The 476,467-nt window shown below is 43.4% G+C and overlaps 1 protein-coding gene, 1 long non-coding RNA gene and 1 other non-coding gene across 9 annotated transcripts; 2 read left to right on the top strand and 1 right to left on the bottom strand.

Annotated features, from left to right (window-relative positions):
- Window positions 1–42,604: 42,604 nt before the first annotated feature.
- Window positions 42,605–378,913, top strand: NDRG4 (NDRG family member 4). Of its 7 annotated transcripts, none has more exons than XM_033942604.1 (17): window positions 42,605–42,666; window positions 138,183–138,274; window positions 157,795–157,839; window positions 193,005–193,110; window positions 240,577–240,697; window positions 241,427–241,489; window positions 253,670–253,730; window positions 258,910–258,996; window positions 272,836–272,892; window positions 276,694–276,797; window positions 304,461–304,517; window positions 305,103–305,154; window positions 313,249–313,296; window positions 319,056–319,091; window positions 335,367–335,418; window positions 354,956–354,994; window positions 375,365–378,913. In XM_033942604.1, exons 2-17 carry the CDS (start codon window positions 138,203–138,205, stop codon window positions 375,517–375,519), a joined length of 1,155 nt encoding a protein of 384 aa, XP_033798495.1. In that variant the 5' UTR covers window positions 42,605–42,666; window positions 138,183–138,202; the 3' UTR covers window positions 375,520–378,913. The 7 variants fall into 7 exon arrangements, with proteins under 7 accessions (XP_033798495.1, XP_033798497.1, XP_033798496.1 ...); XM_033942606.1 differs by lacking the exon at window positions 42,605–42,666 and adding an exon at window positions 42,783–42,860; XM_033942605.1 differs by lacking the exon at window positions 42,605–42,666 and adding an exon at window positions 42,842–42,957.
- Window positions 212,401–246,155, bottom strand: LOC117359581. Its single transcript, XR_004539274.1, has 3 exons — window positions 246,103–246,155; window positions 218,125–218,358; window positions 212,401–212,490 (listed from the first exon to the last, which is right to left on the bottom strand). It is a non-coding gene; the product is annotated as an uncharacterized LOC117359581 (long non-coding RNA).
- On the top strand, window positions 327,920–328,001 carry TRNAS-UGA. The gene has a single exon. It is a non-coding gene; the product is annotated as a tRNA-Ser (tRNA).
- Window positions 378,914–476,467: the final 97,554 nt, after the last annotated feature.

The following is a 476,467-nucleotide window of genomic DNA, read 5'->3' as shown; positions in this document are numbered from 1 at the left end:
ATAATTATTTTGTGTACTAGTGAATATACTACAATGGAACACTGGCAGATCTCTAACCGGAAGTTTTCAGATGAACCAATACCCAAATATAGCAGTGTTACCTTTTGTGTTTTTTTTAACTGCTTTCTAAAGAAGGCCACTTCTTGGGGCTAGCTTAAGGAGTTGTGGCACCTAGAACTAGCTTTCCTGTGCCCCATCTTGAGGTCATTCTTGCAGTAGAAACAGATAATCAGGGCTCATATCAAAATGGCCCCAGACCAGAAGGAAGCAGGTGCTGTAGTTTAAATGCTCAAAAAAGAAGGGTCAGTGAAGTGAAATATCTCAGTCCACACTATGTAACTTAACAAACTATTTTTCACTTAAATATCATGGTGCATATTAACTGAGAAAGGAAAAAGCCTCTTAGAGTAGACAGAGCTCTTATTGCTTAAGCTCCATGCTTTTTCAATGATAGCAGCAAAAAAACCTTCCTAAAATCAACTTTAACATTATTTCCAAAAAGATTATATGGTAAAGCACTTATGTTTTGCAAAATGAAGAGCACTTGGAATAAAAAGATTAGGAAGCATTGCATTTTTTGATTCCCCGAACAGTGGTTTTGATATTGTGAAACGCATTGGAAATAGCTTTAGAAGCTAATAACTTTTGCAATTGTGAAACTCTAAGTGGTTTAACAATTTGGTTTCTAAAAAGATAACATATATACTCGAATATGTTGAGACCCCAATTTTTCCCCCCAAAAGGAGGAGAAATGGTTGACTCGAATGTGTCGGGTGGCTTAAAATTAAAGTGCCCTGTCCTGCCAGGATATGCACCCAGCCCCCTTCCCTCCATCCCCTGCCAGGCACTGCACCCAGCCCCCTCCCTGCCAGGCACTGCACCCAGCCCCATTTCCTCCCTCCCAACCAAGCACTGCACACAGCCCCATTCCTCCCACCCCCCTCCCTGCACTGTTACTGGAATCCATGGTGGTCCAGAGGTGTAGCGGGCAGGAGCGAGCTTTCCTGCCCCGCTGCTAACCCTGTCGGTCGGTCGCTGCGAGTTCTGGCGCTTTGGTGCTGATCGGCTTTCTGAATGGCTCCCTCGAATTCTCAAAAGAATTAGCAGGAGCTAGTCAGGAAGCCGCTCACAAGAATTCGCCATTCAGGAAGTGGTTCAGCGCTGAGCAGCTCCAAAATGCACTCTGGCTCAGTACCGCTCAGCGGCTGAAGCCGGAACTCATGGCAGCGACCGACCGACCAGGTTAGCAGCAGGGCATGAGTACGGAAAGCTCGCTCCTGCCCGCTACATCTTTGAACCACTAGGGATTGTAGTGGCAGAGGAGGGTATGATGGGCAGGGAGGGAGAGGGACAGGGTGCAGAACCTGGCAGCCCAGCGGAGGCCTGCAATAAGTCTTGGAAGGGATTGGATGGCGCTGGCCTGAATATAAACCGGGACCCCCATTTTTGGGCTAGTTTTTTGGCCCCAAAATTCCAGTTTATATTAGAGTATATATGGTATATAGATATAGAAGGGTTTTTGCTTAAGAAATAAGAAATCTGTCTACTCTGAAGCTTTTTCTTTCATCAGTTAATATGTGCCTTAAGTAGTTTGTCACATATATCAGTGAAGTTGCATAGTGTGGACTGTAGTTTAAATGCAATTGTTTACCCAGATTTTGAAATTTTAAAGTATATCATACATTTTAATCCCATAGCTTCTCCCCCTTCATAAATGAACACTTTCTCAGCTTTTGGTGCTGCTGCTAGGTTCTGCTACTTTGTCAATCTGTACACATGTAAACTCTGCACCCTTCCTCCTGCTGCTGCTAGAGATGCAAACCCAGGTCTAACTGGTCACATGATTATATTCTAGCCCTAAGCCTAGACAGTATGTCACCCACTAAACTATTTTAACTTAATATCATTCTTAACATACACTTTGAATGTAAATCATATAGAGAATAATTCATTCACAAAGAACATTCTGTTGCATCCCTTCTGGATTCAGTACGCTAGGTGTTCAATCCCTTCCCACAATCCGGTAGTTGCAGAAATCCAAACACTTTTCTGAGCACATATTCCTCCCACCTTAGAGAGAGAGTTAGAGCCCCCTGCAGTTTCTGCAAGCAATCCATGCAGAAGTCTCTTGGATTTGCTCTGCATCCTGTTCTTATTTTTTTGTTTAAAGTTCATCTTTTGTCCCAGGACAAGCAGGTAGCATATTCTCACAGGTGGGTGATGTCATCCAAGGAGCCCCAGTACGGACAGCTTTAAAAGTGTATCACCACTTTAAGAACTTGAGAAAGTTCACTAACTGCCCGCACAGCGCAATTTGCAAGTGCCTTTCCACCAGACGCCACACACGGCTCCTCAGTTATTAGTTTTCCGCAGAACTAAAAAGTCGTGTTTTTTGAACATACGTTCAACTTTTGCCTTTGCCTTCCTGCTCACCCGTATATTGTAGTCATATTTTTTCTTTGTCTTTTTAGATACGTGTTTTATTTGAGTTAAAAAAAAATCAAACCGTCGACATTTTTTTCATCACTGTTCTCAACTTGCGGGCTTCGCCCATTGAGGCCTCATCATTTCCTCAGCCATTAAATTCAATTTGGCTGAGGCGGTTTTTCTGTTGATGTCCCAGCCGCTGACCGGTTTTAAAAAGTATTGCAAGTACCAATGGTAAATTTCTATCACTGAACCACATAGTTGGTGCTTACAGTGCCTTGGCCCGGAACACCGTGTTAAATCCTGCGCACGGTGTTCTATCCTGTAAAAACAAACCATTAAGAGTCGAAAGCGCCAACAAGAAAATTTGTTTGGCACCGGTATGGATACTGAGAAGACATCGCAGCCTTCAACATGGAAAGCATCGGCAACGAGGGACATCGCTCCCCCTTGATGCCGACCAAGCGACAACCGCTCTTACATCTGGCCTTTCTTACATCAAGGTGCGCATCCCCTTCACGGTCACCCTCACCAAGGCCAGACAATGGTACCAGCAGAACACCAAATGGTACCATTGCTCTCGTACCGTGAGAAGCTCGAAGCAATTTCCAAGACAGTGACATGTTCAAACTTCGTGCTCCGACACTGTCTCCATCAGTACCAGTTCAGCCTGAACATAAGGTCACCAGGTCCTGCGGTACTGAAATTGGATCTCCTGTACCACACCGATGTTCCACGCATAAAAACAGCATGTCTCATCGCAGATCCCGTTCTCCATCACAGTGTCGATTCAGTTCTTCAAGACATCAGCGTTCTTCATCCTCTTGACGATCTAAGTCCGCTCAGTATTGTTCATCCTCAGCTACTTCGAAGTGTAAACACCGCTCTCCTTCCTGCTCAGGAAGTCACATTATATATCGGCACCGCTCAATGTCATCAATCTCAATGCACTCCTTTGCCAAAAGCCTTTTTTGACTCGAACTTATAGCCTGACGCAGGGGATGATGTCCCTGAGTCTACTATAGAGGCTTATGATACTACTGAAAAGTCTCCACAAAAAGCTAAGTCTCCTACCACAAGGCTTTCTTTCACAAAATTTATTTGGCAATTGGGCAAAGAACTGCCAGTCAAATTAGAAGCTGATTCTGCTCATGGTGCTGAATATATAGAGGCTTTGTACTATGATGGGCCTCCTAAGGAACGTCTGCGACTACCATTACATGGTATTCTCAAGGAGACTCTTCGTTAGAACTGGGAGACCCCCCTTACTATTACTGTAGCTCCCAGAAAATTGGACTCTTTATGCAAAATTTCTTCTGGTTTTGACAAACCACAACTTTAGCATCAGTCCCTTGTGGTAGAGTTGACTTTTGAAAAAATCTACTCCAGGGATTATGCCTCTGTGCCACCGGGATGTGAAAGGCGCACTATGGACAAGTTTGGCCATCGCTTATACCAAAACTTCATGTTGGCTAGCAGAGTCCTAAACTACAATTTCTATATTTCCTGCTATGTCAAGACTCTGGTTAAGAAATTGTCTCCTTTTGATAGGTACATCCCTTCACAGCACTTACAGGCTTTCTATCACCTCTCTCTCACACCCTTGCCCTGACTAGAAGGTATATGGTGAGATCGGCTTATGATGCCTTTGAATTGTCTTCTAGAGCATCAGCTATGTCAGTGGCAATGAGACGTCTTGCATGGCTCAGAGTTTCCACTATGGATATCAATCTCCAGGATAGATTGGCTAACATTCCATGCTTGGGTGATGAACTATTTGATGATTCTATTGAAAATGCTACCCAAAAGCTCACTAACCATGAAAAACATTAGGATGCTTTGGTTAAATCCAAACCTAAGCCTTCAACTTCCAAGCCTTCCTCTTCCTATCGGAGACATTTTTCTTCCAAACCTACTGCTCCTACTAGACCACAGCAGAAGAAGCAGCAACAGCAGCGTCCTCAAAAAACCCAGACATCAGCTCCCCAAAAGCCTGCTCAGTCTTTTTGACGTGCTTCTCAAGAGCATGGTCCCTGTTCCTTTGACTCAGCCTTGCCCTTAACCCATTAGAGGACATCTTCAATTCTATTATCCTCGCTGGGAACTGATTACCACAGACCTCTGGGTGCTAACAGTCATTCAAGAAGGATACTCTCGTCACATCATCGACATTCCTACAGATCATCCTTCAAGATGGTCTTCTTTTCTCCCTGTGTAGTCCTCCTTTCTTCTTTATGAGAGAGCATTGGGTTCCTCCTGCACAGAGGAACCGGCAGTTTTACTATAGTATGCTTAACACAATTCTTTTACTACTAACCAACATTCTTAGTGCCTGGCAATTTTTAGCCCTGTGCCACAATTAAATTTTAAAACAATAAACAGTAAATTATGTGTGGTGTAAAGTTCTTTCATAGTTCAACTTGAATATTTGAAGAACCCTTCAATGGCAAATACAATTAATACTTTTAAATAGTTATGCTGCTGAGACTATCTGAATTAGATTGCAAATGTCTTCCCTATATAAAAAAACCACCCTCCTGAAATTTTGATATCTGGTAGAGAAAAAGTTTCTTTATCCAATGCTTTTTGAACCAAAGTGATTACTGGTGTCAAAACTGAAATAAAAGACTTCAAAAATGGGTAAAATTTGTTGTTAATATTTTTGCTGCTCTAACTTGCAATATCTTTGCAAATAAGCGAAAGCAGGCTTTGAAATTTTCACAGATGGATAACAATCAGTTGTTGAGCAGGTGTACCAAGTGAGAAGAAACCATTTAAATTTGTTACAAATCTATGGCACCCCAAAGATGAAGCCAAAAATTAGCAAATTGAGTTTTTGGCCAGCTTTGGCATTAAGCCATTATTAGAGCATTTAGCCTAGACTTTTGAAACTCTAAAAGCTTATTAAGTACAAAAAGTTGTACATGTAGATTAAATTTCAGGCTGATGTTAGCAATACTCTGTGCACAGGAGGTCCTTGAAGATGCCCATTTGTTTCTTATGACAAGCACAAAAATTTAGGGCCTCAGGAGTCATTCATTAGGTACTCTGTCAAATGCCTTCTGAAAATCCAGATGCATAATTTCTGCTGTTTTGTCCTTTATCCATATATTTATTCACACTTTCAAAATGAATGTAGTGAACTGGTGAAGCATGAATTTTCTTGGCTAAATCCATGTTGGTTTTGTGCCATCAATCCATGCCTATATATACTGTATATATATATGTTCAATAATAGACTCTATCATTTTGCCCAGCACTGACATCAGGTTCACCAGTCTTATAATTTCCAGGTCATCTCTGGAAGCCTTTTAAAAAAAAATTGGTGTTCAGTTACATCCACTCCAGATTCTGTAAGATAGGTATTCAATCCAAACCTGCGATCTAGGTCTTGCAGAAGTGATAATCGCAGATTTCAGCACCTCCCACATTGCCAGGAGTATAGTGTCCTCTTCAATTTTTCCTTCTGCAAGCGAACCGTAAAGAGGTGTTTCTGATCTCTTCCACTTTATTTTTCTTATTTCCTCATTTTTTTGACAAAAGTTTGATTTTTTTGGTGGCTTTGGTGCCCTGAAACCCCCTTATTTAGGGGAGATCTGCCTGGGAAAAGAAGCAGGTCCCATGTAAACAGACTGCAGCATCACATGGCAAATCTTCAGTTAGACCTGTGGGGCCAGCCTTCATATACCACTTCTGAGCTTGGGGTCCATTCCCCTGGGAGCAGACTTGCCATCTGACGCCATTGGAGGCTTAAGTGCAGGCTGAGAGCGCCTTGAGTAAGAACCCTTGGAGTATCAGGGTGCTGGCTGTATATTTCCTGCCCTGTCATGCGTCAATGTTCCTTGGGGGTGGATGTCTCATTTAGGGTTCAGCTGACTGGCAGCCCAGAAATTTGGAAGATTGGACGTGTTGGAGAAGTTTCTGAGGCAGAAAATCCTCCCTTCACTTTAGCTGCAGAGAGTGAGAGAAAAGCTGACAGGCAGGCACTGCAAAGAACTTGAGTGTACAGCCTCATTGTTTCCTATGGGAAGATCAGGGGTAGAGAATGACACGGGGAAAAAAATTGTCCCCATCTCTGCCCCCGTCCCCGCAAGCTCAGTCACCGCCCCATCCCCGCGAGCTCGATCTCCATCACCGCCCTGTCCCCGCAAACCATCTGATTCCCATCCTCACAGACTCGAATAGTTTTATACTGAACTTATTTTATTAAAAGTATAAAAAGAAACAATATTCAGTACAATTGTCATTTTATAAATCAAAGTTCTGGCTGCTGAACTAGAGAGAGAGATTTTCAGCTGGCAAGGCTTTGTTTATAAATGTTTATCAACACAACTAATATACTACTTTATCCTAAAGCAAAAAAAAAAATAAAATAAATAGAATTTTTTTTCTACCTTTTGTCATCTGGTTTCTGCTTTCCTCATCTCTTCCATATGTTCTGTTACTGTGCCTCTCCCTTCCATCTCTCCATCCCCACCCCTCCATTGGTCTGGCATCTTCTTTCCTCCACTCTCCCGTAGTCTGGCATCTCTCTCCACCCCATTTCCCTTCAGTGTCTTCTCCCCACTCTCTCCACCCCATTTCCCTTCAGCGTCTGTTCCTCTCACCCCCCTCTCCACTTCCCTTCATCATGCCCAGTCCAGTAGCCTCCCTCCCGATCACCCTGAATCTTAACATCCATGAAAAATAAAAACATCTTGGCATTAGTACCTGATACGCTCTGAAACGAAAGCTCTTTCCCATAGACAGAGTGTAGCAGCTCACTGCTGAACACTCCCTTCCCCTCACCTTACCATGGCGACCCTACGGCTCCCCCTCGTCTCCCAGCTGCCTTGCCGGCCTCCATCAAGTCACGCATGGCCGCTGAAACCTCTCCCCCCAACAACTGGATACACTGAACACTCCCTCCCTTCCCCTCACCTTACAGCGGTGACCCTCTGCGCCTCCTTGTCTCCCAGCTGCCCGAGCCGGCTCCCATCAAGTCATGCGTGGCCGCAGAAACTGCTCTCCAGAAGCAAACCGGGAACAGGAAGTTGCGTCAGAGGAGAAGTTTCAGCAGCCACATGCGACTAGACGAAAGCTGGATCTGGTAGCTGGGAGACAGAAAACCCCCAGAAAATAGCCACTGCAAGGTGAGAGGAAGGAAGGAAGGAAGATGCCCGATCGGTGACTGCACAAGTTCCCTCCCATAACTGCGGAGACAAGGCCATTCACCACTCCTTGGGGCGGTGAATGGCCTTGTCCCCATACCCATGGTGACCATGACTTTTTCTCACACCATTTCGGCGAGTTAACCGCGACTGTTAATCTCTAATCAGGAGGTGTCTGAAAAAGTCATTTTTTTGAAGATTTGGGTCTCCCACTTCTAAAATCCTTATTTTTGAGGGATTTCCCCCCCCCCTGCCTTCACAGGCCGTTTTCGCATGATTTTTTTTGACAGCAGCCATCTTGGATTTTAAATTAACTTCTTTTTTCTGCCTCAAACCCCCTCAATTTTGGCAAAAATCACTAGAGATGGACCCCTCACAATGTATTCTCATGAATTCTTGTGACATTTGTGCCAGATTGTAGGCGAGTGTCCATGAACTGCATGCTACAGCATGCACATGGAGGGGCAGAAGCTTCAAGCTTTGCTCTCTCCATGTCTTCTAGAGCTGGGGAACCGATATGGGTCTAGGAATTGGGAAGAAAATCCTGCCCAGTACCTGAGTATGGTGATGATGCTAAGTGCAATCGCGTGAAGTCCATGGATACCATGAAGGCCTCATCGGGGATCCGTCATGGGTCAGGTATTGCCCCTGCGTATGGATTCTCACCAGAATTTTCCTGCTGATCTGCAGAGCCTATTTTACGGACTGGGAGGCACATCACAGGGGTCACAAGAATGTGTTTTCTCAGCTCACTGATCTGGTCTCCAGAACTAGTGTCCACTCTTGACACAGATTGCCTGAGTTGGTACTCAGATATTATGCCTTTTTTGTCTCAAGGCATTGCTTCCATCCTGGATGACTCGATTCCATTTTTGGCTCCACCAAACAGGATACCTCAGTAGGACCTCATTGGTATCAGTCCACTATTCTATTACTGATACGATTAAAGAACTGAAATTGGAAGTTCAGCCTTCCATTTCTTGGTGTACAGTCATGAGCTACTCCAATACGCAGACCTCCTTTTTTTCAGTGCCTCCAGACATCACTGCTCTGGTCACAGAGCAGTGAAAGACACCTGAAAGCTGTTTAGGGAGTGTGTGGTGCAGGGGTTTGAGCTACAGCCTCAGCACCCTGAGGATGTAGGTTCAAATCCCTCGCTGCTCCTTGTGACCTTGGGCAAGTCACTTAATTCCCTCATTGCCCCAGGTACACTAGAAAGAGTTTGAGCCCAATGGGACAGATAGGGAACTATGATAAAGTATCTGAATGTAAACCACTTAGATATAAGTGGTATATAAATAATAAAATATAAATATTAAAAGGTGTACCCCATGGCCCCAGAATTTCAGCAGCTGCTTGACCAGCTAAAGGTGGACTCTGCTGTGGCTTAGGTCATCAAGCTCAATGCCCTCCCAAGCAAAGGAGGAGTGATGCTAAAAGATTCACAGGGTGAAAATGATTTTAAAGAAGCAATTTGAGGTGGTGTCTTTGGGTATTAAAGCAGCGGTGGCAGCATCGTTTGCTGCACATGCCTGTCATACAAGACTGCGAAGGGGACCATTGGTGAAAGAGAATGCCTGCCCCCAACTGATGATGAAGGGGTGGATTATGTGATGGATGTCATATATGACCTAATTAGGGTCCTGGCCAAAATCTCAGCATATGCGGTTTCTGCTCGCAGGATGCTCTGGATCCAGCAATAAGCCGGCAATTCTGCTTCTAAAGCAACCTTAAGAAGGCTGCCCTTCAAAGTACAGATGATCTTTAGCAAGGGTCTTGAGGACTTCATGGCCATTGTGGCGGATCACGACCCTAAATCACTGCTGGACAGCAGACCTTTCCCATCCCACTGTGGGGTGGTCAAAATAATTTTTGTCCCTCCCGCAGTTCAAACCAAAGTAACATGAGGTCCTCCACCCAGACATCAGCAGACGTCTGAGTCTCGTGTCAGCTCTTCCTCCAAGAAGCCCCAATGACACCAGGATTCAAACTGCTCCTGCATTTTCAGCATTCTGGAAGGAATGGGAACTGAACTTAATGGACCAATGGATGCTGTACATCATACGAGAGGGACACGAGAGAATTCTTTTGTCTCCCTCCAGATTTATTTCTAGATTCTCCAGCTGTAAAGCAGGAAAAAGAAGCCAAGCTCTGAACCACGCTTCAGCAGCTCTTAGATATTCAAGCTATAGAGCTGATTCCCAACGACAAATTGAGCTTCTTATACATCGTGCCCAAGAAAGGGACAGAGGACTGGAGGCCCATCCTGGATTTTGAGGAAGTCAATGCATTTCTGAAGATTCCATGTTTCCACATGGAAATAGTCTGATCGGTTATTGCAGTGGTAACTCCAAGAAAATTCCTGGTATTTTTGGATTTAACAGAAACCTATCTTCATATTTCCATCTTCCTGGGAAACAGGAAGTATTTACGTTTTCATGTTCTCCACAGCATTTCAAATTTTCAGCCCTTTCCTTTGGCCTGGCGACGGCTCTCTGCAGTTTCACCTGCTCCCTGCAGTTTCACCGAGGTTATGGTGGTAGTTGCTGCTCATCTCCGCAGAATGGGGATTCGAGTGCACCCATATCTGGATGATTGACTGATCAGGGCTCCATCCAAACCGGAGTGTGAGCAGGTGGTGCAGACAGTAGTGATTCTTCTACAGCAACTGGGATGAATTGTCAACTTCAAGAAGAGCCATCTAACACCAATTCAGAACCTGGAACATCTGGGTATTCAATTTGACATGTTACATTTTACGTTTTTCTTCCCAAGCCATGCAAACAAACTCCAGAAACGAATCTTGGATCTATTAGCACCTCTCATCCCCACTGCATGGCATTACCTGCAGGTTTTAGGCTCCATGGCAGGCTCTCTGGAGGTTGTCTCCACATATTAAAGCCACTACAAAAGTCTCTCCTATCTGGGTAGTCCCTGCAACGTCATTGCTTTCAGATGCCGCTCCCCTGGATTGAGACAGCGAAGAAAAGCTTACGCTGGTGGCTTCAGGGAGTGTCCTTGTCAAAGGGCATGCCTCTAAAGATCCTGGAATGGGTGACTTTTACAACTAATGCCAGTCTTTTTGGCTGGGGAGCCTATTGCGGAGACAGCTACATCCAGGACCAGTGAATAACCCCCCCTGTCAAAAGAGGTGGTCGATTAATCATCTAGACTAGAGCTTTGGTCCATAAGGCTAGCATTAAGGGCTATGAAAAGACCCTGGAAGGAAAAGCGGTAAGGGTGTTTTCTGATAATGCCACTGTAGTGGCATATATGAATTGGTAGGGAGGCACCAGAAGTGCTTCATTGGGTCTGGAAGCATGGAGGCTATTCTGGAGGGCAGAAGTGCAGCTTCAGGCTCTCTCTGCGGTGCACATGGCCGGAGTAGACAATGTGCGAGCACACTTTCTCAGTCATCAAGTTCTGGACCCAGGAGAATGGTCCCTCTTGTAAAAGGCATTCCGGCTCATTGTGTGTCATTGGGGCAGACTAGTGATGGACTTGTTGGCTTCAACCAAGACCTCAGAAATCAAGTGCTTCTCCAGTTGAAGAGCAAAGCCAGGAAGCTTACAGCTAGATGCATTAGTTCAGCCCTGGCTGACCCAGGATCCTCTTTGTCTTCCCACCTTGACCCATGGTGAGCCGAGTCATCTGCAGGATCACAACTCATTCAGGCCTCATGATTTTAGTGGCCTCGGATTGGCCTTGCTGTTTGTGGTATGTGGATCTTGTTCAACTTCAGTGGTACAGGGGTCTTAGGCTTCCTCTTCATCGTGGTCTTCTCGGGGACTTGTTCTATGGAGAACCCCCCCCCCCCCCCAGTGCTTTGGTCTTATGGCATGGCTCGAGCATAAGGCCCTGATTCAAAAAGGTTACTCAAGATGTTGTCACTGCCACTTTTATGGGCGAAGAAGCCCTCTACTATGGCTGCCTGTGTCAAGGTTTGGAAGGCTTTCCAATAGTGGTGTGCTAGGGACCAGATGGAGCCATTGCATGCTCCCAGTCCGGTGGTCCTAGCCTTCCTGCAAGCTAGTTTAGAGAAAGACCTGGCAGTGGCTTCCCTCAAGCTACAAATGGCAGGTCTCTCATGCTTTTGGGTGCACAGTAGTTCAGTTTTGCTTACAGCTCATCTGGACTAGATTTCTCAGAGGTGCACGTCACTTGAGGCCACCCCTGTGACAGCCCTTTCCCACCTGGAACCTCAACAGCCTTACTAAAGCCACTTTTGAACAGCTCAAGGATGCACCTCTTTTGAACCTTAAGGTCAAGGCAGCGTTCCTAGTGGTGATCATCTCGGCAAGACACATTTCAGAACTGCACACTCTCTTGTAGAGAGCCTTTTCTCCAGATCACGGAGGCAGGAGTAACCCTCTGTACTCTTCCTTCTTTCCTGCCAAAGGTTTTTTCAGATTTCCATGTCAACCAGGAAGTTTGTCTTCCTGCCTGTCGACCCACTGGGTCAGATAAGAAATTACAAAAACTAGATGTGCGAAGTCTTATTTCACTACTTAGCAAAGAGCAATGATTTTTCTCTTTCTAATTATCTGTTTGTACTAATTAGTCAGTTCATCAGTGGTTCCCAAAACTGTCCTGGGGGACCCCCAACCAGTCAGGTTTTCAAGATATCCCTAATGAATATGCATGAGAGAGATTTGCATACCTGTCACTTCCATTATATGCAAATCTCTCATGCATATTCATTAGGGATATCTTGAAAACCTGACTGGCTGGGGGTCCCCCAGGACAGGTTTTGGAACCACTGGGTTACAGGAACAAGTGTTTGTCAGCCACCGGTAAAGTTGTAATTTATAGGCAGCACAAGTTTCCTTGAAGTGATTGAATTCAGATCTGTTTAGAGTCCGATTCACTCTCTCAGGCAGAGAGTCACACGAAGTAACTGTTCAGGTCTTAATTATTAAGAAATAGATGCGTGGAGAATACCTGTGGTAAGATGTGAGTTCACTCGCATCCCGACACAGACTAATTATAATTAGCACCTTTTCACTTGGATCACGTCAGATGACTTCTTCGGACCAATCCAGAAACAGATCTTAAAATAGCCTTTCTGTGTAGAGTCTCATACAGGCTGGGAGACACAGGTGCCGTTCGAAAGATAAGGACAGCATAGGAGTATAACTCCCCCAAGAATCACAGTCTAAGCTTGAAGGCATAGATGGATGTCCTTGACTAGAATACCATTCTGGTACATACCCAGAATGCTTCAGGCAGAAACAGCAAAGATGTGTTCTTTCTCTCTCTTCTTGCAAAGTTCATGCTGGAAAGATTTCTTGCAGACAATGGTTCAGGCTTGATGATGTCAGAGAGGCCTAACCTTCAGGTGCAAATAAGGAAACACCCCTACAGACCCCCAGGTAGCGCATCTGTTTCCGGACAAGGGGAATGGGTAAGTCATCATGCCAGCGCTCAAGCCTATCGGAGGCCAATGGAAGCAATTCAGATTTAGCACAGTTAACTCGAAGGCCTGATATATTCCCAAAGTCCTGCACAATAGTAAGAGCCACCGGTAAGTCAGGTGTATAATTAGTACCATAGTAGTTCAGCCATGTGTCCCTCAAATACTTATGGAAAGCAAGATCCTTGTATAAATAACAAGAGAATCGCCAGGTGCGTTCAAGGGGTCTGCTGTTATCTGTAAAGAGAGCATCACAGGAGAGTAATCCGACAGAGGGGCCCCCAAGATATCTACATTATCTACTGCGGGCAGTAAAGAAGGGGACAAGATATAATCATGTCGCGTGTAAAGATGTGGATTAGAGAAAAAAGTATAAGTATATTTTGTGGGGTGTAACAACTGCCAGATATCCAACAGTCTGAGTTGTTTAGTCAAGAAGTTTACCAACCTGGTCTCAGGGAAAGCGCTTTGGTGGAGTGCAATCCAAAGTAGGGTTGGCCATTATATTGGAGTCTCCACCTAGGACTAGTTGGTATCCTGGATGCTGTGCCAGTCTTACCAACATTCTTGAAAAAAACAATGGATATAGATATTAGGGGCATACACATTACAAAGCAACAGTTTATGTCCCCAGAGCTCCCCAAGTACCATCACAAATCTACCCTCTTTATCCTGAATAACTTTATGCAGCTGAAATGGAAGTTGCTTATGCACCAAAATAGCTAGCCCTCGTTGGCGGCTACTATAAGAGGAGAAATACACTTCCCCAACCCAATCCCTTCTCAGTTTCTCATGTTCTACTGTCTTGAGGTGCGTTTCTTGTAAGAAGGCAATATCAACATGCTCTTTGCGAAACCATGTCAACACCTTTCTTTTAATGCGGGGGTGTATCCCATCCATATTAAGTGTGGAAATTTGTAATTTAACCATACTCTACTTGCCCAGCAGTGTTAATGAAAGACACAGCAGCCACAAATGTATGGGGAAAAGGACCCCCCAGCCAGGTCCCTCCCCCTTCGCACTCTCCAGGCCTCCCAAAACCTAAGTGGTCCACTGCAAAACCATCCCACTAAGAACAGATCCCGGTACTCTCACACATACTCCCCCATGCACACCCCACCTGACACACTCCCCCCTCCTCTCCCAAACTTTGCATCCCCCCTGAAAACGACCATCTACTCAGCCCTTACTCCTCCCCGAAAGCTTGAAATCCCTAAGAACCCTGAGCCCCCACCACCCCTATATTATACCAATAATTAAGCAAAGTATCAATACTTGTCAGCACCAAAAAAGACCTTCCCAGTTGACCCAGGTCCTATGCTGGAGGCGGGCAATAAGGCATCAAGCCAGGTCCAGGCCCGCTTCATGCTGAGAGGAAGGTCTCCAGTCAGAAGACCAGCGGCCAGAAGACCCCTGAGCTCCACCACAGAGAAAGGTACCAAGGTCAGATGCCAGCCAACAACGTCCCAAAGCCAGGCAGGGAATCCAGCTACCAAAGCTCTCACCAGATGTGCTCACTGAGCCCCAAGAAACACAGGCTCAGGAGGCTCCCAGAAGGCCCAGGAAAAAAATAGCAGTCCAGCTCAGAAGCCTCGGCCCAGTGATGAGGGCCCCTTTCAAGGGGCAGGCAGCTTGTCCAGGAATGCTCGGAGATCCATAGGGGTGTCCAATGTGACAGTCCCATTGTTATGATGAATGCGGACTTTGGCAGGATATTGAAGGGCGAATGATCCCACAAGAATGCAGCTGCGTACAATAGTGCCCACTGGTGCTCGGGCAACTTGACTGAAAAGTCCTTGAAAGAGCGAGATTTTATTGCCTTGGTATTCCAATGTCCATGTTTGCCGGTAAGCCTCCAGTATTTTTGCTTTGGCCGCATAATTGAGGAAGCGGGCTATCACTGGTCTCAAACGCGCTCCCTCCGCCCACGTGGTCCCAATCCGGTGGGCCCGCTCCACATGCACAGAGCCCAAGGAAGGGGTCAGTCCCAGAGTATTCGGCAGCTAGGATGCCACCAAATCTCCCAACTCTGTGTCCCGGACTGATTCAGGTATGACGATCAACTGTATATTATTCTGGCGACCGCGGTTTTCAGCGTCCTCTGCCCACTCCTCCAGCACCTGCACCTGAGCCTCCAATGAGTTGAGGTGTTGGTCCACCATCTTTGCCTGGTCCTCATGTGCTGAGACCCTTTCTTCCACATGTTGAATGCGTGCTGCATGCCCAGCGATGCTGTCTTTTACTTCCTCTAAGTATGGAGTTTAGACAACTTCTTGTCTAGCGGCTGGGAAAGATGGCAGATGGAGACTTGCATGCTATCCTCATGTGAGGGCATGCTGCTTGGAGCCGGGCTGGGAGCTGCCATGTTGGTGGGCTTTGCAGGCTTATCCTTTCCAGGCCTCGAGGACTTTATCGGCATAACTGCCGAGAGGCACCAAGTCAGGTTGCAAGAGCCCCGCAAACTAGCATGAAAGCAATCCAGTTGATGTAAGTACCGTTTGAGAGGTAATGGTAGCTGACAAGTGTGATTTTTAGGGGGTTTTGGTAGGAAGAAGAGCGGAACTCGAGCAGGAGATGTCTGGTTAGAGCGCTGCCATCACATGACCGCCGGTTCACAGGTTTGGATTGAACACCTTTTGTACGGAATCCGTCGTGGATTAACAGAAAGGAGATTAACAAAAGTAAGAACCTAATTTTCTATTACAATGACTACCCTTCAATTTTCTGGTACCACTCTTGATTTAACTGAGAATCATCTTTATTGATGCTTATGTTAATACTCCTCAACACACATGGAATCTTCACATACAATAACCACCAATTTTGGCTTGTATGAGTAAAATACATTTTTGAGCATAGGAGTAGCCTAATGGTTGGGACAGCGGGTTGGGAACCAGAAGAGCCCAAGTTCAAATCCCACAGCAGTTCCTTATGGCTCTGTTCAACGGAATAGCTCAAAAAGAACTCAAACGTCTACAGATCATTCAAAATACATCCATTAAGCTCATTTTCAAAGCAAAGAAGTTCGACCACGTTACACCTCTTCTTAAGAAAGCCCACTGGCTTCCAGTTGCCCATCGGGTAACATATAAACTATGTCTGCTCACATTTAAATCTCTTCTTTCTAAAACTCCGGCTTTCATCTACAAGTTATTAATTCCTTACACCTCCAATAGAACATTAAGATCCGCTGAACAGCATTTGCTAACGATTCCTTCCCTTAAAATTATTAATACTAGACGACAGTTGATCTTTTCAGTTATGGCTCCCCAAACTTGGAATTCACTCCCTAGCCATTTAAGGGAAGAACACAATATAGAAAAATTTAAAGGTAAACTGAAGAGTTTTCTCTTTAAAGATGCCTTTATAAACTAATCATTTAGTTTTTGAACTAATTTTATCTTTCTTTCTACAATTTTATTGAAGTAATTTTTTTATCCTCCCTTTCCTTATGTATCCTCCTTACTTGTCTCTTTAACTTTTATACAAATTGTAATTCCTACCCATCTCCTCCCTTATGTTCCTAGTTTTGTCAAATTTGTCAATAGTTGTGTTAGTCTTAGTTTTTTATTTATTGTATTATCCCCCTTACTTTGTAATTTTATTAACATGTACATCGCTTAGAATTTAGATTAAGCGATTAATCAAATTATTATTAAACTTGAAACTTGAATTAACCCTCTATTCATTGGGAAAAATCAATGGCAAACTACTGTATCTTGCCTAGAAAACCACAAAAGCAGGCGTCAAATCATACTCGAGGGCACATCTGGATCTGGATATACAGTTTTAAAAAAAAAAATAATTCCCCCTCCTAACTAGCCCTCTCCACAACTGCCAACTAAACTGTCACCTTCTTCAGTCTCCCCCCTTCCCACTAAAATCTTAAACTGTAAAAAACAGGTATAACTTCTCTACTGTGCATATCATGCACATATATATATATATTTTACAGTAGAACCAAGTTCATTTGACAGGCATTAAATTCTTACCTTTCCCTTCTATGTTGGACTTATGTTTTAAGATCTTTCAAGAGCACTCTGCAAGCTCTGAACATAAGAGAGCTCAAGAAGGGGACCCCAAATTTTAACAAATCTATTAATCGTTTTTCTCCTTCCCTGAAGCACTGATGAGAACTCCATTCTAAGCAACCTTTGCATTTGTGTCTTCCCTAATGATAAAGTGAAAGGGTCTGGGTGTATCCACTGAAGCAGCAAATAAGCAAACTGTCAGAATTACTTTACAGTGTTAAATTTACAGCACTTTGGAAGCATCTTACTGTAATGTACATGTTCGAAGTGAGACACTTTTTGATAGCACAGCAGAAATTAGTAAAACTTCAGTCACTGCATTAAATAATAGTCCAGAACCAGGTTGTATAGCTTAAGTAGGTATGATAGTAGTGACATTCCAGTTTCAATGTCAAAGGGGAAGGATAGTGTAGCAACACATAACTACTGATAAAAGAATCTTACCCAGCTGGAACACCAGCTTATTTCAATAATGGCCTGGGCTGAAAAAGCTACAGAGAAAAGTCTAATTTGTCCTAACTTTCCTATACCCAGAGAGCTGAAGAAGAATTGCAGGAGCTCAGTGAGTCCCGGGCCAAGGCTTCTGGCAGCCAAGGGCCAGGCTTGTCCACACCGAACAAGTGCCCAGGCATACTAGTGCTACACTGCCTAAGGATGTTGGCAGATGAGTATTGGCTTCATTTGTCCTCTGTGATGAGTGGCCCTGGGTTCAGGTAGTCCTTCCTATGTGGCATCCAAGGCTGCCTCTGCTCATCATTGAGACCCATGGTCTTGATGACTTTTAGCAGAAAATGTACCTATGTTGCCTCTAATTGCAGTTTGTTTATATTCAGAGCAGTCTCAGCCCCAAAAGGGCTGGGGGGGGGGGGGGGGGGGGGGCTTGAGACCATAGGGCACATCTCTACCTGCCTGGGGCATACTCAAGGCTCCTAGTCCAAATTAGGTCCAGCCTGTGGGGCCCTGAGGGGACTCCTCTAGTAAGGCTAAAAGGTGAAAGAGCAACTCACCCTAATGAGAAGTACTTTTGACCTCTGGGGAAGCACAAATGAAAACATTCAGGCCACCAGTTCAGACATGGAGCTCCCTCCAATGTTCTCTCTACATTTTCCAGGCCAATGTGTACATGAAAAACACTCTTGAGTGCAAGTTATTAGCCTTGACTGTGTGTGTGCAGTATAGCCTATGTTTACAATAAAGAAAGCCAACAAATATTTTGTGTGCATTTCCTTTTTGACCTGTGTCCATACGCACACATGAATTGTTGAGAGAACCTTTGCTCTCCTCTTCTGGAGGAGTGTTCCCTGATGATCTGCCTGTTCCAACAGAACTAGATTTTCCATCTTATTGACTAGGTCACTGTAGCCTTCCTAGAGCCTATGGAAGGGGATCCTGTTCTGAAGGACCTTTCAGGTCTCCAAGGCTCTGTCCTGTATCATAGTGGAGAAGGATGCTCTGGATGGGGTCATTCAGAATTTAGAAATAAACTACACTCTCCTTCAAGAGGAGGTAGAGCGATATTAGAGGTTCTCCAACTTTAATGCTCTGTTCACAGCTTTGACCAAGAAGATCACCATTCCTGTGGAGGGAGGCTCGGTCCTCAAGAAGATGAACAAAGAAAAGGTGTAGCAACAACTCAAGCAGTCCTTCACCACCACTCTGGGCTTTTAAGCTGCTTTTTATGGAGGTTACGTGGTGAGAACCATGTTGTGCTGGTGATAACAACTGATGAAGTCCCTGTGGGTGGCCTTTCTGGCAGATGTTCTTTATGACTTGGTACAGATAGTTTCTTGCTCTGTGGCCTCAGTGGTGGTGATGGCCAGGATGTGGCTCTGGCTCTGCGACTGGATAGCAGATGCTGCTTCCAAGAAAGAATTGAGTCAGCAACCCTTCAAGGGCTATTTGATTATTGGGGAAGATCTTTAGAACCTAGTCAGGGATCTGGGGAGAATCGCCCTGACTCACAGTTACATCGGAAAGGAGTTCAGCAGTCTTTGGTGATCAAGTTTTGCTCCAGGAAGGGAGACCATTTTTGCACAGCCTGATCTCCCTCTGGACACAAACAGGCTTTTTATCAGGGTCCTTTTGTGGACCCGAGGGCAGATAAGGCAGGAGCACCTGGATCCACTGTGGATCCCAGAGTTTCCCAATGAAGGTATGTTAATTGCCCTTGCTAATTCAGATAGCGGAGCAGGTTGGCCTCTTCAACTACGAGTGAACCTGTATCACCGCAGACCTGTGGGTCCTCAAAGTGATAAGCCATAGCTGTGCCTTGAAGTTTGCTCCATGGGTCAGTGATAAAGCGACAGGCTGTCTCTCGCACTTTAATACTTGCCTGACCTGGGTTCAAATCCGAAGTATGGGCAGCTCCCCCAGCACATATCCCTATTTTAATTGTGGCATACTACCTTCCAGGTGCACCTTGATGATCTCACCATTGTGCAGCCGGAGACCTCCATTTGCAATGAACTAGAAGCCATGCTGAGGTCTGTATCTCTTTTTTTCTGTTTTTAACCTTTTGGAAAAGAAGTTATTTATGCAATATTCAGTCAAACCTTGGTTTGCGAGTAACGCAGTTTGCGAGTGTTTTGCAAGATGAGTAAAACATTCTCACAAATCGTGACTCACAAACTGAGCATTGACTCAATTTGCGCACATCGCTCCCCCCTCCCCGTGAACCGGCATCCCCCACCCAAACAGAAGCCTTACCCCATCTGGCACCAGCACACAGCCCACAGGACGTGCCTGTGAATGAAGATCCTTCCTCTTGCCTGGGCCTTGAGCATCTGCGCAAGATCAAGGCCTTCTGGTTCTTGCTCTCTCCAAGATTCTCTGAGATCTCCGAGAATCTCGGAGAGAGCGAGAGTCAGAAGGCCTTGAGCATGCGCAGATGCTCAAGGCCCAGGCAAGAGGAAGGATCTTCGTTCACCGGCATGTCCTGTGGGCTGCATGCTGGTGCCAGATGGGGTAAGGCTTCTGTTTGGGCGGGCGGGGGATGCCATTTCACGGGGGCGAGCAATGCCGGTTCTCAGGGTGTGGAGCAGCACTGGTGGCCTTGGGGGGGAACCAATCAAGCGAGTTTCCATTCCTATGGGGAAACTCGCATTGATATACGAGCAATTTGGTTTACGAGCATGCTTCTGGAATGCATTATGCTTGTAAACCAAGGTTCCACTGTATATATTTTTCTCATGAGCCATGCTTAATGTAGCTCTTTCAAGAATTAGCTCATTGCAGCACTCTTTACTCAGAAAAAAAGGGTAGCTTTTTAGCAAGAAATATAAAGCTATCTTTTTCATGTGCTCTGCTTCAGTTAATGGACCTTTTCCTATAATTAGCAAATAATATTGCTGTTTTCCCATAAAAATAGAAGGTTTTGCATGCAATATCTTTATTCATGTGTTTGTGGTGTATTATTAAATGTATTTTGAGCTTAATAAAGCAAAAATAAAAACCCTATTAACCGATTTAGTGAAATGCATTGGAGACGTCCAAAGCCCGCCTAAATCCCCTCCACCTAACTTGCGTCTATCTGCCGCCCAAGTCCCACTCAAAAGTATACCTGCTTTTCATTCACCTACAATGTAGGCGCTAGGTGGATGCGCTCAGCAGTATGTAAATCATTCAACAGACGTCCACATCGAAGCATCTCCTATGCCACACCCATGCCTAGTTCCTTAGGCGCAATTTTTTCTGATGGGCGTCTACAAAATTGTGGATGTGTATCTGAACTGACATCCAAGTTCCAATCAACGCTTGTTAAGACCCTTAAAGTGCTTGTTAGCCACTTTATTTGAACGCCCAAGTCCCGCCTACAGGTTTCGTCCTTTACAGAATTTACCCCTCAGACTCTAGGCTCTAAAATAGAGTATTTCCTGATGGCACAAGATACACAGATAAGGCAAAAAGCTTTCTTGACCCTTTGGGCTAGGGTTCAGGCTTTATCTGCTAACTTTGTGTTAAGATTTCCTTGTAATTGTTGTATTGTGCATGAAGATAAATAATTTCAATTCTTTGACCTTAAGCAGCTTGAGGAATTATTAAGTGCTAGAGAAGAAATTAATGTCATAGTGTAAATTCCATACGGTCGCTGTTGACTGGCTAGGGGCAGGATCTCAGAGCGGCCTCTTAGTGGATTTATGTTCCTTTTTACTTATAGATAGTTACTTTTTCTTAATTTTGGATCACAATTACCTAAGGGGATCTTTTACTAAGGCGCGCTAGCCAATTTAGTGTGCACTAAATGCTAATGCATCCATTATATTCTATGGATGTTTTAGCATTTAGCGCGTGCTATATCGGCTAGTGCGCCTTAGTAAAAGGCCCTTTAAATGTGGGTGAAAGATGTTTATTATTTCCTTAGTTTTACTTTAAAATAAATTCTTCAAATAAAGTAATCTTCAAAGTATTGATGACGTAAAAGTGAAATTAATAAAGAATAAATTAAAAAAATTATATTAAAAAATACTATATCAACAAACATATATATAGAAAGTTGCAAGAAACTACCGCACTTCCATATCTTCACGTTCAGCAATGGAGAAACAAGCAAGTGCTTACAAAAAGAAACCTTATAGAAACTATAAGTCACAAAACAACATATAATTTTCTATACCCTTATGATCAACCATAATAATAATTTTAAAAAAATTACTCAAGCTTGCTGAGAAGGAAACTTTCCAGATTAAAGGAATCTGAAAAAATATAAGAATTATTTCCATATGTTACCAGACATTTACATGGACATTATAAGAAAAAAGTTCCTCCCATCTTCAAAAGTTTCTTGAGCTGTCTCATTTGAGAAGGTCTGGAAACATCAGGAAATACAGATATTATCTGCCCTCAAAAAAGTATTGTTTTTTTTAGCAAAAAGAGATTTCAAAGTTATCATCTTTTTTTTCCAGAAGGACTTAGACTAGGAATGTAGCTCTTTTCGAAATGCTATCCTGTAAAGCCGGAAAATTAGTTAAATCCAAACTAGCCAGAGAATTTAGTACAGGGCTGCCCAATTCTGGTCCTCGAAATCTACTGGCAGGGCAGGTTTTCAGGATATCCACAATGAATATGCATGAGAGAGATTTGCCGGCACTGCCTTCTTGGTATGCAAATCTCTCTCATGCATGTTCATTGTAGGTATCCTGAAAACCTGGCCTGCCTGTAGATCTCAAGGACTGGAATTGGGCAGCCCTGATTTAGTACATCAAATTCACCTTCACTGTTTTGAGATCTCACTTTACTAGATAAGTAATAAGCACTCTGTAACCCCATACAATAGTAATTTTAAATAACATCTCTGCCTGACTTAAAGTCCTAACCTTTGCTGCCAATCCTTTTTATCTTCTTTTTGACCAATTCCTCATTAAGTCATAGTTGTCCTTTTGAAAATTAAATGCTGCTACAGTAGATTTCTTTAGCGATGTCACGCCAGATATCAGCTCAAATTTGAGCATGTTATGATCATTGTTTCCCATTAGCCCCAAAGTGCACTAATTGAATTAGCGCATACTAAATTCTAACGTGTCCATAGACTAACATGCACGCATTAGTGTTTAGCATGCTAAATCGATTAGCGCACCTTAGTAAGAGGGCCTAAATCTAAAATAGCTCCCCATCTTTCGATTCCTGGACCATTTGCTTCAAGAAGCAGTCATTTATTACATCTAGGAATTTTACCTCTAGTACTCTCTGATGTTACATTTGTGTTGTATGTAGGGCTCCTTTTACTAAGGTGCACCTTAGTAAAAGGAGCCCTACATACAACACAAATGTAACATCAGAGAGTACTAGAGGTAAAATTCCTACTGTAGCAGCATGCAGAATAACATGCAGAATAGAATGCAGCATGCAGAATAGCGCGCGCTAAATTACCATGCATGCTAGACCTTAATGCCAGCATTGAGCTGGCATTATTCTAGAAGCATACCGCGTGGTTTAGCATGCGGTAATTTTGTGTGTGCGCTAAAAATGCTAGCGCACCTTAGTAAAAGGGAGCCCTTAGTGGTGGTAAAACTGATGACTTTTTTAGATGAAGAGACCAGCTCTAGTCATATAAGAATCATAGTACTTGATTATTGTTGGTTTGGTGAGATGTTAACCCTTTAATTGACAGATGGTAAAATGGCACAGTGCTCGAGGCACAAGACCTGTGCGTCCCAAGGTTTAGGAAAGGGTGCAAAAAAAATCGAACTAGAAACCCAGCATGGATAACATCTGCAGTTAAAAAGGCGATAAGTGACAAGAAATCATCCTTCAAGAAATGGAAAAAGGATCCAACAAAGGAAAACCAGGAAGAGCACAAAAGACACCAGAAAGAATGTCATCGAGAGGTCAGGAAGGCAAAGAGAGAATATGAGGAAAGACTGGCAGGAGAAGCAAGAAACTTCAAACCCTTCTTCAGGTATGTGAAAGGGAAACAACCAGCCAGAGAGGAAGTGGGACCACTGGACGACGGAGACAGGAAAGGAGCGATAAAGGAGGAAAAAGAGATAGCTGAAAGGTTAAACAAATTCTTCTCGTCAGTCTTCACCAGAGAGGACACATCCAATATCCCAGAACCCAAGGTGATTATAAACGGAGAGCACGACGAAAGGCTGGTACAACTAGAGGTAAGCAAAGAGGATGTCCTCAGACAGATAGACAGACTAAAGAGCGACAAATCACCAGGCCCGGACGGCATCCACCCAAGGGTACTAAAAGAACTGAGAAACGAAATAGCAGAGACACTTCGCCAAATATGTAACCTCTCCCTAAAAACTGGGGAGATCCCAGAGGACTGGAAAATAGCAAATGTCACGCCCATCTTTAAGAAGGGATCAAGGGGTGACCCGGGAAACTACAGGCCTGTGAGCTTGACCTCGGTTCCTGGAAAGATGCTGGAAGCAATGGTAAAGGACACAATCTGCGAACACATAGAAAACAATGGACAACTGAAGGCGAGCCAGCATGGCTTCTGCAAGGGAAGGTCATGCCTCACGAACTTGCTGTACTTCTTTGAGGGAATAAACAGTCAGATGGATAAGGGTGAATCCATAGACATCATTTACCTTGACTTCCAAAAAGCCTTCGACAAGGTACCACATGAACGGCTACTTAAAAAACTGTGGAACCACAGGGTGCAAGGGGATATCTACCGATGGATCAAACACTGGCTAGCGGGCAGGAAACAGAGGGTTGGAGTACTCAGATTGGCAATGGGTCACGAGCGGAGTTCCGCAGGGGTCGGTGCTGGGACCTCTACTATTCAATATATTTATTAACGATCTGGAAACGGGGACAAAATGTGAGGTTATCAAATTTGCTGATGACACCAAACTCTGCAGCAGGGTTAGAAACACGGAATACTGTGAAGACCTACAAAAGGACCTAACGAGACTGGAAGACTGGGCAAAAAAGTGGCAAATGAGTTTTAACGTGGAGAAATGCAAGGTCATGCATGTAGGGAAAAAGAACCCGATGTTCAACTACAAAATGGGGGGAACACTGCTAGGGGTGAGTAACCTGGAAAGGGACTTGGGGGTGATGGTCGACTCATCACTGAAACCATCGGCGCAATGTGCGACAGCCTCAAAGAAAGCAAACAGAATGCTGGGCATCATCAAAAAGGGTATCACAACCCGGACGAAGGAAGTCATCATGCCGCTGTATCGCGCAATGGTGCGCCCGCACCTGGAGTACTGTGTTCAATACTGGTCGCCGTACCTCAAGAAGGACATGGCGGTACTCGAGGGAGTGCAGAGGAGGGCGACTAAGCTGATAAAAGGTATGGAAAATTTTCCATACGCTGACAGGTTAAAAATGCTGGGGCTGTTCTCCCTGGAGAAGAGGAGACTTAGAGGGGACATGATAGAAACCTTCAAAATCCTTAAGGGCATAGAGAGAGTAAATAAGGACAGATTCTTCAAACTGAGGGGAGCCACAAGCACTAGGGGTCACTCAGAGAAATTGAAAGGGGACAGGTTTAGAACAAATGCTAGAAAATTCTTTTTTACGCAGAGGGTGGTGGACACATGGAACGCGCTTCCGGAGGAAGTGATAGGCCAGAACTCTGTACAGGGGTTCAAGAAGGGTTTGGATAGGTTCCTGGAGGATAAAGGGATAGAGGGGTACAGATAGAACTTGAGGTAGGTTATAAAAGTGGTCAGAAACCACTTCACAGGTCGCAGACCTGATGGGCCGCCGCGGGAGCGGACCGCTGGGCGAGATGAACCTCGGTCTGACCCAGTGGAGGCAACTTCTTATGTTCTTATGTTCTTATGTTGGCTGTTTTATGTAACTTGATGTTCAACAAGAGCAACAGTGCCAAGTAACAGGTATTTGGAGATGCAGGTCTCCCATAAGAGCCATAGAAAACACATGTTTCTTCTGAGCAACAATGCCAAATAAAGGGTTAACACGCTGCTCCTGGTATGGAGTAGCCTAATGCTTAGGGCAGCAGACTGAGATCCTGGGTTCAATTCCTACTGCAGCTCCCTGTGCTGGGTAACTCACTTAACCCTTATTCCTCCAGATACACAAACTTAGATTGTGAACCCACTAAAGCCAGAGAAAGGTACCTGTCTACATCACTACATACCTCTAGTAATGTGTTAGAAATGATTAGTAGTAGCAGTCCTCCAACTTTAGTTCCTTGGGACCTCTATTATAGAACTCTCTACCACATGACATTCACCCTTCTTCCAGATCTTAAAAAAACTACTCAGTTCCTAGCTATTTCAGTAAGCCTTTGGTTAACTTCTTGATTATCTGGTGGGAGTCTGCTTTTTATGTGTTCCCCCACCCCCCTTATGTTACTTTTATTGTAAATTGTCTACTACCACTATGTGCATTCCAGGGTACATCCAATGTTCATAAATAAATAGTTATGTCCAAAATGGTATGTATATGTAAAAAAAAAAAAAAAAAAAATTATGTTTGTAAGGTACAAAATAAACTTGCTGCAAAAATTGATAATGGAGCCTTGAGAAAGTGAACTTCTTTTTCCATGAATCTTGTGTGTAAATCCTGAAAGAGACCTTTTAGTCAGGGTACAAGCGCCTTGATTTTGCAATTAGATTTAAGTAGCGCTTTTGATTTGGTCAATCACGCTATTTTAATTGACTGTCTGGAATCTATTGGCATCTCGGGAAATGTCTTGAACTGATTTCGGAGTTTTCTGGGTAATAGATCGTACCGAGTGTTTATTGATGACAGATTTTCTTATCATTGGGTAAATCTTTGCGGAGTTCCTCAAGGTTCACCTTTATTGCCCACCTTGTTTAACATTTACTTTGCATCATTGGGAAACTTATTGCAAAGTTTAAAGCTAAGATTTTTTTTTAACTATGCTGATATCACCATATCCACCATATCCACTAAATGTCTGACAGATGAGATAACAAATTATATAGCCACCATTTTGAATCAGATTGAACTTTGGATGATTGACTTCAAACTAAAATTGAACCCTGAAAAAACTAAATTTTTTCTTGTGGTCCCCAACGATAAGATTAAAGAAACATTGATACATTTGAATGGCTTTGATTATTCTATTGATCACTCTATAAAAATACTGGGAGTGACATTAGATAGTCACAGTATTCTGGAACAACATACAGATCTGTTACTTAGGAAATGTTTCTCAGTTCTATGGAAACTCCGAACCATTAAGAAATATTTTGATGAAGTTCAGTCATCTATATTAAGTATTCTTGACTACTTTAATATAATTTACTTGGGCGCCTATAAGAAAATCTTTAAAAAATTAAGAGTGGTACAAAACACTGCAGTTCGGTTGATCTTCGGACTGAAAAAAGTGGGAGCATATAAGCCCCTATTATCAAAACTACATTGGCTGCCAATGGAGGCCAGAGTTTTATTCAAATTTGCATGTATCTGTTTTAAATCATTCTTTGGCATGTCTCTAGGTTACCTTGTTTCCCATTTCTCCTTGAACTACTCCAATAAGCCTACACGCGGAGTTCACCTATTTACATATCCTACTATAAAATCTTGTCATTTTAGAGATTTCTTGAGAGAACTCTCTTTTTCAGGCAGCCAAAATGAATAAAATTATGCCAGGTGTCTCATTTTATTATTCTTTTAGGAAATTAGTAAAGATACAGCTAATTGACAAATTTGTAACTTAAGTTTTCTACTGTCTTATCAATTATAATTAGGTATATCTTATGACTTGTAAAAAATTAATACAGTCAAACCTAGGTTTGCGAGTAACCCGGTTTGCGAGTGTTTTGCAAGACGAGCAAAACACAGCAAATTTTTGACTCGCAAACCGAGTGTTGACTCAATTTGCGAGCACCCCCGCCCAATAACCGGCATCGATCCCCCCCGCTCGCATAGGCCCCCTCGCTCCAACCGGCACCCCCCCGCCCGAACAACTTAAACTTACCCCCCCCCCCCATCTAGCGCAGGCACAGATCGTGTACCTAGAAGATCTTCCGGCTTCCGCTTCTTCCTGCCTGCCTGCCTTGAGCATGCATCTGCGCATGCTCAAGGACTTTTAATTCTCCCTCTCGCTGAGATCAAAAACCTCTTCAAAATAGTCAACGATCTTTATGACACTCAGATCCTAACCTGTACTACCTCAGACTCCCCACCATCACCCAATGCCCTGGCCAACTTCTTTTACAGCAAAATCTCCAATCTGAATTCCTCCCTAGCAGTCACCACAACCAACCATTTAAACTACCCAGTCGCCCAACACCTCGACGAACCCAGGGCTGATCTGTCCTGGAACACCTTTGCTACCCCTAACTGGCAACAATTCTGTAAGCTCTACTCAAAATACGCTAATTCCTACTGCACACTGGACTGTTGCCCACCCAACGTAATGAAAGTTGCCCCGGCCACCTTCAAAGCCAAACTACACACCTGGATCTCTTCCCTTTTACTCTCTGGCACGTTTCCTGAGGACTAAGGCCAGATCCTAATCTCTCCGATTGTAAAAAATCCCAAAGAACCCATCAACCTGACATCAAATTACAGACCCATCGCTAACATCCCCTTCTTTGCAAAGTTAATGGAAGAGCTGGTCAACCAAGACTTAGTGACCTATCTGGACAAATTCAACATTCTAAACGATAACCAGTCTGGGGTTCGCCCTGGACACAGCACCAAAACCATTATAGCCTCTCTACTAGATTCCCTCCATCACCTGTTTAGCCAGGACACAAGTGCACTAGTCCTTCAGCTTAATTTAAGTAGTGCCTTTGACTTAGTTGATCATACCATCCTTTTAGACTGCTTGGAGTCAATCGGCATCTCGGGCAATGTCTTAAAATGGTTCTGGGGTTTTCTAAGTAAACGATCATACCAAGTTTACAATGCCAATACACTTTCCTTCAGCTGGGTAAACGCATGTGGAGTCCCACAAGGCTCTCCCCTGTCCCCCGCACTTTTCAACATCTACATGGCCACACTTGGGAACCTATTACAAAGCTTGAAATCAAGTTCTACATCTACGCTGACGATATCACCTTAGTTTTTCCCCTATCCACCATATCTCTGGAGACAACAAACCACCTGGCATCCATCCTAAAACAAATTGATCTGTGGATGACCGATTTCAAATTAAAACTCAAATCTGAAAAAACCAAATTCTTCCTGGCAAGTCCAAACGACAAAATCAAAGATTCTACAATCTCCTTAAATGGTCATGTCTTTCCTATCACAGATTCCATAAAAATTCTGGGATGACACTAGACCGCAACCTCACCCTTGAATCTCACACCGACTTACTGGTCAGAAAAGGCTTCTCCGCCTTATGGAAACTGAGAACCATCAGAAAGTACTTTGATGCAATCTCTTTCCGACTACTGGTACAGTCATACATCCTAAGCCTACTCGACTACTGCAACATTATCTACCTGGGGTCCTTAAAAAAAAAACATTCAAAGGCTCTGCATCACCCAAAACTCGGTAATCCGACTGATCTTTGGGCTGAAAAAATGGGAACACATATCTCCCTACTACCAAAAACTCCACTGGCTACCCATGGAAGCAAGAATCCAATTCAAGTTTGCCTGTATATGTTTCAAATCCATTCTTGGTATGGCCCCCTTATACCTGGTTCCCCATTTCTCCTTAAACTGCCCTTCCAGACCCACCCGCAGAGCCCACCTCTTCAACCACTCAACTCTAAAGGCCTGCCAATACAAAAGTCACCTAAACAGAACACTTGCCTTCCAAGCAGGTCATCTAAATGACTGGCTGAGCAGAATTATCTTGCACTCCTCATCCTACCTAAACTTCAGGAAATTATTAAAAACTAGCCTATTCAACCGAACTATAACCTAGCCCTCTCTCCCTCCCCTGCTTCCCAAGTTCTCTTTCCCTACCTTTCGCCCTGCCCTCCTTACTTTTGTCCCTCATATTTTGCCCGTTCCCCGCACACGCATATTTATTGTATCTGTATTCGCTGACTGTAACATCTCGCTGATTGACCTGCCCTTCTCTGTTGTAAACCGTATTCGCTGATTCTTTGTTGTATCTGAATTCACTGATTGTAACTATTCTATTCGCGTATCTGTATTCACTGATTGTAACTATTCGCTGATTGTCCAGCCCTTCTTTATTGTAAACCGCCTCGAACTACTACAGCTTTGGCGGTCTATAAGAAATAAAAATAATAATAATAATAATAAGGGCTATTGGGTGGTAGATAGGTGGGTCTAGTAGATTCCTTGGGGGGTGTTTTAGGGGGCTCACCATGACCTATAAGGGAGCTATAGTGAGATGTTTATGTGGGACCCTTTTTGAGAAGTTCACAGCAGTGCCCCACTACTCTGGTGCCATGTCTGGATGTCCAGTCCATCACTTTTCTGGCCCCTCCAGCATTTTGTGACATGGATGAATTTTTGGACGAAAATGTAGTATAAAGGTGGCCGATTTAGCGGCCTGGATTATCAGAAGGCTGGACGTACAGTTAGATGATTTAAAAAAAAAAAAAAAAAGCTAGACGTATTTTTCAAAAATGGACCTTTTCCCATGTCCAACTTTGGGCGACTTGTGACTTAGGCCCAAAACGGACTTAGATGTTTCTTTTGATTATGCCCCTCCATGTGTTTTAATTATCTTACGGAACCCAAGCACAGTACCGGGTAAAGCTTTGGATTCTCGCCCAGAAATAGCTAAGAAGAAAAAAAAAAAAAAAAAAAAAAAAAAAATTTTTAAATTGAATCAGGTTGGGCAGACTGGATGGACCATTCGGGTCTTTATCTGCCGTCATCTACTATGTTACTATGTTACTATGCTGTAAACTGCTTTGTTAAAAGCAATATGTAAATTTGTTACATAAATTTCTCTGACATTTAGAATGGGGTATAAATCTTCAGTGCTTGCTGAGAATGAAGAAGCCTGGATGAGGAAGCCCTCATTTCTCTTTGGGCTCGATGCTCAAAACTCAGAATTTTATACTCTCTATTGTAACTCCCTATTGTTCTCACCTTCCTATGTGATAACTGTATTGCTTGTTTCTTCTTCTGCTGCATTATTGGATTTGTAGTTCTTTCCTGCTATGCCTCTCTTAAGGTTATTTAATTATTGTACACTGCTGAGATGATGCGTCCCTTCAGCAGTATATTAAATAATATGAATGTGAAAACTCTGGCACTAGGGGCAAGAACAGTGCTGAAAACTAGCTCTCCAACACCCAAAGCAAATGGATGCAAATTTTATGCACACTATTAAAGCAAAAGCAAGGGGGAAATATGACTGACACTGCAGATGAATCCAGAGACCAATGGGATAGCACACATCTACCAGCAGGTGGAGATAGAGAAACTGATTAACAGATGGTCCTATTGGCTGGTACACTTCCTGCATCTTCAGTATGCTTTATCTCCCAGCAGGTGATGGTCACTATTCAACTAGCTCCTGAATTCTGGCTGTGACTGGAAAATTATTTTCTCCTGTTGAGGTTTCTCTTCAGTGAGACTGCCATTCTATTTCTCCTGTTGAGGTTTCTCTTCAGTGAGACAGGGGTGTCCGGCTGAACGGTGCCGGCTTTAGGGGTTACACCTGGGCCCCCCCAGGTCCCTGCCTCACCCTCCCTCCAATGATAGAGGGTCTGACTGGGTCTCAATTTTTCTTCTTTCCCTTCACTGTAAAAAAAAAGAGACCACAGTGACTATTAAACAATTCTGCCCTCATAGTGCTGAGCAACCGGCATCTCCCGGCACTATCAACAAAGTTGTGAGTATATGTTTTATTTGCACTTCATTTCTGGTTTCTGGTTGTGGTGGAGCTGCAGATTCGCTGGGAGTCTACAGAAGGAATATGTTTTTTTTATCAAACGCTATATTTGTAGAGTTGTGGAAATGGTTTAGTGACTGACAAGTAAATTTACATTTGTATGAAGTTTATTCAGTAAAGGGCTTCGGTGTATGGATAGAGCTCCAATGACAGAACTAGTGCCTTCCCGCGTGTTGTAGGCGTGCGCTTGTTTTCATATTCTGGCAGCAGCACCACAGCAGTAGTGGGATTTCTCCCCGAGGTGGACTCTGCTTGGCAGTTCCCGTGGCCGGGTGGAGGTAAATATTTGGACGGCTCCGGGTGTGTTCTTCACATAGCTGGTTCCTGACTGAGCGCAAGAGGCGTGCGCTTATTTTCCTAAGTTGAGAACGAAGCAGCATTCATTTATTTCTCTCCAATGTTCATTTTAAACATTTTATACCATGACAGTGTGAAAAATATTTTAATGGTTGCATTTTTGATAGAGCCAGCTCATTTCGCCATTAAACAGGAACGCGCTTGAGTCTCCAGCGCTAGCGGGAGCACCACAGCATTCACGGAGTTTATTTTGCAACTGACTTAGGTCACTATCCCAAGGCTTCCCTGTTTTTGGGGTTCTACGCGTCAGGAGTGTTTCAACAGCTTTTGCCACTGTTGCAGTGATATACCTTGTGTGTGTGTTTCCCCACTCTGCTTGAAAAGACTTAACTACTTTAATTGCGACTGTAGTTATGCCTCACGGTGCTTAAGAAAGAGATTCTGCCCTGTGCTCAGCTGCCCAATCTCAGTTTTTTGCTGTTATGGGTCGGCAGAAGGCAAATTGCTGCACAGTGATGTCAGCGGCATGAGAGTACCCTGTGTTTCATACGGGTATCTTCTTGTCTCTCTCGGTGTCCCTGAAGAGTGAGTCTATGGAAGTTTAGAGGTTTTCTTCTTCTTTGTGCCTCTGTGCAGTGCTGTGTGTGTCTGGTAGCACTATAGAATTGATTCCTGAACTGTCTTTTCTATTTCTAGGGTGCCAGAGACTGAAAGTTTTAAAGCTTCTCGCACAGATTTCTCAGATCGCCATCTTCTCATGGCACCTGCTAGACAGTCCCTCAAACTGGCAAGAAGCGCTGTGTGGCTCCTTCTAACCAGGGACAAGTTTCCTATTCTCCCAAACCCACAGAGTAGCAAATGCTATGTAGCGGTTGGAACCATCCCTGAAGCTCTCTTTAGGGATGTGAGCTTTGTCTGATAACAATTAGGGTGCAGATTATGTCCCATGGGGCAGTCAATGCAGCTTCTAGATTCCATCTAGTATGTCTTCACTTTAAAGGCAGTAAGTTTTTGGCTAACATTGCATGGAGTTAGTATTGTTTTCACAATTCTGACATATTCCATCTTACATTGCAAAGCTGGATTTTTTGTGGGAAATTTCCTTTCTTGTTCCAGAATTTACAGCTCTAGTCCAGCAGTTCCCTGACTGTCTACCCTTCATTCTGAAGGGGTCTTCACTTCCTCTGGTAACTCTTTATGCTTTCTCGTGAGGGGGGGAGACACTATGATGTCAGGTCAGGGGTCTTTGGGAATTTTTCAGGATGCTTGCAACTTTGAATCCTCCTCCCATTTCAGATTCTTTCTTGGAGTCACCATGTATTGAACTTTCAAAGATAACGTTTGTGCGAGACCCCTTTTAAGTGTTACTGGTACTTGGGGCAGTAATTTTAGTTCTTCCGGAACTAAAGGCAGTTATTCCATTTACTTCATAGTGCCTAAGATGGGGGAATTGGTCAGATTGGGGCTGGATCTCATTCTGGTAAATTAGTTTCTCAGTTAGATATTTCCCGAGAAAAACTGTGAGAATATTTACAATTTCCCTATGGACACTGAATTTGCACTATCTTCGCTTGGCTCTCATCGAGCAGCGCTATCAGTTTTGGCAGATGCCATTTGGCCTAGCCACGGCTCCATGAACATTTTAGAAAATGAGGGCAGTAGTGGCGTTTTGGCGCAAACAGGAGATTCAGGTACTTTCTTTCTTAAAAGACTGCTTGATTCGGATGTCTTCCAGCCAGGTCAATTTGTCAGACACAAACAGGTGATTTCTTTTATTTGAACTTCTTTTCTTCAATTCTTTGGATGCGAATCTTCAAATTTCCAAAGAGCTCTTTTCTCCTATACTAATTATTGGAATATCAGGGGATGTTGTTCACGTAGTAGAGGAATGTGTTTCTTCCCAGAGACTAGGGCAACAGGTTACAGTCTCAGGTTTGCCTTCTTTAGTCACCAAGAACAAAAGTATGGGATTCTGTACAGGTTCTAGGATCTATGGTGGTGACTCCACTAGGAACTTCGGCTCGCTTTCACATGAGAACGCTACAGCAGTCACTTTTGTTCCAGTGGTTCCCAGTATCTCAAGGCTCCAATTGTAGTATCTAGTAGGCTCCTCAAGCATCGCTCAATATAATTTGGTGGCTCAGCGAGATTAATCTTTTCAAAGGCATGCCTCAGTCTTTGCTGGAGTGGCTCAAAGTTGCCAAACATCCCAGGCTGTTGGGTTGAGGGGCTCAGTGCCTTCAATCCTCAACGCAAGGAGTTGGTACTCGTTCATTCTTCTGGACTGAAGCACGGTCAGGCTACCGTTTCAGGAGTTTCAGACCATTCTTCCGGAATGACGATAAAGGTCTTTTAGGACAGTGTTATGACGGTGGTATTACTCTACAGCTAGGAAAGTACGTGATGTACTCAGTTGGCGAGTAAAGTAATGGTTCTACTTCAATGGGTGGAATCTCATCTTCCTCTTCTGTCAGTGCATCATTTTACAGGACAGGAAAAGGGTTTAGATAGGCTTTCTTACCACAAAATCTGAGCATGGACCGTCTTTTTTTTTGCCTTCATCAAATCAGACCCTTGGTCCATCTAGTCCGGTGACCCGCACACACGGAGGCTTAACTAGGTGCTTCCTGATGAAGACCTAGGTGTTCCCAGATGAGACCTTGTTTACCTGTATCCATCAATGTGATTTGCAATGAGGTGTGCATCCAACTTGCCCTTGAATCCTATAATGGAGGTCTCCGTCACAACCTCCTCCGGGAGAGCGTTCCAAGTGTCCACCACTCGCTGTGTGAAACAGAACTTCCTTACATTTGTCTTGGGCCTGTCGCCTCTCAATTTCAGTCCATGACCTCTCGTCTGAGTCACATTTGACAACGTGAATAACGATGCATCTTGCTGGATTTTATCAAATTCTTTTAGTATTTTAAAAGTCTCTATCATATCCCCACGCATTCTTCTCTTCTCAAGGGTGATCAAGATCATTTTTCTGAGGCATTCTTTGTAGCTCAAATTTCCCATACCTTTTACTAGCTTTGTGGCTTGCCTCTGCACCCTCTCCAGCAGGGTTATATCCTTCTTTAGGTAGGGAGACCAGTGTTGGACACAATACTCTATTGTATGTTAAAATGTACAGCGCTGTGTACGCCTTTCAGCGCTTTAGAAATAATAAATAGTAGTAATGGTAAAATCTTCTACATCCTGGAAATTGGGAACTATTTGCTCAGGCATTCTAGCTCTTTGTATAAAGGTGATATCTCTTAGAACTAGAACTAATGGCCTTGTCTCGAAATTGAAAGCTTCCTAGCTTCTTCAGCAGACACAGGGAGTGGCAGTCAGAGGGGGTAGCAGCGTTGCTTCTTTCTCGCCTCTGGTTTCTCTTTTTAAGTGTTTTCCCCTGGCTGATGATTGAATGGATTTGCCATCTCAAACTCGCTTTCAGGGCACAGTAATTAGACAATCTCTGGATTGGCTGCGCCATCCTTGCTATGCGGATCTGATGAGTTTTTCGACAACCGAACTGTTGAGATTCCTGGTATCTCTGGATTTACTCACCTTGGGTCCAATCAACATGGATATTCATCCTACTTTGATATTACGACCTAGCTTTTGCAAAGTCATGGCTGACGTGTAAGAGTTATGCAAAGCAGGTTATTTCTTCTCTTCTCTAGGCGATACAGACGTTTTCACCGGTGGTTTATGCTTCCTTTTGGAGGCTTTTCCTTTCTTGGGTATTTCTCAACATTGGCACCCTTCCAGAGTTCTATGTTTTATATTCTTTCTTTTTTGGCACAAGCGTATTGCCAAGGGCTTAGCGTTCAATTCCCTTCAGCTTCAAGTGGCAATCTTAGCTTATTACAAGGGCTAGGTATCTCGCTCTTTGCTTACTTTTCAGCTTCATGTAGTTCAGTTCCTAAAAGGAGTACAGTATATTCGTACACCTCTTAAGAAGCCCTGTCCAGAGTACAGTCTTAAGGTACTTCTTTGCAGTTTACAGAAGGCTTCATTTCAACCTTATCTTTTGAGACTCTAAAAGGCTGTGACGTTGAACAATGTGTTTCTTGCGCCATGGCTTCAGCTCGGCAGTTTTCTGAGTTGCAGGCCTTGTACGGCAGGGATTCTTATTTACAAATTTTGGGGTGTCAGTTCGGACAGTACCACAATTTCTTTCTAAGGTGGTGTCATCCTTTCTTTTATGCCGCTCTCATTTTTCCTTCCTTCTTCTTGGGAGGAGGAATGGGGAGGCGAGCTTTTCTTCACTGCGTTTTTTCAAAGTGTGTAGCATTCTCCGCAATCTAATGACTTTTAGTTGTTTAGATCACCTCTTTGTATTCTTCAAGGGACGTGACAAACGTATGGCAGCGTCCAAAGCCTCCATCACTCGAAGGGTCTAGGAGGACATTCTTTACGCTTACTTGATGGCAGGGAAGCGGTTGGCGGAAGAACTTCATGACCATTCAGCCAGAGCAATGGCAGCTACTTGAACTCAGTCCAGAGATTTTTCCTTGGAGTTGTTTTGTCATGCGACTACTTGGTCTTCCAAGAATACTTTATCTCAGCATTACCGGTTGGATGTGGGGGCGCATGCAGAGGCTGTGTTTAGTGCTTCGGTTGTTGCGGAGGTGGCATTTGCTTCCCACCCAGATTGAGGATTGCTTTGCTACATACCATTGGTCTCTGGATTCATCTGCTGCTGTTGCTAAGGAAGGAAAAATTATGTTCTTACCTGTTAATTTTCTTTCCTTTAGACGCAGCAGATGAATCCAGAACCCCACCCTTTCTGGATATTGATTGTCGGATTTTTCTTTTGCAACTTTCGAAGTCTGTTATTATTGATAGTTGTATTCTGTATTATTACATTTTGAAATTTGTTATGGGAAAGAAGTTTTTTACATGCTAAGCATATTGATGGTTACAGATGCTTAGGCAAGGAGCAATACTGAAGATGCAGGAAGCGTGCCAGCCAATAGGACCACCCGTTAATCAGTTTCTCTATCTCCACCTGCTGGTAGATGTGTGCTATCCCATTGGTCTCAATGGATTCATCTGCTGCGTCTAAAGGAAAGAAAATTAACAGGTAAGAACATAATTTTTCCTTAACACTTCCCCTGTACCATGAAATATAACCTCCCTTTCCCCCCAAAAATAAAAAATTGAAGTTTAAATCCCTGAGCGGTTCACACCAAAGCATAAGAAAACAGGCTCCACATGGGAAGGACAGATGCCACATGGGCTGGGGGTTAGAAAGGGAGGGAAAGAGAGATGCTGCCAGTGGGGGAGGAAAGAGAAAAAGAGAATTGTTGGACATGTTATACATGGGGAAAGGAAGAAAGAGAGAGAATTGTTGTACATGATGGTGGAGAGAGCAGAGGGAGAAATGTTACACTGGTAGGGAGGAGAGATGACTCAAAGAAGGGAGAGATGTCAGATTCCGGAGAAGAGTGATGGAAGGAGGGAGAGAGAGATGTCAGACTACTGGAAGGGGAAGGAGAGAGTGATGCCAGGGAAGGGAAGGAGGGGAGAGAGATATAACAGACTGCAGGAAGGAGCGGAGAGAGATACCAGACTTCAGGAAGGGGGGAAGAGAAGGAGAGAGATGTTAGACCATGGGAAGAGGGAGGGAAGGAGAGAGAGATGCTAGACCAGGGGTAGGGAACTCCAGTCCTCGAGAGTCGTATTCCAGTCGGGTTTTCAGGATTTCCCCAATGAATATGCATTGAAAGCAGTGCATGCAAATAGATCTCATGCATATTCGTTGGGGAAATACTGAAAACCCGACTGGAATACAGCTCTCGAGGACCAGAGTTCCCTACCCCTGTGCTAGACCAGTGTTTCCCAACCCTGTCCTGGAGGACCACCAGCCAGTCGGGTTTTTGGGATAACCCTAATGAATATGCATGAGAGCGATTTGCATATAATGGAGGTGAAAGGCATGCAAATTTGCTCCATGCATATTCATTAGGCTATCCTGAAAACCTGACTGGCTGGTGATCCTCCAGGACAGGGTTGGGAACCACTGTGCTAGACCATGGGAGAGGAAAGAGATGCCAGGCTGTGGGAAAGAGAGGAGAAAGTTGGTAAACTATAGGAGGGGGTAAGGGGGAACAAAGAGATGTTCAATCATGGGGAAGGGAGGAGATGGTGCACAAGGATGGAAAGGAAGGGAAGAGAGAGGGAGGAGATGGTGCACAGCAATGAGTGTTGTAGGGAAGAAATGCTTCTTATGGATAGATGGGAATAGGGGAGAAGAAAGAGAGAGGAGATGGTACACATGGATAGAAGGGAAGGGATGACATGGAAAAGTAGATAGATTTTCAGAAGAAAGCAGAAAAATGGAAGAAATTTGAATGTTAAAAGTTAACACCAAAAATAGATGTAGGGCAGAAAGTGAAGGAGAGAAAAACAGCAAATGGATAAGAAGACCCTGGATACACAGTTACGAGCAGAGAAAGAAGCAAGTGCAACCAGAAACTGGGAAAAGATGATTAGAAAAATAAAATCACCAGAAAACAAAGGTAGGGAATATAATTTTATTTTCAATTTAGTGACTGAAATGTGTCAGTTTTGATAATTTATATCCACTGCCTAAATTTTTCAATGTTCAGGAAGAAATCAATCTCTTTCTATTTCTCTGGTGTTGTACTGCATGTAGAATCTTGCATCTTAGGATTTGGTTTGTGTATATTAGTATTTTTAATTTGTGGTCCTGTATTTGCATAGGGGGTATCTGTGTTCTGCATGTGTGACCAAGGCCAAATTTTCTGGTAGGAATGAATGTTGAGAAGTATACAGTGTGCTTTATGTAGGTTAATTTTGTGGTTAACCATGATGTGTTGTTAATAACATATTGTGTGTATATAAGAAAAATGAATGAAAAAAAAATGGTATTACATTTAGTACTATTATTATTATGGGGTGAGGTCAGGGGGTAGAGCTTGTGTGGCATCTGGGGTGTTGATTTTTTTTGCCCCTCCAAATTTAAAAGCGTTCCACTGCCTATGGTTCTAACAGCATAGATGTTGAATGTACATTAATAACCTGGCCTTCATCACAACTGTTTCATGTGTAAAATACAGTGATTGTTAAAACTCTCATTCTTCTCATGTTCTTTTTCTGTGACTCGATTATGTGGGCAACATTCAACCTGTTTCTCCTTTACTAATGTCCTCCTCCCATCCCCTCTACATTCAACAGCCTCCTCTAGACTCCACTAATTTGTCTCCTTTTACCTCTGCCCCTCCTGATATTTATTATCTCCCTCCCCTGGAATTCAATTGGCTTCTTTTTCACCCTTGTTCCCCATCCACCTTTTCTCACCTGCTCCTGGTATTGAACTGCTTTGTCCTCTCCATTCCTTCCCCCTACTCTTCCACTTCTTTTTTTCTCTTTAACATTCATCTCTTCATTTTTATCTCTTCATCTCCCCTGGATAATGAACCTCTCCCCTATGTCTTGACTCTCCATTCCCTGTATTGACATAGTTGGGATTCCCCATTACCTGACATGGTAAGGTGAAAAAAGCTTTTCCCGATCTAAGCTCAGGGTAAATTATGTATAGTAGATATTTCCCACATCAAGCAGGTTACAATCTAAGGCAATAGAGCGCAGGTGTCAAACACAAGGCCTGCGGGCTGAATGCGGCCTGCCTGGCTGTTTTATGCGGACCGCGGTTCGATGTGGCATTTTCATTGCCGCACCTGGGTGTTTTATCTTCTGGCCGGCTCCCTTCTCCTCATTTCCGCAGTGTGCTCAAAGCTGCAGGCAGTGGCTCCTTGTGCATCCCGCGACTCAACCAGAAGCATTCCCTCTGACGTTGCGACATCAGAGAGAAGGCTTCCGGTTCAGGCGCAGGATGCGCTTAGGAGCCGCCGCCTGCGGCTTTAAGCACACTGTGGAAATGAGGAGGGAGCCGGCCAGAAGATATATTGCTTGAAAGCTATGTAAGTACTTTCCAGCACACGACAACAATCTGTCAAAGCCTGAATGGGAATGAGAACTTTCTGGCTGGCCTGATCACCTTTGGACATACTCTCAGAACTTACTTCATCTCCCAAAGCTGCATTGACACAGAAGACATAAGAGCACAGGTACCTGGGGAAGACCCTCATTCTAATGAAGCCTTCTCCCCTTCCCCTTTCCCCCAGGTTTGAACACGTGGAACATCAATGGCTACTATGATTTCATGACTCATAGCCTAATCCTGATAAAAGAGCTGAGAAAGCATGTGTGTAGTCATGATGAAAGACAGATTCTAATGAAGTACAGAAAAGATTATGGCAAGCCTGCGCCTGTGTAGTTTAATTTTGTGGTTAACCATTTTGTGTTGTTAATAAGATTATATTGTGTGTATATATGAAAAATGAATGGAAAAAATGGTGTTACAATTAGTACTATTATGGGGTGGGGTCTGGCCCATGACTTAGCCTGTGTTTTAGATTTCAGCCCTTTAATGTGATTGAGTTTGACACCCCTGCAATAGAGGGTGAAGCAACTTGCCCAAGATCACAAGGAGTGTTAGTGGGAGAAGTATGAGGCTGGGGCAGATACTTCCTTGCCAGCCTTAACTGGGCTTAATACCTGGAGATAGTCAGTCCTTTGTCTCACTTTGCTCCTCCTGTGGGGGGAAGGATGTGTTGCTAGTGCTAGTCTGGCAATAGGGTTTATTTTGGAATTCCCATGAGATCAGTAATTGGCTGGATGTAAAGGGAAAGACAGCATTGCATGCTTGTCCCTTCCCAAGTTCTGTCCCCAAGTCCTCTAAAGATAATCCATTGTTATTTGTTTCATGTTATATTACAGTGGCATAGAAACCCAAGCCTAATAGGCCAACCCTTCTGAGCTCTTAGGGGGAAAATGGGATAAAAAAATGAATTAGATAAATAAATATTCAGGCTTCATTATGTACAGATGGTACAGTGATGCGCAGGGATACAAGTACATTGGGGATTGAGGTGGTGGCCTCACTAGAATGGGCCTGCTCAGGCTTCATGGAAGGTAGGGGATGACAGCAATGTTGTAGGAGGGCCAGGAGTGGGCGTGGAAGAAAGACAGGCTAGCAAGAATCCTGTGCTTTCTGTGGCTGCAATAATGGTGTAATTACAGAAAGTTTAATAAGCACTGTTGTAACCTGAAGTACCTTTGTTTTAGGAAATTTTTTAAAGACTTTTCGATTTGGTAGGCAGATTATTTTTGCTGAACTGTATAATTTCTGATATGTTGTAAATGCTTTGTGAGCTCCCAGGAATTGTCTAGTTTTCTTGCTGTATGCAATCCACACTGAATTAGTAAGATATGTTGTGGAATATAAGAAACCTTTGTAATGTAAAGTAACAGTTTAATTGACAGTGTTAGTAGTATTTGAACCCTAGATTACTTGGTTGTTAAAATGGAAATTGGTCAGTGATAAACATTAACTTGAACCAGTTATATTTTTAACTGGGCTCTACTTCAATCCAAATGCTGTGAAATGTAACCTAACACGAAAAGCATCCTATATAATAAAACCCTAGTGCACGCATGCGCTCTTGAAATTTCGTGATCCCTGCCGCTGTGATTTCTGATTCGTGGCCATGTTCCATTTTAGAATACGGAGGCAGGGATCACTCTAGCCATTCTCCTCCTCCCGCCCTCACTCACCAACCGCTAGAGGAAGCGCAGGCAAGCTCTCTCCCTGCCCGCGTCCTTGCCGCCCCAATTGGTGCTGGCGGCGGCCAGGAGGGCTTCGTGGAGTGCTGCTGCACGCTAACACATTCACAGTCTCCTGAGCCGCGTCCTCGCTACCCCGATTGCCGGCGTTCAGTCTTCATGCTTCCGCGACGCAGGTGGGGATCGGAAAGGGTAAGGGAGCCGAGTCAGCGGGGGTTGGGCTGGGAGGGAAGAGAAGCGGTCTGCCTCAGGTTTTTCAAGGCCTGGCTTCTTTGGGCAGCAGCAGCATTTACAATTCGCTGCTGTTTCCGGCTTCAGGCCTTCCTATCTGGCGGGTCCTGCCTACTTTCTGTTTCAGGAAGACGACCCGACAGAGAGGAAGACCTGAAGCGGCAATAGCAATGAATTGTGAATGCTGCTGCTGCTGCCCTATGAAGTTCAAGGAGGAAAGGGAGCAGAGGGGGAGAGAATGGCTTGGAGGGAAGAAAAGATGGCAGGGCATGGAGGGAAGGAGGAATGTATGCCAGACCAAAGGAAAAGGAAGGGGGAAAGGAAGGAGGAGATGCCATATGGAACAGAGAGAGAGAGGGCGGACACTGGATGGAAAGAGAAGAGAGGACAGTGAATGGAAGGGGCAATACACAGGTTGAACAATAGATAGAAGTGGTAGAGAGAGGGAGACAGACACTGAATGGAAGTCTGAGGGACAGGGAGAGTAGACGTTGGAAGGAAGTGGGGAGGAGAAAGAAAAAAGGGCACATGCAGGATTGAGGGAAGAGGATAGAGTTAGAAATAAAGATAGACAGACAGGGGGCCAGGGAGAGACAGACAGAAAGAATGACAGACAGACAGCCAGCATCCAAGGAGAGAGAGACAGAAACAAAACAAAACCAAAAACCCAGACAGACATGTACTCTAGCACCCGTTAATGTAACGGGCTTAAACACTAGTGACAGAATAAGAGTTTTAGAATGTCATGCTACGGAAGCAATGGACAGCTCTGTTTCTTGCATCACAAATCAATACCTTCTATAATCTCACTCCCAGGAACCCTTGACTTTTGCGATCAGCACACGGCGTACACAGCGAAATTATCCTGGGTGCTGGAAAACCAATAAAAGTCCTATTTTAAGAACGCCAGTCCCCTGAGGGAGAATTAGACACTCGGCTTTCTTTCAGCCTGAGTCTTTACCGAATAGGATTAACCTTTCTCTTCTTTGCCACAGCCCCGCAGCAGCGCAGCACGAGCCAGGCTCGGCAAATTTCCCGCCCACCCAAGGGGCACAAGCTCTCAAAGCAAGGGAGAGAAGGAAGCTGGCCGGTCGAGGGAGGGAGGAGGGCGTAGGAGCGGCCGCTGGGGAGCTCTGGCGTTTGGGGGGGGGGAGGGGCGGAGGCTGCAGCGACCTCGGGCCATTTCCAGCCGGAGCCCGAGCCCTCCTCGGTGGAGAGACCCAGAGCTCCGGTGAGTGACCGCCCCAGGCGCTTCCTCTCCCCTGCCCGCGCGCGTGCTTCTCCCGCCGAGTCTCCGCCTCAGCATTTCCCTAGTTCCTGCCCCCCCCCCCCCCTCTGGAGCTCTGCGCTCGTGGCTGCCGCTGTCGGCCGAGGAGAGCAGCCATTCTGACCCCCCAAGTGACGGAGCTCCTTCCTGTCCTAGAGGTAGGATGCCTCCGGATTCGCTCGATTTCTGATCCATCTCCTTCGCGCTGCGACTGAACGTGGCTTGTTCCGCTGTCAGTACAGTGGCTTCACCTAGGTGTGTGGGGGGTGTGTATCTGTGTTGGCTTTAGTGAGGGGGGTGGGGGTGGGGGGTCTCGGAGGCAGCTCCTCTTCTTTCTGCTTCGTGTTGTGTGGTGTTTTTTTTTTGTTTGCCGTTGCTGGCTCTGCAGTGGCGCCCGGGTCCCTTTGCTTCCGCAGAGCAAAGGGAGCCCTGCAGTGGCAGCCTGCCCACAGCCCCCTCTCTGGCGTTTCTTTCTGCAATAGGTGGTGTGTGCTCTTTTGTCTCTCTGCATTGTCTAGGCAGTGGCTCTGGCTCTCTCGTCTTGGGAAGCGTTGGTTGGTTTTTTTCCCCCCCCCTGCCTCTGCTGAATCTCTTTAGCAATCTATTTCTTGGGGAGGGGGCTATTTGCTCCTGTCTTGGGCAGAGAAACCCATTCCAAATGAAGGTCCTTGGATATAGGATAGAATTAACAGGTAATTTTCTTTGAATGCGTTTCCTGTTTCTATTCTGTCAGTTTGGGGTTAGGTTGGGCGCTGCAGATATCCTCGCGTTGCAAGGCTGAGGGTCTGCAGTGACATCTTTGCTGAAAATCAGTCCCATACAATAGGCGTGATGTCATGAACCGTGATGTAGTCGTTTAAGGGGCTAGAAAAGCCTGGTCAGTGTTTTAGGGGGGGAGGGGGCGATTGTAAAAGATGAATATAAACTGGATCTTGTTAATGATATGAGCAGACTCCTTCAGCCCTGTGGGAGTTCTCATGGTAGCAGAAAAAAACCAATTTGTGATGTTGCAAATTACTGTCTTATTGTATACAACGGCTTAAGTACCATCTCTTATATATTTACTTTGTGGCTATGTATACATTTATAATGCATAAATACGTATAAGTTTGAAATTCTCTGCGCACCTGGGTGCCTTGCTTTACTTTTTTTTATTGCTAGTTTGTATTTTTTATTATTAGGTCATCTCTGTAAAGATGGAAACTGTTTTTCCTACATGTTTTTTTTAATTCTTTGCCAGGTTTTTCGTTATTTTTCTTTTCTGGGTCTTTGCATAGACTCTGATGCTGACAGATAGGGAATCCTTTGCAGGGGAAGAGAGGTGGGGCTCGTTCTATGATATCAAGTCTTCCGATTCCGACCACTCTTACCTTTGAAGGTTTGCTAATTCCTTTGATTCATTTAGACCAGAATATGGGTCTCTGCAGTTACAGGCTTCCCCTTCCTGAATTTTCACCAGAATTACTGAACAAGCTTGATTTGATGAATAAAATGCTGCAGCAGAGTTAGTTTCATCTAAATCTACAATTTATCAGTCTTTAATACACCCCAAAATGTAGAAATATGTATGGACCACTTTCCCGAATATTATAAGAACTACCTGCTTATGGGTTCAGGAGAAAGGGGTTCAGCTGCATTTCCAGACTCCTTTATGTAAAGTAAAATTCACTCTATATATTGCTTAACTTAGTACATCTTTCCAAGTAGTGTGTCTATTTCATAACAAATCTGCATATACATTTTTTTTTGTATGTAAAGAAAAAATGTTATTCCATGGTTATTTAAAAGTGTGTTATTGCTTTCATTTGTGAAGGGTATTTTTATTATCTTTTTATGACAGGACACACCCAGTCAGTCTAAGTTTTAGCTTGCATGAAACAGATTTTGCATTCAATACAGGCAGTGCATGCAAAATTCTCTAATGCATATTTGTTGTGGGTATCTCAAAAGCACAGCTGGCTGAGAATATCCCAAACACTGGATTGGGAAATTTCTGTCATAGGTTCATCTTCACTGAAACGTTATCAAGAATTCTCTGAGGCCCCCAATGCTCTAAATTTACTGTGCCTTTAACGTTCGTCACTAAACCAGTTCTTACCAGTTTAGTGTTACAAGCATTTTAGCTTCTGATGCACAATGTGTCTTTGCGGTCTTTTCCGTGCTCTGTAGCCGCCTCTGAGAATGCAATAGTATGCAAATAGTATGCAAATTTAGTAAGATGAGCTCAATATTAAAATGAGCACGCTGGTAATGACCAGACATTTGTCTGGTGATTCACAAAATGAAGCACCGACCTTTAATGCTCCAAAATTACTGGCAGGTCTGGAGGTGCCGTAGCATTGAGCCACGTGTGTTAAAATGTATACTGGCAGGTCTGGGGCTGCTGATTGCATGAGAGGTAGAGGGAAAAAAAAAAAAAAAAAAGGGATAGATGCATCATACTTTTATAGGGTTGGAAAGGCACCCAAAAAAGCATATATATCTTGCTATATGCAAGTGTTAAGGCGCATCTCAGGCGCATTAGTTAAAACCGTACACTGGCAGGACTGGGGCTGCCGATTTAAAAAAGAAATACATTTGCATGGTTTGCTGGTAGCTCTCTGTCCACACAATGACGCTTATGATGTGTGCTTATGATGCACTACAGCAAGGCATGCCTATGATTTGCATGCCCATGATGTAACTTTTCCTGGTGCATGCGCACATTTATGTCTCTTCCGTGAACTAATCTGTGCACATGTCAGACGTTTTCTCCAACAACTGATTGGATGGTATTTCCGTGGACCTCATTTGCATGCATAATTTTTGCAGCATCACTCATTATTTAAAAATTGGAAAATTTACCAGCACTACAATGGCACACAGGATTTTAACGGCATTGCTAGAGCATTGGGGCCTGAGTTATGAACTCAATATTTTGGACTCTCCAATGTCTCTGCAGACTCTGCGGTTAGGAAGCTGGTTTATAGCTGATAGCATTATGTGAGGACATGTGGAGGGGCATATTCAAAAGAAACGTCTAAGTCCGATTTGGACTTAGGATGCTAGTCGCCCAAAGTCAGCAGCGGAAAATTGTCCATTCACGAAAAGTACGTCCATAATATTTTTTTTCCGAAAATCATCTCTCTGTATGTCCAGGCTTTTGATCGTCCAGACTGCCAGTATGTCTATCTTTATACCACATTCTCAATCAAAAATTTGTCCAAGTCCCAAACGCCTAGAAAAAGACCTTTTGGACATGGGAGGGGCCAGCATTGTGATGGACTGGCCACCCAGACATGGCAACAGAGCAGTGGGGCACTTTACAGGACACTGCTGTGAATTTCACAAAAAGAGTGCCACATAAACATCTCACCAGAACTCCCTTCTAGGTTATGGTGAGACCCCAAAACCCATGATACCCACCTGTCTACAACCCCAATAGCCCTTAGGCTGCAGGTGGCACCTATATGGCAGTAGAGTAAGGTTTTAGGGTTTTTTTGTGGGCTCACATTTTCCACCATTAATGTAGTGGTTAGAGTGGCTTATGGGCCTGGGTCCTCCTCTCTGTGGTTCACTAGCCCCCCCCCCCCCCCCCGACTACTTTAGCCACCTCTGTGCAGCTCTACTAGGCTTTCCTATAGCAGGTGCTGATGATCCAGAGGCAGGTATGTATGTTTTTATTCTGAACTTTGTGGGGGTGCAATGGGTTCAGTGAACATGGGGGGGGGGAGTGTGTGTGTGTCTTTATTTTTTCCCTGCAGTGGTTATCTGGTCACTTTGGATACGTTTTGGGCATTTATACTTGTCTTTACATCGTCTAACTCACAACATATAAGATCTGCCTAGCAAGTCTCATCAAACCTTCGATTATCCTTGCAGGACAACTAAGTCTAGGTCGGCCCATATCCCGCCCTAACCTCTCCTTCAGAAATGTCCTTTCAGCTCGGGGTGCACAGTGGGATTCAGAGGTCTAAAAAGTCCCTGCATACATCCAAAAAGCTGTTTCGATTATCAGCACTTGGACAACCTGTCTTATAGGACGACCAAGTGCCGACTTGGAAGGAGTTTTAGACATGTTTAAGTTTTGATTATGAGCCCCTTACTGTATAGTAGAGGAGAGTTTTTTCCACTTTCATTTGAAAAGTTCAAGGGAAAATATTCACTGTCTTCCAGATTCAAGGACAAAAAGATAGTTCAGATTTTTTTTTTTAGTTCCCAAAAGTTTTTATTGAAATTTTTAAGCTTACATTAACAATTCCAAACAGGAGAGAATATATGACCAGAAAATGTCTTCATAAGTACAAACGTATCATATGCATAAGTTACATGAAACTTGTAATAACCTATAAGTAAATGCCCTCCTAACCCCACCCAAATATCCCTGTTGCAGAGAGTGAATCATATAACATACATACTTAACTTATTCTACCAACAATACCCGCTCACAGTCTTCCCAACATATTCTTGTATAGGTAACCATATCCTATGAAATTTGGCCTTCATGCTTCTCTTTTCCATAATTGCTGCTTCATACTTCTCAATTAAGTATACAGAGTTCCACCAAAACTGAAATGATAATAAGGACACATTTTCCATGTTCTTAATATGATTTGATTTGCTATAGCAGTATAAATTGCTATCAAGGTGGGTTTTTTTAATCGTTAGTTACATCATAAGAAGTACTAAAAATGTTGAAAATAGCTCCAGCATACGTTAGAGAAATATCTGTATGCAATAACATCTTAATATGACTCCAAACCTGTTGCCAAAAACTATAGACCATGGGGCAATAAAACAACATATGATCCAACATGCCTTTGTCACAGCTACAAGACCAGCATAGTGGAGAGCATTCTGGGTTAATCTTATTCAGTTTAAGCAAGGTCCATATCACCTGTCAAAATAAAAAGTACAGTGATTGTTTCATAGAGGCAGACTGACAACGCAAACGCTTGGTAGGGAAAGGGGGAAAAAAAATCTAGTTTTCATGGTAACTGTTATACATCATCTTAAAAAAAGGCAACCAGAGTATGCTCTAGATTCTCATGCAGCTGCTGCTTTTAGGAGGCACAAGTATATCAGGGCATGACGTGGCCAGGACAGAGACAAAGGGTGCTACTGACACTCATCACAAGGTGTTAATGAAAATTAACAGGTCTTTGTTTTCATCTCATAGAAACATAGAAACATAGAATATGACGGCAGAAAAGGGCTATAGCCCATCAAGTCTGCCCAGCTAGTGACCCACCCTCAAACAGAGGCTCCTATGTTCCCCTAATACCTAGAAGATGATGACTTCCTTCTATTGTAGAATAACACAAGAGACGGGTTTAACTTTTTATTTTGTTAAGATTTAGGGCTAGATTCACTAAGCAAACCGATCATGTACTGATCGGTTTGCAACCCCTTAGCTAGCAGATTTTTCTCCAGCCCGATTCACAAACCTGTCCTGCGATCCGCTTCAAATCCGTGCATGCAAATGAGGGGAAACGCATGCAAAGTAGGCAGGGATGCAATTCACCAAACAAATTTGGGACACCGATTGGGCTGGCCGATCAAGAATAGAAGCAACTGCTGGGGACCAGTCGCACACATCTCTGCCGACTCTCCTGCTCCATTGCCGCACTGCACTCTGTCCCGATCTTCCACTGTCGCACTGCACTCTGCCCTGGGACAAAAAATTCTTGGTCTGCCTTCAAGGTGGAACTGAAAAGCCTTGTAGAATATGTAAGGTCCGTGTAACCCACACAGCGAGCCAGCCCACTGCAGAAAGCAGAGTTAGCCTCCCCTCTTTTTCTCCCGGAGCAGGTAAAAAGGAATAACATCCCCCCTCCCAACCGCTTATGTGCACACGTCCTCTAAAAATGATTTGTGAAGGACCCAAGCTCCTGGAAAAAATTGGGGGAGCTGCATGGAATTAAAGTTTGGGCCATTGGTGAATGGGTGTGTGAGTCGTGGAGATCCGCCGTCCCTGCAGTGTGAGCCCATGGGTTTAAAGCGGGGCTGCATGCCGCAGTGCAGCCCAACTTTAAACCCGTGGGCTCGCACTGTAGGGAAGGTGGCAGAGAGCAGGAGATTCTGGGTAGCAAGAGCAGGGGCTTGGCTGGAAGGGGAGAGCAGGAGAGTCGGTGCGCATATAAAAAAAAAAAACCAAACAAGCAATAAAAAAAACCCAGACACAAAATGTGTGCGCAGACCATCTGCACAGAAAACAGATGGTCTGCGCATGCATCTGGATCGCACACTCGCGATCCATGTGGTTGGAGGGGGATATTCCTCCAATCACCCTAATTTGAATTTCTTCGCGTTGTGATTTCTTCGGGCCTGCTATAATTGGCCACGGATCGCCCCCAGAAAAAAGGTTTGTGAATCTAGCCCTTAATCCATCAGCCATGAGTTTATTAGATAAAACTAAAGGGCAAATTTTGTTTGTAAATATTATTTGTTTACAATTGGATTGAAAAAGAAATTGATTTTATATGGCATAATTCAACCCATCTGGATTTGAATGTGCTTTACAATTCAATATTTCAGAAAGATAAGAGACAGCTGCCTCTGGAATAATAGATAATTTCAAAAAATCTCGCATGCAATGAGGTTGGCGAACAGCAGTGAAGATTCGCTAAATTTGCATGCGCCCATTGCTGGTGGTAGCCATGGGCATATGTGCAGAAAAAAAAGTGTTAACCCCTCCCCTAAAAAAAAATACAACAGCGGGAGAAATGTTCAATCTCTCCCATTGCCAACCAACAACACCCCCCAGCAGCAGGAGAGATGCTGATTCTCTCCCGCTATCAAGAAACACCTCCCGCTACCCAGCCACATGCCCCCCCCTGCAGCGGGAGAGATGCCCACTCTCTCCCACTGCCAAGAGACCCCCGCCATACAACACCTGCCCCGCATCTGACACCCCTCTCCCCCACCTCCAATGTCCCTTCCCCCTTACCTCTAAGTAAATGACTTGAGGGATGCGGATTCCCTTCTCCCAGCTGGCCTGCGTCATCCAAAAATCAGACTTCCCTTCCCTGGTGCATCCCAAGAGGCACCAGGGAGGGGCCTGAGGCTCTGATTGGCCCAAGTTGTTTAAGACCCCTCCCATGGGCTCAAGTTGTTTAAGGCCCTTCCCCTGGGCCAATCAGAACCTCAGGCCCCTCCCCTGGTGCAACGAGAAGAGGCCTAAGGCTCTGATTGGCCCAGATGCTGCATAGGCGGGGCCTTAGGCATCTGGGCCAATCAGAGTCACAGGCCTCTTTTCGGTGCATCCCAGGATGCACCGAGGGAGGGGATGGGGAAGGCTCATTTTGAACGATGCAAGCCAGCTTGGAGAAGGGAATCCGCATCCCTCATGTCATTTACTTAGAGGTAAGGGGGAGGGGGCATCGGAGGCGGGGGGAGGTGTCGTATGGCAGGGGACAGCAGGAGAGAATCGGCATCTCACCCGCTGCAGGGTGGAGTGTTGGCTGCTACTTTGAGGGGGGGGGGGGTGTTCACTGTCCCTGCAGGGGAGGGATGTTGTGATGTAAGGGGAGAAAATGAGCATCTCTCTCCCTGCATAACAACACGGTTCTCTAGCAGTCTCTGACAATGGCATGCCTTTATCGGCACCCCTGGATCATTCGCTTATTTTTGTTGCCAAAAGCTGACGCTGCTTTTCAAAATTTGCCCGGCATTTTTTTAAGAATCCACCGGAGGGCTCATTTTAGTGTTGAAGAGACCATTTGCATGCCATTGTCAGAGGGCTAGAAAGCTCACTATTGACAGAGATAATCCACTTTGATAATCCGCTGCTAAAATGTGTACAGGCCTTAATCCTCCACTGCCCCAGGTACATTAGATAGATTGTTAGGCCCACTGGGACAGATAAGAAAAGTGCTTTGAGTGTAGTTGCAAAACTACAAAAAGGCTACATTAAAAATGTGGTAATAATCTGGAGCTCACAGCAAAAAGTCTCCCCCTTCCTGTTAGTGCCTGAGCAGCAGTTAGGTCATGCGCTGACAGAAAGAGGGATATGTATTAAACAAATAAATATAAAAAGTTGCTGGTAGCCTGCATCGGCCTTGATTTACGTGCCCCACCAGATAGTAACATAAATTCCCTGGTATCTAGCAGCATCCTCCTACCCCTTCACATGAGCCCCCACCCCCATCCCACCAATTCAAAAATAATAATCTCTTCTGTTAGCAGCACCCCCAGCCCGACTAGACCCCCACACACTTACAAAACAGTTAGACAGATAGGGAAAATACTTAAGAGTACCTGATTACTTTTCAATGTATTGTAAACTGCTTTGGATAAATCTTTTTATGAAAAGGTGGTAAATAAATTCCAATTAAAAAATTTTAAAAAAAACTTTGTGTGTAGTGGCATCCTTGCCCTCCCCAAATGGCCTCCATTCCCCAACTTAAATAATTCCTTGGTGTCTAGTGGCACCCCTCACACCCCTGAGCCCTCCCTTAGGCTCCATAGACCTCAGTACTTTTGATAGATAGGAGGGATGTCCACTCACTCCTACCTCTCTGCTGCCATCTTTGAAAATGGTGGCATCTGACCCCACTGGATGTATCCTGGGAAGCACCAAGTAGGGGCAGTCTACCATATAATAGAATTTTCCCTTATTTGGTAGACTTATCCCATACTCAGGAACTTTAATCGCTGTAACCACATCCTTCGGCAATGAGTTCCAGAACTATTCTTTGAGTAAAAAACAATGACCTAAGAGGATAGAGGAAAGAAGAACCAGAGACTGATTGATCTTGTAACCCACTGGATTCCATAATCTGGCTTGTTCAGTTTTTCCTATATCTATTTATTTATTTAAAATATTTATTAACCGCCTGAAACCTAGGCGGTTTATATCAATACATCCATAATTAAATAAAATGAAACAGTAAGCAAAACAAATATTTAAAATAATCATCCCCTGAGCATGCGATGCGATGAGGCTGACCAGACGCATTTGATCAGTATTCCTGCTCTCTAGGTCCCATTCATCCCTAATTTAAAAAATTTACCTTTTTTTTCCCCCCAAAACACCCTCGTAGCTGATGAAGAGGATACTAATCTGAGAAAGAGTGAACTGGCCGAAGCGAAACCGACGCTGAGGGTTTGAAGAGGCAGGCAAAATCAGCTGTTATGCCGGTAGGCAGGCAGGGTCAGCTGTTTATGCTGTTTTTTCTAATCACGGCTGACTGAACTTCCTAACATATATAGTTTGCCTTCTAATATGCTTCAATTGTCATTAAAGCTAAGAAGCTTTGATTAAACTTTGTTCTGAAACAGGGCAAACTGGCTGACACAAAACTGTTGATAATTTGAAAAAGCAGGCAGTTGGAGTCAGCTGTTATAATGGTTTCTCTGGTTGGTGCTGAGCATTGTGAGTGAATGAACTGATATGGAGTTGGATTGAACTACTGCTGATAATTTAAAAAATTATAAAAATTTGAAAAGGTGGTAGCTGTTGGTGGTGGGGAGGAAGAAAAGGTAGAATAGCTGCTATAACTACTAACACAGAACTAATTGGTTGACACAAAATGAAACATTTATCCTAATTGTGCTCAAATTTGTTTTGTTGGACTTTTAGTTTTAGTCGATATTTTTGAATGGATAAATATGCGCTCAGATCTGACTCCCAGATGAACACCAAACGCCAGATTAAAGACAAAGATTGGGACAAACCATATCTTTAAACTGATAATATGGCTACTGCTGATGCAACAGCCTCGTTAACTTCACCTAATTATGTTCAAGATCTTACAGTGGTAGTTGTGAAAGCACTGGATCCCCGCTTTACACAACTTTCAGGACAGCTTACCGGGATGGAAACAATGCTATCGAGTACTGCATTGGCTGCCAATGGAGGCGCGGGTGAAGTTTAAGTTTGGTCGCTTCTGTTTTAAGGCTTTGTTTGGTTTAGCTCCCAAATATATAATTGAGCTTTTTTCTTTTGCAACCAACAGATATAAGAGAAACTCACATCTGAATTTTGTTTTCCCGCCTGTTAGAGGATGTAAATTTGAAAAACATCATCAAAATCTTTTTTCATATCAAGCAGTGTTATGTGGTAAGGATTTAGAACAATTGCTTTTGCTTATTGACACTTATGGGGAATTTAGGAGACATCTAAAAACATATCTATTTTCGAAGTATTTAGGCAGCTAATTCGTAAAAATTTTATTATGCACTATTTTGATCATTTTAGTGTCTCTAATTATTGGCTTTTAACGACCAAGTCTTAAACTGGTTTATTTCATTTCTTTCTAACCGCTCTTCAATTGTCAGATTTAATGATGAAAACTCTAAAGCCTACTCCCTAACTTAAGGTATTCCCCAAGGTTCTATTTTGTCACCTCTATTGTTCAACATTTTCCTTTCCCCACTTCTAAGCATATGTCAATCAATAGGCTTTACACCTTTTGCTTACTCAGACGATATCCAGCTCTTCATCCTCTAGACCCTGAAAATAAAGTTGAAATTAGGGCAAATAACAAGAAACTGAAATTATAAAAAATTGGCTCAACTCCAATAAACTTGCTCTAAACATTAAAAAAACTAAATCGATGCTTTTTACCTGGAAAAAGGACACAATTCTGAGTACCTCTTTTGCCCTTAATGCCACTTCCTTGGAGCTGGTGCCTTCCTTAAAAATCTTAGGTGTCATTGTCGATGACAAACTTTCGTACCATGAGCATATCAGCAATATAGTCAAATCATGTTTTTTTAAATTACGTCTGATACGCTCGATATCTAAATTCCTCGAGCCTAAGTCCATTAACATATTAATTCATTCTCTGGTAATAGCCAAAATTGATTATTGCAATTCCCTTTTACTCAACATTTCACCAAAAGAAAAAAGAAGGCTCCAATTAATACAAAATATGGCTGTTAAATTGATTCATAATGCTAAAAAATATGATCACGTCACGCCCTTTATGATCAACTCCCATTGGCTCCCAATCAGCCATCGCATTACTTTTAAAATACTACTTCTAGTTTTTAAATCTTTTAATTTTTAATGAACCTCAATTTGTCACCAGGATGCTTATCCCTCATAACACCTCCTGGTCTCTCCATTCGTCTTCTCAGAACTCCTAACCATTCCATCCCTGAAAATTATAGGCACCAGAAGACACGATATGTTTTTGGTTATGGCCCCTCAACTGTGGAACTCACTACCACAGTATATCCACAGTATATCAGAGAAGAAAAAGACCTTTCATCTTTTAAAAAATTTTTAAAAACTTACCTTTTTAAAGACACTTTCAACCTTTCATCTTCTGACTAATGTCCAGCAGTTTTAGGTCCTGAAATTTTTTACCTTCCCTCTCGTTCACCCCCTTTTTTGGTTTTTCTCTCTAACTAAGAATTGTAACTTTTCCCCCCTACCCGTCACGACTCATGTAAGTTTTATTTGGAAAGTCTGAAGTTATGTTGTCTGTTATCACAACCTTGTTTTTATGAAGTTGTACATCGCTTAGTAAACTGAATAAGTGATCCATCAAATATTAATAAAAACTTGAAACTTGAAACCGTATAGAACTTACGGCCTTGCGGTATATAAACTGATTTGTTATTATTATTATCTTACCTGTCGAACAGGGGAACTAGAGGTGCATGTAGCAGAGTGTCACCACCTATGCTTTAGTCGAGCAGTTTAGGCAGCCAAGCAGTGACATATGCCTAATTACTGGCGTGAGCTCTCTTTGAAGTAGGGGAAAACTTTTCAACTGGGATACCAGAGGTTGCTTCTCAGCACAGCATATAACATCTCTTCTCCTGTTTACATCCTCTCTTTTCAAATGCTCTTGTAAACCTTTTTCCTCTCTCCTCCCATATTTTTAAGCTTTGTAAACCGTGTCGAGCTCCACTTCCGTGGAGATGATGCGGTATATAAACTTAAGGCTTAGTTTAGTTTAGTTTAGCACAGACCCTAATCTGGCTCTTAGAGAAATCCACCAGACAGGATGGTTCTAATGTGTAATAACTTCCTCAAAACAAAACATAAATCACTTTGCTTTGGACTTTCTCAAACATGAAACACAGTTTCTATAGTCCTCTTCACCCGAGTTGTATATTAGAACAAGCAATCTGCTATGAGAGCAACAGTTCTTTTATCTTATTCCTGTCCAGTGAAACTGGCTAACTAAACATACTCAATAAGGCTGACCTGTGTTTATCCAGTAAAATGAGCAGTCCTCAGTTCAGCCGTTTTCTCAAGGCTACAAAGACAGGCAGACTTAATTCCATTTCACAGATTGCAGCTGAGGTTTGGTAACATGACACCCTAGTTCTTCAACTGTCTTCCTGCTCAGCATTTCTTAGCTAAGCTAAGCTTCATACAGGAATTGATACAGGCACTTGTGCTTTAATCTGCTAGTCATTTAAGATTAAACTTTGCCCACATACCCTAGTGAAACCACAGAGAAACAACCAGGTAAGAAAAATCCTTTGAACTCACAGGGTTTTATGCTGTCTCCATTGGTTCAGGCTGGTATTCAACTGGGGTATTACTTCCTTCCACCATCATAGGCTCAGTCCCACTGGACTCCAGAGAAGAGGTCACTATTGGCTCCTCTGTCATCTCCCAGTCAGACTCCAACCACTGGTCTGACTGTTCCCCAGGAAGGATAGCCTCAGGCTGGGCTCTCTGCTTCTGTACTGCTTGTCTCTCCAGGACTCACCAGCCTAACTCCTCCCCCCTCAGCTCTCTACAGAGCCTCAGTTTAAACTGAGGGAAGAAACCACTCCCCTGTAGCTGCAGGGGGGAGAGTTTCCTTCTCTCTGCTTGTATCGTTTCTCTCAGGGCATCCTGCTGATCTGCCTTTGCATAATAGGCACTGGATAATAGCAAGGCAGAACCTTCTTGCCTGGCTTTGGGACTGCATCAGGAAAGTCACAACTTTCCTGTTCTACTTCCATTTCTTCCTTGCTGTCTACAGGATAGTCAGCTGATCTACTCCCCTGGATCCTGACTTGGTCAGCCCTTCTGCACCGGGGTTTGTATATCTTTCTAAATTTCTCTGTGACCAACCTCAGGGATGCAGTAGGTTTGTCACAAGAGATAACATTCGATTTGTTGGGCTTCCTGAATCCATCTCAGGCACACATCTTCTTACAGAGTTGGAGGATTGGCTACATATAGAACTGCCTCTTCCCTCAGGCGTTGGCCCCCTCCATTTTGAGCGTGCACATCGGTTGGGCTGCAAACAAGATAGTCAACAGTGGCCCCGAGTTGTCATTGCCAAGGTGCATAACTACGCTCACAAAATGGCTTTACTCCAACAATATCAACAGAACCGGGACTCTCTTAACTACAAAGGTACCCCTTTGTTCCAAGATTACTCTAGTTCATTATTGGAAAAAAGGAGATAATTTTCCCCTGTGTGCACTGAATTAGCGCAATGAAAAATGCAATTTATGCTATCTTATCCCGCAATACTTCACATTTTCACTAATTCAAGATGGCGATCTTTTACATCTGCTAAGGAGGCTGGAGACTATATACACTCGTTGTTCCTGAATACAGGTTCATTAGTAGTTTGAAAAAACTTCAGAATGGTTTGTTCTTTGAATAGAAGGGAATACATGTTGCTAATCTGGATAATTTGTGGTTCATTAATTTTGTTATTGTGATGGAACTAAAGATGTAACTACTAAAAGGGATTCAAATATTTTTTAACTTCAGAATTTTGACACCAAGATGTAGTGAAAAACAGCATAAACCAGAAGAGGGACTCTGCATAAAAATCCCAGATCTTTATTTTTATGAAAGGATTTGTTTGCCCACTAGATGTACCTGTATATTAAAGCATAACTTTATTTCAAATTCTGCCCCCTATAAATCAAAGGAAAAAGTACTATCTCTGTGGAAGGCTTGTGGAGTTTTGGAAGGCTATGTGTTAAGGCTATGAGTCAAACAAAAAGTTAAGGTGCACATTGTGGACTTTTCAGGCGTTTCCAGAACAATAATTTTAAATATATGATATCATTCTCTAGTGCGTATCGCACTCATTATGTGACCAGTATGCAGGAGTTGACAGAGGCATATATTCACATATAAACAGGAGGTCTGAAATTTTAGTTGATTTTCCTTCCCCATTTATAGGTGAACAAAAGATTGATAATAATAGTATGCTCACACATAGTGCAATGTTCACAAACAGGGTTCAAAAATTTATGAAATGGTTACCCAATCTTTAGTTTTTAATGAATCACCTCTGAGAAAATATGTACTATGGGGTTTTCTGTCTTATCTTCAGATCAGATGTAGTAAAAGTACATGGGCATACAAGGCATGATTAGCAAACTCTTCTAATCACCCCCCACTGGGTGCCCTCTTTCTAAAATCTGGCACGTGTGCCAGATAGCATAGATATCTCTTTATAATAATTTTATTTCTGTTCTTTTAATTGGTTGTGAATATCTTAAATAGTGAAATAAAAAGTTATATTAGGATGGATGGGGCCTGGAGTCAGGTCACATTATTACGTAGCTCTGACTTTCTGATTCCTACAATTAGGGAATCAGAGATGTTATTTTGGTTATTGGGGTTAGGGATTGGGAAGGGTTAAGGGTTTGAGAGGGCTCTCAGGACTGATTTTTGAGTTTGTTAATTATTGTATTAGTCATTCTATTCTTTGATTTAATCTTTTGTTCTTTACCAAAATATATTATTGATGGTACATTAAATTATTCCTTATTTTTATCTATACATATCACAACAGTAATATCTCCTGACACCTGTGGTGAAGGCTGGGCACCCTGGTGTAAATCTCGTTTTTTTGTCGATTGTTTTCTTTGCTACTTGGGATGATTGGGGCTAAATCTCTTTCCTCGTTGCGAATAGCCATGTGGAATATGTCTGGGATAAACTCGCCTATCAAATGGACCAAATTGCTTTCTTATTTACGTCGCAAAGAAACTAAACTATCTGATGCAGAACATTTGAAATCTGGTTGGGTTGGTGAGATCTTTTACTCTTCCACAAATTGTAAAAAAGGTGGGGTAGCGATATTGATTAATAAAAGATTGCTGTGTCAAACTAAACTGCTTGTTACAGATATTTATGGTCGCTTTGTACTTCTGAAAGTGATCCTAAGTACATTTAGTTTTAACCTTTTAGTAGTATATGCTCCCACTGCTTATGAACATGCTTTTTTCCATTCTTTAGTTAAAACGATCTTGGAGCATGATGCTTCTCACTTAATTTTGGCTGGAGACTTGAATCAAGTGCTTGATCCTTCTCTTGATAGGTCTTCTCCAGACCAGCAGCCTTATTTTCCACATAATTTATTTATTCAATTTTCTATACCATTCTCCCAGGGGAGCTCAGAACGGTTTACATGCATTTATTCAGGTACTCAAGCAGTTTTTCCTCTCTGTCCTGGCGGGCTCACAATCTATCTAACGTACCTGGGGTTCCTTATTTGTGTCCCACATTGGACTTGGTAGATCCATGGAGATTGTTACATCCTGTTGAGAGGGATTATACACATCTTTCCAGATCTCACTTGACACGGTCACGTATAGATTATATAGATCTCTCATTTCCGCTCTGCTCTCGACCTACTGGAATTGATGTCTGTCCAGTGCCCCACTCTTGCTTATTGTTTGCATCAGGCTCCTGCTCTCTTATTCCTGCATCTGCTTCATGTACTTTAATACCTTCTTTGTACCTATCTTCGCTGATTGTCCAGCTCCCCTTATTGTGAACCGCCTCGAACTACTAAGGCTTTGGCAAAAGAATAAAATTATTATTATTATTATTTTTCTTGTCACTCAATCTTTGTTTTCTTGAATTCTTTCTTCTACAATAGAATCTATGGCTATTTCTGATCATGCTATGGTGCTAGTTGATTTAGATATTGGTACACGAAGAAGTGATGGTTGGCGATTTCCTGCTTAACTATTTGATGATTCTCATTTTCAACAATATTTAGTAGAGAGATGGGTGGATTATACACAATTTAACTCTAATTGCGCAGATAACCCAGTCCTTTTTTGGGAAGCTTCTAAGGCAATTTTAAGAGGTGATATTATTGCTTATGTAGCAACACGAAATCTCCGTATTGCTACTAAAATCATCTCTCTTGAATGCCAATTTCAATGTGCTAAAAAGACCTACATTTGTCGTCCCACAATAACTCATAAAGAAAATATATTGGCTGCACAAGTGGCTTTGAATACATTATTACATGAAAAAAGCAAGCATAACACCCTTTTTCGAAAACATTCCGCTTTGGTAATCGTTCTGGGCGTTTACTTGCATGTCTCACTAAAATCTGAAGTGGTCCTAGGTTAATTCATTCCATTTATTTGCCAGATGGATCTTTGAATAATGCTTCTGATAAAATTTCCCAAGCATTTTGTGATTATTTTTCCCGCCTTTATACGGCTGATACATCGTCACAGCCTTCTTTAATTTAATTCTTTAATGCGTCTTTGCCTTGTTTAACATCACAGATGCTTGATTCATTGAATGCGCCTTTATGTGCAATGGAGATCCAACAAATAATTAAGTCTTTGTCTACATGTAAAGCTCCTGGACCTGATGGGTTTACTACGGAGTATTATAAACTGCTCCTCTATCATCTTCCGGGAGTGATGGTATGTTATTTTAATACTTGTGTGGAAGACTCTTCTTTCCCTCTTGGTGCCACTGATGCTTTAATCACTTTGATTCCCAAACCTGGAAAGGACCTTTAATACATAGATTCTTATCATCCCATATCTTTACTTAATGTAGATTTTAAGATCTTTGCACGGATGTTAGCAGATCATTTAGCATCTCATCTATCTCTATTAATAGGGGAAGAACAGGTTGGTTTTTTACGAGGTCGTCAGTCTGTTCTACATGTTCAAAAAGTTTTGACTGTATTGGCGAATGGTCAAGCAACAACAGTATCAGGATTGTTAGCAAGTTTAGATGCAGAGACGGCTTTACTTATCTGTACCTAGATTTCCAAAAAGCCTTTGATAAGGTGCCTCATGAACGTCTACTCCAGAAACTGAAGAATCATGGGGTGGACGGAGACATACACAGATGGATCAGAAACTGGTTGGCGGGTAGGAAACAGAGGTTAGGGGTGAAAGGCCACTACTCGGACTGGAGGAGGGTCACGAGTGGTGTTCCGCAGGGCTCGGTGCTCGGGCCACTGCTATTTAATATATTCATAAATGATCTAGAAACAGGGACGAAGTGCGAGATAATAAAATTTTCAGACAACACCAAACTATTTAATGGAGCTCGGACTAAGGAGGACTGCGAAGAATTGCAAAGAGACCTGAACAAACTAGGGGAATGGGCGACGAGATGGCAGATGAAGTTCAACGTTGAGAAATGTAAAGTATTGCATGTGGGAAGCAGAAACCTGAGGTACAACTATACGATGGGAGGGATGTTATTTAATGAGAGTACCCAAGAAAGGGACTTGGGGGTAATGGTTGACATGACAATGAAGCCAACGGCACAGTGCACAGCGGCCGCTAAGAGAGCGAATAGAATGCTAGGTATAATCAAGAAGGGTATTACTACCAGAATGAAAGAAGTTATCCTGCGATTGTATCAGGCAATGGTGCGTCCGCATTTGGAGTACTGCGTCCAATATTGGTCGCCGTACCTTAAGAAGGATATGGCGTTACTCGAGAGGGTTCAGAGGAGAGCAACACGTCTGATAAAAGGGATGGAAAACCTTTCATACGCTGAGAGATTGGAGAAACTGGGTCTCTTTTCCCTGGAGAAGAGGAGACTCAGAGGGGATATGATAGAGACCTACAAGATCATGAAGGGCATAGAGAGAGTAAAGAGGGACAGATTCTTCAAACTTTCAAAAAATATAAGAACAAGAGGGCATTCGGAAAAGTTGAAAGGGGACAGATTCAAAACAAATGCCAGGAAGTTTTTCTTTACCCAACGTGTGGTGGACACCTGGAATGCGCTTCCAGAGGACGTAATAGGGCAGAGTACAGTACTGGGGTTTAAGAAAGGATTGGACAATTTCCTGCTGGAGAAGGGGATAGAAGGGTATAGATAGAGGATTACTGCATAAGTCCTGGACCTGTTGGGCTGCCGCGTGAGCGGGCTGCTGGGCACGATGGACCACAGGTCTGACCCAGCGGAGGCATTGCTTATGTTCTTATGCTTATGCCACCACTGACTACCTATTATATATGTCCAATTTAAGATTCTTGTCCTTACTTTTAAAGTCCTATATCATGGCATCTCCCTCTCCCTTCCCCATACCACCCTGCCTCTTCCATTCTCTCATACATACCTCCAGACTTCTCTCCTTGCAAATTCTTTCACTTTGATTAGCAAGTTTAGATGTAACCAGAAATAGTGCTTTTACTGCATTGCTCTATCCCTTTGGAATTCCCTCCCCCCTCAGGTTTGTTTAGAATTATCATACTCAAAATTGAGGAAAATTTTAAAAGCTTTCCTATTTCAGAAGGCCTTTGGCAATTACCCAACTTCTGTTGGTGTGATGTCCTAAACTGACCAAGCTACTGCATATGTACTTCACTCTGTTATTTTTGTGTTTTGCTGCATGGTCTAACCAGCATATGCTTTGTTTCATGGTGTTGTAGTTGTATTTTGTGAAAGTCATGATAACGATTTAATTTTATGTGATTGATTATGGACAACACATTTTTCCAAAAGATCGGCTTCCTTAAAACAAACTGGTGATTATGATAGGCCCCTTCAAAATAAACAGAAATATAATTTCCTACTCACTGTATCATATAGGAATTTTGAGAAACATGATGGTATGTTAAATTGACTATAACATGTTTTAATGCACAAAGTTTCTGATATGCTCTGATAGTTCGCCATGGCTAAAAGTGTTTTCTTCTTATTTTCATTTGTGCTTAATGTCTGTTGCATCTCATTGCAGTGTCCAACAATAGTCAGCCAGCATTGATGGATTCTAGTTGCCCTGATATCTTTTTTCCATAGTGTCAATATCCTGGTGAAACCTTTCGCCATGTTCATCGCTGACTGCACCAAGATTTGCGGGGAAGTCCAAATGTGAATGTAGAATGTGCATCTTCAGTGACACGTTGCACTTCATGGTTTTGTATGTTCTAAGAAGTTTGTCAACCAGTTGAATATAGTTTGGTGCTCTGTAACTGCCAAGAAAATTCTCAATGACATCCTTGAATGTTTTCCAGGTGATTTTCTCTGGACCGACTTCTAGGCGGTGTATTGAGTATAAAACAAACTAACATATTTAAGATGACAGAACATCATTAAAAACAATAATAATTATTAAAATCTCTCATCATTGATGATGTTTCTGATCTGTGGACTGACAAAAATGCCTTCTTTAATCTTAGCGTCATTTATTCTTGGAAACATCTGTCTTAGATAAAGAAAACCTTTGCCTTCCTTGTTCATTGCTTTTAAGAAATTTTTAATCAGTCCAAGTTTAATGTGAAGAGGCGGCAAAAATCTCTTTGTTGGGTCAACAAGTGGTTCATGTACCACATTTTTCTGTCCTGGAACCAAATTCTTATGGAGTGGCCAGTTCTTTTGAATGTAATGCAACTCCTTTACAAAAAAAACAAAAAAAACCAAACATTTGCAAATAAAACAACAGTACTTGGTATATCCAAGCTGAATTCCAAGTAGCAGAGTTACTACTTTAACTGCAAATGTTCCAGTTGTACTTTGTGTACTGGATATGCTTTAACAGTAGTTCCATGTTTTCATGTTTCCTTCATGTGTGCTATGAGGGAGATAGAGTTGCTCACATACAGCTTCGTGAACAATTTTGGATTTTTCATTTTAACACCGTGCAGCCCCATGGTCTCGATGACAGTGTGGAGTGGAATACTATACTATGATCTGGTCTTTATTTTATTTTTGCTTGGTTGGTTTTTTCATGATGTCATTCTGCTCCGCCGTAAAGCCTGGCATGCGTGCCTTTCAGATAGCTCCTCCTCTTCCTCTCAGCCGGCTTGGCTTGTCCATTCACTGCTAATCCTTACTCGTGGATTTTTCTCCCTGCCTCAGCGTGGTTCCAGGTTCCAGAAGAAGATTTTCTGTCTCCGAAACCTGGCCTGGTTGAACCTACTGAAAGTATCTACCGTTGGCAACTCAGGATGTCTTCTGACTCTTGTTTCCTGTGGGATTATGGATGATTGAATTTACCATCAAGCTAAGTTCTGTTCTCATTTTTGAGCGGGCTGGGGAGTTCTTGCAGTGGGTTCTCCCGCCTGCTATAGCACCTGTGTGTGGTAGAAAGTTTCACATTATTTTGTGTTATTGCACTTTAATTTGAGTTCAGCACACGTGAGGTGTCCAGTGATGGTGTGTGGGCAGGGGTTACATTACCCTTGCCTTTCTGGTAAGCACTGGAGGTTTCCTCCTATCGCTGTCTTTACACACTGAGGACACCCCGTTATTTACAAAAATTTTAATTAAACTTAATTAAATTAAATGAGTTTTATCACGGTTAACCATAGTACCACAGGTGCGGTAGCAAGCGGTGTTTTCACCCCTTTGAGAACTCATTGTGACTATTACTGCTTATTGGATTTTCTTTCAAGTATTGCAGCAGTTCTTTGGGGATTTTTGCATTGTTTCCTTCATGTGTGCAGCATAGCCGATAGTTATTGATGAATAGACATTGCCAATGTGTAACAAAACAGCCTTGAGACTTAACACTGACAAATCAATAAAAAGATGCCTCTCCTGTGGGTCATGCATACAACTCAAATCTGTGAACAACTCTTCAATGTCAGTGCAGATACAGAGGTTTTCAACCTGTGCAAAGAAATTTGTTAAATCATCTTAGTGACTTCAAAAGACAGAAATGTTCATACCTGGCAAGAGCAAACACCATCCCTGCAGTCTTGAACCCAATAATTCTGCTTTTGCTTTTGACAAACCTAAGTCCCTGATCAGGTCGTTTAATTCTGACTGTGTTAAAGATGAGGCTCATGGTTCAAAATCAGGATCAATGTCACTGTCAGTGCTTGCCTGGTGAATTGTAGATTCTTCGTTGGTTTAATTTAAGCTCCATTTCTCTGGTGGCTTTTAGTACCGGAGGACTGTCATCTGACCTTTTCAATCTATCCCCAGATCCTAAAGTCTCATCTAATAATCTATCTTGTAATTTTACTAGGTATGTCCAGATCACCTCTTTTGTAATCCGCCTAGAACCGCAAGGTTTTGGCAGAATAAAAGACATTAATGCAATATAATCAAGAGGCACTGGTCGCATGGATGAAGGAAGATTGGAGTATTCAATTGATTTCTTATTCTTACCAAAGAAACCAGATACATTTGTCAGACTGAAGTAACAGTCTGTCAAGTGATCCTTCTGTTCTCACCATTTCATTGGGATAGCAAATGATATTGACTTCTGAGTACCTTGAAGCCAAGCTCTAAGATCGGTGTCACATCTTGCACAACAAATGTGAGGAGCCCATGTTTTGTCTTGATCACTAATCTTGCAACTGAAGTCCAGCTCATATGCTTTCTTAACAAGTTGAGTCATGGTGCATCTATGAGGCTTAAGCGTGTACTCGCCACAGATGTAACAGAAAGTATCACAGCGGTTGTGACATTGGCGAGACATTTCTGCTGTCACAAATCATCCTATAGCAATTAATAATTAACTGGCTTACTAATTAAATTACTTACAAAGACAATATTATGCCTTGAAGTATCAAAATACACCCGAACTGACAGATATGTAATGAAGATTATCCCTGTATGTGAACTTTTATATAGCCTTTTCAGGCAGCATCCATCAAGCCCATGTACAAGCATGCCCAGACTGCATCATTTCCAAGGATGTTATGCAACCTGCCCTGAATGTATGCCTGGACATGCCCATACTATATCCAGCAAGGTAATGTGAGCAATAGGCCTATATTAAGAATATGGTTAAGAATTAATTGCATTTTAATTAAATCGTAAACTAGAGTACTTTTTTGGTATAGTGAATTATATGGGAAAATGCCCTAGTTCTGTTCTGCATTCATTTTCATATGAAAGATTTCTGTGGATGCAAAATATGTTTGCAGTTAAAGCTGTGGCAGTGCAGGTTTGGGGTTGATATGTTTTATAATAGAGCTCCAGGCTTCATACCATATATGCTCAAATATAAACCAAGATTTTTGGGCCAAACAAATAGCGCAGAAATGGGGGTCTCAGCTTATATTCGTATCAGCACTGACCCATCCCCCTCTGAAACCTGTTGTAGGTAAGAACTCATGACAGCCAATAAGCTAGTGGCTCTGCATGGGCAGGAATGAAGGAAGGGTGCTCCTGTTGCGATTCACTGCTGGGCCACCAGGGATACTAAAAGTACGCAGGGGAGGCAGGAGGGAGGTAAAAATTCTTAGAATCAACTAGGACTGGAGGCGGGTGGGATCCCTCTTGTACCGGCTACTGCTGAACTACAGGTCCCATGGCAGGCCTGAAGGAAGCCTGCAAGTCTTCAGGAGGGAGAGGGGACTGGGTGCAGAGACTGGCAGGGGAGTGAGTGAGGGGCCTTAAGTGCCTGAGCCAAGCCTTAGAACTCTCTCTGGCGCATCCCAAGATGCACCGGGAAGGGGAAGGTCTGTCATTTTGAAGATGCGGGCCTGCAAATCAGAGGGAGTTGGCATCCCTCTAGCTAAAGGTATGGGGGGGGGGTGAGGGATTGTCAGGGGCACAGGGGGTTGTCGGGATGGTTGTACAAAGGCAGCGGGAGGGAGTGAGCATCCCTCTTACTGCCGGGGGTATCAGATGTTTGGTTATCAAGGTGGTGGGTGGCGGTGGGAGGGAGTGGGCATCTCTCTTGCTGCCTTAGGGTATTGGGTGCTTGGTTGTCATGGGGTGGGTAGCAGCAGGAGGGAGTGGGCATCATTCCTGCTGCCAGCGGTGTCGGGTGTTTGGTCGTCAGTGTTGTCGGGGGACACCAACAGCGGCGGTGGGAGGGAGTGGGCATCCCACCTGTTGATCTTCGATTCAGGGGTCTCTTTTATATTTTAATTTGAGGGGGGGGGAAGGTCTGAGCTGTCAAACTTTATTTTCATGTCAGTGCTTGAGCCAATCAGTGCTATGACAGCTCAGACCCTGCCAGAAAATTTTGCCTGCAAATGTGCTACAACAAAGTTGTTCTAGGTGTTTTCAGAACTCCATTTTGGTTCTTAATCTCAGATATTTGTAGCCATAGATGCACACAAACCCTTGTAGCATGACCAGCCTCAAGCCAAGCGAGAGTATCTGCATATGTTTCATTGACTAAAGCAGGGGTAGGGAACTCCGGTCCTCGAGAGCCATATTCCAGTCGGGTTTTCAGGATTTCCCCAATGAATATGCATTGAAAGTAGTGCATGCAAATAGATCTCATGCATATTCATTGGGGACATCTTGAAAACCCAACTGGAATTCGGCTGTCGAGGACCGGAGTTCCCTACCCCTGAACTACAGAAAGGCCTTTGACTGCATAAATCATGAAAAACTCTCAGTCACTTTAAGAAGCATGGGTATATGACCCCTGATAATTTTCATGAACAACCTTTACATTGAGCATGAAGTTACAGTTCAGGGGAGGAGTCATGAATGTGACATGACTTTGGACTGCTGCTTGATGAGTTGCTGAACATCTTTTCAATTTTCTTTTACTTTTGTTTCTTAATACCTTATGGCTCTGAAATAGAAAATTAGGATCAGAGCTGGTAATTCCTGGTCTTCCCGCTCTTACATTACATTACATTACATTAGGGATTTCTATTCCGCCTGTGCCTTGCGGTTCTAGGCGGATTACATTATAGAAGATATATGTACAGTTATGTCCAGAAGCCCTCTGGATGTTATATGGGTGAAACTCTGGCTGCAGCTGCCAAAGGTAGAAAGGAATGGGGGGAAAAGAAAAGGGACTTGTATACTGCTTTTTTGTGATTACACATTCAAAGAAGTTTACATATGTAAAAGGTACTTATTTTGTACTCGGGGAAATGGAGGATTAAGTGGCTTGCCCAGGGTCACAAGGAGCAGTGCTGGGATTTGATCCCACAAGCTCAGGGTGCTGAGGCAGCAGCTCTACCACTAAAGGAGTTGCATGAGCTGCATGAGAATAAGGTTTCCCTCAGCACTCATGATCACTTGACACCGCAAATGGATTGGCATTCTAAGGTGGAGAAGAGACGGTATGGCAAGGGTGTCCAACCTTTTGGCTTCCCTGGGCTGCATTGGACGTAAAAAATGTTTCTGGGGCCACACAAACATGCAAACGCTGCAGCAAGACAGAGGAGGGAGCCGGCAAGACGGTAAACACCTGGGGGCAGCAGAGGAAAACACTGCATCGCTCTCAACCGGGGCCACACAAAATAGTTCACGGGGCCACATGCGGACCTTGGACCGCAGGTTGGACACCCCTGTGGTATGGCGTTAGCTAATATACACGATTATTAAGAAGTTTCAAGTTTATTTAAGATTTCTTATACCACCCAATCAGCCTTCTAGGCAGTGTATAATGTCATAAAAACATGTATTAACTAAAAAACAAACAAACATATTTAAGATGACAGAACATCATTAAAAATAATAAAAAATTATTAAAAACATTTTAAAAGTAAAGACAAACAGGAACAAAAGGGAAAAGGGCAAGAACTACAATAATCAAGCAGAGAGAAAAACATATAGGGAAAAAAACAAAAGGAAGGGTGGCTAAAAGTAAAATAAAGCTATGTAGCCCTGAAAAGGTCTCGAATGCGTCAAGAAAAAGAAATGTTTTTAATTTCGTCTTAAAATTATTAAGAATTGATTCTTCCCATAAATGGGACAGAATATTATTCCAAAGAGATGGAGCGCTAACAGAGAAAATGGTAGACCTTATTGTATTGATATACTTCAGAGACGGGATAGAAAGAAGATTTTTGGCAGACGATCTTAGAGTCTTAGAAGGACTATAGGGGATAAGAAGATTATTAATAAATTCGGGTTGGTTATTTTGTCTAGTTTTAAAAGTTAGTAAAATAATTTTATAAGTGATTCTGTGTTCTACTGGCAACCAATGAGCTTTATGTAGGAGGGGGATGACATGGTCAAACTTCTTTGCATTAAATATAATCTTTACTGCAGTATTATGTATAATTTGAAGCCTTCTTATTTCTTGCTTAGTTATGCCTTTGTAGAGAGCATTACAATAATCAATGCAGGAAATCACGAGAGAGTGGATCAAAATATTCAGAAAAATGGGCTCTAACAATTTGGATATGGACCTAATCATACATAGCCGGTAAAAGCAGCGCTGGACCACTGTACTGATATGGAGATGATAATTGAGTTTACTATCGAAAGTGATTCTGAGTAGTTTTAAAGAAGACACAACTTTAAGAGATTGAGAGCTTTTATGAAGGTGCGTTAGGGCCTTAACGTGCGGAATAGCCCACGCTAAATTGCCCCACACGGTAGCCGCTACTGCCTCCTTTTGAGCAGGCGGTTCGGCTAGCGTTCGCTATAGCACACGCTAATCCGGTGCTTGCGCTAAAACACTTAGTACACCTTCGTAAAAGGAGCCCTAAGTTTTAAATGTAAGAGGAGTTTGCAGAGAAAGTCCATCCTTATTGGGAAAGATCATTAATTTGGACTTTTCGATGTTCAAAGAGAGCATATGTAAATCTAGCCAGGAATTGATTTTTTTCCAATTTTTGGTTTATGAGATTTGTTTCAGTTAAGTTGTTTAAGTCTATAGGATGAACTAATTCCACGTCATCTGCATAAGCGCACATTGTGAAACCAATAGATTGGCCTAAAGTTAGAAGGGGTGCAAGGAAAATATTAAAAAGTAGGGGGGATAAAATTGAACCCTGTGGGATACCATAGACAGTTGTAAATGGATCTGATGATGTTGTATTGAAAACTACCTTGGAGGACCGATCGGTGAAAAATGATGAGAACCAATCCAAGACCTGATCTGTAATTCCAATTTCATGCACAAGCGCCAGAAGAAGCTTGTGATCAATCATATCAAATGCAGATGATAGGTCTAAGGAAATGAGCAAAACGTACGGATAGTGATCAAGATGATAAAGAATTTTAGTAATCAACCCAATAAGTGAAAGTTCTGTGGAGTGATGTTGGTAGAATCCTGTTTGGTTTGGATGTAATACATTTGTTTGTTCAACGAAATCTGAGATTTGGCAGAAGACAATTTTCTCTGTAACCTTAGCCAAAAAAAGGGGGTATTTGAAATGGGTCGATAATTTGAAACTTCATGTGCACTAATTTTGTAGTCTTTAATTATTGGGTGGATGATTGCTTCTTTCCATGCTTTTGGAAATATTCCTGTGGTTAAACTAGTGCATATCAGATTTGAAATGTCTGGACCAAAAAATGAAAAAAAGCGTTTCAGAAAGAGTGGTGGAATAGTCTCTGGTTTGGAACCATTTATGTTTAGTGTATTCAAAGTTCTCTGTAGATCCTGAAGAGTAGGTAGGTTAAATTTTGAACATTTAGAAAGAGGATGATATATGAGTTCAGACTGATTAAGTAGAGGGTTTATGAGTTCAGACTTATTAACTGAGTCCACTGAACAGGGGGGGCTGGCAGCACTTGCTTTGGAAATGGAGCCTCTAATATTTTGAACTTTCATAATAAAATAAGAGGCAATAGTTTGAGCAGTGGGTAATTGCACTGTCAATTTTGACTCTGTCTGCTGTGTAGATAATGTTTTTGCTATGGTATATAATGCCAAAGAGTTTGTAGCTTTTTTTTATTTGTTTGGAGTTGTATTCCTTCTTAGATTGGTTTATTTGGGCTTTATAATAGATAGCCTGTTCCTTAAATTTGTTTAGGTTTTATAGAGTCTTGTTTTGCTGCAGCTGTGGGGTCTCTCAATAGAAAAACACCAGATCCTGTGGCTGTAAGTGCTCTATCTGTGGAAGGCTTGGAGGATAACAACAGCATGATGAGTTCTGTCTCTGTGCCAGTTGTGTCTTTGGAGGCCAGTACAAGCCCAACCTCTGTTAGGGGGGCTCTGTCCTAGATCTCTCTGTCCAACCCCTGAAGTTTCTCTCCAGCCAATATGAACTATACTTGTGAAACTGAATATTTCTATTTTGAAATGTTGTCCAGATATGAATGCTTTAGTGAACACTAGGAATACTGGCACAGAAATATTAGAGCCCTGACAAAGAATATCGAGATTAGTTTAATGTTTTGGAACAAGACGTTAAAGACTCTTAAGATGGTTAAAATGAGCATACATAGGAAACTTGAAGAGATCAAACATTATGCTAGACATTTTTCAGCTTGTGTGTTCTGAATTTTCCAAAAATTGTAGAAATGTTGCTTTTTTTTGCCTGCAAGAAGTATTGAATGTGTCAGATTATATATTGCCCAGGTTCAATAAGGTATATTTTCTTCCCAGTAAGAAAAAAAAAATCAGTCTTGCTGATAGTGATATTCAGGTTGTGTCAGCAAAGCTTGAATCTTCAGTTTTGGAGAACCTGAAGAGGATAACCTTTCTTGTAATTTTGGAATTTGATCAATGCTTGAATACACTTCTGCAATTATATTTCAAGAAAGTAGATGTTTCCTTCACAGGACAGACAATTTGGATTTATCTAGATGTGGTTCAGGCCACACAGGAAAGATGCAAGCTGTATCTAACTGTGTGGCAGGAGACCTTGGCAACAGAGGCTCTTTTTTCATAGGTATCCATGTAAATGTGTTGTTTCTTATATGGGTGTTAGATATCGGCTCTTTGTCCTGGATCAGTTGTGATATGACTTTTTTGGACTTGAAGAAGTTGGGGGTTTCACAGTTTTCAACCACCTCAAAATATGCCCTAAATGGAACAAATGGGGGTCTTTGGGACACTGCAAGGCCACTCCACTACACACACACACTACTCACTCAACCACAATCTGTAAGAAAAGAGACATAGAAAAAAAAGTGGTTGTTGATTGTTTATGTCCTTATCCTTAGGTGGTTTTGGGTTTCACAGTTTTCCCAAGATTCAGGCAGGGCGAGTGATCAATAGGATAGTAATCAGGAGTAACAATGCTAAGCCATTTTGTTAATTTTGTTTAATTGATGTTTTTACCTTTCTTCCTCCCCCCCTCCCTTTTGTGTCTAATGTAAGAGAAGAGGCTTAGGATTTTTTTCTATGTAATTGTTTCTTGTGGATTTTTTGCTTTAAATTTTACTTTTTTCTAGCACAAATGGATACTTTTTAAAAATAGTTTTGCAAATTTATATAAATAAAAAGTTAAAAAAGGAACAGTTCCAACAGAACAATGAGAAACAGGATGGCTTAAAATTGGGGAAGATGTATGACAGGGCTGCATATTTTCCCACTACTTGTTTAATTTATATGCAGAGCAAATCCTTAGAGAAGCAGGACTGTATGAAGAAACCCATGTTGCGAAAACCATTGGAAGATCTTCAGGAACCTTTGCTAGACTAATGATAACATATTGCTGGCTGAAAGTGAAGACAGTCTGAAACATCTGCTTATCAAGCTCAAAGAATATAGCCTCAAATGGGCTGGTACCTTGACATGAAGGAGACAAAGATGCTAACAACTGGGAAAATCACTTGATGGAGAAGCATTAGAAATAGTAGACAATTCAAACTGCTTGACCAATAAAACAATAATGAAACACACAATGATGAAATCCAACGTATTATTGCTCTTGAACTATGAAGGACCTAGGAAAGGTCTTCAAGTGCAGAGATATATCTCCTCATACAAAGATTTGACTTGTGCTAGTTATGGCTTTTTCAAATAACATCATATGGACGTGAAAGTTGGACAGTGCAGAAGCAAGATAGGAAGAAAATTATGATACTTGTGAAGAATACTGTGCATACTAGTAGAATACTGTGTTCTTTGGGTAGTCCAAAGAACAAATCAGTCCGTATTGGAGGAAATCAATGTTTTTCTTGGATAACAAGATTTTAACTTTTATGTTTGGTAAGGTTGACAGGCATCACAAAAGAAGAAGAATGGCAATGCGGCAGCGAAAAGGGTGAACAGAATGCTAGGAAAGATAAAGAAGGGGATCACGAACAGATCGGAGAAGGTTTTCATGCCGCTGTACCTGGCCATGGTGCGCCCTCACCTGGAGTACTGCGTCCAGCACTGGTCACCGTACATGAAGAAGGACACGATACTACTCGAAAGGGTCCAGAGAAGAGCGACTAAAATGGTTAAGGGGCTGGAGGAATTACCGTACTGTGAGAGATTGGAGAAATTGGGCCTCTTCTCCCTTGAAAAGAGGAGTCTGAGGGGGGACATGATCAAAACATTCAAAATACAGAAGGGAATAGACTTAGTAGATAAAGACAGGTTGTTCACCCTCTCCAAGGTAGGGAGAACGAGAGGGCACTCTCTAAAGTTGAAAGGGGATAGATTCTGTATAAACGTAAGGAAGTTCTTCACCCAGAGAGTGGTAGAAAACTGGAATGCTCTTCCGGAGTCTGTTATAGGGGAAAACACCCTCCAGAGATTCAAGACAAAGTTGGACAAGTTCCTGCTAAACTGGAATGTACGCAGGTGAGGCTGGACTCATTTAGAGCACTGGTCTTTGACCTAAGGGCCGTAGCGTGAGCATACAGCTGGGCATGATGGACCACTGGTCTAACCCAGCAGTGGCAATTCATATGTTCTTATGTAATGCAATGGCATGATAAAATAACAGGTATAGATTCCCTTGTATCACTAATTAGCCATGTCTAAAGACTGAAAACAGCTGAGGACCACTATCCATAGAGTTGCCATTAGTCGACAGCATATAACAACAACCATTCAATGTAAAAAATGGCTTTGGCAACAAAAAAGAATATAGGAGCTAATAAACCTTTTAACTGAGCCTGTGGGGTAATTTTAAGCAGGTTAGTTTTACAGAGAGAGGGGATAATTATTCATTTCCAGGTATTCTGATAACGACACCAGACTACAAAACCTTCAGAAAAGAAATTAAAACCCTACTATTCAAGAAATCCATCAAGACAAACTAACTCCACAGGAAGTATCTTAATCCCCCAAAATAAACTGCTCAGCTATGTAATCTCTTCTGGAATTGTCCAGATAACCTCTAATGTAATCCGCCTTGAACCGCAAGGTAATGGCAGAATAAAAGTCACTAATGTAATGTATTCTCTAGGTACCTATATACAGATACACTGCTATAGAATTACCCACTGTGGAGGAGGAGCTTACCAAAGATGGCGGCTTGAACGCTGCCACAGAGACACCGTTGGAGTTCTAGTCGGGAAACTATTTGTTTGATCATGTTTATGGTGAAAAGAAAGTTTAAAACCCGGGTGTTCCCGGAGGAATCTGCTGCCGCGACTGGGCCAATAAATGCCTACGTGGAGCGAGGATCCCGAACGCTGTAACCGGAGGGATCCTCGGCTTGGAGAGACACGCAGGCTGAGGCGTCTGGTCTCTCCCTCGAGGGTGCCACCTTGTCTCTGGAGGAGTGCAGTCCTCCGACTCACCTCAAGGTAAGGGCAGAGCAGAGGAAGGTGGAACCAGCCCGGGACGCTCCACTGCCGACCCAGCAGAGCGGATAGCAGCTCTGGATGGAGGGCAGAGGAGGCTTCTTTACTAACATCACTTCAATCGGAGAGTAGAATGCAACAAGCTACCGCAGTTTCCTCAGTGATTAAGGAGAACACTGCTGAGTCCACAGGTACTTTACTTCCTACAGAGGGCTTGGGAAATATATCTTCACCTATGCAAAGGCCAAAGGTTTTCAACATGGAGACTTTATGGGAGGCAATAACAAGTTTGCAACTCTCTTTGGGATCTCAAATTCAACAACTTTCATCACGATATATGACAATATTATCAGAAAACTTGGACATAAAGAATAAAGTATCATCTCTTGAAACTAAGGTGGAAGAACATGACTCCAGATTAAAAGTTGTTGAAACTCAAGCCTTAACTTGGGTTAAGAATAGTGGGAATCTCCACTTTAAGATAGAAATGCTGGAGAATGCCACTAAGAAATGTAATCTGCGGATTATAAATTTCCCAAAAGTTTTTCCTGTATCAGCACAAGATATGTTTAAAAAATATTTAACTGAAGTTTTGAAGGTACCAGAAACTTCATATCCACCTCTCTCAAAAATTTATTACCTTCCCAGGAGAGTCAAATCCCCAAATCCTAACCAGCAGAATTTATCTGCTGATAGTTTGGATTTAACTAATTTCTTAGAGAGGTCGGAAGCTGAAGTACAGGTCATGGCTAAGTTGCTGGTACAGTTTGCTATAGATTCAGACAGGGAATGGATATTAAAACTTTTTTTCAAATATAAAGATGTTCCTTTTATGTCAAATGTAAGAATATACCCTGATGTATCTCGTTCCACACAGAAGAGAAGGAAACAATTTCTCATATTGAGACCCCAGGCATTGCAATTAGGTGCTACATTTGTCTTGAGGTTCCCCTGTAAATATGTTATGGTCTATAAAGATAGTCGATAGGTTTTCTATGAACCACAGCAGCTGTCTAGATTTATTTCTGCCCAAGGGCAGTCTGTAACTACTGCGTGAACCTGCTGCATTCAAGTATATAGCTTAGTGAGGATAAGTTCGGACACCTGTTAGCTCCATCTGATTTTTCTGTTTCCTGTTAATTTTTCAGCCTAACTGCAGCTTCTCCTCCAATTATTGAGGACTGACTATACTTTGTGATTATTATCTTATTGTTTAATCTTTGTGCAAGAAGTTAATGCTTGCTTGCTTGAAGTATTTTTGTTCACATTGTATTTTTTCTTTATTTGACTGATAAGTATGTCAAAAGTTTAAAATATAAATAAAGAATTAAAATAAAGAATTACCCATTGTCTATATAAGTGTCTGCATTGAAAATCCACCTATAAACTTAAAACAGTTACCTGGTTAGTTATACCTTCTATTTACCTGTTGGCACTTAAATGTATAACAATGTTTTGTGGCTGAATTTTGCCATTGCACATACAAAAGTTATGTGCCCTGCCCCAAAACATCTCCCTTTTGCATTACTGGCCATTTTACAATTCAAAGTGGTATGTGGAACTGCTGGAGAATTGAAAAACAAAGTACTTATGTAGCTGCTGCTGCTGACAGCATAAATGCTGTTGAATACTCAAGTTTCAAGTTTAAAAAAATGTGTATTTCACCTATCAGTCTTCTAAGCGGTTTGTAGATAATAAAAATACCTTTTTTTTACAACATTTTAGTTTATTTAAAAATATTTATATGGGAGTATTATAACTAGGGAAACATTCGATCATTGTGGTATGGCTGTACATGGGCTTATTTCTCCCTCTGTGACTCTCTTATTTGGATCAGTTAGTTTGTATCCAGCAGAAGTAGATGGGTACATCTCCTGTCCAGGGTTTTACCAAGACATAGGTGCAATAAGGATAATAACCCAGAGTGCAAAAATATTATGAGGGGTAGAAAAATATACTCAAAATGCAAAGGTGGGCCTCTAGTGGAGAAAAAGGTCAAGAAAGGTGTCATTGTTCTCCTGCCAACCAGATTAGTATTCTACTACTAATCATTTCTGTAGTGCTACTAGATCAGTGCATCTCAAACTGTGTGCCGAGGCACACAAATGTGCCTCGTGAGATTCCAAGTGTGCCGCGGCACACTGAGGAGAAAGAGGGGCACCTGCCAGCTGACTTCCCTACGTGGTACAGCACCAGCGCTGCCCAATTTGCCGAAGAACTGCATGTTTCCCCCTTCTCTCTAGTGTCCTCCGGCTTCCCCCCTGGCCTCCCGGTCTCACCTTTAAAGCTAATTACAGCAGCCTGCAGAAGATTGCCGGTAGGTAAAATGATTTTATTTTTAATATAGTGTTTGAAATATGCCAGTTTTGAGAATTTATATCTGCTGTGTATATTGTGTGTATATGAAAAATGAATGGAAAAAACTGCATTACAATTAATAAAGGGGATGGGATCTGGGGCAGAGCTTGAGTGGGCCTAGTTGGGTTGGGGTTGGGGTACTCAGTTGATATTTGTTAGACTTAGGGGGTACTTAGTTTGAAGTAGTTGAGAAACACTGCTGTAGACAATCAGCTGGATCCAGTGCCTTTCCTCTCCAGCCCTCTTCCCTGCTGGCACCCCTACTGGCATCTCAGGGCCCATCTGGAGGGCCTCTGCATATGCGTGGGCGTCAATGTGATGATGTCATGTATATGCGTGATGTCATCACGGCAACATCCGCGCACATCTGGGTGCCTCAAGCCGTGGCCACTATACATTTGAGACTGCCCTTGCTTAACAGAGCTTACAATGTATTCAAGACAGACAAACAGGACAAATAAGTGATTAAGGAATTACATTTATTATGGGAGTGATTAAAATATGGGGATTGAACAGATGAATCTGAAGTTGTGTCAAAAATTGGCGGAAGAAGGGAGAATGAGAGAGAAAAGACTAGGGATCAATGGCATAGGCATGAGGGTCCTTGGGGGGCTTGCCCCTCCCCAATTTTAGGTTTGGACCCTCCAAAGGTTGAGATACTGTCTTCTGCTTTGGCTGGCAATGATTACTAAAACCCACCACCAGAAGCCCCATCTCCATATTTCCTATGCCCTCATCATGCCAGTCTCTGGCATATGCTTGTTTTTTGGTGCAACTGAGCATGTGTGAGGGACGCCTGCCCCCATGCATATGTGAAAACTGAGCATATGCAGGAGGTGGGCCTAGGGTTGCCAGATTTTACATTCATAAAATCCGGACCCCTAGACCCGTCCCAGGCCCACCCATCCCTGCCCCATTTCTGCACGGATGCCCTCTTGCGTGACACAATTTCAGAGGAAGCTTTTCAAAGCCCAGACAAAGTGCTGGGTTTTGAAATGATGTCCGGACTCCGGACATGTCCTCAAAAGGAGGACATGTCCAGTGAAATCCGGACGTTAATGTTAACCAAACCAAGAATGAGAGCTTCTGTTGTGATGGCAGCCCATGAAAAGCATCAGGGTTTCCGCTGGTGAGGCTTGGGGCCCCTTCCAGCTTAGGTATGTAGGGTTGTGTGGCAAAATTTTGTACCCCCTCCCCCCTTCCTAGGGTTACCAGATTTTCCTTAACAAAAATCTGGACCCATGGCCCCACCCCCAGGCCTGCCCAGTTATCTGTCTGAACTGTTTTCTTCCCAAATTCCCTCACTTTTTTCATGAGACTGAGAAAGCAGTGAAGGAATAGTTGCACCATGCAGTCAAACTTATCATCTGATGCTGGAAGAAAATAGAATAATTATTGCAGAAGCCAGTAGGCCTGTGCAGAAAATATTATGGAGTGAGAATTGAAATAAAACTAGAATGAGGACCTGTTTGAAGGGAGTTGAGGGTTGAGACAGGATGGTGAAGGCTGACAGTGTGATTAGAATTGAGATGCTTTGGAGAGAATATGGGGGGTGATGGGCTGAGGGACATTGATAGAAATTATGTGGGGTAGAATAAAAGGAGTTTTAGACTAGGGCTTCTTTTATCAAGCTGAATAGCATGGGCTGGCATGGTAAATGCAATGAAGCCTATAGAGATTGAATGTGCATGGCACTTGCTCCTACAGCTTGATAAAAAAAAAAAAAGGCCTTAGTGTTTTAGTTACATGAATTAATTCCTTCAAAATGGAGGTAAATAAATTCTACTAAATAATAAATAAGTCACTCTAAATGTGCATAAGCAGCCAGACTGACCACATTATCAAAGAAGGACATCCCCAGACCAGCTGTGTCATTGAATGGGGAATCTCTTTGTGTCCAGTGTGCTGTTAAGTTTTCCTGAGAGCAATCTTAGCTTTCATATTGATGTTTTTTGAGGGAGACAAATTGACCCCATCAGGAGAAATAAAAAGTGACAAATACTGCCATAGGTTAGATTGGATTTATTAATTTTATATACCACTTATACTGTATACCACAGTATCAAAGTGGTTTAGTGAATGGGAATAGCTCTGCTCAGCCCCCCAACTATCAAATATGCTGGGTACACTGCCCGCAAAAGTATGACATGTTCTTTTTATGCTTGAGTCTCCGGAAACCAAGCAGTTCTGACCCAAAACCCTTGATATTGCCTCTGGAGATAAACTAATGGCTCAGCAGGAGCTTTTTGGACGTGACCTTAGGATTTAGCTGCCTAACACTTTGCAGGAAAAAAAAGAATTAAAGGAAAAGAAAAGGAAAAAATACTGCGCTGGTTGTTAAAATTACCCTGTTCTAAATACAGTTCTCATGATTCATCCTGTCACATAGCAAAGTTTTGTTTTTATAGCAACTAGGTTCTGGGGCTGTAAAAGAATTTATTATAAACTTAGAGATCATTTATTTATTTATTTAGATTTTTATCCCGTCCTCCCAGTAGCTCAGAACGGTCTACAAATAACCATACACAATGGAGAGTAATTAGACAAATAAGATGTACAATAGGTTAAATGTTTGGACATACAGGACTGTGCAGTAGTTAAATACAGGGAGTATACAGCAAATTAAGAGTAGAGTTTAAGTATAAGTAGTTTAGTTTAGTACAAGTTATTTGAGTTTAGATACAATTTATCGGAGTACAGACTAAGAGAGGACTATACTGAAATTTAGGGAGAAGTTAGACAGGGGAGGGAAGAGAGAGGTGGGGGTTTAAGGGGGGGTGTAGACTGAGGGTGACCTTTAGTTGAAGAGGAGGGTCTTTACCATTTTACGGAATGTCAATAATGAGTTCTGTTGTCTGAGTTGAGGGGGGAGTTGGTTCCAGAGATGTGGAATGAAGTGGCTGTAGGATCGTTTGCGGGCAGTTTCTGAGAGGAGGGACCTTCCAGGGGGAATGCATAGGCGTATTTCCAATTTTGAGCGGAGGGTGCGAGTGGGGGTGTAGATGGGAATCTTGGAATTTATGTAGGAGGGGGTGGTGGTATAAATTCTCTTGTGGGCTATTGCTAGGGCCTTGAAAGCACAGCGCTGGCTAATTGGGAGCCAGTGTTCAGCGCGGAGTGCTAGGGAGATGGGATCATGGTAGTTGAGGTTGTGTAGGAGGCAGATAGCTGCATTTTGGACCCGTTGGAGGCGTTTGAGATTATTTTTCATTAGTCCATTAAATAGGGGGTTACAGTAATCAATTCTGGAGAGGACATATGCGTAGAGGAGTTGGGCGAGGTCAGGTGTGGAGATGTAGGGTTTGATCCTTTTCAGTTGGCGGAGGTAGTAGAAGGAGGTGGAGATTACTTGGGATATGTGGGCAGATAGGGATAGGTGTCCGTCTAAGGTTACTCCTAGGCTGCGTACCTGATCTGTTGCCGTTAGTAGAGTGGAGTCCCATGCTAGTGTAGGACGTGTTTATTTGGTGCTTTTTTTCCTGATCCATAAGAGTTCGGTTTTAGAGGCGTTAAGTTGAAGTTTGTTGTTTGACATCCAGGTTTTCATGTCAGATAGGCAGTGTTGTAGGTTAGCAACTTGGGACGACCGGTTCTCGCCTAGTGGGAGGAGCAGCTGGATGTCATCTGCATAAGAGTGGATTTTAATGCTATATTTCTGTGCTATATCAATGACAGGCCTGATGTAGAGGTTGAATAGGAGGGGGGATAGAAGGGCGCCTTGAGGAACAACATATTTGATAGACTTGGGGTGAGATTTGTGTGTCCCTAGTAGGACAGTTTGGGTCCTTTGATGGAGGAAGGAGGTGATCCATTGGAGGGCCGTAAAACACTTTGCTGTCTCTCTCTATGCTGCTAAGAATTTTTATTAAACCATGAAAAGAAAGCAAGGATCCAAATGACTTGCTGTCCAAAATGCAATAAGGTGGAAGAATAACCTAATGGTTAGATCAGTGGGCTGAGAACCAGCAAACCCAGGATTTAAATCCCATTGATTTTCTTGGGATAAATCACTTAATCTTCCAGTGCCTCTGGTGTAAGCTTAGATTATGAGCCCTCCAGGGACAGGAATATACCTACTATACCTAAATATGCCTTACCTTGATATAAAGAGGGGTATTTTCAAATTGCGTCTACCGTAAGTACAAAAAAAGTCAATGCAAAACATCCCCAAAAATCTGCCCAATAATAGATAGAAAGCCATAGACAGTTTCATGTGTTAAAAAAACTGGCACAAAAATGTCCAAAATATGGATGCATTGCAGGCTGACATGCATATTTTGTAAAATAGCCTAGAGAAAATGATCAAATGCAGAAGTGGCCATCTGCTGAATGGACTGTGTGGGGGCATCCAGTTCCACACTCCTTGTGACCCTGGGCAAGTCACTTAATCCTCCACTGCCCAAGGTACATTAGATAGATTGTAAGCCAACCAGGACAGTCAGGGAAAATGCTTGAAGTATCTGTATGTAAACCGCTTTGAGTGTGGTTGTAAAACTACAAAAAGGCAGTATAAAAGTCCCAGTCCCTTCCATGTACAAAATATCTTAGTTTGGTTAGGTGGAAGAGTATCCACTAGAGAGATAACATGTCGATTAGGAGAGAGCCTAACATCTTTGAGGAGGAGAGCTTCCTCTTGGTGCTGTTGTGCCTGAACATGGGAGTAAGCTCTTCAAAAGGCATTGCAGATTGCCACTCTACAGTGGGCAGTGGGAGATGCAGTTGGGGAACAGTTGGTAGTAGTTGTTGGAGCTACGTAGGGACCTGAAAGGCTACACAAAAACATAGAAACTTGATAGAAGATAAAAGGCAAATGGACCATCCGTAGTATTCACTATCTCCGCCTCTCCCTAAGAGATCCCATGCTTTCTTGAATTCAGACACAATCTTTATCTCCACCGTCTCTACCAGGAGACTATTTCATGCATCTACCACCCTTTCTGTAAAAAGGTATTTTCTTAGATTACTCCTCTTAACTTCATCCCATGCCCACTCACTCTGGAGCTTCCTTTAACTGAAAGAGACTGGCCTCATGCCTATTTATGATAAAGATCAGTGATCATTTTAGTAACAAATCACATTTGTATACTGCAAAACCTTACAGTTCTTTGCAGTTTCACAAACAAAGAGGACTGAACAATCGCAGTGAAGAACAAATCAGTTTTCCAAAACGCTCACAAATAAATTAGCTTTCAGTAATTTCCTAATGCAAATAATTGGCAAAATTCAGTATCTCAGCTTGCAGCTTGAAATGATAATAAACACTGAAAAAATCTTTTATATACACAACCTCTCACAGTTGGAAAAGCAAATAGTACAGTAGTACGCCGTGAATGATTAAGATTAACAAATATAAACTGATCTACTAAATAACTTGGTACAAGACTATGTGAGACCTTATAACATATATATATTCAACCAGAATCAACCTCAACCAGAAGCCAGTATAACTCTCTGTATTAAGGTGTCACATGATCTGATTTTTTTCAAATTAAAAGAACAGCAGCATTTTATATAATGCATAGCCTGTGTAGATTCTTTTCATAACCTTCCAAATAAATTATATTACAATAATCTAGACTGCTCAAATCCAAGGATTGTACTACTAGCCTAAATGGGGTTGTATTAAAGTAGGATCTAATTGCTCACAATTTCCAAAGTGTGAAGAAACCTTTCTGTACCAAAGCATCAACATGAGCACTCATAGATAAATTATTAACCAAATATACTCCTAAGATTTTAATAATTGGAATAATAAGATATGTAGTCCCATTCAATGTTTAGCTATTTTCATTATATTTACTAGGGCAAACAAAAAATAATTTTGTTTTATCTGAATTGAGTTTCAATTTAAAGTCCTTCATCCACTGATCAACAATGTGGATTACCATGGATATGAGTTGTGAAGCTGAAGAAAGTTTAATAGGAATAGGGATCACAATGATAATATCATCAGCATAACTATAAAGTTTTATGCTAAAACTAGTTAGTCTTGACCCTAAGAAGCTAGACAGACATTGAAAAGTAATGGAGAAAGGGGAGACCCCTGTGGCACTCCACAGGATTTACTCCAAGTACCAGAAAACACATCTTTATAACAGACTTGATAAGTATAAGTTTGTAAGAAGCCCTGAAACCATTGAAACACCTTACCAGAAATACCCATGACATCCAAACAATTAAGCAATATTTTATGATCTACAAGATCAAAAGCACTGCTTAAATCAAATTGTAATATCAAAGCTCCTGTGCCTTTACTAAACAGAGCATGCAAATAATCAAAAAATGAAGTGATCACTGTTTCAGTGCTGTGTAATGGACAAAATCCTGACTGGGATGCATGCAAAAAATAAAATTGGTCTAAATTGTCCAAAAGTTGTAAATATGCAAGCCCCTCCATCAATTTGACAGAGTGGAATAGATGCAATAGATGCCCTGATCTCTACCTGGCCAATCCAGCCTACAGCTTCCTCATCACTAGGGATGGCATCAGCCAAGCTGCATCACCTTCTGCTTCTTCATTATATGGCACCAGAGATAGCACCAGTCAGGGTAGCATGACAGCCACCACCTCAAGTATCAGATTAGTGGGATTCGCCAAGAGATCTCACCTGGGTCAAACTGGCAGGGGCCCATAAGGCCATAACATATTATTGTGCTGGGTGGTGTGAACAGTTGCCAAAGACCTCCAGCGCCTATGAAATTCTTCAACATTGCAGCAGCTACACAGGCAGCTTGGTGTCTGGAGGAGCCACACAAGAGTGAGAGCTCTACAGGGGAGTGTGAGGACATTCTATCATCTCCTGAGATGTGTGGGCCATCAGCTGGGGCCATAGGGAAGGGTGGAAAAGGTGCACTCAGGAAGGGTTGTGGGAGGGGAAAGGATAGATAAATATGTGACATGAAAAGACTGTACTGTGAGGCACTTGTTTGTAGCAGTGCTCCCCAATTCAGGGAAAATTTTTTCGATTCAGTTTGGCCCATTGAATTGATTTTTCAAATCGATTCACTTTTCCTGCCCAATCAAACTTTTTTTTTTTTCCAAACATCCTGGTGGGTTTATTTTGTAGCCTCTTAACCCACCCCACCTCCTTCGCCCTCTCCAATCCCACAACGGCACTGTGGTGTAAACAAACAAGACTTATTTATTTAAAACTTTTATATACTGTTTACAAAAAACTAAACCGTTTACATGAATTAAAACATACAGTAAAACCTTGGATTGCAAGTAACTTGGTATGCGAGTGTTTTGCAAGACAAGCAAAACATTAAAAACATTTTATTAAATTTTAACTTGATATACAAGCAAGGTCTTGCAACACAAGTACATACAGTATACACACATCACATCATCACAACTGAGCTGATGGTTCTCTCTCTCTCTCTCTCTCTCTGACACTGCAGGAGTGTAGTGACTGTTCTAAACAATCAAGGTCTTGCAATATGAGTACATACTGTATTTTGTATTAAAGTTTTTGGGTTGTGGAGTTTCCATTATTTCTTATAGGGAAATTCCCTTTGATATATGAGTGTTTTGGATTACAAGCATGTTTTTGGAACGAATTATGCTCGCAAACCAAGGTTTTACTGTACATTCGATAAAAACAAACCATATCATAAAATCTACATAATAAAACAATTTCTTCTCTTTACTTTTCCTCTCTCTGTTAGGTCCCAGCTCACACTCGTTGTCTAACACCAGCTCTGGCAGGATACACATTTCAAATCTGACATATTGTAATCACAAAATAGAAAATAAAAATATTTTTTCTACCTTTCTACTATCTGGTCACTTTATTATTCATATTATGTTGTTCCCAGGCTCTGGTTTCTATTTGTCTTCTGTTAACTTGCTTGCTAGGGTCTCCTGCCCATTTGACATTTTCTTCTTTCTCCGTGCTCACCATCCATCTTCCATCTCTGTACCTTCCCTTCCATATCCAATATTTCTGTATCTTTTCCAGTCTACCATCTTTCTCTCCCTACCTTGTATCCTGGGTCAAACTTTTCTATTCCCCTCCATGCAGCATCTCTCTCATTCTCCCCTCTATTATCATGTGCAATATTTCTTTCTCTCCCCATGCACCATCTTTCCCTGCTCTCCACCCTATGGCCAACATTTCTCCATGCATGTCTCTCTCCCTCTACCATATGCAGGATTGCTCCATCTCACCCCTTTCTACCTCTTTGTTGCATCGCTCCCTTCCTCTCCTCCACCCCATGTCCGACAATTCTTCCTCTCTCCTCCCTTGTGCAGCAGCTTTCCATCCCTCCCTCCCAACCCCCTGTGCAGCAGCTTTCCCTCCCTCCTATCCCCCTCCACCGTGAGATCTGACATACGGGCCTCCAAAAGCAATGGTGGTGGTTGCCTGCAGGAAGAGGCAGTGTGAACAATGTTCTGACTATCGAATATTGCACAAATTGCAGTGCACATAAGGCTGAGGCAGGTAAACCCAGAAGTACCAGATTACAATAATCAAGATTACAATAAACAACTGTTTGCAGAACAATCTTAAAAGTACTACCAGAAAGGTATGACCTGAGATTACCTATCATTCACAATTTAAAAAACACCTTCCGAACCATTGCCTGAACATGACCCCTAAAAGTCAAACCTGAGTCCACAAGAACTCCCAGGTACTTTATCTCTGTTACAACTGTTACATTTGTACCCAGTTGATCATTCCCTTCTTCTCTTTTGTCTTAGTTCTTTAGGCATCCATGATACCATCTTCTCTTAGTTGGATGACTTCCTTTCAGGTCGTACTTTCCAACTTTTTCATGGAGAGTCCCTCTCCCTGACCTATTCAGTCCCTTCTGGCATTCCTCAAGATTCTACTCTTTCTCCTACCCTGTTCAATTTATTCTTCTCTCTTATGCTTACCTTCATTCAGAACAGGGATGCACACCTTTTAACTATACAGATGATATTCAAATCCTCTTTCATGTCTCAGACTTGACCTCATCCTCACTGGCCCTCAATAAATGCCTGTCCCAAGTTTCTTTACAGCTTAAGATGGACCGTCTCTCCCTCAATGCTATCAAATACTAAGCAATCATCTTCCCTTAGCCTTGCTTCTCCCTGCCAACCTGTCCCATCCTTGATGACCACCCTCTTGTCTTTCATGATACAGTTAAGATCCTGGGTGTGATCTTTGACTCCAAATTATCATTCAAGCCTCTAATATTTTGGTACTTTGTTCTGCCTTCTTCACTCTCTACTATATCCGCCTGTTGCGTTTTTGCTCAACTCCTCTCCCTTGTTGTCTCCCACATTGATTACTGTAACTCTTTGTACTCGGGTCTACCCCTATATTCCCTCAAACATATAAGAAAGTTCTTCACAGGGCTCACTGCTTTGATCATGCCACTTCCCTATTGCATTCCAAATACTGGCTTCCTGTTTTCTCCCATATCAAATACAATCTTGTCTTACCTTTGAGTCTGAACTCCCATCTGCCCCTGCCTATCTCTGTTTCCTTATTACTCCCTATATACCTTCATGTTCTCCCCATTCCTCCACCTCCAGCTTTCTCAGAGTCTCCACACTCCCCTCCTACCAGTTATCCATCTCATGAGAATCCTCCTTAGTTACATAGGTCATTCTCTTTGGAATTCATTGCCACCCAACATTTGCTCAGAAACCTCCTACTTGAGATTCAAAATATTACTCAAAACTAATCTGTTCTCCAAACCCTTTGGTTCATCCAGCTCCTAACTTCATCCTCCCCACCTTTTGTCTCTTTCCCAACCGCATTTTTAATTTTGTAAACCACACTGTCACCTTTGTGGATCTTTTTGGTAATTAAGCATTGGAAATAAATAACATAATTCACTCCAGGTCATTAAGGTCCATGAACTTGGTCCTTGACCTGAATATTCTTTGATAGAGATACTTCCTTCTAGAAATTGTACTTTTAAAAAATTTTGAACAGGGCACAATCAATCACATTTATTACAAAAACATGCCCCTCTGACTATCAAGTGAAATACCTTCCATCAATTCTGTCACCCACAAAAATACAGAAGCGAACAAAGCAAAAGCCCAAATGTTCCACAGTCAAAGAACAGAAATAAAAAAAACAAAAGAACCAGAAATTGAAGTGGAGAAAACCTCAGTTGATCTTCATAGGTAAAAAAAACTCAACTTCAAATATTGTCCATAAATAATTGATTTATATTTTCCATCTCACAAAATTCCACAGTTATATCAGTTCTTGTGGGTAACACACTTATAAGTCATAGAGGGTATTGTTTCCACAAATAGTATTACAAACACACACTATGCAATCTTGATCCGGTGGAAAAAATCAAAAAGGTCACTTAGATGTGTTCTATATGAATCTCTAACTGCCTGTCAATCCAGACACATCCACCACAATACCACGAACACAGGAGTCCACTTTTACCCGACAGGGAATCCCCGTTTTGCCCAAAGCTGTATCAGGAGTTCACTTCCATGTACAATCCAACTCCATATTTCACATAAATGGCGCTGGCATCAACAGATGCTTTCAAGCTCTCACTCCATAATGAGGCCAGGTTCCACCCACTTCTTTAACAATCCAATCAGGCCCTTATGATCTCAAAAGAATGTCACCCATTCAACGCGAGCATTCAGGCCCATAGATTGAACAGTATTCGGCTTGTATATCCAATGCTGTTCTTTCTGCCTTAGGAGCCACCTCCAGAGTCCAGTCTATCTCTAAGGCAGAAAGAACAGCATTGGGTATACAAGCCGAATACTGTTCAATCTATGGGCCTGAATGCTCGCGTTGAATGGGTGACATTATTTTGAGATCATAAGGGCCTGATTGGATTGCTAAAGAAGTGGGTGGAGCCTGGCTTCATTATGGAATGAGAGCTTGAAAGCATCTGTTGATTCCCACTATAGTTCCTTTTGATTCTGGGCAAAATCATGTAACCCACTATTGCCCCACGTACAAAATAAATAACTATATAATATGTAAACTACTTGATTGTAACCACAGAAAGGTGGTATATCAAATCTCATTCCCTTTTTTAACAGGCCTGGAGATGAATATTGTTCCATTCCAGCCCCAAATGTCATCCCACTGTCCATTATTATGTTAAGACTTCCATAGCATAACACCCATTCAGGAAACGGCCATTTTAGGATACACAACAGGATGTTATCTGTTTTTGCATTTCAAATTTGTGATGTGGACATTTTGGGTAGATGGACATCTTTTTGGCCATTTGCAATGTCCATCTGCTTTGAAAATGAGTGCCAGAGAGTCCATTTAAGCTGGATCTCTTTATTTAAATCAAACAAACCAGAAGGGCTTCTTTATCATACACAGTTTAAATAACTGGTTCTCTACCAAGCCCTTGTATCAGTATACATCAGTATCCACAAAACCATTTTAAGAGTTCATTTTAAAAGAAATAAAATACTGTCTCAAGTGTGCATGTTCAATGGCAGGCTGATTTAGTCAATGTCTTAATTATTTGGCTAAAACAATAGCCACAAGTGGTTTAATTATAATGTTTTATTATAGGTCTGGTGTATCCTGCCTTCTGCATTACTAATTTGAAAATGGATGTTTTATAAATAGAAGAACTTAATCCTTGTCTAGATGTGCTGTTGAAATATGATTTTGCTGCAAATGTAGCACTACTTCTGCACATGTATATGGGCTATGAGGTATCCACAGTGCTGAATGGTTACTTATTAGAGACTCTACTCGGTAATTGTAATCTCTGGGGAGCTTTACAGTCTGGCAGATGAAGATTGAAGTACTAATGACAGACCCACTTCAGTAAGTCAGAGATTCTTTTTCTCTCTGAAATCTAAAGGAGAGAGCAGCCAGGAATGGGTATGTGTTGATTTATTCCTGCTAGTTAAATTGACTTGAATGCACACACAGTTCCTCTAAATAGCGTAGTCAAAATATTTGGTCAGAATAATTTTTTTTCTTTTTCATATTATCTTTGCATGGAATCTGGAATTAAATTTGTAATAAAATATGTAATGGGAATGTTTGTCAGGGATTATTACTAACCGCAGGATTTTTATTTTTTTTTTGTTCTGTTATCTATTTCTGTTACCATTGCTAATGGTTTATGCTGAGAACAGGTTCAGTTCCTACTCTGACTCTTTCTGACCCTGGGCAAGTCACCCAAACCTCTAAAAAACTTATATTGTGAACCCACTAGAGATAGAGAAAGAACCTGAATGTAATATCTAAATGCTTTGCATCACAGAAAGGTAGCATATCATGAGGATGGCATAACTTTAAATGAGCAAAGTCTTTACCTCCAAACGCATATAAAGGACAACTGCTTATAAGGTAGATGAGTGAAGGGTAGACTGGAAAGGAGTTTTGTACATAATAATTACAGCAGTTTACCAATTCTTCCTTCCCTAAAATCAAAGCAAGTAACCATCAATGTTAAGAAATTAGAAATATCAATATTAAAATTCATTTTGTGAAGATGTCCTAGTAGAAGATTTTCAAAAGAATATTTAACCTGGGGCAGGGCAGGATTAATTTGTCGAGGGCACCTAGGCACACAAGTACACTGGGTCCCCCTGCCCCGCCCCACCCTACCATGCGCCCAGGCGGAAACAGGAAGCTGCGTCAGAGGGAAGCTTTGGGCAAGCAGCACCGCTTGCACAATTACAGTTCCCGTTGCCTTTCTTACCCAAGTTGCTTGCTTGTCTTACTTTCTGTCGATGGGGGGGGGGGCGCATTGCCAATTGGGGGGGGCATGTTGCTGATCGATGCTGGAGGGGCCCATCACCGTTTGGAAAAAACAGTGTTGATGCCCTTCTTCATTGGGCCCCCCTGACCATTTTGGGCCCTAGCACATGTCTACTTGGCCTATTGGTTAATCCTGCCCTGATCTGGGGTACACCCATCAAACACAAATTTGGTTTTCAAATTAGAATTCTATAAAACTCTTAGAAGGGAGAAAAGAAGCAAGTGTAACCCTTGTGGTAGAGTCTTAGGGCTGTATTCACTAACCTGCCCGATTGTGACCGATCAGTGTCCGATCCAGGCAGGTCCGATGAATTCTGCAACCAATAATATTCTAATGGGGTTGATCAGAGGAACGCCCCATCCGCTGACACGGATTGCTAGTGTGCAATCCTGACGCATGCGCAGACCATCTGCTTTCCCTGTAGATGGTCTGCGTATGCGTTCATGTTCATTTTTGTTGGGGGGGGGAGTTGGGAGGGCCCCCAACTCTCCTGCTAATTCAGGTCACTAGTACCTGGCCAAAACCCAAGGTGTAGCAATATTCCATGTTACCAATACAGGGCAAGCCATGGCTTCCCCCATGTTTTCTCAATAACAGACTATGAACTTTTCCTCCGTGAACTTGTCCAAACCTTTCTTAAAACCAGCTATGCAACCCGCTCTTACCACATCCTCTGGCAATGCGTTCCAGTGCTTAACTAATCTCTGAGTGAAAAATAAATTCCTCCCATTGGTTTTAAAAGTATTTCCCTGTAACTTCATCGAGTATCCCCTAGTCTTTGTAATTTTTGACAGAGTGAAAAATCAATCCACTTGTACTTATTCTACTCCACTCAGGATTTTTAAGACTTCAATCATATCTCCCCTCAGCCATCTCTTTTCCAAGCTGAATAGCTCTAACCATTTTAGTCTTTCCTCATACGAGAGGAGTTCCAACCCCTTTACCATCTTGGTCGCTCTTCTTTGAACCTTTTCTAGCACCACTATATCTTTCTTGAAATAAGGAGACCAGAAATGAACATAATACTCCAGATGAGGTCGCACCATGGAGCGATACAGGGGCATTATGACATTGTCATGATCTAGGACATAAATTTGATGATTTATGATGCACTATTCTTCAACAACTATAGTTGTCAAAAAGGGGTGGAGACATCAAAAAATGGTTACGAAGAAGAAAACAAAAAAGTAGAAATTATTGCCAGGGTAAAGTATTTTGCTAATATTTACAGGCTCTCCATCAAAACTTACCTCTTGTACATCTAGCTAGGAGGGTAGCATCACATAACCTCCAAAAGGGTTTATTCTATTGGTGGATAAAGTAAGAGCACTGAGGATTCAGGTAACACTCATTAGTGCTGAATTTCTCAGGTTGCTACACAAAGTTTTGTAATCCTACGTATGAGGACTCTTGTATTAGGAAAATAGACTATTAAAGCTATTTTTATGTGGATTTCAGTGCAGTTTTTATCAGTGGATAGCTACCTGTGTCTGAGTCACCAAAGAATCATAAATCTGGGTATCCCAGTTTGACCAGCCTGAATGAGATCATGGAACAAATCACCAAGGAAACAATTGACATGGAAATTAAGGAACTCCCACTAGCACAGACACTGAATTTGACTCTCAGCAACATAACAATCTGTCATAGGTGGGGGTAAGATTCAGCTGATGACACTAGTGTTACAGATATTGTGGGGGATTCTACAGGTATGGGACTTTATAGTGAATGCTGAACTGGTGGACTTAGGAGGGAAAAAGTAGAAGGGTATGTCCGGCTATTAAATAAACAAAAGCATATTGTCACAAAAGAATAATGTGTTAAAGCAGTGGTACCCACACTATGGGTCAGAACTCTTAATGGTGTCACACCAGCAGTAGATAGGATCACTGAAATAGGAATACTCCCTTCTCTCTTTGGCATATCACTACGATTTATGCCTAGAAGTCAGTGGTGTGTAGTCAGGGCCTTCAGGGGATTCAGTCAGTGAAGGCTTTGACCATAGCTGCCAGTTCTCTGTGCTGCTTGTTTCCAGTTCCTTCTTACTTCCATGCAGGCTGCTCGCTCTTGCCTCCTTCTCCTTGCCCATGCAGTCCTCATGCTGTCAGGGGATTCTCTCCAGACATAAAATCCCCTCAGAGCTGATAGCTGACCAATCGGAGGCTAGCAGAGCATTCAGGTTCAGGAGCACTGGGAATTCAGAGCCCAGAGAGAATCCCAAAAGGTGTCCCATCCTTGCTTTATTTTCATTTTATTGGTTGGCCTGGCAGAACTTCTGAGTCTGTCCAATCAATCAGATTAAAACAAAATGCCCTTGGGTATTCTCTCTGGGCTCTGAATTCTCTGATGGCACGAGGTTCTCCTGTGCTGACTATGCTGGTTTGGGTTTGCGCCATTACTCTGCATCTGGCTGCCCTGTCTGAATGCACCCAGAGCTGACAGTCACTGGCATGTGGGAGCAGTACAGCCCAGATACCACCTGATGAGTGAACACAGCAGCAGTCTGTGGTATGAAAGAGTGGGGCTTTCTTCTGCAATACCATGCCTTTCTCAAAGCACACAGTGGAGCTGCGGGACTGCAGCTGCTGGCATCAGAGGCAGGCAGCTCACTGTGCAGCCAGAGTGTGCAAGCACTGTTGCTGCTGCTCAGGCAGCTCTTGGAGCTCTCCTGCCATGCTGCAGTTGATTAACTGTTCAAAATGCTCCTTTATGCCAGAAACAATTGCTGAATCTGTTGCAGTAACAGTCAGATGTTTGAACAACTGAGCAGTGTTGGAAGGACAAGAAACAAATTGTGTCATTTAATAGTTCTTCATTCAAATCCAGAAGTAACCTCTGCCGTTTTTTATCACCTTACTCAGTTGCTAGTTTTTTAAGATGTGTTACTTTTTGATATAACTATTCCAGGATTTTATAGATGCTGTTCCATCTCATTGGAACAGCCTGCTTAAGGCTAGTCTCAAGCTTGTAATGCATTCTTGAATACTTGACATGTGTGGCAATGTCTTTTGTGAGCTTTATAGCCCACTTACATCAGCAGCTAGAGAATCATTAGAGCCATCATCATGCTTCAGCCTGTGAACCAATGAACATCACAAGATTCAAATTGTGACCTGCGCATGATATCCACTGTTGATCCTTGAATACAGCCTTAACATTAGTTCCATTGTCAATAATATAGATATTGTTCTAATGGTAAACCCCAAACTCTTCCAAGATTTCTTTCACAGTAATCTAATATTAGCTGCAGTGTGCTTACCCCCACTTATCTGGTGGCAAGGATTTGTGAGTGAAGATGAAAATTGTCATGTATATAGAGTGTAGTCACTGTTAAGTATGGCTTTCCAGTTTCATCTTCAGTCCACACATCAGTTATAGTACCAAATTTAATTTGCTTATGCAACACATCAGACAGTACTAATTTTTCTGAAATATGTCTAGACACTATTCTGACAGAGGGGAGTTTCTAATCTGTACTTTTTAAAAAAATTTTTTTTACTAGGTATAAAATCCCCTAGTAATGATTTGATGTAATTATATTACAATTTAATTATTACAATTAAATGTATGAGATGTTATAATCACAATCAGATTTTTCAATAGGTTTCCCCTTCAATTCACATTAACACAGAAGCTAAACATTTAAATATTTGTATTTATTTGTTGCAACTAAAAAAAAAATATAATAACTAAGGGTGAAAGAAAAATAAATAGGTACGTCCAACAATTATCAAATGTTGCATAGACAAGGTAAATTAAATTTAAATATAAATGAATAGCAAAGCTAATTTACCATTCATGTATGATCAAATTTACATTGATTACATCATTTTAGTTAGTGATAATAAACCTCAAACAAATATGTCATGCCTTTCAACTTAATATAAATTTTATTCCAGGATATCCAGAACCACAGGAAAGTATTTGACTAGGTGACTCTTTTAAAACCAGAGTACTTGTCAGTTCCAAAGTTTGAAAAAAAAAAAAAAAAAAACCAACCCAAAAAAGTATATCTGTGTGTAAACAAAAATAATGTATTTTTAAAAATCTGTTTTTACTGGTATTACCACTTTCTTGTATTGGGTACCACTGAGTTGTTATCCTGCCACCTGAGTTGTTGTTGGGTACCATCTGAGTTGTCCTGCCACCAGCAGGAACTCTGAAGATCTGGATGGTTTCTATTAGCCTATCTTTAAACAAATGAAAGGAAACAAAACCCTAACCTCCCTGGATAAATGCAGGCTAAAGTCAGTGTCTTCTTCAGCTAAAACCATGTATTTCTAACTACATGTATAAAAGAACAGATAATTCTTTTATCCCTAAGCTGACCCTCCCAGGAAACCCCCCAAAGTGCTTCTGATATTACATTACATTACATTAGGGATTTCTATTCCGCCATTACCTTACAGTTCAAGGTGGATTACAAAAGAATTATCAAGGAAGTATTATAGTAACTTACATAGTAACTTACATGAGTTAAAAAATCCCTGCTCTGATGAATTCAGCCTTGCTTGTGGGCCAAGCACCCTCTTCACTTGGTTCAAGTTTGCACATTCCAATGGGCTGCAACTTATTTTTGGTGGTATCAGGATAGTGACTATTTCTCTCAAAGGTGATATGAAATCAGCTCACCGAATTTCAACACATGCTAATCTTTAGCATGCGCTAAATCATTTAGCGCATGCTAAATCTGTTAGTGTGCGCTAAATCAGTTAGCACGTGCTAAATCAAACCTTTACAGGAAACTTTCACTCAGCAGCCTCACCATTTCTTCATTAATTCCTGATGCTGCCTTAAGCTCTCTGCTTTCCTCTAGCTCAGTGTTTCTCAACTTCTTCAAGCCAAGTATCCCCTATGTCTAACAAATATCAACCGAGTACCCCATCCAAGCTCTGCCCCAGACCTGCCCAAGCTCTGACCCTGACCCCACCCCCATAATAATAGTATTAATTGTAATGTAATTTCTTCCATTAATTTTTCATATACACACAATATAATCTTATTAATATATTATGGTAACCACAAAATTTTTAAAAGCCCACAAAGTCCACTGTAGGCAGAGAAAATGTTAATCATCATTTATATTTGTTTTGTTTTAAAGAGGTCAAGGCAGATGACTTTAAAATATGCAATGTCACCTCAGTACAACTATAGAAAAATAGATATGCAGACCGGACAAACATAGAGAATGGACGGCTATGTATGTTAATGCACGTAGTTTGGGCAATAAAATTCTGGAACTGGAAACAGAAATGAGAAATGCTGACCTAGATGTGGTGGTGATAACAGAAACCTGGTTCTCGGAGTCCCATGGATGGGATATCGCTATACCAGGATATAACTTGCTCCGTCGAGACAGAGAAGGCAAAACCGGAGGAGGGGTAGCACTATACATTAAAGAGGACATCAAAGTTACCAGTATCATAGACATTAAGTATACGGGGGAATCCCTCTGGGTGAACCTTGCCAGGGGTAATGACAAATGCCTGTATCTTGGTGTTGTGTACACACCTCTAAGACAACAGGACAACATAGACAAAGAATTAATTGAGACCATCACTCAGCGTGGAGACACTGTGCTGTTGGGGGACTTCAATATGCCTGATGTAGACTGGAACAAACTTTCCACTACGGCCAGCGGCAACAGGAGGCTACTAGCCTCTATACGGGGAGCAAGCCTCAAACAGATGGTATTGAAGCCCACCAGGGATCGGGCAATCCTGGACCTGTTACTCACCAATGGAGACAGTGTCACAGAGGTTTCGGTAGGAGATACTTTGGCCTCCAGTGACCACAACATGGTGTGGTTTCACCTCAGGAAGGGATTCAGTAGGCCAAATACATCGACAAAGGTCCTTAACTTTAAGGGAGCTAACTTCCAGAGCATGGGAGATTTTGTCTATGAGGCGCTGCAAAACCAGGACACAACGGACAGTGTGGAGGTACTGTTGTCGACTCTAAAATCTACCCTGCAGGAAGCAACCAACCTCTACAGAAAAACCGTGAGTAAACGACGGAGAAATAATAGACCCCAGTGGTTCTCCGTGAAGATCTCGGAACTAGTATAGCAAAAGAAAAGAGCATTTGTATCCTACAAACAATCACAACGACCGGAAGCTAAAGAAACCTATCTGGTGAAATCTAGAACTGTTAAAACAGCAGTCAGGGATGCCAAACTCCGGATGGAAGAAAATATAGCTAGGCATGTTAAAAAAGGGGATAAATCCTTTTTCAGGTATATTAGCAACAGAAAAAAGAACACAGATGGGATTGTTCGCCTAAGGAAACCTGACAGTAACTTTGTAGACTCGGACTCAAATAAAGACGAACTACTCAATAGCTACTTCTGCTCAGTCTTTACCTGTGAGGTGCCGGGATCCGGACCGCAGCTACAGACAAGGGGGTGTTCAGAGGACCCGTTCCTGGATTTTGAATTTACCGCGAGCAACATCTACCACGAGCTATTGAGGCTAAAAGTGAACAAAGCCATGGGACCGGATAATCTACACCCCAGAGTACTTCGGGAATTGAGAGATGTCCTGGCAGAGCCGTTAGCTGTGCTTTTCAATCTTTCCCTAAGCAAGGATAAAGTCCCCTTGGACTGGAAAACTGCTAACGTCATTCCACTCCACAAAAAGGGATGCAGGTCAGAGGCTGAAAATTACAGACCAGTGAGTCTCACATCAATAGTGTGTAAACTTATGGAAACGTTGATTAAAAACAGATTGGATACGATTCTGGATGATGAGAGACTGAAGGATACCTACCAGCATGGATTTACAAAGGGAAGGTCTTGTCAGTCCAATCTGATAAGTTTCTTTGACTGGGTAACGAAACATCTGGATAGGGGAGAGTCCCTGGATATCGTGTATTTGGACTTCAGTAAGGCTTTTGATAGTGTCCCACACCATAGGTTATTAAACAAGATGAATTCGATGGGACTAGGAGAAACATTGACTGCATGGGTAAAAGACTGGCTCAGTGGTAGACTTCAGAGGGTAGTGGTAAATGGTACTCCCTCAGAAACGTCAGAAGTGACCAGTGGAGTGCCGCAAGGCTCGGTCTTGGGTCCGATACTATTTAATATCTTTGTACGAGACCTGCCTCAGGGACTTCGAGGTAAAATTACATTATTTGCCAATGACGCTAAGCTATGCAACGTTGTGGACAGCGTAACCGTGCCTGACACTATGAAGCAGGACCTACTTTTACTGGAACAATGGTCTAATATTTGGCAACTGAGTTTTAATGCCAAAAAGTGTAAGGTTATGCACCTTGGTAGCGGTAATCCCTGTAGAACATACACCCTGAATGGTGAAAACTTAACAAGAACTGTCACAGAACGGGACCTGGGTGTAATCATTAGTGAAGATATGAAAACTGCCAATCAAGTGGAGAGAGCTTCAGCCAAGGCTAGACAAATGCTGAGTTGCATCCGAAGAAGTTTTGTCAGCCGAAAGCCTGAAGTTATAATGCCGTTGTACAGGTCCATGGTGAGACCTCATCTGGAGTACTGTGTTCAGTTTTGGAGGCCACATTATCAAAAGGATGTGAAGAGAATGGAATCGGTTCAGTGAATGGCCACTAAGATGGTCTCAGGACTCAAGGATCTCCCATATAAAGAACGTCTAAGCAGGCTGCAGTTATATTCTCTCAAAGAACGCAGAGAGAGGGGAGACATGATAGAGACATTCAAATATCTTACAGGCCGTACTGAGGTGGAAGAAGTTATCTTTTTCCCTACGGGTCCCACGGCAACAAGAGGGCATCCGCTCAAACTCAAAGATGGGAGACTTCATGGTGACATCAGAAAATACTTCTTCACCGAAAGGGTGGTTGATCGCTGGAATGGTCTTCCACGTCAGGTAGTTAAGGTCAGTAACGTGCTCGACTTCAAGGGACGATGGGATAAATATGTGGGTTTGCTCTGGGGAAATGCTTAGGGGGAGGGTTCTTTTAGAGGGAGGTTTCTTTGAGTGGGCAGACTTGTTGGGCCGACGGCCCTTTTCTGCTGTCATACTCTATGTTTCTCTAAATATAGTGCAAAATATAGATAGCAGATATAAATTCTCAAAACTGACACATTTTGATCACTAAATTGAAAATATAATCATTTTTCCTACCTTTGTTGTCTGATGATTTCATGAGTCTCTGGTTGCACTTCCTTCTGACTGTGCATCCAATATTTTTTTCTCTCTGCCTTCTACATGCTTCCTCTCCTCCGGACCTCATTCCCTTCCCCAACCAACATCTCTTTCTGTCCCTCCATGAGTCCAACTTTTCTTCCTCTCTCCTCCACCCCCATTGGCAACATGTCTCCCTCTCACTTTTCATCTGTCTTTCTCTCATACCCTCCCTTGCTGCAAAAGGAATGGGGAAAGAGAGAGAGATCAATTCAGGGTGCATCTTTTCCATCCCCTCTACTGCCACATCCAATATTTCTTCCTCTCTCATCCCCTAGATCATGTGCAGCATTTTTCACCACTGCCTACCAGCCCCATGCCCATTTCTCTTTCTATCACCCCTCTCCAGCACCATGCCACATCTCTCCCTCCATCACTATGTCCAGTATTCCTCCCTTTGCATCCCCTTTAATCTGTCCCTTTATTTCCTCTCCATCACCATATCCAACATTTCTCCCTCTCATCCTTCTCTCTCCCATGCATTTCTACCTCAATCCTCTCTCTCTCTCTCTCTATGTCCAACAATTTTCCTCTTTCTTCCTTTCCCCATGTGCACCATCTCTTTCCCTCTCTCTCACATTCTCATGCCCAAAAATTCTCCCAATTTAGTGCTTCTTTCCTCCCTCCCTTCTGTGTCCCATGTTCATTCACCCTCCTTTCCTTCTGTGTCCCAAGTTTGTACTCCCTTCCCTTTCCTTCTGTGTCCCGAGTTTGTACCCCCTCCCTGTCTTCCAGCCTTTGTTCCAAATTCTCCTTTATCCTTTCTCCCATGATCATGTTCCCTCTATCCCTAATTTGCTACAATACGCTCGCTCCCTTCAGGGCCCTTCAGCTTGGCTGCTCCTATCTTCCTTTAGTCGTATAAGGATGAGGTGCGGGCAGCAGCTCTTACACGCTGCATGTGGATGACTCACAAGCCTTCCCTCTGATGTCAGCTTTGACATCAGAGAGAAGGCTTCTGGGTCAGCCATGTGTAGCGTGCATAAGCCACTGCCCGCCTAGCATCCCTGTGTGGTTGAAGACTAGAAGGAGCAGCCCAGAAGGAGGTAACTGGGATCTCCTGCTGACCCGGAAGGCTTCCCTCTGATGTCAGCTCTGACATTGGAGGGAAGCCTTTTAGGGTCGGCTTCGGCAGAGGGGAGGAATACAGGAAGGAGGGCATGGGATCCCCACCAGCGGCGATTAAGGAGGAAGGGGGGCAGGAGACCCGCAGTGCCGTGTACCCCTAACAAGTGACTCAAGTACCCTAAGGGTAAGCGTATCACGTGTTGAGAAACACTGCTCTAGCTCACAATAAGTTTTGGCTGTTAATGAGAGAGCTGCTATTATATGCAGCTCCTGCTGGAAACTCTGTCTCTCATCTCTATGATCTCCCTGCAGCTTTCAGGCATGGGTTCATCCCCTGAGCATCCCTCATTATTTCCCTACTGCCTCATATCTGTAAGTGCTTTCAATTTATTATTTTTTTTCTTCCTGTTACATAGATGATGATCTATGTTTTCCTTGTATAACCATAGTGAGGGATTCTTTTAACATGTAGATTCTGTGTGGGAATCTACAGCAGTTCAACTTTTTCTCTCTTTCCAAATAAAGGAGTACTGGTGGTCTAGAATATTTACAGTGTTGACTTTTCATAGTTGGGGATTGATTAAGTTTGAGTTCTTGGACTTTGTGCTAATATGATGTCTGGCAAATGAGAGAGGCTCTGCTGTTATGATATGATAACCAGAACTTGAATAAAATGTTTCTGTATATTGATTTATTAAATGAAACATTCTACTTTTGCTCTTTACTCATTCTTGGGGAATTTTACTAGCTGACCTGGGAATGTCCATTGTAAATTATTAATTATACCACAGTGGTCAGTAGTTATTAAGCTACTTAGAAACATAGAAACATAGAAGATGACAGCAGATAAGGGCCATAGCCCATCAGGTCTGCCCACTCTACTGACCCACCCCCAAGTCTACTATCCTAGGGATCCCACTCCTGGTGACAGGTTCCCTTGGCTTAACCCTCTAAGGGATCCCACATGGGCATCCCATTTGCTCTTAAATTCTTGCACGCTGTTTGCCTCGATCACCTACACCGGGAACTCGTTCCAAGGATCAACCACTCTCTCAGTGAAGAAATATTTCCTGGTGTCACCATGAAATTTCCCGCCCCTGAGTTTGAGCGGATGCCCTCTTGTGGCTGAGGGTCCTTTGAGAAAGAGAATCTCTTCTTCCATCTCGATACGGCCGGTAATATACTTAAACGTCTCGATCATGTCTCCTCTCTCCCTATGTTCCTCGAGTGAGTACAGCCGCAAATTTTTCAGCCTTTCCTCATACGATAGATCCTTGAGCCCCGAGACCATCCTGGTGGCCATCCATTGCACTGACTCTACTCTCAGCACATCTTTACAGCTATGAGATGAAATAACCCCAGATATTCAATCTTGGGCCATGTCCGGACTCCAGGATTGAATATCTGTGTATGTGTAGTTACTCGGAAGCTAATAGTATACCAGCCAACATTCAGACTGGTGCCCAGTTCAGCAAATAAAGTTAGGACAGCCTTTTTGCTGCAAAGCATGCCAGGTTCCACATTAGGAGTCACCAGTGAGGAATAGGATTTATGTGTCATCATGGACAATATGTTAAAATCTTCTGTTCAGTGTGCAACTGTGGCCAAAAAAGCAAACAGAATGTTAGGAATTATTAGGAAAGGAATAGTGAATAAATCAAACAATATCATAATGCCTCTGTTTTGCTCCATGGTGAGACACCACCTTGAGTGTGTGCAATTCTCGTTGCTGCATCTCAAAAAAGATATAGCGGAACTGAAAATGGTACCGAAAAGAGCAACCAAATGATTAAGGTGATGGAAGGACTCTCATATGAGGAAAAACTAATAAGATTAGGGCTCTTCAGCTTGGAGAATAGACGGCTGGGGAAAGGCTTGATAGAGGTCTATAAAATTCTGAATGGAGTGAAAGAGGTAAATGTGGATTGATTGTTTATCAAAAAGTTCAAAGTCTAGAGGACATGCCATGAAGTTATTAAAAACAAATAGTAGCACTTTACAAATAAATAGAATAAAGTATTTTTTTCACTCAGTATGTAGTTAAGCTCTGTTACTTTTTGCCGGAGCAAGTGATAAAAGCAGTTAATATAGCTAGCATTAAAAAAAGATTTGGACAAATTCCTGCGGAAAAGTCTGTAAACCATTAGTAGACCTACTTCTTGGGATTAAGTAGTATGAAATCATGCCCCTTTTTTTGGAACTATGCCAGGTACCTGTAACCTAGACAGACTAATGTTAGAAACAGAATATTGGGCTAGATAAGTGGTCTCAAACTCAAACCCTTTGCAGGGCCACATTTTGGATTTATAGGTACTTGGAGGATCTCAGAAAAAATAGTTAGTCTTATTAAAGAAATGACAATTTTGCATGAGGTAAAATTCTTTATAGTTTATAAATCTTTCCTTTTGGCTAAGTCTTAATAATAATATTGTAATTTATAGCTAAAGAGACATATGATCAAGAAACTGTTTTATTTTACTTTTGTGATTATGATAAACATACAGAGGGCCTCAAAATAGTACCTGGAGGGCCGCATATGGCCCCTGGGCCGCGAGTTTGAGAACACTGAGCTAGATGGACCCTTGGTCTGACACAGTAGGAAACTCTTATGTTCCCCAATGATGGAACCTTCAAAAATGATCCATTTTTCTGTGGAGCCTGAAACACGAACATGAAAACCTTGAACTACACTGGAGTCTGTACAGGCAACCAGTGATGTTGTCTCAATAAGAACATAGCTAATGTCTCTCTGTGTTTACCTAAAACCATTCTTTCTACCACATTTTGAACAGCCTGCATGCAACAGAGCTGTATGTTAAGCCAAATCCACATGTAACATGACAATAATCTATGTGGGGTAATAACATATGCCTATATCATTGTTCTGAAAGAAGCAAAATCCACAAAATGCTCTTTGCTTTCTATCTTTAACTTTAAAAATGTAATCTTCAAATAATTTTATTTATTTAAAACATTTTAATCTGCCTTTATCCAAGGCGGCTCACAGTATTACATACATATTTCAGGATTTATACAACATAAAAATCCCATACATCAGCAAAAAAATCACAAGATTATACCATCTCAACCTATAAATTATATCTCAACCTCTCATTTACTATATTACTTCAATCAAGCAGCACAAATCTAATAACCTGCAGAAAAGATGATATTCGGAAAGTAAAATTTTAACTCAATCTGCATATCTGCATATCCCGAGTCATCACAAAATATGAATATATTCCTAATTATTCCAGGAAAAGCAGGCAGCATACTCTCACATGTGGGTGACGCCATCCACGGAGCCCGATATGCAGGGCCGCCATCAGAAATTTCTGGGCCCCTTACTGAGCAATCCTATTGGGCCCCCCACACCCCCCTTCCCCCCCGATCCCCCCTTCTTCCATGGGCCGAATACACACATACTTTTCTCTGTCACCATACTCTTTGATCAAAAGATTTGTAAGCCTGCAACCACGTCAAGGTAGACTCTTTCAGCAGGGCTCTAACCTAACCTAAACTAAACTAATCTATACCTATCTATTCTAAACTAATATATGTCTAGCACGCACAAACCCCTGCTCTACGTGGGAAAAATAACACCAGCTCAATGCTGGTTTAGCATCTAGCGCGCGTGGCGTACGCTAAAACCACTATCGTAACTTAGTAAAAGGAGCCCTATTTTTATTAGTTAATTATTATTATTATTTTCCAATGCTCAATATAACTTCCTTTTTTAAGGTTTGACACTTGTGCCAGAATATTTTTACTAAATTTAAGAAGTATTTGCCCTCTTTCAAATGGTATAGAAGTTAAAAAAAGGGACAGGCGTTAATGAAGTCATTAGGTTCAATCTAGCCATTTATTTCTGCATGAATTTAAACAACTAAAAAAAAAGATAAATATAGCTCATCCAGTCATACAAGAAATGGCTCTACAGCAGGGGTGCCCACACTTTTTGGGCTTGAGAGCTACTTTTAAAATGACCAAGTCAAAATGATCTACCAACAATAAAATTTTTTAAAAACCCACAAAGCACACTGTATGCAGAGAAAATGTTAATTATCATTTATATTCCGCGGGTTTTCAAAGAGGTCAAGTCAGACGATTCTATGCAATGTCACCTCAGGAACAACTATACAAAAATAGACAAATATACCCCCTCCCTTTTTACTAAATCGCAATAGCGGTTTTTAGAGCAGGGAGATGCACTGAATGCCCTGTGCTGCTCTCGATGCTCATAGGCTCCCTGCGCTAAAAACCGCTATTGCAGATATAAATTCTCTAAACAGACACATTTTGATCACTAAACTGAAAATAAAATCATTTTTCCTACCTTTTTGTCTGGTTATTTCATGAGTCTCTGTTTGCACTTCCTTCTTCTGACTATAAATCCAATATTTTTTTCTTTCTGCCCCTCCCCTTTTCTTTCTGTCTCTCTTTCTTTCTCTCTCCCCCTGCCCCTCAAGCCATCACGCCAATTTCTCCACTTTCCCAATTCTTTCCCTAGCCCCTAAGCCACCATGCCGATTTCTCCCTGCTTCCACGAGCCAGGCCAGGAATGTACAAGCGCCGGACTCACAAGACTTCACCTCTGATGTCAATTCTAACATAGAAACATAGAAACATAGAAAGATGACGGCAGAAAAGGGCTACAGCCCATCAAGTCTGCCCACTCTACTGACCCACCCAATTTAGTCTGTGTGCTAATGACCCAATTCTTTAACTTGATCTTCGTAGTGATCCTACGTAGGTGTCCCATTTATTCTTAAAGTCAGGTACGCTGGTGGCCTCAACCACTTGCACCGGAAGCTTGTTCCAGCGATCTATCACTCTTTCCGTGAAGAAGTACTTCCTGGTGTCGCCATTAAATTTCCCTCCTCTGAGTTTGAGCGGATGTCCTCTTGTGGCCGAGGGTCCTTTGGGAAAGAAAATGTCATCTTCCACCTCGACACGTCCTGTGATGTACTTAAATGTCTCAATCATGTCCCCCCTCTCCCTATGTTCCTCAAGAGTGTAGAGCTGCAGTTTGTGCAGTCTCTCTTCGTACGAGAGACCCTTGAGCACCGAGATCGTCCTAGTGGCCATCCGCTGAACCGACTCGACTCTGAGCACGTCTTTATGGTAATGTGGCCTCCAGAATTGCACACAGTATTCCAGATGAGGTCTCACCATGGCTCTGTATAGTGGCATTATGACTTCAGGTTTCCGGCTGACGAAACTTCTTTTGATACAACCCATCATCTGCCTTGCCTTGGATGAGGCCTTCTCCACTTGTTTGGCAGCCTTCATATCTGCACTGATGATTACTCCTAAATCTCGTTCTACTGAAGTCCTAGCCAATGTTTCTCCATTCAAGGTGTAAGTTCTGCATGGATTACCGCTACCAAGGTGCATGACCTTACATTTCTTAGCGTTGAAGCCCAGCTGCCAGGTCGAGGACCAGCATTCCAATGTAAGCAGGTCCTGCGCCATACTGTCTTGCAAGTTGCTTTCACTTACTATATTGCATAGTTTGGCGTCGTCGGCGAATAATGTTACTTTACCTTGAAGCCCTCGAGTCAAGTCCCCTATGAATATGTTAAAAAGGAGTGGACCCAGGACCGAGCCCTGCGGCACTCCGCTGGTCACCTCCGAAGTCTCAGAGAGGGTGCCGTTGACCACCACCCTCTGACGTCTGCAACTCAGCCAATCGTTGACCCATGTAGTCAGTGTCTCGCCTAACCCCATCGATTTCATTTTGCTTATCAGCCTGCGATGTGGGACGCTATAACGACGGAGAGGAAGTTCCAGGCCAGCCAGGCAGCGATTGGCTGGCCCAGAACTTCCTCTCTGACGTCAGAATTGACGTCGGAAGTGAAGTCTTGTGAGTCCGGCGCTTCTACGCGCCTGGCCTGGCTCAGGGAGGCAGGAAGAAAAAGATTGCCAAGGCAACGAGATCGACTCACATTGCCTTTGCGATCTACTGGTCGATCGCGCTCGACCATTTGGGCACCCCTGCTGTTATGGTATCCTTCCTGACCTGAGGAAAGGGGTTTAGTCCCCCCAAAACTGCCCTATTTCCATTTCCTATTTATAAACGTTAATCAATAGATACAATATTACTTGATTCTACGTAAAGCAACAAAACAATTTTTTCTACCTTTTGTCATTTTTGCTTTAATCATCTTGTCTTCACTCTTCTTTCTAACCAGCATCTGTCCGCTCTGTCTTCCATACAGCATCAGCCCCTTCCATTCACTGTCCGCCCTCTCCCCGTTCCATATGGCATCTTCCCTCTTTTTATGCTCCTTCAATAAACTGTCTATCCTGTGCCCTTTCTCTTCTCCTTTATACATGATTGATTTCAGCTCTGCCACCTCTCCATTTTTCTCTCTCTGTCACCACCCCATCCCCTATGCTCTGGCATCTCTCTCTTCTCCTTTCTTTCCTTCGCACCCCACAGTCTGGTATCTTCCCTTCCCTGATTCTCTAGCATCTCACTCCTTTCCTTTTCTTCCATCTCTCCCTCCCCCTCCATGCTCTGACATCTCCTCCTTCCTTTCCCCCTTCCTTTTTCCTTGGTCTGGCATACTTTCCTCCTTCCCTCCATGCCCTGGCATCGCTTCCTCCCTCCCTTCCCTCCAATCCCTGGCATCTCATTTCATTCCCTCCCTCATCTTCTTTCTCCCTCCAGTTGGGTGCAGCAAGTCTCTCCCCCTCTGCTCCCTTTCCTCCTTCTGTCACCCATGACCTGGCGTCATGAACTTCTTCAGGCAGCAGCATTCACAATTCGCTGCTGTTGCCAGCTTCGGGTCTTCTTCTCTGTCGGGTCCTGCCTTCATGGAAACAAGTAGGCAGGACCCAGCAGAGAGGAAGGCCTGAAGCTGGCAACAGCAGTGAATTGTAAATGCAGATGCTAGCCGAAGAAGTTCATGACGCCAGGTCGAACACCCGGGGCAGACTGCTACTCTCCCCCCCCCACGACCCTCCTATCTCTCCCTCCCTCCCATCACGAGACTCTAAACAGCACTGCTCTACTCTAAGCAGGCTGCTTCAGGGCTTTCTCCTGCCGTGATTCCCTCTGGCAAGTCACTGATGAGGGAAGGAGGGAGAGATAGGAGGGTCGGATCAGGTTGGGGGTTGCCCGGGATGATGATGAGGCTGCTGCTGCTGCCAGCGAATCCAGAAAGGGTGAGGCCCCAAAGCACAGCACTGGCAGGCCCCCCCTGACTATTTTGGACCCTAGGCCTGTGCCTACTGGGCCTATCCTTTAATCTGGCCCTGCTTCCCTCCCCATATGCCCTGACATCTCTCTCTTCCACTCCATGGTATGGTATCTCTTTTTCCTCCCTCCCATGGTCTTTGCATCTCTTTCCTCCTTTTCCTGATCTTCCTTCTCCCTCCTTCCCTCTCTCTCCCCAATTGGGTGCAGCAGTATTTCTCTTCCCCCTCCCCCCACTGGGTACAGCAGTATCATCAGCATTTCTCTTCCCCCCCCAATTGGGTACAGCAGAAGCAGCATTTCTCTTCCCCCCTCCCCCCTAATTGGGTGCAGCAGCATTACTCCTCCCATTCCCCCCCCCCCGTCTCACACACCCGGCAGATTCGCTACAGACAAAGGCAAGTTGCAAGTTTCCCTTGGTTGCTGACTTATCTCCCAAAAGGCAGCGACAGAGGGAAGTTTACAACTTGCTGCTCTTGCTTACTTCGGGCCTGTCTCGTTGCCAGGTCCTGCCTTCACCGAAACAGAAAGTAGGCAGGAACCGGCAGCGAGAAAGGCCCGAAGTAAGCAAGAGCAAGTAAGCCTCCCTCCATGGCTGGCCTATCTCCCACATGCTCCGGGGCTCTAATGGTCCGTGCCGGCTTCTCTTCTCTACCCCCCCTCCCGACGTAACTTCCGGTTTCGGAGGGAAGCCTGGTTCGAGTCGCTTGCTGGGGGTTTTTTTTGTTTAAAGTCTGGCGGGTTTTTCGGCGGCTCTTCAGGCTGCGCATTAAGCAGTGGCGGCAGCAGGATTCGGCCGATGACAGCCGGGCGGGCATCTAAATTTGCTGGGCGTTGCGCCCGGCTGAAAAGCGCTGGGGAGAACACTGGGGAGCCCGGGCCCCCTGTCAGCTCCAGGCCCCTGAATGCAGGACTGGTAGTACTGCCCTGATGGCGGCCCTGCCGATATGGACAGTGCAAAAGTGTACTGTCACTTTAAGCTTTTCAAAGTCTCGAGACTGCCCATACCATGCATGCAACAGTGCTTTCCCACCTAAGTTGGCTCACGGTACCATCAGTTCTCAGTTTTCTGTGGAGCTGAGAAACTGTATTTTTTTTTTTTAGTTCTTCCAAAAGCACGTCAAACTACTATTTTATGCCTTCCAGCTTATATTTTTCTTCATTTTTCTTTCCCTTAATATTTTCTTTTTGGTTCCTGATTGAAATTTTTCATTTTTTCTAAGCTCTGTTTTTTGGGCCTTCAGACTCTCTTGTGACTGTTTCAGGCCGGGAGCATCAAACCATTTTCAGGTTAACATTTACTTGACCTCCCTGGACCATTGAATCCTTCAATCTTGCATCGGCGGTTTTTCCCTTAATGTCAAAGCCTTTCTGTGGTTTTAAGCAGTGCACTCGGAGCACTAGGACCATCTCTGCCACTGATCCACATAATTGGTGTGTTCAGTGCCTTACCACCATTAAGACTCTTGTCAGCGCTGCTCTCAACTTTAAAAAAGATCACTGAAGGCTAGACAGCTCCATTATGAGAACATTTTCAGGTCCACACCGGGAGCATTGAGGATGTCCACTGATTCTGATGCTGAGCAAAGACCTTCTTCAGTGTTGAAGCCTATACCGATACTGATGCCTTGCTCAACCTCAGCATCTGGGGAACCTAGTAAAAAGGCTAAGAAGCACAAGCATGATTTCCCCTCTAAGCATGCATCAGCATCATCTCAGGTGTCTACACCAGTGACACATGCCAAGTGTTGATTCACCGAGACAAGGTCTCCATCACTTCAACTGGTGTCTTATAGTCATGTCTCATCATTGAGGTCACCAACGTCTCGACACCCAGTATGTACTGTTCCATGTGGACTGATGACTACCACAGTATTGGTACCATCATTACAGGATCAGATTAAAGAACTGGTGCAAAGGAAGTTGGCTGGCATATTACAATTCCAGACAGCACAGACCTTGACTCAACCGGTACCAGCACAGTCTAAGCAGAGCTATAAGTTGATACTGAGAGCCAGATCTCATACTCCCCATTGATGTTGCTCGAGGTCTAGGAAAGCTACATTATCTCAACATCAAAGTTCTTCATCCTGCTGTAGCACTTCCTAATGCACTCCTCTACGTCTTAGTTGATGCTGTCCTCCAACTCAGTGTACACCTCGATGCTCTTCTCAACATCCATCTCAACGCTCTCCATCCCTGAGGCAAGACATTGAGGAATATGACTCTGATTTGTCTCACCATTCCTCCTCAGATTATCTGGAGCTCTTTGCTGGGAGTCTTATGGTCTATCGTTGGACCCATCTCTGCTTCCTCGCAGGAGATTACTGCCAGAGAGCCTCTCTTTCACTAATTTTATCAGACAAATGGGGCAAGCTCTACCAGTTAAGATGGAGTCAGAGTCTGAACCTAGAGCAGAACTCTTTGAATTAGGTTATGAGCAAGTACCTAAGGACTTTTTAAAGCTTCCTTTTCATAATCTAATGAAGGATACCATGTTTAAAAATTGGGAGGCTCCTCTTTTGGTTCCTGTGGCTCCTTGAAAACTGGACACATTTTTACATGGTCCAATTGTGCCTGGTTTTTGACAAACCCCAACTACAGCACCAGTCATTATTTTTGGAGTCTGCCTTAAAAAGAACTAGCAGTTCAAGAACCTATGCTAGCACTCCTCCAGGCAGAGAAAGAAGAACCTCAGACAAATTTGGCAGGAGACTGTTCCAGAATACCATGTTAACAGCAGGATTCTTAGTTACAACTTCTACATGACTTTTTTATATGAAATCCTTAGCTAAGAAGTTATCTCATTATGAGTAATACTTTCCTGATGACCAAACGCCTTCCAACACATTAGGAATGACCTACTAGAAACTAGAAAGTATATGGTCTCAGCCCTCTTCCAGCTCAACACCATTGAGCAGATTCCTCTACATAACATAGCATAACATAATAGCAAATTTCTAGACTGCAAAAGATTATGCTATGAGGAAATACAGGAATTAATTTATATACAGGAATTTAATTAACCAAAAATTTGGAAAAGAGAAAAGTCTTCAAAAGTTTTCTGTAATGTTCATAGGATGTGGATCTAATCAATAATGGACGGAAATCTTTGTCGTAATAAGCTGCTTGATAAGAAAGACAATGCCCATGATATTTCTTACTTTTACAATCCTTAGCTGAAGGGAACGTAAATAGGACATGAGATTTGTGCCATGATAACAAATCTATCAACAAGATATAATGGGGCAACACCAAAAGGGGGCTGAGAATTCTACTCCAAGTATTTCCTTATATGAAAAAGGAGGCTTCCATCCAATCTTGGACCTCCGGGCTCTCAACAAATAGTTGGTGAAGGAGAAGTTTTGCATGGTCTCACTGGGAACCCTGTTACTACTATTGGAGAAGAATGACAGGCTGTGTTCTCTAGATATCAAAGCAGCACACACACCCATTCCCATTCTCCTGCTCCACAGGAAATACCTTTGGCTTCAAGTGGGAACTTGCCACTTCCAGTACAAAGTGCTTCCATTTAGTCTAGCCTCAGCACCCAGAGTATTCACAAAATGCTTCGTGGTAGTTGCTGCAACCCTCCGCTCATGCGGTTTTCATGTATTCCCTTATCTAGATGACTGGTTGATCAAGGCCCCAAAACAGTTACTTATATATTTATTTAAAACATTTATAACCCGCTTTAGATCGAAGCAGCTCACAATTTATATACACAGTTTTATCATATAAAGACAAAAAGAATATAAAACAGACAAAGGTGGGGCAAAGGTTAAAGACACTTTACCATATTCATCATAAAGAGTGGCATATAATTCAAACTAATAGCATTCTCCTAGATGAAAAACGCCTGTGCAAAGAGGTAGATTTTAAGTAGGTTTCTAAATTGCAGCAAGTTTTTGCAAAATCTCAAGTTACCAATCATAGCATTCCATAGGGCCGACCCAGCCATTGAAAAACAGAATATTTTAGTTCTTATATATCGAACATTATTCATTCTCCCTGCACATGTATTACAGCAAGGCAATTAATATTTAAACAAGCACTTCAAGCAATTCTCTATTATTGATGGGTGATTCCCTGACCTACATTTGCGAGCAAAATTTTCCGGTAGGTCTGAGCTATTGTAGCCTTACTTTCTGGTCAGTACCTGAGCGCTGATTGGCTCAGGGATTGACAGCTCAGACCTGCCAGAAAATTTTGTCACCGCCAAGCATCCCCCTCCCCCCAATACTGGGAGGGATGCCCACTCCCTTCTGCCGCCAAGCAACACTCCCCAACACCCCTTTTGGCAGCAGGAGGGATGCTCACTTACTCCCGCCACCAAACAGCTCCCCAACATACCCCATATTGCCCCCTTACCTTGTTTACGAAGGCCAGCCAGAGGGATGCCTACTTCCTCTGGCCAGCAGGCCCGCCTCTTCAAAATAGCAGGCTTCTCCTCTCCGGTGCATCCTGGGATGAGCCAGGGAGTGGCCTAAGTCTCTGATTGGCCCAGGTTGCTTAAGGCATCTCCTATGGGGAGGGGAAGGCCCATCATTTTGAAGATGCGGGCCTACTGGCCAGAGGGAGTAGGCGGGGGGGGGGTGTCAGGGGGGGTGTTGCATAGTGGTGGGTGGGAGAGGGCATCCCTCCTGCTGCTGGGAGGGAGCATCTCTCCTGCTAATGTTCGATATGGGGGTCTTTTTAAAAAAAATTTGTGGGTTTATTCTGCACATGTGCCGATTGCTATTACGATTGGCATGTGCAAATTTAGCGACCCTCTGTGAACCTCATTTGCATGCACAGTTTTTAAAGAATGGTTCACCTTTTTGAAATTGTTACAGTAGCAGCCTGGCAGATTTTACCACCAACATTTGAGAATCTTAGTTCATTAGGTCAATGTAAACAGCAGCTAACAGGATTTGTTTATCCAGCAAGAGACCCTTTCCTTTCTTCATTGAAGATACAATGTCATCAGCAATTAATCCTCCTCTTTTGTTCAAGATATACATCAAGCTTTTCCACTCCAACAAGAATTTACTAGGTGTTAAATCCTCAGCTTGCAGCTTCTTGGTGACAGTAAAAAGGTGAGAAAGTAGACTGTCTAATTCTGCCACTTCTGCCCACAGGCTTTGAGACAGTGAAACATTTATGTTGTCCAAATCTTCAAGACAGTCTTTTAATTTAAGCAAATGCTTTATCATATGTGCTTCCCCAGCATGGTGTTTGATCCAAAATGGCTCCTTTTCCAACATATCTCTGCGGAATAGCATCTGTTTTAGGGGTTCTGGCTGCAACAGCCACTTGCCTCAACTTGCCAATAAGCATAGCTGCATGACGATCTTTCAATCCATCTATTATTGCTAGTTGCAGTGTATTGCTATTCAAGAAATCCATGAAGACTAACACCGTATGAAACATTTCAATCCTCTGAAGCAACCTGCTCTACTCTGTAACACCTCTGGACATGTCCAGAAATCCTCTTCTGTAATCTGCCTTGAACTGCAAGGTAATGGCAGAATAAAAAAAAAATCACTAATGTAATGTAATGTAACTTTTATGCTTCTTCAATAATACCATCTATGAGATTCACTGCTTTCATCTATTTGTGCCATTTGTAGATCATTTCCAGGAATGGTATCTTCATCTTTTAATACTTGTGTGGTTTCTTCATCAATTTTCTTCATTTTCTCAATTGAGCTTAACATATTTGAAGCATTACCTGAAGAACCTATTCCTTTTTAATTTCAAAATCTTCTAAAACACCTTCCACTAATTTCTGAAGATATTCACTGGTGTGATGTGTCCTTTACTCCTAATGTCTGAGTTATCACATTATTATTTTCATCAACAAGTCTAACACTGTTAGCAAAATATTTGACTCTGTGATGTGTACATGCATCCATTTTAATAAAAACAAAGTATTCCTTCAAACTTTTTCGAAGCTCGTTCTTCTTAAATTGGCCTCTTCAGTTATCATTCTCCTTATACTTCCTCTTTCTAGAGAAACATCAAGTTTTCTAGCCTATTCTCCAACTAAGCCTAAAAAGGGTGATTGTGAAAAAAAAAGGATGGGGTACACTATTCTTCATTGCCATTTCAATGATTTGGTTTATGAATGGAATGTTAGTACTGTTATCTTTCTGATTCACAGCTTTTAACACTTTAGGATGAAAATGCTGCAACTGTCTTAAAATTTGATGCTCTTGTACATAGATGCATTTTTGCAAGAACTGCTGCTGCATAGGGGGCAGGGAGAGAGACAGAAAGAAAGCAAGACAGACAGTGGGAGGGAGGGAGAAAGAAAGACAGCGGGAGGGAGAGAGACAGAAAGAAAGAGGCAGGGGTAGGGAGAGAGACAGAAAGAAAGACAGAAAGACATATATTCTAGCACCCGTTAATGTAACGGGCTTAAAGACTAGTCAAAATATATTCTAAAAGTAAAACATATCCTGAAAAAGTGGGTTAATCAAATTATTATCTGTGAAATAAGAAATGTAAGCATTATAATATATGCATAATTGCTACTGTACTTAATTTTCGGTGGTGGTGGTAAGGGACAAGTATACCGACATGTTTCACCCTTAGGGGGTTTCCTCAGGGCTACAGTCCCTACAATAAAAGGAAAACCATCTTAGCACTGATACAATGTATTCCCATTATAAACCACAAGGTTTAAAATCTCTAAATACTCAAAAAGTTTCTCATGTTACCTTAGTTTTGTTCATACATTGTATCAGTGCTAAGATGGTTTTCCTTTTATTGTAGGGACTGTAGCCCTGAGGAAACCCCCTAAGGGTGAAACATGTCGTTATAATATTTGCATGACATACAATTTAACTCTGTTAGCAGTTGGAATCAGAGTCAGCACATTTTTACCAACTCCGACTCCAGTAACCCAAAAATTGCTTCTGACTCCACAGCCCTGGTTGAAAGTGGAGAGAGACAGTACTGTAGGGGCATCAAATCTGGTTGAAAAGGTGAGCAAGCATAAGCCAGCAAGATGTTATCTGCATAAATGTAAAATTTGATATTAGAAGACTGAATAAGCATAGCCAATGGACTAATAAAGATATTAAAGAGTTTTGAAGAAAATAAAGAGCCTTGTACCCCACAAACAAGACTGACGTTTTGAGGCTTTGGAAAGATTGGTAATAGTATAAGAGCATCCACATAAAGACACAAACCAGGTCCAAACTGTTCCTGAGATCCCAATATCAGCCAAGTGGGTTACAAGAAGATGGTGGTCTACCAGATCAAAGGCAACAGATAGATCTAAACTAAACTAAACCTTAAGTTTATATACCGCATCCTCTCCATAATTATAGAGCTCGGCATGGTTTACAAGAGTTTGATAAAGGAAGGAGTAGTATACAGGGGTTGGATGTTGAGTCCAGGGGGAGGGGGGGGGCGGAGAACATTACAATTTTGTGAAGAGCCTAGTTTTCAGGTGCTAGTGACACCAATTAAGTAATTTCATTAGCATCAATAGTAGCATGATGGTCACTTAGCAATGAAGTAAAAATGGTTTCCGTACTGTGTTGTGAATGAAAGCCAGCTTGGTTCCGATGAAGGATTAGTGTCTGTTCAATGTAAGTGGTAAGTTGTTGAATGAAATTTTCAAGTATTTTAGAAAGAAAGTTTCAAGTTTCAAGTTTATTTAACTCTTGATATATCGCCTATTTAAATATTCTAAGCGATGTACATAATATAATAAAACATAGAAACATTAATATACATTTAAAAACAGCAAATTTCAATAATGACTAACAGGAAAGCGAGGGAAAGGGGGCAAAGTTACAATAAGGGCATAGGAAAAAAGGGAAAAAACGAAAGGTTGGGTAAATAGTTACAAGGCACTCTTTAAGAAAGTTAATTTAAGCAAAGTATATACATTAGAGCTTTAAAGATCATAGGCGTCCCTAAACAAATAAGATTTTAAAAGTTTTTTAAAAGCTGAGATATCGTGTTCCATTCTGATATACTGAGGAAGGGAGTTCCACGATTGTGGACCTGCTACAGTAAAGATGTCTGCTCTTCGCGTACCGATGATTTTTAGAGATGGGATAGTTAGTAAATTTGATTCGGATGAACGTAAAGATCGTTGTGGTTTGTAAGGGATCAAAGATTTTGATATGAATTGTGGCTCGCTAGATGTTAAAGTCTTAAAGATTAGAAATATAATTTTGTACAATATCCTATGATTAATTGGTAACCAATGCGCGTCAATCATCAGTGGGGATACATGGTCAAATTTTTTAGCGTTGTAGATAAGTTTGATAGCCGTATTCTGGATAATTTGGAGTCGCCTTCTTTCCTTCTGAGTGATGTTTAAGAATAGAGCATTACAATAGTCGATTTTTGCAATGATAAATGAGTGTATTAAGATTTTTATGGAGGAAGGGTTTAGAAATTTGGAAATGGCTCTTATCTGACGTAGTTTGAAGAAACAGTTTTTGACAATAGAAGAGATATGATCATGGTAAGATAAACTGTCATCAAGTATAACCCCGAGAATTTTAATTGATGCTTCAGTACTAATAGAAAATTGAGATCTGAAACCAGACATAGTTCAGAGGGTTCAGAGATGCATTTTTCTAAAGGGGAGTAACAATTGCCTTTTTCCAGTCATGGGGAACCACACCTAAAGATAAGTTGTCTTGAATGATGGATAAAATAAATGTTAATAGCCCCTGCGAGCTGGATTTCAGCAAAGAGACTGGCAACAATTCAAGTGAACAGAATGTAATAATCATGTGGTGAAGAATCAAAGAAAGAGAGGATAAAGATGGTGGATCAAATGTGGACCAGTTAGAACAGCCCACAGAACTTGCTGATATTATTGAAAGGTTAGTCCCTGTATCCGAACATTGATAAATTTGGACTGGAAAAGCAGCAGTTAATGCATCACATAATTTGAGGACCTTCAAGGAAAAAGCTTCAGCTAGGCTATCAGCAGAAGGCAATGAACTTGGGTCTAGAGGTTTGGATGGTTGTTTAGTTGAAGATGAGACAAAGTGAAATAGGCAGTGAGCAGGATTCCTGGACGTACTCATTACAATAGAGAAATAGGAAGCTTTGACCTGTTTAAACAAAAATTTGTAGTGACGGTCTTCTAGCTTGCAGCATTCAAGAAGATCTGAGGAGTAGTGTTTACACCAGAGGTGCTCCAGGTGATGAAGTTTGTGTTTAGAGTGACATAGTTTGTCATTAAACCAGGGTGACCTAATCGGATGTTTATTACAAACAGGTAACAATGGAGCAATAACAACCAGTCCTGTTTGAATAGTAGCTGCACAGTGATGAACCTTATGCTCCAGAGAAAAGGTCTGAAATTCAGTGCTAAAGAAACTTGCAAGGACAGGAGAAGTTCCTAATAGAACTGAATTTGGAAGGTGCCTTGAAAATATTAATGCTGGAGTTCTTAGAGCAGAGGTTTGACTCATGGATTGATCACTATAGATACTAACAGAAAAGGAGACCAACAGATGTTCAGCCATGAGAAATTAGTTGTGAAAACCAGGCTCAATGAAAGTATAGTGGAAAATATGATGAAAATAAAATCAAGAGTATGACCAGTTGACCAACTGCTGAAACTGTAGTGCAGACATCAGTGAAAGCAGTGACGCTGTTCTGAGGTTTGAAGGGGTGTCTGTATGGATGTTAACGTCTCTCATAACCATCAGATTAGAATAGCAGCCCACCACATTTGTCAAAGGTTGAATAAGAGAGTTCTAAAGCTGAATTTGCCAAAGGAGGAAAGTAAACTCGTATGAAGTTTGACTGGGGAGGAAATATGTATAGCTAATAATTCTGAGTATCTAAATGTAGAATCTGGCACTTCTTGGGCCAAAAAAGAATCAGAGAAGGATGACTAAAAGTCACCTCCTTTCCCCGTAGGGCAAAAGGCATAAAAAAATGAAACCCAGATGGTAAGCATTGAAATAAATTCAATTCCTCTCCAGGGAGGGGCCTAGGGCAACTTGGCCAATTCCGGTTAGCCCAGGCGCCTAAGGCCCCCCCTATTTGAAGGATGGTGGGCCTGCCGGGCGGACGGGCTTTGGACCTGTCCAACTTAATGTAAGTTCAAGGGGGGGTTGGAGGTATTGAGGGGTCGTGGGGTTAGGGGGGCCATTCATGGGTTTGGGGGGCTGTCGTGGGGGGGGGGCACCGTGAGCAGGAGGGCCTGGGATCCCTCCTGCCCGTATTTGAGAGGGGGTTTACCTTCCAGCAGGAGGAGTTGGGCTTCCTCCTGTGGTATGGTCGGGGATGGTCGCGGGGAGGGGTGTGCCTCGGTAGGAGGGATTGGGTTCCCTTCTGCCGGTATTTGAGGGAGTCGGGGAGGGGTTCAGGGGCTCACGCCTTGGCAGGAGGGGTTGGACTCCCTCCTGTTGGTATTATCGGGGTTCGGGGAGATCGCGATCATGGCAGGAGAGATTAGGCATCTTTCCTGCCGCAAATGTTGCAAGGGGGGAGAATTCTGTAACCGATGTTGTTTTTAACAGATGCCAGTTACAGAATCCAGTTCTTAGGTGAAGGACTGGCCCCTCCTTCACCTAAAAGGTCTTGTGGGCATTTGGGACTTGGGCAATTTTTTGGTTGTTAATGTGTTCTAAGGTTAGACGTTGTGGTGGTCTATGCGATTAAACTGCTAGACTATTCTAAAAAAAAAAAAAACAACTCATTTTGGACGTTTTTTTTGAGAATGGATATTTTCCCTGATGCTACTTTCAGCGTTTAGGGCCTTAGACCTTTTTTTATTATTATGCCCCTCCATACGTACTTATATTGCACGACCTCACTCATTTAGAACAGTCACTGCACTCCTGCAGCATCAGAGAGAGAAGAATCATCAGTCAGTTGTGATGAGTGTATACTGTATGCACTCGTATTGCTTGTTTAGAACAGTCATTGCACTTTTGCAGTGCAGAGAGAAGAACCATCGGCTCAGTTGCGATGTGTGTATACTGTATGTACTTGTATTGCAAGACATTGCTTATATATCAAGTTAACATTTATTAAAATGTTTTGCTTGCCTTGCAGAACACTTGCAAACCAAGTTACCTGCAATCCAAGGTTTTACTGTATTTATATACTTATATCCTATGTGGTATTTAAATTTTGCTCTTTTATCATATTTCTCTTCTGTTCTGGTTGTCCAGGGTCACAAGAAGCAGTGGGGGATATGAACCAACAACATCAGATTGCTAAGGCTGTAGCTCTAACCACTGCACCACTCACATTCAGAAAGTAAACCACATGTAAATTCCAAAGCCAAGCTTATATCCTCTTGATTTACAAGCAGTCGTTTCTCTAGGATACATATCAAACATGTACCTTCAATACTTGTCCAATTCCTCTTTTGGCCTCTTTTTTCCTCAGTGAAAGCACATGGTGTAAAGAGGACTCCTTGGAAAAGCAGATCTACTTTTGAGTGTAAGTTGGGCACTAGATAGGCTTGAGTTAGGTGGACGTGACTTAGGCACCACCTAGGTGTGCTAGAGGCATCCGCATATAGCAGAATAGGGCTTCTAATTTTTGGGGTATAGAGGACTCCAGTTTGATATTAAGGTCAAAAGATGTTTAATAATGCATTACTTAAGCAATGCACATGAATATGAATATATATATATATATATATATATATATATATATATATATATACATACATACAGTAAAACCTTGGATTGCAAGTAACTTAGTTTGCAAGTGTTTTGCAAGACAAGCAAAACATTTTATATAGAGGACTCCAGTTTGATATTAAGGTCAAAAGATGTTTAATAATGCATTACTTAAGCAAAGCACATGAATATATATATATATATATATATATATATACACATATACATATACATACAGTAAAACCTTTGATTGCAAGTAACTTAGTTTGCAAGTGTTTTGCAAGATAAGCAAAACATTTTAACTTGATATACAAGCAATATCTTGCAATACAAGTACATACAGTATACACACGCATCACAACTGAGCTGATGGTTCTTCTCTCTCTGACACTGCAATAGTGTAGTGACTGTTTTAAACAAGCAGAGTCTTGCAATAAGTGTACATTGTAGTGTAGCCGTCCCTTAGGGCATAGCAGGGACCGGCACACAACCACAAAATAGCCCTGGCGTGCTTCCTCAAACAGGAGGAAGTCCCTGTGGTGGAAAGCTTACCTTGTGGCTAATGGACAGAATGGCACCACACAGGTAAATATCAAAAGAATGAACTTCAATTTATTTGTCATCCAGTCAGGGCCAAAAGAATACAAGAAAAGCAAAAGTGCAAAAAATAATAGCAACAATAACTGGCAGCTCAATAATGCTGCACTCATCAGCCTGGTCTGATTAATACTCAAAAGTGTTCACCTTATGTCCCAGGTAAGTCTTACTTCATTGTGACAGCAATAGAACAGAACTCAATTCAAGCTTCAGTAGTCTTCAATGCAAACAGAAAAAAAAAACCTCATCACATTGCAATGTTATAGATCTTCCATTATCCTCAGAGTTCAAGAGCAGAAGGTTGGCGGATTTGCCAAAACGGCTCCTTGTCAGGACAAAGAGCAAAATTAACCCTCAAATCCTACCACATAGATGTTGGGCAGATCCTGACCCAACCTTCAGGGTTTTTTCAACTCTAAGAAGGACCCTGCTAGTGTTGCTTCACTGCAGCCAAGCCTCAGCTTGCAGCGGCCATCTTAGCTCAAAAAAAACCAAACTTCCAAACAAGCAGAATAAATTACTAGCACACTTCCTTCTTCTAGCGTACACAGTGAGACCGTTAACACCTTGAAGGACACCTCAGTCCCCACCTTCTCCAAGGAACATTTGAATTTCTGCCATACGATTAATATGGCTGCCGACGCCCGAGGCGCAGCATACAAAGCTTTCCCGACTCTAATCCAATCTTCTAATCTAAGAGACCCCTCTTCTGGATACCAGGGGCAGTGCTCTCCTATTTCCTGTACTAAACATTTTAACTGAGAATCAGATACCTTTCAATCTGTATGTCTTAGAATATATTTCAATTCATTCACATGAGCACGCTGTAAATCTGACAGGGAGTTTCCCATACTTACTCGAGAGGATCCCGGAGGATGAGGTGCACCTAGTCTTATCATCGGATGGAGCAAGGAAAGCGAAGGGTCCCTGTTCCAGGCGCCACTTGTAGGGATGCGAACACAGCAAACACACACACAGGATACGAGTCGGGAAAGAGGCGTTGCCAGTGGCTAGCTCCTAGACCCTTTTATTATGCTTCATGGTTAATGACATCAAATTTTATGAACGTCGGACCATTTACTTCGCTGGCCTGCTGTAGGAACCCTTACCACAGCTTTATAAAAACCAGCAATAATGAGGTATGCGAGGTCTATTTATTCGACTGTTTAATAAAATTGGAGAGGTTCAGTTATGACCAGGATTGAAAGATAATGATAAGAAGTAGAAGACATATAAGTAATAATTGATTATATTTCATACACACACACATATAGATATAGATTTATACACACATTATACATATATGTACACATACTATTGTAGTGTTCCATGTTTGTCGCATATGCTATGAGTTAATTATGAATGTGAATATGTAATCCACTTAGAATTATATAGTTATTGCAGAAAATAAATAAATAACAAATAATTTTGGCCCCCTTTTACTATGCCATGGTAATAATAATAATAATTTTATTCTTATATACAAGTTTCAAGTTCAAGTTTATTAATATTTGATTAATCGCTTAATCAATTTGCTAAGCGATGTACAAAATCATAAATTAAAAATAGAAATACAAATAAGGACAGATCGAATGACACATATTTAACAAAAAAACAAATGATAAATAATTAACAACAAGACAAACTTGAGTTGGGAGGAGCGGGGGAAAGTTACAAGTTTTTCATATTGAAGAAAAAACAAAAAAGGAAAAAACAAAAGGGGACGGGGGAATTGTAAAAATCTAAGTATAAAAAAAATTCTAAAATTTAAATGTTAAAGGCGTCTTTAAAAAGATGGGTTTTTAGATATTTTTTAAAAGAGGTGGGGTCTTTTTCATTTTTAATATATTGTGGTAGGGAGTTCCACCATAGTAGTTTGAGGCTGTTTACAATAAGAAAAGCTGGACAATCAGCAAAATAGTCACAATGAAAAGTTGTCGAATACATGTAAGCAGGATAAAGAGCTAATCAGAGAATAAAGAGATAGTCAGAGAAATAGTCACAATGTAGAGTCATCGAGTACATGTAAGCAGAATACAGAGATAAGGGTTTAAGAGTCCTTAGGTTACAAATCAGTTAAACAAGTTTGTTTTTACTAGTTTTCTAAAACTCAGATAGGATGAGCAGTGCTTAATGATATTACCCAGCCAATCATTCTGTTGACCTGCTTGAAAAGCAAAAGTTCTGTACAGGTATCTTTTGTATCGGCAGGCCTTTATTATTGGGAGGCTAAACAAATGAACTCTGCGTGTAGGCCTAATGGAACAATCCAAATTAAAATGAGAAACCAGGTACTTGGGGGCCGAACCAAGAATAGATTTGAAACAAAGACAAGCAAATATGAACAACACTCTTGCTTCCAGGGGCAGCCAATGAAGATTTTGATAATAGGGGGTTATATGTTCCCATTTTTTTATACCAAAAATCAGTTGAACTGCCGAATTTTGAATAATTCAGAGTCTTTGAATGGGTTTCTTGAAATACCCCCAAGTAAATGATGTTACAATAGTTGAGCATGCTTAAAATGGAAGATTGCACCTGTAAGCGGAAAGATGCTGCATCAAAATGCTTTCTGATGGTTCTTAGTTTCCATAATATCGAGAAGCCTTTTCTAATCAGTAACTCCATGTGAACATCTAGAGTGAGGTAACGGTCCAGTGAGGTTTCTACCGCGGCCCAGGGCACTAAATGCTCCAATGCTTATAGAATTCTATGAGAGTTGGAGCATTTAGCACTCTGGGCTGCGGTAGAAACCTCTACCATGATTTAGTAAAAAAAAAAAAAAAGGGGGGGGGGGTTGTAGACAGCTTTAATGCTTTGGAAGAAAATGGTCTATCAAATAAACATATTACTTTTGAAAATACAAAAAGTATGTGCATTTTTAAAATCCTCACCCTAACTGCTCTCAGAGCATAATTTCATTCGGTTCATAGACAGTGGAGCACAAGACGTCAGCGCGCTGACAATCCAGTGCCGACAATTCGGAGCAAGACAGAAGCGCGCGGGGGAAAAAGTAACTTTTATAGAGCTCCGACAGGGGGTGTGGGGTGGCAACCCCCACCACCACTTTATTGGTTAGTGTTTGCGCTGCTGTTGGAGGGGGGTTCGGGGGGTTGGAAACCTCCATTATAGCAAAAACAGCAACAGCAGCACGAACACTAACCAATAAAGTGGAGGGGTTGCCACCCCAAACCCCCAGTCAGAGATCTTTAAAAATTATTTTTTCCCCCGCGCGCTGGATTGAATCATGTAAAAAGGGGAGAGGGGCATAGAAAGAAGACAGATACCATATGGAAGGGGGAGAGGGCAAATAGTGGATGGAAGGGGCAGATGCTGGATTGAAGAGACAGAGAGGACAGACGCTGGAGGGAAGAGAGTGAAAAGAAGATGAAAGCAGAAACCAGAGACAACAAAAGTTAGAAAAAAATAATTTTATTTCTATTTTGTGATTAGAATATCAGATTTGAAATATATATCCTGCTAGAACTTGTGTTAGACATAACTGAGGACTGCAAAGCCCAGGCAGTGCTTCTTTAGCTTCCAGATGGCTTAGGGCTCTCTCTGACCAGGGGGCAGTTGCCCTAGTTGCATTCCCCTAACACTATTCCTGTCATGTGTGACTGCAGTATTCTGTTAGCATGATATTTCTGTGTAGCATTCTGTAATAATTTGGCTTGTTCAGTTTTCTTGATAGTAGAGGGGGATATATGTGAAGGGGAGGGGAGACGGGTTTTGTTGATCCTTGCTCTGTATTATTTTTATTTATAAAATGACAATTGTACAGAATATTGTTTCTTTTTGTACTTTAATAAAATACATTCAATATAAAATCTTAACTGAGGCTTGTGTGGATGGGATCAGATGATTTGCGGGGACCGAGCAGAAACGGGGGTTTTAAATTTTAGTCCTAGTAGTTTGCCGGTCCACAAAATAATTCTTTTATTTCTGTTGGTCTACGGGTGTGAAAAGGTTGAAAAACACTGATCTAAAGTATGTATGCCCGCCTTCATCCAGTGTTTCCAGATGACTATAAACTCGCCAATCTGAATCTTGGGGTTCAACCAAAGGGACTGAGAAGTGGATTTATAAATTGGAATATCTGTTAAATTGATAATATATTTTAAAGTCTTCCAAGTATCCATTAAAATTCTATTGTTCTTATAAAACCTAGGCATCTTGATACTCAAAATGTGACACAATCTCAATGGAGACAGGAGTTGCCATTCCAACCTTAACCAGTCTGGAAGATTTTCCATGAGCTCAGGAGGATCCAATACATACCCTGATGCATAGGCTTGATGGTACCTATAAAAATTTGGAAAATTTACCCACCCTCCACAATTGGCTTTTGTAAGGATACTAAAGCAATTCTTGATGCTTTCCCCAGCCAAATATATTTTGTAATACTATTTAATTTTTTGTAAAAGGACCCCTGAAAAAACACTGGTAACATATCCATTTGGTAACAAACCACAGGCAAAATCATCATTTTCACCGTCTAAACTCTCCCCCATCAAGACAGATGTAATGGGTTCCATTGCTCACACATTTCTGTAACCTGTAGCAATAAGGATTTTTCATTTACTTTCATTGTTTCTTCCAACGTTTTTTAAATCCAAATTCCTAAATACTTTATACCCTCTTCCTTTCAAAGAAAGGGGAATGAATCAAACAATCCTTTTTGACAATATACATTAAGCGGAAGAATTTCTGATTTACTCCAATTTATTTTATATCCTGAAAATTTTCCAAGTCTTTCAATCAAATCTAGTAAATGTGGAAGGTGTCAGGTCAAAAGCGTGCCGGGACAAAGGTGCGCCCAGACAATTGAGCGCAGCGCGGGGGTGCGTGCCGCAGAAAATTACTGTTTTTAGGGCTCCGATGGGGGGGCGTGGGGGGGAACCCCCCCAGTTTACTTAATATAGATCGCGCCGGCGTTATGGGGGTTTGGGGGGTTGTAACCCCCCACATTTTACTGAAAACTTCACTTTTTCCCTGTTTTTAGGGAAAAAGTTAAGTTTACTGTAAAATGTGGATGGTTACAACCCCCCAAACCCCCCATAACGCCAGCGCGATCTCTATTAAGTAAACTGGGGGGGCTCCCCAACAAAACCCCCCGTCGGATCCCCTAAAAACTGTAATTTTCTTTGGCGCACACCTCCATCTTGCGCTCAGTTGTCGGCGCGTGCCTTTGTCTTTCGCGGGGTTGTCTATGAACCAATGTGGAATGGTTGTTTCGGGATTCCTCAAATGAAGCAATATGTCATCTGCATAAGCAGAGACCTTGTATTCCTGACCCACGTAAGGAATACCCTGGATCTCCTTAGCGTGTTGTATAGCCAGTAACAAGGCTTCCAAAACAATATTAAACAGCAAAGGAGATAACGGACATCCTTGTCTAACTCCCCTCTCCAGACAGAAATGTTCCGAAAAAGTATTATCCTATATAATAAAACCCTAGCCGCGCATGCGCACTCTTACCTGCGTGCTTCCGTGATCTCTGATCTGTGATCAGTAGACCTGTGGCCGCAGGAGTGCGCATGCGCGAGTCCCCAGTCTTACAGCACCTAACTACACTCGCTGGCAGGGCTGGCCGCCAGCGCTGGACTCCCTGCTCTCTACAAGATCACAGTGTCGGCTCCTCTCACGAGCCGCACCAGCGTCAGAGAATGCTTCCGACGCTGGCAGGGATCAAGAGGAGCCACGGCGACACCTTTAAACTTAAAAAAAGTAAGTTCTTCGCTGTTCTCCCATCCCTTCCCGACGTCTGACCAGCTCATGTAGTCCCTTGCCGCCCCCCCCCCCTTTCCCTTCCCGTGGTTTTTCCTTTTTTTTTTTTAGCTTTAAGGTAATTAGCTAATACTCTTCCCGCTTTATTCGAGTATTATGTACTTTTACCCACAGACAAAATATGCAGTTTTCAAAATAACCTGTTTCCATTGATAAAATGCTGATTTTTATCCATAAAAATGGCTTTAGAAATTACCCTATCTAAGCACTCTCTCTGTTTATTTGAGTAGTGCTTGACACTGTCTAAGTCAAAGCAGAATGAGCAACAATAAAATTCACACTTTGCATAATTTTGTTCATCGCATTGGGGTCCTTTCACTAAGGCGCACTAGCCGTTTTAGCGCTTGCTAAATGCTAACGCATGCATCATATTCTATGGACACATTAGCATTTAGTGCATGCTAATATTAAGGGCTCCTTTTATCAAACTGCGGTAGGCGGTTAACACGCGGAATACCACGCGTTCAACCGCCTGCCGCGCTAGTCGCTAACGCCTCCATTGACGAAGCGTTGTTTTTTTTGGTGTGCCGCGGGGGTTAGCGTGTGATGAAATGTCCGATGCGATAACCCCTGTAGCACACCTTGACAAATGGAGCCCTAAGTGTGCGCTAAAACAGCTAGCACGCTTTAGTAGAAGGACCCCCATTATTAAGCTCTGAATTTGAAAATATAATACACATTTTCCTAATGGAAAGTACAGTGAGATTTCATTCTTAAATGGCCAATTTGATTTTCAAGTAACTTTACAAATCTCTTTAATTTTCCATAGATGGTGTGCATATTGTTGCATAAAATATCTTTCTGATTTTGACTCCATATTATTCAAAATGTTGTACAAAACATTGGTTCAATACATCCACCCTCTGTGGCCCTGCAGAAGCTTTAGGCATTAAAAAAAATCCCTCTCATTTCATCAGAAGTACAATATCTGCTAGAGCCAGCCATATCATGAAGCAAACTAGGCAGTGGCCTAGAACACCAGAATTCAAGGAAGCAGCTAAACTGCAATTAGTCAGCCTGGTAGAGCACCGTGGTTGGCAAGGATCGCACAGTTTTTAGTGCCAGCCGCGGTGGTAACAGCTCCAATGCTCATGGAAATTCTATGCGCTAAAAACTGCACTACGGTTTTGTAAAAGGTGGTGGTAAGTTTGTCAGATGGAATGGTGAGAACTTGCACCATAGCTGTCCGCTGCTCTAACTCCTCCAAATTGCCAGCACCATGAGCAAGGGTCAAGTGGTCAAGAAACTAATTTGCTTAAGAAAACCAACAGCCTTGCACTGATTTTATACCTTGTAACAGTTGCCAAACATGAAGTATCATTTATATCTATGCTCTAATCAGACACAATGTTATAATCTACTTTGTCTCGCTGAATGCAGTCATCTGCTTTTTGTTAATGTTATTTTCCATTTCACTCACATCTTTCAACTGTTGTAGCAAAGACGAGCAGTCCTTTTATTCTAGATACAATTAGGTCTGTTTGGCTGACCTGCTGAGAGAAGCTTATGTGCCTCAGCTGTAAATGGTTTTCTCTGCAATACCCTGTGCAATTTTGAAAATTCCTTCTGTGAGTTGATTTATATGTACAATAAAGTTCTGAAAACTCAATGTTGTTCCTCGTATCCTTCTTACACTCTTTTCATGGATTAATTCTTGTCCACTTCATCAAGAAGTTTTATCATGCTTTGTTTAAAAAAAACAAGTGTCCTTTTTTTTTTTTTTTTTGTATGACACCAACACTTCAACAATACAAAGCATAAACAACATGGTGCTTTTGGGAGGAAAAAATCCAAATTTATCTGTCCACTTGTTAAAAAAAATATCAAGCACAGTGCATTGCTGGTGAAAGCAGGAAATCAGGATTTAAAATTTCCTTCTGGTATTCAGTACTGGGTAGTGTGGGGTGGTAAACAGTGCAACGGTATTGGTTGTCCTAGGTAAATTAGCTTTTTGTTCACCCTGATCTTAACTTACTCATGGTACTGGCATTATAAAGTAGGTAGAGAAGTGGGGAGCCATAGACCAAGCACTCGCCATACCACATAAGAACATAAGGTCAGACCAATGGTCCATCAAGCCCAGTAGACCATTCTCACGGTGGCCAATCCGGATCCCTAGTACCTGGACAAAACCCAAGGAGTAGCAATATTCCATGCTACTGATCCAGGGCAACAATGGCTTCTCCCATGTCTTCCTTAATAACAGACTATGAACTTTTCCTCCAGGAAATTGTCCAAACCTTTCTTAAAACCAGCTACACTATTTATCACAATCTTTAGCAATGCGTTCCAGAGTTAACTATTCTCTGAGTGAAAAAATATTTCCTTCTATTGGTTTTAAAAGTATTTCCCTGTAACTTCATCGAGTGTCCCTTAGTCTTTGTAATTTATGACAGAGTGAAAAATTGATCCACTTGTACCCATTCAACTCCACTCAGGATTTTGTAGACTTCAATCATATCTCCCCTCAGCTGTCGCCGTCTCTTATCCAAGCTGAAGAGCCCTAACCTGTTTAGTCTTTCCTCATATGAGAGGAGTTCCATCCCCTTTATCGTCTTGGTCGCTCTTTGAACCTTTTCTAGTGCCGCTATATCTTTCTTGAGATAAGGAGACTAGAATTAAACACAATACTCCAGGTGAGGTCGCATCATGGAGTGATACAAGGGCATTATAACATTCCTAGTCTTTTTAACCATCCCTTTTTAATAATTCCCAGTATCCTGTTTGCCTTTTTGGCCACTACCACACATTGGGCGGAAGTTATTGTATTGTCTACAATGATGCCCAGATCCTTTTCTTCAGCGCTAACCCCCAAGGTGGACCCTAGCATCCGGTAACTGTGATTCGGGTTATTCTTCCCAATGTGCATCACTTTGCATTTGCCCACATTAAATTTCATCTGCCACTTGAACGCCCAGTCTTCAAATTTCCTAAGGTCTGCCTGCAATTTGTCACAATCCACATGTGTTTTAACAACTTTGAACTGTTTAATCACCTCACTCGTCATTCCAATTTCCAGATCATTTATAAATAAGTTAAATAGCACCAGCACAGATCCTTGCAGCACTCCATGATCCTGTATTGAGAAAAATGACCGTTTAACCCTAACTTCTGTTTTCTCTCTGATAACCAATTCCTAATCCACAAATGAACTTTGCCACCTATCCCATGAGTGGTCAACTTTATTCTATCTTCAATTGGCAGTACTTGGAGATCTTTGCTGACTATGCTGCTTCATCAGGCTGATTCTATTTGCAGTTCTTCTGTCTCCTTAAATTATGTCTCCCCAGGCCACTTAAATTATGTCTCCCCAGATGTAAGGCTGGTTCTGGCAAGATACTGTACTTCCATTGAAGTCAGAGAATGATTCTGATACTAAAAATCCTACAGAGCACACAGAAGGTGATAGTATTGCACAAACATTTGGAAACCATTTTGAATAACATGGAATCAAAAAAAGAGATATTTTATACAACTGCCACTCCTTACTTGTGCAAAAAGGAATGGGGTGGGGGTGGGGTGGGGTAGCTGTACCTGGAAGAAATTACTGACATAAAAGAGTGGTGATGGAAAGGGAAAGTGTTGATATAGCCCCAAGGGATACAGACAGGGCCGGATTTTCCTATAGGCTAACTAGGCTTCAGCCTAGGGCCTCAAGATCAAGAGGGGCCTACATTCAAATTGTTAGCAAAATTAAAATTACACTATTCTAAAAACAGTGAGCACTAAAACACTGAGTCCTGGTGGCGTGAGGTGTGCTTCTGTGTCACTCCTCACGGCGCCTGCGCCAGCAACTCATCAAAATTCAGCCGGGGGTGGGGAATCCGAATTGCACACGTGCTCCAGCTCCAGACCGGATCCCACTGCTCCTCTCTCCCCCCCCCCCACCTCTTTCCCGGCTCTGGAGGGGAATCGGTCTCAGTCCCAGGTGGGGGCGCACGCCAATCCCTGGTCTGATCCTGCCTCTGGTTCAGGTTCTTAACTTTTTTTAATTTATTATCCGTGTCACATTTTTTTTATAAAGGTTCAATTATAGGGAAGATGGTGGAAGCTATGATCAAGGACGGCATTTGCGAGCACATCGAGAGGAATGGCCTACTGAGAACAAGCCAGCATGGATTCTATAAGGGAAGGTCGTGCCTAATGAACCTTCTGTACTTCTTTGAGGGAATAAGCAGTCGGGTGGACAATGAGGAACCCATAGACATCATTTACCTCGATTTTCAAAAGGCTTTCGACAAGGTGCCACATGAAAGGCTGCTTAGGAAGCTGTGGAACCACGGGGTGGGAGGGGATGTGCACAGATGGATCAAGTACTGGTTGTCGGGTAGATTGCAGAGGGTCGGAATAAAGGGCCAATATTCTGACTGGCGGGGAGTCACGAGCAGTGTGCCACAGGGATCGGTGCTGGGGCCGTTACTCTTCAACATATTTATCAATGACCTGGAAAAGGAGGCAAAGTGTGAGGTTATAAAATTTGCAGACAATACCAAACTGTGCGGCAGAGTTGGGTCCAGGAAGGAGTGTGAGGACCTGCAAAGGGACCTGGACAAGCTGGAAGACTGGGCAAACAAATGGCAAATGCGCTTTAACGTGGAAAAATGCAAGGTCATGCATATAGGGAAAAAGAACCCGTTGTTCAACTACAAATTGGGGGGGGGGGCATTGTTGGGAGACAGCAGACTTGAAAGAGACTTGGGTGTGCTGGTGGATGCATCACTTAAGCACAGTGCGCAGCAGCCTCGAAAAAAGCCAACAGGATGCTGGGCATCATAAAGAGGGGCATAACAACCAGGATGCGGGAAGTCATCATGCCATTGTATCGAGCGATGGTGCGTCCACATCTGGAATACTGCGTTCAGTATTGGTCACCGCACCTCAAGAAGGACATGGCGGTACTTGAGAGAGTCCAAAGGAAAGCAACGAAACTGGTAAGAGGGCTGGAACACTGCCCATACGCCGAGAGGTTGGATAGGCTGGGGCTCTTCTCTCTGGAAAAAAAGAGGCTCAGGGGAGATATGATAGAGACCTTCAAGATCATGAGGGGCATAGAGAGGGTGGATAGGGACAGATTCTTCAGACTGAAGGGGACAACAGGTACAAGGGGGCATTTGGAGAAACTGAAGGGGGATAGGTTCAAAACAAATGCAAGAAAGTTTTTTTTCACCCAAAGGGTCGTGGACACTTGGAATGCGCTACCGGAGGAAGTGATCAGGCAGAGTACGGTACAGGGATTCAAACAGGGATTGGACGGATTCCTGAGGGATAAAGGGATCGTGGGATACTGAGAGAGGTGCTGGGATGTAACACAAGTATAGAAAGCTAACCAGGTAATAAGTATAGAAACCCAACCAGGACGTGCATGTGCAAGACCAGAGGGTTAGGACTTCGATGGGAAGATAGGACTTCAATGAGAAACCAAAGTGGCAAGGGGGCCCCTTCTGGTGATTCAGACAGGTCGTGACCTGTTTGGGCCGCCGCGGGAGCGGACTGCTGGGCAGGATGGACCTGTGGTCTGAGCCGGCGGAGGCACTGCTTATGTTCTTATGTTCTTATGTTAGTACCGATAACAACATGTTTCATTTAACATATTGATATATATCACAGTAGTGATGTATTTTATTATCTCTCATGTAATTTACAAACTTAAAAATGGGAGGTGAAAGGGCCTCATAAATGGAATAGCCTAGGGCCTCTTTTCATCTAAATCCGGCCCTGGATACAGAATATTACAGAGGTACAGGGTGAAGGGAGATGGATCCTGTGGAGCTGCTTGTACTGGCTTCATAGGTGGTTTGGCATAGGTTCAAGCTGTGGCCATGCTGTGATGGACTGAAGGCAGTATAGTGCAAAATTTGACTTGCTGCTGACTTAAACTAGTGTGGTTGCCAACCAAAAAGTCCTCATGTGTGATCTCTGACACACATGTCATAGGTTGCATAGCTCTGATATAGAAGGTACCAAGAAAATGACAGACAGGTGTTGGATTTTCCAGTTGCTTTGGAGATGTTATCGTTTTTCAGTTTTAAAATTTCCTTTTTGGTTTTCTTGTAAAATTTTCCTGTAGTATCCTAGAAAAGTTGCCTTCATTCTTCATTGTATTTTTCTATGTCCATTATTGCTACAGCTTGATGACAATAAGCTGGTTATTTTTTAGTTTTTTCTAATTGCAGTTCTTTAGTAGCTGAAGGATGTATATGATTTTCTTCTTTTACTGGACATCTGTGATTTTATCTTGTACCTTCGTAGTTGTCTAGGTTACTGTTGTGCCCATCTGGTGAAGTAAATTAAGTATTCAATCTTTTGCATTTCTAGTCCACCGTGGTACAAAAATTCTCCGTCTTGTGGAAATGTACATAAAAGCAGATCTTCCTAAAAACAAAATCCTTCAGCTCAGATTTGAGTTAAATTTTGTATGGTTTGGGAGACAGAAGAGGAACATTAGCCTATTTTGAAACTATTGAGACAATCTACTGAAACTACAGTGACATTCAGAGGAAGATTCTCAAATTATTGAGGTAAAATCTGACACAGCTGTGGCGGATGCTACTGTAATGATTTCAAAAAGGCGAGTCATTCTTTAAAAAACTGTGCATGCAAATGAGTTTCACAGAGAATTGTGGAGGGTCACTAAACTTGCATGTGCCGATCGCTGGTGAAAGTGATTGACACATGCAGAATTATCATTCAAAAATCCCCCAAACAAACTAAATCGAAGATCAGCAGGAGGAATGCCTGCCCACTCCCTCCCACTGCCAACATCAAGCAACCCCCCCAGCAAAGGGTGAGATGCCCACACCCTCCTGCTGCCATGCAACAACCTCTGACACCCCCTGGCAGCGGGAGAAATGCCCACTCATTTCCGCCATCATGGTTGTGCCCTCGATGATCCCAACATGCTTCCAATGCACCCCCCCCGCCCCCTTACCTTGTTTACGAAGACTGGCCAGAGTGATGTCTATTCCCTCTGGCCAGCAGGCCTGCCTCTTCAAAATGGTGGGCCTTCCCCTTCTAGATGCATCTTGGGATGCACTGGGCAGGAGCTTAAGGCTCTGATTGGCTCATGTTGCACAAGGCCCCTCCCACAGGGGGTCATTGGGGGCACAACGGTGGTGGTGGGAGGAAGTTGTCATCCTTCCTGCTGTTAGGGGGTGTTGGGGGTTGTTGCATGGCAGCGGGAGGGAGTGGGCCTCACTCCTGCTGCTGGGGTGGGGGTGTCTCTGTTTGTGGGGGTGCGGGTTGCTTGGTGGTGGCAAAATTTTCTGACAGGTCTGAGCTGTCAAGCCTTACTTTCCTGTCAATGCCTGAGCCAATCAGTGCTCAGGCACTGACCAGAAAGTAAGGCTATGACAGCTCAGACCTGCTAGCAAATTTTGCTCATAAATGTAGGACAGTGAGGTTAGGGAATCACCTGGCGATAGTAGAGAATCGCCCAAAGTGCTTGTTTAAATATTAATGACCTTGTAATACATTTCCATGGCAGAGTCAGAGATTGATAGGAAGCACGGAAAAGACCACGATAAGCCGTTTTGATAATCCGCCGCTAAAATATATGAATGTTAAACCAGCTGGAACTGGTTTAGCAACCACATTAAAGTTTTAAGAATCTTCCCCTCAGTGGTCTGAGGTTGGCTCATTCCCTTTTGAGTCATATTTGCATCAGTGAAGTAGAGAGTATTATTGATTGTCCTGTTCTGTATGTTTTGAGGTTCATATTCATTCTGTGAATCCAGAGTAGTGAGGATTTGTTTCTGTCATTAGTCCCTATCTTCTGTCCAAAATGTTCGGACCTAAAAATTCCTCCAAGATCCACTTGTTTACAGACGTGTCCCTTCCCTCTTTTGTACCCCAGTCCACTTCTTCTTTGCTCTCCATTGCATCCAGGGCTGGATTAACACTATCCCCTCTTTTTACTAAACCATGATAGCATTTCTCCTCAATAACTGATCCCTTGAGCTGTTAATCACTAGCTTCCACCCTGTTAAGTTCAATCTATTTGTACCATCTTTTAATCTTTGTAAACTGCATAGAACTTCACGGTCCTGCGGTATATAAACTGTTATTATTATTATTATCATTTATGAACGTCGGAAGCAGCGCAGAGCATTCTGCGCGGTTCCCTGTGCTAATAACTGCTATCGTGATTTAGTAAAAAGGGGAGTATATTAGGCCTTCGGCAAACATCCCCTCCCCTACCATCATTTCGCCTCTACAAAAGTAGCAGAGAAAAGTCCTAACCTAGCTGTGGTATGATACTGTAGCATAATTAGTTTGTGAGTGAGCATGGGGGACCATGAGAGCAAATGCTTTGAATAAAGAGGCTTAATGGTTAGAACTGGAGAGCTTCCAAATTACCCAGCTCCAGGAGGGAAATTCTGACCCAGTCCTGGGTTTACATTATGGTGCTGAGGTGCTGATTTCAGGATGTAAGTTCAAACACAAGACTGGCCAAAGAGTTTCCCTCTTCAAGGTTTCAAGATTTTATTAAAATTTGATTTAATTGCGCTTGGAGATGGGTGACTTGTCAGCTCTGTCTCAGTGGGATGAGAACCAGGCTGTGCACTTGCACAGCCTGGTTCTCATCCCACTGAGACTTGAGTCATTTTCACTCTCCATTGCCTTTGGTACAAACCAGAGATTCCAAAGGTGGACTGCCCTAAAGACTGATGTTTAAGGTTAATGAAGTGCATTTTCAATAGGACGTATAAGTCTGAGGTTGGATGTTTTGGGCAGGACGTCCACAAACCCAGGAGAAAAAATGTCCACTATCAAAGCTGCCAGATGTCTATCTTTTATTTTTGAAAATGACTTAGATATAAGTTTTGGTCCTTAGGATGTCTATCTTTTTTGGCCATTTTCAAAAATAAAAATGTCCCCAAGAAAAACGCACAAAAGCAAGTTTTGTAGATGTACCCAATTACTGTACCTTGTTTGATCGTGGCAGAGGAATCCCAATCATCTGAGCCGGTTTTGGAGATTCCTGGTGGCTCAGCTGATGGGGATTCCTCTTGCCAGGATCAGATGAGCTGCGAAGCCCTACACCCCTTCCTTGACATCCCCCAACATTACCCCCCCCCAAATCACCTGACACCACTCGACATCACAGAACATCCACCCACATCACCCAACACCACCCAACATCATAGAACACCCCCACATCACCCGACTCCCCCGACATCATGGAACACCCCCTGACAAACACACACACACATCACCCAACATCCTGTACCTTCCGATTCTGACACATAACATACCTCCAACATGTCCTTTGAGCTTTGGATACACAGCAGCTTAGAAGTGCTGATACACGTCCAGAAAGTTGGTTTTGATTATCGGCACTTGGACGTCCCTGCTATTAGGGCATCCAAGTGCTGACTTAGGCAGGTTTTTGGATGTTTTAATGTTGAATATGCCACTCAATGGGTCCAAGAGATAAATTTACAAAGTTTTATTTATGAAAAAAAGTTGTACCAATAGAAGAAACAAAATAAAAAAATTTAGGTTTTTGGTGCTTCTGAAAAGATATCAGCAGATACCATTGTTTCCTTTGCCTCTTTGGTTAATTTTGTGAACCGGATTGAGTCCCTTTTTGGGAATGACCAAGTATATAAGACCAAGGATTGGATTGGATTGGATTAGTTAGGGGGAAATTCCGTGGGCTGAAAACTCCTCCTTCACTTAGTATGTGGACAGGGACATTTGTACCTGTGAACCTTTCCCCAGACACTTCACTTTTCCCCAATTCTTCACTCCTTCTCCTTTTCAGCAATCTTCTTCCTCTTCCTTAAGAACACTCACTACTGATCATTTGGATCCAAGATGGCCGCACGAGAGGTTGTTTGAGTTTCACTCTCCCTGAAGCTCCTTAAAATCTCCGTGTACTTCTAAATCTTTTACCTGTTTTTAACAATGCCGAAGAGGAGGGGACGCAGCGCTGCTGGAGCCTCGCAGCGCTCCAGAACGGCCGTCTTCGGGAATATAGAGGAGCTGATGCGGAGAATGCAGGGCACGCCGGCGGCTTTGGGGAGTTCCCCGCGGGAGACGCACAGTGGAGGCGCGTCTGTGTCGCTCTCCATGGGGCCGGAGACATCGTTGAGCCCCGAAGCAAGAGCACCTCCCCCATGCCCTCAGTCAACCAGTTCCCCGCGAGAGGAGGTACTTCCTGAGGTCGGAGTTCACCTCCTCCTGGAGGCTAAGGAGAACAACGGGGGAACTGTGTTGCAGGACTCCCTGCCGGTGCAGAGGAGTCTGAGCGAGGAGACTGAGGAGGAAGCGCTGGGGGATGAGAGAATTCGACAGACTGCCGTTGAAGACAAGTTGCCAGAGGGTGAGCTAATTAAATTAAAATCACAAACTTTTCAACTTGAGAAGCCCCGAGAGGTTACATTAGATTCTCTGTGGGATCTTGTGGCCAATTTGGCAAGATCTATTAACCCACAACTACAACAACTAGAAAAGAATCTTAATAACCATGAGACTGAGATTAAAAACTTAAAGACTGGATTAGAGGACTCAAAAACTTCAGTACAGAATGTCTGTCAAGAATTAAAAGTCTCCCAACAAATTACTGAGACATTAATTAAAGACAATATTAACCTAAGAAGGAAGATGGAGGCAATGGAAAATTTTTCTCGTAATAATAACCTCAGACTGATAAATTTCCCTAGGGTTTCTATGATAGCCCCAAGGGAAATGCTTTAACATTATATGACGGAAGTATTGGAACTTCCTGAAGAGTCGTTACCACCATTTACACAGGTCTATTACCTTCCAAATAAGACTCAAGACCAACAACAACAACAACAGAAAATGGGACCTGATTTAATGAACATATCTAATATTTTGGAAATGTCTGATAGAGAATTAGTGACCCCAGCCACTTTACTTTTGACAGTAGCTCTCGCACCAGATAAAAACTGGTTGCTGAGACTTTTCTTTAAAAATAAACAAAAATAATTTTTAGGTTGTAAAATTCAGATGTTCCCAGATTTGGCTAGGGACACACAGAGAAGGAGACGAGAATTCTTGTTAAGGAAACCTGGTGTTATATCTCTGGGGGCGACTTTTTACTTGCGACATCCATGCAAATGTGTTATTAATTATCATTCTCATAAATATGTTTTCTTTGAGCCATCTCAACTGACAACCTTTCTTTCAACTGCATCTCTGGAGAAAGAAAGTGCTTAGTTTAAGAAGGGTACTTTAATCTCATTCAACTAGTTATTACTTGGTTTATATATAATTACTTTGATTCGCCTATTTCCCCTCTTGGATCTTATTGAGGACTTGAGTAGAAATTTATGCTTATATTTGATATTTCTTTATATATGTTTTCAATTGTATTAATTTCATGCTGAATTTCCTTTCTGTACAAGTTTTATGCTTGATTATATTGAAAAATTCAATAAATATTAAATAATAAAAAAAAAAAAAGAACACTCACTACTTCCACTGACTCTCTCCAAAGACCCTGTTCAGAGATGCGTTTCCACCACAGCCCTTGCAGCTCAGCCCCTCCTTCCTGTGACTAGAAGCCAGCCCAAAAAGAGCACAGTGTACGAGGGGGTGCGGAAAAGTTCTCAGCCCAACTAACTTCATTTGGGACAGCAAGTTTCCACTTTTTTCATTTAGTATTTTTCTGACAGAATGAAAAAAGTGGAAACTCACTGGACTACGTGTATAGCCCTTGATAGAGACTGCCCCAACTTTGTTGGATAGGCTGAAAACTGTCTCTTTGTTATGTTTCTCTTTTGCACAATCTGCATATGCTGCATGTCTCTTTCCTTCATTGTGCAACTCCTGGCCTGCCTGTCCCTGCTCTATCTCAATGTGCAATTTCTGGGCTTTCTCTCTCAACGTACAAATCTCAAGCTGCCTATCCCTGTCTTTCTCTTAAAGTGCACTTCCTAGGCTTCCTTTCTCTTTCTCAATAGTGCAACTCATATGCTGCCTGGCTGTTGAGTGTTGACAGTATTAGAGATAGGGACTAGAGAATGACACGGTGAAAAAATTGGTCCCCGTCACCGCCCCGTCCCCGTCTCACCATCCCCGTCACCGCCCCGTCCCCGTCTCACCAACCCCGTCACCGCCCCGTCCCCGTCTCACCATCCTCTTCACCGCCCCGTCACCGCCACTGCCACCCCATTCACCGCCCCGTCACCGCCACTGCAATCCCATTCACTTTTCTTTATTTACGTATAAAGGAAACATTCTTTAAAACTTTAAAACTTAGTTAAATATTAGTTAATAACTATACAAAAACAAAACACGCAGAGAAAAAATTAATTAATAAAAATTCTCAAAACTGACACATTTTGATCACTAAATTTAAAATAGTTATTTTTCATACAGTTTTTCAATCACTAATCTTCCACCACCCCTGGGGCTAGCAATGCAAAAACAAACACGACATGTACTTTAAATGCTGCCGTGATTAGCATAGTGACCGCGGCTACGGCTGCAAGTCTCCCCTCCCCCCAGCGATCACGGCAGGAGGGCACCCAACCCCTCCTGTAGACCCCCCCAACGGCACTCCCGACAATCGCAGCAGAAGGGTACCCAACCCCTCCTGCCGGTCCTCCCAATGGCCTCCCCTAAGATCGCCGGCAGGAGGGTACCCAACCCCTCCTGCTGGACCCCCCCCCAACGAACCCTCCCACCCCGGAACCCCCTTAGTCTTACTTTTCAAGTTGGACCGGACAGCTCCTCGCTCGTCTGGCCAGCAGGCCTGCCTCCGTCCAAATGAGGCGGGCCCGCCCCTCCCCTCCCCTCCCCTGCCTCCCAATGGCCTCCCCTAAGATCGCCGGCAGGAGGGTACCCAACCCCTCCTGCTGGACCCCCCCCCCCAACGAACCCTCCCACCCCGGAACCCCCTTAGTCTTACTTTTCAAGTTGGACCGGAAAGCTCCTCGCTCGTCTGGCCAGCAGGCCTGCCTCCGTCCAAATGAGGCGGGCCCGCCCCTACCCTGCCCAACCCACAGGATCCTAGGGCCTGATTGGTCTAGGCACCTAAAGCCACTCCCGCTATAGGAGGGGCCTTAGGTGCTTGGGCCAATCAGGCCCTAGGATCCTGTGGGTTAGGCAGGGGAGGGGAGGGGCGGGCCCGCCTCATTTGGACGGAGGCAGGCCTGCTGGCCAGACGAGCGAGGAGCTGTCCGGTCCAACTTGAAAAGTAAGACTAAGGGGGTTCCGGGGTGGGAGGGTTCGTTGGGGGGGGGGGGGGCCAGCAGGGGGGGGTGGGTACCCTCCTGCCGGCGATCCTAGGGGAGGCCATTGGGAGGCAGGGGAGGGGAGGGGAGGGGGGGGGCGGGCCCGCCTCATTTGGACGGAGGCAGGCCTGCTGGCCAGACGAGCGAGGAGCTGTCCGGTCCAACTTGAAAAGTAAGACTAAGGGGGTTCCGGGGTGGGAGGGTTCGTTGGGGGGGGGGGGTCCAGCAGGAGGGGTTGGGTACCCTCCTGCCGGCGATCTTAGGGGAGGCCATTGGGAGGACCGGCAGGAGGGGTTGGGTACCCTTCTGCTGCGATTGGCAGGAAGGGTTGAAATGACAAATGAGGAGCACGGTGAAATAGCGGTTCCTAGAAGGGGGTACATTGGCCCGCGGGGACAAACCTGTTCACCGTTTCCGCGGTCGGTGAATGGCCTTGTCCCCGTCACCGCAGCGACTGCTATTTTTCTTCCCCGTTTTCGGCGGTGACCCGCGGCTTAAATGCGGTGGCTGCGGGTAAACCGTCACCGTGTCATTCTCTAATAGGGACTGCTCAGGAGAAGGTTATGCTCAGATTATGATTGGCTGTGGGAAGAGGGTGGACAAGGGCTGTCATTGGTGGGATACTGAGCTCCTGGTCTTCACTAAATACTGATTTGCTGAATGCTGAGCTAACTTGAGAATACTGTGCCATGATGCAGCCCAAATAACAAGCCCAAAAAACTGCAACCCGCAGCTACTCAAAATTTCCCACAACAGCTTTACAAAGCAGCCCAATTGGGTGAGAAAACCGCGGACCTGGCAACTATGCTAGAAGCCTTCCCATTGAATAGATTCTACCACAGCTTCTTAATTGGAAGGGGGGAGCATTAGAGATTTAGGGCTAGATTCACAAAGCAAACAGATTGGTTTGTGACCCCTTAATGAGCAAATTTACGTCCAGCCTGATTCACTTACCTCTCCTGCGATCCGCTTCAAATAATTGCATTCAAATGAGGAGAAACGCATGCAAATTGGACAGCGACGCGATTCATCAACCAAAAATTTAAAACCGACTGGGATGGCCGATCAACCCAAAAAGCAACTGCTGGAATCCAGTCGAAAACGTCTTTCCGACTCTCCAGCTCCTTAAGCCCTGCTCTGCCCAGTCTCTCCTGCCTGCTTGCCACGAATCGCCGCCCTGCTTGTTCCTGGGTTTCTCCTGCCCTTCCCTGAATCTCTCCCACACTTGCCCGCACTGGGAACCCGTGGGTTTAACCCGTAGGTTTAAGCAGGTTAAAACCACGGGCTCGCTGGGCTAAAAAGTAAAAAAAAATTTTTTAAACTTTCTTAAATGAATTTCCTCTCCTGTGTACTGCACAGTCCCATTCCTCAGTTCCGTGTGTACCTAGCCATCCGCAAAGAAAAGGACAGTCTGGGTCTTGAATCTGGGACCCGGCTTTTGGCAGAGGCAGATCAGCCTGCGTGGGTTTTGGAGATGTGTCTTTCCAAAATCAAGTCAGCAAATCATGGTTTCAGCACACAGCCCTGTTATTATTATTAACTGTTCAAAACAAGTAAAATAAAATAAAACAGGGGGGAGGATAATTTGCAAAAAGTCTCCCATTCATTGGGAAATGGTGTACATGTTATTTTCAACTTCTTTTCCAAACTCAAACTTATCCCGCTTTTCAAAATTGCACAAACTTAAATTTTCCTCTTGATCGCCTATTCAAAAAAGAAAAAAAAAAAAAAAAAATCTGCTGGGCCCGGAGGTTCAGCGCATGTGCAGTCCATCTACAGATGGTCTGCGCATGCGCTGGGATTGCTATCGAGTGATACGGGCAGGCAGATGGGGGCGTTCCTTCGATCACCCCGATTGGCATATTGGGGCTTTGAGAATTCATTGGACCTGCCTGAATCGGGCCCAGATCGGGCAGGTTCGTGAATCTAGCCCCTAGTGGGCTAAACTCTGAAAATTTTGCACACACTTAGCCCTGTTTCTGGCTTTCAGACAGGGAGCATACACATTTTTAGAATGCTGGAAAAAAATCCAAACAGTTGTCAATCCTAATCTCCTCAAACCTGAGCATATCTGACAGCCCCCCCTCCCTTAAAACTTTTGACCAGAGTCACATGCCTAGTTTGGTTATGCCTTAATCCAACCCTAACTGCATCCTTACTGGCTCAGTCTCCAGGCAGTTTAGATGTTTACCGTGTTTACTTGAATATAAACCGAGTATTTGGGGCCATAAAAATGGCCTGGGATGTAAAGAGGTCTGTCTGCATAGCTAAATCCTGATTGTTCCTTTTTTGTTTGCACAGGACTATTGCTGCAGGAAGTGATGATGGCAGGGATGCATGAACTGCGATTCACAGAAGAGAAGCCCCTGCTTCGAGGACAAGACACTGAACTGGTGAGGCACAGAGTCCGGGAACTTTTTCCTGGTGTTATGATTAAGTTCTGTCATTGGTACCTTCTGGGTAGGAAGATAAATGCCATGCTAATGTAAGCCAAAACTGTGTAGGGGAAAACTGAGTATGCACAAGAGATTCTTAAAGGAAGGCAGTGCTTGCTAGCCACTTTCTGGATCTTAGATGTAATGTCTTGCCTTTTCTGTACCTCTCACCTCTCTCTGCATATATTGGTGCTAGATAGGCTAAAATTACCAGGGTCTCTGTTCTACTGAAAATATTTCTGAGAATGCCCATCATCTCATTTCTGTTTTGCTGGGAAGATACATGACCTATATGTCACACTAAACATTTAAAGGCAACTGAAGACATTTGTAGAAGTAGTCATGTGACTCAGTTTTCCTGTCTAGTCTTATAACATATGCTTCCTGACAGGGGTGGCCCTATAATGAGGCCAACTGAGGCCTCAGGCAACACTCTTGAAGGAGCGGCATCTTGCTGCTGGCCAGCCTACCTACCTGCTGGTCAGCTCTCTGCAGCTTCCTTCCTGGCATCTAATCCTTTCACCCTTCTCCCCCCCCCCCCCCCCACACACATTGGCATTTTACCCATTACCCTCCCCTGCAATCCACCTTTAATTTACTGTAAAAGTAGCCAAGCAGTGGTAGCGATTCACAGAGCTACCCTGATGCCAGTCCCGGCGTCTTCTCTCCACTGTAGCCTGCCCTCTCTGACAACTTCCTATTTCTGCTGGGGCAGGCCACAGTAGAGAGAAGACACTGGGACTGGCGGTAGGGTAGCTCTGAACTGCTACCGCTGCCTGACAACTATTACAGCAAATTAAAGGTAGATGCAGGAGGGGGGGTGGTAAAAATGCTGATTGGGGGGAAGGGTGAAAGGATTAGATGCCCAGAAGGGGTGCAGCAGAGAGAGCCGACTAGCAGGTAGGCTGGCAGGCAGCAAGATACCACTCCTTCAACAGTGCCACCTGAAGATAGATATTGGACTCTGGGAAGTGAGTTGGAGAAGGAAGAGATGTTGGACTCAAGTGAGGAAAGGAGGGAAAGATAGATTCAGTGATGGGGTAAGAGAGGGAGAGAGCCTTACTATCACCACTGCTTTTTGACCTGTACAGTAGGCCAGTACTTGACATCAAGATTCACTCTTTTGCCGGTGATATCCAACTTTAACTTCTACTGGGTAAGAACAGAGTCATTCAAATCACAAAACTACAACATTGCTTATCGGAAATCAAAGATTGAATGACCACAAACAAATTACAATTGAACGCATCCAAACTTCAGAAAAGTCATATAGTCTGTCCCAACCTGTAATCCTGTAAACCAAAGCAGACCAGACCCTTCATTCATCCTATCCCGTGACCAAAATCCTTTAAACTGTGGGAACTTGTCAAAATTCATTTTGCACACACTTAGCCCTCTTTCTGGCTTTTAGACAGGGAGTATACACATTTTTAGAATCCTAAAAAAATCCAAACAGTTGGCAATCCTAATCTCCTCAGTCTTGAGCAACTATTAAACCATGACATGGTATCCACAAGAAATTGCTAATAATAGCAGAAGTCACACATCCTTTCCTGTTTATAATCACTCACAGTTACCATGTTGACTCTCAACTAATTGCAAGACTGTCAAATCTTATTGTGTATGTAAACTTGCAACTGCTAATTGTTACATGTCTGCAAAATTTGTGAATTGTTAACTCTCATCTAATATAATAAAGAGCTAGCCGCGCATGCGCACTCCTATTTGCGTGTTCCGTGCGTGTAGGTCTGTGGCTGAAGGAGTGCGCATGCGCGAGTCCCCAGCCTTGACCGCGGCTTGAGGCGTATGCGCCAGTTAGCTGCATCGGGCGACAGGAGCGGCTCTGGCAGCAGATGGGAGGAGGGCTCATGGTCCTACCGCCGCTGCCGCTCCTGTTCACAGCGGCCTGCACGTCGCCAACTCCCCCTCTCCCGCAACAACCGCTACCGCTCCTGTTCTTCCCCTCCCTCCAGTCACCGCTGCCATTCCTATTTAAAACGGCCTGCTTAGGTTCGCGGCCAGCTGTAGCGAACCTCGCAGGCCGCTTTCCACATGGTAGCACGTTCCCTCTGACGCGATCGCATCAGAGGGAACATGCTACTGAGGTGAACAGCGGCCTGTGAGGTTCGCTACAGCCGGCCGCGAACCTCAGCAGGCCGTTTTAAATAGGAATGGCAGCGGTGACTGGAGGGAGGGGAAGAACTGGAGGGGAAGAGGAAAAAGAAGGGCCACGGAGCAGGCAGGAAAGGGGGCTGTTTTGGTGGGAGGGTTGTGCTGAGTGCAGATAGCAATCATGGGGGGGGGGAAACAGAAAGGGGCCATGGAGCAGGTAGGCATTGCAGAACAGGGGGAGAGGGAAAGGAGGCTGCTTTGGGGGGAGGGGTGTGCTGAGGGCAGACAGCAATCAGGTGGGGGAGGAACAGAAGGGGGCCACGGAGCAGGTAGGCATTGCAGAACAGGGGGAGAGGGAAAGGGGGCTGCTTTGGCAAGCAGGGGGGCCAGGGAGACAGACAGAAAGAAAGACGGACAGACAGGGGACCAGGGAGAGACAGACACAAAGAATGACACAGACAGTGTCCAAGGAGAGAGAGACAAATAAAAAAAACCCAGACATACAGACATCTATTCTGGGCGGCGGGAGGAAGGCAGTACGGAGTGCTGCTGGGAGGAGGGCTTCGAGCCACAGAAGACTGTCCCCAAAGCCCCTGCCGAGAGTTGGGCCAACCTCTCCTTCCTCACCGATGCCGAAGAAGCTGCAGGCCCCGCTCCCTGTCGCGCTCTGAGCACTCACGATTGGCTGAAGGGTGTCATGCCAGTGCTGCAGGTACAGGGGGATGCTTTTGTTGCAGAGGTGTGCTGGGGGGTAGACAGCTTTGCTCAGGGGGGAGGGGGAAAGACACAAGGGGGTCAGGGAGAGGGAAAGGGGTATGCTGGGGGCAGACAGCTTTGCTCTGGGGGGGGGGCGGGGGAATGACACAAGGATATAGACACAAAGAATGACACACAGAGGGCCAGTGAGACAGACAGAAAGGAAGACATTCAGGCAGTGTCCAAGGAGAGACAGCCAGCGTCTAAGGAGAGACAGCCAGTGTCCAAGGAGAGAAAAATAAATAAACATAGACAGACAGACAGCGGCCAAGGGGAGAGAGAGAAAGAAAGAAAGACAGACACATACATCTATTCTAGCACCCGTTAATGTAACGGGCTTAAAGACTAGTTGTGTATATAATCCTGTAACCTATTCTGGGCTCTTCTGGGGGCCCGTTGCTTTGGGGGGGCTGGCGTTGTTGTCGTTGTCGGGTGGGGGCCCTTGCCATGCAGGGAGGGAAGAGGGGGAGGCCTGTTGCTGTCTGAAAAAATGGCATGGTAAGTCCTTCAACGGGCCCCCCTGACTATTTCGGGCCCTAGGCACATGCCTAGTTGGCCTATTGGGTAATTCGGCCCTGCCCATAGCCTTCCTCTCCTCTAGTGTATACATATTCAGGTCTTCCAGACTCTTCTTATACATCTTTTGGCTCAAACACCCTACCATTTTCATTGTCTTCCTCTGGACCGCTTAAAGTCTTTTTATATCCTTAGCCAGATAAGGCCTCCAAAACTGAACACAATATTCCAAGTGGGACCTCAACAATTACTTGTACAGGGGTATCAACCCTTATTTTCTTCTGCTGGTTATGCCTTTTTCTATACTGCCTAACATCCTTCTGGCTACAACCACCGTCTTGTCACACTATTTCATCACCTTCAGTCCTTAGGCACTATTGCCCCAAGATCCCTCTCCCTGTCTGTGCATTTCAGCCTTTCACCTCCCAGCACATACAGTTCCCTCAGATTTCTACTCCCCAAATGCTCACTCTGCATTTCTTTACATTGAATTTTAGTTGCCAATCATTAAGTGGCGTACCAAGGAGGGGTGTGTGCAGGAGGGGGGATGGACTGCCCCAGGTGCATGCCCTAAGGGGGTGCACAGCCAGCCCTCTAGATCCTGACACACCCCGTGTTCCTGCAGACGCTGCAAGTCTCAGGGAAGTGACTAAGACTTCCATCCAGCATGTCCCCTACTACAAAGGGATCCTCCAGCTCTTACTTTTAGGCATGCAAATAAGGTATCAAGATTCCAGACAGAATGTCCAAAACAAAAATAGCTTTATTCCAGCCGTGGTAACATAACTCAAAACAACTCAGGTTTCAACCTTGTAGTTCAGTATGCAGTCATAGTACATGGTTTCAAAACAAAAAAAGGTCCATCATAAGACATTCCAGAAGGCAAAACTTGAATAACATTGCATTACATACAGTCTCTGCTTTTGGGCTTCTAATCATATGAGTCTCGGTTCTCTTCACCAGAGCAGCAGTGTTTAAACAAATATTCTTTTATCCAAGCAGTTCATTTTATGTTCAAAAATCCTTGATACTGCACTAGCCCTCAGCAGCATGCTTACATTTCTCTTCTCTGCAACGCTGCACTTAGAATTAGCCACAGCTGAGAAACAAGGCAACGTCCTGGTTCAGCTTGGCAACCAGCCAAGAAATACAAACACCCATACACTTTTATATTCTTCAGGGCTTTAAAGAAAAACCTCTATATTAGGCTTTCATGGAGATTTGCTAAATCTGATTCACATAAACTTCAGAATCATTGGCAGCACAGAGGAATAAGCAGCCAGAAAAATCCAAGTTTAAAACTTACTGGATTTCCATGGGCACTGGCTGGGCTTCAGGGTCAATCTGACTTGCCTGTGTCTCCATCGCTTCTTCCTCTGGCTGTTCCCAAGGCTTCCTGGTATGAGACAAATCATTTGCCTCTATCATAGGCCAGTCTGAGACATTCTGGCTTTCTCCAGCTTCCCACTCTCCTGAGTGCTTCTCTCCAAGATGGCCCGTGTGTCTAGATTCCCTTGGCTGCTTCTCCCTCTCTGTTCTCAGCAGGCTCATTATATCCGGTGGAAAACCACTCCCCTTCTGAGAAGGTGGGGGAAGGGTTTTCCACATGCTGGCTTGTTTCCTGCTTTCCAAGGCAGGCTTCTCTCTAGCCCTGGTTCTAACTGGCTGTTCAAATTGCCTGAGATTTTTGACAGTGGCAGGATAGGGTCTGCATAGAGTGTAACTTTTTTTCCCCAACCTATCCTGCCCTGTTTCTTCTAACTCCATCTCACTAATGGAGCAGGAGTTAGCTTGATCAATTAATTGGTCGGTCACCTGATCAGCTCTCCTGCATCTAGGTGCCTTGGGTATTCTCCTGCTCACTGGGGCAAAACCTGGAACGGATTCGGGTTTATTATGGGAAAGACCCAAAATGGACCTGGGTTTGTCACAATCCGGAACCACCTTCTCTATTTTGCCACTGCTGCTTTCCTTAACCAGCAGCAGCAAGAGTAAACTTTAAATTGAGTCATCGTGGGAAGAGAAATGCTGCTGTTGCACCCAATTGGGGAGAGAGAGGGGCGAAGGAAGACCAAGGAAGGGAGAGCGGAGGAACGAGAGATGCCAAATCCATGGGAGGGAGGAAAAGGAAAGAAGGGAAGGAGATACCAGACCATGGAGGGGGAGGGATAGATGTCAGGGCAAGGGGGGGGAGGGAAGGAGACAGATGCCAGACCAGGAAAAAGGAAGAAAGGAGGGAGAGAAAGGAAGAAGAGGAGATGCCAGATAATGGAGGGGGAGATGGAAGGAGAGGAGAGAGATGCCAGGGCATGGGGGAAGGGAAGGGAAACTAAGGAGACAAATGCCAGACCAGAAGGAGAGGCGGTGCCAGAGCATGGAGGGAGATGCCAGGGCATGGGGGAGGGAAGGAAAGGAGATAGAGATGCTAGACCATGGGATGGAATGGGAAGGAGGAAGGAAAGGAGAAGAGAAAGATACCAGAACATAGGGGAGGGGGTGTATACAGAAAAATGGAGAGGGGCTGAAGCTTAAATGAATCATGTACAAAGGAGAGAAGGGGCACAGGATATAGTTTATTGAAGGGACATAGAAAGAGGGAAGATCCATATGGAAGAGAGAGTGGACAGTAGATGGAAAGGGCAAAGAGGGTGGACAGTGGATGGAAGGGGCAAAGAGAGAGTGGACAGTAGATGGAAGGGGTAGAGAGAGAGGGCAAAAGCTGGGTGGAAGGGGCAAAGAGAGGGCAGATGTTGCATAGAAGGGAGAGAGGACAAACGCTGTACAGAAAGAAGAGAGCAAAGAGAAGATGATTAAAGCAGAAATGACAAAAGGTAGAAAGATTTTTTTGTTGCTTTACTTAGAGTCAAGTAGTATTGTAACTGTATTGATAAAAGTTTATAAATAGGAAATGGAAATAAGGCAATCTTTTTTTTGGACTAAACCCCTTTCCTCAGGTTAGGACAGGATACCATAACAGCTATATACTGTAACTAGTATTTTAGCCTGTTACATTAATGGGTGCTAGTTGTCTGTCTTTCTTCCCCCCCCCCCCCACTTCCCTATGCAGCAGCCACAGCAGCATTCCCTCCCGATGTGCAGCAGCATTTCCCCCACCCTACTTCCCTGTACAGCAGCATTTTGATCCCCCCTCTTCCCTGTGGAGCAGCCACAGAAGCAGCTTTTGCTCCCCCCATACCACTTCCCTGTGAAGCAGTAGCATTTCCCTTACCCCCCCTTCCCGCGGTCCTGCCCCCCCACACAGAGCAGCATTTCCCTGCCTTCACTGTGCAGCAGAATTTCCCACCCCACACACACACACTTCCCTGTGCAGCAGCAGCATTTCCCACCCTTCCCTGTGCAGCAGCAGCATTTCCCTGCCTTCCCTGTGCAGAAGCAGCATTTCCCCCCCCCTTCCCAGCTGCTGAGTTGAAATTGATAGAAAAGCGCTGCACTGCGCTACCTCTGGCTTTGGCATCTTCTATCCACTGCGGCCAACCCTAGCGGAAACAGGAAGTAGTCAGAGAGGGCGGACCACAGTGGACAGAAGACGGAGAGGCCAGCGTTAGCGCGGTGCAGCACTTTTCTCTTAATTTAAACGCAGGTGAGCTGGGTAGAAGGAGGAGGCTTTGGCGGTGGTGGTTTTGGCAGTGAGTGAGGGCGGGAGGGGGGGGGAATCGCCGGCTGTGCTGTGTGTCTCCGAGTTGCCTGGCCGCCGCATCCACACTCCTGCTGGCCACGGACCTACTGATCACAAATCAGAGATCACGGAAGCACGCAGGTAAGTGTGCATGCGCGGCTAGGGTTTTATTATATAGGATTGAAAGGGTTCAGAGTTAATGTCCTGGGTAAGTAGGTGGGAAGGGAAGGAAGGGGGATTTGTTCAGAGATGTTTGGGGGTTGCATAGAAGAAAAACTGTGCACTGGTATGCTAATCTTTGTTTATTTTGAATTTTAAAAAAATAAATATAAGTGAAAATAAAAAAGTAAATAAGAAAACAAATAAGGGAGCGGGGTGTGGGTGGGGCGGGGCATGGGCATGGGCGGTGCAAGCCCCAGGGGGGGGGCCCAGTTTACTTGCGTGCCTAGGGGCCCTCGAAGAATTAATCCTGCCCTGGATATGGGTGATATGATACAGATGTTTTTTTTTAATTCAACTTTTTTATTGTTTTAAAATATAAAACAATGGCAGTCGAGAAGTGATGTACATGAAAACAGGAAAGTGGAACAGGTATCATACACATGTGCATACAAGAGAGTAAAGAAAAAAGACATCCTTCATATATCCTAGTTTAAGTAATATATAAAACATGCTGAATATATAATACAGAATGCATTACATTTCACAAAAGGTCAAGCAGAACAATAGTCAAGTAAAGGTTCCCATACATCATAATATCTAGGTAATGAGCAAGACTGTTCAGCAAGTATTTTTTCATATTTGCCCATGAGGCATAAGGCATTCCACCACATGTGGTAGTCCACTTTGGTAAGATCTTTCCAACAGTATAGAACTGTCTGGAAGGCTAGTGCAACCATTATGGTGTAGAGACGTTCCGAGGTTCTAGAAAGGGGAGACCTTAAGGCTTGGCCCATGCCAATGAGAGTGGGGAGTGACAAAACATCATTAATATGCATGATGTCACATACAGTGTTCCAAACTCTATGCCAAAAGGGCTGAACTTGTGAGCAGAAAAAGAGTAAATGTTCCAAAGTTCCTTCGTATGTGTTACAGGACCAGCAAGAGGATTTCGTGTCGATTTTGTGAGATAGTGTTGGAGTCCATACAGCTCTGTGTAGCACAAAGAAAATAGATTGTAGAAGTGAGGCAGAGCGAATAGACTTGAAGAAAGTCTTCCAGACCGCCTCCCAATCAATGGCATCCGAAGGCAGGTTTAGCTTATATGACCATTTTAGTTCCAGCTCCAAAGGGCCCGAAAAGGCCGCTCTTTGCATAAGTTTATACCACATAGACGCAGAAGAAGATACTCCAGCTGACACATGTAGGAAACTCCTCAATCCAGACTCAGTAGTACGGGCATGAATTGTAGGTATGGAGCTTCTAATGAAGTGCACTAGTTGCAGCCATTTGTAATGCTGGGACTTAGATAAGCCTGTGTTATCTGAGAGAGTTTGAAAAGGTGTCCAATTATTTGATGTCATGAGATCTTGTATAGACCAAATATCACAATTTTGCCATTCTGTCCAAGACATAGTAGAGTGTAATATCTTGAGACGTTCATTTCTCCAAATGGGGATCAAAGACGAATCCTCCCATCTATCAGGAAATGTCGAGTCTACATTAGTTAAGGCGGCCTTATACGCTAACAAGATTCTGTCAGCTGCATCTTTTTTAGACAAGAGCACACCAGCTAGAAGTTGTATCCGGTGATACAGATGTTTAATATTTGAAAGAACCAAATCTTTTTCAGAGAAAGGAAAATGGTAAAACTAGAGGGCATAAATAGAGGTTGCGAGGTAGTACACTTAGGAGTAATGTATAAGACTCTGGTGAGACCTCATTTAGAATATTATGTACAATTCTGGAGACTGTACCTTCAAAAAAGATATGACACATATTGTACTCATTGAGTTGCTTTTGATTGATAGTTTTCCGTCTTGGATTTAGTTATTGAGTTGATTTTGATTATGGAATTTTACATCCCCTACCTTGTGTTTTTTCCCTGACTATTCTATTTTTAATATTTTGTAGTTCAATTCCCTTTTTCCCCTTTTTCTTGTCTGTAAAGTTTGTTAATAGTCCTGTTTAATTTTAAATTTATGTTAAGTATTGTATTACTCCTTAATACTGTAATTTTAATGTTTATTATTTATGTTCATCGCTTTGAAGTATGATTAAGCGATTAATCAAAACACTAATAAACTTGAAACATGGTTAACTTTTGAGGTTGTTATGTATTCATTTGCAATTTATATTATTAATGCAGCTATTGCTATATTGTATTTGTTGAAAATTTATGAATAAATACATTTTAAAAAAAGATATGAACAGGATGGTGTCAATCCAGAGGAAGACTACTAAAATTATCCATGGTCTTCATCATAAGGAGCATAGGGACATACTTAAAGGTCACAATATATATAGGATAGGTGAGAGAGAAGAGATATGATAGAAACATTTAAATACCTAGGTGGCATAAATGCACATGAGGCAAATCTCTTTCAAATGAAAGAAAGTTCCAGATTGAAAGGAAGCTCTGGAATGAGAGGGCATAGGATGAAGTTAAGAGATGATAGGCTCAGGAGTAATCTAAGGAAATACTTTATATACAGAAAGGGTGGTAGATGTGTGAAATAGTCTCCCAGCAGAAGTGGTGGAGACAGACTGTGTCTGAATTCAAGAAAGTGTGGGACAGGCACGTGGGATCTCTTAGGGAGAGAAGGAGATAGTATATACTGTGTATGGGCAGACTGTATGGGCCATTTGGCCTTTATCTGCCATCATATTTCTATGCTTCTGTTCTCAGAGAACACCTGCAACAGGTAAGTATCTTTGCTGTCTGTGACATTGAGTGGTTTTTAAGTTTCAGACTGCCATGGGCAAGACTGAATCCAGACATTCAATTTCAGGTATGTGCAGTTACCTGGAAGTTAACTGGGCAGCATCTGTTATTTAGAGTAGTGCCCATTTAGCTTAGCAGATAAAATAATCAGCAGATAAAATCAGGGTAGCGTTTTTGATGGCTGGAGGTGCCACTCATCTGCACAATTCTATATTTTGCAGGGATTACCTCATTAGTAATTGTTTTCTTCTCTTAGTGCTTGACCTCTTTTACATTTACAGTCTCATCTAGCTCTGTTGAAGAGAGTATTGGTGCTATGGTGGAGAGATTATATTTTGTTAGTGAAATCTTGGGTTCTGTTTAATGATTTGAAGAAATCTGGTTGGTTCATGTAACACTTTGGAATTTTGACAACTTTCTATAAAAGCCTATTTTAGTCTCTGTATAGTGTTAATGTGTATTAATAGTTCTTATCACCAGAGGGTGCTAATGTACTTTGTAATTCAGTGTCTTGTTTCCATGGTCCAAGCCTGATTAGAAGTCTTTGCATGATGATGAATTCCAAACTAAACTTGTGTTTAATCTGTTTGTCTCACTTGCTCTGGCTATGATAAAACACTATTGCTTCTTCAAGGCATATTATTATTATTTTTTTAAATGGAAGCATATGAATAGTAAATGCAAGTTCAGTTCTGAACAAAATAACCATCTTCTCTGCTTCCTTTAGCTCCCTACAGTCACTATTTACCCTCTGTCCTTTAGGCCTACATAAAAAATTGTCTATGGGGTGAATAGCAGGTTTAGAAATTAACTATTATGATTACTCCCCAAATCATTCATGCTAAAAACAATCCTGTAAAAATGCACATCATACTTTTAAGAATTAAATTATAGTATAAAAGCAATTTCCAAAAGCCATTTCTAGTGCGACAGACACATTATTCCTAAACTGGTGGGTAGTCAACCCCTTCTCGCAAGAATTCTTGTAGAAAGCTTCATTAGCATTCTTTTGCTCCCATCCATCTGGGCTGTCCTCCAATTCCTCAGTTGTCTCTCTTCAAGAGAGATAGTCGGAGCCTGTCTTTTCTGCTCATGTTTATATTTCAATTAAATTAGTTTTTTTGCTTACTGTTTGCGAGGCTTTTTTGGTGCTGCAGAAGCTCCCAATCTTGGGACATTTCTGACTGCGGGAGAGCACAGAGTCTAAGATCAAGGGTCTGCTTCTAAGGGGCAGACTGCTTTGCAGTGCACCCACTTGGACAGCCTGCACTAACAGTTTGGGGACCCAGGGACTGGTCCCTTAGGAGCAAGGCTCCCCCCAAGGCTCTACAGTGGGCCTGAGCTCAGGTTGAGTGGCTCCGTGATGGTTTTTCCAGGATTGGGGCTGATTGCTTTCCTCCCCCATCTGCGGGTGCAAGGTTCTGGTGGGAGTTGAGGTCTCCGGCCAGTTTGTTGAGGCCCAAGAGGCAGTTTGAAGAGACAAGCAGTCCAAATTCTAGGCTTGTTAAGGTAGAAATTTTCCTTGTAAGTTGTCTACAGCTTCAGCACAAGCAGCTCTCAGCACATAGCATGGCACAGTGAGTTGCAGGCTGACAGCTTGAAAAACAAAATAAGTGGAGTGGGGGTGTTAAAAGCAGGTTTTTTGTATTTTGAGGTTAGAACCAGGGTCCCCCACATCTAAAATCCCATAATCGCTAGTTTCTGGTCCCCAGTATAGCTCCCCCAGGCACGGTGCTAAAATTGCTGCTGTGGCAGCCATCTTGGATTTGCCGATTTGAAATTAAAAGCCTCTATCTGCCTCAAAACACCTTGATTTTGATCAAAAACAGTGTGATGGACTCCTCAGGCCAAGATACTTTAGATTCATGCTAGATTTGCACTGGATAGCTGTCTAAGGATCGTCCATGTCCCACGTGCTGCATGGCATGTGTGTGTGTGTGGTGGGGGGAGAGCCACTGGCTTAGCCTCCTATAGTCCCTCGAGGATTGTTAGTACCCAGATAGTGTGAGAGCCATGTAAAAAGTCCAGGATTGAGCAGGGGAGCAGCACAAGTGCATCCCCAACAAAGCGCAACAGGGCTGCTGCCACAAAACCACAGAAAAGAGCTCATGAGCATCTGCAGGGACCATTTGGACATCTTGGACAGGGGTTTCCCCCCAAATTCATCAATATGATGTTTGAAGTAGAGAGTGACACTGTGACTGTTACCCATTGCTAGGCGCGGGTAAGAACATAAGAATTGCCGCTGCTGGGTCAGACCAGTGGTCCATCATGCCCAGCAGTCCGCTCATGTGGGGCCCCCAGGTCAAAGACCAGTGCTCTAAAATGAGTCCAGCCTCACCTGTGAACGTCCCAGTTTAGCAGGAAGTTGTCCAGCTTAGTCTTGAAAGCCTAGAAGGTGTTTTCCCCTACAACAGACTCCGGAAGAGCATTCCAGCTCTCCACCACTCTCTGGGTGAAGAAGAACTTCCTTACGTTTGTATGGAATCTATCCCCTTTCAACTTTAGAGAGTGCCCTCTCATTCTCCCTACCTTGGAGAGTGTGAACAGTCTGTTTTTATCTACTAAGTCTATTCCCTTCAGTATTTTGAATGTTTCGATCATGTTTCCTCTCAGTCTCCTCTTTTCAAGGGAGAAGAGGCCCAGTTTCTCCAATCTCTCACTGTACGTCAGGAACAGGTAGGAAAAAAGACTTGTTGCTATGGGTACGGGAACAAGGCCATGGAGCGGTGAATGGCCATGTCCCCACAGTAAAGAGTCTGCCATGTTGCTTCCCTTCCCATCTCTCCTGGTCAGCAGCCCTCTTCACGATCACACATCCAGAGCCCCCTTTTGTGATCGTGACACTCACTCCCTTCCGATTGCCGGCAGCAAAAAAACCCCAACAAACCTGTGACTCTCCTGTGCTGTGTCAGTCCCTTTACGGCTCCTGGGGCGGGCCTACCAGCCTCTTCGAAGCTTCCTGTAGGCAGGGCTGCTCCAACCGGAACCTTCTTACCACTAAATCCCTCCTTCTGATGTAACTTCCTGCTGGTCTCTCAGTACAAGTCTTACATCTGATATTCTCTCGAAGAGGAACAACGGACATAGATCATTTTACTTCCTCTCAGAACAACAAACCTCCACAATTCTGTTCCAGACTCTTTGCCCCCAATAGCATGGCATCAGATGCCTTTTTTACTTCACTGGGGAGACAAGTTCCTCTACATATTTCCTCCAATCCCTCTCATAGGGAAAACTCTACTCAAACTTAGGCAGGATCGGAGTACCTTGATCCTCATTTCAGCCCTTTTGGTTTCCACTTTTCCTAGAGCTCTCAACCAGAAAACCATGGAAAATGCAACCAATTCCAACATTGCTCACTTAGAATGAAAGGTCCCTACTTCATCCCAACCTTCACTCATTAGCACAAGCAGCAGGGTTTCTTTCACTGAATAGATAAATGCTTTCTCTCTCTCAACTGTAGTATCTGCTCTCATTGAAGAATCTAGGAAACCTTCCACTCTGCTCTGTTATTGCTTCAAGTGGTCACAATTTTCTTCCTGGTTTCCATTGCATTCTGTGGTCTCCACTTCATGTCCATTTCTGTCTATCCTTCACTACCTTCTCTACCTCTCTAATTCTGGTCTAAAAAAACAATTTGGTTTCTCTCAGTGCTCAGTCCATTTCACTCCCACCTGATCAAGAAGCTTTATTCCACACAAAACCACCTATCAAACTTTCTCCTGTGGCTTATGATCTTAATGTGGTTCTCTCTGCTCTCATGCAATCTTTTGAGCCACTTACATCTTGTTTTCTCAAACTACTCATTTGGAAAGTCATTTTCTCATAACCCTCATGTCTGCATGCCAGGCGAGTGAACTTCAAGCCATTGTATCGGATCCTCCATACACAAGGTTCTATCACAATAGGGTAGTCCTTTGAACACATCCAAAATGCCTCCCTAAAGTAGTTTCAAAATTCCACCTCAACCAATACATCATTTTGCTTGTTTTCTTTCCAAAGCCACATTCTCACCCTAGAGAAGCAGCCCTTCACACCTTAGACTGCAAGTGTGCTCTGGCATATTACCTGGACTGCATTAAGCCACATAGGAAGTACGCCCAGATCTTTCTCACCTTTGATCCTAATAGGCTTAGAAGTTGCTGTATCCAAAGGAACTATATTCACTTGGCTACTGGACTGTATCTCCTTTTCATTTACTCAAGCTGGGTTGATGCTACAAAACTGTGTAACAGCCCACAATGTATGGGCTATGGCTACCTTGGTGGATCATTTTCACTCTGCATCTATTGAAGAAATCTGCAAAGCAGCTATTTGGCCCTTAATCCATATGTTTACTTCTCACTTTTGTTTAGATCAGAACTCCAGAAGTGACAGACTTGGCAAGAAGTTCTGCAAAATCTATTTTCTACGTAAAGCCAATTTTCCCTCCAACCCTATAGGATTTTGTCAGGCTTCTTTATATTCAATACGTTTAACCTCTTCCAGCAAAGAAAACGCCAACCTTGGAATCAAGTTTATTAATGTAAACTCAATTAAAAACTGAACACATGTATAAATACATAGATGTATAAATATAATGTCCTCTGTCTTTAGTGACCCAACACGGTCTGTATTTTGGCCTCCAGTTGGATACTGCATAAATACAAAAGTATAAAAATGCAAAAGAGAAAACAAAAATACATACTTAAAAATTACATAAGATAAATAATGAAATAGCATGAATATAATCAACATTAATATGATCAACAACATAATGGACATTAATAAAAACCAATACAAATTGTGCATCAATGCAAAAATATCTCAGCATAGACTGATATAAAAAGGCTTAATGAACAACATAATGTATACAAATTAAGTAACGGGAACAACATAAACACTTAAAAAATTGTAAAAGTCTGAAAAGTAATAAATGCATCTCAATCAAAGAAGATGGCGCTGTAGCAATTAAAATTCAGCACCATCTAGTGGGTATGTTTGGCTTTTTTGAATACATATACGTTGTTCATGTGGAGGGGCATAATCGAAAGGGACGTCTAAGTCCATTTGTGTCTAAGTCGCAAGTCGTCCAAACTAAAAAACAGCCTAGGACACATTTTTGAAAAATACATCCAAATTTTTTTTTGTTTTGAAAATCGTCTAATTATACATCCTGCTGATCTGAATGTCCAAGCCGCTAAACCGTCCATCTTTATACCACATTTCTGTCCAAATTTTCGTCCAAGTCAAAAACATCTAGAACAAGCCTCATTAGATGTGGGAGTGGTCTGCAAAGTGATGGACTGAACACCAAGACATGCTACCTAAATAGTGGGGTACCTTACAGGGCACTGCTGTGAACTTCACAAAAAGGGTGCCATGTCTTCTCTTCACTACAGCTCCCTTATAGGTCATGGTGAGCCCCCCAAACCACCTCTAGAATCCCCTAGACCCACTTATCTACCACCCCAATAGCCCTTATGGCTGCAGGAGCCACTTATATGCCAGTAAAAAGGGTTTTGGGGGTGTATAGGGGTGTGCACATGTTTTATTATCAATGCAGTGATTACAGGGGCTTATGGCCATGGGTCCTCCTCTCCATGGGTCCCTAACCCACCCCAAGACGGCTTAAGCCACTTCTGTGCTGGACGACTAGGCTTTCCTATGCCAGGCGGCCAGGTGATGATGGTCTGGAGGCTGAATTTTAAAGGTGTGATTAATATTTTTATGGGGGTGGGGGGGTCGGTGATCACTGGGGTAGTGTGTGGGGGTCTGTTTTATGTGTTTGCAGTGCTTATCTGGTGACTTTAGGTAGGTTTTACATAAGTCATAAGTCATAACGTCCAAGTTCCGTCGATCCTAGGCTGTATAACTTTCGGTTATACATGCTGTACGACTAAGTCTAAGCCGGCCCATGTCCTGCCCCACTCCCGCCCTCGACACTCCTCCCAAAACACCCCCTTTAGCGGTATTATGAAGGCCTAGGTTGTTTAAAAATATGTCCAAAACCCGTTTTTAGTATCGGCACTTGGACGTTTTGGGGAAATGTTCATCCAAGTGCTGACTTAGGCCGGTTTTTGGACGTTTTTCCTTTCAATTATGAGCCCCATAGTCTCCACATGTTCATCAATCCCACATCGTATAGTATAGGAGACCCCCCCCCCCCCCATTACCTGGAATTGTTGCCAGACATAACACAGGGTGGGATTGGCCCTTTGTTCCCTCCCCAGGTTAGGGCATGTCCTATACACCTCCTCCAGGATCCGTAGGTGCCAGGTAAGGTCCCCTCCAGTTCATAGTTCCTGAGAATAGGAAACCTTGTCTACCCTCTTCTCAGCTTGAGTCTTTTTGATCTTTTGTGAGGGAGCCTCTATCAGGTCATCTTCCAAAGGAAACAACCTGGCTAAATCACTTCCTAGGTTCTCCCCTTCTCTCCAACTTTTCAAGTCGGAACTATTTTCAGGGTCCACTATACCTTCTGATTCACTAAGACAGTTTTGAAAGAAGGGCCATTCCCATCTTAGAATGACCTCATAAGGTGGTCTGGGCATTACTGCAACATCCCTTATAATCTAGCCAAACCTTCTTCACATCATAGGAAATGGTGGTTCCATGCAGGCACTGGATTTTTCATGTATACACAATATCTTATCAATTCATAATGGTAACCATAAAATTTTAAAAAAACACAAAGCACACTGTATGCAGAGAAAATATTAATTATCATTTATATTCAGGTTTTTTCAAAGAGGTCAAGGCAGATGACTTTAAAATATGCAATATCAGCTCAGTAACAACTATAGAAAAATAGACAAATATTATATTACATTACATTAGGGATTTCTATTCCGCCATTACCTTGCGGTTCAAGGCAGATTACAAAAGAGTTAAAGAGGGTGTTTCAGAAAAAGATTTCTGGTCCTTTTTGGGGAAAAAAGAGTAGAGCAGGTTGATTTGGGGGGTTCGGGGGGTTAGAGGGATGAAAGAAGGAAGCTTGAGAGGTTAGGACTTTTTCAGGGATTTTTTGAAAAATATATGTCTTTATTTCTTTTCTGAAAGTTTTGTAATCTGGGGTCGTTATCAGAAAGTTGACGATTTGGTTATCTATTTTTGCTGCTTGAGTGGCTAGGAGACCATCATATAGTTTTTTCCGTTTAACTTCTTTGATTGGCGGGTGTGTGAATGGGGTGTGAGTTTTCCTATGTCTGGTTGTGCAAAATATAGATAGCAGATATAAATTCTCAGAACTGACACATTTTGATCACTAAATTGAAAATAAAATCATTTTTCCTACCTTTGTTATCTGGTGAGTCTCTGGTTGCACTTCCATCTGACTGTGCATCCTTTCTTTCTTTCATTTCTTTCTCTTTCTTTCTTTTGGTCTTTCTCTCTCCCTGCCCCTCTTTCTTTATTTCTGTTTTTCTTTCTCTCTCTCTGGCCCCCTTTCTTTCTGTATTTCTTTCTTCCTGCCCCCTTTCTTTTTTATTTCTCTCTCCCTGCCCCCTTTCTTTCTTTCTCTATCCCTGCCCCACCCTTTCTTTCTTTCTGTCTTTCTTTCTCTTCTCTCCCTGCCCCACCCCCAAGTCACCACTGATTTCTCCAAACAACAGGCAGGTGCGTACAACAACTGCACAAGCCTTTCCCCCCCCCAACACACGTCAATTCTGATGTCAGAGAGGAAGTTCCAGGCTGGCCAGGAAGCAATTGGCTGGCCCGGTACTTCCTCTCTGATATAAGAATTGACGTTGGGAGGGGGGGAGGCTTGTGCAGTCGCTGCACACAACTGATTTGTTCCTGGCCGATCAACTCATGTTGCCTTCGTACTTTTGCCCTGATCTCGCAAAGGTTGTTGCAGACACGAGGACGAAACTATGAGTGCCTGTGGGGCTCAAACTTGCCAGGTACTAGCACTGTAGGGCTCTCACGGGAATGTGAAAGAGAAAAAGCTTTGCTGGCATTGGTCGAGGTGTGCTTTGAGAGAGGGGAAGCTGAGAAAGGCTGCCTCTAGTTGTCAAAGGGAAACAAGCGGGTTGATTCATTTTGGCACCTCTGCTCTAGGGAGAACACTTCAGTGGGTTGCTAAAAAAACGGACATTTCGGTGTCCCGAAGCTGTGCTTCGGGACAACAGGACAAGCTAATTAAAAATGTGACAGTCCCATTCAAAACTGGATGTATGGTCACATTAGTCATGGGGACTCAGGCAGGAAAAGATTCATATGCCCAATCTAGAATCATTCAGGGAGGTCCTGCAGCAAGAGACTTCTCCTGTGAGAGAGGAGGTCCTGAGGAAGAGGCTTCCACAAGTTATAGGTTGATAAGGAGCCCTGGGGAATTGGGAGAGAGAGACTATTCAGAAGAGAAGGTTCTTGGTAGCTTGGCTAAGGTAAGCCAAAAACTTTTGCTGAATAATTTGTGAACTATAGCAAGGACTGACCATAAAAGAAGTGGAGAACATTTATGTTGAAATCCCTGGGCTCAGGTTATGTAAAAGAATATAGCCAATGAAAATACTCCACAAGTTGAATAAAAAAGAATAAATAAAGTGCAAAGACGACACTAATGCGAAACTCGAGTTGAAGGGAGGCTATTTGAGTTTCGAACATGGGGGTTTTTAAGGGAGGATATTATTCTACTGCCTTCCTTATTTATATGAAAAGATAAGTGATTTTTTCTTCTTTATTTCACTGATTATAAACATCTGTGTATGGAAGGTTAAGGGACTTGGTGCCAGTGCTATGATGGTCCCTATTTACAACCAGCGCTTGTACTTTTATTAGTACTTTTTGCACATATCGGTTGGTGACTGAGCATCTTATTAATATTTATTGGCACTTTAACAGCACTCTTTGCACTTTATTTATTCTTTTTTATTCAACTTGGGGAGTATTTTCATTGACTATAGTCTAACACAAGTAATATATTTAATATCTCTTTAATTTTGAAAATTTATGTAAAAGAATAAAACCTTTTATATTGCTCATGGTTGTGTGCTGTTTGGGTGAGTGTGCCCGGACTGGACCCTGCCACATATCTTATTGCCATTGGTCCTAAAATGCATAACCCCTCCTTAACTCAGGCCTGGGGAGGACCGTGTCTCTTAATCTGGTCATTTGGCAGGCTTATAGGGACTCCTTTTAAGGCTGGGACAATTGTCCTATTTGGCTTCCTACCTAATACCACCCCTGATCTGGGGATGAAGGATCTTTGAGGATTTATATTAACACATTCAACACATTCATGAGCACTGCCTTCCTTCCCAAAGCATTTAATAATAATAATAACTTTATTTTTCTATACCGCCATAATCTTGCGACTTCTAGGCAGTTCACAGTGAAGATAAGCTGTACAGTCAGAGAATTACAGTGTACAAATAAAGAAGAGATTGCAGCGAATTACAGTGTATAGATAAAGAAGAGATCACTGGGCGGTCAGTGATTACATGGTGCAAATTGGCAAGAGGAAAGATATACATAGGTTACTATATAATTTTTGACAAGTTACATTGAAATGGTATTTCTACTACAGTAGAGTTCTTACCTATATTGTATTTAATCTCTGTGCTTTTTTCCTTTTTATGTCCTTTGCAGGAGAGCACAGACACCTTTCTTTCTGCTGTGGACACAGACTGGAAGGTAAGTTCATGCCATTACTATCCCACAGAACTCAATTATCATTTTCTCTAAAAATGAATGCTGAAATATTCTACCCCCCAAATCCATAATGTCTAAAACAGGGCTTCTCAGCCTGTTTAGGGACCCCACAGTTGCATATCAGAGTGTGTCCTCCTCCTCTACCATCTTGGTCCTGGCTGTTCTTTTAACTTGCACAGGTGTACAGAGGCCACAATAAATATGTATGAGATTAATTTGCATGTGCTAGAGCCCCGGTTAATGTAAATCTATCTATGGATGTTCACTGTGGATATCTTGAAAACCTAACCATTGTGGGATCCCCAGGAAAGGATTGGGAAGGACTGGTTTAAGAACTGTCTGTGTACCATCTCTGAAAAATAGTCAAATTGAATGCTCCTAATATTACTAGTTTACAACATGCATTCAGATATCACAGTACAATAGGGAATCTACCACAGACACTTTTATGGTAGTGGAGAAAAGACCTCAGCGCCTCAGCAGGATATAAAACTGTTGTAATCCTCTGGACTTAGCAGCTTCAAAAAAACTTTTGGAGGTGCAGACACTTCCTCGGTCTCAAAAACTCCATATTAAATTATCATACATTGCTTGAGTCATAATAAATAAATAATCTTTAAATAGTCTTTAAATAGTATCAAAACTTTTCAAAAAAACTCAAAGCAAAGTAAAGAACAAAAAACTAATATGTAGCAGAAATTTTCTTCCACTTGTTCTGGGGGCAGAATATCACAAATAATAATAATAACTTTATTTTGTATACCGCCATACCCAGGGAGTTCTAGGCGGTTCACATCAATTAATCAAAATTACAAACAATGAAGTCGTTGAAATTATCAGGAAAGGAATGTACAGGTCATTTAAGTTAACAGGTTAGGAATGTACAATAAGAAGGAGAGGATGGAGATCAGATCAATGGTGGATGGGGTGAGGGAGGCAGGAGAGGGGTATTAAGGGTTCTGTTCGGAGAATAGGTGGGTTTTGAGTTGTTTTCTGAAGTGGAGGTAGGTGGAGACATCGAGTGTGATTTGGGCTAGCTATGGGTTCAGTTTGGCTGCCTGGAAGGCGAAGGTTTTGTCGAAGAACCTTTTGAGGTGACATAGTTTTAGGGAGGGGAAGGCGAACAGGTGAATTCTGCGGGAATTCTGCGGGAATTCTTATTGATGCAAAGAGGTATTCACTCTAGGTCCGAGTATCTTCAAGCAAAAACATTAACGGACCACTTCAGCAAAACTCCAGACAGGGCCCCTGTTTCACTATTCCAAGCTTCGTCAGGGGAATCAGCTGTAATAATACAAAAAAATTGCATCAGAAATCACAAAAATGCAAAGAACAAAATCACTTACTACCTTCAGTCTGAGCTAAGCGCTTCCAAGTTCCTGCCACCAAAATGACTACTCAGTGTTCCAGAAATAGGGTACCAGCACCATCAAAAACGTAATGACGTTAAAAATACTACAACATAACAACAGTGGCGTACCTAGCATATGTGACACCCGGGGCCCATCATTTTTTGACACCCCCCCATCTATATGAAAAATATGATTTTTAGCAACAATCTACATATCGCACAACAAGAGTGTACCTAGGAAAAGGCAGCATCTTAAACACTTCAGTGAGCACTAGAACACCAACACATACATTGTAAAACTAAACAAACCAGATCCTGCACAGTCAATTGATCCTGCACAGTCGATGCTATCAGAAAGCCATGTCCCTTTCATACACACAGACAGATACACCCTCGCCCAATATGGAATAATCACAAACTAAAAATAGAAATATGTAGACAAAAGTTAAACTGAACTGCCAAGAAACCAGACTCTGCATACAATGCAACACCACAAAAACAGTAATACATGTACTCTAATACTGTGCAAAATATAAAGACAGTAGATGTAAATTTGAAAAAACTGATACATAAAAATCACCACTTTACAAATTAACAAATAAAAATAAAACAAATAATGAGAAATAAGAAAATACCATTTTATTGGACTAATCCCCGTAAACTCGGTCCCCATCCCCGCAAACCACCTAATTCCATCCACACAAGCCTTGAATTGTTTTATATTGAACTTATTATATTAAAGTATAAAAAGAAACAATATTCTGTACAATTGTCAATTTATAAATCAGCGTCTTTTCTCACTCTCTGTTCCTCATTTCCCTTCAGCGTCCTCAGCCCACTCTCTCTCCACTTTCCTTCAGCGCACGCACATAAAAACAAACAAGTAATTTTATATCATTTTCATTCTATTCATTCATAGAAATTAAAGTCTAAATAATGCTAGTCACATAACAAAACATGATTTTACAAAAATAATTCCCTGCACAGTCAAGCCTGCAAGGATTACTAGATGTCTTTCAGCAGCTCTCCTCCCTCCCCCCTCTTACCTTTGTGGCCAAGTCAAAATTTTAAAACACCAACAATAAAATTTTAAAAACACAAAGCACACTGTACGCAGAGAAAATGTTAATTATCATTTATATTCTGCAGGTTTTCAAAGAGGTCAAGACAGATGACTTTATGCAATGTCACCTCAGTAACAACTATACAAAAATAGACAAATATACTCCCTCCCTTTTTACTAAACCGCAATAGCGTTTTTTAGCTGCGCTGAATGCCCCACGCTGCTCTCGATGCTCATAGGCTCCCTGCTCTAAAAACTGCTATTGCAGTTTAGTAAAAGGGGCCCATAGTGCAAAATATAGACAGTATATATAAATTCTCAAAACGGACACATTTTGATCACTAAATTGAAAATAAAATCATTTTTCCTACCTTTGTTTGGTAAGTTCATCAGTCTCTGGTTTCACTTTATTCTTCTGACTGTGCATCCAATATTTCTTCCCTTCTTTCAGCCTTCTGTATGCTTCCTCGCCTCCAGACCTCATTCCTTCCCCTATCTTTTTCTTTCTTTCATCCTGCCCCCTTCTTTCTTTCTCTTTCCATGCCCCCTTTCTTTCTGTATGTCTGTCTTTCTCTCTCTCTCTCTTTGTGCCCCATTTCTTTCTTTTTTCACCCTGCCCCCTTCTTTCTCTCTCCATGCCCCCTTTCTTTCTCTATGTCTGTCTTTCTCTCTCTCTCTCTCCCTATGCCCCATTTTTTCCTTTCTTTCACCCTGCCCCCTTTCTTTCTTTCTGGATCCTTGTCCTCCCCCCCTTTCTTTCTTTCTGGCTCCCTGTCTCCCCCCCTTTCTTTCTTTCTCCCTGCCCTCCCCCATGCCACCACCGCCACCACCACCATGCTGCCACCACCGCCGGGGAAAGGCTGCCACTGGCCATTGGAAACAGGCCGGTGCCGAAATCGCCCTGCTTCGTTTCCCGTGGGCCGACCAACTCTAGCTGTCTGACGTCAATTCTAACGTCAGAGAGGATGTTCCGGGCCAGCCAGGCAGCGATTGACTGGCCAAGAACGTCCTCTCCGACGTCTGAATTGATGTCGGACGGCTATAGTTGGTCGGCCCGTGGGAAAAGAAGCAGGGCGAATTCGGAGGGAGGGAGAACTGGCGCCAGCTTCTTTCAGATGATTGCAATGGCAGCCTTTCCCCGATGGCAGGCCAGCTGTGCACCCCCTTGGGCCCGTGCACCTGGGGCGGACTGCCTCCCCCCGCCCCCTCTAGGTAGGCCACTGCATAACAAAGGTTAGAAAAAAGCATTCCATTCTATATAAGAATTTAGACCTACAGGTATCTAAATCAAAGATCCAAAGTTGTTCTCGCTGCCTCAGGATCGTTTTAAAATCTCCACCCCGAGTTGGTAAACATAGTTGTTCTATGACTCAGCATTTCAAATCTAGGAAAGAATGACTCAGTGCTAAACAGTGCTCCACCAAAGGTGCCTCTAAGCGTTTGCAGTATAAGCATGACTTGTGTTCTAACATTCTTATTCGAAATGTCCTAGAAGTTTGTCCAATATATAATTTCATGCAAGGACATTGTATCACGTAGATGATACCCATGGAGTTACAAATTGTCATGCCTTTTAGAGCATCGCTTACATTATCCTTAGGATTAATGAATGAATTACCTTCTTGATTAATCGTACCATCTCACCATACTGTTTATCAGGGTTAGAGGATGGGGAATAAATAGTAGGAAAAATGAGGGAGGTCCCAGTTGCTCCAAGCAGAAGGTGCTATAGGAAGTATCATAGAAAAATTGACTGCAGGAAAGCTCACAAGTCCTGTAACCCCATATTCTATCTCCTGGAAATAGCATGTACTTGTGGAATGAACTGCTGTCTTCACAAAACTAGGGTTACCAGATATCCAGGAAAACCCGGACATGTCCTCTTTTTAGAGGACTGTACAGGTGCCCCAGACTTTTTTTTTTTTTTTTTTTTTAGGGAAACTCTGTCTGGGTTGTGCCAGCTCTCCCGACTCCCCCACCCACCTCCTCCCCAGCTGCTGCATTGAATCTTTGGGCAGGCTGGCAGCGGCAATGAGGGAAGCCTGCTGTCGCTGGTCTGCCCCAGAAGCCACCTATCTGCAGCGACTTCCTGTTCCTGCATAGGCGAGACTTGCAGGGCAGCTTCTCAGGCAGGCTGGTGGCAGCAATCTTCCCTCATTGCCACTGCCAGCCTGCCCAAAGATTCTCTGCAGCAGCTGAGGAGGAGGTAGGTAGGGAAGTTGTGAACTAGAGAGAAAGATCTGTGGATCCCTTTGGGGGGAGGGGGGCTTGAATTGGTGCAGGCTATGGTGTTGGGGTGTGGTTGGGTGAAGAGAGAGAGAGAGCATCAGATGCTGGAATGGGGAGGGGGAGAGTTGCAGTACCATGGGGAGGGGCAGGGGAGAGAAGAGAGAGAGATTGGTCTTGGGTAAAGGGTAAAGGAGGAAGAGAAGCTGGGTGGGGGGTGGAATACAGGAACAGGGATAGAACAATGGCCTTGGAGGCAAGGGAAGGAAAGATAGATAGGGATAGAGCTCGGACTGAAAGGGTGATGAGATTCAGTGGAGGTTAGATGAGGGCCAAAAGGATACAGAAGATGGGGAGGAAGACTAAGGAAATGGTGAAAGGTTGGGAATGGGGCAGAGGTGGTACTGGGACTAGTGGAAAGAAGGGGCAGGACATGGTGGAGATGGTGGTCTGGGACAGGGTGGTGTGTCCTCTGTTTTGTCTTCACAAATATGATAACCCTACACATAACATGAGATGGAATGAACTGTTATTTGTATAGTGTCACAAGATGTATGTAGCGCAGCACTTCACAGTCACAGTTAAAGAAGATAGAACTATCACAAAAATCAAGTAGAATGTTATAGAAATTATTAGAAATAGAAGAGAAAATAAGACAAGTAATATTATGCCACTGTATCTCTCCATACTGCAACTTCACCTTGACTGTTGTGTGCAATTCTGGTTGCCCGTTGCCAGGGCCGGATTAAAGGATAGGCCCAAGAGGCACGTGCCTAGGGTCCGAAATAGTCAGGGGGACTCCAGGGCCGGCGTTAGGAGGTGGCAAACAAATCGGCTGCCCTAGGCCACACAGCTCAAGGGGGCCCCGCGATCCAGGCAGCCCAGCTGCCATCAGCCCTGCCTTCGGCTACAGTACTGCTAAAACGAAGACAGAAGAACATCAATACACCCATTGTAAAACTAAACAAGCCAGATTATTTATTTATTTATTTTAAAATTTTCTTCCCCGCTTAACACCTAAGCAAGTAAAAGTAGAAAACATACATATTCAGGACATACTTAAACATGTTATAAATATATACATCCTATCCTATTCCACATATAATAGCTAAAACTAGCATAATGCTTCCACATATAAAAAAGGTTTTCAATTGCTTCTTAAATAACATTTTCTCTTTGCATAATCTTAAGCACCCTGGCAAAGTGTTCCATAAATATGGACCAATGACTGAAATAGCTGTTACTTGTGTTCTTCTATAATGTGTTTCACCTAATGCATCAGTCGATAACTTCATTGTGAATTGAGACCTCAAACTTCTAAAATGTACATACTGTCTCAGGTACAAAGGAGAATTGAATTGGTAACCAATGTAAACTCTTCAATACTGGTGTAATATGATAGTTCCAGGCTCATCCTGTGATCATATGAGCAGCAGCATTTTGCACTACCTGTAACGCTTTTATTCTGCATTTTGCAATGCCTACTAACAAGGAATTTCAGAAATCTAGCCTGGAAATCACCATACACTGAATTACAGTCCAAAAATCAGATACTGACATCATCGATCTTACTGATTGATCCTTCATAGTCAATTCCAATATGTCTTTTTTTTTTGTTCACACAGAACACAGATACCTATTGTATACTGGGTGAGAGTGTAACTGCAAACTAAAAATAGAATATGTAGACAACAATGAAACTTTACCCTAAGAAACCAGATTCTGCATAGAATGCAGGACCACAGCTGCTCCATGTGACCCTGGGCAAGTCACTTAATCCCCCCCACCTCCCATTGCCCCAGGTACATTAGATAGATTGTGAGCCCACTGGGAAAGACAGGGAAAAAATGCTTGTGTACCTGAATAAATTCATGTAAACCATTCTGAACTCTCTTGGGAGAACGATATAGAAAACTGAATAAATAGATAAACAGTAATGCATGTCCCCTAGTACTATGCAAAATATAAAGACATCAGATGTAAATTTGAAAGACTGAAATACCAATCACCACATAGAAATAAAACAAAAATGGAAAATAAAGATACCATGTTATAGGCCAAATCCATTTTTCAATTAGCTTTCAGAGGCCATTATCTCCTTTCTCAGGTCAGTACCATATACTGCTGTTATGGTATCCTTTCCTGACCTGAGGAAGGAGTTTTTGGTGGTCTCTTATAAGCTAGTCAAAAAAGTCCTAAAATTAGTCTAATAAAAAGACCACCTTATTTCCATTTTCAAATTATAAACATTTATTAACACAGCTTTACTACTACTTTATACTCAAGCAAAAAACAAAACACAACACAATCCTTTTATCTAACCCTGATTGTCTCTGGGTTTCTGCCTTCCTCATCATCTCTTCACTCTCTCATTCTTTTCAGTGTCTGTCCTCTTTCCATGCCCCTTCCGTATGGTTTGGCCCTCTTTCTCCCCATTTCATCCAGCCAGAGCCCCCATCTCTCTTTGATCCAGCATTTCCCTTCTGTGTTCGTCAATGTCACCATCCCATCTTGTTTTCAGCATCATCCTTCTGTGTGTCCATCTCACCTATATGCCTAACTCACATCTTTTCCTTATCCTCCTCCCCCTACCACGTTCCCCATCTGCCCTCTCAATATCCTTATCTTCCCCCCTTTATTCAGTTTTGCTTCTCTGTGTCTCTAATTCACCTCCCCCTTTTCAGCATTATCCCCCTTCAGCATTGCTCCCTCTCTGTGTGCCTATCTCCTCTCCCACTTTTCTGCATTGCTCTATCTGTATCCCCATTAACCCTCCATTTCGGTATTATCCCCCTGTTTGCTCATCTAGCCTCTTTCAGCTTTGCCTCCCTCTGTAAACCCATCTACTCCCCTTTCAGCATTGCTCCCTCTGTATTCCTATCTACCCTTCCCCCATTCAGCATTTTTCCTCTGTATCCCAATCATTATAATTCACGCTTGCTCCTTCTCTGTGTCACTATTTCTCTCAATTTTCAGTGTCCCCTCTCTTTCCTTGTTCCCACACCCTGTAGCCAGCATCTTTCCACCCTCCCTCCAGCCTGTATGATGTTTTTCCTACCCCCCTCTCTTTCTCTCCCCTCACCCATGAGTCCTGCATCTAGCCCTTTCCCTTCCACCTGCACCTGTACCCACATCCCCTTCCCCATGGCCCTTTTCGGTGACTCTGCAGCGGTGGCAATCAAGACAGGATGCCGACATCGGGACCTTCCCTCTGTGAGTCCTGCCTGTGCAGGAACAGGATGTTGAAATAAATAGGTGGGACTTGGAGAGGGAAGGCCCTGACGTGTGCAGCCTGTCTTGGTCGCCGCCACTGCTGAGTCGCTGAAGAGGGCCATGGGGAAGGGGGTGCGGGTGAAGGGAAAGGGAAAGGCTGCCGGAAAAATCTGGACTATAGCAGCGAATTAGAAAAGCCACCCGGACATCTGAAGGAGCCACCAAAAAGAGGACATGTCTGGGGAAATCTGAACATCTAGTAACCCTAGGATACATGGACTTTTGGACTGACTCAGTATGACATAAGAATTGTCGCTGCTGGGTCAGACCAATGGTCCATTGTGCCCAGCAGTCTGCTCACGCAGCGGCCCCCGGGTCAAAGACCAGTGCTCTAAAATGAGTTCAGCCTCATCTGTGTACGTCCCAGTTTAGCAGGAACTTGTCCAGCTTAGTCTTGAAACCCTGGAGAGATTTTTCCCCTACAACAGACTCCGGAAGAGCGTTCCAGCTCTCCACCACTCTCTGGGTGAAGAAGAACTTTCTTACGTTTGTACAGAATCTATCCCCTTTCAACTTAGAGAGTACCCTCTCATTCTCCCTACCTTGGAGAGTGTGAACAGTCTGTTTTTATCTGCTATGTCAGTATTTTGAATGTTTCGATCATGTCTCCTCTCTGTCTATTCTTCAAGGGAGAAGAGGCCCACTTTCTCTAATCTCTCACTGTATGACAACTCCTCCAGCCCTTTAACTATTTTAGTCGGTCTTCTCTGGACCCTTTCGAGTAGTACTGTGTCTTTCTTCATGTACGGCGACCAGTGCTGGATGCAGTACTCCAGGTGAGGGCGCACCATGGCCCGGTACAGCGGCATGATAACCTTCTCGATCTGTTCGTGATCCCCTTCTTTATCATTCCTAGTATTCTGTTTGCCCTTTTTGTCGCCACAGCACATTGTGCAGACGGCTTCATCGACTTGTTGATCAGAACTCCCATGTCTCTTTCCTGGGAGGTCTCTCCAAGTACTGCCCCGGACATCCTGTATTCGTGCATGAGATTTTTGTTACCTACATGCATCACTTTACACTTATCCACGTTGAACTTCATTTGCCATGTTGCTGCCCATTTCTCGAGCTTGATTATGTCACTTTGAAGATCTTCGCAATCCCCCTGTGTCTTCACTACTCTGAATAACTTTGTATCATCCACAAACTTAATCACCTCACTCATTGTACCAATGTCCAGATTGTTTATAAAGATGTTGAAGAGCATGGGTCCAAGCACCGAGCCCTGCGGCACCCCGCTGGTGATACTCTTCCAGTCCGAGTATTGTCCATTTAACCCCACTCTCTGTTTCCTATGCTCCAGCCAGTTTTTAATCCACGTGAGTATTTCACTCTCGACTCCATGGCTCGCAATTTTCTGAAGTTCATGCGGAACCTTGTCGAACACCTTCTGAAAATCCAGATATACAATGTCAACCGGGTCGCCCTTGTCTATCTGCCTGTTTACTCCCTCAAAGAAGTGCAGCAAGTTCGTCAGGCAAGATCTGCCTTTGCTGAAACCGTGCTGGCTGGTCCTCATTAAACTGTGTTCGTCAAGGTGATCAATGATGCGGTCCTTTATCAGCGCCTCTACCATCTTTCCCGGTACCGAGGTCAGACTCACCAGTCTGTAGTTTCCTGGATCTCCCCTCGAACCTTTTTTGAAGATCGGCGTAACATCGCCACCTTCCAGTCTTCTGGGATCTTTCCCGATTTGATCGACAGATTGGCTATTAGTTGAAGCAGTTTAGCTATAGTCCCTTTCAGTTCCTTGATGACCCTCGGATGGATGCCATCCGGTCCTGGGGATTTATCGCTCTTAAGCCTATCAATCTGCCCTCATACCTCTTGTAGACTGACCATCAACCCTGTCAGTTTCCCTTCTTTGTTTCCTCCAGATAGCCTGATGGGTTGTGGTATGCTGTGTAGATCCTCTTCGGTTGCTGTGTAGATCCAATAAAGCTTGTTTTATTGTCATTTTCAGATCCTCACTATTCTTTTTCAATTCTTGCTCAAGTTTAGTAATCTGTTCAATAATCAGTAACATCAAGTCCATGCTACATTTATTCAAAATTGCACACCATTTATCTTTAAAATGAGGATCCTGTGCAAACAAGGTTGGACCTTTTTGTAAGCGCAGACCCCGAGGTATCATAGAATTAGACACATATTGAGCTAGCGTGTTAGCATGTAATTCAGCTCTTATTAATTTCTTGGATTGGTTTTCCACCTCAAACCATGATGGGGAACCCAGTGTAGACTGATTTCCCTCATACAATGTGGGTCTGTTCAGTAACTCCAATCTCTTCTCAGCCGAAAAATAAACATATCTCTAGTAGTTTGCATCTGAGCCATTTTCCAAAATACTTTACTCTTTATCAATTCACCTAATATATTGCAAGCACAGTGAAAACAAATTGAGATGGGGCTGGCTACAAGGAGTAAGGCCACTTGAAAGTCTCAGAGCTAGAATAGTGGCCATAGTCCAATGGAAGACAAGGACCACCCCACCCAATTAGCTGAATCAGCAGGAAAATCTGTGCCCTAGAAAGAATCTAGGAGTTGACTAAGGCCCTAAAAATAAATATGACTAGCCTTTTCAGAAATACAAATTCAGAATTGAAGCAAATTATATACATAGCGTGAGAATCAAGATTAAACTACTTTGTTGTGTTTAATAAAATAATGACCAACCTTTAGGGAAGGAGTAAACTGTGTAGCTGTTGCCTGGGTAACAACCTCTGATCTTTTCTGAATGCCAGATTTACATATTCTGCTCCAGGTGTTCATTGAAACTATAGGAGATGTAGAATTATCTTCCAGGAAGACATAGTGCTCCCACTTTGGTTTTTCAAAAGAGAAATTTGCAGTCTTGTGTGTCAGTCTGTGGCCACATGCAGTGAGAGAGCTTTTTTTGTGCACATCTCTTAAGGACTGCTCTTTTCCAAGAAGGAAAAGCCATATTAATATACTTCTCCCCTGCAGTATCATGGTGGGGAATCTAACCCTGAAGGTGAAGCTAATAGCTTCAGAAAGGTCAACAGCATTTTTTGATCTGGAGGTTTGTTTTTCTCTAATGTTTCTCTTTCAGTATTTGTATTGAGTACTAAATATATTTATGGTGTTTCAGTTTCTTTTTGGCTAAGATACAAGTGTAGAATCTAGCAAAGACCTTTTTGGATATACAGTAGGTAACTGCTATTTTGGGTTAAATTTCACACACAGGGTTTGTAAGCTTCTTAAACAAAGTCATGGTTGAACAAATGGTATGGTGAACCTGCAGAATAAAACAATATGTTGGAAGGTTGACCAGACCCTTTCTGAGGCTGGGGAACTCTCTTTTGGGTGGTTTACTGCTACATTTGGGACACCACGTCCAATATTGTTCTCTTATTGCATTCACCAATGCACTACTAAACATTGAGCTAAACCAGTTCAACATCCAAAGGAGAGACTCAGGTCCATATGCTCACCATGCCTTTAATGATAGATGCTAAACCGGTTTTAACCTGTTTAGCGTCCAAGTATTTCAGCTTTCGATGCTCAAAATGGTTAAGCGTGGTATTTTCCATTGTTTGTTGCAGTCTCTGATAATAGTATGTAAATGGATTACAATGTGCTTATCAATATTAAAATGAGCACTCAGATCAATGCCCAGATTATGCACAAAATGAAGCGCTGGTTTTTAACAGCCTCAAATGCTCTAAAATCTCCAACATGTCAGATTCTGGAGGTGCTGGTAGTGTTAAAAAAAAGTGCTGAATAGCAGCATTTTTAAAAATGGGCATAATATCTGATCCCATTAAAAGCAATTTTTTTGCACTCCCTCCTGCCTTAGCCACCTGAAACCCTTCTACACCCTCAGTGGATCTGCAGGAGGGATGCCCACTTCCTCCTGCCTCAGCCACCCCGCAACCCACCCTATACCTCATTTAGATGACCAGCAGGAGGGATGTCCACTCCCTCCTGCCAATAGGCCCAACTCTTAAAAATAGTGGGCCTTCCCCTTCCCAGTGCATCTTGGAATGCACTGGGAAGGGGCCTAAGACTCTGATTGGTTCAGATACCTAAGGCCTCAGATGCATGATGACAGAAAACATGCCAAAGACATTCTTAAAGGTTGTTCTGCACGTTTTTCATGGGAGTCACAGCACAAGGTAGCCTAAGAGATAAGCTGAGCAAGTGAAATCTTCGTGCTACAGGAGGAACTTCTTAAAGAGAATGTTAAGTTTTGGGGCCCCTCTGGCAGATTCCTGAAGGATCTTAGGAAATTATACTCTTGATTACCACCACCTCAGAGGTTTAAAGTCATAGAGCATATTTTTTTTTTTTTTTGTTACTAAGCAAAACCCCAGATCATTTTAAAGACACGCAAAGATATTGCACCAGCAAAGCTGTTAAAGTTGCCCAGTTCCAGAAGGGAGACTTTTCGGCCAGTCCTAGTTTTGAATGTCTGTTCCAAAGCAGTGTGGCATTTGTAGTTTCTGATTCTACTCACTGAAATCAGTGTTGCTAGACCCATAATACACATCAGGATAGGTTATCAGAAATGTAGGACTGGACTAAAATCTTCCTTCTGAAAAGGGGTAACTTGGCAGCCCAGCAACATTTCTACACATAAAAGTTTCTATCTTGCTGCCTACAGGCTCATTCTAAAGAAGAGATCTGTGTCTTTATACTGCATCTGCTTTGTTCTTTTTAAATAAAAAAAGCTTTTGATTTTTATGTATATCATTTTGATAGAGCTAGCAAGTATGAGCAGATTTGCAGGCAAGTAACCCAATTTCTTGGCTACCAGATTTAAATTACAAATTGGAAATCTTTTCCCAAATCCTGGGAGTGGAAGTGGATTGTCATCTCATCCTGGGAAATCAAGTTGACAAGATCATCTTTAACTTTATCCAGAATTTGATGAATTGCAGAACTGTAGCAAAGCCAAAACTCAATGATTTATTAAAAAAAATAAAAAAATAAAATAGCAATCTATATATATAAAATCGGAGGTATGTATGTGTGTATGTATGTATATATGTATGTGTGTGTGTGTGTATGTGCCTCGATCACGCAAAAACGGCTTGACCGATTTGAACGAAACTTGGTATGCAGATCCCTCACTACCTGGGATGATATGTTCTGGGGGTCTCGCTGCCCACCTGCACACGTGGGCGGAGCTACAAACAGAAAATCAGATTTCACCCATTCATGTCAATGGAGAAAATGTAAAAAGCTGCCATTCTCACAGTAATTCAAAAACGGCTTGACCGATTTAAACGAAACTTGGTATGCAGATCCCTCACTACCTGGGGTGATATGTTCTGGGGGTCTCGCGGCCCACCTGCACACATGGGCAGAGCTACAAACAGAAAATCACATTTCACCCATTCATGTCAATGGAAAAAATGTAAAAAGCTGCCATTCTCACAGTAATTCAAAAACGGCTTGACCGATTTGAACGAAACTTGGTATGCAGATCCCTCACTACCTGGGGTGATATGTTCTGGGGGTCTCGCGGCCCACCTGCACATGTGGGCGGAGCTACAAACAGAAAATCGGATTTCACCCATTCATGTCAATGGAAAAAATGTAAAAAGCTGCCATTCTCACAGTAATTCAAAAACGACTTGACCGATTTGAACGTAACTTGGTATGCAGATCCCTCACTACCTGGGGTGATATGTTCTGGGGGTCTCACGGCCCACCTGCACACGTGGGCGGAGCTACAAACAGAAAATCAGATTTCACCCATTCATGTCAATGGAAAGGATGTAAAAAGCTGCCATTCTCACAGTAATTCCAACTATAAAACACTTTCTATGACACTATAACCACTAGAGACATCGTTTCTATTCTACCACGGACACCATACATATAGAGTTTGTATGTTCTAACTGTGTTTGTAACTGTTTCCTTCATGCACCCCAGTTCATAATGTTATTACATTACATGAGTACTCACATATGCTGAACTAGGAACACAGGTTCCATTCTGAACCGGGAAAAAACTGCATGGAGTTTCTTTTCAACCTGAGTTTCCACATATTGAGTTGTTTAAATCAATACTGAAACTTTTGGATGCCACTTATTCCAACAGATCTTCCTTTTCAGTTTAAGAGATTGCAAATTCCAGTGAGACTTGCATTCTCTATCACAATCGACAAATCACAGGGACAGACTATTACATACTGTGGAGTGGATTTAAGATCCCCCTGTTTTTCCCATGGACAACTCTATGTTGCTTGCTCAAGGGTGGGTTCACCCAAGAATTTATATGTTCTTGCTCCTGGAGGTGAAACTAAAAATGTTGTTTATAATCAAGTTTTGTGTTAGTTGTATTGTATTCATTTTGTCAAATATTTCACATTATAATTTGAATATTGTACTTTTTATAAAGCTGTTAAAATATAATTTCATTCACCACTATAAAGTATCTTTATTTGAATCCATTTACAGTGTTATTGCTATAATTAAATACCTGTGCAACGCCGGGGCATCAGCTAGTACAACAATAAAATAGGCAAGAAAGGAATGCCAAATCAAAAGATAGGATAGGACAGGACACAAATATATCAAGACACACCACAATCATAATCATAATCCATTAACCAAGAATAGAAGTCTGGATCCTAGTAAATAAAAAAACAAAGGACCCCTACTAACCAAAAACACTTATAATACTAGCATAGTAGAATTACTCGTTGTATATTAGTGCTGCTCTTGCAAAACTAGATAGCCCTAATTCAGATTAACAGTGAGACAGAAGAGATAGGTCTTCAAATTTACCTTGAAATGTTTTAGAGAAGATTCAGCTCATAAGTGAATGGGAAGATTATTCCAGTAGTACAGGGCTAAAAAATAAAAAGCTGATGACCTGTGAAGTGTGATCTGCTGGGAGTTATATTAAGGCCTGCACTAAAATATGATTGTTTGATATCAGGTCGCTTCAGAGACTTTTCTATCTCTTAAATTTGTTTTATTTTATTTTATTATCTTCTTTCATTACACTTCCCCCTCCCCATTCGTGGTTTCTCCATTTGCGGTTTCATATAATCGCAATTTTTTCTGGGGAAGGGGAAAATAAAAAAAGCAGTCTTAATTTTAAAATAACCCATATTTTTTTTCTTCCCTGCCTTACCTGGTGGTCTAGAGCAGTGATTCCCAACCCTGTCCTGGAGGAACACCAGGCCAATCGGGTTTTCAGGCTAGCCCTAATGAATATGCATGAGAGAGATTTGCATATGATGGAAGTGATAGGCATGCAAATTTGCTTCATGCATATTCATTAGGGCTAGCCTGAAAACCCAATTGGCCTGGTGTTCCTCCAGGACAGGGTTGGGAACCACTGGTCTAGAGGGCTTTCGGGGCAGGAGCGATCTTCCTACGCTCCTGCCCCGTGCAGATCGCCATGAGGAAATGGCTGCTGTGAGTTCCCGTAGTCTCTCAAGACTACGTCGGGAACTCCCTATAGCCATTTCCTCATGGCGATCTGCACGGGGCAGGAGCGTAGGAATATCGTTCCTGCCCCGAAAGCCCTCTAGACCACCAGGTAAGGTTGGGAAGGCGGCAGGGAGGTGGGGGTGGGTCAGAGCCGAATAATTGCGTTTTTTCGCCATTCGCGGTCCAGCTCTGCCCGTATCCCCCGTGAATGATGAGGGAGAAGTGTATTTCTATTTCTTTGATTTTTGATCTTGGAAATGTATTATATGTTATAACAAAACAAAAAAATAGAGGAACTGGAAACAAAACAAAACAAAGTTTCCAGTATATGTTGTTATTACGTATTTTTAGTTTATCAGGTACTTTAGCTAGATTGTGAGCCTTCAGGAAAGATAGGGTAGTTTTTCTCAAGTATCTACCATATTTTTTACTCCATAAGACACACCTGACCATAAGACGCACCTTAGATTTAGAGGAGAGAAATGAGAAAAATAACATTCTGAACCAAATTCTCCCTGCCAGGCTCTGTACCCAACCTCACACTCTTTGCCAAACTCTGCACCCTGTCCCCCCTCCCTGCCAGGCTCTGTACCCTGTCCCCCTCTGGTGGTCTTCTGGTAGGCCGGGACAGGGCAGACAGGGACAGGGCAGGCCGGCCTAGTGGCTGGCAGACAGGTAGGGACAGGGCAGGCAGGCAGGCCTCCCCCCTCCTAGGCAGTCCCCCCAGGCAGGCAGGCCTCTCCCCAAGGCAAGCAGGCAGGCAGCCCCCCCTCCAAGGCAGCCCACCCCAGACAGGCAGGCAGGCCCCACTCCCAGGCCTCCCTGCAGGCAGGCCAGTACTCTCCTTGCTCCCTCTCTATTTTTAATTTGGCAGGGTAGGCCCCGGCCTCCCTTTCCTCACCCCCCCCCCCTCCATTACCTTTTTTATCATCCTGGCACCCTCCGTCCCTCAGTTCTCATGGGAAATAGTGCAGGACTGGGCAGGCATCCTTGTGTGCAGCTCTTCCGCAAGGGAAAAGAACAGGACTCAGAGGCAGCCTCGTCAGCCATCACTACTCGTAGGGACGAGGCAGGCTGCGAGGGAGGGCGCCAAAATGAAGAAAAAGGTAACTGGGGGGGGGGGGGAAGGTTGGATATTCGCTCCATAAGATGCACCCTTATTTCCACCCCCTTTTTGGGGATGGAAAAAGTGCATCTTATCGAGCAAAAATACGGTAATTTCATTTTAGTTTGATACTTTGTAAACCGATTAGGTCAGTAAAATGCAGGAGTGGTATATCAAATCATAAATAAACATAAACCTTGTGGTTTCCCAACATACCTGTGAAAGCAAAGGAAAAACTAATCTATGGTCATTAAAAGATTGAAGGCATTAAGTAGGAACATATGGAGTAATACAATGAGAGAGATAGTCTGGGGTTCCATCATGAAGGGCCCTAGCCTGCTGGGACAGATAGGGAAAATACTTGAGTACTTGATTGCTGTTCAATGTATCGTAGACTGCTTTCAGTGAATCTCTTATGAAAAGGGTAGTTAATAAATCCAAATAAATCTCTATATATAAAATCGGAGGTATGTATGTGTGTATGTATGTGTGTGTGTATGTGTCGCGATCACGCAAAAACGGCTTGACCAATTTGAACGAAACTTGCTATGCAGATCCCTCACTACCTGGGATGATATGTTCTGGGGGTCTCGTGGCCCACCTGCACACGTGGGCGGAGCTACAAACAGAAAATCAGATTTCACCCATTCATGTCAATGGAAAAAATGTAAAAAGCTGCCATTCTCACAGTAATTCAAAACCGGCTTGACCGATTTGAACGAAACTTGGTATGCAGATCCCTCACTACCTGAGGTGATATGTTCTGGGGGTCTCGCGGCCCACCTGCACACGTGGGTGGAGCTACAAACAGAAAATCACATTTCACCCATTCATGTCAATGGAAAAAATTTAAAAGCTGCCATTCTCACAGTAATTCAAAACCGGCTTGACCGATTTGAACGAAACTTGGTATGCAGATCCCTCACTACCTGAGGTGATATGTTCTGGGGGTCTCGCGGCCCACCTGCACACGTGGGCGGAGCTACAAACAGAAAATCTGATTTCACCCATTCATGTCAATGGAAAAAATGTAAAAAACTGCCATTCTCACAGTAATTCAAAAACGACTTGACCGATTTGAACGTTACTTGGTATGCAGATCCCTCACTACCTGGGGTGATATGTTCTGGGGGTATCGCGACCCACCTGCACACGTGGGCGGACCTACAAACAGAATATAAGATTTCACCCATTCATGTCAATGGAAAAAAATGTCAAAACCTGCCATTCTCACAGTAATTCAAAAACGGCATCACCGATTTGAACGTAACTTGGCATGCAGATCCCTCACTACCTGGGGTGATATGTTCTGGGGGTCTCGCGGCCCACCTGCACACGTGGGCGGAGCTACAAACAGAAAATCACATTTCACCCATTCATGTAAATGGAAAAAATGTAAAAAGCTGCCATTCTCACAGTAATTCAAAACCGGCTTGACCGATTTGAACGAAACTTGCTATGCAGATCCCTCACTACCTGGGATGATATGTTCTGGGGGTCTCGCGGCCCACCTACACACGTGGGCGGAGCTACAAACAGAAAATCACATTTCACCCATTCATGTCAATGGAAAAAATGTAAAACGCTGCCATTCTCACAGTAATTCAAAACCGGCTATACCGATTTGTACGAAACTTGGTATGCTGATCCCTCACTACCTGGGGTGATATGTTCTGGGGGTCTCGCGGCCCACCTGCACACGTGGGCGGAGCTACAAACAGAAAATCATATTTCACCCATTCCTGTCAATGGAAAAATGTAAAAAGCTCCCATTCTCACAGGAATTCCAACTATAAAACACTTTCTATGACACTATAACCACTAGGGACATCGTTTCTATTCTACCACCGACACCATACATATAGAGTTTGTATGTTCTAACTGTGTTTGTAACTGTTTCATTCATGCACCCCAGTTCATAATGTTATTACATTACATTAGTACTCACATATGCTGAACTAGGAACACAGCTTCCATTCTGAACCGGGAAAAAACTGCAAGGAGTTTCTTTAATTGAAGCAACTATCTTAACCGGAAAGGGACAAGGTGAAACCATATTTATCCAGCGGATACCACTTATTCCAACAGATCTTCCTTTTCAGTTTAAGAGATTGCAAATTCCAGTGAGACTTGCATTCTCTATCACAATCAACAAATCACAGGGACAGACTATTACATACTGTGGAGTGGATTTAAGATCCCCCCTGTTTTTCCCATGGACAACTCTATGTTGCTTGCTCAAGGGTGGGTTCACCCAAGAATTTATATGTTCTTGCTCCTGGAGGTGAAACTAAAAATGTTGTTTATAATCAAGTTTTGTGTTAGTTGTATTGTATTCATTTTGTCAAATATTTCACATTATAATTTGAATATTGTACTTTTTATAAAGCTGTTAAAATATAATTTCATTCACCACTATAAAGTATCTTTATTTGAATCCATTTACTGTGTTATTGCTATAATTAAATACCCGTGCAACGCCGGGCCATCAGCTAGTAATAAATAAAATTTTAAATAAGAATTTTAAATTGGATATTGTGATAGGCTTACCATGTAATGCAGTGACCACAGGAGGGAGCTCAGTGTCCATGGGTAGGGGGGGGCAGTGTATGGGTTTTATATGCCATTGACGCCACCAGGAAAACTGGGGAAGGCAGGGTTTAGGGGCTTGGAGCTTGGAGCTTGTTCTTTACAGTTCTGGGAAATGGGGGTAGGGTTACCAAATGTCCAGGAAAACTCTGACATGTCCTCTTTTTGAGGACTGTTCGGGTGCCCAGACGGTTTTTTAAAAATGGGAGAGTCTGTCCAGGTTTATCTGGCTTTCCCGACTCTCCCACCTGTTTCTCCAGTCCCCTACCCTCCTTCCTCCAACCTCCAATGCTGCTTCCCCTCATGATCTCTATCTCCTGATTAACTCTCCTCCCTTCTTCTTGGACGGCCGCTGTATTTTAATCTTTGGGCAGCCGGTGGCAGCAGCAACAAGGTGAGCCTGCTACCACTGGCCTGTCCCGGAAGCAGCCTCTCTGCAGTAACTTCCTGTTTCCTCATGAGAGATCATGAGGGAAAGCTGCATTGGAGGTTGGAGGAGAGAGGGTAGGGGACTGGATAAACAGCAGGTAGGGAATGGGAGCTGGAGTAACAGCATGGAGGGAGGGAGGCTGGAGAAACAGTATAGAGGGAGTGAGGAAGAGAGGCTGGAGAAACAGCATAGACAGAGAGAAGGATGCTAGCTGTAGAAGTATTATAGAAAGGGGAGAGTGCAGGAGAAAAGAGCATGGAGTAGGGTAAGAACATAAGAATATAAGCAATGCCTCTGCTGGGTCAGACTAGAGGTCCATCTTGCCCAGCAGTCCGCTCACGCGGCGGCCCATCAGGTCCAGTACCTTTATAGTGATCCTCTATCTATACCCTTCTATCCTTTTTTTCTTCAGGAATTCATCCAATCCCTTCTTGAACCCCGATACCGTACCCTGTCCTATCACACCCTCTGGAAGCGCATTCCAGGTGTCCACCACCCTTTGAGTGAAGAAGAACTTCCTAGCATTGGTTCTGAATCTGTCTCCTCTTAATTTTTCCATATGCCCTCTCGTTCTTGTAGTTTCTGAAAGTTTGAAGAATCTGTCTCTCTCCACTTTCTCTATGCCTTTCATGATCTTGTAAGTCTCTATCATGTTCCCTCTAAGTCTCTGCTTTTCCATGGAAAAGAGCCCCAATTTCTCCAATCTCTCAGCATATGAAAGGTTTTCCATACCTTTTATCAATCGCGTCACTCCTTTCTGAACCCTCTCGAGTATCGTCATATCCTTCTTAAGGTACGGCGACCAATATTAGACGCAGTACTCCAGATGCGGGCGCACCATTGTCCGATACAATGGCAGGATGACCTCTTTCGATCTGGTTATAATGCCTTTCTTGATAATACCTAGCATTCTATTCACATTCTTAGAGGCCGCTGCGCACTGTGCCGACAGCTTTATTGTGTTGTCTACTATTACCCCCAAGTCCTTTTCTTGGGTACTTTCACCCATTACCAGCCCTCCCATCGTACTTTGGGTTTCTGTTCCCTACATGCAAGACTTTACATTTCTCTACATTAAACTTCATGTGCCATCTCATCGCCCACTCTTCTAGTTTGTTCAGGTCCCTTTGTAATTCCTCGCAGTCCTCCTTAGCTCCAACTCCACTAAATAGTTTGGTGTTGTCTGCTAATTTTATTACTTCACACTTCGTCCCTGTTTCTAGATCGTTTATAAATACATTGAACAGCAGCGGCCCGAGTACCGACCCCTCCAATCCTCTGGGATCACACCTGTTTTCAGGGATAGGTTACAAACCTGCTGTAGTAGTTCCGCTATTTCCTCCTTTAGTTCCTTCAAAACCTTAGGGTGGATTCCGTCCGGGCCCGGAGATTTGTCACTTTTTAAACTATCTATCTGCTTATGTACGTCCTTGAGGCTTACCTCCATTGATGTTAATTTTTCTGCTTGATCTCCTGTGAAGATTTTTTTCAGGTCCCGACACGTTGAATGTATCCTCTTTTGTAAATACTGATGAAAAGAACATGTTTAGTCTATCTGCCACTTCTTTCTCCTCCTTCACCATTCCTTTCCTATCTCCATCATCCAGCGGTCCCACTTCCTCCCTTGCCGGCTGCTTCCCTTTAACATATCTGAAGAACGGTTTGAAATTTCGTGGTTCCCTGGCTAGCTTCTCTTCATATTCTCTTTTTGCTCTTCTGATTATGAGGTGACATTGCTTTTGATGCTTCCTGTGCTCTTTCCAGTTCTCCCCAGTTTTGTCCTTTTTCCATTTCCGGAATGAATATTTCTTGTCTCCTATCGCTTTCTTCACTTCTTTAGTTATCCATATCCACGCAGGTCTTTAGTTCGATTCTTTTTGCATCCTTTTCTAAATCTGGTGATATACAGATTTTGCGCTTCACTCACCATGTCCTTGAATAATGACCAGGCTTGCACTACAGTCTGTGATTTCCTTGAGCTGTTCCTAAGTTTCTTTCTTACCATTACTCTCATCGCTTCGTAATTTCCTTTCTTGAAATTCAAAGTCGTTGCTGTGGTTCTCTTCCCCTTCGATATTCCTATTGCAACCTTGAACTTGATCATATTGTGATTGCTGTTTCCCAACGGTCCCACTACTTCCACTTCCTTTGCAGGTCCTCTTAGCCCATTGAGGATTAGGTCCAGAGTGGCATTCCCTCTCGTCGGTTCTCTGACAAGCTGTTCCATGAAGCAGTCATGAATAGCTTCCAGGAATTTGGTCTCCCTAGCACATTTTGAGCTTCCAAGACTCCAGTCTATCCCGGGATAGTTGAAGTCTCCCATAACAATCGTGTTACCGCTTTTGCATTCTCACCTCATCTCTGCTTTCATATCTTCATTGTTTGCTTCGGATTGTGCTGGATGGGCGGGGAAAGAGAAACAGCAGGAGAGGAGGTTGGAAGGAGAGAGAGGGGCACCTGTGTTGGGGGGGGTTGGAAGGAGAGAGAGAAAGAAAGAAAGCACACACAGGAGAGGGGGGTTGGAAGGAGAGAGAGAGAGAGAGAAAAACACCCTTTGGGGGAAGAGGTTTGGAGAAAGAGAGCGAGAGGAGCACTAAAAGAGTACAGAGGATGGGAAGGGGGACCACGGAAATGGGTGGGATGTAGGCGGGATTGTGGGTGGAGTATGGGCAGGGTCATGTGTCCTCTTTTTTGTTTTCACAAATATGGTAACCCTAAGTGGAGGAAAACCTGGACTGGAATCTTCTGGGGAAAGGGGGAGACAGAGCCTTCCATTAGCCTTAGGGAGGGGAAGTTCCCACAAGAGGAAGTCTGAGCTAGCCAGTGGTAGGTCCCTGGGTGGAGTTGCTCTAGAATCCTCTAAACTCTTGCATAAAAGCAAGTTGGCTAGAAGAAAAGGGGGAGCATGTATGGAATGGCCTGAGCTCAAAGCCAGATGAAGAAGGGAAGCCTGCCTAGAATGGATGAAGAGGACCTTGCTGATCCACAGTTATGCAAGAAGCAAATAAGTCTTGGCAGGACTGGGACTATGGACTGAAGCAGTTAAAAAAAAAAACCAAAACAATGATTTGCATGAACAGAACTGTTACAATAATGCAGGAGTAATGCAGTCGTGCTGGGAGGAGTTTAGAAGCCAGCACAGTTCTTTTTTTGTTTTATGTTAAGTGTTTCCTTTTGGTTATCATCCAGGGGTTTAGGATGAAATGGAAAGTAAAGATATAAAGAACTAATGTCATCCAGGGTGTGGAGGCAGATCAAAACAGAAACACCCCTAGGCTTCTTAGAAGGTAGACTGCAGGAGCCTGAGAGGAACTTCAAGTGGGCTCATTTGCATACATGAATAAGGCTGAGTGAACTATATTTTTTTTCAAGACCTGTTCTCCATTTGGGAAGGAAGAGCAAAGGGAGCTAGAGGCCTAATAAAGGGCATAGAGAAGTCTCTAAGGAGTCAAAGTGAGCGGTGCCTTAGAGGCAAGGATTCTCTTGATTGATAGCAGGTCAGTGGTATTGTAAGGTATCATGGGGGGTTGCTGAGCTGGTCAATGTCCGAAAAAATCCTGAAATCCTTCATCCAATTAAGACTGGTGCTTGATCCAGGTGAGGTTCTGTGTTATTACCTTAATTATTACATAATTGTGGTAGTGATGACATGACCTGCATGCCTGGAGGCAGGACCCAGATCCAGTGGATGTTTCGCTAATCCATTCGTTGGAAGGAGCAGGTGCCCTGAGACATCAGTAACAGAGATGATGGAGTTCTGGACTAGCCAAGCCAGCACAGAGTGAGGTGAGGATTTGAGCCTGTGGACCAGAGAAGCCAGTAGCCCAGTTGAGATCAATGTGAGAAAAGGTATAGACTCACCTTTGCTGCAGGTAAAAGGTACTTTGGCAGGGTGGGGAGCGAGCATTGGAAGTAATTCCTGGGAATGGGGCATCTGCTTTTCCAAACGATTGCACTTGGGTTTCTTGTTTGTTTCAGTCCATGGGTCGATGGAGAAAGCAGCAGTATTGTATTGTATTTATTGAATTTGATATACCGCTTGCACATAAGTATTAAGCGGTTTACAAAGCTAATAATATAGTGGGCATATTAAAAACTACCTTCTCTGTCCCAGGTGGGCTCACAATCTAAACTAAGTGCCTGAGAGAAAAGCAATGCTTGTATAAAAGTGTGGAGTGGTCCAGGTGGAGAGATGCCCAATCAGTCCATCCAGCAGAGGGTAAAACAGCAGTGCAGTTTCCTTGTCCTGGAGTAGTAGCATTGCTGCAAATATTTACAAAAAGCTTACTATAATCCAGTGTCTGGTAAGAGTAGCTGGAAGCAGAAAGTAGAAGGTAGCATTTTGTGTATCTCCTGCTAATGTCTCATATACCCCTTAGGGTACATATACTGCATGTTAGGAAGTGGAACCACTGATCTAGATTACCTATGCAAAGTTAACCTCAGAGTGCTAGCTATAACTAGAGGACAGGCAAACGCTGAGGTCAGCTGACCTCTGTATATGAGCATTTATACCAAACTGACAGGGTGTGCTATAGTGCAAGACTGGTAGCCTCCAGAAAAATGGCTATTGTAGTGTACTAATTTACCGGGATCTTACTCTGGACACTACTCGAGTCGGATGACACGCGCGACCTCGGGAGACCCTTGACACAGCGCCTGTTGGTGCGAAACATGTTGGGTTAAACTCCCTGGCGTTGGCTGATAACAGCTAAGCACACAAGCTAAGTACACCCACTATATTAAAGCTTTAAATGATTTTAAAGTAAAAAAAAAAATATATATATATATATATATATAAAAAAATATTTAACAGCACATTAAAAATGGTTATGAGCGGCCAATGATGAAGTGCCACATAATTCTCTCCGCAGTCAAGAGATAGCACAGCGGTGGAGTGGTGGGGCTGAGGCATACTCATACTCTATTGAAATAATTGAATCATAATATATACCGGTTTCTGGTTATTACTATACAAATAGTGCAAGACTGGGGCACCTCTCTTTTCAGTATGTTAAAAAGTGTTTATTGTACTTGAGCATCACGCTGAGCTGTGATAAGTGAGAAAAGCGGGAGCACAGAACTCTATAAGTTTGCATAATCTCTGCCAGGTTTCCCTTTGACTAATGGTAGTATAGTAGCTCATGCTTTGTCTGAGCTGAACACAGCATGGCTACCTATGTCTGAAATTTACCTTTTATGAGGGATATACTGATGAATGACTGGGAAATAAGCCATTTACTGTGTAGCATAGCAGCACCAAAGGGAGCAGGAAAAAGATTTACTATGTATTTAGCTCCAGAGTGTTTATTTTAGGGAGAGTTTAGATGTAAGGCAGAGAGACAATAAAGTGGAAAAAAGCAATCGGTAATTCACCACCAATCATCTTTTTAGTTATAAGGATATTTGAAGCCAATTGAAATGGAAGCGATTTGTGCAGCAGCCAATGAGTGAGGTGCTAAAATCCATTTGTGCTGCAGCTAGAAGCTGCAGTGGTGCTGGTGGTACGTAGGGAGGGGAGGGTTGAATGGGAAGGACCAGATGCAGTTTATAAAGCACAGTAGAAGGATCCTGAGCCACTGCGGAGTAAGGCTGCTGACTAGTGCTTGGATAGCTGTCTGCCTAAAGTCTCTCTCTACATCCGTCTGTCCGGGGCCTGTCTTAGCTGCTTGGAACTAACACCTAACGCTTCCCAGGAAAATCAACGTCACCCTATCTCTGCAAGATGCCGGAGTGCTGGGATGGGGTAGGTTCTTTAAGTGCCCATCTGCAGAAATATACATGTACATGATAGAATCTAGGTTTTAACTATTTACCTTTTCCAAATCTGAGATTGACAAGTTTCTTTCTTGCCCTGGGACAATGGAAGGTGAAGTAGCTTGCCCAAGGTCAAAAGGAGCAATGCTGAAAGAGGTAGGATTTTGAACACTGATCTCCCTGGGTTTCAATCTAAGCACAAGGCTATTAATTTACTGGGGAGGAGCCAGATATCTTTAAAAATATTGTCACGTTTAGAGGGCAGACAGATGACTTTAATATTGTCCTCAGGGCAGACTCTTTTTATTTATTTATTTTTTTTTTGGGGGGGAGACAGGCTGGTGACCTTGACAATATGGGCAGACAGTATCTTTTATTATGGGGGAACAGCCTTGCCCGTGTAAACACTGTACTGAGACCAGGGATACTGCTGCTTGATTCTTGCCTGACTCAGCTTTTTGCCACCCTGCTGCTTCTTTATTTATGGGAAACGGGCATATCTGAAGATGACACTGTATTCTGCTCATCTGCATTTATAAGGGTCTGTGAGCCTCTGTGTTTGCCGCACCACTGGTTTTTAATGCAGCTGTTAACAAGAGCAGGAATACTCTTTGCCTTTCACAATTTCAAACATGTGAACATAGCAGGGATTGAGGGGGAAGGGGAGCTTTAAATATAGATTGTCTGATCTAGGAAAGCTTGAACAGGGCTTAAGTGCTTGGCAATTAAGATTCATTGCAAAAAAAAAAATAAAAATTGGAGAGTGCTGTATTTAGGAAGTCTATATCCAAGAGAGTAGAACCTGGTAAGGTGTTAAATAATAATCTGCACCAACTAAGAGAGGCACTTCAGTATGATTGTATCTAATGCTCTCAACATAGCAGAAAAAATGTGCTAAAGAAGTAGCAGAACTAGAGGGAGTGCTAGGATGCATAGGGAGAAGATGAACCAGCAGAAAGAAAGGAGGCAATATTGCCCTTGGACAGATCATTGATGAGACCTTAGAGTATTATGTCCAATTCTAGAGGCTGTACCTCTGAAAACTAAAGATTTATTAGATGGGCTTGAGGTGATTTAGAGAAAAACATCCAAAATGATGTAGGGATGTTCACTAAAAGCCATATAAAATGAGATTGAGGGACCTAAACAGAGCAGTAGTTTTCAACTCACTCCTCAGAGACCATCTGATCAATCTGGTTTTCATGGTACAGCTAATGAATCCCTCTGATATATATTGGCATGTACTGCCTTCAATATATGCACATATATCCAGGACTGGCTTAATCACTAGGACAAAAAGGCAGTCACCTACAAGACAGCTTCTTAGAGTGGCAGCAAAGAATAGCTGTAACCAAAGCAGAACAAGATAACATGACACAAACACAAACTCAGTTATCAACATGTACATTTATCCACAGGAAGGGGAGGCATTTTTCAAATAACCTATTTACCCAGGTAAATGGCGAAGTTAGGATAATCATGAGCACTATCAAACTCTCATAGAAGAGCCTAGGGACATGATAATTGAGAAGGGCATAACACTGAAGGTTCATCTATAGCAGTAGACTTCAACCCTGTCCTGCATGACCACCAGCCAGTCCAGTTTTCAGGATATCACTAATGGAATATGCTTGAGAGAGATTTGCGTATAATGGAGGTGACAGGCTTGCAAATCTGTCTTATGCATATTCATTAGGTATATCCTGAAAACTGGACTGGCTGATGGTCCTCCAATGGCCCTGAATGTGTCTCATTTATATTCATGAGGGACATCCTAAAAAAGAAATTGAGAACCACTCCCATAGAGGAAGGAAGTGAGGGGGGAATATGAGAAATCAAAATAACAGAAAAGTATTAAACAGGCTCAAGAAACAAAGAAAAGAAAGTCGAGTTAAAATGCTACAGAACAAGAGACTCCTGAAAATATATCTTTGCTGGAAAGATGATGGATGCACAGGAAGGGCTCCCTCCCACTGATGGTGGTGGAGACCAAAATGGTAACAACAACTGGTTTATAACTCCTACAACAGCCGATATAGTGGCAGAGATGAGAAAGAAACATAGTAACATAATGGCAGATAAATGGCCACATAACCCATCCAGGCTGCCCATCTGCTTCATCCACTATCTCCTTCTTTCCCTAACAAATCCCATGTGCCTGTCCCACATTTTTTTGAATTCAGACAGTCTTTGTCTCTACATCCTCTACTGGAAAATTATTCCACACATCTACCACCTTTTCTGTAAAGTATTTCCTTAGATTACTCCTGAGTAAAGGTAGGTTATAGAAATGCTCAGAAACCACTTCACAGGTCATAGACCTGATGGGCCGCCGCGGGAGCGGACCGCTGGGCGCAATGGACCTCTGGTCTGACCCAGTGGAGGCAACTTCTTATGTTCTTACCTCTTAACTTCATCCTATGCCTACTCATTCTGGAGCGTCTTTTCAAATGAAAGAGACTTGCCTCATGCGTATTTATGCCACTTAGATATTTAAACGTCTCTTATCATATCTTCCTTCTTTCGCCTTTCCTCCAAAGTATACATATTGATATCTTTAAGTCTGTCCCCATACGCCTTATGATGAAGGCCACCAACCATTTTAGTAGCCTTCCGTTGAACAAACTCCATACTGTTTATATCTTTTTGAAGGCACAGTCTCCAGAATTGTACACAATATTCTAAATGAGGTCTCACCAGAGTCTTATACAGGGGTATCAATACCTCCTTTTTCCTACTGGCTATACCTCTTCTTATGCACCCTATTATCCTTCTAGCTTTCGCCATCGCCTTTTCAACCTGTTTGACCACCTTTAGATCATCACATACTATCACACCAAGTCCTGTTCTTCTTTTGTGTACAAAAGTTCTTTACCCCCCTAAACAATACTATTCACATGGGGTTTTGCAGTCCAAATGCAAAACCTTGCATTTCTTAGCATTTAATTTTTGCTGCCAAATTTCAGACCATTCTTCAAGCTTCACTAGGTCCTTCCTCATGTTGTTCACATCATCAGGGGTGTTGACTCTATAGCAGATTTTGGTATCATCTACAAAGAGTACCTCTAAGCTGTAATATCTAATATAATAAAATGATAAGCCACGCATGCGCACTTCCTAAGTGTGCGCCGCTTTTCTGTGAGCTGTAGCGACACATAAGAAGTGCGCATGCGCGGCTTACGGTTATTTGAAAGACGCGGTGGTGGCTACTTTCATGATCCCCACCTGCGTCGGACTTTCAACTAAAAAAAAAAAAGTCAAAACGGATGTCGGCGGCTGCAGGCCGCGGCACCTGTAGCCCGCCGCGGCCGAGCACGGAAACGGGCCGAAGTTTTTTTCAACTTCACAGACGCTGCAGCGGCTCCTCTCACGAGCCGCTCCTGCGTCGGAGAAGGCGGCGATCGTCAGAGGAGCCGCCGGGAAGTTAGACTGATGGAGCCTCGGCCTGTTAGGTCCGTGTGCAGGCTCCTCTCGCGGTTAATGGAGGGAGAGGGAATGCTGCGGCTGCTGCACAGGGAAGTAGGGAAGGAGATAGGGAGAAAGGGACCAGTCTGATGTCGCCCTCGCCTTCTGTTTTGCTGAAAAATCCACCACCCTCGGCTGTGATTCAGAAACATTCCGCCGGGGGGAGAGGGGGAGAACCGCGGCAGATTGAAAGCAGGAAGGGGAGCCACGGACAACGTTCCTGAATCACAGCTGAGGCCAGCGGATTTTCCAGCGAGACAAAAGGTGAAGGCAATATCGGAATGGAATGGAGAGAAGAGGGAGAACATGTTGGGCCTAGGAAATTCCCTGGATTAACTTTTTTTTAATTTTTATAAAGTGCAAAGGGGAGAGTATTAAAAGAAGTGCCAGACTGGGCATGGGGGACAGCTTATGGGGCCAGGAACAGAGGAGAGAGAGAGATGGTAGGTAATGGTCTGAAGGGAGAGAAGCTGGATTTGGGGAAAGAGATACTTGAAGGGAGGACCTGGGGGAGGGAAGTTGGACCTAGGGATGGAAGGGAGGGAGAAATGTTAGGTCTGGGGGTGGAAAGGGGAGAGAGATGCAGCATCTCTTTTTTTCCCTCCATCTTATTGTTCAGCATCAAGGGGGGAAGGAAGAAGAACAACAGAAAATGGAGGAAAAAAGAATCCATGGGAGGGCAGGGAGATATAGACTGACCAGTGGAGAGCGGGAGGGGTATTCTGAAAGTGGTGAGCCATTTGTATGAGGTCAAAAGGGAGATGACAAGATTAATGAGAGTATGGAGAGAAACAGAAAGAAACACAGACATATATTCTACTGCCAGCGGGAGGAAGGGAGACAGAAATAAAAGAAGAAAGACACAGGGACAGCGAGAGACACAGAAAGACAGACAGACAAAGGGGGCCAGGGACAGAGACAGACAGAAAGAAAGACAGCAGGACAGAGAGAGAGACACGGAAATAAAGACAGACAGACAGACATATATTCTAGCACCCGTTAATGTAACGGGCTAAAATACTAGTTTTATTAATAAAGCTTTTGATTTTTAAGTCAACCTTTCCAAATGATACTCAAAGCAACTTTACAAAAAACTATAATAATTCAGACATAAGTCAATGTCCCACAAAGCTTATATTTTAAGGGCTTGATTTTATAACACAATTAGGGGCATTTTCAAAACACAAAAATGTCCAAAAATCTGTCTAAATCTGCACTTGGACACTTTTCTCAGCAAAACGCCCAAATGCTGATTTTTGAAGCAAATATTTTAGATGTCTTCTGGGATGTTTGCCCTATAGGTCATCTAACTCATAAAGGGGTGTGTTAGAGGTGTGTTTTGGATGGGATTTGGGCCAGCTTAGACTTAGACATCTTGCGGAGATAATTGAACCTTTCGCAAGGCATCCTGGATGGAATTTTAGATGTTCTGACACCTGTTTTAGAAGTGTCTAAGTGCTGAAAAGGTACCCAGTCTGACCAGATGACCACCGGAAGCAGGAAGGTATGATCCCACCCCAAATATTTGAATGAAACAGTACATACCTGTGTCTACAACTGCAACACTTTGTATGGGAAAGCCTAGTAGAACTCCATACAGGTGCCTTAAGTATCCAGGTGAATGGACTAGTGAACCATAGAGAGAAGGAGCCAGGCCCATAAGCCACTCTAACCACAACATTTATGGTGGAAACCTTACTATACTGCCATATAGGTGCCATCTGCAGCCATAAGGGCTATTGTTGTGGTAGATAGGTGGGTATAGTAGGTTTTGGGTAGACTCACCATAAATTATAAGGGGTATATGATGAGATGTACATCTGGCACCCTTTATGTGAAGTTCACAGCAGTGCCCTCTAAGGTGCTCCAGTGCGTTGTTAGCATGTCTATGTGGCCAGTCCATTACAATGCTGGTCCCTCCTCCACCTAAATTGTGCTGATTTGAATGTTTCTAACTTTGAATGGTCAGGTCTTTCCAATTGACTATTCCATAAAAGTTTTGGGAGTGACATTGGATCGATCCCTGACTCTAGATGAACATACGGATGCATTGGTTAGAAAATGCTTCTCGGTATTATGGAAACTTAGATCCATCAGAAAATATTTTGATGCTGTATCATTCCATTTATTGGTTCAATTTTCCATTCTAAGACTAAGTATGCTTAACTATTGTAATATCATTTACTTGGGAACTTTTAATAAAACCTTTCAACGACTTCGAGTTATTCAAAACTCGACTATTAGATTGATCTTTGGTTTAAAAAAATGGGAACATATAAGATCCTATGTATCTGCAGGGCCGGATTAATGAATAGGCCCAAGAGGCACATGCCTAGGGCCCGAAGTTGTCAGGGGGGCCCGCTGAAGAAACAAACAGGACTCAGATTTTTTTTTTTTCCTTTCGGCAGTGCTGGGTCCGCCCCCCAGAAAGATCAGCAGCACCGGCCCCCCCCCCCCTGGAAAGATCGGCATTGCCGGGCCCCCTCAGAAAGATTGGCAGCATCGGGCCCCCCTTCTGGGAAAAATCAGCAGCGCCCCCCCCCCAGCAGTGGCGGCAAGTTCCGGCAACTGTTCCTGCAAGCGGAGCTCATCCAATAGCTTCCCCTCTGACGCAGCTTCCTGTTTCTGCCTGGGCGGTTCACGTCAGAGGGCAGCCTTGGAGCTGCATCAGCACCGTTTGCAAGGGAAGGGTTGCCATTGCCGGGCCCGGATCCGTCTTCAGGCATAGGCAGAAAACTATGAAATCCGGCACCCATCTCGAGGCTACTTCAACCACCTCAGAAGAAAGGCTTGCAGAGAGGGAACAGGAGCTACAGCTCACAGTCGGCATATCCCGCCATTCCACATTAGCTATCTCCTCAATAGCTGAGTCTGGTGGAGTTCTGGGGACCCTCATCTGGTGATTCTTCTGGCCCCAAGTTGTAAAGTCTTACGAGCAGCTTTTCTTTCGCCATCTCTGGTGATTTTGAGTTGCCAGGTTTGTTGATAGGTGAAGTCTTGTTTGCTGAGTCATGGGGCCCTTATTTGGGTAGTCCTTTGGTCACCAAGTCATAGTTCTCTCAGGTAGCCCTTCGGTTGTTGAGTCATAGGGTTGCTCAGGTAGGCCTTCAGTCACTGAATCCTCTGGTTCAACATCTCTGTGTTTATTGATTCTTGAGAATCTGACATTTCATTAACGTTTCCATGTCTGCCATCTTCATTTTGAACGACGGGCCCCTTCAGGGCCCATCTGAGAGAATGAGGAAAAGGGAGGGAGATGGTACGATAAGAGGAAGAGGTTAAGTGGCACTTTAGGTTTAGAAATGGAAATGGGGGATGATAGAGGGGGACAGATGCTGAATGGAAGTGGGGGGGGTGAGAAAGGGGGACAGATGCTGAATGGAAGTGGGGGGTGAGAGAGGGGGACAGATGCTGAATTGAAGTGGGGTAAGAGGGGAGCAGATGCGCTGAAAGGAAGTGTGGAGGAGAAAGAAAAAAGGGCACATGCTGGATTGGGGGAAGAGGATAGAGTTAGATACTGGAAGGGGTGAGGGAAAGAGGTGGCAAGCTATAGGTAGACACAATGAAAGATGGACGTTGAGGACTGAATAGTAAGAAATAATTTAGACAGAGACAGAGAAAGAAGACCAAGGAAGAAAAGAAGGAAGGGAGAGGAGAGATGCCAGAACATAGGGGAATGAGAAGAGACAGATACCAGACCTGGGAGGAGGAAAGGAGGAAGGAGACAGATACCAGATCTGATGGGAGGAAAGGAGGAGAGAGATGCTAAAATCTGGTGGGAGGGAGGGAGAGATGGAAGGGAAAAAGACAGATGCCACACCATGGGGGGAGCGGAGAGAAGTAGATGGATGCCAGACCAATTGGGGAGGGAGAAATGGAAGGGAATGGCAAACAGTTTTTGGAAGAGGCATAGAAAGAGAGCAGATGCCATATGGAAGAGGCAGAGAGAGGGCAGACAGTGGATGGAAGGAAGAGAATGATGAGAAGATGAGGAAAGCAGAAACCAGACAACAAAGGTAGAAAAGAAATTCTAATTGTTTTATTTATTTGTTTTTGCTTTAGGATAAAATATTATTGTAGCTGTGTTGATAATAGTTTATTAACAGAAAATGGAAATAAGGTGATCATTTTTATTAGACTAATTTTAATGTTTTTTTACTAATTCAGAGACCAAAACTCCTTTCCTCAGGTCAGGACAGGGACACTGTAACAGCATATAGTTTACTGATCTGAAGAAAAAGGCTTTAACCTCTGAAAGCTAATTGAGAAATGTATTACTCCAATAAAATGGCAAGCACTAAATTTTCTTCTTGCCATGCCCCATGCCTCCTACCCAAATGCAAAATATAAATTAGTGGGCTTCCCAAAGCCCTGCCAGCTGAAGATCTCTTCCTCTAGGAAGGAAGGGGGGGGGGGGGGGATTTGGTCAGAGATGTTTGGAGGTTGCATAGAAGAAAAACTGTACACTGGCACTGGTATGGTAATCTTTGTTGTTTTGAATGTTAAAATAAAAGAAATAAAGTGGAAATAAAGAAGTAAAGAAGAAAATGGGTAAATAAATGAGGGCGTGGGGAAGGGAGCCCAGTGGACTTGGGTGCCTAGAGTCCCTCGATGAATTAATCCTGCCCTGCGTATCTGGTCTCTCATTTTAATCTAAATTGTTCTAACAGGCCTACTTGTGGAATTCATATGTTCACTTATCCTATAATAAAGGCCTGTCGATATAAAAGATTCTTGGACAGAGCTCTTGCTTTAATCGATTTGTAAGTTAAGGATTTGCTGTTTTTACTTTTATATTGTATGTACGTACTGATGATTTTATATTGTGTTTTATTCCCTGATTGTCCAGCACTTCTTGTTGTAAAACGCCTTGAACTATTATGGCTTTGGAGGTATATAAAAATAAATGTAATTGTAATGACAATTGCAAAAATTGTAATGAAAATTGCAAAAATATCCTTTTGGAAGTGAAGTTCACTTCACCCAAATTCTGTTTACCAAACACATTCACAAATCGCTTACCCAACCCCTGGAACATCCTGTAGTGTCTAGTCGGAGCTCGTTATTTCAATCTTTATCACAGATGTTGGACCTTGGGGAGAGAAGATGAGAGATGGACCCATGGGAGGGCAGGAGGGAAGAGAGGTGAGATAAGATGATAGTAAGACAGTGGTCTTCAATGCAAGGCTTGCGAGTTGATGGCAGCCCTCCAAGACATCTGGAGCCTATCCAGAATTTTGGCCCCACCCCCACCCCGCCAAGCAAGATCAGTATTTTTTTTATGATTTTTTTCTAGCGCTACACTCTTCAGTGATCCCAGAAGCTTTTCCTTTGCTACAGCTTCCTGTCCCCACGGCAACCTCGCAAATTCCTGCGTTCTTATGAGGTTGCACGAGAACTCGCGGCAGCCATTAAGATAGCAGCTTTGCATGGGGTAGAAGTGTAGGAAGGTCACTCCTGCCATGGACCACCAAGGATTTTAATGGTACACTTTTTACTAATCATGGAGGTGGGAAGGAGGTGAGAGTTGTTAGAGTTGGCCGGGACAGGAGGCAGAAGGATCCCTCCTTTCCACCACACCACTGGACCACCAGGGATTTTAAAGGTATGCTTTTTACTAATTGGGGAGGTGGTAGGGAGTTGAAAGTTGTTAGAGTAGGTTGGGACAGGAGGGGGAGGAATCCCTACTGTCCTAGCCCACCAGGGCTTACAAGGCATCGGGAGAGAGGGGGGGGACAGGGTGCAGAGTCTGGCAGGGAGGGAGGGAGGGGACTGGATGCATAGTAGGGCAGGGCAGGGCATTTGAATATAACCCCCCTGCCCCGCCCTCGGTTTATATTTGAGTTAACCTTTTGGGGGGGGAGGGAAGATTGCCTCTGTTTATATTCGAGCATATACGGTATTCATACTTTTAAAAGTAATATATTACTAATGATATGTTGTCAATAATATATTGCCAGTAATATGTCATTGGAACTATTAGTTTTTATTTCCCTTTCCTTCAGTTTAGTTCCTTTCATTTGACAATTGACATTCTTTCTTCTCAGATTTATTGTTTATTATTCACTGCTTTAACTCCTTAGGAAAGGTGTATATTAAATTATAATAAACAATAAATCATAAGATGTTACTTAGAAATATATTACTGGCCCAGCTCTGACAATGCACTGTCACTTAGCATGATTCTATAAAAGATGCCAAGTGTCATTCTAGTCAGCACAGATGTTTTTAGGTGCCATATATAGAATCATCCCAATTGCTTGCAACCTCTTCAGTGGCACTTCTATATGGTCTAAAAAAGCATTTGAAGAGAAATAATGTTGGCTGAAATGATTAGTCTGTTTAAATTGAGAGGCATTAAAAAGGTAATGAAATACTGTAGGTAGTGCGTGAGGGTGAGGCAGGTAGACTAGTATAACTCTCAAACTTTGATAATGGAGTATTCCAGGGGCTGATCTTCTGTGTTTCTTTTATAGGAACATGACATTGAGACCTCTTATGGCTTGCTGCATGTTGTGATTCGGGGTTCTCCAAAGGGAAATCGCCCTGCTATATTGACTTATCATGATGTGGGTCTTAACCGTAAGTACTCTGCTGTTCTCACTGTGAGACTAACCATATTGTTCTTTAGGAATGCCCCACAAAGGAAACACACACACATGCAATCTTAGAATCGGGAGGAGGCGCTAGTAAGGGCTAGCTCCGAGTCCCTATTTATTATGCTTCTAAGCTAATGACATCATAGTAACTCCCTCGTTTACACATCTCATGATTGGTGGGTACAAAGGTACATGGTTTTACATTGGTGGATACAAAAATAGATACATGCTTTTTACCTCGTGATTACCTCGTGCTTTTACCTCGTGATCATTCTCCAACTCAGCACTTAGACAAGGGCCTGATTAACACGTGGACAGGGCCTGAGTCTTTGCACATATGCAATGCCTGTCAGCTGATATCCTTACCAAATAAGGACAGCTCAAATAAGATAAGCATGTGACAGTCCAAAGGTTAAAAATGCATGCTCCTTAGGCTTAAGCTGTAGGAAAAGTCTGATTGTTGCCCATATAAGGGATGCTTAAACAAGATAAGAGATAAGATAAGGGTAAATCTGTGTCAGGCTAATATGTGGCAAAAGTCTTGTGACAAGATGCTAGTATTTTTCCTTTGCTTAGAATGGCTGCATGGCAAGAAGGGAAAGGGAATGGGGATAATTCATAATTCTTTCCCAGGGGCGGTGAAATCAGTGTGCCGATTTCACCCTGTTTCAGAATGGTAGAATGGCGTCCCTACATTATTCACTTATGTAAGCAAATTCATTTTGTATTTTATTGAATTTACATTAGGGAACCTAAGTGCTAAGCATTTTCCCATAGATATAAACTGTTAATTTACAAGTGGGGAATACAAGCAAAGCATGGCTCATGGAATTCTTTCCAGCTCCTCTGCATGTGCATGCGCATGTGTGTGGACCTGTTTTATCTGTATTTGTGTGTATATATCTCTCTGTTTTGCATGTTTCATCCATTTTTTTTTGTGTGTATGTATGTGTGTGCACGCTTGCATGCATGTATTACCAGTATCTATTGACTTTCTGGGCATCAGCTGTTCAGTAGTACATCATCACCGCCCAAGTACACAACATACAGATCAGGCATTTGTTGTGTGTCTTTCATAACCACTACGTTTTGGGACCCCCTGAGGAAGAGTGTTTGTTCGAAACACGGACCGTGCTTCATTTGTACGCAACAATCTGTTTGTTTAAAATAAACTTTGCCTGCGTCTTGTGCATCTGTCTGCAGTATTATTTTTTTTTTGTCTTTGTGTTTGTAAGTTTCTTCGCTATAGAAGCTAGAACTCTTTCTTCCATAGAAATGCACTGGTCTGGTTTTTTTTTTGGTTTTTTTTTGGGGGGGAGGTTTTTTTCTCTGGAACCTTCATTTTCAAACCAAGTCCTTTTAATGGTTCCCCCCCCCTCCCATGTATTAGGTTTTTCCCACGTCACTTATGATTTCATTGTTATATGTTTGGAAAGTTATTTTGCCCCAGGCAGACATTCTTGACCCCTATTGTAATTTTTGTTGAGTTAGAAAGAATAAAAATATAACTTTCATACATGTCATGGAATGCAACCAGAACCATATTTTTTCATATATTTAAAATAGCAAATTATGCAAAATAGCCATTGTTCTGCTTTCCAACCCAACAGAAGTTGGAAAGAATTATACAGAAGGAATCAAAAAATGTCTGTGTTGGTCTGTCTGGGAGCAAAATATCTCTCTGAAAATTTAAATGGAATGGGATGAAACTTGATATGAGGGGGGAAACTGGTAAAAAGAAACATTGACTTTGAAAATGGGCCAGATTAGGCCGTGGATTCTAGAGAAATAAGTTTCCCACCATCACCAAAAAATGACCCGTTGCATTTCTATGAAAGGAGCAGGTTCAGCTTCTGCAATATAGAATCTTACAATGACACATAACAGTTAAGGGAGTCCTCCTTCATAATCTGTTCCTTTACAACTGCCCCATTACCCCACAAATCTACCCTCTGTAACTTCCCTATTCCCCTAACTGCAGCACCCCAAAATTATCCTTAAACTGTTTCTACTGCTGCAACCCCAAAACTACCACCTGTAAAACTACCCTAACCCTTCAAACCATTACCTGCAACTGTCCCCAATCTAACTTTATTCAGATAGCTATCTGGTTAGTGGTCTGAATCTCGCTGCTAGCTATAACTTTGAGGACCATCCATGCACTGCTCCAGCAATGTCTAGATAGACCCGCAGGGACAGATAGGGAAAATGCTTGAATACCTGAATTTGAACCGCTGAGAGGGGTATAGGGCATCTAAGTCCGATTTTGGACATATCCTGCAAGACATTCAAATATCGGGGTGGGGAAACATCCATTTTCAAAACTGCTAGACATCCAAATGTTTTTACAAAATGGCCTATTTGAACATCTAAATTTTTTGGCCATTTTCAAATACAAAACCATCCATGTTAATCCAGACCATTTGGACATGGGGGAAGCCAGCATAGTAATGGATTGGCCACATAGATATCCCAACAGAGCAGTGAGGCACCTTAGAAGGTACTGCTGTGACCGTCACATAAAAGGTGTCAGATGTATATCTCACCATAAACCCCTTATAATTTATGGTGAGCCACCCAAAACCTACTATACATACCTGTCTACCATCCTAATAGCCCTTATGGCTGCAGGTGGCACCTATATGGCAGTATAGTAGAGTTTGGGTGTGTTTTGATGGGCTCATACTTAATACCATAGATGTTGTGGTTACAGTGCCTTATGGGCCTGGGGTCCTCCTCTCTATGGTTCACCTGTGTGATGCTATACTAGGCTGCTGTTCTAGAGCCAGGTATCTACCTTTTAGTTCTCATTTTTGTGTGGTGGAAGGGGATTAGTGAGTACTGGAAGAGTTGCGGGGGTGTCTTATCTTGACGTATGCAGTGATCATCTGGTCAGTTTGTGCACACTTGTGGCACTTAGACACTTCTAAAACTGGTCTAGCTCTGTCCAGGACATCTTGCAAAACATTCAATTATTGCTGCAAGATGTCAAAGTCTAACTGCCCTTATGCATGCCTAAAGCCCACCCATAATACACCTCTACCATGCTCATCTCGAGCTCTGGATGCACAGAGGCTGGGACACCTCGCTAAACATCCAGAAAAGCAGTTTTGATTATCAGCACATGGACATCCTGGTGATTAGGACATCCAAGTGCTGATTTAGGACGCTTTATGGCCGTTTAGATTTTTTGATTAAGAGCCCCTTAAGCTAAAATAAATAAATAAAATAACACCAGGTGATCTATAAGAATATTAAGCAGTGATATTGTTTATTGTTTATTGGAAGCTTCTATACCGCTACTAGTGGTTTGCATGAGCTTCAGTAAAGGTGTTACAATACATCAGTTAAATATATGTAAATCTTACCTAGTTATACATCTATATACATATACTATATTATTGTTTCTGTATTATCATATATCCATTTTTCTTTGTTTCTCCATGTTGCTACTCTCCCTAAAATATCAAGATAGCTATGGTTAAGGGAGATATCCGGACAACTGCTTCAGTTATCCAAATGTTTCTCTTTAAATATCAGGTCATTAGATCTAAAGGGAAAGGCAAAACATGCTCTTACTCTATATCAATCCATCACAGAATACCTTCTATCCTTTGCTTTTGATAGTGTCCCACACAGCAACAACTACACGCCCGAAACAAATTTGCTGTTCTCCTACAGTTCGATCTCTCTGCGGCTTTCAACATCGTGCACCATGACATACTAATCTACCAACTTTCTTAGATAGGAATAGATTCCTCTGTCCTAAAGTGGTTCTCAAACTACCTTCGCGCTCGTTCCTACATTGTCAATTCAAACGGCTCCAAATCCGCTTCATGGACACCATCCTGTGGTGTCCCACAGGGCTCTCCCCTATCCCCTATTCTCTTCAACATGTATATGACCTCCCTGAAGCTCCTCAAACATCCCCCCTTGAAACAATTTACACATATGCAGACGATATCCTTATCCTCCTCGAAACAGATCAAAACCTTACAAACCTCCAAGAGAACATCACTTCATGCATAATGAGACTTCACGCCTGGTCCCTCTCTGTACAGATGAAATTAAATGAATCTAAAACAAAATTACTCTGGCTCAGCCCAAAATTAGTACACCTGCCCACCCTCTTCACTCTACCCACAGGCCCTGCTCTGCACCTTGAGTTCTCAAGCAAGGTCCTTGGCATCACTATCGATTCCTCCCTTTTCCTCAACGATCACCTGAATTCCTTGGCAAAATCATGTTTTTTCAGCCTCCACATGCTGAGGAAAGTCAGATCCTATTTTCACCAAAAACATTTCACCGTCCTTGTACAATCCATCATCCTATCCAAACTCGATTATTGTAATGCCATCTATTTATACCTAACAAAAAAAAGTCTTTGCAGACTCCAACTTATCCAGAATACTGTGGCCAAGCTGATTTTTGCTAAACGCAAATCCGACCACGTCTCCCCACTACTCACCAATCTTCACTGGCTCCCAGTACTTTCCAGAATTCATTTCAAATGCTCCTGCCTAGCTTTCAAGATCATTCACGGCATCCTTCTGCCTCTAATCCCTCTATCCTTCCTCGCCCTGACTCCTGCTACCACCAGATCAGCCCACAGACATAAACTATCTTTCCCCTCTCTTCACGGCATCCTCCACGCAGGTCAACTGGGAAGATCCCTCCTCTCTAAAATCACGGGCCTTTGGAACGATCTCACTGTCCCGCTGCGGAACCTGGGCTCCCTCCAACTATTCTGAAAACAACTGAAAACCTGGCTTTTCTCTAGCATATAACATCTCTTCTCCTGTTTTCATCCCCTTTTTATATGCTGTGTAAATCCTTCTCCTGTCTCTTCCTATATTTTTAAGCTTTGTAAACCGTGTCGAGCTCCACTTCCGTGGAGATGATGCGGTATATAAACTTAAGGCTTAGTTTAGTTTAGTTTAGAAGGCTCATAAATAAATTGAGCAACCTGGAAGTGGATTAGAAATTGGTACTAAGTGGAATTTACTCTAAAGAAAGAATGCTAATTAGTGAAGTGCTTCAGGAATGTGTTTGAGGCTAGTGCTGACTTATTGGGAGACCCAATAAGTCATCACAATGGGAGCATGCAAAGCTACGTGGCATTTTTTTGAATTTTGCAGCAAAAGTGACTGTTTTCAGTTGATAAAACACACATATACAATAATATAAAAAAGATTACACTACATTAGGGATTTCTATTCTGCCATTACCTTGCAGTTCAAGGCGGATTACAAAAGAATTATCCAAGATGTATTACAACAAGAACTTACAAAAAAAAAAAAGAAAAGAAAAAAATTGGTCATTTTCAAAAAGAGTAAGAAATGGTTAAGGTTATATGTTTCGGATAGTTGGCTTTAGTGAGAGGTGGAGTTTGAGACTTGCGGTATTATTTCTTTTTTCAAGGATTTCTTGAATAGTATGGTCTTTATTTCTTTTCTAAAAGTCTTGTAGTCGAGAGATGCCGTCAGTAGATTGGCGATTTGGTTGTCTAGTTTGGCTGCTTGAGTGGCCAGGAGGCCATCATATAGTTTTTTCCGTTTGACCTCCTTAATTGGGGGGTATGAGAATGGGGTGTGAGTTTTCCTATGTCTGGTTGCGGTGTTGTGGATGAGGCAGTTATTCAGGTAGTTTGGACTGTCTCCGTATAAAGTCTTAAATAGTAGGCAGTAGAATTTAAATTGCATTCTTGCTGGGATCGGAAGCCAGTGCGATTGGAGATATGCTTCTGTAATGTGATCATGTTTCTTTAATGAGTAGAAGAGTCTTAGTGCTGTGTTTTGGATAGTTTGTAGTTGTTTTGTTATGGTTGTAGGGCATGGGAGGTAGAGGATATTACAGTAGTCAAATAGGCCTAGTATTAAGGACTGAACTATGAGCTGGAATTGAGTTTTCTCGAAGAATTTCCGAACTTGTCTTAAGTTTCTCATGACTAAGAATGACTTTTGTATTGTTTTATTGATTTGCGGTTGCATGGTGCAGCATCTGTCGATAGTTATTCCTAGCAGTTTTAGGGTGGTTTGTATGGGGTAGTTGATTGCGTTGATTTCAATGTTGGTTATGGTTGGTATTTTGTTGTTTTCTAGGAGGATGAATTTCGTTTTATCTGGGTTCAATTTCAGTTTGTGATCTTTCATCCAGGTTGCTATTGATTTTAGTGTTTGGTATATTGTGTTCGTCATGGAGAGTTCAGGTTGATTGAAGGGTATGAGAATGGTAATGTCATCGGCATAGCTGTAGGAGGTTTTGCCTTGTTTGTCCAGGTGAGAGCTGAGGGAGGCTGTATAGAGATTGAAGAGAGTCGGGGAACTCCGCAGGGGTTTGACCAAGGTTCAGATTTTTGTTTGTCTGATTTTACTCTATAGGTTCTTGATTTAAGGAATCCTTCAAACCATGTGTATACTTTATCTGTGATACCTATTGTATCCAGGATTTGTAGTAGAATGTTATGGTCCACCAGGTCGAATGCAGCGGTAAGGTCTAGTTGTATGAGCATCATTTTTTTTTTTCCTGTGCTGAGATGTTGTCTGGCTGTGTCCAAGAGAGATATGAAAATGAAAAAACATGAAAGAATAACATATTCATCTAAAGTTAAAATCATTTAATATATGATTCGGTTAAATGGATAGTTTTGAGGATCAATGAAAGACAACGGAATCCAGATTATTACAGATATTATTATCCAATTGGATTGTCTGTAGGGTTGCTGTGATCTTTTTTTCTCTTTCAGCATCAACCTTTGTCTTATTTGGGAGACTGACATCTTAGGTTACCGAATAATATATGCTACCACAGGGACTGGTAGGGGAGGAGTGCTCTGAGGCAGTACTAGAGCTGTCGCTTGCACATAGAGGAGCCATGTACAGGAAGGCATCATGCTATCACATCAGCAGTGTTCTCCCCAGAAACTTTTTCCAGCCAGGTGGCATGAAAAAGTAGCCAGGTGGGGCAGGATGGGGAAATTTGGTGGTGCAGAAAATTAAATGTGTACTATTTTTATTAGTTAATTGTTATTAATTATTTTCCAATGCTCAATATGACTTTCTTTTTTAAGGTTTGACACTTAGGCAATGTTCCAGTAGCATTTAAGCCACCCTTGAAAAAAAGTAATACAGATCCTCTTATTCCAAATAACTACTGGCCAGTATCAAACCTTCCATTTCTTTCAAAACTACTGTACTTGAGAGAGTGGTATTCATAGAAACATAGAAACATAGAAATAGACGGCAGATAAGGGCCAAGGCCCATCTAGTCTGCCCACCCTAATGTCCCTCCCCTACCTTCGCCCTGTGAATAGATCCCTCCCCTACCTTTGCCCTTTGAATAGATCCCATGTGACGATCCCATTTGGCCTTAAAATCAGGCACGCTGCTGGCCTCGATCACATGCAGTGGAAGACTATTCCAGCGATCAACCACCCTTTCTGTGAAAAAGAATTTCCTGGTGTCAGCTCATAGTTTCCCTCCCCTAATTTTCCACGGATGTCCTCTTGTTGTCGTGGGACCCTTGAAAAGGAAGATATCTTCCTCCGTCTGTATGCGGCCCGAGAGATATTTGAACGTCTCGATCATGTCCCCCTTCTCTCTGCGCTCCTCGAGTGAGTATAGCTGCAATTTGTTTAGCCGTTCCTCGTATGGGAGATCCTTGAGTCCTGAGACCATCCGGGTGGCCATTCTCTGAACCGACTCCAGTCTCAGCACATCCTTGCGATAATGCGGCCTCCAGAATTGCACACAGTATTCCAGATGGGGCCTCACCATGGATCTATACAATGGTATAATGACTTCCGGCTTTCGGCTGACGAAACCCCTGCGTATGCAACCTATGACTTGTCTTGCTTTGGATGAAGCTTGCTCCACTTGATTGGCAGCCTTCATGTCCTCACTGACGATCACCCCTAGGTCACGTTCTGCTTCGGTTCTTGTTAGGATCTCGCCATTTAGGGTGTAAGTCTTGCATGGATTTTGGCTGCCCAGGTGCATAACTTTGCATTTTTTGGCATTGAAGCTGAGTTGCCAGGACCTAGACCAGCGCTCCAGTAGGAGTAGGTCGTGCATCATGTTGTCGGGCATTGAAACAACATGATGCACGACCTACTCCTACTGGAGCACTGGTCTAGGTCCTGGCAACTCAGCTTCAATGCCAAAAAATCAACTTCAAACTCATGTTGAATCAGTTAATGCTTTGTATCCCCGGCAATCTGGTTTTTGTTTGACATAGCACAGAGACAGTAGTTCCTGCCTTAGGACTCCTTATACAAAGTTGCGATAGCAATTCTGCCACAGCAAATGCATTGAAGCCCATAAGAATTGAATGGACTTTGGTGCATTTGCCATGGGAGAATCACTACTGTGGCTTTGTAAAAGGGGCCCTTACTGAGTGAACTACATAGTCACCTAGACCAGTGTTTCTCATCTTCTTCAAGCCAAGTACTCCCTAAGTCTAACAAATACCAACCAAGTACCCCAGCCCAAGCTCCACTTCTGACCCCACCCCCATTATAATAGTACTATTTGTAGTGCAATTTCTTCCATTAATTTTTCATGTACACACAATATAATCTTACTAATTCATAATGGTAACCACAAAATTTTTTTTTTAAACCCCCCAAAAGCACACTGTATGCATAGATATTAATTATCATTTATATTTATTTTATTTTTCAATGTCACCTCAGTAACAACTATACAAAAATTGACAAATATAGAGTAAAATATAGACAGCAGATTATAAATTCTCAAAACTGACACATTTCGATCACTAAATTGAAAATAAAATCATTTTTCTTACTTTTGTTGTCTGGTGATTTAATTAGTTTCTGGTTGGACTTCCTTCTGACTGTGCATCCAACATTTTTTTCTTTCTGCCTCCTGCATGCTTCCTTTCCTTCAGACCTCATTCCCTTCCCCAACTAGCATCTCTCTCTGTCCCTCCATGAGTCCAACTTTTCTTCCTCTCTTCTCCACCACTATTGGCAACATGTCTCCCTCTCTCTTATGATCTTGCATCTCTCTGTTCTTCCTCAGGGTCTCTCCCCCTCTGTCTCTTCTGTCTGCACCTCCCAAAGTCCAGCATCTGTCTCCTGTCTTTCCCTTTGGTCCAGGCCTCTCTCTCTTTCGTCTGCTTTTGAAAAAAATGTCTGGATATGAAGGGAGAACATCACGGAAGTTGAACCAAAAGAACATAAGAATTGCCGCTGCTAGGTCAGACCAGTGGTCCATCCAGCCCGGCAGTCCGCTCACGTGGCGGCCCTCAGGTCAAAGACCAGTGCTCTAAATAAGTCCAGCCTCACCTGCATACGTTCCAGTTTAGCAGGAACTTGTCCAACTTTGTCTTGAATTCCTGAAGGATGTTTTCCCTATAACAGACTCCGGAAGAATGTTTCAGTTGTCTACCACTCTCTGGGTGAAGAAGAACTTCCTCACGTTTGTACGGAATCTATCTCCTTTCAGCTTTAGAGTGCCCTCTCGTTCTTCCTACCTTGGAGAGGGTGAACAACCTGTCTTTATCTACTAAGTCTATTCTCTTCAGTATCTTGAACGTTTTGATCATGTCCCCTCTCAGTCTCCTCTTTTCAAGGAAGAAGAGGCCCAGTTTCTCCAGTCTCTCACTGTACGGCAACTCCTCCAGCCCCTTGACCATTTTAGTCGCTCTTCTCTGGACCCTTTTGAGTAGTACCGTGTCCTTCTTCAAGTACGGCGACCAGTGCTGGACGCAGTACTCCAGGTGAGGGCGCACCATGGCTCGGTACAGCGGCATGATAACTTTCTCCGATCTGTTCGTGATCCCCTTCTTTATCATTCCTAGCATTCTGTTCGTCCTTTTCACCGCCACCGCGTATTGCGCAGAGGGCTTCATTGACTTATCGATCAGAACTCCCAAGTCTCTTTCCTGGAAGGTGTCTCCAAGTACCGCCCCGAACATCCTATATTCGTGCATGAGAGTTTTGTTACCGACATGCATCACTTTACACTGCATCAGCATAATCCAGACCAAGATTTGGAATGCATGAGTTTACTGGCTGTAGTCCCAGCATGATAACCTGCTCATGCCATGGTTTAGATCAGGGGTAAGCAATTCCAGACCTCGAGAGTTAAAGGTAGGTTAGGTTTTCAGGATATCCACAATGAATATGTATGAGATGGATTTGCATGCATTGTCTCCTTGAGATACAAATGTATCTCGTGTATATTTATTGTGGATATCTTGAAAACCTGACCTGCCTGTGACTCTCGAGGACTGGAATTGCCTATCCCTGGTCTAGATAATGCTGATGAAGTGATATTACACTTTCCTCCTGTGTGTGGTTCCTTCCATGTGTGAGAGATCAGCCCTGTGCTGCTCTGGAGTAATGCCTCATAAGAACATAAGAACATAAGAAATGCCATCACCGGATCAGACCTTCGGTCCATCAAGTCCGGCGATCCGCACACGCGGAGGCCCTGCCAGGTGTACACCTGTTGTAATTTATAGTCCACCATATCCTTACATGCCTCTCTTAAGGAGATATGCATCTAGTTTGCTCTTGAAGCCTAGGACGGTCGATTCCGCAATAATCTCATCTGGGAGGGCATTCCAGGTGTCAACCACTCTCTGAGTGAAGCAGAACTTCCTGACATTAGTCCTGAACCTGTCCCCCCTTAGCTTCATTACATGTCCTCTAGTCCGTGTCAAATTGGACAATGTAAATAATCTTCTCTGCTCTATTTTGTCGATTCCTTTCAGTATTTTGAAGGTCTCGATCATATCCCCACGCAATCTCCTTTTCTCAAGGGAGAATAATCCTAGTGTTATAAGTCTGTCCTCGTATTCCAGTTTTTCCATACCCTTCACCAGTTTTGTTGCTCGTCTCTGCACCCTCTCCAGCAGTTTTATATCCTTCTTTAGGTAGGGAGACCAATGTTGGACGCAGTATTCCAAGTGGGGTCTGACCATTGCCCTATAAAGCGGCATTATAACTTTCTCCGATCTACTCGAGATTCCTTTCTTTATCATGCCCAACATTCTATTTGCCTTCTTTGCCGCTGCCGCGCATTGTGCCGACGGCTTCAGGGTCCTATCTATCAGTACACCCAGGTCCTTTTCTTGTTCACTCTTCCCCAGAGTTGCACCTGACATTGTGTACTCGTATTCCTTATTCTTATTGCCTAAATGCATTACCTTGCATTTCTCCACATTGAACTTCATCTGCCATTTCTCCGCCCATGTTTCTAACCGACACAAGTCGCTCTGGAGTTTCTCTCTATCCTCATGCGATCTGATCGCCCGGCATAGTTTTGTATCGTCTGCAAACTTGATGATCTCACTGGATGTTCCTTCCTCCAGATCATTGATATAAATATTAAAAAGGATCGGCCCAAGTACCGAGCCCTGGGGTACTCCACTAGTCACTTTCTCCCAGTCGGAGAACTTCCCATTTATGCCCACTCTCTGCTTTCGGTTTTCCAGCCATTTGCCTATCCATCTTTGTATATCCCCCTCTATGCCATGGCTTTGTAGTTTCCTGAGAAGTCTTTCGTGTGGAACTTTGTCGAACGCTTTCTGGAAGTCCAAGTATATTATGTCCACCGGCTTCCCACTATCAATTTGCTCGTTCACGGTCTCAAAAAATTGGAGTAAATTCGTCAAACATGATTTCCCTTTCCTGAATCCGTGTTGACTGGGTTTCATCAAGTCGTGTGCGTCCAAGTGCCGGACCATGCTATCCTTGATCAGTGCTTCAACCATCTTGCCGGGGACAGACGTAAGACTCACAGGTCTATAGTTGCCCGGTTCCCCTCTCGATCCTTTTTTGAAAATTGGGGTGACGTTCGCTATCCTCCAGTCGTCCGGTATCTGTCCAGTTCTGATTGTCAGGTTTGCAAGTTTTTGCAATAACTCTCCGATTTCAACCTTCAATTCCTTTAAGACTCTCGGGTGAATTCCATCCGGTCCAGGGGATTTGTCACTTTTAAGTTTGTCGATCTGATAGTATATCTGGTCTAAGTCCACTTCAACTGTGGTGAGGCTGTCTTCTATTTCTCCTGCAAACACTTTCTCCGCTTCAGGTATTGTTGAGGTGTCCTCCTTCGTAAAGACGGACGCAAAGAAGGAATTTAGTTTGTCTGCGATTTGTTTATCTTCCTTGATGTACCCTTTTCTTCCCTGGTCGTCCAAGGGTCCGACTGCCTCTTTTGCAGGTTTTTTCCCTTTCACATATCTAAAGAAGGGCTTGAAGTTTTTGGCCTCCTGGGCTATTTTTTCCTCGTATTCCTGTTTTGCATCCCTCACCGCCTTGTGACATTTCTTCTGATCATCTTTATGTTTGTTCCAGGCTTCGGTTGTCTTTATGTATTTCCATTTTTTGAAAGAGTCCTTCTTTTCTTTTATGGCTTCCTCCACCTGTTTGGTAAGCCATGCCGGTTCTCTTTTGCTCTTTGATCTCCGATCTTTGGAAATCCTCGGAATGTAGAGATCTTGTGCTTCTGTGATAGTATTTTTCAGTAGGGACCATGCCTGATCTACCGTTTCAAGTTTGTCCACCTTCTTTTCGAGTCGTTTTTCTACCATGGCTCTCATGCTATCGTATTTACCCTTTTTAAAGTTCAATGTGGTGGTTAAGGTTTTGGCATGTTTCCCTTTCCCGATGTCAAGTTTAAAGTTAATTACATTGTGATCACTCGTTCCCAGTGGAACCATGACTTCCACTACTGTTATCGGTCCCATGAGGCCATTTAGGACCAAGTCCAAGGTGGCGTTGCCTCTTGTCGGCTCTTTTACCATTTGTTCCAGGAAGCAATCCCCTAGCACCTCCAGGAACTTGGCCTCCTTGCCGCAGTTGGAGGTTGCTAGTTTCCAGTCTATCCCTGGGAAATTGAAGTCTCCCAATATAATTACATTGCCTGTCTTGCATTCTTGTTTGATTTCCTCCATCATTTCTGAGTCAGTTTCCTCCGCCTGTCCTGGGGGACGATAGTAAAGGCCAATTTTCGTATCTGCTCCAAATTGACCAGGAATCTTGATCCAGAGTGACTCAAGCTTCTCTTTCATTTCTGTTGTAACCATTTCAACAGAATCTATTCCCTCTTTAATATATAGAGCAATACCTCCACCTTTCTGCCCTACTCGATCTCTTCTATACAGCTTGTATCCCTGTAGTACTGTGTCCCATTTGTTTTCTTCATTCCACCATGTTTCTGTTATGCCAATGATATCCAATATGTCATGTCTTGCTATTGTCTCTAGTTCCCCCATTTTGTTACCTAGACTTCTAGCATTCGTATACATACATCTAAGTTCCCTACGTGTTACCTTTTTGGACCTTCTACTCTTGGCCGTCCCTGTAGTTTCAATTTCGATATCCTTAACTGCTCCTGTGTTATCACCCTTGTTTGCTGTGTGGTCGTCCCCTCCTGTGTCTGATTTGTCCCTTCCTGCTTTTTCTCCCTTATTTGCCGTGAGGTCGCCTTCTCTTGTGTAGGAGTAGTTTTCCTTGGCTTCTTCGTCGGGGCATCCTGCTATCCGTGCCATCGACCGGTGGTCGACTGTCGGCTTTCCCCTATCTTTCAGTTTAAAGCCTTCTCGATTGCCTTCTTCATGTTGCCTGCCAAAACTCTTGCTCCTTCTTTGTTGAGGTGTAGTCCGTCCCTTCTGTAGTACTTGCTTTTTCCCCAGAACGCCGTCCAGTTGCGCACGAAGTCGAAGCCTTCTTCTTCGCACCATCGTCTCATCCAGGCGTTGATTACTTGCAATTCCCCTTGTCTCTTTCCATCCGCTCTTGGTACTGGGAGGATCTCAGAGAAGGCCACCTTCACCTCCCTGATCTTCAGTTTTCTTCCAAGTGAGCGGAGCTGGCCCTTCAGCTCTTCCCTGTCATACTTCCGCCCGCTCACATCATTTGTTCCCACGTGGATAAGCACAGCGGTGTCCTCTCCCCGTGCGCCATCTATGATCCTGGAGATCCTGTTGGTCACATCCTTCACTCTTGCTCCAGGCAGACAGGTGACGACTCTGTCCTCTCTTCCTCCTGCGGTGTGGCTGTCCACATGTCGTATAATGGAGTCGCCTACGATGATCCCCATCTTCTTTATTTGGGGATTCCTTGGGGGGCGTAGGTCCACGTCCTTGGAGTAGGGCCAGTCTTCTTCCTCCAATGATACTCTTGAACTTGTTTCCTGTTCTTTGGGTGGGGCGATGTCTTCCTGTGCTCTCACTATTCCTCCTGATGTGCGGTTGTCTCCTACCTCGTCTTCGGTTTCTTCTGTGTTTGCATGGGTGTCTTCTCTCCTCACATCGGTTTCCTGAGTACAGTTTTCCAGCCCTGGGATCTCTACGTGGTGCTGATGAGCTTCCTCTATGAACATTTCTAGTTCCTTGACCTCGTCGTTTGGGCTGTACTCCACTAGCATCTTCTCCTGTGCTCGGATTCTGTCTTCGAGTTCCATCACTGTTCCTTCCAATAGTCTTACCTGACATTTCAAGCTATCCATCTCCATGCATCGATTGCAAATGTATGCCTGGATCCCCGAAGGGAGGTAGTCATACATATTGCAGCCGATACAGAAGACCGGAAAGCTCACCTTCTGACTTCCTTGGGATTCCATTTCTTACTTCCCTTGTGTGTGCTTGTGTCCCTTTCCTGCTGCTTCCTTATGTTGCTTGCCTTGCTGTCTCTTTTGTGTGTGCTGTTTCCGCTCTACCTCACCTTGATTGTATGTGTGGGTTTGTTCCCTTGGCGTCTGTCTCTTCCTTACCTTTTGTGTTTGTCGCTTTCTTACCGTTCAGTCCTCCTCGGTGTTCTTGATAGTAGGTACTCGTCCCTTGCAAGGCCCTTCGCAAAGGCGCTCTCGCTAAGGCGAGCGCCTTTACCGCTCGCCTTCGCCGCGCGCCGAACGGCTGGGCGCCGTTGGCTCCGCCCCTTTTAAGGGGGAGTCCGGCGCAGCCTCTGACGCGGTGGGGGTGGGCGGAGCGAACTCTCGCCGCTTCCCCGAGCCTACTGCTTCGTCTCTCGCCGCTTCCCCTGCTGTGCCTGGCCCGACGCTGCTCCTCTCTTGGCCGGGACAACGGGAACCCTGGCGCTGGTCTCTTCCTCTCCTCTGCTTCTCCTCTGCCGCGTGTGCCGCGCTGGCTCCGCCCCTTTTAAGGGGGAGTCCGGCGCAGCCTCTGACGCGGTGGGGGTGGGCGGAGCGAACTCTCGCCGCTTCCCCGAGCCTACTGCTTCGTCTCTCGCCGCTTCCCCTGCTGTGCCTGGCCCGCGCTGCTCCTCTCTTGGCCGGGACAACGGGAACCCTGGCGCTGGTCTCTTCCTCTCCTCTGCTTCTCCTCTGCCGCGTGTGCCGCGCTGGCTCCGCCCCTTTTAAGGGGGAGTCCGGCGCAGCCTCTGACGCGGTGGGGGTGGGCGGAGCGAACTCTCGCCGCTTCCCCGAGCCTACTGCTTCGTCTCTCGCCGCTTCCCCTGCTGTGCCTGGCCCGACGCTGCTCCTCTCTTGGCCGGGACAACGGGAACCCTGGCGCTGGTCTCTTCCTCTCCTCTGCTTCTCCTCTGCCGCGTGTGCCGCGCTGGCTCCGCCCCTTTTAAGGGGGAGTCCGGCGCAGCCTCTGACGCGGTGGGGGTGGGCGGAGCGAACTCTCGCCGCTTCCCCGAGCCTACTGCTTCGTCTCTCGCCGCTTCCCCTGCTGTGCCTGGCCCGACGCTGCTCCTCTCTTGGCCGGGACAACGGGAACCCTGGCGCTGGTCTCTTCCTCTCCTCTGCTTCTCCTCTGCCGCGTGTGCCGCGCTGGCTCCGCCCCTTTTAAGGGGGAGTCCGGCGCAGCCTCTGACGCGGTGGGGGTGGGCGGAGCGAACTCTCGCCGCTTCCCCGAGCCTACTGCTTCGTCTCTCGCCGCTTCCCCTGCTGTGCCTGGCCCGACGCTGCTCCTCTCTTGGCCGGGACAACGGGAACCCTGGCGCTGGTCTCTTCCTCTCCTCTGCTTCTCCTCTGCCGCCTCAATTAACATTTAAATAATTAACTATTTTAATCATTGGAATGATTAATTTTTAAACATTATTTATACCACTGTTACATTGGAAATGATCTTAAGAAAGGCAGTAAATGGGCTGATATTCAAAGTGATTTAAGCAGGTAGGCAGAATATCCTTCACATTTGTGCCTGCCTACCTACTGATATTCAGCCGGATTGTCCAGTTACTGGTATTCACCGGCCATGTTGGAAGTGGGCAGGTGAGGGGTGGTAAAAGGGGTTGAGCAGGAAGGAGCTTTGCATTATGTGAGTGCTGGCAATATTCCATACCCACAGAGCTAACCAGGCATATAGGACCACATAAAAAGCAGTCATATTTTGCTTCATTAGTTATACAGGTGCTAGCACTCAATATTGGCCAACACCCACATAACTTAAATCCAGGCCTGCAAAGTACAGTGTCCTCTCCTCCTTCCCACTCACCTTGGAAAGCTCTTATAAGCCATTCCACCTCCCCCCAACATAGTGTCTAAACCTCCCTTGTGGTACTAGCTAGAGCTGACAGCAGCCATTTTTATAATGGAGTCACTAGGGGCAGGAATGAGAAGGATTCACCACTGGACCACTAGGGACTAAGGTAGGCCGGCCGGGGGATTAGTTCTAATGGGGGACAAGGGGGAATCTGCAGTTGTGTTAGTGGGGAGAGGGGAAACTATCAGTAGGGTGACGGGTCAGTGGGATCAGTTGTGTTGTGGGAGAAGAGAGGGAGGACATGCACACTTGGTTATGTAGGTCCTGGCAGATATTCAGCTAGTACCCACATAAGAAACTTATGCAAGAGATATAGGGGTGGGGGAGAGGATTCTTTTTGATATGAGTTTATTCATTGTGGATGGCTTAGGGGTCATAAGAGCCCAGACTCTAGGTCATCTTATGCTTGTAATATAGCACAGATGGGTTGGTTGGTGAAAGTTAGTATAAAAATGGAATCACAGATACAATCTTTTATTCTTGCTCTACTGACTTTAATTTGAGTTGAGTATGCTACAAAAGAGTATAATTTTGTATTATGGAGAAGTTTGTTCCATTCTAGTTTTGAACATTTACTTGATCCTGAATAAAAATTGTTTGGAATTAAAACACTTTTGCCTGAATAATGAAGGGGAGATGCTAGATACAGGTGGGGAGGGAAGTGATGGAGAGATGCTAGCCATGGAAGGAAGGTAATAGAAGGGAGTGAGGATACTAGAGAGGCTGAACACAGAGAAAGGGGACAAAGAGAGGGATGGTACTAGAATAGAGGAAGGGGAAGATACTGGACATGGAGGGAAGGAAAGTGAGGTGGACATACTAGATAAGGCAGAAAGGAAGGGAAGAAAAGAAGATGCTGGAACAGAGGAAGTGGAAGGAAAGCAAAGAGGAGATGCTGAACATAAGGAGAGAGGGAGGAAAGTGAGAGGAGCGATGCTGAGAAAGGGGAGATTTTGGACACCGCTGGATACAATGAGAAAGACAAGGGGGAGAAGCTAGATAAATGGGATATAGAGAAGGAAGATGCTGTAGACTAGGGGGAAAGATTAAGAATGGAAATGCTTACTCCTGGTGGAATTCTGCACAAAAAATTTCAAAATTCTGCATACAAGCCCCTTCTTTTATCAAGCTTCACTATAAGTTTTTAGTGTGGGCTGGCAAGGTAAATGCTCTGACACTCATAGGAACTCTATGAGCATCGAAGCATTTACCACACTGGCCCATGTTAAAAACCTCAAGTGCAGCTTGATGAAAGGGGTCCAAAATTAACAGATTCTGCAAAATTCTGTAAGTTTATATGTTATCTGGATGTTTTATTTTTCTCTCATGTTGGTTCCAGTTTCTTTTTACTCCTTTCGTGTCGTCTGCTAATTCTCCTTCAAGTGACTGCTTTCCATTTGTCTTTTCTACTCTCTCCTGCCTATTCCCTCACTACACCTGGATCTAACATCTCCCTCCTTCTCCCTTCACCTCCTGTTTATCTTTCCCTCCCTCTCATCTACCCCCAAGTCCAACATCTTTCTCTTCCTTCCTTGTGCCCTCTCTATGCCTCTCCAAGCACCATCTCTTCCTTCCTCTTCTCCATTATGTGCAATTTCATCCTCTTCTCTTCCCCTCATCATGCATGTCTCCCTTTCCTCCCCCTATGTCAGCATCTTTCCTTCCTCTTGCCCCTCCCTTCCTCCTGTGCCAGCAACTTTCCTTCCTCTCACCTCTTCTCTCCCCCTATGCCAGCAACTTTCCTTCCTCATACCCCTTGTCTCCCCCTGTGCCAGAAACTTTCCTTCTTCTCCTTCTCTGTACTCTAAAGCTTGCTTTTTCAGGTCGCAGTATCGGCAGTGACTCTCACATGCTGCCTACCGCTAACCTGGAAGCTTTCCCTCTACCACAGAGAAACTTCTGGGGTAGCAGCAGGCAGTGTATGAGAATTGCTGATGATACTACAACCTGAAGATGCTGACACGGTCGAGATTCTGCACAGTAAAAGAGAATTCTGCGTGACTGTGCAATTCAGCAGAAATTCTGCTTTGCGCAGTCATGCAGAATTCTGCCAGGAGTAAATGCTGAACACAAGGAGTAAGAAAAGAGAGGGAAAGATGCTGGACATGGTGGGGAATAGAGGGGATGCTGCTGGATAGGGCAAGATGCTAAACACAGGTAGGGGGAGTGATACTATACATGATGGAAGGCGACTGATAAGGAATTAGAAAGAGTGGAGAGCTGCTAAACATCATGGGGCAGGGAAAGAGATAGATGCTGGACAATGCAGGGATTATAGAGTAAGAGGGGAAGGAGAGGCTGTAAGGTCTTTATCTTCCCTCATTTTCTGTTTCTCTGAAATCAAATTCCCAACAGTTGCCCTGGGAAACAAATACAGCACAGATTAAACTGAGCAGTCCAAGCAGCTTAAAAAGACCACAAAGGCATTATTTAATTTAAATCCTGAAATGCGTTTCTGCCAAAATAGCACTATGTACCTACAATGGCTGCTTATCTAGAAATTGTTGGAATATTTTCATTTTGTAAAACAGCCTCTGCATTCTTCATAAATGTTATTTCTCAAACTGTAGCAGTATCTGACAATGGAATAACTCATTTTCTTTCTTCTTAAAACTAATTAATGCTTCAGCAGAATAAGAAATTAAATATAGAAAGTCTGAACAAAGATGAAATGAATGTAGTGACTTTTCCTCTGAGGTTTAATCTGAAATTATCTCATCACAGACCAAAGATGTACATTTTCTAAACAAAAACTTTTAAGAATAATAATGTCATTTATTTTTAGAATAGCATTACAATTGAAATAAGACTCTGTTTTTTTAATTTTTGTTCTTGGGTTTTGTCTAAATCATTTTACTTATTGTGAGATGTGCTGCACCTGCAAAGACAGAAAAAGATTAGGATTATTATTTACTGTGCACTATGTCAATTCAGAAATCCCTCAACTGGATTAGAAGATTCATGCGCCTTAAAGGTTTATCAGGTTTTTGGGTAGTGGTATCATATTCCGGATCCCTGAGGAAGGAGTGTTTTCTAAAAAAGGGACCGTGTCGGGTCCTGTGGACTCGCATCTGAGGACCATTTTTTTATATTTTTAATTTTCTGAATGCTACACTGAATCTTTTCTAATAAAGATTAGTTTTACACCTTGTACATCATATTCAGTTTTTTCTTTTGTTTTGGTCGTTGACTTTTAGCTGCAGTTAGTCTGGATATCACTTTTTCGCTTTTATTATTTACTGTGCAATATGTCAATTCAGAAATCCCTCAGCTGAGGTTTTAAAACACAAATCTGTTCTACCTTTAAATATTTGTGCTCTGAGAGGGTAGAGTTTTTCAAAACCACTGCCATAGGAGGCTTGCACAGCTTGTAGACATGTAAATAGTGATATTTACTTATGTAAACAGGCAACATGTACAGATAGTCATTTTAGAAAGCTGTTTTTCGTATGTATACGAAGGGCCGCTGAAAAGTTTTCAGCCCAATTAACAAAGTTGGGGCAACCTCAATCGAGGGCAATATACTTATTACAGCAATTTTCCACTTTTTTTGTTCCGTATTTTTCCAATGGAACCAAATAAGTGGAAAATTGCTGGACTAGGTATATAGCCCTTGATGGACACTGCTCCATCTTCGCTGGTTGGGCTGAGAACTTTACAATGACCCCTTGTAGAACCATGGCTTACAGGTTTTAAAGGATTGAGGTGCCCTGAGCCAAATTTTCCTCCGCAATGCCTTCCCTTGCACTGGCCCATGTCAACTCTTTGACCAGTGGCAAGAATGTTTTGTTCTTGCTGCTATGCTCTCATCTCATCTGCCCTTCCACTCCTCCACTCCAATTCTTCCTCTTTCCTTTCTCTCTCCCCCCGCCCTCCAAATGCATCATCTTTCCTCGCCTTTCAATCATCCCCTTGTGCAGCAGCTCCTGAGGCCTCCAAAAACAGCAGCAGCGCTCTGAATGGGCTGTTTCGCTGCCTTACCTACCAGGGCCTTCCCTCTGCTGCTGTTTTGGATTCTTTTGGACTGGAGATAGTCAGGCTCATGGAGGAAGGGTCGGTGGGGTTCTGCTGCACAGAGGGAGGAATAGAATGATGCTGCAGAGGGTAGGCTCAGCACCTGTGGGGAAGGCTGTGAAGCAGTCCGTTCAAAGTGTTGCCACTGTTTTTGGAGGCCTCAGAAGCTGCTGCACAAGGGGATGGATATGAGGCTGAAAGGTCACTTTGGTCAGCCACAAAACTTAGAGACTTGAAGAAAGCACAGATGTTTTATTCAGCATATGCGGACCCCTGAGCCCCAAGCTGGCTTCAGAAATCCCGAAACCAGGAAGTTACAGAGATATTTATACACTTTTCTGGCTATACAACTGAATTCTAGAAAAAACTTCTCACTTTTCAATTAAAAAAAAAAAGAACTAGAGAATGACAGCGGGACAAATTTGTCTCCGTCCCAACAGGAACTCAATTTTCCCACCCCTTTCCCGCGAGTTATATCACTGTCGCTGCCCCTTCCCCGTTCCTGTAAGCTCTGCCTTAACTGCACAAGCCTTGGACACTTATGATTTTAAAGTGTTTCAGTCTTGTGCAGATGAGGACAGAGCTTGCAAGAATGGGGCAGGGGCAGGGACAGGAAAAGAATTCGCCAGGACGGGATGGGAAAATAAGTTCCCGCGGGGATGGAGAAAAATTTGTCCCTGTGTCATTCTCTACTCAGAACATCTTAGCGGTGGACCCACCCCCACCCTGAATATCCCTGAAATAAGCCTGCCATCCAAGAAACTGACTAGAAGATTCAAAAATGCAACAAACACATCTCACATCTACCCCCACAAAATGCATATCAGCAAAAAGAATAAACACCAGGGTAGTGTTTTAACACTTCACTTCTTAAAAATGAGTCAGGCACTCCAATTGTTCTTACATAAACCTCTTGATTCTTCATGTTCTATATCAGAATGGTTCCAAACAAAAACTTCTTCTCAGTATCCCATAGATAGGGTGGTTTTTTAATACATACTCAGATTTCTTTTAAAACCTATCACTAACCAAGGAGAGGAACATCAGAAATTGGGAAAGGGATCATGGGGCCTCTTATAGTGCACAGCTATTTCAGAACCACTTCATAAATCCCAATTCTACAACCATTTGTTCCTCCCCCCAACCTCCCTGTTTCTACATTTTGTTCACTACACACCTTTTTCAAATCAGTTGAAATATGAAATGATCCAAAACTTTCATTAGCTCTAAGTCCAAAGTAATTTACATCTGAACACAATTAAACCATAGGATTAATATTGTAAATCTGCTTTGGTATGTTCCATAAATTGTAAGTTTGGATTATTTACAATCTGGGTGGTATAAAGCAAAAATTTGGCAGGTGCCGTACCTCACGTGAAACCTTGAAACTGAAATAAATTCTTACATGTTCTTTGGGGCCGATATTCAGATTGCAGGCTGACTCCCTCAATCAGTTCTGAGCCTGGTTATTCAAAGCCGGGCCATTTCCAGTGATCAGAATTAGAGAATGACACGGGGAAAAAATCTATCCCCATTACTGCCCTGTCACCGGACCACCGTCCCCTTCATCGCCCCGTCTCCACCCTGTCCTCGCAGCATCCATGCAAGCCTCAATACTGCAATATTTAGCTTATTTCTTCCTTATAAATCAAAGTTCTGGCTGCTGAACTGGAGAAAGATGTTCAGCTTGCAGGGCTTTGTTTGTAAATTTTTATCAACACAACTAATATACTACTTTATCCTAAAGCAAAAAATAAATAAATAAATAAATAGAATTTTTTTTTTGTACCTTTGTTGTCTGGTCTCTGCTTTCCTCATCTTCTCATTCAATTCCTTCCATCCACTGTCTGTCTTCTCTCTTTGTCTTCCATTTGCTCTGTTACTGTGCCTCTCCCTTTACCCCCCCTCTCCCCAATTGGTCTGGCACCCATCTTCTTCTCTCCGCTCCCCTATAATCTGGCATCTCTGTCTTCTTCCCTTCCAGCGTCTTTTCTCCACTCTCTGTTCCCCATTTCCCTTCAGCGTCTTCTCCCCATTCTCTCTTCCCCATTTTCCAGCATCTTCTCCCCATTCTCTCTTCCCCATTTTCCAGCATCTTCTCCCCATTCTCTCTTCCCCATTCTCTCTTCCCCATTTTCCAGCGTCTTCTCCCCACTCTCTCTTCCCCATTCCCCAGCGTCTTCTCCCCACTTCCTCCACCCCCACCTTCCCCCGGTCCCTTCAGCATCTGTTTTTCTCCACCCCACTTTTCTTCCCTTTCTCCCTCCCTGCCCCTTACCTTCGTGGCAGGCAATTTCTAAATATGTTTCCTACCAGCAGCTAGAGCGTTGAAATCACGTGTGGCTACAGGAAAGGTTGTCTCTAATGCAACTTCCGGTTGTGTCAGATGACCTTTATGGCAGCCGCATTCAATTTCAACGCTCCGGCTGCTGGTAGGAAACATATTTAGAAATTGCCTGCCGCGAAGGTAAGGAGCAGGGAGGGAGATGATCATGCGGAAGCGGCGGCGATCGGGCTCAGGCAGCAGTGGCGATTAGGTGGCAGCGATATGGAGGAAGGGAGATGCTTGGGCGGCAGCAGCAATTGATATGGAGTATGGAGGGAGGGAGCACGATCGGTGACCGCGCGCATTCCCTCCCTTCATTGCAGAGACAAGGCCATTCACCACTCCACGGGGCGGTGAATGGCCTTCTCCCCATTCTCGCAGCAACCACCTCTTTTCTCTCCCCTGTTTCGGTGGGTTACCTGCGGCTACCCGCAGGTAACAGCCACCGTGTCATTCTCTAATCAGAATTGAATATCTAGTCTCTTTTTGGTCACAACTTAACCAACCATGCCGGTATTCAGCACTGGCTGGCTAAGTTTGTTGCGGCCAAAGTTAGATCAGCTATTTTTGCACCCTGATTTGGTCGCTTGACTTAGCTGGCTAATGGTTTGAGTTTAGTGGTAGCTGACTAAATCACGCAGTGTAGTTGGCTAGTTGCTAGTCGCTAACTGCTAATAGTCAGTGGCCATCTCACACTGAATATTAGTGCTTAGGCCAGCTATGTGCTATTTAACCGACCAGGCCAGACTTCAAATGGTGGATTTTATACTTTAACCACAAGGTGTCACTGTCCCAGGGCAACAGGTATTGCCCTGATTTTCCATTAGTTGACAGAACACATACTGGTGTCGATGCCAGGCCGATTCCAGCGAGTAGCATTGAATATCTGAGTTTTCACTGGCCGGCTAGTGCATGCTCAGTTAAGCTGATATTCAGCACTAAACAGGCATCAGCTAGTGCATAAAGATAGGACAGCTATTTATGTAATCCTTCTATACACTAATCTTGCCTGGTCAGCGCTGAATATCGAGGCATAACTTTGACCCACCCCTGAAATGCTCCCAGAACACCCTTGAGATAGCTATCTCATGGTTATGCGCTAACCAAAAATATTCAGCAAAGATAACTAGTTATCTCCTGCTAAATATTTGTGAATAACAGGTTATATGTGATATAACTAGTTCAGCCATCGCTGACCGGTTAAATCATTTTGAATACTGGGATGATAGCAACTAGTACCAAACTACACATTTCAGTCTTTATGTGCCGCTGTACACAGCAACCATTAAGAAAGCTATTTGGGTCAGTCACTAGGTTTCACAGCGGAATTTACAAAATATGATAACACTTCTGAATTAGTAAGAGCCAACCAAGCAGGCATGGGTTATGGCAGCAATGGGAGGAGGGCTGCCCAATGAGGATATCATGTGGAACATGTCTCATGGAATTATTTTTAATCCCTCTGCATCTGTAAATCTGTTTGTATATGTGATTGAGTGTTTCTGCATTGCCTCTGTGTGTGTGTCTAACTGCAAGAGCAGAGAAAATGAGGGGGAGGTAGTTTGAAAAGTGAATTTCCCTAGCTGTCATGTTTCATTGTTTCTAAGTTTCTGTGTATACAAACTGGAGCTGCTTCTCCCAAAGAAAGGCATTTAACCATTTTTTGTTAGATCTTATTTCTCTAGGTCCAATCTAGCTCATTTTCAAACTCCAGCCCCTTGATATTCAGTGGTACTTAGCCAGCTAAGAATGACTCCCTGTCATCTAAATATAGCTTAGCTGGCTATTCGCTGATATTCTAGTAGGAGGCAGCTGGCTCACCAGATTGGCCAGTGACGGGGTACGTCACAACCAATATTCATCAGCTAGCTGGCTAGAGCTAACAGCTAGATAGACCCACCTATAAAGCAGGTCTGGCTTTCGCCGCTTTGCCTTAACTGGCCAGCCCATGAATATCGCCTTAGCTGGTTACCGCATTTTTCGCTCCATAAGCCACACCCTAAATTTAGAGGAGGAAAATAAGAAAAAAAAATTTGGAACCAAATTGTATACTAATATATACCCAGCACCTTTAAATTCTGTCCCAGCCCCCATCCCCCCAATCAATCATCACTTTATTATTATTACATTATTGTGAGGTCATTAACATTTGATTAGCAGAGGCCCTTCTACCTGTAGCAATGAGCTGTGGGAGGATCATGGCTGATTTCTCCTCTCCTTCCAGCTGGGGATCGAAGTTGTGTCTGCTGGTGTAGCGCTGCTGCTCCGTGTTGGTTTCACTTTCAGATGCCTGTTTGCTGCATTGTGGAAATTGCTATCGTGATTCTGAAGACTGCTGGACTAGAGAGCCCATGCCGGGCCCTGATTTGGGTTATTCCAGTCCCTCCTGACTGTTTTTGATGCCTGCTGAGTATGTAAGGAAATAGGAAATAGGACCATCTCACCCTGACCCATTAGACTTATCCTTTCCCCACCCAATCCCAACAGCGTAACTCCTTCCTAAATCAGCACAAAGTCAAGCTGCCTAAAAAGGTTTTTAAGGTACACTAGTTCCCTTTAAGAAGAAAATGCCATGATCAGCTCAGCAGCGTAGGCAACTTGTCCCTCTGCACGTGATCACAGCAGAAGAGATGCCTAATCTCTCCTGCCACCATCCGCCACAATCCCCCCCCCCCCCGACACATCATGGCAGGAGAGCTGCCCAATCTCTCGTGGCGGAACCCCTCCTCCCCGAAATGGTGTGCTCTTCACTAGCAGGAGGGATGTCCAGCCCCTCCTGCCAACACCCCCCTCCCCAAACTGGCACACTTCATCGACAGGAGATGCCCAATCTCTTCTGTTGGCCAACTCTTCCCCCCCCCCCAGAACCGGCATGCTCTTCACCGGCTGGAGGGATTCCCAGTCTCTCCTGCCGGACACCCCCCACCACCTTGCCAGACCTAGCCCACCCTCTGGACCCCCTCCACCCCCACCAGGACCTTCCTGAACCTCCCCCCCCCCCGAACCTCCCTCTAACCTTTTTTTGATGGCTAGTTGGACGGGTCCTCCAGCTGGCCAGCAAGCCTGCCTTCATCTGAATGGCAAGCCTGCCCCTTCCCAGTGCATTGTGGGATGCAACAGGGAGGGGCCTTGGGCCTGATTGGCCCAGGCGCCTAAGGTCCCATTCAGATGAAGGCGGGCTGGATGGACGGAGGGAAGACCTGTCCGTCCGGCCATCAAAAAAAGGTTAGAGGGGGTCCTGGTGGGGGTAGAGGGGTGTCCAGGGAGTGGGGTGGGGTTTCGGCAGAAGGGACTGGGCATCCTTCCCGCTGATGAAGAGTGCACCATTTTGCGGGGTTCTGGCAGGAGAGATTTGGCATCTCCTGTCGCGATGTGTCAGAGGGGGGTTGTGGTGGGTGGTAACAGGAGAGATTGGGCTTCTCTCTTGTTGTGATTGTTGCGGAGGGGGGGAGGGAAACAATTCTACGATTCTCTAACCGGTGTTGTTTATGACAGACGCTGGTTAGAGATGCTTTTAGGCGAAGGACATAAAAGGTCTTGTTCTAGACATTTTGGGCTTGGATGAATTTTTGAACGAGAATGGGTATGAAGATAGATGATTTAGTGGCAAACATCTGGACGTATAAGCAGACTATTCTAAAAAATTAAAAAAAAAGATATTTTGTATGTACTTTTTGAGAATGGACTGTAGACGTTTCCGACTTTGGGCGACTAGCCTTCTAAGCCCAAAATGAACTTGGACGTATTTTTTTATTTTGCCCCTCTATGTGTTTTATTAACCTTCTCAACTAAGATTTTTCCTCAAAGGGAAAGGTATTTCTTTTTGACCCTTAAAACTGAGCTAAATAAGCATTATGTTAGTTTAGGATTAAATTGATTATTTCTCGCCTAGACTACTGTGATTCCCTCTATAGAGGAATAACACAAAAAGAAATTAGGCGCCTGCAGATCGTGCAGAAGGTTATATTTAAGGTCAAAAATATGACCACGTCATGCCGTTATTTATTAAGGCCCGCTGGCTTCCTATAGAACACAGGATAGCATACAAAATCCTTCTGTTAACGTTTAAAATCCATTCTTCCAATACCCCTGATTTCTTGAATAGAGTACTGATTCCTCATGATCCCCAAAGAACCCTCCGCTCCATTTCCCAAAACCTTGCTGTACCTTACCTGAGACATATTTAATGTGACCATACATTTTTTCAATTACCATTCTCACTTTGGGGAACGCTGCTCCAAAGTATTTAAGAGAAAACATGACTATTTTAGACTTCAAGTCTTAATCTCTAAACCTTATCTATTCAAGGACGCATTTAACCGTTTTGTTAAGGCTGTTTTTTTTTTCTCTCTGAACATGATCGATTCATGTGATATCTGCTACCTTCCTATTGTCCGTTCCACTTGTTCTTTCTCTTTAAATAATGTAGTTCTACCGCCTCCCTTCTGTACCAGTTTATCTGTCAGTCTTGTATTGTAAAGCCTTTGTACGATATACTTTTGTTGTACCCTGTATTTTTTAAACACTTGTATTTTAATATGATATGTGCACTGCCTTGAAGTCTGATTTGGCAGTATAATAAGATTTTAATAAACTTGAAACTTAGCGAGCAATTCCATTCTTTTTTTCCTTGATATTTTTGGGGTTTAATTACCATCTTCTTGTGGTTTTAGATTCTTTCCTCCTCCAAATGTGGACTGCAATCCTGTTTATATTAGTTTTTTGTTGATTATTGGATGAAATTTTTGTTGAATTGTTTCCTACAAAGTTTGCCTTTTGTTGTATATTTGAAATCTAATTCAAAACAAAGATTACAAATGTACTGTCCAATATTCAAATCGATTTACGAGGGGGTACTGAAAAGTTCTCAGCCCAACCAACCAACTTCCTAAATTCTGAGTGGTGTATTGTCATTGTAGCTAAATAGAGTGTTATCTTATTTCATTAAGTACCAGTTTGCAGAAACAGAATTCTATGTATTGACATTGTTTCAGATCATTTATTGAACCATATCCACATCATTCTCTTCATGAGCGACTCCAGCCCACTTAAATTGCTCTGGGCCACCTAATCCCTAATATTCAGCAGCATTAAACCAGACAGTTGGCAGGTCAGGGGCGGTACAAGGAACAGTGCTGGGGAGGAGCCAAGGGTTATGTGGGTGCTGGCACCTGTAGGGTTCCCATATTTGGGAAGAGAAAAAAAGAGGGCGCTTGACCCTCACCCATACCTTGCCCCCACTATGCCTTGCTACTGCCTCTCACCGGTTTTTGTTAAATCATGGAGAAGAGGGCTGAATATTACACAACAGGGCTTAGCTATTACCTTATAGTCTACACTCTGCTTCCTAATCTCCTTTCAACCCCCCCCCCCTTGCGGGATCAGATTCCCCCCACATACCGTCTCCACGGCTGCTGCATTAAATCTTTGGGCAGCTTATATCAGCGACAACAACATAACCTGCTACCATCTGCCTGCCCTGGAAGCTGCTTCTTTCCAGCAACTTCCTGTTCCCATGTAGGTGGGACCTGCAGAGAAGCAGCTTCCAGGACATGCCAACTGTAGCAAGCTTACATTGTTGCTTCTGCTGCCCAAAGATTCAATGCAGCTGCTGAGGAGGAGGTAGGTGGTAGAGTTGGGAGAGCTGGCTAAATCTGGACAGACTTCCTCCATTAAAAAACAACAACATCCGGGCACCTGGACAGTCCTCCAAAAAGAGGACCCAGATACATGGTAACCCTAAGCACCTGCAAAGCCACATAGATGAATTTAGGATAGCTCAAAAAGCTGTCCTAAATTCACCCACTTAGCTATGCAGGCCTTAGCACCAAATATCAGCTGGAAACCATATAACTACAAGGGTAAATCAAAAAGTAAAGGCAAAATACATTTAACGACTTTAATACAAGTAACTGTGAGCAATTGAACATATCACTTTTCCACATAGTCCCCATGCAAGAAAGACAAATTTGTTCTATCGTTCAACCACTTCCTTTACTTCATCATGCTTTGTCTTATGCTCTCTGGGTCACAGTGATGCACCCATGTCTCGTTGCTAGTGACAACAGAGGTAAGAACATCTTTGGGCACAGACTAGCCTGCCTGCTTCAAAGGGCTTTAAACTAGGTAAGTTGGGGGAGGGTACCCACTTATATACCAGAGCAGTAAGTAACAATCCTGATGTGGTGAACCAAAACTCCGCTTTTAAGTCCGAGGTAAGTACCCTCACTGCAAAAGATTCGCTAGGAGACACTGTAACTCAGATGGGAAACTCTCTACAGGGGCTTAGCAAACACAAAGAGTAGAGAGCTATGTATGTTAACGCACACAGCTTGGGGAACAAATTTCTAGAACTAGAAACAGAAATAGTGAATGCCGACCTGGATGTGGTAGCAATATCCGAAACATGGTTCACAGACTCCCATGGGTGGGATATAACTATACCAGGATACAACCTGCTTCGCCAAGACAGAGAAGGTAAGTTAGGAGGAGGGGTAGCACTTTACATCAAAGAGAACATCAAAACAACCAGGATCAATGATGTCAAGTACACCGGGGAATCCATCTGGGTAAACCTGGCCAGAGGTGGAGAAAAATGCCGATACCTTGGTGTAATATATAGACCTCCAAAACAATCGGAGGACAAGTACACAGAATTAATTGAAGACATTGAGAATATCACCCTACGGGGGGATGCTGTTCTGCTAGGAGACTTTAACATGCCTGATGTAGACTGGAACACACTCACAGCGACAACTTGTGGTAGCAGGAGGATATTAATGTCCATGAAGGGAGTACGGCTCAAACAAATGGTACTAGAGCCCACTAGGGCACAGGCCATCCTGGACCTGGTACTTACGAACGGGGAAAGCGTCTCGAAGTTCTCGGTGGGAGAAACGCTAGCCACTAGTGACCATAACATGGTATGGTTCAACCTTAGGAAGGGCTTCCCTAGATCACAAACAAAAACGAAGGTACTCAATTTCCAGGGCGCCGACTTCGCACGCATGGGAGATTTCGTCCATCAGACGCTGCAGGTTCAAGAAGTAACTGATAATGTGGAAGCTATGTGGTCAACCCTGAAATCGACCCTACACGAGGCAACTATCCGCTACATAAAATCGGTAAATAAACAACAAAGAAAAAAGAAACCCCAATGGTTCACTGATGAGGTCTCGTACCTCGTCAAGGAGAAGAAAAGAGCATTTCTTTCATACAAGCGTACGGGGAAAAGAGAAGCTAACGTTGAATACAGGACCAGGTCTGCAGCGGTCAAAACGGCAGTCAGAGAGGCCAAACTTCGAGTGGAAGAAACTCTAGCAAAGAACATTAAGAAAGGGGACAAATCCTTCTTCAGGTATATTAGTGACGGGAAAAAAAACACAAACGGGATAGTACGCCTTAGAACACCAGACGGGAATTACGTGGAAACAGATTCCGAGAAAGCCAAACTACTGAATGATTACTTCTGCTCAGTCTTTACTTGTGAGGCACCAGGGCACGGGCCACAACTGGAAGCAAAGACTAGCATGGAAGACCCATTTCAGAATTTTGAGTTCACACCAGCTGATGTCTACAGTGAACTATCAAGACTCAAGGTGAGCAAAGCCATGGGACCAGACAAATTGCACCCAAGAGTGCTCAGAGAGCTCTGCGATGTCTTGGCGGAACCGTTAGCCATGCTATTCAATCTCTCCCTAAGTACGCTGAGAGTCCCCCTGGACTGGAAAACAGCTAACGTCGTTCCTCTGCACAAAAAGGGTTGCAGAACAGAGGCTGCAAATTACAGACCAGTGAATCTCACATCAATGGTGTGTAAACTCATGGAAACACAACTTAAAGGTAAATTAGACACGATCTTAGATGAGGGGAATCTAAGGGATCCCAGTCAACATGGATTCACTAAGGGCAGGTCATGCCAATTCAATCTCATCAGCTTCTTTGATTGGGTAACAGGAAAGCTTGACTCGGGAGAGTCTCTGGACATAGTGTACTTGGATTTCAGTAAGGCTTTTGACAGCGTCCCACACTGCAGACTACTAAACAAGATGAAATCAATGGGGCTAGGTGAGACACTAACTGTATGGGTCAATGATTGGCTGAGTGGAAGACTTCAGAGGGTGGTGGTCAACGGCACCCTCTCTGAGACATCGGAGGTGACCAGTGGAGTGCCGCAGGGCTCAGTCCTGGGTCCATTTTTTTAACATATTCATAAGGGACTTGACCAGTGGGCTTCAGGGTAAAGTAACATTATTCGCCGACGACGCCAAACTATGTAATATAGTAAGTGAAAGCAATCTGCAGGATAGTATGACGCAGGATCTGCTTACGTTGGAAAACTGGTCCTCGACATGGCAGCTGGGCTTCAACGCTAAGAAATGTAAGGTCATGCACCTCAGAAGCGGAAATCCATGCAGAACTTACACCTTAAATGGAGAAACATTGGCTAGGACTTCAGAAGAACAAGACTTGGGAGTAATTATCAGTGCGGATATGAAGGCTGCCAAACAAGTGGAGGAGGCCTCATCCAAGGCAAGGCAAATGATGGGATGTATCAATAGAAGCTTCGTCAGCCGAAAACCTGAAGTTATAATGCCACTGTACAGAACCATGGTGAGACCTCATCTGGAATACTGTGCGCAATTCTGGAGACCACACTACCGTAAAGATGTGCTTAGAGCCGAGTCGGTTCAGTGGATGGCCACTAGAAAGATTTCTGGGCTCAAGGGCCTCTCGTACGAAGAAAGACTAAACAAATTGCAGCTCTACACTCTGGAAGAACGCAGGGAAAGGGGGGACGTGATTGAGACATTTAAATACATCACAGGACGTGTCGAGGTGGAAGACGACATCTTCTTTCTCAAAGGACCCTCGGTCACAAGAGGGCATCCGCTTAAACTCAGGGGAGGGAAATTTAATGGTGACACCAGAAAGTATTTCTTCACGGAAAGAATGGTGGATCACTGGAACAAGCTTCCAGTGCAGGTGATCGAGGCCACCAGCGTGCTTGACTTTAAGAATAAATGGGACATCCATGTGGGATCCCTACGGGGGTCGAGTTAAGAAACTAGGTCATTAGCACTCAGACTTAACGGGGTGGGTGAGTAGAGTGGGCAGACTTGATGGGCTGTAGCCCTTTTCTGCCGTCATCTTTCTATGTTTCTATATGTTTCTATAATTCTCTCCAGAATACTTGGATCAAGTTTCAAGTTTATTAGGTGTTTATATACCGCCTATCAAGGTTTATCTAAGTGGTTTTACAATCAGGTACTTGATAAAAGGGGGGAGGGGGTAAGATAGGTACATTAATATGGACTTACACTAGCATTCTATAATGGTAGGTGGACTTTTGAGATTTACATTCCTGGAGATGGGACCAGCACTTAAGCATTATTTTAGAAAACATGCACATATGCACTTATTTGTCCTGGCACATGCCTGGTCAAAGTTACTTCTGCTTCAGAACAATTGTAACCTTGTGCATGAGCTTTTCGGGAAGAAGGTTTATAAAGACAGAATATGCCATTTCTGCTAGGCACTCTTTTATAAGATAAATTCCCATGTGCATAGAAACATGATGACAGATAAAGGCCAAATAGCTCATCTAGTCTGCCCATTTGCAGTAACCATTATCTCTTCCTCTTTCTAAGAGATCCCACATGCCTATCCCACACCTTGTTAAATGCTAAGAAGATGGCTATCATTTATTGTATTTTAATTCCCAAATAATAACTAGCTTATTGAATATTAATGAAATTCTTAATTATTTCTAAGAGTTATAACAGCTTTTTTAGTATGATCCTTATACTGTATTTTGTAAAAAGTGAATGACGAAGAGGTGTGCTGAAAAATATTACCCTGGGTTAAATGTTCTAAAAATAATAATTAAGAAAAAAAAAAAAAGCCTTAAGTTCCTAGAATACAGAGCTGATGATAATTTCAGTTTTTCAAGTAATATAAAAATTGCCAGTGAAGAGAGAGCTATAAAAATTTCAGATGTATGACAAGATACAAGGGAAGAAAAAAAAGATACTGCTGTTGGCATGGGAGGAAAATTGATAGACTAGCACATGTGCGCATATGGTTGATTGTGATCGACCAGTAGATCACAAAGGCAACGCGAGTCGATCGCGTTGCCTTTGCAATGTTTTTCTCCCTGCTGCTTCCCCACCGGACTTACAAAACTTCACCTCCGATGTCAATTCTGACGTCGGAGAGGAAGTTCTGGACCAGTCAATCGCTGCCTGGCTGGCTTGGAACTTCCTTCCCGATGTTAGAATTGACGTCAGAAGTGAAGTCTTGTGGGCCTGGTGCTTGTACTCGCCAGGCCTGGCTCGGGGAAGCAGCAGGGAGAAATCGCGTTGGGGGTGGGGGTAGGGAAAGAATCAGGGAAATGGAAAAATCAACACAATGGCTGGGGGGCAGAGGGAAAGAGAAAGAAAGATAGAAATAGACGGCAGATAAGGGCCACGGCCTATCAAGTCTGCCCACTCCAATGACCCTCCCTATCTATCTTTGCGGATAGATCCCACATGTCTGTCTCATCTGGCCTTAAAATCTGGCACGCTGCTGGCCTCAATAACCTGAAGTGGAAGACTATTCCAGTGATCAACCACCCTTTCGGTGAAGAAGAACTTCCTATTGTCACCGTGCAGTTTCCCGCCCCTGATTTTCCACTGATGCCCCCTTGTTGCCGCGGGACCCTTGAAAAAGAAGTTATCCTCTTCCACCTCGATGCGACCTGTGAGGTACTTGAATGTCTCGATCATATCTCCCCTCTCTCTACGTTCCTCGAGTGAGTAGAGCTGCAACTTCCCTAACCGCTCCTCGTATGGGAGCTCCTTGAGTCCCGAGACCATCCTGGTGGCCATTCTCTGGACCGATTCCAGTCTCAGCACATCCTTGCGATAATGTGGCCTCCAAAATTGCACACAGTACTCCAGGTGCATGGATCCATGGATCTATACAGGTCCATGGATCTATACAGTGGTATAATGACTTCAGGTTTACGGCTGACGAAACTCCTGTGTATGCAACCTATGATTTGCCTTGCTTTGGATGAAGCTTGCTCCACTTGATTTGCAGACTTCAAGTTTCAAGTTTATCAAGTTTATTTAAGATTTGTTGAATCGCTTATTTAAATTTACTAAGCGATTTACAAAAACAAGAAAAATAATACAAATAAAAGGTTAGTTAAATTTTAATACAATGTTAAAAATAAAATTAAAATTATACAGACTAACGGACACATAAGGAAAGAAGGGTAAAATTACATATGTATAAAAAAACAAAAAGATATGAGGTAAAAAAAAACATGAGGTAAGGGAAAGAAAAGAGGAAAAAAGATAAGTTGAGGAAGGATTAGGAAAATTGGTTTCATACGTTATATGCGTCCTTAAAAAGGAAACTTTTTAAGCTACTTTTAAACTGCTTTAAATCTTTTTCTGTTCTGAGATACAGGGGCAAGTTATTCCATAATTGTGGGGCTATGACAGAAAAAATATCAGTACGACGAGTTCCAATAATTTTTAGTGAAGGGACTGTTAAGAGATTTTGGTTGGTTGATCTTAATGTGCGAGGAGTACAATATGGGATAAGTAATCTGTTGATAAATTGAGGTTCGTTTGAGCTCAATGTTTTAAAAACTAAAAGTAGTATTTTAAAGGTAAAACGATGAGAGATAGGGAGCCAATGAGATTCAATAAAAAGTGGTGTGACGTGGTCAAATTTTTTACAGTTATGTATTAATTTGATTGCTGTCTTCCCTGACAATCACCCCTAAGTCTCTTTCTGCTTCAGTTTTTGTCAAGAACTCGCCATTTAGGGTGTAAATCCTGCATGGATTTCGGCTTCCCAGGTGCATGACTTTGCATTTTTTGGCATTGAAACTGAGTTGCCAGGACCTAGACCAGTGCTCCAGTAGAAGTAGGTCATGCATCATATCGTCTGCCATTGAATTTTTGTCTGTTGTGCTTTTGCTCACTACATTGCTTAGTTTGGCATCATCGGCGAATAATGTTATTCTACCTCGGAGCCCTTCTGTCAAGTCTCTTATGTAGATGTTGAACAAGATCGGGCCCAGGACGGAGCCCTGTGGCACTCCACTTATCACCTCTGACATTTCGGAGGGGGTGCCATTCACCACTACCCTCTGAAGCCTACCTCCAAGCCAGTTCCCAACCCAATTGGTCAATGTGTCGCCCAAACCTAAAGAACTCATCTTGCTTAGCAACCTGCGGTGTGGTACGCTATCAAATGCTTTGCTGAAATCCAGGTAGACGATGTCCAGGGACTCACCAACATCCAGCTTCCTCGTCACACAGTCAAAGAAGAAATAAAGGCAGAAATAAAGAGGGGAGGGCCAGGGGGAGAGAGAAAAAAAGGCAGAAAGAAAAATATTTGCTTTACAGAAGAAGGAAATGCAACCAGAGACTCATGAAATCACCAGACAAAAAGATAGGACAAATGATTTTTTCAATTTAGTGATCAAAATGTGTCCGTTTTGAGAATTTATATCTGCTGTCTATATTTTGCACTATGGCCCCCTTTTTGTAAACCGCAATAGGAGTTTTTAGCACAGGGAGCCTATGAGCATCGAGAGCAGCACAGGGCATTCACCTCCCTTCTTCTGCTGGTTACTTCTCTTTCTATACAGCCTTGAATCCTTCTGGCTACAGCCACCACCTTATCTCACTGTTTCGATGCCTTCAGATCCTCAGACATGATTACCCCAAGGTCCCTTTCCCCATCCATGCATATCGGCTTCTCACCTCCCAGTACATATGGATCCATCGGATTTCTACCCCCCCCCCCCCCCCCGATGCATCACTCTGCACTTCTTCGCATTGAATTTTAGTTGTCAGATGTTAGACTATTCTTCTAATTTTGCAGAACCTTTTTCATATTTTCCACTCCCTCCAGGGTGTCCACTCTGTTACAAATGTTGGTATCATCTGCAAAAAGGCTAATCTTACCTTCTAACCCTTTGGCAATGTCGATCACAAACAGAGATGTGATGCCCAAAATTCAGCTTAGAATCCAGTGTGATTCAAAGTACTGCAACTTTTTCTTTAATGGGGACTGGGACACAAATTGCAGGAGTCAGGTTAAAAGTTTTCTCATTCTACTTATCCATACAGATTCTGACCTTAAATTCAGCCTCTGGTTAAAAAAAAAAATCCCATTTTCATTGTGTAAAACATGCTATTTCGGTGAAAAACATAAGCCACAAATGCCGCTGATAGGGCGTACAACTGAGAGCAGTGGGCTCAAATTCAGAGACAAAGGACCAAGGTTCCATAACACAACAGGAGTGGCCAAAAAACGCACAAAGTGGAACCAGAACTTGGAGCCTGGAAATAAAATTTGCAAAGCTTTATTGAAATTAGTAACAAAACGCATACTAGAACCTTGACATTAACCTTGACCCTACATAAGTCGTGTTTCAGGAAAGATTGCCTTCCTCAGGGGTCCTACATGGTGATGGAATTCAATAAGGCGTGTAGGTTCCAGTTTGTATTTTGTTACTAATTTCAATAAAGCATTGCAAATTTTATTTCCTGGCTCCAAATTCTGGTTCCACTTTGTGCAGTTTTGGACATACCGGTGGAATAGCCTTATAAAATTTACTTCCCAAACTTTCACCGCTCTCTTTATTCCCATTTTTCCTGGTATATGGGATCTCTTAGGGAGAGGAAATAGTGAATGCTGTGGATGGGCAGACTATATGAGGGGCATAATTGAAAGGGACGTCTAAGTCCGTTTACATCCATCTCGCAAATCGTCCAAAGTAAAAAAACAGCTTAAGACACATTTTTGAAAGATACGTCCAACTTTTTTTGCGTTTCGAAAATCTTCTAATTATACGTCCTGCCAATCTGATCATCTAAGCCACTAAATCGTCTACCTTTAAACCACATTTTCGTCCAACTTTCCGTTCAAGTCCAAAACGCCTAAAACAAGCCTTGTTGAGCGTGGGAGAGGTCTGCAAAGTGATGGACTGCACACTCAGACATGCCACCTAAGTAGTGGGGTATCTTACAGGGCACTGCTGTGAACTTCACAAAAAGGGTGCCATGTCTTCTTCTCTCTACAGCTCCCTTATAAGTTACGGTGAGCTCCCCAAACCACCTCCAGAATCCCCTAGACCCACTTATCTACCACCCCAATAGCCCTTATGGCTGCAGGAGCCACTTATATGCCAGTAAAAAAGGGTTTGGGGGGAGTATAGGGCAGTGCACATGTTTAAGTATCAATGCAGTGATTACAGGGGCTTATGGGCATGGATCCTCCTCTCTATAGAAACATAGAAACATAGAACATGACAGCAGAAAAGGGCCACGGCCCATCTAGTCTGCCCACACTAATGGCCCACCCGCTAACTACCTCCATGAAGAGATCCCACATGCCAATCTCATCTTTTCTTAAAATCTGGCTGGTTCCCTAACCCACCCCCAATACGACTTAAGCTGCCTCTGTGCTGGATGACTAGGCTTTCCTATGCCAGGCGGCCAGGTGATGATGGTCTGGAGGCTGAATTTTAAAGTTATGATTAAAATTTTTATGGGGGGGGTTGGTGATCACTGGGGTAGTGTGTGGGGGTCTGTTTTATGTGTTTGCAGTGCTTATCTGGTGACTTTAGGTGGGTTTTTGTGACTTAGACCATGTTTTACATGGTCTCAGTCACAACGCCCAAGTTCCACCTAGGCTCTGTTGTAAAACTTTCGGTTATACATGCTGTATGACTAAGTCTAAGCTGGCCCACGTCCCGCCCAACTCCCGCCCTCGACATGCCTCCCAAAATGCCCCGTTTAGCTTTGGTCGTTCAGCGGCACTATGAAGGTCTAGGTTGTTTAGAAATACTTCCAAAATCTGTTTTTAGTATCGGCACTTGGACGTATTTGGGAAATGTTTGTCCCAAGTGCCCACTTAGGCCAGTTTTTGGACGTTTTTCTCTTTCGATTATGAGCCCCTATGTGTTTCCATCTATCTGGGTAGGTTCCCTTCATCCTCTGTTAATGTATGAATGTCTTGCTCTCCCATTTTTAGAAGTGTTTAAATATTTTTCTGTGAAGGTCTTTATCTTTTTCTGCTATTAGTTTCTGACTTTCCGTGTCTATTTTTTTCTCTCCTTGTCTATCTTGCTCTCTCTATCTCTAAAGGGGCTTTATTTCTTCCTTTCTTATTACAATCTATTTGCTAGCGTGTGTGGGTGTCTTGCTTTTCTCCCTATCTTTGTGTGGCTGACTGGCATATTCTCCCTCCCATGCTTTGTTCCTTTCTGTGTCTCTGCAGTTCCTCCAAGGTGACCTTATGCAGCAGCAGATCACATGGTTTCTCTCCCATTCTTTAAACTCAGAAGGCTGGAACAAGCTTTCTATATAGCATTTCACTAATCTATATCAGCTATACAAAGACTGCAAGCAGTTGGAACTGGGCTAAACATCCTCTGATCTTATAGCACATACAGTGCCTGAAATGGGAGGCTGAAACACAAAACAAAGCAGAGGAACGCTCCTGTCTGTCACATCTGCTACCAGGGGTGCCCACGCTTTTTTGGCTTGCCAGCTACTTTTAAAATGACCAAGTCAAAATGATCTACCAACAATAAAATAATAAAAAAAAAACCACACAGCACACTGTACGCAGAGAAAATGTTAATTATCATTGATATTCCACGGGTTTTCACAGAGGTCAAGAAAGATGACTTTAAAATATTCAATGTCACCTCAGTAACAACTATACAAAAATAGACAAATATACCCCCCTTCCCTTTTACTATATCGCGAAAGTGTATATGTCTTTGGTGAGGCCACACTTTGCATGCTGTATTGTGTTCAGTTTTGGAGCCAATATCTGACAAAGGATATAAAAAGATTTGAAGCGTTCCAGAGGAAGGCGACAAGAATGGTAAGAAGTTTGAGCCAAAAGAAGTATGAGAAGAGACTGAAAGACCTAAATATGGAGGAGAGGAGAGACAGGAGAGATATGAACATAGAACCAAATCTTTTCAAGAGCAGGGAAAATGGTAAAACTAGAAGACATAAATTGAGATTGCGGGGGGGGGGGGTGAAAGGGGGGGGAGACTTAGGAGTAATGTTAGGAAATTATTTTTCACGGAGAGGATGGAATGCCCTCCCAAGGGAAGTGGAGAGCAAGTGGTGATGGAATTCAAAAAGGCATGGAATAAACATAGAGGATTTCTAATTTGAAAATGAATGGTATAAATTAAAGAACTAAGGCCAGTACTGGGCAGTCTTGCATGGTCTTTGTCCCATATATGGTGATTTGGAATAGGATGGGCTGGGGAGGGGAATCATTGGGAACAGCAGTAACTTGGAACATGAAAACGTTACTGGCCAGACTTTACGGTAGGTATCCTGCAAATAACAGGATGGTTGGATAGGCTAAAGTGAGTTTGAACAACTCCTCCAGCAGTTGGAACCTAGGACAGTACCAGGTGGACTTTATGATCTATGGCCCAAAGAAAAAAGACGTTAATTTAATCATGTATTTATAATGTTTATAACTAATGGGCAGACTGGATGGACCATTCAATTTTTTTCTTCCATCATTTACTATGTTAAATAAATAAATAATTTTACTTCCTTAAGGATATTTATTTTATATAACCTTTCTTAAGAAAAGAGGGATCTCCAAATTTCTTCCACACATTGATTTTACGTGTTTCCAGATGGCCCCAGAGGCTCCTTCACACTTCTCTGTGGAATGTGTAAGTTTGATCCTGTACCTACCCTGTTAATTAACTATCATTAGCTTCTCCCCCTTTAGAGTTAAATATGAGATCATAATCTTAACTTTCAGAGCTTTTCTTATCAAATGCCTTAGATATCTAGTGAACCTACTATTGTATTTGCCAACCTCATCACATGAGATCATTCCAGTTTGCCCTCTGGTTCCAAAGTCTATGTAACACATTATAGAGAAACATGCCCATGGAGTTGAAGAGAGGTATCTAGATGTTGTGTAAATCCAAATGTTTAAAATATGTGCCACCACTGAAATTATGCACAGATATTCAATTCCAGGTAATATCCAGGTACCGGTATAAAATATCTGAGTATGTGCTAGCACTTAACCTGATAATTACCAATATTCAGCCTTTAACCAGATAAATTAAACTAGACAAAGATAGGACTGCACCCCCCTTGAAGGCCTGTCCCACCCCCTTGTAGGCCTGTCCCCCCCTTGTAGGCCTGTCCCCCCTTGAAGGCCTGCACCCCTTGAAGGTCTGCACCCCCCCCGAATTCCTGCACCCCCCCGAAGGCCTGCACCCCCCCTGAAGGCCTGCACACCCCCAAAGGCCTGTCCCCCCTTGAAGGCCTGCCTGCCTGCCTGTCACCCCCCTCCCCCTTGAAAGCCTGCCTGCCTGCCCGCCCCACCCCGAAGGACCGCTCGCCCCCCTGGCCTCCCCGCACCACCTATGAAGCAGCACTACCTATGCTCCCGGCCTTGCCGTTCAGTCCCCCCACCACCACCCCCGAAGGACCGCTCGCCCCACTGACCTTCCTGCACCACCTATGAAGTAGCCGCAGCAGGATCGCGACGTCAGCTATCCCTGCGCTGCTTAGGCGCTGCTTCCTGCGCTGCGGTCCCGCCCCTCCTCTGACATTAGAGGAGGGGCGGGACCGCGTCGCAGGAAGCAGCGCCCAAGCAGCTCAGGGATCGCTGACGTCGCAATCCTGCTGCGGGCTGCTTCACAGGTGGTACAGGAAGGTCAGTGGGGCGAGCGGTCCTTCGGGGGTGGGGGGGGACTGAATGGCAAGGCTGGGAGCACCCCCTCAGAGCTGGCACCCGGGGCGGACCGCCCCTCCCGCCCCCCCCCTTGGTACGCCACTGCTGTGAAGATTTACAAAGGGACCTGAATAAACTGGGAGAGTGGGCGAATAAATGGCAGATGAACTTTAATGTAGAAAAATGTAAGGTCTTGCATGTAGGAAACAGAAACCCGATATACAGCTATACGAGGGGAGGGCTGGCAATGGGTGAAAGTAGCCTAGAAAAGGACTTGGAGGTACTGGTGGACAAAACAATGAAGCTGTCGGCAGAGTGCGCAGCGGCCTCTAAGAAGGCGAACAGAATGCTAGGTATTATCAAGAAGGGTATCACAACCAGAACGAAGGACGTTATCCTGCCGTTGTACCGGACGATGATGCGCCCGCATCTGGAGTACTGCATCCAGTATTGGTCGCCGTACCTTAAGAAGGATATGGCGATACTCGAGAGGGTTCAGAGGAGAGCGACGTGTTTGATAAAAGGTATGGAAAACCTTTCATATGCTGAAAGATTTGAGAAACTGGGGCTCTTTTCCCTGGAGAAGCGGAGGCTTAGAGGGGACATGATAGAGACTTACAAGATCATGAAAAGCATAGAAAAAGTGAAGAGGAATAGATTCTTCAAACTTTTGAAAGCTACAAGAATGAGAGGGCATTCGTAAAAATTAAGAGGTGACAGATTCAGTACCAATGCTAGGAAGTTCTTCTTCATCCAAAGGTTGGTGGACATCTGGAATGCGCTTCCAGAGGGTGTGATAGGACAGAGTACGCTATTAGGTTTCAAGAAGGGATTGGATGATTTCCTGAAGGAAAAGGGGATCGAAGGATATAGATAGAGGATTACTATACAGGTCCTGGACCTGATGGACCGCTGCATGAGCGGACTGCTGGATGCGATGGACCCCTGGTCTGACCCAGCAGAGGCACTGCTTATGTTCTTATGTTTTCTCAGGGCCTGGTCTATGTGAGTTAAGAGCCCTTTTTACCTGATTTAATTCACTTTAAATATTGACCCCCTTTTAAAGAGTTTAATAAAAAGAGTGGTACCTGATTTAAGTTAGCAATTTATTTTAGTTTGTATTTTCTATTTCTGTCCTATCGGACCAGAGTACCAAATCATTGAATTCAAGGGACCTAAGGAATATATGCTTTGGAAAAGGCAGTTTTCTTTATATAGACAAATACCTCAAATAGAAGACAGTATGGTGGCTTTTTGTAAGTCCAGAGGATCATTTTCAAACCTTTCAGAGAACATGCAGGAAAGTATCCACAAGCTTGCAAGCAAATTGTAAAAGAGGAACTTGTGTAGACTTCCATAATGAAAATTCTAAGCATCCTTCACCTAAATTAGGGGGTGAAATTATTCTTACACCCATTCCAAAGAATACAAAACATAGCTTTTTGGGTGGGCTGACTGGCTCTGGAGTCTGTGTTATTATGCAGGCTTGTGAATAAGCGTGATTGGAAACAGCTGGGACTTCAGTAGTAGCTAAGTCATCCTTTTTTTTCCTTCCTAGCCTGTTGCAATGCTTATGACTGTTTCTGTGATGCAAGAACTCTTCCGCTCAATGATTTTTGATGTTTTTGCTCCAAGGGTGTTTTTATGCTTATAGGGTGTTTTTTGGGGGACTACTATTGTGCTTCATTTTTTCACCACAGTCATTTTGTTACATCTAAGACACACAGTGGAGTTTTTTTGCCAGATGAAGCTGAACTGAGGCTTTTTCTCCACTTTTTATGTGTGTCTTGGCTGTTGGGTTTTGTTTGGATATTTCAGACAGTGCTGGAGTGCGAGTGTGGCCTTTCAGTGTCTCGAGAGACCCCGGATGTTCCATGTGGGGGTATTTTTTAGTAGTGTGTTGAATGTGTATGCCCTTTTCCTTAGGTTGAGTGTAGAAAATGCGAGGTCTCAGGACAGAACCTTGGGGTACACCTATTAAAAGTGGGATAGCAGTGGAGGAGGATCCACTGTAGCATACACTGAAAGTGCAGTGGGAGAGATAGGAAGAAAACCAGGCGAGAACAGAACCCTGGAATCTCAGTGAGGATAGTGTATCAAGGAGTAGGTGATGATCAACAGTGTCGAAGGTAGCAGATAGATCAAGAAGGATGAGGATAGAGTAGAGACCTTTGGATCTGGCCAGGAACAGTCAGTAGAGACTTTAGTAAGGGCAGTTTCCATGGAATGAAGTGGGCAAAAGTCTGATTGAAGTGAGTCAAGAATAGCTTGAGACGAAAGGAAGTCTAGGCAATGGTGGTGAACAGCATTTTTAAGTAGCTTGGATAAGAAGGGGAGGGAGATGTGGGGGTCAAGTGAGGGTTTTTTGAGAAGAGGTGTAACTATGGTATGTTTGAAGACAATCGGGAACAATAGGTTGAGGATGTGACAGATAGAAAGGATGACAGTGGAAGAGATAGTGCTGAGTAAGTGGGTAGGAATTAGATCAGAGGAGCAGGTAGTGGATTTGGAGATGTGCAGTTTCTTCTTTAGTGATTTCAGAAAAGGAGGAAAAGGTGGCAGGAGTTTAAGTGAGGTTGGCAGAATGGACAGCTGGAAGAGAGTGGGGGGAGGTGACCTGGTTGAAAACTCAAGGTGAATCTTGTGAACCTTGTTGTAGAAGAACTCTGCCATAGTCTGGGGGGAAAGTGAAGGGGGGATTGGAGGTGAGGGCATTTTGAGTAGAGAATTGAGTGTTGCAAAGAAACAGCGAAGGTTAGAGCTAATAGAGTTAGTTAAATGGGTATAGTATTCTTGTTTGGCAAGTGAGAGGGCAGTCTGGAAATTGGTCAGCAGGAATTTGAAGTGTATGAAATCAGCCTTTTGTGGGATTTAAGTCAAAGACATTCAGCAGATCGGGCATAAGAGCATAGGTATCGGATGTTGGAAGTCAACCAGAGCTGGGGTTTGGCAGGCTTGCAGGATATGAAATGGGAGGAACGAGTGTATATAGAGCAGAGGAGAGAATAGTGTTATAAGAGAAGACAGCTTCATTTACAGACTTGTATGACATAATAGTTTAAGGGAGGGATGAGAGAGTGGTGGAGAGATTGCCAGGGTCAATAGCCTGAAGGTTCCTAAACATATAGGTAGTGATTGGCCGGGTTGGGGGTGGGGGGGGGGAAGGTGATGAGTTTGTGAATGTTAACAGATGATGATCACAGAGAGGAAGAGTTAAGGTGGAGAATTTGATGGTAGTGCAGTTGGAGGAGAAGACATGGTCAAGGCAGTGGCCATTCTGGTGCATAGGGGTGGTGGATCACAGCTGGAGATTGAATGAGGATGTTAGGGCAAGAAACCTGGAAGTGTAGGAGTCAGAGGGGTCATCAGCATGGATGCTGAAGTCACCAAAGATGAGGGAAGGAGATGAGGGTTCGAGAAAGAAGCAGAGCCAGGAGTGAAAGTCAGTGAGGAAGGAAGAGAGAGACTTATCATGAGGTTGGTAAATGACCACTACCTGGAGAAGCAGAGGAGCAAATAGACGGATGGAGTGGGCTTCAAAGGAGGGAAAGTAATGAGATTGAGTTAGGAGCAGGAGTTAATACTTACAAGATGGTGAGAGTAACAGCCCAACATCACCTTAGGTTTGCCAAATGGGCAAGATGTATGTGAGAAAAGGTAGCCTCCATGACAAAAGGCAGCAGTTGAAAGAGTCTTTAGGGTGCACCCAGGTCTCAGTTAGTGCCAGCAGGTGGAGATTGTTTGAGTATGTTAAGGTGAGAAACCTGGAAGTGTAGGAAACTTTAGGGACATAGTAGAGAGATCCTACCTCATGCCTGGCAATCTGGAGGTGAAAGGTCACCTGAAAATAGTGCATCATCTAGATGTACCAGGAAGTGATTCTATAGCCAGGAACCTACCCTCAAGTAATATTCTCTTGAACTGAAGATGAGTCTAGTGATTCAATCATTAGACATGTTGGTAGCTAGATGGCTGGTAGACATGAGGATTGGTTGGTTCACTTCACTGCCTGGTGCAAAGATGATGGACCTCATACATTACCCTCACCTAGACAAGATTTTAAGCAGTGCTGGGAAGGTGTCAGCTTTCTTGGTACATGTGGGTGCCAGTGACATAATAAAATTTGGGAGGAATGTTCTGCAAGCCAAATTTAGACTTTCATGTAGAAAGCTGAAATACAGAATAGCTTTCTCAGACATGCTGCCTGTTTCAGAGTGTTCCACACACAGGACCCAAGAGATAGGCAGAGCTGCAAAGTAGAGAATGACATGGGGACAAATTTATCCTCACAAGATCTATCTCCAGCCCTATCCCATCCCCACAATTTCTTTTCCTGCCTCATCCCTACAAGCTGTGTCCTCATCTGCATAAGCCTCAAACACTTTCAAATCGTAAGGATCTAGGGTTTATTGTTGATAAGTCAAAATCCTCTGCTCAGTGCACCACAGTAACTAAGAAAGCAAATAGAATGTTAGAAATTATGAGGAAAGGAATGGAGAACAAAACAGAGAATATTATATCTCTTTATCACTATGGTATGACTGCACCTCAAATATTGTGTAGAAAAGGTATTTAGAAGGTTAACCAAAATGGTAAATGGGATCTGCAGGGACAGCTTAACTTATGGACCAAGTGAAGCTCTGGCCCATTCCCAATAGAATGTAGCTTCATAGGCCAGCTGCCATGAGGGGGGAGTGTCATTATCAGCATCAGAGGAGAGAGGTCCCTTCTGATGCTGCTGCTTGATACTTGCAGCATCTGGCCTATGAAGCTGCATCCTGTCGGGACCGAGTAGTAGCATCAAAGGAAGGAAGAGGGAACTGGATTGGAATAGGGGGTAGGGCATGGGGGTTGTCAAAAAAAAAAAATGGGTCCAGGGCATCATAACCTTTTGAGCTAACTCTGAGAGGGTGAGACAACTACCCTTTGAAGAAAGGCTAAAGAGGCTAGAGCTTTTTGGCTTGGAGAAGAGACAGCTGAGGGAAGATATGATAGAAGTCTATAAAATCATGAGTTTAGTGGAACAGGTAGATGTGAATTGTTAGGATGCATGCAATTAACTACTAAGTAGTATGTTTTTTAAAAATAGGAGAAAATATTTTTTTGCTTAACATGTAATTAGGCTCTGGAATTTATTGTCAGAGAATGTGGTAAAAAGCAGGGTAGCAGAGTTCAAAAAAAGGTTTGGACAAATTCCTGAAGAAAAGTCCATAAACCCTTATTAAGGTAGACTTGGGAAATCCACTATTTATTCTTGGGATAAGCAACATGAAATCTATATTTTATTACATTGCATCCATTTTTAAAATTTCTCTTCAGAGCTTTAAGACCTTCTCAGTGTACATTGTATCAGCTCTAATGGAAGTGTAGACATTGTTGCACAAAAATGTGAAAATACACCAACCGTGAAGGCAACTCTGAGTGCAAACTGAGTAAAGCAGATCAAAGACAATTGCACTCCAATCAAAGCACATCTTAAATGCCACTGCATGCTCTACGCTTTCACCCAATGAGGCTTCTTCAGGAGCTTACTGAAATGCCTTAAGCAAAAAGATGAAAAGCAGTATGTAAATAACAGTAACATACTAAATTTAAAGTTCAAAACTGTGCTTAACATAGTAACAGCAGTGAACTTACATGGCTTTCACAGTCTAGTTTAGAAAATGGCGCCAACGTAATTACATACAGCTTAATTGTCTGATAACATCAATAGCCCAAGAACCAATCGGAACTGATTACATCATCTCTGTCAAAATCTCAATTGGTTACGTGAAGTAATATGAAATCTATTTTTGCTCTTATGCAACAGAGTAAAAAGTTAGGTTTCTCAATCATTTTATTCCACTGCAGCCATCTTGAAAATTTCCCTTCAGAGCTTTAAGACCTTCAGGGTACTTTGCATCAGCTCTGATGGAAGTCTGTTCAAGATTTTAGATTTTAAGATTTGATTACTTCAAAATCCAAGCTCTAGGTGAGCTACATATTAAGGAACAATTGGTAGGCTCTCTGCCCAAGAGGGTTGGTTGTCTAGCACCTTCATAGTGATAATGTATTTTCTTGCATTCCTTTTGACTCTCTCTCTCTCTAGCTTTATGTAGTGATCCCCTGTCATGTATTTTCTTCTGATACATTATTGAAGCCTGCTAGGCAATTGAATGTGTGTGTTATTTCTTTTTTCATAAAATAAAGAGTGGAATTGTCCTAATCAAACTGATAACCACAACCTATTATAAAAATGTCCTTCTCATCCAATGTTCAATTCACTTTATTTATCCAATAACTCAATGACTCGATATGTACATGTTTTGGCCGAACAGGCCTGCTTCAGGAGTCTGAAGAAACTATTGAGTTATAACAGATGGTATTTTGATTAAATGAATAGTCTTTCAAGACAATGCTATGTTATAAAAACTTCGGCGATAGTGCTCAAAGGTCCCGGGACCTTTTTCAGCTTTGAGCATTGTCGCCAAAGTTTTTACAACATAGCATTGTCTTGAAAGACTATTCAATTAATCAAAACACAATCTGTTATAACTCAGTAGTTTCTTAAGACTCCTGAAGCAGACCTGTTCGGCCGAAACATGTACATGTCGAGTCATTGAGTTATTGGATGAATAAAGTGAATTGAGATGAGTAGAAGGACATTTTTATAATAGGTTGTGGTCATCAATCTGATTAGGACAATTCCTCTCTTTATTTTATGTGTTTGAGTTTGTGGATTTGTTTCCCCTGTTTTATTCATTATTTCTTTTTTCTACTTTTCTAGAAAAAAAAATGTGTGTAGAATGTTGTTTTTTTTGTTTGGTTTCTAGACATTTCTCTGTACACCCTTTTGACCTTTCTTTTGTTTTGTTTTGTTTTATTTTGTAGACAAGCTGTGCTTCAACACCTTCTTTAACTTTGAGGACATGCAAGAGATCACCAAGCACTTTGTGGTCTGTCATGTTGATGCACCTGGACAACAGGCAGGAGCTTCACAATTCCCACAGGGGTAGGTAGCCTATGGAGTGTTCCAACCTGTACAACATCGGGAGTACCGACTAAAGCAGTGGCGCTGTGTGTGACTCCAGTTGAGCTTCAAGTGCAACTATGTACTGGAGATAGTTTCTTACTTGTTTGTAGCAGTTAGACTGAGCAGTATAACATCTGGAAGTGCTTTTGCATGTCAAGTTTTTGGCCGTGCTTGTGTAATGAACAATTTTTGAAATTGGGAGGTTTCATCTCTGACTGCTATTGTGCCCTGTGATTTTCCTTATATATTTCTTCACTGAATTCTTTAAAAATCACAAGAAGATCATGATTGAATCATTGATTTTGTAAAGTGGAGAGGTTTTTTTCTAATGAAGCCGAGCTGAGGTTTTTTCTTCACTTTTCAAATATTATTCAGTGGTTTTTCTGGGTTTAATTGTAGTGGGAGGCCTTGCAGTGTAGAAGAGGTGTGCTGTGGTTGAACATAGGGCATGTGTGTATTTGAGTTTTGTAGGTAGCATGTCCCCAGATACCACCTCTCTTATCTTTACCTGTAAACTAAGGAAGTCTCTGACCCCTAACTAACTGGGCCCTTCTTGGTCATAACAATTACTATGTTACAATTTATTTCTTCTGTAAAATTCAGGACCTTTCTCCAGCTGTCTTACGTGCTTATTTCAGATGATCAAATTTCCTGCCTCCCATCCCCATCCCAATATGATATCCTCTATTCCTTTCCTCTCAACTCCAGGTACCAATATCCCACCATGGACCAGTTGGCAGCCATGTTACCCAGTGTGATCCAGCATTTTGGGTGAGTGCACATAGCAGGATGTGTTTTGAATTCTTCCTTGAGGTGCAATGAATTAAGGGAGTAGTGTGGGAAAGGTAGATGCAGAAGTTCCAAATTATAAATTTGCTTAAAAAATGCACTGTGTAGATATGTTTTAGTCTCTCTGCACTAAATATTAAAACTCAGTGCTTTAAATACTCTCAGTATGAGCACCACCATTATCATTCATTATTCTAAGGTATAGGAGCCAACTCTTCAAAATTATTGAGGGTGCTATACCCAAAGAAAACTCTCTCTCTTTGGACACAGTCAAGGAGTTTGTTCAATATTAGGGGTGCTTGAGCACCCACAAAGCTGGCTCCTATGTTCTAAGGACCTCAGTAGCGATGCTTTATATGAGATAACCAGCCTCATGACTCAGTTCATCATCAGTCCATATAATTAATTTATTACAAAAAAAAAATTTAAATTTTTGTTTGCTTTTTTGTATTTATAAAAGATAACACTTTTTAAACTTATTAATCTGTATATAAAATCATCAAATTATCCACTTATCTTTGTGATAATAGGACCTTGGCCAACTTGGGCCATGTTTTTCATACCCTGCTTCAGGGTTTTGTCCTGAAGGTAACCATCATCACTTCTACATTACAATGTTACTTCTAAAGTAAACAATTATAAGGATCGATGATGAACTAAGCAAGTGATGAAATTGTGCACCTTAGGTGAAAAAAGTTGCTACCGGGGTCCTTAGAATAATGAATGATATTGGTGGTGCTCATACTGAGAGTATTTGAAGTGCTGGCTTTCAATATGTCACAGTTGTTAGATTACCTATGCTTTTGTTAAAATTGTGACCTTATAAGTTTTGATTAGTCTCTCTGAACTGGAGTGATAGTAAAAGATGCTGGTTTTCTATAAGTCCAAAAAAAGTACTGCACAAGATACTAAATAGCAACCACAAAAAGCAGTAAAAGGTCTAATGGACTTTCAAAATGACCCGCTCTGTCTTAAGCATTGAAATAACAATATCGTGATAATAAATTTAGGAGGGATCCTCAGTGTGAAGGAAAAGCGAAGGGAGAAAGTTCTCCAGCGCTTACACACATTGGTGAAGATTAAATAACCTCCACCTGCACACCATCATTGAATCCCTTCTGTGTGCTCAAATCAATTATTAGTGAGAAAATTAATGAGTGAAAATAATAATAAATCACAATCTATAGTGCTAAAGTAAAGACAGAGCAGAACGCTCCGAAAGTCCACCAGCCAGCTCCTAGATAGAAGGGACCCAGAGTCTCCGAAACTGGGCTTGGTAAAACCTGATGCGGCAGTGGGCTCTTTAACCCTGCCGTTGTTTTCAACTCTCCGGACCATGCCTTCAAGCTAAGTCTTTTATTTCTATCTAGGATCATGTCTCCCCATTGTTGTGGGCTTGAAAAGGAATTTTTGTGTTGTATAAGTATTGTAAAAAATTTTGTGTAAGAAACCTTTTTTTCTTGGTATCATTTGATATTGTAATTATTAAATTTATAAATTTATAAAAAAAAAAAAAAAGCTAACAGAATACTCCAGTCATACATGGCAGGAATAGTGCTAGGGGAGTACAACTAGAGCAACTGCCCCCTGATCAGAGAGAGCCCTAAGCCAGCTGGAAGCTGAAGAAGTATGACCTGAGCTTTGTGGTCCCCAGTTAAGTCTAACACCAGCTTTAGCTGGATGCAGATTTCAAATCTGATATATTCTAATCACAAAATAGAAAATAATTTTTTTTTCTACCTTTTGTTGTCTCGTCATTGTATTCTTCAAATCATGTTGGTCTCAGGCTCTGGTCTGTTTTCCTTTGTCTTCTCTTAACTCACTTGCCAGGGTCTTCTGACCATTTGACATTTCTTCTTTCTCCATGCTCACTATTTATCTGTACGTATTGTTCCCCATGATCAGCATCTCACTTCTCTATGTCTCCTATACTTCCCTTTCTAGTATTTTCCCTGTGCCCATCTCCGTGCCTTCATCATCTCACCATCTGTGACCTCTCCCCCTGTATACAGTATCACTCCTCTATATCCCTTTGCCCACCCCCTAAGTCCAGCATCTTCCTTCTGCGTTCTTATTCTCACCCATGTCTAGCCATCTGTGTCCATATACCACTCCATGCAGATGCAGCATTCCCCTTTTGTCCCTGTTCCTATGCTCCCATCCATGCCCACCATCTCCCCTCTTTTTGTTTATCTCACTGTGTCCAACTTCTCCCCTCTCATACCAATGTGTCTATCACACTCTCTATTTCCTCCCTTTCTCCACTATGTTTAATATTTCACTCACTCTTCCTTCATCTCCCCCCCCCCCAAAAAAAAAAAAAAAAAAAAAGACCCAGTTGGGATCAGGAGTTCCAACTTTTATATTTATTTATTAGGATTTATTAATGGCTTTTTAAAAAAGAGATACATACAAGGCGGTGTATAGCAGGTATAGCATGATGTGCCTGTAACATAAAACAGAATGGAATGAAACTTGGCATATGGATAAAATGGCAAGAAGCAGCAAAACAAAGAAGAAAAGAAAGGACCTCCGTAGAAATCCACAAAGACAACACAAAGCGGAGATAGCAAAGAACAAAGGACAAGAGGACAAGATCTTTATTATCTGACCCACTATGCCATATTTTAGTACTATGCCTGCAACAGGGGATTGTTGGCTGTTTGAAAACAAATGACAGCACCCCCACACCAGAGATTATTGATAAGCTCCCGTAAGGAAACATATTTGACTACTTAGAGGGGCGACCAGAACTGCTTTCAGGAACAAAATGAAAATATTTCTAAAACCAATAAGAAGACATTTCAAGTTCAAAAATATGCCAGATCAGACCAGGAGTTTCAGAGAGATAAGTTCCCCCTGCCCCCAAATGTCCCAATGCTTTGCAGTGGGAAAATGAGTTCAAGCTGCTTTAGCATGCAAACTTACATACAGTGAAACATAACAGTTAAAAGAATTTCTCCTTTCATCCTGCCTCTCCTTGTTCTCTAGTATCCCTAACGTGACCATTTATTTTTTTCATCAAAACAGGACATCTATTGATTTTCAGTCCCGCCTCCAATCCCACCCTTGCCCCACCCCCAATCCTACCCTAGCCCTGCCTCCAATCCTGCCCCCAATTTCTTCCATTTATTTTTCATGTACACACTATCTTATTAATTCATAATGGTAACCATAAAATTAAAAAAAAACCCACAAAGCACATTGGACGCAGAGAAAACGTTAATTATCATTTACGAGTTTCAGATTTTTTTCAAAGATGTCAAGGCAGATGACTTTAAAATATGCAATGTCAACTTAGTAACTACAGAAAAATAGACAAATATAGTGCAAAATATAGACAGCAGATATAATTTCTCAAAACTGACACATTTTGATCACTAAATTGAAAATAAAATCATTTTTCCTACCTCTGTTTGTCTGGTGATTTCATGAGTCTCTGGTTGCACTTCTTTCTGACTGTGCATCCAATATTTCTTTCTTTCTTTCTTATCCAACATTTCTTTCACAATCCAGCCCCTTCCCCTTTGGGTCCAGGTCTCTCTCTCTTTTCCTTCTGTTACCCTCCCCAGAAGTAGTTTCAGTTCTCCTTTGTACCATTGTTCCAGGTCTCCCTCTCTCTACCTCCTCTGTTATGATCTTGATTTCTCTGTTCTTCCTCAGGGTCTCTCCCCCTCTGTCTGAACCTCCCATAGTCCTGCATTTGCCTCCTGTCTTTCCCCTTTGGTCCAGGCCTTTCTTTTCTAGTCTTTCTTCTGCTTACAACCCCCCCCCCATTTCTCTGCCTCTTTCTCTCCTTACTTCCTCCCTCCCTCCTTCTTATATCCCCCTCACTGCCTTCTAGCCTTTGTTCCACCCCCTCCCCCGAAGCCAGCCAGCCTGCCTCCCTGCCATGCCAAAGCCAGCCAGCCTACCTGTCTGTCTGTCTGCCTCCCTCCCTACAAAGCCTGCCTCCCTCCCTACCACCATTTCTTCTGCTCCCCCTTCTGGTCCACCGCTGCTGCAGCCTGATACTGCTTCCTGCCCACCGCAACAACAGCAGGAAAGGCATGTCCAGGCACTGGCCCAGAAGCCTTCTCGCCAATGTCAATTCTGACGTTGGAGAGGAAGTTTCAGGCCAGCCAGGCAGCAATTGGTTGGCCTAAAACTTCCTCTCCGACATCAGAATTGACGTAGGGGAGAAAGCTTCTGGGCTGGCACCTGGACATGCCTTCCCTGCGGTTGTTGCAGCGGCGGGCAGCGAAGCAGGGAGAGAGCCCATTCTTCATGATCATCTGTCCCATTGTTCCCACACACATCTTTGGGATGCCGTCTCTGAAAACGGGACATTTTGGCTCCTCATTCAACCATATCAGCATACCTACCAGCTGGGGAAAAAGACCACCCCCAAAACCAAGATCTTCAGTCCACAATTCTTACCCTCAAACTAAAAATTTCCTCCACCCAAAATGCACCCCCTCTCCCCACACAAACTATACCTCACAAGCCTGTGCATATATGAACACCAGATCAATAAGCACAAAAGCAAACCTTATAAAGGACTGGATAGTTAAAAAACAGTTAAGTTGCTTATTCCTAGCCGAAACCTGGCTAACCTCTGACTCGGATCCCAGCATCACAGAACTCTGCCCGAAGAGTTACAAAATAGAATTGGTCTGCAGAGGAAAAAAACGAGGAGGAGGTATAGTCATTATACTCAAAAACAACATCAACATAAAGACCTTAGACAAACACTCCACTCCCCATCTAGATCTCCTAGCCTGCCAATTATCCGACGATACACTCATAGGAACTCTAACCTGCATTCTTTGTTACACAACACCAGGAAAATGGAATGCTAACAAACAAGCTCTCAAAGAATTCATTTATCAGAACTCCCTAACATCACCTCATAACCTACTCCTTGGAGACATAAACCTCCACCTAGAAGATCACACCTCCAAACAAGTAGAAAATATACTCTCATACCTCAAAGCACTGAACTACCAGATCCTCAACCCCCAACCCACACATGAAAAAGGCCACCAACTAGATGTCGCTGCATACATGTCCCAACACACTCACAATCCCGAAATCCACATCTCAAATGGGGCCTGGCACCCCTCCCTCTGGTCAGATCACTACAAATACACCTTTAACATCAATTGGGCTCAAAGCAATAACAAGCAACCCCCCTCCCAAAACCTCCTTCAAAATACGCCAAAAAATCAAACCCTCCACATTCTGGGACAAAGCAGACCCCACAATCACCAATATAGCCCCCAACAAATTCATATCACAATGGCGTACTGTAAGCGAAACCATCCTGAATGAGCTAGCTCCTGAAAAATCAAAATTCAGAATCTGCAGACCGTCAGACAAATGGTTCGACACTGAACTTCTCCAACTAAAAAAGCTCTGCAAACAACTAGAAAGAGAATGGAAAAAAAAAGAGCCTAGAACACACAAAAACAGCATGGAGAACTCAAATCAACCAATACAAGAACAAACTCAAGGAAAAACGGAAAGCCTACTACTCCAAAATGATAGGCACGGAAACCCTAGACACAAAAAAGCTATTCAATCTAGTAAAGAATCTCACCGACACCAAACCTCAAATAGCTACACAAGGAAATCACCCACCGACAGCTATCCAACTAGCAGACAATTTCAAAAATAAGATCACCAAGATCAGAACCGCATTCAACAATACTCACACCCACCTTGACAAGATAACAACAAGCCCTTCAACAGGAGAAGCCATCGCCGCAGACAGAAGCTGGACAGTCTTCCCCATATTACATTGGTCGGATATGAATTGACTCTACAAAAAATACAGCCAAGCTTCTTGCGACCTAAATAACTGTCCCACCTACCTGTTATCAAACTCCTCCACTACATTCAGAGCCAACCTCATGCTATGGATTCAAACCACATTAACAGAAGGTCAATTTCCTCAAGACCTTGGAGAGATCATAATCACCCCAATCATGAAAGACCACAAAGGCCCAATAGATAACCCCTCCAACTACAGACCAATCGCTTCAATACCAATATACGTTAAAATAATAGAAGGTCTAGTTGCACAATACCTCACCAACTACCTGGAAGACCATAACCTACTTCACCCCTCACAATCAGGATTTCGAACCAACCACAGCACAGAAACACCACTTGTAACACTACTAGACACAGCTCGACAGCAAATTAGCAAAGGCAAAAAGATGATGCTAATCCAACTTGACCTCTCCGCAGCATTTGACCTGGTCGACCACTCCATACTGCTACAGATACTTGACGCCATTGGTATCTCAGGCAAGGTCTACAATTGGTTCCAAGGATTCCTCAAATCAAGAACCTACAAAGTAAAGTCCAATAATATCAAATCAGAACCATGGTCCAACCCATGCGGAGTTCTACAAGGATCACCTCTATCACCTACGCTCTTCAACCTCTTTATTTCCTCCCTTGGAGCCACTTTAGATAACTTAAATGTTACATCCTTCAGCTACGCAGACGACATCACCATACTCCTCCCCTTCAACCCATCAGAGCCCACCACTACAGCAAAACTGGAAATAACCCTAGATGCAATCGAAAAATGGATGGTAGACCACAAACTGAAACTAAACTCAGATAAAACAAAATTCCTTCTGCTCGAAAAGGCCAAAACTCCCACCATTACAGAACTGAAAATTAAAAACACCAAATACCCAATACAGCCCGAACTCAAACTCCTAGGAGTAACGATAGACAGATGCTGCACAATGCAGTCCCAAATCAATAAAACATCCCGGAAAGCTTTTTTAATTATGAGAAATCTACGTAAAATAAGAAAATTCTTCGACCCAGCACAATTCAGGCTAATTGTTCAATCCCTAGACTTAGGTCTACTGGACTATTGCAATTCCCTCTATCTACCTTGTCCTGCCAACATGATAAAACAACTTCAGACTATACAAAACACTGCCCTCAGACTGATCTACTGCCTGAGAAAATATGATAATATTACAACTGCCTTCCTAGACTCTCACTGGCTACCTATGCAAGCGCAAATTCAATTCAAATTCTACTGTCTATTATTCAAAGCATTAAACGGCTCCGCCCCCCCTATCTAAACAACCACCTAAACCAGATTCTCACCTCAAGACAAAGAAGAACTCCGAACCCTTTTGCTTTCCCTCCACTCAAGGGCACTCAGCGCAAAAAGATGTTTGATAACCTTCTGGCGACGCAAGCAGCAAAACTTAACCACTCCATCTCCAACCTGTTGATGGCAATGGGCGACTTCAAAACTTTTCGAAAAGAAATCAAAACCCTACTTTTCAAAAAATTTATCCAGATATCTTAACCCAACCCTTCCCCCTCCTCCTAGATAAATTCTCCCCTCCACTTAAATAATCTCTTCCTCCCCAAAACACCAACCAAGAATTCAGATCCCTGAAATGTAACGTAATCTTATTTGTACTCTAACTGTGTTATTGTACTATTTGTGTTATCACACAGTAACATACAGTCAATTTAATATCCAATTTGCAAGTTCTTCCGGAATTAATCCAGCTACCTCTTCTCCCTTGTAACCAAAAAAACCCCAAAACTGTTGTAACTTCATTGGAAATGTCCAGTTAGCTCTTTTGTAATCCGCCTTGAACTGCAAGGTATAGGCGGAATAGAAGTCCCTAATGTAATGTAATGTAATCCCGAAGCTGTGCTTGGGGACAGTGAGACAGGGGATCTGAAAAAGGGACGGTCCCATTCAAAACGGGACGTATGGTCACATTAAGTATCCCCCACCCCCATTACTACACTGCAATTCTCAGATCCCCCAAATTGTCTCCAACCACACAAAGTACCTCTGCAACTATTCCATCACCCCAAAATCTGCCTCAGCCTCAAAATCTACCTCCTGAAAACTGCCCCACCTAACAAAACTATCCCCTTCAAACTGCTCCACTTCCAAACACTACCCACTGCAACTGTCCTATCACCTCACAATTTGTTCCATTGCCTTCACATCCAAAAATCTAACTATTTTACCACTCACACACTTCCCCATCTCCAAAACAAATACCCTTTAATAACATCCTTACCAAAAACTATCCCCTATAACTGCCACCAAACTTCCACCACTCCATAAAAGGCCTTCTGCAATTGCACTACAACTCTGCAAATTCCCCTACCCCAAACCATAGCCCCCAACAGTTCCACAACTTTCAAACTGCTCCAACCCATAAAATACCCCCTTGTAACTTCTCCACCACCCTTATACCCAACAATCTACAGTAAGCAGACATGCATTTACCCAAATACATATATGGTGGGCTTGGCAATAATTTATTAAATACAAAACCTTTTCACCCTCATTCTATAACTTGGTACCTACATTTACCCAGCAAGGGCTTGGTTCAGAAAATGGTGTCCAAACTTGGGCACCAGAAAATGGTGCTTCAGGATGAGCGTGCTTCCTAATATAGCATTGTATATCAAATTTTGCACCCAACTTAGGGCATGAAAACTTACACAGCTGAAACCTGGTGTAAATCCTGGTGCACAAATTGAGTGCACATCTGTGACTTTGTATATAACTGTGTGCAATTTTCTGGAATGCCACTGCCTACCTATACCCCTCTGATGGTCACACCCCTTTCACATTAACACACACACGTAGGTACTATCTTATAACTGGGCATGTACGTTTATTTCTCTGAGGACAAGCAGGCATAATATTTTCATATGTGGGTGACATCATCCATGGAACCCAGTATGGACACTTCTGTCCTTTCCTTTCAAATCATTGTAGTTCTCCCCCTTCCTGTCTGTCTTAAAGTTTTGTTTGCTATACATCTGTCTAAAAGTTTAGGGTTTTGGGGTTTTTTTTGTAGTTCTGTTGTTGTTTTGTTTTTAAGTTTTGATGCTAATTTGTTATTTAGACATCTTTGGTTTTTACCTTTACTTAATGAATTTTGAATGTAAGCCACCTTGAAATTTGATAAGGCAGGATAACAAAACTTTAATAAACTTGAAACTTAAACTTGAAATCTTTAGTTAGTGCTCATACCACACACGTGCTGGTGCTTTTCTGTCTGACGTTGGCTCATGGGACATTAAGTTCTTCGTTTTCCATGGAGCTGAGAAACTGTCTTCATATTTCGTTGTTTTTCTCAGCTCCAATATTTTACCCAACTTTGGTTCATTTTTGTCAGCTTTTTGTTTTTTTAACCTTCGGGCTATTCTGAGCCCTTTTTTTTCTCCCGGGATCATCAACTGTTTTTGGTATCTTATTTATTCAACTTCATTGAGCTACTGAGCCCTTTGGCTTAGCGTTGGCTGTTTTCCCCTCTGTGTCAAAGAAGGTCCCAAGTGGCTTTAAGAAATGTTCTCAATGTAATCAGTTGTAAACACAAAAAACAGAGCCAACAACCCCACGGTGAATACCAACAAAAGAAAGAAAGTGGGGAGAGAACTGTACACATCAACCTATGGCAGTGTTTAGTTTCAAACCATTTATTCAATACTACACATATATAAATAAGTATCAGTCCATATATTATATCCTTTTGTGGATCCTTTCAGACTCTCTTGTACCAGACACGGTTCATGTTTTGGCTATAACACTGAAGCCTGCATCAGGGGTGTGAGTAAACAATCCACTAGATGGCTTTGGAACACTTTGCATCTAGGGAAAAAATACTGTGCGGTTACAAATTCAGCGTGTCGCTCAAGGAGCCACGAGGCTGGGCCTTTCACAAACAGCACAGTACTGACTCCCTTCCCACCACCAAAAGATGTTTAAAACCCCCCAGTACATTCTAGCCTGTATTACAAGGGGGTATTGAAGAGTTCTCAGCCCAAGCAGCTTCCGATGTTAACACAGACATTTAAGCTCTGAAAGCAGAGACACTCTAAGAGTTACTGCAGTAAATTTCACATTAAAAGTTCCAGGTACAGATGTCACTTTAACTTGCTTCTATTGTATGGTGAGCCCTTCAAAACCTACTGTATCTACATGATAATGATACCTGCAGGCATAAGGGCTATTGTGCTGTACAAGTGGGTACAGTAAGTTTTGGGTGGGTTTTGGAGGGTTCACCATACAATAGAAGCAAGTTAAAGTGACATCTGTACCTGGGACTTTTAATAAGACATTCTCTGCAGTAATCCTCCTGCTGTGCTGAGGAATGTTCAGCTATCTGTGAACAGTTTGCTAAGAATGCTAGCTGTTTGAACATCCGACAAAATTGTTTTTGTGCGTTATTCATGTGGACGTCTTTATATTTGAGAATGGCCAAAAAAGATAGACGTACTAAGGACCAAAATATCTACATTGATTTCCGTGTCAGGTATAAGCTGCTGTTGGTAGTTTATCAGAGTTTGCATGGGTTGGCCCCCAAATACCTAATTGACTGTCTAGGACAGTTCTCCCTCATATTGGGGCTGGAGATCCTCGATACATGAATTACTGGGCTGGGAAGTCAAGGATGTTAAGAGGTCTTTCTGGAAAAGGAAACAATTTTTGGACATCTGGGATCCCTATCTGGATTCTTTACCTCTTCATTTACACAGCTAATTTTGAATCAGCTCTGACTGCCTTTGGATTTGGCGACTTTGCCTCTGTACTCTCTGGTAGGATAGGAGGGGTCTGGTTGGGATGGGGGGAGTGGGTAGGGTTGGTACCTGCAGGGGTGTGCTAGCTGGGGGTTTGAGGGAGTAGAGAGTGATTCTTCGGGGACCATAGGAGTCTAGGTCCCTGATGGGGTTTACAGTGTTTTTGTATTGATGGGGTGAGTGGGGGTGGATGGTGCTTATTGTATATTTTAAATTATGATGGTTTTTGTATTATGCGTGGGGTCGGCCGGGGGGGTCACGGGTCAGCTAGGGTGGGCCGATCGGGGGTTCTGGGGGGGAGGACGTTGGGGGGAGGGGGGGTTCGTCGAGTGCAGGAGGGCCTGGGATCCCTCCTGCCCGTAATGTAGTGGGGGGTGGGGGTAGGGGGTCGCCTGGGCCAGGAGGGCTTGGGCTCCCTACTGGCCTGATCGAGTCAGGGGGTATGGGGATTGCCTGGGCCAGGAGGGGTTGGGCTCCCTCCTGGCCCGATTGAGTCGGGGGGTAGGGGGGTCACCTGGGCCAGGAGGGGTTGGGCGGGGCAAGAGGGCTTGGGCTCCCTCTTGCCCCGATCTAGTCAGGGGGTTGCGGCTTCAGCAGGGCAAGAGGGCTTGGGCTCCCTCTTGCCGCGATGTTGTCGGGGGGGGGGGGGTGGTTTGACATGGCAGGAGGGCTTGGGCACCCTCCTGCCTGGATCGTTGTGTGTGGGGGGATTCTGTAACCGGTGTTGTTTTTGACAGACACCGGTTACAGAATCCAGCTTTTAGGTGAAGGACGGGCTTCTCCTTCGCCTAAAAGCTCTTCTGTTGGACGTTTGGGGCTTAGGCGTTTTTTTCTTTCATTATGGCTAAAAAGTGTAGACGTGCTGTAGGTGTACTTTTAGACTAGGAAGAGAAAGGCCATAATCAAAACATGGACGTTTGTTTTGGTTATGGACACTTTCCCTGCTTCTGGGTTGAACATTTAGGAACTTAGGCCAAAAGGGACCTTAGATGCTTTTTTTGATTATGCCCCTCCATTTGTTTTGCAAAATGAAATATGGTTGAAGAATGAGGGACTACGTTTGTGGCTATGAGAAGATATGTTATGAACATTGATGTTTAATCGCTGCTAATCATTCTATGTTCTTATGTTTTTTATATTGTATTTTTGTATGGTTTTGTCTGTAATGACATTAATTATGTTTGTTGATTTGTACTTCGCTTTGTAAAAGGCGAATAATAAATAAACACACAATACATACTGTAGGTCATTCTCAAAAAAAAAAAAAAAAAAAACAAAAGACGTCTATCTGTTTTGAGAATTGACATTTTCTCTGCTGGATTTCTGGACATTTTTCCTAAAATGTGCAAACTCAGATTTAGACGTCCTAAATGCCTCTCACATATTTTAACTCAGAAAAAAATAGTCACACCGGACAAATGGTGCAGAGGTGTGCTCCTGCTCTTACTATGAAGACTCAACAAAGTTCCCAGAGTGAAAAGTGTTTATGTACTTTTTGCTAATGTGGGCAGTTACAGAATTATCCTGTTAATGGCTTTCCCCCACAGCTTTGCAAAAATGAGTCCTTTTCTATTTCAGGTTTAAGTACGTGATCGGCATTGGTGTGGGAGCTGGAGCATATGTCCTGGCCAAACTTGCTGTAAGTGACCCATGTACAGTGCTAGTCAGCCAGAGAAGAATGTCCTAATTAGAAAGGAATTAGATTGAGCACAGTAGGAAGTTTGGCTAGTCAGATCTCATTATTGGCTCACCTCCCCAGTAAGTATGTGTGGTCCAGTACTTAGGCTCTGAGTGTCATAGATGTGTTTTTATCTATGTGCAAGTAATTAATCAAGCATTTTACATTTCTTTAATATATGGTCAATTAAAAATGTAGTATAACTTTGCAAAGATCTTAGAGAATATTTAAAGTAAAATTATTAACCTGTAGCCCAGATAGAAAAAATTAAATGATTACTGATAAGCAATAAAGGGTTTATTTTCTATGCTCCTGATTGAAGGGAGGTGTTTCTGTAACTCAGGACTGCAGACTTTACATAATCATTTAATGAAAATCCTCCTAGTACTGCTGGGAGTATCCATTTTATTCAAGTAGCATAGCAAGGTGCCGATACTGAATTGGTTAACACCCATCAGTCCCATACCAATATTTATTTATTTATTTAATTCCATTTCTATCCCATCCTCCCAGTAGCTCAGAACAGGTTACAAGCAAACATTCACAGTGGAGTACATTTGGACAGTACAAAGACTGTACAGCAACTTAAGTATAGGTTAAGAATGGAGAAGAGAGTGCAGAAAGGAAGGGGGAATTTAAGGGGGTGATGGGGGTTGATTGCAGTAAGAATTTTAGTTGAAGAGGAGGGTCTTTACCACTTTCTGGAAGGTCATCAATAGTTCTGTAATCTGATTTGTGGGGAGAGTTGGTTCCAGAGTTGTGGGATGAAGTGGCTGTAGCTGACAGGAGAGACTGAAGTGGGCGGTTGTTGACAGGAGAGACCTTCCTGGGGAGATGCATAAACGTTTCTCCATTTCAGAGGAGGCTGGTGGGGATGTACAGAGTTAGCTTGGATCCGATGTAGGCTGTGGTGGTGGCATAGATTCTTTTATGTGCTATTACCAGGGCCTTGAATGCACAGCATTGGTTGATTGGAAGCCAGAGCTCTGCGCGGAGGGCTGGGGAGATGGGGTCATGGTAGTTGAGGCTGTGTAGGAGGTGGATTGCTGTATTTTGTACACGCTGGGGGCATTTGAGATCTTTTTTGGCCACTCCATTAAATAGGGAGATGCAGTAATCCATCCTGGAGAGAACATAGACGTAGAGGAGTTGGGCTAGGTCAGGTTTGGAGATGTAGGCTTTGATCCTTCTCAGTTGGCGGAGGTAGTAGAAGGGGGTGGAGACTACTTGCGATATGTGGGTGGCCAGGGACAGGTGGCTATCTAATGTTACTCCTAGACTGATCTGCTGTTGTTAGTGAGGTGGAGTCCCATAAAAGTGGGTGGAGTCCCATAAAAGTGGGTTAGTGAGGTGGAGTCCCATAAAAGTTCAGTCTTGGAGGCGTTCAGCTGTAGTTTGTTGTTTGTCATCCAGGTTTTCATGTCAGAAAGGCAAAGTTGAAGGTTGGCGATTTGGATGATTGGTTTTCGCCTAGTGGGAGGAACAGCTAGATGTCATCGGTGTAGGAGTGGATTATAATGTTGTACTTCTGGGCTATATCGATGTAGAGGTTAAATAGGAGGGTGGATAGAAGGGCGCTTTGGGGAACACCGTATTTGATAGGTTTGGGGTCAGATTTGTGTGGCCCTAGTAGGACTGTTTGGGTTCTTTGGCGAAGAAAGGAGGTGAACCACTGGAAGTCAGAGTCCTTGATTCCGAGGTCACAGAGTCTGGATAAGAGGAGGTGGTGATCGAAAGTGTCAAAGGCAGCACTGAGGTCAAGTAGGACCAGTAGGGCATCACTGCCTTTGTCAAGCATCAACCAGCTGTCATCTATGATATCCAGGAGTACTGACTCTGTGCTGTGGCCTGTTCGGAAGCCAGATTGTGCAGGGGACAGGGCAGCTTGCCCTTCTATGAAAGGGTGTAATCGGTGGAGCACTATTCGTTCTAGTAGTTTGGAGACAAATGGGAGGTTGGAGACTGGCCGGTAGTTGCCGGGTTCACTGGGGTCAAGGGTGGATTTTTTGAGTGTGGGTTTGATAATAGCCAACTTCCAGCTGAGTGAATTTTTTGTGAGCACTTGCACTTTAAGGACTTTAAACATTGTGATGATTTTTATTATCATTTCTATTTTTTAGGTTTATTTTCCTTTTTCCCTTGGTGTGAATGTTGATATGTGATTTAAACAATATTTATATTACACTGGTTATATAAAACAGGACTAAATGATATATGGGGCAGTCCTCATTTAGTCTTATGCCACCTATGAGTCACTGCCCGAGCCCAAAATCCCTCATTTACTTTTAAAGGGCTCATACTGATGTCCATTATTTAAAACATTTTTTCTAGTTCAAACATTCCCCTCAAGGGATTAAGAGTGTTAGCCAATTATCTATTTGATTTTTTTGTTTGGACAATATTGGCTACAACAGTGTTGTCCGAAGGATTTCATTTTTTGAGCTGAGGATAGATTCCACTATGGCGTCTTCTATGGATACTAGGAGGCTGGATGGGCAGGGGTCGAGGATGGTACCGGAGGGCTTGAGTTCTCTCAGGGTTTCGAGAACCTCAGCTTGGGTTTCGAGAACCTCAGCTTGGGTGGCCATGTGAAGTTGGGATAGAGTGGCAGAGGATGGAGTATTGGGGTTAGGTTGGAGGCATGCTGGTGGGGAGGTTGGTGCTGGTGATGTTGTCAAGATTATTGCAGATGGTTTGTACCTTTGGACTGGAAGAAGTCCGAGAGAGTCTCACTATCAAGTTCAGTTGGGTTGTTTTGTCTTTTTCCTTGGGCGTTGGTGGGTGAAGAGTTGGTTTGTAAGGGTGAACAGTTGTTTGGATCTAGCTGGGACTTTCTGTAGGATGTGAGAGTTGTAGGCTTTCTTTGCTTCTAGGATGGCAGCTTTGTAGGTGGCAGATGTTTTCCCTGTGAGCGTTGGATTCTGAATTTGGGTATTTGATCCAGTTTCTTTCTGCTTTCCTCAGTGATCTTTTTATGGATCGGAGGTCGCTGGTGTACCAGGGAGCAGGTGTTTTGTTAGTGGTTATTTGGGTTGTTTTTGTCTGAGCGAGGCTGTTATAGAGGGACTGGATGTTGGAGTGCCAGGTGGAGACTGCTAGGTCAATGGAATGGGGATGTTGGGTGCAGGTTTTGTTGGGTGCAGGTTTTGTTTAGATTGTGAATGGCTGTGGCCTTGACTGTAGGGTTGACCGAGTTAGGGATTCGATGTTGGGTGGGTGGGATAGGGCCTTTCAGCGGGGCTGGGGTAGTTTCGAATGGGAGTTGGAACTCAATGAGGTGATGGTCTGACCATGGGACAGGTGTATTGGTGCAGATTGTTTGTTGAGGCTCTGCAGTCAGGTCCCTATGGGTGAAGATTAAGTCTAAGGTGTTGCCTGCTGAGTTATGGGAATGGTTCCAGCTTGGTGGAATCCCAGGTCATTGAGGGAGGAGAGGAAGCTGTCACTCATTCCTGAGGTGTTGGGGAAGTCTGGGAAGTTGAAGTCTCCCAGGATAGTCACATGTTTGTGGGAGATGAATAGTTCGGTGATGAATTCGAGGAGGGACTCATGGGCTTCTGCTGGGAAGTGGAAGACTCTGTAAAGTAGGATGAGGGTGAAGGCTAGAGCCTCTAGGGTGGGAACGTTGATAGAGCATATCAGTTTTGTTGTGGTGGAGGTCTTGACGATGGCCACTCCACCTCTTTTCCCAGTGATGCGTGAGCAGGCTAGGATCTGGTAGCCTGGAGGACACAATTCGCCTAGTGCTACCCATTCTTGTCTTGGAGCCAGGCTTTGGTGACCATGAGGGTGTCCCAAGTGTTGTCACAGATGAGGGCATGGAGGAGGAAGGTCTTGTTGTTAAATGATCTTGCATTGATGAGTGCAAATTTGAGTGTATTGCTGTTGGGGGCTGGAAGGGAGGGTAGGATGGGGATGAGGTGGCAGGGTTCCTGGTAACGGTTGTTTTTATATTGGGAGGCAAGGTCACCATGTGTGCCTTGGCCTTTGATGATGGGGATGATGAAGTATAGTGTTGTGAGGAGGGTTGGGGATGTAGTGGAAAGGGGGGTGAGCAGGAGGGAGGCCTGGAATGTTGGAGGCATGTTATATGTAGTAGTGGTGTGTGAGGTTAGAGATGGTGTTTTTCTATAGGAGGTAGTTTCTTGGTTGGCCTTTTGGTTCACACAAGTAGCCCTTCGGCTGGGCTGCCAGTGGAGAGGCCTGCCTGGGCATCAACCCTTTAGTAGGGCTGCAGGAGAGCTCGTCGTTGTCGCGGTCCGGCAGTCTGGGGTTGGTCTGCTGCTGTTGCTGCTCGGTGTCAGCCTTTTAGTAGGGCTGAAGGATAGCTGGAGCTAGTGATGGCCAGGCGGAGCCTCGGGCGATGATTGGCAGGGGAATGAAGGAGCAAGATGGCAATCTTTTCCTTCCCCTGCCTGGATTCTGGTTGTGGTCCGGCGGTCTGGGGCTGGTCTGTTGTTGCTGCTCGGTGTCAGCCCTGTAGTAGGGCTCAAGGAGCTGGGTCTGGTGCTGGCCAGGCAGAGCCTTGGGCAATGATCGGCGGGGGAAGGAAGGAGCAAGATGGCAATCTTTTTCCTTTCCCTGTTTGGAGTCTGGTTGCAGTCCAGCAGTCTGGGTTTGGTCTTCTGCTGCTGCGAGAGCTAGAGCTGGTGCTGGCTGGGTGGAGCCTTAAGCGATGATCGGAAGGGAGGAGCCTCAGGAGGAGGGGGAAGGGAGGAGGAAGATAGTGATCTTTTCCTTCCCCTGCCTGGAGTCTAAGCAGCAAAACTATGCCTATGGTGCCATTTTATATTGGCAAAACATGATTGCTTTGTATTCAAGATCATTCTGATTGAGAACTTTTAAAGCTCACTGTCCTTCAGACAGGCAATCATTGGTTTGCAGTTGAGTTTTGAGTCTTATTGTGCAGGATTCTAGTATATTAAATATATGGTATATTCACATTCTGAGAAACCACTGTGACTACAAACAGATAGCGACACCATGAAGTTCCTTCTCTAAGATAGAGCTGTGAAAGTATTTTTTAAATGTTAAAAAAAAAAACAAGCAGTGAGCCAGTATATTACAGCTACATCACTGAGAGTCGAGTAGACAGAGTATGTAGAAAGTTATTTCTCTCTCTAATTTCTTTTTCATGCAGCTGATTTTCCCAGACTTGGTAGAAGGACTCGTCTTGGTTAACATTGACCCCAACGGCAAGGGCTGGATTGATTGGGCAGCCTCTAAGGTGAGCAGCAGCCAATGAAGAAGAACCTCATACAAAGTCTAAGGTGTGCTAGGGAGACAATTTGACTCCATCGAACTAACATTGGTCCATTGTCCTCAAGGGGAGAACATCTGATTCTAAACCTGTACAGAATTCAGCAAAACTAATTTAGCCCAACAGCTTATGGGAAGTACCTGTTTTAAAAGCTGCGTTTACAAATTCTGGGGCTCTGTTTATTCTACTCACTGTTGAATCACAGACTTCTGCATAAAATCCTGGAATTAGTTACAGGTATCTCATGGAGAGATTGACTGGAGCAACAAACCTTAAAACCCTGCCGTGTCTGACCATCTTTTGAGATAAATGCACCTTAACAATGAATCTAGTTAATGCTTTCTGTCTTAATTCCCTGTGCTTAGGGAATTTTAGTAGTTTCCATTCTAGCCTAGTTACCCTCCTACTTCCCACAACATATCAGGACATATCACAACATACCCTCCCACTTCCCACAACATACCCTCCCACATATCACAACATACCCTCCCACTTCTCACAACATATCAGGACAGATTCAGAACCAATGCTAGGAACTTCTTCATCCAAAGGGTGGTAGACACCTGGAATCCGCTTCCAGAGGGTGTGATAGGACAGAGTACAATATTGGGGTTCAAGAAAGGATTAGATAATTTCCTGAAGGAAAAGGGAATAGAAGGGTATAGATAGAGGATTACTATACAGGTCCTGGACCTGATGGGCCACGGTGTGAGCGGACCGCTGGGCATGATGGACCTCTGGTCTGACCCAGCAGAAGCACTGCTTATGTTCTTATATTCTTAACCTGGTGCTTTTACATTACTATAGACAAACTATCAAACAACAGTAGAGTTTCTGTACCATGATAGCAGATAAATACAGCAAGGCCATAGGTAGTTAGTTGCTAAGCTGTTTGGGGTGACTAAAGTAGGTGGATCAGAGTGGAACCCAGAGCAGGACCAGAGATCATAATTGTCTGACATGCAAAAAGGTCGGCAAAATAGTTGCAGGTAATATTCAATATCTAAATTTAATAAAAGGTATGTATCAAATGCCAGAGAATAAAGTGAGAAAAAAATTATTTTGCTTATTTTTTTTATATTACCCCATTTTACAAAGGTGTGTTAGAGACGTTTTAGTGCACGCTAACCCCTAATGTGTCCATAAACTAACATGCACATGTTAGTGTTTAGCGCATGGTTAACGCGTGCTAAAACACTTAGCGCACCTTTGTAAAAGGAGCTGTAAGTATTTATATACCGCATATAGCCTACATGGTTTACATTCATATACTCAAGCATTTTCCCTATCTGTCCTGGTGGGCTCACAGTCTATCTAATGTACTTGGGGCAGTGGAGGATTAAGTGACTTGCCTAGGATCACAAGGAACAGTGCAGGGTTTGAACCTACAACATCAGAATGCTGTAGCTCTAACCACTACATTACAGATAGATCAAGAGAGAGGCCTCTTAGGCAATTGAATTAAAGTGGATTGAAAGAAATGTTCGCAGATGATGCCTACTAGAGAATGACACGGGGAGCGATCCCCGCAGCAAACCGCTGCGTGGCTGCGGTTTGGCTGCGGGTTATGGTGACCTCATTAGCAAATCGCCGCAGACGCGGGGACAAATCCTTTCACCGACCGCAAAAACGGTGAATAGATTTGTCCCCGCAGGCCAATGTCCCCCCCTCTAGGAACTGCAATTTACCTGTGTTTTCACCGTGCTCCTCATTTGTCAGATCAACCCTTCCTGCCAATAGAACCCGCCCCCCCCCCCGACGATCGGCCTCACTGGTAGGAGGGTGCCCAACCCCTCCTGCCGGCACCCCCAACGGCCCCCTATATCGCCAATAGGAGGGTGCCCAACCCCTCCTGTCGGTCCCTCCCCCAACAAACCCCGCCATCCCGAAACACCACCCTTAGTCTTACTTTCCAAGTTGGACCGGACAGCTCCTCGCTCGTCTGGCCAGCAGGCCTGCCTCCGTCCAAATGAGGCGGGCCCGCCCCTCCCCTCCCCTGCCTAACCCACAGGATCCTAGGGCCTGATTGGCCCAAGCACCTAAGGCCCCTCCTATAGCGGGAGTGGCTTTAGGTGCCTAGACCAATCAGGCCCTAGGATCCTGTGGGTTGGGCAGGGTAGGGGCGGGCCCGCCTCATTTGGACGGAGGCAAGCCTGCTGGCCATACGTGTGAGGAGCCGTCCGGTCCAACTTGGAAAGTAAGACAAAGGGGGTTCCGGGGTGGGAGGGTTCGTTGGGGGGGGGGGTCCAGCAGGAGGGGTTGGGTACCCTCCTGCCGGCGATCTTAGGGGAGGCCATTGGGAGGACCGGCAGGAGGGGTTGGGTACCCTTCTGCTGCGATTGTCGGGAGGGCCGTTGGGGGGGTCTACAGGAGGGGTTGGGTGCCCTCCTGCCGTGATCGCTGGGGGGAGGGGAGACTTGCAGCCGTAGCCGCGGTCACTATGCTAATCACGGCAGGGAGATCTTTGCCGCGATTAGGTACAGCGGCCGCGTCTACTTACCATATAGGCTAACATTGTAAGCATTTAAAGTACATGTCGTGTTTGTTTTTGCATTGCTAGCCCCAGGGGTGGTGGAAGATTAGTGATTGAAAAACTGTATGAAAAATAACTATTTTAAATTTAGTGATCAAAATGTGTCAGTTTTGAGAATTTATATTAATTAATTTTTTCTCTGCGTGTTTTGTTTTTGTATAGTTATTAACTAATATTTAACTAAGTTTTAAAGTTTTAAAGTTTTAAAGAATGTTTACTTTATACGTAAATAAAGAAAAGTGAATGGGATTGCAGTGGCGGTGACGGGGCGGTGAATGGGGTGGCAGTGGCGGTGACGGGGCGGTGAAGAGGATGGTGAGACGGGGACGGGGCGGTGACGGGGATGGTGAGACGGGGACGGGGCGGGGACGGGGATGGTGAGACGGGGACGGGGCGGTGACGGGGACCAATTTTTTCACCGTGTCATTCTCTAATGCCTACACCTCTATAGAGCAGCCAGTCTGCCTGTCTTTACCACACATCTAATTTTCAATTTCTGGGTTGCTCTATGCCTATCTAGGTTCAAGGCAACTTACAACAATGAAATATACTGTAAACAGTATACTATGAAGTATTTACCAGAGAAAGGAGAGGTAGTAATCATTCAATAGAGGGGAACATTGAGCTGTCATTAGAATTATAGTATAGCAGTTTGAAGTACAATACGGTTGAGTTAGATACAAGTAAATTGGTGCGATTATGTTATGTAGAGTTTAGGGAGGGAGCTCTTGTAGTTTCTGGAAGGGTGAAATGCTGTTTAGGTTGCTGTAGAAGTGCATACTTGTTAAATATTGATAGAGTATATGTTCTCAAAAAGGAAAGTCTTCAGTTTCTTTCAAAATCTGGTGTAGTTGGTTTTGTCTTGATATAATTATTGGAAGATTTTTCAAAGTCTTGGTGCTGAGGTAGGTGAGTAGTGAGTTAAATATGCACTTGTATTTTATACCTTTGGGAGAGGGAAGGATCAGCTGAAATGTTTTAAGTTTTCTGGCTGATATTGACCAGGAGTTGGCAACAAGGTTTATGAGTGGGAGTGGGAGTGGAAGTGTGTGGTGCAGGGGTTAGAGCTACAGTCTCAGCATCCTGAGGCTGTGGGTTCAAATCCCTCACTGCTCCTTGTGACCCTGGGCAAGTCACTTAATACCCTCATTGCCCCAGGTACACTAGATAGAGTTTGAGCCCACTCAGACAGATAGGGAACCACATTGAATATAAACCACTTAGGATATACTATAAGTGGTATATAAATAATAAAAAATAAATAAATAAGTGGCTCTGTGGAGTTCGCATATAGGATGTGGAATGTTACACATAATAGTTTGAAGATGACGCGAGCATTAATAGGTAGCCAGTGCAGTCTACCGTAGGAAGGCAAGATGGAATCATATTTTTTCAGTTTGAATATTAGTCTTATTGCAGTATTTGTATCATTTGTAGTTTGTGCATGAGGGTAGAGTTAATGCCAGAATACACAGTTCAGTAGTCTAGTTGGCATAGCACAATCATCTGTATCAGTATGGCAAAGTGATGATCATGGAAGAAGGAGCTGATTAGTCTTAGTTGTCTCATGCTATAGAAAGCTTTTTTTTTTTCCATAGGTTGGAGATTTAAGGTTCATAAGATAGGGTAGAATCAAGTATAACTCCAAGGCCTTAGAAGTTTTGTCTATATTTAGAGAAGTTCCTGAGGGTAGTGTAACAGTTGTAGGGACTGTTTGTAAGTTGTAGTGAAACCATAGGCCTTTGGCTTTTGTTGTGTTTAGTTTGAGTTTATTGACGGCAGCCTAGGTATGTATTTTGTCTACGCCACTGGATATTTTGTGAGAGACATCATATGCATTGTGTTTGATCGGGATGAGCAGGAGGATGCCATCTGCATAAGATAGTAAGCATTCATTGTTGTTGAAAGTAATGTGACCCAAGGAGCTCATGAAGAGGTTGAATAGTATTGGAGAGAGTGGCGATCTTTGAGGGACGCCATAGAATGTTTTCCAGCTTCTGGAGAATGTTTCATCTTTCCGGATGAGGTATTTCCTATTTTGTAGGAAATCTTTGAACCAACTTACAACAGTTCCCTCAATGCCCGTTTCATTTAGTTTGGTTAAAAGTAGGTGGTGGGGTGGCTGATATATCAAATTGGAGTAGAACTGCCTGGTGTCCCATGCTTAAGGTTTGTTTGGCTTTGGTGCCCTCAGCCCATCTGCCTCTCTCTGTTCTTCACTCTCCTACATTCCACCTATCCTTAGCCCATCTTCTGCTCTTTCTCTAAGTGGGGGATTTCTATTAATGCATTTGGTGTATAACTTTATCATAATACAGAAGGGACTGAGGTCAAAGGAAGGGTTGTTGGCTACTCTCCTTGACAAGAAATGCTTTCATGTGCACATAAAAATAGATTTCTAGATCATGGATGACATGTTACATATTTTAAACTCTTATTTCAAGCACTTAGCAACACTAAATTACATACACATGTAGGAAAACAATTCATCTATTTATAGATCCTTCAAGAGGTGATATTTCATAATTTATACCTGATCACACACAAGTCTGCTGTGAAGACAACCGCCTCAACACACAACAGATCCTGCAAAATTTTCTAAAACCATGTCTGTTATGGCAAACTAAAACTAAAGTTTTGATGTCACCTCAATAAGGCCAATACACAATCTACTACTACTACTATCCATTCAGTCGTATCCGACTCTTGGATACTATGTAGGCCATTCCTCGCCATGCTATTTGCTCTTTTCGTTGCTGGCTCAAAGTGCTGGGAGGGTGGCAACACATGACATACCAACTTTGGTGATCGTGTGGCTAAGTGCAATGGATTGGGGAAAGACCTGGTGATCTACACCATAAAACCTTCACCATGAAACTCTATGGATCAGAATCAATACACAGTCAATTCACTACAACACACTATGCACAAACTTCTGTAAAAACACACTCAGAACTATACCATATCAAGCAACAACCTTATGCATGAAAAGGCAGCTTCATATATATTATACCAGACCCTAAAAAACCAATACATCATCTAGTGTAAAAACGCAAAACACACAGGACTAGCAAGATCTCTACACAGACACTGCATGCTCCTCAACAAATATGAACAAGGGACCACGATCAGTAATAGCAATATGAGGAGCATTCAATAAGTTATCTACCTGAGTATGACAGAAAGTAGAAAGCGTGTTGAAACAAGTCTATGTATGTTGTGACATGTCTCAAGGTTACTCATGCGCAGTTGTGACTCAGTGCACGTCACAAGCACTCTCAGCACAGTCTAATTGTTAATCTACTATTCAGAGTATATTTTCCACCTATTCATATAACAAACCTCTAAATAGAGTATTTTTTTCAGACCTCAGCAGTGTTGCTGCATGTATAAAACTTTAGCATACAGACTTTTATCACCATTGTCATCATCTGTCAAAACTAGTTTAAAGCAATTCTCTTTAGTTATTTTATTTCATCTTCAGTTCTTAAAATAACTTATTTGTTAAATACTCATCTTTTTAAAAAGAAGCGGCTAGGGAAGTCTTGTTCCGACCAATAGAACTAGGTTTCGCCGAACCTTTTCAAGGATATTCCCCTATAATGAAAATATCAAAATTAAGATATACAGTATACTTCAGAGTGCGAGTCAAACATTACAAGAGACAGGACATGTCAGGAGAGTCCTCATACAAACCAAGTAAGAAAATGCTAAATTTGGAGCATCATTCAGTGATAATATTTCTCACAAAAGAAGGGAAAAAAGACAAAGGAGATACATGACTGCAGTTTATGGTGAGTCTGCCCCATCATCCTACAAAATAAAATTTTGGAGCAAGCAATTTAAGTGGGGTAGAGAGTCTTTGAAGATGACCCTCACACTGGAAGGCCTGTTGAAGCAATTTCCACAGAAATGTGCAAGAAAGTTGAGGACTTAATTTTGTCAGACAGACAAATTAAGGTTTCCCATATAATTCATGAAAAGTTGAGTATGTCCAAGGTTAGTGCAAGATGGGTTCCGAGAATGCTGATGCCATGTCAGAAGGCCATGAGGCTCCAATGCTGTCAGGAGAATTTGGAGATGCTCCATGAATTTTTTTCATTGTTTGGTGACTGGAGATGAGACTTGGGTTTATCACAGAGATCCTGAGCTCACAATGGAGTCAATGCAGTGGAAGCACAAGTCATCCTCCACCCCAAAATAGTTCAAGACAGAAAGATCTGCAGGTAAAGTCATGGCAACTGTCTCCTGAGATGATGAAGGACTTTTGCTTCTGGAGTTCATGCCACAGAAGACAACCATAACAGGGGAGAGTTAGGCCAACACAATGAGCGCTTTGCATGAGTCAATCAAGAAGAAAAACCAAGGAAAACTCACAGCGGGTGTACTGCTTCTTCACAACAATACACTGGTGCACATGTTAGAAAAATCACAGGCTGCCATCCGATAATGTGGTTTTCAGCAGCTGAACCATTCACCTTACATTTCTGACCTGGCTCCCTCAGATTATTTTCTGTTCCAAGTTTTGAAGAAATCTCTTTGTGGACAGAGGCTTTCAAGTGATGAAGACGTCAAGGAAGATGTGACGTTCTGGTTTGAAGGTCAAACAGAATATTTTTCAAAGGGGTTAAAATCATTGCAGGAAAAGTAGATGAAGTGTATGGAGCTATTAGGGGACCATATTGAAAAATAAAGCAAACACTTTTTGAAAACTCTTTTCTTTCCTACTGAGGTAGATAAATTATTGAACGCCCCTCTTATGTAACTGTAAGGAGGCTATACAAGTGGGTAGAGTATGGGAGGGGCATGAACCTGCCTCCAACTTGCATGCATAACTTAGTTACATGCATTGCATGACACACTTGTCTGCCATTTACACTATTGACCTAGTGTAAATGGTTGCACCTAAATTAAGGTGCATCAATTTGAATTTATGTTAGTGAAGAGATGCCATTATAGAATTGGCACTCAGTGCTGGCATTGATGTGACTAACTGGAGGCACCAAGTTATAGAATTGCCCTCCTAGTTCTCTTGGTTCCTAAACTCTATCCCTCTCTATCTTTCTGCCCCCCCCCCCCCCCCCGAGTACTTTTTCCCAGCCCCAGTTCTCTTTCTGTCTGTCCTCCCCCCATGTAAATACCCCTAACTTTTTCTCTCTCCCTTCCCCAAAACTAGCTTTTACTTTCTAACTATTATATGCATACTCCCTCCAATTTGTTCTTCCAGCTCGGGACACAAAGCACCAGTTCTGTTTCTATACACCTCCCATGCATGCTTCTACCCCTCAACTAGCTCTCTCCTCCTTCCCCAGGGCATAAAACAACATCTTGCTATCTTTTCCTTTCTCCAGCGTCACATGTCAGCCTTCCTTCTGCTCCATCTAAACACTCCTCCATGCCAGGTTCAGGTTCAGCATTATTAAATTTGCTTAATCACTTAAGGACACCAAATCCATTCAAGTGGCTTACAAACAATTAAAATCAAAAGGCACATACTCCTAACTTACTGTCCCCTACCACAAGCACAGCATATTTATTCATTTATTTAGCAGCTTATACTGCTTTTCCCCAAAAAAGTTTGCAAGATGGTTTAGGTTTTGCAATATTTAATTTTCAAAAAGTTGACTACAATAAAATAAGGAAAATGGTTAAAAAGAAGCTAAAAGGATTAGCCGCAAAGGTTAGGATTTTAAATCAGGCATATACTTTGTTTAAAAATACCATCATGGAAGCCCAGACCAGATGTATTCCATGCAGGGACAGCAGAATGCTTTTTTTAGAGGTGCTCAAGCTCTGCCCCCAACCCTTCCATCTCATCCTAGTCCCATCTTATCCATCATCTCTCTCTTTCCCTTCCTTTCAACTCCTCCTGGTCTACAGCTTCTCTCTCCCTCCTCCATGGTCTCTAGGACCTCTCTTCCCTTCCCTTTAGCATCTTTCTTTTCCTTCTTCTGCCCCCTTCATTCATTCATTCACAATTTGATATACCACAACAACTGACTAGCAGAACTTGAACAGTTCATAGACTAATAAAATAAAATCAATACACAGAACTCCAAATGCATGATAGGAAAGAACCAGTTTACAAGAATATTCAGTCAAACTGAACTCACAGAAGGATGGGAAACCCCAAGAAACAGTTCAGAAACAAAACTAAACAGATAAAGCTATTCAAAGTTATCAAAACATGAAAAATTGCAGGAAGTCCTTAGGAAATTGGAAGACTGGGTATCCAAGTGACAGATGGAGTTTAATGTGAACAAATGTAGAGTGATACACATTGGGAAGAATAATCCAAAACATAGTTGCCTGATGCTAGGATCCATCTTAGGAGTCAGCATCCAAGAAAAAAAATCTGGGTGTCATTGTAAATACTATGCTGAAATCTTCTGCCCAGTGTACAGTGGTGGCCCATACAGCAAACTGGATGCTAGGAATTATTAGGAAAGGGATGGTAAATAGGACCAAGAATATTATGGTACTTCTGTATCGCTCCATGGTGTAACCTCACCTTGAGTATTGCATTCAGATCTGGTTGCTGTATCTCAAAAAAGATATAGCAGAATTAGAAAAGGTTCAAAGAAAAGCAATCAAAATGATAAAGACAATATAATACAATACAACTTCTAGTATCATATAATTTTTTACATGGAATCAATTTGGCTCAAGGTTTAGAGATAAGTGAATTTAACACTGATGGCTCAAGTTAGAAGTAATGACAGACAGGAAGGAGGTGACGTCCATGAACAGCATTTTGTAGCTACAAGGGGAAAAAGTATGTCTTTAAAGGAGATGGATTGCTTCTCGTATGAGAAAAGGCTAAAGAGGTTAGAGTTCTTCAGCTTGGAAAAGAGGGGGAATATGACTGAGGTCTATAAAATCCTGAGTGGTTTAGAACGGGTAAAAGTGGTTTAGAACAGGTAACAGTGAATCCGTCTTTCACTCTTTCAAAAAGTACAAAGACCAGGGACACTCAATGAAACTATATGGAAATATTTTTAAAACAAATAGGAGGAAATATTTTTCACTAAAAGAATAGTTAAGGTCTGGAATTCATTGCCACAAGATGTGGTAACAGCATTTGGGGGGAGCGTCTGGTGGCAGGAGGGAGTAGGCATCCCTCATGCTATGTTTTCAGTTGGGGGGGGGCACTTTGTCAGGGGTTGTTGAGAAAGGTCTGCAGCAGCAGTAGGGGACTTTCTTCTCTTTTTTTTTTTTAATGAGACAGATATTTTGCGTTTGTAATACATGCAAAATATCTGTGCCATTGGAAAAAAAAAGACAGGCAGACCTGTCAGTAACACAGTTACCGACAGGTCTAGAGTAATCGTTTTTTACGATTGCTAAAACCCGATGCAAAATAGCCAAGTGATATTAGTGCATCAAAAGCTTGGCTATCAGAAAATTTGCGGAAAAACACACAGTAGGCTGTTTTGTGCATGAGGTCGGTTATCAGCGATCGTTGCTGAAGCTATGAAAACAGGTTTAGCAATGATCGCTGACTTTAGTGCATCCTCCAGTTAGGGTTTCGTTTGTGTATATTAGGACTTTTAGATTGTGGTCCTATATTTTTGTGTAGGGTTTATCTGTATTCTGCACGTGTGACCAAGGATAGTTGTTCTAGTAGGAATGAATGTCATGAAACGTTATTGGTATATTGGCCCCAAGTAGGAAGATATTTGTTGGCCCTCTGACAGCTCTTTTAGAATCAAAATGGCCCTCGCTTAAAAATTAGCGAAGACCATTGCACTAGATCTAATTCTTCCTAATTTTTTTAATAGTTGGGATATCTTGATCAGTAGTTTTTTCCTGTTTTCATTTACCATGTTATATATGCAACATACAATGTAGAAACTCCTCTTCCCCCTCCCCCCAAACATTCAGCTCATATCAGTCAATGTTTTTTTAAATACCTCTCACCACAAGTTTATGCCTAGATATCAATGACAGGCCAGACTTTTAAAGAGAGACTCTTCCAGGAGTGTAGTCCTGTGTTCTGGTCACATGACCTGTGTGATCCCGATAACAGCGTATCAGGGATGAGTTTGTGAGGTAACTGAACCTGAAAGACAGAAAACAATCGCTTAGAACAATAGCACAGCATGCATAAAGCAAGTGAGCAAAACCAGATGCGTCGCTGAAAATCCATGACTAGCCCCTGGTGAGCAGTAGATATGTAGGTAGGAGCTGCTGCAGATAAGTGTCACTGAATATCAAACTCTCTGAATTTAAGGAGCTATTCAGTAATTACATGTGTTGAATTATAGTCGATAAAAACACTCCACAAGTTGAATAAAAAGAATACATCAAATGCAAAAAATGCTATAAAGTGCCAATAAATATTAATAAAATGCTCAGTCACCAACTGATCTGTGCAAAAAGTACTAATAAAAGTGCAAGCAACAGTTGTAAACAGGGACTATCATAGCACTGGCAACAAGTCCCTTAACCTTCCATACATAAACATTTATAGTCAGTGAAAAGGAATTAGAAAAATCACTTTTTTTTTTTTTTTAATAATTCTTTATTCAGTTTATAATTTACATCAAGTACATCAACATTGGTACTAACATTTTGACATAGATATATCACTTGAAATTCTACAATTAATCTTATCAAATTAAATTTATCCCCTACCCTCCCATCCTTTTATATTTCATAAAAACATTTTCCAATAATAAATTCCCCCCTCCCCCACCCAATTTTCATTTGTACTAATCAGGGAAGAAAAATATATATTCATTCTTTGCAATAGTCTGATAATGGCCTCCACACATCCTGAAATTTATTAAAGTTCCCTTTTTTTTTTCTTCTTCTTCTTTTCTCTGTACTTTTTCTATTTCATATTAAACTAATAAACAGATTGAACACAAAAAAAGTTCCCTTTTTGAATGGCTAATGTTCTTTCCATTTTATAAATATGGCATACTGAATTCCACCAAAAACTAAGACCTAGACCAATAATACTAAGATTACTAAGATTTCAGCAGGTTCTTAAAATTTTAAAAGCAGCAAAAGAAACAAAAAATCCAGTTTACAAAGATTCTAAACTGATATTTGTCCCAGATCTTACTAAAGAGACTGTTCAGCTAAGGAAACAATTTCTACAATTGAGACAACCTTTAAGGGATATTGTAGCCAAATATGGATTATACTATCCTGCTTTGATGAGAATTACATATAAAGATAAAGTTCATCAATTTGTAGAACCAGAAAAACTTAAAGAATTCCTGGAAACTCAAGAATACCTATGAGTTAAAGAATATTTAATATTGAAGATAACTATTTCTTATGGATTTCGTTTTTCACCTTGATCTAAAAAACTCTGAGAAATACAGAAATACCCGATTATTTAAATTACTAACTTTATTTGATATTAAATATGGCTGCTGTAACTGATTTCTAATTGAAATAGAACTAATGGAATAGTTATAATTTAAAATAGAAGAAGATTCTGCACTGGATGAAAAAGAAAATTCAGATGATGTAATTAATATATTCAAAAACTTACCTGACGTCAGGAGAAGCCGAGGAGGAGGAGGGGAGGAGAATAATGCGAACACTCGTTCAGCAGCATGCTTCTTCTTCAGGAGATAATGCGGAGCTTCGAGGGCGGAGCGTTCACGGCACTCCAACGCTGGATACCACGCTGAAATGATGATGGCCTGCTGGGCTGATTGGACAACATGGTGCCCATGTTCCCGCTCTCCTCTACCTCTGGTGTAATATGTCTTATCTACCTCTGGCCGACTTCGGGTGAGCATGAAGTGGTGTGGTGTTCACAGTCCCCTTCTTCTGTCGCTGCACGGAGCTTGTAGGCCGCTGAGCCACCTTGGACAATAGGTTCCATGGACTGCCTCCTCATTGGCTCGGCTATGCGGCCTAAATTGATTTGGCGTGTTACACAGACTGGACCAGGAGGGGGCCAGAACGGCTAGAGGGCGATTCACCAGAAAGGGCCAAAATCTATGTCCATACGTGGGAGTGCCCAAACCTGTGGCTTCGTTACATGCTGTCAAGTGCAAATGTGGGGGTGATTTCATAGTTGACCACATGTGTGGGGTACCCAAAAGAGGCTTTTTATATGCTGGTAAAAGTGTTGTGGGGGTTTTTAGAGTGCCTCCTTTTGGGGTGGGGCAGATATGCTGTGTTCAGATCTATCTCGGATGGAGTATGGAATTCCTTGACCAGATTTGTGCTGGATCCCTATGTGTAGGTGTATTTATCTACACATGTGAATGTGTGGTGCTGGATGTTAGCACATGCCATGGCTCTGTTTTGGATATACCCCTGGGAATGCCTTTGCAAGAAGCATGGATTGTACAGTCCTGTTATACATATTGGGACATGCAGCCTTTCTCTAAATGTGGGATGTGATTTGAACTTGGATGTTATGTGCTTCTCCTGATACTATAGAAGGGATCAGTAGTGGTAGAATTGATTACTATTACGGTATTCATATAATGGTACATTTCAATCCTATTGTCAAAAAATAAAACACAACCTTATATATTTATTTACTTAAATAATTTTAAAGAAATGCAAAGATTATATGAATTGAATGTATTTCTCAGGTAATTAATTAATTTAATTTGTGATTAACATACTTTAGTACATATTATTTTTCTTATATGAAAGGGGAAAAAAACTATGATATTCTATGAATTATTTATTATTTAAAGGAAGTCTAAGTAAATCACTTATCTTTTAATAAATATGAGGAAGGTAGTAGAATGTAGTATCCTGCCTTATATAAAATCTCAATCTCTCTTGTAAACCCCCATATTTGAAACTCCCATAGCCTCCCTTCGACTCGAGTTTCGCGTTAGTGTCGTCAGGAACGGGACATTGTAAAAAACACAACTATAAAAAATATTAAAAAATTAAACTTAAACAAAAATGAATTTTTAAACACCTCGGTTCAAACCTAATCTCAATCATTTAAATCAACGGAACAATCTAATCACAGTCTCATAATTATCATTCATCACATTATTTAAAGCTTACTTGGCTAGAGGAGCGGAGGAAACACCCATCCAAACAGGAGATAAAAGCGAACAGGGCAGCCATTTCACACAACTTTATAAACCCTGGGATACTGACACTGAAACTAACACATCCAATCAGAGGAGTCACATGTAGTCATGGATACAAAAACCCACCCAGACCTGAATATCAACCCTTTTATGTTTGCTGAACCCATGAATACAGCTGATTTGTGTTCTACTGGTGCTGGCACTGGATAACAACATTTATTTCCTTTTTGTCCACAGTTATCAGGCCTAACAAGCTCTTTACCTGAAACAGTCTTATCTCACTTGTTCAGTCAGGTAGGTGTACAGTGTTACATACTTTTATTTGATAAGGTAACTGTGCAGTGATACACCTGTTTGATTAGTAATCATGCAGTATTACATTCATATATATCATCAAGTGAACCTTAAATAGATCTCAGCAGAAACAGATTTATTGTGGGTTCATACATAGAGAACTATTACTTTTGCCTTTATAAAGGATATGATCTGTAGCTTGGGAGTTTGTGTAGATGCCATGCTGTTAATGATACACAACCATCCCATGTGCTTAATACCTTATTTATATAATTGAAAAAGATCTATTGTGTGTGTATGATGTTCAACGAGAGATTTTCAGACTTTTTTCTTGCATTGGATCATGTGAGAATGGTTTAACTCTATCAGGGACTACTGGCAGTCAGGTTAATGAGCTCACAGGTGTTAGAAAGCCATTCGCTCCTGGCTGGCCCAGAACTTCCTCTCCAATGTCAGAAATTATGTCGGGAAGAAGGCTTCTGGTGGCAAGCAGCAGCGGCGGTGGATCGGGGGGAGGGGGGGTTTGAATTGGTGCTGGAGGGAGGGAAGGAGGGAGGCTGTCTTTGGCGTGGCAGGGAGGGAGGGGAAGCAATTACCTGTCCCATTGACCCCGCGCACAGCTTCAGGACGATGTCCCTGAAAACGGGACATTTCGGTGTCCCGAAGCTGTATGTGGGGACAAAAAAAGAGGGGAACTAAAAACGGAATGGTCCCATTCAAAACGGGACATATGGTCACCTTACCCATACTACGTGTGTGTAGGTGTCTTCCTGCCCAACATGGACTCATAGGACATTAAGTTCTTTGCTTTGATGCTGTGTCTTCAGTTGTTTCTTCACAGAACGCAGGCCAGAAGAACACTGCTAGAAAAAGAGGGTAATTAGGTCAAATAGAAACTCCCCCTTTATCAGGATATTCAGGGTTCTGGGACACTGATCCCCAGAGCTATATGTATAGAGGCAGCCAGATGCTTAGAGAAATTCTGTGCCAGCTCCCACAACTATTAGCCAGAGAAAGAGAGAGACAGAGAGTGACTGGAAGCCCTGAATATGTATACCCTAGAGGAAAGGAGAGACAGGGGAGATATGATTCAGACGTTCAAATACTTGAGAAAGGAAAATGGTAAAACCAGAGGACATAATTTGAGGTTAAGGGATGGTAGATTCAAAGGCAATGTTAGGAAATTTTACTTTACGGAGAGGGTAGTGGATGCCTGGAATGCGCTCCCGAGAGAGGTGGTGGAGAGTAAAACTGTGACTGAGTTCAAAGAAGCATGTGATGAACAGAAAGGATTTAGAATCAGAAAATAGTATTAAATATTGAACTAAGGCCAGTACTGGGCAGACTTGCACGGTCTGTGTCTGTATATGGCCGTTTGGTGGAGGATGGGCTGGGGAGGACTTCAGTGGCTGGGAGGGTGTAGATGGGCTGGAGTAGGTTTTAACGGAGATTTCTGCAGTTGGAACCCAAGCACAGTACCGGGTAGAGCTTTGGATTCTTGCCCAGAAATAGCTAAGAAGAAAAAAATTTAAAATTTAAAGTGAATCAGGTTGGGCAGACTGGATGGACCATTTGGGTCTTTATCTGCCATCATCTACTATGTTACTATGTTAGGCTGTTTCTCCCTACTCCAAATTACTCCCTTCTCCTTCTTACTCCAACTACTTTCTGTCTCTCTCTACACAGCTCTCAAGTTGAAAAAAAACTCTGAATCTTTCAAAAGAACCAATAGTATCGCTCTGATAGCCTCTCTGTTTTCATGACATCAGAGCCAAAGCAGCTCCCTGTACCTTAAACCTCTGAAAGATTCAGGCCTAGATTCTAACAAAAACACGTTAAAAAACAACAGGCTGCTATCGCAGCCATTCTGGTAGCGATTTTATAAAAGCGAGTCATTCTTCCAAAAATGCTCATGCAAATGAGGTTGGCGGAGAGCAGCGAAGACTCGCTAAATTTACATGTGTCCATCACTGGTGATAGCGATGGGCACATGCGCAGAATAAATACAAAAAAGAAAAGAATAAATACAAAAAAGAAAAAAAGAAAAACACAATAACAGTGGGAGAGATGTCCAATCTATCCCATCGCAAACACCCCCCCCACCCCCCACCCCCGCAGCAGGAGAGATACCCACTCTCTCCCGCTGCCAAGCAATCCCCCTCCCAACATCAGAAGAGATGCCCATTCTCTCCCGCCACAAACAACACTCCACCCCTGCAGCGGGAGAAATGCCCATTCTCTCCCATCGTAAACAACAGCCCTCCCCTACAGCGGGAGAGATGCCCATTCTCTCCTGCTGCAAACAACACCTCTCCCCTGCAGTGGGAGAGATGCCCACTCTCTCCCACCGCCAAGAGAATCCCCTCCCAGCAGCAGGAGAGATGCCCATTCACTCTGGTTGCCATGCAACACATCTTCCCTTGCCTCCGACGCCCAGCACCCTTTCCCCCTTACCTTGATTTAGATGTCTGACCAGAGGGACACCTTACTACCGCAGCTGCATTGGCTACCAATGGAGGCACGCGTAAAGTTTAAGTTCGCCTGTCTCTGCTTTAAAGTACTATACGGTCTAGCCCCTAAATACATAACTGATCTTTTCTCCTTCTCAGTTAAAAGACATAAGTGAAGACATTTGAACTTCATTTCCCCCCCCAGTTAGAGGATGTAAACTCAAAAGACACCATCAACACTTTTTCTCACATCAAGCAGCATTATGGGATAAAGATCTAAAACAATTGCTTATGCCTACTACTTATGGGGAATTTAGGAAACGCCTAAAAACATATCTTATCTTGAAGTATCTAGACAGCTGACCTGTACAACTCTTTCTCTTCAACAACGGTTCCCTTGAGCTGTTAACCACTATCTTTCACCTCTGTTAAGTTCAATCAGTTTGTACCATCTTTTAATCTTTGTAAACCGCATAGAACTTCATGGTCCTGCGGTATATAAACTGTTGTTATTATTATTATTATTACTCCCTCCAGCTAGCTGGCCTGCCTCTTCAAAATGGGCCTTCCCCTCCCCGGTGTATCCTAGGAAGTCCAGGAAGGGGCATAAGGCTGTGATTGGCCCAGGTTGGTTAAGGCCCCTCCTTAGGTGTCCGGGCCAATCAGATGCATCTGGGGAGAAGCCTAAGGCTATGATTGGCCCAGACACATAAGGCCCCACCCATAGCAGTGGCCTTAACCAACCTGGGCCAATAAGAGCCTTAGGCTCCTTCCTGGTGCATCTGGGGAGGGGCTTGAGGCTCTGATTGGCCCAGGTTAAGGCCCCTCCCATAGGAGGGGCTTCAAATAACGTGGGCCAATCAAAGACCGTGATAAGCTATTTTGGATAATCCGCCATTAAAATGCATACAGGTTAAACCGTCAGAACACAGTTTAGTGATCACGTTAAAGTTTTTAAAATCTGGCCCTCAGTGAACAGGGTAATCCCCCCCCTCCTCACACATGTTTTAATAGTTAACTATTTTGAATATTGGTCTGCTCACATAGGGATTTATTGAAACATACAATATGACCAGAGGTTCTTGAACTTTTGCTCACAACATGTGTATCAGATTGACCATCTAAAAGTTATATATCATTTGTTTTTTAATTTGGAGCTAAGAATGCATATGTTTAACTCCAACAACCTCATAAATTGTTTTGGATATTTACCACACATGTTTCTTTTCATCCTTCCACAGATATTCTTTCTCAAAATTTCCTTCTGTAACTTACTTATATGCCTTTTAACATTCTCCAATTCTCTTTGGCATACACACAGTCTATTTCCTATTTTCTTTCTTTGATACAGGAAGAGCTGATGAATAACACAGAGTTGGTACAGAGCTACCGGCAGCAGATTGGAAGTGTTGTGAATCAATTCAATCTGCAGCTCTTCTGGAACATGTACAACAGGTAATCCTGTCTCCATCATCTCCAAATGTAACCCTGTCCATGTCATCTCCAGGTATGTAAGTGATACATTCAGTGGCATAGTAACAGTGGGAGGGGGGGCGGACCTCCCCAGGCGCCATCTTGGTGGGGGTGCTGGCACCTCTCCTCCTCTCCCCCCTCTCCTTCTTGCTCCTCCCCCACCACACATGCGCCTTCAATTCCCCCCACCATAACTCTAGCTCTTTGGAGTGCGAGCAGCAGCTCTAACCTGCTTCTCGCGCTGATCTCGGTGCTCTCATCCGACATCACTTCGGGGTCCTGCGACTAGGAAGTGACATCACAAGGAGATGCTGCTCACACCAGGAAAGCTAAACAGGTACAGAGGAAGGGAAGGGGAGCATGCGTGGGGGGGCAGGGAAGGAGCGGGGGTGGAGAAGAGGGCAAGGAAGAGTGCTACAGCCCTGGGCACCTCTCACCCTCGCTACACCACTGGATACATTCCACTACCAGCTTAGAGAGCTGAGAACAACATAGCACGGTCTCACTTCTTTTCAGATTTGTCTTCTCCTCTCTAGCATCAGGCTTTGAAGGCTCGCTATCGTTCTTCATTTGTTGTTGGCTCTGAAGGGTTGAGTCCTCTTAAGTTTAAGTCCCTCCAGGTTATTTATTTCAGAATGCAAGAATTCATTAGCAGAAGTGATGGCAGAAAACCTCTTGTGCAAATACATAGTCAGCTATTTATAAATGTAATCATTTGGGGGGATTTCTTGTTTAGATACTGGTCTGTTAGTGCAGCAGAACTGTAGCAGAGGGCTAAGCACTGTTGCTGTGCAGCAATGGACTCTTTGTGAACCTGATAACTCGCTTTTGGTCCTGCTACTAACCTTGTGGCGTAGCTTTAAATATTAAAAATCTTAGGCCTCTATTTATTAATGCATATTAATTAGTTAAATGCATTGGGGATTTTTTTGCATGTATAAGCCTGCATACATACATAAAACAACTCTTATAAATTTACCCAACATGTAGAAGTATGCACATCGCACAATAAAAATAATGTTCATTACTTTTATGCAAATCTAGTGTTCAGAGGCAAATTTTGGGCAGAGTGTGGGTGGAGTCATGATTTTTATCTATTTTTTAGAAAATCAACATTTAGATTTATTCCTTCTTCTGCAATTTACAGGTTCATTTTATAAAATATGCATCTATAGGCAGGGAATACAAGCACACATGTACACCTTCTTCAGAGCAGGTGTATTGGGAGAGCCTCAGACTGATGGTTACTCTATGGCTTATCCCAGAGGATCCCAGACAGCATAAAATCATTGGATCTGTAATCAGTAATATTACCAGATGGGACTCTGTAATTCCTTAAACAAGCTTTCTTTAATATAAAACTTAAAACAAAGAAATAAACAAACTTACAGTTCAGTCGATCTTAAGGATTTCTTCTCTCACAGAATCCACACTTCTTGCTAGCACATCCCAAAGATAGGGAAAAGCCTGCAGTGTTTATTATAGACACCGTGTAAGATAATACTGTGCTCCAACTTCTCTCACTAAGTTGTATTAAGATTAACAGATTCAAAGGTAAAAATCAAACAGGATACAGTGCTTCCTCTATAGCCATGTGCTGTCTAACATGGAATCTGCTTTCTTCATACACAAGAGAAAAAAAGGGAAAAGCTCAGTCCCCTGAGCTGCATCTGTGCACACTGGAAGTAGGGTGGAGGGGGGCTCCAGCTTACTAAGCCCACAGCAGTGCACACTGTTTACATATCTTAAGCAATCCGCCGCTCTCATGACTATGGGCCCATTTAAGGCCCGTTTTTCTCATGAATATGGATAGCAGGACAGCAGGTGTAAATTTGTGCTCTGCTGCGGGTCACTGTAGGAGTCTATTTTACGAAGTCATGGAGGCATCTAATCAGTGGCATTCAGTCCCAGTCCTTGATTGCCAAAATGGGACAAATTTTCAGGATATTCCTAATGAATGTGCATGATATAATTATTTTTTTTCTTTATTTTCTTCATTAATCTGAAATAATAAAACGCTAGCCGCGCATGCGCATTCAACTGGGTGCTTCCGTTTTCCCTGATCTGAGATGTAGGTCTGTGGCCTTGCAGGAGTGCGTATGCGCGAGTCCCCAGCCTTACTTGGCCAGCAAGAGTGCGGATGTGGCGGCCACACAAATCGCAAAGCGCTGGGCAGACAAATTGGAAAGCGCTGGCCTCCCTGCTCTCGCACACCTCCATCAATGAAAAGCGGCACTACCGGCTGAAATTTTTTAAAGTTTAAAGCCACTGCGGCGGCTCCTCTGATGAGAAGCACCTGCGTCGGAGAAGGCCTCCGATGCAGGCGGGGATCGGGCAAGGAGCCGCCGCGGCAACTTTAAACTTTACAAAAACTGAACTGCTGCGAGAGAAGGCTTTAGCCACACCAGCAAGGATACTTTCACAATGGGGCGATAGAACCCACCCACACCAGCCCCCGACACTACCACCTTTTTATTTTCAGCTTAAGGCTCTAAAACTCCTGCTTTTACTTCTCCTTTCCTCAGGAGCATAAAACGATCAATAATTAAGCTTTCAGCAAGTTTCTTTAAACACCTCCCATCCGGGTAATAGCAGGCACATTCCATGGTCGCCATAACAATTTTGCGCGTGCACACGTTCGGAGCGCGAACTTTTGCTTTCAAAAGAGTGTCAAGTAGCGGTTTTACTTTCACAAGTCACTCTGTGCCTATTTAATACTTACTACGATTTATACTCTGTGCTGCATTACTTCAAACGACTTACTCTGTGCAACTTCGGTCATTATAACAACAAGAACAAAAAAAGATTATTAAAGATCTCAACGAAAGTTTTTACTAAAATTTTTTAAAAGGTTAAGTCTGCACATCCATTCTAGCACCCGTTAATCTAACGGGCTTAAACACTAGTTCTTTAATAATATATTACAAATAGGCACAGTAAATAAGGTCACAGGTAAAGAATATTACAGTTAAATAATCATGGTCTAGGCACGTCCCATCAAAGCCCCCAACAGACTGGTGCAAATGTATTGGGCATCCTAGGTGAACCTTCAACTTTGGCCACCCCTCTTCCAATCAGTTAATTTTCAGGTACCCAGTCTGTTGATGCTCTACAGTTATGATCATCCTATAAAGCTAAACATCATCCTTTCAAGGTAAAAGTACACACTGATAGCTCTGTTTTGCTTTGTCTATGTTTGCTTTGTGCAGCTGCCCTAGGTGACCACCTAATGGTTAGGTCAGCCTTGGCATCCAAATAGATACAAAGGAGAACTAATAGCAACTAGGGAAAGATGATACAGAAAAAGAAAAAAAAACAGGAAAATATAATAAAAAAGACAACAAAACCATCTGAGGTCAGACCTATGTATTACATTTCCTTCCCTTGTATGACATATTTGCATTCATACTTGCCTCCATTGTATTTAAATCTCTCTTATGCATAATCCTGAAAACCTGATTTGTCAACCCTTGAGGACTGGGAGTAAATTCCACTAGTCTACATTGTGGTACCTTTTTGAACATTTCATATTAGAGAGCTATATAGAAATGGGGTTAGCTGAAATCCTGCAAGGTTCCCCTTAGGTCCACAAGAATCCCGTGAAGATAGATGCAGATCCTGTGGGGTTCCCACAGATGTATAATGCCAGGATAGTCTATCTATCTTTTCCTTGTGCTGCGGATGCCATATCCTTGCTGATCAGGGGGCGGGACTAGGAGGTTGCACTTGCCAATCATCAGGTGTATATGTATGGTGACTGGTGATTGGCAAGTACAACCTCCCAGCCCCACTCCCTGATGCAGCTATTTTCTTTTTTATGGGATAGAGAGTACTTGCAGGGATGGGTGGAGATGGAGAAGATTCCAGTGGAGATGGAAGAAATTTCTATCTCCGTACACTTTCATATAGGAGTGTTGGTATGGTATTACCCCCCAGGAAAGGTAGTTTTCAAAGTGATTTGGATAAAATGCATTTTATCAGTGTGAAATAACTGTTTGAAAATTGCCCTTCATAAAGCTACAATAGGGAAGAGAAGGGAAGGAGAATAAACTACATAGATTGCATTTTCAAAGCTATGTACCTTATTTTCACTTTAAAAATATACAGACATCCAGAGTTACTTTGTACCCACAGCAATTTTCAAAGCTCAGATGCAGAGTACTAATCGTTTATCCTAGCAAATTGTCAGTTTGACGCCACTAGATCAACTTGATCATGTCGCTGCTAAGATTAAAAATACGTATACTTTTCCCTCCATATTTGCGATGGATGGAGGCGGAACAAAGCCGCAAATAACTTTTTATATTTTATTCATGGTTTTTTTTGTAACAGCCAGCGTTTTTACTATTGAAACTGCGAATAACTTTTCAACTGTTATTCGCGGTTTTTGTAAACAGCCACTATTATTACTATTGAAATTCACAATAACAATATTTATTGCATAATAATACAGTAGTGTACAATAATAATCAGGCAATATCTTCATCCTCATTGTCCTGTACAAGTACTGCAGGAGGAGGAGACGAAGAGGATAAGTGAGCACCAGGGGCCTCCTCAGGCAGTGGAAGTGGGTCTTCAGTAGGAGGAAGATGAAGAGACATAAGAATTAGAACATAAGAATTGCCACTGCTGGGTCAGACCAGTGGTCCATCATGCCCAGCAGTCCACTCATGAAGGGGATGCCTGCTCATGGGTGGAAGAGGTGGATTGTGAGGCAGTGACTCTAGGTATCTTTTGGAAATACATTGTGATTTCCGTCTGGCTCTTCTGCTTCATCATTTCTTTATATATATTTTTGTATGTAGAAATTGCTGCTTCTGCTAACTCCTTCATCTTTAATGCACGTATCATAGATGGGTTGAAGTCATAGAAAAAGTCAATCACACCACTGAACCTGCATATGCCCTCTGCAGTATTATCCAGTGTAAACTTGTCTTTTACCACTTTGTCTTCTACTCCTCCTTTCTCCTCTTCATCTGGTATTGCCTCTCCTTCAGGAGCAGTCAGGTCAATGAGATCATCTTCCATTAGTTCATTTACTCTGTCTATTAAGTCTTGAATATCCTCCATATCTTCAAAGCCTTCCCAACCCACCTGCTTTGCCAAGTCAATGATGTCTTCCATAATTTCTTGGCCTGACTCTGTGATATTGACAGTGTTATCCCTTTTTACACATTCAGGCCAAAGATTCTTCCAGCACAAGTTCACTGTCTCTGGCTTGACAGCTTTCACCGCTCTTTCAATAATATTGATGGCATCGGCAATAGTGAAGTCCTTCCAATTTTTCATGATTTTCTCCACTTTGGGGCCTTCATCCATAGCATGGACAATCCTCTCCAACGAATACCGTGTGTAGTGCGTTTTGAAGGTCCTTATTACCCCTTGGTTGAGAGGCTGGATAAGAGATGTTGTGTTGGGGGCATGTAGACTATTTCAACACCCTCAATGTAGAACTCATGTGTGTCTGGGTGTCCATGGGCATTGTCCAATACCAACAGAACTTTGAATACCATTCCTTTATTGGCCAGGTATTTTCTTACTTCTGGCACAAAACACTGATGAAACCACTCTAGGAACAGAGCTCTGGTTGTCCAAGCCTTCTTGTTGCTCATCCAGTAAACAGGCAGCTGGAACTTATCTTTTCCCTTCAAGGCTCAGCGGTTTGAGGCCTTATAAATCAGTGTTGGCTTTATCATATGGCCTACTGCATTTGCACAAAGCAGCATGGTTAATCTATCCCTTACAGCCTTGAAACCTGGTGCTCGCTTATCTTCTTTGCTAATGAAAGTCCTCTGTGGCATTTTCTTCCAAAAGAGAGCAGTTTCATCAGCATTAAATGCCTGCTCAGGTTCATTACCCTTCTCTTCAATTTTCTTAAAGGTAGCAGGGAACTCTCTAGCTGCTTCTTGGTTGGCAGATACTGCATCTCCCGTCACTCTCACATTACGCAGGCCATACCTGTGACAGAATTTATCAAACCACCCTTTACTGGCCAGAAAGTCGGTGGATTGCGACATTCCACCTTCCCTGCTCTTCAAGTTATCATACAAAGACTTTGCCTTTCCTCTTATCATCACAGAGTCTAGCAGGATTCTCTTTTTATAGCAATCCTGCACCCACAGAAATGTTGCAGCTTCCGTACGAGAGAGATTGGCATCTCGCACAACATGTAATGACTTCGCACCTAATGGCACAGTTGCCGCAACAGCTTCACGGATTTGTTTTTCATTCTTTTTTATGTACCTAACGGTTGACTCATTAATGCCATAATGTCGAGCAACAGCGGAGGATAATTTTAGTCTCTGAAGCATGTCTAATAATTCTACCTTTTCTTGTAAGGTTTTCACTTTTTTTTCCCTTTTGGGAGCACTTTCGGTAGCACTTGAACTCTTGTGCTTTGTAGCCATAGTGGGAGACCTGACCTGTTCCTGAAGGAGAGGCAAAATCCCAGCGATTTTCAGGCTGATAGCAGGCAAGCAGCGATTCCCAGTGATTTTCAGGGTAATAGCGATTTTCTCCATGCAGTTTTTCTCTCTATGGATGCTGGGAAGCAGCGTTTTTCTCTGTGCACACTGGGAAGCAGCAACTTTGTGGGAGATTTGAAGCAGCGACTTTGTGGGAAGCAGTGATTTTCAGAGTGAATGTTGGTAAGTGCTAAACTTTTTTATCGGTATAGAAAAGGAAAAGGAACTTTACTTATGACATAATTTGGGGGGCGGAGTCAGCTTGTGAAAAATCGTAAATAAGCGAAAGAGTGAGTGCAGAAACTGCAATTACAGAGGGAGAAGTATATTACAAATTTGTATTCATGAAAAAAACATTTGTGATGTCAATTTCTCCAAAAAAGGAATTTATTTTGAAAGTATTTGGAGATATGTTTGCAGGTTAGCAGAGAAACATTTAGTAGCATAGCCAAACTACCAAGTTTGGGTGGCCCTACCAGCAGAATTGGTAAGCACAAAATTTCCTTTCCACCTCTGTTCTAACAGCAGCTTCTCAAATTAAAATATAAATACCTTAGCTGATGGGGATCCCCAGTCTCCAACAACTGAAGATATTTGCCTCTGGCAGCTAGCACACCCTTCTACCAAACTCATCAGTTGGTGGCAATATCCCACATGCTCAGTTTTCACACATATGGGGTAGCTCTGCCTGGGAGGGGATGCAGATTCCACACTGATAGTCTGCAGCTCATAGGACAACCCCTAGGTATACCTGCTGAGGCAGCCAGCTTTGTGCATTTTAGAAACACAGGGAACATTCCCATGGGGGCTAGCTTGTCTTCTGATTTATCAGAGGCTTGAGTGTAGACTGTAGGGCCCCTGTGTTAATCTCTATTGGGTTTTATGGGAGCTGGCTGCATTTTCTTGCTCTTCCCGTCATGGCACCAGGATCTGTGGAGTTTGAAGTCACAGTCAGTGCTGGTCCAACTAGCAGCCCAAAGATCTCAAGTTTTGGATCGCATCTGCAAGGATTTGAGGAAGAAAATCTTCTCCCTTCAGTCAGACTACAGGAAAGTGGACAAGCAGACACCAGCACAGCACAGTGAATATAGCCCATTATTCCCTAAGGGGAAAATCTGGGGTGAGGGGGGGGTCTAAAAATTTGATTTATAAGGGTTTCTGGGGCTAGAGATAGGATCTCCCACCTCCAAAATACCTTTCCCTGAATTTTTTAAACTTCAGGGGAGCCCCCACAAGATGTTTTTGGTGTGAATTCACTTTTGGTAGCCATCTTGGATTTTAAACTAAACGAAACATTTATAGACCGTATCATCTTAATAAAAAATAAAGCTCGACTCAGTTTACAGTATTTGATATAAAGAACCCCCCCCCCCCCCCGAAAAGGCAAGGTTTACAATTTGGTAACTAACCAGGTTTTTAGATTTTTACAGAAGATTTGGAGGGAATCCAATTCTCTCAGCTGCAGAGGGATATTATTCCATAATTCAGTTAAATTGAAAAAGAGGGACTTCTCCAGTTTACTAGTGGGAACTATGTCTTTCAGAGAGGGAAATGATAATTTAAGTTTATGCATAGTTCTAGCCCAGTGATCTCAAACTCGCGGCACGGAGGCCACATGTGTCCTGCCAGGTACTATTTTGAGGCCCTCAGTATGTTTATCATAATCACAAAAGTAAAATAAAACAGTTTCTTGATCATATCTCTTTAGCTATAAATGACAATATTATTATTAAGACTTAGCCAAAAGGAAAGATTTATAAACTATAAAGAGTTTTACCTCATGCAAAATTGTCATTTCTTTATTAAGACATTAACTATTTTTTTCTGCGGCCCTCCAAGTACCGACAAATCCAAAATGTGGCCCTGCAAAGGGTTTGAGTTTGAGACCACTATTCTAGCCTGTCCGAATTTTTTAGTGATTCAAGACAGAGGAATCCTTTTTTTTTTTTTCTAAAACCTCCCATCTGCCTCAAAACCCTTTGATTTAGCTCAGAATCAACTGGGATGAACTCCTCAGTCCCCATATCATGCCAGTTTTGTGCAGGATGTTCTGCAAAGGAGCATCTGTGTACTGTGGGTTGCGGGCCACATGAGGAAGAAGCTGGAGCCTTGTGCTTAGCTTCCTCTGAGACCTCTAGGGATAGGGAACTACAGGAGGTCCGGGTGGTAGAGAAGAAAGAAGGGATCTTGGAGACGCTGAACAGTGAATAAGAGAAATGCAAGTGCATGGAAGCGGTGGATCCCAAGAGAAGTCAGTCTGAGGTACTGCAGTGGACTGTGGGGCCTCCTGTTTAGGGGGTTTATTCCAAGTTTCATTCATCTCATGTAGAAAGCCTATTTGATGGGTCTAGGATGCTCTGTGTGTTTGCGGGAGCGCTGGCTTTGGACTGGGGAGAGATTCCATTCCAGGAGACCTTCACCACTAAGGAATCCAACACCCAGCCTGAGTGACCAAGCAGACTAGGACTGGATATCAAACTCCATGCCTGTTCAATATGTTTATGAGTGACATTGCTGAAGGGTTAGAAGGAAAAGTGTGCCTTTTTGCAGATGATACCAAGATTTGTAACAGAATAGACATCGAAGAGGGAGTGGAAAATATGAAAAAGGATCTGCAAAAGTTAGAGGAATGGTCTAATGCCTGGCAACTAAAATTCAATACAAAGAAATGCAGAGTAATGCATTTGGGGATTAATAATTGGAAGGAACCGTATATGCTGGGAGGAGAGAAGCTGATATGCACGGACGGGGAGGGGGACCTCGGGGTGATAGTGTCCGAAGATCTAAGGGCGAAAAAACAGTGTAACAAGGCAGTGGCTGCTGCCAGAAGGATGCTGGGCTGTATAAAGAGAAGCATAGTCAGTAGAAGGAAGAAGGTGTTGATGCCCCTGTACAGGTCATTGGTAAGGCCCCACTTGGAGTATTGTGTTCAGTTTTGGAGACTGTATCTGGCGAAGGACGTAAGAAGACTTGAGGCGGTCCAGAGGAGGGCGACGAAAATGATAGGAGGCTTGCGCCAGAACACGTACGAGGAGAGACTGAAAGCCCTGAATATGTATACCCTAGAGCAGGGGTGTCCAATGTCGGTCCTCGAGGGCCGCAATCCAGTCGGGTTTTCAGGATTTCCCCAATGAATATGCATGAGATCTATGTGCATGCACTGCTTTCAATGCATATTCATTGGGAAAATTCTGAAAACCCGACTGGATTGCGGCCCTCGAGGACCGACATTGGACACCCCTGCCCTAGAGGAAAGGAGATACATGGGAGATATGATTCAGACGTTCAAATACTTGAAGGGTATTAACGTAGAACAAAATCTTTTCCAAAGAAAGGAAAATGGTAAAACCAGAGGACATAATTTGAGGTTGAGAGGTGGTAGATTCAGCGGCAATGTTAGGAAATTATACTTTACGGAGAGGGTAGTGGATGCCTGGAATGTGCTCCCGAGAGAGGTGGTGTTGAATAAAACTGTGACTGAGTTCAAAGAAGTGTGGGATGAACACAGAGGATTTAGAATCAGAAAATAATATTAAATATTGAACTAAGGCCAGTACTGGGCAGATTTGTACGGTCTGTGTCTGTATATGGCCATTTGGTGGAGGATGGGCTGGGGAGGGCTTCAATGGCTGGGAGGGTGTAGATGGGCTGGAGTAAGTCTTAACAGAGATTTCAGCAGTTGGAATCCAAGCACAGTACCGGGTAAAGCTTTGGATTCTTGCCCAGAAATAGCTAAGAAGAAAAATTTAAAAATTTAAATTGAATCAGGTTGGGCAGACTGGATAGATCATTCGGGTTTTTATCTGCCGTCATCTACTATGTTATGTTACTATGTATGCCTTTACTGTTCCAGAGCGCAGTTTCTTGCTTGGGGGACTCTGGTTCCCTTGCAGGGACCAGAACTCAGGAGGAGATAGTCCCGCTTGACCGGAGAGACAATCCCTCTGTGCTGCGGCTTTTTAAATCAACTACCATGCCTCATGTTATTACAGATGCGCTCAGGGAGTTGAAGCAGGAACTGCAACAGCCATTGACCTCATACTGCACAGTCATGAGCAGCACAAATGCTCAGACCATCTTTTTTTCCCCACACACCCGGACATCACCTTGTCAGTCACTGAGCAATAGGAGTCTCTGGAAGCCTTCTTAAGGGTAACCAAGCCTATGTTCAAACTTTGCCTTATGGCTCCAGAATTTCAACAACTGTTTAGTCAACCAAAGATGGGTTCCACAGTGGCTCAAGTAACAAAGCATAACTCCCTTCCTAGCGAGGGAGGCATGATGTTAAAGGAAAAGCAGGACCACAAAGTGGACGTGGTTCTTACAGCAGGAGGCAATTTGAAGCACTAGTTTTGGAGATCAAAGCTGCAGCAGCAGCTTCATTTGTGGCACATGCCTGCCACACCAGATTGTAACGGAGTCTGGCCGCAAAGGAGGACATATGACCCCAGCTGGTGCTGGAGGGGGTAGATTATGTTGTGGATGCTCTATGTGAAATCATCAGAGTCTTGAGCAAGGTGTCTGTGTATGCCATTTCTGCCTGCAGGATTCTCTGGATCTTTCAATGGGTTGGTGATTTAGCCACCAAGGTCACCTTAAGAAGGCTGCCTTTTAAAGGTCATATGCTATTTGGTAAGGGCTTAGACAACCTCATGGCCAGTGTGGTGGATTTCCATCCTAAGGCTCTGCTAGACAGCAGACCTTGCTGATCCACTGGGGGAGGCAGGGGCAATTTTTGTTCTTCACAATGTTCCTGCCAGTATTACACAGGTGTCTCCACGATCTTATTAGAGATTCAGACAAAGATTTCTCAGCTCCAGATGCCAGCCCTGCCTCCAGGAAGACACAATAATGCCAAGGCAACAGCCATACTCCTGCATATTGGCAGAAGGCTGTCGGCATTCTGAAGAGCATGGGAATAAATTTCCTCAGACTGCTGAGTTCAAGATCTTATTCATGAGAGTCACAAAATCAAGTTCTACTGCCCTTCCCCAGATCTGTTTGTGGATTCTCCAACTGGACAGCTGGAAAAGGAGGCCAGGGTCTGATCAATGATGCAAAGGTTGATAGACATGAAAGCTATAGAACTAGTCCCCAATGAAGAATTGGGCTCTGGTAGATGCTCCATATACTTCTAGTGCCCAAAAAATGCACCGAACTGGAGATGATTTTGGACCTAAATCCGTAAATGTGGCCCTGAAAGTGCTGCACTTCCACATGGAGAATTTGTAGCTTTCTTAGATCTGGCTGAGGTGTACCTTCATATCCCCATTTTCTCAGACCACAAGAGATATCTGAGATTCCATGCCTGCAAAGGCATTTCCAGTTTGTGGTACTACCCTTCAGGTTGGCAAAAGCTCTGCACACCATCACCAAGGTGATGGTAGTAGTCGCAGCTCACCTCCACAGGATGGGAATACAGGTACACCCATAGTTGGACGATTTGCTGGTCAGAGCCCTGTCAAAGTCTGAGGAAGAGCAAGCAGTGTGACAGAATCTGAGCTGGATAGTCAACTTCAAGAAGTCATCTAGAACTGATCCAATGCTTGGAGTATATGGGAATCTGCTTCAATATGGCGAACGGCTGCATCTTTCTTCCTGAGCCACTCAAACACAAGCTCAGGAAGAAGATTGCAGATCTCCTAGTGATGCAAAACCCCACTATCTGGCATTACCTTCTAGTCCTTGGCTCAATGGCAGCCACCCTGGAAGTGGTCCCCTAGGCGAGAGTACATATGCGCTCCCCTAAAGGATTCCTTCCTCTCTCAGTGGTCTCTGCAGCATCGTTCCCTCCAAATGCAGCTTCCCTAGACAGTGGAAGTGAGGAGCAGCTTGCACTGGTGGCTTTGAGAAGACTCCTTATCTAGGGGTATTCCTCTCCGAATCCCCTCATGGGTGAGCCTCACAACCAATGCCAGCCTGTTAAGCTGGGAGGCCCATTGTGGTGGGCATCCAGTATAAGGTCGATAGCCTCTTCATTAGAGAAAATGGTCATAAGAACATAAGAAGTGCCGCTGCTGTGTCAGACCAGTGGTCCATCATGCCCAGCAGTCCGCTCACGCGGCGGCCCTCTGGCCAAAGACCAGCACCCTAACTGAGACTAGCCCTACCAGCGCACGTTCCTATTCAGCAGAAACTTGTCTAACTTTGTCTTGAATCCCTTGAGGGTGTTTTCCCCTATGACAGACTCCGGAAGAGCGTTCCAGTTTTCCACCACTCTCTGGGTGAAGAAGAACTTCCTTATGTTTGTAAGGAATCTATCCCCTTTCAACTTTATCCCCTCTCATTCACCCTACCTTGGAGAGTGTGAACAACTGTCTTTATCTACTAAGTCTATCCCCTTCAGTACCTTGAATGTTTCGATCATGTCCCTTCTCAATCTCCTCTGTTTGAGGGAGAAGAGGCCCAGTTTCTCTACTCTTTCGCTGTACGAAATCATCTGGAAGCCATTTGGCTAGCATTAAGGGTGTTGGAAAAAGATCTGGAAGGCAAGGCAGTCAGTGTTCTCAGATAATGTCACTGCGATACTGTATGTGAACGGACAAAGAGGCACTAAGAGTGTTCCATTACGTCTGGAGGCTCAGATGTTGTTAATGTGAGCAGAAACTCATCTTCAGGCGTTCTTCGCAGCCCATTTAACAGGAGTGGAAAACATGCAGGCTGACTTTCACAGAAGAAAAGTCTGTATCTCAAAGAGCATTCGACCTCATTGTGTAATGCTGGTGAAGAACATAAGCAGTGCCTCTGCTGGGTCAGACCTGAGGTCCATCATGCCCAGCAGTCCACTCACGCGGCAGCCCATCAGGTCCAGGACCTGTATACTAGCCCTCTATCTATACCCTTCTATCCCCTTTTCCTTCAGAAAATTGTCCAATCCCTTCTTCAACTCCAATACCGTACCCTGTCCTATCACTCCCTCTGGAAGCGCGTTCACCTGTTGGGTGAAGAAGAACTTCCTAGCATTGGTTCTGAATCTGTCCCCTTTTAATTTTTCAGAATGCCCTCTCGTTCTTGTAGTTGTCAAAAGTTTGAAAAATCTGTCCCTCTACACTTTCTCTATCCCCTTCGTGATCTTATAAGTCTCTATCATATCCCCTCTAAGTCTCTGCTTCTCCAGCGAAAAAAGTCCCAGTCTCTCTAATCTTTCAGCATATGAAAGGTTTTCCATACCTTTTATCAAACGCGTCGCTCTCTTCTGAACCCTCTCAAGTATCGCCATATCCTTCTTTAGGTACAGCGACCAATATTGGACGCAGTACTCCAGATGCGGCCGCACCATCGCCCGATTATTCCTAGCATTCTATTTGCTTTCTATTTCCCCCAAGTCCCTTTCTTGGTAACTCTCACTCATTAACAGCCCTCCCATTGTGTAGCTGTACCTCGGGTTTCTGTTTCCTACGTGTAAGACTTTACATTTCTCTACATTGAACTTCATCTACCATCTCGTCGTCCACTCCCCTAGTTTGTTTAGGTCCCTTTGTAAATCTTCGCAGTCCTCTTTAGTCCTTGCCCCATTGAATAGCTTGGTGTCATCTGCAAATTTTATTACTTCACTCTTCGTCCCTGTTTCTAGATCATTTATAAATAAATTGAATAGCAGTGGTCCAAGCACCAACCCCTGCGGAACACCACTCATGACCTTCCTGGACGCATTGGTTCAGCTTTGGCCAGAAGAGGCTGCATTATGTGTTTCCACTGTGGCCAATGGTGGGCTGAGTCATTCACAGAATTACGATTCACGTGGGTCTTGTGATCCTAGTAGCGCCAGATTGGGCTCGCTGGATCTAGTACAGCTCTAACAGGACATTTGCATCAAATTACCGGTTCATATGGGGCTACTCAATCAGGATCCAATTCACATGGCTATTGAGCACTCAGCCTTAGTACGCAGAGGATATTCAGAGGTAGTCATTTCTACTCTCCTCCGAGCTATAAAGCCTTCGACTGTTGCAGCCTATGCGAAAGCATGGAAGACTTTTCAGCTCTGGTGTGCCAGATATAATATGGAACCTTTCAAGGTGTCAATTCTGGTGAATCTGACATTTGCACAGCCTGGACTAGCGAAAGGCATGTAAGTGGCATCTCTCAGGGTACAGGTAGCAGGCCTCTCATGTTTCTGAGCTCGGGTGGAAAAGGTTTCACTGGCATCTCATCCAGATGTGGCCAGATTTATGAAGGGGCGCTCAGATTGTGGCCTCTGTTACACCGACCTTTTCCAACATGGAATCTTAACATTGCCCTGTAAGCCTTCGTACGAGCCCCTTCAAGAGGTGTCCCTTCTGGATCTCAAAGTAAAGAAAGTGTTTCTGGTGGCAATAGTTTCAGTGAGAAGGGTCTCATAATTGCAGGCACTCGAATGCAGAGAACCATACCTCAGGATCACAGAGGCAGGAATTGTCCTGTGCATAGCACCTTCTTTTCTACTGAATGTTGTTTCAGCCTTTCACATCAACTAAGAAGTCTGTCTGTCCGTCTTTCAGTATACATGTTCGGCCAAGCAAGATAAAGTATTGCAGAGACTGGACTACAAAGAGTTTTATGCCACTATTTGGAATGGACCAATGACTTTCATCTTTCCAACTGTCTTTTTGGTCTAACAAGTCAGTCAAGACGAGGCAGACCAGCTTCTAAGGCATCTATTGCCAGATGGATTCATAGGGCAATTTTGGTGACGTACGTTGCCTGTGACAAATAACCACTTATTTCTCTCAAAACTCGTTTGACTAGAGGTGTAGCGGCTTCCTGGACAGAGACCAGGGTAGTGCCACCCAAAGAGATCTGTAGAGCAGCTACTTGGTCTACTCTCCATACCTTTACAAGATTCTACAGAGTGGAAGTAGTGGCTCAGAAGAACACAGCTTTTGGTTCCTTGGTTTTGCGGGTCTGCCACTGCTTTGTACATCACATAGAGAACAGACTCCTTTGTCCTGGCTATAGAATGGAAGAGTAGGTTCTAACCTGGATAATCTAGGTTCTTACCTGGATAATCTTCTTTCTATTAAAGGACATAGGTGTCTGTACAGCCCACCCTGTCAGTTTTCAATGTTCCAGATTCCTGTCTCAAATAAATTTCTTAGTCCAGAACTGGAATTTTTCTCCTGTCAGCTGGAAGAACATGTAATCATATATGGCTAATAAAGCAATAATTTGTTGAGTTCCTGAGCTCCATATGTGTTTATGTTATTTGCACACAGCAGGGTGATTCGTTGATACGCCTATGTTATTAGTTCATGCTAATTATTGTTCTTTTTCATGAATTAGAGAGCAGAACAGAAATGTACAGTTTTTTTTCAGGGAAGTTTCCCGTGCCTCTCCTTCTGCGTTCTTCCATTATAGTGGATATTGACAGGTTTGGTACAAACTGAAGAGGGCATTACACTCCACTAGTGAAGGAAGAGGAACTGAAAGATATGATTGACATCCTTCTGCAAGCAGCTTATGACCAGAGGTAATTCATCTAGAATACAGATGTCTATGTCCTTTAACAGAAAGAAGATTATCCCAGGACAAGCAGGCAGCATATTCTTTACGCATGGGTGACGTCACCGACGGAGCCCACGGTACGGACCTTTTTACTAGAAAGTTCTAGTTGGCCGCACCGCGCGTGCGCGAGTGCCTTCCCGCCCGACGGAGGAGTGCGTGGTCCCCAGTTTCTTCGTTTCCGCGGAGCGAAGAAGACGTGTGTTTTTCAACGTCGTTGAAATACTCCTTTTGCCTTCCCGCTCGCGTTCTTTTTTCGATTTTTTCACCTTCGGGTGCTTTTTTCTTTCTATTTAAAAAAAAAAAAAAAAAAAAATTCCTTTCTTTTTGCTTTATTTTTCGTTCCTGCCCCGGCGGGGCCTGTTAGCACGATCCAGGCCTCGGGGTTTGATTTTGCGGAGGCCGTGTTCCCATTCATGCCCCCGCAGCCCGGTTTTAAGAAGTGCCAGCGGTGTGCACGCCCGATCTCCCTCACTGACCCACACAACTGGTGCTTACAGTGCTTGGGACGGGATCATCGGGCGGATTCCTGCACCCGCTGTGCCACTCTTAAAAAACGCACTTTGAAGAATCGTCAAATCCAACAAAATCTACTTTTCGGCACCGGCCCGACTATGGATTCGACCTCTTCATCTGCGGCACCGTCGAAATCGACACCGACCACTTCGACACCGCCTGAGTCGACATCGGCGCCCCCGGCGCCAGGTAAGCCGGCTAAGAAGCCTTCCACCCTTGAGCGCCCTCCCACTTCGGGGACGACACCAGTCCTTTCGGCTCCACGCCGAGCCAAAAAACGCTCCACTCCGATTTCGGTGAGTGCCTCGTCATCGGCCCCCTCATCGCCGGAGTGTAGAGTGGCACCCATGGAACCAAAGAAGAAAAAAGTGGTTCCGGTGCCTCCCCTGGATGACCGCATTGCGGCCATCCTCCAGGACAAGTTGCAGGAACAACTCCACAAGCAACTTAAGCAGCTCTTACCCTCTATCTTGGCACCGCTGCTCTCGGTACCAGACCGGCCCGAGCCCCCATACCGTCCAACTGGTATCCACTCCCTCGGTACCTATGGACTCCTCCATGCCCATTCTCTCGGCACCGCATCTCCATTCCCATGCCGAGGCTATGGCCTTGACGACGACCGATCCTCCTCGGGACCGGGCAGGGCACCGGTCTCCCCACGACTCTGACCGGCACCGTACTTCTCGGGACCGAGACAGACACAGGTCTACATCACCCGGTAATGTCTCGGTACGCTCAGGCAAGTCTTTGTCTAAAACTCACCATGCCGAGCCTTCCACTCCAGTCTCTCGACACGCACATACCGATGTCAGAGACCCGGACCTATGGGAACAATCCCCTACCGGTACCGAGGAGGATGCATCGTCGTCGGATGAAGAGCCTTCGGCACCCGATACCGCATCTAAACCTGAACAATCTTCCTTCTCAAAATTCCTCAGGGAGTTGTCGGGTGCTTTGTCTTTGCCTCTGGAATCTGACTCTAAGAAGTCACAAGCTTTCCTGGAGGCATTAGATTTCGATCAACCTCCCAAAGAGTTCCTAAAGTTGCCCGTGCATGATATCTTACGGGAAACTTTTTATAAAAATTGGGAGAACCCGCTGACTGTTCCTGGGGCCCCCCGTAAATTGGACAGCCTCTATAGGGTTATACCAATCCCAGGATTTGATAAACCCCAACTCCCTCATGAGTCTCTCCTGGTAGAGTCCACTTTAAAAAAGACTCAGGGCTCCAGTGTCTATGCCTCCACCCCTCCTGGCAGAGAGGGCAAAACTATGGACAAGTTTGGCAAGCGGCTCTATCAGAATGCCATGCTTGCCAACAGGGCAAACAACTACTCGTTCCATTTTTCATTCTACCTCAAACATCTGGTAATGCAACTCTCCGCCATGCAAAAGTACATGCCAGAGCATAAGGTTCCACTTTTCCAACAGCACGTCTCTAGCCTGCTTCAACTTAGAAAATTTATGGTGCGCTCTATCTATGACTCTTTTGAGCTCACCTCCCGTGCATCTGCCATCGCCGTGGCCATGCGCCGCCTGGCCTGGCTCAGGGTCTCTGATCTGGACGTCAACCATCAAGACCGATTAGCCAACGCCCCATGCCTTGGTGATGAATTATTCGGAGAGTCCCTGGATACCACCACGCAAAAACTCTCTGCCCATGAGACCAGATGGGACACTCTCATAAAACCTAAGAAAAAGGCTCCACCTGCTCGTCCTTACAGGCCACAAACCTCATATCAACGCAGGTTCTCCGCTAGGCCGCTCAATCCACCTCCACAGCAACCTAGGCGGGCCCGCCAACACCAGCACACCCAGGCTCGTGCCCAGTCTAATCAACCGGCCAAGGCTCTTCCTCCTGCCAAACCATCTCAGCCCTTTTGACTCCTCTCTCCAGGGCTTAGCCAGTCTTCCACCCTCATTGCCTCTTCCTCAGCCGATCGGAGGCAGGCTCCACATCTTCATCAGCCGTTGGGAGGTCATCACATCGGACCAGTGGGTCCTAAACATCATCCGCCACGGCTACTCTCTCAACTTCCAGACTCTTCCACCAGACAATCCTCCCGTAGAGTCTGCTTCTCTTTCAACTCAAACCCCCCTCCTCCTGAGGGAGGTCCAATCCCTCCTTCTACTCAATGCCATCGAAGAAGTACCTCTGGAACAAAGGGGCCGGGGATTCTACTCCCGTTACTTTCTAGTTCCAAAAAAGACAGGAGACCTACGTCCCATTCTCGACCTCCGGGACCTCAACAAGTGTCTCGTCAAGGAGAAGTTCAGAATGCTCTCCCTTGCCACGCTGTACCCTCATCTCTCTCGGAACGACTGGCTATGTTCCCTGGACCTCAAGGAGGCCTACACTCACATCCCAATCAATCCATCCTCACGTCGCTACCTACGATTCCAGGTGCACCATCGCCATTATCAGTACAAGGTGCTACCTTTTGGCCTGGCATCATCTCCCAGAGTGTTCACCAAATGCCTCATTGTGGCGGCGGCCTTCCTCAGGTCTCACAACCTCCAGGTGTTTCCCTACTTGGACGATTGGTTAGTGAAAGCACCTACGTCTCCACTTGTGCTACAAGCCACTCATCATACCATCTCTCTCCTCCATCTTCTGGGGTTCGAGATCAACTACCCCAAGTCGCATCTGTTTCCCACACAGCGACTTCAGTTCATCGGAGCGGTTCTCGACACCACACTAATGAGGGCGTTTCTCCCCTCCGATCGTCAGCGAACTCTGCTCCGCCTGTGTCGCCAGGTGCTCCTTCATCACTCCATTTCTGCCAGAAAAATGATGGTCCTCTTGGGCCACATGGCCTCGACGGTACATGTGCTTCCCCTGGCACGACTCCACCTCAGAACACCTCAATGGACTCTGGCCAACCAGTGGTCACAGACCTCGAATCTTCTTTCTCATCCCATCTCTGTGACATCGTCTCTTCAGCGATCTCTACAATGGTGGTTGGACTCCTCAAATCTTTCCAGGGGCCTTCTTTTTCATCTGCCCCCGCATTCCATGATCATCACCACGGATGCCTCCCCTTATGCATGGGGAGCTCACCTGGGAGACCTACGCACCCAAGGTCTTTGGACCCCGCAGGAGCGTCTCCATCACATCAATTTCCTGGAACTACGAGCCATGTTCTATGCTCTCAAGGCCTTCCAGCACCTTCTTTGCCCTCAGGTTCTGCTTCTGTGCACGGACAACCAAGTTGCCATGTACTACATCAACAAACAGGGTGGCACCGGATCTCGCCTCCTTTGTCAGGAGGCTCTTCGCATTTGGACCTGGGCCACGGCCCGCAGTCTCTTCCTCAAGGCTGTCTACATCCAGGGCGAACAGAACTCCCTGGCCGACAATCTCAGCCGCATCCTTCAACCTCACGAGTGGACTTTGGATCCTCCCACGCTCCACTCCATCTTTGCTCGCTGGGGCACTCCGCAGATGGACCTATTCGCAGCTCCTCACAACCATCAGCTGCCCCAGTTCTGCTCCAGACTCTTCTCTCCTCATCGTCTGGCCCCGGATGCATTCCTTCTCGACTGGACGGATCGGTTCCTCTATGCCTTTCCTCCTCTACCTCTGATGTTGCGGACTTTATCCAAACTCCGCAGGGACGGAGCCACCATGATCCTCATAGCTCCCCGGTGGCCTCGTCAACACTGGTTCTCCCTTCTACTTCAACTCAGCTCCAGGGAGCCCATTCCTCTACCTGTGTTTCCTACTCTACTTACACAGCAACATCAGTCTCTACTACATCCCAATCTGTCTTCCCTCCACCTGACAGCTTGGTTTCTCTCGGGCTGACCTCTTCAGGAAATCTGTCTCAGCCTGTCCGTCTCATTTTGGACGCCTCCAGGAAACCGGCCACCCTCCAATGTTACCATCAGAAGTGGACCAGGTTCTCCTCTTGGTGCCTCCGTCATCATCACAATCCCACCTCCTTAGCGGTGGAAACTGTTCTGGACTACTTACTCTCCCTGTCCAACGCAGGCCTCAAGTCTACCTCAATCAGAGTCCATCTCAGTGCCATCACGGCATTTCATGAGCCTGTCCTAGGAAAACCTCTCACGGCTCACCCTCTGGTTTCCCGATTCATGAGGGGCCTCTTCAACATCAAACCACCTCTGAAGCCTCCTCCGGTTGTCTGGGACCTGAATGTGGTTTTGTCTGCCCTCATGAAACCTCCCTTTGAGCCACTTGCCACAACTTCGCTCAAATTTCTGACATGGAAGGTTCTTTTCCTCATTGCCATCACCTCTGCCAGGAGGGTTAGTGAGCTTCATGCACTGGTTGCCGATCCACCGTTCACTATTTTTCACCATGACAAGGTGGTTCTGCGCACCCATCCAAAGTTCCTTCCAAAGGTGGTCTCAGCCTTTCACCTCAACCAGTCCATTGTTTTGCCTGTGTTCTTCCCGAAACCTCATTCACATCCCGGAGAACAGGCATTGCACAGTCTTGACTGCAAGCGTGCCCTGGCTTACTATCTCGATCGTACAAGGGCTCACCGCTTGTCCCCTCAGCTCTTCCTGACCTTCGACCCGAATCGTTTGGGTCGACCGGTCTCTAAAAGGACGCTATCCAACTGGCTTGCAGCTTGCATCGCGTTCTGTTACGCTCGGGCCGGTCTGTCACTAGACGGTGCTGTCACGGCCCACAGGGTAAGAGCTATGGCCGCTTCTGTTGCTTTCCTCCGTTCCACACCCATTGAGGAAATCTGCAAGGCGGCCACCTGGTCCTCAGTTCACACATTCACTACTCACTACTGTCTGGATGCTTTCTCCAGACGGGATGGGCACTTCGGCCAATCTGTACTTCAGAATTTATTTGCATAATGGCCAACCATCCCTCCTCCCTCTGTGTTAGCTTGGAGGTCACCCATGCGTAAAGAATATGCTGCCTGCTTGTCCTGGGATAAAGCACAGTTACTTACCGTAACAGGTGTTATCCAGGGACAGCAGGCAGATATTCTTACGTCCCACCCTCCTCCCCGGGTTGGCTTCTTAGCTGGCTTATACTAACTGGGGACCACGCACTCCTCCGTCGGGCGGGAAGGCACTCGCGCACGCGCGGTGCGGCCAACTAGAACTTTCTAGTAAAAAGGTCCGTACCGTGGGCTCCGTCGGTGACGTCACCCATGCGTAAAGAATATCTGCCTGCTGTCCCTGGATAACACCTGTTACGGTAAGTAACTGTGCTTTATTCAGGTAAGAACCTAATCTTCCAATCTCCTCAGTTTTAGAATTTAATTTAATGTCTAATTTGGTAATGCAATTTTTCTTCTATAATATAACTAAATCCTTTATGGGTTGACGTGTTAGATTATTTCCTGGCATTTCTCTTTTGATATAGATGAAAGGAAAGAATTTATTGGGACTATGTCCAGAGATTTTGATGCTGGGTCCTTTGTTTTACAATATCCTACCTAGAGAAATTTAATTATATTTTCTGGGAACCAAGTCAACTGTCAGAATTTATTGTAATGTACAATTGCCTCTCAAACTCCATTCTCTGAGACTAGAAAGCTTAGTATAATCACAGTCATGTTTATCATGGATATCATGTTTTGGATTCTTGTTAATTTAGTTCACACTTTCAGTAGTAGCTTAAGGTGAGTTACATTCAGGTACACTAGACATTTTCCTGTCCCTAATGGGCTTACAGTTCAATTTGGTACTAGAGAGCTGCACGGGAACGGGGACGACGGGAATCCCGCGGGACCCGCGGGCATCCCGCGGGTTCCCCCTTTGGGTCACGGGGATCCCGTGGGGACGCCCCTAGGGTCGCGGGGATCCCGTGGGGACGCCCCCTAGGGTCGCGGGGATCCCGTGGGGACGCCTCCGAGGGTCGCGGGGTTCCTGCGGGGCTGGATGTACTCAGTCGCGCGGCTCTTCTCTCTACCTTCTCTGCTTGCAGCACAGAACCGAACGGAAGTCTTCCCGACGTCAGCGCTGACGTCGGAGGGGAGGGAGAGCTACCTCCCTCCCTCCGACGTCAGCGCTGACGTCGGGAAGACTTCCGTTCGGCTCTGTGCTGCAAGCAGAGAAGGTAGAGAGAAGAGCCGCGCGACTGAGTTGGGAAGACTTCCGTTTGGCTCTGTGCTGCAGGCAGTGCAGGTAAGGAGGAGAGTAGTCTCGCGGTTCGAGTGGCTACCAAGGGACGGGGCGGTCCGCCCCGCCACACCCCGCCCCGGTTGCAGCACAGCCGGCCAGGTCCCCTTACTTTTGTGGCACTTCCCCGACCGACCGACAACAGCCCCGGTCCGACAATCCTCCCTGCCCTGTAGCCGCGAATCTAAATTATCTTCTTACAGCAGCTGTAATAAGGTAATTTAGATTCGCAGTTAAGGGCAGGGAGGTTTGTCGGACCGGGGCTGTTGTCAGTCGGTCGGGGAAGTGCTACAAAAGTAAGGGGACCTGGCCGGCTGTGCTGCACCCGGGGCGGTAGAGAAGGAGGGGGGGAGAAGGACGCTGAAAGCACTTGAAGACAGAGGAGAGAGAAGGACGCTGAAAGCACATGGGGGAATACAAAGGGGTGGAGAAGGACGCTGAAAGGCCATGGGAAGGGCGGGGGGGGAGGACTCTGAAAGCACTTGTGGAAGACAGAGGGGGGAGAAGGATGCTGAAAGCACATGGGGAAGACAAAGGGGTGGAGAAGGACGCTGAAAGGACATGGGGAAGACGGGGGGTGGGGGTGGAGAAGGACGCTGAAAGGCCATGGGGAAGACAGAGAGGGAGAAGGACGCTGACAGGACATGGGGAAGATGGGGGGAGAAGGACGCTGAAAGGAAATGGGGAAGAGAGAGTAGGGAGAAGACGCTGGCAGGGAAGAAGACAGATGCCAGACTATGGGGGGAGCGGAGAGAAGAAGATGGGTGCCAGACCAATTTGGAAGGGGGAAGAAAGGGAGAGGCACAGTAACAGAGCAAATGGAAGATGCAGAAGGAAGAGAGACAGTGGATGGAAGGAATTGAATGAGAACATGAGGAAAGCAGAAACCAGGCAACAAAGGTAAGAAAAGAATTATATTTCTTTTTTTTTTATTTTGCTTCAGGATAAAGTAGTATATTAGTTGTGTTGATAAAAATTTATAAACATTAGAGGCTCTGGTAGAAACCCATTTGCAAAGTATGTATTCTTCCCAATTAATATTTTCAAATTAATAAAGTCTTTTTGCTTATTTGTAAATGGTTTCTACCAGAGCCTTTAATTCAGTAGCATAATTAAATGAAATAACTATTTCTGAAGTTTATATGGACGGGCGGGGACGGAGGGGATTCCTCGCGGGGACGGGTGGGGACGGAGGGGATTCCTCGCGGGGACGGGTGGGGACGGAGGGATTCCTCACGGGGACGGGTGGGGACGGGTGGGACTTTGGCGGGGACGGGTGGGGACGGGTGGGATTTCTGTCCCCGCGCAACTCTCTATTTGGTACCTGAGGCAATGAAGGGTGAAGTAGCTTATGCAAGATCAGCAGCAGGATTTGAACTCTGACTCCCCTGGTTGTCAGCCTGGTGTTCTGACTACTAGTCTACTCCTCCCTTGATAACTAAAGTATATAAAGGCAAGAGAGTAGATGAATTTATAAGCTATCTTTTTTTTTATAATCTTATTTTTCTTACCTCCTATTTATTATTTAATGTTACTATACATGAACAACTCATAGTACGGTACATTTGTTCATAACTAACATATTTGAAAGCAATGCAGACTGGAAGATGCATTGATCATTGATCAGTTGGTTTATATAAAGGTCAGTATTCTGTATGCACTATACTTATGTGTTATTTTGTCACTTAAGCGTAACATTGGAAAATTTCCCGTTGCACTAATGCAGGTAATTTTTAAAATTGCCCTCAAAGTCCATGATTACTTTTCCTTGTAGAACTTGCATATATTTATGCTTCTTCAATCAATTTCTGTTTTTTATTATATCTTTTTTATACATTTTTATTTCTTTTAAAAAGAAAAACATATAAAAAGATAAAATAGAAATCAGAAATTGATTGAAGAAGCATAAATATATGCTATGACTGGACTTATAAGCTCCGTGAGGATGGCAGACACACTAGAGCTGTGCATCGCTGAGCATATGGGAGCAACATCAATCAATAAGCTGCTTTCATAAACCATTGTGATTATCTACATCCATCTTTGGCATTAACTTTTAATATTCAACTTTCTTCAATTTTTCTTCTTCCTTCTCAGTTCTATCTACTGTTCCATGTCTTCCCTTCCCATCTATCCACGTGTTTTTATCTTCTCCCTCAATCTGCCCTTTCCCTCCATCCACATGTCACCAAAAAATGCATGGCTGTCCCATGTGAGGAAGGAGTTATGTTAAACGATGCTCAAGATCACAAGGTAGATATGGTCCTAAAAAGACAATTTTAGGCACTAGGCTTTGGGAATCTTCTTTTGCGGCACGAGCCTGTCACACCAGATTGAGATGGAACACCTCTGCAGAGGATGTCTGCCCCCAGCTGGTGCCAGAAGGGGTGGATTATGTGGTGGACACCTTGTATGACACTATCAGGGTCATGAGCAAGATCTCAGCATATGCAGTCTCTGGCCAGTATAACCCGAGTTCCTCCACTCAGAGATCTTTCCAGGGACATACAAAGCGATTTGGCAATTCTAGACGTCAGCAACCCTTAGGATCTCATGTCAACCCATCCTTCAAAAAGTCTCAATGATGCCAGGTTGGCTGCCACACCTCTGTATGTTGGGGGGGAGGGGGGAGACTGTCGGCAATTTGGAGGGAATGGGAAAAAATATCCTTGGACCACTGGGTGCTGGACATCATCTGGGAGGATCACAAGATCGAGTTCCTGGATTCTCCAGCGGATGGCCAGATAAAAAGGCCAGGGTCCAAATGACAGTTCAAAAGCTCTAGGATATTCAAACCATAGAACCAGTACCCGAAGACTATTCAGGCTTTGGCAGATACTTCTGTCTCTTTCTTGGGCATAATGAAAACTGGAGGCTGATTTTGGATCTCAAGGTTATCAATGCATTTCTAAGGATCCTGCATTTCCACATGGAAACAGCACATTTGGTCATTGCGGCGGTGGCACCATGGGAATTTCTTACCTCTCTAGATCTGATGAGGCGTATCTGCATATACCCATTTTTCTGGGACACAGGAAATATCTGAGGTTTCATGTCTTTCAGGAACATTTCCAGTTTGCGGCTCTTCCTTTCAAGGTTGACAACAGCACCCTACACTTTCATCAAGGTAATGTGGCTCATCTCTGAAAAATGAGGATCCGGGTGCACTCCTGGATGGATGATTGGCTGATCAGAGCTCCGTCCAACTCGGTGTGTGAGCAGGCAGTGCAGCAGATAGTTGATCTACTACAGAAGTTGGGCTGGATAGTCAACTTCAAGAAGAGCCATCTAGAACTGACACAGAGTTTGGAATATCTAGGGATTCTTTTCAACATGGCACAGGGCATGTCTTTCTGCTTGAGCCACGCAAACAGAAACTCAAGAAACAAATCTTGGAGCTCTTAGCGATGTCAGTTCCTACTGCTTGACATTACCTTCAGCTGTTAGGCTCAGTGGTAACCTCCTTGGAGGCTGTTCCCTGGGCCAGGGCTCATATACGGCCTCTCCATGATGCTCTTCTATCTCAGTGGTGCCCTCAGTGTCATTCTCTTCAGATGCAACTCCCCTGGACAGGGATCGCAAGAACAGCTTACACTGGTGGCTCCAGGGAGTCTCCTTGTCGAAGGGAATGCCTCTCCGAATCACATCAAGGGTGACATAACCGACACAAGCCTGTTGTGAGCCCATTGTGGGGACCACTCAATTCAGGGTCAGTGAACCCATCATCAGAAGGGGTGATCCCTCAACCTTTTAGAGCTCCGAGCCATTCAGCTAGCATTGAGAATTCTGGAAACAGTCCTGGATGGAAAAACAGTAAGAGTGTTTTCCGACCACACTATAGCAGTAGCGTATGTGAAACAGGCAAGGAGGCACCAGAAGTGCTTCTTTACATCTGGAGGCTCAGATGCTCTTCCAGTGGGTGGAAACACATCTACAAGCCCTGTTCACTGCCTACGTGGCCGGAGTGGAAAATGTTCAGGCTGACTTCCTTAGTCGACAAGCCCTAGACCCAGGGGAATGGTCTCTCTCCCAAAGGGTATTCAAACTCATTGAATGGGGCAGACGAGTCAGAATATTTAGCTTGACATTGTAACTAACAAACTTTACTACAAAACTGGAGATAAAACAAGAAAAGAAATTACAACTGATACACAGGATAGGACTAAAGAGAAGGAAACTACTGAGGTTAAGGGTCAGCTTCACCTGTGCAAGACCTAAGTAGCATGTCCTGAATGGAGCACCTCTCTTGCGGGCCAGAAGCAAGAAAGACTTCAACCCTTTTACACACACATCACTTACCATAGTCTCAGGATAGTACACATAAAGAAGACAATACATCAGTAAGAAATATCATTCAAACAAAGGATCTTTTTGCCTTCTTTATTCTGTGCACCAGCAAAAAAATAATAATAATAATGCATTTTTTAAGCACTGACCCTAATACTCACAATTGTTCACCTATCATAGCACATAAGTCACAATAGACAGAGTTATGGACAAGGGGACACAACCAAAGACGGACTTGATAAGTGATAATATACCTCAAATGGGAGGGGGATTCAGTTCTCTGCTTCATTTTAAAATAATAGATGTTTCTAGAGCATTGTGTCTCAACAGAAACCAACTTTTTCTATGTGCATATCTCAATTATCACATGATCAGATCAGTCCAACACTCAGGCTTATTTGGTGCTTTATACCACCATTAGGCTTTTACATACTATCTCAGTTTTGCCAGGTCTGTACTCCTACAGACTAGCAGAACTGTTGCTAGGCAGATATGTAGCAAGCACAGCTTCTCCTTTATGAAGTTTTCTTTCTTTTAAAGTGTTAAGACCATATTAACTTCAATTATTTTCAATTAAACCAGTTAAGTCAGTCTCTCACAGTCCTAGCTTGTTACACAATTCTCCCCACATCCCTCCTACTGCCAATAAACTTTAAAAATGAGGAGTAATCCCTTTCTGTCTGGGTAGAAATAATTTTCAGCTGTAACTTTTCCATCAATATCTATCTATACATCATTGCTGAGAAATCCTTCTGTCTGTTTCTGTCTCTCTCTTTTTCAACAGCCGCAGAGACCTAGAAATGAACCGGTCAGGAACTATTCCCAATGCTAAAACACTTCGGTAAGCATCAGCTCACTCCTATTTTTCTTACAAAAGAAACGGAACCTGATCACTACTTCTGCACAGGATTTGTTTAAAATAGGGGTAAGCAACTTCAGTCCTCAAGTGGGTAGTCGGGGTTCGAATTTATCCAAATGCATTGCTTGTATATTCATAGTAGATATCCTATAAAGTTGATTGGCTACAGCCCAGAATGAGTAGAGTTGCCTAGTCCTGTACTCAAAAAGTAGGCCCAATCCATGACCCTTTGTATTTGCCCTGGTCTGTGCTGTAACATAGCTGCTTGTAATTAAGTATAGACTCTTCTGTGCAGCTATCTATTGCTAATAACAGACCTGACCTCCTAAGTCTTAGGATGTGCATTTGCTAGTGTGCCTTACAACATTTACTGTGTTCATTTAAAAATGTTTAACAAGATGAATGTGTGAAGTGAATGAAAAAATGTTGAAAACTGGAGACAAAGTTTGAAAAACTGAATATTTATTGTGCACATCCCTGCTCTGTCTGCCTAGCCACCTTTCATTAAAGATGTGCACCTCTTTCTGAAGGTGTACATGTACTCACTGATATCCTCCTACTTTACAGCTGCCCTGTGATGCTGGTGGTTGGGGACAATTCTCCTGCTGAGGAGGGTGTGGTGAGTCCTTAATTTTTATGTTCTTGGATACTCACATTTACTGACATTTATTAATGCCTTTATGAAGGGATTCATTCAAGGTGCTATACAGCAGGTGTAGCTTGCCGTAAACGACTAACACGGGAGTTACATACAGCACAACAGTAGCAAAATTTACCCAATGTCATTGGAATGTGGAATTAAAATCATGAGGTAAACTTGGGCATTTTCATTAGGATGGCATGTAACTAACTTTTTCTTTAATGAATAAAATAAGTGAAGAATATACAGTATGTGGACCCCTATTCCAAAGGTGGGTTCCTCAGATAGTGGGGCATATACAGTAATTATTCACCTTGGATCACATGGGGTCCTTTTACTAAGGCGCGCTAGCTGATTCAGCGTGTGCTAACCGATTTAGTGCGCACTAAAGATTAGCACACACTAAATGCTATGCGTCCATAGAATATAATGGGTGCGTTAGCATTTAGCGCGCACTAAATCGGCTAATGCGCCTTAGTAAAAGAGGGGATAGTGCATAACTGAGAGACAGAGCAATGCAGGGCTAAATGATCAAAAAGGCTGTGTGGGAATTAGATTATACAACTCTAAGCATTAGTTAGGTACAGAACTCAGGATGTTTAATTCAGGTTAGTCATTAGAGAATGATACAGGGAAAAAATTTGCCCCCGTCTCCACCCGTCCCCGTGATCTTGGCCCCGCAAGCTCAGTCCCCGTCCCATCCCCATGAGCTCAGACCACGTTCCTGCAAACCATCTGATCCCATCCACACAAGCCTCAAATAGTTTTATACTGAACTTATTGTATTAAAGTATATAAAGAAGCAATGTTCTGTACAATTGTCATTTTATAAATCAAAGTTCTGGCTGCAAAACTATAGAGAAAGACACAGTGACCGAGGCGCAAAATCTATATATACCGCGTATCGGCAAGGGATCCAAGAGGAAAAAGAACAAGGAACCAGCGTGGCTCACTGTAATGGTGAAAGAAGCGATCAGAGACAAAAACACTTTGTTTAAGGAATGGAAAAGGTCAAAAACCCTTAGAAAACTGGAAAAAGCACAAACATCATCAAAGCAGGTGCCATAAGGCGGTAAGAGGGGCCAAAAGAGACTACGAGGAAAAAATAGCCAAGGAGGCGAAAAACTTCAAGCCGTTCTTTCGATATATTAAGGGGAAACGGCCCGTGAAGGAAGCGGTGGGGCCGTTGGATAACCATGGAATAAAGGAGGACAAAGCCATCGCCAACAAACTGAACACATTTTTTGCGTCTGTTTACCGAAGAGGATATACACAACATACAGGAAGCCAACAGCCTATACGCGGGAAACAAAGACGGGAAACTGACAGGGTTGACGGTCAGTCTAGAAGAGGTATGCAAGCAGATTGATAGACTTAAAACTGATAAATCCCTGGGATGGCATCTATCTGAGGGTAATCAAGGAATTGAAAGGGGCTATAGCTGAACTGCTTCAACTAATAGCCAATCTGTCGAACAAATTGGGAAGGATTCAGGAAGACTGGAAGGTGGCGAATGTTACGCCGATCTTCAAGAAAGGTTCGAGGGGTGATCCGGGAAACTACAGACCAGTGAGTCTGACCTCGGTACCAGGAAAGATGGTAGAGGTGCTGATAAAGGACTGCATCATTGAGCACCTTGACGGACACGATCTGATGAGAATCAGCCAGCACGGCTTCAGCAAAGGAAGATCTTGCTTGACGAACTTGCTGCACTTCTTCGAGGGAGTAAACAGGCAGATTGACAAAGACGACCCAGTCGACATTGTATATCTGGATTTTCAGAAGGCGTTCGACAAGGTTCTGCATGAACAACTACTTTGAAAAGTTGTGAGCCATGGAATCGAGGGTGAAATTCTCACGTGGATTAAAAACTGGTTGGCGGATAGGAAACAGAGAGTTGGGGTAAATAGCCAATACTCAGACTGGAAAAGCATCACCAGTGGAGTGCCGCAGAGTTTGGTGCTTTGACCCGTGCTCTTCAACATATTTATAAACAATATGGAAATTGGTACGACAAGTGAGGTGATTAAATTTGCAAATGATACCAAGTTATTCAGAGTAGTGAAGACACAGGAGGATTGCGAAGATCTGCAACATGACATAAACACGCTTGAGAAATGGGCCGTGACATGGCAAATGAGGTTCAACATGGATAAGTGTAGGGTGATGCATGTTGGTAACAAAAATCTTATACACGAATACAGGATGTCCGGGGCGTTATTTGGAGAGACCCCCCCCCCAGGAAAGAGACTTGGAGTGCTGGTCGACAGGTCGATGAAGCCACCCATGCAATGCGCCACAGCGGCGAAAAGGGCGAATAGGATGCTAGGAATGATTAAGAAGGGGATCATGAACAGATTTGAGAAGATTATCATGCCGCTGTACTGGGCCATGGTACGCCCTCACCTGGAATATTGCGTCCAGCACTGGTCGCCGTACATGAAGAAGGACACGGTACTACTCGAAAGAGTCCAGAGAAGAGCGACTAAAATGGTTAAGGGGTTGGAGGAGATGCCGTACAGCAAGAGATTAGAGAAACTGGGCCTCTTCTCTATTGAAAAGAAGAGACTGAGAGGGGACATTATCAAAACATTCAAGATACTGAAGGGAATGGACTTAGTAGATAAAGACAGGTTGTTCACCCTCTCCAAGGTAGGGAGAACGAGAAGGCACTCTCTAAAGTTAAAAGGGGATAGATTCCGTACAAACGTAAGGAAGTTCTTCTTCACCCAGAGAGTGGTGGAAAACTCGAACGCTCTTCCGGAGGCTGTTATAGGGGAAAACACCCTCCAGGGATTCAAGACAAAGTTAGACAAGTTCCTGTTGAACCGGAAACGTACACAGGTAGGGCTGGTCTCAGTTAGGTCACTGGTCTTTGACCTAGGGATTGCCGCAGGAGCGGACTGCTAGGCACGATGAACCACTGATCTGACCCAGCAGTGGAAATTCTTATGTTCTTAAAAGATCTTCAACTGGCAGGGCTTTCTTTATAAATGTTTATCAACACAACTAATATACTACTTTATCCTAAAGCAAAAAAAAAAAAAAAATAGAAAATTTTTTTTCTACCTTTGTTGTCTGGTTTCTGCTTTCCTCATTCAATTCCTTCCATCCATTGTCTGCCTTCTCTCTGCCTCTTCCATATGCTATATTACTGTGTCTCTCCCCACCCCCCTCCCCATTGGTCTGGCACCCATCTTCTTCCCTCTTCTTCCACACAAGCCTTGAATAGTTTTATACTGAACTTATTTTATTAAAGTATATAAAGAAGCAATATTCTTTACAATTGTCATTTTATAAATCAAAGTTCTGGCTGCAAAACTATAGAGAAAGACACAGTGACCAAGGCGCAAAATCTATATATACCGCGTATCGGCAAGGGATCCAAGAGGAAAAAGAACAAGGAACCAGCGTGGCTCACTGTAATGGTGAAAGAAGCGATCAGAGACAAAAACACTTTGTTTAAGAAATGGAAAAGGTCAAAAACGGACGAAAACTGGAAAAAACACAAACAGCATCAAAGCAGGTGCCATAAGGCAGTAAGAGGGGCCAAAAGAGACTACGAGGAAAAAATAGCCAAGGAGGCAAAAAACTTCAAGCCCCCCCCCCCATAGTCTGGCATCTCTGTCTTCTTCCCTTCCATCTTTCCTTCCTTCCCCAAGTGGTTTTTAGCATCTCTCTCCTCCTTTTCTCCCCTCAGATCTGATATCTGTTGCCCCAATCCAGCATGTGCCTTTTTTTCTTTATCCCCTCCTTCCATCCAGTTTCCTTCAGTGTCTGTTCCACTCTTTTCTATCCACTTTCCTTCAGCGTCTTCTCCTCTCTCTCTCTTTCCCATTTCCCTTCAGTGTCTGTTCCTCTCCAACACCACCACCCCCTCTCTCCACCCCCTTCAGCACCCTTTGCACGGTCCAGGCAGTGCCTAATAATTCCTACCTCTGCCCACCTTCACCCTTGCCTCCACACACACACCCAGACTCCATTTCACCAACCTATTCAAACATAGATCTTCTTTCATAGAAATAATATTGGCTTTACTTCAGTACCGTCCAGCAGACCCCTCCCTCCCTCCCACCGCGGTCCGAGCATCTCCCTCCCTTCCCTCCCCTTACCTTTGTGCTGATTTTTAATTTTCTTTCAACAAGCAGCCGGAGCTTTGATGTTGCATGCGGCTGCTGGAAACCTCTCCTCTGACACAACTTCCTGTTTCCGATTGCGTCAGAGGAGAATTTTCCGGCAGCTACACGTGACTTCAAGGCTCCAGCTGCTTGTCGAAAGAAAATTAAAAATCGTCATGAGGGTAAGGGGGAGGGAGGGAGGGAGATGCTCGGATGGAAGACAGTGATCAGACAGACGGTGGCGACTGTTAGGAAGGAAGGAGAGGGCTTTGTGCGATCGGTGACCACGCGGGTTCCCTCCCTTAACTGCAGAGACAAGGCCATTCACCACTCTACGGGGCGGTGAATGGTCTTGTCCCCATACCCGCGGTGAACACTTTTTTTCCCACTGTTTATAGTCACCATGTCATTCTCTATTAGGCATCTGTATTTTATGCATCTACCATTAGGCAGCTTTCTAGAGGCCTAATGGTTAGTGCGGCAGACTATGATTCTAGGGAACTTGGTTTAATTCCCACCGTAGCTTCTTGTGACCCTGGGCAAATCACTCCATTTCCCCAAGTATAAAAACAGAATGTGAGCCCACCAGGGTCAGAGAAGGTATCTGTATATACTGTGTGCAGTGCTGCGTATGTCTAGTAGGCTATAGAAATGATCATTAGTAGTAGAAGCCTGATTCTTAGGCACAGAATGGGAGAAAGGCTTTGGTGAATCAGACCTTATGTTAGTGGCTAGAGGTAGGTCAACGGTAAATATTTCTAACATTTAGAATTCCTTTTACTGATTAACCTGATTTCTTTTTCTTCCTGAAAATTCAGAAGTATTTTATAAGTTTTATAGTTGTATGTAATCTGTGTAGATCTTTTATCTAGAGTCCATTAATACTGTGTCAATAGCACATGAAATGTTGGTTTGCTTTATGGGGTTGATGTTTATGCCTTACAATTCCTCTAAAGCCTTCACAATTAGATATTCATTCTAGTGCCAATATTCAGACAGCTCTGACTTAGACTTCCTGTCAGAGAGGGACAGGACACATCAATGTTTGAGTGTGGGCCTGTGCTGAAAGGCTCTGGACTGTATTGAGAGCACCACTACTCAAGGCAGATGCATAGTGGCAGGGCTGGTACTTCAAACAATAGGCATTTTCTCTGTTATATCCCTTCCAGATTCAGTATGCTAAGTGTTCAATCCCTTCCCACAATCCGGGAGTTGCAGAAATCCTAACACTTTTCTGAGCACATACTCCTCCCACCTTCGAGAGAGAGTTAGAGACCCCTGCAGTTTTCAATTTCTGCAAGAAATCTGTGCAGAAGTCTTCTGCTCTGCTTCTTTTTCTTATTTTTTTCACTTAAGTTCAGAGTGGATAACTCTTATTTCAGCTTGTCAGGTTGGAGTGCTCACTGCAGGGACCGCTTCATTCAGGGGCAGCAGACTCCATGTCACAGCCATTGGCCAATCAATCGTCTGGAGCTTCAGGCAATTTGACTGGTGTTACTCACTCTCCAGCCCACTCTGGAAGGAAAAGTGGTGCAAGAGTTCTCAGACAATGCCATGGCAGTGGCATAGGTAAATCGTCAAGGGGGCACAAGAAGCACTCCCTTGGGTAGAGTTACATCTTCTATTTCTCTTAGCGGTGCACATGGGTGGTTTCAACAGCATACAGGCAGACTTCCTCAGCTGACAGGTCCTGGACCTGGGAGAATAGGCCCTCTCATGGAAAGCATTCCGTCTGATCGTACAGCGCTGGGGTCAGCCCCAGATGGACTTGATGGCTTTAGCAGCAAACCCTGTCAGGCACTTCTTCAATCGAAGAACAGAGCTCAGAAGCTTAGGACTTGATTCAGCCCTGGCCAGCTCATGAGCTCCTTTATGTGTTCCCTCCATGGCCTCTGGTTGGTTGGATCATCCGCCGGATAGTGACGCATCCCAGCATTGTAATTCTAGTTGCTCTGGACTGGCCTCATCGCCCGTGGTATGCAGATTTCATTTGTTTTCAGCGGGACAGGAAGCTCAAACTCCCTCTTCATTGTAGCCTTATTAGTCATGGTCCGGTGCCTATGGAGAACCCACAGTGCTTTGGTCTTATGGCATGAAGCGCTGTTATTCAGATGTGGTCATCTTGATGCTTTTAAAGTCCAAGAAACCCTCAACTATGGCTTCTTATGCCAAAGCCTGGAAGATTTTCTAACAGTGGTGTGCTAAGGACCAGGTGGAGCCTGAGCAAGCTCCCATTTTAGTGGTCCTGGCCTTTCTTCAGGCAGGTTTATATAATGGTTTAGTGGAACCCTTAAGGTTCAGGTAGCAGGCCTTTCGTGCTTCAGGGCATGCAGGGGTTTTAGTTTGTTTATTGCTCATCGAGATGTGACCAGATTTCTGAGAGGGGTGCTTCATTTGTGACCTCCCTTGCATCATCATTTCCCTTTGACTCCATTTGAGCCACTAAAGGTTGCTACTATTTTGGATCTGGCAATCAAGACTGTCTTTCTGGTCACCATTGACTCGGATCAGCGTATTTCAAAGCTTCAAGCTCTTTCGTGCAGGGAATCCTTTCTCCGAATCACGGAGACAGGAATTGTTCTCCGTACTGTGCCTTCCTTTCTGCCGAAGGTGGTGTCCACCTTCCATGTCAACCAGGAGGTTAGTTTGCATGTGTTTCATTCCACAGGCTCGAAGAGAAAGGAAATATTTCTTCACACAATGTGTAATTAAACTCTGGAATTCGTTGCCAGAGAACATGGTGAAATCAGTTAGCTTAGCGAGGTTTAAAAAAGGATGGATAGTTTCCTAAAAAAGAAGTCCATAGGCCATTATTGAGATGGCTTGGGGAAATCCACTGTTTATTTCTAGGATAAGCAGCATAGAATCTGTTTTGCTACTTAAGATCTATCTAGGTGCTTGCGACCTGGATTGGCTACTGTTGGAAATAGGATACCGGACTTGATGGACCTTCAGTGTGTCCCAGTATGGCAATTCTTATGTTGGACATCAAGAGAGTCTTGCTCCACTGTTTGGAGAGGACTAATGATTTTTGGCTGTTTGATCATCTCTTTGTTCTCACTGCTCCACCTTAACATGATAAGATGGTGTCTAAGATCTTGATCGCTTGATGGATTTGTATGGCCATTTCTGTGACTTATATCACCCACAGCAAGCAGCTGCCAGTTTGCCTTAAGGTCCACTCAACTCTCTCCCTAGATGCTGCCATTGCTTTGGGATGTCACCCAGCGTACTGAATCCAGAAAGTACGTAACAGAATAGAAGGTTAGGTTTTCACTTTTGATAATCTTTCTACTAGTCCCTGGAGGTTTCAGTATGGATCACCTGTTTTCTGCCTCGGTTATTCTCCTTATAGGCTTGAGGATCTTTCAACCAGTAAATGAATCCTGTGGGTAGTTCACTCTTCTGTGAATATGCATGTTGCCGAAGGCTGTTTTATGTGTGTTCTCATTGCATACAGCAGGTTAGTTCTACGTTGTTCCTCACTGATTTTCTATGTTGCCTTTGTGCCAGTTTATTATTTATTTTCATGTTTTGCAGAGCAGACCAGTTCAGAAATTGTTTATGTTGCTGTTGAGTTTCCCCAATACCCCATTCCTTGTCATGGATTTGTTCAGGTATGTTGCTTGGCTTTGGGACTGAACTGGAGGGGGCTCTAACTCTCTCTAAAGTGAGAGGAGCATGTGCTCAGAAAAGTGTTAGGATTTCTGCAACTTCCGAATTGAGGGAAGGGATTGAACATCTAAGGTACTAAATCCTCCAGGGGCTAACAGAAAGATTATCGAAGGTGAAAACTTAATCTTCCATTATGTGACTTCCCCAAAATCATAAGGAGCAGCAGTGAGTTTTGAACTAGGCTTTTCGATTTTCAGCCCACTGTTCTAACTACTAGGCTCTCTTCCACCATTCCTGCTCTCTGTTTCACAAGCTTTGATTTTGTTTTTGTGATTTTCAGGTTGAATGCAACTCCAAGTTGGATCCCACAAACACCACCTTTTTGAAGGTAACTTAATGCCTAATTGCCACCTTCACTGTATATCCATACTGCTCCTAGTTCCATGGTTACTGCATGCCCAGAATTGTCCTTTAGGGAAAACAAGGATCAGTTACAGGGGCATTCTATATATAGTGCCAAACGTTAGGTGTAACTTCTGTGCCAAATTTTTGGCGCAGAAAAGCGTTTTAACAGATGCAAGGTGCCAAATGGGGCAGAACAGCAGATCCACGTGAAAACATACATGCCCAAAGTTGAGTGCCTAAGTGTTTCTGTGCAGATCTGCAAAGGAGACATGGCCATGAGAGGAGAGTCAGGGTGAGTCAGAGGCATTCCCTTAAAATGTGTGCAGTGTTACAGAATAGGTCAGATCTGCACCCAGCTTACGTACCAAGATTTACACTTAGTTTCAGTTGGTGTAACTCAGTAATCTCAAACTCGCGGTCCAGGGGCTACATGCGGCCCGCCAGGTACTATTTTGAGGCCCTCAGTATGTTTATCATAATCACAAAAGTAAAATATAACAATTTCTTGATCATATGTCTCTTTAGCTATAAATGGCAATATTATTATTAAGATTTAGCCAAAAGGAAAGATTTATAAACATTTCTTCAATAAGACATTAACTATTTTTTCTGAGGCCCTCCAAGTACCTACAAATCCAAAATGTGGCCCTGCAAAGGGTTTGAGTTTGAGATCACTGGTGTAACTCATCACGTCCAATGTTGATTGCAGATCCTGGCACTATGTATTTCTGTGAAGAACACCAGTCCTGGAACACCCTTTATAGAGCACCTTTCAGTGCCATTTTTTATTTTGAATGCCATTTACTGAAATCACCCATTTTGTTAGTGAAACCATCAGTGCCAGTCAGCAAGAGATATTGATGGTTTGGGATCAGGGCCTGTATCACTTAGATATTATGATGGACCTTGCAGTGTTACTTGAAGAGAATTAAGAAGTTCAGAAAATCATTTAAAAATATTTCTGTGTCTCGTTGGCCACAAATTTGGACTTGGAGATTACAGTGTCAGCATCTATGAGACAAACGTGGTTATTTTTGTTACATAGGATTTTTTGGACCCCAGTTCGGTTAAATAAAATAGATAGTTCTAAGTCTAATAGATGCTGGCATTGTCATATTGATAATAGGGACTCTGGATCATCTGTTATATTTTTGTTCTTTTATATTTAAATTTTGGAAGTCAATCTGGGGACAAATAAATCTGGTTTTGGATTCAAATGTTCCACTATCATATGAAGCTATAATATGTGGAACGATTCTACATGTGAAACCCACTTTAGATAAATATAAGAACCGTCTTATGATCATGACAGGTGTAGCAGTTCAATTGATCACGAGTAATTGGAAGAACCATGACAGAATAAGTTATACTTTTTGGTGGGTGAATCTGTGTACTATGTACAGATATGAAAGAACTAATGCAGAATGTAGGGGATTTAGTAGTGTATTTAATAAAGTTTGGAGCCCATTGACTAAATTTGTGAAATTATAATGTTTGTTTATTTATTTTTGCACATTTACCTTTACACATCCATGGGGGGAGGTGGGTTAGAGGGAGAGAAATAAATATTGATGGTTACATTCGGGTAACTTTATTATTTTCACTTTATATTATATATTATATGTTATGTTACCATTAAATATAGGAATTCTGGAAAATTTTGAATGATATATATGTTACCTGTACTTCTAATAGTGCAATGTATGTAAAAATTATTGTTCTTTTATTTGTATGGCACTGTTTCAGGTTTAATATCAATAAAGATTGGAAAAAAAAAAAGAAGTTCAGAAAATAAGCTAAACCTCTTTATGCTGTTTGGAAGGGCTAGGAAGAGAGGCAACATTGAAAACCACAGTAGCTTGTTGGATTAAAGAAGCTATCACATTGGCATACATTGTCGGGGGGAGTACATTGCCGTAGGGGTTCAGAACCCACTGTAGTAGAATACAAGCTTCCTCTAAGATAGTCTGGCTCCACTGCAGGATATTTGTAAAGCAGCCATTTTGTCATCTCTACATTCCTTTGCTCAGCATTATAGGTTGGATGTTCAAGGCTTGGCAGGATATAGCCTTTGGAGCTAGTGTGCTGCTGACTGCTGGTATGACAGGGTTCTTTCCTATGTAGTTACTGCTTGGGTTCATGCAGAGCCTCTTGACAGGTCTGTAAGGAGAAATTAAGTCTTACCTGATAATTTTATTTATTTATTGAAATTTATAATTACCTTTTTCATGAAGAGATTCACCCAAAGCGGTTTACAATACTTTAAATAGTAATCAGGTCTTATCCCTATCTATCCTGGCAGGCTCACAATCTAACTGTGGTACCTGGAGCAATAGAGGGTTAAGTGACTTGCCCAGAGTCACTAGACCACTTCTCTTTACATAAGTCCCTCCAGACTAGTCCAGGATCTGGCTCTGGAAATTCACATCTTTCAAGTCATAGTTTTTAAGATACTAGAGCAGAGTTGCTGGACAGTTCTGTTTACTGTGAGCAATTTTTTTTTAAGTGCTATTTTGGATCAGTTTGGGCCAATCTGGCTTAATTCCCTTGCCTTCTTGTTTTTTTAAAAGGGGATCTTTAGTTTGAGTTTGCTGGGTTATAGAAGTACTGATTGGGGACTGCACAGATTCCCATATAGAATGATGTCATCAAACCAATAGTCCTCAAGCTCCATCTGCTGGCAAGAGAGCGTAATAAACCTACACGTCTACACTAGTCTGGAGCGACTTAACAAAAGAAAATTAGCTGGTAAGACCTAATTTCTCCCTTATAAAATCACTCATATGGCTACTGAGCTAATAAGGGCTAAAATAATGTAGCAGAAGCTATGCCTGTCGTCTGCTGTAGGCCTTAAGAGCTGCATTACTCATAACCACTAGAATAAATAAAAGGGGTTTTTACAGTCTTGTAAAAATGCTCTGAGTTACTGATGGGGTGTTATAGGAAGATGAAAAGTAGATTGGGTGCAAATTTTGGAGGGGAAGAGATTGTCCCTTGAAGCATTTTCTTGTCCCAGGTGAACTCCAGCTGAAAGTGTTGAGGAAGGAAGGGAAATGTTAGGGAAGAACCCTTGGAGAAGAGAAGGACTGGAAAGCATTGTGAGTAATTTTTTAATAGGAAGCCTGGTTTAAGGAGGAAAGTAGGTGCAATTTTATAAAGACATATAAGTGCCTTTGTGTCTTTATAAAATACTAATGTTATCTTGGTTCAAATGCTGATCTTATCACAGGTAGACTATTGTAACTCACTATATGCTTGCTTGAGCTGTTCCCTAATGCAGTGTTTTTCAACATTTTTACACCTATGGACCGGCAGAAATAAAAGAATTATTCTGTGGACTGGCATCGGTCCGTGGACTGGCGGTTGAAGAACACTGGGCTAAGTCATGGGCCAGACCCCGTCCATCTCTAACCAATCTCCACCCCCGCCCCCGCCCCCATAATAATACTAATTGTAACACTATTTTTTCCATTCATTTTTCACAGATACACAATATAATCTTATTAACAACACATAATGGTTAACCACAAAATTAAACTACACAAAGGACACTGACAGCAGATGTAATTTCTCAAAATTGACATAATTCAATCACTAAATTAAAAAATAAAATCATTCCCCCTACCTTTGTTGTCTCCCTCCCTCCATGCTATGCCTTACCTTCTGGCCTGCTCCCGCCTGGCCATTTTATGCCGCCCCAGGTATTATCTTCAGGCCGGCTCCCTCTTCCTCACTGATGCAGTGCACAAAGCTGTAGGCAACAGCTCCTTGCATGTCCCGTGCCTCATCTGGAAGCCTTCCCTCTGACGTTGCAATGTCAGAGAGAAGGCTTCTGGTTCAGGCACAGGATGCGCGTAGGAGCCACTGCCGTGGCTTTGTGCACTGAATCAGTGAGGAAGAGGGAGCTGGCTCGAAGATAATGCTGCATCGATCGCACCATGGACTGGCGGTTGAAGAACACTGTTTTGGGCCTGATGCACATGCTGGCCCTGTGGACCGGCAGGAATTTTCTGTGGACCGGCACCAGTCCACAGACCAGTGGTTGAAGAACACTGCCCTAATGCATAAACTTAAAATGATTCAGAACATAGCAGTTAAATTGATCTTTAGACTAAAGAAATGTGATGCTATATCAGAGTACTATCATAAACTTCACTGGTTACCTGTAAATGCTCGAATTGCATTCAAACTATTCTGTGTTATGTTCCATATTTTACACATCAGCACTTCAGAACTATTAATCCGTTTTTTTTTCCAAATCACTTTTTCATCATCTAGAATTCATGATACATTCCAACTGATTCTTTCTTCCTCCAAAGGGGTCAAATACAATGAATATTTAACTCTCTATTTACCTATATAGCCATTAGAACTTGGAATAGCCTTCCTATAACAATTAGGACTGAGTTGAGCTATCTCAGATTAAAAAAAAAAAAAAATTCTGTTTGACAGTTTATAACAAGGGTGCCTACACTTTTTGGGCTTGCGAGCTACTTTTAAAATGATCAAGTCAAAATGATCTACCAACAATAAAATTTTAAAAAAGCACAAGGCACACTGTATACAGAGAAAATGTTAATTATCATTCCTATTCCGGATTTTTTTCAAAGAGGTCAAGGCAGATGACTCTATGCACTGTCACCTCAGTAACAACCATACAAAAATAGACAAATATACCCCCCTCCCTTTTTACTAAACCACAATAGAAGTTTTTATCACAGGGAGCTGCGCTGAATGCCCCGCGCTTCTCTCGACACTCATAGGCTCCCTGCGCTAAAAACTGCTATTGTGGTTTAGTAAAAGGGGGGCCATAGTGCAAAATATAGACAGCAGATATAAATTCAGACACATTTTGATCACTAAATTGAAAATAAAATAATTTTTCCTACCTTGTTTGGTGATATCATGAGTCTCTGGTTGCACTTTCTTCTTCTGATTGTGCATCCAATCTTTTTTCCCTTCTTTCAGCCTTTATGCTTCCTCTCCTCCAGACCTCATTCCCTCCCCCAACTTTTGCTTCTTCTCTCCCTGCCTTTTTTTTCTCCCTGCCTCCCTTTCTTTTTTTTCTCTCTTCATGCCCCCTTTCTTTTTTTCTGTTTCCCTTCTTTCCTTATGTCTCCCTGCCTGCCCCCTTTCTTTCTTTCTCCCTACCCTCCACCAAGCCACTGCTACCACCATCGGGGAACAGGCCTCAAGCCACCACTGCCATTGGGTAACGGGCCCCAAAGCCGCCACCACCGCCGCACCAAGCTCTCTCTGCTTCCCTGCGGACCGACCAGCATTTCTCTCCCTGACGTCAATTCTGCCGTCGGAGAGGAAGTTCCGCCTAGCTAGGCAGCGATTGGCTGGCCCGAACTTCCTCTCCGATGGCAGAATTGACGGGGAGAGGAAGGCTGATCGGCCCGGTAGATCGCCAAGGTAAAGTGAGTCTGATCGACTCACTTTGTCCTGGCGATTTACCGGTCGATCATGATCGACCTATTGGGCACCCCTGGTTTATAACATCCTGCTATATAACCACTCCTATCATCTTAAAGATGACAATCTGTATACTTATGTCACTGTAAACCCCTATTTTATTTTCTATGCCTCTACATGTGTAAACCTCTAAAATTGTAATCTGTATGCTTATAATACTGTAAAGAGGGGTTTACAGTGACATAAGTATACAGCTTACCATCTTGGCAATTTACAAGGATAAATAGGAAGACTCATTTTAACAATACAATACTTTCTTTGCAGATGGCTGACTCTGGTGGACTCCCTCAGGTTACACAGGTGAGGGTCTTCTGTTTTCTTTAATGCACTGGTTTGATGTTTTGGGCTTTGAGGATATACTCCTTTTGCTTCACAAGAAATATAATTTGACTGCTTCACTAAATAGCTTAAATTTGAATAAAAGATACGGAACTTGATAGCAATAAAGCCACAAGGTACATCCAGTTTTCCCTTCCTAGTGGCAGAAAACTATGGGCTCATAATCAAAACTTTAAAATGTCCAAAAACCAGCCTAAGTCGGCACTTGGACATCCTAATAGCAAGGACATCCAAGTGACAATAATCAAAACCAACTCCCCCACTGGTCACGACCCCCTCCCACCACCCAAAGAGCAAAAAAAAACCCCCAACTCTTAGGCTTCCCTTCAGCTGATCATGGAGGAATGGAATCCCCATCAGATAAGCCGGTTTCAGAGATTCCTAGTGGCTCAACTGATGGGGATTCCCCCTGCCAGGATCAGCTGAACTGCGGAGCCCTACACCCTTCCCCCTGACATCCCCGATATCCTGCTGACATCCCCGATATCTTGCTGACATCCCAGACTTCTGCCTGACATCCCTGTTATCCCACCCCCCACATCCTGCTGACATCCCCGATATCTTGCTGACATCCCAGACTTCTGCCTGATATCCCATCCCCCACATCCTGCTGACATCCCTGATATCCCACTGACATCCCGGACCTCCCCAGACATACTCTGACATCTCTGCCCCCCCCCCCCATTCCCCCAACATTCCTTGGCCCCCCTCTCACATCCTTGGAACCCCCCTCTACTGTACCTTCAGAAGAGCAAATGGAAAGAGGGAAGTTTACTCCCTCCAGCCTACAGGGCTGCGTGCTGCAAATTACGGGGCTTCCCCCTCCCAATGCAAGATAGACATTTGGCAGCTTTGAAAATTGACATTTTTCCTGCTAGTTTGTGAACATCTTGCACAAAACGTCCAACCTCAGACTTAGACACATTTTTTATTATGCCCTTCAACGTGTTTGGGCTCTGTGCTAAAACTAGTTCAGGGTTTCCTCCTAATGCATGCATAAAAGAAAAAAAATGCTCCCCAATGCAGTAAGCAAACTGAATACAAGTGAGCAAAACATGTGCACTAATGTGAGAGCATTGCACATGCATGCATACATGGGTCTGTGTTAGTGGCATCTATATTGGTGCACAACAAAACTGTCTATTGGCTTCTAGAGTTGGTTGCTCATACATCTGCTAGAATACTATTCTGTGTATACAGGTTTTGGAGTACTACAATGATGGAGCAAAAGTCTGGAAGAAATAGCTCTTCTTGTTTTGAAGCTTCGGTATGCTATTTTTCACATAACTGTAGATATAAGCAGAATTGGATCCTGTAACAAAAGTGGATCCAACTTCAACCAATCAGTTAAATAATTATGCCCACAAGCTTAGACAGTGGTCTGACAACCGTGGACTAGCAGCTTCTTCATCTATAGTGGGTAAAAGATGCCTGCAGTTGAAGGGAAATAAAGCAAGAAGAAGCTGATAGAGACATAGAGGAAGTCAGAGTTAAGTAAACAAAGAAGTACTTAAAATGAACTTGTGAGATGTGAGAAAAGGTACTTTTCAGTGATAAAAGCACTTTCTCATTGGAGACCAAATTTGTGCACATGTAGGGTGACTCCTTTGTGAAGAATGCAAGCTAAAGTGTTTGAATATGTCTGTTGAATATCATAGCTTGCATGTAACCATAGGGATGTCTACAAATCAGTGGCATGGTAAATTCCAAGGACCAGGAGATGGGACTTGTATATTGCCTTTTTGTGGATACACATTGAAAGTGGTTTGCATATGTACAGGTACTTATTTTTGTACCTGGGGTAATGGAAGATTAAGTGACTTGCCCAGGGTCACAAGGAGCAGCACTGGGATTCAATCCTACAACCTCAGGGTAGTGAGACAACAGCTCTACCACTAGGCCACATCTCATTTCCAAATACTTTGAGATACTGCAAAAGTGCATGAATCTATCAGGAGAAAACATTTTCCACCAAGCATAAGCAGTTGTTGACTGTGTTAGTGAAATTGCAATGCTGAATAACATTTACTGAATAATCTCTCTAATAATTCTTTGTAGATTTATCTGGTGTGAAGAAATACAATAAATGCAATATGACTTTTTATTTAGCACTAATTAAGTTGAAACAATTTTTATTGATGACCACACAAAACAATTATGAAGAACAGATAGTAAATGATACGATTGTATACAGCATCATTTATACAGGAAAACCCCCACCAACCCCATCTCCCCCCATCATATGCATGGTCTAAGATAGTAGCAATGAGCTTCCTGTTGAGTAACAAACAAGAAATTACAAAAGAGCCCATAATTGAACAGCAGGTGTCGAAATAATGAGACAGTCCTAGACACCTACTCAGCAAGGAGTCAGGAAAACTTTAAGTACTAATAGATACACCCCAAGATAAAGTGGACCACCAGTAACTACAAAAACTCCCCAGGACACCCCCTCCCCAAACCAACCACCAAGCCAAGACAACCCCCCACCCAAGATATTCTCGAAAAGGTTAGACCTAGTGCCTGATCTAAAAAGTAACTGCTCCAGAGACTTTGACTCTTATAGCCTCCAGGATCCCAACTCCCTCACCCCCAAAAAAAAATCCACGAGAGAACCTCCCTCAAAACTCAGTGCAAATCCTACCACTACAATGCATTCAGTATCAAACTCTGGCCCCTGAGGCTCAGGGAGTCTAGGTAGGCGCCCCAAATGAACAAAAACTGCTTCCTTCTCTTAGGGTAGCCCCCTATAGTCCTGACTTCTCCATTTCCAATAAGAAGGTGATTCTGATGAGATCCAGGATTGTAGTATACTCTTACAATCCAGGAGACACACCTTACAACACATCAATACCCCACCCTCCTGAAAGGTACCAGATATCCAACAGAAGTTGCTCTACTGTTCCCGCTATTGCACAGCCCAATAATTTAGTAAACACTGCGGGGCTTATAATCAAAACTGAAATACGTCTAAAAACCCGCCCAAATCGGCACTTGGACAATCTAAAAGACAGGTCCTCCAAGTGCCGATAATTGAGACAGCTTTTTAGACGTATCCAGGGACTTTTTAGGCCTCTGAATCCCGCTGTGTGCCCAGAGCTGAAAGGGGTGTTTTTGGATGGTTAGGGCAGGATGTAGGCCGACCTAGACTTAGTTGTCCTGCAGGGATAATCGATGGTTTGATGAAAGTGCCTAGACGGAACTTATACGTTGTGACTTAGACGATGTAAAGACACATATAAGTGCCCAAAAGGTATCCAAATTGACCAGAAAACCATTGCAGGAACAAAGTAAAGACTCCCACACAAACACCTCATGTTCACTGACCCTGTCGCACCCCCACAAAGTTCAGAATAAAAACGCACATACCTGCCTCTGAAATATCAGCTCATGGCATAGGAAAGCCTAGTAGAGCTGCACAGAGGTGGCTTAAGTAGTCTGGGGGGTGAGCTAGTGAACCATAGAGAGAAGGACCCAGGCCCATAAGCCACTCTAACCACTACATCAATGGTACAGGTGAGTATAGTGGGTTTTGGGGAGCTCACCATGACCTATAAGGGAGTTGTGGTGAGATGTGTATGTGACACATTTCTAGTGAAGTTCACGGCAGTGCCCTGTAAGGTACGCCACTGCTCTGTTGTCATGTCTGGGAGACCAGTCCATCACAATGCTGGCCTCTCCCATGTCCAAAGGGTCTTGTTCTGGACATTTCAGATTTGGATGAATTTTTGGTTGAGAATGTGGTATAAAGATAGACGTAGTGGCAGACTGGATGATCAAATGCCTGGACGTATAGATAGAAGATTTTTGGGGAAAAAATTATTTTGGACGTACTTTTCGAGAATGGACATTTTGCCATTGCTGACTTTGGGCGACTAGCGCCCTATGTCCAAATCGGACTTAGACTTTTCATTTGATTATGCCCCTCTGAAGCTCCAGTTCAACACAGTCTGGAACTTCAGCTTGAATCAATAATGCTGATAACTCTGTTCTCTAAAAATAAATAAATAAATACAGTTCAGGACTGGTTTGAAGCAGCTTAGTAAAAAAGCTTAAATTAGTCTAAATTTCCTATAACTGGATGGTCTGGAGTTAGCTTTGATGGCAACTCCAGAAGTTGGGACCTAAGGACAGTACCGGGTGGACTTTAAGGTCTATGGCCCAGAAATATTAAAGAAAAAAAAGGACAATTTAATTTAATTATGAATTTATAATGCTTGTAACTAATGGGCAGACTGGATGGACCGTTCAGGTCTTTATCTGCTGTCATTTTCTATGTTAAAGGCCCCTAAAAGAACCCCAGAAATGACAACAATTGGAAGAAATCCAAGACAATCTCTACCCTTAATTGGCCAACCCAGTTACCAAACTTGAATTGAATCGAGAGGCACTCACTGCAGCTTGGAATCAAGTTGTCACCAGGTACCATCATATAAAGTTGATCCATTTAGTGCCAGAATGATACAGAGCTATTTTCTTGCCATATTAAATTAGATTAATTACCTTAATTTTAATCGTATAATATCTTGGACGCAACATCCAAATAGAAACTGAACCACACTGAAATTGTAATGTATAGATCAGTACACGTGTTTTGCCTTTCACATAATGTATAATGCATTTATGACTGAATCATCATTAAAAAATCATTTTCACACTTAGATTTTAAACTAAACTAAACCTTAAGCTTATATACGGCATCTTCTCTATAAATATAGAGCTCGACTAATCTTTGTGCGTATTTCAGTAATCTACATGTGCACTTAAAACTGCACTCCTATAGATACTTATCAGCTAAGTATGTACCATCATATCACGCATACTTAAGTTTAAAAAATGGAAATGAAATGAATATCAGTGATACTTAAATTACACACTGCAAACAACCTGTTCCAGACTTTTGCACAATACTGTATCATTTATTTGCAGAACAGCATTATCTCAGGAGAAGCAGGCAGCATATTCTTACATGTGGGTGACATCATCCATGGAGCCCGGTATGGACAGTGTAAAAGTGTACACTTCTCCCTCCAGATTCGTGGGGGATAGGGGCAGAGCCGGACCGCAAATGGTGAAATATCGCGAATATCTTCTGGTCCGGCTCTGACCCAGCCCTGCCTTCCTTCTGCCTTCCCTCCGGCATCCCGGCCTTACCTGGTAGTCTAGCGGTCTTTCGGGGCAGGAGCGATCTTCTTACGCTCCTGCCCTGTGCAGATCGCCAATAGGAAATGGCTGCTGTTAGTTCCCATAATCTCTCGAGACTACAACAGGAACTCCCCACAGCCATTTCCTATTGGTGATCTACATGGGGCAGGAGCGTAGGAAGATCGCTCCTGCCCCGAAAGCCCGCTAGACCACCAGGTAAGGCCGGGACGCCAGGGGGAAGGCTAAACTATGGGTTTTTTCTTTTTTTCCCCCTCCCAAAAAATCACGAATATGTGAAATCGCGATTGCCAAAACCGCAAATGGGGAGGGGGAAGTGTACTGTCACTTTACACTTTAGAAGCTTTAAGACTGCCTGCACTGCACAAATGCAACTGTCTTCCTGCTTGATGCCAGCTCAAAAGCTCATCAATTTTTCATTTTCCGCAGTGAAGAACACGTATCTAAACTTTGTCTAGATGAGTTTGCCTTGCCACTTCATATTTTTCCTTAATTTTATTATTTCTTTCTTGTTATTTGATTTTCTTTTACATCCTTTACAATTTCAAGTAAAATTTCTTTATTTTCATTTCAGGATCTGTAAGCATTTTTGCAGCTTTTGTCCCTGCCGATGGCTTTTTGGCCTTTTATCACTCGACCCATGCTGTTGGTCTTTCCTGCTAGATCTCTTCCTGATCTTCGAGGGCTAACCCCCCACCCAAAAAAACCAAAAACAACCGAACAAGAAGAATACATGCCTTCCCAAATAAATGTTTTATTATTTTTTTCCTGCATTTTCTTTCTGTAAGAATTTTAGGCCTGGGATCAGGTATCTGGCAAGTTGGACTTCTATGGTACTGTTTTCTAGCAATACCGGTACATCGACTTCTAACATTGACATCATCAAGCATCATGGGCATATCTCACATTGTGTCTCTTGCTGCATGTCTCTCCTCGATGCCATCGATGCAGACTGTCATTTCTGAAGTGCGCCTCTTCTTGAGGGTTCCAACGCTTTGACATCCTGCTACACCTATGGTACCTCGTCAGAGGAGATAGGCTTAAATTATTCAAAAATAGAGTGATAAGGATAAATGTATAAAGCAAAAAAAAACCACTCTTGATGATGATTATAAATGTACTATGTCAGTGGTGTACATAATATTTATAAACTTTATGCTCAGAATCATGGAGGCGATAACTGGGGAGAACCCTGACACTACCGCCTCACCGCCCAATCATTGCATATAAAAAAGAATAAAGAATGACTTCCAAATTGTATGCTTGTATATTAATGTGCCACTAGGGCTTAAAGTTCTTAACTTGGGTACGTCATATCATTCAAAAAAACACAGTAAACTCATTGGGAAGAAGCTGTGTGAATTGTTCTCCGTTTACTATGTGAGAGATTCTTTATCTTTGAATCACTCACGCTCATTACAAAAAAATCCTTGTAAATTTCCATTGATTCCCTGAGGCAGGAACGAAACGTGGCACATCAGAACCTGCAAGCTATAAGATAAGTTTGCTGTGTTTTTTTGAATGATATGAGGTACCCAAGTTAAAAACTTTAAGCCCTAGTGGCACATTAATATACAAGCATACAATTTGAAGTCATTCTTTATTCTTTTTTATATGCAATGATTGGGCGGTGATGCGGTAGTGTCGGGATTCTCCCCAGTTATCGCCTCCATGATTCTGAGCATAAAGTTTATAAATATTATGTACACCACTGACACAGTACATTTATAATCATCATCAAGAGTGGTTTTTTTTGCTTTATACACCTATGGTACCAGCTGAGCAGCATACAATACCAGTGCCACCTTCCACTTAATGGTCTTCTGAGTGGAATCGATTCCCTTTGGTACTGGAGAGCATCAACAGTTCTTTGATTTCATCACCAGCGTCACTGGTATTTTCAACATCGAGTCACTCGATGCCTTAAATCATTGATGCAGGCTATCAATTCTGAAGCACTCTGCCCATTTGGGTTTTCAACTCTTCGTCATCTGTGGCACCATCTTCATAACTCTTAGTACCAGTGCAATCTCTCACCGTATGCAGAGCATCAGTATGGTGAATGGTTGGCCATCAGCTTACAGTAATTTTGGCCTCGATGCCCCTATTTTACTTTTAGTAGTGACACAGCTTTAGCATCAGACTCTGCTCAGTATCAAACCATCCTGCTCCGTGTTATTTATCTGCGTTGAGACTCAATACCGCTGTTATGTTTACCTCAGTACTATTGCTGCTCCTGTATCTTATTCTCAAATGATCAGTACCAGTACTTCCATGTCTTCCATGGTACCGGCCTGACCTTAGCAGAATGCAAACCACATTAATCTTTGCTGGTTAAATTCACTCTTGAAAGCCTCCAGCTCCAGCGTCTATGCCACTGCACCACCAGGACATGATGACTGGACTATGAATAAGTTTCAATGCCTTCTTTGTCAGACCTACGTTGACTAACAGAATTCTCTTTTTCAACTACTCTATGTCATCTTATCTCAGAGAGATGATCGTACAGACCTTGGCTGGTTTCGAGAAGTATATTCCATTTCATTGTCTGCCAGGATCTTCAGTCGACTAGGGCAGGGGTAGGCAATTCCGGTCCTCGAGAGCCGGAGCCAGGTCAGGTTTTCAGGATCTCCACCATGAATATGTATGAGATGGGTTTGCATGCACTGCCTCCTTGAGATGCAAATCTATCTCATGCATATTTATTGTGGATATCCTGAAAACCTGACCTGCTTCGGCTCTCGAGGACCGGAATTGCCTACCCCTGCACTAGGGCTATAGGCTTTTTTAAAACTCTTTAATTGGCAGATGGTGAAACAGCTGCTTTACTTAACTTGATGTTAAACGAGAGCAATAGTGCCAAGTAAACAGACATTTGGAGATGCAGATCTCCCATAAGACCAATAACCCGGGTGATAACGTCTTTTTTCACCCTTCTTTCCCTGTGCACAAAAGAGAGCTTTTCCACAGATTTAATTATTTGCCCTCAGAGATGCCACCAGAAGATCACCATATCATATCTTCTGGCTTTATGCACCAAATCGTCATAGGTACAAAAATATTTAGTGTGTGTCTCTATTTCATGTGTTTTTGTTTTTTAGTTTTTAACCTAAAAACTAAAAAACAAAAACACATGAAATAGAGACACACACTAAATATTTTTGTACCTATGACGATTTGGTGCATAAAGCCAGAAGATATGATATGGTGATCTTCTGGTGGCATCTCTGAGGGCAAATAATTAAATCTGTGGAAAAGCTCTCTTTTGTGCACAGGGAAAGAAGGGTGAAAAAAGACGTTATCACCCGGGTTATTGGTTATTGATACTTGATCCTTGTGACTAAACAACATTGTTTCATATACGGCCAGATATAATGATCTCCCATAAGAGCCATAGAAGACACATGTTGCTTCTGAGCAACAATGCTAAATAAAGGGTTAAAGTTGAATAATCCTGCATGTCAGAAGTGTTCCTTCATAAAGAGCCTACTAATCATGAAACACATCTTCTGATTCTTTCTGTCTCTGCTTCAAACAAGAATCTATCCAGGATGTAGAGCTTCTAAAGGTAGATCTCCTATTTTACCCATCATAACAACTCGGTTGCTTGGTGCAGGTGCCTGGGAGTCACAGTGGCTGAGTGGTTAAGGTGTTGGACTTGAAATCAAATGGAGTTTCTCTGCACAGGTTCAAATCCTGTCCATGACAAGTTTCTGATCAAAAGGTTAATTTTAAGGCTAAACTGTTACTTTGGGTCAATTTTTTACTATCCAAAGGAATGTTTCCAGAGGAACAGGGTCAAATTGTGATTACACCAATTAGAAAAAATATTAAAGAATCATCTAGTATTTCATCTAATTTCAGACCCATTGCTAGTATTCCTTTGGCTATTAAGCTACTGGAGGGGGTGGTAAACGCTGAATTGGATACATATGTGAACAAGTTGAGTATTTTGCATGATAATCAATCTGGTTTTCGGTCAGGTTTTAGCACCAAAACAATCATGGCCTCTTTGTTGAACTATTTATACTCACTATTTAGTCAAGGTACAAGCGCTCTGATTCTACAGCTGGATCTGAGTAGTGCTTTTGATTTGGTTGATCATATTATTTTTTTGGATTGTTTGGAATCCATTGGAATTTTGAGAAATGTCTTGAATTGGTTCCGTGGATTCCTGGGAAAAAGATCATACCAGGTGTTTAAGGATGATATTTTGTCTTATTGTTGGGAAAATTCCTGTGGGGTGCCACAGGGTTTCCCTTGTCCCCTACTTTGTTCAACATCTATCTTGTTTCTTTGGAAAATTTGTTGCAAAGCTTAAAGCTTAAGTTTTACATATATGCAGATAACATTACTATAGTCATCCCACTAACCTGTCTGTCACCCGAGTTTATAAATTTTCTTGTAATTATTTTAAATCAGATTGAGCTCTGGATGACGGCTTTTAAATTGAAACTAAATATGGAAAAAATTAAATTCTTTTTAGCAACTCCCAATGACAAGATCAAAGAAACAATGATACATGTGAATGGTATCATAAAAATATTGGGAGTAACGTTGGATAAACATCTTACATTGGAAAAACATACTGATTTATTGTTTAAGAAATGTTTCTCAGTGATTTAGAAGCTTCTCACCATTAAGAAGTATTTTGATGAAGCCTTCTTTCATTTATTAGTGCAGTCCTCTATCTTAAGTATTCTGGACTACTGTAACATTGTATATTTAGGAGCTTATAAAAAAATTCTAAAAAAATTAAGAGTGGTCCAGAATACTGCCGTTCGCCTCATTTTTGGCTTAAAAAAATTGGAGCATATTACTCCTTTTTATCAAAACTCCATTGGTTGCTGATGGAGTCCAGGGTTCTGTTTAACTTTTCATGCATTTGTTATAAAGTAGTTTTTGGCATGTCACCAGGTTAACTAGCTCCTCATTTCTCTTTGAGTCACTCTAACAAGAGTACTTGTAGAGTACTCTGTTACATATCTGTTTACATATCCTTCCATAAAATCTTGTGATTACAAGAAGTTCCTTGAGAGAACTTTTTCATTTCAGGCCGCTAAATTGAATTCATGGCTTGGCTAAAACCGCTAGCACAACTTAGTAAAAGGAGCCCTTAGTATCTGATAGGCGTTTAATCAAATTTTTAAATAAACTTAGAAACTTGGCAAGAGCCAAGTCAGATGACTGTAAGGTAGAAAAGATTATCAGGAATCTGGATCAAATTCCATTTTGAAGTAGTAAGCTTTCATTTGAGATTTAAATGCCTGAAAGGATTTTTCAGAATGCAGATAAAGCGGAAGAGAGGTATGGTGATGGGGAGAGATATTTCCTACCTGTGAAAATTAACATGTTTGACAAAATGTGAATAGGTGATGTAAGATCTGTTGTAGCAGAGGAGAACTGCGAAAGACAAATTAATCTACTTTATAGGCTATATACCCAGAGTGGAGTCCATTGCCAACAGAGACTGAGTCAATTATGGATAAAAATGGTTCCAAATAGACAAGGAGATTAAATAATCATAATCATAATAATAATAATTTATTTTTATATGCCGCCATGCCGGAAAGGTTCTAGGTGGCTTACAACAAGAAAGGTAGTACATACAGTGCAGATAAAATACATCAGATTAAAATACAAACCATGCGAATAAAATACATCAGATTAAAATGGGAAGATGTTAAAAATTAGAAACAGAATGCATTAATATACCAACCTATCAAATAGCTGTGTCTTTAACAATTTTCTAAAATCTAAATAAGAGGGAGCCTCTAACACAATTTTTCCAAGCCATGAATTCAATTTAGCGGCCTGAAATGAAAAAGTTCTCTCAAGGAACTTCTTGTAATGACAAGATTTTATGGAAGGATATGTTGGGTCCTTGGGTTTGTAAAAAGGGTGACAATCGTTACCGCATGTTAATCTTCAGTCAGATAATCTTTCTTGTCAGTTCCCTGCTAACGTTCATAGTGGAGCCTCCCTACACTTTGCTGTTCTTACCTTCTTATCCTTTCCTTTTTCTTCCCTTGCTCTGCCTGCTCGAACAGGACAATATATTTTATATGCCTTTTGAGCGGAGACCTTTCTATTGTGTTTTATGTAGAGGCCAACACTCATTCCATCCCATTTCGTAAGCTAGGGAGCCCTACATGTGAGAATATGATGCCTGCTTGTCCTGGGATAACAGGTGTTATCTAGGGACAGCAGGCAGATATTCCCACATCCCACCCACTTCCCTTGGTTGGCTTCTTCACTTGGCCATAGAACCGACGATTTTGCGAGTTAGAGTAAGGTGGAAAGGTATTTGCACATGTGCGGTGCCGACAGTCTTAAAGCTTCTAAAGCTTAAAGTGACAGTACACTTTTTTCACTGTCCATACCGGGCTCCATGGATAACGTCACCCCCCATGTGAGAATATCTGCCTGCTGTCCCCGGACAACACCTGTTACGTTAAATAACTGTGCTTTCCAGGACATGGGCAAATGTATCTCTATGCAAGTCAATATGCCAATACAATTTTTGCAAATACCAATTTTGTCAACAGTCCAGCATTTCTTTGTTCCAACAAACCTCTCCACCCCAATTCCTCTTTTTCAAGGAATCCAGAAAAAATTGTGGGCCCAATATTGTGACCAGTCAGGCTCCATGCCTGTCAAGGTCCCTGGGGGGCCAGAAAGAAAGGGGACAGGAAACCCATAAAGAGGTGCCCAGGACCCAGCCACACCACTATTTGGATCTCCCTGAGCCTGCTAGCAACCCAGAGCAGGGGGTTGGGAAAACTTTCCACAAACCTTCTCATGAACACAGCAGAGCTAGTACCCAGGACTGTAAAGTCAGACCTGAGAGCAAGCAGAATACCTATTATCCAGGTCACCACCAGGGGAGCCAAAGAGAGGAGCAGCAAGATACTGACTCAGCTAGACCAGGGTGTGTCTTCCCCCTTGAAAAGCCAGCAGTGCTCAACAAGCTGTTAGGCAGATTAGGGAGGAAGCTTAGGGCTCTCCCTAAAGAGGAGCTGCCTGGTTCAAGTGAGAGTAATGCCTGTCTGCCTATGGAAGTGGATGAAACTGAAGCCACTTCAGAGTTACAAGCAACTGATGAGGAGATGCCCATGGAGTTGCAAGGGGAACTACTTGCTGAGGATTTGTGCGAAGCTCCAAATCTGATGGAAGTAGGAGTGGCAATCAGCTCTAGCTTAGCAACAGACTGTGAGGGGTTTTTATCTACTATTGTTGACTGGGTTATTTTTCTTCTCCCAGTCACATTAATGGACTTCCTGGATTGTGCACTTTTTTGTAAAGCTGGGAGTGTTTTGGAGAGAAGTTTGCTTCCATCTGGGTGGGAATTTTGAAAAGCAGTTAGTGTTTTTTCTAAGCAAACTTGAGACACTCCTCTGTGCCCAGCCCTGCTCCATTTTAGGCTGAAGGCTTTTTATGTTTTTGCTAGGAATATTTGAGTGAGAAAGTATATTCTCCAGGACTTGAATGTTGGTGCTTTGAACTATGCTTACCTGAGCTCTGCTTGGAGCAGACTTGGGGAAAAGAAGCTTTATTGAAAAGCAGCTCTGTGAAAGAGTAAATCACAGGAGTGAAAATCCAGAATGTTGCCAGAGTTTTCTTCTGGACATTTCTTGTCTCCTCTTAATCTTTCCTGGTGGGGTAGACTTTCTACCATATGCATGATGATTACCCCTAAGATTAATTATATCCTTAGCATGCTGCCTTTTCTTTTTCCCCATTCTGTTTATTCTCGTATCGAGAAGCTTCTTGCACACTTCTTATGGCAAGGCAAACAACCTCGCATAGCGCTATGCAAATTGAAATGCCCTAGAGATCAGGGCAGTGTTAATTTCCCTAGCTTTCGTGAATACCTTTTAGCCTTTCTCTTGTCACATGGATCTCATTGATTGAAACTCCAATCTTCACTCATACTTCTTACTTGGCTGCATCTTGAACACTCTCTTGTAGACTCTTTTCTCCTTTTTCATGCTCCTGCTATACCACTCCCCTCCTCAGCTAAATTGAACCCCATTCTATTCAGTACTTGGCAGGCACTTAATCTTATTGACTCCATCTCGGATAAAAAATGTGCAACTTCAACCTCGGCTCCGATTTGGCACAAACCTAAAATCAAAATTAATGGAGAAATTATGGTTTGGAAATCTTGGAGGTGCCGAGGAATTTGGAGTCTTGCACATCTAATATCTGTAGATAAATGGATCTCCTTTTCTGACCTCATAGCCAAATTCCATATCCCCCCTTCACAATATTTTCATTGGATACAATTACACCATTGTCTCACTGCGACTTTCCCCTCTCCCTCCTCTCTGCATACATCTCCAGATCTACATTCCATGACACTCTCCTTCTCTATGACCAAGGAACATTCCTCAAAATGGTACAAATTTATCCAATCCAAATATTTCCTACCCCTGCCAGATTCTATTGACAAATGGAACTCCCTATTACAATCCTCATTTACTTCTGATACATGGCTAGATATATGGCCTAGACTATTGAAATCATTTCGCTCTGCCTCACATATACAAACAGCACTCTTTCTCTATCATAGAGCCTTTTGGGCCCTTGCTAAAACAGCCAAATTATCTAGATCCTCTGCCAGGTGTTGCTGGACATGCAAATCCCATGATGGCTCTCTACGTCATATGTTTCATGACTGTCCCCACGTCATGGCCTTCTGGTCTTCCATATGGCCTGTGATCACCAAAATTTTCCATATAACTGACTCCTTTTCATTTGATACTCTTATCATGGGCTCTTTGGCCCTTACATCACCATTTAATATGTATCAAGACCGCCTACTAATGCTGCTGTTATTTACTGCTGTCCAAATAATACTCCAACACAGGAAAGACTCCACTAAACTTGAATTTAACCAATGGTGGAATTCTATGTTTATTTGTTAAATATGAACGACATATTGCTGAAAGTAATAATTCGTTATCCTCATATACTAAAACATGGTCCTTGCTGCTGGACTTTTGTGAATTGGACCCTTGACTAATTGACTTCCTGATTGTTTGATTAATTGTCCTATTTGCCTTCAAGGTTTTATATTATGCTGATTTTCCTATGTTATACATTGTTCCTATCTGAACATGGTATACTTGCCTTTCTTCTTGCTATTCCCTTCCCTTACATCACATCCTTCAACTTGCTGTATTGCACTTCCCCTTCCGCCTCTTATGAGCACATCCTTTTCTTTATTATGTGATTTGATATACCAGACGAGTGTTGTTTTCTTTTTCTCAGTGTTTCTATGCTTCTTGAAGCATATTCACATTGTGCTGTTTGGCTATTTGTATTATCATAAAATTCATTAAAGTTTTTGAACTGAAAAAAAAAAAAGAAATCCTCAATCCCTTTTAACATCACCCTTCCACATGAAGTAAAAGTTAAGAAAGCTGTGCAACATTTTTGCTATTTTGTACTATTTAGAGAGAGGCTGATATTCAAAGAGTTTGTGCTCCTAATTTTAGGTTTTAAGCTCCTAAATGGATCTCTTAGAAAATTTATGAGCTGAGCAGAGTTCTGAATTTATGCTCAAAATAATCACTGAACACCTACATTTAGGAGCCTAAAAATGGGCAGGATCAGGAGCAAATTTAGGGTGAGAAAAAGGTTAGGACCTTAGCACTAATTTTCAACACCAAGTTCTTACACTAAATTAGACTGCCAAATCTAGCAAATGAAGGGCAGATCTAAATTTAGATGAATTTTCAACAGAAAGCATTGAGGCCATTTTTTAAAAGGACGTCCAAGTCTTGACTTGGATGTTTTCCCACAAGTCGTCCAAAGTCGGGGATGGAGAAACGTCCCTTTTCAAAACTGCTGGATGTCCAAAATTTTTCTTCAAAAATCATCTACTTGGATGTCTTGGCCCCAGGATATCCAACCTTAGGACACCTAAGTTTATTCTCCATTTTCGACCTCAGAAACATCCAATTTGAAAACACCCAAATCTAGATCATTTGGATGTGGGAGACTCCAGCATTGTAATGGACTGGCCACACAGACATGCCAATAAAGCAATGGGGCACCTTAGAGGGTACTACTGTGAACTTCACATAAAGGGTGCCACATCTCACCATAACCCCCTTTATAATTTATGGTGAGCCCTCCAAAACTCCCCCCAAACCTACTAACTCCACCTGTCTACCACCCCGGTAGACCTTATGGCTGCAAGTGGCACCTAGATGGCAGTATAATAGGATTTGGGGGGGATTTTGGTGGGCTCACACTTTCCACCATAAATGTAATGGTTAGAGGGGCTTATGGGCCTGAGTCTTCCACTCTATGGCTCATTAACCCATCCACCAAACTACTTAAAACACCTGTGTGATGCTCTACTACCTTTCACATACCAGATGCTGCTGTTCTAGAGACAGGTATGTACTGTTTCATTCATATTTTCAGGGGTGGGAGGGGATTAGTGATCACTGAGAGAGAGTGTGTGTGTGGGGGGGGGGGGTCCCTCCAGTAGTCATCTAGTCAGTTTGGGTACCTTTTTGGCACTTGAGACGCTTTGAAAACAGATCTAGCTCAGAATGTTTAAGTTCCATCCAGGATTTCTTGGGAACGGTTAGATTATAGGTGCAGGATGTCCAAGTCTAAGCATACCCAAAACCCACCCATAACAGACCTCCCAACATGCCCCCCTAGATCTTTGTATGCACAGCAAATAGAATGCCTGGCGATCAGGATGTCCAAGTGACAACTTATGACGGTTTTTGGACGTCTTAATTTTTTGTTATGAGCTCTTTAGGTCCTAGTGTGAATGAGAAGAGGGGACAAATTTAGTTACCTAAGTTAGAATCCTCAATTTTGGGGCTCACCTTTTTTTGAATATTGGACTCAGAATGTATAAATGTGATAAAGAAAAGGAGAGGAGAAGCCTCATGGGTAAAAAAAAAAAAAAAAAAGAGAAACAGTTTTTGGGAGAAGGAAGACGCTTCACATAAGTTTGTATCTAGAGTAGAAGGATGTGAAAAGTGATTGATCTTGCAGCATACATCTGCTCTCCTTTTTTCTGTTTTGTCTCTGTGACAGCCTGGAAAGCTGACAGAAGCTTTTAAATATTTCCTGCAAGGCATGGGCTACAGTAAGTAGAACACCTGCTGAAAAATGTGAGAAGAAGACAGCATAACCAACACAAATGCATGCTTAGTACAGATATGTGTGTGCTGGTGGTAATGCAGATACGTGTGCAGTTCTTCATGTCATGTCTCTTCTTCTAACATGTACCTTTATTTATTTATTTGTTCATTTTTATAGCCCATTCTCCCTAGGAGCCCAGAACGGGTTACAATAAAATATATATAAGCATAGCGGGGATTGCATACTGTGCAAGTTATGAATGTGTGTGTGATTGCTCATACCCCATGTACATATATGTGATTAAATGAATTCCTCACTTCGCCAGGCTTTTCTAGATGGATGGATGTTGGGGAAGGACAGCCTTTGCATTGTACTGTAAGGGAGGTACTTCTATACAGTATTTATTAGATTAAAGATCTCATCTGGCAGTATGTTGAACTTTGTTTCTTACAGCAGTAATGTGCTGTGACTGGGTGCATGCTAACATGACAAAAATATCACATTTCACAGTTTATGGTTTATCTAAAGTTTGTTATACTGCTAAACGGAGAATATTTGAAAAAGTGGTTTACAATAATAATAAAACAAGAAAATGTGGGCTAAGATGCTGATTGCTTAGCTTAAATTCAGGGAGTCCCCGCAGGCTAACATCGTTTGCATTCTCTCATTTTCTGGCTGTGTAATCCTTACTTTCTTGCTGATATCTCCGACTTTTTTTTTTTTAATTGCACTTCTGTTGTGCGAGGCTATTCTAGCTTCTGTTTTTGTTGGCTTATCCAGATGCTAGGTTAACTCTGTTAAATCTATATTTAGTACCAGCCTTGGTGGAAATTTAAAGATTTATCAGTTGCCCTTCAGATAACTATTTTCTGTTAAGTAAATTGTGCTAGCCTCTGCTCCCCTCCCCCACATTTTCAAGTACTTGGTCAGGGAGGCAGGCTCTACTGCAGGGATGTCAAAGTCCCTCCACGAGGGCCGCAATCTATTCGGATTTTCAGGATTCCCTTAATGAATATACATGAGATCTATTAGCATACAACGAAAGCAGTGCATGCAAATAGATCTCATGTATATTCATTGGGGAAATCCTGAAAACCCAACTGGATTGCGGCCCTCAAGGAGGGACTTTGACACCCCTGTTCTACTGCAAGCAGTACTGTAAGTTATCCTAATTTATAATAATAGCCTTGGAGATTGTTTTCACAGCCACCACTGTCCACAAATCTCCTGTTTAATCCCTAGCCCCTCCCACATCTTTTTCTTTGAACGTGTCTTTCCTGTTGTTGGAGGAGGAAGATAATTATTACAGAAGCTGGTGGAGTTTTTTTTTATGACCAATGATGATTAAAGGGCTTACTCGCTTTCAGCTTTCGCTGTTCTGATAAGCACTTTGATATAATATGAGGTCTTTTTTTCTCCATCGCAGTCTGCGTTTAGTATTTCCTCCACCTCAACAGAAGAGGATAAAGTGGTTTGTGAATAGGTGATTTCAACTACCCCAGTATTGACTGGGTAAATGTTTTCATCAGGGCATGTTAGGGAGATAAAATTCCTTGATGAAATCAAGGACTACTTTATGGAACAGCTGGTTCTGGAATTGACAAGAGGTGAAGCAATTCTAGATCTAGTTCTTAGTGGAGCACATGAATTGGTGAGGGAGGTAATGGTGCTGGGGCCAGGGCAGGATTAATTCATCGAGGGCCCCTAGGCACACAAGTACACTGGGCCCCCCTTCCCCACCCCACCATGCCCTGCCCCCATGCATTTACCCATTTTCTTATTTACTTCTTTTTTCCACTTTATTTCTTTTATTTTAAAATTCAAAACAACAAAGATTACCATACCAGAGCCAGTGTACAGTTTTTCTTCTATGCAACCTCCAAACATCTCTGAACAAATCCCCCCTTCCTTCCTAGATGAAGATATCTGCAGCTGGTAGGGCTTTGGGAAGCCCACCAATTTATATTTTGCATATGGGTAAGAGGCTAATGTGGGGCATATGGGGCATGGCTAATGTGACCATTTTTTTTTTTTCATCAAAATGGGACATCTATTAATATTCAGTCCCAGCCCCAGCCCCGCTCTAGCCCCATCCCCAATTTCTTCCATTCATTTTCATGTACACACAATATCTTATTAATTCATAATGGTAAACATAAAATATTTTTAAAACCCCACAAAGCACACTATACGCAGAGAAAATGTTAATTATCATTTACGAGTTTCAGGGTTTTTTTCAAAGATGTCAAGACAGATTACTTTAAAATATGCAATGTCACCTCAGTAACTATAGAAAAATAGACAAATATAGTGCAAAATATAGACAGCAGATATAAATTCTCAAAACATACACATTTTGATCACTAAATTGATAATAAAATCATTTTTCCTACCTTTATTGTCTGGTGATTTCATGAGTCTCTGGTTGTGTTTCCTTCTGACTGTGCATCCAATCTCTCTTTCTTTCTTTCTTTTGCATCCAACATTTCTTTCTCAATCCAGCCCCATCCCCTTTAGGTCCAGGTCTCTCTCTCTTTTCCCTTTGTTACCCTCCCCAGATCCAGTGTCAGTTCTCCTTGCTACCTTTGTTCCAGGTCTCCCTCTCTCTCCCCCTCTGTCTGAACCTCCCATAGTCCTGCATCTGCCTCCTGTCTTTCCCCTTTCGTCCAAGCCTTTTTCTCTGTAGTCTTTCTAATGTGCTTACAACCCCCTCCCCCTTTCTCTGCCTCTTTCTCTCCTTCTTTCCTTCCTCCCTCCTTCCCTCCCAGCAGATTTTAGCATATCTCTCTCCTCCTTTTTTCCCCTCAGATCTATTATCTGTCTTCTTCCTCTTTTCCTCCTTCCAGGTCTGGTATCCGCCTCCTCTCCTTCCCCCCTGCTCTGGCATCTCTCTCTCCGCTCCCTTTCTCCTGTTCTTCCCTGGTCTTCCTTCTCAATTTATTTTCTGCCTCTGTCTAAATTCCTTTTTACTATTCAGTCCTCAATTTCCCTCTTTCACTGTGTCTACCTATAGCTTGCCACCTCTTTCCCTCACCCCTTCAAGTAACTAACTCTATCTTCTTCCCTCAATCCTGCTTGTGCCCATTTTTGTTTCTCCTTCCCACTTCCTTCCAGCGTCTGCTCTCCCTGTCCCTCACACTTCCATTCAGCGGCTGTCCCTCCTCTCCCCCACACTTCCATTCAGTGTCTGTTTCCCTCTCTCTACTCCTCACTTCTACTGTTCACTCTCTGTCTCGCCCCTTCCATTCACTGCCCTCTCTGCTCTTTCCATCCAGTGTCCGCCCTCTCTCTCTCTTCCATATGGCATCTTCCCTTTTTCTATGCTCCTTCCATAAATTATCTATCCTGTGCTCCTTCTCTCCTTTGTACATGATTGATTTCAGCTCTGTCACCTCTCCATTTTTCTCTCTCTGTCACCACCCCCTCCCCTATGTTCTGGTAGCTCTCTCTTCTCCTTTCTTTCTTTCCTTCCCACCCCACGGTCTGGTATCATCCCTTCCCTGATTCCCTGGTATCTCTCTCCTTTCCTTTTCCATCTATCCCTCTTCCATCTATCCCTATTCCATCTTTTCCTTTTCCTTTCCATCTATCCCTCCCCCTCCATGCTCTGACATCTTCTCCATTCTTTTCCCTTGGTCTGGCATACCTTCCTCCTTCCCTCCATGCCCTGGCATCTCTTCTTCCCTCCAAGCCCTGGCATCCCTTTCATTCCTTCCCTCATCTTTGTTCTCCCTTTAGTTGGGTACAGCAACACTCTCCCCAATTCTCTCCCCGTCTGCTCCCTTTCCTCCTTCTGTCACCCAAGGCCTGGTGTCCTGAACTTCATCGGGAAGCAGCAGTGTTTACAATTCACTGCTGTTGCCGGCTTTAGGCCTTCCTCTCTGTCGGGTCCTGTCTTCATGAAAACAGGAAGTAGGCAGGACCCGGCAGAGAGGAAGGCCTAAAGCCGGCAACAGCAGCGAATTGTAAACGCTGCTGCTGCCTGAAGAAGGTAATGGTGCCAGGCCTTGGAGAGCCCAAGGCAGACCGCTTCTCCCCCCTCCCAGCTGAACCCCCACTGACCCTCCTATCTCTCCCTCCCATGCGAATCCTGCTGACCCTCCCAGCGAGATGACTGAGCAACAAACCTCCCTCCTGCAGTATTGGCAGCCGCAGCACACTAAACAGGCTGCTTCACGGCTTTTTCCTGCCAGTAGGTCCCTCTGCTGCGTCACTGATCAGATTTGATATAATCCCTGGAATAAGTTTACACAGGAAATCCAATACAACAGTACTTAACTTTAAAAAAGGAGACTATGATAACATGAGGAGAATGGTAAAAAAGAAACTTAAAGGTGCAGCTGCAAAGGTCGCTGCCGTACAGTGAAAGATTAGAGAAAATGGACCTCTTCTCCCTCAAACGGAGGAAATTGAGAGGGGACACAATCGAAACATTCTAGGTACTGAAGGGGATAGACTTAGTAGATAAGGACAGATTGTTCACCCTCTCCAAGGTAGGGAGAACGAGAGGGCACTCTAAAGTTGAAAGGGGATAGATTCTGTACAAATGTAAGGAAGTTCTTTTTCACCCAGAGAGTGGTAGAAAACTGGAATGCTCTTCCGGAATCTGTCATAGGGGAAAACACCCTCTAGGGATTCAAGACAAAATTAGACAAGTTCCTGCTGAACAAGAACGTTCGCTGGTAGGGCTAGTCTCAGTTAGGGCACTGGTCTTTGTCCAGAGGGCCGCCGCGTGAGTGGACTGCTGGGCATGTTGGCGACTGGTCTGACCCAGCAGCAGCAATTCTTATGTTCTTTTGTTCTTATACATCAGGTGTGGATGCTATTTAAAAATACCATCCTGGAAGTCCAGACTAGATAAGTTCCATGTATTAAAAAAGGAGGAAGGAAGACCAAATGGCATGTGAATACAGGTGAACTGGTTGATATTGTGTATTTGGATTTTCAAAAGGCATTTGACAAAGTACCCCATGAAAGACATCTGAGGAAATTAGAAATTCATGGGATAGGAGGTAATCCTATTATGGATTAAGAACTGGTTGAAAGACAGAAAACAGAGAGTAGGTTTAAATGGTCAATGTTCTCAGTGGGGAAGGATAAATAGTGGGGTTCCCAGAGAAAAGCCATACCCTCAGCTAGTGTATCATATATCAAATTCCAAAAATAGCTGTAAACAATTGATCAGTGCAAGCAGATCAAACTCTTGAACTGAATTAAACAAAGTTAAATGAAGGAAAAGCCTCAGAACCCCATCAGGGAGGAACCCTTCCTCTAACTAGAGAGGGTAATTAACTTCACAGGCATAAACCCCTCCAAATTCAATATTACATTCAATGTTATAGATTATGTAAACCATTAGCGTGTGTGGCAGCAACAGAACTCCAAACCTGACCGACAATGGCCAGTGTTTCGCTTAATGGCTGCATCAGGGAATGTGAAGGATTGGGTCTGCAAAAAAATAAACATTTTGTCATAACAGATACTACACACAGCAAAATAAAACAGTTTACAATCTATAGACTTGTCTTCACTGATTTCTCCCAGCACTCTAACTACTTTCACAAAGAGTAACTACCTGCTCCTTATTTACTGAACGAGTAAAAAGAAATCCAGGGTTGCAACCTTGATAGGTACTGCTCTTTCTACCCACAGGTTGAAAAAGCTCTTCCAGATACACTAATGGCTAAAAAGACATCGTACCTCCAAAGCTAGTGCTGCTCCTGTTACAGCTTCTGCATCAGTGCAGACTGATTGCTTGATACATGGTGAGGGTCTGGTTTCATGTACAAGTTGTATGCAAGTTGAATCCCTCATGAAAAAGTACAAAAACTAAGATGAGGTGGGAAGACTAAGGGACATCTGTGAAAAGTCCATCTCAGATATGCACTTTAATGAATCGGGGATCTCCAGCAAAGGGGTTTGAGACATTGTTCTAAAAGAGGATAGCTGGATACAAATCACCAGACCCTGCAAAGTGAACCTCATTACTCCATCTTCTGTTGAACAGAAGAACCGATTTGCAGCCCTAGAAGTAGAAGATATAATAATATCTCAAGAATAGCAAAAAAAATTAGCTCAAAAATCTCAAAGCTGATGGAGCAGTAGCCAATAAAAGGTGAAAGGTAGTGGTGGTTGGTTATTCCCTTCTGAGAAGTACGGAGGCGCCCATCTGCTGACAGGACATGATGTTAAGAGGGGTGTGCAGTCTGCCTGATGTAAAGATTCAAGATATAATGGAATGTTTGCTAAGACTCAAACATAAAGACAGTTATCTTATTCTGTTTATCCATGTTGGCACAAATGATACTGCTTGGCATCCCACTGAATATATCAAAAGTGGCTTCATAGCCCTGGGACAAAAGTGAAGTAATTAGGTGCAAATAAGAGACAAAAAGGACAAATAAGAGAAACTTGCATCATGGAGCTGAACGCTTGGTTGCGTGGATGGTGCAGATATGAATGTTTTGGATTCTTAGACCATGGAATGATTTTCCTAGACCTGCTCAGCAGAGATTGTGTCCATCTATCCAAGAAGGAACGAAGTGTCTTCAGTTACAGATTGGCTAATGTACTGAAGAGGGCTTTAAGCTAAATTAGTAGGTATGGGTGTATAATGCCCCGAGGTAATTAATAATTCTCAGGAACATAAGATGACAAATACGGTTATTGAAACAAAAGGGTGATAGCTGGAAAGTGTATACTAATGCACATAGTATGGATAACAAAATTCCAGATCTAGAAGCTCTAATAGTAGAAGCTGATTTAGTGGCAGTCACAGAGACGTGGTTCACAGAGAACCGTGGGATGTAGTTATACCTGGCTATAATCTATTCAGGAGAGATAGGGTAGGTAAAATGGGCGGAGGAGTGGCATTATATGTTAATAATACTAAAGCGACAGAATGTCAAAATATAGGTGGTACAGAAGCAGCACTGAGGGTTAATCTGGAAAGAGGGAATGGAAAATGTATTTACATTGGTGTAATATAGAGGCCTCCTTCACAATCAGAAGAAATGGATAAGAATTTAATTAAAGATGTTCACAAGATAGCTAGGGAAGGTGAAGTACTACTGATATGTGATTTTAAAATGCCTGGCATTGATTGGACTGTCCTTACTGCAGGGCTGTCTAGAAGTAGAGAGATTTTGGATTCACCACAGAAAGAATTGTTCTGTCAATTAGTAATGGAACCCACGTGGGATAGATCTTTTCTGGAGTTGGTGCTTACAAACAGGGAAAATGTTTCTGGAAGTTACAATGGGCGGTCATTTGGCATCTAGTGATCACAGAATGGTGAGGTTCAATATTAAAATGAGGAATGAGAGGACTTACTCAAATTTGAAGGTTCTAAACTTCAAAGGAACTAACTTTGTCAAGATGGGGGGAATACCTCAAGGAGGAGTTGGATGGGAACAGCTGAATGAAGTTGAGAAGCAGTGGGTGAAACTGAAAGGAGCTATTCTGAAGGCAATAAACCTTTATGTTAAGAAAGTGCATAAAGGTAAAAGGAAAAGAAGGCTGTCTTGGTTCTCAAATGCAGTAGCTGAAAAGGTTTGCCTTCACAAGTTAGAAGACGTTGCAGAAAGAGGAAAACAGACAAAATAAGTGGAAAAGCTACAAAAGCAGGAAAAGCTCTCAGAAAAGCAAAGATGCAAATGGAAAAAAAGATAGCCAATAAGGTAAAATTGGGGGACAAAACCATTTTTTAAAGATATGTATGTGATAGGAAGAAGTGTCAAAATGGTATAGTGAGGCTCAAGGGTAAAGGAGACAAATATGCAGAAACCGATAAGGATAAAGGTGAACTGCTTAACAATTATTTTTGTTTTGTGTTCATGGATGAAAGACCGGGAGTAGGACTGCAGAAAGCAACGCAAATGGAAATACAGTAGATGTGCCATAAAGGTGGAGGAGTAGCTCTCTATGTAAAGATCAATATCCAAGCGACCGAAATGCAAGGGACCTGGGGAGAGGAAGAAGCGATATGGATTGCTCTGAAAAGAGAAGATGGAACTTCTATCTACGTGGGTGTAGTCTACAGACCTCCGACTCAATTGCAGCAAATTGATAAGGATCTGATTGTGGATATCCAAAAGTTTGGAAGGAAAGAGGAGGTTCTGCTGTTGGGAGATTTCAACCTGCCGGATGCGGACTGGAATGTTCCGTCTGCGGAATCGGAAAGAAGTAGGGAGATTGTGGATGCCTTTCAAGAGGCTCTGCTCAGACAAATGGTGACGGAACCCACAAGGGAAAAAGCGATATTGGATCTGGTCCTCACAAATGGAGAGAGTATCTCTAATGTTCGAGTGGGTGCTCACCTGGGTAGTAGCGATCATCAAACGGTTTGGTTTGATATAACGGCTAAAGTGGAGAGCGGCCACACGATACTTAAAGTCCTAGATTTCAAATGTACGGACTTTAATGCTATGGGAGAGTACCTGAAGAAAGAGCTGTTAGGATGGGCGGACATAAGAGAAGTGGAAAGACAGTGGTCTAAGCTGAAAGGAGCGATAAAAATGGCTACAGACCTTTATGTGAAGAAAATCAATAAAAACAAGAGAAAAAGGAAGCCGATATGGTTCTCCAACCTAGTGGCTGAGAAAATAAAGGCGAAAGAGTTGGCGTTCGTGAAATATAAAAAAAAAACCAAGACGAGGAGAGCAGAAAGGACTACAGGGTGAAACTGAAAGAAGCCCAAGAGAGAGATACGTCTGGCGAAAGCACAGGCGGAAGAACAAATGGCTAAAAATGTAAAAAAGGGAGACAAAAATTTTTTCAGATATATTAGTGAAAGGAGGAAGATGAAAAAAGGAATTGCTAGGCTAAAAGATGCTGGGAACCAATATGTGGAAAGTGATGTGGAGAAAGCGAATGTGCTAAACAAATACTTCTGTTCTGTGTTCACAGAAGAAAATCCTGGAGAAGGACCGAGATTGTCTAGCAAAGTTACATGGGAAAATGGAGTAGATTCTGCGCCGTTCACGGAGGAGGGTGTTTATGAGCAACTTGAAAAACTGAAGGTGGACAAAGCGATGGGACCAGATGGGATCCATCCCAGGATACTAAGGGAGCTCAGAGAGGTTCTGGCGAGTCCTATTAAAGACTTGTTCAACAAATCTCTGGAGATGGGAGTGATTCCTGGGGATTGGAGGAGAGCGGATGTGGTCCCTATTCATAAAAGTGGTCACAGGGATGAAGCAGGAAACTACAGGCCGGTGAGCCTCACTTCAGTTGTTGGAAAAATAATGGAAGTTTTGCTGAAAGAAAGGATTGTGTACTTCCTTGAATCTAATGGATTACAGGATCCGAGGCAACATGGCTTTACAAAAGGTAAATCGTGCCAAACGAACCTGATTGAATTTTTTGATTGGGTGACCAGAGAGTTGGATCGAGGACATATGCTAGATGTAATTTACTTGGATTTCAGCAAAGCCTTTGATACAGTTCCTCATAGGAGGCTGTTGAACAAACTTGAAGGGCTGAAGTTAGGACCCAAAGTGGTGAACTGGGTCAGAAACTGGCTGTCGGACAGATGTCAAAGGGTGGTGGTTAATGGAAGTCGTTCGAAGGAAGGAAAGGTGAGTAGTGGAGTCCCTCAGGGATCAGTGATGGGGCCAATCCTGTTCAATATGTTTGTGAGTGACATTGCTGAAGGGATAGAAGGAAAAGTGTGCCTTTTTGCAGATGATACCAAGATTTGCAACAGAGTAGACACTGAAGAGGGAGTGGAAAAGATGAAAGAGGATCTGCAAAAGTTAGAGGAATGGTCTAATGTCTGGCAACTAAAATTCAATGCAAAGAAATGCAGAGTAATGCATTTGGGGATTAATAATAGGAAGGAATCGTATATGCTGGGAGGAGAGAAGCTGATATGCAAGGACGGGGAGAGGGACCTTGGGGTGATAGTGTCCGAAGATCTAAAGGTGAAAAAACAGTGTGACAAGGCAGTGGCTGCTGCCAGAAGGATGCTGGGCTGTATAAAGAGAGGCATAGTCAGTAGAAGGAAGAAGGTGTTGATGCCCCTGTACAGGTCATTGGTAAGGCCCCACTTGGAATATTGTGTTCAATTTTGGAGACCGTATCTGGCGAAGGACGTAAGAAGACTTGAGGCGGTCCAGAGGAGGGCAACGAAAATGATAGGAGGCTTGCGCCAGAAGACGTATGAGGAGAGACTGGAAGCCCTGAATATGTATACCCTAGAGGAAAGGAGAGACAGGGGAGATATGATTCAGACGTTCAAATACTTGAAGGGTATTAACGTAGAACAAAATCTTTTTCAGAGAAAGGAAAATGGTAAAACCAGAGGACATAATTTGAGGTTGAGGGGTGGTAGATTCAGGGGCAATGTTAGGAAATTCTACTTTACGGAGAGGGTGGTGGATGCCTGGAATGCGCTCCCGAGAGAGGTGGTGGAGAGTAAAACTGTGACTGAGTTCAAAGAAGCGTGGGATGAACACAAAGAGTCTAGAATCAAAAAATAAGATTAAATATTGAACTAAGGCCAGTACTGGGCAGACTTGAACGGTTTGTGTCTGTATATGGCCGTTTGGTGGAGGATGGCCTGGGGAGGGCTTCAATGGCTGGGAGGGTATAGATGGGCTGGAGTAAGTCTTAACAGAGATTTCGGCAGTTGGAACCCAAGTACAGTACCGGGTAAAGCTTTGGATTCTTGCCCAGAAATAGCTAAGAAGAAAAAATTAAAAAATTTAAATTGAATCAGGTTGGGCAGACTGGATGGACCATTCGGGTCTTTATCTGCCATCATCTACTATGTTACTATGTTAGATTAGAATCGGTCCCAGCACCAATCCTTGAGGCACTCCACTACTCACCTGACCCTCCTCTGAGTGAATTCCATTTACTACTACCCTCTGGCGTCTCTGCGTCAACCAGTTTCTAATCCAGTTCACCACTTTGGGCCCTAACTTCAGCCCATGGTGTTTGTTTAAGAGCATCCTATGAGGAACTGTGTTAAAGGCTTTGCTGAAATCTAAGTAAATTACATCTAGCGCACGTCCTTGATCCAGTTCTCTGGTCACCCAGTCAATGAGTTCAGTCAGATTCGTTTGGCACGATTTACCTTTAGTAAATCCATATTGCCTCGGATCTTGTAATCCACAAGATTCTAGGAATTTCACTATCCTTTCCTTCAGCAACATTTCCATTATTTTTCCAATAACTGAAGTGAGGCTGTAGTTTCCCGCTTAATCTCTGCAACCACTTTTGTGAAGAGGGACCACATCTGTTCTTCTCCAGTCCTGTGGAACTCTCCTGTCTCTAAAGATTTATTGAAAAAATCTATAAGAGGACCCGCCAGAACCTCTCGGATCTCCCTCAATATCCTGGGATGGATCCTGTCTGTTCCCATAGCTTTGTTCACCTTCATTTTTTTAAGTTGTTCATAAACACTTTTTTTCTGTGAACTGTGCAGTATCCATTCCATTCTCAGGTGTAACTTTGCTGACCATTTGCAGTCCTTCTCCATATTTTTCTTCTGTGAACACTGAACAGAAGTATTTGTTTAGCACATTTGCTTTTTTCCTCATCACTTTCCACATAGCAGTTCGTACCTTCTTTCAGTCTTGTAATTCCATTTATTGTCTTCCTCCTTTCACTAATATACTTGAAAAAAATTTTGTCTCCCTTTCTTAGATTTATAGCCATTTGTTTTCTGCTTGCGCTTTCACCAGACGTATCTCTCTCTTGATTTCTTTCAGTTTTATCCGATATTCCTTTCCTCCTCTTCTTGAGTTTTTTTATATTTCACAAACGCCAATTCTTTTGCCTTATTTTTTCTGCCACTAGTTTGGAGAACCATATTGTTTTCCTTTTTCTCATGTTTTTATTTATTTTCTTCACATAAAGGTCAGTAGCTCTATTTATTACACCTTTCAACTTGGACTACTTCCATTTTTTTTCCACTTCCATTATGTCTTCCCAGCCAATCAGCTCTTTCTTCAGGTACTCTCCTATGCTACTAAAGTCCACACGTTTGAAATCCAGGACTTTGAGCTTTGTGTGGCTATCCTCCTCTTTGGCTGTTATATCAAACCAAACTGTATGATGATCACTACTTCCCAGGTGGGCCCTCACTTGGACAATAGACACTTTCACCATTTGTGAGCACCAGATTCAGTATTGCTTTTTCCCTCGTGGGTTCTGTCACCATTTGTCTGAGCAGAGCCCCTTGAAAGGCATCCATGATCTCTCTACTTCTTTCCGATTCCGCAGACAGAACTTTCCAGTCTGCACCCGGCAACAGCACCTCTCCTTTCTTTCCCAACTTTTGTATATCTGTAATCAGATCTTTGTCAATTTGCTGCAATTGAGTTGGAGGTCTGTAGACAACACCCAAGTGGTTAGTAGATAGTTTTGTAGATCTGGAAAAATTCTCAGAAGACTGTGAGGAGCTATCTAAATTAAAAATAGACAAAGCAATGGGGCCTGACGGGATATATCCCAGGGTGCTAAAGGAACTCAGGTTCTGGTGACTCCGTTGTCTCATCTTTTCAGTGCTTCCTTAGAGTCCATTGTGGTCCCAGAGGACTGGAGAAGGGCATATGTGGTCCTTCTGTACAAGAGCGGAAGTAAGGAGGAGGTTAGGAATTACAGGCCAGTTAGTCTGACCTTGGTAGTGAGTAAACTAATGGAAATGCTTCTTAAGCAGAGGATAGTGAGATTTCTAGAATCGAATGGACTGCAGGATTCGAGGCAGCATAGTTTTACAAGAGGCAGGTCTTGTCAGATGAATCTAATTGATTTCTTTGGGTGACCAAACAGTTGGATATGGGAAGGATGCTCGATGTAGTGTTCTTGGACTTTAGCAAAGCTTTCGACATGGTGCCGCACAAGAGATTGAGAAATAAACTGAATGCATGCTGTATGAACCTTAAAGTGACAAACTGGATTAAAAGCTTGTTAAGTGGAAGGAGACAAAGGGTAGTGGTAAATGGAGTTTGCTCAGAGGTAAAGAATGTTAGTGGAATGCCGCAGAGATCAGTCCTTGGGCCGGCTCAATTTAACATCTTTGTGAATGATATTGTAGAAGGACTGTCTGGCAAAGTTTGTCTTTTTGCTGATGATATCAAGCTATAGGGTAGACACCCTAGAGGGTGTGGATAACATGAGGCGGGATCTGGCGAAGCTTGAAAAATGGTCAGGCAATTGGCAACTAAGATTTAATACAAAAAAAAATGCGGGGTCATGCACATGCAAAATACAAGGGTCATGCAAAAATCTAGGAAAATGGTATAGTATAGGTGGCGAGGAACTTGTGTGCATAGAAGAAGAACGGGACTTGGGGGTGATTTTGTTGCATGATCTCAAGGTGGCAAAACAAGTAGAAAAGGTGATGGTCAAAGCCAGGAAGATGCTTGGGTGCATAAGTAGAAGAATGTCCAGAGGAAAAGGGAGGTGATAATGCCTTTGTATAAGTCTCTGGTGAGGCCCCATTTGGAATACCGTGTGACAATTTTGGAGACTGCACCTTCAAAAAGATAAAGATGATGGAGTCGATCCAGAGGGCTGCTACAAAATTGGTTAGTGGCCTTTGTCATAAACCCTATGAGGATAGACTTAATATGTATACTCTGGAAGAAAAACAGGAGAGAGGAGATATGATAGAAACGTTTAAGTATCTCCATGGCATTATTGTACAGGAGGACTCCAGAATGAGAGGGCAAAGGATGAAGTTAAGAGGTGATTGGCTAAGGAGTAATGTAAGAAAATACTGTACTTATTTGCAGAAAGGGTGGTAAATATGTGGATTAGTCTCCCGCTGTAGGTGATGGAGATGGACAGGATGTGGAATCTCTTAGGGAGAAGAGGAGATAGTGGATGGTGTGAAAGGGCAGACTGGATGGGCCATTTGGTCTTTATCTGCCATTATGTTTCTAATATAATAAAAGGAAAGACAAATACACTCCAGATCACACATACATATCAAAAAAACTGTCAAACCTTCACAAACCTTCTCAAAAAATCTCTCAGAATTGGGGAGCCGAAGATACCAAGTACAACAATAGTTCTACCTTTCTAGCCCAAATGCTAGCATAAAATAAATAGTTTTTATCAAAGTCTTGAACTTTTTTGTGAACTTTCTGTCCTTATATCAACAAGTAACTGATACCATAAGAAAGGGAATAACCTTTAGAATGTGTCATACTGCACTACAATCATAAAATAATTTGCTTAGCAATGTTTTTGGTAGGTTGCCAAAGGGCCACTAGGCTTCAGCCCCACTAGCCTTTAGTTTGCTGATTACCAAGAGTCTTGGACAAGTCACTTAACCCTCCATTGCCTCAGATACAAAACTTAAAAATTATAAGCCCTCCAGGGACATGAAAAATACCTACTGTACTTGAATGTAATTTGTCTTGACCCATTACTGAGAAAGATATGATCTAAATCCAAATCTAAAATCCAATACCAGGTATAGTGTGAACTTAAGTAATACAAAAACACTACAAATGTCACTCAGGACCTACAGAGCAATTCCAACATAACATAATAACAGTAACTTCCACAAATCACTCAAGCACCTACCTAGGAAAAGACAGTACCAAAACCACTGTAGTGACCTCTAAAACATCAATAAACTTATTGGAAAACTGAACAAACCAGATTAAAATAGATCAGTCATGCTAACAGAAAACCATGCCTCTTTCAAACATGCAAAACACAGATCTTCACCCAGTATAGAATAAGAAACCATAATATAAATAGAAATTAAAATTAAACTGAACCCCCATGAAGCTAAACTCATCATACAGTGCAACACTAGGGAAACTGGGTTTATCAAAGAATTTCATTCACACAAACCAAGCAAAATTGTTCTTTAAGAGTTCAACAGGGTTCAGTCCAGTATATCATTTTTTCAATACAGATCCCTTTGCCTTCCTCTTCATCCCTGTAGGTTAATGGACTAAGAGCTCAGAGAAACAACCCCAATCTTAAGTAACTCCAGTCTGTTTAGCCAACGCAGCTCAAATTCAAACATAATTCTCAGAGACTTCCTTTGCAAACGTTGTATTTAATCCAGTTGCCAAAACGTATCTTACTATAAATACTTGAATATAAACTGAGATTTGTGGGCCAAAAAATGGCCCCAAAATGGGGGTCTCGGTTTATATTTGAGTCTACTACCATAGTTATAAAAAATATTCAAATTTAAGCCTACCAGGCTTTGGGGAATGGAGTCACGGGCCAGGGGCAGACCTGACATATGAGTTAGGAACTGACTTCTCCTGAAACTGGCCGCAGCAGTCATTCATGCTGTTTGCTGGCCGCCGGGAAGAGGGGGGGAGTGAGGAGTCAGCGGTGCATCCGGATTGTGAACAGTCCTACCTTCAGTCCTGTCCCAGTTCCGCTAAATCAGCTGGCAATAACGAAGCTTGGGGGCCTTCCCTCTTGCCAAATTGCTAAAGGCTCTGCCAGTCTCAATCCCGCCCCCCTTTGAAGTTACTTCCTGATTTTGAGGGGCGGAATCAAAACTGGCAGCGCCTATAGTGATTTAGCAAGAGGGAAGATCTCTTTGGGAATTTACTGGAATCCCTCATGTACAATAAAGTCCATATGATTACAGAAAAGTTTCCCATCCTATGTACCAATGTTGATTAATACTTTACATAGTGCCAGGGATTATGTACGATTATGGAACCTAGATATAGTGACAGGTATTTTTAGGATGCTTCTTAAAACATATAATGCTGCTTTGTTGCAAAACTATGTTTGATTAAATGCATTGCTATTTTAAAGTTCAATGAACTAAGTTCTTATTCTTTCACAAAAAGTAAGTTATGTTTGCAAAACAAAAAATAATGTATGTAGAAAGAAAAAGATGCTTTAAAAGTTGGCATGTAATCAGATATCGAGCCACAGTGGTTACTAGTGCTAATACTACCTCAACTGTATGCATTGAAGTGAATACCTTGTGCTCAAGGGATTATCACCAAAAAACCTCAGTAGAACATGCATTGCTAGAGATAGGCAATTCTAGTTTTCATGTGCTTGTCTTAGTTTCGGGATATCCACAATGACTCATAGATGCAATTGCTTACAACAGAGGTAGTGATAGGGAGAGAATTTTGAGACAGCCCAATTTACCTGTGAAAGTGGTTGTGAAAATTTTCTTCCTGTCAAAGACTCTCATTTAGCTCATACATAGCTGAGCACAGGTCCTAGAATTAGCTGTCTAAGCTCAATGGTCCAGATTCACTAAAGTCAGCGAACGTCTCTAAACCTGTTTAGCTCCTCCCCCTTGTATCCCAGAGGGAGCCTAAAGGAGTCCTTGATTGGCTTAGACACCTAAGACTCCGCCCAAGGGGAGGGGTTTGAGGCATCTGAGCCAATCAGAGCCTTAGGCCCCCTCCCTTTGTATTGGATGATGCACCGGGGAGGGGCCTAAGTCCTGCATTGCAGATGACGGAGGAGCAGGAGGGACTCCTCCTGCTCCCGACTAAAGGTAGCAGAGAGGAAGGAGGCTGAGGGAGGAGGGAGGCCAAGGAAGGGTGGCCTCCACTGGCAGGAGGGAGTGGGCATCCCTCCTGCCATATTTAATAGTTTGTCGGCGTCCAGGGGGGGCATCTGGTGGCACGAGGGAGTGGGCATCCCTCCTGCCATTTTTTGGGTTTAGGGAGGGAGGGGGCTTTGTCGGGGGTTGTTGGGGAGGGCTTTTCATTTTTTTTTATTGGGCAGATATTTTGCGTGTGTAATACACGCAAAATATCTGTGCCATTAAAAAAAAAAAATGAAAAAAATAAACCCAGCAGAAGCCCTGAAAGCAATGACAGGAGGCTGCTTCTCCTGTCACTACTGTCAGGGCTCTGCACATGACTCAATCGCTCACTGAGTGATTGAGTCGGTGGGTTTGCAAATTGATAGTGAATCAATCGCTGTTTGAAAATCAGCCAGAGAATCAGCCAACAGCTATTGAGTTGCTATCTTTAGTAAATCTAGCCCAATGTTTTTTGCATGTCTTGCAAAGAGCATTACTTGAGGCATTGTCATTTCCCAGTGTGGTTGTGCCATATGTTTGCATGAATTCTTTGCTGTCACTTTTCTCTCTCTTTTGTTCTTCTGTAACCATTCTACCTCTTCTCTAACCATTTGCCTTCTGCTGCATTCCCTCCTTAAACTGTTTTATGTATAGAACAGTGGTTCTTAACCCAGTCCTCAGGACACACCTATTCAGCCAGGTTTTCAAGATACACACAATGAATATGGATGTGATAAATTTGCATACAATAGAGGTAGGGTATGTAAATTTATCTTATACGCATTCATTGTGGATATCGGTGTGTCCCAAAGACTGGATTGAGAACCCCAGTATAGAACAGCATTATGCCTGCTTAAATGGGTGTTTATAAAATTGTACCCACAAGTTGCCTATAAATGGCATTAGTGATATATAATATCCAGATTATATACTAATACTTTATAGATGTCAGCAGGGCTATAGAGTCGGTACACAAAACCTTCTGACTCTGACTCCTTTATTTATGGTATCTCCACTTTGACTTCAATTCCTTTATTTATATATCTATATAGGCGTTTGTGGGGACAGGGACAGCATGCATGGGGACAGGAATAGAGCTCGCAAGAATGGAACGGAGATGGGGACAAAGTTTGTCCCCATGTTATTCTCTAGGTGCCACTAATATAATAAAATATATTACATTTTGTAATCATCAAAGAACTCAATATCAAAATACGTATATTCTAAAAGTAAAACATATCCTGAAACAAATGGGTTAATCAAATTATTATTTGTGAAATTAGAAATTTAAGCATTATATTTTCATGACATACAATTTAACTCTGTTAGGATTCAGAGTTGGAGTCGGCACATTTTCACTGACTCTGACTCCATAGCCCCAAAATTGCTTCTGACTCCATGACTCCAACTCTGACTCCACAGCCCTGGATGTCAGTGGTGTAGATCTCTGGATCCGAAACTTTAACTGGAAAGACTTACATCACCTTAATTGTCATAGGCCATATATTTATCTCATAGTACATTTCACATTTTTATCGTCAAACATTTTCACAAATTTATGAAAAGACACAACTGAAGTACATAAAATCCTGAAGGATGTAGAGAAAAAAATAGGGAACTATTGTGCACTGCATCTCATAATAGAAGAGCTAGGGGGCATCCACTGAACCATCAGTAACCAGCAGAACTAATGGACACAGGCTATGGTGGATGCAAATTGCATAATGGGCTTCAAATGGATTATATAAATACAGTGCTCCCCCAGTCATTCACAGTTGGCGATTCACGGTCCCGGTCATTCATGATATCTTCCGACTGCGAATGACCGGGCAGGAGAGGGCAGCCGGAGAGGCAGGAGAGAGCAGCCAGAGCGCCGGCGAGTGAAGGAAATCACTCACAGTATGCTCCGACTGCCTCTTCCTGCACTAAAGTCGGGCCTTGCCAATCAGGAGCTGCTTGTCAAAGCATCTCCTGATTGGTGAGGCCCGACTTTAGTGCAGGAAGTGGCGGTCGGAGCATACCGCGAGTGATTTCCTTCATTCACTGGCGCTCCGGCTGCTCTCTCCTGCCTCTCCGGCTGCCCTCTCCTGTCTCCCCCGCTAAAAGCTGTATTCGCGGTTTCTCAAGATTCATGGGGGTTCCTGGAATGGAACCCCCACGAATATCGGGGGAGTACTGTATATGGAAGATGGACCAGTCATAGTGTATTAAATATAAGTCATGGATTTCACACAGGGTTCTCTATATCTTTAATACAATGAGTCACAACCCTTTCCTGGAAGTACATCTAGCCAGTCAAGTTTTTAGGATTACCACATTCAACAGCGCGTAATCTCATAAGGTTTGAAGGTTCCTGTTATGTACGACTTGGCTTCTTTATTACTTAATTGGTAGAGTATAACTCTAAAAATTTAAACACATAAGTATATTCCATGTGATAGATTTGCCAGGTAGCCAGTATATGCAGATTTATCTCATGCCTAATCATTGAGGGAATCCTGAAAACTCAACTGGTTTGGTGTGCTTTCATAAGAGGGTGGAAAAGCACTACTTTAATACAGAACTGCTAAGAAGTGGCAGTCGTACATCCTTTCCTGCTTTGGATTTTGGGAAAGGGGCAATGTAGAATAATGGATGACAGGTGAAGGAAGAGTATGACAGTGGATGAAGATTTCTACATATGTCAATTCTTATGAACATTCTCTAAGTAGAGGTGACTTGCCATTTAGATGCTCATCTAGATGGACCTTTGATCTAACCCAATTTTATGTCTATGTATTGCAGTTTTTCATCCTGTCACCTCAGTACATCATTCTGTATGTCTTGTCCTTCCCTTGCATTTGCCTCTTGGTCTCTCTGTGATAATATTCACTCTGTCCCTCCCTCATGTTTATCTGTCTCTTACTCCTAACCTTTAAGTTTTGTAGCTCAGTAAAATTCTAGGGTTTACTTTTCTTTTTTTGAAAATATGTCTTTTTTTTGTGTCTTGCTCTGGTTCTTTCCCCTTCCCTATCTGTCTCTCTCTGTCTTCCTCTTATTCTCTCAGTTGCATCCTTGAAGGATCGGAGGCAGAGCACAGGAGCAGGTACTACCTGGTGCTATTAATTCTTTTCTCCCTGCACTGCTGTCTGTCCCCTGCCCCCTCGGAATGGTGCATGTCTGTATGCGTGTATCCCATGCTCTCTCAATGTGCATTGCCTATGAATGTCCTAATCTGGTAAAGCTCTCCTTGCTAGGCAGAGTGACATAAATGGAAGGTGGGAAAATAGGAAGAATGATCAGGGATTTAAAACTGTATATAGTGTGTAAATAGTCCATGAAATATTTTTCTGCTAGAAGGATAAGAGTTGGCAAGTACCAGACAGGAAAAGAGATCTTGAAGTAATCATCTTTGATAACCTGCCAGTTCGTGTGAGAAAGCAACCAGTAACATGTTGGATGAAGAAAGTGATTTTCCCTTTTAAAGGATACTGAAGAGGCCCTACCTCGAGTACTATGTTCAGTTTCAGAAGCTACGCAGATTTGAAAAGATGGATAAAATTCAGAATAGTCTGACAAAATGATACAAGGCGTGTGACATAGGTCTTGTATTTAAAGGTATAAAAACTAGAATTATTCTTTTTAGAAGACAGAAAGGAAAGGTGGATGCAATAGAAAAAGTAGACTATCTGGTGGGTTTCGGTAAAGCACAACAGTCACATTTTCTGGTTAAAAATATTTCAAGAATAAAGAGTCATGATATGAAATGGGAAGGAGGGAGTCTCAAATGTAAAGAAATGCTGTTTTACTGAGTGGGTAAGAAATGTTTGAAATACTGTATTTCCAAAACTAAACACAGTACTCAAGGTTAGGCCTCACCTGTACAAGGAGAACATTAACTTCTTATCACTATTAGTAATAATACCCTGTTTTTATGACTCTTGATATGAGGTTCCTGGGGTAGACTCCAGAGTAGTAACTTCACAGAAGGAATGATGGATTCTTGAAATAGGGGAAGTAATGATAGCAGAATTGAAGGAAGGATAGATGAGCAGTGTGGGTTCAAACCCCGCACTGCTCCCTGTGACTCTGAGCAAGTCACTTAATCCTCCACTGCCACAGGTACATTAGATAGTTTGTGAGCCCATCAGCACAGAGAGGGAAAATGCTTGACAAACCTGTATGTAAAACCGCTTTGAATGTGGTTGTATAACTACAAAAAGGTGGTATACAAGTCCCAATACCTTTCCCTTTCCCATCATCCACTAAGACATGAGGAAAAGCCTGAGTTAAACTCTGACATTCACTAGAAAGTAAATACCATATATACTCGAATATAAATCGAGATTTTTGGGTCAGCTTTCCTCTTCCTGCTGAACTACAGGGGCATCCTCCCCTCCGAGCCGCTATCCACATACATGCCCCACCCCCTAGTCACTGATCCCCATATAAGCATTGGTGCTGCCACCACAGATTTGCTGATCTCCATGCACCTTTCAGAGCTGCTGACCTCCATACACTCGTGGATTGTGCTGTCGCCGATCCACTGTATGTTGAACCAGATGGGGCATTGAGCATCCTTGAGCTCTCACCTTCTCTGAGAATCTTGGAGGGAGTAGGGGCTGGCAGACCTTGAGCAAGCACAGATGCTCAAGTCTCCACCCACAGCAGAACCTACAGTGTAAAAGTCGGTGGCTCTGGGGGGTGCATGGAGGCCAGTGAATCTGCAACAGGGTATTGGGTATTGGGCAATGGGTATTTGGAGGTTAGTGACTCAGGGGGTGGGGGCATGTATTGTGGATATTGGCTCTAGTGTGTGTATTGTGGATAGCGGTGCCAGCCCCCCCCCCCCTTAGTAGGCAGAATAGTGACCAGTGGCATACCAGGGTGGGGGTGAGTGGTTGCTCCAAGTGCTCCAACAACCATCACCCATCACCAGAATCAAGAACCTCTTCCAGGCAGCAGTAGTGGCATCAGAGTTCCCAATTCACTGTTCTTGGTTTCTATGTGCTGGGTCCTGCCTTTGCGGAAACAGAAAGAAGACAGAACCCAGCAGAGAGGAAGGCCCAACATCAAGAGCAGCGAATTGTGAAGGTTGTGCTGCAGACTGGAGGGTGACAGAGAGAGAGAGGAGAGGGAGAGAAATGCTGCACTCAATTGGAGAGAGGGAGAAGGAAGATCAGGGAAGGGAGAGGAGACAAAAGAGAGATGCCAGACTATGGGGAAGAAAGGATGGAGGAAAAGGGAGGAAGGGAAGTAGATGCCAGGCCATGGAGGGGAGGAAGAGATGCCAGGGCATGGGGGAAGGAGATAGAGATGCCAGACCAGAGAGAATGGAGGGAGGGAGGGAAAGGAAAGAAAGAAGATACCAAAGCATGGAGGGTGAGGGATAAATGGAAGGGAAGGATATGAGAGAGATGCCAGGGCATGGAGGGAGGGAAGGAGACTGAGATGCTAAACCATCAGGAAGGGAGGGAGGGAAAGGAGATGCCAGACCTTAGGTGGGAAGGAAGGAAGGAAAGAAGAAAGGAGAGATACTAGAGCAGGATGGAGAGATACTAGGGGGAGGGAATGGAGACTGGAAACAGAGAAAAATGGAATGAACAGAGAAATAGTATGGATGCTGGATGGAATGGAGAGTGAATAGAAGATGAGGAGCGCAGAAACCAGAGCTTACAAAAGGTAGAGAAAAGATTTTTTGTTGTTGTTGCTTTATAACAGGGGTGTCCAATGTCGGTCCTCGAGGGCCACAATCCAGTCGGGGTTTCAGGATTTCCCCAATGAATATGCATGAGATCTATTAGCATACAATGAAAGCAGTGCATGCAAATAGACCTCATGTATATTCATTGGGGAAATCCTGAAAATCCGACTGGACTGCGGCCCTCAAGGACCGACATTGGACACCCCTGCTTTATAATAAAGTAGTATTGTAGCTGTATTGATAAACATTTCTAAATAGAAAATGGAAATAAGGTAATCTTTTTATTAGACTAATTTCAATACATTTTCTACTAACTTTTGGAGACCAAAATCCCCTTCCTCAGGAGATTTGCACTAATAAAAATATTTAATGTTTAAAAAAAATTGTGTTAAAACTTATGGCAAGAATGTCTGGTCTTTGTAGATTTCTAATCTTGGTTTATATTCGAATCAACCTTTTTTCCTCTTTTTGGGGGGCAAAGAGTCATCTCGGTTTATATTCGGATCGGTTTATATTAGAGTATATAAAGTAGTCAGAATAGAAGGTCCCTGTTTGCCTTGGTTCTTAAGAGAGTGATAAAATGTCATCTTTCAAACTGTAATCACTAAAGTATAATCAAACAAAAAGAAACCTTCATCTTGTGTGTTAATCTTTATTAATGCACAAGATACATCAGAAATAATGAGAAGGAGGAATCTTTGGGTGTGGAGGGATGGAAGTTTTGCACAGATGTGGGAATTTATATATGTAAAGCAGGCCAAGATATAGTGGCGTAGCAGGGGTGAGTGGCACTCAGGGAAGTGGTGCCCCTTCCCCATATCTTTTTATCTTCAGCATGAGCAGCCACGAGCTTGCTGCTCACATCTGCTTTGGCACTCTCTCTAACATCACTTCATAGGCCTGGGTCCCAGAAGTGATGTCAGAGAGAGCGCCGAAGCCGACGCGAGCAGCATGTTCATGGCTGCTCAGTCCGAAGTTAGAAAGGTACCGGGGGAGTGGACCGCAACCCCCTTTACTACACCACTTCCAAGATAATTCTCTTTAGAGCTTGTGCCATACTGATTGAGTATTTCCTTAAAGTACCAGGGACCAATTCATAAATAGGAGATCAGAAAATAAATTTGTTATGCACAAAAAAGACTGACTCCAAAAATAGAAAAACAGTCTACAGAGAGTGATCAAATCTTGTATGCTCCGCGTTAGGACCCCCACAATCAAGCTAAGTGCCTTTACCCATTTGCAATTAGTTTTTGGACAATATATCCTATGCACACTGTGATTGTTGAAAGTCATTGAAACATTTCTAAAGACTTTGCTTATTGAATTAGTAGCAACTAAGTTACTCAAACATTTGAAACATAATTTCCAAACAGTCTTAGAGAGTGATCTTTTGTAAACATCGCAATGACTGGAAGGTGAACTCTTTCTACAAGGGTGGCATTTTAGTCTTCCTTTTAGAGTTTCATATCTCTGAGCGGAGCATACAAGATTTGATCACTCTCTGTAGACTGTTTTTCTATTTTTGGAGTCAGTCTTTTTTGTGCATACTGATTGAGTACGCTTTGCTCTGTATTTGTGAGTTTTAATTGGGGTTTGTTTTCTCCACAAGATCACTAGTTATTTTCACGTCTCTAGAAGATATTCCTATGCTAGCCAAGATTTTCCTTCCTTCCCTAATCCACCTGCTTTCTCTCACAGCATTCTGATTTTAAAAAAACATGGTTCGAAACTGATCCATTCTTAACAGTGGTACATGAGACTTTCAGTTCTAATTACTGCCCTAACAGTTGAACCCCAAAGGGAATGCCAATCCTCCATCTCTCCTTCTGATAGAGTCTTCCAAAAATAAAAAAGATCAGGCGTATTTACACCCCTCATTATGTGAGGTAAACTGTACTTGATGGTAGTCACAATAACAAAGGGCTAGATGCACTAAAGTCAGCAATCGTCGCTAAACCTGTTCGCCCATTTTCCAATACGGCCATGCAAATTAGCTAAAACCCCATGCAAAGTAGCCAAGTGATTGATGTAATATCACTTGGCTATGCAAAAAAAAACAACAAAAAAACCAACCCCAAAACAGGGGTTTTAGCTATCGGAAAAAAAAACGATTAGTCTAAACCTGTCGGTAACTGTATTACTGTTAGGCCAGCAGCAGTGAGCAAGAAACTTTAGTTGCCCTGAGCGTAACACCGACAAACGTGTGTGCTGAGGAATCCCCTGATGAAGGTTTAAGAACTGAAACGCCAAAGGGGACAGTATGTTAGCTGTATCCTGGTGTCGGGAGTGAAATTCAGATACAAAGAAACATAGAAAATGATGGCAGAAAAGGGCCTCGGCCCATCTAGTCTGCCCACTCCAACTTCCTCCATAAAGAGATCCCACATGCCTATCCCATTTTTTCTTATAATCTGGCACGCTGCTGGCCTTAATTACCTGTAGTGGAAGATTATTCCAGTGATCAACCACCCTTTTGGTGAAGAAATATTTTCTGGTGTTGCCATGAAATTTCCCACCTCTGATTTTCAACGGATGCCCTCTTGTTGCCATGGGTCCTATAAGAACAAAGATATATTCTTCCATCTCGATAAGGCCCATGACATATTTGAACGTCTTAATCATGTCTCCCCTCTCTCTGCATTCCTCGATTGAGTATAGCTGCAACTTACCCAGCCGTTCCTCATATGGAAGATCCTTGAGTCTCAAGACCATCCTGGTGGCCATTTGCTGAACCAACTCAACTCTCAGCACATCTTTTTGGTAATGTGGCCTCCAGAATTGTACACAGTATTCCATATGAGATCTCACCATAGATCTGTGCAAAAGTATTATGACCTCGGGCTTAGGGCTAACGAAACTTCTACGGATACAACCCATGATTTGTCTAGCCCTGGATGAAGCTTTCTCCACTTGATTGGTGGTCTTCATGTCTTCACTAATGATCACTCCCAAGTCTCGTTCTGCTGCAGTCCTTGCTAGGGTCTCACCATTTAGGGTGTAAGTTCTACATGGATTTTTGCTGCCAAGGTGCATGACCTTACATTTTTTGGCATTGAAACTTAGTTGCCAAGTCTTTGACCAATGCTCCAGTAGGAGTAGGTCCTGCGTCATACTGTTGGGCACTGTGCTTTTGCCTACTATGTTGCATAGTTTGGCGTCATCAGCGAATAATATAATTTTACCTCAAAGCCCCTCAGCCAAGTCTCTTATGAAGATGTTAAATAGGATCGGGCCCAAGACCGAGCCCTGCGGCACTCTGCTGATCACCTCCATCATTTCAGAGAGGGTACCGTTTACCACCACCCTCTGAAGTCTACCTCTAAGCCAGTCCTTAACCCATGCAGTTAATGTTTCACCTAATCCCATTGAACTCATCTTGCTCAATAACCTGCGGTGTGGGACGCTATCAAAGGCTTTGCTGAAGTCCAAGTACACGACGTCCAGGGATTCCCCTATATCTAGATTTCTTGTTACCCAGTCAAAGAAGCTGATCAGATTGAATTGGCAGGACCTTCCCTTTGTAAATCCATGTTGATGGGTGTCTCGTAGATTCTCCTTGTTCAGGATCGTATCCAATTGGTGTTTGATTAGTTTTTCCATAAGCTTACTCACTATCGATGTGAGACTCATCGGTCTGTAATTCGCAGCCTCCGTCCTGCATCCCTTGGAGTGGAATGATGTTAGCTGTTTTCCAGTCCAACGGGACTCTTCCTGTACTTAGGGAAAGATTGAAGAACGCAGATAACGGTTCCGCCAGGATGTCACTCAACTCCCTGAGCACCCTGGGGTGTAGTTTGTCTGGTCCCTTAGCTTTGTTCACCTTGAGTCTTGATAGCTCATAGTAGACACTGCTGGGCATAAACTCGAAATTTCGAAACGGGTCTACCGAGCTTTCCCTTGTCTGCAGCTGAGGTGAAGAATGAGCAGAAGTATTCATTTAAAAGTTTGACTTTATCGGAGTCCGATTCTACATAATTCCTGTCTGGTTTCCTAAGGCGTACTATCCCATCTGTGTTTCTTTTTCTGTCACTAATATACCTGAAGAAGGATTTATCACCCTTCTTGATGTTCTTCGCTAGATTCTCCTCCATTCGAAGTTTGGCCTCTTTGATTGCTGGAGTCCTAAGGGATAGATAAGTGCAATTTCACATGTTGTGATTGATAACGGTTGCTAATGTACATTGTTGTGATTGTTCTATGGAATTTTTTATATTTAAGTAATTCAAAAGAAATGGTTAGCAAATAAAATCCAGAAGTAGGGAGGTTGGGGTAGGGTTACCAGATGTCCAGTTTTACCCAGACATGTCCTCCTTTTGAGGACATGTCCGGGGATCTGGATGGCTTTTCAAAATCCGGCACTTTGTCCCGGTTTTGAAAAGCTTCCCCTGAAATTGTCAGGCAAGAGGGCATCCGCGCATGCGCGTGATATCATTGTATCACATCCACACATGTACGGATGCCCTCCTGCCCAACCAAAGCGAGCAGCAGGGGTGGGATTAGGGGCAGGACTGGGGCGTTACAGGGTGGGGATGGGCGGGCCTGAGGGTGGGTCTAGGGTCTGGATTTTGCAAATGTAAAATCTGGCAACCCTAGGTTGGGGGGAGGAGCAAATTATTAAAGAACTGGGATTGGTGAAGTGGGTTCTGAAATAGCTGTGTGCTATAAGAGCCCCCATGATTCCTGTCCCATGTTGAATTTCTGATGTTCCTCTCCTGGTTAGTATTAGTTTTAAAGACATTTTAGTGAGTACATGTGAAAGACCCACCTAGTGCATGGGATGTTAAGAAGATGTTATGCACACTGATTTTTGAAATCATCCTGGTGTAGAAGACAGAAGACAAAGAAGTTTTTGCATGATAATTGGCATGATATTACTCATTTTGAAGAAGTGAAGTGATAAACACTACCCGGTTTCCCTCTTTTTTAATGATATGCAATTTGTGGGGGTAGATGTGAAATGTATTGGATATTTTTGAATCTCCTGATTAATTGCGGTAACTGTGTTACCGATAGGTCTGCCTGGTTTTTTTTTTCAATTTTTTAAAATGGCACCGATATTTTGCATGTGTTACACAAGCAAAATACCTGTCCCATTAAAAAAAATGGGAACAAAAGTCCCCCACCAACGATGACAGCCCCTCCCTAATGACTCCTGCTTTTTTTTTTCAGGTGGAAGGGGGAGGGGATGGTTGGGGGGTCAGTGGCGCGGGGAGTCCTGGACCGGGTGGGGGGCATGGCACAGGGGTATTTAGACAGGTAGGAGGGAATAGGAATCCCTCCTGCCATTTTCGCAGCTGTGGGGGGAGGGGGGTTACGGTGCTGGTTCGTGGGGGGGGGGTCATTGGGGAGGGCCACCAGCACAGGAAGGTTTTTTTCTTTCTTTCTTTTTTTAAATGGGGCTTATTGTGCGTGTGTAACACACGCACAACATCTGTGCCATAAAAAAAAAAAAGAAAGAAACCTTAACAGCAGTGACAGTAGGCTGCTTCCCCTGTCATTACTGTTAGGGCTCTGCGCATGTGTCAATCGCTCATCTGTCGAGTTTGCATGCAAATGATTTGCACCTCCGTGCAAATCATTTGCACGCAATCTTGGTAGAGCATCGATCACTCGGCCATAATCAGCCAGAGAATCGGCCAACAGCAATGCAGTTGGTATTACCAACTGACCTTAGTTCATCTAGCCCAAAGTCTGCATACTATTACTCCATGAACCATGAAATATCCAGACCTACAGTACTTGTCATTTATATAGTGTTATTAGATGTACTTAATATTGTTCAGATCCATAAAAAAGATAGACTGTACTCTGTGAAATCTGCAATACCATCAAGAAACAAAAAAATATTTCAGAAAATAATAGTTAAAGAGAACGAGGCTGTAATCAGAAACACGGTTTAAGATTTAAAAACAACCTCAGTATCAAGGGTCAGGCCCACAGTGTTGTGGATCTATACAAAAGGAGGGAAGGGTGTCTAGAGATTACCCCAGTGCTGCAGATTAGTGCTGCCCAATTCACGATTCGAATCAGTTCACCGATTCGAATCAGGTGAATCGATTCGAATCGGTTTGTTTTTGTAAAAAATCGGACTCACCGATTCAGCCCTGATAAAAAGTTCATTCTTTTTTCACCGCCAGCCGCCGGACTTGTTCCCATCTAATGTAACTTCCGGTTTTGCAAAACCAGAAGTTACATCAGAAGAAACAAAGGACGTGGGAGCGTCGAGGGGGGAGCGAGCAGACTTCTTGCAGCGGACCTCGGAAGCAAAGGGTATTTTTTTGGCTCTGTCTGTCTCCGCATTTCTCCTCTCTTCCCCGTGATTCCACATCCAGTCGAGTAAGTAACTGAACCGGCAAGGGGGGGCTGAGAATCGGCAGGGGGGCTGGGGATGGAAGCTGAGAATCAGCAGGGGGGGATGGTGAGTCTTGGGGGCTGGGGATGGAAGCTGAAATCGGCAGGGGGGCTGGGGATGGAAGCTGAGAATCAGCAGGGGAGCTGGTGAGTCTTGGGGGCTGGGGATGGAAGCTGAGAATCAGCAGGGGGGATGGTGAGTCTTGGGGGCTGGGGATGGAAGCTGAAATCGGCAGGGGGGCTGGTGAGTCTTCGGGGCTGGGGATGGAAGCTGAAATTGGCAGGGGAGCTGGTGAGTCTTGGCTGGGGATGGAAGCTGGGAATTGGCAGGGGGGCTGGTGAGTCTTGGGGGCTGGGGATGGAAGCTGGGAATTTTTGATATGATATTGCCTTGGTTAAATAAAATGTTTAAACTTAAAAAGCTGTGTCATTAACAGTGAATCGAATCAGATCAAAAAAAATTGATTCAACAGGGTGAATCGAATTGAATCGAAATATTTTTCTCTGAATCGGGCAGCACTACTGCAAATTGATGGGACTGTTGGGATGGCAGTCTTATCTACAAAGCTAGAAAGGAGAGGTGGGGTGAAGTTAGTGAGTTGAGGAGGAATATAAGAAGTTCTGTCTTGCTCATATTAAGATACTGCTGAGATGCCCACACAACAATGATGCTATTCACCTTGACTGTCAAGATGTGCTCGATCACATTAACAATTATCAAAACATACAATAAATTAGGGCATTTTGCATAGATGTATGCAATTTAAAATTTTTTTTTTTTACATTGATCCATAATGGTTTACACCAGTGTATAGCTAGGCAAGGGTGTTATCTACTGATATGACACCACAGCCACCATGCATGTTACATTGAAAGGATTCCTTTTTGTCTAACTGATCAGTATGAAGAAGAGGTTTGGGATCTATATGATCTTGAGCTAATTTTCTCTTCAGAAAGCTTGCTGCTTGCTGTTGCTATAATTGCTGTTGCTGGGAGTAATGTCAGCATGACAGGTACATAGTGGGAGGTGGAGGCATGCTGCTGTTAATAAATGTTTTCCTGCTTCTGGTAGCACATAACGGCCACTCGTGGGAGACATCAGTAACTAACAATGCACTGGAATCTAAAATCCAACAGTTAAGCTAAGTAAGTTTCATCAGCAAATGATCAGTCTGAATCTGAGAATTCCCTTATATCAGCAGGAATTTGAGTATAGCAGTGAAATCAACTGATTAATTTTAATTAGTTAACTCTGAATATTCAGCTGCAACTTCTCAGCTAAATTTGCGACTGACCATCTGAAGCCTGATATTAAAAATTATTTATGCAGGTGGTGGCAGGGCTGACAATATAACTTAAAAAAAAAATGGGGGGAACCACTTGAATGAATAATTTTGGGCAAATAAATTGTTATATGGACAAACTTATCTGTCCAAACAGGGGTAAGGTTTCAGGCACCCTGGAGCAGCCCTTGGATTGAAAGGGCATAGTCAGAAGTCCATTTGGGAGTTCCAAAAGCAGACTGAGGGGACCTGATACTCTCCTCTCCCTGCAGCTGCCCACTACAATAGAATATTACCTTTCCTGGTGGGGATGCCAGAAACATTTCCTGCTTTGAGTTGTGCCAGTGCTGAACGAGCAGCATTTAATTCAGCCACTTCAGCCTTTAATGGTAGCTCTCCTGAGCATGCTCAGTTAGACCTGAACCGAGCATGCATGAGAGAGCTGGTATTAGGAACTGAAGCACACTTGCTGAAATAAGTGTGGCTAGTTCAGCAAAGGCATGACTTAGGCAGAAGATATCTTTGGCTGGTGGAGCTTGGGATCCACGCCAGCTATTAAAGCAAAGTAGGCCAAGATGAAGGGACCCAAGCCCCTATGGCTATGCTTTTATATATAAAGTTGAAGCAAATATATTCAGCCACTAAACATCTATATTTAACATCTAGCTACATCACACAAATAGCAGATATAACTTGAAACATCTAATTTGTGCATTTCAAGTTAGACATGTACCAGCCGTTATTCAGCTGGCAGATTTTTTTAAAAACTTTGACATACCACAAGGATGCCACTAGAGATTATGGCAGCCATTTTCTACATTGGGCATTGCTTCTGTCCATAGAACCCTATTATACCACATTGATTTAAAAGGTAGGAAAGGAGATCATGATGTACTTTGGGAGTGGGAGGGAGGAGGATTTTCATGTGCTTCAGTGAGGTGTGAGGAAAGGAGTCCTAAATTATACTAGTTAGCTATGCAGGTGCCGGCAGTGAATATTGCCAGCATCCATACTGCTGGCTCCTCTAGGAATTACTGTCAGCTTTCTTACACACTGAGGAATTGAAGGGCAATCTAGAGGCAAGAGAGGAGGAGCAAAATTATGCAAATGAAGCTTCCTACAACTGATCTCGAGAGAAGGAATTGACTACCTGTCGGTTCAGGAAAAGTGTGGGTTTACAAGAAAGAAGATTAATGAGGTAAGAACCTAATCTTTCTATATGCTATAGAATTATAGTGGTGTTTTAGAGTTTGGTAATGGAGAGAGTAGCCAGGTTAAGAGGACACCAAGAATGGTTGCATGGAAAGAGATTCTCTAACAACTGCACAAATATAAAATAGAATTACCAGATTTCCTCTTAAAAAAAGAGGACACCTGGCCCTACCCCATTCTGCTCCCGGCCCTGTCCCACTCTGCCCCAAGTCCCACCCCCCCACACACCTCATGTCTCCTTCCCCAAGCTTGGAGGTCTAGAGGACCTCCGTACAAGTGTGGATGTCAACGCAATGATGACACTTGCATACAAACATTTGTGATGTCATCATGTCAACAGCCGTGCATGTGCAGAAGCCCTTGTCCCCAAAATCGGGGCCTTCCAAAACCTGGACAAACTGCTAGGTTTTAGATATCCGTCTGGGCACCCAGACAGTCCTCTGAAAAGAGGACATGTCTAGGTTTTCCCAGACATTTGGTAACCCTAATATATAATAATGTGGCTTTCTTATTCTGAGCTTTTGATTTTCCTGAAACTATATAACTATATCAGAAAGTTTCTTGGATCAACAGTTTCTCAAACATTTAAGACAAGTTTGTGGTGACAAATGTTTTACTTCCATTTTAAATGGAATACAGCGGGCAATCTTCACCTTTACACCCCACTTCAATTAACTTTCAGGCCCCTAGCCGGCAACCCTTCAGGATTTGGATAATTAAACTCAATAATCATAATCATCACGCAAATACCCTACAAAAATACAGGTTAAAGTACTCATATGTACTGATGTTGTTTCTGGTTTTCTGGTGGTGTATTGGCTGCAACTGCTCTTTGTTGTGCCCAACAAGCTTTTGCCCTATGCGATCATCTAGTCTTGCCTAATGGTTTGGCAAGCTCTTTATAAATGCATCATGTATGCCTCAAAATGTAGAAAACTGTGTTAAGGGTTTTGTATTTACAATTAGAAGTTCTACATTAGAACTAGAGTTCTGGCTCATTAAAACATGCTTAAAGGAAATGGGGTAAATCAAAGAACCACCATAAGAACATAATAATTGCCACTGCTGAGTCAGACCAGTGGTCCATCATGCCCAGCAGTCTGCTCACGCGGCGGCCCTCTGGTCTAAGACCAGCACCCTAACTGAGACTAGCCCAATCAGCGCACGTTCTTGTTCAGCAGAAACTTGTCTAACTTTGTCTTGAATCCTTGGAGGGTGTTTTCCCCTATAACAGCCTCTGGAAGAGCGTTCCAGCTTTCTACCACTCTCTGGGTGAAGAAGAACTTACTTACGTTTGTACGGAATCTATCCCCTTTCAACTTGTTCTCCCTACCTTGGAGAGGGTGAACAACCTGTCCTTATCTACTAAGTCTATCCCCTTCAGTACCATGAATGTTTCGATCATGTCCTCTCTCAATCTCCTCTATTCGAGGGAGAAGAGGCCCAGTTTCTCTAATATTTTGCTATACGGCAGCTCCTCCAGCCCCTTAACCATCTTAGTCACTCTTCTCTGGACCCTTTCGAGTAGTACCATGTCCTTCTTCATGTACAGCGACCAGTGCTGGATGCAGTACTGCAGGTGAGGGCGTACCATGGCCCAGTACAGCGGCATGATAACCTTCTCTGATCTGTTTGTGATCCCCTTCTTTATCATTCCTAGCATTCTGTTTGCCCTTTTTGCTGCCACCGCACATTGTGTGGACGGCTTCATCAACTTGTCGATCAGAACTCCCAAGTCCCTTTCCTGGGAGGTCTCTCCAAGTACCGCCCCGGACATCCTGTATTCGTGCATGAGATTTTTGTTACTGACATGCATAACTTTACACTTATCCACGTTGAACCTTATCTGCCATGTCGATGCCCATTCCTCGAGCTTGATTACGTCACGTTGCAGATCTTCACAATCCCCCTGCGTCTTTACTACACTGAATAACTTCGTATCATCCGCAAATTTAATCACCTCGTTCGTCGTACCTATGTCCAGATCATTTATAAAGATGTTAAAGAGTATGGGTCCAAGCTCCGAGCCCTGCGGCACCCCAGTGGTGACGCTCTTCCAGTCCGAGTATTTTCCATTTACCCCCCACTCTCTTTTTCCTTTGCTCCAGCCAGTTTTTAATCCATGTGAGTATTTCACCCTCAATTCCATGACTTGCAATTTTCCAAAGTAGTTGTTCAAGCGGAACCTTGTCGAACGCCTTCTGAAAATCCAGATATACAATGTCGACCGGATCACCCTTGTCTATCTGTCTGTTTACTCCCTCAAAGAAGTGCAGCAAGTTCGTCAAACACGATCTGCCTTTGCTAAAACCGTGCTGACTGGTCCTCTTCAGCCCGTGTCCGTCAAGGTGATCAATGATGCTGTCCTTTATCAGTGACTCTACCATCTTTCCCGGTACTGAGGTCAGACTCACCATGTTAGGAGATTTGCTTTGTGTGTTTCTGTTTCAGGCTTGTTTTATTTGTGTAGTGATCACATCTGTGTAATGCACCTGGAATGTTTTTCTTCAGCCAGTAAAAGTACAGATGTCTTTTGCAGGTGCAGAAGGGGAACTTCAACTAGATTTTAGCATTATGCTATGTACATATCTACAATTTTATCCTTCGAACACTACATTTCAATGCTGTCTCCCTGAACTATGTTTTTCCTAAGCTTTATTTATGCATCTTTGTTACTTTGCAAAGCCTGAGTACTGTATTAGAAGAGTGTTGATAATCTCATGTTACAAAAGAACTGGGAGATTACAAAATCCATGCAACATAACATAAAAACTTACTTGTATACCGCAAATACCATTAAGTTGACCCTATGCGGTTCACAAGGATTAGTAATACAAATGAATAAACATCCGATATCTAACTTCCGAAAGATTACCTAAAAAGATGCGTCTTTAAGGCACGTCGAAATTGTTGATACGAATTTGAGAATGTAAATATATGAGTTAAATCCTTAGTCCATAAAGCTGCCTGAAAAGACAGCAATCATTCCTGAAATTTCTTATATTTACATCCCTTTACAGAAGGAAATGAAAATAATGAATGAGATTTTCTAGAATGTTTAGAATTTGTAATAATATCCATAAGATACTCTGGAATTAAACCTTAGTGCCTTAAAACAAATACAGCCGAGCTTAAATTTAACCTGTGCCTCAACTGGAAGCCAGTGCAATTGGCGACAGAAATTATGACATGGTCATACTTCTTTAAATTGAAAATCAGTTTGACTACTGCATTCTGAATTATGCATAGTCTTTGAAGACTTTTTTGGGTACCAGCAAGATGGACAATGTTACAATAGTCTAACTACTAAGGACCAGTGATTGAACTAATAATCAAAAGGAATTAATGTCAAAATATGTTCTAATACTTCTTAGTTTCCATAAAATATAGAAACCCTTTCAAACTGGGTCAACTTGATTTTTCATAGTAAGTCTAAAATCTAGAATTACACCAAGTATCTTTATGGTTGGCTGGATGCTATAGATTTTATCATTTAAAACAATAGATGTAACAACTTCATTTAAATTTTGTGATGAGGGAAAAAAAATTATCCTGTCGGTCTGGACCACTGCTGCGGCTTCCTCCTATTGGGCTTTGAGAAATAGACTTCATATCTTTTGCTTATTGAGAAGCAAAAGCTGCCTTTGCCAGCGGTAAGTGCAAATGTCAGTTCCTCAGATTTGGAATACCTACCTTCAATCCTTGACCCTGAGGGCACATGGTGAGGTCCTAAATTCTCTTTCTGAACTTTAGGGGTGTGCATGAGGGTGGGTGGGATCATTGGGGGTGCCTGAGGGGAAGGTGGGGTTTTTTTTTTCCCATTCTCTCTGCTTTCAATGGGTTGTGGTTTACTCGTCCTCCCAATTAGAGAATGGTACAGGGACCATTTACCGCAGTAAACCGTGGTCACCGCGGTAAATCAGCAGGAATGGAGACATTTGCAACTGGTTTACTGCAGGAATGGGGACAAGACCTTTCACCGCCCCGTGGGAGCGGTGAAAAGTCTTGCTCCAGTGGTAAAAAAAATTGTACCCGTGTCAGACTCGGCATCTCCTCCCCAGCTCCTCTTGTGCCTATTTTACCTTCAGGAGCCAGCCACGCCACGATGAAGACAGAAGGAACCCAAAACCAAAGCCTGAGACCAATGTGATTTAAAGAATAAAATTATCAGACAACAAAAAGTAGAAAAAAATTAATTTATTTTATATTTTGTGATTAGAATATTTCAGATTTGAAATATGTATCCTGCTAGAGTTGGTATTAGACATAACTGGAGACCGCAAAGCCCAAGCTGTGCTTCTTTAGCTTCCAGCTGGCTTAGGGCTCTCTCTCTGACCAGGGGGTAGTTGCCCTCCCCTAACACTTTTCCTGCCATGTATGACTGAAGAATTCTGTTAGCTTGATTTTTCTATGTAGCATTCTGTAGTAAATTAGTTTGTTCGGTTTCACAATAGTGGAGGGGATATTTGTGAAAGGGAGGGGAGACAGGGGTTTTGTTGATCCTTGCTCTGTAATATTTGTGTTTATAAAATGACAATAATACAGAATATTGTCTCTTGTTATACTTTAACAAAATGCATTCAGTATAAAATCATAACTATTTGAGGCTTATGTGGATGGGATCTGACAGTTTGCAGGACAGGGACTGATCTTGCGGCGATGGAGGCAGGGACGGGAACGAGCTCACGGGGATAGGGTGGGAACGGTGATAAATTTTTTTCCCCATGTCATTCTCTACTCCCGATTCCTGGAATTTGGGAGCTGTATCTCGGAAGACTCACAGAGTTTGTAGTTTTCCAAGTTTTGCTACTGTAGTGGTTAGTGGTGGGATTGGGTGAGTGAGGGGGTTCTTACAGCTTGGTTCATTGAGGTGTTGGTTTTCTTTCTTGTGTTGGAATTGTTGTTGCGATGCACAATTATGTCTCTTGGTCTGTCATTTGGAGGTTTATCCGGGGAGATGTGGTCCCCTTTCTTACTGTTGTTTTTATATTTTTGTACTGCCTCCTGGAGGAAGCTCCCTGTTTTGGGTGGAGGGTGGGGAGGTATAAGTTGTTTACTCTTGCTTGTTGTGCCAATTTTGTGTTAGACTTGTTTGGGCTGGGGTTATGCCCTGAGTGTTTGTACTTTCATTTGAAAACCAATAAAAAATTGTTGTATCATAAATTTTGTGATGCAAAGAAAAATTTGATTTTTTTCTGCATTAATTTTCAATTTAAATTCTGACATCCAAAATTCATTTATCTGTAGAATCTCAACAACAGTTTGATTAATTTGAGAGAGAGAAGTACGGTATGTACAGGAATTAAAGTAGTGATGTTGTCTGCATAGCTAAATAGTTTAATTTTGAACTGGGATAATCTATTGCCTAAAGAGGCAAAATAAATGTTAAAAAGCAATGGAGACAAACGAGACCCCTTGGGGTACTCCACAAGGGTTACTCCAGCTTTTTGAAAACTCATTATTGAGCTTTACTTGATAAGTTCTAGATTTAAGAAAGCCTTCAAACTATTTCAAAACTTGGCCATGTATGCCTATGGCATCCAGACATTCCAATAGTTTATCATGATCCACAAAGTTGAACGCATTGCTTAATTTCAGCTGCAAGATCAGAGCACTAACACCCTTACTGAAAAAATTACATAAATTATCCACTAGTGATGTCTCTGTACTATATGATGGTCTAAATCCTGATACTGATCCATGCAAAAAGGAGAAGTGTTCCAAATAATTCAACAGTTGGTTATTTACTAAACCCTCCATAATTTTTATAAAGAATTGGATCGACGAAATGGGCCTATAATTAGCCATCAAGGTTACAGATCCCTTAGGATCCTTGTGAATTGGAGTTACGATGATATGACCTCCAGATGGAGGAAAAATACCACTATCGAGGAAATAAGTTATCCAGATAAACAGGTCTAATTGAAATTGTAAAGGCGCTAGTTTCATCACTGCCAGGGAGCACAGATCTAATGAACAATATGATTTCGCGTATTTGCTATAAAATTTCCTAAAATCATCCCATTCAGGATTAGCAAAAGTACTCCACTCTAGGTTGACATAACAAGAGTCAGTTAGCGAATGTAGAAGATCCTGTTTCTTATTTACAACCAGTGAGCAAGATGATCTTAGATTGTCAAATTTTTTACTAAAATAACTTGTAGCTCTGCGGAATTTGGGGGACTTACTTGAGCTGATTATGAGAGGGAATTAATTGGTTACAATTTTAAAGAGTTCTTTAGTATTAGTGCCAGTTATACTGATTTTTGAAGACTAAAATAGGGACACAGGGAAGTAATGATGATCACAGGAGGGGATAGGGACAAAGAGAGAAATGCAGGACAGGGCAAGACAAAGATACAGAGGGGAAATTGATGAATATAACAGCTGGATCAGGACACTTTGAGAGCAGATAAACTGGAGAAAGGAAAGGGATAGATGCAGAAGGGACGCATAAGGATGTATGAGGCAGACGATCAGAGTTCCTGCCACAAGAAATGATTTTTATAGACCCAAAGGTGAGGGGAACAGGAGAGAGGCTGTGCTGGGGGAAGGGGAAGAGATGCAGACTATAGGGCCCCCTGGAGCTATTATAAGTAGAGAATGACACAGGGACAAATTTGTCCCCGTCCCTGCAGGAACTCAATTTCCCTGTCCCATTCTGTCCCAAATTTTCTCTATTCACATTGCCCAAATGCAAAATATAAATAACTGATCTGGCAAGGATCCCCAAGCCCCACCAGCTGAAGTCCTCTTCCTCCAGTTCATCAGCCAGATACTCTCCAGGCTCTGCAGTTGATGGCAACTCAGGGACACTGCAGCTGGCTGCAGAACTTGGAGACTTCTGGCTGCCAGACTGGAAAAGTAGAGGGATGAGAAGGTGATCTTCAGCTGGCAGGGCTTCAGGATCTCTACCAGCCATAGTAAAGGAGGTGGCTAATTGTGGTGAGGCCTGGACCCAGGGCCCCCTATGGCTGTGTCACTGATTATGTTCAGTACAAAAAGAAATGCACTTCTGTTTTTGTTTCTCTATGTTGCATTACTTGCTGCGTTTAATTTCTTGGGGTTCCAAGTTCAATTTTGGCCTTCATATTTCTATTTCTATTTGCAGTCCCTTGTTCTGTATTTGGTGAAGGACTGTCTGTGTTTTGTGTGTGAAGAAATCATCTCATTTAAAGTTGTTTTATATGTGGTAACAATGGCAGTTGAGAAAATCAGGAGGGGGGGGGGGCAGGTGAGAGGCATGGAGGAGAGAAGCTGTGGCCTAATTTCTGTCCTGGGCCCCAGCATGTCTAAAGCTGGCCCTGACTAGAAATGAAAGAGAATCAAGTTGGTGTGCCTTTCTAATGTTTGTTTTTTGAATGGTGAAGAAAAGATTCATTACAAAGCACATATTCTCTTTAAAAACTGACCTAGGAAGATTGTATTGGGATTGCAATAAATGTGTGCTTCCAGGAGCACTTATTACAGAATTTCCTGAACCAGCCTGGGCTTTCAGGATATCTACAATGAATATTAGGGATGTACACAGGTCAAATATAATCAGTTCATGTGAGTTTTGTTTATTTCACACATTTGTTTAATAAAAGAAAATCTTTTAACATGTGCTACCTTAATTATTGGTTAATGGTACAGTATGTTAAATAGAACTAGTATGCACTGACTTTTCAGGAGAACTAAATGAACCAAATACCGTATTTTTCACTCCATTAGATGCACCTGACCATAAGATTTAGAGGAGGAAAACAAGTAAAAAAACCATTCTGAACCAAATTCTCCCTGCCAGGCTCTGAACCCAACCCCACACTCCTTGCCAAGCTCTGCACCCTGTCCCCCCTCCCTGCCAGGCTCTGTACCCTGTCCCCCCTCTGGTGGTCTACTGGTAGGCCGGGACAGGACGGACAGGGCACAGGGCAGGCAGGCCTAGTGGCTGGCAGGCAGGTAGGGATAGAGCACAGGACAGGCAGGGATAGAGCACAGGGCAGGCAGGCCTATTGGCTGACAGGCAGGTAGGGACAGGGCAGGTAGAGACAGGTCATAGGGACAGGGCACGCAGGCCTAGTGGCTGGCAGGCAGGCAGGTAGGGACAAGGCAGGTGGGTAGGTAGGTAGGCAGGCAGGCAGGCCTCCTCCATCCCCTCCTCAGGCAGGCAGCAAGCAAGCCCCAGCCTCTCCCTCCTCCCTCCCTATTTTTAATTTGGCAGGGCAGGGCAGGCCCCGGCTTCTCCCTCCTCCCTCCCTACTCCGCAGGTAGGCAGCAGGTAGGCCTCACCCTACTCCCTCCCTATTTTTAATTCAGCAGGGCAGGGCTGGCCCTGGCCCTCTTCCTCCTCCCCGCCCCCTGTACATACCTTTTTTTCATTTCTGGCACCTTTCCTCGCTGAGAGCGGCGCACAAGGCTGGCTGGCTGGCTGCCTGGTCCCCATTGCTTCTCCCGAGAATGGCTGACACGGCGGGCAGCCTGATGCACCGCTATGCCGCAAGAGACCAGAAGAGGAGGCAGCCGCGTCAGCCGTCAGTTCTTGGGGGAAGCGGCAGGGACCAGGCAGCCAGTCAGCCAGGGATCAGGCAGCCAGTGAGGGAGTGCAGCAGCATTAAAATAAGGTAATGGGGGGGGGGGCGGCGGCGGCACTTTGGGTATTCGCTCCATAAGACGCACCCTTATTTCTACCCACTTTTTTGGGGGGAAAAAGTGCATCTAATGGAGCGAAAAATATGGTATGTGCTAAAGAAATACACGCCCCTAATGAATACACTTGAGATATCTGTCTCCAGTGTATGTAAATCATGCACAGTCAAGATGGCTTTCTTGAAAGTATGACTTGCTGTGGGATTTCCAGGACAGATATTGGGAACCTTAATTTACTGGATTGAAATGAGCTGCAGACTCTTAATTTTGACTCTTAAATTCCTTTCTCTTCCTCTAGTGCCCTCTGCAAGCATGACCCGCCTGGCCCGCTCCCGCACAGCCTCCCTCACCAGTGCTAGCTCGGTGGATGGTGCTCGCTCACGGGCCTGCACTCATTCAGAAAGCAGTGAAGCCATGGGGCAGATCAACCACACCATGGAGGTGTCATGCTGAAGAGCCTCCAATTGGACTCTTCCTCTTCGCTTCCTGGAGACCTGCCATCCCACATGCCATCTTGTGCCGCTTCCTACAGATATTTTGTTGGGTGTTTAATCTTTGTAATTTGATATTGTAATGGGGGGAAGGGATTATGATCTTACAGGAAGGAAATGTTACATTAAACCACCACAGCTAAAACAAAATGTTTGCTTCTGAAGCTAGGGAGTTGTGCAGGTATTAATTACACAATAATGAATCACTCCATTGGTCATGAGATAGTTTTATTCACTATGATTGGCTAAGGGGCTTTGATGCTAAAGAGTTGTAAATACCTGGTAGAAAAGTAGGGTGCTGGTTTTTCATGTGTCAGGCCTATTAGTGGAAGCATATAGTTAAAAAGTCAAGGACTTGCTGCTTAACACATATGAATTATTATTATATAGTATAATAAATAAGAATTTTGGAGTGGTGAATTCGTACCAAAATACTGTTTCCTTTCTGGGCACCGCTTGGATAGGAAAGAGGGCAAGTATGGCCTTTTCGAACTGGGAAACTGAGCTGCAATGAGAAAGATTTGTTAGAATATGTGAATTTTTAAGATTTTGAAGTTTCAATTCTGAAACAGGTTGAAATTCATGTCCATGGTGCTTAAGGTAAAATGTAGCACTCATAACTCATGAGAAAATGAGTATAGTTAACGAGCAGAGGTTTAAACTTAATTTTATTATTTAGACTGTCTTAAGAATAGTACGTGCCACAGTTGTGTGGATAAAAGGCAAGAAACCTGTAACATAGTGCTGTGTATTCAGCAAAGATGGTTAAGGACAAGGTTAGTCTCTCCCTCCCCCAACTCCCCTGCACAAAGGACAACAGTCTTCACAAGTTACAGAGAGGGAAAGAGGATGTGATTAAATGTGACTCCAATTTTGATTTTTGCAGTGACTCAAATATGTGCCGCTTTGTATAACCGTGATCAGCAAGGTGGCCTAGAAATTCTATAAATAAATAAGGTCAAAAGAAGTATCAGAAATAAAGTAGAATTTAAAACTTTGATTTGAACCATCTTGGTAAATAGGGAGTTGAAATTGTGGTCACCCATTTGCAATTGGGTAATTGATCTTAGAAAAGTAGCCTGATGGTTAGAGCAGCAGACAGCAAAATCTACTGATGCTCCTTGTGATCTTGGGAAAGTCACTTAACCCTCCATTGTCTCAGGTACAAATTTAGATTGTAAGCCCTCTAGAAATAGGAACTATATCTGAATGTAACTCCTCTTGAGCTACAACTGAAAAAAGAGTGAGCTAAATCCACAATCCCTTCCCTTGCTGCCAAATTTTCTCTCCAGCCATTTTGAAGCGGGAAGAAATATAAGGCACTCAGCAATGTAGAAAGCTGTATATTAACAAACTAGATTATTCAGCAAAGTACAGCACTTGTAACACTGGAGTCTTCAACATCAACTCACCACATCCGAACTTTCAGAGATATTCCAAGTATTGTATGGACATCTCTTAGCACTACAGAATGTTTCCATGATAGAACCTCTGCAATAAAGCTTAGTATCCAGGCTAAGGCTGTTTAGAACACACCAAAATTATTGCACCATGCCTTCTAGACACCCCAGCATGAAGCGCCATTCCACCACGCACCATGTCCCTAACTATTCCCCCAGCCCTCCGTTATGACAGCTTGCCTTTCCAGAGAATACTCTTTCTTCACAGGCAGGAGAGATTCAAGAAGCCTCATCCATATCACTTCAGCTCCATTTGTGGCCAGTTAATATGGTGATTTTCAGACATAGTTAACATGCATGCTATAGTGTTTTGTATTAACATGCACATTATTACAGCGTACATGCTCTGCAGATAAAATTTTAGCATCTATACACTAAAATGTATACATAGCATATTAAGTGTGGCTATAACATGCATGTGAAATTTTCACCGACATGCACACTATAATGCATTTAGCACAAATTTAATTACATGGATTCCTATTATATATTACAAGAACTCAGTGGGTGCTCTAGCAGTAAGTTTTGCTTAAGTGGCATATAGACACCACAGTAACATTGCAACCTGATGACCTTATATAGCAAATGTATGCCTTTACATTTCTACCCTAAGGCCATCTTCTGAAACATTCTGTGGCCATGACCCCATTATCACAGCCACTGAAAGCATGTAACCCCCAGAGATGCAGGCATATGACATATCTATGGAGGGTCCACATAGGTGGGAATTGTTTATGATCCATAATTTGAGAAGCTCTGTCCTAATGAGATAGGCAAGACAGGAAGGATGAAGTTAGAGAATTAAGCTACAGAATATGTAATTCTGCAGGTCCTAAATGCATCTGTGACTATCAAGACTGTTTTCACAAATGCCCTTTGTATGTATGTATGTGTGTGTGTGTGTGTGTGTGTGTGTGTATATATATATATATATATATATATATATATATATATATACTCATTGCTTGTGTTCAACATTTAATCTGCGGTGAACTCCTCTAGTGTCTGTAATGCCTATGGAAACAGATCCACCTTTAATCCTGAAGCAGTTTCCTTAGTAAGAAAATATATAAACTAATCTAGAACTGAAAACTGGAATAATTTATTCAGAACAGAATGAAAAGTCACATTCTAAAGTGTATTTGTGCATTGATCAACTAACTTTTTTTTTTTTAATTCGATAAACAAAGCCTACTGATTGATTCCTTCCCTTTAATTTTTGGCTTGAAAGATGCCCTACTGTAAATTTAGCAATTGTGTGTGGAGTGCTGTCCAGTATAAGAAAAGCAGACTCCGGTGTGAAGACTAAAAAGAGGCTTTTTGTAGAAAGAAACAAAGATTTTTCTTATCTAACAACAAAAAAGAACAAAAGTCTGGTGATATGAAATTACAAAAGATCCACATTGTTCTTGATCCTTTCTTCCTGCTGTTTTCATGTTTTCTCCTTATAGCTTGTTGTACCTCTGCTGGGCACTTACATATCTTTGGGCCCTATTTACTAATGGCCTTTGCCAACACTTAAGAGAAATTTGTGGCATAGTTGTTTTTATCAGTCTTGACAAATAAAAATGATACTATTCCAGGGCTATAACATCGGGATCTGGATGTGCCCCTTTGCTCCCTGACTAATCACCCCTACCCTACAAATGTCACCCTGATACACCTCCTACCTTTTAATAAAAACACGACAACAACTTTGGGAATTAGCCGCAGCTCAGTTTATTAATAAAATTAACATATTATAATTTCCATCAAACAGTGATTAACATAAATCCAAGAGCTCCTCCCGAGCTACCCCAAAAACCAACTTTCAGTGCCCTCGACCCTGCCACCTCAACAAGGGTCAGAGGGGTGGCATGTCCCTCATGCCCCTTTATCCGGGTCACCTGACCCCCCGGGCACGGCACCCCGCCGGCCCACCGCTCATCACCCGATGAGCCCAAAGACCGAATAGCTCGGGAGATCCGCCCCCGAACTACTCCCAAAACACCAAAAAAAAAACAAAGGGAGGGTGGGAGGGAAAAAACGCCCTGGAGGACCCAAACGGTTGAGTCCTCCACTGCCCCCTCCTTAAATCCCCTCGCCTCCGCACCTCCTCCGGCACGCACCCAATCCGCTTAAAAGCTGGCTGACGCCTTTTAACAGGCCAATCAGCCGTCGGGCGAATCGCACCGCCCCCCCGACCGCCCCGGCCGATGAGCAACACGGAGGCCCACCAGCCCCGTATTATATTTTGCCCATCGGCACGAGGCCTCGGGCTCCCATTTACCATCACTCGAGCAGCAAGACTGTGGTAAAGGAGATCTGGGATTGTGTGGGGAGAGAAGATTAATGTTGCTGTGGTGGAGGGCCCTGCTAGAGGAATAGTATTTAGTAGTATTGCCTTGACATGGTATCTAGGGGGAGGAATACAATATGGAGAGAAAGCATTGGGCAAAAGATTAAAGGAGTCATATTATGTTTATGTCCTTTTTCTGCCAGGCAGAGATAGAACCAAAAATGTTTTCCAACACTTGTCATCCCCTGAAATGTGGGCTGAGAAACTAATATAGCTCTATTCCCTAGGAGTTAAAGGAAAAATAAATTTTACATTGAAAAATAAAATATTCCTGCTTTAGAAAATAAATGCCCATGTAGAAGAGAGTTAAGCCAAATGATAAGTATTATTTGGCTCATATATATTTAGGAATTTTTTTTAACTGCAAGCTAAATGTTACCTTATTTCAGTATTTTCTTTGGTCATCATTGCTTAATGGCTTGTTCTGCGCATCAAGGAGGAAAAGTTCTTTCACAATTGCATTACATAGAGCAACCTAGCACAGAAATGGAAGAAGCATGAGCATAGAGAGGCTCACCTATCTCCAAACAACAATGATTCCCTTTTTCCAAAACTCTTATCATGTAAAACCAACAAAACAACAGAGGCATATTATAGGCACACCCACATCCTATGAAGAGGCTCTAGTGGCAAAGTGACCCCATGTTTGGGGGTTTTTGTTTTTTTTTGTAGTTTCTTTTCTAGATTTTATCTTTCATTGCTGTTTAAGGGTGACAATATATGAGTGGTAAGATATTAATAGTCCTTTGTGGTGTGGTGCAAATAAACAATTGATATGTATCAGTGATTTTTTTTTTTAATGCTACCTATATGGCTAGAGCTCCTTTCTGCTGTGCATTGTCGTGTATGTGTTATGGTACTTATATAGATACAAATGATTGTACTGTATATGTTATGATATCTCTGCAGTCATGTACTTACACTGTATCATGGGTGCCTATTGTTTGTTTCTTTTGATGTCACTTTGGATGTCCTAAAATAATGTTTCTTCATTTAGAATGTGCTGTTAGGAGGCCTCTGTCCTTGAAGATGGCCCCACTCTTGTAACTCCAAGATCCTCCAAATATCTTTTGTCTGCGATTCTTGTTTCTCAACCTTGATGAGATTGTGAGCTTCAAGAATCAGGGACTATCTACTATGTGTATCTGTAACATGCGATTTACACCTGATAGTACTGCATATCTGACAACAATAACATATAGAATACAAACATGTCTTAACAGTGGCCCATGTTGATAACTTCTTTTCTTAGCGAATAAATGCTACAGAAAGAAAAAAAATTTGGTGGAGGAGGAACTAATGAAAGTAAGATTAGTTGAGGATAAGAAAAATGGTGAGCAGTTATCAAGAGGCAGTCAGCCCGACTGTGATTGTATAAGAGCAGCTGTTGCACAGGAAAGCTTTAGCCAGTGTTTCTTATCCAGAGATGCCTGTTAACAATTTTTTATGTATTGGACCAAGCAAACTAAAGGTTTGTTCTAGTTAACTTTCACATCTTACTGGAAGAGAAAATGTTTCTGCAACTGTGGTAGCTGGTGTAAATATATTTGGATTTGAGTGTCATTGGACGTAATGAACACTGAACAAGTAAATGGGTGGAATGGGTGTATGTATGCATGTCCGATGAATATTGTATTTATACAGCAGTTTTGATTGGGTAAATTTTGAATATATTCCACTATTCATCTTCAAAAAGATAAACATTTGGGCGAATAAGACCTAAAGTGCATGAAAACAGAGTCTATTGACTAGATCTGTTGCAGATCTATATGTTGTCTATATGAAAGAAAAGACATGGTGTAGTGGTTGGCAGCCCATTTCTCTCATGCCTGTTGCCCTTAAACAAGTTACACTATCTCCTGTTACTGGTAATTCAAATACTCCCTTAGATTTAGGGCTTGATTCTACCATACCTGAGAAGTTATCACCATTGTTGACACTGTACTTAACCAGTACTATAATTAAATGCTATTACACGGTCAGTATATGACTACAGTCCATATTTATGTGTGAATTGGATTCTAAGTGATTATGGCTTTTGATCCTGATAAAATTGTTTTTCATTGCTTGAGCTTGGTTGTAGTTGTCAGAGGTGCATTGGCCTTCCTCTTGTTTGCAAAAATCTCTCAAACATTTTTGACACAAGAGTTGTTTTAAACACTTGGAGTTATGGAATTCCTAGGATAAAGTGGCATTAATTTCCCCACACATAGACTTCAGAGTTTCATTTATGTGGTGCATGTCAGAGCAGGGATCCAAGACTTCATCCTGTATCAAAACAATGCAAGAAGCATTCAGACCTGCTTCACCATGCATTCATGCCCATAATACATGGGATGTATTATTTGTATCCCAGTCTAGGAGTCTTAAAATCCAGTCCTCAAGGTCCATAACCCAGCCTGGTTTTCAGGATTTCCACAATTAATATATATGAGATTGTTTGTTTGCATTCACTGTTTCTATTGCATGCATATAGATCTACTACTACTACTACTATTTATCATTTCGATAGTGCTGTAAGGAATACGCAATAGACAGTCCTTGTTCAGAAGAGCTAACAATCTAATTTGACAGACAGGACATCTCAGGGTTGAGGAGATTATGGTAGAGGAAATGATACAGCGGGTATAGGTATCTGACAGCAGTGAGTGGGAGTTGGGTTGTAGACTTCAAGGACTAGATTTGAGGACCCACAATCTAGATCCAAATATGATGATAGGTTCCCCATCTCAGTCTCATTTAAATCCAATCTTCATACCACACTTATGGCATAAACTAGATACCACAAAATATTGAAAAAAGAGAAGCAATCATGCCAACTTTTCCTAATCAAAACATCAAGTTGAAAGACAAGAAAGGACGAAATTCTAAGCCTTCACAACCACAAACCAGAAGAGGGAAATGACAATTTGCTGAATCTGGCATTTTGTTGTTTCCTCTTCTTTAGATTGTAATAAACTAGGACCCACCACTATGACACAAATCAAGGTTTGAAAATTCCATCATCAAAGAAGGGTACAGATATGAGTTCATGCCACTCTTTCCAATCTTGTCCCTTTGCTATATCAGTACAATATATCCAGATTGGCTTTCATAAAATCCGCAGACCAGACTGACCAAGGAAAATGGTGAGCCAGCAAGTTTAAGGGACAGCAGCATGGCCCATTGTTGAAGATATTTTAAAGTAAAAGGAGCAACACAATAGTGAAGAAGGAGAATCAGAGACAGAATTTCCTGTCTAGCAGCCTCAGTGCTTAAAGCTTTTCCAGATTTGTTCACATGCAAAAAATGGGAACAGGGAGAGGGGAGATGTAAGGGTGTATATGAAATCATATGTACATTTATATATAAGCACATTCATGCCTCAGCTGTATCCATTCAACTGCCTTTCAGTGGTATGATTGACTTTACTGTCGCCATTGTAGAAACTGTGATGTTTCATGTGTCCCAAACTGTTCTATGTGCTTCCTCTAATACATTTTATGTAGATGTTTCTGACAACCGTAAAATCTCTTTATCACTGTAGATACTTGATGCTTTCTTGGTGTGTTCTTCCAAATAATATATATAAATACCTATATATATGATATAAATATATATATGGATATGGATTTTTCCCTTCATAAATGTTATAGTAATGGGATGGGTCCAACCTATGACTTTGCTTTTAAGGTGGTCTGTATCACTGTTTTTTTTTTTTATGTTGAGGTGGAAATTTGAATGACTTAATTCTTTTCTTCTGTATGTGAAACAAAATGATACATACCTAATATTTTTTGTTTGTGCACTGTGGTGGTTGATGCTATACGGTGCATTAATGCCATGATATTTAAAGAATGCTAAACGTAAAAGAAAAAAATGTTGATGTAGAAAGAATTACCTGTGTTGAAAACTAATAAAAAAAATGAAGAGCCAGAAAATGTTTAATAGTTTCAAGCGTTTGTCATTGTATTTCCTTTTAATTAAAATTGGGAGAGGGCATATTCAAAAGCCCTTATGTGGCCATCAGCAGGTATCAAGGCATAAGCATTTCTTTCTAATGATTGTCAGAATTTATATGCATTAATTATTGCCATTTAAGTCTTTATAGCTAAAATTAATCTTTCCAAAATGTTCCACAGTGAAAAGCTGCTATCCATGTAACTTAAATGTTCAACCCTGACTACAGAAATACTGTAGAAGAAATAACTTTTTCCCTAGCAACATCAGCAGATGAATCCAGAGACCAATGGGATAGCTCACATCTACCAGCAGGTGGAGATAGAGAAACTGATTAGCAGGTGTTCTTATTTGCTGGCACTCCTCCTGTCTCATCAGTATGCTCTATCTCCCAGCAGGGGAAAGTCGCTATTCCAATTGCTCCTGGATTCTGACGATGGCTGGAAATTCCATTTCTCCTGTTGAGATTTTCTCTTCAGTGAGCTTACAATTGATTCTATTTCTCCTGTTGAGATTCTTTCTCTTCAGTGAGACAGGGGTGTCCGGCTGATCGGTGCCGGCTTTAGAGGTTACACTTGGGCCCCCCCTTGTCCCTGCCTCACCCTCCCTCCTCTGATAGAGGGTTTATCTGGGTCTCTAGTTTTCTTCTTTCCCTGAAAAAAAAAAAAAAAAATAGAGACTGCAGTTGCTATCCACGATTGGGTACTCTTAGTAGTACTCACCCTGTTCCTACCGGAGTCTTACAGCCTTGTAAGCTGGGTTGTGAGTATGCCTTTTGTTACTTTGCAATTGCAAGTTATATTTTGTTGGTTGTTGGTGGTGTTTGGTGCTTCAGGGAACAGTCGAGTAGTTAGTCGGTTGTTTGCTCTATTCTCAGCCGCTAAGCTTTGGTGAGCGGTTCGTTTTTGGCAGCTTATTTTCTTGTTGTGGCATAGGTGAGTGGACTGAGCCCCCGCGTTGTAGTTTGGGCTCGGTTGGAGGAGCTGCTGCCTTCCCGCGCACGGGAGACGCTTGGGGGTTTCCTGTGTGGGCGGGGGGGTATCCTCGCATTTGCAGCGTGGTACACTGAGGCTGCCCGTCGTTCGGCAGGTGCCGCGGCTGAGGTCGGGGTAATATAGAGAGAGAGCCCGTGCCTCTTCCGTGGGCTGTTGGATCGCAAGAGTGCTCCGACGCTGGCAGACGCGATGGGGCATTCTTCTGGTCTATTTCGGCGGTTTTCTTTCTCTCTGCGCCTTTCTCGATCTCCCTGTTGTTACCTCCCAGTTCCTTGAGGCCGGCGAAACCAGCATGGATGTATTCGCTGGCTCGGCAGAGCACGTCACAACGTGGCTTAAGTTTCCCGCTTGCCACGGCGGTGTTTGAGTCTCCGGCTGAGAGCCGCGGTCTCTTCTGAGTAAAAGACTAGCGCTCCGGCACTGGGGGGAGGATGCCGTGGCGTTCAGTAATTTCTCTGATATCCGGCTTCTATTGGCTCAGCCGTTGCTTCTCGGCCTGTCAGGTTGAGTGCGACGGCAGATGCTTACAGTTTATCCTGGGTTCATATTGGGGCCCAGGGTGGGGGAATCTCCCGAGTTGATTGAATGGCTGCGCTTCGGTGATCTCCTATGGGAGTTTTTTGCAGCCCCATTTGCATGCGGTTGGCGCTATTCTTCTCCCCCCAGTTTCGGCTTCCCTCCGTACTGGGTTGGTAGAAGCCGTGTCTCACGATAATGGGGTCAGTCGCAGGAGAGGTCCCAGATTTTTCACTTTTGGGACTCTCTGCATCTCTCTCGAGGTCTCCCATGGGTGACACTATGTATGTTCAGCGATTTTCTTACTTTTGATACCTTTGAGGATGCACTGACGGTGTCTGGTGGCGCTATTGAACTGCTTCCTGACCTTTGAAGCGGTTTTTGGGGCATAGGGACTATTTCCGATTTCATTCTTTTTCTGTGTTCCTAGGCCCATCGTTTGTCTTCCCTGGGCCACCTTGAACTGCATACCCTCTGTCAGCTCTTTCGGCTCTCCCAGGGTCAGGGACCTGTCATATGGGCAAGTCACAACGCGTTTGCCTGATTCCTGTTGATTTGCTGTGGTTTTCCTAAGGGCAGTAGATACAGCATTTTGATTGCATCTCGTTCGTCTTCCCTTTATGGCCCATACGTCTTTTTCGCTCCCGTGGCATGAAGTTAGTCCGGTTTTCAGGCCAGTCTCCCACATAGCTCAGCGCTTGAAAGCACTGCATGTATCTTCCAAAGGTCAGGGGTTAAGTCCTGACTAAGGTTCCCAAAGACATGATATTACACACCTGGAATTCTTCTTCCAATTACTGCAGTGATGGTACTGCTGTTTTCTGTCCTCTTGTGTTTCATTCTGAGGGGATCTTGTCTTCTCCCATGGCCTCGTCAGGCTTTCACATGAGGGAGTCGTCGCTATGCTATCAGGTCAGGGAGTTGTGCATTTTTTTTCCAGGATGTTTGCACCTTTGCATATTCCTCAGATTTCCAGTTTTTTCATGGAGTCTCTCTGTTTGGTGTTTTTCTTGGAAGTATTACTGGTCCTCGAGACAGTTCTTGTAGTTCTTGAGGTACCACTGAATGTAGGGTGGCCAAGACGGGAGCATTGGGCAGGCTGGATCCCATGCTGCTGCATTAGTTCTCGGGTTACACTTTTCTGATGGCAACCTGGGAGGGGATCTACAGTTTCCCTATGGACTAGAAGTCGGCACTAGGTTTGCCTGCCTCCCTTGGACCGGCGCTTTAGGTCCTGGTACATGCCAGTTCGCCTACCCTTGGATTCACAAGCGTTTTAGAAGCAGTAAGCGGTTTTGGCGCGGCCAGGCGATTCATCTGATTTCTTCTTGACTGCCTGCTTGGTTAGAACGAATTCCAGTCAGGCCATTTGACTGACATGAAAAGGTTGGTTTCTTTTCCGCAATTCCTTGCTCGTACTTTTTCAAATTTGCAGTGCTTTTATTCTTAGGTACTCTTTCGAGGTACTTTGGGATGTTATTTTTGGTTCATATAGGAGGGCCAGGGGCTTCTTTCCGGAGACGTGGACGTTACGTCTCGGTCTCAGAGTGGATTTATTCGTCTCTTGTCAGGTCTAAGAGTATGGGTTTATAGACAGTTTCTAGGTTCCTTATTGCTAACTCACTGGGAACTTCGGCTTGCTATCCCCTTCTGCTACTAAAGCTGTTACTTTAGTTTCAGTTGTTCCCAGTATCTCTGGGATCCATTTATTTAGGATGCTCCTCCTGCTTCGCTCTGGGAGATGTGATGGCTCAGGGCGATGTCGCTTTTAGAGACTTGCCTCGGTCTTTGCTGGACTTGCTCTTGTCCACTAACCATTCCGGGCTGTCGGGTTGGGGGGACTCGATGGCTTCCTTCCTCATCTCCTGGAGTCTGGTCTTCAAGAGGCGATTCTGTACTTGTTTATTCTTCTACTCTTAAGCAGGGTCAGGCTACATTTCTGGAGCTTCTGACAAGTGTTCCCTCTGAGCGGGCGGGTGTTGTGAGCAAACTTTTTTCACTGTGAGCTAAAAATATCGGGCGCCAGCAAGTTATGAGCCAAATAAATATGTTGCTTTCTACCACAGAACTTCCTTACGTTTGTATGGAATCTATCCCCTTTCAACTTTAGAGAGTGCCCTCTCGTTCTCCCTGCCTTAGCTACTAAGTCTATTCCCTTCAGTACCTTGAATGTTTCTATCATGTCCCCTCTCAATCTCCTCTGCTCAAGGGAGAAGAGGCCCAGTTTCTCTAATCTTTCGCTGTACGGCAACTCCTCCAGCCCCTTAACCATTTTAGTTGCTCTTCTCTGGATCCTTTCGAGTAGTACCGTGTCCTTCTTAAAGTACCAGTGCTGGACGCAGTACTCCAGGTGAGGGCGTACCATGGCCCGGTACAGCAGCATGATAACCTTCTCTGTCTCTTCAGTCCAGCATCTGCCCCTTCCATTCACTGTCTGTCTTTCCCTGCCATCTCTCCTCCTGCCCCCCCCCCACCCCCCAATTTGGTCTAGCATCCATCATCTTCCTTCTGTTCCCCTCATGGTCTGGCATCTCTATCCTTCCCTCCCCCCTGTGGTTTTTAGCATATCTCTCTTCTCATTTCCTCCACTCAGATCTGATCATTCTCTGCTCTCTCTTCCCTTTTCTTCTCTGGTCTTCCTTCTCTATTTTCTGCCTCCATCTAAATTAAATTCTTTCTTACTATTTAGTCCCATTTCCCTCTTTTCACTGTGTCTACACACAGCTTGTCACCCCTTTCCCTCACCCCTCCATTATCTTACTATTTTCTTCCCCCTTTATTTATCTCCTCCTTCCATCCAGTATGTGTTCTTTCCCCACTTCCATTCAGCATCTGCTCTCCCTTCTCAACTGACATCCATCTGCCTTCTGCTCTCTCTCCCTTCTTCTCACTTCCATCATCTGTCCCCTTCTCTCTCTCTCTCTCATCTCCTCCATTCCATCATCTGCCCCTTCTCTCTCTCTCTCTCTCTCCCCCCCCCCCCAACTTCCATCATCTGCCCCCCTTCCCCTCACCTTTGTGGGTCACTTTCTTTCCCCTGAGGGTGGCTCATGTCACAGGGGAAGCTTTGGCCGAGCAGAACCGCTTGATTGACAGTGGAACTTACTTGATTGATGTCGATGCTGGGGCCCGTTGCCGTTTGAAGGAAAAAAAAAAAGGTGGAAAAAAGGAACCTGTAAAGGCGAGAGGAAGGGAAACCTCCAGGACAGCTGCTTTTTGCCCTCCTTCAGCGGCCCAAGAGTTCAGACCAGCAGCGGCAGCTCTGTATGCTTTTAACTTCGGCACAGAGCTGCCCCTAATCAATAGTTTAGCGCGGTTTCATGAGGCAGCCTCGGGGCCTTTGATAGCCGGCCCGCTTCGATGATGCGATGTGGGCCGGCCTAGCAAAGGCCCCGAGGCTGCCTTATGAAACCGCGCTAAACTATTGATTAGGGGCAGCTCTGTGCCGAAGTTAAAAGCATACACAGCTGCCGCTGCTGGTCTGGAGGTGCGGAGACAAGGCAGGAGGCAAACGCGGTGGAAGGCAGGAGTCCCGGCGAAGGCAGGAGTCCCGGCACAGCGACTGCAACAGGAAGTTGCAAGTCAGCTGACGCCGGCCTTTCGTTGCGGCGGGGACCGAATCCTTCGCGGACCGGCAAGATTTTGTTTGCGGACCGGCGGTTGAAGAACTGTGCTCTACACTGTGTGCGCTGTGACGAGAAACTTGTGCGCTGCGAGGTAATATTTTGAGCGCCAGCGCACCCCAGCGCAGCTTAGCGGGAACACTTAACGCCAACATCGATAACTCACAAATTATTTATGGTCTGGATCCTAACTCAATGTTCACGATATTAAGTTGCTTTTAAAGAAGCCTCAGCCCCACCACTCCACCGCAGAAAGTAACATTCAAATCGCGGGAAGCTTCTGGTGGAACTTCATCATTGGCTGTCTTTGATTTGCCACAAAAATATTTTTTAAAACTTTTTAATTTTTTCTTTTTTCTTAATTACTCTTATGTATTTATAATAAATATCTCAATTGCATTGGATTGAAAAGTGAAATCCTCCACGGATCATACTTATCTCAGCCAACCAAGGGAGCCAGACCCGACATGTTTCGCACGTATATCGTGCTTTTTCAAGGGTCTCCCAAGGTGCGCCGCCGTCATCCGACTCCAAAAAGTTTAAAGAGCAAAAGCACCTTGGGAGACCCTTGAAAAAGCACGATATACGTGCGAAACATGTCGGGTCTGGCTCCCTTGGTTGGCTACGATAAGTATGATCCGTGGAGGATTTCACTTTTCAATCCAATGCAATTGAGATATTTATTATAAATACATAAGAGTAATTAAGAAAAAAGAAAAAATTAAAAAGTTTTAAAAAATATTTTTGTGGCAAATCAAAGACAGCCAATGATGAAGTTCCACCAGAAGCTTCCCGCGATTTGAATGTTACTTTCTGCGGTGGAGTGGTGGGGCTGAGGCTTCTTTAAAAGCAACTTAATATCGTGAACATTGAGTTAGGATCCAGACCATAAATAATTTGTGGTTGATCCTTTCTTTTACGTCATGCTCGCTTTTCCTTCCTTCTTCCTGGGAGGAGATAGTGGGAGCAGTGCTTTTATTCACGGCATTTTGGAAACATATGTAGCGTTCTCCGCGAGCTCAGTTTCTAACAACTGTTAGTTGTTTATATCTCCTTTTTGTATTCTTCAAGGGACGCCTCAGGCGTATGGCAGCGTCCGTTGCCCTACCGCGCTCAATGGGTCCAGGAGGACTTTATGCTTGCCTGCTGGCAGGGGAGCGGGTGGCGTATGAACTTCATGACCATTCCGCTGGAGCGAAGCTACTTCTTGGGCTCGGCCCAGAGGTTGTTTCCTTGGAGGATATTTGTCTCGCGGCTATCTGGTCTTCCGAGAGTGCCTTCTCTCCGCGTTTCTGCATGGAGGTGCGGGCACATGCGATAGGGGTTTTTTGGTGCTTCTGTTGTTGCGGAGGCGATGTTTGCTTCCCACCCAGATTGAGGATTGCTTTGCTACATCCCATTGGTCTCTGGATTCATCTGCTGCTGTTGCTAGGGAAGGTAAAATTATGTCTTACCTGTTAATTTTCTTTCCCTTAGACGCAGCAGATGAATCCAGAGCCCCACCCTTTCTGGTATTTGGTTGTCGTTTTTTTCGTGGGCGACTTTTAGTGATTGGTGGTTGTTAATGATTGTATTCTGTATCGTTGCTGTTTGCGATATGTTCTGGGAAAGAAGTTTTTTACATGCTATGCCTATTGATGGTTAAATGTGCTTGGGCAAGGAGCCATACTGATGAGACAGGAGGAGTGCCAGCAAATAAGAACACCTGCTAATCAGTTTCTCTATCTCCACCTGCTGGTAGATGTGAGCTATCCCATTGGTCTCTGGATTCATCTGCTGCGTCTAAGGGAAAGAAAATTAACAGGTAAGACATAATTTTACCATATGGATAATTTATCCCTATAAAGCTATACCAAATTTTTCTGCATTCAGACTAGAATATGTGGAAGGGCATTTTCATTTTGGACGTTATGGGAAAAATGGCCAAAAATCCAATAGAGAAAATGACCATTTTCAAACCAGGAAAAAGTCTTTTTTGTTTGTTTGAAAATAGCCATTTCCTAGATGTTTGTCCTAAGTACATCTATGTTTATGAACAATTTTTATTTAAATTCTTTATTCATTTTAAAAACAAATACAAAGTGCAATAGAATATATAAACAACTGATATAATAATCAGCACTTATATCTAACAAATAATAATATAAGTACATATCACCCCCCCCTTCCCTCCCTCCCACCCTCCCTGAATGTTTTTGAAATTCATTCAGAAATCAAAGGCTATATACTAGTGATCAATTTTTACAAAATTTGCTAACGGACCCCAAGTCTCTTTAAATTTTTTATAGTACCCCAATTGTTCCGAATTCAATCGCTCATATTTATAAAATTGACACAGGGTTTCCCACCAAAAGTTATGATTTAATCTGTCCCATTTTTTCTAATTTTTTGTAATTAGCTGCATAGCAACTCCTATCATAATCAGAAGTAATCTATTCTTACTTGCATTAATTGGACTTTGAGGCTTTAACAAAGTCCCGAATAATACTATGTCGTTTGACAATGGAATTGATGCTTCCAATATCATATTAATTTTACCCCATATAGACTTCCAAAAATTGATCATCAAGGGACAATAGAACAACAGATGATCCAGTGTCCCTATTTCAAGATGACAGTGCCAGCATCTATTAGACTTTGAACTATCTAATTTTTGTAGACGAACAAGGGTCCAAAAAAATCCTATATAACGGGAAAAAACAAGGTTGTCGCATAGATGCTGATGCTGTATATCTCATCCTCCAAGTCCAACTCCATGGCCATTGAGTAGCAGAAATCTACTGCTTTATCTCAATGCTCCAAATGTCTTTTAGGCTAGTTTTAGGCTTCTTATTCAAATATTCAGATATTAATTTATACCACTTGGCAACCTGATGCCCTAGCAAATCTGTCTGGAAACATTGACCCGGCAAGATTTTGTAAATTTCAGGGAACCCCTCCTGAATGGCCGGCTTCAACTGCAGCCATTTATAAGCTTGAGACTTTGATATGCTGAATGATTGTTGCAATTGTAATAAATGTAGCATTTTCCCATTTGAAATCACATCATCTAATATACTTATGCTGTAGTACTGTTCTAATACAATGCAAGCTCAGCACACTGACCTTTCGCCCTTGTGTATGAATACTGAATCATTCCTCATTCCCCACTCCCTTCTTGACACAAAACCCCTGTCACATATTAACCCTTATCTTAACTGAGCAGTCCTTATTTGGAAAGGACATCAGCTGACAGGCCTTGAGGATGTGCAAAAACTCAGGTTCTGTCCACATGTTAATCAGGCCCTTGTCTAAGTGCTGAGTTGGAGGGTGATCATGAGGCAAAGCACGAGATAAAGGGAGGGTGATCACGAGGTAAAAGCATGTACCTTTTTTTGTATTCACCAATGTAAAAGCATGTACCTTTGTACCCACCAATCATGAGATGTGTAAATGAGGGAGTTACTATGATGTCATTAGCTTAGAAGCATAATAAAAGGGACTCAGAGCTAGCCCCTGAGAGCACGTCCATCCTGACTCTAAGACTGCGTGTGTGTGTGTTTGCTGTGTCGCATTCCTACAGTATGCCTGCTTGCAGCCAATGTTTCCAGAGGATCTTAGACTCACCAATTTGAATTTTAGAGTTTAACCATAGGGATTGACACATGGATTGTTGTATTGGAATAGGTGTTAAATTATTAATAAATGTTAATATATTCCAGGTGGAAAATAAAATACTATTGTCCTTATAAATCCTAGGCAACTTGATAATCAAAATATGGTACAATCATAATAATAAAAGTATAGTTAACGAAGAATAATTCTATTTGAACATAGCTGTGATTATAAGAATATATAGTTATTAGTGTCACAGATTACTGAGTAATATATCTCTCTAATTAGTAGACAATCATAATGGGGACATGAGTTAACTTTCAAATATTAGCCAGACTGGAAGATGCTCCATGAGTTCAGGAAGGATCCAATACATACCCTGACGCAGAATCAAGGCTTGATGATACCTATAAAAATTTGGAAAACCCCACCTGCTGATATTTGTGAAAAAAGTTCAAATACCCCCCCCCCCTTTCCCCTTTTACAAAGATCTGGTAGTAGCTGCTGCACGGCAAACACTCCAATGCCCATAAAACCCCAACCCTATGGACATCAGAGCGATTGTAACAGGAGCCCCAAATGAAAAATGCACAAAAACCACCCATTAGGATGTAGGAGGAGGCCAGTATTCATAGCAGACTGGCCACACCAACTTCCCAGCAGTGCAGTGGGGCACTGCAGTGAACTTTACATAAAAATTCCCCAGGTACGCATCTCACCATAACCCCCTTACATTGTATTGTGAGCTTTCTAAAACTCATCCAAAACCTACTATACCCAACTATATACCTGCCCAATATTCCTCCTAGTGCAAAAGGCAGATGAGTCTTGAACTAGTGGGTAATTCACCTGTACTCATGAGTTGTGTAGAAGGAATCATCTACATTTTTTTTTCTCTCTTGGCTCTGCATCCTGCCTCACTGAGCTGTGCTGAATTTCCTCAGCTTTTTTCTTCTACATGTGTCTTTCTGTTGTGTTCTGAGAATGATTTATTATTTGGGGGGTTTATCCAAATTTTGAGAATTCTTGGTATTTCAGAGGTCCCCAGTGTTACTGAGGCAGCTCTGCCTGGGAGAAGACAGATTCGCATGGCTAAAATCTATACCTAGGAGGGCAACCCTTTTACAGGGAACCTACCAAGCCAGCCTGCTTTAACACTCTCAGATTCTTGGGAACCGTTCCTCTGGTAGCAAAGCTCAATTTTGTGTGGTTTTCGAAGCTGGAGCATAGGCTGTGTGGCCCTGTGCCAATCCTGAAAGCTCTATCGAGTGCTGGCTGTGTTTTCCCTTCCCCTGTCGACGTGTGGAGCTGTAGTGGTTTGAGGTCTCAGTCCAGTTTCTGATCCGACTGGCAGCCCAAATAAAGAAGCATTTGGACTGTTTTTACATGCTTGTCTGAGTCAGAAAAGTCTTCTCTATTTCCAGCTGCTGTTAGAGCTGAAGCAGGCATAGTACCGAAAGAACTGCAACAGAACTCTGGGTACAGTCTATTGCTGTCTATGGGAGACATGGGGGGTCTCAAGTTTCAATTTTAAAGGTTTTGTGGCTATTATTTAGGTCCCCTACCTAAAAAAAAAACCTTTTCACAAATTGTTGTGCTTTATTATAGCTCTCTCAGGCCATTTATTTGGTGCTAAAACGCTGCTCTGGCAGCCATCTTGGATACCCCAATTTGGTTTTAAAAGTCTCTATCTGCCTCAAAATACCTCAATTTTGATTAAAATTGCTAAAGATGTACTCCTCAGTCTGGTTTACTCCTCATTCATGCCAGATTTGTGCAGAATGGCTGGCTGAAGAGCGTCTGTGTGCAGGGCCGGAGTAAAGGGTAGGCCCAGTAAGCACATGCCTCGGGCCTGAGAAGTTCAGGGGGGCCTGATGCACTGCTACGATATCACATCACATCGTGCCCAGGTTAGAAGGCTGCAGGCAGCAGTGGTGGTTATGTGTACATCTTCCCTGCCTCATCAGACAATGTAACTGTTGGTGCTTGGCTGCACTGTGGCCCATCTGCTTGCGGCCTTCCCGCCAGCTCCTATTAATTCCATTCGCTGCCGCTACTCCAAAAGAGTCAGGTGCATGCAGCGATTGCACACCGCCAGCCCATAAGCCTTCTCTCCGTCAGAACTGACATCAGGGGAAGGCTTATGGACCGGCGGGTGCAATCGCTGCACGCGCCTGGCTCAGCAAGCAGCAGCGGGCAGTGGCAGCGGGCAGGGGAGGAGTGGCGGGAGGCAGAATCAGTGGTGGGTCAGCTTTGGGGAAAGGCAGGCAGGCTTCAGGGGGAGGAAGGGAGGATTCTGTGTGGCTCCTGCAGCTCTTGCCATGAGACTGGAACCACAGCAGCACCAAATGAAGTACAGTATATTTAAACATTTCTTCTACTGCCATCATACTGCTGCACAATTTTTAAAAAATAAATTAAAAAAATCAAGTGTAGGCAGCCTCAATCAATCTGAGAGGAGAGCTGAGGGGGAGGAGGCAAGGAGTGAAGAGCCAATAGGAATAGGATATGAAGGAGTGAAAAAGTACTGAACGAAGGTTGGGAATGAGAAAGGAGACAGGAAGAGAAATATAGGGTTGGAAAGATGATAAAGAATATTTGGAGAGAAGGATGGAGTGAGCAGAGAAAAATGTCTGGTGGGAGAAAGGGAAAGAAAGGGAACAGTGACGAGTAGAAGTAGAGAAGCAAGAAGGGGAAAAGAAATAAATAAGAAAATGGGTAAATGCTGGTGGGGCAGGACATGTTGGGTTAGCCTGGGCAGGGGTGGGGTGGGGCAGGGGGCCCAGTGGACTTGTGTGCCTAGGGGCCCTCGATGACTTAATCCTGCCCTGCGCACATCCATTTACCTCATTTCAGCAGCCTGCCGAGAGGATTGCTTGTGCTAGCAATCTGCAAGCTGCTATAGGCCTTCGGAGCTGTTTCCTCTGCCATGAGCCTGCCTCTGATGTCAGAGGAGGGGCAGGACCGCGGCAGAAGGAAGACAGCTCTGAAGGCCTATAGCAGCTTGCAGAGATCTCTAGCACAAGCGACCCTCTCTGTAGGCTGCTGAAATGAGGTAAATGGATGCGCGGAAAGTCAGGGGGAACACACAGGTCTTCTGGGAGGGGTGCAGTCCTTCGGGGGGGGAACAGGCCTTCGGGGGGGCCCTGGTGTAGAAGTTCACAGAGAGAGGGAGGGAGGGAAGGGGAGTTCAAAGAGATGTGCATATGACTTTGGGGGGAAGAAATAATGGGTCTACAAACAGGAGAGGGAGAGAGATGGTGGACAATGGGATTTAGAGAGGGAAGGAACAGAAAGGGAGAGAAGTTGGACACAAGGAATGGTATGGATTGGGGGGATAGAGATACTGGATAGGAGGGTAGTTTGGAAAAGAAAGGGAGAGATGGTGGACCCTGGAGTGGTGGGGAAGAAGGGAGAGATACTGGATGAAAGGATAATTGAGAAAAGGGGGGTCTGTGGATGGAGACAAAAAAAAGGAAAGATGCCAGACCTCCGGGGGAGGGAAGGGAAACGGAAGGGGAGGACAGAGATAGAATATGGATGGTTAGTACGGAGAAAGGAGAAAGGTGAATCCTATCGACTGTAAATCATTTAGAACTAATTGTGTTTAGTAACTGTTAAAGGAGAGTGTCTCTTTCATCAATTGGAAGACTAAAGTTTAGAATTTAGAGTTTACCATCTGGTGTGGTCTTTCTTTTGGGGGAGTGAGTGGCTAGTCTTATGCATGCTTGCAACAGCCCCCGTAGGAGGGGCTTTAGGCACCTGGGCCAACCGGAATCTTAGGCCTCTCTCCCAGTGCATTCTGGAATGCGCTGGGAGTAGCCTAAGATTCTGATTGGTCAGATCCCTTAGGCCACCCCGGGAGGTGGGGGGTCCGGTAAGAGGGATTGGACATTTCTCCTACCGATGATCTTTGCAGGGGGTGGGGGGTCTGGTAGGAAGGTCTAGGCATCCCTCCTGCTTGTGCGGCAGGAGGAATTGGGCACTCCTACCACAGACATTCGGGGGTGGGGGACCAACTTCAGGGGTCCCAGCAGGATGAACTGGGCATCCCTCATGCCGGTCATCATCGAGGGGGAAGAGGATGGGTTGGGTTTCCTGCTGTGGCCGCTAAAATGATCATGGCAGGGAGATTCCTTTGCCATGATCAGGTTAGGTGCAACGCGATTCTCTGGTGCCTGTAACACGAGCACCAGTTAGTCATGGTGGCTAGGTGGCTTAGGATGATTCTGTATAGGCCACCCATGTGCAATTCTCAAAAGCTGCTTATGCGGCTTCTGAGACCAGGAGCCCTATACAGAATCCGGGCCTAAAGGTGCAATGGGAAAGATAGGAAGAAAACCATGAGATTACAGAGCTCTGAAATCTAAGCGATGAGTGGGTGGTGATTTACCATGTCAAAAGCTGCAGATAGATCAAGAAGGATGAGAATAGAATAGAGGCCTTTGGATTTGGCCAAGAGCAGGTCATTGGAGACTTTGAAAAGGGCAGTTTCTGTAGAATGAGGAGGGCGAAAGCCCGAATGAAGCAGGACAATGATAGCTTGAGATGATAGAAAGTCAAGACAACAGTGGTGAACAACACGTTCAAGTAGCTTGGATATGAAAAGGAGGAGGGAGACAGGACAGGTAGGGTCCAGCAAGGGTTTTTCAGGAGTGACATAGCAAGTGCTGTGTAACAGAAACATGATGGGCAGAATCTCTGGCCATCATCAAAAATGTGGTTCAAATAAATTGGTCTCATGATCTGTTGCTCTTTGTAGACCTGTAGGCACTTAGAGGACCAAAATCTGCTTAGGGCTAAGTAAAAATGCAGATTTTTTGAATGTTGTTCATAAGAAGAAAAGCCTATAGTCAATGTACATTATATTTGGCATACACTTGCAGGTCAAAAGATGATGAAGAAGTAGTTATGGAATCTATGGCACACACCCAAACATACAGTTCATGACTGACTATTCTCTAGTAGAATCACTAGAGGTCTCTGCCATCTAAGCAAAGATAAACCTTACTACTACTTCTACTATTATCATTAATTATTTCTAGTGTGCTACCAGATGTAGGTAGTACTGTACAGAATCACAAAGGAGACAATCCTTGCTCAAATGAGATCATAATCTAATCAATAAAGACAGATAAACGGGATGCCTGCTCCTCCTCCCTCGACGACAACACTGGGCCTTAAGCCCCTCCCCGGTGCATCATATGAGTTGCGCAGGGACAGAAATCCCGCCCTCCCCACCTCTCTGAAGCATCTGAGCTAATTTGTTGTAATTTGCTTAGAACCATTCTTTTAAATTGCATGGTTAAACTGCTGGATAAGGTTGTGGGCAGAGGGCAGTGGGCAGTAGGGTTATGAGTTTAAAAGCTATCTCCAAAAGATGGGTTTTCAGGTTACTTTTAAAAAATATCTTTATTGATGAGCAAAGGACTGTAAAGCGATTACAAACAATCACTGTAGAAGCAACTAAAAACAATGTTTATGAAAAAAAAAAAAATAACCACAAAGAAGAAACTGTATGTGATGCAATCAATAAAATGATGTATAGTTGCATACAATGGCACAAACCCATTTGTACTCCTAAAAGTCGGAACCCAACATGGTCCATGTTACGACTAGAACATCTTCTTCAGGGGTCCGGAGAAATCTATGTTCAGAAAGAGATCCAAAAGTGGATATGAAACATATGCAGAAAAAGCTCGTTCCTATGGATATTAAAGCACACCAAACTTGGGTAGCTGATGTAATGAAAAAGAAATGTCTAGTACAAAGCCATGGACGAAATAAAAATAAAAACAAAAATCACATCCTATTCAATAAAACATGTGGAGGGGCATAATCAAAAAAAGCGTCTAAGTCCCCTTTTGGCCTAAGTCCCTAAACGTTCAACCCAGAAGCAGGGAAAGTGTCCATAACCAAAACAAACGTCCATGTTTTGATTATGGCCTTCCTCTGCCTAAACGCCCAATCTCCACTACGTCTAAATGTACACCCACACCACATCTACACATTTTAGCCATAATGAAACAAAAAAACGCCTAAGCCCCAAATGTCCAACAGAAGGGCTTTTAGGCGAAGGAGGAGCCAGTCCTTTGCCTAAAAGCTGGATTCTGTAACCGGTGTCTGTCAAAAACAACACCGGTTACAGAATCCTCCCCCCCCCCACAATGATCCAGGCAGGAGGGTGCCCAAGCCCTCCTGCCAAGTCAAACCACCAACCCCCCCTCCCCCGACACGATTGGGGCAAGAGGGAGCCCAAGCCCTCTTGCCCCGCAGCAGCCTAGAACCCCCTGGCACGATCGGGCCAGGAGGGAGCTCAAGCCCTCCTGGCAAGGCGACCCCCCTACCCCCACCCCCCACTACATTAGGGGCAGGAGGGATCCCAGGCCCTCCTGCCCTCGACGAAACCCCCTCCCCCCAACGTCCGCCCCCCCCAGAACCCCCAATCACCCCCCAGCCGATCCCCGACCCCCCGGCCGACCCCATGACCCCCCCCCCCCCATCCCCCTTCCCTGTAACTTTTTTACGTTGGCCGGACAGACAAGTGCCAAACCCGTCCATCCGGCAGGCAGCCCACAGAAGAATGGGGCCGGATTGGTCCAGCGGTACCAAAGCCCCACCTACTGGTGGGGCCTAAGGTTGCTGGGCCAATCAGAATAGGCCCGGGAGCCTTAGGCCCCCTCCTGTGGGCAGGACCTTAGCCACATGGCCCGGGTTGGTACGGGGAAGGGGGGTGGGGGTGGGGGTGCGGTCGGCTGGGGGGCATCAGGGGTTCTGGGGGGGTGGACATTGGGGGAGGGGGGTTCGTCAAGGCCTGGGATCCCTCCTGCCCGTAATGTAGTGGGGGGTGGGGGTAGGGGGTCGCCTGGGCTAGGAGGGCTTGGGCTCCCTCCTGGCCAGATCATGTCGGGGGGGTCTAGGCTGCCGCGGGACAAGAGGGCTTGGGCTCCCTCTTGCCCCAATCGTGTCATGGGGGGGGTCGCGGCTGCCACGGGGCAAGAGGGCTTGGGCTCTCTCTTGCCCCGATGTTGTGTGGGGGGGGGAGTGATCCATCGTGGCAGGAGAGATGCCTCATCTCCCCTACCGCGATGCCATCACTCCTCTACCGGAACTGCCGCAGGTCGCAGCAGTTCGGGTAGAGGAGTGATGGCATCGCAATAGGGGAGATGAGGCATCTCTCCTGCCGCGATGGTTAGGTTGCCTGGCCGCTAAACTGATGGCGCCAGCGGCCATCAGCTCAGCGGCCCCTTTTTCGGCACTTAGACCTGGTTTTCTTTCGTCTAAGTCAAACAGGTCTAAGTGCCGACTAAACTGTTTTGGTTATAGGTGTTGTACGCCTAGGTGTAGGTTGGCCCACCTCCTTTCCACTGCCCGCCCTTTCCCCTCCTCTAAACACACCTCTTTTCTCTCTGTGCGTTTAGAGGCAGGGGAAAGGCCTAAGCTGTTTTTAGATACGTCTAAAAACCAGCTTTGGTTATGGGTACTTGGACGATCAGGCTTTTTGATCGTCCAAGTAGCCATTTAGAACACTTTTTAGACTTTTTTTTTTTTTTTTTAATTATTATTATTACCCCCCCGGGGGTGCTAGAGGGCGCGATAGGGAATGGCGGCGTAGTCAGAGAGCTCCGGCACTGATCGCTAAAGAATCAAATAAATAATCGGTGATAACCTCCAAAATAAAATCATAAATCAGCCCTATACCTTCTTTAGGCACGATGGCTTCAACTAAGGTCGGCAAACGCCACAAGCCCGAACCTCCTTCTCCACAAAAAGCTGCGGATGACAAGTCTGAACCTGACTCCTCTCAGGAGGTACTGGCTGAGATACGGGCCATGAGGGAAGTAGTCAACGAGACTAAAGAAGACACCTCAGAAATCAAACAGGATCTCACAGCGCTAAAGTCAGAATTTGACCAATTATCTACCCGTCTAGAGGTAGTTGAATCTTCCCAAGCCACTGCTCAAGCTTCCATCAAACTCTTACAGGGTCAGTTGAAGAAAGTTCCTCAATTGGAAAAAGATTTAGAGGACCTGCAACTCCGCTCTCGTCGAAATAACCTGCGCGTCCTGGGGGTACCCGAAGGTAAAGAAGGAACTGATGTGCTAACCTTCATGGAAAAGCTAATTCCAGATATCCTAAACCTTCAATTTACGAGGGAGTTTGAGCTGGAAAGAGCCCACAGAGTTCCATCGTTCAGACCAACAAATGCTAAGTATTCCAGGGCAATTATTGTACGGTTCTTAAGATACACACAGCTTTCTGAGGTCATGCAACGAGCGAAGCTGAAATCACCTATCAAGCTGGACACACATACCATTCTATTTGTCCCTGATCTCACAAAGAATGCGGCGCTGAGGAGAAAACAACTGCTTTCTTACCGACCAAAGCTTAGAGAGCTTAAAGCACAATTTGGCATGCTCTTCCCTGCTACGATGCGTGTCACCATCAACAATCAAACAAAGAATTTCACTGATCCCCAGCTCTTATCTGACTTTCTCGAAGATCTTCAACCAACAGCCATAGACAGAGTTTGAATCGTTTTTCGGCTTTGAGGTGTCCATCGGAGTCCCTTCTTGTTCCATTTGTGTTCTGCATACAGCATGGCGGCCATGTTCCTGACGCCACGTGGATCCTTCTTCTTCCATCTCCAGTCACGGGCCTGGCGGGAATCCCATCAACGCACGTCTGCACTAGTCCAGCCTTACCTTGTTGCCATCCTATTAATCGTATAAAACTTTGTCTGCTATTTTCCTATACAACTCAGGGCTATGTATCGACTATATGTTGTACTTTGAGTCGTTGAAACACTACTAATTGTGCCATATCTTATATGTTTAAATGTATGAATTTATCAGTCTTCTCAACTATTATCGTTACTGCTTTCCCTCATATCTAATGTACCGCTGTTTAACCATCTTCCCTTCAAACTCCTTGCACAATCCGCACCCTTTTTCGTTATCTTTTGTCATATTATCTTATAATCATTGTTATATCACGTCATCCCTTAATATACTATATTTTTGCCTTTTCTATCAATTTGCTGGTTTGGCTCACCTCGCTGTTTTTCCACTGATTATATGTTACCTCCGCTACTCAGATTGTGTATGTATTGTTTCTGTTAGCTTGCTCGCGCTTTTCTTCTTTACTACCAACTGCTGCCTCATCACTATTAATGCACTTTCCATGCCTGTCCCTGTCAATCAGTTATTTATTATATGTTTCAAGTAGTCCCCTTATGTATTTACTGCTTAACCACTGACTAACTTATTGTTTTATTAATCGGTCCCAAGTTTGCATCAATTCCTCTTCTCTTATATGAATTTTTAAACGATTAATTCAGTGCGTTTCTTCTTATGAACTTATAAACGTGGTACCGTTTTAATCAGTTTTACATGTCTGCCCTTTATGCATTTTTGGCTCTGTACTTTTCCCTATTAATTTTTACTTGCATATTAGACTATTAATTTTCCTTCTGCTTCTTTATGAGTTTTGTTCTTCCACTCTCATATGTAATATCATTTCATTAATTACTTGTGCATGCTTCCCCTTATGAATTGCTATCTGTGATGCTTGAATTATCTTATAATAGATCTTACAGACTTTATTATTAATTTTATCTGTCTATTCATTTTTACCATTTTTACTAATATTACACTACCTATCCTGCTGTAATGTACTTCTCTCCCCACTTATGAATTCGGCTTCCCCCTTATACACGTGCAATATTTCTCCATTGTTCCATAATGTGTGTTTCTCTATATGAATTGGTTCTAGTGATGTCATGATTGTTATATAACAGTATTTAAAATATATGTTGAATGGATTTAGCTGCATATTCTCTATACATCTCCTACTTCATACCCTTCTTTCTGAATTGCATTTTGATTGCCAGGCTGTTATGATTTAGTATGCATAAGAACATAAGAACATAAGAAGTTGCCTCCACTGGGTCAGACCGAGGTCCATCCTGCCCAGCGGTCCGCTCCCGCGGCGGCCCATCAGGTCCGCGACCTGTGAAGTGGTTACTGACCAATTCAATAACCTACCTCAAGTTCTATCTGTACCCCTCTATCCCCTTATCCTCCAGGAACCTATCCAAACCTTTCTTGAACCCCTGTACAGAGTTCTGGCTTATCACCTCCTCTGGAAGCTTGTTCCATGTGTCCACCACCCTCTGGGTAAAAAAGAACTTCCTAGCATTTGTTCTAAACCTGTCCCCTTTCAATTTCTCCGAGTGACCCCTAGTGCTTGTGGCTCCCCACAGTTTGAAGAATCTGTTCTTATTCACTTTCTCTATGCCCTTTAGGATTTTGAAAGTTTCTATCATGTCCCCTCTAAGTCTCCTCTTCTCCAGGGAGAACAGCCCCAGCTTTTTTAACCTGTCAGCGTATGAGAAATTTTCCATACCTTTTATCAGTTTAGTCGCCCTCCTCTGCACTCCCTCGAGTACCGCCATATCCTTTTTGAGGTACGGCGACCAGTATTGAACACAGTACTCCAGGTGCGGGCGCACCATTGCGCGATACAGCGGCATGATGACTTCCTTTGTCCTGGTTGTGATACCTTTTTTGATGATGCCCAGCATTCTATTTGCTTTCTTTGAGGCTGTCGCACACTGTGCCGATGGTTTCAGTGATGTGTCAACCATAACTCCCAGATCCCTTTCAAGGTTACTCACCCCTAGCCGTGTTCCCCCCATTTTGTAGCTGAACATCGGGTTCTTTTTCCCTACATGCATGACTTTGCATTTCTCTACGTTAAAACTCATTTGCCACTTATTTGCCCAGTCTACCAGTCTCGTTAGGTCCCTTTGCAGGTTTTCACAGTCTTCTGTGTTCCTAACCCTGCTGCAGAGTTTGGTGTCATCAGCAAATTTGATAACCTCACATTTTGTCCCGGTCTCCAGATCGTCAATAAATATATTAAACAATAGAGGTCCCAGCACCGACCCCTGTGGAACTCCGCTCGTGACCCATTGCCAGTCTGAATATTGGCCCTTTATTCCAACCCTCTGTTTCCTACCTGCCAACCAGTGTTTGATCCATCGGTAGATATCTCCTTGCACCCCGTGGTTCCACAGCTTTTTTAATAGCCGTTCGTGAGGTACCTTGTCGAAGGCTTTTTGGAAGTCAAGGTAAATGATGTCTCTGGATTCCCCCTTATCTATCTGGTTGTTTATTCCCTCGAAGAAGTAAAGCAAGTTTGTGAGGCACGACCTTCCCTTGCAGAAGCCATGCTGGCTCGCCTTCAGTTGTCCATTTTTTTCTATGTGTTCGCAGATTGTGTCCTTTATCATTGCTTCCATCATCTTTCCCGGAACCGAGGTCAAGCTCACAGGCCTGTAGTTTCCCGGGTGACCCCTTGATCCCTTCTTAAAGATGGGCGTGACATTTGCTATTTTCCAGTCTTCTGGGATCTCTCCAGTTTTTAGGGAGAGGTTACATATTTGGCGGAGTGTCTCTGCTATTTCGTTTTTCAGTTCTTTTAGTACCCTTGGGTGGATGCCGTCCGGGCCTGGTGATTTGTCGCTCTTCAGTCTATCTATCTGTCTGAGGACATCCTCTTTGCTTACCTCTAGTTGTACCAGTTTTTCGTCGTGTTCCCCGTTTATAATCATCTCGGGTTCTGGGATATTGGATGTGTCCTCTCTGGTGAAGACTGACGAGAAGAATTTGTTTAACCTGTCAGCTATCTCTTTTTCCTCCTTTATCGCTCCTTTCCTGTCTCCGTCGTCCAGTGGTCCCACTTCCTCTCTGGCTGGTTGTTTCCCTTTGACATACTTGAAGAAGGGTTTGAAGTTTCTTGCTTCTCCTGCCAGTCTTTCCTCATATTCTCTCTTTGCTTTCCTGACCTCTCGATGACATTCTTTCTGGTGCCTTTTGTGCTCTTCCTGGTTCTCCTTTGTTGGTTCTTTTTTCCATGTCTTGAAGGATGATTTCTTGTTGCTTATCGCCTTATTAACTGCAGTTGTTATGCCTCACTATGCTTGCTGCTATTTCTCATATTACTCAGTTTTACCTGTCTAATTCATGCATAACTATTGTCCTATATTATTCTCTATTAACTTTAGAATACATGTTATGCTGTTGTGACTTCTTCTTCTTCTCATGAATTCTGGTCTCTCTTCTTTATATGCCCTGTTGATTCTATGATTAATTAAGTATTTCTTCTCACAAGTATTAATTCACTCATGCTCATAGGCACTTTAATTGGTCACTCATTTCATGATTCTTGGGATACTTGGAATAGTGCGATACCATTATTATCTGTACCGTCGTTTGTCTAACCACAGCTATTTGTTTATGTCCCTGCACCGTCATGCTGTCATATTTCAGGTTGCTGATTTATGTTTCCTGCTTTATTTAGTCGGATGGGATTTTGGGATGGTCTCCTCTGGTCTCCTCAAATGGTTGTTCTTCATGGTGGTCGTCCCTGTATCATCATGGAGATTTAACTCTCAGATACTTACATATTTCCAGTATCTTTACATGCGCTGTTGTTTCAACAAAGTATTACTAAAATCTAGTTAATATTATGAAGTTATTAATGCAGCTGACTTAAACTTTCTATTACAGTTATTATATTACATGTTTGTGTTAGTACATTATATGTACAAGGTTTAAAGGGTTTTAATACACGAGGTTTTCCTTCTCACCTTGCCGGTGCACTGACTATGCTCCTCTTATGCTCTCTCTACCCATAGGGTTTTACTGCTTTATGTCCTTTTTAGGACGTTGCAGTCTGTGTGTGCTTCTGTATACTGTATTGTTTCCTACCGGTGTCATGTATCACTACATTCAGGGTGCTAGTATTCACAGATTACTCATTGTCATTGATACTCATTCTTCTCATGCTAAATGGTAAAAATCATATCTTTAAATGTCAAAGGGTTTAATAATCTCATTAAACGTAAAAAGATTTTGGATTACGTTTCAAAAAAATCACCAGATATTGTATGTTTCCAGGAAACGCATTTAACCATGCTGGAGTCTGCTAAACTAAAAACTTCCTGGTCATTGCCTGTTATAGCATCACCTGCCTCTCATAAAAAGAATGGAACGGCTGTACTGATTAGAAAATGTGATCACATCAAAATATTGTCACACTCCTCTGATACTGAAGGGCGTTGGATAATTGCTAAACTTCTCATTCATCAGAAAGAAATGTCGTTGATAAACATATATGCTCCCAATCAGGATAAACCTGAATTTTTCGATAAGCTTCTGGTATCTATCCTAGAAGACAATACTCAATCACACATATTAACAGGTGACTTTAATTTAACATTGGATCCGGTGGTAGATCGAAAATCTGCGGTCAGTCATAAACCCTCTAAGTCTTGGCACTGCTTGCATAATCTGATTTCACAATTGAAACTTGTCGATGTTTGGAGACTCATGAATGGGGAAGATAAACAATTTACCTTTTATTTGGCACCTCACAACTCCTACTCACGGATCGACTATTTCTTGATCAGTAATAATCTCCTGAATAGTGTCTCTCACTCTGCCATTAATGAAATCTCGGTCTCGGACCATGCTGCCATTGAACTCACCTTTGAAGGCTCCACATTGTCAAAAAAGGGAATGGTCTGGCGGTTCAATAATTCATTGCTCCAAGATGACGAGTTTGTGAAGCTTATCAAATTGGCGATAACTGAGTTCTTCGAATTTAACTCTCCCGAAGATGTTGACTGGCCTTTATTGTGGGATGCACTTAAAGCCACTCTCAGGGGATCTATCATTTCATATCAGGCTCGACAATCTAAGATGTTAACTAAACAACTTAATAATCATGAAAAAACTATTAAGGATCTGGAAAGACGTCATCAAACTAATCCAGCTGACATGAATACCCTGAAGCTTCTCCACCATGAGAGATTGAGCTACAACTTATTACTCAGTAAAAAAGCAGGTAATGCCATTTTTATGCAAAAAGCAAACTATCACTGTGAATCTAACAAAGCTGGCAGCACTTTAGCTCGATATTTAAAGATTCAGGAGGAAAGATTAAACATCTCTGATATCAATATGCTCGATGGTAAACATACAGCTGATCCCAAATTGATTTCACAAACATTTAGTCAATTCTACGAAAAATTATACACCTCGGAAGTCTCCCAGCCTGATCCCTCCAAGATACTAACTGATACTCCGCATCCTGCTCTATCGCCAGAAGACAATATCCTTTTATCATCAAACATCACTGAAGCGGACATTTGCAATGTATTGCATCACATGGCAAAAAGGAAAGCTCCAGGACCAGATGGCTTCACTTCAGAATTCTACTCGACTTTCCAAGAGGAGTTATCACCCCACTTAATTAACCTGTTTGAATATTTCATACAATCTGGAGATATAAGAGGCTCGTTCACTGAAGCAAGTATAATCGTATTACCTAAGCCTGGCAAAGATCACCTACAGGTCTCCAACTATCGTCCATTGGCTCTGATCAATGTAGATGCAAAAATTTACGCGAAGATACTGGCAACTCGTCTACAGAGCCTACTTCCTAAATTAATTGGTCCTGATCAAAATGGCTTCATGTTGAACAGGCTTTCGAATGACAACTCACGAATGTTTGCAAATGTAATTCATCATGCCAACCTTTCCAACACTCCATTACTTGCCCTTGCCTTGGATGCAGAAAAGGCGTTTGATAGAGTCGAATGGGACTATCTTTTTATGGCTCTAAAATGGTATGGATTTGAAGACTCGGCCATTCGAATGATCAAAGTGCTTTACTCGGCTCCCACGACCAACGTGCGGATCAATGGCCACTTCTCAGCTTCATTCAAACCCACTAGAGGCACTAGACAAGGTTGCCCCTTATCACCTCTATTATTCAATATAGCACTGGAACCCTTCCTGCACTCCATTCGTGTCAATGACAATATTCATGGGGCTCGTTGTGGGGATTGTGAAGTGAAGTTTTCTGCCTATGCAGATTGATGTCCTTCTATACATCACTCCTGACTCCATTCCTGCACTTCTCTCACTCATAGATGATTATGCAGCAGTTTCAGGATATAAACTTAATAACAGCAAAACGGAGCTCATGCCTTTGAATCCCCTAGTTCAGCATTGCTTGATTAAACAACATGGGTTTCGTTGGGCTGACATCTCGCTGAAATACTTAGGCATTCCTTTTGGTAACACACTGGATTCCACCTTAGAGAATTGCTCCTCTCACCTTTTACAGATCATCAAAGCTCAAATCAATAAATGGCATCCCCTGAACCTCTCGTGGTGGGGGAGGTTAGAATCCATCAAGATGGTATTAACGCCCAAAATACTATATACATTGAGTATGCTCCCTGCCCTTCTACATCTCTCCGTTTATAAACGGTTGGAGTCTGTCTTAGTCAAATTCTTATGGAATAATCACACGCCCAGGATTGCTCTACATAAATTGAAACAATCTAGAGAATATGGTGGAGTAAAATTCCCTGATTTGCTGGACTACCACCTCGCTTTCTTGTCGCGTCAAGGAGTCCGCTGGATCCTTTCTGATGCTATTTTTGATCAAAACATTTCCTGGCTTACTTTTGAAAAGGCCAGATATCATCCATATAGCCTACAGCAGCTCCCCTTTATGACACCGCATGTGTCTATTGACAACCGTGATCACTTATTGCTATCCATGATTCAGGTCTTTAAACAAATGGAAACCACGTTAAGCACTCAATGGTCGGATACTCTGTATGCTCCTATCTGGCGTAATAAGGCCTTTTGCATTCAAAACACCATTATCGATTGGAAGATATGGCAAACAGCCGGGGTGCATCGCGTTAACCAGTTATATAACGGCAATGAATGGCTATCATTTGACCAGTTATGTACTAATACTGCCCTGCCAAAATCTCAGCATTATCGCTGGCTGCAACTGAGGCATGCTTTGCTCACTCAGCTCAAAATCAAGCCTATGTCCAAGGATGCCCCCGATTTAATACTACTCTGTCAATCAATGGCGAGCTGTAAAAAAGAAGCCTCTAAATGGTTTCAGTTCATTCGCCTTCACAAAGTGCAACGTCCACACGAAACAGAACATAAATGGGCACACGAACTACAAATTACTTTGAGTGACAACAACTGGGAATATCTGTGGTCTCATACACATAACATATGCAAAGCTGCGGCCTTTCTCCAAACTTCCTTATTCTTAATGCATAGGGCTTACTGGACCCCAAGTAGATTGGCTCGTTTCCAGCATGATAAATCGGATAAATGTTGGTCCTGTGATTCTTCACAGGGCACGCTTAGACATATGTTATTTGAATGTCCGTTGCTTCATACCTTCTGGACTAGAGTACTTGCTGATATTAATAGCCTGCTTCAGGTATCTTTACCGCATACCTATCAATCTATTATTATGGGAAGTATTGATTGTCCTGACCTTTTTTCTAGAGAATCTGATTGTCTAATCCATATACTTCTTCTCATTGCTATCAAAACCATACTCACCAATTGGAAAAATCTAGATAATGTAAGCTATGATAACTGGTGGAACACTGTATGTTTGACAGTTAAATATGAAAGAATTGCAGCTGAAAGGTCTGGCCGGTTGCATAACTTTGATAGGTTTTGGGGACCGCTAATTCAGCATGTTGGCTTGTCCTCAGAAACTAACAAACTAGTTTAGGATATTAGTTTCCTTTTGACATCACTCTGACTAGACTATTGATATGATATGAATTAACCATCTAGTTTCTTTATTCTGTGATAGCGATGCAACACAACATAATGTTTCTCGTTAATGCACAGTATACAGATGTTACCTTTCTTTTCCTCTATGATGTATCAAGACATGTTTATTTCTCCCTTTTTACTTTCATTCCCCAACCCTTTAGATTAATGTGATATGTTGTATATTCTGTTCATGAAATTGTGCCTTCATCCATGTAATTATCTTACAAATGTGCCTCACTCCATTTTAAACTCTTTTATTCACAAAAAATTTTTTTGTATTTCATAGATCCTCAGAGGGCCACCACGCACTCAAATGTATTTCATAGTGCGGGCTTTATGCACCCTTTCGTCACTGGACCTGATTTTTTAGTTAAGTGTAACATTTTAGTGTTATGACTAAAGTATAGGTATTCTGAAAATACTTAGCTTTTAGTTGACGCTAGTCGGGAGGGTAGAAACATAAATGTCCAACATGTTTCGCCCGTCTGTCTCACAGGGCTTTATCAAGGCTCCCTCTCCCGTTCAGTAACAACTTTCTCCAACCACTGCGTCAATGACGCAGTGGTTGGAGAAAGTTGTTACTGAACGGGAGAGGGAGCCTTGATAAAGCCCTGTGAGATAGACGGGCGAAACATGTTGGACATTTATGTTTCTACCCTCCCGACTAGCGTCAACTAAAAGCTAAGTATTTTCAGAATACCTATACTTTAGTCATAACACTAAAATGTTACACTTAACTAAAAAATCAGGTCCAGTGACGAAAGGGTGCATAAAGCCCGCTCTATGAAATACATTTGAGTGCGTGGTGGCCCTCTGAGGATCTATGAAATACAAAAAAATTTTTTGTGAATAAAAGAGTTTAAAATGGAGTGAGGCACATTTGTAAGATAATTTCTTGCATTTAACGGACTGAATTATACAATAGTCTCCATTTAAGTCAACCAAGTGCTGAGATTTTCATCCATGTAATTGCATCTCTTCTACATGAACACTTATGTATTACTTGCATACTATACATTTCTTCATGTTTTTGTTATATATAAAACTTCAATAAAACTTACTGAACTTAAAAAAAAAAAATTATTATTACCCCCATACAGTCCTCTGGCATCAATAAAGAAAATGTTTCTGTCTGGGTTGCAGCAATTATTTTTTGTGTGCTCACCACTCTATCCACTTAGACACTGTGATTTTTATTTGCTTAACAGGGCATCCCAATACAAGGTGACCACCGACACATACTCCACCCCAGTGATGCTAGGACGCAAGTAAGTTACTCCATAACCAGAAAAGTAATTAAATATGGGATTTTAAGGGAGACAGTCACAGAGCCAAGAAACAAGGCATCCGTTCAGGAAGCAGCCATCACGTGAACCCCAGCCTACTTTTGAACAAGGGAAGAGAAAGGGTGTGATGCACGGGCTCAGTTAGTTTATTCCAGGCATACACAGGCAGCAAGATGACAGGAACAAAGTTTGGAATTGGCAGTGGAGGAGAAGGGTACAGATAAAAGCAATTTATCTGAGGAATGGAGTTCTTGGGGAGGCGTGTAAGGAGAGATAAGAGAGGAGAGATACTAAGGGCTGCAGAATGAACACATTTGTAGGTTAGTACTGAGTTTGAACTGTATGATAGGGACACATAGGAAGCCAAGGAAGTGATTTTAGGAGAGGGGTAAGGTGAGTTATTGAGCTTGGCAGAAGATAAGTCATGCAACAGAGTGTGGCACAGATTGCAATGAGGAGAGGCGGTTTAGTGTGAGACCTCTTAGAAGTAATTTACAGTAACATAGAAACAGGTTCTGTAATCTGTTGCTAAATCGTCTGCAGTACCTGGAAGGTGGCCAATGTTACGCTAATTTTTTTTTAAGGATTCCAGGGGAGATCCGGGAAATTACAGACCGGTAAGCCTGACTTCAGTGCTGGGCAAAATGGTGGAAACAATTATAAAAACCAAAATTGTGGAACACGTAGACAAACATGATCTAATGAGACAGAGACAGCATGGGTTCGGCCAAGGGAAATCTTGCCTCACCAATTTGCTTCACTTCTTTGAAGGGGTAAATAAACATGTGGATAAAGGTGAGCCATTTGATGTAGTGTATCTAGATTTTCAGAAAGCTTTTGACAAAGTTCCTCATGAAAGCCTCCTGCAAAATAGCCATGTGATTGATGCACAAACATCGCTTGGCTATTTAGCATTGGGTTTTACCAATCGTAAAACATGATTACTCTAGACCTGTCGGTAACTGTGTTACTGATTGGTCTGTCTGGGGTTTTTTTTTTGTTCAATGGCACAAATATTTTTCATGTATTACACACGCAAAATATCTGTGCCATTTTTAAAAAAAGAAAAAAAATCCCCTACCGCGGCCACAGGCCCTCTCCAATGACCCCGACAATCGTGCCCCCCACAACAAATGCGGCGACCGCCCCCAAACCTAAAACAAATGGCAGGAGGGATGCCCACTTCCTTCTGCCACAATGGACCCCCCACCCCCAATCCGAAGAAAAGGCAGGAGGGAAGCCCGCTCCCTCCTGCCATGAAAAAACTCCCTCCCCTCACCCGAAAAAAAAGGTAGGAGGGATGCCCATTCTCTCCTGCCACAAAGGCACTCCCTTCCCCCGCCTAAAAAATAGGCAAGATGGATGCCTACTACCTCCTGCCATGAAGGCGACCACTCCCCCTCCAGGGCCCCCTGCCCCATACCTTAAAAGTTAGGAGCAGGAGGTATTGAAAACACCTCCTGCTTCTCCTCCCTCGACAACGACATTGGGCCTTAAGCCCCTTCTCAATGCATCATATGAGTTGCGCAGGGACAGAAATCCCACCCATCCCCCATCTCCCTGAGGCATCTGAGCTAATTTGTTGTAATCTGCTTAGAACCATTCTTTTAAATTGCATTTTTCTTTTAAATCATATTTTCTACTGTAGGACCAATTCTTATTTATTGTATTTTGTTTTGAATTGTTTTTTCCTTTTAAAATTACTCTCCACTGTATGACTTGTGCTTATTTGCTGTAAACCGCCTAGAACCATTTTTTTGGTTAGGCGGTATATAAAAATAAAATTATTATTATTATTATTAATCAGGGACTGTCTTAGGAAAGAGCCTAAGGAAGTCCCTGATTGGCCAAAATGAATGGCCAATCAGGGCTTCCTTAGACTTCTTCCTTGACGATGACACTGGGCCATATGCCCCTCCCCGGTGTATTATGTGATGCATGGGGAGGGGCCTAAGGTCCTGAGTGGCTCAGACGCCTCAGGGACTTCCTTAAGCTCCTTCCTCCTTAAACAACCTGAGCCAATCAGAGCTTCAGGCCCTTCCCCAGATACATCAGGAAGGGACCTAAGGCTCTGATTGGGTCAGACACCCCATAGGAGGGGTCTTAAACAACCTGGGCCAATCAGAGCCTCAGGCCCCCTCCGCAGTGCATCCCAAGATGCACCAGGGAGGGGAATTCCCATTTTAGACAATGCAGCAGCAGCAGCTGGGTGGAGGGTGCTCACGTCCCTCCAGCTCACCTATGTTGAGGTAAGGGGGCGGGGACAGTGGAGATGTGAGAGGGATGTCTCTGTAAAGCGAGGGAGAGTGGGCATCTCTCCCACTGTGGGGAGTTAGTCGGGTCAGTGGCGGAGTGGTTCCATCGGTTATTTTAGTGCAGCAGGAGAGAGTGGGCATCTCTCCTATTGCGGAGAGGGCAGTCGGGTCGTGTCAGGGTGGTCGCGTTGGGTATTTTAGTGCAGCAGGAGAGAGTGGGCATCTCTCCTGCTGCAGTGGAGGTCATGGCATGGATTTTAGGGCAGCAAGAGAGTGTGGGCATCTCTCCCATTGTTGTGTTTTGGGATTTGTTTTTTTTTATGGCATTGACAGCATTTTTTCTGTGCATGTGCCCATCGCTATAACCAGCAATGTACACATGCAAATTTAGCAAATCCTTGCTGCTGACCACTGACCTCATTTGCATGTGCGATTTTTAATAATGTCTCAGGTTTTTGGATTCAGCATCAAAACAGCTGCATTAACAGATCGTCACTTCTTAACGTGGGTTTTTGATAATCCTGACCAAAGAGAGGAAAAAGTATTTTTGTTTATTTTGATTACAGCACAGCATAGGTGTAGGATTGGAGAGGGCAAAGGAGGGTGAGGTGGGCGAAGAAGCTACAAATTAAATCCTCCAGGACGTGTGAAAAAAAATGCCTGATTGGTCAGAAAAAGCTAATCAAATCAAAAAATCAATTTAGTAGGCTGAACTGAATCTAGGCCTAACCTCCTACAACTATGCAGACGACATAACAATTCTCATACCTTTTGATCAACCAAAACCCTCTATAACAGACACACTACACCGAACACTAGAATCAATAGGGACTTGGATGAAAGATCACAAACTGAAACTTAACCCAGACAAAACAAAATTCATTCTCCTCGAAAATAACAAAGTCCCAATCATAATCAATTTAGAAATCAACGCAGTTAACTACCCAATACAACCCACCCTAAAACTATTAGGAATGACAATAGACAGATGCTGCACCATGCAACCGCAAATCAATAAAATACAAAAATCATTTGTAGTTATGAGAAACTTAAGACAAGTATGAAAATTATTCGAGAAAACACAATTAAGCTCATAGTACAATCCCTAATACTTGGTCTACTAGACTATTGCAACATCCTCTATCTCCCTTGCCCTGCAACAATAACAAAACAATTACAAACAATTAAAAACACAGCACTGAGACTCATCTACTCATTGAGTAAACACGACCACATTACAGAAACATACCTCAACTCACATTGGCTTCCAATTCCAGCAAGAATACTATTTAAATTCTACTGTCTACTTTATAAAACTATAAACGGAGACAGCCAAACCTGAACAACTGCCTCATCCAAACCACCTCATGCAGGCATAGAAAAACTCACACCCTCATTCACACACCCTCCAATCAAAGAAGTTAAATGGAAAAAAACGATATGAAGGCCTTCTAGCCACTCAAGCAACAAAATTAGACAACCAAATCTCCAATCTACTGTTAACTTCAGACTACAAAACATTCAGAAAAGAAATAAAGACCATACTTTTCAAGAAATCCCTGAAAAAGCCTTAACACCACAAGCTTCCGTCTTTCCTCCAACCACCTCCCTGACACCCCCCCCCTGAAAAAACCTGATATATTCTTTATCTTGCCTGGAAATGACCTGATATTCTCTCTATCTCACCTGAAAAATGACCAGATATCTTTTTGTAATCCACCTTATTTAACTCTTTTGTAATCTGCCTTAAACCGCAAGGTAATGGCGGAATAGAAATCCATAATGTAATGTAATGTCTAGTGACCTGTCTCCCAGGAGCAAGAACGAAGGACATCACCGACAGAATCGAGAGGATCATGGACCAGTGGCGTACCAAGGGGGGGGCGTGGGGGGCGGTCTGCCCCGGGTGCCAAGCCCTGAGGGGGTGCTCCTGGTCCGGTCTGGTTTTTTTTTTTTTATTAGGATTTTATATACCGCCTATCAAGGTTATCTAAGCGGTTCTTACAATCAGGTACTCCCCTGCGCCGGGTGTCCGTCTGGAAACAGCCTGCAGCAAGATCGCGATGCCAGCGATCTTTGCCTGCTTCGGCTGTTTCCTCCGCCACGGTCCTGCCCCTCCTCTGACGCAGAGGAGGGGCGGGACCGCGGCGGAGGAAACAGCCGAAGCAAGCAAAGATCGCTGGCATCGCGCGATCTTGCTGCAGGCTGTTTCCCCAGGGAAATGAAGCGGGGAGGCCGGGGGTTTCGTGGTGGTGGTGGTGGGGCCGAACGGTCCTTTGAGGTAGTGGGGAGGGGAGGGGCAGGCAGATCTTGTGGAGGGGGTAGACAGGCCTTCATGGAGAACAGGCAGGCAAGCCTTCAAAGGGGGGACAAGCCTTCAGGGGGGGTGCAGGCCTTCAGGGGTGGACAGGCAGGCCTTCGGGGGGGTGACAGGCCGTCGGGGGGTGGGTGCAGGCCTTAGGGGGGGGACAGGCCTTCCAGGGAGGGCACAGGCCTTCAAGGGGGGGACAGGCAGGCAGGCCTTCAATGGGGGGGGACAAGCCTTCGGGGGGGTGCAGGCCTTCTGGGGGGACAGGCCTTCGGGGAGGGGACAGGCCTTCATGAGGGGGTGCAGGCCTTTAAGGGGGGGCAGGCCTTCGGGGGGGTGCAGACCTTCAAGGGGGGGACAGGCCTTCAGGGGGGGCAGGCCTTCAAGGGGAGCAGGCAAGCAGGCCTTCAAGGGGGGGACAGGCCTTCAGGGGTGGGATGCAGACCTTTAAGGGGGGGACAGGCCTTCAGGGGAGGGAGGCCCTGGTGTAGAAGTAAACGGAGGGAAGGGGGAGGGGTTCAAAGAGATGTGCATATGCCGGACTTTGGGTGGGAAGAAATAATGGGTCTGAAAATAGAGGAGAGAGAGAGAGATGATGGACATGGGTTATAGGGAGGGAAGGAACAGAAAGGGAGAGAAGTTGGACACAAGGGATGGTGTGGAGGGGGTGGGGATAGAGATACTGGTTAGGATGGTAGTTGGGAAAAGAAAGGGAGAGATGGTGGACCCTGGGGTGATGGGGAAGGAGAGAGAGCTGCTGGATGAAAGGGTAGTTAAGAAAAGGTGGATCTGTGGAGGGAGACAAAAAAAGAAAAGATGCCAGACATCCGGGGGAGGGAAGGGATACGGAAGGGGAGGACAGAGATGGCAGATGGATGGTTAGCACGGAGAAAGAAGAAAGAAGGAGACCCTGGCAAGCAAGTTATCAGAAGACAACCAGAGCCTTGGACCAACAAGATTTGAAAAATAACCAGACAACAAAAAGGTAGAAAAACTAATTTTATTTTCTGTTTTGTGATTACAATATGTCAGATTTGAAATGTGTATCCTGCCAGAGCTGGTGTTAGACCGCAAACGTGAGCTAGGATTTAACAGAGAGAGGAAAAGTCCTTTTTGTTTTTTTATTTTATTTACACTACAGCGCCAGTGTGGTTAGGAGAAGCCAAAGGGGGGTGAAAAAGCTATAAAATAAACCCACCAGGATGTTTGAAAAAAACACCCAATTGGGCAGGAAAATCGAATCGATAAACCAATTCAATAGGCTGAATCGAATCGAAATTTTTTTCCCTGAATCTGGCAGCACTAGTTTGCGCTACTGTCTTAGACTTTAGGACCTGGGATTGGGGAGAGATGGCATCCTCAGTACTTTATAATGCAAGTGAAATGAGGATTTGGTCAGATTTTTGAAGGGTCTGCACTCTGCAGAAGAAAAATATTGTATAGGCCGGGGACATGAGACAGCAGGAAATGGGAACTTTTCTTCCTTCTATTTTTGTGAATGGAAAAGCTGAGGATGTCAGAGAGTTCAGTTAAAATATGTGCTTTATAAGAAAATATAATAATTTATTTTTTATAAAGTTTATAGCATTGCTGGCCTACCCGGTGAGGTGTTCCTAGTGGTGGTGGCGGCAGCGTGTCAATGTGTTGAGAGGAAGATGTGATCTGGGAAATTCTGCTGAGCAAACTCCGGGCCCATCACCACCCCCCAGTTAGTCCACTCCACTCAACTGGTTCACACACTGAGTGGGTCTTTGGGTGTTGTTCCTGGGTAGTTGTTTTGGGATCTCTTCCAGTGGTTTGTCAGTATCTCCTTCTGGTCCAAGGAAGGAAATTTTATTAACCTTAGCACTGACCTACAGAATATGTTTGTAACAGCGCTGCTTGTGTGGCATTAGTCTATGTAGTGATCAAAAGAAAAAAACAGACCTTTGCACATTTTTGCACTATATAGTGGGTGTATGAGGAGATTCACATTTCCTGCACAGCTAAGTCCGTGTGAAGTTCCCTTGTGCTGTATTTGACATCTAGCAAAGTCTCTGTTTGGAAGGAAGGATCTAAGCTTAAAAATGAAGTGGCCAGAAGTTATGGTAAAAGCAGATAGCTTAGCTGGTTTTAAGAAAGATTTGGACAAATTCCTGGAGGAAAAGTCCATAGTCTGTTATTAAGTCATGGGGAAGTGTCTGCTTGCCCTGGATCGGTAGCATGGAATGTTGCTACTCTTTGGGTTTTGACCAGGTACTAGTGACCTGGATTGGCTACCATGAGAATGGGCTACTGGACATGATGGACCATTGGTCTGACCCAGTTAGACTATTCTTATATTATGTTCTCATCTGTAGGGGCCTTTGTTTTCACTTCTTATTTTAATGTATTTTTTTTCTGAGAACTTATCAGTGTTTTTTATAATGGGAACAAAAATGGAAGAGAATTAATGTGTGTGGAATTGGGTTGTTAACTGATTTCTTGAGCTAAATAATTCAATCCACCTCAACCAGACATAGGAGAACTCACGCACCATTCACACACCCTCCAACCAAAAACGTCAAAAGAAAAAACTGTTCGACAACCTCCTAACACTCGCTCCCAACTCTACAATCTATTGACCTTGACCACAGACTATAAAACCTTCAAAAAAGAAATAAAAACCCTTCTATTCAAAAAACACATAAAACCGAACTAACACAATCAGAACTGTCCCAAGCATCACCTGCAACTACTCCATATGTACTTCTGATGTCAATGACAATTCATCCATAATTTATGTTATGTTATGTTATGTTTGGAATAATGGTTACATATATGAGGGTCAATAAAAGAAAATTTTCACTGCCTGTTTCTGTTATGACCATTTATTCAGTTTCATGGTTATTACAAAAAATATTTTTTTACATGGGGGGGGGGGGTGTCAAAAAATTATGGGCCCCGGGTGCCACATACCCTAGATACGCCACTGTCCTAGACGGCACGGAAACAGAAGAAACAGCAGTGGTAATCCACGTTGGAACAAATGATGTCAACAGGAGAAATTACAGCAGGACTACGCTAACAGAAGGCAAACAGAATGTCGGGTATTATTAAGAAGGGTATTACAACGAGAACCAAGGAAGTCATCATGCCGCTGTACCACGCGATGGTACGACCACATCTGGAGTACTGTGTCCAGTATTGGTTGCCGTACCTAAAGAAGGACATGGAGATACTTGAGAGGGTTCAGAGAAGAGCGACAAGAATGATAAGAGGTATGGAAAACCTTTCATATGCAGAGAGGCTAGAAAGGCTGGGGCTCTTCACCCTGGAGAAGTGAAGACTCAGAGGACACATGATGGAGACTTACAAGATCATGAAGGGCATAGAGAAGGTGGAAAGGGACAGATTCTTTAGCCTATTGGAAACTACAAGAACAAGGGGGCACTCGGAGAAACTGAAAGGGGACAGGTTTAGAACCAATGCTAGAAAATTTTTTTTCACTGAGAGGGTGGTGGACACCTGGAATGCGCTTCCGGAGGATGTGATAGGACAGAGCACATTAAAGGGATTCAAGGAGGGATTGGACAAGTTCCTGAAGGATACGGGGATTGAAGGATATAGACAGAGGTAGAGATAGGGCCATGTAAGGGTATAGATATAAGAAAAATGGGGATTAAGGGGTTTTTAGACAAAGGATCACTTACAGGTCATGGACATGATGGGCCGCCGCGGGAGCAGACTGCTGGGCGCGATGGACCCCTGGTCTGACCCAGCGGAGGCAACTTCTTATGTTCTTATGTAATGTAATGAAGCGTTATTGGTGTCATAGCCACAAGTAGGAATATATTTGTCGGCAGCTTGTCTGGGTTTGCATCTGGACAGCCTCTGCGCATGTGCGGCTGCCGACATGATAACATCACATGCATATGCATGTGATGTCATCATGTTGATGACCACGCATGTGCAAAGGTCTTCCAGACACAGACCAGAGCTCAGAGAAACATAGAAACATAGAAATAGACGGCAGATAAGGGCCACGGCCCATCTAGTCTGCCCACCTAAAGACCCTCCCCTACCTTTCTCTGTGAATAGATCCCACGTGTCTATCCCATTTGGCCTTAAAATCAGGCACGCTGCTGGCCTCAATCACCTGTAGTGGAAGACTATTCCAGCGATCAACCACTCTTTCAGTGAAAAAGAATTTCCTGGTGTCACCTCGCAGTTTCCCGCCCCTGATTTTCCACGGATGCCCTCTTGTTGTCGTGGGACCCTTGAAAAAGAAGATATCTTCCTCCGCCTCGATGCAGCCCGTAAGATACTTGAACGTCTCGATCATGTCTCCCCTCTCTCTGCGCTCCTCGAGTGAGTATAGCTGTAATTTGTCAAGCCGTTCTTCGTATGGAAGATCCTTGAGTCCCGAGACCATCCGGGTGACCATTCTCTGCACCGACTCCAGTCTCAGCACATCCTTGTGATAATGTGGCCTCCAAAATTGCACACAGTATTCCAGGTGGGGCCTCACCATGGATCTATACAATGGCATAATGACTTCCTCCTTACGGCTGACGAAACCCCTTCATATGCAACCCATGATTTGTCTTGCCTTGGACAAAGCCTGCTCCACTTGATTGGCAGACTTCATGTCCTCACTGACGATTACCCCCAAGTCTCGTTCTGCTACCGTTTTTGCTAGGATCTCGCCATTAAGGGTATAAGACTTGCATGGATTTTGGCTGCCCAGGTGCATAATTTTGCATTTTTTGGCATTGAAGTTGAGTTGCCATGTCCTAGACCAGCGCTCCAGCAGGAGTAGGTCGTGCATCATGTTGTCAGGCATTGAATCTTCGTCTGTTGTGCATTTGCCCACTATATTACTTAGTTTGGCATCATCGGCGAATAATGTTATTTTACCACGAAGCCCTTCTGCCAAGTCCCTTATAAAGATGTTGAATAGGATTGGGCCCAAGACTGAGCCCTGTGGCACTCCACTGATCACCTCCGTCATTTCGGAGGGGGTGCCATTCACCACCACCCTTTGAAGCCTACCTCCAAGCCAGTTCCCAACCCATTGCGTCAATGTGTCACCTAATCCTATAGAACTCATCTTGCTCAGCAACCTGCGGTGTGGTACGCTATCGAATGCTTTGCTAAAGTCCAGGTACACGATGTCTAGGGACTCCCCAATATCCAGCTTCTCCGTCACCCAATCAAAGAAGCTGATCAGGTTGGATTGGCATGATCTCCCCTTAGTAAATCCATGTTGTCGGGGATCCCGTAGATTCTCTTCATCCAGGATCTTATCCAATTGGTGTTTGATTAGAGTTTCCATTAGTTTGCTCACTATCGATGTTAGACTCACTGGTCTGTAGTTTGCTGTCTCCATCTTTGAGCCTTTCTTGTGGAGTGGAATGACGTTAGCCATCCTCCAGTCCAACAGGACGCTGCCTGTACTAAGGGAGAGGTTGAAGAGCACGGACAGTGGCTCCGCCAAGACATCACTCAGCTCCCTAAGCACCTTTGGGGGTGCAGATTGTCCGGCCCCATTGCTTTGTTAACCTTGAGCTTTGACAGCTCACCGTAGACACTGCTGGGCGTAAACTCAAAGTTACTAAAGGGGTCAACTGAGCCAACCCTTGTCTGTAGCTGAGGGCCAAGCCCCGGCGCTTCTCGGGTGAAGACTGAGCAAAAGTATTCATTTAATAGTTGGGCTTTTTCCGAATCCTTTTCCACATAGTCTCCGTCTGGATTCCTAAGACGTACAATCCCGCCTGAGTTTTTTCTTCTGTCACTGATATACCTGAAGAAGGATTTATCTCCCTTCTGGATGTTCTTTGCCAGAGACTCTTCCATGTAGAATTTAGCCTCCCTGACTGCTGTTTTGACGGCTTTTGATTTGGTCAGGTAGTCTGCTCTAGAGTCCTGCTTCCCCGATTGTTTGTAAGAGATGAATGCTTTTTTCTTCTCCTTGATGAGGTCTGAGATCTCCGCAGTAAACCACTGTGGCTTATTGTTCCTTCGCCGTTTACTTACTGATTTAACATAGCGGTTTGTTGCTTCTTGTATGGTGGCTTTCAAAGTCGACCACATTTCTTCCACGTTATCAGTTTCTGCTTGGCTTTGTAGCGCCTGGTGAACGAAGTCTCCCATTTCTTTGAAATTTGTGTCCTTGAATTTGAGGACCTTGGTTAGTGTGGTAGATTTAGTGAAACCTTTCCTGAGATTGAACCATACCATGTTGTGGTCACTGGAGGCCAATGTGTCGCCGACCGAGACCTCTGTGACACTTTCTCCATTGGTAAGTATCAGGTCCAGTGGAAAGAGACACGAGGCTTGTGTGGGGGCGGGGCTGAGGCATAACAGGATGGGTCCAGGGGCAGAAGAGGTTGGACTGGGGGCAGAACAGGGTGGTGCTATTTATCCTCTTTTTTTAAACAGAAAATCTGGTAATGCTACATTAATCCCCAGTGCAATGCACAGCTCCCTCCAAACCAAGGAAGCTTTAAAACAGGAGCAGTTTTTGAAAAGTACAGCTGTAAAGATTTTTTGCTCTTACTTGCACCATAGTAACATAGTAACATAGTAACATAGTAGATGACGGCAGATAAAGACCCGAATGGTCCATCCAGTCTGCCCAACCTGATTCAATTTAAATTTTTTTTTTTTCTTCTTAGCTATTTCTGGGCGAGAATCCAAAGCTTTTCCCGGTACTGTGCTTGGGTTCCAACTGCCGAAATCTCTGTTAAGACTTACTCCAGCCCATCTACACCCTCCCAGCCATTGAAGCCCTCCCCTGCCCATCCTCCTCCAAACGGCCATGCACAGACACAGACCGTACAAGTCTGCCCAGTAACTGGCCTAGTTCAATCTTTAATATTATTTTCTGATTCTAAATCTTCTGTGTTCATCCCACGCTTCTTTGAACTCAGTCACAGTTTTACTCTCCACCACCTCTCTCGGGAGCGCATTCCAGGCATCCACCACCCTCTCCGTAAAGTAGAATTTCCTAACATTGCCCCTGAATCTACCACCCCTCAACCTCAAATTATGTCCTCTGGTTTTACCATTTTCCTTTCTCTGGAAAAGATTTTGTTCTACGTTAATACCCTTTAAGTATTTGAACGTCTGAATCATATCTCCCCTGTCTCTCCTTTCCTCTAGGGTATACATATTCAGGGCTTCCAGTCTCTCCTCATACGTCTTCTGGCGCAAGCCTCCTATCATTTTCGTCGCCCTCCTCTGGACCGCCTCAAGTCTTCTTACGTCTTTCGCCAGATACGGTCTCCAAAACTGAACACAATACTCCAAGTGGGGCCTCACCAATGACCTGTACAGGGGCATCAACACCTTCTTCCTTCTACTGACTACGCCTCTCTTTATACAGCCCAGAATCCTTCTGGCAGCAGCCACTGCCTTGTCACACTGTTTTTTCGCCTTTAGATCTTCGGACACTATCACCCCAAGGTCCCTCTCCCCGTCCGTGCATATCAGCTTCTCTCCTCCCAGCATATACGGTTCCTTCCTATTATTAATCCCCAAATGCATTACTCTGCATTTCTTTGCATTGAATTTTAGTTGCCAGGCATTAGACCATTCCTCTAACTTTTGCAGATCCTTTTTCATATTTTCCACTCCCTCTACGGTGTCTACTCTGTTACAAATCTTGGTATCATCTGCAAAAAGGCACACTTTTCCTTCTAACCCTTCAGCAATGTCACTTACACCACAAGGCACAACTCTCTCCCTGTGTCTCATCCCACATGCAGCCTTCTTTCTTACAGAATCCAGTGCTGAAAAGTGTACATCCAGTAGGACTGATTTGGGATTTCAGGATTCTAAGGAAAAGACCATGCAGAAAAGCCATGGAGAAGGTTGCTCCCTATGCAACAGGTAAAAAAAAAAGGGAATGGGTAGAAGCAAAAATTTAGAGCAGAGAAAGCAGTTGGAAATACAGGCAAAATGGAGATTGTGCACTTGCCAACTTCCCTCTTCATTCTCCTAGTCTCCACCATTGACACCGCCAATTAGATTTCCCCTCATTCCTAACTGCAGCCACCCATCCCCCTCTAATACCCTCAGCTACCTCCCATTTTCTTCTTCCTGTTTTAACCTGCTTAGACCTATCTAAGACCCAGCCCCTTCTATTTTTCTTACCTGCCTCCCTTCCCCCTCTGCCCCAAAGCCCTATTCCCACCTAAGTGCCAGGCCGCTGCCCATTTGTGTTTCTAACTTTCCTATGTGTCAAGGTCAGTTTCTTTCCTTTTGGTGTGGTCTTGGCTCTGAGATGTCACAGTTTAGAAGGAAATAGGTGTATTGCATGGAATGAACTTGAAGCCACTCCCCTTTACTATTATTACATCACCAGGTTGGTAATGTCACAGTTATATATGAGAATCCTCAGACAACTGGCATTTCCATTTCTTGAGAGGACTGAGCACAGAGCAGTAATGCTTCGCAGGAGTCAGCGAATCAGAGCTGGGTCTAATAATGTCAGCACAAGCACCAGCAGCAGTAGCAGTAGCAGCAGCAGCACGAGCTTAGGGTATGTATGGTACTACTTTATTTTCCTCTAGTTTGAGGGATTAATTTTTTCTTCTTCCTATTTTAACCTGCTTAGACCTACCTAAGACCCAGCACCTTCTTTCCTATCTGCCTCCCTTCCCCCTCTGCCCCAAAACCCTATTCCCAGCTAAGTGCCAAGCCGCTGCCTGTTTGTGTTTTAACTTTCCTATGTGGCAAGGTCAGTTTTTTTCCTTCTAGTGTGGTCTTGGCTCTGAGATGTCACAGTTTAGAGGGAAATAGACGTATTGCATGGAATGAACTTGAAGCCACTTCCCTTTACTATTATGACATCACCTGGTAGGTAATGTCACAGTTATATATGAGAATCCTGAGACACTGGCATTTCCAACTCTCTTTGGATTCAAAACACAGCAATGATGCTTCGCAGAAGTGAAAGGATCAGAGCTAGGTCCAATAATGTCAGCACCAGTAGCAGCAGTAGCAGTAGCACGAGCATAGGGTATGGTACTACTTTATTTTCCTCTAGTTTGAAGAATTAATTTTTTCTTCTTCCTGTTTTAACCTGCTTAGACCTATCTAAGACCCAGCCCCTTCTATTTTTCTTACCTACCTCCCTTCCCCCTCTGCCCCAAAGCCCTATTCCCACCTAAGTGCCAGGCCGCTGCCCATTTGTGTTTCTAACTTTCCTATGTGTCAAGGTCAGTTTCTTTCCTTTTGGTGTGGTCTTGGCTCTGAGATGTCACAGTTTAGAAGGAAATAGGTGTATTGCATGGAATGAACTTGAAGCCACTCCCCTTTACTATTATTACATCACCAGGTAGGTAATGTCACAGTTATATATGAGAATCCTCAGACAACTGGCATTTCCATTTCTTGAGAGGACTGAGCACAGAGCAGTAATGCTTCGCAGGAGTCAGCGAATCAGAGCTGGGTCTAATAATGTCAGCACAAGCACCAGCAGCAGTAGCAGTAGCAGCAGCAGCACGAGCTTAGGGTATGTATGGTACTACTTTATTTTCCTCTAGTTTGAGGGATTAATTTTTTCTTCTTCCTATTTTAACCTGCTTAGACCTACCTAAGACCCAGCACCTTCTTTCCTATCTGCCTCCCTTCCCCCTCTGCCCCAAAACCCTATTCCCAGCTAAGTGCCAAGCCGCTGCCTGTTTGTGTTTTAACTTTCCTATGTGGCAAGGTCAGTTTTTTTCCTTCTAGTGTGGTCTTGGCTCTGAGATGTCACAGTTTAGAGGGAAATAGACGTATTGCATGGAATGAACTTGAAGCCACTTCCCTTTACTATTATGACATCACCTGGTAGGTAATGTCACAGTTATATATGAGAATCCTGAGACACTGGCATTTCCAACTCTCTTTGGATTCAAAACACAGCAATGATGCTTCGCAGAAGTGAAAGGATCAGAGCTAGGTCCAATAATGTCAGCACCAGTAGCAGCAGCAGCAGCAGCAGTAGCACGAGCATAGGGTATGGTACTACTTTATTTTCCTCTAGTTTGAAGAATTAATTTTTTCTTCTTCCTTTCCTACCTGTCTCCCTTCCCCCTCTGCCCCAAAACCCTATTCCCAGCTAAATGCCAGGCCGCTGCCCGTTTTTGTTTCTAACTTTCCTATGTGGCAAATTCAGTTTCTTTCCTTCTAGTGTGGTCTTGGCTCCGAGATATCACAGTTTAGAAGGAAATAGGCGTACTGCATAGAATGAACTTGAAGCCACTCCCCTTTACTATTATTACATCACCAGGTAGGTAATGTCACAGTTATGTATGAGAATCCTGAGACAACTAGAATTTCCATTTCTTGGGAGGACTGAACGCACACCAATAATGCTTCGTAAGAGTGAGCGGATCAGAGCTAGGTCCAATAATGTCAGCAGCAGCAGTAGCAGCACGAGCATATGGTATGGTACTACTGTATTTTCTTCTAGTTTGATGGATTAATTTTTTCTTCTTCCTTTTAACCTACCTAAGACCCAGTACCTTCTTTCCTACCTGTCTCCCTTCCCCCTCTGCCCCAAAACCCTATTCCCAGCTAAGTGCCAGGCCACTGCCCATTTGTGTTTCTAACTGGTAAGGTCAGTTTCTTTCCTTCTAGTATTGCCTTGGCTCTGAGATGTCACAGTTTAGAGGGAAATAGGTGTATTGCATAGAATGAACTTGAAGCTACTTCCCTTTACTATTATTACATCACCTGGTAGGTAATGTCACAGTTATATGTGAGAATCCAGCTTGCCTTGAGATCGGGGCAGGCAGGAGAAGTCGGAGTGAGGAGAGAAGCAGAAGGTAGAGAAGAGGAGTTGAGCAGATGAGGCAGATGTGAGGGGTTGCGGCGAGAGGTAGCTCCGCAAACCCCCCTGATGTCTAATCTAATCTAATCCTTAGGTTTGTATACTGCATCATCTCCACGTTCGTAGAGCTCGGCGCGGTTTACAGTGGAAGAAATAGGAAGGAATTACAACAGAGGGTTAGAGGTTGAAGAGTGAAGAAAATTTAGAGGACTTGGGAGGCCAAGTTATAAGAGTTTCCTTGATTCCTAAATTGGAGGGAGATTTACATTTTTGTGAAAAGCCAGGTTTTCAAATGTTTGCGGAAAACTTGGAGGGAGCTCAAGTTCCGAAGAGGGGAAGTAAGGTTGTTCCAGAGCTCAGTGATTTTGAAGTGGAGGGAGGTCCCTAGCTTTCCTGTGTGGGATATGCCTTTTAGCAAGGGGAAGGATAGTTTTAATTTGTGGGAGGATCTGGTGGTATTAGGGTTTGAGGAATTCCAAGAAAGAGGGATAAAGGGAGGGAGGATACCATGTAGGATTTTGAAAGCTAAACAGGCACATTTATAGTGGAAATCAAATCCAACCAACATACAAAAGGACTATAGCAAAAGTCAATCCTTGCTGGTTATCATACCGCTCTCAGAAATCTGTGCTGTCCTCACACTACTGTGTTAGGAACCATTCTCACAGATATAAGATATCTTTCATTGAGTCGGTATTTTATGCAAAAAACATATAGCCACGCAAGCTCATATAAAGTGCTGAGTGCAATAAATAAATGACTTTTTTTCTTTTTAAAAATAGGTATCAAAAAACTTATGCACTTATCTTATAGAGAGCTAACTCGTAGCCCGTGGCTGTTCAATATATGGCTGAACGCCCGTTGTTCATTTTATGGCTGAACGCCCTACGGGACCCGTTTCGCCACACATAAAGGGCTTCTTCAGGGGTCTTATAGTATAAACTGCAACAGAACAACAACACAAAAACAAACTTACAATTCAAGTAAATAGAATAACACAAGGACTTCTTTTCAACAAACAATAAACAAGACGGATGTACTCACTGTGCTACAGTATTAGCATTAACACAAAATGGCGCTGGCAGATTACACACACCGCGCCTGCGTCTTATATGCCCTTCTAAAAAGTGACATACGCATGCGCTTTAATTTCGTCTCACTAAACTAATTTTTACTATAAAAAATGAGAAAAAATTAGACAAAATATTAGAAAAAATAGAATTAGAAAAAAGAATTAGAAAAAAGAATACCAGTCAATACCAGAATTTAACCCATTTGGTTTTGTCGTATTCAGTCTGAATATCCATCGGGACTCACGCTGATGCAATCTACGTTGCCTATTCCCCCCTCTCATATGTTGTTCTTCTCTATCAATTCCAAAGCTTCTTAAGTCAGAGAAGGAATGATTCATCTTAATGCAATGTTCAGCTATAGGTGCGTTACGTTTAAAACATTTAATATTTGATTTATGCTCCCCCAACCTTATTTTAAGAGATCTAGTGGACATCCCAACGTATAACTTATTACACGGACACCGGATCACATAAATAATATGGTCCGTGGAGCATGTTAAAAAATGTTTGATTTTATAAATCTTCCCATTTAGTGGATTAGTAAATTCACTAAGGGAAACCATGATTTTACAAACGCTGCATTGTCCACATTTAAAAAAACCAACCAACCCCGGACTTAGTGGCTTCATAATATTACAGACAGTAGGGGAAAGGATGTCTCTTAAGTTCTTATTCCTAGAGAAGGCTATTCTAAGGTGGACTTCTTCAAATAAGGGACTAGTTTCCATAATCTTCCAGTTCTCTTTCAAAATCTGAGCAATATAATTCCCATCATTGGAATAACGGAGTGCACAAGTCATAATGGTATCATCGTGTGTCAACTCCTTTGATTTTTTGTGAAACAACCATTCTTTTTGATAATGTTTAGTTCGCTTCAGGGTTCTCTTTAAAATTGTCGACGGATAGCCTCTTTCCTCAAACTTGGCTGTCCATTCCTTGGACCTTTTCTTAAATGTTTCTTTCAATGAACAATTCCTCTTCAACCTCAAAAATTGAGAGAAAGGAAGATTGTTTCTTAAACTGCTGGGGTGGCAACTGCGATAATCTAAAAGCATGTTCCTATCAGTTGGTTTAGTAAAAACATCAAATATAAACTGATTTTCTTTTTGAAGAATATGTAGATCTAAAAACTCGATGCTAGAATTAGACCAACTCATGGTAAAATGCAGACTCACATCGCAGTTATTAAGCCATTGAAGGAAATCTTGAAGACGCTTTTCACCACCTTTCCACAGAACTAAAACGTCATCTATATATCTATGCCAGCTGTACAGTTCTCCATTGAAAGGGGATTGTGGTAACCAACATGACTCAAAATTCGCCATATATAAATTGGCGACGGAGGGGGCAAATACCGCCCCCATCGCTACTCCTTTACGTTGTCTATAGTACAATTGGTCATATATAAAGAAATTCTCTTTCATAGTAATCTCTGCTAAAGTTGATAAAAACTCTGTGGGAATGACATGAGGTCTTTCTCTCTTATCCAATACCTCAGTAATGATGTTCAAAGCAGCGTCCTGAGGAATGGAAGTATATAAAGCAGTGACATCAAAGGAAGCCAAAATGAAAGGAAACCCTTCGCTCGGAATATCTTGTAACTTTATTATAACATCCCTTGAATCTTGAAGATAAGAGTCCATCTTAGGAACCTCCTGTTTCAAAAATTCATCAACAAATGTCGACAGAGGTTCTAACAATGAACCCCTAGAGGACATAATGGGTCTCCCTGGGGGATCTGACAAACATTTGTGTATTTTTGGCAAAACATAGAAAGTAGAGGTTACCGGTGTTTTTCTATTTAAATATCTATGATCTCTAGGAGTTAAAAAACCTTCCTCCACTCCTTGATCAGTCAAATTTAAGATTAGTTTTTGTAAACGGGGAGAAGGATTCGATGTTAACAGTTCATACACATCCTCATCATGTAATTGCCGCATAATTTCAGCATGATATTTAACTTGGTCCATAATCACTAAGGCACCCCCTTTATCTGCCCTTTTGATTACAATGGTATTATCTGATTTCAACGTGGAAATGGCCAATTGTTCAACTCTCTTTAAATTACTATAAGAATTTCTCTGGGATCTTCGCCATGCTTCCACATCTTTCAAAACACATTGCTTAAACGCATGGACCATAGGGTCCAAGGGGATAGGGGGGGACCAAGTCGATTTAGGAGTAATGATAGTTCTGTCACACATATAATCTTTATTAGAGAAATAAACTTTCAACTGCAGCTTCCTTATTAATTTCTCCAAATCTATGTTAAATTGGAAAAAATCAAACGAGGAGGACGGAACAAAAGAAAGTCCATAAGTCAAAACTCGCAGCTCAACATCTGTTAACGATCTTTGTGATAAATTAATCACCACTGGTTCCTTTTGGACTGGGATCTTGTGTTGGGTCTTGATTGTTGAGTCCCTCTCTTTCCTCTCAACCGACCTCTTCTGTTTCCTTGCCCTCTTTATATGAGCTTGCACTTTATATGAGCTTGCGTGGCTATATGTTTTTTGCATAAAATACCGACTCAATGAAAGATATCTTATATCTGTGAGAATGGTTCCTAACACAGTAGTGTGAGGACAGCACAGATTTCTGAGAGCGGTATGATAACCAGCAAGGATTGACTTTTGCTATAGTCCTTTTGTATGTTGGTTGGATTTGATTTTCACTTGAGGACTGGTTTGCCTATTGGAGTGATTGAGTACATTTATAGTGGACCCTGGCGATAATCAGAAGCCAGTGGAGCTTGGCCAGGAGCTGGGAGACATGGTCAAATTTACTTTTAGCGAAGATGAGCTTGGCCGCAGCATTCTGAATCCATCGGAGTCTGTGGAGGTTTTTCTTAGTTAGGCTTAAGTAGATAGAGTTGCAATAGTCCAATCTGGAAAGGATGATAGATTGGACAAGGAGGGTAAAATGTTTTTGATGGAAGCAGGATCTAACTTTCCTCAGCATGTGAAGGTTGAAAAAGAATTTTTTTACCAAGGATTGGAGGTGGTCATTGAAGGACAATGTGGAATCGATGATGACGCCCAAGATCTTGCTCGAGAACTCAAGCTGCAGAGAGGAGCCAGAGGGTAGTGGGATGGAGGTGGGTAGGTGGTCTAGTTTTGGGCCAAACCAGAGAAGTCTTGTTTTGGACTCATTCAATTTCATTTGCACAGTGTGGGCCCAGGATTGTAGGTTCATTATACAAGAGGATATGTTCTTAGACAGGTTGGTCAGGTTCGAATTGGTCTCGAGGAGGACGAGGATGTCGTCAGCATAAGTGTAAATTGTTTCAAGGGGGGATAGGTGGAGGAGTTTTAGGGAGGACATATAGATGTTGAAAAGGATAGGAGATAGTGGAGAGTCTTGCAGGACTCCACAATTCGGTATCCAGGGGGAGGATGAGGTGCCATTGATGTTAACAATGTAAGAACGAGAGCGGAGGAATTTAGAGAACCAATCTAGGACTGTGGAGTTGATGCCTATCTCAGAGAGTTGGTAAACAAGAATATCATGGTGGACAACGTCGAAAGCAGCGGAAAGGTCGAATTGTAGAAAGACAGCGAACTTGTTTCGAGAGTGAAGTTATTGAACCCTTGAAATCAGGGAAGACAGTAGGGATTCGGTACTGAAGTTAGGACGAAAGCCATATTGATAGGGTAGAAGAATAGAGAATCTCTCTAAGTATGATGAGAGTTGGGTAGAAATGATGGAATCTAGCATCTTGGTTAAGAGAGGGATATTTGCAATTGGGCGATAGCTGGATGGTATGGAAGGGTCAAGGTCAGATTTTTTCAGTAGTGGGGTCAAGGCAATATGACCCATTTCTGGGGAAAAATGGCCCGACTGAAGGGCGGAGTTTATGAGATTGGTGATAGAAGAGATAGCCTGAGTGGGAATGTTCTCTTATAGGGGAATGGGTCCAAGGAGCAGTTACAGGATTTCAGTTTGAGGCAGAGATTGAGGACCAGGGTTTCAGATATATGCTCAAAGGTGGATGTCACCCGTAGCAGATCCGGAGCTGCCCCTTAAAAGGGGAGGGGCCAAAGGCAGGCTTTGAAAAGGGACGAGCCACCACTAAAGAAGAGAAGAGGGAGACCACAGCAGACGCAGAGGACATTCAACCAGGCGGACCCAGCAGGTACAGAGACATAATTAGGCAGAAACAGCAGGTACAGAGGCACACAACCAGGCAAACACAGCAGGTACAGAGGACACAGAACCAGGCAGACACAGAGGACACAATAGGCACAGAGGGCAGCCACAGCAGGCACAGAGGACACAGCAAGCGCTGAGGACACACAGCCAGGCAAACACAGAGGACAAAGTAAGCACAAAGGACACACAACCAGGCGGACACTGAGGACACAACCAGGTGAACACAGAAGACATCCACAGCAGACACAGAAGACATCCACAGCAGACACAAAAGACATCCACAGAGACCGGCAAGCGGGCAGCAATGGAAGCAGCAGACAGAAGCAGGATGTTGAGCTACCAGTTTTCTGCACTGTCTGCCATATGTATGACTACCTCCCTTCTGGGAGGCGGTCTTACATATGCATTCGATGCGGAGAACTGGAAAGCCTGAAGAAGCAAGTCAGACTCCTGGAGGGCAGAATACTGGAATTGGAGGCACTTCAAGCAGTGGAGGAAGAAGACAGAGATGCAGAGATCATCAAGATGGAGGACACCATCGAGGAAGAAGTCCAGAAGCTGGAAAACTTCATAGAAGAGGCATACAGGGAGGCCGTGGAAAAACACCAGCTACAGTGGAACTGCCGGGATACGCCTACAGAGAGTGTGGACCACCAGACTGACAGCCACCAGGAAGAAATGGGGACACAGCATCAAGATCTGGAAACAGCAGAGGGAACCCACAAGAAGACGAATGCCAGGATGAGAGGAAATGCATAGGAATGAAGGACACGGACCTACGGCTGGAGAGATGGGCATACACCAGGGACACGGACCTACAGATGGAGAATCAAGAGAAGATAGAGAGGACAGCAATCATTGTGGGGGACTCTATCATCAGACAAGTTGACAGCCACATAGCGGGAGGAAGACTGGATCAACTGGTGACCTGCCTACTGGGAGCCAAGGTAGCAGCATCGACAGGATCGTCAACAGTGTGGAAGAAGAAGATACGGCCGTGATGATCCATGTGGGGACGAACAACATGAGCAACAGGAACTACAACAGAGAAGTACTGAAGGACCAGTTCCGAATGCTAGGAAGGAAGCTGAAGACCAGAACGCAGAGGATAGCATTCTCGGAGATCCTGCCGGTACCCAGGACAGATGAGAAGAGACAGATGGAGCTGCAAGCAGTCAACGCGTGGATGCGGCGCTGGAGTGAAGAAAAAGGATTCCACTTCATGCACAACTGAATGACGTTCTGGGGGGAAGAGCAAGCTATTCAGGAAGGACGGACTCCACCTCAGCAGAGATGGAACTAGGTTTCTTGCAAGCAACATCAAGAGAGAAGTTGAGAAGTTTTTAAACTAGGAAGAAGGGAAAAGCCGACAGTCGACCGAGAGAAAGAGTCAATGATTCGGGAACCGGTATACCTGGAGGATACCGTGCAGGAAGATGGAGGGGAAGACTCACCAGATCGCAAACAAGACAGACCAAAAGGGACACAAGAGGGAAGGACAAGCAAGAAGGGAACAGGCTGCAAACTCAAGTGTATGTACATGAATGCAAGGAGCCTTAGATATAAGATGTGTGAATTAGAAGCTGTGGCACAAAAGGATAATATTGACATCATTGGCATCATGGAAACATGGTGGACTGATGAAAATATCTGGGACACGGTGCTACCAGGATACAAACTATACCGCAGAGACAGAGTGACTCCAAAAGTAGAAGGCATTGCCATATATGTCAAAGAGGGAATTGAATCTACTGGAGAGAACATGCCAGAATAGACAGATAAGTTTAGAGTCTCTAAGGGTCAAAATTCTGGGAACAAATGGACTAGAAACGAGGATAGGCATCTACTACTGACCCCCAGGGCAGTCCAAAGAAATTGATGGAGAAATGATGGATAAGATTAAACGCCACTGCAAGGGAGGCAATGCAGTTATCATGGACGACTTCAACTATCCGGGGATAGAATGGAACCTAGGCACCTCCGGCTGTGCTAGAGAGACCAAGTTCCTGGAACAACTTGTCAAGGAAAACACAAGAGGAAACGCAATTCTGGACTTAATTCTAAATGGGCTGCGGCACAGGATGTAGAAGTAGAAGGGACGCTGGGAAACAGAGATCACAATATGAACCACTTCAACCTGGAAATAGGGGTGAAACATCGGTCCAGAATGACGGCCATGGTGCTAAACTTCCGAAAAGAGAATTACTAAGGGATGAGACGCATGGTGGGGAAGAAGATTAAGAAGTGGATAAACACTGTAAAGACACTAGAACAAGCTTGGTCTCTTTTGAAGGATACAGTCACCGAGGTGCAAAATCTATATATACCGTGTATCAACAAGGGATCAATGAGGAAAAAGAATAAAGAACCGGCGTGGCTCACTGTAGAGGTTAAGGAAGCAATCAGACAAAAAAAAACTCTTTTAAGGAATGGAAAAGATCAAAAACAGATGAAAACTGGAATAAGCACAAACAACATCAACGCAGGTGCCTAAGGTGGTAAAAGGGGCCAAAAGAGACTACGAGGAAAAAATAGCCAAGGAGGCAAAATCAAAAGCTGGTCTTTTTTTAAATGCATTCATAGTTGTCAATGCTAATATGTTCTGGTCCTTATGTTCTTTAATGCTCCTTTTTATGTATGCTCTGTTTCTATCATGTTTTCTATGCATTTTTTACATCATCCATTGATTCCTTATTTTATGGGGTTTTTACAGTATGTTTAACTATGCTTTTATATAAATTTATTTATGGATTAAGTATACATGTATTTTAATGTTTTAGTTTATGATGCACGTGTTATTATGCTTTTCAATTGAATGCATTTATGATCTTAGTATCTATGTCTTTTAATGTTTTAATGTGTTATATTATTTTTTAATAGTGTCTCCTGAAATAGGTGTTTTTACACGCCAAAACAGGGATCCTTGGGACTTTTTAATTGTTTAATAAATTTTAATACGATTGGAAAGACACCACCCTTGTCTTTCTTTGTTTGACTGTTCTTTAACAAAGGGGAGGTGTTCTTCTGTTCTGCCTAATTCTTTATTTTAAACAATGGCCTGCATGGACCTATAGTTCTACTGTTCCTATGGATATCACTCAAAGAAACAGGCCATAAGGGGAATCCAGGTGAGGATTAGCCTATCCTGGAAACTAGAAGCCAGTTTATACCTTTTATATGCCTTTCTAACGCCAATGGAGGGTGATTCTTCAATATAGTGTCTTCTATCACTAGGGCCAGGCAGGTTCCCTGGAGTCCTGCAGAGCTTGCCTATCTCACTATTGAAAATGCGATAGTACTACTAGTGCTGCCCAACTCAGGAAAAAAAATTTGATTCGATTCAGCCTGTTAAATCAATTTTTCAATTCAATTTTCCTATCCAATTGGGTGGGTTTTTTGGGTTTTTTGTTTTTTTTTTTTCAAACATCCTGGTGGGTTTATTTTATAGCTTCTTCACCCCCTTTGCCCTCTCCTACCCACACTGGCGCTGTGGTGTAAACTAAATAAACAAAAAATACTTTTCCTCTCTCTGTTAAATCCTAGTTCACGTTCGCAGTCTAACCCAAACTCTGGAAGGATACACATTTCAAATCTGACATATTGTAATCACAAAACAGAAAATAAAATTATTTTTCCAACCTTTTGTTGTCTGGTCATTTTTCAAATCATGTTGGTCCCTGGATCCGGTTGTCTTCTGATTAGGCTCTCCTTCTTTCTTCTTTCTCCGTGCTAACCATCCATCTTCCATCTTTGTCCCCCCTTCTGTTTCCCTTTCCATCCCCAGAGGTCTGGCATCTTTCCTTTTTTCCATCTCCGATCCCCCGCAGCTGCAGCGAAGGATCTCACCATCCACAGATCTACCATCTCTCCTTTTCTCAACTACCCTTTCATCCAGCATCTCTTTTCTGTGTCCCTGTCCCTATTCTCCTCTCCAGTAGTGTCCCCCTTGTGTCCCTGTTCCAATGCTCCTTCCATGCCCCACATCTTATCTCTGTTTCATGTCTCTCCCCATATCCAGCTTCTTCTTTCTCTCTTCCTTACCTACTGTATCCCCTTTCCCAGGTACAGGCTTTCTCGTACTCTCTCTCCTGCCATCCTGCACCCTGCCCACCTACTTTGGAGCAGTAACTGTCCCTCTTGTACCCTCCCCCTTGTGGTCTTGCATTTCTCTCTCCCTCTCTCCATTAGTCCAGCACCTCTCCATCCTCTGCTTTCATCCCCCTCTTTTTTGTTTGGTCTTTCTCTTCCCTTCACCCCAGGTCTGGCATCTCCCCTCCCCTCTATAGCAATCTCTGAAGCTGCCCATCGTCCTCAGCAGCACGTTCTCTCTGCCGCGATCCTGCCACTGACGTCATAGCAGGGGCAGGACCGTAGCAGAGAGAACGTACCGCTGAGGACGATGGGCTGCTGCAGGGATTGCTATAGTACCAGCGATCCTGCAGGCTGCCCTATTTAGCTGCTTAAGGTAAGAGTGGGGAAGCTGGGGGAACATGCAGGCTTTTCCGACTGGCCCTTCCCCCTCAAACTGGAGCGGCAGCAGACAGCCAGCAAGAGACAGTGCTGCCGCTCCTGTTTTGGAAGGCACTGGGAACGGTCAGTCATCGAATCGGGAGTCCGAGTTTTTTAAAAAATTGAATCGATTTGAATCGATTCACCTGATTTTAATTGGTGAATCAATTCAAATCGTGAATCGGGCAGCACTACTCTCTACTGACAGGACTGTAGATCGAGGACTCCTCCTCAGCTTAAAGTGAACAGTGCTTTCTAATACAAAAGCAGACTTGCTGTGTCAGAATTATAAAAGTTAAATAAATGCAACTTATCTATCAGTAGTTTGGTCACCCTGTTTCTGTATTAGTAAGCCCTAGAATAGGAAAATAATAGAAAATTGACCATTTTACTACTGTATTAAAAATGACCTTAGCATACATAAGGGTGCATGAACATCACTTTATGCCACAGCTTAGTAAAAGTGACCCTAAATAGTCCTGCCATTTAGAATTTGTAATTATAATATTTATGGAGTTTTATTCATGACCCTTTCTTCTCTTTGTAGAAACTTGGGGAAAAAACAAAAATCCATTCCTAATACTGGACCCTCAATCTTGAGTAAGATATGACATCTCTATTTATTAATTTAGGGGTAAATTCTATAAATGGCATCCCGATTTTAGGTGACGTACTGCTATTTTGCGAGCCTGAGGAAGCGCTTAGGGCTGCCTAAGCTCGCCTAATGCTAGGCATGGGCATAGTTTTGCCTGGAAGTGGCCTAAGGCAAGCTTCGGTGGCTGTAGACGCCCTAGGCACCTCCCTAAGCCTCTGGTAGCCACCTGAAATGCATTTTGCTGACCTACATTTCAAGCAGACATGCCTACTGAACTGATTGTGGCAAGGGAATCTCCCTGCCATGATCAGTTTAGTGGCTGTGGCAGTGAACCTGTACCCCCCCTTCAGACGAAGACGGCAAGCAGGGGGGATGCCCAGACCCTCCTGCCAAGACCTCCAAAGACATCCCTCCTCACCTGTGAATGTCGGTGCCAGGAGGAGTGCCCAATTCCTCCTGCCGCCACCCCTCAAAGACATCCCCCGGCAGGAGGGATGCCCAGTCCCACCTGCTGGGACCCCGAAAGACATCCCCCCATCAGCTGTTAATAAATAAGGGAAGGAATGAACTATTTTACTGATAGATCTGGCACCTTTTACAGTGGGAAAAGAGAATTTAAACACATGGATAGTGCTGCAACTTGAAGATCTTGAAGAATTTAAAGAGGGGTGTCCAACCTTTTGGCTTCCCTGGGCCAAATTGGCCGAAAAAAATGTTTCTGGGACCGCACAAACACGCAAATGCTGCAGCAAGACAGAGGAGGGAGCCGGCAAGACAGTAAACACCCGGGGGCAGCAGAGGAAAATACTGCATCGCCCTCGACCGAGGCTGCACAAAATACTTCACTGGGTTGCAGGTTGGACACCCCTGATTTAAAGCAAGCCAATGTACAATGATTATTGAATATTCAAGCCTCTTGGGCTCAGGCAGATACTCTATATATTTTATCATGTCTTAGAAAGGCTCTGATGATTGGAGGCCTATTCTGGATCTTACGCACGTGAATGAGGCTTTCAGGATACTGTGCTTTCATATGGAGACAGTAAGGTCTGTCATAGCAGCAGTAGCACTGTGAAAGTTCCTTGCTTCTCTGGATCTCACAGAGGCTTACTTGCACATCCCAATTTTTCCAGTTCACCACAAATTTCTGTGCTTTCATGTCTTGGAAAATCATTACCAATTCCCAGCTTTGCCATTTGAGCTCGCGATGGCTCTGTGGACCTTCACCAAGGTGATGGTGACTATGGCAGCTCACTTGAGGAGAATGGGTTTGCAGCTGTACTTGGACGACTGGCTGATCAGAGCCCCCTTGTTGGCAAAGGGTCTATGCACTGTGGATCAGGTAATCTGGTTATTGGAGAACCTCAGGTGGATTGTGAATTACAAAAACAGTTGCCCACGCAATCCCTGGAGTACCTGGGTGTTCTGTTCAACCAGACAGCGGGCCGCATTTATCTTGCAGAGGAATGCAGACAGAAGCTGTGTGCTCAGATTTCTTCTCTTCTGGACAAGGCAGCTCCATCAGTGTGGTACTATCTTCATGTCCTTGGATCCATGGAAGCTTCAATAGATATAGTGGCATATGCGAGGGTGCACATGTGTCCTCTCAAGCATACATTGCTGTCCCACTGGCCTCCGCACAAGGATGCGTTACAGATCTCTCTTCCTTGGACTTTAGAGGCCAGAGCCAGCATGAATTGGTGGCTGCTTCTACAGTCTCTTTCCAAGGGCATGCCACTGAAAATTGCTTCCTGGGTCATTGTGATGACGGATGTCAGCCTTCAGGGCTGGGAAATCCATTGCAATCATCGTCCTATTTAGAGGTATTGGATCCCTTCTCAGAAGAAATGATCAATCAACTAGTTAGAGCTGAAGGCCATTTGTTTAGCTCTGGTACGATTGCAGAAGACACTGGAGGGCCTAGTGGTCAGGATCTTCTCCAACAATGCTACAACAGTAGTCTATGTAAATTGCCGAGGAGTTGTGATGAGTGCATCTCTGGTTTTGGAAGTCCACCTTCTCTTTCATTGGATAGAGTGTCACCTCCAGGCCCTTTCAGCAGCACAGGTGGCAGAAGTCAATAATGTTTAAGCAGACTTTCTCAGCAGACACACTCTGGATCCGGGTGGGTGAGTGTTGTCCTCAGTGGTGTTCCAAGCCATTGTACAGTGCTGGGGTTAGCCTCACTTCAATCTCATGGCCATGGGCCAAAACAGGAAAGCAGATCACTTCTTCAATCGAACAGCTGAGTCAGAAAGTGAGGGTCTCGACGCTGTAGTTCAAAATTGGCCACAGGGAGTCCTTCTGTCCTTCTCTGCCCACGATTGGCTGAATTGTTCAGTAGATCATAGCCCATCAGGGCTGGGTCATTCTGGTGGCTCTGGACAGGTCTCACAGACTATAGTACTAAGATCTGATGTGTCTACATCAGGATTGCAGCCTGTGGTTCCACACACATCCGGACATTCTTACACAAGGTCCGGTTTGCATCGAGAACATAAGAATAGCCTTACTGGGTCAGACCCAATGGTCCATCAAGCCTAGTAGCTCATACTCATGGTGGTCAATCCAAGTCACTAGTACCTGGCAAAAATCCAAAAGAGTAGCAATATTCCATGCTACCGATCCAGGGCAAGCAGTGGCTTCCCCCATGTCTTTCTCAATAACAGACTATGGACTTTTCCTCCAGGAAATTGTCCAAACCTCTCTGAAAACCAGCTACACTATCCGGTCTTACTACAACCTCTGGAAACGCATTCCAGAGCTTAACTATTTTCTGAGTGAAAAAATATTTCCTCCTATTGGTTTTAAAAGTATTTCCCTGTAACTTCAAATGTCCTTTGTAATTTTTGATGGAGTGAAAAATCGATCCATTTGTACCCGTTTTACTCCACTCAGGATTTTGTAGACTTCAATCATATCTCCCTTCAGCCATCTCTTTTCCAAGCTGAAGAGCCCTAACCTTTTTAGTCTTTCCTCACACAAGGATCCAAATCGCTTTGCTCTTACAGCATGGTTATTGAGCGCACAGCCTTATTACAGAAAGGGTATTCTGATGTAGTCATTGCTACTCTGCGCAAGTCTAAGATGTTGACTTTCCAATATTGGTATGACAAGGAGAAGGTAGAGCTGCATACTGCTCCGATTTCAGTGGTTCGTACCTTCCTCCAAGCAGGTCTTGATAAAGGACTTACTGTTGTATCCCTTTAGGCCCAAGTTTCTAGGCTCTCCTGTTTCAGAGCCTGGGATCATTCTTTATCATTTGCATCTCATCCTGACATCACCAGATTTCTGAAGGGCACTCTTCATATTAGATCTCCTATCAAGACTCCATTTCCTTTTTGGGACCTGAACTTGGTTCTGTCTGGCCTTACCAAGGCTCCTTTTGAGCCTCTAAGAAATACTTCCCTCTTGGACTTGATGCTCAAGACTGTTTTTCTGGTCGCCATTACTTCCAAGAGATGTGTCTCGGAACTTCAGGCTCTTTCTTGTTGAGAGCCCTTCCTGAGGATATCAGATACTGGGATTTCCCCTCCTTTATGCTTAAGGTAGCTTCGGCTTTCCATGTTAATTGGAAGGTTCATTTACCTGTTTTTTAGCCTTCTGGCTCAAAGTCGCAGGATCACATCGTGAGAAAATTGGATGTGCGCAGGGTTTTTCTGTGCTATCTGGAGGTTACTAATGAGTTTCGACTCTCTGATCATCTGTTTGTGCTGACTCATTCTTCTAAGTGAGGCGCTCCCACTTCCAAGACCACTATTTCCAGATGGATCCGTAAGACCATTTCATCTGCCTACGTTCTTTTCAGGAAACAGTCTCCTGTCTCTCTCAAGGTGCATTCTACCAGAAGTGTAGCTTCTTCATGGGCCGAAGCTAGAGCAGTCTCTCCAGAAGAAATTTGCAGGCCAGCAGCATGGTCCACATTCCACTAGTTTGCTAAATTTTACCAAGTGGATGTGGCAGCAAGATTTGACTCTGCCTTCAGCTTCTCAGTCTTGATGTCTGAAATGTCTCACCTATTGCACTGGAAAAAGATATTATGTCCTTACTTTGATAATATCTTTCTAATAAATAGGTGAGACATTCTAGACTCCTGCCCTGTCCTTCCTGTGTCTGCCTACTATCTCATTCTGATTATGCTTCTCCAAGTTGTTCTTGGATGTCAGTTAGCCCTTCAATGTTTTGAAGAATTCTGTATATATATGTTTATGTGCATGCAGGGGTCTTTCCTGAGCTTCTTTGATGCCTCTGTTATCTGTTTGGGAGTTGATGTTCCTCCGACAGCCAAGACTCTCCCTGGATTTCAGCTGACGATAGAGCATTTTACAGTCAAAACCCCAAACTTACTTGGAGAGGGAGAGGCTCCGTGGTGAAGGAGCACTTTCGGTTTCAGAATTAGAGATTTCTCTATCCCCACCAGAAAGCAGCAGTACCCCGCTGAGCCAGTTGATCTATGTGGCAGCAGGGGGTCTTTCAATTACCAATTGTTGTCGCAGGTCCCAGTCAGGGGCTTGACAGCCACATAGACTCCTGGAGAAGGGAATGGCAAGAAAGCAGTGGCGTACCAAGAGGGGGGAGAGGGGGGCCGGTCCGCCCGGGTGCACGGCCCAAGGGGATGCACAGCTGGCCAATCACCGTAGAATAGGCTGCCGCCGGGGAAAGGCTGCCATTACCATCACCAGGAACAAGCCGGCGCCGAGTTCTCCCTCTCTGCTTCTCTTCCCCGCGAGCCGACCAACTCTAGCTGTCCGACATCAATTCTGACGTCAGAGAGGACGTTCTGGGCCAGCAAATCGCTGCCTGGCTGGCCCGGAACATCCTCTCCAACGTTAGAATTGACGTTGGGCAGTGAGAGTTGGTCGGCCCGCAGGGAAGAGAAGCAGGGCGAACTCGGCGCCGGCCTGTTTCCGATGGCCAGTGGCAGCCTTTTCCTGACGGCTGTGGCAGCAGCATGTTTCCCAATGGTGGTGGCATGGGGGAGGGCAAGGAGAAATAAAGAAAAGGGGGGGAGACAGGGATCCAGAAAGAAAGAAAGGGGGCAGGGTGAAAGAAAGAAAAAAATTGGGCACTGAGAGAGAGAGAAAGACAGACATAGAGAAAGAAAGGGGGCATGGAGAGAGAAAGAAAGAAGGGGACAGGATGAAACAAAGAAAAAGTTGGGGGAAGGAATGAGGTCTGGAGGCGAGGAAGCATACAGGAGGCTGAAAGAAGGGAAGAAATATTGGATGCACAATCAGAAGAATAAAGTGCATGATTTTATTTTCAATTTAGTGATCAAAATGTGTCTGTTTTGAGAATTTATATATGCTGTCTATATTTTGCACTATGGCCCCCTTTTATTAAACCGCAATAGCAGTTTTTAGCGCAGGGAGCCTATGAGCATCAAGAGCAGCATGGGGCATTCAGCACAGCTCCCTGTGCTAAAAAAACGCTATCGTGGTTTAGTAAAAAGGGAGGGGGTATATTTGTCTATTTTTGTATAGTTGTTACTGAGGTGACATTGCATAAAGTCATCTGCCTTGCCCTCTTTGAAAACCCGCGGAATATAAATGATTATTAACATTTTCTCTGCGTACAGTGTGCTTTGTGTTTTTAAAATTTTATTGTTGGTAGATCATTTTGACTTGGCCACGAAGGTAAGGGGGAAGGAGGGAGGGGAGCTGCTGAAAGACATCTAATAATCCTTGAAGGTTTGACTGTGCAGGGAATTATTTTTGTAAAATCATGTTTTGTTATGTGACTGGCATTATTTAGACTTTAATTTCTATGAATGAATAGAATGAAAATGATATAAAATTACTTGCTTGTTTTTATGTGCCTGCGCCGAAGGAAAGTGGAGAGAGACTGGGCTAAGGATGCTGATGGGAAATGGGGAAGAGAGAGTGGGGAGAAGACGCTGATTTATAAATTGACAATTATACTGAATATTGTTTCTTTTTATACTTTAATATAATAAGTTCAATATAAAACAATTCAAGGCTTGTGTGGATGGAATCAGGTGGTTTGTGGGATGAGGACTGAGCTTATGGGTATTAGTCCAATAAAATGGTATTTTCATATTTCTCATTATTTTATTTCTATTTGTTAATTTGTAAAGTGGTGACTTATGTAGAAGTTTTTTTCAAATTTATATCTACTGTCTTTATATTTTGCACAGTATTAGAGGACATGTATTACTGTTTTTGTGGTGTTGTATTGTATGCAGAGTCTGGTTTCTTGGCAGTTCAGTTTAACTTTTGTCTACATATTTCTATTTTTAGTTTGTGATTATTCCATATTGGGCGAGGGTGTATCTGTCTGTGTGTATGAAAGGGACATGGCTTTCTGGTAGCATCGACTGTACAGGATCAATTTACTGTGCAGGATCTGTGTTTAGTTTTACAATGTATGTGTTGGTGTTCTAGTGCTCACTGCAGTGTTTAAGATGCTGCCTTTTCCCAGGTACACTCTTGTTGTGCGATATGTAGATTGTTACTAAAAATCATATTTTTCACATAGATTGGGGGGAGGTGTCAAAAAATGATGGGCCCCGGGTGTCACATATGCTAGGTACGTATAAATATATGTATAACCAACACTTTCAATTGGAGATTAATGTGGTCATAAGATGTTATAGTGAGAAAATATTTTGCAGAGGCACTGTGAAGTAAGTAACAGCTCTAAATGCGCTCTAAAAGAAGGAAAAAGCCTCAGAAAAGGCCCTCCCACCGCCACAAAGGTGGAAATAAAGGTGGTTAAGCGGTAACCTCACAGGCAAAACCTTCGTTTCAACATGAGCATTTTGAGCAAAAAACTATGCTTCACATATGCAAAAACTCTTGATAGAGGATAAAACCGCTTATCTTAAGCTGATCGGCACACCGACGGAGGCCAGCGTTTCACCGACAGGCTACATCAGGGTGTGACCCGACCTATCAGTCTTATAAAGAGCGAACGACCGATCAGTCTTATAAAGAGCGAAAACAGACACTTCAAAAAAGTCCAGAAAATGGCTAGGTACGCCACTGCAAGAAAGAGCAGCAGATAACGAGAGACAGCAGTAAACCTTCCCTGGCAGTATCCCTGGAGTCTATTGGGAGGTTTTCCAGAGGCTGTATTCTAAAGTGACGAACTCTTCTCATGAAATTTCTAAACTTGTGAGTAAAATCGATGTCTGGCAAAAAATTTAGAAGGGACTAGAACAGAGTTTGCTGTTCAAATATCTTCATTAAAGGAAGAAGTTGAATCGTTGCAAGAAACTTCTGCTGCTCTTATTAAAGACAAATTGATCATTCATAGGAAAATAGAGACTATTGAAAATAACAATAAAAGATTTAATCTCTGACTCTTGAATTTTCCAAGGTTCCCTAGCATATCTTCTCTTGATCTTTTTAAAAAGGTATTTACTTGAGATATTGAAGTTTCCTTCGGAGGCTTTTCCTCCTTTGAATCAGATTTATTATATACCTACAAAAATGTTACCGAGGACTCAGGACAAATGCAAGAACAAAGAACACAAGAACTCACTATTTCAGCAATATTGGAAACATCTATAAATGAACATATTGAAAGAGCGACTTTGCTGGTGTCTTTTGTTTTTCTTGGCAATTCCCAAGCATTATTTTGTGGAAAAAAGATGTCTTTCCAGATATTTCTAGACAATCTCAGGAGCGCAGGAAAGCCTTTTTGGCTATGCGACAGGAAGTATTAACTTTGGGAGCTACATTTCTCCTAGCCTACCCCTGTAAATGCCTGATTCAATATCTATCACTCCAAGTAATATCTCTTCAATTCAATTTGTTTTTTTCATATATATTTCATTTGAGCTTCAACTATAGACCTCAGAAACACCACTCCACCACCCCATGCCTCAAAGTTTTCTAGCGGCGAGATTTATGTGTTATATCCTCATAGGTCTAAGTTGTAAGGCTTCTATAAATATATTTTTTCTCTTCTTAAGAATTTATGTGATAATTTTATCATTCAATTCCGTAATATTAAAGTTTTAAACTTTTTACTTATCTTAATGATTGTTGATTTTTAATGAATACTTGCGAACTGAGCGGCTGGACCCGATATGTTTAGCAACAGCTTTGTCAAGGATCCCCACAGTACTGCTGTCATCCAGCAGCGATATTTATGTGTTATATCCTCATAGGTCCGAAAGTCGGATGACAGCGGTACTGGGGGGGGGGGGATCCTTGACAAAGCTGTTGCAAAACATGTCGGGTCCAGCCGCTCAGTTTGTAAAAGAAGCCCTTAGTCTTCAGCTATTTTCTGCTACTAGATCTTAAAGGGATGATTTAAGATTCATGTTAGGGCCTTTTCCTTAGGTGTTTCATTATAAGGATCTCCTTATCTTATCTTTTTTTCTCCCCCTCTTTGTAAAATTTTGAGGTCTAAGGAAGAATTGGGTTTCTTTTGATTAGTATTCCTTTATAATTGATGTGAATCCCGTTTTCTTCAAGTGTACAACTTGTGTAAATTTTCTAAAATAAAAATAAAGAAAAAAAGTAGGTGCAATATTCTGGTCTAAATTTAAGGCATATATACAGCAATGTAGATGTGATTCTCTGTAGGATGCCAATGCGTGATTGACACATGATCGGCAGCCACCTCTTAGGTGTTCGCTGAGATCAGCATCCTACAGAGAATGAGGACCTGTGTATAGCCTTCATTGGAGACTGCCCCAACTTTGTTGGTTAGGCTGAGAATTTTTCAGTGGCCCCTTTAGGTGCCAAGGGGCACAAATGTCAATCATAAGTTAGATGCCATTTATAGAATCATGCCAAGTGACACCTAAAATGATCTTAGGTACCGGCAGATGTTGAAATCGTAGGCACACTCTATTTATGCCAGAGTTTTCATTGGCTAAATGAGTACACCTAAGTTAAGCACCTACCATTGTCTAAGTCAAAACACGCCCAAGATCCGCCCACAATCTACCCCCTAACCACACCTCCTTTCTGGTAGGTACCTTGGAGAAGACGCGTACCTCGAACTGGTAGGCACCTATCAAGTTAGGTGCCTACTATGTAACTGTGCTTTAATTGATATTTTATTGTAATTTTCAAAGGTATTGATTAAAGATTATTAAATAAAGTTAGACACCTAGATTGGCTAAGTTTACCGATCTAGGTGTCTAACTTTAGGTGTCTTTTATTGAATCAGTGGTTTGGTACTTACTGCAGGTCACCTAAGCGCAGTGGCGTACCAAGGGGGGGGGCGGGGGGGGCGGTCCGCCCCGGGTACCAAGCCCTGAGGGGGTGCTCCCGGTCCGGTCCAGTTACCCCCCCCTGCGCCGGGTGTCGCGTCTGGAAACAGCCTGCAGCAAGATCGCGATGCCAGAGATCTTTGCCTGCTTCGACTGTTTCCTCCGCCACGGTCCTGCCCCTCCTCTGATGTCAAGGGGAGGATATCGAGGCACACGCAGAGGCAGGGCCCCCTTCAATCCCCATTACAAAGCCCAATGAAATACCAGTTATTAACTTATCATCTCATCCATTAACGGCAACTCAAATTAACGTTCTTCAAAAGGGCTTGTCCTTTGTTCCTTCAACTAAATATGATGCATTCCAAACCCGTGTAGATCTCTATAAGTTTAAAAGAAAACTAAACATTCATCATTTTTTTAATAAAGATCAAATAATAAATACATATACGGACACATCCATTTTAAGAAAAAAGTCCAAATGGATTCCTCCAGGAACGTGCGATCCAATCATTAATACATTTTATGAGTGTGTTCTAAAAGATATAGAGAAGATAGAGAAGAAACAAAGATTCATAAAATATAATCCAAACATGGATTCTTTGGAATTTAAGGCCATTGATGAACTTAAGAAAAACTATAATTTGGTCATCAAACCTGCAGACAAAGGTGGTGGCATAGTGGTCATGGACAGGGATAAATATGTCAACGAGATTCATCGACAAATTACAGACACCACTTTTTATACTTCTCTTGACCATGATCCTACATCTTCATTAATGGACGATATTAAAGAACTAGTCGACATAGCATATAGTGCAGGTTATATTACTCAAAAAGAAAAACAATTCCTGGTTAATGAATACCCTGTAATACCGACAATATATATACTTCCAAAAATTCATAAATCCATGACAGATCCACCTGGAAGGCCTATAATCTCAGCAATTGGTTCAGTTTTAGAACCCCTTTCAGATTTTGTTGACTTTTTTCTTCGACCATATGTACCCCTCATACCTTCCTATATTCGAGACTCAGCACATATGATTAATATTCTAGATAAATTTGATGGAGACTTAGAAGACATCATCCTGGTAACACTTGATATTGAGTCCCTTTACACTAATATTCCCCAAATGGAAGCAATCAATATTATCAAAAAGTTCCACTTCTGAACGTATACCTAATAGACTTATCATTACAGCCGCAACTATAGCATTGACACAAAACTACTTCAGCTTTTTAGGTCACTTCTTCTTACAAATTAAAGGGACAGCCATGGGAGCTTCTATGGCTCCTGACATAGCCAACCTATATGTAGCAAATTTTGAAGATAAATTTCTATCTAATCATGAATATCAAAATGAAGTAAGACTCTATAAGAGATATATAGATGATATTTTTATTCTATGGAAAGGCAGTGTTCCCAAACTCAAGACTTTTTTAGAATGGATCAACACATGTGATCATAATCTGAAGTTCAAAATGGAATTCCATGAAGACCACATTCCCTTTTTGGACATTATGATCTCCAAAACCCGTTATGGATTCCATACTACTATTTATAAGAAACCAACAGATAAGAATAATTATTTACATTATACAAGCTTTCATCAGCATGCACTTAAAAAGAATCTTCCATACAGTCAATTTTTGAGACTTAAGAGATTGTGTACAACACAAAATGAATTTGAACGACAAGCTCCTTCTATGGCTCAAAGATTCATTCAAAGAGGGTATCCCACCACAGAGATTGCTCAATGCTACCAACGATCACTTTGCCAACACCGAGAAAATTTACTTCAAACAGGAAATAAGAAACGCAAAGTGCCAGATTTTACTTGTGTCCTGAAACATTCGTACCTCTCTGGGAAGGTTCTGCATATTATCAAATCTCATTGGCATATTTTGGAGTTACATCCATGTTTTAATGGTAAGAAGCCTTTGATTGCACTTTCTCGTAATACCAACTTAAGAGATCAACTTGTGCCATCTGCACTTCCTGTAGAGAATACGATCCAGCATGTTCACACTGGACATCAACCATGCATGAAATGCTCAGTTTGCAAGCATTCTATGCAGGTCACTACTTTTATACATCCACGGACTGGAAAATCATATAAGTTAAACTTCAGCAGTAACTGTAACACTGAATATGTCATTTACATCATCAGATGTCCTTGCAATTTATTATATGTGGGCAAGACCAAGAGGAAGATAAAGACAAGGATTATAGAACATAGAAGCTGTATCTTAAGAGAAATATTAACAGCGCCCTTGGCTCAACATTGGAGAGACTTTTCACACACTATTGATGAATTACGCTTTTTGATATTCAAAACTTATAAAAAGAACTGGAGAGGTGGTGATATTGATAATGTCCTGCTACGGACAGAACAAAGGACGATTTTTGAACTTAATACAATTATACCTGCAGGTCTTAATGCAGAAATAGATTACCGTCCTTTTCTTTAACTTTTATTCTTCAATTTTTATGTCTTTTAGTTTTTTATATAATAACTGCCACATGTTTTCAACATATGTTTTTTGTTGTATTTATATTTGAGACTTAAACAACCATTTACATATATATAATTTTCTTATTGTTCTAATAATAATAATTTTTTACTTCTTTAATATATGTTATTTAAATACTTATAATTATTGCTATATGTTTTTAATTTTATGTCATATATTTCATGATTCCATTGTTTTATCATGTTGCTTAGATATTATTTATACAAAATATAGATTGTTGAGTTCCCCTTTTTTTCTCCTTTTTTCTTTTTCTTAATTCATTATTCATTAAACAAAATGCTATCTTTATACTATTTTCTCTATATCTTCCATAATACCCACTATTCATATTTATATCTTTTATTATTTTATCACACAATAACTTATCTAGACATCTGACATAATTGTTGCTTAATATATTCTTTTAGTCTGAGTCCCTTCCTTTCTCATGAATGGACACGCCTATAAACAAGATGATTGGCTAGTTTTGTTCTGCCTATTTACTCTTTATTTATCCTTTATTTATACTAATTACAATCCTCTACACACACAGACATATATTTTACAATTAATCCCTTCCTTCTTCAGCATGTTTGTTTGTTGTTTTTTTAATTCTTAGTATCTTTCATTTTTTCACGATTGATCTGGCATTTTACTACAATTTTTCGGCAAATTTGCGATTGCACTTTACGGCCTCTTTCCATATATAGCTTCACTGGAATCAAACTTCAGTTTCACTCGGGCGGTTTTTTCAGCATGTCACCTATCGGGTAAGTCTCTATTTTCATCTTTATTTGTTGTTGTGACTTTTACTTCTCTCCTCTCTTTTGTATATGCCTGCTTTTCTCTTAGTTCTGCTGTTTATCTTTTTCAAACGCTCTGCTGTTCAATTTCATCCATTATGTTTCACATTTTTTCTGCATATTCTTTATTTTGTAATATCTGTCTTTAAAGCATACAATCTGTGACATCTGCTCTGAATCCTACTTTCTTTTGTAAGCCACAAGTATTTCTATATGGTGTTTCTCTTGTTATAATAGAATATAATATAATATTTGGTTGGGGTGCCTCTGCAAATGAGTAAATATATAGTGGTTTGGCATATATACATATATATCTCTTTATTGATTTCATAATCACTGCAGGGTTAAGGTTTTTCATAAAAAATGATGATTTTTTAACATGAGTATACCTCTCATTAACTGGGTTGTCTTCTCATTTTAATAGCATATGATCAGTAACTATCCTATGGTTGTACTGTTTTTAATTACTTTTAATTGTTGTTAATTGGCTTCCTTTCACATTCAATAGTATACGATTAGTAATTACCTAATGGTTGTATTGTTTCTAATTGCTCTCAACTGGTGTCAATTTCCTTATTTCTAATCATCATTGTTGTTTCATTGCTGTATATCATAGTGACTTATGACATTTATTTGGCTAGTGTTTTATTTGGCTAGTGCTAATATTCTAATTGTTTCTAATTGTTGTTAATTGTCTTTATTTTTAATTACCATTGTTATCATTGCTGTATATCATAGTGTTTTATGATTTTTATTTGGCTAGTGTTACATTTCATCCCAAATTATATTATTCATTTTAATTTTGACTAAGTTATATGTTTATGATGATTTTTATTGTTGATATGCCTTTTTTTATGTCCCTTGATAGCTAATCACCCAAGGCTTTTTTCTTTTGATAATTTTCTGCTTTACCAAAATTGGTATGTATCATATATTTACATTATTCAATTTGTTTTTATTGGTTCTTCTTTCTTCACTTTCCTTTTTTTATTTCCTCGGTATATTTTATGTGTTTCTCATTAGATATATATAGATTAATTAAAAATTAAATTATCCATCATATCATTTATTCTTTTTATGGAATATTTTTCCTTCTTTCTTTTCTTTTTATTTTTTAATATAATCTATTTTTTAATTGAATAAATTGGACCATTATTGTAATTAATATATTGTTTTTTTAAAAAAAATTTTTAAATATACTGTATTTTTAAATATGTTTGTTTTAAATATTGTATTTGTACCTATTAGGACCCCTGACGAAGGTTAGTCCGAAACACGGACCGTGTTGGGTCCCTCACCTGGTAAAAGGTTTTTAACCTAAATTTACTTGTCATAATAAAGCCTGCCTGCATCGTGTACAAGGTCTGCAGTTTTTTGCTTTGTTTGTTCTGGATTGTTTTTCACTGCAGACAGTTGAACCTTGTTTTCCTCCTTGGATTTGGTTTTTTGCTTTGCAGTTATTATTTATATTCACATTGTGCAAGCTGTTTAATTCCTGGCTAATTAAATTCCATGTCTTAATCACGTGATGCTGTGAGCTGGTCGGCTGTGTGACCGATCGGCTCCGGAGCCCTGCCCCTCATCCGGCATAAAAATCGCGCCTAAAACCGAGCGGTTTTGCCCCCTTTTGCCAGCAACGGATCGGTAACGTATGGACAAATATTTAACTTCTCCGGGGGCACGGATGGCATCTAAAGTGGCGAAAAAAGACCGAGAAAAGACGCGACCCGGGGAGGACAAAATGGCGGCCACGCCTCGTGCTGAGGCGCCGGCGGCGGCGTTCACCCCCAAGATGCTCACGGAGCTGCACAATGTTGTCTTACAGGCACTGGGGCCAAGGATGGAGCTTATTTCCACACAACTAACTAAACTGGAGTCCTTGCTGGAAGATAACTCCACCAGGGTAACTGAATTGGAGACGAGGGTCTCGGCGGTGGAATATGGGGCCACGGCACTGGAATCCACAGTGGCTTCCCTCACTACGCAGCTACGCTTTTGTCAAGATAAGATTGAGGACTTGGAGAACCGTTCTCGCCGTGGGAACCTGCGTTTCATTGGACTTCCCGAAACCATATCCGACACAGTGCTATTATCGGTGGTGGAGTCCTGGTTGGCCAATGAGCTCCCCATGCCATCATCTTTGGGCCCAGCCCGCTTTGAGAGGGTACATAGAGTGGGTCCTAAAGTGGGTCCGGAACAAAGACCCAGAGTTGTCATTGGAAAACTACATAATTATCGTCATAAAGTGGAACTGCTGAGAGCCTTTCGTGCCCGACGAGAGCCTCTGACCTATGAAACCTTACCGGTGCGCATAGGCCAGGATTACTCTGCTGCGCTGACTGAACGGCGCAAAGTCTTTCACCCCCTATGCGCTAAGCTGGTAGAACAAAAGAGGCGTTTTATGTTTCTTTATCCTGCAGTACTGAAAATACATCAAAATGGGAAATGGCACGTGTTTGATTCTGCGGATTCAGCAAGGGAGTTCATTAATCGTGCTGAGTCCACTGCTGGAACTACTTGAGCATTACATTCTGTCTTTATTGCAATGCTGGTATTGGGGGGTTTAACAAGTTACTGCTGGTTGTTTATACGTTGTAGGTGCAGTATGTATAACTTTCTGAGGATGGCAGGGATCGGATAGCCTCACAGACGTGATTCGCTATCTTAGGCCCGGGAGGGTTTGAGGTTAGCCTTGTATTGGAATAAGTGGGGGGATGGTACGGATAGAATGGGAGGGGAGGTTCGGTGGTGGTTTGGGTAGGGGTAGGGGGGAGTGGGGCTTGGGTTTTGGAACATTGAACATGCAACATTTATTTCTGTTTTCCATTCCAGTGCAGTTTCTGATAATCCCAGATATTGAGCTTTCTTTGGTTGCACCTCTGCACAGCTTTGTTTTGTATTCTCCTTGGCCTGGCTGGGAGCCGGGGAGACTCTGTGAGTGTACCTGGGTGCCTGTTTGTTTATTTCATAATCCATGACTTCCCAAACTTTTCGACTATTATCCTGGAATGTATGTGGTATAACCTCCCCTGTTAAGAGAAGTAAGATTCTTCAGCGTCTTCAGCATCATAGGGCTGATTTAGCCTGTTTACAGGAGACAAGACTCTCTGATGCGGAACACGCCAAGCTCCTTAGAGGATGGGTGGGACAGATTTTTTGCTCCTCCTCCTCCAATAAGAAGGCAGGGGTGGTGCTCTTGGTGCGTAGGGGATTTCCGGGCAGGGTGGAACAGCTTTATCGGGATGCCCTGGGAAGGATTTTACTGTGTAAGGTCACTATGTCGGGGACAGTTGTTAATCTGTTAGTGCTGTATGCCCCCAATCAATATGATCACTCATTTTTTACTTCTATTACGGGAGTGGGAGTCCGTGATCCTACTAACCCTCTGATAGTGTTAGGAGATTTTAATCAGGTCCTGGACCCCAGGTTAGACCGAACGGGACCGGGCTCCTCTCAACATCATGGCCCCACGAAAGGTATTCCATACTTATGCGACACCTTAGACCTTATTGATCCATGGCGTGTACTTCACACCACGGAATGGGATTACACACATCAGTCCCGTGCGCATCACACATTTTCCCGTATAGATTACATACTGATGTCAACTGCTTATTTACCCAAGATACAAGCATCAGAAGTGGGACCTCTTTCCGTGTCTGATCATTGCCCTATTTGGATAGATATCTTATGTGGCCCAGACAACATGCCCGGGAGTACATGGAAATTTCCTTCCTACTTATTTAAAAATCTGAATTTTCAGAAGTATCTTACACAAAAATGGAATGACTATGCGGCGTTTAATGCACAGCCTCGGACCACACCCATGCTTTTTTGGGAGGCCGCTAAATCTGTACTTCGGGGGGATATCATTTCCTATGTCAGTGCCCATAGAGCCCGCCTTTCCCGGGGTCTTCTTCATTTAGAGGGTGAATACAAACGTCTGAAGCGAGCTCACCTTGCACATCCTTCCCCTCAATCTCAGGAGGCCATGGTAGCGGCGCAGAATGCCTTGAATACTTTATTACATGAACGCACGCAACATTATTTTCACTATTGTAAGTTTAAATTCTACAGGTTTGGGAACAGAGCAGGACGGCTTTTGGCTAATCTGACTAAACCTCACCGCCCTAATCGCCACATTTCCCGTATTTTGCTGCGTTCGGGTGAGGAGCTTACAACCACTCCTGCCATATCCAAGGGTTTTCTTAAACATTACATGGAATTTTATGCTTCCAGGGATGGGCAGGGGGGACCAAATGCGGAGGACTATTTAATGGACGCTGGGGTACCCCGATTGACTTCACCTGATCGTAATTACTTGAATCATCCTATACAGGGTAAGGAACTTCAGGGGGTGGTTAAACAACTTAAGGGTGGCACATCGCCAGGCCCCGATGGATTTTCTCCTGAGTTCTATAAACTTCTTTTTCCTTCCCTCTGTGGTCCTTTAGAGGCATATTATACAGCGGCCCTTGAGGGTGGGTCTTTTCCGTTGGGGGCTAATCAGGCATTTATCGCATTAATACCTAAACCGGGCAAACTTGACACGGATATTGAATCTTATAGACCCATATCACTAATTAATGTGGACATCAAAATATTAGACAAAATACTGGCCAATAGATTGGCCACCCTGTTGCCCACTTTGATAGTACCGGAACAAGTGGGTTTTGTTCAACAACGCCACTCGGTACTCAATGTTCATAGATTACTTACTGCTCTACAGCGCACAAGGGATTCTGATCTCCCGGGCATACTGGTGGGATTAGATGCAGCAAAGGCTTTCGATCAGGTTAATTGGGGATATCTATTCCAAGTGCTCACATACATGGGTTTTGATGGGTGGTTCCTGGATATGCTACACTTGCTTCATACTGATCCAACGGTCCGCATTCTGGTCAATGGTACTTGTACACCTGTTTTCCCGATAGCGCGCAGGACGCGGCAGGGTAGCCCTCTTTCCCCTCTTCTTTTCTTACTCTATTTGGACCCTCTTCTACATAAAATAATGCGGGATGATATTGTCCAGGGCTTACCAGAGGGAGATTCCCAACTGAGAGTTTTAGCTTATGCAGATGATCTCTTATTAACTTTGGGATCTCCCGAACTCTCTCTTACTAGAGCTTTAGAGTTGCTGGATGAGTTTAGTATGTACTCGGGCTTGGTACTAAATAAATCAAAGTCTACAGTCTTGCCCTTGACCCCGGAGGTACAGACACAGTGGAGGGGGCCTTTTCCTCTCACATGGGCATCGGGCCATCTTACTTATTTGGGTGTTGTTATTTCCCCTGATCCTTCTAAACTATATGCTCTCAACATAGACCCTTTAGTTCTCTCCACAACCCAAAAACTGGAGAATTGGAGGGTTTATCCGCTTTCTTTAATGGGCAGAATAGCATTGTATAATATGATACTTGTGCCCCAATGGCTCTATGTGTTTCAAATGATACCTGTATTATTATCCTCACGTCATGATAAACTACTTGGGAAATGTTTGCAAAAGTTCTTGTGGAATGGGAAGAGGGTACGCATGTCTTTGGCTCATTTGGCGCGCCCTAGGGATCGCGGAGGATTTGGCCTCCGGAGTCTTCGTCTCTTGTCCCAGGCGTGCCAGATGAGACATTTGAATGACTGGTACCGGGGGACTAATCATTTTTCGGCTTCCATACAGGAATTGTCACTTTGTGCTCCCTACCATTTTAGTTATCTGCTACATGTCTCTCACCTGCCACGGAAGACTTCATCAGCACAAGACTTATTTCTACTACCCTTGCGACGTCTTTGGAAATTATTATGTAAACAGCTCCGGATTACCTCTCAGGTTACTCCTTACTTACCATTGCGGGGTAATGGTGACTTTGCAGCGAGCATGGACCCAGTTTCTTCTCTAGTGTGGACATTGCAAGCTAATCAATATATTTTTCAACTGGTACATTCCACTGGCGCTTTGAAGTCGTTTGAAGAACTTCAGCGGGACCATGGCTGGAGGCCTAATGACTGGCTATCTTACCTTCAACTTTCCTCTTACGTTGGCTCCTTGCCACGGGATTCTATAGTGGACCGTTGTATGGAACATCTATCTGAAGCGCTGAGTCTGTCTGCTCAGGTGCCGATTCCATTGCGATTTCATCATCGCCATCTTCAGGAATGTCTGGGTGAGCCTTCCTATGAATTTTATGCTTTAAAATGGTCACAGGATCTTTCTTGTGAGGTAACAGCCGCGATGATCCGTAGGGGGGGTCTTTCGAACAGCTCGAATTTCGCACAGTGTGACTTTGTTTGAAATGAACTATAAATTTCTACATCGGTTGTACAGATCTACTGCATACCAATTTCGAGCAAAGATGTGCTTGTCAGATTGCTGTCTTAAATGTTCTCATTCTCCGTCCACTTTAGGACATCAGTTCTGGTTGTGTCCTCGGATTCAAGCTTTTTGGCAACATCTGTGTATGCATATTCAAACCATGTGGAATTACAACTTTTCCTTAGATCAACGGATGCTGTTTACCCTTGAACATGTACCCCTGTCAGCTCCTAAGGGGTTTCAGAGTTTTCTGGCCCGTACTATGCTATTGGGGAAGAAGACTATTCTACTTTACTGGATTTCGTCTGACTCTCCGACGCTTTCTCGTTGGCGGACTCTGATGATACAGCACGCCTCTATGGAGCGACTTTGCTTTTCTATGTTAGACTCTGCAATGGGCAGGTTGTTCTGTCAATGTTGGGCTCCTTTCTGGGATACTTTAACATCAAGAGCTCGAAGTCATTTGTTAAATGTTTGACTATATATGTGAGACTGTACTGGAGTGGATTTTTGTTCTGATTTGTTGGTTTGGGACATGGGAGGGGAGGTGGGGGTGGATGGGATGGGGGGAGGGCTCAAGAATGTGTTGGTGAATTTGAGCAGTAATTTGGTATCCATGAATCTTGTTGTACACCAAGTATATTTGAGTGCTTTTGTTCTTCCTTCATTGAAAAATTAATAAAATATATTTCTCAAAAAAAAATTCCATGTCTTAAATAGAGGTGCCAGGGACGAGCAGGAGCAGCAGCAGCAGCAGCAGCAGCAGCAGCAATATTTTCTTGGCAGTAACACCTGGTAAGCAGAAACTTTCTCCCACTGTTGTTAAAACACAAAGCGCTCTTGTTAGGAGTGTTCTAATCTATTACATGAATTATGATAGTATCATCATAAAAGTTTTCTATCTGTACCACAGGTCCATATAGCTGGGTTGTACACCACTTAGGGCTCCTTTTACTAAGCTGGATTGGGGCATTAACGCACGGAATAACATTTGCTACATTGCCGCACACGCTAGACGCTAACGCCAGCATTGAGCTGGCTTTAGTTCTAGCCGCGTAGCGCGCGGTAATACCCTGCGTGCGGTAAAAGGAGCCCTTAGAAATGTAGCACTGACATGAAAAGAGGATGATATCTTACAAGCCAATGTTACTTGCTAAAGAATAGTTGTATCATCACTATGTAGCCAGAAACTATTAGACTGGTTTTCTGTAGGAAACTCAAGTCAAGCTGGATAAGTTTTAGGCAGCTAAATTTAGGCAAAATGTCAACTGCAACCTAAATAAGAACATAAGAATAGCCATACGGGTCAGACCAATGGTCCATCTAGCCCAGTATCCTGTCTTCATAGTGGCCAATCTAGGTCACATTTACCTGGTAAAAACCCAAATAGTAGCAACATTCCATGCTACCGATTCAGCAGTGGCTTCCCCCATGTCTGTCTCAATAGCAGACTGTGTACTTTGACTCCGGAAACTTGTCCAAACCTTTTTTTAAAGCTGGCTACGTTAATCGCTCTTACCACATCCTCTGGCAATGTGTTCCATAACTTAACTATCCTCTGAGTGAAAAAAATATTTCCTCCTATTGGTTTTAAAAGATCATATTTTGCTATTCTGCACGGTCAGATTTTCAAAGTGGCTAATCTTCTGTAGCTGCCTAGCTCCATAGTCTTTTTAGGAGGTTAAGGTGCTTATTTTCAAAGCATAAGGATGTCTCAAAATGCCAGAATGGATGTCCATGTATTTATTTATTTAACCGGTTTTATGAAAGAATTCACCCAAGATGGTGTGCTTGAAATGTCCAAATCCAGATTTTGCAAAGTCAGAGTGACTTTGTGGCTCTGGGAGAGAGGGTGAAGCAATCAAGTGCAAAGATGGTATTCTCAATCATCTGCCTTGTTGAAGGTAAAGGCCAGGACTGAGAAGCTAGCATTCCTGGAGATGAATGCGTGGCTACGTGGATAGTTTCAAGAGCATTTTGACTTCCTGGACCATGGCAGCTCTCCAGGCCCCAACCCTTTTATCTCCCTCCCAACTCCATAATACCCCCTTCCCCTCCAACTTACTGAGGTACCTGGTGGTCCAGCGGGGGTTCTTCATTTCAGGAGCACGGCCTTCTCATTCCTACCTCCTTGCAGCTGCCTTCTAAAATGTCTGCCACAACTTCTCACAACAGCTCACAGTCCTACAGGAAATGTTAAGAGCAGCGCCAAAAGGTCATGGCAGACATTTTAGAAAGGAGCCACATGGAGGCAGGATTGAGAGGGCTGTGCTCCTACCACAAAGATCCCACTGGACCACCATATACCTTGGTAGGCCCGGGTGAGGGTGGGATTGTGGGGAGAGAGATTAAAGGCTCGGGGCCTGGATAGGGGAAAGAGCCTTGGCTATGGGTTGGGGGGGAAGATGGGTAGGGGAAGGTGGGAGGGAAGAGAGGTGCAGAGACCTACGAGGGGTTGGAGGGAAGAAAGAAGGGAGAGAAGCAACATAAAACATAGTAAATAACAAACATAAAAACAAATTACATTGACTACCCATATTCCATTTACCGTACTAACTTGTACATTCTTGTTATGAGTTGGTAGTCCTATTTATTTATTTTGAAATCAATGGTGACTCTGGATCAGATGGGTCTGGCATTCATAATAGCTGCTACCTCTGCTCATGTGTTAGTCTTTGATGATCAGTTTCTAGCAGCATGACATTCAAGATCTGCCACGCTATACCAATCATGTGCTCCCATGTCCCTTCTATATGTGACGAGTGAGGAGGATTGAAGACCCAAGTACACTTTTGGTCACATAGATACTTTTCTATAGCTGATTGGTCCAACTTGACAGCTGGAATGACCAATTCTCTGCAAGCTCCTACAACATTGATTCCACAGTCAGAACAAGTCTGCTTGACTGGACCTCTGATGGCAAGGAATCTCCATAAAGCATTAATAAAGCTTGAAGTTTCCATTGATTCAATTACCTCGATAGGACTGTTCGAATACTCATGCATGTAAAAATCACAGCTCAACGTTTGTTGCTGGGACCTCCAGCTCTCATATGTCTTACTATTGTCGATACTCCAAAAACATCTAGAGCCACGTGCATAAATGGTGGTTCATGTACAATCCCACTTTATTCCGGGACCAGTGGGCTTTTTCCATCTAACCCTCATAACTCATCACTGTGTATGATCCTCAGCTTACCAGTTCTTCTTCCTACAAGCCAGGCTGTAGGAGCTTATCTTTTATGCTCGTGTTTAATTTCATTGAATTTCAGTATTTTTTGTCTGTGGTTTTCACCCTGGTGCTATGGAGGTTCCCTTCGGGGACATCCTTGACTGCGGGAGATCACAGACCTTTGGAAAACATTTGCTTCTAGGGGAGTTCCCTGCTCAGCAGTAAGCTCCCCTGAACAGCCTGCACATCAGATCAGGGCTCAGGGACTGTTTGCTTGGTAGTAGAGTGCAAACTGAGTGGTTCCATGGAGGCGTGACCGGGATCGGAGCCAGATTGCGTTCCTCCGCCATGCATCTTCGCAGTGTGTCTAAGGGTGATGGAGGTCTCTGGCCGTGGAAGTCAAGCTGGTTGGGCAGTCGGAAGAGATGAAATCTAAATTTCCAGTTCTTTGAGGCAGAGATCTCCCTGTGAGCTATTTCAGCTCTGTCTGCAGTATTTTCCATTCAGCACATGTCACAGTGAGTAAAGGCTAACAGCCTAAATCAGCAATTTTTTGAGGCTCTTAAAAAGGGATTTTTGGGTGGTTTCCTTGCATGATGTACCCCTCCCTACCTCTAAAATCACAAAATTGCTGGGTTTTTTTTAAGGTTCCTGTGATTTTTCTGGGCTACTTTTAGTCTAACTTGGCACCTGCAGCGGCCATCTTGGATTTTCCCCAATTTGAATTTAAAGTTAATTTTCATACTTCAAAGCTTCAGTTTGGCAAGAAAACTTCATAGATGGCATCCCCAGGGCAGGATGGGATAGATTCATGTCTTATTTGCGGTGGATGGCTGTCAGATGCACAGCTGTGTTCTACATATGCTGCAGACTGCAAGAGGGGCAAGGTTACCCGGATGCGTTGCCTTCGACCTCCAAGAAGAGTCTTCAAGTGCTTTCTGTCAGGACTTCCTCAAAAGTGGCATCAGGGGACCCTAGAGAGTGTGCTGGCAAAATGCTAGTGTGTCTCTGGCGATAAACCTCTCAAATCTTCCAAACATTACAAATCTGACGTGCAGAGGTCATCTCCCACCGTGGAGGATGGGTTTCACCCGGAATTTGTGAATATGCTTTATCAGGCATACTTAGTTAAAAAGTCTCTGCCTGTTTTCGTTCCACCAACCTCTGTATCGGTCACAGGAACCCCTGCTCCAGTGAACCAGGGCCTTTTCTCTTGCCTTTCTCCAGGGGTACTGGTAAGTAAACTGGCTGTGCCTACAGTTGTGCCGGGAGGCATTGTGGCGATCGCTGATGTGGTGAATTTGATGGATTTTCAAGATCCGGACCTATGCGGAGCCCCTGATTTGGGGGAGGATCCAACTGTGTAGAGTTTTTTCAAACCACACACCTTGTTGATTTGATCTCTAATCTCTGCAGGAATTGAAGCTGCAGGCAGATCAGCCTGTCACTGCAGAATGTTCCCTCATGAGAGACTAGAGGCCACAAACTGCCTCTTTTCCTGATCATCCTGACATTTGGATTCTTACAAATATCTGGGAGAATCCTGATGGTCCCTTGAAATGTGCTCGAGCCATGGTGTGGCTTTATCCCATGGCGGATGACTTTAAAAAGCACTTTACTTCCCTTAAGATGGATTCTTCGGTGGCACAGGTCACCAAGCGCACATCTCTCCCCAGTGATGGGGGCGTAGTCCTGAAGGATGTTCAGGACTGACGTGTGGATTTTATCCTTAAGCATCTGCTTGATTTGGTCATGGCTGGTGTTAAGGCGGCATCTGCCTCCTCTTTCATGGCTTGGGTGTGCCATTCCAAGCTGTGCCATGATCCTGATATTGGGGTGCTTTGTGATTTGGATTTTATCAACTCCGGAGTGGATTATATGGCTGATGCCTTGTACGACATCTTGAAAGTTTTTACCAAGCTTGGCGCTTATTCTGTTTTGGCTTACAGAATGCTCTGGATCCGGCAGTGGTCTGGTGTTTCATCTTCTAAAGCGACCTTGAGCCGGTTGCCCTTTAAGAGGCACCTGGCTAGGCCTAGACTGCTGATCCAAAACATGTGACTCATCAACATGAGAACATGATTGCTTTTAACCGGAGTGAATGTAATTTGAACACATAGAGGTGGGACCTATAACATCAGTGCACATAAGCAGATTGTGTGCTTATCAGAATTGCAATTATCTGGAGTTTACGTCCATTGACTTTAATGTAAAAAAAAAAAATCAGGACCATGGTGTTAGGCTGTGGATAACCAAAGCATGCGCTTAACCGACATGCACTTAGATGGAGTCGACTGTACTATGGCTTCTCTAAAGTGAGCTTTCCACCAACAGTACCTCTCTGGACTGTCATTGAATTGGGTGAGTCACATGTTCACTATTTTCTTGCGTGTCATGTATGTTACTAGATCTTCTCTTTCATAGATCCCTACAGTGCTGGTGGTGGGTAGCTGTGGATGACTACTTGCTGCTGTCTGCCTGTAGATAGGTATGGAGTAAGGTGTGTTGGGTGCTTCTTGCTTAATCACAGTGTGCTGTGGGGAATGTGGCTGCTCAGACTTCACTGGAGCCAGGTTCCTGAATGGCACCAGAGTCTTTACTTGAGTTGAAGCATTCTTCTTGGGGAGCCTTTCTGGAGTGAGAGCCGGTGGCAGTGCGTCCATATGTGTGCTTGCGTATGACCACTGAATTGGTGTTTTGTCTCTGAGGCGTGCTCCACCTTAAGCTTGCTTTTCTCGTGTGATCTTGACTCAATTGCTGAGGAATGCGCTTTCCCTTCTTCATGTGACTCCTCTGAGTCAGGCTGTGATTGTTCTCTTGCTCTGAGGCATAGACTTTCATGTATTCTAACATATGTTGTATAGGATCTCCCCATTTTATATGGCTAATTTGACTCACCCCCCGCCGTCAACCTCTGTGGCTTCCTCCAGCACCTTAAGCTGCACCCAGGGCCACCATCAGGGCATTATTACCAGTCCTGCATTCAGGGGCCCGGAGCTGACAGGGGGCCCGGGCCAGTAGCGTACCTAGGGGGGGCGGTGCACAGGAGAGAGAGCTGAACGGGGACGATGGGGGACACGCGGGGTTAAATATAACTCGAACCGCGAGGCTCATCTTCTACTCCGACTGCCCTGCCGCTCACACAGCCGATCGGAAGTCTTCCCCGACGTCAGCGCTGACGTCGGAGGGAGGGCTTAAGCAAAGCCCGCCCTCCGATGTCAGCACTGAAGTCGGGGAAGACTTCTGGTCGGCTATGTGTGCGCGGCGGGACAGGCAGGAAATAGAAGACAAGCCTACGCGGCTCGAGCTACATTTTGCTGAGAGAGTTGCTAAGATGGGCTGGGAGGCAAACGGGGAACAAAAAAGGGGGAGGGAGTGCGTTTTGGACACAAGGCATGGACTTGGGAGAGAGGAAGGGAGGGAAAGAGATGCTGAGGTGGGGGATGGAATGGGTTTTTAGACACAGAAGGCATGGACTTGGGAGAGAGGAAGGGAGGGAAAGAGATGCTGAGGTGGGGGATGGAATGGGTTTTTGGACACAGAAGGCATGGACTTGGGAGAGAGGGAGGGAGGGAAAGAGATGCTGAGGTGGGGGATGGAATGGGTTTTTGAACACAGAAGGCATGGACTTGGGAGAGAGGAAGGGAGGGAAAGAGATGCTGAGGTGGGGGAGGGAATGGGTTTTTGGACACAGAAGGCATGGACTTGGGAGAGAGGAAGGGAGGGAAAGAGATGCTGAGGTGGGGGATGGAATGGGTTTTTGAACACAGAAGGCATGGACTTGGGAGAGAGGAAGGGAGGGAAAGAGATGCTGAGGTGGGGGAGGGAATGGGTTTTTGGACACAGAAGGCATGGACTTGGGAGAGAGGAAGGGAGGGAAAGAGATGCTGAGGTGGGGGATGGAATGGGTTTTTGGACACAGAAGGCATGGGCTTGGGAGAGAGGAAGGGAGGGTAAGAGATGCTGAGGTGGGGGAGGGAATGGGTTTTTGGACACAGAAGGCATGGAGAAAGACTAAACAAATTGCAGCTCTACACTCTAGAGGAGCGCAGGGAGAGGGGGGACATGATTGAGACATTTAAATACATCACGGGACGTGTCGAGGTGGAAGAAGACATCTTCTTTCTCAAGGGACCTTCGGTCACAAGGGGGCATCCGCTCAAACTCAGAGGAGGGAAATTCGATAGTGACGTAAGGAAGTATTTCTTCACAGAAAGGGTTGTAGGTCACTGGAACAAGCTTCCAGAGCAGGTGATCAAGGCCACCAGCGTTATTGACTTTAAGAATAAATGGGATGCCCTAGTAGGATCCTTACGAGGGTCGAGTTAAGGAACTAGGTCATTAGTACTCAGACTTAATGGGGTGGGTCAGTAGAGTGGGCAGACTTGATGGGCTATAGCCCTTTTCTGCCATCATCTTTCTATGTTTCTATGTTTCTATGACTTGGGAGAGAGGAAGGGAGGGAAAGAGATGCTGAGGTGGGGGATGGAATGGGTTTTTGGACACAGAAGGCATGGACTTGGAAGAGAGGAAGGGAGGGAAAGAGATGCTGAGGTGAGGGAGGGAATGGGTTTTTGGACACAGAAGGCATGGACTTGGGAGAGAGGAAGGGAGGGAAATAGATGCTGAGGTGGGAGAGGGAATGGGTTTTTGGACACAGAAGGCATGGACTTGGGAGAGAGGAAGGGAGGGAAAGAGATGCTGAGGTGGGGGAGGGAATGCATTTTTGGACATAGAAGGCATGGACTTGGGAGAGAGGAAGGGAGGGAAAGAGATGCTGAGGTGGGGGAGGGAATGTGTTTTTGGACACAGAAGGCTAGGACTTGGGAGGGGAAGGAAGGGAAAGAGATGGTTGTGTACACGGGGAATAGAAGAAAGGAGAATTTTTGGTCATAGGGAGGGAGTGAGGTACAGACAGTGGCATACCAAGGTGGGTGAGGGTGAGGGGGGGGGCGGTCCGCCCCGCCCTGGGTTTACGTCCCAAGGGGGTACATAGCTGGCCACCCTCCAGTGTTCTCCCTAGGCTGGCAAACTGCGTCTCTTTAGCCACTTGAGTGCCACCGCCGCCATTGGGAACAGGCCGGTGCCAGGTTCTCCCTGCTTTTCCCTGTGGGGCCGACCAACTCTCGCCACCCGCGTCAATTCTGACGTCGGAGAGGACGTTCTGGGCCAGCCAATCGCTGCCTGGCTGGCCCAGAACGTCCTCTCCAACGTTAGAATTGACGTCGAGTGGCGAGAGTTGATCGGCCCCGCGGGGAAGAGAAGCAGGGCGAACTCGGCGCCGGCCTGTTCCCGATAGCGGCAGTGGCAGCCTATTCCCCAGTGGCGGTGGCAGCATTTTCCCAATGATGATGGCATAGGGGAGGGCAAGGAGAAAGAAAGAAAGGGGGGGATAGGGAGCCAGAAAAAAAAAAAAGAAAGGGGGCTGGGTGAAACAAAGAAAAATGGGGCAAGGAGAGAGAGAGAAAGACGGACATACAGAATGAAAGGGGGTATGGAGAGAGAGAAAAGGAAAGAAGGGGGCAGGGTGAAACAAAGAAAAAGTTTGGGGAGGGAATGAGGTCTGGAGGAGAGGAAGCATACAGGAGGCTGAAAGAAGGGAAGAAATATTGGATGCACAGTCAGAAGAATAAAGTGCAACCAGAGACTGATGAAATTACCAAAGGTAGGAAAATGATTTTATTTTCAATTTAGTGATCAAAATGTGTCCGTTTTGAGAATTTATATATGCTGTCTATATTTTGCATTATGGCCCCCTTTTACTAAACCGCAATAGCGTTTTTTAGCGCATGGAGCCTATGAGCTTCAAGAGCAGCGTGGGACATTCAGCGCAGGTCCCTGTGCTAAAAACCGCTATCGCGGTTTAGTAAAAAGGGAGGGGGAATATTTGTCTATTTTTGTATAGTTGCTACTGAGGTGACATTGCATAAAGTCATCTGCCTTGACCTCTTTGAAAACCCGCGGAATATAAATGATAATTAACATTTTCTCTGCGTACAGCGTGCTTTGTGTTTTTAAAATTTTATTGTTGATAGATCATTTTGACTTGGCCACAAAGGTAAGGGGGAGGGAGGGGAGCTGCTGAAAGAGTCTACCTTGACGTGGTTGCAGGCTTACAAATCTTTTGGTCAAAGAGTGCGGCGACAGAAAAAAGTATGTGTGTATTTGGCCCATGGAAGAAGGGGGGGTCAGGGGGGGGAAGGGGTGTGTGGGGGGTCCAATAGGATTGCTCAGTAAGGGGCCCAGAAATTTCTGATGGCGGCCCTGGCTGCGCCTCAATGGCAACCACTTCCTTGTCATGTTGAAGCACCTTCAAGACAATATATAGTTCCGAATTTTGCATGTTGTGGTGGTTTCTTCAACTTTCCTGTGTTCAGCAGCCTCAGCTTCTTCCACTGTTCTGCACACAGCTTCTACTTTCTCCTGTTGTTCTAGTTTTAGTTTCTGTGTTTCTATAGCTGCTTCTTTCTGGCTATAAATGGCCTTTGTTTTTGCAACTTCTGCCTCCATTCTCAGTTTAACAGACTACGGATATTTTTGTGTGTTTTAGATATTCTACTGGTTCTTGAGCTCCTCGTGGAGTGTTTAGAACTGCCTGAGTACTGGGATTCAGTATCTTTATCTGGGGCCTCTCTTGGTTGCTCTGTCTCTTTAAGAGCATCCTTTACTATGGCCTGCCGTACCTGGTCTGTGGCCCTTTGGCTCTCAGACTAGGCCATATTTTCTTGAGCATGCTTTCTAACTAAGTGAGCATAAAACTCTGCTGCAGTATTTTCATATTGCCGATAAGCATACTCTATTTGACTGACTAGTGCCTTTTCATTTATCTGCTGTGTCACTCTGGCCTATAAACTTTCTAGTATCATGAAGTATTTTTGCACTTCTAGTTTATAGGGCCAGATTCACTAAAGATAGTGACTCAATCACTGTTGGCCGATTCTCTGGCCAATTTTTAAACAGCGATTGATTCACTATCAAGTTAGATACATCCCAAAGATTGGGCTGAGAACACCTGCTATAGAATAATAGCAGCTGTAGAGGTATATATGAAAGACCTTAAAGAGTATCAGGGAGTGTATGAAAGTTGTGGCATGACAGAGAGGTGTGTGAATGCAAGTATATCAGAGTTGGGGTAACTGTGATGGGTATATGTATTGAAGAGATGTGATAGTGGTGTGGGCTGATGAGGTGCAGCAAGAAGGATTAGGGTTAGGGTTAGTAGTAAGGTATAGTGTAAAGTATATGACCTATGGTCACTGCACTGGTGTGTGGAATGACCTCATACCTCATGCCCGCAGCAGACTTTTGAAGTGCTTAATGTCTAATTATATACTACCTTTCTTTTGTATTGCAGGATTGTTCGGTGGGTTGTTGGGGGTCTCTGTTTTCACATATTTGGCTGTATGTTCTTGTATTTTTCTGATTTATTGTATAATGGCAGTGCATCAATCTAGTGCATATATAGAGGTCTTATATTCATTGTAACTTATTCCAAGACAAACATCTGCAGTATATGCAGTACCTCTCTTACGCTCATCATATATATCTAGCTGTAAACAGCACTGATCCCTTGTAACTGTTCATATTGTATCATCCTATAACTTAGTATAACATCCTGTATCTGATTGTAAACATCCTGTAACTATTCTCTTGTTATCTTGAACCTACTGTAATCACCCCAGTATCCGCTCACTTGGTACTTCCTGTATCTTATTGTAAACATCCTGTAACTGTTCTCCTGTTAATATCTTGTACCTTATTGTAAACACCCCAGTACCCTCTACCTCATTGTAAACATACTGTAACTGTTTTTTCGTGTTAATGTTTCGTGTTAATATCTCGTACCTTACTGTAATCACCCCAGTACCTGCTCACTTTGTATTATCCTGTATCCTACTGTCAACACTGTACTCTCTCTAGACACGACTCCACTGTAAACCGCTTCGAACTTAGGGTATAGCGGTATATAAGAAATAAAATTATTATTATTATTATTATATTTCATTTATTGTATTTTGTACCACTTCTATTGTTTCAATGTGATTCAAACTGACAATAAAATTATCTTCTCTTTGAATGAATAGTCTCATTTTAATTTAAGCTAACCTTTCAATTTATTCTGGTGTTGTTCTTCCAGATCACATATGGACACGTTTCTTATTTGGCATCAGAGACTTTGTAACTCTTATCTTGACCATGCCGATGAGGTAAGTTTGTGATGGATTCTTCCTCTGAGTAGTTTGACAGTATGTCACCAGTATAAACTAAAAACGAATCTATTTACCCGATTCACACCCTAATACCCCTATACGCAGATTGTCTTGACCTTCTTCCCTGTACCATTTTGCCCTAATTGTACCTTTTGTAGCTGACTGTACCATTTTTTTTCGCCGATTGTACCACTGTTCGCTGATTATTCCTATTTTCTCTGTTTGTACCAATTTCTTCCCTGGTACACATTTTCTCTGATTTGTACCATTTTCGCTGATTGTCCAGCCCTTCTTCGTTGTAAACCGCCTCGAACCACTATGGCTGTGGCGATATATAAGAAATAAAATTATTATTATCATTATTATTATATGCAAAATACAATTGCCATTAAAAAGCATTTGATGTACAGTAAGTTCTCTGGAACAGAATAAAGGAACATGGGTAACATTATACTATTAGGGGCATTTTCAAAACATTAAGATGTCCAAAAATTGGCATAAATTGGTACTTGGCTGTCCTAATCACTAGGGCATCCAAGTGCAGATTTTTGAAACTTTCTGGACATCTTGCAAGGCATCCTAGCCACTGTGCATCCAAAACTAAAGGGGGGGGGGGTATAAAGAAGCGTATTCTGGGTGGACTTAGGGTATGTTTAGACTTGGACATCTTGCAGTAATAGTCAAACCTTTCCCAAGACGTCCTGGATGGAACTTAAACATTATGGGACAAACTCTATTAACCAGGGGTGCCCACACTTTTTGGGCTTGCGAGCTACTTTAAAAATGACCAAATCAAAATGATCTACCAACAATAAAATTTTAAAAAACACAAAGCACACTGTATGCAGAGAAAATGTTAATTATCATTTATATTCCAGTGGTTTTCAAAGAGATCAAGGCAGCTGACTTTATGCAATGTCACCTCAGTAACAACTATACAAAAAATAGACAAATATACCTCCTCCCTTTTTACTACACCGCGATAGCGTTTTTTAGCGCAGGGAGCTGCACTGAATGCCCTGCGCTGCTCTCGATGCTCATAGGCTCCTTGCACTACAAACCGCTACTGTGGTTTAGTAAAAAGGGGGCCATAGTGCAAAATATAGACAGCAGATAAAAATTCTCAAAACGGACACATTTTTCCTATCTTTGTTGTCTGGTGATCTCATGAGTCTCTGGTTACACTTTCTTCTGACTGTGCATCCAATATTTCTTCTTTTCTTTTAGCCTCCTGTATGCTTCCTCTCCTCCAAACCTCATTCCCTCCCCCAACTTTTTCTTCCTCTCTCCCTGCCCTCCTCCCCTTTCTTTCTCTCCATCTTTCTTTGTTTCCCTGCTCCTCCTTTATTTCTCTATATCTGTCTTTCTCTTTCCATGCCCCCTTTCTGTCTGTCTCCCTGTCTGTCTTTCTGTGTCCCTGCCCTCTTCCAAACCACCGCCGCCGCCATCGGGGAACAGGCTACTGCCATAAAGAGGACACTGAAGCGCCGGGCCAACCAACCTTCCTCACCCGTCAATTCTAACGTCAGAGAGGAAATTCCGGGCCAGCAAGGCAGTGATTGGCTGGCACAGAACTTCCTCTCCGACATCAGAATTGATGTCGAGTGAAGAACGTTGGTCAGCCCGGCGCTTCAGCGTCCTCTTTACAGGGTCGGGAAGCAGGTAGAACGGAAGGCAATGCGAGCGTATCATGGATCCCGGGATGGGCTCCGCAATCAACTCACATTGCCTTTGCAATCTACTGGTCGATTGTGATCAACCTGTAGGCACCCCTTCTATAAACAGTATCCCAATTGTAGGCAGTGGTAGGCATCCTGCTGTTGTCTAACCAGCCAATTTGGATGCATGTTTTCTAAAAAAAATTTTAAAAAACCGTAGCAGGCCGCCTGACATGGGTGCAGGAAGGTGCCTAGGGATGCTTAAGCTCACCCAAGGCTGGACGTGGCATGGTTTCACCCGGAAGTGGAATTGGGTGAGCTTAAGCAGCCCTAGGCATTTCCCAAGGGCCACAATAGCTGCCTGAAATGTAGGCCATTGAAAAGCTGGCCTACATTTCAAATAGACGCGGCCGCTACACTGCGGCAAAGGAATCTCCCTGCCACGATCAGCAGGGAAACCCCGAACCTCACCGCAGGTCAGCCGGCAGGAGGAATGCCTAATCCCTCCTGCCACTACCCCTAAAACAATCCCTGTCAGGAGGGATGCCCACTCTCTCCTACTAGCACCCCCCTGAAAACATGACCCCTCCTAACCCCCACCCCCAAAGCCCACCCGGAGCCCACCTGTACATTTTTCAGTAAGACCGGCAGGTCCGTCTATTCAGAATGGTGATCTTCTACTTCCTGGGATACACCGGGGAGGAAACTAAGACACTGACTGACCCAGGCTTCTAAGACCCCTTCCATGGAAGAGGCCTTAGGGATCTAGCCAATCAGAGTCTTAAGCCACTCCCAGTGCATCCCAGGATGCATTGGTAAGGGGAAGGCCACCATTCTGAATAGGCGAGCCTGCCTGTCTTGCTGAAAAAGTTATGGGTGGGCTAAGGGTGGGCTTTAGGGGTTGGGGGTTAGGGTTACCAGACGTCTGGATTTTCCTGGACATGTCCTTCTTTTGAGGACACATCCGGGGGTCTGGACAGCTTTTCAAAACCTGGCACTGTGATGATATTCAGCTCTAACAGCTGTACCAGTAGGAAATGCCTGCTTCACTGCTGAATGCCCTCCCAAGTCTGGAGACCTCAGCTACTATCTTCACCAGTGCTCCTGATGCAGCTACCGACAACGTACCACTTACGGGTGGCTGAGGAGCCAGTCTCAAATCCAGGCTATGTGAAATCCAATCAGCACTCAGGTCCACTGACTTTGCCACAGACACACTTCCTCCTCCAAAAAAATGGCAACTGTAACTGCCTCAGAGCCAGTAATGGTCATGTATACCAAGAGATGGGTCTGGCTTATACCTGAAGAGTAAGCACAAATCCTTCTCTTCCATTTCCCCATCTAGGGATCTAGGGGCAGGAATCAACTCGTTAATCAGGGATCAGCCAGAGAGACCCACTGACAACAAGCTGACAACAGCATGGGTTCACGATTGGCTGAGTGGAAGACTTCAGAGGGTGGTGGTTAATGGTACCATCTCTAAAACGTCGGAGGTGACCAGTGGGGTACCGCAGGGCTCGGTCTTGGGCCCGATCCTTTTCAACATATTCGTAAGAGACATGACTCAGGGGCTTCAAGGTAAAATAGCATTATTCGCCGCTGAGGCCAAACTATGTAACATTGTGAATAACGGCAGTCTGTCCGACAGCATGATGCAAGACCTGGTTTTATTGGAACTTTGGTCCTCGACCTGGCAGCTTAGCTTCAACGCTAACAAATGCAAGGTCATGCACTTGGGCAACAATAATCCGTGCAGAACGTACGCATTAAATGGTGAAACCTTAGCAAGGACTACAGCAGAACGGGATTTGGGGGTGATCATCAGTGAAGACATGAAAACGGCCAATCAAGTGGAGAAGGCCTCATCCAGGTCTAGGCAAATGCTGGGTTGTATCCGTAGAAGCTTTGTTAGTCGGAAGCCCGACGTCCTAATGCCCTTGTACAGAACCATGGTGAGGCCTCATCTGGAGTACTGCGTACAATTCTGGAGGCCACATTACCGTAAAGATGTGCTGAGAGTCGAGTTGGTACAGCGAATGGCCACCAGGATGGTCTCGGGGCTTAAAGATCTATCATACGAAGAAAGGCTGAACGAATTGCAGCTATACTCTCTCGAAGAACGCAGGGAGAGAGGAGACATGATTGAGACGTTTAAGTATGTCACTGGTCATATCGAGGTAGAAGATGATATTTTCCTTCTTAAAGGACCCTCCGCCACAAGAGGACACCCGCTGAAAATAAAGGGCGGGAAGTTTCATGCCGACACCAGGAAATACTTCTTCACCAAAAGAGTGGTTGACAGCTGGAATAAGCTCCCAGTGCAGGTGATCGAGGCCAGCAGCGTGCCAGATTTTAAGAACAGATGGGATGCTCATGTCGGATCTCTACGAGGGAAAGGTCATCAGAGAGCGATTAAATAGGGGGGGGGGGTCAGTGGTGTGGGCAGACTCGATGGGCCTCGGCCTTTTTCTGCCGTCACTTTCTATGTTTCTATGTTTCTAAGCTTTTAAAAACTGCTGGGCCATTGGCTAATAGTCATGACGTCCACACAGCTTTTTGTTTTCATTTCACATAAATATAACTCTAATATCTTGATATAATTATCTTCATGTATTTCTACTTCTATGGCATTTTCTCTCATTTAAATTAGGATAATTTATGGGGCAATGGCCTGGAACAAAGTTATACCACTTCTTTTCAGACCAAAGAGCAGAAGTCTTTTGCACTAAGCCAGGGATCTCAAAGTCCCTCCTTGAGGGCCGAAATCCAGTCAGGTTTTCAGGATTTCCCCAATGAATATGCATTGAAAGCAGTGCATGCAAAGAGATCTCATACATATTCATTGGGGAAATCCTGAAAACCCGACTGGATTGCAGCCCTCAAGGAAGGACTTTGAGTCCCCTGCACTAAGCCCTCCCTAGGTAGCCTTTAGGAAAGAAGGTGTGTGTGTATTAGTCTGAAGTAGAACATCTATTCCCTCTTCTCCGGTTGCTCCTTATGCTCTCCCCCCCTGCATATTTTCACTTCCTTTTGTTTGAAAATTAAACCCTGCATTAAATATAGATTTTTAATTGTGTTTTCCTTTTTATTTATTTAAAATATTTCTATTCCACCTATCAAACCTTCTAGGTCAGTATGTGATAGGGATTACTAAGTGTTTGAGAAAATATTTAAATGGGGCAATGAAATGGCTGTTAATGTCATAAGAGGGGCAACATTTCAGATAAGAAATAATGAGATGGATGCATTCAATAGTATTGTTTAGGATTTTTGTAATGAGTTTAATATGGATTGTTCATACAAAACTCTAGAGCTGATGCAGACTGGATGGACCACTCAGGTCTTTATCTGCCGTCATTTACTATGTTACTATGAATTCTCAACCTCCCTGCTCTCTTTCAGACTGAAAAATGAAATGCCTGGAACCACACTAGTCCTGATGATGGTTCTTTTTGGTGAGTGCAGCATTCAAAGTGATTGTATTTTTATATACACACATGAGGGGGTGCTGAAAAGTTCTCAATCTAACCAAGTATGGCATGGAAATGGTTCAATCAATGATCTGAAACAATCTCAAAACATAGAATTTTGTGTACACACACACACACAGAGTATACCTGCTCAAGTAAATGGCTTATAAAATCAATGCACCAAAGTGGTCAGAAGAATGCACCTGATCTGACCAAAACTTTAATTAATTGGGGTTTTTTTGTTAAATTAGTTTTTAACGGCATGATCAATTACCATGCCAATTAAACTAATTAAGAAAAATTAAGTTGCATGCAGATTTCAGCTAGGCATCCATGATTAGCTGTGCCTAACATAGGTGCCATATACACTTTATTTATGCTGAGTAGCCTGGTAAAAGGGGGGAGGAATTGTGTCTGGCGCCTGAGCACTAGAGCTAAGTGGTAGGCATAGCTCTTCTGCGCAGGCCCAGTATAGTTGCCGATTGTTGAAGCTTGTGAGCAATTTGTGTATTTTGGTTTTACACATGATATGGACTCAGCTGTTGTGCGTGTATTTTGTGAGTATGTGTCCCACACCTAACAGCTACGTTCTAACCATAGGCATGGGACATATACAACAGATACACAAACGGCTACTGGCTGCTGGAAAATTTTGCCCAATAAGATGTGGGCATTCCCTTCTATGAATTACAAGGAATGCTCATTTTACTACTAATGAGCTCACTGTAACGTATTTGCATAGGGTTCTCGGTGACTGCTACCATGATTGGTAGAAGTCCCTGAGAACCTTTTTGAGCTTCAGAGGCTGAGCTGCCTTGCAAGTAAGACTGGCTACAACCAGTATAACTTCCACAGCAGACTTTTGACCATCTCCCCTGAAACTCAAATTCAAACCATTGTAAATTTGCCAAAGATTCAGCAATTTTCAGGAATCCCCACTGAACCTACCTCTTGATTTAAAGTGAATCTTCTCAAACTTTGATCCAGATTTGCCAATATCCAGAATCTGAATCAAGTTGTTTTTTTCATAGATAAATATTTCAACTTTCCCTTATAATCCAATTATTCTGTCCATTCTCTTATCTTTAGTGAAACTTTTTTAAAGTACAGTAACTTCATATCATGCAACTGAAATCCTCACCAACTGCACCTGAAACTGCGTTACCCTGTTTTACAGGACCATGTTGAAGATTTCTTGCACAAAATAATAAAAAAAAAAAACACCCTTGCATTATCTTAGACTTCTCTCATTTTTGTCACCTACAGGTTTTTGGTTTCTCTTTTCAAGTTCAAGGATTCCTAACTTTCAAGGCATAGGAAGTAAAATGAGAACTGAAAATTCAGTAGTGATTCAACAGAACTGGCTAAGACACCTTGAGAATGAGAAGTAAGGCAAAAATCATTCTTTCCCTTTTCGTTTTTATGCTTAGAAAACTTTTATCATTCACTCAAACTTTGCCCTCTTTTTCATATGTAGTGATTGACCATTTCAGGTGTGTCTGTTCTCTATTTCCCATGTGTGTTGTCTCAGTTTCCCTTGCTCTCTCCTCACTATGGGCTAGATCAGGGGTAGGGAACTCCGGTCCTTGAGAGCCGTATTCCAGTCGGATTTTCAGGATTTCCCCAATGAATATGCATTGAAAGCAGTGCATGCAAATAGATCTCATGCATATTCATTGGGGAAAATCCTGAAAACCTGACTGGAATACGGCTCTCGAGGACTGGAGTTCCCTACCCCTGCTATAGAGCAATCCAGGCAGGCAGTTGGGGGCGTGATTCCGATCGCCCTCCTTTGCATGAGGGCAATTCATGAATCAGTCTCCCAGATACGGATCTGATCGGATCCGTGCCCTTAGTGAATCTAGCCCTGTGGGGTCTTTTTTACAAAGCTGAGATAAGCAGAGGGTGTTTCTGGAGGCGGAGAAGTCAACATGTTCTATGCCAAATGGTTAGCATAGTTACAATGCTGCACAGCAACTGATTAGTGTGTGCTTTGTACATGAGCCTATACCACTTACATATTGGGTGTTGGTAAGGACTTATGCACTAATCTGTTGTAATGGCTAAGGGCTAATGGCAAAAATAGCACATGGTCATTATTGCCAAAAAAGGAACTTTGGCCATTTTACCCCAGTAGTAAAAATGGCCTTAGTACCCAGGAATGACCCGCATAAGGACATTCTAAGGCCACTTTTTACTGCTGTTTGGTAAAAGGGCCCCTATGGGGCTGATTCTTCACACAGGAGTCCCAATTGTAGGTGGTGTCATGTTCTACCACCATCTCCCAGCCAATTGGGAAGCATGTTTGTTTTTAAAACAGTGCAGGCGAGGAAGGATGCCTACATTGTAGGCATATGTCACACGCCTACGGAGACACAGAGACACAGACGCCCAAGGCATGGCATGGACATGGTCTCCACTGGAATTGGCCTTGGGCAACCGTAAACATCCCTACACATCTCCGTAGGCACAAGATAGACACCTTAAATGCAAGCCTACATTTAAGGCGTCTGCTAGTAAAAGTAGACATGATTCTCTATAGAACGCTGAGGCGCGATTGACATGAAATCAGCGGCCGCTTCTTAGACAGCCGCCGATATCGGCATCCTTTAGAACAGGGGTGCCCAATACGTCGATCGCGATCGACAGGTCGCTTGCTTAGGTGACTCCAGTCGATCGCAGAGCGGGTTCCCTTCTTCCCTTCTCTTTTTTCCCCTCCTGACTGGCCCACCTCTTGAAGAACGCCAGCCAATCAGAGTGCTGGCAGGGCGAGGTGAAGGTCGGTGGCGTACCAAGGGGGGGGGCGGTCCGCCCCGGGTGCACGGCTTGGAGGGATGCAAAGCCGGCCAGGTCCGGGTCCTCCTGCCCTTCCTTTCCCCCAGTCTGCGCTGGGACTCGCGCCTGCCTGGTCCTGTGCCGCCGCCCAAATGGTGCTGTTGGTTCTCACGAGACTCGCGGGAGTTGACGGCACCATTCGAGCGGTGGTGCGGGACCAGGCAGACGCCCTCAGGGCTCGCGTCTGGATTTCACTTCCGGCGCAGATGGGGGAGCCTGCCGAGCTGACACCATTCGGGCGGCACGAGACCAGGCAGGCGTTCTCGGGGCTCACACCTGCCTATTACTGCCGCGGCAGATGGGGACTTGGGCGGCTGTCGAGCAGGGAAGGCTGTCGATGCAGCGCTGGACCGCCAGGATTGCATCAAGGTACCGGGGGGTGTTTAAAATCCCAGGATAGTCATCTAGGGAGGGAGGGAGGGATTTTAAAAGGTACTGAAGGTGGGGAGATGTTAAATACCAGGTTAGTCGTCTAGGGCGGGAAGAAGGGATTTTAAAAAGTACAGGGGGTATGATTAAAAAAGGTAATAGGGGGTACGTAGGGGGATGATTTAAGGTACTGGGGGATATGGGGGATGGTTTAGGGTATGAGAGGGGTATGGGGCCTGCCTGTCACTAGGCCTGCCTGTCTGCCCTGTCCCTGCCTAGCGACAGTGGTTTGGGGGAGGGCAGGGAGAAAGAAAGAAAGGGGGCAGGCAGGGAGACAGAAGGAAAGAAGGGAAACAGAAAAAAGAAAGGGGGCTTGAAGAGAGAAAAAAAGAAAGGGAGGCAGGGAGAAAGAAAGGGAAGGGAGAGAGGAAGAAAAAGTTGGGGGAGGGAATGAGGTCTGGAGGAGAGGAAGCATATAGGCTGAAAGAAGGGAAGAAAGTTTGGATGCACAGTCAGAAGAAGAAAGTGCAACCAGAGACTCATGAAATCAGGGCCTCCATCAGGGCAGTATTACCAGTCCTGCATTCAGGGGCCCGGAGCTGAAAGGGGGCCCGGGCTCCCCTAGGGTCCTAGGCCACAGTTCTTCAACCGCCGGTCCGCGGACTGGTGCCGGTCCCAGTGGTGTATCTAGGGGGGGGGGGGGGAGGTCTGCCCCAGGTGCACAGGAGAGAGCTGGATGGGGAACCCGCGGAGTTAAATACATCTCGAGCCGCGAGGCTCGTCTTCTGTTCCTACCTGCCCTGCCGCTCACATATAGCCGATCGGAAGTGTTCCCCGAAGTCAGCGCTGATGTCGGAGGGAGGGCTTAAGCAAAGCCTGCCCTCCAACGTCAGCACTGACATCGGAGAATACTTCCGGTCAGATATTTGTGCGCAGCAGGGCAGGCAGGAAACAGGAGACAAACCTCTCGGCTCGAGCTCCATTTTGCTGAGAAAGTTGCAAAGATGGGCTGAGAGGCAAACGCGGAACACAAAAGGGGGGAGGGAGTGCATTTTGGACACAAGGCATGAACTTGGGAGAGAGGAAGGGAGGGAAAGAGATGCTGAGGTGGGAGAGGGAATGGGTTTTTGGACACAGAAGGCATGGACTTGGGAGAGAGGAAGGGAGGGAAAGAGATGCTGAGGTGGGGGAGGGAATGGGTTTTTGGACACAGAAGGCATGGACTTGGGAGAGAAGAAGGAAGGGAAAGAGATGCTGAGGTGGGGGAGGGAATGGGTTTTTGGACACAGAAGGCATGGACTTGGGAGAGAAGAAGGAAGGGAAAGAGATGCTGAGGTGGGGAGGGAATGGGTTTTTGGACACAGAAAGCATGGACTTGGGAGAGAGGAAGGGAGGGAAAGAGATGCTGAGGTGGGGGAGGGAATGGGTTTTTGGACACAGAAGGCATGGACTTGGGAGAGAGGAAGGGAGGGAAAGAGATGCTGAGGTGGGGGAGGGAATGGGTTTTTGGACACAGAAGGCATGGACTTGGGAGAGAAGAAGGGAGGGAAAGAGATGCTGAGGTGGGGAGGGAATGGGTTTTTGGACACAGAAGGCATGGACGGGAGAGAGGAACGGAGGGAAAGAGATGCTGAGGTGGGGGAGGGAATGGGTTTTTGGACGAAGAAGGCATGGACTTGGGAGAGAGGAAGGGAGGGAAAGAGATGCTGAGGTGGGGGAGGGAATGGGTTTTTGGACACAGAAGGCATGGACTTGGGAGAGAAGAAGGAAGGGAAAGAGATGCTGAGGTGGGGAGGGAATGGGTTTTTGGACACAGAAAGCATGGACTTGGGAGAGAGGAAGGGAGGGAAAGAGATGCTGAGGTGGGGGAGGGAATGGGTTTTTGGACACAGAAGGCATGGACTTGGGAGAGAGGAAGGGAGGGAAAGAGATGCTGAGGTGGGGGAGGGAATGGGTTTTTGGACACAGAAGGCATGGACTTGGGAGAGAAGAAGGGAGGGAAAGAGATGCTGAGGTGGGGAGGGAATGGGTTTTTGGACACAGAAGGCATGGACGGGAGAGAGGAAGGGAGGGAAAGAGATGCTGAGGTGGGGGAGGGAATGGGTTTTTGGACGAAGAAGGCATGGACTTGGGAGAGAGGAAGGGAGGGAAAGAGATGCTGAGGTGGGGGAGGGAATGGGTTTTTGGACACAGAAGGCATGGACTTGGGAGAGAGGAAGGGAGGGAAAGAGATGGTTGTGTACACGGGGAATAGAAGGAGAATTAT

The sequence above is a fragment of the Geotrypetes seraphini genome, chromosome 4 (assembly GCF_902459505.1).
Source record: "Geotrypetes seraphini chromosome 4, aGeoSer1.1, whole genome shotgun sequence".
NCBI lineage: Eukaryota > Metazoa > Chordata > Amphibia > Gymnophiona > Dermophiidae > Geotrypetes > Geotrypetes seraphini.
This window is presented reverse-complemented; position numbering and strand designations above follow the sequence as displayed.

Excerpts from the sequence above, each read along its gene's own strand:
- NDRG4 (XM_033942602.1), top strand. The coding sequence starts at position 43,361 with ATGAAGGTCCTTGGATATAGGATAGAATTAACAG. Across the intron at positions 43,395-138,182 it reads ATATAGGATAGAATTAACAG|GACTATTGCTGCAGGAAGTG; the intron begins GTAATTTTCTTT and ends TTGTTTGCACAG. Across the intron at positions 305,155-313,248 it reads CTCCTGCTGAGGAGGGTGTG|GTTGAATGCAACTCCAAGTT; the intron begins GTGAGTCCTTAA and ends TGTGATTTTCAG.